This window comes from Colletes gigas, unplaced genomic scaffold, assembly GCF_013123115.1.
Source record: "Colletes gigas isolate AHSC1104 unplaced genomic scaffold, ASM1312311v1 Colletes_gigas_Sc00012, whole genome shotgun sequence".
NCBI lineage: Eukaryota > Metazoa > Arthropoda > Insecta > Hymenoptera > Colletidae > Colletes > Colletes gigas.
In genome coordinates this window covers 3751389-4277112 of record NW_025106641.1, presented here as the reverse complement: position 1 = coordinate 4277112, position 525724 = coordinate 3751389, and the positions used below count along the sequence as shown (strand labels likewise).

Here is a 525724-nt window from a genome sequence, read left to right as displayed (position 1 = left end):
GGACGCCATCGTGACAAATGATATACTTCGACCGATCAGGAATAACAGTAAAACCATTTTGGTCTCCAAAACGTTTAAAATCTCAAAACGAAAGACTAACCAAATGCGCTCGAATAATGTTTTTCAACTCGCTCCCACAATTTAGCTTCGTCCCTATTTTAAACGGAATAATTACTTGGCATAACTAAACTCAAAAATCGAAGGAACTTTGCTTCCTTCTACCTTTTTAGTTTGGTAATTTAAAAATGTAAAAGAAAGATAGATGGAACTTGGATTCTGAACTTGGATGGATGGCTGCGAGTTTACAATTGTTTCTAACGATAGAAGAAGAAATTAAACTATCTAAAGTAGTAAATAAACTAATAAAATTGCGAAATTCACAATTGACCGCCATCCATGAGAAGAATTCGTTAAAAACACCTCTGAATGTTAAGGTCGGTAAGGCAGACTGTATCGCGCCCTCCGTTATCGATTCAGAATGGAATAAGACTGCAACGCGACCAGCAATGAGAATTAAAATTAAATTCGAATTCTATATACCATCAGTGGTACCACCACAGACGAGGTGTTCGAGTAGACCTTTCACCCAATGTATTTTTTCTAGAGCTCCATTACCATTTTCATGTCACTCAAGATTATTAAAACACGTAAGGATGTACCTCATTGATAAATACACCGAAAATCCTCTGTTTTTTATTTTAAATTGTAATATATCATTCATTTAAAAAATAACTCGACAAAAACGTATTCGCGACTATAAGAAGAACGCAGCCATTAGCCCATATTATTTGCTATGTAATTAATAATTCTATTAATTACATAGTAAATAATATGACCCGGGTCTCACCGCGAGGAGGTTGCTGCGAATGGAGACCCACCCTAGCCTCGCCCCAACCACCCTTCCTTTGGCGAGGAATTCGAATACCTATCCAAGGGAGAAGCTATCGAAAAGTTAGAAATCAGCTACGAAAAGAGAGTTCTTAAAAGAACTGCCCAATCAAGAGATAAAGAACCTAACAAAATGTCAATACATGTGAGATGATACACATGTTTTCTAGAAACGATATTGGAATGTGCAACTGCACGTACGAACTCTGATGAAGAGATCAAAAACCTAACAACATGTTGATACATGTGAAATAAGCCATCACATGTTTTTTAGAAACAAAATTGGAATGTGCAACTGCACGTACGAACTCTGATGAAGAGATCAAAAACCTAACAAAATGATGATACACGTGAAATAACCCATCACATGTTTTTTAGAAACAAAATTGAAATGTGCAACTGCCCGTACGAATCCTGATTATTGAAGTACCAATATGTACTTCATTATTAATTGTTTCTTCTTAAATCGATGCTTTTATTATGATAGCGTCTAATAAGACACTGAAGATCCAACCTTAATATTAACCATTCCCACTTAAATTTACGCACACGCTTCAGTAGTATTTAGTGAAACGCTGGAGAACGCTTATATCTAAGTATACATATACATTTGTACTTATATTCTAACGCGATCTGTGGAAACGAAGAAATACGAGGAAACATTTTCTTCTTGGTGTCTTCATCAATCCCACGATGTTTTTCTAAAACATACACTCGTATACAATAAATATAACCGATATAAAACGAAGATATGACCTAATATTTTCTTCTTGGTATCTTTGTTAATCCCACGATGTTTCCCTGAAACAAAAACTCATATCCAATAAATGTGACTCGCATAAAACAAAGAAATACGAAAAGATACTTTCTTCTTGGTGTCTTGGTTAATCCCACGATGTTTCCCTGAAACAGAAACTGAGACAATAAATAGAATCGTCTGACATATTTCTCGAAGAACGATCAAGATAGAATCCGTGTACCATTTCCAATTCGATTCTTCAATGATTATATATCCTGTAACAAGAACTTGTTCAAAGGATTAATAGCTGAAATGAAAGTGTATTAATGAACACAGGAAAAAATAATAAGACCAATGGTAATCGATCATAATAAAAGTGATATGAAATTAATATTTGAACTAAAGCTTCCGCGAGTAAAAATTGATATTAAAAAGTTGAAAAATATAAATATTACGCGAAACCGAATGAAAAGTTAAATTCGTCTCAGTGTTAAGATAAATATAAAATAGATTGAAAATTTTATTCATTTGCTAGCGTAAATTTTATTTTTCGTTTCGTTTATCAAATAAAAAATATTTCAAGACCGATACATTGCAATAATTATATTTTACTGTATCGAAAACTAAATTAAGTTCATATAGAAAAAGCAATAACGAACAAAAATGTCGATTCTACGCGGAAATGAACTCTCAATATGAAATATCGAATTGCAATTTGCATACCCTTTTGATGCAAGCATTCAATTTTTCATCAATTAAAACAATGATCGCGAACAAACTTTGATTTATGCAAAGAATACAGAATCTTTATAAAAAATTCACTATTTATAAATAAGAATTGAGTTGCAACGGTTATTATATCCCGTAAAAATTACCAACTCTAATAATGAATAATTAGTGATATAGCATTTTTAAATGCATCACAAATCTGTGATAAAAATACATTCACGTAAATTGCAGATTTTAACACGTTATAAAGAATAAAACAATTGGTCTATTCACAACAGTACTTTAAAGCAGTATTTCCTTTGGCAAATATATAAAAAAAAGATATATTTAAGATAAACGTCCACTCGTCTTAAATTCAAACAACCCGTGAGTGGACCATTCTTTCTTTCGCAACGCTAATTTATAAAATACAAAACTATACGCGAATGGTGCTTGTTATTCGAAAAATGAACCACGCGGGGTTGCTTTATTAATTATACCGCGTGCACCCATATTAAATGATACGCAACACTAATTTTAATAATTTCGTTGAGCCTTTTGAGGCTTTGTGGAATCAGCTGCATCTCGATCTTGGAGCAGTGGTTTTGGCCAGCTTTTGGGCATTGAATCGCAACTCTAATTAACAAAAAACGCGATAAGTCAAGATCGCAACGCTAATTAATAATATAAAAATTCCAAACGCGATTTATAACAGTAAAAGCAACCGCGAATGATGATTATTCGCAACACTACCCTGAAAAGTAAACACGAAAAATAGTAATTCGCAACGCTAAGAGCAAACCGATCAGTTAATTCGCAATGCTATTCTGAAATAACAATAAAAGCAATCGCGTATGGAATTCGCAACGCTACCCTGAAAAGGAAACGCGAAAAATAGGAATTCGCAACTCTACAAGCAAACGCGATTATTATATATTCGCAACTCTATCTTTAATGGAAATATATTTATGTTTCGCAACGCTAATTCAAATCGCGTTTTGCCCAAAAATGCTGGATCAGGTGCTGGCGTCTTCGGTTGTAGCTACAAACATACATGCACGAAATAAACTAACTACTTCAAGCTACTTCAAACTACAATAGAGTGGCACATATGGGGATGAAGTTAGACGTTTTAAATATCGCAACACTACGGGCCAACAACGCGATAAATCAACAATCGCAACGCTAATTTATAATAGAAAAATTCCAAACGCGACTTGTAACAATAAAAGCAACCGCGTATGGTAATTATTCGCAACTCTACCCTGAAAAGCAAACGCGAAAAATAGTAATTCGCAACTCTATAAGCAATCACGTTTATCAATAATTCGCAACGCTATTTTTAAAGCAAACGCCCGGTTCCTAGGTTTGCATAAAAACAATCGCGAATCGTGTTTAGTCGCAACGCTAACACATCAACGCGATAAATATTTGTTCGCAACTCTACGAGCAAACGCGAACATTGTATATTATTCGCAACTCTAACTTTAATCAGGGGCTATTGGTACATGTGCATACACATGTACTGGCCACAAAATAAACTAACTACTACTAGTACTACAATTGGGGTAGAATTTGGGCATTGAAAATATCGCAACGCTAAATAAAAAATCGCACGATTAATCGAGATCGCAACGCTAATTTATAACATGAAAATTGCAAACGCGGTTGACATCCATTATATATATAAAAGAGTAAAAAAGCAACGCGAATCGTGATTGTTCGCGACACTACCCTGAAAAGCAAACGCGAAAAATAGTATTGCGCAACTCTACGAGCAATCGCGTTTATCAATAATTCGCAACGCTATTTTTAAGCAAACATTCGGTACCTAAGTTTGCAAAAAACCAATCGCGTATCGTGTCTAGTCGCAACGCTACCCTGAAAAGGCAACGCGAAAAATAAGAGTTCGCAACTCTACAAGCAAACGCGATTATTGCATATTCGCAACTCTATGTATATCATAACCGCGAGTTATGGGGACGGATGGCTGGCATGTACGGTGCAATCATGTACGAAGTACATGCATACGTGAGCCAGCCAGAAAAACAAACTAACTACAACTACAGACGAGTTAAGTGACAAAGTAGTAACAGGAATGACTTTCCATCCTCATCCAAAGATGAAGATGAAAAGCCATTTGTTGTAGCCCACTCTTGAGACAGTTTGTCAGGGCCTCTTCAGCTCATATAGAGCCTTTTCTTTCTTCGGCGGTCCTGCCGATGCCTGAAACTTACTTAAGACCGGGCTCGAGATTTTGTGCAATACGTAGTCTTCCAACAATATACGAATTGTTGGTCGAGCGTACGTGGTGAATCTCGAGGGGAACGAGCGTTTCGAAAGGGACCTGATCACGACCGCGAACGCGAGAGAGCGACTTTAAGAGTCGCGCGATTCGAGGAGTAGAAAATAAAGCTAAAACAAACAGCATACACCGTTTGAATCAGCAAGATTTCTACCCTCGAAATCGTAACTACAGGAACAGGACTGCCACGCGAAAACGCGCCTACCCGAATTACTAATGTGGACAGTCCTGCCCTGACCCTACCTACTTAGATTAAGCACACACACACACCAGAGAGAAAGTTACCTACCTACCTAACCCTATATTTAAAAAATTGCAAAACTCAATCTCGCAAACAAACACTCCACGGTTCTCATTCTCTATGTCCGGGCGCGACCTAAACTAGAGAGGACTCCCCGGGGTTCCTCCGACACCCGGACATAACTAACATTCACACTCTAATTGTGGACTTACTAGTTTCTGGGACTGACAAAGGCTAGTGATCTTTGCGTTCTTATATTATATAGATAAACGTTTGTATAGATCGTTTCAATATATGGAATATAGTCTTTAATAAAATCTATTGTATGGATGTATCATTCAAGATTGAAAAATATTAAGATTCAAATCCATTAAGATCAACAGTATTCAAATAAATGATAAATTGAAATTTGATATTATTATTGATAAAAATCTAATGTTATAAAATTCTGTATGTAAATTGCAATCATAAAACATCTGAAACGACGCACTTCCACAACCTAACCACACACACACATATGTGGACAGTACGTCGCGCACGATTCACTAGCCAATGTCAGTCCTCAATATGTCGTTGAATTGTTATAAATAAATTCATCGTGCCCCGTTGCCTTCGCTCATGCAAATAGCACCTGGGCATGTGCATGAACTTAGGCAACGAACACGGAAAAATTACTCTGAAAATCCTGACTAGAAAAACTGGTTAATAGCTAAACGGTATTTCGTATCTAATTTTTAGGTAAAATGACTCGACTTGTTATATGCAATATATCAATAACAAAATACGTTAACATTGAAAAATACTACTGTTCGATAAAACTATTATAATTGAAATTGAATTATTTAAAATGAAAGACTCTACTTGAGATTTCATGATAAAAGAATTTACTTTAAAAATTGAAATGAATTCATTAAATTGTCAATCAAAATATTCAATTATCCTTGATCGATTCTGTCGTCAAAGTAAACTTTTTAAAAGATGAAGCTATTATAAAATGCATGTTACTTTGACTCAAAAATCGACCTCTCGCGAAATGCCTTCTTGCACGTTAAATCGCATGATAAATATAATGTTTTTCACATTATATTAATTCATTTTCTATTCGATCATACAACTCGTATAAAGTTAAGAAAAATATTTCATATATTCTATAAAGATTGTATATTTGTAAAAATTTTATAATAATCATAATGTGTACTATTCATTTGTAACATTAAGAAACGCGAGTGCAAGAAGACCCTAAAACCTGCTCTAAAATATATAACAGCTGATGTTACTATTCACTTAACTCGTCAAAAATAGCAAGTATACAACTGGTCACCCGTGTTGATTCGGATCTTTCATCCTACAACATGGTTGGGGACCAGAGGAAACAAAATAGCATGCGACTTACCAATGATGGCTTGAAGTCCTCAAAGTCATCCATCAGTCAGCATGGTCCTGCTGGTTAGATTCAGGTCCAGAGACTGTAACAAAAATGCAAGAAAACAATTAGAATCTATTGTTAAAATTATAGAGATTTTTAATTAACAAATTTCAAAGTATAAATTTATACTTACGTTGTTCGCTCGTGGTCCACCGCCCGATACTCCCCGAGTACTGCTACTGGTTCCCAGGATCATGCTCAGAAACTGTAAGAAAACTGTAAGAAAACAATTAGAATCTGTTGTTAAAACTGTAAAGATTTTTAATTAAAAATTCCAAAGTATAAATTTATACTTACATTGTTTGCTCGTGGAGCACCGCCAAATAATCCTCTTCGGTGATGCACTGACTCTAATTCCGGTAACGAGGAGTTTAAATTTCAAATTGAAAAAATAATTAATTTAATTAGAAAGTAATAAATTAGATTACCGCGACCGAAGATTGAAATCGGCGAACAAATGATTCTATTATCGCGATTCAGAAAACAAGGAGAGCCACGATGCTCTGGAAGTAATTTAATACTGCGTAGAAAACACTGCTTCTATTCTCGCGAGTGCCTAACATCGCGAACGATAACGTGCTCGGGGTCACTTTGCCCCGAGAAACAAACTTGTTGCTACGCTCAATCACTGAATCTACCGGCCGCATTGCACGCGGCCAACAAATTTCCTGGAAAGAAAAGACCTGAGAAGAAAGGGACAGGAGACAAGAAACACAACAAGCACATCTGTGCTTAGCCTATTCATTTTCTTTTTCCTTCTTACTACAGTTTAACAAAGGAAACACTGCTTTACTTAGCACTGCTGTATACATAGTTTATCATGTAAAAGATCAATGCCACGAAGGCGAAATATTCTCAATCAATGAGAATTTCAACTTATAAATACTATATCACCAAGTTTCATAGTTAGAGTTGTGAGCATGATTGTATTTACTTTATCGAACGTTAGAATATCCCGTAAATTTTATAAATATTCCGAAATTTGCAAGAATTAAAGTTCGCTAGTTATTTATGCTTGAATAGCATATTCCAACTCCGCAGTTACTACGTTTTCCCAAACTTGCATCGAAATATGTATGCAAATTGCAATTACAACGATTCATAAAGAGATATAAACAATCAATTGAATAAATAATAGTCGGAAATATTTAATCGCGATCAGAATACAGTCTAATATAAACTATTGCAATTTATCGTTGATATCTACCGACGCCATTTTTGTATACTTCGATATATGTATATCGAAGTAGATAGAAAGTTTGTTAACTATTTTAATATCTTATCTTAACAATGACCGATTACAAAATTAAAATCATGCTTGCAACGGATAACTTAATAAAGCGATAAATATTAATATGGATGTCAATTTTTATTGTAATTATTTAAACGTTACCGATATACCCTTCAAAATTTGCCGACTCGACTGCCATCTGTTATGGTGTACTTTACGCGCCAATAAAACTTCCCATGGCGTCGAATTTCAATCAGAGACTGCAACAGAAATAAAATACAAATTAAATCATAATTAAACAATGATTGATTATGAGGAAATAGCAAAGGGTTAGGAATGCATACTTCGTTGGTCGTGAAACGCCGACATGTCTTGACAGGTTTCAAGAAGTCTTCTTATTCCTTGATTTCGACTTCCAATAAGAGACTGTAACAGAAACGAAATAACGATACATTAAAGTACACGAACCATTATTATAATTAGGTAATGATTGAATCGAAACCGTATTGCAAGAGATCGTAATTAAAACGCGAGTAGTAATGATGGAAAGATCAACAGGTTGGAGATACGCACCTCGGTCGCGAAACACCGATACGTCTTGACGTCGAAGTAGGAATGATGGCCGCTCGCTGTGCTCGGTAATGCTCGCGCATTAGGCGGCGGGGTGGGGGAGCTCCGATGTCTCCCGAAGCTTGCATTACGAACCCGACTCCCGAGGTATGCCTTAGATAAGAACCGTCCCCAGCGTTCGTCTCCTATTACCGAAAGTACAATATCAGTAACATAAAACAGATATAATAACTCTTTTAACAAAAAATGCATATCAAAGATTTTCATCGATGCAAGCGTATGTTTATGTTTCTCGAAATGTTTTAAAAATAATCCTTAAACGCAGAGTGCGTTATGAAACTATACTTACAATTTTAATTCGTCAAAGACAAACTTGCATTGAATTGACCAGTACATGTACATCGTCAACGTTATGGCGTTTATTATATTAGACACGCATCACAGACGAGGTATTGAAAACTAGCCGTAGTAAAAGGTTGTCTCTATCGAATCTCAATCGAAATAATTCACAAATATTCGTCCAGCGTTTCGACACATTTTGGATCAGTTTTTAAATCGGACGCTGTTCGTATACAGAGGACTCTGAGATTGGGAGTCGGTAACACAGTTGTGCTACGGACACGAAACCCCGTAAGATATCAAGTCTATCCTATACCTCGTCTGTGGTGATATTATCATAACTATACATTAAAGATCGTGCTTCTTGATAATTTGTCGATAGCTTGTAAGCGGATAAGATTTTGTAAGCGTCAAAGTGTGGTAAATCATAGTATTGTAACGGTAGAAAAGTTATTACGATGTCTCGATCCAAAGGTAGATTGTGTTGAGTGTAACAACGATAATAAATAATCATATCAACCATCGTCGGTTAAAAAAACATTAAAAAGTTTCACTTTCTTATTTTCTGGTTGGATGAAGGAGGCAAAAAAGATCGTCGATACCACTGCAATAAGATCAACATCGGTGACAAGGGAAAAGAAGTCGTGGAAAGTATAAACGACAGTAGTTTGGTCGTGAAACAATTTCGAACTTACGCAGCTGAATTGGATGATAAACACGATCGTTATGAAAGGATTGTCAAAATCAGTAGAGACATCACGATAGAAAGCAAAAGAATTATTTTTCTTTTGCACACGATAGATAGAGAAAGCAAACAAGAAAGTATATTACATGAAAGCAAAGTGAGGCTGCAAACTGTGGCTCAAAATCTTTTTAAATGTATTGCTTTGGAACTAGAAAATCAGCATGCATATCAGTATCTTAACGCATATCGTGCTGGTCTGGAAGAATACATAGAAGCAATTACATTTTATCAATACTTGCATGAAGGTGATGTGGAACATTGGACAGAACTTGAAAAGAAATTTATTTACACAATTTCTGAAAAATCTGAAAATAAAACGTTATCTACTTTAATTACACCATACGAATTCATCTTGGGAATTGCAGACCTAACTGGAGAACTTATGCGTAACTGTATCAATAATTTAGCAACGGGAGATATAAGTAGCTGTTACCAAACGTGCAACTTTGTTAGAAATATGTATAAAGGTTTCCTTGGCTTTACAAGCGTTTCAAACAAAGAAATGAACAGAAAACTTTATACGCTCAAGCAAAGTGTTCAAAAAATGGAAAATGTTTGTTATACCATTAAAGTAAGGGGTTCTGAAATACCAAAGCATATACTTGTAGACGTAGCTACCAAAGACTATACAGAAAACAACGAAGAATATCTAAGCTAATTTAAGCTAATTTCGAACATCTGATAATTATTTTTCAATACTTGCATTTTTTTTTTATAAATATCATACAATAAAATAAATTGTACCTTTGTACTTCTTTCCTTCTGTAACTAGACATAAATATTATTTATACTTCCTAACATATACTAGTGTATTTATAGTAGTCTTATTAAATATGTAACTTCAATATCAGAAAAAAACTTCATAAAATATATATTTTTATATTTTAATATTTATTTCAATGATATATAGAATATTAATTTGAATATAAAATAAACTATTACACATTGATACAAACTTCTGAATGCATGATAAAATCTAGACGAATAATTTTTAAATGTTGCAAAATTGTAATACGACAAAATATTTATTTTGTTAATTCTAACTTTCCCATTCACTTTCAATAAGATCAAAGTATTTGTCATCATCATCCGAATTTTCTGCATTGCTAGGATTATATTCAGATTCATCTACAGAATCATCCGAATATTCTGCAGTGCTAGAAGGATTATATTCAGATTCGTCTACAGATTCGTCCGCAGACAAGTCCTCTATATCGGATAAGGTTTCTGAAGGTATTTGTCTAGGAACTTGTTTACGACGTTTAGAATGTTCATTTGACACGGTATGTTTATATTGCATTCTGTGTTCAGGATTCTTACGGTAGCACTGCATACCATAACTGCATTCTTTTCTGTCATCTACAATGTCATAGTCGGAATCTTCGGGATGACTAAATTCTGCTTTATGCTGTGCATTTCTCCTATAATGAAAAAATTACTTTGCAAAGGATCTTAAAACAAATGAACAAATCTAAATTACCTGTAACATTTCTTTCCATATTTGCATTTTTCCCTTCTAATGGCATTTGTTGCTACATTAGTAGATGTGTTTGAATTATCTGCTTGCATTGAAATAGATGATTGAGGACCTGTAATAGTAGGTTTTTTATTTTAGTTTATAGAATACAAGTTCAAATTCTGTTTAGAAATGGTTAGTTGTCTCACCTGTAACAATGTTTGTAGTTGTTTCATTTGTACCTTGAAGATCAACATTTTCTTCCAATGAAGATGATTGATCTGTATCTTGAGATTTGCATATTAATTTGCAATTTGATGTATCCTCATTTATGAAACTGCTGCATTAGAATACAAAAGAATTAATCGAATTGAACACAATGCTTTTATCAATATATATGAAATTGAAAGTAAAATAAAACCTTGCACTATGAATTTCTTTAAAATTTTGATCTGCTATATCAGTAGCAGTTTTATCATCTAACAAATTCTCTTTGCTGATATTAATACACTCATCTTTCATTTCATTCAAAACATTACTAGGAGATCGTAAATTATCTCCTTCTCCAAATTCTGGACAAGGCTTTTTATTAGGTATATCACACTCAACATCTGCTTTAGCCTATAATGTAATTAATATAGTACACTGAAAAGTTAAATAACAATATCACGAAACATGAGCATTATACTTGTCGTTTTAAGACGTTTTCTTGATTGTCTTCCATGATCTCGGGTACTAATACAATTTTAAACCAACATTTATTTGATACCAGAGAACAAATGTCTCCCGCCTTTATTGGAACAGTAGCACCGATCTTAAGAAGTTGCCATCGCGAGGATTCAGCAGATTTCATATAACACGGTGAAACCTGATTCTAATAAAATAATTCCTATAAAAAAACTAACGTGCGTTGTATTGAATTTACAGTAGAATTTGACTACTTTTGTCACTGCGTAATTAGTACAAAACCTACAAAGTTTATCTTACCGGTGTTATGGTCATTTCATTGTTGGGTGATAAATTTATCGTTACAGCATTCTTAATATCATCGTTCTGAAATTAACGTACGAAGAATAAGTTTGCAATTTAGAATATATGTTCCTGGATTCTGACTGCGAGAAAGTTCTGCAATTAAACTACAAACGCAATACTCAAAAGGTAACAAAATATCACATCACAGTAAGCGTTCGTAAACGCATGCTCGAAGAAAGTTTAACAGTAATTTCAAATTAGTTTCTAACCAATAGCAATTTCAAAGTAATTACTTACCGTGATCATTTAAGTTATATTTGTGCATTACTTTTTTTTTATTTAATTAGCAGTAATAATAATTGTGTACTTACACCAATTACGACACTTCGACCGATGAAATTATTACCTATTTGTAGGTCTGCTTTTTCTACCGTATCATTATCTACACGAAGTATTTGTAACTTTTTCATTCTGATCATTTATAAAATTTTCTTTTAAACGTTTCGGTCATATAATATAAAAAATTTCTCATGTTGTAAATTTATCATTGAACGCAATTTTTTTCTAGCAATAAAAAAAATGTTATACACACGTAGAAAAAAAAAAAGAAACACGAGCCGAATTTAATCATAGTCGGCTAATTATACAATACGATTAAAAATTTGCACGATAACATATCCCGTGCAAGAAATACATATCAAATTTTTGTTTCATTCGTGTAAAATTTTTCCAAAAATAGTTTTACAATTTTGGGTAATTATGTGATGAAGAAAAATACACGGGGGCACTAACAATGAAAATTTTTTCATTTACAATTACAAAGAATGTACACCTTTATAAACAAATGAAGTGAAATGCAAAGAGAAATAGAAATTTGATGCGATGTCGTAAAGCTCTGTGTGAAAATGTCTCATAAAAAAGTCGCCAAGTAGGAAATGATTGATTAGTTTTATGCTTATTTGCATAGGTGTAATCAGCCAGACTAGTCTGCCAATTCACAACTTAATTATCAAAATATCTTCTTGAATCGTTGTATTTATCCTTAGTATTAGACGGAACGTGACTGTAAACAATCGTCAAGCGAATAATTCTAGGTTACGATTGAAATCATCATTCCAATTTTAAACATATTCACATTTCGTTACAAAGAAATCTTGTTCGCTTTACAGAACAGAAAATACATTCACGCAATGATGAATGTTTATAAAAATTGGAAGCTGTATATCACAAACTGGAATAATAAAATAATAATTTTGTCGTTCAATACTGTATACTTCCATCAGTGCTGATCATGAAATAACTTATAACATTTATTAGTGATCCGTTATTTAGCTTACAATGTAGGAACATTATAAATCTCGGATTCAATAAATGAAATATAGTTTGATATTTACCAGGCCAACTTCAGGTTACCGATGGTTTAATAGCACGTACCGATCTATTTAATTTAATCAACAAATACAGCTTGAAGATTAACCATTCATCTTAGCATACAAGAATTCACTTTATGACATAGTGTAATTCTCACTTTCGTCGCTTATAATTAGGTAATTAGTCAATGTCAGCGTACACACGTATCACAGCATACATCAGAGAGCTTGCCAAGGAAAAGAGCAATATTATGCATCTACCTTTTGTCAAAATCTAGAATGTATTGTATGTAAAATAACTTCTTCAATAAAAACTACACAACTAAAAGTTGTAGTAAATCCTTACTTCATATGTTCTTGGACAGTCAGATCATTGTTTATCACACATGTGATAGTGTTGGTATCGTTCTAAGTTCTAAATTTTATTTTTTTTAATATAAAAACGAAGCTCCTATTATTCCTTGCATGTACCATATTTAAACCGAATTTCTTTTATTTTTCGTTTCTCTAATATGAAACAATAGAATCTTTAACACGTGTACAGTATTGAAGAGTACATCCTATAATTTATATAATTGCAACATAAAGTATGATCATATGCGAAAATAACTAGATATGTATGTACTTTTGAATTTACCTGAAAAAAAAAAACATTAAAAAATGGTATATTCTTGATGTGATCAGTGGTTCCCAATGATGAGAATATAAATTAAATCAACGCCATTAAAATATTGTTGAATATTGTTGGTAATTAAAGTCATGAGAGATATTATTGTCCAGGAAACACTGATTTACAATTATATAAATCATATAGTTAATTAATTACTGATGTACATTAACAACAAATAAACTCACTTCATTAGGTTTCCACGCTTTGTTTGCATTTTGTTATAAAAGCACTAATATTTTCTAAGAAATGCCCATGACAAAGAGTGGAAAAGTGTCATTATTTTCAAACTTTTCAAAAATTACAACAATGCAAATTGTTTTTACATTTTGACACTGTTGTTTTAACATATGTATACATATATATTTTTATTTATTTGTATAAATTAATAAATAGTATTGTGTAGAATATTCCATTTTAAACACTGCCTATTATTAGAATATTCAATAACTATTTATTTATAGATTTATAGTTATTTATTTCATTGTAGTAGACATTTGTATCTGAGAACCATGTAAAAATTTGAAAATCACAATATAAATATGTTTTCGCTTTTAAATATTTATGTTTAAATAAAGTAAAGCAGGCTATACACGATGATTTCCTTTTTATACGTGGAATCTTTTCTTTCTTTTTAAAATATCAAGTATTTGTAAGCAACATAATACCACAGACTGCTCACATAAAACCTGTTATATCGAGTCATGCGACGAAATGTGTATATCGTATAGAGCCCGCTAAAAGTTCAATCCATTTCAATCAAGAGAAATTACAAATTAATGACTGTATTATACTACAACTTATATCTTTCCCATAAAATTTAATGTAATCGTTCACAACTAAAATATGCAACATTTGTTAACTCTCAGATATAAAGTCACTTTCGTATGTAGTCCTCAATTGATCATACATCGACGATGCACTATAGATTACATCCACATTATAGATTTTCAATAAAGCGAACAAGTTTCTTAGAAAAACATTCATGTAACTATATTATAGAACAAATAAAAATTTCCTTCGTTATGTTTAACTTACAATCTTATTAAGGCAATTTAGTTAGCGATGATCGGACTATGTTCTTGAATTATATTAATAGGAAATGAAGCATACAGAAGGAACATTGTAACATATGCTCTCACTAAAAATCTCAAATATTACTTAGAATTAACAACGTAGAAAAATAATACTTGCTATAATTAAACTTTAAAAACGAAATAATTAACGTGGATTCTGATTTACAAATCATTTACTCCGCTTTCTTCGTGCATACTATTACTGAAGATGAAGCAAAATAGTCAGTGGTAACGAGTATGCAAATTAAAATATTGCTTAAAATATTTTATATTTACATATAACTCTGACTGATTACAATAGTCACATTCCTCGTTAATCTATATTGCTAAAACCAAATTATTTTAAACCATATCTTTAAACAATCGTAAATATTAAATAATAATACAAAAGTTCTTGATATATACATATACATATATATGATATATACAGGGTGTTCAGTCACCCCTGGGAAAAATTTTAATGGGAGGTTCTAGAGGCCAAAATAATTATTCTCAAGAGTGGCAGAACACCTTGTATATACTATATTATATATATGCATTTAGCATTGACACCATTCGATTCAATTTTTTACTTAACAGGACCTTATTGGAATGATATAGTATACAGTATATACGATAAAACATACATATGTATACATATATACATGTATACACAATTTACTCATTACTTCTGTTGGATTTTCTTATGAAATCCAATAGTCTTATGCTTAAGACTATGAAATTTAAATGCTTCCCATGCGGTAAATGAAAAGAGGATGGAAAGCAAGAACAAATGTATGCACCGGAATTAACTTACCAAATAAAAATGAGTCTTTAAGCATTAAGCTGTTAGATGCCTTTCTGATCATTCTTTGATTATCCATCTTTAAACAGTACTGGAATAACTTTCACTTGGCCATACATAATACAAGTGACGATAATGCGTATATGGAAACTGCATTTCCGAGGATTGCAGTACACGCAACGACGGGACGTATTCTTCTTCGTGCTTTGAAGGTGTGCCGATATCCGGTTCTGGCTATACTATGGTACCTCCGCCTTCCGCGGGACTAACAACATGTAGAGCATTTCCAACCTGTCCTACTCCTGGCTGCAATTAAAAGATGCACGACAATTCACTACCATGAGTAGTTTAATTCGTCTGTACAAAAATTCTGCAAATAGTTGAAAGCACTTTAAAAATAAGTTCATTCTAAAAGTGCATTGAAAAAAAAAAAACAGTGCAATGATAGCATAGAAGTATCATTGGTAAATAATTTAAAAATGCCTTAGCACGGCACATACTACCAGATCGAGCACATGAAAACATACTGTACTATTCAATCCAATGAAGCAGTAAACAAGTCAAAAAAACATTATATTGTACGTACCATGCGATAACTCTGGGAAGTCTCATCCATGATACTCTTGCATCAGCCAAAGCATGGTACAGAACATTAATCTTTCCAATGAAAGTAAAAAATTAATGCCCCATTGGCATAAGAAACAAGCACAAGCATCTTCCGATAAAATTATAAGACTGTCACTATAAAAGAAGCAATGCACACTATATGAAAATTATCACAAAAATTTTAATTTGTTAAATCGCTATGACAGATAAGGGAGCATAGGGTATTTTGATAATAGAAGTGCTTTATGCAATACACCAGGAAACTGAATCTGGTATCTTAAATTCATAAAAAATAATTGTAACAAATCGCAACAATGTTATATATACATGTATGTATGTTTCATCTGGTGTTTCTGCATTGCATTCTGTATAAAACTCAAGCAGGAAGCAAGCAGCAATGTTTCATTCAAATTTTTGCTTTATTGTACAACAAGGCAATTCATTGTTTTCAACAAAGGATTAAATGTCACATTATTATAGTCTGGGACAATAGTTTGACGAAATAATTCATTGACTTTCTATCATTCGCTAAGCTAAGCTAGTAACACTTTACAGGAAAGAAAGAAGGGTTTAAGGGGCCTGCCCTGTTACAAAATCTTATGGGGCGCAAACAATGTTACTTTCAATGATGCAAACCAAACATAAATATATTCTATTTATAATTATACTAATGTACTTCTTCAATATTCATATTGAATATATTTTGACCAGATGATCATTAGGCACAGATATAAATGGAGGCTCATACTATGAATGAATGTGTTGTCTCGTTTGTAACTATTTATTATTTTTTTTAATTTATTCATATATGTTTGTATTATTTCGTTGAAATTGAAATTTTGCTCAATTTAACTAAAAAAAATTTGTTCGTTTATATAATTAATAGTAAATGCAAGCATGCAACAGAAAAATTAAAAATTTTATAAACAGAACATAAATTAATTAAAAAAATTTGTCCATTCATAGTATCATCCATCCGTACATTTCTGTAATTGATATACAATACAGACTAAAGAATAATGCCAGAAGATCTTTAATGCTTTCCAATGGCACCATTCATATATATACTGCTTTGGATAAAATGTAAACTAGGATTTAATTTGTAAATATGAGAAAAATACATTTATTCTCAAATAAAAATCTTTCAAAAGCAGTATGTGTATATAACACATGCGATGCCACAAGAACAGTATTTATTACAATACCAAAGTCGAAAAACAAAACTACCCCTTCGTGTCCTTCGCATTTTCATAAAGTTTTATATCTAAAAGAGCATTTGCCACCTATTACAATTCAACAATGATAATAGGATAATCGTCCAAAGCATTATCATATCGTCTATTTCTTTCATTCAATAATGATAATGATTTTAAATTCTATCTCTATTTATATACAAATTGGAATTCATCTCTAAAAAAAAACCCTACTTCATAAAATTGCAATAACAGCTGAAGATGGGTTACATCATAGATCGTTAGATCGCAAGGAATTAATATTGGTATAAGGATTGCTATGATGGTGTGGCCTGTGCAGAGTGCTGCTGATGGTGAGGGGACCTACCATATGACCAGGCCTTGCCCATGTGTAGACATATCCATCTTGACACGCTGTTACGAAGCAATCTTCCCTAAACACTAATTCAGTCAATCTCTCATGCGCCAACTTCTTGCACACCAGCGGTTCTAACACTGGGCACTCATCAAACCTAGGGCACCAGGCAGTTCCTATCAACCTCATAGGATCGTCCATTACGGAACTAGCCTTTTTATTTGCACCTACTAAACTTCCACTGACACTGTTCATATTACTACTTGTATTCGAGTTAGTGGTAGCTTTATCACCACCACTGTTCTGCATTATTGTGCTATTAGATGCACCACCACCTCTCATAGTGAGGCTAAAGTTCCTTTTATGATTATCACCTTTACGCTCACCAAAACCAAGGCCTGCTAACCTTTGAGTCAACGAATTTACAGTTGACACTGCTGTATTTGTACTCGTACTATTGTTACTACTTTCATTATTACCACTCGCGTTTCCCTTGTAATTAACATTATTCAAATTATTGTGTTTAGAATTGTTCAAGTGATGATTCGTCGTTGAGCCATTCCCACTGTTGACTGTTCCTGATGTGGAAAGAGTACCAGAACCTGCTGCGGATGGCCTCTGCTTCGCACACATTGGTTGCCTCAACACATCTTCTGTGATATCCCACAAGCACAGTTGAGTATCTTGCGACACACTACCTAGCCTGTAGCAAGTACCACCCGACACTCTTAATTCTGAACCACAAGAGTTTCTATTCGAATGAACTCCTTGCGAAGTCGTGGACAGACGATTAGACTTCTCATGAAAGTGGTTATGATTACTGTGGGGTAATGTTTCATCGTCTGAGCCACTGAAGTCAGGATCATGATCTCCATACGATGTAGTGTAGGGGTCAAAGGCTACTACGCTCACCCAACTGTGATGACCCTGACCTCGAGCTACCACTCTTTTTTCATGAAAGCTCCAAATTGTCACCAAATCATCTTCACCTCCCACAACAATGTATCTTCCATCTGGTGACCAACATACACACAAAAATCCACCAAAGTAACTTCTAGCTGAACCCACTAGCTCCATTGTGTTATATTGAAATACTCGTAGAAACCCATCTTGGGAAACTACAGCTAAATTTGAGCCACATGGGCTGAAGGCAAATTCATTTATACAACATCCTTCTGCGCCTATTACCCATCGATATAAAGGGTTTCTTGTAGATTTTGTCTTGCAAGTATATATGGCATAACCCTCTCCTGATTTAAAAGACTGGTAATGGGGAGCTGTTGTACCACACAAGAGTTCTTCATTATATAAATATAGTTGACCAGAGCTATGCGATACCAAGAAGAGGTTGTTTGACCCAGGAACCCATTTTATACATGTCACTTTGCTTTTATCTATCAATCTCTGAAACATTAAAAAACATTTTCACATTGTCATATTTTTCATAATTTGCGTATTATAAAAAATATAATTATATTAATGAAATCAAAAATTAATTTTTTTTTTAATTTTTCAACCAAAACAGAATATCACAAGTATTAGTACTAAATATTATATCATAGAAGATGCATTGGACATTATTATGAACCACTAAACTATTATTAATTTTCTCGTTTATCATGTTTCAACAAGATAACACATTCATATCAACAGAGATTGGATAAGTGCTGACAGCTTTTGTACACATTACTGGCAAATATCTCTGCATAGTGGTAATAACAATCTAGAAAGTATCATACAAACTATTTCCTTATCTTTAATAAACATATTCCCATAATTTTGGGATTGTACCAGCAGTATTTTACAATCTCCCATATAATCAAAAAGTCTAGTACATGATATGCAATGTACTTTAACTTGTGCCTTCATCAAGATATGTTACTTACATCTTCATTATATAATTTGCTGAGTTCTTTTTTAATTGGATCTATCAACTGAATTTGTCCTGTTGAGAAACCCACTAATAATGGTGCACTGTCTGCAGTGGCTGTTGTTTGATTAAAATTGTGGCAAGTTGGATTAGTTCCTTTATATAATTTTTTATCCAATGGTTTATTTAAATCCACAGCCTGAAACAGTTTAATGTAATATACATTTAATATAAACATTGGTAGAAAATTTAAAAACTAATATATTTAAGAAATAATTACAAAAATAATATTTTTTCATTATTGCCCTTCCAAAATAATTAATTCTCAATATTTATTCAATTATCTTCATTGAAAGTAAAACTTTAATAAAAATAATGGTTAAAAAGTGACTACAGAACCACACTAAGTATTTGCATAAGATTTGTATGTAGAATTACATTAAAATTTCTTAAGTATAATAATATTATATTCATTATTAGTTGAAGTATGGGAAGTAAACTAATTTCAATGAATTAAGTAATCAAAGTTCTAACCACTGATGAGACAATATATATTATATATTTTAAACGAAGTGAAAGAAACCATCAATGCATTGTGTAATAGGAATAAACGAGGTATTTAGTATTGAAGGAAACACATGACTACAAATAAGTTTAGGAAATGAAATTTTACGTGTATTAATGTACAAAGTAAGAGGATTCTATTAGGTGTGGTGATGGTCTGCAAAGATGGAGTCTCGGTATGCGTTTTCGAGGTTAGGTCTAAATGAATCCACGCTTGATTAAACACAGATACATTAGACGAATATGTTAAATACAGGTAAACTTCGCCTTACCTTTTTAACACCTCGATACACATAAACATAGAGCTCCTTTCCAAAATTGAAACACATTCGGTCGCCGAGACCTTGCGTACCCGTAGGATCTGCTGGGTCCGGTAATGTTACGAAAGACACCCTAACGGATGCACTTCCTTGACTGTTCGTATAGCCAACCCTGTTTGGCCTCGAATACTCCGACAAAGTCATTAGCTTGTATGTCCCTTCCCGCGTGACAAACTGTGTTTTCAAGTCCTCCTTCCCTCCTCCATCCAGCTGCACAGCCATCTTACCACCAGCGGTGCGACGGAGGAGCTCATCAGACACGAAAAAAACCTTCGTTGACTTCTGTCCTCCTATACGTCCGTTGACAACCGTTTGCCCGAGAGCTTTAAGAAGCTGTCAAACACTAACTTGGCACTTTCTCGTTTTTGAAAAACTACCAAATAATCACAGCTTACCGGTTCTATACACGACCACTGCTAAGGGCGCTTCAACTTCTATATCGAAACTGCCCGTGCATTTACGATCCGCAGCTCATACTCTCAACCTCGTATAGAATAACTTCGTCCCCACCGTGCTCGTGACATTTCTCTCTATTTCTACATGACTCGCACAATAACGTAAAAATAAAGTATTATATTTCGAGAAGAAATCATTTAATAAAAATAGTTAACGTATACACTAGCAAGTATATTGTACTTCTCGATACGAATACTTGATACAAGAATTATGCAGGTATTCTTGGTATATTGTACTAAAGGTATATGGACAATGCATTTATATAAATCATTCTATATTTGCTAGAATTCATTTTATTAATAGTAACGCTTTAGAAGCGCGTAAAACAATTTACAAGTTAGTAATGTTATTTAATATGTAACATGATTATTTAAATGTCTTCTAACCTTGATTTATTCAAATATAAACAATTAATGTATGTATTTATTATAGTGTTAATCGTTTGTAATTTATTTTATAGGTATTATGGCAAAGTGACATAAGATTAGAAAATATACGGCACTGTCGGCGGCGTGTTATTACTGCGCGCGCAGTATCGCCTGTTCGCCTGAACTCGTTGACTCGGAAGGCCTGTCAGGAACCGGATATTTTGTAAACAACCGAGCAAAGGGTTAATTAATTTTGCCCACTTTTTTTACTTCCTGCCTTTCCCTTCCGTTCACGTTATCAAGAACACTCGTTAATGTAGTTGTCACTAACTACTTTAAGCTGCAGACGAATCACGTCATAACTAGCCGGTAATAAAAAAATTATTTATTGTTACGGCATGATGAGCACATGTCCCTCCATTAATATACGTTAAAAATAATTTTTTAAATTCTTTGTAGTTCCTTACTGCACTGTCACGTGATATGCAGCTTCCTTGAAATTCTGATCCGTTAAATTGAAGATAAAAAGACCGGTAATTAAAAAGTTTTATTCACTGCGATAATTTATCCATTGAAATCATCGGTCACGTGATCTTCATGATATGGGCACCTCGTACAGATTTCTTCCGGTTTTCTTACAGATGTTTAACTTCCCGTGACGCAACCGTAAATGGAGATTCAAATGTTCGTGTTATTCGATGTATTTCTAAATATTTGATAATATCATGCCGATCGATGAGGCTTTGTTTTACAAGAGTGAGAGGAACTATGTACAGGACATTATTATTACATACTAAATTGCATCTTAACAGGTATGCATTAATTAATAGTACGCATCTAAAAACGGCAATTATTTGATCGAATCAAAGCTATTACACTTTAATGATAATATTGCTTTAATTACCAAATACTTTATACTGTTTAAAATTTTTCTTTTTATTTCACACATTCAATTATCGAACATTTTAAGCTATTTAACTTGTTTTTATTCTAAGTTGAATATTTATATATGGTTTGTATATATATATGTTATGTTTGATATAAGAAGAAATATATTTTTATTTAAAAGATTTATAAAACCGTAGTAATGAGGTATATATTTTAAATTTAGCGCTCATAACCTGTACAGCGTGAATATAGTGAATTTTACATATACTGTATGTACAGTATGCATTGCATTGCACAAAGTTTTTGTAGGGAAGCTAACCTAATTTACAGTTATCTAACGTTATTCGAATACTTTTTAAAAATATTTATTGTATATATGTATAACTTGGTTAATTATTAATGATACGTTCATAAGATGTGTGTGTTCTTAATGACTGTATCTTTTAAATTGTTTTTTGTGTAACTGAGTCGTGTTGAACGCAGTGATAATATATATGTACATACACGTGAGTTAGTTTTATTTCATAATTCGATGGAAATTTGTATAAATATTCGTTGTTAATTAATACCATCATAATGGCACGTGGTAGAAGACCGGTTCGTGGTGGAAAAAGAAAATTTGACCGTCGTGATAGTCGACCGAAACCAAAGAAAGGTAAATTTAACCTAAAAGAGGCTTCGTATGTTAAAGAACGCGATGTTAAAAATAGAGAAATTGAAACACGCAGGCAGATGCTCGAGAAAGAGAAATTACAACAGCAAGAAATAGAAACAGATAGTTCAGACGACGAACAGGCAAATCCTATACGTGATTTATTATCCACATTTTCGAATATTAATAATCCTCGAGTAACTGCTGTTGAATCTAGTTCGGATGACGATACTTCTGACAACAAAGACGATATTATAAGTAATAATGACATTGATGAACAATTGTCGAGTCATAGCGATAACGAAGAGATTAAAGTGAGAGAAGTGGACGAAGAAGATCCTGAAACAGCTAAGGAAGATGCTGGTTATTTAAAAGATCCATTTTCAATTCATCTTCGAGATGATTTAAGCGATAAACTTTATGAAGCAGTTTCTAATGTTCCACAAATTATAGAAACACAGAAAATAACATGGCCTACCCTAGGAAATCTTATTTGTCAAATACCAAAGCCCCTGGAGGATGTAAATGATTCAACAAAAAAGTCAAAAGTATCTGTGTTAGAAGATAAACAATTTGCAAAACATGGCAATATTCCTAGCTTGATCGAAACTATAGATTGGAATAGATTATACGTAAAACCTCAAATTCAAGACAATGTTACAAGTGCTAATTGCTCAAACATAAAGGATGATGTTAGCAGAAATTCACCACCTTTGACTTCCTTGCAAAGGGAATTATTTTCAGTGATAAATAATTATCAGGATTTATATTATCCCGAAAGGAGATTCTCAAATGCTGATCAAATAAGATTTATATATTGTTTACACGCAATTAATCATGTATTGAAGACCAGAACAAAGGTATTACATCATAATGCAAAAATAACAAAATCAAAATGTTCAAATATGGCAGAAATTCCAGATGAATACAGAGATCAAGGATTAGTGAGACCAAAAATTTTGATAATAGTTCCCTTTAGACATTCGTGTTTAAAAATTGTTGAATTATTGATATCTATTTTAATCGGAGAAGATAAAGGTGGCTCTGTAATGAATAAGAAGAGATTCATGGAAGATTTTAGCGGCAATGAATTAATAATGCCAAAGAAGAACCCAAAACCAGAAGATTATGAGCTAACATTTCAGGGAAACACGGATGATACTTTCAAAATAGGAATCTCTATCACAAAAAAGACTTTAAAATTGTATTCAGAATTTTATTCCTCCGATATAATAATCACGTCACTTTTGGGTCTGAGAATATTAGTAGGTGCAGAAGGTGAGGCTGAGAGGGATTTTGATTTCTTAGCATCAGTGGAGTTGTTGATCCTAGATCAAGCAGAATTATTTTTAATGCAAAATTGGGATCACATGATACATATTTTAAATCACTTTCATTTACAACCAAAAGATTCTCATGGAACAGATTTTTCCAGAGTAAGAAGTTGGTGTGTTAATGGGTGGACAAAATACTATAGGCAGACATTAATATTCTCAAGTATTCATGTACCTGAAATTTATGGGATATTTAATAAGAGATGTTACAATTATGCAGGAAAAATTAAGGTAATAAATCCTATTTCTCCTGGATCTATTTGTCACGTGGTTGTACAAATTCCTCAAGTCTTCCATAGATTCGAAACATCGAGTCATTCCCAAGCATTGGAGCATAGAATGGACTTTTTTGTAGGAAAAATACTTCCTCAATACAAGGACAGAATCATGAATCACACGTTAATATTTGTACCATCCTATTTTGACTTTGTGAAGTTGCGTAATTATTTTAAGAAAGAAGAATATAATTATGTACAAATTTGTGAATATTCCAAGGAAGCAAAAATAGCGAGAGCGAGAGATATGTTCTTCCACAGCGATGCACATTTTCTCATATACTCGGAACGATTCCACTTCTTTCGTAGAATACGAGTGAAAGGCATAAGACACATCATATTTTATGCGCCACCCACCTTTCCCGAATTTTATAGCGAAATGTGTAATTTAATGCAGGAAGCTAATCAGAATCCACAAGCAGGCTCTGAAAGTAATATGACAGTAACTGTTCTATATTGTAAATACGACGTTATGCAACTTTCGGCAGTTGTGGGTACAGAAAGGGCAAACAAAATGCTTGGGTCGGAAAAATCAGTCCACATGCTCATGACCGGTGAATGAGAAATCCGTCAATGTATCTCGTATAAGTATGTAAATATTTAGTATGTATTTTATTTGATAAAATTGTGGATTACAGTCTACATTACGAATAACAAAAATTATCTCCACGCATATGATTCTGTTCAATTTCTTTATTATGCGATTAAAAAATTCCTTCAAACTGGTACAATCTTGATTACAATTTCCTGAAACAATTCTGTTTGCGCAAATCGTAGTATCACTTCGGCCGCATGATTACGCGTATCAAAATTAGAATCGTGTTTTAGGCGAATGATTCCTCCTTCCAAAAGGTATGCAGTCTTTGACTTACATACCGTGTTAAAGATCACACTTGGTTCCCATTCAATCTGTACAATTCCTAATTATTCACAGAATCATAGGCCTTTGATAAGAGTAGTTTGTAAAATTGAAGACTCGATTTTGCTGGCGTCGATTAAATCGACGTATTAACACTATGATAAATCTAGGAAAGTTTTAATGCTACATAGTTTGTTTCTTCTCGAATCGTTTTTGATAAATTTTTAATAATTTACGAAGTACTTTCTGAACGATTTTTAGCGAGTATCTCTCTGCTGTTCGTTGTACTAAAATTTGTCTGAGAAAGTTCCGATGTCGTTGCCGGTGAAAGACTTGAATATATCTCGGTAGATTCTGTTAAAATCGTTAACAAGTCCTTTTGTCGTTGAGTGGTTCTCGGAGTAGTTATGATTTCTGGTACTGGCGATCGTTCGTTTCCCTGGGACATCGATTTTGTCATCTTTTCTATTTGCGTTTCTGAAAAAGAGACACAAGTTTAAATCTCCATTTCGTTCGGTTTCTTTCGAGTAATTTTACAATTTCGACGTTGTCGTATCGTACAAATTGTTCGGTACACACGTTCGTACGGATGTGTTAATCTAAAATATAGACAGGAAATCGATTTGAATTTATTATGCCGACTCGACGGATCAAATCCTATTTTTACCGTTCACATTGGAGGGAATGGTGAGAGTATTCGGGATATACGTATTGGCACAATCCAACTTCGCTCTCGGCTTGACTGACACGTCTTTAGGGTCCCACAAAAAAGTATAGTACAAAGACAGCAGAATAGCTCCCATGCTAACAAATATAACGTACGCCACCACCGTCAACACGCGTACCAATTTTTGTTTATGCTTTGGCTCGTACAGCTTGTCTTTCCTTTCGTCGCCAGCGAATCGAATTTCATTGCTTGCCGCCTTATGCTCGCGATTCCCTGGCGTATTGATAACGCTTGTCAGGTCTGTGTTAGATTTCTCTGGATTCACGTTTTGAGCGCTCATTTTACGCGGCAGCTGCATCCTCGATTCACGTCTAGAAAAAATCACCTTTACTCGGTCCTCTATTCCCAGAACGCTGGATCTCGATCGGGGAAGTTTAACATTTCCGAGACATTAACGATGGAAATATTGATCGTTTCAAGAATCTCGATACAATGTATTCTGGTTAGTTCGTTAACTGATCATCGAACCCTTTGGAATTTGATTTTCAATCGAAACTTGGATCGTAATCACTAGGGCCGGTCTTACCATGGATGTAAACAATGCGTCGAAAAAGAAAATATTATTGTCATATCTGAGTTTTACTTTCCATGCAAAGATAGATGAAATTTCTAATTCAAGAGCAAAGAAAAGTCGATTTATAAAGACTACAGAAGCTTGACAAGTAATTTATGTAACAATATAGTTATATAATAATGTTATATACATCTTGTCCAACGCGTATTACTTCAAAGTTAAAAATTTTGATTCAATTTGTGTTAGAAGGAGCGCGTCTAAATTGCAAGTTGGATCTGGGTGCTAGAAATTCAGGCAACGGCCCTGGTAATCACGATGTGTCCATGTATGTAAAATTTTTTGGGAAATACCGAGAAAATCATCGTTCCCTCGTTGAAATCTTCTCCCGAATTTCTGTATCTAGTTTTTCTGGATTCTTTACATTTACAAACGACCGGTAAACACTGCAAGTTTACTATTGCAAGCAGCACATCACGACCATACCTTGTTTGTGCCACACGCCCTTACGTAGGATATTTAGCCACGAAACGGGTCACATTGTTTCGATTTGATATTTTCACCGTTGTTGCACCATCGTTCTCGTAATGCGTGCTTCTCGAATACTCGTTCCTCGTTCACCCTTACAGTGTCTCGTATATTCTGATCAGAAACTTGTTTACCGATGGGGCGTTACCGCAGGAAAGCTGCGAATACCGTAACGAGAACGCAGAAACGCTCTAGTTCCGCGAGAAGGCCACGAGCTTACGAGGACGTAATGCGCAAATGGTTTCTATCCGTTCGCGTTCCCACTATCCTACGATTATTTCTGTTCCTTGACTCGCGGATCAACATTTCCCACCAATGCAGCTGTTAAAAAATACACCCGTTCAATGATACCGACGAGCTTTCACTGCGCAAGCCCAAGAACCTTGACTCGTGCTTCGTTTCGCAAGCTTCAAGGGCTGCTTTACTTTACGGGATTCACCGTGATAAATGCCCTTGTGGCAACGACTCCCACAATGGCCAACAGAGGGACACGATCGACCTTTACCTCTCTCGCAAGTACTCGACCGATCGCCTAAGAAAAGGCTTTCTAGAGTTGTCTTTCCATTAACAGATTTTGGACGAAATTTCTTTTACCTCCTTACTTCCATCAACAAACTCGCCACACCCTTAAACCGATGCACCAATTGCCTTATTTCATTTTCAAGGCTTTACCATCCATTATCGTATCGAAATCGTACGCGCAGGTCTTTTGGAAATTTTGATTCGAAACCTAGTTCTACATTACGCTTAAAGACTACACAAGTTTACGAATAGCGTATTAATTTATTTGTAAAAGCTCGAATAAGTTTGGTAACGTCGTACGCGCCTCTTGTTCTTCGAAGTATAATTAAATCGAAATCGTCCCGACGTGCAGGTAAGGTGCTTCCTTGGAAGCGATAATGAACCGTTTAAAAATGTTGCGCAAGCATTTTACGTAAGGTCGAGCTTGCGTGTTGTTTCGAAGCTGTCGGCTGTAACGTGTCTGATGCGTCAGGACGTCCTCCTGTTTCGTAAAAGAATATCATTTACGTAAACGGTGTCATTTTCATAGAAATCGCGAGGCGTTAAAAATATCCGCTGGAACAAGAATTCGTAAACGTTCAATGAAAGCTGACCAGGTCTTTGTTTTAAGTGTAATGCGACTCTGACAACGTTTACTCGGTTCACAGAGGAGGCGCGCCTTTATTTTAATAGCATTAAGACGTCGTTCTTCGATCACTTCGCGTACAAACATAGCCTTTCTATCGGCGGACATTGTCCAATGAGAGTTTCTCATATCGAAAAATAAAAAGAACTGGAATATCTTTACTTCTTGAGAGATTCTAAACGATTTTTAAACCATCTTTCGACGTCGTGTAGTTTGGTAGAAATTTCTGTAGAAAAATCGGTTCCGAAGCCGCAGGCGATCGTTCTTAGAAATTGTAGAATATTCGTAACGGTGCAACGTTAAAGAAGCCATAACGGATCGACCCGACCCTGTTTCAGTTATTACGCGGACAATACGGATAATCATCGCACACCAATCCATCGACGATTTTATTTCTAAGGTTTTAATCACGACTTTTCATTGCGACCGTGGCCGGGCATTCCTATCCTTTTCTCTAGGTGAAACTTAACTATATACACCGATTATAGATCAAATAAATCGCGATAATCTCGTGAACATCTTACGTTTCAATTAATTCCGAAATACCCATTATGCTATCGATACCATTCACAGAATACAAAAGTTAACGACTTATGATCTTTGTATATTACTCGTTTCATGCGATACGATGTATATTCTAAACATTCTAAAATGTTTGTTTACCTCGAAAATTGATCGCAACGCTATGGAACTTTGCAGATGATAGGTTTGATTTCGGACCATCGGTAAATTCCAAGATATGAGAATTTACAGCCGGTTGTTTATTTACAAGAACCCCGACATTGTACGCGCTATCTTTGCTTCTTTGCGTTTCGGGATCTTGTTTATCCCTAGTTGTCATAATAACATCGGATTTGTTAATTATCGTGGTCGTTTCGACGGTACTTGTAAATCCTCCGTTAAATGTATTTAATTTGGAGCTTTCCGGCACTTCGACATCCGTAGTATATTTAGAAGCATTTTCAACGGTCTTCGGTTCAATTTTTACACCGCTTTCGGTAATAGCTGTTCCTACCTTTGCTCGAGGGCTCGTTGGAATGTACTTTTTCCTCTTTTCTCGGTATACGGTTAAATGTTTTGTCAAATTCCGATTCGACCGATACACATCTTGCGACCCGTACATGGTGCTGTTGATGGCATCCGTTAAACGATTCTTACTCGATTCTTCGTTTCCAGAAATAGTCCAAGAGTTCAATGTCGAAGGCGTACCGTTGCCATCAATTGTACTTTCTTCGTTCTTAATTCTCGATGAAGGTATCCCCTTGTTTATCATCTCACTTTCAACGTTGTTCTCCAAGCTTGCTACGAACCTTGCACTTCCTTCGCTCGACTTTTCCGCCAAATTCAATCCTTCTTCTTTCACGAGCGAAGCGTGCTCGGTGAAACTGGGATCTCCCGAACTTTTTCGACGAGGATCTCGATCCTTCGAATCGTTACTTTTGTTTCGCAAAAACTCTATCAGAGAATTTCTTAATACGACCATAGAATCGTTCAAGTTGCCACGATTTTTTGTTACATGACCGTGATCGTCGACGACACGACCGACGAGCGTTTGCTCGAGTTCGTTGGACTGATTCGACACGATCGATGGATCGCTCAATAAGAATTGTATTTCCGGCTCGCTGGACAAATGAACCGGCCTTCGTAAAAGTTTCGGATTGGGTGGTTCCCAGAGGAACAAGTAGTACGCGCTCAAAACTATGGCCACGAAACTTACGGAGAACATGTATGCCAGCACGGTAACCAAACGTACGAGTTTCTTGCTCCCTCGATTTTCATAGATGTCCGCGCTCGAATCTTTCTTCAGAGCCTCGCCGCCAGCACCTTTATCCTGAGGACCTTCCTCGTTCCCTTCCTTGCTCATCCTAATTCAAGTCTCTTTACACTGAATACCAATAGATTAAATTCTTGTTTGGACTACTCCGAGCCGGTCATTCACAGCTCAATCGCTCTTGTTTTTGCATCTATTTTCGTTCAGACTCTCCTCTCGCGTTGTCATCGTGCAACAACGATAGATCACATTCGAAAACATATTTGGGAACAAATTCTCACCGAATATATTCACACTCGAGCCACATAAACGTACGTCAACGAATTATTTCAGTTCCAGAAAGATAGGAGATAACTTCTTTCGTCGATGCTTTGTACTCTCCATTAATTTGTTCTTGATCTCCGAAATATCGACGCGGCCTTCGCGGTGGATTTTTATTGTCCAGTCACGGGCATCGATTTAAAAGTATCATCGCGTATTCTGTTCGATTGAAAGTGCGAATTGGAAGAGAGTTATCGAGAGGACGCGTCTCGAGGGCGAAAGCACGCACGACTGCAAGTTCTCGACAAACGTTCGTAGAAAAGCTCCGTTCCTTCGCCACGTGTTAGATTCGCGCGCAAGCGTCCTTAAGATACTGTATTGCGTGCGAATACTTTTTCCGATGTATCAATTACGCGTCCACGATGTTCAGGTATCGTTAATTTGGTTGCAACCTCGGACGTTGATGTCCAATAAACTTCTCGACAGTTCAAAACTACGTTTTTCGATCATGCGAACATTTCTTCTTCATTGTCCTCTTGATTTTCTTCTTGATTTTCTTCTTGATTGTCTTCTACCTGTTCGCACAAAGAACACTTGCTACATTGAACAGATGACAGTTTGTGACAGGTGCACGATTCTAGGGACGTATTTATTGCGATTGATATTTGTTCGTGTCGATCGCTGGTTAGATTTTCTGTGGTTGTGCCGACACGAAGCTGATTCGAGAAGTTCTGAAACCATTTCGCGAAACTTAGTTGACCGCAGCCTGTAAAAAATCACTGTACAAAGGATTATCGTACCTCGTAACGTGTTTCTGACTTCAGAGACGAGGTGTCCGGTAAATTTGTTTCCGTTCGGGATTGCGATGAATATTCATCGACTCGAGAGGTCGGCGCGTATGATAAATTCGGAATGCGTTGTTGGCTGTTCAGAATTCGAAAAACTTGCGTTAAGAGATCGTTCGAAGCTTCGTAGCAGGGCATCGGAATGGAAGTCTGGCTACTTTGTCGAGCAATCAACAAATTCAGTGCCGGCATTAATGCTGGAGCGTAAAGTAACACCGCCAGCCTAGAAAAAAGAAAACGAAATACAACATTGATCAATCGATAACCCATTTTCGTTTCATACTTTAATAGTTGAATGGTTAATCCGTTGGGATCCAAAAGAGGGTTCGAAGTAGAAGGTATCATAGGAGTGGAAGCAGTGTGAACGTTGCTTCGTGGAGTTGGGATTCTGTTCCGTGGACGGACGTTTCTCGTAAAGTTTCTCGCCTGGTCGTTCACAAAACGCGGTTTTTCGTAAGGAAGCTTCTTCGAGTGACTGCTCCAGTGACCGCGATTACTTTGGAACGTTTGATCAACCCGCGAGTTTTCTTTACGACGCGTGTCCGTGTTTTCGAAAACTTTCATTCTTTTAGACGCATATTTCTCCACCAGATCTGTGTTTGGTCCTTGACGCTTAACTTCAAACTTTCCCTCGCAAATATCCTTATTAAACTCTGGCCCCATTATTGGTTGAAACTTCGGCGTGTTTACCATGGAACTGGCCTGCGTATGATCCTTGTGTTTAGCATCGAAGTCAATAAAATACGACGTTTCCGGTTCGTGTTTCTTCTCGAACCTTTGGCATGCTTCCATCAACGTCTTTTCATCGTCGATAGCAGTAATGGTTGTGAGCGGTTTAAAAATAAAGTAATATCGTTATTTCGCGCCTCAAAATATTTCCATAACTCTTACGGTATTTTCCATCAAAATATTCAAAGAGGCAACACACTTTGTCGGTCGATGTCGTTGGCTTTTGAGTCTTGAAAGGGGTCAAGGATTTCTTGGAATTGCCAACCATTTTAATGGAATCGCACTTGTTCATGGCTTTATGGTTACCGTTGTTTGTCTGCAAGTGTATTAGATGCTTTCAATTGTAATATATCTATATATTTTTACATGTATTACTTTAAAATGATCGATGGTCGAATGTGTTGATTCCTGTGGAAGGATAACAGCAACGTTGTGCGTCGAACACACCATACTTGAATTATTGTTCAATGTTCTTGATCCACACGTGTGATCACTAGGATCCTTTATCGGATACATATCGTCTTGGAAATGCTAATAAAGAAAAACATGCTTTCCAACGTCTCTTTCGCCTCGAAGCTTGAAGGATCATAATTACCTGGGAAGGGATTTGACGCTTCGTCCAATCTACATTGTCCAAGATCCTGTTGGTCGAATCTTTATTCTTTCTTGCATTATAATTTTTCTTTCTCGATGAAACGTTAATTCTCTCCTGATTACGAATTTCACGCGTGTTAACAAGATTTTTCCCCTGATTTCCGGACGAAGTTCCGTACGAATATTCACACTTCTTCGCGGGTGAGCATTCCTTCCAATTTACACCCGTCTGCGACTTTAGTAAAGTAAATTCCCGCATATCCAACGATAGAAATGTCGAGTCATTAAGAAAGCATTGTTAAAATACCATTCGATGGACGGGGATCGTGTTGCGCGTCATTGCGGGAACTAACATTTTGGTTCTCATCAACTCTCTTTCCATAGCAGCATACCTTTCTTCCATCTGTCTTACATATTCCAATAAATATTGACTCGATACATGTCTGTAGTTACAAAAACATAATTGATAATTTACTGTTCAACAAAATTATAATTGAACGGATTCTCGAAAGAATTTTAGAAAGGGGAAACAGGAGATCTAGTAAAAATATAAAGAACATTACAAAGGGAATTATACAGGTTGAACCACATAAAGTGTTACAAACCACAATTTTTATACTAACGTTCGATGTGCCCTAAAACATAAATCATTCGGTTGCATGCAATCGGGATCATCGACAAGGATAAAATTTAAACCGAGCGTCGGTCCATCGTTCCTTAATGAAGGAATGCTTATTAATCCGGTAAATGGTGGTCCATGTTCTTGATTTGCTAAAAGTTGTCGAAGGTACTCGTTGCGTCTTCTTTGTTCGCGTTGATCGTTTACTGGTTCCAAAAAAATCTGTCGTCCGAACATACTTGTAAATTTTATATTTTAAACAATTACTAAGAATTTTGATGAGTTTTGTGCAAATTTTTGTCTAGGCTATCTGTTATCCATCGTTTGTTTTCCCTTCCTACTGTAGGTAAAGAAAACGTGAAGTTTGAACATCGATTTATAGTCGATTTTTGTCTCGTCTGAATGTCGGTTTTCAGTTTTGAACAAAACTATATATGACATTTAATGGAATGAAATTATGCATAAAGATTTATTCCGCGTTTCTAAAACAAAGTTTCACGCTTCCTGTGTATATTTATTCAACTTCGTCTGATTAATGTCGTCACGCACACAGATATTTGGTATCCATGACCCATTGGCGACTGTTCTATTCCCCTTTATTTTATGAAACTTTTCTTTTCAACATTATGTTCTTTAGTTTCATGAGAGATACTTAGATGTTTATTTCTGTTCTTGCATTCCAAGATATGTTAAATATTTATTAAACGAACACGTATGTACCATGTCTATGTCGTTCAAAAATAGATGTATATTTTGGGAACAGACTGATTTTGATGCTAGGTTACAGGAAGAAACGCAGTTTATGTCGATCGATTTATTTTATATTTGACGACTCCGAGTTTTATAGATGTATTTCCATATGCACCTTTTTGTCATCTGCTGGTAGACATTTTGATCTTGTGTCGTAAGCTGTATCTATGGTCAGTTACACGTAAATTTATCGTCACAAGAGTAGATTATTTGTGTTATGCGTTATATCGCGGATTATAGTATTCGAAGCATGGTTGCTCGAAAAAGCTACTCTCGATTACGAATGAAATTCATTAAAAAAATATTAGCTTGTTATTGGTTATGAAGAGTGTAATATTTTTATTTTGTCTTTCGTTCGTTTCTTTGTGGAATGGTCAGCCTTATTAGAAATTCAAACACCTCGGGTAGTGTGAGTACAATTGGAAAAAAACGTGTTAATTAAATCGCAGTTTTATTGTATCTTTCATTCTCAGTTTGGTATAATGCAACCATAACCTTCTTTAACTGTGATTTGTGTCTTAACGTTCAGACCACTGTTATAGAATTCATTTTATATAAGTATCCTTACATTTTATCGTATCGCAAAGGTATTAAACGAAATGATGACTGTTTGTAATTAGTGCATTTACTAGGGAGCTGTGTTTTTTGATGTGTCTAACAATATGGATGATGAGGAATATCTCCAGCCTATGTTGATCTCTCAAGAAGAAGAACCTTTTCGAAAGCTGGATACTGTACCAATCATATCTATTCCTCTCATATTTGGTGTAAGCTTCAACTTTGTTGGTGTCATTGACAGGTTGATTTTAAAGCTCGCATGTATTACTACATGGTTATTTAATATTGTAGGTATCTTTAGAAATTATAGGAATTGTGTTTGTGTCCGTATGGCCGGAAGAGAAAAATAAATGTGACACTTATTTTATATACTTATATCTTCATTGTGCTTATTGGTTGATAATTATGTTAACTGATCATTTTGTGAAAATGAAGCATCATATGTTGCGTGTTCATGGGTATCTTGTTTTTTATCAGTCAACATATCAACAAATTCGGGCACCCCTGTTTGCAGCATCATTATGGATTATGTGTTATTTATTATTGGCTGTGATTTTGCACCATACCCATAAAGTTAATTACGAACAGTACTGTCGTGCATCAGAGTGGTTTACTCCACTGAATTATATAGTACTTTTAACAACATTAGAACTTATGATTATCGTGCCAGTTTATGTAAATTATATTAGTAAGTACATAGATTATATTAAAATATTTACAAATTATAGGACTTGGATGAAATAAATTCTTTTTACCTTTTAGGAAAAGTATTAAGGTTCAATCGAACACGTCCACCTCCTGATGTTACTCGAGAAGAATGGTTGTCTTCTTTCACTCAAGACACGTATGCAGGTAATGGAGAATCACATCATGACAATAGAGGAACAAACTTGGAAGAGTTACTTGAAAAACAAGCAGATTTAATAAGATACTTAAGAGATCACAATGTTAAATTAAGTCATAGACTGATGTCACTGGCAACTCAACGCAGACTACCAGATGCATAAATTCGTTACGATCTATGTGAATTATAAGCCTTTAAATTAATCGTGTGCATACAAAAACAAGCAAAGTGATTTTTTCTAACTATATTTACCTGCATTAATATTCCGATATTTAACAAATATGGAGATTTTAGATAATATACAAAAACTCATGTATATGAATTTTAGATTGTAAGAAAAAAATGTACCTTTAATTTATGTTATCTCCCATATCTGTTTTTATTTTTTTAACACTTCCTTATCATCTATATTTTCGTTTTTACTTACATATGTCTAATTTTTACATTTACTCTAACATCTATTTTATTCCTTTTTTTATATACAAGGTTTACAACAGTCTTGGATTGTTAATACTACACATTTTGTTGATTTAAATTATTGCATAAATATTTGTATAACAACATAAAAATATAATGGAAAACAATTATAGAAGTGTGCTAATTTAAGTAGTGAAGGTGTTGCTGATTTAAAATGAATCGATTTCTAAATGATGTCGGCTCAGTCGAAGAACGAAGATATCGCGTTACGAGGAATCAAAAATAATTTCTGTGATCAAAAATACACATATGTATGTAATAATCACCCAAATAAAGCCAATATATTTTTGAATATGTAATGCTTATTATTTTACGCAACATTCTTGTTTGTATCATATGAAGCTACTATAATTAGTACAACAGTGATCTCTAAAACATAAAAATAATAATAAAGATTACATATTTGCTTCACAGACGCACGAAATGAATTTAAAATATTATTGCCATGTTTTTTTTTTTTATCAGTACCAAGTCAAAAATACGATGGAAGAGTATATCGAAGGACATTCGAGTAACAATGGGATAGATCAATACATTCTTAATATTTCTGTTATAGTTTAATATTAACATTATAACACAAGTCTATTCATGTATTTTTATACATATGTATACGTGTATAGTTCTATAAATGCCTAATAATACCTATTTTATGCGGATACAAACCTGACGCAATATGCACGCAGAGACGAGAAAGATTGTATTCGTAAATTGTTGGACCATACTTAACGTGAATCTCCTATTATCCGCGATATGCAATGAAACAAAATAGTTCTCAATAACGGTTCCGTTAATGCGCAACTACATCGCAAGGGCTTTCCGCCGGTGAACACTTTAGATGATACATTACGCAGAAAAGAAATCTATTTACAAAAGCTCTACGCGTATTCCGACAGGCTTATGATCCTATGCTATCGTACGTACGCTTACGGTATATAAAACTAACTTACACGTATGGAACACTGAAATATACAACGCTATAAAATGTATAAGCTTGTACTTCGTCGAGATTTACTAGATATACATAATCGCAACGCTTCGTTTTTAAAGCGAAATGACGATGGTCTATCAACGTGGCGGCGTGTAGACGACACAAGTGCTAGAACCAAAGCTTTCCATTCTTTCCTGGTCAGCACTAAGTTTTGCTGTTCATACCTCAAAAGTTTGTACTACGCTTAGGCCAACCATTTTCTTTTTTGCCGTGTATATACATGAAATAATGGTTTCGTTAATCCTCCTGTCCCAGAACTTTACGAGCGTACGCCGAGTGTTCCTCATTATTGTCGTAACTAGAAGTATTTCAGACTTTGCGATAAACACAAAATGGATTATCTCTCCGAGCAAACAAACTCCGTACGGTTCGCAATATTTTTCTAGATTAATGAACGATCGAGCGAACTTTACGAAAGAAAAGCAATCGTTCGGGCAAGTCGGTAATTCTTTAAATAGTCGCAACGAGGTTTCTATCAATGACGAGAAAAAGCAGAAACACTTAGGAAAGCATAGAAAATAAAAAGGAAGGATGAATTGTCTGCTCGAACGAGCAACGCTTTTCAACGTATCGACGCGAGTTATAATTTTATTGGATTCACTTTAACAGAAATCAGAGAGTTTGTTGCGATAGGCGCGTGTGCGCGTTTCAAAAATACGAGTTACGTCGACACTGTTTTCTCGTGCATCTCGTGCGATCAAGTTGCTGACGTCGAACGAGTATTTTTGTACCCGCGCAACAACCATTATCGAAATTTTTCCAAATTTCCAACATCTAAAAAGTCGGTGCAATGTCGCGAGGGGGCAGTGGTCCCAACCCTATGACTGTTCTGCCCAATTAAGAATGGAATCACGCGTGCCTAGCTCCTATAACGTTTCCGGTCGCGGAGAGCTGCTCCTCGGCCTCCATCATCTTCAGCTTCCTCACGACTTGAGCGTGTTCCTCGAGCAGTCTCGCGAATTCTCCTCTCCTAGTTTCGGCCTCCACTTGCATCTGCTTGATCCTTTCCCTTGGCCCGCCTGGACTGTCCAACGGCGTTTGGCTCGACGAGTTCTGAGAGCTGCTCTCGTTCGACAGACCGTCTAAATCTGAATTTTCGCTCGATATCGAGTGCGAATCGACATCGTCCACGATCAGGCTGTAAATTAAAGGAAACACCACGTTACACAGATGTTTTCACGTGTATATTTTCGAAACAATTTAAAAGCTCTCCAATTCCCTCGGGAATTATTTAACAATAAGCCTCCCCTCGATTGTGCACGTATTGGCTGGAATATTTCTAATCGATATTGCCATTAGAATGCGAATATTTGCGTGTTCTTCGCGGCCTTTCTTGCAACTTTGTACGAAAACTGTGGTATCGATTGATTCTAATGCTCCGAGTCTTGCCACCATATTCCGTTTCCCGTGTACGATGCACTCGAGATTTAACACACGCGTGCCTCTGTATTCTATACGTGTCTCGGGATTTTCAAACGACGTTCGTACGCGTTTTATACGATCGAGTCTGCCCGACGTCTGCTACGAGTCGGTGTACGGGAAGGAAAAAAAAACGTGAAATTCAAGGTTTCGATTATTTGGAGGGTAACAGAAATCAAGGGGAAGCGATCGTCGAACGTCTGAAGTTCAGGTTTTTAGAACCGAACGGGTTTTGTCGCTAAGGAGAATGTGATTTTCGTAGTCGGACCGAACTATCGACGTTCTGCCCTACAGCATTGTAGTGGCAACAATTGTCGCTTGCGTCAATGTTACGTCATTGGTACTGAAGCACGTAGCCTAGACTATGGATAACGGATTGATTTTACGGAAAATATCTGCGTTGGATTGACATCAGATGTATCGATCGGCGATAAAATCAGAAATAGATCGCGCACGATTCGTCGTTATCGAGAAACGTTTGGTCTCTGTCCTTTGGAGAAAATTATTACGAAAGAGGGGCGGAAGAGGGAACGAGAGGACGTACAGATTCAGGGACTCTTATATGCGTCACGGTCTATAACCATAATCGTTTGAACCACTTCCTACGATACAGTGGCCTCGATAGAGCTACGAAAATATTTGTACTGCGGGAATTATAATCCGCGAATCGTGTTAGGCGGAAGCCCGGAATGTAGCGTTACGGATGCTTTCTGGAAAGGCGTTGGATAGGGGGATGTTGTTGATTTAGCATCGACGCGAAAATACGAGGCATCCAAACTCGCGAACTTATTATAAGACCTTCGTAGCCGGAATGGACGCATTATTTGTGCACCAGACTAGATTGATAGCGCATCCAAGATGATCATATAATCTGGCAATATCGACTGCCACCCACGTCGACTTTTCCGGAGAAACGATTACAGAAAGGTCGTATTGGAAATCTACTCCCACGAAAATTCTGGAAATAACGGGGCTTCTATGCGCGTATTTGCAAACGCTATATGGTCTGACCAGAATGTACGAATCTACTGCCTAACGCGTAGCCGGGAACAAACAACGTGCTCGTTATATTTTCTCGGTTCTACGCGTTTTTGCTTCGCGTCGGGGCGCAAACAATGACAATTATTTATATCGTTGAATTATCTTGAATCGTTGTTTTGCAATCGCTTACCTGAATGCACCGTAGATTTCTCTTCCCGATGCCATCGTCACTGCGATATCAGGCAACGACCCTGGAACAAAAAATGCTATGACGTAAATTCATTAATTCCGATAGAAAGTCTTTTGTACATTTCGTTCTACGAATCGGAACCGTGCATGCGAAATGATTTATGACACGGCGGTTTTCTCGGGATAACATAATACCGAGTGACGTTAAACAATTTTTAAGCTTTGCTTCTCTCCGCGAATAATGAGAGGTTCTAACGAAATTACACACCGCGACGATTGCACGAGTGTCTCTGTGTCGAGCTACGAACACTATTATTAAGTACTATTTTAATTTTAACGCACCCCGGAGCGCGCGTAACGCTTCGTTCATCTTCCCGAGGGAATAAGATGCTTGTTCTCCAAAGTACAGACGATTTACGAGATTTTCAGCGAATGTACAAAGATGATTATATTGACTAGATTGTCCAGGCAAACGTAATCGTGTTACACGCGTCTCTGGCGAGTACACGATGCGTGTAAGTAGCCTCATTTATTTCAAGACAACGATCTCATGTTCCAAAAAGTATCATAGTTCGCGCTCGATGTCGTACGGGACAACGATGATTTCAGAAGGATAGAGTACCGCGTAGATTTAGATTGCATCGAAACGTAGGAAGGTAATTCGAAAGGATTTCGACTGACGTTGACGCGCCATTATCTTCTTTTATAATTTATAAGTCAAACGATGGACCGTCGAGCGATTTTCTTATTTAAATTGCATCGTTTCGTTTTATTTAACGAGGATCGATCGGCAAACGGTATTGATCGGTAGGAGACGGTGCCCGAAAACCCGATTTTCCTTTTCTACCTGTTTTATAATAGAACTTTTCCCGATCGATGGTAACGTTGTTTACCAAATAGATGGAGAATTTACGACTACCTTAGCAGAGTCTTCTCCATTGAGATTACTCGTTGTCTAACGAACGACGCAAAGAATTTAAAACTCTGACCAGATGGCGATCGACTGTTTTGCGCAGACGACACGTGCAAATTTACGTGACGGAAGCACACTACGTTGAGCGCATTTACACGTGCACGCTCACGTCACATCCTCCTCCGTCATTAACCACACGAACCTCAATTTATATTTTCCTGAATATATTTTACTACCGCCATTAATAGCAGCGGTTTAAAAGTTACACGAGATTAGGAAGCCGCGATTCGACGGAGGAATTATTTCTGGGTGGCAGTCGGTTCGCAATAGATCGCGATTATCGGCGCGTATTGCGAATCTGTATTGCCAGAACGATCGGTGATGTATAGGTAACCTATCTTGCTCTTTCTAAAATAGGATCACGAACGCGAATCCGACTCGATCGAAACCTTGGCCCCATAGAGCAGAGGCTTGCGTCTGTTTCGTTAATAAAATGGTTAATTAAGCGTCACGTGGACCAAGAAGCGTCTCACGTTCGAGCATCGAGGATCTTAATAAGCGATCACCTTGGGAATAAATTTGACCAACGACGTTACATACGATTGTTCGCGCCTCGGTAATTGCGATAAAAAAAGAAAAAGAAAAAGAAAAAGGAAAGAAAAACGATGAAAAGAACGGTCCGTCTATTGTTTCGGAAAATAGCGACGCCGCTCGCGAGGATCGCGAGACAGGTAAAAGACAATTTTGCGCCAAGTACTGAAGGAATGCTCTTTATTTGGTAGAAGCCGGGAAATCGACCTTCGCAGCTGCACGAGGAAGAGGATCGGGGACTCGAACGAGACGAGTGCCTCGCGACCTTAGACAATGCGACCTGCACACGAGACATCCACGAGCCGTGACCACTTCTGCCAGCCCACCGAGGAGAAACAAAGAAGGTAAGAAAGTCCTGACAGAGAGGAAAGTATCATCTCGCGTATTATTACACCGGATAAACGTCATAGCCGTTTAGAACCAGTTGTAACGTTTCTACTCGAGATTCCTGCGTCGATTTCAAGACGAACGTTTTCATAGCGTCTCGCCCGGAGTACTTCGCTCTAATTGCATACCGGGGTCTTCGTTTTGAATGCACGCGCGAACATAAGTCGGAACCCGCAACCGTGGCCGTGTGTGCCAAATTCAAATATGCAGTTCCGTTCGCGAATCCCAAGTGGAAACATGTTCGATCGTAGAACCGCGCGAACGAAAGAACACTCGATGGATGGATAATCTTATAGAAAAATGCATGGAAACGTACACTGGTACCCACCTCTGACCATCTGTGCTCGGTAATTTCTGCTGTATCGGTGTCCGTGTAAATCGAGCCGCGTCGATCGGTTCGATGCTGAGCAGCGGTTCGGCCAAACAGTCTTTATTCGGTGTCGAAACAGCGTAACGGAGGTTGAAAACCGTGCAGGGAAAGGTTTGATCGAGCTTCGTCGAACGAAAAGAACGTATTCGAAGGGACGACGGAGGAAACGACGTTCACCACTCGAAAGACTCGCGCAGACTGATCAGCTCGGCCTCTATTGCCGCGCGCTACAACCTCAACTGCAGGTTACCGCTCCACCGGAGAAGGGGGATGCAACCGACAAATTTTATTTCGTGCCACCCCGCCCCGCCCCGTCTTAGCGTTCTCGTCACCGTTCCCGCTGTTTTCATGCACTCGAGCAACTCTCTATCGCGTTGATTTCGATCAAAGATACACGCGTTATCGACCGACCACGGCGATTAGTTACAAGCAGACGTCATCGAGGCTGCTACCGAAAAAAAAAAAAAAAAAATTCCAGCCACGATTAATCGATAAGCGAGCCATAGAAATCTAGCCGGTTTTCTATTCTTGTGCATCTGGTTTTCGAATTCGTCGGTTTATTTTTAAGCGGAGCGTCTGGCTCTATTGCCCGTTAAAAGATCTCGCGAAGGACCATCGATTTTTTTTTTTCTCTCTTTTTTTTTGTTTGCCCGGAGACGATTAACGGTTGTCTATGCTATAATTGTTTTTCCCCGCGATTCTATCCGCCGACGTCACGGCGGAGCGAAACCCGACCGAAGAAAAAGCAATTTGCGATAGAAAATTGGATTGTGCTCGGGGGAGCCGCTCAGTCAGGGAAAACCTTTTCGCGGTGACAAACTTGCCGAAAGGAAGGTGACGATTGTCTGAATTGATGTTTCTCAGAAGCGGATACTGGCAGCTTATTCAACCGGCAGATGAATCATTGCCGATGACGTTCGTACTTCTCTCGACCGCTCTGTGAATTTCGATGTACGTATCTTGCGCGTAATACAATTGCACTTTGAACGAACAATCAAATGCCAACGAGATTACTAGTTGCGTTAAAAAAAAAGAAACTCGTTGAAAAAAAATATAGTAGAACGTCCCGTAACAAGCGAGACCCAAGGACAGTTTTATTATGTTGGCTGATAGTTGTACCGGATATCGTTCGTTGCGCGCGAATAATTTTAATAAACCGACCAGTGTGAATAACCGGCGTACGCGAAATCTTTACGGTTGTTTAAATCTGTCCATTCGATTCGTTCGCTTCATCGCGATGTTTTCACGAAATCAGTAGACGTTTCCGCAGTCGTAAATTTTTTAATTCGAAGCTCTTCGCGATAACACTTACGACCCGGCGTTATTGCGAGTCTCCGGTCTCTATTTTAACGCGTCTTTCGCGAATCCTCGACTGTCATGAAAATTGCACCGTCTTGCAACGCGAACGAAAAATGTTCGGTAGGTGGTCCCATGCTACGTCGGATTTCAGGGTCACCGCGAAACACTAAACGAAACTGACGAAGACCATACAACTCTTCGGGGAGTCCGATGGTAAATTATTTCGGTTGGTCGCTAATTTTGTCGCGGTATGCCATGCCGCACGGAGAGCGATGGTTAACCACCGCCGCGTATAACGAAGTGTCTTCGGCGTTGTGTGCGTCCTTCCACGCTTATCTTTCCGTTCTTTTACTTTCTCAGCGCTCATCCTACTTTTCTGCCTCTTTGTCCTGGCTCTTTCGAGAGTATTTGCTCGTCGATTGGCTCCCTATTTTCGCTCGTTAAAGTCGGTGTTCAATGTACCGCATCGCCCAGCCAGGGTCAACATCTCCCTCGAGGCTGAGAAAAGCTTGGCAGTGTCAACGAGCGCGTAAACTACCCTGAAAAAGACAAGCATTCCTATGGGGTCGAAAAAGGAGACGTGAGAGCCACCTTCGCTACACGTACTACACCGTTCTTCTTTCTCGCCGGTCTAATAATTCTTTCTTCGCGTCGTCCCTTTACGCCATACTCTAACGCGTTGGTTTTCGAGCAGCAAGCGTATTTGAAATTTGGAGAGAATCGCGTTCGATCGGTTCTTATATGCGATGTACCCACGGAACAAAGGCAATCTTCAAAAGTAAAAATAATACGAGCCGGTTCTCGACCCGGAATAAATGTCGTGAAAAATTTAACAGCTCGTGAGTCGCCCGTTGGTCAATAAAAGGGTTCATTGCGAGCACGTAACACGGTGGAAAATAAATAACGACCCTTATCTGAATCGCAGAACACGCCGAGCGATCGTGAGAAGTTAATGAACGGGACGTGCGTCAATGATAACGATCGTCGAATCGGAGACGAACCGAAAGGAGAGGTTTTGCCTCGATGGAAGATGAAAACTGTCTCCGAGATAACTATGTGCGTCAATGCTGATACTGTATCTTATCTGTCTCTCTCTCTCTCTTTGCTTTTGCATAGATCGTAATCTTCGATCGTCGTGGAAAATCGCCGCCGCGAAGGTCTCCGCGAGCCGACCATTTTAGATCTTCAACGACTTTCTCCTTGGGGATGTTTTCACCGCGATGGAAACTAATTTCTTCGGTTCGCCGTCGAATATATCCTCGTTCGTTTTCATCCTACGTACGTTCCATGTCGGATCGTAGAAAATACGAAGCCTTAAAATACGGGACGACCGGAGACCAGAGGCGAGGTCTGCTTTCAAATACGTCAAAGCCGTTCTTTATCAAGGTCGTTTTGTTCATACTGCCGGTAGTTTTCCGGATCGTTACACGGGCGAAGAAATTTCGTTTCTGTTCGAACATCCCCTACGACGATTGTTCTGTTCGATATACTTTCAATGAGTTATCGGTCGAAGGTACTTAAGGCTTATCGAAGAAACGGAACAACAAAGTGCCGATTGTTCAAGTTGTTTGGTACCACGCGCATCCCCCTCTATCGAACGTGGGTGGCTGAATTTTCGTCGCGGAATGAATCACTTGACTCGCGTAATGGATGATACGTATAAAACATCCTGGAAATTTGCAATAAAAGTGTCACCGCGCAGTATGCGCGAATTATCGGACTGAAATTATTAGCGGTACGTTCGCTGTGACCGTAGTTTTCTGGTCGGTAAAAATTCGTTGGAAAAACAACTATTAGGGAATTTCGTTGGCTCGATCCCGTTGGTTGAACGAAAAGGGACTGAGACCTTCGGTTTGTTACGAGACCTTGTTCGGAACCTGACTCGACGCATCAGACATTTGATATCGAGGTTAAATGTTCCTCTCGAGTCGAGAGAGGAGAGGAGAAAAAAGAACAGTTTGTTTCTCTTAGCAAAAATCGCGAGGGCGTCGAGAGATTCCACGCATACCGGGGATCTCGAGTTAATAAATCCGAATTTCTACGTCCCTCGTTCCACGATCGTCGATTCTAATCACTCGGATTCGCTTTCCCCCCTACGAATCGAACTCCTTTTGGCGGCTGTCCAGCGCGGTTATTTTTTGGATTAATTTCGTTCCCACGCGAACAACAACTACAAGACTTCTCGCGTTACGACAAAGAAACGTGTCCGTTCGTATTTCAAATATTTGTCGACGGTTTACGCGAAATTGTGCAAACGCTTCGTAGCCCGAGCAACGATTAAGCGTAAAACACGAACGCTTTCTGACGGAGAATAAGAACGTATGGAAATCTTTTCCGGTAGATTGAAACGTCCGGCCATGCCACGACGTACGCTGAAAGTCTATAAGCCGCCGAAGAGTATTTTTGTCCGTGGATATTATCGATTGCATATACCCCTGATTCGTTCTCTCTTCCTCTCGCGAGCATACTACGACCATATAGATTCTTCTCTTTATTTTTCCTCCTATACACGGGTTCTTCCTATCCAAAACTGATAGACGAGCTGTACGCGTCGTTTCCCGTTTACAAATACACAGCCGCATCCGCATAAATCTGTTCCAACTTCGTGTACAGACACGATCCGTGGAAGTTCCGTCCATTTTTAGTAACCCGGGGCCGCGTAGAAAACTTCCGAGCCGCGGAACCTTCGATATACCCGAATTAAACTTTTATTTCATAGAATCGGACGTGGGACGAGATCTTTCAGCGCATATTAATCCGCGAAAAATAGACCGCGCGTATTTAGCGGCCAGATGGATCGTTTTAAGTCACGTTTCTCTCCCAGGTAAAGAAACGATCGATCCCCGCGTACAGAATCGCCGCGCGGGCGAAATTGTATTAGAGGCGAGGAGTCTGACGCGATGGAACTCGGGAGGCAAGCTCAGAGAGTTCGTAAATTCGACGGTGAGTGACGTGTCTCAATTGTGATTCACTGCAATGCGTCACAGTGAATAGAGAATCTTATTCTTGGCCCATCGCGGCTCATTGTTCGCAGTCACCTACTTTCATTTGCCCAATTGTATCGTTTGCTTCGCGCGTCACTCTATGGATTATACGTACGGCCGGTTATTCTGGAACAGGAAACTTGCACGGCCAACCCCCTACAGCCTTTGGGAAATTTTTACTCTTCCGGTGCTCCCCGTCGGTTCCGTATACCTCGTAAATCTTCGTTCGTATTCCGCCTTGTATGGTAAACAAGAGCTTACGTTCCATATCGACCTGGCATTTATTTTTAAGAAACTTATCCATCACGAGCGGACGCCGAAACTGTACCGCCTGTTCGATGAAAAGTTCCATCGTGATTGGCGGAATTTCGCTAGTCAGCTGGTATTTCACCGCATCATGTACTATAAATAGTTTAAATAATCACGTGACGCCCGCATACCACCGCGTACGTGTAGAATTGAAGGCGTCAGCCGTTTCCGAATATTACACTTAGGGGGTAATGAGTCCGTCGAGTATTGGCGACGCTATTGTTGGAACAATCGTAACGGCGATTGAAAATGCCGGCTTTGAGTAAGTACGCGGTACGTCGCGATCGATCGATCGATTCTCTTTTTTTTTTCTGTACGGTATAAATAAATAACACGTGTAAATGCGACGTTGAACGCTTTAAATTACAATCGACGCCGACCGCTGGACCTTGAATGAGTTCAAGCACGTTGGGTGCGAAACAGCGGAGCGCATCCGTTCCAAGATTATCGGTTTTTTTCTTCAAATTTGAATCATCGATGCGCCGTAATTTGTGAAGCAAATTTTAAAGTTAATTCATGAGTCAGCGCGCGTATACTTAAACTTTACGCGATAACGAGTCAGCGTCAAAGTACATAACTCGAAGGTATTCTCTATAACGTGATACAGAATCGGCGCGTTAACTTTTGTTATCCGGAAACCGAGGGGATTTGTACTTTCGTCTTAAGATTTTCCATTGTTCCACGTGGTAGGGGGGACGGGTAAAGGTAGGAAGTCGTAAAGCAGCGAGTCATAAACTTGTGTCGAGTCGATGAAAACTCCCCCCCGATCCCTTCTAGAATTTCGTACGCGCTCCCGTCTCGCGAAGCTTTAAAAGCTTTCTGCTTTAAGCATCGATCTTTAATAGCTGATGTGAGAATTCAATGGCACACGCCGTTTCGGTGGTCTTCGCGGAGAAATTGTAAATCTCGTAAACCATCCACTTCGTTCGACGTACTGCTCTCGAAAAGAGGCAAAGAGAAGCGTTACGACTCTTTTTTTTTCTTTTCTTTCTTTTTCTTCCCTTTCTTCCTTTCGGCGGGATTTACGAGAGATTTTCGTACGTGTACCGTTCGCGTTCGCCAATGGATACCCATAAAGATATCCTTTCGGAAAACACACCGAAAATATGGAATGAAAAAATATATCGCCGCGGCGCGCTGGCTCTAGAGAACACTTTTGTTGTTTATTCAGCTGGGAGGCCTCCCGCGTCTTTTAACTCTCGTTTTTACGATTGTCCTTTGTGCACGAGGTTACGCCACTGGGTTCGCGCAGAAGAATCGGTAAAATAACATAGACTAAGAGGGCGGTTGGAGTAGCACGAAGTGAGATTACATGGACGATAGAGGATGAGGGACCCAACCTCAACACCAAAATGGCGGAGGCCCGGAGGGTTGGAGGTGGCACGTGTTTGACAGCCTAACACAGAGGCGTAACAACGAATTTATGCCGTTTACATTCCTCGAATCGTTTATAGCGTCGATCCATGACCATTCACCAAATATAATAACAAAGAAGCTGAAAAGTTATGCAATCTCCGTCGGAACGTTAACGTTTCCCCGTCGCAGAATATTCTATCGATTAACACGGCCATCGATATTAAACAGGCAACGAATCAAACCATAAAAGCTTCCGTTATGACCTTTGTATTATATAGTCGAGTTCATGACGTTGTTTCATTACGCCAATTGCAATACCAAGAGATACGACCGTTTCTTTATATAATTTCGCGTACAGGATTTTCCTTTATTACCAAATCGAGCGTACCGTTCAGATTCTACGAATAATTAAACGTAGTTAATGTTTTTTCCCATCACGGCGTATTATTCGAGTATCTTATTTCCACGCCTAGATTATTAGGAAAATTCTTATCGCTGTTTTCTGAACCCTACGCCTCTGAAGCTCGACCACCGCCGCGTACCACCCCCAAACCCACCCCTAATGACGTCATAGGACAGTGGCGCCAACAACCCCGCACTGACGTCAGCTCCGAACATTGGGCAACCGAGTTACCTTTGTGCCATGAATTCCAGACTTCCCGGTTTCGTTTCACGCGAAAAAAAAAAAGAAATCGTCGGGCAAATATTTTTCCGGAAATCGTGTCCCTTCGATCGTTGTCGCTCAACGGTTCCGCGATATTTATTGAAATGCCGTTTCCCCACACAGGCAGAGACTCGGTCATAGTAGACGTTCTGCATACATATATCGCGCCCTTATCGAGCCGGCGTAAAGCAGCACCTTCGTCATCGATTCACCATGACGACGGCGATGACGATTTCGCTCGTCATTCGTTACCTGAGTTTTAGTTACGATTAACTCCCACCTGGTGTTCCCGGCTAGACCGGTTTATTTTTAAGCGTGCACGATAACGGCATATCGATACCCTTTACCCGAATGAACTTTTCGCGTTATTTCACAGTAGCAGTAAAAACGTCCGGCGTTTCCCACGTGTACAGAGTGTTTCTAAACCGGAGGACTCGAGCTCTGCTCTGGGAACGTATTTCGTTCGATGTTACGACAAAATTGACAGGAAGAAAAGGGCGTTAATAACAAAGAAATTGGTTTAAACGCCACTTTTAAGTTTGCGTCACGAGCAATTAACGGAGCGTTAACTTTAATAGCGGGTTCTCGTGCTCCGTTCGACACTGTTAAGAATAGCTTCATTCAAACTGCTCGATGGAATGCTATTCGAGAGCACCGAAATTGATCGGCCTTTCGACTCTTTCCTTCGGTTCTTCTCTCTCTTTTTTTTTTTTCGTTCGGCGGAAATTTCTATTTCAATTTCGATAACAGAATCTGAATGAAGTTTAACGACTGACGTGTGTTGCAACACGAGCGTGCGACGCGTGCAAGTATCCACGAGCGTAAAGCTTTATCGGCGCCAGACAATGGCACGGTCGTTGGGAATTTCGGAAATTCTGGAATCCCGGAAACACCGGGAATACCGATATCGCTCTTTCATGCCCGTGCACAAAGTGGTCCGACTATTTTCGAAAATCGCACGTCACGCTCCCGTAGTAAACTTTCTCAGGTATTTTCGCGCGTTCTCGTTAACAAGAACGAAGGGTTGAAAAGCGAGAAAATTATCCCTTCCGTTCGATAATCCCGGGTTCTCCGTTTCCACGACGGCTCGCGCGAATACATTTTGCGGAATTTTCATTAAAAAGATGCCCGGGCGAAAAAAGTCAATGATCGTAAAACCGTCGGTAGATTTCATTAATTTTTCTTGTCTAAAAGGAACGAAGAAAATTATATTTCTAACGTATAGGTTTCAAGGTTGAGTGGATCAATATTTTTAGCGCGATAAAACGAGGAGAAAGCAAATTGTTAGCATGTGTCTCGGGAAGAAGATACGGTGCCGACGTGAATTAACTTTTACAAACTTCCGTTTGCGCTTACGTTCGCATCAAGCTATCCGGGCAATTCATTGTCAATGTCACGTGCAGATAGATACAGTCTCGCGAAGACCAATGAGCTATTGCCCCTCGGTTTCACGTTCATTCTAATAATATTTCAGCGTACGTAAACGTTCTTTTTATGATCGTAACGCACCTGTCGCCGGTACGTAACAACCGATTCATCCACGCTACATTAATTTCCTTTATTCGACTCTACTCGTTCGTATATTTCAACGAACTCGAATAAATGGATTGTCATAAAATTGGCGATGCGCCAGAAACGTCATAGCAATTAACTACTATACGAGACTGTCCAAACGGACTGTTACTCAAAGCGTCCATAAATACCAGTTCCTCCTATCTGAAAATAACGCGATCCAATTGTTGAACGAACATTGCCACACGTATGTTACAATTTAATTAGTCGCCACGACGGTGAGGGAATATATAAATAATAATCGACAACGTAATTATATATTATAACCAAACAATCTATATTTGTAAACATTTTTCGCTCGTAGGATGTTCGTTAGAAATTCGAAACGTTTGCCATTCATGTTTCTTAATTGAGAAATAATACGTTCAACCCACGCTTGCGATCTCGCTGCGTGTAGGTTGGGATTTACGTGGGCATCCGTACAGGGTGGTCCACATCAAACGTCGCAAAATGGTTTCTCGTTGGGTTCGTTAAAATCTCGAATCGAATACTTGACCATCATTGTGCAATTCGAAGTTTCGTGTTCAAGGTATAAACACTTGAAATTGTATCTCGTTATCGGTCGATCGTGCCAAACAAGATATTTACGGAATTAAAAAACTTCGACTGTTTGTGCCTCGAGAACGAAACCTCGGATTACAAAATGGCAAACGTCGCACGAGGAAGTTGCAAGCTTCTGTTTGCCCCGTCGTTTTGAATCAGCCTGTACGTTCTTCAGCTTATATTCGCATCCCGCTTTCTCGACGATTCATTGTCAGTGATATGCGCACCATCCTCGCAAACGGACGGCCAAACGAACGCCGGATCCCTCTTTTTATTGTCGCGACGATGACGTCAATTCTCTCTAATCTTGGCGCTCATTTCCGAAAATTATGATACCACCGACAGGCCAACGTACGACACAGGCCGACGGACGTTTAGGACGATCATCGGTTTCCTGATTACGACCCTCCTGCCTTTTACAAACGATTTCGCCTTGCCACTCGCGGCTGCTCATTTTGGAAAACCGCGCGACACGAAGTCTCGCGCGCCGTCTCGAATAGTTATTCGAGCCGTGTTTTTGCAGTTTCTAGCTATTTATGCTACATATTAATCACACGTACGCAATTAAATATTATTATTAATTCATGCAACGATCCGAATCACCGGTATGACGAATACATTCGCGATACGAGCAACGTCAATGACGAAGATTAAAGTGCGCCGCAAAAATGCAACGGCTGCTCAGAAATGAATTTCACGACGGCGATTATTTCGCGTAATTCCCGAATCGCGCATAAATATAGCCGTTTCCTACGAGGATGTCGTATTTCCCGGTCTTTCGCAACGTTTATCGCGAAGAAACGACGAGACCGCGATTAAAACTCATAGGTGCCGGCGTAACGACGTGTTTATCGATGCCTTTACTATCGATTTGCATGGTTGCCGTATTAACGACCAATATTATATAACGTTAACCAAGGTCGAGGTACGTGTCCATCGTCGCACTGATTGCGAGTAAAAGTTCTTTTTCTTCGCTGATAACGATACCATAAAGTACAAACCGTTTAATTAATTTCGTCTTCATCGCCGCCGGAGTTAACGAGCGATCATCGAAAGGAAATACAGCACGTCGGTAAAAGTATTAATAGTTATTTCGTACGTAGAGACGAACAAAACATCTTCGAGAGAGTACAGTCGACGGACCTATTAACGCGTTTTGCTCGTCTTGTTTCCCATCGATAGTATTCGGCTTGTTCATTACTGTGACAACGGGCCAACATACGCTGACCCATATAAAGATACACGTTTAGTATACCGAGTTATCCAGAGGTAGTTGGCATACATATTTAACCTCATTTTTACTTCGAAGTAACACCGTTTAAAGCCCGTTTCGAGCTAGTCCGTGTCTCGTTTGGCCTACTTTGCGCAATCAGGGATCATCGCGAAAACAGCTCCGCGGATGTTTACATTCGCCGCGCGAAAAGTATCTCGAAGATTGGCCTCGCGAAATATGTCACGAAATATGCACCGTACGTGGAAACGCGAGAAGGAAACGTCCCGACGACGACGACGAATTTACAACCCCGGTGTCTTCCGCGGACAAAAGAATTCGATCTTCCGTCGTACGTAAATTGGGGTGTACTCGTACAGACAACGGTGCGTGGCTGAAATATTTAAATGCTAAATATTTATTATCGTAGAAGTATACAGAAAATATGCATTGCGTGAATATACAGTGCGTGCTACAGGTGCGAACGTGCAGTGTGAATTAAATATAGGAACATCGTAATAATTAAAATATATATTATCTTCGTCGAACATACGTGTTTCTGTTCTCCTTTCTATGAACATGGTATAACTATCTTACAAACTTTGTTTCGTTTTCACTTTCCGCGCTCGCGGTCGCAAGCCCAATTGTATCGATTTACCGTTCCTGATGCGATCGCTATGAAATTATTAATTTCATACGTGCTTGCTTTCCTTCCTAATATACCTATTGTATATTATTTATGTATTACGTAATACTAAGCAAAGCGTTCGCCGATAACGATCAAGTAAAACGTCAGAAACGATACGGGATTAAATGAATAAATCAAAATAAATATAACAATACACGCGATGATCTGATAAAAAAAAAAAAATCATGCGTCTCGAGGAGACTGTCTTTTTTGTTTTTTTCTAAATTTTCTGACGCGTTACTCGCCTGGTTCGTAACAGTTTGTAAAATAAAATACGCAGCTGGCTTAAAGATTAATGCGATGTCCGATAAGTAGAATAGGACGACACGTAGTCCGTCGTTGAGAGATTCGAGGGCATCGATATCGGCAAAACCGACGACAATCGACGTTCAGGTTCGATCGACTGGTTGCCGATTATCGATAACGAATCTTGTGCGTGGATGAACGTTAACGATGAAATAAATAAGTGTGAAATGATTCAAAGTCCAAGAGGGAAAGATCCGAAGCGATTCAAATTGAACGACATTCAACGAGACTCGTACTTAATTGGCAAGTCATTCATCTTTCTTTTACACGCGGCTTAATGAGATGCGACGCTATTAACAACGATAATTGTCGAGGACACGTTAATTACAGAGTACAACGGTTATAGAGGAAGAAGCGTTACGCGTCTTGGTCTCCCCATTCGAAGCACTCTTCTCCGCCCGATGGGACCTCCTCGATTTTCGGCGCATCTTCGACAGCTGTCGCGCCTGTATGGATTTTGCTTTCCACCCCTTCTACCTCTTCGACGAAGGGATCCTCGTGCGTCTCCAACTGCTCGTCCTGGGGGTCTCTCTCTTCGACCTTTATCGGGAAAAATTGCGAAAAGTTAATTTCAGGGGAGAGAAGCTGCCGCGAGTTTCGATCGAGGACGCTTACCCACGTATCGTCGTCCATCATCAGCTCGTAAGGTCTCTCCTCCCTCTCTTGATCGTTCATATCGCCCACCGTATCGTTGCGAGAATCGAGGTTTTTCACTTCGTCCGCGTCGCCGAACGTAACGTTCGCTAGCCTCACCTCTCTCTCCTCCTGTTGACGAACTTCTTCGAGGTGTTCCTCGACGATCATCCTCTCCTGCTCCTCCAACAACTCCTTCACGTGAGCTTCCTCCATCTGCCTACACACGGAAAATCGATGTTTGATCGCGTCTGATCCGCACCCCAAACAACTGTGACTTCTTATCGGTAGTCGTGGTGCAGCCCGTGCACAAATTACCTTTGCACCTCCTGTATTCTCTCGGTTTCCAACCGTTCGGATTCCATCTTTGCTTCCTCGGCCTGCCTCTCGGATTCGGCTTTCTCCTGTTCCCGTATTTCATCGATATGCTCGGCACGTTCCTGCGCCACCTTCAGAGCCTCCCACGCCTTCAACTCCTCCATTTCAAGCATCACCCTTTCCTCCTCGGCGATCCTTTTCCTTTCTTCGTCGGTCCTGCGGCGAAACGACACGGATCATGCGATGCAACGATTTCTCTGTGTCGTGCATACGGGTCAGTCGCGATCGGTTCGTATATACGGGCGGTGATCTTTCGATGCAACAATGTTGTTTGCGATATTCGATCGTTATTTTAGCGCGCTAGATACAGTGCCCTATTAATTCCGAAACGATTCGAGATCGACGTAGGTAAAAATTTTGGCGAGCGTATCGAGTCAGTTAGCAGGTTACTTGGCCGAGTTCAATGTTATAGCGTTAGATCGTTCTGTGACTGACCGGCAACTATGTCGATGGAATTATTTTCAAGCGTCCACTCGTTGTATAACATTTTACTATCGACATGCCAACTTGGACCGAACGTACGTACCTGGCCTCCTCGGCTGCCTTAATGAGATACTGCTGTATCCTTTTCGCCGCCTCCTCCTTGTCTTGCTTTACTGAAATCGAAATTCATCCGTTAATTTTAACCCTCGTCGAGCGATCCAACAAAATTCGTATCGTCGAGTGTTGAGAAATTCGTGTCGTGTATGGTGCACCGTTTCGAATAGGAGATAAAGACTTTTCAACTAACATTACATCTCATGCGGTAACGAACAAGAAACAGATTTCATAACAGGTTTCTCTCACGACATTGACAACGACCACATTCTACAGATACTCGTCCACTTGCCTATAATTCTCAACCCGATTCTCGATCAACTTCTTTCGCCAGACGTACCTTTCTTATCGCCTTCTTCTTCCTTTTCACTTACTGCTTCTGCAGCCGATGGTTCGGAGCTTGCTTCCTGTTTCGTTTCTGGTTCAGCCGCCACTTCTTGAACTTCCGGTTGTGCCTCTTGCACGGGTTCAGGCTGAGCTTCTTCTTTCACCGGTTCTGGTTCTGGTACTGGTTCAGGTTCTTTCACAGGTTCCGGAACCGGTTCAGGTTCCTTCACAGGTTCCGGTACCGGTTCAGGCTCCTTCACGGGTTCCGGTACCGGTTCAGGCTCCTTCACGGGTTCCGGTTCCGGTTCTGGTTCCTTCACGGGTTCCGGTTCCGGTTCAGGTTTCTTCGCAGGTGCCGGTTTTTTCGCGGATTTCGCTTTCTTCGCGGGTTCCGGTTGCTTTACAGGTTCCGGCGCGGGTTCCGGTTCTTTGACAGGTTCCGGTACGGGCTCTGGTTCTTTGACAGGTTCTGGTTCCTCCACTGGTTCCGGTTGCTTCACCGGTTCCGGTTCCGGTTTCGGTTCCTCGACCGGCTTTTCCCGCTTCGACTCGCGTTTCTTTTCCGGCTTCGGTTCCGGTTCTTTTTCTACTTTCGGTGCTGGAAGATACACGAAACGATACCGGCATCACGTTCGGACACAGACATGTGCAAACTGATACGTAAAAGGACGAAACATACCCCGTTTCAGAGCAGCCTCGTCCACGTCTGGCTGCAACGCTCGCGCTAAAATTTTTCATGCTACGTGAGAACATGTAACCAAACGATGTTTGCGTTTAGAAATATGTAAACGATCAATTTTACCGACCCTTTCGTATTTCTCTTTCCGTCATCGGCTCTTCCGGCGCTACGGGATGCATGAAACATAAACGCATTCGGTTAGCGGACAGAGGATCGATGCTGAGACGTTTCCTGAGACTTTGAAATGAATTTGAACGAACATGCCAAACTGATATGTAATTAAGAAAGTTAGTCCGTGTAATATAGGTACGTGAAAAGTGTGTTGTAACAAGGCACACGTGTTAGTTCGTTATGCGTTATCAACGGTACCAAAAAGCTCTATAAAAGAACGATTGATTAGGTATTTAAGCATACGATGGTGTGCGACGAATGAATTAGGATATTAGAAAACGTCGAACGCGGTCGGCGTTCGACGGTGACATTGTTTCTGGGATCGGTAACATTTACAGTTACGACTGAGTATTGTGCAGTACAGTTTTAGAAACGATGGAATCGACGATGAACCAGATCCATTGTTCTCGTCTTGCTTTGATGACACGATTCTGACTCCGACTGCAGTCACGGGGTGTTCGAATGATGATCAATTAGAAACACACACACGGTATACTTAACAACGTGTTCTCGCCACGCGTGTTCTCTGCGACGAAAGTGGATTTTCGTACATACGTGTTACGTGGTTTTCATTAGAATAAGTAATTAGAGAACGCTCGCACGCAGAACGGGACAAATTTATACGAGACTCCTTCGTCCGTTTTGACGTAAAACTTTACGGTATTGCGATATCGTCGTGGTTGTTGTGGGTATTGTTGTTATCACCGTTAACGTTAATGTGTACTTCCTCAGCAACCGAAAAGCACTCAACGTCACTTCAGAAACAAAACGTCAGTCGACCTAATTGCTAGAATTATAAAGCACGTAAAAGAAGCTTACCTCGGAGTAAAGCATTCGCTCGCTAGCCATCTCTTCTAACTTTCCAACTTTCGTGCAAGGAAAATAATATACGGTGTCGTTTACAATCAATCAGGTACGATTATTTTATTCGGACATTTTCTGGCAAGCACGGACAAATTTAACGATACTAAAACTTAACAGTGGCGGGACGTTGACGGTATTAGTGTAGTCTAATGCAACGAACGCGTGAAGATTTCATTAACATCCCTTGTTCATACGAATTCGCGTTTGCGTTTCGGGTTTTGCGTCCAGGGAGAACTGCACGAACGACTATTATCTCGCAATCGGTATTTTAAAGGGTCGTCGATACTAAAAAAAAATAATGAATAATTTGTTACAAAATATTTAAACGCTGCTTTCGAACTTGTTGTCTCCGTAGAAATGTTCTCCAGCAAAATCTCGAAGGCTGAATCGCCGCTGAGAGAGACTTGTGCGTTGTTTCTGTGCATGCGTACGCGTGTAGTTAGAAGTAGACGCCGTTTTTCTCGCAGATTTAATAGATAAACGATAGTTATGGTGACGGTAGTCACTCCTCGGCAGGCTCGTCGTTCTCTATGTCTTCGTCGTCCTTCTTTTTTGGTTTTGTCGGATCCTCGTACAGCTCTGGAACACGATTTCTCCACCCCTGGCCTGAAACGTTCAAAAAACTCGAACTGGTTCTTCGCCACTTTTACCCGCATGTACGTGTCCCAGTCATCTGGTTCTGCCTTATACTGGAGTCTGCCATCGTGTAAAATCTTGCTCTCTTTTCCGTTTTTCGATTTCACGCTGTATCGTCGATTGCTCTTTTCTCCGTATGTGTGCTTGAATCGGGATCGCGAGCGCGCGACACGCGATTAGAAATAAAAAAAAAACAATAGAAAATGAAACGAGAGACGAGACACGTCTCACACCTTCGTCACCACGTATTTAATTAGACACAATATATAACAGAAATGTGCAGCTACGAACGAATTACGAAGGGGGATGAACAAAAAAAAAAACAAATAAAAAGGAGAACTGTATAACGAACGAGGAAAAAAAACACCAAAATATAAGAGCCAGCACAGCACAACCAAAAAATTGTCAGACAGTGCGATAATCAATGGCATTCATCCAAAAAAAGGGTGGAGGAAGGAAAAAAAGTAGAGTAACGAGCGGGAAAGAAAAAACCAAAAGAAAAACGTGTGCACACAACGGCGTCGCATGGCCGTTTTTATTTTCCAAAATTCGCTTTTCAAAATATATTCACTGGTAACGCGCGGAGGAAGGTTAACGCCGAATAATGCCGTTCGCGATTGTTGTTGGTCGAATTGTCGAACGAAACGCGCGTCTCGCGACGATTATTCGTAATTATACCCTCCTCGCGATCATTTGCTTCTACTCTGTGCCTCTAACTACGTGTTTTGTGTTCGGATTCGGTCCATATGCGAAAGAATAAATAAATAAATTGATTTAGCGAAGATTCGTTCGTTCGTATCGTTTTCCGCCAAGGCTCGACCGATAGAGAAAAAGCAACGTGTGTGGTTGTTTTTTTATCGAGGGTGTCCGTTGTGATCGTCCGAGTCGTCCACGTTTCAGTCGCGTATGTGTTCGTCGGTGTAACGAAACTACTCACAGGCGTCGGCGGCCGCCTGGCGATTCTTTTTGTAGTAGCTCAGAAAATTAACGTCGTTCTTGATGTCCGACGGACGCAGATCGGCGACTTTGAAGTACGGTCTCCTCACGGACTGTGGATTTCCAGCAACGTACTTGACGCACGCCAGGTTACCGAAGTTACCTCGTTCTGGGACCTCGTACCAAGATATCGGTTCCGGGTCCTTCTTCGCGTTCTGCTTGCCGGAAAGCAACCGGCGCACGTAGTCGCCGCTACGCATACGTTCCGGGACTATTTCTTCCAAAAAGTCGCTGAAAACGAGCAGTATTTTAACGATTTCGCCCGTTCGAGCTGTAAATTCCTCTTCTCCAACGGTCGATTAACTCTCCGACAAATCGGTTCTCTAAATACCTTGCCACGGCCCGCGGGACGAAGACGTGAACTCGTCTCAGAAGGGAGTCCACCCTCGCACGTATTTCCCTCGCCTCGTCGTCGAAATACTGCGAAGAGACACACGTAAAATACACATTTAAACAGTCTTTGCTCTCGCGCGAGAGTAATTAGTATTTACTACGTTTCCTTGTTATGTGATTATTCCTGTTAACTGAGAGCGACGAAGTTTCAGTTTCGATCGAGTGCGACTTGATTATATAGATCGGTATTAATGTTTGATAAGACGACGCGTTTCCGCTGATAGAGGATGCCAGATGCCGTCGATGATGATCAAAAATCACGAGTAGGTGCGACGACGGGGATGGATTGTGCGACGTGTCGATGACATGGATGATGAACTCGATGACTCTCATGCTAATGGCGACTGGTTATGAGTCTGTTTCGCGTTCGATAGAGAATCCACGTGCGTGGCAGACTTACGATATGATCCTTGGATTGAAGATACTTCTCCGTGTAGGATCCAGTCCATGGTCTCGATAGGTTCCGTATCCTGTTGATCTCGGCTGCGAGGACGCTGGGACGTACTCGCGCATGAACTCTTATCGGTAACAGACTGCCGCCATGGTACACGGTATGGTACGGCATGTGGATTACAGTCACGAGCCTTTTGTGAGCCACGTATGGCATGTGAGGAATGCCCCTCAACTGGGGGCACGATACTCTACTTTACTAATCCGTCGACTATCGACTATCATCGTTACGTTCCCAGCGGTATCAGCGGCAATTAGCATCATAGAAGCGTGTTCGTTTTGTTAATCCTGCGATAGCTCGCGTTCTGTCTTTGTCGATTAACCAGCCAGCGATCGTTCACGATGGTCTTGACAAGTCAGTAGCGCCGGGCAATCGTTCCAAAGCGTGACGATCAAACTTTCCACAGTGGTTTCGGGAAGCAGGAAGCAGATAGGCGTTGAAGCGTGCGGTTCAATCGAAGAGAATCCACGGACGTGCACGCGATCGTTGGATTATTTATTCAGCGATTGCGAAAATGAGTAACGGTGGATGAACACGGTTAGTGAAAGAAGTTGGCCAAAGCGATCGATGGGCATGAATAGCGAGAAACGACATTTTAAGAGTCTTTAATGGCGCAGGGGGTAGCGAGCCGAAAAGCGTCGTTATCGAATGCGCGCGAGGCGGTCGTTGAACCTGTCGAATCGATGCAGCTCCAAGGCAAAGAAAGGGAAGAAAGCTGATGGATTCGTATAAAAAAGCGAATAGAGGGTGCCGAATCTCGGGTGTCGCGAACACCAGAAACAATTTCGCTCGGGCATTGCAGGCGACACTATCAAAATCCACGATCGCACTTGTTGCATCTCGCGTTTGCAGTTAAAGGCTTGTGTGAGTGTATCGCGAGCGTAGCTACGTTCTCGTTTACTAGCATAAACTCCGTGGTACTTACCTGGAGGATAGTGGAGAGCGGTAAAGCAATGGGTCGATCCTGCGGTCCGGTTTCGGTTGTATTTACAGTGGGCGAATATTTTTGTGTGTTTCGTTTAAACGATTTTCGACGATATTGGGCGTAATCCGGCGGCGGCAGGGGACGAGGAGTCACATGGGAAGCAGAATAAATAGAAAGAAGAAGAACAACACCCGGTTAGTGACTTTTGACAATACAGAAACAGGCGTTTCTACGCTTTATTTTATTTCTCACTTTATTTCAATCGTTTATCTAGTTGTCTACTTAGTTTTTTCTTTCTCTTTTTACGCACGTGTCTGTCGTCAATCATCGATCGAATCGGTTCTCGCACTCTCGATGGTTCGAGGTATAAGAACGATGCGAAACAGAAAGGAGGTAGAACCAGAAAATAAAAAGTGTACCTTCGACGAGAGATATAGCAATACGAATTCAAAAAAAATTTCCCGCGAGCAAACAGTTTTGGCCAATTGTCGCGTTGTGTGTCTAACGAGATGACAATGAGTATATGGGTTAGTCACGGTTAGTTTGGTACACATTATTCCCATCGACGACAAGGGTCCGTGTACCGGCACGAAAGCGAGCGGTCGTGTTCTCTCGATACTTGTCTGTCGCGCGAGAAGCTTAGCTTTTCTTGTTTTTGTTGACGACATTGTGTCGAACGCTTTGTTCTCGTGATTTAATTAACACTGACACTTTACACCGTAGAAGAGACAAAACTATGCTCTGCACGAATACAAAACGTTCGGGTCCACTATACGAAAGCAAAACAAACACTCCCAACGCGTATGATCCATAAATGGAAAAGGAGAAATTACAAAAGAAAATTCTACGTTCAACGCAACGAAAAAGAAAAAATATATCTGTGCAACCGTAAAACGCATACAACCGCATTTTCATCTTGTTCTCGTCTACCGCGTAAGGCGTGTTCGCATACTGCGTTCCCCCGTTCCGGATCGTGTCTAATTTAATCAATCGCGGAACGATGCGTTCAGCCATCTTCGACGATGCCTAACGATTAGCGGATCTAGCTTCGAAACGTCCAAATGCAGCTACGGGATACATCTTCGTTATAATATGCGTTACAGATATGCATAGCGACAATTCGAATAACAAATGAGAAAATCCTGGGCCGTCTTCCTGTCCGTCGATCGTACGCGGCGATACAACAAAGGGAAAACGTTTAACAAGCGACAGGAAGGCGGCGTATTCGTTTCACCGAGATCGACGTTCGCGATAAATTGTTAATCGTTCCTTGTAAAAGCTTGGAATCGTTCGATTCTAAGACGCGGTCGCATCGAGGTCGGTGAAACGAAAGTATCGAGGGCCACGGAGTCGGTTGGGGCTTTAGACGCGGTAGGAGAAATGGCGGTAAGTGGTCCCGCCAGGTAAACGGCCGGAAGTGTGGGACTCGTAAGAGGAATGATAGCTTCCAGGACCGCCGCCGGACGATGTCCTGGACGACCTCTCGGTTGAGTACGACCCGTACGGTCCGTTCTCCCTCTTGACGACGTTCTCTGTGCTGTAGCTAGACCTCTGCGGACGGCGACTGTACGGATCCGTGGAGGAGGAGGAGCTCGACGAGCTGGTGTTGGTGTAGGCATAGCTGTACTGCTCTTGGGCAGCCCTCACGCCGACATCCGGATAGTCACGGACCACGTAATGCCGAGGCGTCTATAGATTCGGGTTACACAAGGTCAACAATGTGGAGAACAGGCGTTTCCGGAGAACAGAACGCCATGAAACATCTGGTCCCGATCGTTCTCGCGATCACGGCTTCGTGGAAGCTGTCTTCTACTCGGCTCTGTTCTCCGGTTGCGGAATAACGTGTGTCGGGGAGGAGGACGTCGTGTGCCACGGAACGACGGAAACGGGAAGAAAACTACGACGCGTGAAACGATGCTTCGTCCGGTTCGTCTTGCCTCTGGCATCTGCGTAGGATGCTCGTTAAAACGATCCTTCGTCGAGACGCGATTCGATCTTCGTTTAAAAATAATTGCTCGGAATCCAGACGAAGCGTGGGGAACTTTTTTGGGTGGGAGGTTGTGAACGTTAGGTACGGTTAAAAGAAAAGTACAACGGTCAGTGGTTTATTCGTGTTACGGCATGGAAAAAAGATAGTAATAGGGTCGATAAGGTATTTCGCGGTAATATCCGATCTATCTGTAGACACACAACGTGCGGGCCAATTATAAACGTAGAGCGGTACACGTATGCATTAATAATGTCTCCTTGCCGAGATATTCAGGACACTCGGAGTGCAACGTTGAGCAACTGAACTCGCCCTTGCCAAGAAACACATGGATTACGTTACGCGAAACTGTGTACGTTATGTTCGTGCACGTTGCTCGTATTCACGAGTGCAGCTCGGTGTCTCGTTTCAATGTCATTTTTCGCCTTAAGAGCTTTATCACGATTACGATCGCATCCGTCATTGATCTACGCGATGAGTTAACTTCCGGCCAGAAGTTGGCGGATATGAACGTCGTAGCGATATTATAATCACTATCGACATCGAATCATAAACATGCCGATTCTCTTCGTTATAGAGACACTTGTCGGGTGTTGCAGATCTCGTACCTGCCTTAGGAGCGGGTCCAGTAAACGCGGTTCCTTAAAATCGAAGTACTTTATTTCTTCGACGTGCGGTACAGATGCAATTAAAGGTAAACCAGTGTACAGGACAAGTATATTCGTAGGTACATGAGAATCTGTGTACGAATCTGTGTGCAAGTGTGTGTCCGCTACAAAAAGAGAAAAAAAAAAAAACATGCAGGTTTTAAATCTGTGCGTGAAAAAATAACATCTGAGAGCTAAAAGCGTACATCGGGGCTATTGTAAGCACTATCGATCATGGAATTCCAGTCCCTTTGAAAATATTCCGAAATAAAATCAATACTCGATGAACCGACGTACGCGTACGTACGTCAAGACACGCTATGATATTGTTCAAAAAAACGTTGGTACATCTAAAAAAACGACGAACAACAACAACACTAACGTCTGCCTGGCGACAAAAATCATTCTCGATGTTCGAAATCGAAGTGGTTCCGATAGCCGACTAAACTCTACGAAGCAAGGTATCAAAATCGTCGAGTTCTTAAACCTTATATCATCCACAAAACGGAATCTTTCGATGAAAATAGTAGTTCGTTTGTTCGTAATTTGTCCTTAAAATCGATACCAGGAAGGCGTCTGGAGCGCCATTAATATCTTTGTACGACCGCTGGCAGGAGTAGTGACGTGTCTTCCAGCACCTGGTTGCCTGGAGAGCACTCCCTTCTCGAAGACGTGACCTCTGGTCGCTAGTTCGGTCGCTGCGTCTAGTCTGACCTTTGACACGGTGCCGCCGGTCACCAGCTGTCGCTTGTGCTCCTCTTTCGCGGCATTCTTTCCACGCACGACCCCTTCCTTGTCCTTCAGGGTGACATACTGGTAAAATTCCTTCTTTGGATCCTGCTTCTTACGACCCCAAACGGTGAACGGGTCCGGTACCAGGGACGGACGCGGGACAAATGGTACCTTCTCCCAAGGGAAGTAGTCCTGCTTCTGTAAATTTTATTCCGTTTTGGGGCGCTTTCAACTTCCGCCCGTTCTGTATCGCTTCCCCTTTAGCGTCCGGGATCGCTTTCTCTCTCTCGACTCCGTTCCCTTCGACGTCCTCACTTCCACACCGATCCTCCTACCCTTATATCGAAAGCGAAATAATGTCCCGAGCAATTCTATTTTGCTTTGCGCGTTACGCGAGCCAATTACGAAACGCATCGAATTTCGAGCAGTTTGCCGTTAATCTTGCGGTCCCGCGCGTTTAAAGTTAGATCGTTTAACATCGTGTTTACGATAGGTACAAGAAAACCATGGACGTTGTCTTTCTTCTCTCCCCCGCGACGACTCTTGACGCGGGTGCGAAAATAGACCGAAAACCGCGTGAATGGTGCACGAAGAATGCAACACCCGCGCTCTTATACTCGCCCCCGCGCATTCCGGATCGTTGGTCAAGGGATTTTTACCGCAACCCTCTTCTACGCGGCTCTCATAAATATTATTACATCGCGTCGCGTCACGTTCGCGCGAGAATTTTCTTCTTTAAACTCTTCGGTTTTTTTTTTTTTTAGAATAATAATGCTTCTCCGTGCGTCGATGAATAATATTTCTGGAAAATGATCAGAAAAGACACGTTCGCTCGGTGATCCATCGTGTAGGTCGAATCGAAGCAGCAGCAGCCAAACATTCAACGGTATGTCGGGATCTAATTATAACTCGAGAATCGAGAACTCTCTTTCTCTCCTTCGTTGGGTGAGCCATATTTAATAAAGACAGTTCGTATTACGTCCTTAATCCAGGTCGTTTCGGACAGAATTTCCCGCGGTCGATACGATATTTTTTGGACGAACGAAACAAGGAGTCGGGGGACTCGCGACGCAGAGCCCGGTAGCGTAAAGATGGCTACCAGAAATCACACGTATGAATTTCCGTGACGAATTCTAGCACTCGTGGTGGGAGTCATCGTCGCTGCTACGTCGGGAGCCTAAATTAGGACAGAGTAACGCAACACCGACGCTCCGATCCCCTCTACCGAAACGAAGAAAGACGGGAAATTTCTTAATAACACCACCAACTACGTTCTGAAAGAGGGTTCCTCGTGTGTCGATTCACCCAACCTCTGTCATTGGAATCGGTCGAGATGCTCAAGGTAAAGACCTCGGCGAAGATCTTCCGGGCATAGTTAGAATCACTGACGGAGAGTCAGGTATTTGGGCCAGCTTTTAGCGGCACCATTGATCCACGATCGACAATGGAACGCCGCGATAATCGAACTTGTCACAACAAATGTCGATGGACGAGAGGGTTAAGAAACAAAACAAAACAAAAAATGGTACAAAGCGACGCTTCACTCTTGAGAATTTTAGGGGGGAAATTGCGTCAAGCACTTCGCGTTTCTCGTTGTTTTTCAACCGTGGGCGTTGCGAAAGCGTTAAAAAAAAAGAGGCTTGATCGTCCGGCTCTTTCGATCCGACGTTTCTTGAAATAATTCATCCGCAGCTGGTTTACCTACATTCTCGGACACGCGCCCTCCGTTCTATCGTGCGGTTTTCGGCGCTTGCAGGCTTGTCGGGCCAAATACATTTTCCTGTTCACAGATCCAAGATTCGCCGGGTCGTGCGGCATCTAAGTTTAACACAACGAAGTCCCGGAAAATGGCTGCGATGCTATGAATAGTCTTTCCACCGATTCTCTTGCTCTCAAACCACTATTTATATAAATTTTCAAATTTTCGGTCGACAACAGAGACAGACTTTGCAACCTACGGCTTAACTCGTTACGCTTGGATCGTAATCGCGTCGCGTTCGTGTTAAAGTTTCAAGACTTTAAACAATACCGAACGGTATTGCGAGTATTTACTTAAAATAAATACCATTGTTTGAAAAATGTTTCGCACACAAAATAACGCTCAACTTCGATATTTCAGTAATCGTAGACGGAAGGGGTGCGAAAAACGTGCACCAAACGGTACAGCTATTAAACTCCCCGTTGCTTCAGGGGTACAACGTATGCATACAAAACAGGTTCAAAGACGAGCACAGTGAGGATGATCGTGACAAAAAATTATTCAACGGGTGGCTTGCCGTCCGTTTAATTTGACGGATAACTCGTGACAGAGCTTGTTTTTTTTGTGCAGGTGCAAATTAATTCCGTAAACTGGAGGTTATAACCGTGCAACAATGCGTGTAAATCTTCGTAAAACTTGTTTTCGTGCTGTTAATCGGGCACGTTAACTGAAATCTAGGTCTCAGTGAAATCGTTGATGGTCGTGTGATTGATTCGTATTGAATTTCCGTTTTACTTCCGGGAGACACCGAGTGCACGTTTCAAGGTCGGATAAAAAAAAATGTAGTAAACAGTAATAACAGTGGCGGCCAACAGTAGTAGCAACAAGTAATACAGTGGTCGGAATACAGTGTGGAAGTAGAGACTTCGAAATCCATCGAATTCGATCCGCCGACAGTAACAACGATCCGTTTAGTCCGGAAGCATTAGTTGTCGTTGTCGATGTCGTACCTGTCGTTGATCGATTTCGTGAACGAGAACGGGTGATCAGGGCGTGTCATTCTTTCGATCATCCGAGAGTCAACGTTTCGTCGTTTGACAGATTTCAAGCGGGCCGCGGACGCGACATTATCCCGACAAGTATCGTGCTACAGGTTAACGTTATTTGATTTAGTACTGCCGGGGGTTAGGGCGAAGGTAATCCAAGGTTCGTGGTTTATCGACCTAAGGAGATCTCGATGAAATCGCCGTGCGGACGAAACGTTGATTCAGGATCGGATAAAATCATAATAGGGTTGGCTCAGTTAATGTGTTTCCGTGTCACACGGGGCTCTTACTCGACGTTAGTGCCATCCAGCAAAACATTATTAAGACATACTTCATCCCGCTCTTTCGGCAATCCCGTGTATACTGACCGTGACGCTGTAGGACGAGGCGAGGGGCCGCGAGTAGGGCCGTCGGGTTGTGTAGAAGTCGCTCTCGTAAACCATTTTCGCTCTCGCTTCGTTCTTCTTCTCGGCAGAAAATTCGCTCGTTCGTTGGTGCTATACGTCCCTTCTCTCGAATTCGCCTCGATTTTACAATACGAGTGTGTACGTGTGCGTGCGTGTGTTTGTATATGTGTGTCGTAACGATAACGTGTGCACCAGGGTGGAAGAGATCCGCTACTGTGGTCGCGATGAAGGTTCGTACGGTTCTGCTCGTTCGCCAGAACTCTTCTTACGCTTCTACCGCGATCGCTTCACCCCACCTAGCCTCGTCTTTTTCTTTTCCACGGCCCGAAGCACGAAGGGAACAACGTTTTACGTGTGTCGCGTCTCCCCCGAGAAGAGACCCGCAGTCACCGTTTCAATTGCGTCATTTTCGGCACACGGTCTGATGCATCGAAAGAAATAGAATCGTGTTAAGGTTGCAACTGGCCACCCTCTTTCATCGCCCTCCCACGATCCTCACCTTCGATTCACGGTCCCTTCTTTTCTCCATTTTCGCGAACCTTTGCGAACTCCTTGCGCAAGACCTCGAAAAATCCCGTGCGTCGTTAAAACGTCCATAAATAAGCAGGCGTTTGTCGATGCAAAGCCATTTGCTAATAGACGAACGTACATTTTTGTCCGTTCGGTAACGACGCGCGAGCATTTCTCTTTCCTCTTTTTTTTCTTTAAAAATAGTACGTCGTAAGTTTTACGGTGGAAAAATAATGTCAAGGTACCAGGAGGATTCATCGGTCACGGACTTGAAAGAAAATTGTCGCGGGCTCCGATTGGTTTTTATTTTTGCGTCGCGCCTCCGACAACCATAATACATAAAACAACGTGGTGATAACGGTCTTATAACGTGAACAGACTTCTTATTATTTGAAAGAACGAGTATTCTAATTTTCTTATTTAAACTACGGAACAGGAACGTTCAACGTCGTGTTTGTTTATTTAACAATACGTTGGGCCCCCGGTTGTACTTCTGTTACTTCAGATGTTACACTGGCAATTCTCCAGTGTTTTCGGATCCAATTCTTTGTTATAGAGGCGTTAACTAGTCACACGTCTGTTTAGAGAAACTTGTTTCTCTATGACAATTGTGTATCCTTCCATTGTAATTTCAAATATTCGTAGAAATTGACAAAGTGCCAAGTAAAAGATCTCAACTTTTGCGTAACTCCACGAAGTTAAATTCAACCTATTAATTACAAACATTTGCTGTTATTTTCGCGGGAAAACGAAAATATTTGAAATTCAATACACCCATTGCGCGTGCAATGTTTAAAAAAAGATTTTATTCGTTCTAGAAAGAAGAGGCGATAACTCGAACAGATATTTCTGTAGTCTGCCAAATCGAAGGCTATAAATCACGTAAACAGACCCAAATCTATTCACGTCGCTCTAAGTAGTAATAAGGGAAGACAAACTATTAGAAATACATTTGTTCGATGATATATTGCTATTTAATTGGTCGCTTATATATAATACTTTATTGTACTTTCTTTAGAAAACTTTGATACCTCGTTATTATATAAAGATGGAACGAATAAAAAATTTACACGGGGGAAAGTGAATGAATCAGGTTACATTTTAATGTTAGATAATAAATTTGAAACTGTATGAATGTACATTTTTTATTAACCTTTATGGACTTATTTATTTATGCTTTGGCACTCTGCTTCGTCCTGGTCTTCGTTTTAAATTTCTCTCTCTTTCAACGCGAATGACCTGTCGGCCTGATGCTCGCGATACTGTTGCTCGAAGGACGATGCGAATTAGGTTAAATAAAATCCTATTTTGATACGCTTTCATCGGAATAACCTCGTCAATTCACTGCTACTACTCTCGCGAAGATGTGTATGCTAGAAAATAGAAAAATTGAAATTTTCATTAAAGATTCCAAAGAAATTAGTCCCACGTTCTACAGCTATTGATTTTATGCAAGCTATTAACAACACGGTGAACAAATGGAATTCAAGGCACTATTGCTGGAAATTTTAAGACATAGCTTACATTTCGATTATATTTAAAAAAATATTACCTACATAAAAACAGAGTAAACAACAAAACTTTGATAATAATGTCTGTGGTATTTTTTCAAAAATAGGTATAGAAAGTTAACCAGAACTTACGTTTACGAGATAAGAGCTCAAAGGGTTAAACATGTATGCTTGCTAAAGTCCACAAGAGCCTATCATAATTCGTTTACAACTACCACCCACGCGCTCGCCTATACCCAACCCGATTACTTTATTTACATCAACTGACGTCCGTACGCTACCAATATGAAAGTCCTTCACTTCTGCGTCTTTTACGTCAATTTTCACGTAATTAATAACTCGGATACAAAACTTTCCAAGCAAACAAGTGCTTAAACTTTTCGATGAAAAAAAGTGTTTCAAATCGTTCTGAAAAAATTATTTTTAGTTGCAGGGATCAATTACAAACATTTTTGGTCAATAGACATACCCATGAAATCCTACGCGTTTTCGAGAAAAAAATTCAATAGATGGAGAAATTTTTCTTCGAAAAAAAAATTTTCAAATCGTTTTAAAAAAATTATTTTCCATTGTGGGGGTCAATTACAATCATTTTTTGTGAATACACATACCCACGAAATTCTACGCGTTTTCGAGAAAAAAATTCAGTAGTTGGAGAAATTTTTTGGCGAAAAAAGAATTTTCAAATCGTTGTAAAAAAATTATTTTCCATTGCGGGGGTCAATTGCAATCATTTTTGGTGAACACACATACCCCCGAAATCCTACGTACTTTCGAGAAAAAAATTCAAGTAGGTGTTGAAATTTTTCGGCGAAAAAAATTTTTTCAAAGCTTTCTAAACAAATTATTTTCGATTGCAAGGGTCAATTACAATCATTTTTGCTCAAATATGATAAATAAGCATCGGATCGATTCGATCGGTAGCGTCTGGTTAGATCTCTGTAATCGCTATACCGACGGCCGTGAAAAGTAAACGTCAGTCGAGTCGTGCGACTTGACGATCGAAACTTGACGCACGAATCTCCGCGCTCCTCCGACGGTCTGGTAGGTAACACTGCTTCGGAGTGTCATCGTGTAGATAGTGTCAAAAATTATGGTACGAGTTTAGTTTTCAGTATCAGTATTCAGAAACTGTTACTTAAACACGTGCAATAAACGAGAATGAATTGCTTCGTTTAATAGAAAGCGTCTAAATTCGACCAACGTGATTCAAGTTGAAAGACCAAGACTGCACATGCTACGGACTAGAGTTGTCATTCCGGGACAGTAAACAGAACGACGTTTCGTTCTTCGATTACCCGAACGTTTAAAATGTCCGTGACTGAGGAAAGAATTCAAGAATTAAATAGACGCTTTCTGGAGTTTATGAACAAAGGTGAGAATGTAGAATCAGCTACGAAAGAAATTTACGAGGATCTCCTCGATGAAGTGGTAATGGGATTTGTTTTCGACGTACATCGAACTACAAAAACTGGTAGTTCGGATGTTGAGGAGGGTATACCTGACGACGAATCGTATGCTATTGTAGGTAAGTGAATCGAATTAATTTTCTTAAAAGTATTAACCAACCGGTTTACATTACTCAGGTTATGTTTGTTTATTATTTTTTGCATCGCGAATAAAAGATCATCGTGTATGCAAAATGGTTTGCAAGCTGAATGGAGTCTCTTGCAAAATTTAGCTAACTAAACTCTATCATAGATTCTCCAGGATTGGATGTATTTGGTCAACACCCTGTAAAAAAATCTCAAGAATGCAACTGTCCAAATTGTGACAGAGGAGTGGCAGCATGTCGTTTTGCAACTCACTTAGAGAAGTGCATGGGTATGGGACGAAACAGTTCACGAATTGCATCAAGACGTATAGCAAATAACTCAAAAGATCTTAGCAACTTCAGTGGTGTAATAAGTGATGATGATGATGATGTTGATTGGAGTTTAAATAACGATAAACGTAAACGCAGAAAAGACCGTAATGGTATTAAAAGAACAAAACAGCAAAAAAATAATCAAAGAAACGGAGAAAGCATGAATGAACACATTCATAGCAGCAATGAAAATTCTCCATCAAATTATGAAAATATGTCTTTAGAAGACAAACGAATTCTGTTAACTCAGATTTGTGGAGTAGTGTCTGAACATACTAAAAAGTTATGTACAAGATCCATGCGATGCCCACAACACACAGAGGATCAAAGGAAGGAAATGAGAGCAAATTTAGAATCTGGAAATAACACACAAACTGGTCAAGATAATCTACATGTAGATGTAGATACCTATGAAGAAGGAGATGGACAGAATTTGAGAGAAGCTTTGGCGCGTTGGGATCGTGAAGGATCAAGTCATTCGAGTCCAGCAGATTCAACATCTACCACATCCACATCTTCAATAAGTAGAAAACGGGAAACAAAGACTAAAGGGAAAGGCAAAGGGTCCAAACGCGACCGTGGATCCCCCATTTCGCAAGGCGATTAAAATAGTGTATTTAATTTATTTTTTAGTAATATAAACTTTCTAACAGGGAAAATTATGTAATAATAATGTTCCTATGCATTGTACAAAGCTTCAAAAATACACTGTTCAAGGCAAAATGCAATTGCAAAAATGATACCCCTTTCCACTTGATTTTAAATTACTATGAAACAAACTAAATTAAACATTTATTGTTTTTATAATACATCAAATTTTAATAATTTTTTGAAAGAGTTTATAACGTGTTTAGTACGACGAGGTTCTTCCTTCTCTTCGTAGATGGCGCTGCGTTCGAAACCGTTCGACTTTAGCTTATAGGTTCTATCGAATAGTTCATGGTTATAGGTGCCATTTTTTATTAGTCCTTAGATAATACAAGCTGGTGTATCTAATTATAAATAAATAGTGAAAGACTTATTAAGCCAAAATTTACGAAATAAAAATGTTAAACGTACAGATAAGCACTGCTTCTGGAGTAAAACAGTACCTTACTGTTGATACAGCACTTAAAGTTTGTGAATTACGAAATCAAATTGAAGAACTAACGGTAAGTGTAACGATAAGACTGTTGAATTTAAACTCAAAATGCTTAGTTCAATTAACGAGACTAATATAAGTAATCTCATTTACAGAATTTTTCGCAAGAAAATTTTTATATTGTACAAAATGGTAAACTTGTGGATGGAAATGATACTTGCTATCCAGGTTATGTTTCCGTTGTTCCACGATTGTTTGGCGGAAAAGGAGGTTTTGGTTCCATGCTACGTGCAATTGGTGCACAAATCGAGAAAACTACAAATCGCGAAGCTTGCAGGGACTTAAGCGGGCGTAGACTTCGTGATATTAACGAGGAAAAAAGGTTAAAAGTCTGGATTGAAAAACAGGGGAAACGGGAAGAGGAAGCAGCAGAACGCAAGAAAAAGAAATTACAAAGGCTTTGTGCAGAACCTAAACATGAATTTAAGGATCCAAATTATGATCTTGAGAGATCAGTTTTAACAGAAAGGGTTGGTGATGCGGTCGAGGAGGGTTTAAAAATTGCTTGTACATCCGGAACGAAAAGGAAACATAATGAAGAATTTAAACCAAATAAGAAAAAAACATTGTTAGATTTTGATATCGATTCTGATGAATTGGGCAGTTCTGATGACAGCGAGGAAGATGAAACGAAATCTAAAACAGTGGATCAAGAAGAACAAATATCAAATGACAGTGGACATTCCAGTGATGAGAGCAGGACAGCCCATAAAGATACTAACAGAATTGAAAGTGAATGTTCGGAAACAAGTTCTGACAATCAAAGTAGTGACCAAGTTTTGAGTAATGCGGATGAAAAAAAGAAAGACTGTGTTGCAGAAGATAGTGAATTTTCAGAATCAAATTCACCAAAACCTACTGATGAAGACCTTAAAGTACCTACATAAGAAGTATTATAATATATACTCCATAAGTTTTTATAATTTTGACATTAAATTTTTACATTAAATATTAATTCTATTAATGTATAAATCTAGTTCTTATATTACAAAGGTATTATTGTAAAAGCACTGGTAAAATAAAATAGATGCAGTTACTGTTCTATTTTATATTTAATAACAAATATAATAATTCGATCCAAAACCGTCTTGGTATATTTTAAAACCTCCATGCAGTTAATTCATTACTGAGTTTTACACCCAGTGCAAACAAGACTATCGATGCAATAAATGGCGTCAAAAAGTCATTTACGAATAATTCTTCGTACTTGTATCGATGTATCCATCTATGAAAATCTTTTATATATTTGGAACCAATCAGATATAAACAATCATTTCGTGCGTATTTTTCTTGAATTTGTGTGTGTACCATACGGGCTAAAGTACCCAGGCAAATGTATCGACAGCGTGATTTTTTTTGCGCGAAACAAGCTGGAAATAATATATTTGAAAACTAGAGAAAATCTGTAAATAAATCTCACATTCTTACAGATTTTGTTCCCTTTGATGGATGATATATCGCTCGACGTAGACGATGATGTACAAGTATCGTACTCCACGGCCATTTTTAACTTCTCCGCGGAGTACAAATTTAGCGTGAAAAATTTTCACATTTCTCTTAGATCGTAATGTTCACAAATTTGTGTAGAAACAAAACCAAAGAATGTCGAAACCCGATATTCGTTTGTTCATTATAAAATTCTTGCGTTAAAATAATCCTGAATCAAAAATTACATGAATCGAACCGCATCTACGAATCAAGCGCGATGTAAAGTTTACCTTCATTTTACTGATTTATATCGCAACTGTGACTAAGAAATACACTTGATAGATGCGAAAATTATGGCATTTCAGATAGCAATCGAATAAATAAGCCAGAAAATTGTGAAAACGTACATTCGAATTCTTTAAGCGTAGAACAATTTTCAGGTTGAATTCGAGTTACTTCTATTTAATCGTATCATATGCTGGCAATATAAATCCATAAATAGGTATACAAAAACAACCGTGCTGACCATTTTAGAGTTTCACTTATGTCTTTTTACCGATGACGTGCGAGAGCGCGCGCTCGACAGTTTAAATTGGACGAAGTCGAAAAACCTTAGTTCAATTCGAACTCGAAGACAGAAAAGTCAGGAAGACGAAAATGCTGATAAATTAAAAAACATAGGAAAGAAGGAAATCATAGGCGGATTACTCATTGTCAGTCGAAACAGGCTTAAATAGTGGGGGAACCAGTTGGCCCTGACTCCGGTCACTCTATCATCGATACTCTCAGTCGGCATCCTGATCTTCGGCACAACGGTTGCAATCCTTACTGGCGCATCAAATTAACATACATCGCATCTGCATCTGCATCAAAAGCCATTCATAACAAAAGTTACATTCTTTTCCTCGACGATCAATTATCCTCTTCGCGGTCAACAACGCGGCGAAAATGGTCAAATCGTTTGTCCTAGGTGCTCTTCTTCAAGTATTGCTACTTAGTTCTGTCAATGCCCGTAAGTAAAACTGACTGTATCATCGATATTGTTTAGATCGGCGTGCTTTATCGCGATAACAATTTTCACGCCCGCTAGTTTCAAAATATAAAAGTTGACAGTGATATACGCAACGTCGTAGAGCAGTGTTTCACAAAGCACGTATAATCGATGTTTTCTTAGCTTGGGACAGAATTACGAAACGACGGAAATAACCAGCCGCTGTATCGAAGCAATCATCTTAAAAAAATACGACGCGAATTTCCAATAAAATATGCAATGGCGTTTACGAGAGTTTCATATTTATTTTCAAGGTTGTCACGCGAGATGCTCAACCAGACAATAATTAAAGTTATTATTGTGCTTCCATAGGATGATGTTTTCTCGTTACAGAAAATCAAGTAACGCCAAATTGTTTAACACCCGATGGCGTGAATGGCGTGTGCATCGGAATACGACAGTGTCCACCGTTGCTGAATATACTTCAGATGCAACCACTTCAAGAAGAAGCGATCAATTTTCTGAGACAGTCACAGTGCGGCTTCGACGGCAATACTCCTCGAGTCTGTTGCCTAATTCAATATCCAAACGTTCCATCGCGAGATCAACTTTACCCTCCGAACAATCAGAATCCAAATCTGGATCCCGTGCAGCCGGATAGCGATAACAACAATGACGCAAACGTGCAGTACAATCTATCCGATAATCCTCTGCTTCCCACCGATTGCGGTAAAGATTTGTCTCAGAGAATTTTCGGCGGGGAACGCACGGAGCTCGACGAATTCCCTTGGATGGCGCTCCTGGAATACCTGAAACGTAAGTGTACCGAGATCAAACTCGTCGATACGTATCGTGGGAGAATGAAATATCATTAATCGTATACAATCGTGTCTGTTTTAGCAAACGGCAAATCTACAGCTTGCGGAGGAGTCCTCATCAGTCGTCGTTACGTTTTAACCGCGGCCCACTGTGTCAAGGGCAAGGATTTACCAACGACATGGCGATTGGAAAGCGTTCGCTTGGGGGAGTACAACACCGAAACCGACCCCGATTGCGTACAAGACGGGGAGACCACCATGATCTGCTCGGACGATCCGATCACGGTCGGGATAGAAGAGCAAATCGCCCACGAGAATTACGGACCGCTATCGAGGGACCAGAAATACGACATTGCCCTCTTGAGATTGACTCGTGACGTCGCGTTCACCAATTACATCAAACCTATATGCTTGCCGCAGAGCGCCACATTCGGGCAAAAGTTGTTCGTTGCTGGTTGGGGTAAGACGGAGAACAGCTCAGCGTCGGACGTGAAGCTGAAGCTTTCGTTGCCCCTTGCCGACGAGGGAGTATGCAGACAGACTTACGACAATGCTAGAGTGTCGCTTGGTTACGGACAGATTTGCGCCGGTGGACAGAAGGGAAAGGACTCTTGTCGAGGTGATTCCGGTGGACCTCTGATGTCTCTCGAACGGAGCCGCGACGGCGTTGGAAGATGGTCCGTCGTCGGTGTCGTTTCGTTCGGTCCGTCTCCTTGCGGCATGCCTGGATGGCCTGGTGTCTATACTAAAGTAATAGACTTCTTACCCTGGATACTCAATAAAATGAGACCTTAAACTCTGGTCCGCAATTGGGTTATCGCTTCTCCCAGTTTACAGCGGAAGTCGAGTATTCTCACAGTAATCGTCAGCTTTGTAACGTAAAGAGGAGGCAATCTTGATTCAATCACGACGCATGTATAGAATATACTCCATGCATTTTCAAATGCCGTAACAATAATTGCAATAAAGAGTAGATTGTTTCCTTAAGCTTTAATTTTTCGTTTTTACAATATGTTCCTTGCTGAACGCGTCGATGAATACAAATTGTATTGCGTTTCATTAATCGAAGAAAAAATGTTTTCCGTCTGCAACGATGATGTCATTACGCTATATCTGCATTGTACGAATTGCTATATCGTTATCAGTTTCAAAGGTTATCGTTGTCACAGGTCACAGAGAAAATCATGTAAATCGTGTACATATTTATATTTTCGCATACGCGTACGTTTAGACAGTTTTACAATGATTCTGTGCTCTGTGTGTTTATTGTAACGACTGAGGTACGCTAGATTAAAAAAAAAAAAATCCAGTTATGATATAATCATTCGTTATCGTCTAGTGTGAATCGTATTGTCTCTGTACGGCGTAAAATGTGTTTGTCGTTGTAATTGGGAATCCCTGAGTCACTTTAATAGACCGTACAGGCACAATGGCAAGAACGGCATTCTTGGAAACAAACAACTGAAATATAGATGTAAGGTAACAAAGAGAAAAATATCGTCTTTCCTTTCGTCGGTTTTCCGGGGAAACACTGTAACTAGTTTGTCGAAAAAAATCAAATCGAGCATCGGTCGTGATTTAAAGCCATGCATTCTTATTAGTCAAGTGGATTTTCCTCGTATGCCCCTTCTACCTCAACCACTTTTCTTTTCAATTTAAAGACTCACGAAACTCAGCAGATGGCAGCAGTTAGTACATCGGAGACGATCGCGCGTGTTCGTCCTCCGCGAAAGTAGCAAATAAACACTTTTCAAAACTGGTTTGTCCGCTTCGACGACGATTTGAAAAATTACATGCGAGCTAAGTACACGACGCTACCGATTCTGAAAACACTGAAACTTCATTTTTTTTATCGGCGATACCAGAAACATCGACGAGAGAAACAATCGCGTGTGATTCCTCGCGATCTTACGAGAACATACATACAATATCGTCCGTATTACGGTGCGAAAGAAACGACCCTTTGAATCAATTTCGAAAAACGGGAAAACATGTTCGATACAAACGTGATTCGTTACGTTCTGTTGTCTGTACTTGTGATTCTGCACGAGACCACTGCGCGTGAGTAAAAAATTTTGTAAACACGTAATCGAAAATTTCGCGGGCAAACGAAAAAAACCGTCCACCAATTTGACGGCGAACATTTTGAGCCGTTAACACCGTGAAATCGTTGATTCTGAATTCACCCGCGTACCTCTAATTTTTGTACTGCGTTTAATCAATTTTAAGTATAAGTTTTGGTGCTCGCAAAATATCGTTTTTTCTTTGATCGATATAAGCTAATGTATACGCAATTCAAGAGAGAACTCGCTTCCAGAACATAGATAAATATTTTTCTTCTTATCGCACTATGGCATTCGAATTTTAAAAAATCACTGTTTGTATACACCAGCTTCCCGAGATTAAAATGTCACAGATTCTTTATATCGGTGTGACCTTATCGCAGCGATACCTAATATTAGTCGCACGGTACATGTATTTTGTTTGTGACTAATCCAACATCAACATTACGACTTCGCGTCGTAAATAGCGGTAACATCGAAATAATGTCTCTCTACAAATTTAAATACGAACGACTCGACGAATGATGAAATATCGTCTGAAAATGTGGCTTCTTTTTTTCCAGAAGAAAAGTGCTTCACGCCGGAGAACAAACCCGGCGAATGCGTTAATATATACAGTTGTCGACAAGTGATAAAAATTTTCGAACAACAAAAACCCCTGTCGAGAGATGTGCTGAACTATTTGAACAGCTTGCAGTGCGGCTTCGAGGGCAAAAATCCCAAAGTGTGCTGCGAGCAACAGGTAAGCGTACTTGTGCCTCTGATTTAGTTGAACTTTTTAAAAGAACGATTGTAAATCCAGGTAACTGTTACGGAAAACCCAACTCCGTTCATCGAAGTCACCGACCCACCCGACGTTTCAAATCATCCGAATCTACGGCTGCTGAACGAAGACGTATGCGGACCGGCAACGATACCGAAAATCATTGGCGGTAACAAGACTGGCGTATTTGATTTCCCGTGGATGGCGTTAATTGCTTACGACACCGGCAGACAGATCCCGGAATTCCGATGCGGAGGATCGCTGATCAACAAACGATATGTACTTACCGCTGCTCATTGCGTTACATCGTTACCCAACAGTACGTAAATCGTATCCAGCCGATAATAAGAAAACAAACGTTGTTAAGATTGCAATAGACGTCATGTTATTTGCCTCGATGTTACTTTTAGGCCTCACGTTGATCGGAGTACGGATCGGTGAGCACGATCTGACCACGGAACGCGACTGCGACAGAGACGAGAATGGCCTCGAGATCGCCTGCGCCGAGAGATACCAAGATTTTGGTTTGGAGAGCGTCCACTTTCATCCGGAATATTCGAGAACGAAATTGCAAAACGACGTTGCTCTCCTTCGGTTGAACGGAGACGCTGATTTCAGGCCCGAGAACGTGCGACCAATTTGCATGCCGATCGGACCAATCGCTACCTTCAATCAAAAAAAAGTAAACGCGGTTTTCTCATGAATAAATATATCTTTCTTCTATTCTTGTTCTTATGGTTGATATTGTTTATTTCCATTTACGATCGACAGGTAACGGTGACTGGTTGGGGTGCGACGGAACTTGGACCACGTAGTCAAACGTTGCTGCAAGTAAAATTAACGCCAATTAATACCACGGAATGCGCGAAAACGTACAGCGGAAAGGCACAAATCTGGTACAAACAGATCTGCGCGGGTGGTAAGAAAGGCATGGACTCTTGCATGGGAGACAGCGGTGGGCCGCTTCAAGCTCCAATAGCGTACAACAGTAATGTGAAATACGTTCAGTACGGGATCGTTAGCTTCGGACTTAAGGAATGTGGCACGGATGGAGTACCCGGAGTTTACACCAAGCTTGAATATTACATGGACTGGATTCTAAATACTATTAGGCCGTAAAGTAACATATTCTATTAATAAAATGTTAATACTGCATTTATAGAGCTAAGGACTTGACATATTTTTTAAATACGAGCAACAAATCAAATTTCAAGCCACGTTTATTATATATCAAAGCATTTGGGCGTACATGATCGCATGTATTGATCGCATCGTATAATGCGACATTTTCTCGTTCTAAATTTTTATAACAATGTTACAATAAATCATCGTAGATTGAATTTCTATTTTAGTACACGTGATGCGATGTCTGGTTAGAAAACTTACCGGTAACGTATGAAACAATTTTTCCCACGGGTGGCCGTACACCCTGTATATCAGCATTGACTAAAATTTACAATTACGTACCCGATCACTATCCCTCTGTATCGTGCTCGTCGCTTTGGAATTTATGTTCATTACGATCGTCTTTGGAAACACTTGCGTTATTATGTAACGTATCGTTTTCACTTTGATCCTCGATTAGTTCCGCCGTCTCGTTTATAGAAACTTTTAATTGGCCACGATCGCCTTTCTTCTTAGAAAATGAACTTTGAGATTTAGTCAGAGACTTGTCAGAAGCATGCGATCTAGATGTATCCGATGACTTCGACGATTGACTCGTGGACACGAGCGTTCCAGAAGAACTAATCAATGATCCAGAATCTGGCCTGGAAATGTTTTCATAATCGATGTACGAATCTATGCTACATGATTTTTGACAAGGTTGCTTTTTCTTTTTCTTCCGTTGCGAAAATTTCCGGCCATCGTTCTGTCGCGTCTTTATGAAGGACTGATAAGTCTAGAAAAGCATTATCATAAATTCTCCATTTCTTGGTGTTCATTCGGATGAGAATAAGTTTTATTCACCTGAGAGTGACGTTCGAATAGAGTTGGTATTTGAGTCACGCGATCCAACATCATCTCCATCTGCAATCGATGACGCTCCGCTTGTTCGAGCGCTTCATCGCGACGCAGAGAAGTCCGAATATCGAGATCTCTCTCATGTTCGTGTCTTATAAGTTAATTTTACTATAGTATTTTATGTTGATAAAGTTAACCACGTAGCAATTTTATTTCAAAATAGTCGTACCTTGCTGCGGACCTCAAAGCTCTCCACACCGGATTTCGCCCAATCATAGATTCTCTCATTCTTATCGCTTGCTCTCGCCGTTTCGCCTCCATTTTCTCTCTTATTTCACGTTCTAATTTTTCTCTACAACATCAATATCAGAATGCTTGTTTTCTGCCTTCAAATTGTACATAAGGCATATGATCGCTGAAATTATAAACAGTTTTGCGGTACCGAGACATTTGGCATCTTAAAATTGCTGCTAAATTATTTCCTCGCAGTGGTAAAAGTGACATCGCTGATCTACACCTTTCTAATGGCATTGATGTATTATTCGACAGTTGCGAGGAGTTTTTACTCTCATTACTTTCATTACAATTCTTGCCTGTACTCTGTAAACGCGTGCACGCGGACTTGACGCGTTCTCGTCTTGCCATTGACGGAGGTAAAGAAGAAGACTTCATTAATTCCGCTGCCCTTACTCTTTTCTGCAGTTGTCTGGAAATTACTGTCAATTCTCGTTAATCATTTTTACATTGATCAATTTACAAACAATATTTTACATATTATATTGACCTGTAATATTCGTCTTCAAGCATACGGTCATATATGTCGGTACTAAAGAGATTCTTTGGTACAGGTTTAGCCTTGAATTTCATACACGCGCTAACGCTTTTGCTACGAATTTCCGGGCTAGACCTTGTTAAAGATCTCCAGGCTCGACGGTCACACTCGAGCCTAAAGGGGCGTACTTGAGACATCAAATTTAAGACGCTTTCTTCGCGGATCATACGACTCCTAAAAAAACAGGCACAAAAGAGTATACATACATGATTATGTGTCATGACAGAACCAATGTAAATATGTAAAATATAGATAAAAACGAACCGTTCTTCTTTCTCAGCTAATAATTTGTTATAAAGTGGAATTTTAGATGTAAGGGGAATTGGTCTTATATGACGTTTTCTATAAGAACTTTTTTTGTTATTAACGTTTTTGCATTCCAGTTCCTTTGTTTCAGCATGTGCCATGTACTTCTCCACTTCCTCCCTAGAATGTTTACCATGTAGGTTCTCTAATTATATTTTCAATTTATTAACGCAAGAAATGTATCTTCTATGTTACCTCAGAGTGAAACTGAATGGCTTAGGAACAGTAGGATGCCATTCCTTTGAGCTACTAGCTGGCAAGCTTCTTGTCTCCACACTCTCTGTATCACTTTCTATACTATCATAGCTCTTTGATTTATTCCATGTCCTCCAACTATTATCAGCCAAGTGTATTTTTTCATTACATATTGTCTTAGCTTCCTTGTCTTTTTGCTTACATCTAGACGCATGGAAACAAAATTAGAATCTAAAACCAGTAAAACAAACTCACCTGTACTTAAATATATACCTGTTTGTTAATAGATCTTGATCTTCTACAAGTCCAATAAATTTACCAGAAGGGAAAAGCATAGGACTGGTTGTTCTGGATTCTACAAAATAACACTTTTTGCCATTTAATTTCAAGTTATTGATATCATTTCTGCTTTTGGTTTCTGACCGTTGATTGTACTTTGATACTGAAAATCTGGATACATTTCCATTATTACGATCATTGAGTGAGTTTTGTAAATTTTTTAATAATAACTTTTGTTTCCTCTTTAAATAATCTACTTTTTGTTTAAATTGTTCGTTTGTTAAATGATGGACTTGACCGTAATCTGGTATACTTCCCAGAAATTCTAGAAAGTTGTCGACTATTTCTCTAGGATTTGATATCTCCGAGTCACTGACAAATTGATCATCTGTTGCAAAATTTAATTTACATATCTTATCAGCATTATCGTTATTGTTACATTTTGTAACCATAGGACGTTCATAAGAAGGTGTTGGCTGTCTACTATAAGGATCCACTGGAACTTTTACACAGGAATTGTAAAAAGATGTGCCCCTGTGCTCTGTCATTGCCTACTAAAGTAATTGCATTATCAATTGTACATCCATAATTATAGACAACAGAATATTAAAGTCTTAGAAACATTCATCAGATTCAATTACACAGGAATATTATAATTACTCTCATCTTTCTTTTAAATAATTAATTGAATTTAAACACCCAGCTCAATATTGTAACGGTTTAAGAGGTATTATAAATCCCGCGCATTTAATTTCGATGCTCACCAATTGGATCAATATATTTTACAAAACAAATTCTCAAATTTCGATCATAACAACTTTTGTGTTCATTTTTACGTGTACGAGAAACGATTTTATATAATTCTTAAACAAATGAATATTAATACTTGCCTATATTCTTATTTTAACATTTACTTTAATCGTGCAGTATTAGCTGTTGCATTATTGGCGGAAAAATTTAAAAATAAAAGATTAATTCATTATTGTTAATTCATTGTTGTTCTACAATATATGTTTTTATTATATTTATCGAAATTACAACAAACTTCGTTTTAAACGTTCTTTGTTTTGAGACGCTTCAACCACAATGCAAAAGCAACTCTTAGAAAAGATCAATGTAACTTCGCCGATGTATTCGTCACCATGGTGAACAAGAAGAAACGTTACTAGCGACGAATTTTGCATAGCAAACAGCTAAAAATTATTAAAGCCGATATGACAGTAAAATAATTCAAATTTTTCTAGATAAACTCTATTTATTTTGAAACGAATAAATCATTACTCATAATGATTCAAATATAATCGATTACATGTTCGATGATCCTTTAAAATCTAAAATACATGATCATCTTTCTGATATGAATTAAATTTAATTCATAGTTAAGTCCTTATAAATTCGTTGATGTTAAAAGTCTTTTTCTCAAAGTATCCTATGTCAGTGATTTAACTATATCTGACATGCAATACCAAATCTTTAAAAATGGCGACCTTTGTAAATGCAATGACATGTTGTGGGATTTTAAGACCAATTTCACAACGATGTATAGGTTCTAATGCGACAACAATTATAACAAGACATAGATGCGCAGCTACGCAAAACAATGAGAATTACGATATTATTATAACCGGCGGTGGCATGGTTGGAACTACACTTGCGTGTGCAATAGGTTAGTATTTTCCTCTATTTTTAAATTATTGATAATTATTACAAAAGATTCTCGACGTGAATATTTATTTACATTTCGAAAATAGCAAACAATAGAAGACTTGAAAACAAGAGCATCCTTTTACTAGAAGGTGGCAAAAAACATGAATATAAACTGCAAGAACAATATTCCAATCGTGTAGTTGCTTTAAATCAACAGACACGTACTTTGCTTTCAAGTATAGGAGCTTGGCAACATATAGAAGCAACACGATGTTGCGCAGTTCGCAAGATGCAGGTACCATAAAAATTTAAAACAAGAACTAGGACCTAAATATAAAAAATATTTATAATGTTTTAGCTCTTATAATAATGTTATAATTGTTCCAATTAAAGTATAAGATCTTCAGTAGGTTTGGGATGCTTGTTCCAATGCCATGATCGAATTCAATGAAGATTATTTATCACAAGAAATTGCTTACATAGTTGAAAATGATTTATTACTACATGCTGTAGACAAACAATTGGCAGATAAAAACAATGTGAATGTAGTATATAACTCCAAAGTTGAAGCTATTAAATTGCCAAAACTACAAGGGGACGATGCAGAGATACAGTTACAAAATGGAAAAAAATATAGTACCAAATTATTGGTAAGTAACTAAAAAGTATAATGGTAATGTAATATATCAAACATTATGTAGTTTAGTCAATTACTGTAATCTGTAATAAGGCTTTCTATTTTGTTAGTTAAATTATCTAGACGTGCACCAATATTATATGAATATCTTTGTAATTCAACAACTAATTCACTCAGTTGCTGTTGATTATTATCATTCGTAGATGTTGTACTACAAAGTCTACTTAATTTAGAATTCCTGGCTTCGGTATTATTCGTACTATGTCTGGATGTAGTTTTTATGGTTGTATTTCGATTTCTTTTTTCGGTTACTAAGCGATAAATAGCTTTTATCAATTCCCGCGGTAAACGATTTTCACGGGGATCGTTAGGCCGTATATGAATAGCACAATGATGTGGTGGATGTAAGAGAAGTGCTCCATGCCTGCATGTTTTCATTAATCTTTTTGGAGCATGGTCCAAAAGTTTAGAAAATAACATACTCTCTAAGTGTGCTACTAGTTCTGCTCTGCGTACTAATCTGTCTAATCCCGCACATCTTCTGAGTTCTTGTATATCTGATACAGCAAGGCCCATCATTAAATTTGTCAGAATTACTGTAACCAAGATAACAAAACTTAAAAGCATTAAGTGAGCTGTACCAGAATATAATACTGGTGCATCGTCATCAAAAAATACATCTTCAAATTCTAATTCACCAGACAGCATTACAATTGTTTTCAACAAACCAACCAAAGGATTAGTAAATGATTTATAATTCTTATGTAATACACTAAATCCTAAAGAGAAACCTATTATGAGGCATATATAAGCACCAAGAAATTTGAAAAAATTAATTGACACTTGAGTAAACATTTGTATGTAAAGGCCGAACATTGGAAATCTCCCAACCACCATCATTAATTCTATCCAAATTAGTAAAATACCTAAAGCAGCTACATGATGTTGCCAATCACGGGTTGGCATAATTAATACTATACCCGATATTAAAATAACGCTCCATTGAAGCCAATTTTCCCATCTTTTGATATAACACCATATACCATGTGCTATTTGGAAAAATTCTTTGCTCGCGAGCGTTATAGTAAATATCAATACCGGCCAGAAAAGTATTTTGTTAAGTTTCTCAATGTTCCAAAAGTATGTGACTGCAATGTATGCTGTAAAAAATGCAACAAAAATGGAATGAAATATCAAACTTAGTAAAAAAAATTTACGAATCCTTAACCACTTCAAATAGAGAAAACTCTCGCACAAAGGATGTTTCAATACATGTCTTTGCCCGACTTCCACAAGGCACAGCATTAAATCTGTCTCTCCCCTGCCACCAGGCACCAATGACCTAAAGTCCAATCTTAATTCACAATCAACATCACCCAATTCGTGGTCATGTAAAGATATAGCTTGGTCTAAACGTGAAATGAATCGCGGTAATATATCCGGTGTTCTGCGCACAATAAAACTTAATGCAGAAATTCCACCTTTTGTTCTAGCAGTAACATCTGCTCCATTTGATAATAACATCATCACTGTTGATGAACTTTCGTTCAACGCCGCAATGTGCAAGGGTGTATAGCCATATTTGTCTGCTTTGTTAATCAAAGCACCAACCTTTTAAAATAAAATAAAGTATACAGTTTTGAACAGTTACAGGATTTTAAGATAATTTTTTTAATCGGTATATGAACCTGTATTAAAATCTTGACCAGTTCTATTCCTCTAGTAGCTTTTGCAACTGCAGCATGCAATGGGGTACGGCCGTCATTATCCTCTATGTTCACTTTAGCACCATATTTTATGAGTATATCTAAAGTTTCTGCAGATTGAGACAAGGCTGCCAGGTGTAGGGGTGTTTGACCTCTTGCATTTTTTGACTCGCATGCGGCACCAGCGTCTAACAATAATTTTGTGCATTCTATGCTGCCTTCCTCTGCTGCTAAATGTAACGGAGTCGACCTCGTCGAACCAAATTGAACTCTTACATCTGCCCCATAATTTAATAATAATTTTGTACATGTAACCGAACCTAAACCCGCTGCTACATGCAATGGTGTTTCCGTATAAACCTGTTTAATTGTCGTTCATTGAAATATTAATGAAAAGTTGGATTATAAGTAAAGTGCTTTAAATATTTTAAGTAATATTCGTATGGAGATACCTGTGGATTATTAGGACAGGCACCTACTTGCAGTAAAGCTTCAACACAGTCGTCTGCATTACTTAAAACAGCATAGTACAAAGGGCTTTTGCCAAACAATCCAGCATTTACATCCGCTTGTGACTTTATTAAGCATTTAACACAAGCGATGTTTCCTCTAGCAGCAGCACAATGCAATGGTGTACATTTTTTATTAAAGTCCCACTCGCATGGATTTGCACCGTGCTTTAATAACTCTTCTAAAATTTTTACCGAGGCCGCACAAGCGGCCAAATGTAATGGTGTCCTATAACATAGAAAAATAGTTTCTCTGAAATGAAATTTTTTTATTATTTTACTTCATACCTGCCGTCGCTATCCCTTGCTGTAACTCTTGCATTTTTGTTCAATAAAGCTTTTACTATTTCTACATGGCCCATATAGCAAGCAATTAGAAGACAAGTATTTGGCCATCTCATAAAAAGCTGTAAAATAGTTGCATTTGCTGCTGCTTCATTTTCAATGGTTAATGCATTTTGTGAGCATCTATATTAAACGGAATTCGAATTATATTCGTTATAATTGCTTGATTGTTAATTCAATAATCATTTTACCCATTTACAAATGAAGGTGTAAAACTTTTCTCAATGTTCAATCTCGTTTCATCGTTATAATCGGTATTTAAAAATTCATTTAGGACTTTATGCAAAGTGTCACCATGAAGAGTGGGAATAACAGAAAGTGCATGTTCTCCTGCTGGAAGATTAGATAGTGCCAAAACAATCTCCTCTTTGCTCCATGGTAGCAGAGTTGTTATTTGTCTTTCTCTTATATGATAGGCAATAGACTCAGAGCTGTCTTCAGAACTTATACTACTTTCTTTCATATTTGTCATCCAAATATGCTCACAATCTTCCTAAAATTACTTATATTAAACAAAGAACGTTCAACCTCTTCTATCATACTTACTATATCATTAATAATGATGGAGGGTGTTGTTACTGTATTCGCTGTATTTAATTCATCTTGAGAAACGGGATTACTTAAACATCTATGTAGAAGAGATCTTTTCTTTAGATTTGACATCTTACTTCATTTCTTCTTGTTTTTTCAATAAATATTTAATGACCTAAATAATTGTATTAATCATGTTGTTTTCTGTATTTTAATGTATGTAAATTTATAGCTTTCTAATACTTGCATACTATGCACCATCTGCCTTCATCTTTAAGTTTAGAGTAAGACCACACATGTTCCTTGATGTTTATAAAACACAACTGGCATATATTTAGATTCCACTACTTGGTGGAAGTGTATAGCAAGAGGAAAGTTCCTATTACAAAATGTTTTCCTTATAGAATATTTCTTCTACTGCTTAGTAGTACTAATAGTTACTAACACTTTGTATAATTACTTCCAAGATAAATTACTTCTTTATCTAACTGATAATAACATCCTTTAAAGGTAACAATTATTTTTGTATCCTATTTTCTTGCCATGATGTCATTAATGTGCACAGTTGTATAGTATATTTTAAAGTTTATGAAATAAAAATATAGTAAGTCAAAGCCTTAAATTATAGATGTATTCTTGAATTATTTTCTTTTACTGAAATACAATAATATATACTTGACATGTGTACAACACTATGAAATTTAAATATTTAATGAGTATCAAAAGTGTAAGGAAAGTGTTATATATCGAAAGTAAATATTTCTTCTAAGACTGGGTTGTAAAGAAGTTTAAAAGTACATTCAGTACTTCCATTGAAACGCGGCACAGAACTGAAGTTATTTTCAGACGTATTGCTAGTCTCTCTTAATTTTTCCCCTTCCTCCAACAAAGTACCCCCATAACTTTATATTCAATTTCCCTTCAGTATAACGATACAATAAATTTGATTCGTATTATTCATCCGTATTAAAATATTTTCATCTTAATAAACGTTTATTATAGATAGGAGCAGATGGTACAAATTCATTAGTACGAAAGTCTATGGGTACTCAATATGTGAACTGGGATTACAATCAATTAGGTGTAGTTGCTACTCTCAAATTATCAGAAGTAAGAATTATATTATCGCAAAAGTACTGCATCTTTCCAAGTTATATTAATTACATTTTTGTTTCAGCCTACAGAAAATATTGTTGCATGGCAGAGATTTCTACCAACAGGACCAATAGCACTACTCCCAGTAATTTTTATATTTTTACAAATTAATGAAGATTAATTAAAAACTTATTACACTGATTCCAATTTTATTATAGTTAACAGATTCTCTTAGTTCTCTTGTATGGTCTCTGCCAACGGATGAGGCAAAAAAACTTTTAAAAGTTTCAGAAGAAGAATTTGTTGATAGTATAAACAATGCTTTATGGAAAATCTATCCAAAGGACGGTATGGTCGAAAGTGGTATGCAAGCACTTCGACAATTACTTGAAGGTTTATCTTTACAAACCGGCGTAATGAGACAATTACAACCGTCGATATCAGCTATTATAGAAGGATCACGGGCAGCTTTTCCTTTACAGTTTGGCCATTCGGTGTCCTATGTTCAAACAGGAACTGTGTTAGTAGGGTGAGTAAACAAATAACATTAAAAATACTTTAAATATATATTATGGTAAGTTTGTATTAATGTGACGTTTGCATTATATAATGTATAAGTAATTTTTACATAAAATATCCACCAATAATTGTATACGAAATCTTCAGAGATGCAGCACACAGAGTCCATCCAATGGCTGGTCAAGGTGTAAATTTAGGTTTCGGAGATATTACGATATTGGTTCAGCTACTTGCGGAAGCTGTTATAAATGGAGCGGTTTTAGGCGATATGATGTATCTAAAGAAATACGAAACTTTGAGACAACGATATAATGTTCCAACAATGTTTGCTATTGACATGTTACATAGGTTGTACAAAGGAACAGCGGCTCCTATTGTCTTAGTTAGAAGTTTAGGATTACAATTAACAAATGCTGTTCCAATGATAAAGGTAACATATATAACAATATAGATTACTAAAAGTATGCGATATTCATGATTTTATATTAATTAAACTAACGGGATTTATTTCAGAGAACTCTGATAGAACATGCTTCTGGTACAACAGTGAACCAATAATATTTTTACAATTCACACAAATATTTGTACATGTAATAATATAGTATGACTATTATTTTTGTAATAAAGATTTCGATAATGAATATTTATGATGTATAATTAAGTAATCTAGAATGTAAGTGTAAATATAATTTTATTATACTCTGTTTACATAGTTGTTGATTACAAACAGTTACAGTATTAAACATAAAAAATAAAAATAAATACTACTTTCATACATTCTACTCTTAACTGTAAATGATTTATATAATTTTGATGAAGAAATGTTCATAAAATTTTTATTAACATTTTAACAAAAGACAACACATTTAATAATTCGCTTGAAATATTGAACACGTTCGGTGAGTAATATATTTTATATAATAACAATATGAAAAGATTTGAAAATGTAAGAAGATACTTTGATTTTATGCAAATTCTCGGTTATTCCACGTGGTTGAAGGTTAATAGTGTATGAATGGAAACAGGTTATCATGTCACTTTTCCAGAAAAAACAAATATATAAGGAAATATTCGATGAAATTAACTGGATATTTTTGAAGCAAAAATTAAAAGATTAAAACATTCTAACAAATACAAATTTTGTAATGCAAACTTCCAAAAATACTTTTGATGTGTAAATAGCTTAGGTTATTATATTCTTTTTAAATTTGATAAACAATTTCTGAATCAGAAATTACAAGTGTATTACATAACTTTTCATTAATAATCGTATTTTAATCGTGTAAGAAAGGCTCGTCAAAGCAAGAAGAATTTCAATTATACTTTTAAAGTAAGTTTATATAATGGTAGGTTATAAACTGTCATGTTTGAAACGTTTGTATAAATAATATTTAATTTCAGCTTGATGGTACAAATCAAACAAAAATTTTATTATTTCATTTTCTTTTTAGTCACAATGTTTATGTCTAAGAGGTTATTAAAAACAGCTGCACTTGGAGTAATCGGATTAGGCACTTTAGCATCCTTGAGAGCAAATGAATACGATCTTGGATCTATAGGAATTGTACGTCTAGGACGTGCCGCGGTTACTGTTTTTATAATAGGTAGACATTATCAGAATGAATTATATGCAAATAAATTGAACCGAAATACTCCGGAATATCAGGACTTAAAATCAAAAGCACACAAGTACGGAGCAGAAAGACTTCTAGAGCTTTGCTGTGCCAACAAAGGTGTTTATATAAAAGTAGGTCAACATATTGGTGCTTTAGATTATTTATTGCCACCAGAATATGTTAATACTATGCGAGTATTGCATAGTTCAGCACCACAATCGTCTTTTAAAGATATAATTACTGTTATTAAAGAAGACTTCAAAAAGGATCCCTATGAAATATTTGAGAGTATTGACCCTGTACCTTTAGGTACTGCCAGTTTAGCACAAGTCCATAGAGCTGTATTAAAAGATGGTAATGTTGTTGCTGTCAAAATTCAACATCGTGCGGTCAAAACTAATTCTTACGTAGATATAAAGACTATGGCAGTTTTGGTAAAATTAACATCGTTAGTCTTCCCTGACTTTAAATTCGATTGGCTTGTTGATGAAACCAAAAAGAACATTCCTAGAGAATTGGACTTCACGCAAGAAGGAAAAAATGCTGAGAAAATTCAAAGAATATTCTCACATTACCATTGGTTGAAAATTCCAAAAATATATTGGGAGATATCATCACGTCGTGTTCTAACAATGGAATTTGTAGAAGGAGGACAAGTCAATGATTTGAAATATATTCAAAACAATAATTTAAATCCATACGAAGTCAGCAGCAAATTGGGACGGCTTTACAGTCATATGATATTTATTGTGGGCTTTGTACACTCCGATCCGCATCCTGGTAATGTCTTAGTTAGGAAAAAAAATAATGAAACAGAAATTATACTTCTAGATCATGGATTGTATGCAAACCTTTCTAATGAATTTAGAGTAGAATACTCTAAACTTTGGTTAGCAATATTAGATGGTGATAAATCTGCAATGCAAATGCATTGTGCTAAATTAGGTGTAGCAGACTTGTATGGGCTACTGGCTTGCATGGTATCGGGCAGATCTTGGAATACAATTATGGCTGGTGTACAGAAAACCAAATACGATATGCAAGAAAAAGAAGAATTTCAAAAGGAAATACCAAACTTGCTACCACAAATCAGTGATGTACTGGAAAGAGTGAATAGACAAATGTTACTGATTCTTAAAACAAATGATCTTATGCGTTGCATAGAATATTCCTTGAAAACAGAATCTAGAAAATCAGGCATGATGGAGATGTCAAAATGCTGTATACATTCTGTGTATGAAGAAAAATTGAAATCATGCACCAATACATGGGCAAGATGGAAAGTTTCCATAGCTAAACAATGGATACTTTTCAAATTATCGCTATATTATGTGTATTTAGGAACATTAAATTTTGATATAAAGGAATCTATAGAATCACTTATGAAAAATGAATTTTATGCTTTTTAAGAAGAGCTCTTTTTAGGTAGAAAATATTTTTATGTAAATCAAACATGTAGTTAATTTAATGATGTAATTAAATATTTTTTAGAGCACACTTTAATTGTGTTCATTGAAAAAAATAATTTGATAAAATTTGCAAGTGTTCCTGTAGAATATATGTGAATAAATAGTTTTTATTCATTTCCATATACTAAACAGAATAGATACAAAGCAATTATTTCTGTGTATAATTGTATTGTTTCTATACTAAATAAGTACAAATATTTATATTTTTTGTACTATTTGCACAAATTCATTGTGCCACTGAAATAGTCAAAGAATAACATCGAATGTTTCTTATAAATATGTACATACATAGTTATACTACATGTGTTTTTTTCATATTTGTAATTTATTATTATTTCTCAATTTGTTGTTTCTTTATTACATGAACAGGAAATATATACGTATTATTTAAATACAAACTAAAATGATTAATATATATTTGATTGTTTGTTATATTTAACATGAAAATTATGTATACAATAAATATGTTTAACAATAAATCATTGCATTATTTATTGCATTGTACACTGTATATCTCATTAATATATAATTTATCTCTGATATCAATAAAATAATGAGGAAAAGGACAACATATAAACTTTATTGTTCTTATTAATCTTCAATCTTTGACCCTAATAATTTGATTTAGTTATATTTTTGTTGCATGTGTACGGTATAATTAAATTATAATGGCATAACTATAAAAATAGAATCATAATAATAGCGATGAAACACTATCTATACATTCCAAGAAAGCTAAATACACAAACGTTTTGGAACGTATTCTTTCTGCGTCATTCGTTAGTCATATTGTATATACCTAATTCGTACAAACTTTAGTACATCATAATAAGTAAAGTAAAAGATGCATGGATCACATGCGCATTTTAGCGAGACCTATGATATTGATCCATGAATAATAAATCAAACAAATAGATACAAATTTGAGCTCTTGTATAAAATTTAATCAATTTCATTTGATTAAATACAACTTTAACAGTTAGAATTCATTTCCATACTTTATTTTAGGAATTTTGTTACAAACTAAAGCATTTAAAAATTATTCTTTTATTCAGTTGCGTTTTAGGTCTTAAATTTTTGTATGTTCAGTAAACGTGATCTTTCCTTTTATAAAAGAATACAAATACGCAGAAAGGAAAGCGTCCTTTCCTTATTCATACATTTGTTGGATGAATACACAGTTACCCTTAACAGCGTTGCCACGTTTTGTGGCTTCTACGTAGTATGTATAAGGCTAGCTATGAAATTAGAAAGAGTTATGAAAAAGGTGAAATTGTAGAAAAATGGACATTATTAAGCCATTCAACTTTTTCCTCTATACTTTTTGTTTAAAGAGATTGTTTAAAAAGCAGCGAATTACTTGTGTACAAGCATTAAACGTAATTTCTTTTTGTATTTCCATAGCATTATCGAAATTTACACTTCATTTTATTACAAATTATAATAAGATCATCGTATAAGCGCTACGTTCTAAAATAAACTTGTTTTACTGTATAATTTAGGAATATCACAATTACGTTCTTCAACGTTGCATCGTTAATTTATGTAGCGGTGTAACGGAATCAAACCAAACTCTAAATAATTATATAATATATTTATTTCTCGTCTCTGAAAATGTGACGATATTTGTAACTTATAATATGCAAAATCAATTGAAAAATTCAGAAGATACGATAGAAATAACGAAGGTAACAATATTGATCGAAATGACGCGAAGAAACTTGGCAACGTTGAGAATTATCTGCAACGGAAGAGCATATGACGTTACCCGAGAAGGCACGCGATTGATGGGGGGTGAGTCGACCGCGCGACGCGTTCCTACGCTGTAAATTAGTTTCTAGAATCGAAGAATTTTAACGAATATGCAAATTTTATGAGAAATGTAACTTTTAAATCGTTAGACGCGTATTAGAAAGTAAATTAATCGAACTTATTTTGCAAATATTACATGAAAATTACGTAAATCAAAGGATTTGCAGGGGACTATTTTTTATTGATCGCGCGTAAGGACACCACATAGTGGTGAGCTTGGGGGTATATAAGATCCCCCCAACTGGCGGAGCCCTGGCATTTCCTGAGTCATCTTCAAACGGTGGAGGTTGTATCTTGCTCGCTAGTTTAAAGTTTTTTCTCTTTGTAATCGCGAAGACTTTCTTTCGTCGTTCGAGAAGAAACACGAGCCAGATGCAGGTTGGTGTCTCTCTTACTTATTCAACATTTAGGTGAAAAAGTTTAAAAAAAACCGCGAGAGAGCGTGACTATATTATCAGCTTTGAATTAGTTTATTATCTTTCGAGAAATTTTAACATCCAAACGGTTTGTACTGTGCGTCAACGTTGGAGAGAAGACTATCGGGGTAACACGTATGTCATCGAAGAAGCTAATAACAATCGGATCATCATGGTGGCTACGACGAGACCTCGGGAGATCGATATCGACAAACCAAGTCACACTGAACAATTGGCTAATTGGATCAGTAGAGTTCGATGCAAGAAACTGATGTGTCGTCGTAATCGCAAACGCGATTTGCGTGTCGAGGCGGTGCTGACCAGTGCTCTCTTCAAGGCGGAACACGAATTACGAAGCAAACAACTGACCAGGATCTCAAAATGGCAGCAGTTCAAGAAGCAATTTCTGAAAGAGGCTGGTTATTCGAGTTGCGGTTTTTATAACGTCGAGAACATAAGAAACTTTAAATCGTATCAAGAGAATCCATGGCAGGGGCCGTTGTGCCCCGAGTTGAGTAGCCTGGACAATTTCATGTCCAAATTGGGCGAGATCAAAATACCGTTGCAACGATGAAGAAACTTAAAAGAAATTGGCGACCAGGTCTGAAAAACCTAAGGACGTCTCTGAGAGATCCAGATTTCGAAGATCATCGGCAGCTTTGTCAATGAAGTACTTCAAACGTTGACTAACGGCAGCCAGACGAAGTCACGATACCAATAGGCGGTACAACATAATATTATGTTGGTGCCGCTGGACTAGAAGTTTACATCACTATCCTGGTGTATATCTGGGTGTTTTTTACTTGCAGTCTCGCCGTTTGAGATGGCAATGGGACAGGCGGAGGGAGTTGCTGTTTGCAGTGATGCTGGTTGTACCACAGGGGAACGGGGATTCCATGTTCTAGTCTCTACGCCATTCACCAGTTTGGTTTGTAAACTGTATCGGAACCAATGCATTCTCTTTGCAATATTCTTGTAATGTTTACCAATGATGGAAGTACAAAATTTGTAAAGGACGTGTTTGAGGAGCAATTTGATTTCGGCTAATTTTACTTTTACAGAAATACTGCAGTTCCATTGATTAATGTGCATTTGTATGAAAGCGTTATAATTTTAGAAAACAAATTTGTACAGTTATTTTAAATTATTTTATAGATTTAACGAATAGTACTGACTGTGTTTAAGTTATTCCAAAGGATGAAAAAACTTCGTGCGTAGACTTTGTATAATATGCAGTGTTAATTTAAAAATTCTTTTGTAAATATTGTGATACAGCAGAAGAGGAGCAGAGAATTGAAGGAATAAATGTTAAAAAAAAATAATTGACAATTTATTCTGTACGATCACTTAATTCACCATTATTAATACCGAAAATCCTTTTCAGTCTGGCATACACCTTACAAAATTCTATCGCACTCAAGAGATCCGCACACATGTCGTCCAGGCTGTTGCTCGTCATCGGCGACGTCATTGGCCTATCTGTAAAACCAATAAGAGTGAGATGAGAGGAGTGGTGGTGAGAGGCATATTAGTATGGGATGAGGAAAGGGGCGAAGTCTTTGTTTCTAGAAATTCGCGCATGAAGCGTTGCGGCTGAGAGTTGCACGGCGATCAAGTCACACATAAACACCTTACGTTCGCACTTCTGTATCTCAACCAAGCATCCGACTAGTCCCAAAGTCATCTGGCGCGTGATACACAGACTCACTACGAAAAACGGCAGCAAACTTGAGCCCTGTTTGGTGAGCTACTCCCTTTTGTCCGTTACCTGTGCAAACGTGTTTTCTCAGGTCCAGAAAAGGTTTATCCTGATGCTTGCACCATCAAGTTATACACGTGTTCTGCTTATTGACGTGTACAACGCGAGGTCAACTAAGCCAGGCACCCAAAGAACTGCATATTGTCCCATTTGAATTAGGATAATAGCCCCGAGGTATGGAGAGAGTAATTCATTGCATGTCTGTCGAATCGAGACGACCCAGAAAGGCCAGATACTTATCGCAAGTAGTACACCTAATTTTTATACGAGCATGCGAAATCTAAAAAAACGGCTCAAAACCAATTAGGAAATTGCTATAATTTAATAAGTGCTACACTGGTTGTATTTTTGGGGCGTTATGCCATTGGATAATTATTTCCACAGATCTGAGATCGTTCCTGAATTTTTCTTCCGGTGCTAGAACAAGAAGATTTTTGTAATATATGTTCTAGATCAATGTAAAATAACGCTTCTTGACGAGAGGTATGCAGAAGAGTTATACGAGGAAAGGATAGAGGTATCGGTTCACGTTATAGTTGAAACTAATGCAAGAGATGAAGAACGTACTCGATATACTTGGTTTTTTAAGTTTTGGGTATTGGGAAAGGGGGAGGGGGACATTTTGAGCAAGTTTTCTTTACCGCAGAAAATCATTCGTACAAAATGGCTGTGTGGAGTTGCCTTTCACTTTTGACAACAATAGGAATGCGGTGATATATGGCAGATTATGGCAGATATATTTGAACTTCTAAGTTATATAACCCGTAAACGATGTATTTGATATTTTCACGGAAATGGAACGTTGCAGTAATTTAAATACAAGGAAGAAATGTCAACATACGAGTCAGAGATCTTGGAAATATATGCAAAAAGTTATTCATTGTACAATTATCATTCATGAGCTAAAGGTTTGAATAATGGACGACTTAAAACGAATTCGACTCGTAATTATTGGAGCGTGGTATCAAATATTACGATTTTATACATATCGTTTTTAAATGTTCTCTTCTTGGGGTGATTCTGTCCGGATGCCTTTTGTTTTATACTGCAGGAGTACCTGAATGATTCGTATCTCCGATGCTCAACTGAAAGCAAACAACTACAGGCAGTCATTTCTATTGCTGGAACGTGTCGCGTTCATGTTACAAAGGTACAACATAGTATGCTTTACGTAAAGATTTGGCAGGTGGGGTCGTAGGGGGGCGGTAAATATTATGTTTCAGCTAAACTGGCTAAAGAGCGCGTGTAATCAACCCCCCACGCACTTCATAATCTTAAAGTATGCACTTTGTAATCCTAACTGGATCCTGATACATAATCATGCTGAACGTATTTTGCGGTGAGGAATTTCCGATATTAAGAAAAAAAATTGCATTTTTAAAGAGATACAGGCATCGTGGAAGAAGGTAACAGTTTAATATGATGAACAATACACTGTAAATATTAGACGTATTATGGGGAAAATGTAGGGGTTTGGGGATGCACAATCTTTGTTATTGTGAGCTACAGGAGCGATGCCGTTACGTATCTCTTCTCGCAATGGACGAAATCTATTCGGACGGGATTACTTGATAGTGGAAGACCGCCATTCATTTTTATATTTACGGTGCCAATGTAAGTCCGTCGATTTTTCAATATATTCGATTCTTTAGAAATATTCAAGACGATACGGAGACGATCGTTTAACGAGAAAAGAAGAGGTTGCGAGGAGAGCATGTTATGTGTTGATTAACCACTTTGAATTCAATTTTAATACTATCTTCAATAAGGTATTTTAGATCAACCAGGTGACGCAATCTAATATATTTTTTTTAATATATATTGATAGTTTGGATTCATTTGTTATATTATAAATGACTCGTTAGAAATTTTTATGCAACTGATCATATTTGTTGAGAGATATATGGCGGGATGGGAGGGGGGTGTATAAAACAATCTTACCTTTTTCCACAGAGAGAGTTTAGCAGATGCCGTATGTTTGAAGTTGTTTGGTTGCAAAATCAACTGAAGCATGGTAGCAGAGCACGGTAGTGTTATAAAGCCTTGAATATATATATATATATATATATACATATATATACATGCATATAGCATTCAATCTCCAAGTTAGGATCATTTATATCTTTAAACGATGAATGTTCTTTGGGTGTACCCTATCGGGTGGATTTTTGTGATCTTCGCTTCAGAAAATGCAAGAAAATATCGCACCAAAGTATGAGTTCCATATTCAGCCATTACTCCACAGGAAGACAGTGGCTGTGATATACATCTCTATACATGTATGTATTGCTTAGATGAACAATATTTTTATCACACTGTTAGGAAAAGGGAAATCGTGTACAATTAGCAGAATTTTCGAAGCTCTTGAAAATATTGAAAACAATATTAATGAAAAAGTACACTTGTGTGGATGAGTTTTTATTGTCTGAAGTATGTATATGCAACAAATCACTACAAAATGTTAGTTTTCGCTTTAAAATGAAAAGTAATGCATCGATGAAAGCAAGAAAATCGACGTCGCCTGCGCTCCTATTATCAGGTAACAGTTTCAAATCATAATTTTTTTTTTTTTTATTGAATTTTATCATTTGGTCCAAAGAAAGATGTTGTTTTTTTATAAATTAAATTTTAACGAATTTTAAGAGTGGGGTGTAACTTTTGCAGATTCGTTAGTCGTTTAGAATTTTTCCATCTTGCTAATACAGATATGTTCTGAAAGGAAATTTGTGATAAGTGTTATTGTGACAAGTTTGTTTTTCTTTTTAAAAAAACATGTGTACTTCTAATCCACTTGAAAGGAATGTATATAATTAAATTATGCAAGGACTTGGAACAAAGGACTGTTCAAGCTTATGTTTTTATAAACTTCAGAAGTATTTCTCTGAAACTGTAGTTACGCGAACAAGTTCTGGTTTATTAGTTACGTTTTCAAGTTCAGACATAGTGTTTATATAAGTGCACAAGAAGTCCTCTAATAGTATTGCAGTGTATATTTGCTATCTGCTAATGCGCCTTTTATATTGAGTTTATGTGGTTATGTGAGATTCAAGAACACATTTATGGAGAATGCAACAGCTCAAGCTTTTATGGTGACAAAGCATAAAATGATCGAATGATGCTTGGCATAAAAAACCTACAAGTATTGGAAACCTAAAGAGTATGTTAGGAAATGGCTTTTAATTGTAGTAAAACTTTGGTGAGTGAATAATCGTTCAATGTATATTTCTCTAAAACACAATGGACAATTCTTTAGAGTTTGTGATTAGAATATTTTTATGCCATTAGTTCGAAATTTATGGTGATGCTCTGAGTGCTATGTATTATGCTTGATTGCTTTTGTTGATCCGAATATTTCGAATGTTCTGTAATTTCTGTTCGTGCAGTTCATTTTGTATAACTATAGATTGTGTATAATTTCAAATAAATACCATTAGTGGGGGTGCGTTGGGGGGGGGGAGGGGGGGGGGTGGTGTATACTAATCCTATGCAAATTAGCTATATTCCAGAGTACAATGTTCAGCAACATAGAAACAGAATTCGAAAGAGAAAATGAGAAAACGATTTAACTAAAAAGAAAGGCAATTTGTATATAAAAAATTTTGGTCGCGTTACGTACGACTATTGCGAAACAACTACATTCAATATATCAGTCAACGTTTAAGGTGAATTGAATATTCAAGAAAGCTGCAACAAATTCCAAATGATTCGTTTAAAGAACATATCAGTTCAAAGGATAGATTGTTCTGTTTCAAAATCAAGTTCCACCAACACTGTTTTATTTCAAGTCTTTAGTGTTTCCCCGCCCGAAAAAGCTAACCAAGTGTTTTAGAAACCCGGTTTCGAGTATGAATTCGTGCAAAATAAGGAAGGTGAATGCACTTCTGGGAATATCGAACGATGGTCAATTATTTGAAGTACAAAATACAGCACTGGTCTTCTAATCTCCAACTATCTGCGTATGGGGTTTGGTCTGTTGGCTTGTCCGTAATTCTATTGATTGTTGGATAACTCGAAAGCAGTTTGGAATGGAATTCCTAAATGCATGGCTTTTTTTCCTGTCTTCTGATGGCGAGAAATTGGCGGGACATTATCCTGTTTGAAACGAAGGAACTACGTCGAGGCTGCTTTCATCGTACGCGTGTTTGGAGTTGGAGTCACAAACTGGATCGTTCGTTGCGTTCTTCGATGGGATCACGAGTAATAGTTGCGTGTCAAATTCGAGTGGACGGCCATAGGTTTTCTCTTGTGGTTTTCAACAGGCTTTGAATGGATATTTCGCAATCTGACGCAGCGTAGAGGGTCATCGATGCAGAGTTCCAGCAAAATCGCCCTCTTTTCTTATTTAAAAAAGTATGTATCTTATAATCTGGGCAGTTGATTGCACGGAGAATCGAACTAACAAATTTACTCTTTAATTTTCAGATTTAATTGCTAGATATTGTGATTCCAGTATGTTGTTTTTTCCATCGAATATTATCTAGCAATGCATTTTCAGTACTTCTAACCTTTGGTTTCGAATAATAAAATAAAATGTTAACGCTTCAACAATGCGCATAAATGCGTTATCAAGGATGTCAAATTTTTCGAATTCCAGACTTCAGGAAATAAGAATATGTTTCCACATTATTAAAACTGATGGTAATATTGAATAATTTTTCAATATTTTCGCAACAGTTTTATGGACAAACTTTGTTGCTATATGCATAAATGAAATGATGGAAACAGAAATGCATAACGAAACTGCATCAACTCGTTGATAAAATGCATAACTGAACTTTTGAGAGTTCCGAAAAAATGCGCAACGGATATTAACAAAGTATAAAATAATAAACTTTACAAAAGTATGGAACAAATGCACAACGAAACTTTAAGAAAGTATTTAAAAAAAATGTATAACTAAATAATTTGTAAATGTACGTAGAACTCTCCTGGTTTATAGAAAAAATTTGGAATTTTCATCACGACTTGATGTAAAATTCTAAGTGGTATGGATCATTTTTATTGTGGATCATCGTAAAAGGGATAATAGGACTGCAAAACGTTACCGGAGAGAATTTTGACGAAACTTGTAACCATCATGGAAGATGTTTCATTTTAATTAGACAACATTATGAGAAAATCCTACTAAGAGTACAAGAATAGTAACGGAAACATCTTGGAAGGATTTGCATAAAAAAAAAATTATGTCAACGCCGATCTTCGCGGGACGGAGAAGAAGAGGATATCGACGTGGGACTTCGTGGGATGCAGAAGAAGAGGATTTCGACGTGGGACTTCCCGGGATGCAGAAGAAGAGGATATCAACGTGGGGACTTTGCGGGATGCAGAAGAAGAAGAAGAGGATGATCAGCGTGGGACTTCATGGGATGCGGAAGAAGATGTCGAGCACCAGGTATTTTTCGGATACGGAAGAAGAATCAACGTGGGACTTTCGGATGCGGAAGAAGGACACCAACGCGGGGGACTTCGTGGGACGCGGAAGAAGATGTACTCACCATAGGACATCGTGGGATGCAAAAGACAAAGAAGGATATCGAATCTCAGCACTTCCTGATGCAGAAAAGAAAAGAATATCAACGTGGAAGTGCACGGGATACACAAGAAGAGAATATCAACGTCGGGACTTCAAGGAATACAGAAGAAGGAGGGTATCAACGTCGGGACTTCGGGGGATGTAGACGAAACGGGAGAAAATATATTAAGGCCAAGTTTTCTTGGATGTGAAAGAAGGAGATGCAAAATGTAAAAGAAGAGGATAGGATGTCGATGCCAGATTTCGTAGGATTCACATTCAAGATCTAAAAGTACTTAAATCGAGGGACTTAACGAGATACAGAAGACAGAATTTCAACATTGAAGATCTAGGAGTACCTAATATCGATGCTTCGTTGGGAAAGATTCAACATTGGAATTTTTTGTAAGAGATAATGATCATTTAATTTATTGTAAATAGTGATTTAGATGAAATTCTTATATAACATCACGTCACCTATAAAAGTTAGCATTTTATAAACATTAGACGTCATAGCATAAAACAGGACAAATTTTTTTCAAATTTACTTAATTCTGTTGAATTTTATTAGCTTGTATTATTACTAAATTCTAAAAAAATATTTCGGAGTATATATGTAACAAAAATTTAACAATTTTAATTACATTTACAACATGTTTTTTGAACGTATGAGCAAGAACTATATTTGCTAGGAAAATAGTCGCGATATATGGAACAATATTATAACATCTACGTCTACATATGGTATTAATATAGACGTTCATATTTTAAACGAAAATCGCGAATTATATATCGTCTGAAAATGTTAAGAAATTTAATTTATTTGATAATTATAAAATAAAACAACGGGACAAAAATCTGAGGAATTGGCCCATTATATGAAGATATAAACACCATTATTGTCAAGAAACTACATCAAACAGTATTACCACGATCAAGAGACGACTTCGAGCTGCTCGAGCATCTCCATGGGCAAAAGATGTGAAGCGAATAGATGAGGAAACTAATGGGGCAATATCAGAATGAAAAGACAATTTTGAAGAAATACCAGGACCAGACAAGAGAGGAACTTTGAGGGAACCTCAGGATGATGAAATCGGACCACTCGCTTCAAGGGATACTATCAGGACTAGGCAGAAGACAACTTTGAGAACTTTGACGGGCACCAGGACTACGAGGCGACTTCGAGGGATACTACTGGGACCATGAGGAGTCTTCGAGGGATACTACCACCGGGACCATGAGGAATCTTCGAGGGATACTACCACCGGGACCATGAGACGACTTCGAGGAATACTACCACCGGGACCATGAGACGACTTCGAGGAACACTACTACCAGAATCAAAAGGCAACTTCGAGGGACATTACCAGGACCAGGAGGCGACTTCGAGGGACATTACCACCAGGACCAAGAGGCGACTTCGAGGGACATTACCAGGACCAGGAGGCGACGTCGAGGGACATCACCAGGACCAGGAGGCAACTTCAAAGGATATCAAGATCAGAAAACTATTTCGAGTGATAGATCAGGAGAGGACTTCGAGGACCATCAGGAGGTAACTTCCGGGGAACACTAGGGTAGGAGGTAATTTCAAACAACCAGATTGAGGGAAGTGATTTCGAGGGGCACCCAAGAGACCGGAGCTTAAATTCAGGAAATCACAATTTATTTTTAACGATATTTTCATTTCAGCACGCAATAAGTATTTACCTATTTTCTTTTTTTTCAAGTACGAAACAACTGAGTTAATACAAACATTTATACTTGAAACATGTATATATATAATAAAGATGTTAATATATTTTTCTATCAAGTTATCTGTATATGATGCTTATTTATAATAAAGAAATAAAATACATACACTACATGTACGTTTAAATTAATCCTAGAGTAGTCAAGGAGGGGCCTGTCCAGTTCGTCAAACTGAAATTCATAAAAATGTGCTATTAGAGCCGTATAAAGTACTTCAATATAATTTGTATGTCTCTTATATGGTATAGATATAAACGATTATTATGATTAAGTAATGATTAAATCGAAACCGTATTGCAAGAGATAGTAATTAAAATCGTAATGGACCCTTCGGACTAGCTAAACGGCCGATCACTTGCTTTCTGAAAAAGTTTGACAAACGTATTGCTTGGCGCATACGCGAACAATGTAGACGTCGACGCTTAAGTCTAGTTTAATTTTACCAAGTAATTAGTTTGTTTAAAGAGGGTGAAGTTAACGTGAGGGAAACGCGACGCGATGCTAAATCATGCAGCAGGTCTTAGAATTGAATCGACGCTGCCCCTGATTGATCGATTTCGGTATAGGTAAACGGATACGTTTATTGTCGAATAGTTCGTCCCTTCAACGCTAGATGGCGCTTATTTCTTTCGACCTTGTGGCCAACGTCCGTAGCTTTGGCGCTGCACACGATGCCGTTGTTCTTCTTTAAAAACAGACGAGTCAACCATCAAAAACAATTGAGTACTGTCTTCCGTTATTAGTTCTCGACCCGCGCACACGTGTTTGTAGACGAAGTTCGTTGTTATTGTTAATTGTTGATTGTTACTGTTAATTCTTGTTGAAAATGAATATTGTGCAAACCACATCCGCTGTCTAATCACCCTTAAATATTAGTATAGCAAAAGAGCTATAACCTCAGGCCCCCTGGTGCTAAAACGCCCAAGCTTGTCGATAAATACGCGCCATCTAGCGTTGACGTTACGAACTATTCCACGACAAACTTGGGCGGTTTATCATATATGCTGGCGTGATATATACATATAGATGTACAGTGAATTACATAGTAATTATCATATTAATAAGCTTTAGACACTGAGCGCCTACATAGGTCGGAAAGTAATAATGCCTGGGCAGTCGAGAATCTCGACTCGAGATTCCAAGTCGTATGCCGTTGACGAGAGGTCGGATTTCAGTTGTTCAAGAGCGAGAAGGCATATGTGAGCCTTTCTCTCTCGACTCCCATGAGAAGGGTCCGAAATTACTTTGGGTAGCTTTGGAGAATCGAAAAAGAGGGCATGTGTCAATTTACCTTTGTCGACTCTCTGAAACTCTACGAGTTCACGTAGTGCAAGAAAGTGCCTTCGGTGCACCTTTGGCATCTCTGACGTCACATGGCTCGTACGGTAGGATATGTCGGCTTTCCCTACCCCTCGTTAGACGCTAAGGAAGTTCGTCGTTACTAGTGTCGACATCGATGCACACAATTATGCCAAATCTGGCCACACTGTATTTCATAAATCTTGCCCTTGGACAATTTCTCTGAAATACTACCATGCAACAAATATTATTGTTATAGGCCGTCTAGTCTTTACTCGGAGTAGTTACAAAATATTTTTCGTTGTCGATGTTTCCTTTAAGTTGGAGAATTTTATTTCTACGATGTTGGGTACATTGATTTTCTTTGAGATGGCTGTTCTCAGTTCATGTTAGTAAGGTGGAATGGGAGACGTGTCCACAGTATATAAAAGAGCGATGTTACCGCGGATCGGCTTCTGAACTGGGGCTGATTTATTCGTTGGATTATTCCTATTGTTTTTGTACTTAGACAATACGAATTATCCTCGTGATGGCCCTCAGTCAGACAAGCGTGGTGAGTAATAAATATGAACAACGGTCGAACAAATGACCGATGCAAGGAACAGTTAATAATGATCATCTTAATGACGACAATGACGATTTTTATCGTTTGATTTTTTTTCATGTTACCTTTATCATTGTAATCCTTATCTTTGATCCTTTTACTCCGTTCAGAATTATATCTTTTCATGCCATTTGTTATATATTCATATTATCGATGAGATCTTAATAATTAAAAAATTATAAATTTTTAGATTTCGATGCTACCGTTTCCATGACTCGTCGATATAAAATTTCGTTTAAATATTTATGCAGTTTTATCGTGGTTAATCGTTTGTAAGCAAAGTTAGGTTAGGATTGGACTCTCTCCTCTTTGAAATTTTGGTCATTATATTGTAAATGATTAATTAAAAATTTTATGTTCTTTAAAAGAAATGAACAGATGTTAGTAGCTTTTAATTCTACTTTGAAAAAAACTATGTTCACCTGTTTTATGTCAATGTGATAACTAATAGGATTCAATGTATATAAGAAGTGTAAAGATTAAATTTTAATACTAATTTAAAATATTTCATACAATTGATAAAGAGATTTGAAATATAATAATAAAATATGTGTTCATGTTGCAGCTAAAATTATACAATACTGTGATAGAGGATGTTATATCCGGCGTAAAAGAGTCATTTATAGATGAAGGTGTAGACGAACAAGTACTACAAGAACTCAAACAAATATGGGAAGGCAAGCTGATGTCCAGCAAGGCTGTCGAACTAAATCCAGATCCTCCAGAACCTCAGGTCCCTCAAATAAATACGCATAAAGCTGTGTCTGTTAATAAAGGTAGCAGACGCTTGATTAAATGATGAATTATATTCAAATATAACAATATGTTACATAAGTTTTAACATATTTATAAATGTATATACCGTAATCTCTGTTTTTAGGAGTAAATGTAGGAAACCACTTTGTACAGCAAACGGGAGGAAATTCTGCTCCGCAGCAACCACCGCAACAGCAACAACAACAGCCGTCGCAGCAGCCTCAGCAACAAACACAAACTCAATGTCATTCGAATACAACTGGTATACAACAACATACTGGCACACCAGTGCAACAGTTAGTGACATCTACATCAGCGGTGATGGATCGGCAAGTACCCATCCAGATAACATTGCCACCGCAAACTGGTGTTCCAGATGCTCCGCAAAGAGTTTTGACTATCCAGGTTCCTGCGTCTGCAATTCAGGGTATGTTGAAATGATTCGATTCATGAATATAGGTAATTATAATTGGTTTGATTATGTTCATGTTTAGGTAATCAGTTACATACAATCCTGACGGGTCCAGTTATTTCAGCGGCAATGGGATTGCCAGCAAATCTGGCTTCCACATTGCTTCAGCAGCATGTCAATTCTACGCTTCAAGGCCAAGCAACATTGGCGCCTCTTCAAGTTAGTCAGCCGCTTCAGGTTGTTACACAGAATACAAATAATGTTTCTCAACGATCTGTACAAAATCAGGTAATTGGCAGAAATAATAATTTATACGAACGAGCATTTCTTACATTTATTATTTTATATTCAGAATAACATAGCACAATTGGATGGCCCGCTCGGAGACTCATCGGACGATGACGAAGAAGAGGAAGAAGAGGACAATGAAGACGAAGAAGAAGATCTTGATGACAAAGAGGAAGAGGAAAATGACGAAGCTGCTGCAAGAGAAGAGGTATTGTAAATTAAAATTTTATTAAAGCATATTTCCTATTGAGAATCCAATGGTGTTAGCATTGCAAACAGCATGTTCGGAGTTTAGATATAACTAAACTTCTTTCTACTTTTTCTCCAGGAGCCATTGAATTCAGAAGATGATGTAACCGACGATGATCCAACAGATCTTTTTGATACCGATAATGTAGTCGTTTGTCAATACGATAAGGTATTTATTAAGAAAATAATTATTTCATTTTTATTCTAATGAAGATCATTTTAAGAATTCATAAATCTTCAAAAAAATGTTCGATTTTTCAAAATACAAGTAATTCATTCTCGTCCCATAATTTGCTTCTCATAATCGATGTTTGTGTTTGTTGCTATTTTAAGTTTCTCGATAAATGTCTGTCCTAAAACATTTTTAAAATATTTTCATTACGGAACTCGAAATTCAAGTAGAAGATACTTATTGCAGTAAGTTTATTTTTCAAATATAATTGGCCGATCCTGAATTGTAAATGAGAAATGTTAATTTTCAGATAACAAGGAGTAGAAACAAATGGAAATTCTACCTCAAAGACGGTATAATGAACCTCAGTGGTAAAGATTACGTGTTTCAAAAAATGAACGGTGATGCGGAATGGTAAAAAAAATAATATATGAAGCTTCGAAAATCGACCTTGATAATGTGTTCACGTGAAATTGATAAAAAAATTTTTCATTAGATTCTTCTTTTGAAAAGGGTTCAAAATTTCTTTTGGTATAGAAGTGATTCTTTTAAGATTAAGGGAGAAAGTTCATTATTTAAAAATTCTTTTTCATAGACTCGAATAGAATTCTTATTTCTTTTGAGATAAATATGCATTGAAACTTCAATTATTTGTTTTAATAGAGAATATATACTGTTTCTATTTATAAATATGGATTATATTTTATTCTATTTATAATTAACATTTAAGTGATTTATATGGTATATTATCAAGGAATTAGTAACGAGTTATTAAATTTAAATTAAACGGGAATACAATATTATTCAAATTTAATGAATTGTAAGATAATCGAACCTAAATTGAGAAATGATTATGAATACATATATCATATAATGATTGTAATTAAATTTGAATACGTGTGAGTAATAATTACAATAGATTAATAACGAATTGTAACAAATGGGAATATGATACGTTAACGACTTTAATTTAAGATACGACAAAATTATTCTAATATTAACTTTAAATAAAAATAAAAATATATATTCACCAAATAATCAGGGTTTCAGTGCATAATTACAAGCTCAGTAATCAAGCGAGTGCTAATCTATATTTTGAGGGGTTCCGTCGCGGAAAGTTTTTCACGTGAGTTTACTGTGTAAATAGATTCTAAGGGATTGCAATCTACCACACGTATGTGATGCTCTTGAAAATAAATGTGTCTTATACTGTTAAAAATCTTAATACAAAATATTTCCTACAAGATTATACATTGTTGATAATGTATAATTATTTTTTCCTTTTCTTATTCCTTATGCATAAGTTATGTATAGGTCTTTTATTTAAGTAACTTTTTTGTTTTAATTTATTCAGAGAATTAGTAATAATTTAAAAATAAGACAAATATTTTTACAATTTATTAACTGGAGATAATAATTTAGTTGATAATCGGATGTAACAAATTATTTAAGCAACATTGCTTGTATATAACATTTAGAAAATGAAACTACCATAATAAATAAAGAACATGATTATTCTTTAGTTATTTACATTTACTAAAAAAAAACTACTACAATAAATAAGGAACACGATTGTTCATCAGTCATTTATAAGATGTACGTGTTTTTTACCATACAAAAATTAAGTTGTTTTATTTCATTGTAGAAGTTTTATTCTTATAAATTATCTTATACATTTTAATTCGAATCAAATATGTATAATTGTTTCGAATAACCGCAGATAAAACTGCCGGGAGAAATATATCAGACTTCAACGTTTCTGTTTATATTTTCTGTAATTTATCTTCTATTTCGCTGATAATTCGCGGAACTTCTTGAAGCAATTCTTCTGCAGTTACTTCAAATTTCTTATCCAACCAAATATCTTTTAGTTGTTCGAGCACAATACCCATTGTTTTTCCTTTTTTAATTTTTTCTTTCAACATGTGCCCAGTAACCGGGAATCTGAGAAGTCGCAATTCATTTTACATAACATAAAAGAATATAATAATTTCTGTTATATTTCTTAAGTTAATTATCACTGTACCTGGGTATCGTAATTTTCTCAAAGTCTGCAGCAAGATTCAAAAGCTGTTTGCATTTAAGTAATTCGCAAATATAAATTTTTCCGTTTTTAGCATTTCCTTTCCAATGAATAAGAATTCTTTTATAGTGTTTCAGCAGATCGTCCGACGGCTTATATTCCCAAAATCGCACTAAAAATAATGCTAGATCTCTTTCAAATGCAGAAAGCTTTAATCGCTTATGAAGAGCGAGTACCTCGTCTTCATTTTTCAACATTGTGGCAATTAAAGAAATTGGGTACAAAGAAATGTTGTTCTTTTTTGACACTTCGCAAACAATCTCGAAGTTTTTTAATTCTGGATTCTCTGGTAGTCCAACGTATCTGAAAAAAAACAATATAAATGAAAAATTCTGTCGAATATTTGAATTCGATATTACCTTGCAATACCGCATTCCAACATTTTTAAAGTCAATTCCTTGACATAATTTCCAGAAAGTATTTTTGACCATTCGCTCCAAATTCTTTCTCCAGATATTCTTTCCAAACCATTCATATTTTCTTTTATTGCTGCAATTGTTTCTTCCTCATGAACATCTGGTTGTTTCGCAATTCTTCCATAAAAACGGAAATATCTAAAAAAATAACAAAAATTAGAAATATATAAATAAATTAAAAAATAAGCTACAAAAAGAACAATTAGGATGTACCTAAGTATCCTAAGATAATCTTCCTGTATTCTAGTAACTGGATTTCCAACAAAAACGACTCTTCTCATTTGCAAATCGTCGTAGCCAAAAAAATAATCATATACTCGTCCATCCAGATCAAGATACATAGAATTTATTGTAAGATCTCTACGACGAGCATCCAACTTCCAATCTTCCGTAAATTCAACCTCTGCGTGTCTACCATCGGTAATTGTGTCAATTCTGAGTGTGGTTATTTCAAAATTTTCCTTATCGTTAATCCTTGAAGTAATTGTACCTAAACAATTGTCAATAAATATTCATTTAATATCAATATAGTCTACCACTTTAATAATAACAAATAGGAACGTATCTTCCGATTTACCATGTTTTTCTCCATTATCATTGATTATTCTAATGTTTTCTTCTTTGAACATGGCCTTCATTTTATCCGGAGTAGCAATGGTCGCAAAATCTAAATCTGTTGGTTTGGTACCCATCAAAATATCTCTGACAGCGCCACCAGCAATTCTTAATTCATAATTTCGTTTCTTAAATAACTCGGACAATGTGGTAAGTTCTGGTGTAAATAAAGACTTAAATAACGGATCGTCCAGTTTCATGATCACTGGATTATCTCTGCTTGGTGGAACGGATTCGTCTCTCATTCTTATTTTGACCCACTCCTGGTATGCCTTCTTAAAATTTTAAGATTCATTACAATTAGGATATTTCCTCGTACAATTATGACAAAGAAGAAAGGCAATTAAGATACATAGTTATAACCTCGAAACAAGCATTAAAACGAAATATTGAACATGGCAATACAAATGTTACTTTTAAGTTAGTCCATTTGATGGAAAATAGGCTTTACAATAATGTCTTTTTAAAAACATTTCTTTACAATTTGTTGTCTATTATGAGAAAAGTTAAAACTTAACCTCAAGAAAACATCGGAAACACTTACTTGCAAAGAATAACATGAAGTGAAATAATTCCTGCGAGAAAGAATGGTTAACATTACTCAAAATTTTGTCATAATTTCCTTATATCTCATTGCTATAACAAAACATATGTAGTAAAATTAATTCCACATCATCTAAAACCGACTTTTAATGTTATCGATACAATGTTCGCCTTCTGTTTTCTTTAAGAATACTTTTCATGTTGACTTCGCGAGTAAATAAAATCATAGAGGCACAATGTTGTAATTATTTTTAAACATTCGTTTAGCAAACTTTACATATTCTTCCTTCTTGCTTTCGAAGCATAATGAAAAAAAAATTATGAAAAATTTTGTTTAAGGAAATGCACGTTTTAAGACCGCCCGATCGTAATTTAACTGATGAAAAAAGGGAAATTCTTTTTACTATTCCTATGTATGAGCGTACACAAATATATATATATTTTTAATATTTTTAAAATATTATAGTATAGGATGTGTTTATATATTGCGCTAAAAAGTGCCAAAGTATAGTATCGCCATCTAATATCAGGGATTCGTACTGCTAAAATCGTACCAGGATCACAGAATGTTATAGGAGGCATCCGGAGTACAGGTTCACATTTTATTCCCAGAAAAAGAATTATTAGCGAATAATCGAGGTATTGCGTAACAGGAGTAGCAAAAGTGAGGGGACCTGTACTTCGGATGCCTCCTCTAACATTCTGTGATCCTAGCACGATTTTAGCAGTACGAATCCCTGATATTAAATGGCGACACTATTTTTCGGCACTTTTTAGCTCAATATTGAAACAACTGTCGCTTTCAGTAATCGTTTGTAACGAATTAATTACATTAAATAATGTATAGAGAAATGGTTGAAGAACTTAATGAAATATTAATTAGATTCGAATAAACAATCTATATATATAAAAATAAGTTGTCCTATGTTCGTGATTTTATAACTCGAGAACCACTCAACCGATTTTCAAACGAGTACATGCGTTGGAAAGGTCTACTTTCACTGATGGTTTATAAAAAAAAAAAAACATCGAAAAATTTCTACGAATATGCGTTATACGCGCACTTTTATGATGGTGTGTTTTCCCTATATAAAATGTATTTAAAGAGAGAGCCGATTTTTATGTTCGCGCAAAACTAAAGACCTATTGAACCGATCTTCCTCAAATTTTGACACGTTATTCCTGCATATTCTAGGACGGGCATAGGCTATGTAGCATGTCTCAGAAGCGCGTTATTAACATGTAATTTATATGCAAAGATTTCATGTGTACGACTGTTTGGCAGACCACGTAACCCCTGTATACGACAGTCTACTTGGGCGCGCATGCGCATATTCGGCCCGCGCGATACCTCGCCCGTAGCAGTACTGCGATGTTACCGCCAGGTGGCGAAGCTTCTCGAGCGCTTTCTCGCGAGAGAATTGCATTATCGCGGATATATATGTCAGGATGATCGTCTGGTCGTAAATCCCTTTTGCACAAGGTCGGGCGAAGCCGAAACGGGGCATGCTAGTATTTCATAATTTTTTTCCCCATTTTCGCTTACTTTTTGGTTGTATAAAACTTTTGTACTCGTACTTCGCAACACGCTCGTAATAACGCATCAATTTTCATATTTTCGATAATATTAAATTCTTTATTTCTCCCTTCATTATATATACATCATTATTTAGTACAAAAGATTTCACATACATGCGCAGGCATTCTCGTAATTAATCGCACCTATGCAGTGTCACAAATTTGCATTTTATAGTTACTCTATTTTTGAATATCGACTGTTAAGTAAATTCGCTTTTCGTTATCGTATCCAATTCCCGACGTAAAAGGGGTATGAAGTATCAAAAATTTAACGATCTAGGAATATTTTGTCCGATTCTTCGATATTTTTAGTACACATGGTTCGTAGCGTGAATCCTTATATTTTCGTTCTTACTTTTTTAATAATCGTTTGTTGCCTACGGCACTACCTGTTATAAATTTGTGCTCTCGTCGTTCACGGTCTGTGAATATTTTTTGGAGCTCGCCGTAGACCGGGAACTACACGTTTCCAAAAATGCACGCGATACAAGCGCTATCTGGACTTATTTCCCATAGACGAGTAATTACGACGCGACGTAATTACGAGACTGACATTTGATTCAAATACGACACAGCCCGATACTCGGTTCTATCAAATCAGAAATTCAATGTTTTTTGTTTGGCTACGAATGGGAGAGATGTTATTATGTTGTTATGCTCGGATCATGGATATTCGATAAATTTATCTATGTCTGCTGTAACCGGAAACGAAGGTACGCAAGATGGTTCTGAATGGTCTGTACAGTAATGTACGACTGAATGTTCATGATCTATTCTCGTTCCTCCCTCATTATACAAAAACCTGACCCAGCAGAGAAGGGAACAGAAACGATAAATAACAAGAAGAGAGTCCACACGTAGTACACAGAGATGCCACAAGAAAATAAGAATGGTGCAACAAGGAAACTTTTTTACTTAAATAACTGTATTTGCGTAGGGGGTCGGTAAAAACGATATAAATGTAAGGTAAAAATGAGCAAAAATTAAATTAATTTCACTTGTCCATCGTGACGATGGAAATATTAAATTATGATCCTCTTGTACCGTTACGGTCGGGACTAATTTAATCCCTGTAAGATCATGTTTGGAGATTATAATCCAAATACGTCATATCGACCAAATGTCACTTTCCTCCATGATTCGTTTATCCCGAGAAGATTAGACGATTTGAAAAGAAAAGAAGTGTATGGCATCTGGCAAAACTCCAAAAAATAATCACGAATTAATCAAGCCTTCGAATGTAAGAACTTCAGTTTGCTGGCCACTACACACACTTTTTGAACAGCTGTTTTCGTGAACTTAAACCTTTGCGGACAGATATTTTGGAACGAGAATGTCAGGGGAAACGTAGGCAGAGAAATAACGTATAATTGAAAATTATTTTATCCGACGTGTAAATTTTATTTTAATTTAATGAATAGTTACATACGTATTGAGAGAATGAAACTTTTGTCGATTGGATTTGTACATAGAACTTCCCGATGTCCGTCCATAACGGTAAAAATTATCTTACCGTCCGCAAAGGATTAAAAAATTAAATATCTCTTAATTAACTTTTTCATTAAACTATCCCGTACAATCTTAAAAATGTAACTTACAAATACAGCATAAGTACAATTGGATTGAATGCAATTATTAACTACAATTAAAAATTGCTCGTTTTGCTGGTACTAAGTAATGACTTTTAATTAGTTTAACGTAAAAAAGATAAGGATTTTAGCATTTTTCCTTTTTTTTTTTTCTTTCTTTCTTTGTTATTGTTTACATTTGGAAAGAATCGAACATCTTCCGATCAATTTTGGGAGAATATCATCGAATCCGATTGATTAAACACTAGCCAATCAGATTTGATACAACCTGAACAGCAAATACTCTATTGAAGGTCTTATTTTACAATTCCACGAGACAGGACCTCTTATTTCTTAAGTCTAATTAACATTCACTCTGTCTCACACATTCTCATACACGTTTTATGGCTATACAAAAACAGAGTTGGACAATTTTTATTCGAATAACAATCGCAAAATAAAGTATTTAAATAAATCCTGATTCACATAGTTTTTCAAATTTAAATTAATCGATGTTTTCAGTTCTTCCAATTAAATTGCACCACGCATTCGAATTACGATTTCAAAACAAGTAAATCGATAGTAATTTGTATTTTTTACTTCGATGTCGATAATCATTTTAGTTTATCGTTAATATCTTTATACTATATTGAGTATCTTGAACGTTATGCTATCGAGAACAGCATAACGTTATTTGAACTACAAATTTTATAACTAATTTTTTGAACGATCAGTTACTATTCAACAGCAGAACCGGGATTTGACATTTAACATTTTAGTCGAATGTTCAGGAAATGTTGCGTAACAAAGTTGTTTACATTAAGTTAATTTCATTCTAGTCGTTTTTTAAATACAATTATCCGAAATATATGTATGCCAGGAAGATAGTTAAATTGCACGTTTATTCGAACGATAATTTAATTCAGACAAATCTGTAGACAAACTTACAAATAAATAGAAAGTTATTGCGAGTAAGTTTCATTCAAATAATTATTTATATATTAATGATACATACAACAGAAATAATAATAATACAGGAGACACAGTGATAATAGTAGTAGTAGTAGTAGCAGTAGTAGAGTAGTAGTAGTAGTAGTAGTAGAGTAGTAGTAGTAGTAGTAATAGTAGTAGTGGTAGTACTGATGTTGATAAGAATAATAATTTATTCGAATAACGTCCAACTCTGTAGAAAGAGTGAAATTACAATATGTACGTTAGAAACGTGGTATTTAAGCATTTTTACATGTGCATTAAGAATACGAAAAATGACAGTCTCTGCGGAAAAGCCAAGGGTGCCAAATCTTGGCACATAAATTCTATGCATTATAAATACAAGTATTGCAATGATTAACGTATAATTTTTAATAGAGAATAGAAAATAAAAGCTAATATTTAATTAGTTTGAATAAATAGTTGTCAAAGTATCAATTACTTGTTAAATATAAACAAGAATAACGTACACCAGCGTGTAGGATTGACTTATCTATGGAAATTAATGATTCAATGCCTAGAAAAACGACATTAGTACTAATATTTTTTTTCCATAGAAGTGTGTATGGTCGTTTTATGAAATTTGTGTATTTGTTTTCTGTACGAATATTCACATACACGCGCAACCGACAAGTACGCCCACACACATACACATACACGCGCGCAGACACACGCACACAAGTTCTGATATTTTGACGGTGTTTTAAATCGCTTCAAGTTTTAGCAATACGTTGCGAATACAAAATTTGTATCGGAAATCGAGTAATGTTCTTTTCTTACGACACTCCTTGTAACCATCGCAAAAAATGGTCGATTTCAATTAATTCAAAACTGAGTTTAAGCGATAGTGGATTTACAAGTATAGATATTTTTGGCGATTTAACGCGTCGACTGCCAGACCAATCATCAGTCAAATTCGTTAGGAAGCCAAAATTATATTTTTTCGACACGTGAAAACTACATAATCTAAAAATTTGTCGTAATACTTATCTGCATAGCCTCGTCGATATTCGTGAGTCCTATTCAGATTTATTTTCTTGTCACCCGTACATGGCAGTCAATGTGTTAAAGAAACTAGATTTACAATTAAAATTGCAAAATTTTATAAAACGTATTAATTCAAACTATGGCTTTGCATTCCGAAATTATAAAAAAAAAAAAAAATTAGTTGACAATCCACTATGTTTACAGTTCTTTTTAAATACATTTAAACATGCATCTAAAAAGCAATACTGTAATGGAACTTTGATTAAATATTGAAAGTCCATAAATTGTAAACCAATGAATTTCAATATATTTAATAAATTTTGTAGATATAGTAAGAACAACAGTAGTCGATCTCCAAGTAAATGAATTTAAATACTTAATAATTGAAGAAAATAATGAACCAAAAATTATATGATCAATGGATCTTCCATAGAGACAATTGGGTTCCCTGACAAGATAAAGGGTGTTGTTTATATAAATAATAAATGATACTCTTATAAGTTAATCGATCAATCAATCAACCAATCAAGCAAGCAACCAATCGACCAATCAACCAATCGACCAATTAATGAATTAATTACGTATTTACACAGAATACAAGATACATCGCATCATCGAGGAGGAGACTAGCTGTCTCGAAGCTCACTCACCGCTCATCGAGCACGACGATCGCCTGAACTACGAAATTGAAGGGAATTGAACAGACACCTAACTGACTCGTGATCAACTCCACAAGATTTTCCTAAAACAAACGAGTCGCAACCTTTTAATACCTGATTCGTTTTAATTTTCATTCGGTACAAATTTGAATAAGAAAAACAAAAACATAGATTCATCTAACATATAATAAAAACATATGAGCATTTATCAAAGCGCAGTAAATCCCTCATATGTAAGTTATTTTTAGTTTTTTTCTTACTCAAATATGCATATATAAAAATGTTTCTTCCAATTAAGTTTAAAATAAAAACGTAATAATAGTAAAAGCAATACGAACACAGCTTTGCTCCTTACTGTATTTATCATGCTCTGTAAGTATTAAAGTATTCGAATTTTAAATTACTTACGCGGGTTTAGAGGCCTTCGCAGAAGAGCTCTCAGAAGTTTTCTTCTTGCTGTTTCTGCATTTTCTGACGTAAGCTTCTATCAAATGGGCGATTTTTTTTGGATTGATCTCTCCCGTTTTATTGTGACATATCTAACAACACGATAAAATTGATGTATTAATCTTTAATTTCCAATACATATTAATAATTTCACGTAACATTGATCACATACCTTGGGTACTGCTTTTCGCATAATATCCTTGTACTCCTCTTTTGTAACATGTTTTTTCGTATAGTGTGGTTTCAGTACTAATTTCACTTCTTCTACCACTCGCTCTTGACGATTCAATTTCTTTAGGAACTATGTAACAATAAAACGTAATATTAATAAAGTATATGTGTACAGTAATTTTACGCAAAGCGATATTTTAACGTTTAAATCTTAGACACGCGAACAAAAATTGTATCGATAAGTTTAAAATTTTCCACGTTCGAGGCTAATGTAGTAATACTTTTACAGAAAGAAAAAACCAAACCTTATCCTTGACTTGCATTTCGACGGCAGAACTTGGAAGATCGTCCAATATTTGAAGCTGGTTCTCGTCCATCCTTACGCCAACTTTTGGATTTGTCGGCTTCTTCTTTTTATCTTTGTCTGATTTCTTGTTCCTAGTTGATTTATTGGCAGTCTTTGTACTGGGTATAGTACTGAAAAGAGCATCGAAGGGGTCCTTTTTCTCTGTACTCTTTGCCGTTTTCGAACCGCTGGTTTTCGTGGGTTGCGATCCAACGGTTCCCCCGGCGCCTCCTCCACCTCCTCCACCTGTTCCGGTACCAGGCGAACCGTTGAAGTTCGGAGGACTCGGCGGATCAAAGATTCCATCGCTGAGCGTCGATCCCGGCGAATACGGCGAGGACATATCAACATTGTCCACCGTTTCCGCGCCAGGATCGTTACCGTTTTGCCCGTTGCTTTTCGTTTGTCCAGACTTGTTGCTCCTCGACGGTTTCCCCGAATTAACGAACGTCGCCGGCGCCTGGGAACGATCGCCGGAACGTTGCTTCTGTTGATTGCTCGGCGAGATACGATTCGACTGCAACAAGGTCCGCTGACCGCTGTTGGAATTCGAGGCATTGAAAACTCCGCTTCTTTGCACCGCCGCGGCCACAGTCGCCAGCACGGGATTTATTACACCGAATGGATTGTTCTGATTCTGTACATTTTGTTGATTCTGTTGCGCCTCCAAGTTACCGGTCGAGGCCGCGGTGTCCTTGTTGTTCTCGTTTTCGCTCGCATCGTCCCTCTGCGGGGACGCCGCCCTCTTGATCGTCACCATAGAAATAATCTTCGGCTTCTCCAGTTGTTTCTCCTGACTCTGCCTCTCCTGTTTCTGTACACTTTCTTCCTCGAGTATGTTCCCGTCCACGGAGTCGTGTTTCCGCGGCGATCTCCGTCTCTCGTCGCCGGAGTTCGCCTCTTGGCTAGCGTCCGGCGTCGGCGATCTAGATTTCGTCGGATCGAACGGATCGTACGCGTCCGGGCTGGTGGGCGGCGAGGTCGGCGGTTCCGGCGGCGTGTTAGGTCCGATTTTCAATCTGAGCTCCAACTCCTCCTGCGCCCTCATCTCCAATTCCTCCTCGACTCTTTCGTCCATCTCTTCCTCCTCCTCCTCGTCCAACAGCGGATTCAACATCGACGGTCTCAGATTGCTGGTCTGTTTGTTTATCGAGAATTTGATTTGCGGTTCCGGTGGCGTTTTCGGACCTTGAGAAATAAACTGCTCCCTCTGCGGTGTGTTCTGCGAGGGTTGACACTGGTCCAGGGTGATCTGTTGCACCTGTTTGTCATCGTCGTCGCTGAGAACTATAACGTCCCTCGGGGACGGTGTCTGTTCCCTGAACGGAGATTGATCCAAATCGATCACGGCCACTGGTTTCTTCGTGGCCGCTATCTCAGCTGCTTTCGACTTCTTCTTCTTATCCTTTTTGGGCTTCGGTGACTTGGAACGTTTGTCTTTCGATTTCTCCTTCTTGGAACGTTTCGGTGGCTCGGCCTGAAGGGGCTCTCTACGGCGACGTTTCAATGGAGGAATCAAGGGAATCGTTTCCGGAAGTTCCGGTACACCTGTCTGTATGTTTTCGTTATCCTTGTTGAAACACACACTGACCAAAATGTTGTCACCGCTGGCGAAAACTTCTTTCGACGGTGGCGGGGTCCTGTTCCGTTTCCCTTTCCTCTTTTTCTCGTCTTTCGTTTTTTTACCCTCTTTTCTGCGCTCCTTCTTCTTCTTCTTGATGGCTTCCTTGTTCGTTAGGATTACTGTGAGATTTTTTGGTGGCACGGCAACGTTGTCCAGCACCGGGGACCATTCTCTGGATGGAATTGGTTCCTGTTGCACGTGCTGAGGCGTTTTCGATCTAGATCTCGACCAAGATGGCGTCCATTGAGCGCTCCACGAGTCTCGTTCCTCCCTTTGTCGCGAGAAATCTTGTTCCACGATCTTATCGACTTGTTCCCAGTTTCTGGAACACGATCTTACCCTCGATCTCGACCTGCTTTGCGCTTTCCTTTTCGACACTTTCCGTTCTCTGGACTTTGATGATTTTCTGGGCGATTTCGACCGCGATTTCTTTCGATTTCTCGATCGACTGCGAGATTTATACTTCTTCTTATCTTTGCGTCTGTCGCGCGACCTGGACAAAGATCTTCTGGATCTCGAGAGCGATCTTCTCTGTCTGGATCTCGAGAGCGATCTTTTCGACCTCGATACGGACCTCCTGGATCTTTTCCTCGACAAAGATCGTCGTTTCCGCGAAACGGATCTCGATCGTCTTCTGGACGTCGATCTTCTCTTCGGCGATTTGCGTCTGCCTCGAGAAAGCGATCTTCTTCTAGAGAGCGATTTCGAATAGGATCTACGATCTCTGGACCAAGATCTTTGGACCCTGATTCTGGATCTGCTTCTGGATCGAAGTTTCGAATAGGATCTGGAACGTTTTGTACTGCAACTCCTGGATCTGCTCCTCTGTCTTGACTTTTCCCTGATATCCCTTCCGTATTCGTCCTTCCTGGGTCTCGACGGTCGCTCTGCAACTATTTTTCTAACGTCGTATCTAGGCAACTCCTTCCGTTTCTCTTTCTTCTTGACTACTTCCTTTTTTTTCTTTGGTTTGTCCTTCTCCTTCGACTTGGATCTCTTCTCTTTGTCCCTGTACGATCTTTCCTTGGTGCTTTTCGACAGTTTCTTCCATGCTACTTGATTCTCCGAGGCAATGTTCTCCTTGTTCTTCTCGGTGTCTTTACCCCTATCTTTTTTATCCTTCTTCTTACGTTTCTTGTCCTCCTCCTTTTCTTTCTCAATTTTATCACTCTCCTTCGCAGTCTTCTCTTCTACGATTTCTCCATCTTCCATTTCCTTTTCCTTACGCAACGTCAACAAAGTTAATTCGTCCTCGAAGTTCATTGCTTCGTCCGTCTCCGAAATAGCTTCCGTACCCAAAACGTTATAGTCTACCGGAGTTCTGCAACTGTCGAAATCGTCCAGTTTGTCTTTCGTTGGTGTGATCGGCTCTAAACCACTTTCGAGAGGCGGCAATTGTTCGGACGAGGATTTGGATTCTTTCAGAGGAAGTTCGTCTTTACACGGCGTATACGCTCCATCGGATTCCCAATTGTTTTGATCAGCAATTTCTTCTTCGACTACATTTTCCTTGACCAACGTTTCCTTCTCGATAGGAAATTTCTCCTTTTCCTTTTCATTTTCCTCATCTTCCTCCTCTTCTTCATCCTCCTCGTCTTCCTCATCCTCGTCCTCGTCTTCTTCGTCCTCATCTTCGTCTTCCTCGCCGATTCGACGCTGTTCCTTCTCGTCTTTTTTACTCTCTGTGTCGTCAGAACTTTTAACATTCGCTTCGCTACGATCCTCCTCGATTTTTGTGGCCTCCGACGGGCATTCTTCGTTGATCTTAATCGTTGAGATTTTCGGAAGCGAAGCAAACGTTTCGCTGTCTTCCTCGGACGTTGGCACAGAGAGGCATTCGTTACTCAACTCATTTTCCAATTTAGCGGGCGACAATTGAATCACTTCCGTAGGAACTTCTATTTCCGAGATTTTTTCCGTCACGTTGATACCAGAAACCTCTGCCGGTTCTTCCTCCTTCTGTTCGTTCACATCTTTCTCTTTGACGTCCGGAGGATTCACCGACATCAACAATTCTTTCGACGCTTCCTCTTTATTTTCTTCCAATTGCATATCATCTTCAAATTTGCTCTTGGTAATTTTCTTCCGCTCTTCCTCGCGATCGATGGAGGTTTCTTCCTCCTTCACTTGCTGTGAAAATAATTTTTATACAAATTATTAAATAACAGATGGCATCGAAAGTGTTAATAAAATAGCATGGCTACCCACCTCAGGTTCCTTCTTCCTCTCCTGCACGTCCTCCTTTTCCTCCTCGTGTAATTCCAACAATCTGTTGTTAATTTTCAATTTACTACCGATTTTGAAAGTAATCTTTCCCCTGCTGTCGTGGGAAATTTTCTTTGGCGGGATTTTGCTCAAGGTCTGTCTCTCTTTCCGCAACGATTCGACGTATGGATCCGATGGTTCCGGAATATCGGCTAGATCGCAAGCTTGGACATCGCCGACGATCACGTCATCATCGTCTGGAATCGAGGGTGGAAGAGGCGGTGGCTCGAGGGGTCCTATTTGTTGCGACAATTGTTGCTCGGTGTGCCGTGCCACGTCCATTGTTTGGGAAGAATAGACAGAGAAATTTGGACAGTCCGCTTGGGAGTCCTCGTCATCGTCGTCGTCGTAAACCGATAAACGAACCAACGTGTCCGGAACTTCGGGTTGCGCGACACTTTCCACAGCCTTCTCTTCTTTCGTCTCTTCCGCGACCTCTTCGTTCTTTTTTACTTCACTATCACTGTCACTATCCACGGAAAAAGGATCGTACTTATCGTTCTTTGGAGTGTCTTCCTTTTGACTGTCGTCGATAACTAATTCCTGGTCGCTGTCTTTGTCGCTTCTGGAATTTTCTTCAAAATCTAAGAGACCCGATGGCGGTTCCGGCGGAGGCAACAACGCCACCGAGCCATTTTGCTGATCCTGAAGCTCCCCGTCGGATTTCGTCTCGATATCACAATAGATATCACAATCCTCTTCTTGCCTGACGGAAGCGTTTTCCGTGTCTTGCGGTTGCTGTTCCGTGGACTGATTTCCCGACGTATCTTCCGGCAAGTTTGCCGGCATGTTACTTTGAGGTCGTTCGACAGAAGCTTGCGGGGATCTGGGCCGATTGAACCTTTCGGGAAAGGAATGATGCTCGAAACCTTCGGTGAAATTGAACGGAGGTCTTCCCGGTGGCATGAAGCGGAATCTGCGAATGTAATCAGATAAAATTAAACCAATTTTTTGTTTTATTTATCCATGGTTAATCCGGTTAACGTGGGTAACAATTTTATACAAGATAAAAGTACCTTTCGTTTCTAAAGTGTTGTGGATTTCGATTTCTAAACGGAGGATTGCCTCCGAACATCGGCGGCCCACAGTGTTCGAAATTCGGATTGTAAAATGCAGGCGGTCCAAAATCTCTACCAAAATTACTTCCGCTTCCGCCGTAACTGTGTCTACCGTTTCCAGGTAAAGAATCCCTTCCGTAATTCTGACCTCCGTGGCTGTGCCTTGTATTGTCTCTGTAACCGCCTCTGAAGTTGCCTCTGTTCCCGCCTCCGCAAGGATTGTTGTACATCGGGGCCTGCGTGATCAGTTCCGAATCGATCCCGGATATTTCCAACGGTGTGTCGGTTCTAGAAACTCTATCTTCCACCGTGGAAGCCGTTTCTATCACATCGGACGATTTCTCCTTTTCTGCGTTTTTCTTCTTTAAATTGTCAGAGTCTTCTTGCTTCTCAGCCATGAGAAGACCGTTACTTTTTAAACTTATTTTATTATTCTTTGAATGCCAGAATTCTTGATTGCTCATTATGCTGCTTAAAAGATCGGCTTGAGGTGGTTGAGGATTGACAATGTTTTTTATACGATGGTGCCTCCGAGAAGAGATTACCGAGCGCCTATGAATGGTTATGGTGGATCCAACGGTTCCATGGTAATCCTCTATATCAGATCTGAAAGACAGAATATGTCTACTTGAATAATAGTAATGAAATTTGGATAGCAAGAGCCGTTTCACACGGCAATGCTTGTATGCGATATCGTGTTCTTAACTACTTAATAAAAATGAAATACATTTACCCTGGTGGACTATAACTCAAGTCTAGACCATCTCCGAGAATACTGAGCCTCGATATTCCAGCGTTGTATCGGGCAACGTTCAACGCGGATCTATCCGTCAGAACTGAACGATTTTTAACATTAGGTATTAAAACTGGAGCACCTTTTACTGGCTTGCAAATACCCAAGGATACTGCAAGTCTCTGTTTGCTGCTGGTTAAAACACTGGATACGGTCCTAGCTTTACGTGCGAATTTTCTCTATAAAACAAACCATGTAATTCCATTTAACGCGAAATATTTCCTTTAAAGTCTCATTACTTTCGACAATGAAAAGAAAGTAAGAAAAAAGAATTAAAGTACCTTTTTTCTTGCTTTTCTTCGCCTAACTGGAGCCACCTTTACATATGTTACAATTTCTTCCCGTTCTCCGTCTTCGTTAAATTCCGTAACTCTAACTTCTCTCAATAACGTGTCCCTATTAGAAACCTTTTTATATTTTTTAGGCTTCTTCGACTTCTTCTTCAATTTAGTTTTAGATTTCCTACTAATATTTTTTCTCAAAGCGCTTCCGCCTTTCCTAGAACTTCTCTTGGATTTACTGTTGTCAGAACTTATGAAATTATTCGAATTGTCGGTTCGTCCTCTAGATTCTGTTAAAATACTTTCGTCGCTAGAATCGCTCCAACTAGTTCTAGATCTTTGAGACTTTCTAGAATCTCTAGAATTTCCATTAAAATAGTTTCGATCCCCAGCACCTAAAGAATTAGAAGCATTGTTTGGGGAAAGACTTCGGCTGTTGTCTCCGAACGATTCCAAACCAGAAGAGGTAGAAGGTTGGCTTGGATCAAATGTTAATTGATGGGTTGGTTGTTGGCTGTCATAAACTCTATTTCTTCTGTTAACACAATTACATTAAATGATTTCGTACTATTTATTAAAAATATACAAAAAATGAAATAGCATTATAAACAGTTTAATGAAACTCATATTCTTGGTTTAATTCTTCTTAGTACCTGCGAATAGTAGCTCTAACACGTTCTGTATGCCTAGTACGAGGTACAATTCTTGGTTGAGAATCTTGAGCGGTACCAGTACGCGTTCTTCCATACGAAACACCAAGTCTGCGAGCCTCCTCCATTAAATCAGGGATTTCGTCCAAGTCAATCTCCACCTAGAAATGATAAATGTTAAAATAAAAATACAGACGGAATGATTTTAGATTTTATTTAATTCAAATAATACGATGTGTGTTGTAGAAATAATCTTACAGCTTCTGCGTCGTTTTGACTGTTTTGTGAACACTCTGGACAATACCACTCTCCTATTGGTACTTCGTTCATCGGCGGAGTCAAGCATTCTAAATGATAACCACAATCGCAATCATCGCAAAGCAGCATGCGATCTTCTCTATCGCTCTGATGACATATTTCGCAAAATGTGGGGTCTTCCAGAGGTTCATCCTCCACGCGAGGAGCCACCTCCACCGGGACATGTCTCGTAACCTGTGACAAAAACGAAATTAATTTCTGTTTTACTAACGGAATTTTTGCTAATAACGTAATACTAATGTTAAAGTACATACCTGCCCACCAAGTTTATCTCTAACATGGATTACTGTGAATGTTTGGCGATCTACCGGACAAGTATTTATATTTTTACTCCATTCAATTAAACATTCTAAGCAAAAACAATGCTCGCAAGTCGAAGGAGTGCCTAACTGTTGCCTTCTAAACGGAAGTAAGCATATAGGACACTTTTCTACTTGATTATCGCTAGTGTCCGTATCTGTGTCGGATACAATTATTTGCAGCTTTTTAGATCTTGATTTGTCAAGCAGCTTTCGCTTGACAGGAAGTTTTTCTCCTGATCCCGACGAATTGCTCCAGTCTGTCTGCCATTCCGAAGTCTCGCTCGAACTACTGTCTTCGTAACTTCTTTCGTCCTCGGTATCGAATTGCTGATATACAAAATAAATACATTTCTTAAGATACATTACTTAGATGTTCGAAGGTGTTCGAAGCGAGTTAAAATATTTCTAATATGGCTTACGTAGTTCTGTCTTCGAACAATTGGTCTCTGAACATCACTGTCTTCGTCACTTGTTTCATCTTCGCTAACAACTCTCTGTAAATATAGAATTAAAATTTAGATATATTAACTATGGCTAATATAATATCTTTATACGTACAAAAGTCTTTTTTCTCCTAGAAGACTGGACGATAGATTCATCGCTGTCTTCGCTATCAGGTATGATAAATTTCTTTCGCTTGCCCGATTTGGGAATCTGATCGTTGTCACTGGACATTTTAATGTCTCTGTAAAATCATACCCGCCTAGTCACATGTCCTATAAGTGATTACAAAGAGAGGCAATTGTTAATAAACAATATTAAATTGTACTTTCATTAATATTTAACCATGGCATCAAAATTCATTACAAATAAGTCATGAAACTTGAAATTCATATAATTTTGAATAGGTTGTATTATAAAAATGATGACCTTGAATTTTAAAATTGCAACATAAAGCAAAATTCAAATGTATCATGAACATTAAGAAATTGAAACTATAGATTTATATTATGGTTCAGTGAATTACTAGTTGCATTCATCTAAATTATTGAAATATTATATATTGTATTAAAATAATGTTTAACTGTATATTATAACTAAACTTACTATTATAAAATTTATTATCAAAAATTAAATTTAATGACGAAATTGTATATAAATAGCATTATACAAGAATTATGAAGTAAAATTAAAATTAAATCTGACATTACAATTTAGTCACATTCACATTAATTACGATAATTTGAAAAAAAAAGGATTCGACGTTGTAATTACATCATAGTTTGTTAAAACAAAACATAATGAGAATTAAAATTGATACAGCGATAAGATCTGGATAAACCGAGGCAAAACAAAAGTCTGCTTAATGTCACAACAGTTTTGAGTAAACTGAAAGTCAATATGCAATTAAGTTTAATTAAAATCAGAAAACCATGTATCAACAGAGTCTGATCAAACTCATTCTACACTCAAATTAATTGTAAATCTCTAGCTTAATTCGCGATTCGGCTGGTATAGACGCTGAAAACTTTTAATAACTCAATGTAATTATATACTGAAAATTCATTGAAATACTTTGTGAGTCACTGTATATAACCACATTAATACACTGCTAATATCGTTTCTTTAAAAAAATATCTTAGAATCGAGTATATTACGCTCCATTACGAACGGTTGATGTTTTTCTTTGAATTATCGTTCTTTCGGGATAGTTTGGAAAACTCCTACAACAAGTTTTCAATATTTCCGATGAAATTGCACAGAGAGTAAAGAACAAGGATCGAGCAGTATCGAGGGTGAACCTAGAAAACGTCAATTTACCTTCTCAATTCCGAGGATTCCGATTTATCACTGTATCAAGGGAATCCAATATCGATCATGCATCATCAACGATTCAATTATTGACTGATTCGATGTTGACTTCGATGGAGATTCACAAATGTTGACAGAGGGTACGCTTAGAGTTAAGAAACTGCCGACATTTTGGCTGCCGACGCCGTTCACGACGTTGCGCTATTTTCTCACTGCTTGACCGATTCTCCGCAAATGTGTCAATTCCGTCCTCACTTGCGTAAAAAAAATAATAATTCGGTCTAGGAAATATTTTTACGCCAGCGACAGAATATTAGAAAATTCGTCGAGTTTACAAGGTGAAAGCCTGATGGACGGATGCTTGAATCCGGTGATAATCATCCGCCGGAAGTTTCGAAGAAGCAGTGTGTTTGACTTTAAGTTTTACGAATTTGTTAGTTATTTACGATATTCTTTCGCGATGTTTTTAATAATTGTTGCTGGAACTCGTAATCAATAAATAATATCATTAAATCTGTTATTCCTCATATTACTTATGTTATTATATTATCGTTTGTAATTCTATAATACGATATTACGTATAACACGAGGAACCAACGAATTATATTGATTTATTTTAAATTTATTATCAGCTAATTAAAATTACTGAACTTTGCATTTAGTTTTTAGGTTTTAATATATTTTTTGTTTATAACGATGAATAATTTCCTTATTGTGAAGTTTCCCGCCAACGTTTTAAATTAATACGCTATTCTACTACTTGATGAGTGAACAAAAATAGCGCTGCTGTCTCTTATAGAAGAAAAGCAGACAAAGATGGGTCGTATGCACGCACCAGGGTAACGCAAATTAAATTTTAATATAATTTACCCTTACAAACCCTTTCGAATGTTTTTTCATTGCATAATTTTTTAACTTCTTCTACTATTACAATATAAATGTATAAATTCTTTGTATGAGTATCTGTTAAAGTGAAATTTCTGTAGCCGCCATGTGTTTCTTATTCAAATTGATAATTAATGAATTTTGTACGTTAATTGGAGCGTGTTTCGTGGTGTTTCTGTACTTTCAAGTTTAAAATGAAATACATTTGTCTGTTCCGAAAACTTCGTACAATTATTCGTTTTTAGTATACATAACCTCAATGTTTTGACTGCTATATTTTTTACACAGTTACTCTCACCCGTAGTTTTACACTAGTTGATTAAATAGTTTGTATGGTGAATACATTACGTATAAAAAAATTAGGATTTATCGTAATAAAAATTTGTATTGTTGTAGAAAGGGTATATCCCAGTCAGCATTACCATACAGACGCAGTGTTCCAACATGGTTGAAGTTGACACCAGAAGATTGTAAAGAATTGATTTATAAACTAGCAAAGAAGGGACACACACCATCTCAAATTGGTAAATTTATGTCTTTTTTTTCCCAATCTTTTGTACTTTGTTATATTATGTGCCACAACTTGATTCAAGCTTTGTTTGTGGTAACAAAATTAGCTCAGTATTTAAAGGTTCAAACATTTGAAACACTCAACATTGAAGAGTATCATTATAAAATAATAATCTGTAGTTTTGGTAGTATTTTATTTATGCAAACTGAGAAAGATTCAATATTTCATTGTTGTCTCTTTACACAAAAGTTTGCAATATTAAAAAGTACATGATGATTTTTGAGATGATTATGATCTTTTGTCTCTTCATTATAAGTATCATCAACATTTTTAAATCGTCTGTATGTATTTGATAGTTATTAAAACATGTTCATATATCTATAAAATTCTCTGTGAGCTTGTGCATATATATTAAAGAAGTAAAATCTAAAAATCAAATTTTATAATAATAATTTAATTTTAATTAACCAAAATTCTTAGGTGTGATTTTACGAGATTCTCATGGAGTGGCTCAAGTACGTTTCCGCACTGGAAATAAGATTTTGAGGATTGTCAAGAGTATGGGACTCGCTCCAGATTTACCAGAAGACCTTTACTATTTGATAAAAAAGGCTGTGGCCATTAGGAAGCACTTGGAGAGAAATCGCAAGGACAAAGACAGCAAATTCAGATTGATTCTTGTAGAATCCAGAATCCACAGACTTGCCCGGTATTACAAATCAAAGGGAACCCTTCCAGCAAATTGGAAATATGAAAGCTCCACTGCTAGTGCACTTGTTGCTTAATTATTTTCTTGCATTTCTTAATAAAATAAAAACTTAACAGTTATTTATGTTTTATTGAGCATACCTCTTCCAGTCCTTAAGTATTTCTTTCTCCCTATTTTTAAACATTGCTTTTCACGTTTCCGAGGAAATTGATTCAGAAATCTGTGGGGAATCTCTTAATACTTCCAAAAGATTTTCGAGAGTATGTATGTGTGAATTTATATCCACCACTTCCAACTGTCCCAATTCTGACGTCAGATTCATACAAACCAGAGATGCCAGACGGAACCCCGAGTGCACCGGGGACACCTCATTCCACTTACTCACACTATGCCAGATCACGCATACGTGAGCTCGTAGAGTTTCGGAGAATCGACAAAGGCGAACTGACATATGCCCTCTTTTTCGATTCCCCGAAGCTGCCCGAAGTAATTTCGTACCATCTCGTGGGCTCCATTTTAAATCCATTTTAGACTTCGTTATCGGGAGGACATGATATGGGAAAAGGTGGCACGAATCTTATAACTAAGGGAATGATTTGGAGCAGAAAAGAAAGGTAAAAATATCAGATCAATCATACCAGAAGTTGGTAACAAAGGTCAGCAGTGGTCAGTAGGGGCCAGCGGTAATCATTATAGTCTGTCAGAAGTATCAGGAGTGGTCAGCAGTGGTTAACAGAGGTCAGCGTTCAAGAGCGAGAAGGCAAATGTGAGCCTTCCTCACTCGATTCCCACGAGAAGGTCCGAAATTTCTTCGGGCAGCTTCGGAGAAACGAAAAAGAGGTCGCGTGTCAGTTTGCCTTTGTCAACTCTCCGAAACACTACGAGCTCACGTATGCGTAATCTGGCATAGTGTGAGAAAGTGGAATGAGGTGTCCCCGGTGCATCCGGGGCTCCGTCTGGCATCGACTCGACAGTCTCGAGTGGGGCCCACGACTGGCCCACTGTCACGCATGCGCGGCCTTCGTCCTCGACTTCTTTCGAGGACGGCGCATGCGTTCACCAAGATGGCGGCCAGGTTCTCACTCTCCAGTGGGCAAGGTTCTTCCAAAGCTGCGCCATATTAAAAAAAACTCTGAAATATTTTATCGGTTTTTCGGTTGGTTCGAAGATTTTAATTTGCATCGAGTAATTGTTCGTTCTTGCTCATTCGTTCTATTAATGTGAAGTTTATGGACAGTACACGTGAATTCGACGGTTTCAGGAAGTGAATTATGGGTAACGGAGAAGACGCGAGTGCCTTTGACGTTTGCGAACCATATTGAAAGGCATTTGGAGAAGTTTCGTTGTCAAAGAGAGGTATGCTGATTAACAAAATGAAAAGATACATTTTTCTAAAACTTTAAGTGAAATATTTAACACTAATAGTTTGTACTTGAATATCAAGAACCGTCGTTGTCCGCTATCGTCTTTAGTGATTTGAATGCGTGATCACACAAATGCTATCTCGTTTTTCCGTAATCAACTATAAAAATTAAGATTCCGAACGAAATCTTTCGTTTCATCGTGTTCGACGATGATCGAACGTTAATTAGAATTGCTCGAAAACTACAACGATCAGAATATAAAAAACGTTTAGAGATTTTAAAACGATTGAAATGTGTATGCAATTGTATAACATATGGTATTGGACGGTTGACATATGCGGATGTCTTCAACGTTCCAAAGATATTTTTTCGTAGAAAAGTCTTTCTTTTGCTATTTCACGAAGACGAGAGAGAATGATCACAGGTTGGCATAAATTCATTATGTAATTCGTAAAAGCCGAACGTTTCTTCCGATGTTGCACTGACACTTTAAGAATTCGTAAATGTCAAACATGCTTATGGAAATAGTAAAGGGAAAGAGAAAAAGAAAATGTCTCGATGGTTCGTCGTGTTCCAACAGAGAATAATATTTCAACGGTGTACATTTAAAAATATCCTTTGCTCGGTGGTTTTAGATTATTCGGCCATTAATGAAAGTGAAAGTGCGATGGTATCGCAGATATATATATTTTCATACTAATAATAATAATAGAACTGATAACAGTGGCAGCAGCGGTTAAATAATTTTTATAATAATTTGAACTTATAAAACGGGTTACATACATTAATACTACAATAGATTTTTTTAAATATTGTTTATAAATATTGTTTCTCTTGCTGTAGTACAGTTACTATTTCATATTGTTATTTGAGAATTGCTTAAAATTTGCTCGATTTTAACCAGTGGAAGATATGTCCCTAAACTTTACTTCAACTTTAGTCTAATGCAATGTTGATGTATGCATGTGGTACACATACGTGTGCCATATATATTTACGTCGACTTGGGTCAACTATTTTGGAACCAATTATAGTGAACGTTGGATATATGATCGAGATGATCTACATCATAAATGCTCGGTGTTCATCCCCACCATTGAGGGTGGATTCCCCTTGTGAAGTTCGACAGTCGATCCCTCCTTTTCTACGTTCGACTGTCGACTCGAGTTGTTTTTATAATAAGTATCGATCATCAACCCCATAAATGCCTGGATTGGGTTCCCAATTTTCGGTCATATATCCAACTTTTCCATAACTGAATACTCGTCTCAAGTTACTCGAAATTACTCGAAGCTTTTACCAAGTACTCAAAATATTCGAGCACCTCGCGTGAACGCGTGTTCGACCCGCGGATACGTGTACGAATTTAAAGGGACGAACATTCGTATTCGATTCACGCACGGCATACAGCACGGGAATTCGTTCCTTTAAACAGCTTGGAAAACACTGGTCGATACATTCGAAATCTTCAAAATCTCACGCGTATAAGAACCATCTTTTCCTATTACAGCTTTCTTCTTTTCCCTCCGTGCTTTTTCCACTTCCGTGCCAATCATTTACCATCCCCTTCCCTTTCCAGCAACTTGACTCTCCTTTTCATCTCTCCATCCATCCGGTTCACTCTTCGGAGTATCATTCCCTTTATTACATTTCCTGTAACATAAATTTTAAACTAATAATTTAAAGCGGGCGAGAAAATAAGATCGCAAACAAGATACTACTATCTACATTTTAATTCCAAACCGGACAAGCAAGTGTCCGGTGACTTACGAACGACTTTTTCGGCCAACTGTATGCACGAACACGGGGTCACGCGCGTTCGAAGTGGATCGTTTAGTTTCGAGTAATTTTGATTCGCCTGTAAGCGATGTTACGATTATAATTCGCCATTTGTACAAGCGGTGTGTGTCTCGTCTTTGGAGAAACATTCGCGGGAGGGGGAAAGACGTACCGCGAGAGTGACTCGGTTTAAAAAAAAAAATTTTCTAAACGTATTGCAGCTGGTGAAGGGGGCAGTTGGTACGGCTCTGCCGGCACTCAGCCTTCGCATTCTTCGGAGAGAAGTGAAAGCCAAGAGTTTCAGGGAAATTCTAGGCGGAATCGAATCCCTTTTTCCATCGTGCTCGCCTTAGACACGCTCGATAATTTTCTTCGAGAGCCCTGTCTAGTTTAGACACTTTTTAATCTGAATTTTTGTTCCTCCGTACTTCCATGCCCTTCTTCGGGAGACAAAATCCAAATAAACCCAACCCATCGAGGAAGTCGGAAAACGTGGTCGCCGGCCGGCAACTTAATTTTAGAACGCGAACACAACGCGAGAAGAAACTAACAAACAACACATGTAGCTAAACATTACGTTAAACTTGGAATGATTCCTGAAGAAGGCCATCGACTGAAATCGCGTTCAATTTTGCCAGTAGGGAATTTTTACGTTCTCGAACGAATCGATTGAATATTTGGAAGGGGGCCCAATGTAACGGTTCAAAAAGATCGATCTTCTGCATAAATCAGAAGTACATATGTATGAATGCTCGAAGAATACGTAACGAAAATTACATCGAAATTAGGGTCACGATGACGATGTTATAGCCCGTTTAGTGAGATCCGTTAGACTTCGACGGTAGGTGTAACTGTGCACCAATTTCAGCACCAACCTGCTTTTTCGAAACACACGCCCCTTGAAAAATACATAAGAAACTGAATGTTTCAGTTATTTCATTGATCGAATGTTATAAACGTTGAGCGTTCGAGTGCTCAAGCGCACGTACATGGTCAATGGCGCCACATTTTGTTGCAGAAATGTTGCGCGGTGAAAGTATCGGCAGTTTGTGTTTACCATTAATGTGGAATTAATACTCGATAGTCTCCAGTTACGCAACGACAGTAACTTTCGATCGAAAATACATAAAACTGTGTCCGCTATCTCGTCGATTCACCGATTACTGTCGTAGAATCGTTAAGATATGCGAATTAGTTGTTTGAACGCGTCGTGCTTTTAAGAGGATTACCAAGGACGTTTGTTTCGGTTCAGATCGAGCGTCTTCCGGTGAGAAAATGGTATCGAGGCGGAAGATTCTGTCTCGATCGAGGGACAACCTCGTCGAATCACAGTACGAGGATCAAGACGAGGAGGACGTGTGGTACAATCTCGATAAACTCCATAAGGTAAGTAATTTCACGTGATACTAGACGACGCCATTTTTAAATTTGAGTACACATTGTTATTTCCCGTAAATTTTGAGCCAGTGAGTGATCGTAATGATACTACTTTTCTCGCAGGATCACATTCAAGAAGTATTGGACAAATGGAATCAGATAGACGACGAAATTTGGGCAAAGGTGATCGTTTTCGAAAGGAATCGGAGGGTGGCGAAAGCATACGCCAGAGCACCGGTTCTCACGATTAACGGTTCCAACGATGGATTCGACGGTTTCAGGTAAAACGAACGAAATGATTGTGGGCAAGCCGTGGCGAGTAGAGAAATTGTATTACAAGATTGTCGTTTACGAAATGTAGGATAGGATTGTGCGGTTTCGAGAATCCGATGAGGGACGTGACGACGGAGGAGGCGAAGAAGCACATAAACCAAGGTGTAAAAATCAAGATGGACGAGCAGGGGAATATATTAATAAAAAGGCTGTGTAAAAATAACGTTTACATAAAGCCGACGAGTCGGGAAGACAACGCAATTGGAGCAGAAATCGCGCTGAATTCTCAAGGAGCGTTAGAACACGAGAAGCCAGGGAAAGTGAGCATACATTGGGGCCTTACTCTGCTTCTGCGCGCGCGTTATCGTTCATTCCATGTTCATTTGTTGCCCTATGATTCTCAGGTGTTCGACATGAACAAATTTCAAACGAACCTTTCCCGAGAAACTCGAAGAGCCTACCCCGACAGAAGAAGACTGGAAATGCAATGTTTGAGCGCTATAGTTTTCGTCAGAACCGAGGCGGATCTACTTCAGTGTCCCGTTTGGGTTCTCATTGTAAATGTCGTTGGTCTAGACATGTTAAAGTCCAAGTTACCACCAGGTATAGCAGACTACTTAAGCATTGAGTCAACGCTTGAATTTAGAAGGATAAAATTATTCATGTTTCGAACGAACGCGTTAGTTTTAGCGCTACAAAGGCCGGTGGATATTAAGAATCGACCTAGGATACCGATCCCCGACGAAGATCCTTACAGCGTGGCAGGAGTTTCGTCCTCCATCGGAGTATCCGAGGCGTTCCACCAAGATCGAGAAACTCGGGAACAGATCTACGCTCAATCGACGAGCTGTAGACAAAGAAGAGCCGAGAGACCGCCAAAACTACCGCCGAGGGAGAATCTCTACGGCCACGATATACCTAAGGTATTTATTTTATTTTATTTAACGTTGAATCAATTTTCGTTTGATAGAACAACATATCGATTCTGTAATTCCAGCCCGATTATGACGACATAGAAGACGACTATGCCAGGAAACCGGTCATAATCAACGAGGAGAAGAGAAGGAACGACGACAAGAAGAAATACGGTAAGTACGTGAACATATCCTACACTTCTCCATCATGTTCCATCCCGAACGTTCCGATTTCCGACGGTCAAAATAATTTAAATTCATTTATTGTAAACGATCGAGTTCGTTGTGTTGTTCAGTGTATGTTGCAATGAACGAAGAAGAGAAAAGAAGAAGCGACGAGAGAAAGAAATACGGTAAATATGTACATGTATCCTTCATTCTTCCATCACGTTCCATCCCGAATTTTCCTCTTTCCGAGGGTTAAAGTTCATTGTATAGATCGATGTATCAGTATAGTAATTATAATGTTTCTTTCATAGACGATCCGTATTATTGCGGATTACGGGCCCGTGTTCCAAACTTCGTGAAGATGGCGAAAAACAGTAAAGTCTCGTCGAGAGGTTATATAAAACCGCCCCAAGCACCTACATACGTTGCTACAGGTTACGCTAGCAGCCAATCGTCTCAAATTTACGGCCATTTACCAGGGAATCGACCGCCGATTATGTATCATGCGAGAAGCTTCGAAAGCGGACTTGGTACTACCACTTACTATCGCTAAAGTTGAAATAAGACCAAGACTTGATCATTAATTAACGGCTAATAGATTTAAACGTTCGAACGATGCCAATGTTACTATATGAACTTGTTATTGTTTGCCTAACGGCAGTAATAGGTGACAATGCAATTCTTATTTTATTGGTTACAGACTCGGATGGTAGAAACGAGTCGCCGTATAATCATATATACGGAAGGTTTCCGATACCGACTAGAGGTGTACTTCCTCCTGCGCCTAGGGCAATGTACATCGGAGAGTGGGATTAAAAATAAAAAAGAGTTAACCAGATGGAAGTTAGCGTATAAATCGAACGAACAATAAAAGGTTCGAGAAACGAAATAAAAGGGGCCGCATCGTACGGTGTAGCACCGTTTGATGATCAATATAACAAAAGATAACAAGATATAATGGAATTTAAAGAGGAACAACAGAAGGCAATCGCGTCGTAAGAACCGGAGGATGTTCTGTCTTAGGATCAAAAGCGAAATGCAACGAAGACTATGCGTAAGAAGGTAATAATTAAGAAGCAGAAAGAACTAAAGCAGGAGAGCAGAAGAAATAGAAAAAAGGGAGAACTAATCTTCCGTTTGTACCTATAAACTGTATATTGTTAATGTACTACATAAAATACTCAAATTTTTATTGCAATAAAATTGTAGAACAACGTTTAATTCTTATCTGTGTACCTTGGACGATGCATTAATGTGACTTGTTCCTAGACTTCTCTTTGATCTCTTCGCGTATCACCCTCGCCAGCACCGAGATCGCCTAGAAATCAAAAGGATTTTTTTATTATCATAGGATTTGAACTTAGTCTTGTTTTAGAGCATTTTAAAGACTTGAAATGGACGAAAGACCTTCTCTATTTCCTCGGAAGTCGAATAGCTGTAGCTGATTCGAAGGTGTTGCTCGGGTTTCGTAGGGTTCAAGACGAACGCGTGACCGGGAAGAATAAAAATGCCCTTAGAAACGCATTTCTTCACCGCGATCTCCATCACGTCTTCCAAATCAATCACCCTCATCCAAATGAACATTCCACCGTGCGGAACGTTCCATTCCACCAATCCTACAAGATAAAAAATAATTACAGAGCAACGAGATAAATTAAAACGTTGTGTTTTTATTACTCTCTAACGTTTAGAAGGAAATAGAACGATTAGGAACAGACGGATAGCGTTTGTGCAAAGTACCTGTAAGATGCTTTTGGATCGAGGCCAACGCAATGTCACGTCTTTCACGATAAAACCTTTGAATATCGCCGAAGTGTTGCTGCAACTTTTGCGTATCCCACATGTCCAAGAATTTGTACACCAGCATCTGCGAACAACGAACGAAACGATCGTAAAATATAGTCTCGAACAAGGACGATGGAGCGTTGAATTGAAACGAAACAAAAACTAAAAAATCGTTGAGCTACCTGCGACAAAGACGACGGATGTATACACGTCGTCTCGTTGTGCATGACCAATTTTTTAATAAATTCCTCGTGGGCTGTGACGACACCAATACGGAGCCCGGCGCTAAGAATTTTACTGAAAGAATCCAGACGTATCACGCGTCCATCGGTGTCGTATTCGAGAAACGTTTTCGACCTTTCGTCGAGGAAATTAATGAAATAATAAGGATCGTCCTCGACGATCAAGAAATCGTAGATCTGGGCCAACTCGTAGATCCTTTTCTTTCTTGATTCCGGCAAAACCGTCCCCGTTGGATTGGCTCCTATCGGGTTCACGTAGAGGACCTGCGAAATTTCGAAAACCGAAGAAAAAAAGAAACAATCGATAAAACTGATTATAATTATCAGTCGTCCATACGTGTTTACAAATCTCTTGATTCACCTTTGGCATTGATTCTTTATTCCGCAATCTCTCTTCGAGAACTTTCGTTATCTCCTCCGGGATTATTCCGTTCTGATCCTGCGGGATTCCGATCAATTTCGACGTTATCGGTCCAAGCTAGAAAAAACGAAGGAACGATGTTATCGTAAAGTTCACAAAGATAGCAAATTCGATTATGTAGAGTGATTAAATAATTTATTTTACCACACTGAGTGTGCCATTGTAAACGGGTTCTTGAATCATTATAGGATCTCCGGGTTCCACGACCATATCGAAAACCATGCTACACCCATCCGACGATCCTGACGTTACAATTACGTCCCATTTCGTATATTTCGGCTCGTACCAGTACTTTTGGTGTTCCCTTATCTTCTTCAGTAACGGTTTATACCTTAATTGAAAAGTTCCACTTGGAGATTCTTCTGCATTTCTAATAAATAAATTATCGCATCGAACAATTACAAATTACCCTTGAGAAGAACCATACTGAAGCGAGCAAGACAACTCATCTCCCACTAATTTGACTTTTTCGCCGTTTTTGTACGTCACAGAGATCTCTTCGAAGGGAAACGTGGTAATGTTTGGCATTCCATTCGCGAGATTGATCGAGTTAGGTCTCTCCAAGAAATCGTTTGCTATATTCGATGATAAATTACGATAGATTAATATTTAAAATATTTTTAAACGTCGAAATCCAAAGTCGACGACAATCACTAACAAGAATTATAAGCAATTCTTACTCGTTTTGCGAAGCATGCTAGTTTTTCGTCTGCCGGACACTTCCGTGATGAATCTTGCACAATCCATTATTGATTCTTCAATCGTTTCGACCGGTCTCGATCTTTAATTTTTAATCAAGTTCTACGTTTCCAAGGTGTATAATCACCTTTGACTCTCCCCTTATAATATTCTAGAAATTGATATAGGAATTGAATCTATTTAAGAACGCGTTAAAGTAACATCGATTGTAATTGCACGTCTCCTCCCGACAACAGTTTTCGAAACACTGATTCCCGTTCCAATAGCTCAAATAAACACGAGCGTGTCATCAAAATATCGAGTTGCCAGAGATAACTTATCATCGAATAGTAGTACAAAATTTGCGTTATCATCGCGCATTATTTGTTTCGAAACAAATTCAGTTTGCAGGGAAAGCTTCGCGACAGGAAGGCGTCATGAAAGAAAATGATAGTAGGAAACGGTGAAAGATTTATTGTTCGTACATCAGGAAAGATTTCTTTAAAACAATACGAAAGAGTAATGGAGCTTCTTTCCACAATAATGACCATCGTCGATAAGCATAATCACCTACACGCTTCGTCTTCATATAATAACTTTTCTTCTTCGATTATTCATCTTTCGACATTTGTATTTGTCTATTTGTTAAATCATAAATTATGATTTTTTTTTTTCATTTTGCCCGTTACGGAGGAGAATAACTTTCTTTTGTTTTGTTATAATCACGACAACGATCATCGCTACGATCGTCGTTGTCGCCGATTAAAATTCTTCTATAAACAACGTCGTTTACAATCGTCGTTTTTGTTCGGTTTGTCATGACGTTTCTGCGATGATATTTATCTAAATGACAATGGAAGAAAATCCGGCGGAAAGGCACCGAGAGAAGTATGTCGCGTTGTAACGTGATTATTAAACATGTAATCGGGGACGCGTTTATGCAGATTTCGTTTTCCGGTGTTCGTTAATATAAAAATGCAAACGTCGTCAATTAATATCGGGATACGGTGTTAAAGAAAGTTTCGCAATACGTGAAACGATACTAAAAAGGAACACGTCGGCGTAGAACTATTATCATCGATAAGAATTTGCGCTCGACGTATGAAAATACGTATAGAAAAAACAACGTTCGTCCGCGATAAATTTCGAAAAATATGATCCACGGCTATCGAGCCGCTCCGCGTTTAAAAAATTGGAAATCGGTAAACGCGTCCCGATCAATGGAAAAAATGTACAACTCTATTAATATTTCGCTTCGATTTTTTCTAGTTTTCTAAACACGAGTGCGTGCGCACGTTCATACACACACACGCGCACACATACAGACAAGAGACACGCACACGTACACGAAGGATTTCTGCTTTTTGATTGGCAGTCATCGAAGCGTCGTTAATTTAATAAATTAATCAAGCGCGAGAATGTTAAAGGATTCACAAAACTATACGGAAAAAAAAAGCTCTGTAGAATGTCGAGACATGTCGTTTTATTTCGATAGATTGGAAGAGAACTGATTTTTTGTCTGTACTAACGAAGCTGGACACCTCCGATAAACTGCGAGGCGCCGTGAAATCCTAACTAAATTCGAAACATCTGGAATCGATCTAATCAAATAACCGTTTTCCGTTCGTGATAATTTCATTTTCAACGTCGTTGAGTTTCGTAGTATCATATTTTTTTTTTTTTTTATTTCTCTTTAAGTTTCCGACTCCACGAATCTAATTTTACCTTTAATTGCGCATATCGTACGTACATACATAGATACATCATAGTACAAAAAAAAAAAGTCGCATAACGAGAAGACGAAGTATCTTTCATGTATAATTTTTCTTTACACGCACAGCTAGATCAACGTCTTTTTTTTTAAATGTTTTGATTTTTCCTCTAACGCGATACAAACATAATACGTACGTCTCTTCGGCTTTTCGCGAACACGAAATAAAGTAAGGTTTATTTTCTTCTTTTGGTTGTTATTTACAGTATAACTATGGTACGCTAACGGTTTTTTGTTCTTTTTACAACAGTTCGTTTAATGATTATTTAGTCTGTTAACTTTTATTTCCCTCTTTTTTTTTCTCTCTTGCATCTTAGAAGTTACTATACAAACATTTTTGGCATTTTCTTCATTCTACCCACCGGTCAACTACGTTTCCCTTTCCATTTTTTTCCCCCTGCAAAAGTTTACGATACATTACACACTTATATTTTTTTCTTCAACGTCGCTTCTTATCGTTCTTTATGCGAGAACTGGACTAAATACGAATAGTTTTTTCCCCTGTTACGTATCTGCACCATTAAATTTTCAATATTTCGTACGTCTTCTATTATTTTCTATACCTAATTACGCTTCTGGAAACTCTTTTTTGCTCTTCTGAGTTCCAAAAGGTTTCATATTTCCCATCGTTTCCACCATTTTGAGTGTTTCTTGCTGCACATTATTTTCCTCTCTTAGGATTGCTTTTCGCGCAACGACAGCTTTTCGTTTCAACGAATATTTGATTTCCGATTACTCCGTTTTTTATAATTGCTTCTCTACTCAGCGATTCCGGGTTACAATTTATCCGATTCTAGTCTCTTTCCCCCCTTTCGTTCGTCATTTCTTCGTTCTTCCTGTTGCTAATTCGTTAACGTGGCGACCCTACACAAAATTCGCCAACGATCGTTTACAAGTTCCTCGTCTCTCTTCGAAAGGGATGCTTTTTGTGCGATTACTAGCCCTTTCCCTGAAAGCTTCCTGATAAATATTTAAACAACTAAAAGAGCGTTTCTTGGGACCAGACGGGTGGACTCGATGGTAATGGCGCCGGCGGTGGTCTGTGCCTGAGCTCGATGGCTGGTGAACATGGCGGAGAACCGAGGCTACTTTGGCTGCTGGTGCTCGTCGAAACTGTTTGAGACCTGTCGACACGACAATAATAATCCTCCTTAGTTCTCACTAAGGGCTAAAAAAAAATTTTTTAACCGAGAGAGAGACTCGATGTACCTGGAAGTTTCAACAGTCGCGCTGATACTGTGGCAACCTTGGCAAGGTTTCCCCCCCAGTCGTCGTCTAGGAACACACCCAGCGCAACCGTCCCACTTCTCGACGGCTTCCTTCTTCTTCGATGGAACACGAAGGAACCGTCGACAGCTGGGCCCAGGTGCTTCCGAGTCGGTCGAGAACCCGGACACCTCGTCCTCCGTGTCGAGACACTCGTCTTCTTGCTCGTCGTTTCTCAGGAAGACCGAGTCGGAACCCAGTGACCTTCGATTATCGAAATTACAAATATTTGTTCGAAGTATTCGTTCATATTTGAAGGATGTTCGAAAATGGTCGTCTATCCCTGACGCTTATTAAAAGAGAAATTGCATTTATAAGTAATCGACAACATGGCGTCGTTAGTTCCGTAAGCCTCGCGTCGAAGATGGCGTAGGTGTCTATAGAACGTGATTAATATTAAAGTTCTGATAGTAGACAGAGAAATTTAGTAACACAGTCAACAGGTACAGATTTAGATAGTACCTGTTGATTGCAGATTGGAGAATATTAACGCGTCGACTGCCTCGTCACCCGTAGATCACGATATTAATTCTCCAATATCAGAGAACAATGTATAACGTCACCCACAAGGTGAATTTTATTTGTAATCTTAAAAGATGGACGTTTTCGAACACCGTGGTTTGTCGATCTGGATGAAACACCGACCTTGAGTCTGGTTCCGGAGGATCGACACTGCCCATGGAAGCCAACGGCGCTCTTTTACCGGCAGTTCCAGCGAGCAAGACTTCGTTCGCGTAAAGAACCGCCTCGCTCGTACATGGAGAAAGCTCTGGGGTTGGTTGGATTACCTGTCGATGAATCCTTCTAAATAATATCGACATCATAACTTCCCGTCGAGGGAGAAGTCTGTTCAGAGCACGACCTTATTTCCCTGATTACTTCGATACTTTGTTTTCGCGAAAATCAGGTCGCGGCGATAGCCATATTGGATCGCGAACACATCTATTGTAGTACAACTAACAGACGGTGAATTAAAAATAGAAAATATCTCGACGCGTTTGGCTGAAACAGCGTTAATGATAAAAGACAATTTTCTAATATCGCGATAGAATTTAAACGAACGCGACCTTGTTTTCCTTTATTCGAGAGCTATAGGTTGCATCGCGTGAAAACGCCTATCAAGATGAGCCTCTATCAATGCGTGACGTAAAAATGTTCTAGGTCGAGCGTGGAAAAGAAATAAAAGGCGGTAATGTGAATCTGATACACATTGGAAATAGGGTTGAGCAACGACTAAATCCCAGTGCTGCGTCGCTTAACCCCATTACCAATATGTCCCAGATCCTCTTTACGTTTTCGATTCCTGTCTTCGTTGGTCCTTGAACACCGCCGCGTTGAAAACTTCTTGAATAGGGTCGGTTTTATGCGGCGTAAACGAAACTTTTCGTTAAAGGGAACATCGGGGGCTTCTTAATTCGAAATTTATTGAAAATTTTCGTGAGAAATGTTCGCGTGTAGCTTTTTACTTGCGATTCTGAATATTTTGCGGAGAGAACCCCGGATGTTATAGTCGGACTTTGTAAGGCACATTCTACTTGCTCGTGATAGTTCACATTAAGGTCTGGTTTAATAATATTTTCGAGACCAGGGGTTAGCAATTGTTAGTAAAAGAGTTTTACCTGAATATCGATGGGATAATAAAGGTCCCAGGGTTCGTCGTGGGCAGCGTGTTTCGTTGAAAACGTAGGATGAAGCGGCAGACATGGTACCGGCATCGCAGACCCTCTCCTTTCGAGATAACTACTTCCAGTGCTGCTGCAGGTCACCGAGCTGCATCTTCTCTGCTCCTCGGGTGGCGCCAAATTTGGCTGCTTTGTTGGTGCCGTCAACAGAGCCTCGTAGCCACCACCGACCGACGCGAAACGCGGTCCGATTCTTGGAGAATGAGATTGACTCACCTTCCACAGAAAAATAGAATCATAGAATCATAGAATCATCGAATCGCCCCGTTTCCAACCCCTCGACAAAAATTCGGATCAGACAATCAATATGTAAAAATAAATACCGACAAGGGAGATTCAGAGTTGAACAAACCACAAAATTAAGTAGATTATATTTAATGATTCTACAGAGTCGCTATTTTGGATCAGGACAAAAGAGTTTCATATCGAGGGGAATAAAAGATCCTCTCCTCCCGTTATCGAGGCTGATTTCGAGACTTCATTTCACATGTTCGATTCACTTTTATAGGAAGGATTCGTTACCTCGATGATTGTGCCGCGAGTCTCGTCGCGCTCTGTACTCGCGTCTTGAAACAAGACTAAATTACAGAGCACTGTAATTTCTTTTCTTTTGTTCCGTTTTATGAATAGACTGACCTCGACGCAAAGAGACCTTCTGGGGCCTCGATCTGGTCTAGGTGGTAATCTGGCGATGGCTTCGAGGGCGGCTACGAGGGCTCTTTCCTCGGCTTCTGCCTCAGCTACCGCTGCGGCTGCTGCTGCGGTCAGTCTTGGATCGTCCAACTGCTTGCTCGATTTACACCTACGCCACAGACCCTTACATCGCTAGCTTCCTTTAACTCTACCTTTTTACGACTGTATAAACTATTTTTTCCAGAGATTTATAGGGTTACAAACTAGTATAAACTATTCTGTCCAAATTAATAAAAATGATAAAAATTCTTGTTCCATCGCTTGTGCTGGATTAACCCTGTAGATCGAATAGTTTATAAAGCTTCCGGGTGTTATCGAGTTCCCGAAGTTTGTTATCGAATGATGAGAATTAGGAGACTTGCCTGCTTTTATAAACAAGCAGGAGGATCATAAGACCGAAAAAACCACCGAGAGTCGCCGCGATTCTGACCCCGGTCATAACATCGTATGTTTTGTAGAATTCAATTTTGAGTTGATCTCGCTCGCTGAGGGTCGGCGTCGCTTCCGGCAGGAACGTCGTCGAGTCCATCCTCCTCGTCGTTACGTTGCTTACGTTTACGTTGCTGCCTACGACGCTCCCCATTCCTGAATAAAACAAGTTTACCCTTTCTTTAAGTCTCGTTTCAGTGTCAAGACGCTACTCAACAGCCTCTGTTTCAGTTTCACTGTTACCTCTTCGAGGCACCATTTTCAAACGACCGAGATATTCAACCTGAATTGTTCAACAGATTCGTCAAACTTTTATTTCCCTTCTGACAAAGCTAGATGAATTTTTTTTATTGGCTCTCTGCTTTCTATTATTCCTCAATTATTTCGATAATATTATTATTAAAATTCTTGCCATTTTTGTTGGGGATAGTAGCGTTTTTATAGAAATTTCGTCCACTATAATTGGGAATACGAATAATTGATCGATGGTTCGTTATTTTTATTTAAGGGATGCTCAGCATTGTTCGAAACTACCTATTATTGAATTCAGAGCACAGGCATTGGTACCGCGTGGTACTAGTTCGGAAAAGTCATAGCGTGGCTATCGAATTCCTGCGATAATCAATAGCGCGGAACTTTCAAGGGGTGCCCTATAGAGTGCCACTCAATCGAGAGATGCTGGCTCGAGAATGGTGAACACTTTGAGAACAAAGATGATGAGAAAAAGCCAGGCAAAACAATGGAAAATAAAGGAGACCGCGTTCTTTTTATTTTCCGTTTAGAAAATTTCCCTCCTATAAAAAGCTTTCACCGGCGGATTTGCTAATTAATTTTATTAGTTTAATGTAATAGGATGTTTAAAAAAATATTCACAATGTAAATACAATTTATTCCGCCCGATACTTTTACCTATTCTTCTTAGACAACCCTAACTGAATCGAAGGAGAAGAATGTAAGAAACTTCGAAGAAGACAATTGGACCAAACAGTAGTCGCGGAGTATATTGATTCCAACCAACAGAATCGATGGAGCCTGTCTTACGGCATCTCGATAAGACCTGTCACTGATAACAGCTTCGCCATTTTACATGGAATCCTGTTTAACCTATCTCATTTCCAATGCAACGGCAAAGAATCATACAGAGCCACAAAATGCACGAAGTTGTATAAAACCAAAGGTGAAAGGTTAGACAAGGATTAGCCACGAACGATCGAAGAGTGTAGGAAAATTTTTAATTGATTACGTAAAAAAAAAAAAATGAAACGAATGCAAAGAAATAAAGGGGAAGAGTACTCGACGATCGGGAAGGTAAAAATTAAAGGAAAATTGCAGTTTCAAGAAGTGAAAAATTCGAGCGATTGAAAGGGAGGAAAGAAATGAATAGACAGGTTCTTTAGATGTTCAACGAAACGGAATTCCCGATGAACTCGGTCGAAATTCCGAGATTTCGGTTAGGAAGCACCGAATAAGGGGGTTAATAGGTCGATTTAAGCGAACGAGGACGACAACCTGTGGCTGGTGTGCGGCAACCCTCAAGGATCGTGCCTTACAGAATCCTTGGAGAGCTTTAAAGCCATTTGCTGATAGCCTCGATAACAACGCAACTTTTCTGAAACGATCACCACATAAACAACGCTGAAAAAAAAGTAGAATTTATTCTATCGAATTTCATTTCAAGCGGTTAAGAACTTCCGAATTGTTACGTTTGGAGAAAAGGAAGCTATTAAATAATTTGAAATCATCGCCAGGAAATTAATAGATCCGAACGTTTCCGCGTGGCTGTTCTAGTATCAACATTTAAAATGTTAATTAAAGTCGACCAGGAACATCCATTCATCGGAAACTTCTTTATTGTCATCAGAAACGAGAGTACCACGCCGACTAAAGAGAAATTAGCTCAGTCACCTTCCACCGCGTTTCTTCTTCCATTTAAGAGAATTCAAACCCGCCTCTCGTTAAACGCGTCCTTTCATTATACAATCTTTGCACGTTATTCCCTCGTGGACTTTTGTCCTTACGCTGCAAGAACCTCTTTTAAATTTCTCGACCGCGGTTATACGATCGCGGATAATAAACACCATTCAACGCCTTAAGGGGATTCCCCTTGTGTCTCGGGGGTAGAAAAATGGCCAATCTTTAGAACCTTCATCTCACAAAAATTTATTTCGTTTCGTGGAATTTCCTGGGTATCGAAAATTGGAAAATCCCAAAACCCAAACTCCGGTCCCATACTTTGAAATACGTCTCTGTTTAAATTCCGTTTACAGAAGAATATTTCAAAATTTTTTTTAGCGACATTTCGGTCATGTTTGGAGCCAACTCGAATAAAAATTGTCAAACTGAAAAACGTGTCAACAGTTTCCTCCCTGCTCGTAATTTTGTTCCGAATTCCAGGGAGACCGGTGTACTTTTCCACCGAGTACACGCGAAACGTCGGTGCAGACGACGATCCCGTCTGTCCTATTGAATTAAATTGCAAAGCGGATCCCGGATTAAATGTAACGACTGTGCGAAAGCCAATGTACAAAATTGAGCCTGAACGAGGCTCGCCTAAGCTATCGCGGAATTACGTTTGTGCCAATTCGTTCGATAAATAGAAATTCCCTCCCACTTGGCAATTTGTAAACCAATCAAGAAAGAAGTCGTCCTTTTCTTCGCGATGGACAAAAGGGGTCGTGTCGGATGGGAATCGATATGGGGTAGGTAGGCGGTCGAAGGCATTTCAGCTTTGGGGTGGAGAGGGTAGACGGAGGACTCGTCGGGGTGGTTGAGCTAGCAGGGGAGCCAGGTATCGATTCCAGGCTGCAAGAGGAGAAAGAACCCCTCCCCGTTGCTCCGTGCCCTCTTCCCAGCCCACGCACTACGGGTCACCGGGTCAAAGCTCACGGCCGGCTCACTGTTGCTTCTGCCTTTTCTTCCCACTATTTCGATACCACCGGGTTCCACCGTATTTCCAAAAAAACAAACGAAACCTACTCCTCCTTCTTCCCTCGATACCTATCGATCCAACCAAGAAAGAACTGCCAATTTTCCAGTCGTCCAAAATACAATCGTGCCTGAGACGAAGCTAGTTCGCATTGGCAATTATTGGGGAACAAATGCAATTACCTGTTGGCCAAGTCGATACATCGAAAACGAGAGGATTCACAATAAATTTAAAGCAATACTTTCTCGTGTCGAGAATCGAGAAAATTAAGCACCAGTCTATCCCGTCACCTTAGAGATGACACAGTTTTAATTAATTTAAGTAGAGCAATTATTAAATTAATATAATTATATTAGATACAGCAGGTCAACGTTCACAGTCCAAACATCAGTCATTCAAATATTATGACTCCCGTTCGCGGTTATTTTTCTACATTGGTCATGTCCTCTCATTAACGAGTTTGTATCAAGAAGCCAGAGTCTAACAGAGATTTTAAAGTTTCAAACCACGTCGGTGCCGCTGGTTCAAGCATCTCTGAAGCACGTATGTGCGCTGCAACGAGGACAGCTCCAACATTTCGAAAATTAAACGCGCGTTAGAAACTTTAACTCAAGAGTCAGACGTTTACAAGGGATTTGAATTAATATTTACACGTAGAATATTTGTTTCGTCGTAGTTTCCTTATTTTTTTTCGAACGGAAAACTTCCAGCGTGGCTCTGTTCGCTGCAGCTTATTGTCTTTTATTATTTTTCATTTAATAGAAAGTTCCGGTGAGACTGTTTGGAATTGACAACCTCGAAAGTTTGAAAATGGATGGTGGAAGCGAAAACATTTTACCGCTAATGGATTAGAAACCATCAGGCTACAGTCAAGATAGCTTTCGTACAACTTTCCTTAAAATAGCTCCTGGTATATAGCCCGGTGTCTGCAGTAATTGTTCTTGCAAGACGTTGAGATATTTGATGGATAAGATCATTTATTAATCATTACGAATTAGAATATTCGCCCGTGGAACAAGTCCATTAATGTAATGAAATTTTTATGCGCACGATAAGACGCACGGTCTATCTGTTCGTTTCCACGTGTGTGTAAATACTATTATCGCATTTGAAACGGATAGAATTCTGGATTTGTATTATTAAATTATTCTGTAAATAGATAACATGCTCTGGCTTCCACAAAAGATCGCGCTTCCTACACGAAACTCACACATACCAGACAAATATGACACATGCCATGCGCACCAGTAAAATTCTGAGCCCACCACGTGTTCCATAAAAATACCAAACTACTAAAATACACGAGTGTGCATACCACATGTTACATTATGTAACATAAAAATAATATAACCGTAACCACATCTATCCAAACATTATTTTATATCGAATGCTAATGATATTGCAATAAAAATGCATCGTGAAAGTACATGTGAAAGTTTTCTGAGAATTTGACTGCACCTCGAAGTGATCGCGAATTAGTATAAAATGGCAAAGAGCAACGAGAGACGGAAGAAAATAGGAGTCGTTATGGTTGAGAGAGATATACCGATGGGCGCTCGAAAAGCTCGTACTTAGGACTGATTGTTCCTCCAGTGATTCCATCCTTTTCGCTATTATTCGCCCTCTTGCTTGCTTTCGACGTCCCACACTGTGCTCATCTCCCCTTTTTTACATTTCAAATGCCCGATAACTGATATTTCACGAAGGCTTCCAATCTTCAGCGATTGAAAAACAGTGGCGGTTGGGTCAGTAATCACCGAGTTTCCCCAGGCACTGACATAAAAGGGTCAATGCTAAACATTTTCTATACGAACAGTACACGATAAAACGTTCCTTATAAATAACAAAATTATTCCCGTGAGTTTCTACATATTAATTCAAAGCAACTAAAACTTTAATTTCAACTGACCATCAAGATCTTGAGACTCGACACCATTAGACTTCTCATTGCGGGACTCTTCTTTGTTGCAACAAACAATCGACGATCTCAAAGCAAACATCATGTAATGTAGTAATATAATAATACAAATTATTAATAAAAAATGTAATATGTAAAATTCCTACGCTTTATTCGTCAACTGTTTAGTATCGTTCTACGCCGCTGTTATCGGGAAAGCCGTAATCCGTCGATCGAAATCCTGGAATATCGCCGAATCATTAATACAGGGGGGGACAGTAAATTACGGTGGTCGATTGTAAAGTCTCGTTGTTGGGTGATCCTTGAATATTCGTTATCGTTTCGACAGGAGCCAGGCTCACGCTCCAGGGACGACCGAACGTTTCTGGAGTGGTGTGCACTCGAGTATAATTAGATGTCCCAGTTTACACGGCATCTCATTATGGAATCCATTCTGCTAGCCACAAAAGCTACGATACGTGCTTACATCGGCCGCCTTCCGTTCTCCACCCACTCGATAATAAGCTTACCGCCTTATCGAAATTAACCATCTGCCTTGGTGCTACTCGTTCCAGATACCGAACCAGCGATTTAGAACAAGACGATCGTCTCTTCTTTCTTTCATCTCTTCACAACCCTTCCGTAACTTAGTCTGTACCAGCTACCACAGAGACCATCACCGCCAGACTGCGGATGTTTATGCATTTAGGGGAAATTTTAATTCTCAAACAACCACAGAATACACTTAATATGCAAAAATATAAGAAATAGGGACTGAGACAACCCTCTACGAAGCTCCAATTTCATTAATTCTATTAATAAAAATATAAATTTCGATAAAGATCCGCAGTCTAACGCAAAAGTAATTTGAATTGAACTTGGGACACGCCTTACCGATTCGTAAGTCGAAGTTCCAATTACACGTTTTCAATCTGTACCATCGAACGACCGTTTCTTGGCAGGAGCGTAATGCATCGATCGTATAAATTGGGAGAAAACTTTTCACAGAATCTTCAGTTTTTTTTTTGTTTAAATTCTATATATAATTGGAAATTTTTTGATAATAATTTCGTCCACTGCATCGAGGTCCTAGCACGAGACAGAGACCCGGTGGTGGATGAAAACCGGTGTAATTAGGAGGTCACACTTGACCCATTAAAAAAAGTGTCCATCCGCTGGCTATGAGGACCATTGTATCCCAGGGTCATTAAAATAATCAACTGCAATCGCTGGCATTCGTCGCAGAATCACATTCGATCGTTCGGTATTTCCAATTACCGTCGTTTACAATTTCAATGGATCGTTCCTGTCGTTGACTTTCATTTTCTATCCGAAGTATACACGAAATTTCGCGCACGATTCGTTTTGGAAACCTTCGAGGGTTAATTTGCGGATGTTGCCGCGAAGGATTAAATTTAGAAAAAGAAAATGTTCAGCAAACAGTAGGACAAAGGTCAAGACTAATATAGGTCGACCTATGGACGGGACCTCTTTCGCGGAAGAATTTCAATGCTTCCTGCATTTTTCTTACCCGGGGGATACCCAAATTGAGCTTGCTGCCCTAAGTAGTTCAAGGTTCTTGTTAAGACTACGGTACTAAGCTATAGCTAAACCGTTTATACGGAAAACGAATTTTCTTTTTTCTTTTTTGACTTATTGCCGGACAACGCTCGTATTTATTCTGGAAGGAGTGGTAAGCTCGCGAAACTTGCTCGAGAAAGAAAGGTAAACGCTTTGCTACCGTGTACGCGATGCAGAATATACAGTGTGAGACGCCTAAGACAGGAATTTCAGACGTTGCTCTTATTTTCAACTCTGCAGAATCATTTTCCAAGAATTACAGTGTCTTTTCTTTCTTTTTCACAGATCTCGAATTTTCAGGATCACTCGAGTCGTTACTCAACATTTGCAACTCCGATCTACCGCAACTTTGAGTCTCCCGCAAGGTGCACGTAAGTTATTCTCTTTTTTTATTCGTGACCTTTAAAATTTTGCATATTTTAATTATCACTGAGATCAGAAAATTCTATTATATGCTTCTCGTTCGAAATGAATCATTTCGCGTTTTTGCGTCTCGTCTTGATCTTTTTTACGGCCACTGTATTTCTTGGAGAGTAGATGATTTATAATGTCAGCGTTCGAAGGTCACGTGTAGGACCCATGAGAGGAATAAGAGCTGAAATTCAACGGGACGAATTTAGACTGTGGCCTTCGGCTCGGATTCATCTCGATGTACCGTAGAAGTTCGATCAGACGGACGTTCGATTCTTCAAACTATTATTTTAATCGTGTTTTCGGTCAGGTTCGGAACGCCAATAACCGATACCGATGTGGTTCGATATTTAACTAACGGAATTGCGCGAACTATATTACTCGGGATTAAATTATTAACGCGATTCGGCCCAATAAATTATATCGCTGGGAAATTTCGATTCGCGTGCAGTACAAAACAAACACTTTCTGTTCTGTAATTTCAGTATAAGGTACAACGTACAATATATTAATTAATTAATGTACACAGGAAGGGACGATATATGCGCAACATTCCCAAAAACGAAGCCTCCCACGCAATTTCGATATTGTTGATCTCCGTCTTATTTCGAGCCATAATTCAATAAACTTCGTCAGACCTCCACAACAGTGAACGTAGAACTAACAGCGAATATTTCGCGAATTAAGAATATGTTAACCTGTCTTCCTTGGCTAGGAGAACTGTGTAAAAATTTAAAGAATTCCCCTATGGCAACTAATTCTCGTAATCAAAGCAACACTGATAAATGGCGACGATCTCGAGAAAACAAGCTTCGTAACAGGAACAAATATATTCCCCACGGTTCGTTTCCGAAATTTCTTTGGTGGTCTGGCGAGCATCAAGGTTCCAAGCATAAACAATTCGATCAGGTCAAGATTCACTCGACTGATTTTACCATAGAAAAAAAATACCTTCGTTCATGTATACACACAGTGTACGCTTACGTACACGAAACAAGTGTTTCTTTTATAGTATCCTATCATCAATTATGAAATCAAAGCACCCAGAGTGCCAAAATTAAACAAATTGGAATTTTTCTACGGTTAGTCGTGGTCAAAAATGATCCACGTCATCCAAATGTTGACGTACACGATTACAGAGACTTTTGTTTCAATTTCGTCGTTAGTTTCTGTACTAGTTGCAAGCGAACTGTATGAAATCAGCTTACTGTTTAATTCGTGGGAGGGACAAAATGGCGTATAGGAAGCAGAAGTTCTCGCGAAACGGTTGATAACTGGAAAATTTACCTCTATCAATGGACGCAGGGGTCGGCATCGATGCGACGAGAGAGTGGATATCAGTGGCAGTGATATCGTAGACTCGAACGAGCCTCCTTGTCAACTTCCTCCTCTTCCTCCTCCTCCTCTTCCTCTTCTTCCTCTTCTTCCTCGTCCTCCTCGTCTTCGTCTTCAGGACGAGGCACGGATCTAGTGGTCATCTCCGTCTTACCCACGGCCACGAGTTCATCCTTACCATACTCGGTATCACCTAATCTCTCAACAAACACACAAACATTTCACACTAGAATTCAATAAACATTCAACGCAAGCGCAATTTATTATGTGTTTGTAAATTCAATAAAAAAAATTCATTCTTCGACGAAGCAATGAAATTAATCTCGAATATCAACGGAGTGAAAGAATTAATGAAGTTCAGTGATTGATTATTTGATGTTATGGTACCGATGTTCTCGACAACCGCCGAGAATCAAAGTTATGTTGATGTTATTCGCATAAAGTTAGCTTTACGATCCAGTAATTCTCTAAAAAATACAATGCGTGCATCATATTCGCCCGAAAAAAATCTTCGATGTTTTTTTTTTACGACACGACAAAGTGTCCGGGGATCAAACTTGTAAATATTTTGAAGATCATCGATGTTTTTCGGTTTTAAATTGAACCGTACATTTTTTGACGCGTATTATTTGAGATCAAGACAGACGCCAAGATCTATAATTACGTGACCTTCGAATGCCCTATAGCCACGAAAATTCCGGAACGTGAATCAAACGTACTCAAGATCACCCCAAGGTCATGGAGTTATAAATTATGCGCGTCGAAATGTCAACGGAAACGTCAGATATCTTATTCAAAACGAAAAATAGAACCCCGACAAGAAATAAAGAAAGTGTGCGTGTAGATAAAAATAAAATATACGTGATTGTATAATAGTAACATAATACGAAATATCTCGAAATTCTTCGCTGATTAAATTTCGATATCTTGAGAGAATTGTCATTGTTACGATTGAATTATCACGAATAATTCGAGCAGTAGGGATAGTAGTAGTTTGGAACAATTTGAGGAATCCGTGCCTCGAGAGGATTGAAAAAAGATGGCCGACCCTTTGGAATTTATTTCGCTCCGTTTACAGAACTAAATCGTCAGCGATCATTCTTGAAAGACAGTTCGCGTAATAAAAATTCACATTTGGTTTTCGGTGAATAAGTAATTACGTTGTTGAATTTAATTACGGAACGATGCAGGGTGAATCAATTACGGAGCATCGACCATTACGGGTAAGCTCTAACGTAAAATACAATTCTGTCGCGATAACACGATTTCATGTTTTGACAAAAATTACAGAAACTTCTATATTAGTATATTTATTTATTCGACTGTTTAAAAATAGTTTCACTAAGTTCTTTAAACGTTTCGTCGCAGCTTTAAAGCCGCCTTTAATAATCCCGCGCGAGAAATTTCTGCTCTGGCTGATAACTGATAACGTTTTTTTATTGTCTCGATCTATCGAAATAACGGTACTGGAGCAGTTTACGGATAAAAGGTGTAAAGATAGGGGGTTCCCGTGGTTGTCTGATGAAGAGCTGGAGTGGATAATTGATAATAACCAATCGACAGGTTCCGATATTTATGGAGCACTCTTTGCGAGCGCACGCACTTCCTTCCTGTACTTTTCACACTTAGAATATCGCACGTTTCGCGTGTACATCGAACAGGGATTAAAAACAGTTATAACAAATAATATCAATTTAAATTTCACGCTCTACGGAGTTGCATGAATTTAATGTTCAAATTGATCATCAACGCGTAAAGCGTCGAATTCGAATTGAAAAACTCACTCGAACAGGAGAAAGTGTTTATTCTTATCGCGTGTTTCGCAAAGTTGATCGCAAGGGAGAAAAGAGAGAGACGTGTAGTTCGCGCCAGAAGTATCGTTAATAAGGACACCGGTAGTACAGAGGACTGAATACCTCGTGCTCTGCACTCTGCACTCTAAGAGTGCTCGAGAGGAGGCCAAGAGCCCTGAAAGGTATCGCTGCTAATTTCTTTTAAAGAGAAACACGTCCTCGGTTCACCGAGAAGAGTCCCTGGCTTCTGATGTTGATGGCGTTTTCTGCTGAAACACCTGTTCCATGTTCGAGGAAATTTTATATCTCCGAACAACGAATAAAAACGTTAGATTCGATCGTAAACTAAGTTTCACGCCGTAACTTTCACCTGTTGACTAATAAATCTTGGGAAAGTTAACCGTGCATCGCTGTATACTGTAGGCCCGAATCTTCCAGAATAAAATAGAAAATAAAATCGTGGACGAGTAGTAAAAGTTCAGGGGCCGGGAGTGTCTCTTTAAATTGTAACGCGGACTTTCGAAACGATAATAGTCCGTTGGTGCAATATCCGGAGAATAGAGTGGATGAATCATCCATTCCCAGTCGGACTCTAGTTTCTGCAACGTCCATTTTGCCACACACGGTCGTCCTTTGTTCCTGTGGAAGAGGATTCTCCTTCGGTTGCGCAAAGCTGGCCGTTTTGCTACCAATACTGATGTTAATCGGTCCAGTTGTTCACAATGGACTTCTGTAGCGATCGTACGGCTGGATTCTACACAGCACAAAATGGTATAACTCCTTGTATATTCCGGACGACATTCACCAGGATCTTCCTCTCGTGCAATTTCGTATTTAACCGCGACGGCAAGTGTTCTCCAACGGTTTAACTATTCCCACCCACGCTTATTGTTGTGATATAATATCAAAAGTGGCTTTAAATCAGGGATCGAAAAAAGGCTCGGAAAATAACTGTTTCAAACTGTTCTTACTGATACGGTTATAAAGAACCGAAATCGATATTATAACAGTTTTCAATCCCTGCTTTAAATGGAACACCAGGGGGGGGCACGTACGACGATTCGTATTATACTCATATATTTCCAGTTTACGGACGTTCCGAGAATGTAGATTCCGTTAAATCGTGAAAATGTTTCCTAAGCGACGACGGAGTATTATTAAAATTCGATATCAAGTCGACGAAACGTTGACAGTTCTCTCAAATTTGAAATTCTTTTCGATCAGGAGGCTCGACGGTTTTATACATTTAAAAACTCGTGAGAAGGGTAAACGTGTCGTGTGAAATGACGATAAATAATTAAAATAAATCGTGAATTTTTACGATATTTTGTGAATATCGATCGCGAAAATACGTACGATCGAGGACGACTTGGCTAACACGTCGGTCCATTACTCATTACTTCCACTCGTGTTGGTGTTTGGAAACATCGATCGTGGTCTGGTATTATCTGTTTTCTGTCTATATTACCGTCTTCTAACTAGTTATAACTAGTTAAAACAGATAATACCGTGCCCCGATCAATGTTTGCAAATCCCAACACAGGTACAAATAACGTGTAATGAACACGACAAGTTCCCCCGTGTCGTACTCGGAAGGAGCATCGACCAATCGACGAACTTCGTGTTTAATGAAATTCTATCACGAATTTTGCAGTCTTCCGTACCGTGGTTAGAAATTATTCGGTGTTTCGATATCGTGGAACGTGGATTCTGGCATTCGTTAAAAAAACAGAGCTTTGATGTTTTAAAAGACTCACCACAAATTTCACGATGTGCCTTCTATCTTCATCACCGAGGAAGCGATCGTCTCCAGAATGTGCTTCTTCGTTCCCGACCTTTTCTTCCTAGGAACCTCCTTTGTCGAACATTTTCTCAACGTTTCCAAGTGCATATTACTCTTTCGCGGAACTTTGTCGTTATATTTCCTATTATCACATTTCAATCGTCACTTCTCGAACCACCGGGAACCACAATTTCGATTCACTCCAGTAAAGTAAACTTCTCGCGGAACATATTCTTCCCGAACACACGATTCTCGTACAGTTCACCTTTCATCGTTCAATCGTGTCGTATCTACGCTTCGATGCAAATCAATTGGAATACCGCGATCTAAATAATGGGTCATTTCATAAATCTTCGACATTTTTCTTTTCTTTTTTATGAATTTTATTCAAGGAAAGCAGATATATTAATGTATCAACAAAAAAAACATTTATCGTTTACCGAGTCACGAGTGGAATTAGAAAATAATTGAACTATATTATATAAAATTTAAAAGACATTATATGAACAAAAAGCCCACTTTCACGAACGCTATGAAATGTGCATAATTTTACTCGTATTAATTTCAATTGTGTTTCGCACGTATTTAAAAGCTGCGTGTATTTACACATGGAAAAAAACGCGAGTGCGGTTTCCCGGAAAAAAATTCGCCCACGGAAAGTGCTTGAATTAAGTTACTACACGCTGGAAAATGAAAGCTTAAAACAGAGGTTGCAAATTCCTCGTTGCAACTAGATTGTCCATAACGAACTGACGCGACGGTTAATTTCGAAAATCTAATTTTTACGCAACTCTCTGCTTCTCCGAACATCGCAGCCGCCAATTAAAATGTTCACCGCCGTTTAAATCTTTTGGATAAATTGTTGAAAAATTGTTGTACTCGAAAGGTCGCTAATTGGCGATACGTATCTCAAAGGTCGACTTAATAATTAAAACGATATCATGATTTCAAAATTTCCTACGCGCACACCGTGATTCGTTTAAAGTTTCATTGTACGTGAAAATTGAGATAGTTTTCGAGAAAGGCAGAACCAGGAATTACCATTACAGTAATAACCACCTGGATACTTCAACGTATTACTATATAAGTACCTGTGCATACGTCATAAATTTTATTCCGCCAGTCGTATGCCGTACACTCGTCCAATTCGTATTGCGTTTTGTACACAGTTGCGTATAAATAAACGACCGGCTCTATATAATATGCAAATTAATACATAATTCCAAAGGTAACGTTGTACCGTTTCCCCGACCCACGGAATACGCGATTATTTTCGACGAAATAACGCGATATCCGTTCAAATAAAATTAATCAAATTTCATGCCTTTTGATTCATTTATTCCGCGAGCCGATACTCGAACATTCGAAATGAATTTTAACGGAGACTATAATAAATCGACGGATCTCCGACCACGGTTGTGTTCTCAATTTTGGCGGGGTACGTACTTCTAAAAACACTCTACTCGTTTCTACAAAATAATTGTACAGATAATGTACACGCACATTAACGTCGAACGATTAAAATTTGTATTGAGAAACAAACAATGAATTCAATGGTTCGATTCGATCTGAATCAGACTGCCAAGGAAATCGGATCTTCAACAATGTATTTCATATTCAAATATAAAAATCTTTCGTCTTCATATTATGTAAATACAATCACATATATTATATGCATACATATATATATACACAAGTACACACACAGTGTGCCTCACGGTTCTGTTCATTCAAGTATGTTCAAAACTGTTCACGATAACGGAAAATGTTCGAAACAAAAATTAAATAGTTTTGAGGTATGCATAATCTGCTGTAATTATTTATTTCCTATGTATAAAGGTTGGTAACGTTTTCTTGCTTTTGTTTTTTAATGAAATCATATATTAATTCTTACGGGAAACATTTCTCGGTATCGTCAATAGTTTTGAAAACATTTTAATGGGCAGAGTTCGTGAAATTTACTGTATACACGCACGCGTGCGCGTATGTATGTGTGTATATGTACACACGCGCGCGCGCGCGCGCGTAAATTTTCATTTTATATGTACATACATACCTCCTACCACACATACATCGATATACATTCATTTGAAACGATATTGTGTCGCACACTCGCGAACCGAATCACGGCACAAGAATATCGCGAGAGAAAAAAAGAAACAGACCGGATGACATGGAAAGAAAAAAAAGGAGAGGAAAAAATCACCTTAAAAATTATATACCTACGGCACAAGCTCGCGCGGCCTACTGAAACGTCAGAAGGCATGCGTTGCCCTGACGGCTGGCTTCCCCCTTCCCCATCTTCGTTAAATCCCCCACTAAGGGTAGCTCACCCCCCACTAGGGTTGTCAGGAGAGACGTATGTTTGAAGGACTAAAAATAGGCTCAAGTGAACTGGTTTTGTGGGGATGGAAGTCATCGTAGAATGATAAAAATTGTGACAATAACGATACCGGTGGTCATTCGATTCGCGGCACGATGAAAAGTAACGTTAAAAATCAGTCAAATGCAACAAATATAACCACGAAGAGCAATAACATTGCCAACTACTGAACTGTGTTTGTAAATTCGAAGATTCGCGTTACCATACGCTTCCTTTCTTGAAATTAAGATTATACATTTGACCAGCCGTTGAAAACCTTATCCTATCAGGTTTGATGTAAAATATTACATATAGTTGTGAGGTATCTTTTTATGGTATACATTGTTGCAAAACTACACGATTCCGATCATTCTTGTCAACCACTGCTTAAAATATTTGCAAAAACATATATTATCTAGATTCGTATTTACGTATGTTAAAATTAGATAGCCTTTATTGAAACGCCTGGAGTAAACATTTGGTAAAATAGAAACTTTTCTTTGTATTTAAAAGAAAGCTTATTCCAGAACATCTTTGTCACAAATTTTGTGCAACCTGTTCCTCCGACGATCCATATTGTACCTAGGTACAATTGACCGCAATAATTCATACCGTCTAAGGGGAAAGTCACTAGCCTCGAAATCCCTTCTCTTTCTTAACAAGCTTGTTACCAACATTGCCAGGAAAAATCCCTACAAATATTGTTAATGTACTACATAAAATACTTAAATCTTGATTACAATAAAATTGTAGGACAACGTCTATTCATATTTATGAACCTTTCAAACTATTTCAAAATAATTCAGAAATTCGATCATTGGCCTTATCAATCTTGCTGTTTTTATCAAAGACGATATTTATTCCTACATAATTACTTTCCTGGTATAACAATTTTTCTTATTCATTTACTTGGTTTTTCTTTTACTTGTTCGACCATCCATTCACTATGCTATTAATTTTGTCTTCAGGAATGTTTGCTTTTAACAAATTTATTGCGTGATCTACAATAGTCTTTTCATTTGTTTTCAAAATCTGTATAATTTCGTCAGTCGTAGAAATCTTTGCTATCTCTACCCAATATCTCTCAAGGTATTTTAACAATTCTTTCATTGTTTCTTTACAATCCTCTTCTTCTTCTTCTTTCATTCCTGAAAATATCCACAAAATTTATGTAGAAAAACTGAATTACGTTTAGCATACATTAGTAGGCAAAATTATAATTTCGACCACCAATGTATTTTCAAAACTTTTTAATTTGAATATGATGAAAAAGATTTATACGCGGTATAAAAATTATTCACCCGTGCCAATGTTGAAAATAATTTTCAAAATTGTCTCGTTTATATCTACTGTAGAATCTGCCCTTGAAAATCCTTTCCACCGGAAATCAAGAATTATTTCTGCGCACATGTAAATACAAGAAGCTTTAGTTGTACCCAAAGGATAAAGATTCCACGGATCGCTAAAATTTGCTAAAATTCTTCGTGGAATTTCTATCGTTCGAGCAAGATTGTCATCTTGCAAAATCTCTTGATGAATTTGAGGCCTTTTCCGAAGATTAGAAAACAATTCTAACCAATCTTCAAGATATTTCAACATGGGGGCTAAATAGGGAGCCTCGTCATGAGGAAGAATTTCTTCAAAAGATTCTAACATTCCTGTAAATTTTCGTTTGTTTTTTTTTTTATAAAAAATAATTAAATATTTTCTCAAAAAACACGTTACGATTTTGTACCTGAAAGAAAACTAGACGTTTCGAAGAGTTCATCAAATAGTGTTTTTCCATTTGGAAGATCGATCTCTGCCGAAGAACGCAGAAAACTTAATGTCGCGATCAAAAGTTCCACTGTAATTAAAAATTTAATGAAGTCCCAAACTAAGCAGAATATTATGTAATATCTATACCAATTAATCCAGAGTTAAAGTACTCACCATTTGTGGAACTTTTCAAGATAAAAGGAATTAAGTCTTTTAAATAAGTAGAATTTCTCAAATTAACTCTCCACCTTGATTCTGGATTAGTTTGAATATTCCAAAGTGCGGAACGAAAAAGTCGAAGAATTTGCACCCATACTCCACTATCTTCTAAAAAATTTTGACGAGAAATTGTTTCGAGAAGTTCTTCTTTTGTTCCTAATATTTCAAGTACTACTGGTTCACAAGACATGTTTCCAATTATTCCCCAAATTATTTCCTATAAATTATATAGAACTATTAAGAATAACAAGTAAAATTCATAGAAAATAATTTTTATGAAAACTCATGGTAGCAAAAGAAAGATTTTGAAGCAAAAAAAAAAATATGTTACATGTATGTAATAAGAAAAAAACCATATAGTTTATTTACACAGATATTAGTGTAGTAAGGGTTAAATTTATTTTATGATATCTATAAAATGTATGTATTATTTATTTCAATATTACTCATTTACATAATGGTCAAGAAATATGGAGAATTTAATGAGTAAAAGGATTTTATGAACATGAGTGAGGAAATGAAGGATTAATAAATACTTGTAATAATTATGGAACTCGGGAAGTATTTTGTGAACCTTTTATTGTATAAATGAAATATAGATTTAAGAAACAAAATAATCACGAAACAAATTGTACCATTAATCTTGGTGCTTGGTAATTCAAAGCAAACTCGGCAATTTTAAAAAAGTCATTATCCACAAGAAATAGGACAATATCCTTTTCCGTGGTTATATCCCATAAAGTGCACAGATTATTCTCCAGATCTTCATTCCAACCATCTTCACGTACCTTTTAATTTACATTACAAACCAAATGGTTAAAAATTAGTTAACGGTATAAAGAACGAAATATTTGAAGGCATTAAATATAACTGTGGCTGTGTCAGTTACTAACATTACAAATTAGGTATTTTAAAACAAATTTAAAAGACTGTTCTTATAGAAATTTCGTCCTCTGTAGTTACCCTATATATCGAAAGCAAAGTATTAATTATCCATTTGCCACTATAAAGAGTATTTCCCACAGTATCGCCCTTTAACTTCTCAATTTCACTTTCTCCAACTTCCTGAGCTTCTAAAAATAGGTTCGAATCCACTTTATCATTTTCACTCTCTTGAACATCACTCATTCTTTTACCTACGAATACACTATCTTTTTAAGACTATTCCTTACGGATTGTTATTAATTTATATAGTAAGGTTATGTTTTTCCCAACACCATTTATCCCGCGATATATAAACTTTCAAGATAGTAAAATCCATCATTTTCATTGCAACGTGAAAATGAGCCTTAATGATTTGACTACAACAAAGTATTAAACATTTCCGTAGAGCGTCATATGAATTTATTAAGAGTTAAAAACGAATTTTTAAGAAAAATCGACACAGGGTAAATGCCTAAATTTTTCGACGAAAAAAAAAATTTCAAATCATTCTGGAAAAATTATTTTCGGTTGCGGGGGTCGATTACAATCATTTTTGGTCATTAGGCATACCCTCAAAATCCTACCCACTTTCGAGAAAAAAATTCAAATAGGTGGATAAATTTTTCGACAAAATTAAAAAATTTCAAATCATTCTGGAAAAATTATTTTCGGTTGCGGGGGTCGATTACAATCATTTTTGGTCATTAGGCATACCCTCGAAATTCTACGCACTTTCGAGAAAAAAATTCCTAATCAAAAATATAATGTGTGGTCATAAATGTATCCCCGAAATTTCATGTGTATGTTTAAAAAATCATAACTTCTGGACGGATTGAAGGATTTTAATGTTTCAAAATATAAACAACGCATATTAATATGAGTCTCAAAAAAATGGGCCGAAAAAATACGTTGGATATAATGTCTACTCGTATACTTCGTCTATGGCATTTGTGTAGCTCTGTTTATCCATTGTAAACTCGACTGTAACAAAATCAAATCTCTTATCGATAGTTTTGTTACAATACTGTAAAATATATTTAAAATGAATGAAAATTTATTCAACCAAATAAAAAGTAGATTGAAATTAGAATTTTATTTAATGAATGATGAGTGGTTGAGAGATTGCATTGAATATTATATGGATCAACATAGAAATGTAAATATTTTCGAATGCACGCAGAAAACCAAATATTTAAAAAATGTATCATTGTTTTCCTTTTCAGACGAGTAATAATGAAATTATGCAATTTGTAAAAGTACAATGGCAACTTAGTAATTTACGAGAAATCAATAATGAAAATGGGAGCCTGCCGCGTAATATTTCACAGAAAAACTGCGTTATATTATCCGAGAATTATATTCTTCAGGTATAGACGTTTAATAAAATTACGAACAAATACAAATGATAGATTTGAACTGACTCGCTCAATGAATAAATATTATAACTTTTTCTTGTTAATCAAGGTAGAACAAATGTACGATATTGCAACATCAAAGTATAAACAATTACAGCAAATAAGGAACATTCATATTTCTGAAGCAGATGAAGAAGAAAAACAAAACAAGTTTGAACCCCCTAAAAAAAGAATGATACAACTTCGACTAACAGATGGATTACAAGATGTAATTGGTATTGAGTATAACTACATACCTAGATTAAATGTATGTTATTTTAATTTATAATAATGCTTCTATGATTGTGTTACAAAAGAAGTAGCTATTGGATGTAATACGATTATTATAAAAAGAGAAACACGTTTTGTAAAACACTAATAGTTTCTCCTTCAGGATACATTGTTACCAGGATATAAAATTATGATAATAGGTCCAGTGAAGTGTCGTAAAGGTGTTTTGTTATTAGAAGACGGAAAACTAAAAGGAATCGGCGGCGAAGTGGATAGTTTATTAATTCCCAATGCTTTGGAAAATGTTCTGGCCAGAGCTCTGTAAGTAATCCATGACAGATTACTTTTAAGTTTCAGGTAATACCATGTCTGTAATATTTTTTTTACAGAAAACTCCAAGAAAATTCTGACCCTTATAACGACAATGAATCAAAGTCGAACAATGTTAAACAACAAAAAGAACCAAATATAGATGACAGTTTTTTTGAAGATGATTTTGAAATAAATTTAGAAGAAGTCTCTAAAATTGAACATTTACACAGCAAAGACCATAAACAACCCAACATTAATACGACTAAAACACAAATTAAAACAGTTAACTTAATCAATACTAGTACTGTGCAGAAAAAAGATCATAATTCCAAGGAAAAAATAATCTTAGATGATGATGATTGTTTCTTAGAAATGGTTTATATTTTAATACTTTACATTATTTCATTAAAAGACACATTTAATTGAGATTCAATTATTTCAAGACTGGTAGTGAAATCGTATTTCAAAATTAAATAATTGAGAATTTTATATGAAACAATTTATAGGTGGATGAAGAACAATTTGTGCAATCACGAACAGAACAGACAAACATCGCAGCTCCTTTCAGAGCTTTGCCAAAAGAAGAAGACGACGACGATATTATTGTGATAAATGATGATCTAGAACCCGCGGAAAGAAAAGAACGTATTTCAAATTACGATTCTGCAATTACCAATAAAACAGCTCCTTCGACTAACATAGCATGTCCAAGAGTGTGCAAAACGATAGAAAAAACTCATTTGACACCAATTGGAGGAAAGAGGCCTGTATGTTATTGGATAATTATGAATGTATTGTTATTATAAATAGATGTGTTCAAGTAAGAAATTGTTTAGGTTCCAATGTCTCCTCCCGAAACGGTGACTAAAAAAAGGGGCAAAATAGACAGAAAGATTACAGATTTTGTAAAAGCACCAAATTCCCCGGATATACCGAAAATTTGTGAATTTATTCATGACGTAAACAACGAAGTGATAACAGAGATAACTTATAGGACAATTCGCGGACGCGTGGAAGAACATGGAAGATTAGGGAAAAAAGATTCGTGTTGGATTTTAGATGCTACATTAGTAGATGGCACTGGAAAAATTGATGTTTCTTTTTCAAATAAGGTTTGTAACGATAATTCATTAAAAATTAAATTTTAATTTATAATTTACTGTGCATTGAATAAACGAACGTGCCATTCCAGGTTCTTGAAAATTTATTAGGTTTCAGCGTTCAAGAGTTTTCATTAAAGAAAAAGTTAAAAAAAAATCCCGAAATTGAACAAGAACTTAGGAAGGTATCTTGAATCAATTTTTTTTGTCAACCAAAAATTTTATCTTAATGTGACAGATAAAGGAGCCTTTAATATTTCAGAATTTTCGTACTGCTGAACAAAAAATAAAAACTTTGGATGCTCTGCTAGAATTGGAGTTAAATATTAATAAAAAACCAACAGTAATAAAAATCGCTGATCTGACACAAGAACAAAAAGAACTAATAGACAAAAGGTTAAAGAATTTTTAATTATTAGTAAATTTCATTAACTACAATGTACATTATGTTGATATAAAAACCGAAAGATTTTTATTGTAAAATGTTATTTTTTTATTGCATATATTACTATTTGTACAATACAAGAACTGTATGAAAAATAAATATTACGTTTTCTACAAAACAACGAATAAATTTCTGTATTAATTTTTATACACAAATTTATAATTAAACGATTTACTTAATTTTGAACAGTAATAACTTTTCAATATAAACACATTTACAAGCTGAATGGAAAATAAAAAGATATAATCAAATTACAGTTTAAAGCCCGAATGAATAGCTACTATTCCACTGGTCAAATTTTCATAAGTTACATTCCTGAAACCTGCCTCCTCAATCATTTCCTAAAACAATTAATAGATAAAAATAAAATAAAATTATAAATGTGAATTGTATACACCGAATATTAGGCATTTATATTATATGTTATTTCTAATGTAAATATATTACATTAACTCAAATACATTACTTTAAAATTCTCCTGGTTTGGAAATTTTCTAATGCTCTCAACAAGATACTGATAAGCTTGCCATTCCCCTGCAATAAGTGTACCTAATACAGGTATTAGTTGGAACGAATATTGATCGTAAATCCTGTGCAAAAATTATATTTTAAAGTACACAATGTATATAACTCTATATATTATTTTAAATATAAGTAATTACCATCTTAAAACCTCATTGTCCACATGACTAAACTCTAAACACATAAATCTACCACCCGGGGTAAGTACTCTATATGCTTCAGAAAGTACCTAAAAACCAGTATTATTTTCTTTTTCTTTACAAGAATATTATTAACTAATAAGCGATGCTTAATTAACTTTAATGCAGTACAATACAATTCTGTTTTTACCTTATCAATATGCGTTACATTTCTTATTCCAAAAGCAATTGTATAAGCTGTGTATGAATCATTATCAAAAGGAAGCTTTTCAGCATCGCATTGCATCCAATCAATTCGAACATTATTCTGATTTGACCAACCCTGTGCTTTGGCTCTACTTTTTCCCACGTCCAACATATTCTCGTTTATATCGCAAACTGTTACAGAACTCTCTACGTCTTTAGGGTTCGGGGAATTTTTCAAATATCGTAAATATCGAAATGTAATGTCTCCTGTGCCACCGGCAGAATCTAATAATTTGCTCCCATGGGTTGGTCCAAGTCTCTGAATAAATATATCTTTCCAAATGCGATGAATTCCTAAACTCATTGCATCATTCATTTGATCATAAGAATTTGCTACTTTCTCAAACACTGTATAAACTAAAAAGTATATAAATATTATCATTTCTTCGCATACTTTAAGTTACGCCTTAAAAGAATGCATTTAAGGTGTACCTTAAAATAAACATTTTAAATAAATATACCTTCATTCACTTTATCGCTTTCTTTAACTGTTTTGAATCCAAAATGTGTCGTTTTCTCGTCGTTATTAATATCAGCATCTTTCGAGAAATGTTTCTCGAATGAAAAGATGTTTTGCTTGCTTTTTATTAAATTCCTAAGGAGTCTTCTTGTTTCAATCATTTCAAAACTCTGCCGCAATGTGCACTTTAATCATGGAACAACAATGAAAAATTACTTGTTTCTTTCTTCGCTCAAACTTATACTTTAAAGGTTATGTTTACACTGTTTTTTTAAGCTAACAAGAAGAGGTTGTACTCGTAGAATCATCAATTTTATTTGAACGTTTCTCGGTAATTCTAAAGCAAAAATAAACAGACACATATTTGAGTTTTAATGCCAATGTTCATTATTTACATAGATATTTAATATTTAATTTTTCGATTTCTATATATACATGGTGTTCATTTGAAAACTTTACTTCTAAATATTGTCGAAAAGAAGACATTGTTCGAAAAATTAATAAATATAAAAGTGTCTTGGTTTTAAATTGGAAACGTGATTGTCCTGTTTATTTTTTATTTGTTAAGCATTTTCAAGGTCATTTGAAGACCAACTTTGCTCTTTTAAATAGAAACCTACATTTTTATTTATAGACTCGTATCCTACAAAGAAAAGGAAGAAACTTTTTCTCGAGACATTTTTTGTCAAGCTTTAACTTTAAATGATATTTGGTAAAATAAAAATTTCTTTCGAATTTGCTACTTTCAAAGTAGAATCAATTCCATTTTGTATCAATAGAAGGCCAATCGAACGATCGCCAATATCTGCTGATTTGCCACCATTTAAAGTCTGTAATATTTAAGTTAAAGCTAAAAAATATTAAGAATTTAATAAATAGAATAGAACAAATAGTAAAAGAATGCAGAAATATTCAAAAGGAAACTTTCAAAAGGTGAAAAGTAAATTTCACAACAAATTGTATTATGGCTTATCAAAAACTAGAGAACATTTTGAAAACAAGCTATGAAGATTGTGAAAAGCTACCGTTTCTTTTCGTATTATAAATTATGTAACAATTTATGATTATTATTGTTCAGTCACTAAAAAGAAAGAAAATTAAATATGTTAATTTTGGTTTGAAATTTATGCATTGTATTTTATAGTATTATCGGTTGCTGTGTTGACCACAAGTGCGATGTGTTCAAACATTTAGCATTATATATAAGAACATAAAATCGATAAGCTATTTTACGTCGTTGGGGAAGTGACATACACCTGTTGATAGTTCCTTAACACAGCTGTGAAAGAAACTATAGGTAATGAAACGAGTGTTATAATTTACGGCCTGTCGAGCAAGATTTTCATTATTTTCCATTTCAATTCAAACAATGCGAAGTTTACTTTGTTTGTTTCGCGACGTTTAACAAATAAAATATAACCTGATTTATGAAGAGTCATTGGCCACGTTAACGTGGCTCTTTGACACTTGTTGAAGCTGATTTTCGAAAATCATTTATAAATTTGAAAACACTTGCTCAATTATTAAGAAATGCACGCTCTTCGATATTTAAAATTGCTTAGATCGTATAATACGAAGAAAAAAAAGAAATCTATATTTATCTCCTTTTTATAACAAGATATTACAGAATCTTTTAAACTCTTGTTAATTTGGTTAACAAAATAATTTCTTGGAATTGACATGCCAATAAATTATCCGTACGAGTACCGAGCATGTGTAGGTATGTTGTTTTTTTTTTTTTTTTTGCATTCCTCTGGTCTCTTGATAAAAAATTTATTTATTAAAATTGTATCAAAATGATATACCCTTCGCGAAGGAATTAGATTTACGCGAATTTTAATATTTTCATCCGTACATTTAGCTAATTTATTTATCTTTTAATATTCTGTAACGTTGATTTCTTACTTCATTTACTTTCAGATATGGAACTAAACGAAGAACCACGTGTCTTCTTAGAGGGTTTCAAACCGCTCACAATTTTAATGGAAATCCTTGGAGCAACTTTAATCATTTTGGTTGCAATTTGGTGTAATAATTACAGAGGTGGTTTCTCTTGGAGATCCGATCCGAATTTGGAATTCAATTGGCATCCTATGTTAATGATTATTGGATTTGTGTTTCTATATGCAAATGGTACATTTCATACATTTTTCAATTTTAATTAATTGCATTTGTTATTTTTCAATATTTTTCATTTTTCTAGGTATGTTGATATATAGAACCAAAAGGAATGCTCGTAAACGAAGACTTAAGTTAATTCATGGCGGCATGATGTTATCCATTGTTGTATTGGTAGTAATTGCTCTTGTCGCTGTGTTCGACAGCCACAACTTAAGACCAGTACCAATTCCAAACATGTACAGTCTTCACAGCTGGATTGGACTTACCAGTGTAATCTTGTTTTGCTGTCAGGTAAAATGTTAAATCCAGCACATTTGTTTCGATAGCATTGCTTGAAGCATTTCTGTATGCATAATATATATTTTTTTACAATATTTCAGTGGCTTGCTGGATTTTTGTCATTTCTATACCCAGGATTGCAAGTTCCATTACGTGCCTCTTATATGCCCATTCACGTGTACTTTGGTATCGCGGGTTTTGTCGGTGTAATTGCTTCTTGTCTCCTAGGACTCAATGAAAAAGCTATTTTTACATTAAAGTAAGTTAATTACTCAACTGGTTACAAATATTAAATTTTATTTTATTACGAAATCGTAGTGCTCTTAATGTTTCGTTTAATATAATATGTCTGATTTCAGTGACGATTACTCGAAGCTCGTCAACGAAGCAGTATTAATTAATGTAATTGGGCTTCTAATCATTCTCTTTGGAGGACTATCGGTTTATCTCGTTTCGCAAGAGCGTTACAAACGTCTCTCCAAGCCGGAAGATGAATCATTGGTCAGTGGCAGAAATCAGTAAACGTCCGTGATACATGAAAACCTCTCATTCGACTTCCTGAAGCATGTAAACAAAGATCTAGGCACACTTACGCATAGTACTTATGTAAAATTTGTAATTTTTATATATTATTTGCATTGTGCAAATTTAATTCGTGTATATTAATGTCTCTGTACTAGTCCGGTTTTTAAATTTCATTACTTTTATACCTCGATTAACTATGGTGCTACAAACTATAATTTTAAATAAACTAATAATATAGGTACATACTGTTTAGTAGTACGAAACATCACAATCCGAATCTCAGAACGGTATTGTTTATATTTTATTAATACTGCCCCCATTCATGTGCTGCTAATATTGTAAAATGTAAAATATTGATAATAATGGGTTTTTATTGTTTTAATATGTTTATAAATGTGCGCGGGTTGAATATTAAAATTGCGTGTTAATCTACAAAGACCACGAACATATATAATAATGTAATTTCTGAAATGAATGTATTTATTCATAAAAATATATACATATATACGTATATAATCTTTTAATTATTTTACCTTTCCCATTAATTTACTAATTTTTATAATTCCTTATAACTGCTCCGAATATTATTCGAATCTAATTAATATTTCATTAAGTTCTTCAACCATTTCTATATATATTTTTCATGTAATTAATTCGTTATAAACGATTTACTGGAAGCGACGGGTGTTCCAATATTGCGCTAAAAAGTGACAAACTACAGTATCGCCATCTAATATCGGTGTTTCGAACTCAAAAAATCGTCCCAGGATCACAGAATGTTAGTGGAGGTATCCGGAATACAGCTACCCCCACTCCTCCTACTCCTGACACGCAGTACATTGATTATTCATTAATAACTCCTTTTCTGGGAATAAAATATGAACTTTTAGAATTGAAGAATGTAGTATAGATCCTTGGCAACATTCAAGGATACTTTTTAAAACCATATCGCCCGTAATTAAGACGTTATTAACGAATATCGGAGGTAGGCGCATTCACGCCTGTGTCACTGTCTGCTTTAATCGATGAATTATCAATTTTTTAACAATAACAGACATATTTTGGCTATTAGGGAACCAAGCAGACATCCCTGGCAACATTCAAGGACCGATTTTGCAACGCTCCATGCTCTAATTAATTAGTTATTAGCGAAAGATCCCTAAGATGTTAGGTTAAGAGGTTGAAAACAGTGTGCCGACTTCCGATATCGGTTAATAACTATTTAATTAGGCATGGGATGGTTTTAAAAAGTATCCTTAAATCTTGCCAAGGGTCCATACTATATTCTTAAACTCTAAAAGTTCATAATTTAATCCCAGAAAGGGCGTAATTAGTTAATTAAGGAGCAGTAGTTCATTACGAGCCGAGAAACGCATAGTACATTGTTTCTGCCACTAGGTGGCGCCACGTATCAAAAATCAATAATTCACCGCTTTTAACGAACCACTGCTCCTTAATTTACTAATTACGCCTTTCCTGGAACAAAGTTATGATCTTTTAGGGTTTAAGAATATAGCTGAGACCCTTGACAACATTCAAGGATACCTGTTCTAACCATCCCATGCCTAATTAAATAGTTATTAACCGATATCGGAAGTCGGCACACTGTTTTCAACCTCTTAACCTAACATCTTAGGGATCTTTCGCTAATAACTAATTAATTAGAGCGTGTGGCGTAGCAAACTTGGCACTTGAATATTGCCAGGGATGTCTACTTTGTTCCCTAATAGCGAAAATATGGGTATTATTATATAAAAAGTTGATAATTCATCGATTAAAGCAGACAGTGACACGGCCATGAATGTGCCGACTTCCTATATTCGTTAATAACGTCTTAATTACGGGCGGAATGGTTCTAAAAAGTATCCTTGAATCTAGCCAAGGGTCTATACTACATTCTTCAATTCTAAAAGTTCATATTTTATTCCCAGAAAAGGAGTTATTAATGAATAATCAATGTACTGCGTGTCAGGAGTAGGAGGAGTGGGGGTAGCTGTACTCCGGATACCTCCACTAACATTCTGTGATCCTGGGACGATTTTTTGAGTTCGAAACACTGATATTAGATGGCGATACTGTAGTTTGTCACTTTTTAGCGCAATATTGAAACACCCGTCGCTTCCAGTAAATCGTTTATACCTAATCAATTACATGAAAAGTAGCAAGTAATTTTTCATTGCTGTTTTATAATTAAACTACATATTATTCACGGGGCGTTGAAATTGCTGAAACAAAGTGGTTCTTCGGATATTTAATGAAAAACAAGCGAAACAGATTTTTATTCGTGAAATGTTCATCAAGGGCTGTTTTAATGGATAACAATGGAAAGCAAAACAAAGCGTGACAATTGAACGCTGTTTTAATGGATAACAATGGAAAGGAAACAAATCGTGACAATTGAACGCTTTGTATACAAAAAGCTATTGTGCGCAGCAAAATCCTACTACCCCCTCCTCTACCAATTTGTATTAGTAGGTTACATATGTACATATGTAGATATCAACGTATATCATATCAGACTGGGCGTAGTAATAAAAGTGGCAAGCCACCCTCGAGGACGAGCGTCCTCAAGCGTCAATCACGACGAGCATTGTACCTTCAATGGTTAACCAAATTCCTGTGCCTCAGGCAAAATATGAATTATTAACGGACGTTCGACAGTGAGTTTTCATTTTTTCACCTTTTATGCGAATGATTACGTGTTACGTGTGTTATTTACGTAAGCCATATAAACGTCAAGCTCATTCATACATCAGTACGTACACTTTGATTTTCAATTACTTTATACAACGCATAGGAATGTTTATTCCATTTATTTATAAAAAAAAAAAGAATATATACTGGCATGCATTAGTACCTTAACGTACCATACGATTACAAGTAATTCTTTAAATGTATTTTAAACAATTGAAATACATTTTAACGACTTTGAAAATACATGTTTATATTTCTTTTTCAACCTTAATGCAGTTCCATATTTCATTCAAATATATTAGAATACACATTATATAATTCTAAAAACCAGTTAATTATTTAAATTATCAATTGTCACTTGTACAGAAAGAATATTTTTATTAGTTAAAGTACTTTTGTAATTTCGATAAACAATTTTTTTTTTTTTAAATGCTTTGTTTATTACGTTAAATTTATATTCCCGACTGTTTTCTATATATAAACGTTAAAATGTTGTTTTCATTTCTATCTTTTTCTTCATACGCTTGAGTAGATGTGAGAATGTATATGTCAAAAGTTACAGGTGTGGCATATTGATTGTTCTATATTTACTATGGCACAAGAAGCCTTCTTGGGTTGAACCGGATAGAAATGTGTGCGAAATACATTGCATATTTACATTTAATATAAATCCACAAGTTTCATATATTTTGTGACCGCATTAAAATTACTCGAATTTGTTACAGTTATGTTAGTTTAAAATTACAAAACGTAAATACATTAACTGATAAATATTGATTTGTATAAAAATTTGACTTCGTGCAAAATTTATTAATATTCATTACCTTTTTTCTTTAGACCTCGTTGGAAAACACAGGCACTGTGCTTGGTATTAATATCCTTGGTGCTTGGGATCCTTTTTGTAACACGTGCCTGGATAGGAATTCTTATCCTTAGCTCACCAAAATCTGAAACACTAGATACAGAGACATTGTTCGACAATGCCAAGATTGCTACGTGGCTACGTCGGGCTCGGATGTACGCCGAATCGACGAAGGAGAACCAGAATGCGGACAGGAACAACAGCATCAGTTCGCCACAGCAGTTCTACACCAATTCCACAAGGTAACAAATTTAACTGCTGTTCTCCATAGGTTGAATATTCTCATTTGGTTTTTTTTTCACGAATTCTGTACACATTTTAAATTAAACATTTTTATTTCTATAGGCAGATCATCGTCTGTTATTACACCATACCGGGGGACCTGAACACGCTCTGGGAGCTCAGTTCGTCGCACATTGACCCTAATATTTGTACGCATATTATCGTGGGTTTTGCGAGCGTGGTGAACTGTAGCCTAGACTTAGGCAACAGTTCATCGATCTACAAGGATATTCTCACCTTGAAGAATCAGCAACCTGAACTAAGGGTCATGATCAGCGTCGGCGGCAGTAACGAGCTCCATTTAGGTTTTTCGGAAATGGTAAAAAACCATGCTAATAGAAAACGGTAATAAAAAAATGTGAAAAGTAAAAAAGAGAACATTAATCTTATTTACACAAATTATGCCAGAGACAATTTTTTTCACAGGTTTATAAAATCGGTGTTAAACGTGACAAAGTCGTTTGGTTTTGATGGATTAGACTTAGATTGGGAATTCCCGGCATGGCTCGGAGCCAACGAACTAGAAAAAATTCATTTTACACAGCTCCTGGAAGAATTACGAAAAGAATTCCAACTAGCTAAACAGGCATTAATACTTTCTGTTGCTGTAGCTGCTCCTCAAGCAATCGTCGATCAGAGCTACAACGTTCCAGAAATGGCAAAGTACATAAATACACAAATCGCTTTATAATTATTTCCATCATCGCGCTGTCCTCTGTAAACAATATTTATCGATTTCGTTTTAGATACGTAGATTTTGTGAATCTGATGGCATACGACTACCATTTTTATGTTTGGTATTATCCAATCACCGGACTCAATGCACCGCTCTTTACACGTTCTTCGGAATCTGGATACCTTTCTACCTTAAATCTGAATTTTTCGGCTCAATATTGGCTTTCAAGGGGCATGCCAAGAGAGAAACTAATTGTTGGAATTCCTACTTATGGCCACTCTTACAGACTGGACAATCCATTGAATCATGGCTTGCTTGCACCAGCAAACGGATTCGGAAAACTGGGTGGAATGGGCTTTGTTTCCTACCCTAGAATTTGTGAGTTCCTTCAAAATGGTGCGAAGAGTGTTTTTGAAAACGAGAGTAAAGTTCCATATGCTTATAAAGACAGAGAATGGATATCGTACGATGATGTTACAAGTGTTTATTACAAGGTATGCTGTGTGGTCTTCTTATAAATTAAGCTGGAAATTCAAATCAAATAAATCAAACATGTTTCCACTTTCAGGCCGAATGGATTCGTGCAAACAATTTTGGAGGTGCAATGATATTTTCCTTGAACGTCGACGACTGGAATAATACGTGTAAATTTAATGAAACGTTTCCTTTGACGCGTGCTATCACCAAAGTCTTGAGGTATCAAGAAGACTAATGTATTTGCCAGTTAATTCTTTTTAAATTGTGATTTCACATTCCAAATAGATATATTACATTCCTAAAGATGCAATTAATTGTTACTATTAAGCTTTAATTAAGGTACGCGATAACAACACAATTTTTCCCGATAAAATATATAATAATAGAAGGTAATATATTCGTCTGATTTGATGAAAAATCTAAATATGTACTAGGTGAATCAGTTTTAAATTTGCACGTCAAATTCGTTTTACAAAAAGCTTCACACCAAATTCGTTTAAAGTGAAAATATTTTTGTTGCATTTACAATTATTATTATATATATATATATATATATTTAAGTGTCTGATTAATTATGTATACATATGATTATAGATATACCTGAAAGTACAACCACGATTTTAACCCTTTCGGTACAGTGGATGTCACTGTGAACATTAATTATGGTCGTGTGACCGCACTGATGTGCGTAAACTACAGCCGTGCTTTTTATAACATTGCTTTTCCAAAATTATCGATTCTGTAAAAAAATTTATATTCCCCGACAAGGGAAATCTAATACCGTAGGTATAAAATTTAATGAGGAAGAATACATATTTGATTGAAATATAAATATCAGTATCGTCGTCGATGGCTATAATCGATGCATGTACCGAAAGGATTCAATCAGAACCACAGCTTGAAAAAGTTCCGAGAATAATTGTTTCAAACCGTTATATAAAAGTTATGGTCCGAAACTATTACGAAGAACTTCTATTCTGAATAACTGTTACGAGGGACTTAAAAGTCGTGCTATATCGATTTGGATTAAAGCTTTTGCGTAAGCTCATATAGGTTCTATAACCGTTATTTATAAAGTATTTAAATTTAGGCATTTACTTGAACCGGTATAGTCCGAAATTTACGTTCTTTATAACAGTTTTCGAGCCCTGATCAAAACTAGTGAATTGAATCTATGTATTCAGTGATCGTAGGTGTACGACTTACCTCGGGCGCAAATTTTATTTTTTAGAAGGGTGCATCTATCAAACAGTTGGAAATGTCTAATTTACAGGGTTGGCCTTCGAAATGATTTCTTTTCTAAAACTAAAAAGTCAGTCGATTAAATATAACAGTGCTTAAGAATTCTAGCTTCGAGTAGCAGTCATAGTAAAACGTATAAACTTAAAATGTGAATGTAATTGTTATTAATACAGATCAAATTATTCCTATGATTCTTCAATTTGAATTCAAGTTAAACATCGCTTAAAAATCCAAATGAAATGTATCTTCAACAAGTAATGATTGTTAATTGGTTTAACATGTTCACGGTATTTGCTCTTGTATTTCAATATAAACTTTCTTTTTGGTTTCACAATGTAACAGATACATTCACTGATCCAACTATTTAAACGTGCCATATTGTTGTAAATTATAAGATAGTTTTGTGTAAACTAAAAAAACAATAGTTGCTGTAAACAAATTGATAAATCGATTGCAATAAAACTAAGAAAAAATCAGCTATTCTAATGAAAATAAATTTATTATAATAGAGACAGCGCAGATTTAACGAATTATAAAAGAAATATAATAAAACATGCACACGCGCACACATACAACACAAACAGAATTACTGCAAAGAAGTCGGAACGAGTAAAATTTATTTAAACTAAGAACATAAAACAATATTGTTAATTTTATTGTAATGAAATGAAAACGATATTCTTAGTTTTACTGCTCTGTGTGATGTTAAGAAACTTTCTGTAAAAATAGTTTAAACGCAAAAACTTTCGTCCATGTTTGCAGAAAAAAATCTTTTCAACTAAACATATCTCACTGTTTTCCATTTTACTGTGCATCCTTTGTGTGAAAAATTCTATGTAACAAAAAGCTTAATAAAGATACGATTAAATTACTTATAGATGCCTTAGCAGTTACTCTTAATAGTGTATGATAAGGACGTTGAAAAATTCCTAAAACAAAAGTACATTATTTTCATGAGGTATTATTTAAACAGTATTATATATTATGAAAAAAAGGGCATAAAACCATACGCGTATACATGTAAATATAAAACTAAAAGGAACCCGATGTACATATGTAGTTCCTCAGCATTGGGACGATTGTTTACGCATGCGCAAGACGTATGTTCTGAAGGATAAATTTTTTGATCACCGATTTATTCCTCTGTTCGGTGATCCACATTAAGAAGGTAGATCGTAAACATGCCTTTGAAAAAGTTGTGCTCAAAATTTTATTTTATTCTTTTCCTTTTTGTAATTACAGAGCGCAAACTTTAGGTATTTTTTATCTTGTAATTACTTAAAAAAAAGTATTTTCAAGCACAATTTTTTTTTAACAGGTTCAAGGTGGTCTACCTTCTTAATTGGTATCGGTTACCAGTTAGTTCAATTACCCCGCAACGTTTGCGTTGCGGAGATCGTTGTCCGTACATTCGTGTTTGCACTGTTTCATCTTAACTTCTGAGCTTTCATTATCGATACAGTTCAAACTAACTACCAGTAGTTTATACCTTAATAAATGTAGCTAAATTCCGTGAAGTATTTCGAAAACGGCTGATCTCTTGGAAATATCGAGGGGGCTTCATAGTTGAAAACTTTTTAAAAAATCTTCCAACCGCATTTAAAACGCATCAGCACTTCGCGTTACGGTTCTTTTTCACATCTTTCAGATGTATTTATCATATTGTTCGCTATGTATGTATATATGTATAATATCTGCATGCAGAGTTGGGCATATTTTATTCGAATAAATCCTTAAATACTTTTTTAATCTAATAATATGTTACTACTTACATTACAATATTTTACATACAACAATAGTAATTACAATTCTCTAAATGCATATTTTTAGAATACAACATCCCATTACCATCCTGTGCTCCGATAGAGCATTTATTTTCATTTGTCACTGTAACAAATTTTTTTAAACAAATAGATCATCTGACAAAATGCTCGAACAAGAAATTACACTAAAAGCAAATTTATCGAACAAACTACGATGATAAAAAAAAACCTTCGTCCCTTTCGCTTTAAATTATTTCATAATACCAAAAATGAAACTACATGTAATTTATAAAGACGAGAAAATTTAGATAGCAACGTTATTCAAGTAATGCCCAACTCTGTACATAATACAAAATTCTAATAAAAAGTAAGGTATTTAAGTTCATCAACCTCAAACCAGCGATTAAAAATTAAAGAATTTGAATATATAGAGAATAAAGGACATAAAATTTGCAAAAAATGTTAATAACCATCTGCGTGTATTTAGGCGACTAGAAAAGGGGATAAGGAATAATAAGAATACGGGATAAAAAGGTCGCTACATGAAATCGTTGTAATCGTCGTAAACGTAGTCGCCATATTCGCTCAAAAGAGTATTTTCACCCTCGATTTTTAGTTTTGCTTTTCCCTTGCCCTTGTTCTTTTTCGACTTGTCTCCTTTCTCGAGCTTCTGTTTCTCAATCAATAGATTATCAATCATTGTTTTCACTTTCTTCAAATATGCCGAGGATACTGTAAATAATGCAATATACAATACTGTATAATAATCCATAAAAAAAAAAAAGTAAATTTCAATTTTTTAAACATTTTCTTATCACTTTAAAAATTATCTATTGAACTAAATTAGCAACACCAACAGGATTTATTCTTTTCCATATGCTACTTGCACTTTCTATCCAAGATAAACATATAAAGTTGCGCAAGAAACTTTACTCTTACAAGATACTCTTACTTTTCAAAAATACTGTATATCTAATCGAATCTACAATCTACTCACGATTGAGAGCAATAGACTTAATAAGTTCTTCTGCAAACGGAGAGAATTCGGTGTTTTTAGCAAACTGATTCAGTTTTTGGTTAAGTATGATTCCATACAGTTCAAACTCTTCTTTTGTGTTGGGTACTGAGTTATCCAGACTCAATGTAGATTCTTCAGCTACACCTAAAACAAAAAGAACATAGTTAGTTAAAATGATCTCCAACTAACTATTTCTTATACATATTTTTGATACTATAACGCAAATGACATAGTTTCAATACTGAATGGAACCAAAATAGGTTGAAATAGATTTTTTGTTGTTATTAATCTAGACGGTATTATTTTTAAATTTCTATGCTTAAATTTAAATGTAATTTCAAACTTTACATTAATTACAAATCACTTATTTACATAGTAAAAATATCACGAACAGTATTATTAGATACGAAATTAAATTATTTTTTATTAATATGTTAAATAAAACACTGAAATTTGATTATAAAAATTAAATATTTATCAGGAACGGTACAGGAGATCAGTGTTGATAAATAAGACACATCTGATTTACTTTTTCAAAAAAGAGGAATGTTTATTTTTTGCACAATAACAATTTGGTATTTTATTTAAAGATTGTAATAACTCATTTAGATACATTTTTACATCTCTAGTACAGTTCCTGACACCAAATCAATTTTTTTTTTTTTAAATCAAATTTAATTTAGAAATGTTGGAAGGTTTAGAAGTTACTAAACAATTACTACTAAAAAAAAAGAAATACAATGATAACTGTATTTTTGAAAATATAATATCGTAGAATTCAAACGTTTCTAAAAACATTCATTTAATTCTCATAGCGGATGGTATTTAAAATCTTTGCAAAATATTTGAGCATATAAAGGCTATTTAAAAATGTAGAATATGTTTATAACTACGTTTTAAATTTATATAAAAAAATACTTTGTTGTATTTTTAAGAATTAAAAAAAAAAACTTACAAATTTAATACTAATTATAGATAATTATTTCCTCGATTGGAATATACAGATTTAAAAAGTTACAAAGTAATTGGTATGATACTTACACAAACAGTATTGAATATTTATCGACATATTTTATAGTAGATTATGAAAGACAAAGCATAAACGAATAATTAAGCCATTAACTCGTTCTAACGCATAAATAGTGCATCAACTCTTTGCAGTCCAATTATTAGTCTTTTAATGAATAGTACTTTTTAAGTTTTGAATTTCTTTTTAAATATAATGTCAGAGAAGACAAAAATTTTAAATAGGTGGAATCTACAATTAACTTTATATTTTACATATTCGTAGTTGTAGTAATTTATAGCGATTTACATTAAAAACATATTAATCGAAATAAATTTAAAATTCTAATGAAATTTCAGTGACAGAAGGATTTCAAATTTAACAAACTTTAAGATGCTACGTTTAAATTTAAATTGAAATTAAAATCGAGAAAAATTCTAACGTAATAAATAACAGTAAATCTATAACTTGACATTCTAGCTGTATTTTATCCCTTTTATTATATCATTTTTCTTTGTTATAAATTTAGCAAGACGTTAGTTTTGTACAAAAATCAAAACATAGTTATTTATTAATTTTATATATTTTCTTATTCCATATCTTGGAATGCTTTGCCAGCAAAAATATCAGTTTCAGTGTCTTACAAGAAAAACAGTAATTTTTTTTCGTTTCATCAATATTACTAGCTACATAAATTCATAATTGATCAAAAACTGATATATTAATAGTACTACTTAAATTAAAGGAGGAGCGCAAAGAGTTAATATGTAAAAGTTTCTAACGCAGTCATTTCTTATCGGTTCTGTGCGACTTGCGGTGAGAAAAATCAACAAGGTTGGACAAACCGAAAGTCTCCATGGCGAGGCGAAGATCGGCTTCCTCTTGAAGCCTCTGACGCCTCAACTGTTCTGCTCTTTTCTCCTCTGGTGTTAACGCCTCTTCCTTTTCTTTTGCTTTCCTTTCAGCCTCTTCTCTTGCCTTTTTCTATGGTAGAAGAGAAAAATCAGTAATATTAACTTGATTAGTATTCAAAGCACTTAGAGAGTACATTTGTAGTACTACATAAATGAGAAAATTTTAGCATTAAAGTAACGAAGGTATTAGGTTCATACGCAAACAAATAATGGCTAAAGAAACAAAAACAGTATTAAACAACCACGATAGCAGAAATTAACAACAAACTAAATAATCAATGAATCGTAAATAATGTAATTAACAATCTAGATGAAGATTTAAAAATGATACCTCACGTTCTTCAATCCTTTCTGCCAAAGCTTTCCTTGGCTTTGGTTTGGCCTTAGGCACTTCTGCAGGTTTCTCTACATCTTTTTTCTCTTCTTCGACATCTTCCCAACTATCCTGTTGATCGAATTTGTTTTTTTTTTAATTCATCTCATGAAATTGTAGCATTTTCCAATAAACTGATCAGTTTTAATTCTATACTGTATTATTTTATTATGTATAATTACTTTTTATTCGTTTTAAATTTACTTTTGCTATAATTTATTATGTATGTTACGAAGTTACATTTTACAAAGGCTATAGCAACATTGTTTTCAGCTTTACCAAATTTTACTTTTATTCAAACTTAGAATTTATGATTTACCTTATATTTATTTCAACGGAAACTTTATATTCAGTTCAGCAAATTCATCAATAAGTTTTTAGTTCATCATGATTTTGACTTAATATCAATTCTAATGCAAACTTATCGATGCCTCTATCATATCAAAAGTTAACGTTAACAATAATTTGTTGAACATATTTGTTTGCTTCGACATTACAGCGATTATTAACACGAGTTGATTCAGCAACGTCTAGTTATTAATATAAATTGTAATGTAAATATCATTTCATTTACATCAATTTTAGTTTTGATTTGATTCGAAGCAAACTTCAGGTATGTCCAATTGTCCCGCTGTTAGTCTCGTGTTGATTCGCACCATGAAAGGGTTAACCATACTTATGAAACCGTCGACTTAGTATGAGATTTTGTAAATAAATTGCCGAAACTAAAATAGAAAGTCAATAAGTCAGAACCTTGACGTCCTCTTCCTCGTCTTCACCCTCCCACTTGTTGGATCTGATAGCGAGGTCGAATTTTGCTTCAGCGTTTTCGACATCTGTAAAGTTGAAGGTTAAAATCATTTTCTTGCCTTCGACTTAACCGCGGACACGCACCCGCTAAGATGTTTCTATAACGATTTTTACATACCCCATTCGTCTTCCATGGCGAATCCTGGATTATATGCGCACTATTTCGTTTACAAATGAAGCAATACTTCCTCGAGGTAACGTAGTTGAACGGATCACGACTGGAATCGAGCGAGCCATACTGCGCGAGGAGAACGTGTGCCTTTCGTTGCAAGATAGTGGTGGTGCAACTCAAATTACATGTTTTAGAGATTGACTACTGTATATATAAAAAGAACATCGCGTACGACGGTTGCGCAATACGATAAATTGTCACTTTTTCAATTGGAAAATTGTCAAGTTGGAAATATGCAATCGCCGTAAATGTAAAAATAATTCTATAGCTTTCAATGACGATTAATTTCTTATGCCGAACAAATCAACAATCAATCAAAATTTTTTCAAATTAAGTCTATTAAGTCTATGGTAACCATTTCATTTTTATTGTCCGCATGAACGTTGGATATTTAACAAAAAATCCACACCAAGAGCATATAGATATAAATTTATGTATCTATGTAGTACCTCGATGATTTAGGCGGCGCCTTGAAGCAACGTAGCCAGATTTGACATAATTGAGTGCAACGACGGCGACACTAGTAACGATGAACTTCCTTAGCGTTTAATGGAGTAGTGGGGAAAGCCGACATATCTTACAGTAGGATTCCTACGCACGAGCCATATGTTACGCGTGGTCAGCACTTCACGCAACTTTGGAAAATTGATAAAGAACGTGAATGGGAGCCTTTTCTTCATGGGCTTGAGCAGTTGAAGTCCGTCCTCGGCTAAGACTTGAAGTCCTTAATTGACCTTGTCCTTTAAATTGGTTTCAGAGTGGGCGGGCTATTTAAATCGACTAAATCTAATATCTGTTTTATCTCTATTTATAACAGTTGTTGAAAGCAGTTAATTGGTTTCAGTTCTTGAATGTTATAAGAATTGAAAAAATACAGGTGTATTCTTTACTTCAATAATGCTTATCGGTATTTGTAAAACATGATAGTGTAATAAGAATATTGAAAGAATACTGCATTAGGTTTATTACATATAATAGTATGTATATAAATACATGTATATTTATAAGACATGTTTCTTTTATTAATTATGAAATCAAGTAACAATTTAAAAAAATATTCATTTCCCAAGTATAAAAATGGAACTGAAAAAAATCACTTCGTACAAAAACGGTATACATTGATTGATTAATGCAACTTCAAGCTTTCCCAATTCCAGCTAAGTCTTGAATTAGACTTATTAAATGGGTGTTATACGCTTTATGATCTATCGGAGTTAAATTAGTACACGTTGCTTTTAACTTATTTTCATCCTAAAAACAAAAATTATTTTGTTTAATATTGAAATTACGTTTTAACAGTATATAAAACTGTACGACAAGTTGACGTACATTGAATATTTCCGCTTTAACTCGTAGTTTAAATATAAAACTCTTAAATGTTGTGTCACCGAATTTTTCAAGATATGTATCATTATCGTTTTCTTGTAGCTCTCCGAATTCTTGAGCTGTAATGCCCAATATCTTTTCTGCCTCGTCATTAAACATTGTAACCCATTGATTGTCTGACCAATCGGCTAAATTTAACTAAAAGAATTAAGTATTAATAGATTTTATGTTCATTATTTCTTTCAATGTGACATTTAATTTTCTATTACTTACACTCAGGAGTAAACGGTATCTGAAGTTCGGGTATTCTTTATCACACTTTTCACATCTATACATATCATTCGCTTGATCAATCAACTAAAAGGCATAACATTTTAATTACAGATTTCGATTCCTATATCATGAAGGAGGAAAAATAGTTACCTTCTTTTTACAATTCTCAGTAGGACAAGACTTGTAGATGGCATTTTCAACTCTAATCATATTCACGGTCGCCTTTACCGTGTATACGTCACTACCGTCCCTACCCAAATTCATGTCCTTTGCTTCTGCAAATGTTATCCATGGTCCACTTGCGCCACCATCACTTCCAAATGTTCTTGAAAGCGTCTTAACGTCCGTATTACGACCGACAGTATTAAACCAACCTCGGAGTCTAAATTAAAAACAGGTAGCATTGCTTTAGACGAAGAAGTTTTTTAAGTACTTAAAAATAAGTTTTTTTAAACCTGTGCGCTGCTGGGATATCTGGATCGATTTGAAGAACCGACGCACTCAGAGTAGACACAGTTTTTCCTCCATTAAATTCACCAACACGTACCCCTTTGAGAGCCAAAACTGGATTATCCGATCTATCAAATTCTTCGGCTTGCGACCCCCACAATGTGAGACAAACCTACAAATTAATAAAATCCGTTATTACCATAAATTCGTCAAATTTTTCTAAACTGAATAAACTTCTTACCATAGTATTACTTTCATCAACAAGATGAATGTCTCTCTTTTTCATTTCTCTACCTGTGTTGCGTGATGTTATTATTTGCAAATCACCGTATGACTTAATAACACCCAAAAGATCTACAATAAATAAACATAGAATATAAAAAAAAAACAATTATAAATTAGTCTTAATTACATCTGTATTTATGTACCTATTATATCATTTTTCTCTGCTTTCTCCACATCGCTTATTGGTATAAAATTAAATTGAAGGGAAGGAATATCATCACCAGTGTTATGACATGGAATGATTTCTGAATCTCCATTTAGAGTCATCTCATAATCATTGTTTAAACGATTAAACTGTTTATTTGCTGCTTTTAATGTAGCTCTAGAAATATAATAAACTTTTCCAATCTGTAACAAACATGTATATATCATTACGATTCAAGCTGCACATATATAGCCAGTATGTTATACCTCGATCATGTCGTAGTATTTGTCACACATCTCTCTGAATGCTGTACATCTAATTTCTCCACTCTCGTCAAGAACATCCATAGAAAACAATTTCCCTTCACCGCGCGAATTGCTCCATGTTCTGATATCAGATTTACTGACAACGCGTACTCTTATGACCCATCTATAAAAATTATTATTGTTTAAAATATCATACAATTATAATATTGAAGTTCAAGCGTATTAAATTGACCTATTTTGATAAGGACTCAAAGCAGCGATTGGAGTTGTTGATATATCATTAGTAGAAGACTGGTGTGTGCTCTGCTTTTGCATCAGAGTATCTACCAAAAACAGTATAAAATTTATAATTCCGTAGTCTATAGCAAAGATATAAAATCAATTTTGTAATACCATTTTGGTGTTGAGCAGGTGGCTGTGCAGATTGCTGCACAACTTTAGAATCACTATCAACTTCTGCATTTGTTGGATTTCCAATTTTACGTCCAACTTCACTGCCAGGAAATTTTACTTCTATATTCAATATCACCATTACACGTCTAAAAGCAAATTACGTTTTAGTAAAATATATTTTTGACTTTACAATTGCATAGAACAAAATTTATTAAATACTTCTGTTTTCCAGCATTGTTTACCATGCTTATCGCATATCTGTTTATCTGACAAATAGAAAATTCAGTCAATACATTGTCTGTTATCATAGAATTTAACTGTGTTGCTAGCATTGTAAACGAGTTTATCCTCTTTCCATCAGATACAAGCAGCCTATAACGTTCTCCACTACTTGAGCTTGCTAACTTCTTATGACCCTACAAAATAATAACACGAAAACTTTGACAGCAGAAGTGATTTCTATTATTTTAACAAAAATAGTTTAATAAATTGAACGGGCAAAGATTTTTATACACTTATAAACACCACTTACTAATATTTGTAATATTGGCTTATCGATATCGATGCCATTCATAATTTTCTGAAATGAGAAACGAAATTAAATATATCAGCCATAGCAATTAGAAATTATACTACGTCGCAAAAAAAAAAACAAACTTACATCCAACGAGCCTTCGCTAAGCGTATACATTTTGAACGATTAACGAACTTGGAAATTATCAAAGACAAATAATAATATTTTCGCTGATACAGGAGAAAATTATCGAACCATGTATTTTTCAAACATAACTAAATTTTTCGTACTATGTATGCACACTACAAAACAACGACGAGCAGCGGCAAAACGTGCACCAAGAGAAACGTTCAACGTTGTTAAGATAAGTTTACAAGCACTAAATTGCCCATAATGTTACCAACCTCTACAACACTAAAAACTATCTGTGGATGTTCGACTTACACGCTAAGGAAATTTGTCGTTACATACTACTGATACTACTCTCGCCGTCGATGCACACATTATGCCAAATCTGGCCATACTAACCGGGATTGGGGACCTAACCTAAACCTAACTCAGCTCGACTACGCCATCTAGGTTACTAGCAATAAACCTCTAGTCACCACACTGTGTCCACACAATTAATAAGAATCAGTTTTAACTGATTATAGCTTTAGTGTCAGTTTTTCAATTTCACGTGTCATAGCATTATAAACATAATAAAAATTGGTTTGCATAATGGTAAATTGTAGAGAAATTTATTTAATGTCATTGTCAAGATTATTTTCGTTGGTGTCATTGTTCTTTTATTAGATTTTCTGTTCAACTTTGGTCAAGAGGTTATTTAATTTGCACTGTCATTGAACGAAAATAAAATGTTTTAAATAATTATGACAGAATAATAGAATATGTAGTAAAATAAGTATAATTTACTCAAAACTTAAAAAGATTTCTATGTTTTTAACACAAAATATTATGTTAACAGGCACGCAGGTATGATACGCGTACGACGATTTTTTCGCCAGAAGGACGTCTCTACCAAGTAGAATATGCAATGGAAGCCATAAGCCATGCAGGTACTTGCCTTGGTATCTTAGCAACTGATGGCATTTTAATTGCAGCAGAAAGACGCAATACGAACAAACTTTTAGACGAAGTATTTTTCTCTGAAAAAATTTACAAGCTTACAGATGATATTGTTTGTTCTGTCGCTGGTATCACTTCTGATGCCAATGTATTAACAAATGAATTGCGCCTAATTGCTCAACGTTATCTTCTGCAATACGGAGAACCAATTCCTTGTGAACAACTTGTTACTTATCTTTGCGATGTAAAACAAGCATATACACAGTATGGTGGAAAGAGACCATTTGGAGTTTCGATTCTGTATATGGGTTGGGACAAGCATTATGGATACCAATTATATCAGTCAGATCCAAGTGGAAATTATGGAGGCTGGAAAGCAACTTGTATTGGGAATAATTCTGCAGCTGCAGTGTCATCATTGAAACAGGATTATAAAGATGGAGAGACAACACTGAAAGATGCTATGGCATTAGCTATAAAAGTACTTTCAAAAACCTTAGATATGAATAAATTATCTGCGGATAAAGGTAACTATGTTTGATTTTTTACTTTCACATATTTAATAATGTCATTATTTTTAATATCATTATCAATTCTTAATGGCAATAATAATATGACTAAACAGCAAATATTAGTAGCTGCAAACATGAAGCTTATTATGTTTCAATAATTCGTTTTCCTTATTTTAGTGGAAATGGCAACCTTAACAAGGGAAAATAACAAAACCAAGATGAAAATCCTTCCTGCCAACGAAATTGATGCCTTAATCGCAGAACATGATCGTATAGAAGCACTTGCTGAACAAGCAAAGAAAGAAAAACAAAAATTATAGAAATAAAATATGTTATGTACTGTATCTTTCCTTGTGCATTTCTGTTTAAAAAATATTATCCTGGAATTTCATGAATTTTTTTGTGTTTTTTAATTTTCACATACATAAAAAATCAGGGACTTTTTCATGTATCGCATTCGGTACTAAAAAGAAGAGGTACACTAATAAGAGATAAACATAAAGAATATTTAATTATTAATAATGGAAAAATAAAACGAAAATTTCGTAAACTTGAAGCAAGCAATCTATGTCATTTCTAAAACAATTATTTTGTACCTTGATTTACCTTATTTTCCCGCGTAATTTGTTTACTTCCATAATGAAGAGTTCTGTCATACATATATGGGGTAGTTAGTGTCAAGTATATGTATACATATATATAACAAAAATCTAAGATTCTTATACAAATGTGTTCGCATGCCCATGACATTGATAATTATAAATCAGTAAGATTGAATTTAACATTGCTATTTAAATACCCTCCTGAACTTTACATAGCAAACACATGCTTTTCATTGTTGCAGTACAATAAAGGTTGTTTTCTTCCATAATTAGTAATATTTATATAAAATTTAATATTGTTTTATTGCAAATATAAGGAGAGGAAAATTACACGTGGTGTTAAAACCTATGGCTTACGTCTTCCAATAGTCCAACATTCAGGAAGTGTTTATTTATCATTGAAAATGACGCGAATAAATTAAAAAATGGAAATGTAATGGCATAAAAATTAAGATAATAATAAATGATTGAAGGAAAAAAGAAAAAAAAGTTATGTGTCGAGTCATATTGACCAGGCTGCCGATACCGTCCCACTCCCGGGCGCGATCCCACTACTGCCCGCCACGGAGACTTTTGGCTGCTGGGTTTCCCCTCTGGCCCGGTTCGCCTCTCTTTAACCAACCTGGCCACCCCCGGATTCCTCCAGGATGGCCATATTGATGGCGAGCTTAGTGCGGACGTCCAGTCAACGTGAACCGTGTAACAGCAGGTACCCCCGACCTCAGACCCTCCGACATAACTAGCCTCCGAGTAGCCGGATTACAGGAGCCGCCGCACTCCCAGCTGAAACATAGTCTTACTATTTATCTATTTGTCCTAACACTTTGACCGGCTTTTCAAAAATAATAACGCACAACGAGGACTATTCTCGGTCCCGGACAACGCTAGAAATACGAATCGTGAACGATATGTCATTCACGTCCGACTTTATTGCGAATTAGATGATGACTGGAGAACAAATCAATATGGCGGATATTGCATACGCATATGCGTGCGAGCAGAATTTGAACCAAGCGTCGGTAATAGAGAATGTCGATTTTATTACTGTTGGTAAGGTAGGGCACAATACATGGGATCACAGAACATTCTCCCAATTGCTAAATTCGAATTTCAGGATGAACCGATTACGTTGGTTGCGATATCGAAATGATATGGTGATAATGTTATATAAATCCGTGTAACAGAAAAAAGCATTGCAAGCAACGTCCTACTCTACACCTCGCGTTTGTTATTATTATGTCACATGACTCGATATGGTATGGAATGGTATGATAGTTTATTTTGGATACATTTTTCGATATTGTCAACAGTTTCGAAGATATTCGATTTAAATGGGTCACCCTGTATTTGTGAATTCTGAATTAGAATAAGGGCAACAGTTTACAAGAATATATTACGGATGAAAAACGGGTTGAGGCATGGAGAAAAGAAGATCAACGGTTGCGAGAAGTTAAACTGGATCTTCTCCCCGAGGCACTGCTTTCAACGATTCGAATAATAGACGAAAGAGAAAGAAAAACAAGACTATAGGATCGGGTACTTGTATCATTAACCGGTTGAAATGCATAAATTCAATGAATACCGATTGCTGTTACATAAAAATTGCAACTTTACTTTCTTTTATCAATTTTCCTTTTAATAATAAAATGTACACTATGCGTAGAGCATAACGAATGTGTACATTAGCAATTCTTCAATAAAAACCATATGGCTCTCCAGCAAGCTATATCAATAACCGCCATATTTGTATTCAGTAGTGTTTTACAAGCAATTTGCCAAACAATAAAGGTCATTTTAGGACAAATGATTTTGTTAATAAGTAAAATTATCGAATTTGTGAAGATGCTAATCCTCGGTCGATAGTCGAGCAACCTTTGTACCCACAAAAAGTTACTGGTGTGGTTGATGGAGTCATTGGCTCGTATTTTTTTTGCAAAAAGAACAAGGTACGACTGTGACTGTAACCGATGAGCATTATCATTCGATGATTTCATCTTTTCTTTGACGTTATTTCGAGAAATGCAAGTGTTAACTGACCACCAAATCGTCTTGCGATTCGACGTCATTAGACTTCTTTTTATACAGCCATGTTAAGTCTCATGTTAATGATATCGAAGTAAACATCGTTCGTGTTAGTTGGAATACAAAATTGGATCGAAAATTTGTCGTATTCACGGCATAAATTTCACCGAATATATATAAAAATAAAACAATGTTCACTAGATTATCTTTTGTAGCCTCTCATTTTATTTAAACTCAAAGTTCTGTTGGCTCTTACTGGAGAACCCTATATTTTACATCTATCGTTAAGATTGCCCTTTTAAATATTAATACATGAAAAATACACGTAATATGTTTATTTTATAATTAATATATAAAATAATATACATTTGCCCTATCTACGAAATAACTCACGAGGAAAATTTTAGAATATGCAGAAAGGCTCGCGTCGGACCATACTTTTCTCGCTCCTAAGCCCGGCTCGGATTTCAAAGGTATCACGACCTTCCTCCCTGCACGTAGTCCAATTCTCACGAATCGAGAACCTGCACCCTCCCCTCCCCCTTCGCTGTTCAAAAGAAACGACCGTTACCATCTTTTCCCCTTCTTAATCATCCCTCCGGGTCGTAGCGTGTCCGACCAGCGAGCATCCCCTTCGCCAGCCCGGAAACAGGTAAAAATCTCCGTTTGCATGACCTTCAACCCCGTGGGATCAAAGGAAGAGGGTGCATTGTGCTCGGAAATTTTCTCACGAGGCATCGTAACGTTTGCACCCGTCAAATCGACTATTTAAGGGCTGCCGAATTCACCGAACGAGCAGAAGTGTTTCGCAACTCGTAGTGAAAAGTACGCGGAGGTGATCCTGGGAAGGATCGTGTCGTCGCCGAGGATCTTCGAACGAAAGGGTGAGTCCCGTTTCTGGCAACTTTGATCTTGGTGCTTCGATAGACTACGCAAAAATTTCACGATCTAGGGCAACGCTTTTCCCCTTTTCGTTTCTGCTATACATATATATTTTTATTTTACTTTGCTTCGTTACATCGTATATCATTTTTACTTCGACATTTGATCGCCTTTCACGCGGATTATCAAATCAAACGCGACAAAATTCCTTAAGGCAGACGTTCGCGGCGGTATTCGCTTATTCTTTCTCTAGGATGAATTCTGTTAACGGTTCTTTTTTGTACACGTTGCTACTAGTAAAGAGATTTCACGTCTATCATCTTAGAAATGTATCTACGGAATTTGCAATAAATTTTAAACATTGATTCTTTATGAAAAATTTTTGTTCTTCGCCACGAAGGAGGGTTGCGATATTTTTGATTTACTTAATAAAAGTTCGAACAATTTTCTAGATCCTCTAACTACGATCGTATGTAATCATTTTTCGACTTATGTTTAGAAATATAATTGTCTACAGATTATTACAAAATGCCAAACACCTTCGATTTAACTATTAGAAAATGAGTAGTAATCTTAAAAAGAAATAGTATGAAATAGTGTACTATAAGGCTTGTGAATCTTTTTGGAATGCTATAAGTAATCTGGAAAATCGTAATTGTTTTGCTTATCCATCAGTCTTGCCGAGCCAAATTTTCAAATAAAATTATTTTTAATAATATTATTGATAATCGAAATAAATTAGAATGTTTTCTGTTCGTTTAGAAACTAAACGGGTACTTCAAGATTGTTGCTTTATGAAATTCTTTGAAATACTATATTCATCGTATGCATTCTATACTTATAAAGAAATAAACACGTAATTGTACGCAATATATCGATTCTATAAAGTATAATACAGTATAAATTCACAACAAATCAAATGAAACTTCTGGATACGATTTAAAATTATGAATTTTTATTTCGACTTCGCTATTTCATAGAAAATATAATTTTATCGAATATACAGTTCAAACAGAAGATGCAATTACTATGTACTTCAGGCTAAACTCAATTATTAACAATAGACTAACGTTTGGGATAAAATTAATTTTCAAAATTCGAAAATTCAGCTTGCCTTGCAATGCAGTTATGAAAGTGTGTCTCTATTGGAAATATGGATTAGAAATGGTTAAAGATTTATATTCAAAATCACACTGTACAATCAAAGTAATATCCTTCTATAATTTTAAAGAAACAAACAAATACAGCAATTACCGATTTTAAAAATGTTTATCTCTGCTCAGCATCCTAAACGAATCTTCGTTACCAAAACAATTTTAAACCATCGTTTTTAGAATAATCAATACAAGCCTCGTTTAACATTTCCGAACAGTACTTTAGATTATGTATCACAATAATGGCACATCGTATTAAAAAGAATGAATCCTGTTGTTAAATAAAATGTTAGGTAAAGGTAATAGAGAAAAAAATGGAAAGATAAACCGTTATTTAAACTTTATGTTGTAAAATTCATACGAATATGAACAGGAATACTTTACGAAAATTTTTACGCAAAAATTTTAAATTTGTTAAATTTTTTCAAAACGCTGCACCATACAATTTAATTTCTATTTGTTATCATGGACACTAGATTGCAGAAAAGGGAAAACTCTCACTAAAAAAACACCAAATCTGGCATTTTAAATTGTTACAATTCGCATTTTACTCTGTAATCTTTTTTATGAATTTTTTTAGTTACATATATTTCGAATCATTTCTTTATTTTGCTTGAATATCTCTACTTTTATTTATTTTCCTTTCACTTTACTGTTATTCGTTTTTTTATTTCCGCGAAAGAAGTCAATCGATGGCGATTTTATTTGTTTTTACGTTTAGATAATAAAAAAGTAATTTCGCTCGGCCCTACTCTATCCAGGCACCAAGATCCAATCGAAAATTTTCTTTAAACATTTTCCGTGTTCGAAAAACATTACAATTTCCCAATTCAAGCTTTGAAATTCCAAATTCATGTTATATCAAAACTTTGAAATACAAAATTTCATTAAAATTGCTAAATTCCAAATTTAAACTTATAATTAAATTTAAAAAATTCGATATTTATAGTTTGTTAACGCTATTAAATCTAAAATTTAAGTTTCGATCGAACTGTAAAATTTCAAATTCAAACTCTCTTCGAATTACAAAATTACAAGTACAATATTTATCTGTACCTAGCAAAGTAAGCCTTTTGGTTCAAAATCTGTCATGGAAAAAATAATTCTTTGTTACAAAATTCAGATTACCTTTTGAATTACTACTCCTTGGATACGAATTTAAAAAAAAAACCATTCAAAATTTCAACATTTCACTATGGAATCCTAAAATTATAGCGATAATACAACAAACCGGCGCTTTTTACATTTCAGTTATTTAAATCGTTTAATTAATCATAAAATCAAAGACATCAAAATGAAAATCAATTGTGCTTCTTGTAAATTTTCAAAAATATCGATATCGTCAGTTGCTCAATGAATTTGCTAGTGATCCAAACTCCCAAATCGCGCATCTATTATAATAATAACCAGCAACAAATACAATAACTGAACAATATCGATGAGAAAAGAAACAGACATTTATTCGAGCGTCCGCAATAGATATAACGAAATGTTGCATTGATTTATGGCATTCGAGACATAATCGGGTTATATATTTAGGTCAAGCGTCGGAGTTAAAACGAATTGGATATTTTTTGCATTTTTATGAAAATCCAGCAATATTACAAAATTCTGGCCATAGTGTGTTACGTTTCTGCGGTCAGTTACAATATACATAAATGATACACGCAACCTATTAATGGAAATTAGGGTTATCTACTTGACTTACGTTACTTTTTCACGATTAGTTAAGCAGACAGGCTGCCTTGTCCAAAGTTATCGTGTAAAACGTTGTAACAGAGATTCTGAAACATTCTCCATAAATCAGTTCTGGTAAATCTAGTGCGTCCGGCTATAATTGAAAATAATTGTTCATAAATTGCAATAACTGCATCTGGTTTATAACACACTTGACTATTTTCAATCAATTACCTCCATACTTCCAAAATCAATACAAATATATCCGTTTGCGATCGTTAACTTCTTTTTGTCCAAACAACTAAATTCCAAATACTTTCTTCGACGCAAAGCATAGAAAACAAAACTATATCGATACATACGACTGTCACACGTTTTATAAATAATTTTTTATAAATAAGAAACAAAATTTACCTACATTTTGCGAGGGGTAAAAATGACCCATTAATTCCTACACATACGAATTGCACAGAAAAGAAAAAGACAGAAAAGGGTAACAAAAAATTGATAAAAAAAGTAATTTTGACCCTCTTGGCAGATTTAGCTTCTATTCTAATTTCAAACGATCCTCTCCCTTACTATTTATGCATCCTAAACCTTCCTCCACCTAATTCAGATTCGCTGCACATCCAAAATAATATTAAGTGTGTAAATTAATTCGATGCCTTTCCTCGTGAATTTCAAACTTCATTTACATAATGTTACGTGCTTCTGTACATATCAAATAACATTCAAACCACTAGAGGTGGACCATGTTAGGAACATGCACACTAAAAAAAGAAAAACTCTGGTTTCGTTAAGAAAGATTAATAATATACTTCTAGAAGGTACTCATGCATTCGTAGAAAATTATAGTGATCTAATAAATTTGTGCATTATAAGATTCATTGAAATTAATTGTTGATCACTTGACAATCACAGTATGTCTTCCTACACACGTTTAACGATTAATTCAGTTCACGAACGATAAATTTTAGTCCTTGCTTCGCGAGATACTACGAGTGGCCATATTAGAAACATAAACCATTAGATACTTTTATCCCGCTTTACTTTTTAGACAGCCACAAGGTAAATTTGATTTGCAAAATTATGTAGTACGAGGAAAAAGTTCCCAAATGAATTCACACAGTAAAGTTAAAATGTTACTTGTCTCGTTCCATCGCCAGTATAAGACCCTTTTTGCTTAAATGCATCGTTTAAACGGACAAGTTGTTGTTGATAATACTCTGCTATTAACAGTCTGATCAGGATTCGACAACTTATAATTAACACCTTTCACATCCCTCCAGACGCGCAATACAAACTCTCTTGCACGAATATCGGTCTTTCAGTTACAGAGGAAGTTACAAACTATTAAACTTAAAGGCACTCAATTAATTTGCATACAAGGTACGAGAAAATTAACATGGGAAAAAAATAACTAAGCTCGATCTACTATTTGACAAACGTTTTTTCGTGTTTATTGCACATTTAATCGCGTATCAATAGAATATCTATAATATCTGCTTTCATGGACAAACGCTGAAAGTGAAACATGATTAAACAAATCATCACAATAAATGGAAAGTCAATTGTTTCGTAATTACAAATTTAATAGTTTATATAAATGCAACAAAACAAATATCAAAGTGGACATACAGGATAAATAAAGAAATATAGATTGCAAAGATCGATTAGTAAACAAATTACGTTCTTATTGACATTAGCAAGTTTGGAACGCAGAAAAAAAATCGATGGTTTTTTAACATAATATCAATATTTGGAACAGTATTTTCTGGCCGTTTCAAAATCTTCATGAAATCTAAAAAATAGCGATTATAGAGCCTACATGTTTCCTTATTTCTATTCCTAAACAGTGTTTCAGCATTTCCAAATCCTTAAGATGAAAATATTCTTTTAAAAATTCGACTGTTCTATCAATTGAGGTAATTAAAATGTACCCATAAACAGTGACGTAAATCAATTTAAATCAATTTTAAGAAGCTGCTTAATCTAAAACACTATTTCTAAACGATTATATATTCACCATAAACAAAGACAAAGATTCTAAAGAAAACTGTTTAATATTCAGGTTTTGAAAATTAGAAATTACACTCAGGACAGACATTTAGTTCACACAAACAAACTCAGAAGTATTAATATTCTAAATCGCGAAGGAGTGACTATAAGTTTGAATTAAAATTAATCATTTTGATAACTTCGATTGGGAAAGTTTTTCATGAGTAATACCGCCCCAAAAAATCATAAACTAACTGAAATTGTGGGAATTTTTCGTGTATTGGCAAGAGAGAAATTATAATTTTTCGTTGGAAAATTAATATTTTTACAATATAAAATTGGTAATTTATCATTAGAAATTTTAAACAAACAGAACATTGAAAGATAAATCCTGGTCACGCTTCAAAGAAAGGAAATATATTTTTTGCAGTCCAGTATATCAAAAAAGTATGGCACATGGATTTCAATTAAATTAATTATTCTGATTAACACTACAATAAAAGATTTACATAAATTAACATGTTATCCTTATACGGTGATCACGTTTGTAATAATGCACATTCCAAATAAACTGCCATCTTGATTTGTAAAAGAAAATAGGAAATAAAGCCTATCACATTATGAAAAGGAATATTAAAAAATATTTTATATACGCTTGATTAAGAGTACTACGAATTGAATTGAAAAACACGCAAAAAATATCCATTATATTTTCGATACAACAAAAAGTGCACACTCCGTTCGATTTAGATTGACATAAAATGATATATCGATTCAAATTTAATTCTAAATGGAAACTTTGGGAATAAATGAAAATCTAACTCGATCATCCTTCAAATTTATTGCATAATTGATTCAACACAAACTCCTATTTACCCTCGGACATTATTCTGAAATTCTGATTATGAAATTGTAACACAACATTGCGTTGGTAGAAAAAACACGAATACAAATGAAAAAAGAGAACTATCTAAAGAGTCAAAACTGGACGAAAATAATTAGAAACAAAAAAACCGTATTTGTGTTTATTTTTTATTAATATTTGTACCATCAGTTTTTGTTTATTTTTCTGTTGTTTCCGTTTCTTTTTCCATTAAATATTACGAAACAAATTTTGTTTATATTAGATTTGGCACGTTCTTTTTGCTAACACTCACAACCTTCCAGGTCTCGTGGATAAGTCGAAGATGAAAACATCTCCAACGAGCATCAGGATGGTGGACCGAAGCTGCAAAATATCCAAGCGTCCAATTACTGAATTTCATGCAAGATAACGGACTGATTTCGTCAAGCTTAGAAAAATCTAAAGAGAAGGATTAGGAAGAAGATGAAGAAAATTGGCAGACATTTTTCAACATTCATAGAAACCAAATTTGAAATCAAACCCCAAGCTTTCAAATTGAGAACATCACTGGACCTATGAGAACTGAAGAAACTTAATAAAATAATACTGTCACGATGAAAATGAAAATATTACATTCAAAACGATGGCAGAATGTTTCAACATACAAAAAACCACAAGACAGATATTTTTAAATATTCCTGCTGGACCAGCGATTGAACGAAATCTTAAGATCGAAGAAAAATAACCGATGAAGGAGGGAGATCTATTACAAAAAATTAAAAAGAAAATTAATAAAAATTGTTAGAAACAGAAGGAAATGGAACTGATGAAACTGTTTGATTCGATTGGTCTTGTAAATGTTATTTGGAACAAAAGATTTATAACTAATTTCATTTGAAACGTTGCATAATAACGTTTAGAAGATTTAGAACAATTTTTGAAAGAAAGAAAACCATGAATAATTTGCAAAACAGAGTAATAATTAATTACTGTTTCAATTAACATTTTCGGACCAGTGACAAAAAAAAAATAGTGATACTTTTTTATAACGCTTGTTTTCGTTTTTCCTCGTTGCTTTGGTTCGTTAAGTTTATTCTTCGTTTTGTTGATTAGAATTATTAGACAGCGTTACAAAAAATTTAACGGGTTCTTTGTTAAAAAATGTTACATGTTTGTTAAGTTTTTTCGAGCGCGCTCTCCCTTGTTCTCGTTAAAGTTAATATTAAATCCGACAAACTAAAAAAAAAAACCGCAGTTACGTTTTGTTTCAAGTTACATCTTTGTTTTATGTTCGAAATAAAAAAAAAAGGAAAGCGAAAAAAAAGGAAAACATATTTTACGTTGAAAGTATTCGATTTTCACGCATAAAAAAAAGTTTAAACGTTACACGTTGTGTGTGAAAAATGAATTCGTGCATGCTTTTCGCGTAAAATATATACACGGGAAACGAACAAATTTTTTACGAACGTTTTGTTTCTGTTTATAAGTGGTTAAAGAAAATGTTTTCCATTATTTTTGTTACTTTAATGAAAACGTTTTTTTAAATGTTGAGTTGATTTGTTACGAATTACGTTAATGCTTGACTGAAAAGTATTGTTGTCTGTTTCCTTTTTTTTTTTTTAGACGGGTTTCACCGCAGTGCCTTGAGTTTGTTAATCGATCGTTCGTTAAAATCATAACTGTACGAATGAATGAAACAGTATACGAACATATTCTGAAGTACGATGTATGAATGAATCGATAATCCGATTGATTCTTTTATGTATTCGTTTACAAATTACTAAATTAATATTAATTTTAAGGTTCACGGATCGCTTCGTCGTTTATTTATTGAACTTACACTATTGTTGATCACAGAACGAACGATCGAAGACGATAAATTGATTCGTTCAGCGTATCGTTGATCAATCTGTTTCGTCGTTCACGCGTGTATTCGGTAAAGTAATAGTTTAAAGAAGCGATTCGTTCGATAAATCGATAATGTAATACATTAATATTGTAGATCCGCGTGTGAATTCAACCGTATAGTCTGTAATTACTTTACTCGCTTACTGTTTAGTTTTACTTGCGTGTTAATTAATTTCTTTCTAAATTGTATCTATCGTCACTAAAAATTGTATGTTTTCGTATGCTTTTTTTTCGAATTTATTCACCGGAAATTGTTAGTCTAGCGTCGACTGGTTATTGTAAACATTGTTTGTATTTAAACTACCCAGAATCTGCGACTCGCTTTTCAGCAATATTCACAGAAATTTCAAATAAAATTCGACTCACAATTTTAGAAGAAGCTTCAGAACCTTGTACCCTCCGGACGAAAAAAAGTTCTCCGACAACAAAAATACTCGCCCTTTGATTCGTGCCACCGTAGATAAAAATCATCGAGGCGCTCTATGGTCGAAATAAATTCCCGTCGACCTTAAACTCTCGAAGAATTTCGAGTTTTGCATTTACTCAAATCCCGTCGTACACCGCGCTTAAAATTCAAATACGTTTCTAAATGTATTCACCGCGACGGGGAAGAGATTTTTTCGAAACCGAACGCGAAACCTTCGAAACTCCGCGTCGAAATTACTGAAAAACGGAAATGAAACTGAACGCGCTCGATGCGTATATTTAAAGGGGATCGGGCGTCCAGTGGAAAATATATGTGGAAAAACTCGGGGAAGGAGATAGAAACAGTCGGGAACCGTTACCTGGAATCGATAAAACGAAACTTGGGAAAGGAAAGGCAAGGAGGACAAGCAGAAGCAGAACGATTCGCGATGGAACGAAAGATATGCAACAAGGACTTGGAAATTGGTTGTCTGACCGTACACAATTCAGAGTGGAAAAATGTGACGAACGACGCTCGTTGGAAAGGCCAGGTATACGATTTCAAACTGACAAATATTCTTAAAGGTTTGAATGGCTTCGCAGTAACATAGTGTCTCCCCGCCACGCGACACGGTTCTTCGAACGACGCCCAAAATCGACCAAATTTCACTTACGAATAATAAATTAAATTAAATTAGAACCCGCTAAACGGATGGCCTTTTGAACCGACGACCATAATCGTGGAAAATTTATAATCGCAATGGTACAGGGATTAGAAACTATTGTAACATCGATTTTCGTTCTCGAAACGGTGTTATGACTGTTATGATAACAAATTTTGTTGGATACGTTTCCTGAAAGAATCTAAATTTTGTTGAGTATGAGTATATTACTTTTGGTAATGGTAATTTAATCAGAGCTGATTAAACGAAGGAAATTCGGAGGTGGAGTAGAATAAATGTGACTTTGACTGAAAGAAGATGGATCCTCTGTAATAGAGCACGCAGTGGAAGGTGGTCTACCTCAAGAAGGTATAAAAGGCTCTGTCTAAGGAATGAAGTGGCTCAGTCGTTCGAAAAACGATCGAGGGTTCGGAATCAGTCTGGAAGGCCCTTCTGTGCGTTTCTCCGCCTCTTCTTTTTCCAACTCTTCCTTCGTCCTGACGTGGTCCTCACTGGTTCCATAATTTCTCCGGCAAGGAGAAAGGTGGATTCATTAAAATCGTTCTCGGTATACGCCAAGCTGTTAACAAGGAAGATCGTGTAGTAAAAACTGAAGAACGAAAGTCGAGAGGAAGAAAGCGAAATTTTCGAAAAAGGATCGTTCGAACGAAAAACTGAAAGGATATATTCATCGACGGGTATTTGGCGCAGGTGTACGAAGAAAGGAAAAGTAATCGAGAGTGAAATTTTTTGGGGGAAAAAAGTGAAGGACCGTTGAAAACGAAGTTTCGGGAAGCAAGTACATTCTACCGGGTAAGAAGAAATATTAAAAGAAGAAGGGGGAGGGAACAAGAAGAGCAAAGAGAAGAAGGGCGTAGAAGGAGATGGGTTTAGTGGAGGAAGGAAGGGAAGACTGAAGAAGGAAAATAAGACGGAAGGAAGAAGGGGGTGAAGGGAGAATGTAAAAGAGGGCAGAGGAATAAAGCAGGAAGAAAAAGGGAGCGTGAAGGAAGACGGAAGTGAAGGTAGAAGGGAGAACGAAGTAGAGCAGTGGAAGAGGGAAGGAAGGAAAGAAAAATAGAATAGGCAGAGAGTGGTGGAAAAAGGAAAGAAGGAAATACGACGGATAGAAGGAGAGTGAGAGCAAGGAGTAAGAGAGGTGGCTCCGAAGGTGTTCCGGAGGGACAAGTTTTTCGAGTGCACTTGCTCTTCTTCGTTCGGGGGCAGAGGGTGAAGAAGACAGCGATGGCCGGATGGTGGAGCCTCGGTGGTGCTTTTCTTCTGCTTTTTGGTATTCTCCTTGCTCCCTATTTGTACAAGATCAACTGGATCAAGGTGAGTCTTCTTTGATACCTTTGCCCGGCTTACCTACTTACAGTGGCTCACGAAAGTATTCGAACCCGGGGCTTGAAAACTGCTATAATATAGGTTTAGCCTCTTAAAACAGTTACCAAGAACTTTTAGCCCGAATAGCTCTTAGAAAGAACCGAACTTTCGGTTAATTCGTTTAATTTTAATTTATGAATAACTCGGAACTGAATAAAAAATAACAGTCGTAGAATTTATACGAAAACGGTACGATTCGACTTTTGTAATATTTATCCCGAACGTAAATTCTTCGTAACAGTTTCGACAACAATTTTTACGCAACGATTCGAAACAACTATTTTTAAAAACTTATCGAGACATGCACGAGTGTTTTCTTATGTAGGTTTGAATGAACGTATAAAAAAAAACTGATAGAACGCGATGATCGCGTTAGATTACCATAGAATTAACATTAAATTTCAATTGAAAGCGAGCCAAGTCTGCGTTAAAGTTACGTATGTTACAATGCTACGTCAACTGTTACCGAATATATCTCATTCTCTTGCTCGGCCAAACGGTCGATCTTTGCATCAATGATTTTCGTTATTAATAACGTGGCAAAAATGTATCGCGAGAAATCGGTAAGAGTATAGATAGCGAAACAATTTGTAACAGAAGCAATTGCATCGCGAGATAACATTGCTATTAAATCTGCGGTTCTGTTTCATTTTTATCCGGTAGAAATCGACGCGATGACATTATGTTTACAGACGAGGAAGCAAATTTCTTTCGCGCGTGACATCGTAAAACTAGAGGAGTCCTTTTTCTTTGTATCAGCGACTCGTGGCATTCTTAAAATAACAAAATGTCGAATTTCAGAAGCATAGATACTATTCGAGTCGATCGATACCAATAATTAACCATCGAAAGATCGTTTAAATTTAGAAAAGACGTTATTAAATTTCGACAAAAGTCCAAAATGCATACTAAATTTGATAATGTTACTTTTTTTTATCGTTGGTTCCCCTAGCATTTCTTTCTTCTTTTTTTAGGATTTAAGATTGGAGGGCGACAACAGGAAGATTTTAGCGAATCATTTAGAATCGAAGAAACGCAAATTGGGTAAACTTCCTCCCGTTTATCCAAATGGATGGTTCGCCCTTTTAGAAAGTTCCCAATTGGAGAAGCGCCAAGTGAAACACGTGGCGGCTCTTGGGCAAAATTTTGCTGTTTTCAGGTACTAACAACGTTCTAACGACATTTACCTGATAAGATTGCAATGGAATAATTAACAGCAATATTCGTTTAAAGAACAGATAAAGGGACGGTAAGGATTTTAGACGCTTACTGTCCTCATCTTGGCGCTAACATGGCAGAGGGTGGACGTGTCAAGGGGGATTGTTTAGAATGTCCCTTCCATGGTTGGCAGTTTCGTGGCTCCGATGGGCAGTGCGATCACATTCCATACTCTGACAAAGGTAATATAGATTAGCGTTAATTTTAATTACTTTTTACTTTTAAAAAAATTATTAAGGTACCAATGCCTTACCGACGCCTGCTAAAAATAACATTTTTTTGTATCTCTGACCATTTTAGAGATACAGATTTTCCCCAATTGCATTGGATGCCCTTGCATAACGCATTGTTTGGTATTTTCATTTTAGTGCCGCACATTGCGCGAACAAAAAAATGGAAAAGTTGCGAAGCCAACGAGATTATTTTTGTTTGGCACCATGCGGAAGGATTGGAACCAAGTTGGGAGCCGCAGACAGTCAGTCATGTATCAAACCGAGCATGGCGTTATCAAGGTCGAAACGAATTTCTTATCAACTGCCACATACAGGTCAGTTTAATGAGATTACAAATAATTTGTTTCTTTTTTTTTTACTCTGATCGTATAATTAAACGGACATCGTGAACGATAAACAAATCTTATCTTTAAGAATTTCAGAAATACGCTCTTCGAATATGTATCGTTACTGACTCGTCACGCTACAACCTCGTTGTATATTTTATCGATAATTATTTGATACGTATCGCTAACGATAAGTAAAATTGTTTTACATAGCTGGTTTGAATTGACCCTCTTGCAGATCAAATTCACCCTTTTGAATATGTACAAAGGGATTAATTCATGGCGCAAAAAGGTGAATATGACCTGCAGAAGGTTTGGAAATCCTTAAAAACATTGTAAACAATTACGAATAGCTTTGCATTAACAGCACATGTAAGTACAAATACAGGATATTTCGCAAAATTATGTATTTGTCATTCTTCATAGTGGAACCATTGAACGAAAACTGTCCGGTTATCGAATAAAATGTTTAGAAACTAAGATTAACGAATAAAAAAAAGAAAATTCCTTACATTTATCATGGAAACTAAAATCAAGGAAACCAATTTGCCATTAACTTCTCGATCGACAAAGATCTCTTAGTCTTTCTCTTTTTCTTTTTCCTGTTTTTAGATATCTGTTAAGTAAGGCAGATGGATATTTGAAATAAGAAATGGATTTTGGACTCCTTGATTGCAGCCTCCATGATGAATCCTAAGAACAATGATCGATACATCTGGTTGGAACAGGTAAGAAATCCGTCGATATACCCGACAAAAATGCGTGAAAAATTCAAGCTTCTTCTCTCAACTATTTAAACCAGTAAAAATAATTTTAGATATATAGTAAATTAAAACCCACACACGCACCCAAAATTAATTAAAACCTTCGACAGAAAAATTGTTCGAACTAATAAGGAGATATGAATATTACACACGAATAATACAATAACGTAAGCAAAGAAACAATATTCTTAACAATTTATAGGTATTTTTTTAACCCGATATTATATTGTTCGTGTGTGATAATAATTAATTTAACACATTAATGTGAAACGGTAAATTAAGAATTTATTGCTTGTTTTAGGAGGTCGCAGAAAATGGCGCCGATACGGCGCACCTGAGCGCGGTGCACGGACCGATGATATTCTCGAACATCATACATACATTTTCATGCGTTGGTCGTCATTCTTGGACGAACGTTGGTTGGAGACCGCACAATGTGTTTACAGAAAGCAATAGATCGGACGGGGACGAACCAAAGAAAGAAAACAGCGAAAACTTGAACCACAGAGCGTACACGACTCTTAGGCACACATTAATTTTGTTCGAGAAGTACAAACTTTGGAACTTGGATGTGTATGTTCAACAAATCGGTCCAGGCTACGTTGAATTGACGATGGACACCTATTTTGGGCGCATGTGTATTTTTCAAACAGTGACACCGATGGAACCCCTTTTGCAGAAGGTTCCATATTTTATTTAAACTTTTCAAGCTATGTTTTTCTTACACTATTTCGTAACATTCTTCGTTCGCGTTAATTTAACGAACTATATCGACGTAAGTTCACGCAGTCCTTTCACGAGATTCAAACAGTAAAGTAGACGATTTAAATATAATTAATTTTTATTCCTGAAATAGGAGACATCCTGTTTCATGGTTTCCATATAAATCTTTAATAAAACAGCGAATTAACCGAGGAAGTTGTTACATCGAGTCATTAACGGTACACATATTATGTTATTCTCATTTTAAATCAAAAACGTATAAATTCCAATGGAACGCAATATACTATAAATTTTAATAAAGGAAACTTACAATAAGATTTGTTGTTTTTTTTTTACTTAAAGATCTTCGTCCAGTGAATTATTCGATAAGAATCTAAAAACAGAATTGACTAAATCATCGTGACTTAATAAACTTTATAATTATCATTACTATAATTATTAATATTATTGTTGTTATTATTGTTGTTACTAGGTGACTCATTTAATTTATGCCGCACCGCTGCTTGCTCCATACGCCTGTATAATATTCTTAGGAGAGTGTTTAATGTTTGAAAGAGATGTAGCCATTTGGAACCGAAAGAAATTCGAAAAACAGCCGCTCCTCGTGAAAGAAGATAAAAGTATTCTTAACTACCGCAGGTGGTACTCCCAATTTTATTCACAGCATAGTCCCAGTTATCATTCAGCTATGAGATCGTTACAATGGTAGCATATATTTTCTCTATTACAATGAAAGGTCATCCGACCTTTGAAGACATTACCACAAGATTTTATAATATTAATAATAATTATAACAATGATAGTATTAATGATTAAAAAGTATAAATATTACCTAATGTAATAAAATACAGGAATACCAGTTCCATTTGCATAGTGTTAATAAATACCTTTTCTGGCCGTAATGTGCGCTATGTTTAATCGAATACTCGAATACTATACAATCGACCATATTATTTCTGTTAAGTATTATTAAATGTTGTACCACAAAAAACCGTATATCTTTGTGCCGCTTGATTATTGTACCCTTTACTTATACATCCTCTCCCCTAAACAAACTTAATAAAATAATAATTTTAATTTATTGCGAGTTTGTTACGTTCCTTCATTAATTAATTAATTCGTAATAAAACACTCGAATAGGTGGACAAATTTTTCGGCGAAATTAAAAAATTTCAAATAGTTCTAAAAAAATTATTTTTGGTTGCAGGGGTCAATTACAATCATTTTTGGTCAATACATATACCCCCGAAATCCTACGTACTTTCGAGAAAAAAAATTCTTTACCGAAAATGTTTCTATAACTTTTTAACGAAGTCTCAATCAACAAATTAGAATGCCCCATTAAAATTAAATCAAGGGGTGGCCGAACACCCTGTACATTTCCTAATCTATAAAAGCGATTAGTTTCTCGAGTGAGCTCGACTTTGACAGCTCGAGTGTTTTGCTTTTATGTTTTAAACATTATTGGTCCGATAGCGACAAAGAAAGAAAATAGTTTACCTCTCGTTGCCGTCCCTATTATTTCTCTAGAGTGGGGATTAACGACCGTCACTGATAATACACGCAAACTGCCATTTATGGTGGCGTTACTATGGCAGAAGTCTTCTTTCGTCTTGCAAAGTAAAATCATGACTCACGAATTAAGCTTCGAGGACGTAAGTAGACATCTTAAATTTGTTGTGGCTTCTCTCCTTGGCCAATCGCATTTCATGTACACTATCCCAATATTTTAGCGGTCAATACATCGCAACATAACCTTTAAACACTCTTTCCTTGAATCTTTCTAATAACAATTTTTTTGAATAGACAGACGAAACTTCTATAATTAAAAACAACAAATAATTAATCTTACGATTTTGTAAAATACATTTTAATCATAATAGAAATAATTTCTCTAATCGATAACACTTTTTAAAATCTTGTTTCCTGATGCAGTTTCCAATTTTGAAATCAAAACATGTCTATATTAAGGACAAAAAACGTCTTCTGAGGATATTGAACACAATTTTGAGGGACGGATGTAAGTCTTTGCAGGTACATTTGTTATTATTCGTTCTATATCTATATTACAATAATAAAAGCATTTATGTAAACCATAATTATTGAAAGTACATATTATATTTGAAATGTTTAAAAATTTGAATCAATGTTAATTTATAATAACCTGCTACTTTCAGATCGTTACCGACTTTGATTTGACATTAACAAAGCAACATGTTAATGGTAAAAAGGTTCTCAGCAGTTTTGGTAAGCAAATATTCAAAGTAACTATTTTTTATTATAAGTTGTATATAGACTAACTATTACTATAAACAAATAAATGAGCATCAGAAATTGGTTAATTTTAAAACCAGGGATGTTCGGCAAGTGTAAGCAACTTTCGCTGACTTATACGGAAGAGTCGCATCGTCTCTATGACATGTACAGGCCAATTGAAATTGATCCTCATTTACCGCTTGAAACAAAAGCAGAAGCAATGACAAATTGGATAATTGCTGCAGAAGAAATATTAAAAGGAATACCTTTTAATCCTGATGAAATATTAGAAGTAGCCAAAACTTATGGAATGAATTTAAGGGATCATACTGAAGAACTTTTTAAAAAATTATATTCTGCTGGGATACCAATATTAGTTTTTAGTGCTGGCTTGGGAGATATTGTTGAAGCTATTTTAAGGGAACGTGGAGTTCTATTTGATAATGTAAAGGTAATATTTTTTAGAATTTTCATACGGGAACTGCATAAAGTTTATTTTGCCTCTAGTGCCTCAGTAGCTGAAATGCAATTTAGTTTTCTAAATATTTATACTTAATCAATAGTGATAATAATAAAATTAATAGTAATGGCAGTATTATTAGTAACAATTATTACATGAATTATAAGGTGATCTCAAATTTCCTCGAGTATAAGGATGGAAAATTAGCAGGCTTTAAAAATGAAAAATTAATTCACGTTTTCAACAAAAATGAATATGCCATAGAGCAGGAGCATCTTAATGTTCTTGAAGGAAGAAAAAATGTTCTTTTAATGGGTGATACTATAGGGGATGCATCAATGGTAGATGGCATGGGAGAGATAAACGCAGTACTAAAAATTGGTTTTCTTTATGACAATGTAAGTGTTGTGCATATATTGAGTACGTACGTCTCGAGTCTAAGAAGGTTAATATAAACGAAATGAAAGAGATCAAAAATAAATCGAACGGGCTATATTATTGAAATTACGCTAGAAGAAAACCTGCACTATGAAAACACATTTTCATAAAACTCTTGTAATTTTATTTCAGGCTGAAACTAGTTTGCGTTCGTATATGGAAGAATATGACATTGTCTTAGTCGATGATCAAACAATGCAAATTCCAATCGATATTCTTCGAATATTATAACAAATAATAAAATATATTTTCTATTTTTCTATTTCATTTGTAAACTATTTCTTTTCAACTTACTTCAAGTTTTAAGGTTATATTATCAATGACACGGAATGAAACCAATAATACTTTACCTAACACATTTGGGTAATTAAACAAAATATTTGTTGCTTCTGGCAATTGATTTTTCTTGCTTAAAACACGCACTTTTATAACTATACTAGATATACTTAATAAATATATTCTTCGGTAAAAATTGCTACGAGTTAGGGGTAACGACCATTTTCTTCGCCGTGAGCCACAAGAGTCCCACCAATCAGCCAATCAATTCCCCCACCCTATCAGGTTTCGCACTACAATAAAAGTTCGTTAGAAATGCACGGATTGGGACCGGAGCGTGAATTGTAACGTAGAGAAGGCACGATTCTGTACGATCGTTTCTTTCTTGTTTCTCTCCTTCGAAATGCATTTCATTCTTAACGAACTTACACTGTAGTTGAGTGCCCAGCAAGCTTTCGTCTTAACTTTGTAAAGTAGACATAGCAAGAGCAGTTCTTTTGTGATTGAACGAAACAAAAACGTAGAAGAGGGGGCTACAATTGGATTGCAAGTCTTCAGTTCGTCACCCCTGATCTAACGATAAGAAATCTTGTTAAATTGTGTGAATAAATATATTTCATGTTATATTTTAGTCTTACTAAATCTCCTCATTCTTTTAAAAGTTCGAAAAAATAAAATTCATATTTTCAAGAATAATGAATGCAACAGAAATAAATATTTAAAGTTTCTGTGTGTAAGTTCGAGGGGCCCCAGGAATCTATCTACGACTCCCGCCAAATTCGCGGATCATAGGTTAAGAACCACTGCTCTAGTAGCTTTTAAGAAAAAGAAATTGAGAACCGTCAACTACTATATAATACGTACCATAATCGTTATTAACCACAAAATATCTTGTGTATTTCAACAATAAAAATTGTGCGAATTTAGTTTTTGGAACAAAGGTCCGAATCGTGAGTAACTTTTAATTTGCAGTCGCTCGAATTAACTGAACGTTAAATCTTATTTCTGTTTGACACGAACCAATTTTATTGAATCAATAACATTTTATCTTGATTACATTGTGCTTGATACGACAAAAACCGAAGAATACAATTCAATTAATCGAATCTAATCGATACTAAATACTGCAATTAAAATTTGATGCCAAGTCATGAGTCGACTTAAGATTTCGTATAAATCAATATGAATAACTTTAAATCATTTACAAGTAATAAATTTAAAATTATTTCCTTGTAGGTATTATTTATCGATTGAAAGAATAATTGTCGAAATTATAAACTTTTAAAAATTGTGGAATATCGTTCCAGTAAAATTCACTTGCATTAAAACTAGTGATAAATACGAATACTAAATGGATAGTATTGCAGAAGCTTGTAATCAATTAAAAAAAGAGTATGATGGGTGCTTCAAATTTTGGTTTGCTGAAAAATTTCTAAAAGGAGAATTGGACGATTCAATGTGTTCAAATTATTTCAAATCGTACAACCAGTGTCTAAAGGTAATTAAATTTTCTTTTATTCGTTAATCATTCGCTATTTAAATCGTTCGATCTAACTGACTAATTTAAAATACGATTACTTCGAGAGTAGTAATAAGTCTAACGATTTACAAAATATAAAGTTTATGTTACGTATTAGTAAAATAAAAAATAAAAAAAAATACATGAATAAATCTTTATTTTAACGAAACAATGTTTCAAAATAACTATTCTACATATCATGCAACCCTCGCTTAACTTTAGTTTACGAATATCTCGAAAAGACTAACGAAATCTGATCTGACTGCCAAAAACGGTAAACGACAAATATATTCTTTACGAGACATCTTCCATTTTCTATATAGTGGACTGATAACGATATCAAACATGTATATAAATCGATATAATGTATGTGAGTATGTGTGCATACATAGGAATAAAGGGATTTAATTAACCCTAAAATACAGAAATAAAATTTTGTTATTGTCGTTAATAAATTCTAAAAGAAGACTCTTAACGCTTACCGTATCCCAACCTACATATACAATGAAATATTGCAAATCGAAATAACGGAAAAATGTCTAAACAAATTTCTAATCTACGAAGTGGACAGATTGCGCGGTGCACGGTTCGTTTTACTGCATAAGTTACAATAAAACAAATCAAATTCTTATGAAAAAAAATATAATGTCGATTTGACCAATGTTCGAACTCACAAATGTGAACGATAGAACGAAAAAGTATTAAACTAATTTAAATAGAAATAAACGTAACAATAATTATGGAAGCTTGCAAAGATTTGAAAGCGAAGTACGACGATTGCTTTAACGTTTGGTTCTCGGAAAAATTTTTACGCGGAAATTATGACGATAGTGAGTGTTCATCGTTGCTTAAAGTTTATACAAAGTGTGTCGCGGTAAGTTAGATTTAATGAAAATAACCTTCAAAAATATAGAAATGTTAATCTATTAGAATCAAAGTATGTACAGCAGGTACAAACAATAGTGTTGGAATGTACTTGACAACAATTTCACTATATTATTGTATTTGTATGATTTATTAAATTATTTTTTCATGGTATATTGTTAGTATACATTTGTATTCACTTTAGGAATAATGAACTCTTACGTTAAAACATTTTTGCACAATTTAAGAAAAGAATGTGTACAATATAATTATCTTGTGTTCCAGCAAGCAATGAAGGATCAAAATATAAACTTAGACGAAGTTGATGTATCACATTTGACAGCAGACAAAGAGAAAGCGACGGAAGGTTGACTTTGAATCTAATATAATTTTTGTTCTTATTTGTTTTGTTATGAAAGAAAAATTTACTACAGTTAAATAAATTCTAATAATTATTATAATGTAATTTATAATGATGTTTCCTACTTACCTTAGTATTATACTTCGTTACATCTCCTTTTAAATAATTTCTATTTTCCAATGCAGAAATTTTTAAATATAACGTCCAAAACTTCCTCATTGTTGATAGAACCTGTTATTTTTCCAAGTTCCCTCGCTGCACCTCTAATATCTTGTAAGGATATGGCCATGTCATAATTTTCAATTTCAGTCCTTTTTAAATATGTTTGAAGATATTCTACAACAAGTAATACATGACTTCTGTATCTTGCATGACTTATCACAGGATTTTCCTCAGATGGATCACCACAACTGTAATTAATAAATTAGAATAAAATATGTTTTATTCTAAATAAATATATAGATTTTATATACAAAGCAAATTACATTTCCTTCAAACACTGTGTCAATCTAAATATAAGTTGCTTTAAACCATCTTGTGTTTTACAGGAGATAACAACAACATTTTGCATTTCCCATATCTTTCTCTCTTCTTCTTCGATCAAATCCGCTTTATTCACTATGACAAGAGTTTTCTCCGTTTTTATTTCCAAAAGGTTCTTATAATGTTCCAAGAATTCCTCAAAAGAACTTTTGAAACTCTTTTTTGCGCTTATCATACATATTACGAGATCCGCCCTTTTCGTACATTCTTTCGCTCTCCTGATACCTTCCATTTCTATTTCATTTTCTGGATTATTCCTGATTCCTGCTGTGTCTGCAAGGATCATTGGATATCCACAAATATTTGTGGTCAGTTCTATAACATCCCTTGTGGTACCTGGAGTGGACGTGACAATAGCAGCATCTTTCTTGGAAAGCAAGTTCAAAAGACTACTTTTGCCCACATTGGGTTCTCCAAGGATTACTACACGCACTCCTGTACGCAAAATTTCTCCTTTCCTTCCATCGGATAGATGTTGCTGCATTTCTATAGTCAATTTTTCCAACATGGTTTTGGAATCTTTTAAAATATTAGATTCTAAACTGTGTTCTTCAGAGAAGTCAATGTAAGCTTCTAAGTTTGCCAGACAATGTAAAAGGGTAATTCTCCAAGTGTCGTAGAGTTGTCGAAGCGAACCGTTAGCTTGATTATAGGCCTGGTAAATTTATGATATTCGAAAAAGTTTAAATTCTAAAAATTGAACAAAACATTCTAACATATTCATTTGACAAGAATTTAATGGAATATTTTATACCTGTTTACGTTGCTTTTCAGTTTCTGCTTCTATTAAATCTCCTATACCTTCTGCTTCTGTCAAATCCAATTTCCCGTTTAAGAAAGCTCTTTTGGTGAATTCTCCAGCAGGTGCGTGTTGAAAGTGTAACTTTGAAAGCGCATTAAGAATTGATGCCACTACTGCAGGACCTCCATGAACTTGAAATTCTACAGTGTCCTCTCCGGTGAATGAATTAGGTTCTGAAATTTATTAGTATTTATTGAATACCATTGACTTTTTTCCCCCGTCATATTTTTAATATTATTCAACAATTAGTAGGACTTTTATATCTGGAATACCTGGAAACCAAAGGCAAAGACCTTTGTCTAGAACTTCTGTTGTTTCTGGATCACAAATGTTCCTTAAAACAGCTATTTTAGGTTTTAAATTCGATGTTTTCGTCATTTTTTTTAAAGCTATCGATGCCTCTGGACCGGATATCCGAATTACTGCCACTCCGCATTTACCATATCCTTTTATGTAAAAGATCATAAATGACAAAATTATGGATATTTAATATACATGCAATAATAACAGTTGCTTTGCTACTACAATGAAGTAGACATAATATTATTTAAAATTCATTTTTAATGTTATATATTTTACGAATAATAAAAATAATTGTTCTAACATAATGTTGACTTATAAAGAAGTTATATTGCATTTTTCATGTACATAATATATTTTAAATTGCAAATATTAATCTTGTATAATTTACTTCGATTTCAACGTATTTTTCTTTCCATTTATATTGTAACGAATTGCAAATAATCTTATTTAAACTTGAGAGACGCATGCGTAGTTAAAATTGGCGGAATACGAGACGTCTCGTTGGAGAAGAACATCGAACTTTCAAGCAGAAAGTGTGCACGTCGTGTAATTCATCAACGAATATGAAATATACGAAAGGTACAATGAAAATTATAATAACCGGAAGAAAGCGCGTAAATCGTAGAACATTGTTTGTGTCTGTTAATGTGCCTTTGCAGTGAAATTTCTGAATGAAAAATTCTGCATCTTGTTCCCGCGAAAGTAGTCAATAATTTCCATCTTTGTCCGTACAGAAATTTTCGAAACATCTGAATGTCCAGCAGTGAAATACCAAAAACTTTCGTCGATATAATACAACACTTTTATCGTGGCATTTATTTTACGTTACACTACGATCAGGTTAGGTATTCAAACTCGAGTGTTAACCAGCTAACAATGAGCATCGATGAAAGGGACGTAAGGTTGAAGTCACGAAGTGACCGGAAATTTCATGTTTAGCGTAAAATTGGAGACTTCAAATAGATTAATTCACTTTTCACGCTGTTAATCAATTGGGATTGAACGTATTTATGTAACGAGAAGTAAACTGACATATAAATCTCATAAAAAAAGAATTTAAAGAATGACGGAATTCGCAACAAAGTTAATAACTAGCAAAGATATGCAACAACGATGCAACGATTGGGTCGAATCACAAAAGGATTGTACGTACGAGGATGAAACGCATTATAAAAGAAAAATTGACGACGAAGACAGTTACAGAACTGATTCTGAATTCGATTCCGTATCCGATTGCCCCAAAAAAAAGAGAGTTGGTTTACCGCTAAATCGTGAAATTCTCCATCTTTTTTGTGAGTGGATTGATTGCGAATACGAGAGCAATTCCATTGATAGATTCGTGAAGCACGTGGCTCAACACGTGTCTGATGTAAATATACAAATAAACGAGAGAGATATCGATGTTTACGAATGTCTGTGGAGAGATTGTTTCTACACGAATAATAATCCCGACGACATTTCAAGGCATGTCAATTATCATGCGTTTCATACGAAGTTGAAGTGCGTCGGGTCAAATATTCGTTCCAGAATTAAATTGCCCGTAAGGAATTATTTGATATTTTTCTATTTTATTTTTCTATTTAAAATAAAATATTTATTTTAAATTACGATCAGCCTTATTATTGCAAATAATAAATAAAGTAATTTTAATTAAATAGTATCATCGTTGAATCGTTTTAAAATTTTCAGTTTAAATGTAATATTTTATTATAGAAATGTCATCGAGACTCTGGATGGAAGAACGTTATAGATATTCCAGGACCTCTCCTTTGTCGTTGGGAAGAATGTTTAACACATTTTAGGAATTATCAGTTGTTCATATATCATGTAGTTGCTCATATTGAAGAAAGTCCGCGTGGTAAAAAAGTCAAAGGAGGTCTAGAATGCAAATGGACAGGTTGCGATTGCATGTACGCCAATTTGTACAAGTTACGGGATCACATGCGACATCATACGAAGGAAAAGATTGTCGCTTGCCCCGATTGCGGTGCAACGTTTGCTTCTAATACGAAATTTCATGTACATTGCAAACGTCAGATTCCGCTCGATGGTAAAGTACAATATAAAATTTCTTCCGCTTTATATACCATACACTGTGCAATAAAACATGCGCAAGCATACAGATTCAATTTAACAAAATTATATCGGTAAATTTGTTTATTAGTTCAGGGATTCCAGTGCTCTCATTGCAATAAGTTTTACGCCACGGAAGGAATCTTAAGAGATCATATGCGATTCCATGTTTTTAATTACAAATGCACCCTTTGTGATATGAGCTGCGAATCACCAGCCAGTTTAGCTAAACATGTTAGATATAGACATGTCTCTACTAGACCCTTTCCCTGTCAACTGTGTAATCATGCTGCCAAATCTCAACAGGATCTTGATTCGCATATGTCGGTTCATACTAATGGACCAAATTTCTCATGTCACTTTGAGGGATGCTTGTACACGTGCAAAGGTGCATACAGTCTAGATAGGTAACGAACAAAGTTATTTATTTTAAAGTAGTAGAAACGAGGGCTTGAAGAGGTTTCGAAAATTAATTATTTCCAATAACTTGTTGTATTACAAGACACGTAGAACGAGTTCATGATAAGCAAGTACGATGGTATTGCTGTCACGAGTGTCCAGTAAGGTACATGAAAAGCTACAGTTTGTCGAAACATTTGATCGAGGCGCATCGTTTGCAACTACCTAGTGGGCATACCAAATTTCAGTATACTCATGACTCAGATGGTTGTTATAGATTACAAATGGTCAGATATGAGACTGAAGAAGAAAGCGCTCTTCCGATTGTACAGACAAAAATCGAGAATAAAAAATATAAAATCAAATTAATTCCAAATTCCAGTGTGCCTCAAGTTAAGGTAGTACTTTGGTTATTTGGAATGAACACAGGGTTAACCCAATTGATATTTAAATAATTATTTCTGTTTAGGTTTTCGAAGATACGGACGAGAGAGTGATGGAAGTCGAGAAAAAAGAGGCAGAAGCAATAATAAAATCAGAGGGTTACGAAGTAAAATCGATGCCCGTTATTTCAAATATTTTAATATCAATCGATGAAACTGATGCGGAGGGAAATATAATTACAAGTAGAATTGTAGAAGCGCAGGAAACTACGGAATTGCCTCCTTCCGAAGGACGGCCATTAATTTTGACAACAAATTAATTCCAATTGAATGACAAGAAATTTTAATAAAATTTAACAAAGAATAAATATATATTTTTACTTACAAAATGATTAATTAAAAATGATTTGTATTCTTACACATAGATTTTCCTCGCATGCTTTGCCGATACTGTAACAATATTTCAAAAGAAATTTTGAAGTCAATTATATGAAAACGCAGTAATTCACTCTTTGTAATAATTGTTCGTAAACTTGTAATTAGTAATTATTTATATTCTAAATACCTTTGTTAAATATATATTAATAAATAAGAATGAAACAATTAACTAGGACGATAGTCGAAGATCAAAACAAGCCTCGTCTTCTATTTCTAATGAATCTGGTGTATCTGTTATCGCAATTAATTCTCCGTCAAAGTACAATTTCATTTTCGATTCTTCGATGTTTAAATCCTGTGCACATTTTGCCCAAAGAGCTTCAAAATTTTCATCTCGATTAACGGATACCGTTAGGCTCTTCTTATCTGTTGTTTGTACTTTTATAATGCGAACATCTTCATTGATTTTTCCTTCGGTGCCCTTTTTAAATACAGAACTATCCTTGTCGGTAATACCTCCATCTACCAAAACATTTTTTTCCAAAATATTTTACGATTAAAATTAAGAAAAAAAAAATTTGATCAAGTTTACCAAGTATATCGATCACGGACAAATTTATGGACGCGGGAGTATCGGTTCTTTTAATGGTTTTATCCTTTTTGGTTATCAAAATCTCGTCTATCGAAACTTTTTCCAAATTTGCAAAATACTCAAAAACTTTTCGGAAGTTTTCATTCTGAAACAATACGAAACATAGAAGATTAAATAAATAATATATTAACTGATTCATCCAGTATTTTTTCATGTAACAAGTAATCGACTTATTCGTTCATTTATTCGTAGCTACGTACGCGACAGATCTTCAAACGATGCACATTTTTCGATCGCCAGAGGACTTTAATACTTATGTCATAGTTTTCATCATCTTTTGGATCTGTGTGTATGTCATTTTCTATTATTATCAAATCGTCCGAGGAATTTAATTTGTTTTCTACGGAAACAATTTCTAAATCTGAATCGTGCTCTGATGAATCTCTTGCCTAAAAAAAATTTAATAACAATAGAACTTGGGAAGAAATTATTTTTTTGTACGATCGCATAACGTATTTCAATTTTACTGAAAAACTCTATTTTTGTATGAACTTCGAGTGCTGTTTGATATATTAAATGACTAATTCTAAACATTCTACTACTTGAAATTTAATAGTTGTAAATTATTTTACTTGTGTTTGCTTTCTTGTTCGAAGACGAGACGAGATATGTCGATTCCTCCTTGTTTTTTGGACTGTTGTATTTGTTGCTACAGTCTGTTCAATAACCTCCAATCTGCAAAGTAAACAGATTATGCAATATGTAATGATATAATACGAATCGTTCATAGTATGAATTATTATTTCTTTGCGTATCAAAATTATATTAATATTTGCCAAGATCACAATACAACAAATTTTAAGTTAGAAAATTCTAAGGAAACTAATTTTTTATGAACTTTATTATGTATGTATCAGATGTGCTTCAACCCTTCTGTTCTATTTTGCTCCTTCTCTTCGTCCTTTTTTTTATTGGATGGTAACAACATCTGCTTCTTCAGAGCTGCAACAAAATTTTCATTAGATTTTTATAACAAATATATAAACAAACGCAATACTTTTAAAAAGTTGTAGACAGTAATATAAAAACTGATTACTAATAACTGTAACCATATCCGTACGTTTACCTTTCAATCTTGCAACAGAATTCAAATATACATCATCATCATCCTCGGATGAACTTACTAATTGCACTGTTTCCATTATTAAACGTGTTTGTGATTGAAAAAATCACTACGTATATATTATTATTGGGAAAACAAAATAGAGAAACACAAAGTTTATATTCTATTGTCAAATGGAGATAAAGATGAGGTTAGTTTTACCGTTACTTTAATTCACTTTTATTTTAATTTAAATAACAGTTTCATCAATTTGTACTACCGAAATAATATGACACCATACACAATTAAATGTTTGAAAACCAATTTTAAAAACTACATATCAAACGGATTAACTTATTTTATTGGTCACACTTCATAATCAATATGTAAAATTTAAATATTGTTATAGACGTAAATTTATAGCTTATAGAACACTAATAAATGATATTTTCTAGAAGCACAACAAAGATAAAGAAAAATCCTATTTTAAATGTACGATTCAAATTTGTTCAAGACCGTGTTTCCTTTGGACCGATATACAAGAATACAGTCACGAACATAAAGTATTGGGCACACCTGACTTTTCATTGCATACATAATTACTTACAAATTAAAGCAAAATCAACATATTCGATTAATTTTTTTATCAATCATAATTACTCGATCTGTAATGCGACAATATTATACAAATTATAATTTTTTAACCAATGATATTATAAAGGGAAAAAATAAAATGTACATTAATGGCAGTTCTCAACGAAACAAAAGTATTGGCAAACAGTCGATTCACGTACGAGCATGGTGAGCGAAAAGCAGTAGAATTGCGAGAGTCCGATTTTCTACTGGACAAATAGAGACGCACAAATACTGCGTGCTCTTTTTATCAAGTGCAAAATCAGATTCTCGCGATTTTACTGTTTCTCGTTCACCATGGGCTTAGTACTGGAGTCGACTGAGGTTGGGTATATTTTCCGGAGTCGGTTCTTTAAATAAAGAGGTCGTTCTGAAACCATTGATTTTTTACGAGGTCGGTATTTCAGTTTCTAACACCAAATTCCTTCAGACGAAACGTCTTCATTCTGTATATCGTTTGTAATAAAATGAATTTAAATTCCTCATCAAATTGTATTCGTTAATAACAGAATTTGTATGCACGATTAAATATAAAAATTTGGATTACATAGTTATCGACGATCAACATCGTTTCAACATATGTTTCTGACAAAGATGTCACTTCGTTCGATGGTCAGCGAAGAAAATCAGGAAGGGAAAAAGGTAAAGAACGAAAGGTATTAGATTGAGACAAGACGAATTCGATTCGTTGTGACGTCTGACTGTCGAGATAATTACATATCCCTCCCTAAAGTGTTCTCAGAAGGGAAGACGTTCTATGAATATCATATGTTTTTATGCGTGATTCTTCGTCGAAGCATCGTTGGATTAACAACAGCAGATTTACCCTTGCTATTACAATGGCGACTTTTCATAAGAAGCACCTTTGTTCGTCGAACATAACTGTAAGCGCCGTATTTTTCGATCTGGACAACACACTCATCGAGACTAGGAAGGGCGACAATCAAACGTGTCGGAAGGTACGCTAATGCATTTGAAATATCGTGTATATAAACGGTCAGTATTGCTCAGATACTAGAAAACGTGCGTGTGTTTCCTCCTAGAGAGTGTACGCGAGAAATGAACGTTTAATTTTACGTCAGAGAAACGTGAAAGGTCACACTTGCATCGATAACAATTCATTTATTTAGTCCGTGTACATATTTCGCTTGTTGTTTTTCTTCCATTTTTTGAAGAAATTTGTTCGGGGTTACGTTCTCTCTCTCTTTCGTTTCTGTGGTGCCAGATTGAGTATCGTGAGTCACCGTTCGCCATATTGGATTCGCCCCACCACCGATGGAATAGTGGGAATAGAAGATAACTAATGCATGAATTGCATTTATGTATGCAAGCTTGGCACTTCGGATAACTTCAGGAAGTCGAGAAAGAAAGCAAAATGTGAGCCTTTTAGAGCCCGTGTATCTATACGCAGGTTTCCAATTAGTTTACTGTCCCCCACTATTCCTTCGTTGGTGAGGCGAATTCAATATGGCGGACGGTGACTCGCGATGCTCGTTCCGACACCACAGCTTCCGTTTGGATATGAAGATCGCACGAAAATAGAAACCTCTGTGTAATACGAGCCGACTCCCTGATATAGAGCTTTCTCTCGCACGGTTATTTTTGGCCGATCCTACTGGTACTGTCCAGACGCTCAACATAACGTAGAAAAAGCGTGCAAGCACGTTACTGAAAGCTTTCACGATCCTGAGATACCAGTTCAAACATACAAAAGATCGCGCGCAATGCGTTATCGTAGAAGGTTATAATTGTTACTCGCTGAAGAAAATACACGTATAAAATAATTTTCTTTGATAAAATTGTGGTGAAAGAATTTATATAAATAATTTTTAATCTAGTCTCCTTTCAATACAACGATTAGTATCAGAAATTAACCGATGACGTACATTACGTTTTAAGAAGTTTAAATAAGTGAACGCATAACGTCATTAACCTTACATTGGCAATAATCCATTGGCTGGTAATGTACACTCGTTTGTGGAATAACGTTTGTGGTGGTACAACTTTATTTTTGTCCCTCTAAGTGAGTGTGTCAAAGGGCAAGGCTAGTTCCAAGGGGTTCTCTCTGGGAGTACTGCCAGTTGGCTTTTAGCTGTGTCGTGTGAAACATGCAATCTTCTGTGAAACCTTGTTAAACATTTCATAAATAACTGTACGTTGAGCATCGTTTGAAATATTGTTACCATAAAAGGAAAACAAGTTTATAAAAACATAACGATAATATTTAGTTGTATAAATTTAAAAAAACAACAAATTATAACAATGAGTATCCCGGAGGGTGTGAAGAAGTGTGTAGCTATATTAAAGTCTGTCGAACATGACTCAGAAAAATTTGCTGCATTATTTATGGTTACAAAGTTAGTGAACGGCAAGGATTGCACGCCAGCGATTAAAAAAATATTATTTGAAGCTATCGGCTCTAAGTTCATAAAAAAGTTGTTATCTACTCAAACGGTCCCTATAGATTGCCCTCCTCAAGTGTACAAATCTGTAGCATTATCTATACTTTCTTCATTTTGCGGAGAGGAAGAGTTAGCATCTCACCCCGATATGATAACTCATGTACCTGCATTGCTTGAAATTGTTTCTCAAGTTGATGAAGATGCAGCGGATGACATGTTAATTATTGTTAGCGAAGCATATACGTGTCTGCAAAATATCGCACAATATCCTCCAGGGCAGAAGGCTTTACTTGAACAGAAAGCAATTTCAAAAATGTGTGACATTTATTCAGAAAAAAGTTTCCAAACGGATCAAGCTTTAAATATTTTAGTCATGTTAGTTGGAAGATTTGGCCCAGAATCTTGGGATGCAACGAATACTTTCACATTTCATGCTATCATAAATAAAATTGCGCTAGACTTTGAAACTGACCATACGGAAAGAAAATTTGAATTGTGCACAATTTTACAAGCATTATTAATGTCCTGTAGAAGAGATATCATTAGTGAAACTGCTAAAGAGGAATCTTGGCCATTTAGTATTCACAAAGCTTTATCCGATATTCTTGGATCAAAAATAGGCAAGAATCAACGTGACCCTGCATTGAAGCTTGCTTCTGTAATGATGGATTTATTGGGAGCAGAATGGAGCGTGTCTGACGAAGAAAAACCGAAAGTATTTTTCTTACTTTTAATTCAATTAGCGTCTATAGAAGTTAGAATGCAGTTAGAAGGAAAACAACTTAAAGGAATTATGGCAAATGCTGATTTAGTTACATCCTGTTTTATTATTCTTGAAATTTCTCTGACATACATCACTACCGATCAGCTAATTTTAGAAGAGAAAGAAAAACAGTCTTTATATACAGCCTTGAAGGGGGCTTTTGCTGCAGTTATAGGTTTACTTACTGCGGTTTCTAAAATGAAAGAATTAACAGATATTAAAGAACGAGTATTTATCTGTGCTGTGGTAAGAGTACTGGCAGCATGGTTTGCTCAAGAAACAAAAGCCATGCGTACTCAAGTTTATGCAGTTTTGCCATATGTTCTGTCGATAGCTAATGACACATTCTATGCTTATCGAAATAGAAAATTAGCAGAAAAGGCTAAAATAAATGCTAAAGCTAAGACAGAAGAAGGGACATCATCAGAAGAACCGGTTACTCAAGATCCTTTAAGCGAAGTTGATCTATTAAGATTGTTATTACCAGCTTTGTGTTATTTAACTGTTGAAGAAGAGGCTAGAAATATTTTACTTAAACATAAGCAAGAAGAAGTCTTGTTTGAATGTTTGTCTTATCATTGGACAATTGTTCATTATGTAAAGCCACCAGTTCCAAGATCGGAAAGACTGAAAGCATTGAAAGAATCAGTAAAAGGAGAAGATCTAGAACTCCATGTATCCGAAGCAATGAAAGATTCAAGAACAGCAATGGTTTCTGTATGCAATGTTTTAATGAATATCACTGTATTAGAGCCAAAATTAGTGGAAGAATCAGCTGTCTTTGTTTCATTATTGAAATTTATTTTCACTAATCTTCCAGAACTCAAACAAATTCCAGAAAATTTAGTATTGCATGGTCATCTGGCAGTTTTGGGATTATTATTATTGAAACAACAGGCGAAACGTATTAAGAAAAATGATTTTTCTATATGTAGATATATTCAAGCCACTATAAGGTTCTTATGGGATGCATATATTATTGACGAGAGTAATGATCCAACAGAACTGGTTGTTTCTATGTTGTATAAAGAGCGATGGATGGAAATTATGGAACTGTGGTTCCTTGGAATGCAAACAATGGCTGGAGTTTTACAAGTAGTACCTTGGCTTTCACAATTTACTCTTGAGTCTGGTTGGGCCGAAGAAATGGTCGAAACTCTTAAAAAAGTAAAGATTGGAAGCCTTCAGCCAAATGTAAAATGTGCCTTCGAAGATCTTTTATGCCACTTAGTTAAAGCAGATGAGAATATAGCTTCTGTTTTGAAGAAATGTGGAGTTTTAACTGTATGCAGAAATCATCGTATGATGGAACTTGGAAAACAGCTTTTTGGAGACTAAAGCAACACAGAGAACAATTGTTCAAATATTCTTTTGGCGTTCAATGTCTAAAATGAAAGAACTATAAATTGTGTTTTTACTGAAAGAGAAAAAATAAAATACAATTATCTATTTTACACATTACACAATATTCTTTAGAATACAAATTTCCTAATAAGCATCTGTAGCTAAGTGAAATTTTGTTTTGCCAAAATGGCACACAGTCCAACGATGTGTTTATTTGCAATTTTCTGAAACTGTGTACAGTCATAGTCCAAATATAAAGTTAGGTACCAATCACATCTAGAAATAGTTTTCTGGCAAGCAAAGGAATCAATGAATGTCTCAATGAATTATACAGTTTGTAAAGTTTTAATATTGAAGTACACTGCTGCTGGAAGGTATTTGATCGCTTGTTGCATACATGTACATTTGATTATTACTTTAAAGGAGCCAATATATGTAATTTTATTGTTTTCGTGAAAGTAAACATTTGTAATCAAAATATATGTAAGTTTAAAGACGTAACTACATTCTTTTAGTAAATAAAAATAGATTTTTATATATATATATATATATTTACTATCGATGTAGTTTCAAAATGTATATAGCTTAACAAATTTTTATGTATAATGAATGGTTTTATAAAATAACAAATGGTTTTCTCATTAAATTGTTTTGTAAAGTATTTTGTTCTTTTAAATTATTACCCATATCTGCATTAAAAAAACGATAAAATTACTGAATCATGTCGAAATTACTTTGGATGTTATAATAAACCTGCAGCATAGGGTGGGCAATAATAAATGTAAATGTTAACATCCAACAACCTTTTGACTAAGGCTTTTAGGGTTGGAGTAATATAAGTTTGTTGTTGGCACAACTGATTTTGTTGTGATTACAGCAACGACCGCGGGTGCCACTTCGAGTGTCCACTAATCGGCTCGAGTATTTCAATGAATCAATGCATTTTCTAGGTAATCATCAAAAACTGAATTAAGTGACCTAAATTCCTAACTGATCGTTTGTGTCCTTTTCTTCCAAAACTTAGTTATATTATACAAACCATTAAAATCCACATTCAATACTTGCTATTATCAGCTTTCTCAACATATATGTATGTATCGGTTGATCTTTCCAAAGAATTTTGTTAAGATAGACCATTTTCTCCAAACATTAAAATACATTACCGTAATATTGTATTGAATGTGGAGATCAATTTCATTATCCTTTAGTATGTACTTTATATTTTGTTCATCATTTTTTTGTAATATTGTTAGATATATTACAAAGCAGAAAGATGTCTAATAGATGGTATTCTAAATTTATCTACAGTTGGCTGAGGAATTAACGCAAGAATATGGCATTGCTGAAGATGTATCTGTCAAGATTACAGCAACATATTTGAAACTCTTTAGAAAGTGTCCCGACAATGTGATTTATACCTTGGATGTTTGGCGCACAACTTTATGGAGTAAAGCGCTCGGAGAGAAATATTCGTACCTAGCAAACAGAATTTACGAACGATGGTTGTATTTAAGATATTATTATTTGACACTGTCATCAGATGTAATTTCTATGCTCAGACAGTTGAGGATAAAATACCACTTAGGTTTGATTACGAATGGCCCCTCCAATGCGCAATGGGAAAAAATACACAAACTATCGCTCGAGCAATACTTCGATATCATCCTAGTATCTGGTGATTTACCATGGGAGAAACCACACAGAGAAATATTCAGAAGAGCATGTCGATTTTTAAATGTCAAATCGGACAGATGTATAATGGTTGGTGACAAATTGGAAACCGACATTCTAGGTACTTCATTTTTATTATATAATAAAATTGAAAGTTCTAGATAGAAAGAATCGAAATATTTGATATCGTAATGATTTTATATTAGAAGAGATCCGATACAGCTGAAGACATTATTATTTTTATATAGGTGGAATAGAAGCAGGTCTAGGAGGTACAGTTTGGATTCCAATATCAGAAAAGTCACATTTATTAGAGGAAGATCCACAACCAGATTTTACTATAAGTCACATAACGGATATCTTAAATATTTTAAATAGCGGACCCGGCGCACCGGAACTCGAAGATTCCTCTTCAAATGCGTCCGATGGTAGCTGATGAGGAAACAAATCTCTTTTTTTATTTTTATTTTAGTTTCGTGACTAATTTTGTTACGAAACGTTTTTCATTTCGTCTAAACTTCAGTACCGTCGTGACTAAGTACTGTTTCTTATAGCTAACTGTAACATGTAATTTATTTTACATGATAAAAACACAACTCGAAGACATTATTCAAATGTTTCCGGTTGTATAGAAAAGAGTGAAATTATTGACTGCAAGATAACAATCAATAAGTGATATTGCATTTGAAGGAAAGAAGTCAAATCTTTATTTTAATTGCATTTGTAAGAAAAATTTTTTTTTTTTTCTTTTTTAAAGTTTTCTCATAACTTTTACGTCATTTGTATGAAATTATGTCTACATTTTTGTATGAAAAATATTCCCTTGTATAATACATTTTTGTTTTTAAAGTCAAACATTGAAGAAGCAGGTACGATTTTGCAAATCGTAACTGTACGAGTTTATTATAAGTGAGAAAAGTGCAACCTACGTACAAAGTGCATAGAGCACATTTGCATCTGTGTAGTAATATAAAAAAGATGAAAGATAACCATTTTAGTTTTATATTCTATGTGTACTAATACTTTCTGTACAATATCATGAACAACTATATTGTAAACACGTGAAAACATGCGTTTATGATTATGGTATATACGTTTAATATATAAATAATATATATTGTTTGAATAGATCACGTGTATATCTAAAACATGTATTTTTTCACTACATATTTTATTATTGTTGATAATGTAGTGTATATGTAGAAAATCAAACAGAACTGATAATGTAAAGAATATGGCAAGACTTATTTCTAGTAATAGAGATGTAACGAATAAAATGAACATGTTTGAAAAAGTTTTTGTAGGAAAGTGTTCATTGCAGTTCAATAGTTTTCTGTCAAGTATTTCTGTTTACGATTGGGCTTCTTTATGTTCTAGCATTATAATATCGCTGGTCGCGGAACTTTGTTCTTGTTTATTTTCTTCGTGTACATCGTTTAATTCTTTTAAACTGAACTTAAGTCGATTACTTTTGCCGGCCGTATCATCATCGTTCGATTGTTCTGGTCTTGCCTGAATCTGAAAAATATTTCTCTTGACACCACTGAATAGTTACGGAAAAGGTATAAGCTATTTACCAAATCTATGGAAGTCTCATCTTTGCTCAAAGCAGAAAGTCTCTTATAAATCTTTTGTGCTTGCGCAGGATTAATATCAGATTCTATCAACGATGAAAGTACATCTCTCTCGGTTACGACTATTTCCGGATTTACATCGATCAATACAACCGATTTATTTCTATTGTTTGATTTATGTAGATCTTTCTGTTGCTCGTAATACATTAACTTCTCGACGACCTTGTTTTCGTTTAAGACTTTCGGCGGAGTCGGTGGGCGAATTTTCGACACGCGAAATAATTGTTGAGCGTGAACAAGATCGTCCAGTTCCTCATCATCCGAATCGTCCGATATATTCAAAGAAAGCTTTAACTGGCAGATCTCGTACAGCATTTTATTCTGCCCAGAAACACACGGTCTGTTATCTTCCAGTTTCGATTAGACAGATTTAATTTAAACAATCATGAATAAAATGTGATTCTGACCATACTTAGAAACGATCTATTTTTGTCCAAATGCTTCTTGAACACATCTCGTAATTGTTCATCGGTATAGAGGCCGTCGTTTATTATTTCGCAAGTAATCTCGTATACAAACTTTGCATATTTTTCTTCATCGTCTTTTACGCACGTTTCCTGATTACATGTTACATCCGTGCGCCCTTGGGCAGTTTTAAACTTATCGTAACTTCTCGACGAACTAACGGTCATCGAAAGATGATTGATTTCTTGCGTCAAGAAATCGGTAGCGGTTTCATAAAGCATGGGATCTTCATCGTATCTACGTTCGAGCATATTCTCATAACATTGGATAAACCAAAAGAATAATATGTAACATTTGTATACTTTAAATTTCGTTTCACCTGTGTTTCAACGTGTTTTGAAATTTCAACGCGGTTTTTGTTGCTCGTTGATCTAGCGGTCGATCGTTAGGAATAAATGACTCTGACTTGTTATCGTCGAACTTTGGCGAGCCCGGATATAATACACGATTCTGCAGTCTTGATTGCGAACAAATCACATCATAATCGTAACAGTCGGCGAAATATTTCTGATCCTCGCCCTGGCACAAGTACTTTGAATCGTAACTCATTCGTAATAAGTCCTATTTAACGATTAACAGTACGACGCAGATTTAAACATGTAAAGTACCATTCTTCCACGAGAAGAAGGCACAGCGTGTTTACAATCCCCGCTCCTGTTGCAGTGACGAAGATCGGTGACAGCCAATCAGCGGATTGCAGCAAGAGTGGGGATGTAAACACGCTGTGCCTTCTTCCCGTGGAGGGACGATAGTTGTTACATAAAGAGGATGCGAAGAATGAGAATCTAAAGTAGAATCCGGGGAAGATCTTGTAAAGTTTTTGCTTTTGATAACGTCAAATTCTACGTAAATACAGGTGAAGCGAAGCATTTTAAATTTCCGTGTAATTCTTTCTACTTTATGCATTACTTAGGCGCCCTTATGCCCATATGTATCCTATACGTACGATACGTCTATTAATTATGACTATGAATCAAGTGAATAATTTACCGCTGGATGATGAAGAGTATCGTACGCCAATATATCGATTATATTATTCCTTGTACCTTTTTTCACAATGCGCGGCTTACAATCGGGTTGTTTGCAGAACCGTTTTCTCTTACGCATGTAGTTTTTGTTTTTAGCATCTACAACGCATTTCGCCATCAAAACGCGCCGTAAGTGCGAATTCATCGAATTGTACGCTGCCAATTGTTCGATATAGCTTTGTCCATTTTGATTGTACACTGCACTCGAAATTTGGTAGATCATTAAAAATTTAGTAACAAACGGTGTGGCATTCAAGGGAATAGTGAGAAAACAATTATACATATTCGTACCAGTACTTTTAAGATTAACTTCACTCCTATTGCATTTTGTCATTTTTTTCCGAGACGTTTACCGTGTGTTTGTATTGTTGCTTATTTAATTCGTGATCCGTACTGTACGAGATTGAAAAATATTTACTTTAATAATTTTGATTAACGTGCGGAAAAATTTTGTATGGTTTTAGCTGACAATCATGCTTTCGTGTGAATATATGCACTCGATGAAAGTGTTTTACTTTTGGTTGCTGAGCAACTTGCACGGGTTCGATCATAGATAAGGCATCGGTGGTTTTATTTCCATGCTTTTTATTCAATATGCGTACTGTCTAATTTCATCGAAATAGTTTATATCTAAGACTCGTAATGATCGTAAGATAGCAAGTTAGAGCCTCTGATGACAGCACAGACGAGGTGTACGAGTAGACCTTTCACCTTATGGACTTTCGCGGCCAAATCTGACTGCCATACCGACCTGAAAATTCGGAGGTGATTTTAGCGCCCTCTTCCCACTGGTGACGGTCAGTTGAGAAACTATTCCTTCGTCTGCGGTGAAATGTCTACTCGTACACCTCGTCTGTGATAATACTAGAAAAGTTACACTACAAATTACAAAGATAGTGCGTAACGAAACGTAGTATCAAGTTTTTAAGGCAAACATAATTGTTTTGAAGTATCATTTCTTAATAATCGTCACGTATTAAGATACGTGACACTATGTCTCAATGTCCTGAATAATCTTGAAAGGTAATATGATCTGTTATAGATTCTATGGCGGCTATGTATTTCAAATGATTCATTCGAATCTTTATTAGGTAGTAACGTGTTATTGTTTAACGAGGTAGTCGGAACTACGAATATATGAAATTATGTTTGCTGGCGAGTTAGACGTAACTGGAATTAACAGAACTGAAAACATCGTACTCGTTTATAGGCTCATATAAACATATTCACATTTGGTTAACATTAACTTATTATTATCGTAGTAAAGACGAAACGGTATACATATAGATCTTGAATGATTTAACGAGTACTTTTAACAATGACATCATTAATGATTGCAGTCTAATTGAAGCCATCCAATGACTAAATTGGTTAGTCATTGTAATATTAATATGGGTACAGATTCATATAGAGAAATTTTACAGGATAAATCTTAATATTTCATTTTAGAACGGGTACATTTTAAGAAAATAAAATAGTCCAAAGTAATGACCGTTAATTATTATGTATATTAATAATCTCATAAATTATGTATGTACGTATACACTCTAATAAGTTAATTACGAACGAATGATAATAAGTTTAACAATATTTTTCGTGTCGTCAATACATAAGTTACTTATAGTAATCAACAGCTGTTAATACCATGATTGAAAAAGGAATTGCATTTCGGCAAATGTAATTTACAAATGGTAAAGCACAAATTCATGTGTTATCATTTTTTAAATGTTTTATTTTGTAAAAGCACATATACGTATAAGTGTTATATGTCGTACTAAATTTTGTTTCAGTTTAAAGATAAAACTGCATCAATAAGTTATGACTCATTCCTTTCGTTTAATTATCGTTTGCAAATTACCGGTGTAACAGTATAGCAGTTACAATGCGCATGCGCCCACTACCGTCTTCGTAAAGCGCCACAACGAAGAACTTCGTCGCAGTACGAATTCAACCTTCGAAGTGCGTTGATCGATCGTTACACGTGCGGAGATCTTATACATATATTGGCGTTTGGAGAAGGCAGTATGGCTCTCAGTAAGTACATCTTTATGTTAATAACATGTAGAATTTAGTAAATTTGTCGATGAATCGATTAATTTAGAAAAGATCGGTGTTATTACACTGAATGTACATCTGTAACAACCTGGTACCGCCGTTTAGCTACTATGTAGTATACATACATTGTAGCTTCGTTGCGACTGTCGGCATCTTTTATGTTTATACATATAACGGGTGAACCTAACGATCAAACTTATTTTTTCTCATAAGAATTGTAGTAGTATACCAGTTTCCTTATTTGAACATTTTTGTTACATACGCAATATTACTAATTCCCATTTTCCAGGTTAACGATTATTATGGTAAAGTAACTATGCCATAATTAAGCTATGTTATTGAACTACATTAATGGATCAGAATATGTACCATCTTAAAGAAGCGAAATACAGTAGAAAGTTCCTTGCGTGATTTTCCTGGTACATACTATGTCTATATTTATCGGTTGGATCCAATATTGAATTCAATTCCAGAACACGTACGATACTTCTTAACACAGCAGTGAAGCGTGACCTAAAATTAACGCTCTTTCCCTGTTATTCTGCATATGTTATTATTTACATATTGTTTTTCATATTCTTGCTCGCCTATTTTAACATTTATTTAGACTTCTTTCCCAGGTCTGCGTTCTTTCCGTTGCAATTTTACCAGATGCATGTACCGAACTTTCAAGAATATAAATCGATGTAGCCAAGATTTACGACAGCTCAAAATCGTTTGTAACGTCTGTCGATGATCGATTCGTAGGAAGTAGCAAAGAAACGGATCATGTTTACTCGAGGATGCCTCAGCGAACGATTTCTTGTCTAGTATACAGCTAAATATAGTGAACGGGTGCGGTTGTGCCGGTTTGACAAGCCGGCCGGCCGGCTTTCGAAGCCACGATGCGATTTCACAAAACTACTTCCGCGTAAGTTTGACCGCAGTCTCGAAGATGACTTTGGTTAGCCTACAATTCTGAATGTTATGAAACTACGAAAATCTACTTATATATTTTTAGCACGGTACGATAACGTGAATGGAATCAAAGTTATTGTTCGAAACAAAGTAAACGTAGTTCAAACGTAGTACGGGTAGTAGAAGAGACACGGTAATCAAAGTTTCTCTCTGTTTACGTTACCGTTACAAATTGCAGGCGACGAGCGACGCGTTACGTACGTTCCTCAAACTTTACAAGAACCTGTATCGCTGGACAAATGTCAGTGGTATCGAAAGATGTCCTTGCGGGACATTCTTAACTTTTGCAATTCCGGTATCGCGTCATCTCGACAAGATTTCTTGTGTAACGCGACTTCGCATTGTTTCGCAACGCCACGTTCCCACTATTCTTGAACAGTCAGGGAATCAGTCGTCTCTTTTCTGGAATCTCGACCGTGGTCAATTAGATTTTAACCCGTAGCTGGAATGGCGTTCCCACTATATCCGTCGCGCCACATTGTTACTATTCTTGTCTTCGTATTTGTTATTCGAAGCAGCAAGTTTATAATGTTATATAATTGCGAAAAGTTGCAGGGCCACGGATATGTTTGTTTGCGAATTTTCGATTAAAATACGCATCAATTTAGTTCCGACGGTAACGTTTTCAGTTTCAGTACCTTTCCCAGCACACTGGCCGTGATACTTCCACCTTGCTAGTAAAAAGAACACAGTTGCCATGCGAGGTCAATGACAGCGTGACACGAATGGCTAGTAGACTTCATAGACGCGGCAGCCGTTCAACTATTGGTAGCCGTTTCTCTTGCAATTAATTAACGCGAGCCCATTAAGCGCGGACAGTCTCATGCAACTTGTTTTATTTCACTTGAATAATCGAACCACCTATTTCGTTAATTGTTCATTAGACCAGGCTGCTTTCGAGGATCACATTAACGAGTCACAGTATTGCACAAGGTGTTCCAGCAATCATAATACAATTGGGGAGAAAAACTATCGGATACGTGATTGTAGATTTCCGGTGTAGCTCTGTATACAGCTACACGGTAGGATTTTAAACAATTTGCTCGAGTAGAATTAACCTTGGAAGGTAACTGTCTAACGTTTATTTACATAATCATTGCAATCAATCGCTGTACAACCATGTTTCATCTTTAGGGAGAGTAATGTTCCCGATTGTACTACAACTACCAGGATAGTCTTCCATATCCGTAGTTCGTGGAATATCGTGAACGGTGAAACGAAATAACCAACGGCGCTCATCGTTGCGCAATGGGAAATTGACTCAATGGCTCTAATTTTCGCATTGTTATGTTAATTGTAAACGTAACACGCCTCGCACGATAAAGGTCTTGTCTAATCAATTTGTCGTGCGGTATTAACATTCTGGCGTCGATTACGATTACGATTAGGGTTGCCACATACTTTCATGCAGGGCGTTCTGCCACCCATGGGAGATTCCAGAGGCCAATGCAAGACGAAAATCGAAAATATCAATTTTTTAATTGAGTTGTTAAAAAGTTATTAAAAAATTAAATTAAAAAAATTCCAAATCATTCTAAAAAAATTATTTTTAGTTGCAGGGGTCAATTACAATCATTTTTGGTCATTACGCATACCCCCGAAATCCTACTCAATTTTCAGCAAAAAATTCCTTACCGAAAATATAGTTTGTGGCCGGAAGTGTTTCTATAACTTTTTAACGAAGCCTCGATCAACAAATTAGTATACTTGATTTTCGTCTTATTTTGGCCTCTAGAATCTCCCGTTAAAATTTGCAGGGCGTTCGGCCACCATGGGAGATTCTAGAGGCCAATGCAAGACGAAAATCGAGAATATCAATTCCTTAATTGAGTTGTTAAAAAGTTATTAAAAAATTAAATTAAAAAAATTCAAATCATTAAAAAAAAATTATTTTTAGTTGCAGGGGTCAATTACAATCATTTTTGGTCATTACGCATACCCCCGAAATCCTACTCAGTTTTCAACAAAAAATTCCTTACCGAAAATATAGTTTGTGGCCGGAAGTGTTACTATAACTTTTTAACAAAGCCTCGATCAACAAATTAGTATACTTGATTTTCGTCTTATTTTGGCCTCTAGAATCTCCCGTTAAAATTTTTCTCACGGATAGCCGAACACCCTGTATATAAAAAATTTTCTGATCGGTTCTTCTGCATTTTTAGGCTTCAGGCGATGAGATTTTGATCGATAGTAAAAAGCACACAAAAATTCGCCGTATCGAATAGCTCGAGTCGCCGTAGCACCGTTATATGAAGTAATTGGCGTCGAAATACCAATGACATCACTTCGATGACGTTTTCTTCGACCTCGTCCAACGTGGCATTCTACTATCCTTGATTCTCTTATTGATACCGACGCAGGGAAGAATGTCAGTGAGAATGCGTAGTTATTTATAAAATCTACATCTTATTCTGTCCGTAACGATTACACCGTCGCAGGTCGCAGTTACAGGTCAACGTTTTTAAACTCCAACACACGTAACGCAAACTTGGACATTACGTAGTCGCGAAGTTCAGATTCCAAACAAATCCGTCCAACGTAGTCTGTTAATTGCACTGGTCGCGTGACTCTTATTGGTCAGACATTTTCTAGTAAGAAGCAACTCATTAAAAGTTACATTCACGAACCAATGACACCAACCCGGTAAACGCGATAAAAATTTGTTATACAACGTGCTAATTCACAGAGTCATTGTATCGTCGAGAAATTACTAACGATCTTCTCTCTGTTCGAAGAAGTATTTCTCATTTATCGTTTGCAGAAACGACGACCCCCCAAAATTACTTAGCGATTCGCAACGATGACACAATGATACCAGCGACCAGCGCACAACCTTCGTGACACAAGTCACTATTTATAAGCGTTGCGTTCGTTTAGCAAAAACCTTGTAGTATGCGTATAGAAGCGACCGTTTCGATGACTAGTAAGCGCGAAAGCGTACATTGATCGTTGCGGGCGATCGACGATAGAGTACATTTTTTTTTTCAAGATCATAGATCATTCACAGCCGACCAGTGTACTATCGTTTAACAGGATAGGGCAATCTAGTATTAGAAATCTTCTAAAGTGAACAAAATAAACGTTTTCTTTTCCGCTCGAACAATGAGTTTACATCAAGAGAAAACAAGCGCAATGATTCGACGGGACATCGACGATCACTGACATTCAAATTCGAGACTATGTTCGCTTAGAAAGCAATGAAACATTTTGTGGTTGCTATTAACCATTCTCAGTTAAAATTACTATTTATTATTTGGATATAAGTTATTGTTAAGTGATAGAGTAAGAGTGATTGTTTGACGTTAAGCGTGATACGTAATAAGATCTTTGATTGATGATTTACGCTGGTGGGACACTGTTGGATACGCTCGATCAACGTGCTTTAATGAACGTAAAATGTCCAGTCTTTATCAGCAACTTCTGCCGAAGAATTTTATACTGAAAACGTTCGTGATAACGTTGATTTTTATGTACACGGATCTGGGATGTCATTTACGGTCCTTGTTTCTGCCTTCAGGTAAATATATTACTCCAGACATATTAAGTCGCGGAAAAAGACCAGTTCGAAGCAATACATTTTATTAGATTCAGTTTGAGGACTGAATAAATTCTAGTTTTATCGAGCCTTCCGGAACCGATGTTAACGCTACCGCGATCCAGACTTGTAATTGTTGCGAGCACGATATATCGATCGATGACGAGTCCTGCATTGTCCTACTTTCGTTTCTTATCACACCACCGGCTGATCGGCGTCTAGACGTCTGGGCGCTCGGTCTAGCAGCACTTGCCCCAGTTTCCGCGGGTTGAAAAATTATCCTGATTGCTCGAATTTCGACGTAAAACCTCCCACTGATAGTTACGTCACTGCCCTATAATAAAGTGGGGGCAATTTAACGACCGACCAAAAAGGTAGACCGAATGTCGCCTCGAGGATCGTTTCGCGTGACATGTTTTGGTACTTTGGGTATTTCAACTGACAAGAAACGACACAGATTCTATCGACGATTAAAAAAAATTACAAGAAACTTTGTCGAATGATTTCTCTCTCTGTTTTCCAGCACTTAACACCGACGATAAATTGGAGTACCGCTTCTATCCGGCTGCGACTAGGCAGCTTCAGTTCCGGGTAAAAGCGGCCAACGATGCTCACGTCGCGCTCACCACGGGTCCTCAGGACTCACAACCGATGTACGAGGTGAGAAACATTGGATACGAATGTGTTTATCTCTCAGGAAAGTACTACGATAATGAACTTTGTGCTCGTTGAAACTTTAGGTCTTCATCGGTGGATGGGGGAACAGCAAGTCCGTGATCCGTAAGAACAAATCCAAGCCTGATGTCGCGGAAGCGGACACGCCTGGTATTTTGAGCAACGACGAGTTTCGTGGATTCTGGATCAGGTGAATGGGAACACTTCCGGACCTAACCAGACCTAACCCAGACATAACCCAGTCCTAACCAGGAACTGGACGTGCTTTACCCAACGTTTAATATTTACTGAACTACATATAGAACAATTTCCACCTTTTATACAACAATTTTGTTATCGATAAATGCTATCGTTTGCAACTGACTGTTACGATGGTCGTTTCAGATGGGACGACGATGCCCTTTCGGTAGGCAAAGAAGGCGAAGCGAGCGCATTCCTCACCTACACCGATTCAGAACCGTTAACCGTCAGTCACTTTGGACTGTGCACCGCGTGGGGTGCTTCTGGCGAATGGCTGATCGAAGGTAAAATGTTCTTTACGCTACATTTCTGCATCGATGCATTCCTAGAATTTCGAATGTTCTTAAGGATCGTTGCTTCTTTAGTTCCCTGGTATATTAAGGTTAAGGTTGAAAAAAGTACTTATTTTAACGAGAATAGATTAATGTTAATTTATAGAAATATTCTTAAATGCATCCTTTTCAACCTTAAATTAGATGAACGCAGCTGATTAGTTAGTTGAATATATTTAACGCTATCACGTAACCGATAAGTATTGTATTACGCTCGTTGGTTTTGTTATTCGAAAACTAGTTGTCCTTGCGAACGTTCCACGTATCGGTGATTTTCAACCGGTAGTATGCGTACCACCGATCATACTACCGGGCTCGATTTCATACGATTTGACAGAAACGCGAGAAAATAAAAGAATTAAGAACCGCCGGTATGTATTATTGTGGTAGATAATCTATTTCTGAACAGGATAAACACAGTGTTACGTATATTCGGATCGGTATCACGACTACATATTAGATTACCGTTTGCAATTTATTAATACGATCTTCTTCCTGGTTACTGTATTGGATGTTGGATACGGACTCTACAAATGCATCGTCGTCCGCACAGCCATATGTGTCGGTAGTCGAGGACATCGTACGTATAGTATACGAGGCCTGGCCGAAAGACGTGGTTTTGCATCTTGCCTATTTAGATATTTTAGCTTCTCTATTCCAGTTCGTTTGATTTAATCCCAGCACGTTTACCTCGTTTGCTACGAACGGTGTCAAATTAAAAGTTTCAACCTTTAAACTCGCTACCGATCTTCTGATTCTATAATATTTTTGTAATTTTAATTAGACGCCGTTCAGTCTCAGTGAAATGTGCACGAAAAGTCGCCTCTAGGGCATAGTCGCGCTTACCCCGCTTTACAACGATCAAGAAATCGGTTCTTGCCACTCGAAACTATTCATCCATGTATTTGTCCGCCAGCGGAAGCTCGTAATAGGTGAAACGACTTGAGAAAGTCGAGATAGGATCGCTAACGATTCGGAAACTGGGTCACCGAAGGATTTTCTATCAGCTCCCGGGGAGCACCGTGTTTGCCCAAGTATTGATCCTTAAATTTCTTTGATTCTCACAAGGACAAACGAATGCTCTATACACGCGGAATGATTTGACCTACAAGTACCATCCAGTGCGAACTGGTGGCTCGGTCCTCGTCGAGGTGAGGGCCAAGAGTAACGCGCACATTGCCCTGACCAAACAGAAAGGCGAATCTACTCCAATGTACGAAATTATGCTTGGAGGCTGGGAGAACACGGCGTCGGTCATCAGATACAATCGCAAACAGCCTGACAAGGTTCGATAATCGACGAAGCTTGAAAACCGTTTTCGTTCCTTTAATCCATTGTACCTGGATGTTTAAACTATACTTTCTTCTTTCGAAACTGTGCCCGTGAGCCTCACAGAATTAAGAACTACTGGCCCCCAACACTCTGTATAGAATTCACTATAACAATGGAATATCCAGAGACAGTCACTTTTCAATTAATTTAGCTAACAATGGATTGGACAAATTGGTACAATCGACTTGTTCGTTCGATCGTGATAAAATTGACTTTGCAGTTACGCAACAAGTATTTCGCTACGCCAGTTTGGAGGCCAAAGGGTTTCTAACAGTATAAATAAGCATTCTCCCTCGGACGGTGTCCGTTGCCACGCGAAAATTGATTACGATCTTAACGAAGGACTTAAACCTTAGATGGACAGGTGTATTATTAGGGCACAAAGGTTTAAAGGAATTCGAGTTCCGGTTTCCGGTAACGCAGCGAACGTGTTCCCCTCTAAAACGGCTGATTTTGCGCCGACAGGTGCATATGAGCACGCCAAACCTGCTGAACGCGAACCAGGCAAAGAAGTTTGCGATTTCTTGGCTCGACGGCCTTATCACGGTCAGGACTGGCGATCTAAACGGTCCTGTGATCATGGAATGGCAGGACCCGAAGCCATTTGACGTGAACTACGTGGGCGTGCGTACCGGTTGGGGTGCGACCGGAAAATGGAATCTTCGAATCGAACATTACCCACCCCGGTCCGGTTCCAAAAGTAATTCATCCAAACAATCTGTACTTTTTTTTTTTTTCTTCAATTTTGGATTTACCATCTTCAATGGTACAAGGTCTTTGATCATCGCTGTGAGCATCCAAAGCTTGTTACTTCTTGGCCTTGATTGTTCTAACCAAGGCTGAGAATCGTGGTTAAGTACAAATCGAGGAACGTAGGATTCGACGAACGAACTATTTCTGCTTCGAAAAAAGTTAAATAAAGTTTTCGTGTACCGAGAAAGCAGAACCGACCCCGCGAATCCTATGTTTTAAATCTGTACTTTCGAGCGAATGGTATAAACGGTGTCAGCAATTGCTTCGCGTGGAAGTTTCATCGAATCGATACCATCTCCTTTCCGCAACAATGCAGTTTATATTTTCCACTTCCTCTCTTCGACTGCATTCACGGATCTCGGGATCGTTGAGTAATAAAATTGTCCGCGTTTGGGTGGCCTGTAAAGACATAAACTTTTTAGTATGGATAACAGAGGGTGGGTTAGAGGACGGGGGCTTGAGCGGCTAATCGAGTTTGGTCCGGCTATAGTTTTCTCGTCTTACTAACAGCACGCTGAGTCATGTTTTTCATATACAAATTGCTCTAACACCAGCATGTTTCACTAAATGTGCCGAGATCGTCGTATCGCTGTTCCCTGCGGACGCATCGTTTTTATCGTCACCTTCGACCCTTTTCAACATATTCTCGTGGCACGCGATTCCATCGATCCATAATTGCCAGAGTAATCTCGATGAAACGAGACCATCGCTTCATTAGCATTAAATTATCGATAACGGGACTATAAACGTTTCTTTTTCAATGTTGTGTATTTTTTTTTTTTGAGTACAGTGCATGGAAGAAAATGTCGCATACGTTCCGACATCTGAAATATTAAATTTGATCGGTGACGTGTAAGGTATAATTATTTATAGTTGGAGAAAATTATTGTTTTCCATCTATGTGTGTTGCCTCGCACCACCGATTAATTTTCTTTTTTCGTCGGAGAATAACCCACTTACCATGCATAAATAACACAGGAAATAATTAAGAAGCGTTCCCCTCAACGTCTGTTTCGATATCACCTGCTTGTAGAAGGTCCATCAGCACCGCCGGCGGAAGTGGGAGACGTTATTTGGTGCGGCGCGGTTGGTGGAATGGTACCCCCAAATGCCATCGAAGGTGGAAGGGACGAGGAGCCCTTATTCGTGGGAAGAGCTCGCCACGAGGGTGCCCTTTTGCCAGGAAAAGTGAAGCCAAGCCACTCTGTTTGTTACGTTGCCTGGGGCGGTCAGGAACATGGAAAGTCTGAATACGAGGTAATGCGAATTGTAAAAATTATTTCATTTAAAATATAACCTTATGCTATTTTAATTTTATTTTAGGTTCTCTGCAGCGCCAACCCTCCTACGTGGGTGCCGACCAGCGGAAATAACATTCCTCCTAACGCAATTCCCGCTGGTGAATCCGAAGACGGAGAAACACTTTACGTCGGGCGCGTACATCACGAGGACACTTTGACCATCGGCAAAGTGCAACCATCTCACAGTGTTTGCTATATACCGTTTGCCGGTAGTGAAGTTGGTTTCCCCGAATACGAGATCATGATCTGGCAATAAACGACGAGAAAACAATTGAAAGACGCACCGACTTGTCGATGAATCCTCCTAATTGTTTAAAATAGCCTTAGTTCTGAAAGGAATTATTGTACGTATTCCGTATGCTTTTCCTCACAAAAATCCGTTCCTCTAATAAAAGCGAATCTATACATTTTGCGATCCAGTAATGTATTTAGCGAAACTCGATAATTGTCGGTATCTTATTAAAGGGGAGGGATGGAATATATATAGTGCAAGATTATGAGAATCTCATATGTGTGCAAACTAGTCTAGTTATGAGTGGGCGGATTCGTATTCATCGATCAGTCGGTGTATATACGTAACGAAAGAGTACACGCAATTGCAATCACGCTGTATAAGCGCAAATCAAACTGGCTATACATGTAGTTTGATTATGTATGCTAATTACTTGTTGTTAACTCCAGTTTGAGCATTTATGCTGTTTGAATAATTGTTGCCTTTAACTCGTTCCTGTTCAAACGAGAGAGCATCGCAAAAATATGTATTCAAGAGCTATATAGTTTTTTAACGCACGACAATTTTTCGCTTTTTTGAAATCATTATTTTTAGAGTCTATATTGTTACAAAACAGAAAATAAATACTTCCAAATATCATACCGGTTATTTCCAATTTCCTTCAGATTACTTACGAGCAACGAAAGTATGTAGAATGTTCAGTGATGTGAACTCGACAAGTTTAGAAACTTAAACTTTTTGGCGCGAAACTTATACTGCCTCCTAATTTCAAACTATGGCTCGTTTCGAATTACTGTGGATGATTTGATCATACACATTGATGAATAAATTTCACAAAACATACGTGTAGAATGTGTCGAAATTTTTTGATCGAAAAATCAATTTCTATGTAGATCATGCATCCAAGGATTAAATTACTAAAAAATTATAACTGTAGCAGCTTTAATCTCTTAGCACGAAAGTCAATGATCAGATGAAATCCAACGAATCATTGAATTCTAGTGTTTCTTTTCAATGTGTTTCTCGTGGTTAAACTGCCCGTTGGTTTACTGTTTCCATTCTGATAAGTCGGTCCGACTGTCGGAATTCGGATTTCAACAATGGCGGCCGATCCGTCATGGCCTACCGTTAAATGTCAATTGGTAGAGAAAATTTTAAAATAGTGGTAGTTTGAAAGTGTTTAATCTATAAAAATGGCAGCAGAAGAGCCTGCTACTATCGACGATGGTATCGCCGAGCCTGGTATTGAACCAGGTGCCTCTGCAGAAACGATGCTTGTTACGACTGATAGTTTCGAAGAGTACGAGCAAGAAATGAGTAGTAGCATCGACGATAGGCACATGAAAGAAAGCACAACGAGCACTATCTCAGAGATTCAGGAAGACGTGCAAGACATTCCTACGACACCTATTACAACCAGTCCACGTAACCTCGAGAAAACAGCTTCTATCGATGATTCTGAATTAGTACGTTTCATAACCTCTTCCATAATGAACACTGCGAATAGATTTAATGTAGCAACAACTGTATTAAATTAAAATGACGATGATTGTACCTAGTAATTCACCATAGAAAGAAATCGATACTTTTCTAAAAGTTATAGAGCAAAGATTATCACATGATTTAACTAAATTTGTTTGAATTCTATTTTGGTAAAAGAGTCCTGATCTTTTCTGTTTTTCGTTTAACTAAGTTTGTGCATTTTAGGAGGATGTCGCGCATCGATTGGGACAAAGTAATTTAGATTCGGATCCCTTGCGGTGTAAGACATGGCTGGCGCAAAGAAAACATATATTTATATTGAGCCAGGCAGGAAAACCCATATATTCTAGGTATAGTTCAGAAGACAAACTAGTCACAGTTATGGGTGTTATGCAGGCCCTAGTTTCATTTGTCCAAGCTGGCAGTGATATGATTAGATCTGTACACGCGGGGGATACCAATTTCGTATTTGTTGTCAAAAGTCCACTGATTTTAGTAGCAGTTTCAAAAACACTTGAAAGTGTACCTCAACTTACATTACAATTAACGTACGTAGAGTTTAATAAAATAAGGTTTAGTCCGTTTGGTTGTATTTTAACGCAATCTGATCTCATTATAGATATGTATATAATCAAATAGTTTCTGTGTTAACGCAATCACAGTTAACTAGAGTATATGATCAACGTAGAAATTTTGACTTACGAAGATTATTAACTGGCAGTGAAAGACTGATAGATCACCTATTAAATTTTATGGATAGAGAACCGGCATTCTTTTTAGGAGCCATCAAATGTTTGCCTTTACTTCCTTCGATGAGAAGTTCTATTACACAAACTATCATTCAGACGTGCTGTAAAATTAAGGTGCTACATTTAGCAATGTATATTGAAACAAACTAGAAAATATTTTACCTCTGTAACATTATACTAATAAGATGTGTACGTTACTTTTCAGAATTTAGTGTTTGCAATTCTTCTAGCTGATAATCAGTTGGTAACATTAGTCAGAATGAACAAATTTTTTTTACACCCTGCAGATTTGCACATAATTCAAAATTTGGTCGATAGTTCAGAGTCGCTTAAAACGGCCGAGAGTTGGACGCCAATATGTCTGCCAAAATTTGATGCTAATGGTTATATGCACGGGCATGTATCATATTTGTCAGAGGATTGTCAGGCGTGCTTGCTTCTGCTAACGGTCGACAGAAATGTATTTTATACACTTTCCGAGGCAAAACAAGTAGGTGATTTGTGTCGTTATTTCAAACAGGTTTCCTTTAAAGAAATGTCACTGTTGTAAATGCTAATTATCTTTATTCTTAGAAAATTGTAGAAAAATTGAGGCGAACAAATTGTTTGGAAGCAATTAATGAATCTATGAATAAATCGCCGATCACAACCGCTGATATTGGGTTACCGGAAATGCGACATGTTCTGTACAAATGTAGAAGTACAGCACAGTTTTGGAGTCCTGGACTTCAACCTCCATATACAACGGATGAAGAAATAGAACGGTAAATATACGACGATCTTTTAACGTATGAGTTTTCAGAAAGATATGCAATAAAAAAACTATCGTAATGATAAAAAATACCTCGATATGTCTATTTGTTTCCTGTAGACTGCTCGGACTTTATCAGTGTTTGCACCATAGGCTACACGCACCGAATCGACCACTAAAACTTATCTTTCAGCAATTAGACAAGGAGACCATGTTAGTGTGGGTAAGTCGTAATATAAATTAATTAAAAATAGTAATATAGTAAAAATTACTACTAAATTAACTTAAACATGTTTATAGGTAACAGTAGGTTTTGAATTATATATTACATTCGAACCACTTGTAACAAAGCCCGATGCCATTGAGGCAGTGAGTAAATTGTTGAAATGGATTAAAAAAGAGGAAGAGAGATTATTTATTTTAAATTCACCAACATTTTAAAAACGGATATAATTAGTAATATTTTAAAAAATTATTCACGAGACTAATATAATTTGAAAATGAGCATTGTTCAGTGACAATTTATATCGATTTGATGAATAGTAATTTGTTAATAGCAAAACCAAGCATCAGAAACGATAAGTATACCGATGCTCTTTCTCGCGTATTGATACTATACTTTTGCTCATTATTTTTAATTATGAAAAGTACTGTGAAATAAGGTACGCGTGTGAAAATGTATATATATATATTCGAAGACATTAAGCGTGTAAAATCGTATAGATTACATTTACAGACAGGCTATGACATTCTCAACCTATTTTATTATATGGTGCTTGAGAAAATTTGTCATTGTATTGTTGAAAAAAAGATTACTCTGAAATATCACTCTATATCGTTAAAAAAAAATGTATCTTTGGAACTGTTTTTTTTTGTTTGTTAACAACTGCAATGATAAATGTTCTCTACTATTTTGTAAATAATCCTAAAAGTAACGGTCAGCGTATCTTGTTCTTGTTAAGTCGAACAAATGATTCCAGTATGAATGAATATCATAATGTTATAAAAAAACAAATATTGTTACTTGGAACACATAATGTATGGATACTATAAGCTACTGTGTAGCATTTCTATCGACGAGTACTATAATTTTAACATGAAACTATTCTCTGTAAATGTTGCACACTTTTGTTGATCACGACCAAAGTGTAGTAAACAAAATAAAAAATTCAATAATTATATTATTTTTAATTTCAGACTCGCCTGATAATTAGAAACTTTTATTATTACGTCCTGTACAAAAAATTGTAATTCCAATGTTTCGATTTAATGTCTGGTTCTGTCGCGTTCTCGTCTTCGATCTCGATCCCTATCCCTATCTCTGTCCCTGTCATCTCTTCTGTGTCGATCCTTATCTCTGTCTTTTTCCTTGTGTGACGAGGAATGACTTTTTGGCGACTTGCTACGTTTACGTTCCCGTCTTTCTCTATCCCTGTCCCTGCTCCTTGATCTTTGTTTCTCCCTGTCGGACTTCTTGTCAGAACGTGAATGTCGTTTGTCCCTGTCCCTATGACGATCCCTGTCTCTCTCATGATCATCTGTTCTCTTACGGGTGTCTTCCTTAACAGGGGGTATATCTTCATCTTCCGATGTCTCTATCCCTTCGTCCATATCATCCTCCAATGCTGATATTTTTGCCTCTGTTGTAATTATTATAGAGATTAAATATTTTTTTACCATATATCTATCTGTCTATAAGAGAAATACTTACCCAGTTCGTTATTTTCTTCTAGAACGTGCCTTTTTTGGATTCTTGGCAGAATAACATCGCACGATCTTTCATCTCGTAAAAGTTCATCTATAAATTCATCCATGTGAATCAACTCAAATTGACCTTGTTTATTTTGCTTCCTCAATTTTCTATTGTCGTTGAACAGCGGTTCCAAGTATTTATAACAATCTAGAGATGATCCTGTTAATCTCATGTACAATGCTCCCAATGCACGAACATATTTAAATTCTTCATTCTTTATAAACTCAACTATGATGTCCTTCTCAGGTTGTATTTGAAGCATTTTTAGTATAAGACAAAGGAATGGTGTTGGTTTCACATTTCCACCATACACACCACCTATAAATCTAAAATGCATTTATTTATATCAGTAACAGGTTACATTTCGATACAAATTAAAAAATTATATATGTATTTATCAGAAATTCATAATCACATATACATGATACATAAACATTTAAACAATATGCCATGTATATAAAAACAACATTTTATTTAGTAAAAGACGTTAATTCCACAGTAAATATTTACTAACCTTAATTCCATAGCTTTATCAACTAAAAGCTCCGCAGTTAAAGCAAAACATTCTTCCTTCCAATATTTCGAATCATATACTCGAGATCTGATTATTTTTTCTACCAAATATTGAGGATTCGTTCCCCGAATAGATTTTGCATCCTTTACAGTTCGATTTGCCATTTTAGATTGCAAGCAACACTACTTTTAAAAGCATCTTCATACACTATACCAGATGACTCAAATGCTACGAATATTAGAAAATATTGTACAACGAAATATAGGCTTAAGTGGTTTAGTTTAAGGCATGTATAAATATAGCGAAAAATTAATAGTTTCAGAAAATGTGATTCTAAATAAATATTCAATCCATCTACCGAGATCAATATGACAAACAAATGCAACAATTCTGTCTGCTATTACATCGGGAGAATGTTATATGATTCTATGAATGTTTATGACTCTTTATCGGTGCCTTTATTCAACTCTGTTCCTTCGTCGGTTGCTTCTTTGACAAACGATTTATCATAAAAAATCTTTATTAATGGAAGGTGATTGAGATTCGGTTAGGGTGGGTCTCCTTTCGCAGCAACCTCCACGTGGTGAGACCTGGGTAATATTATTCAGCGTTTAATTAATAATCGTATCACTCTTAGCTGGGTAATGTAATTATCAATTAAAAACTAAATAATATTAGCAAATTGGCTGCGATCCGCCTTGCATAGGTTATCATAAAGAGCTTCTTCGCTAGATTAGTTTTGGTTCTCACAATTAATAGCGCTGTAGTCTTATTTCGTTGTGAATTGATAACGTAGGGCTCGACACCGAGATGGTAAAAAGTTTCCACCAGTGCCCGGTCTAGTAACTTTGCCAGAGTGTTGAATCACTGTTCTATAGGGAATTTTTTTTATTGTATGATTTATACATGTTTCTTTTCAAAATTAATTTTTAACTGAATTATGTGTTCTAGATCAAATTTGCGTAAGGAAATAATTTGTACGTAAAGAAGAATGTTAACTAAATATACATGAAAATCGAAACTCTGGGTAATCGTGATTTTTTCAACAAGTTCGACTTTCAAATTCGTAGAAATCGGAGCAAGGAAAGTTATATACTTTTACTTAAATGTAAAGTTGAGCTCCTCTTACGGAACGTGTGTTAGCATTTTAATGCAGAAATTATACAAATGGTTCACGATCTGCTGCAACTACCTCTGAAAGAAATTTTAAATATATGTGCAAATCGTAGTTCGTTTAATGTCGATTCGAAATCATGATAAAATTCAAGAGCAGTTAGTATCGTTATTGCGTCACCATGAAAATATGCAGAAGGTGTAATGTCCAAAGAACGAAGTCGTTTCAAACTCAACTTGAATTTTTTCTCAGCCTCTTACAGCAAGACTGGTATGAGTACATTCAGTATCGATCTTAGACTATTCTAAACAAAATTACGAACATTCATTTATCAATACCGTATGTTTACAAAGCTGCTTCAACTATTTCGAACAATATATTTCTAAATCTGCTGGAGAAAGATCGATAAAGTTATCTTGTATCGTAGGAGTCCAGAATACGAGTCGACAGTTCCCTCTCTCTACGTCTTCACGGCGACGTCGCCTTTCTCTTGTGCCCTGGGCCCGTAAGAGGCCCCCATTCGCAGTCCCCGTCTCTTTCTCTCCCCACTATTCGCTCCTTCTACCTACTTGACAACCTCGGCTTACCTGACCAGCCATCTTGAGCTGCACAGAGAGCTCTATCCGCAGCTTGTCCTCTTTAAGACGTGTTTTCCATTCGCTCGAGGTGATCAGCCGCGTCGTCTCGCACCCACGAGCCGCTATGCAAGCCGATACAACCGTCTAACCGGCGTATCTCTCAACTAGCTCGCGGTTCTCGATCGTTTTGTGGTTCCCCGTTGTTTTGTGCATTCCATCAAGTTCATTTCATTCGATTCTCGTAGAAATCGGCGAATTATCTCGGACCATTTCTCGGATAGCAGTTCGATATCAGTGTATTGTGAAGTTGGACGATCGGTAATTTGGCGCGGATGGTTTCGTCAGTGTCTTGAGAAAGATAGTTTGGTGGTAGAAGAGGAGTGGTAAAAGGTACGTTAAACGGGCCCCCCTTCCAAATTTGAATCAAAATTTCTCCGATATAAATTGCAACTTCTAATTTCGTTTCGCGATATTAAGTTCTCGCGCGGAATTCTTATTCTTCTTCGTTTCCAACGAAAACTTCGAGACCATTGTGACGCATATGTACGCGCCTATCCATCCACTGTTTACGTCGATTTTGCAGTCTCGGGCGTTACGAAACGCAAAAAAGGAATTCACGCGACAAAGCTTTTCGCGAAGTAACGTTCGGATTGCGTCAACGTTCCTCGTTCTCGGTTGGCAACGCGAGGGACAAAGACTAATTTGGAGGGAACGATGATAGGAACGCGGGAAATATGAACTGTGCGTTTCGTTGCATCGTTACCGATGAATCCGGCGGTGCATCGAGCCACAAAAGGAAAGGCTACACCTTCCGAACCGATCGGCGAACGTGACGGGCGTAAATGTCACGGGCGATGCTGGCACCGGTTTAACCTATTAACGCTCTAACCCAAGTACAACACTCGGATAGACAGGTATTCGAACGTACAACTGATACAAAATCTACCAAAAAGCAAACGAATTAACCATCTTTATTGTATTATTAACCGCGAGTAGCAACAAAAAGTGAACGTTTGCGACACGGAGGGGATCGATGACGAAGAAGATCGTCGATTCGGCCAGAGAAGTAAACGATTCTCGCGATGATAATCTTTGATCGCCGAACCCGGAACCAGCTTCGCCCGCAAACTTAGCAACGCGCGGAAATAGAGAGGAATTTTTTGTCGCGGCTAGGTTACGAAGCGAAAGCTGTTCTTTGTTCGCCAGGGTTTCGTTGTCTCGGAATTATTTTGTTTCGTCGTGTTCGCGATGTATTCCGTTCGCTTCCGGTAACCGGAAGGGGGCGTGGGCTTTCCATACGATTCATCCTATGGTACACGATCGTACGGAAACTTGACACGATTGTCATTTTAATTGATCATTTGGGCTTTAAATTTAGCTTCAATTTGAATTTTGTATTTTAATTCGGCGACCGTACGGATAACGGTTCCAATTTTACTACCGATTTTCGAAATGTTTATTGATCGAACGGTATCGTTCATTTAGGAAACATGGGATCGAAAATAGAGTACGTGGAGTCCTCCCACATGTACGCGACGAATTACATTCGTAATTCGAAGGCGATCGGTGTACTGTGGGGTATCTTCACCATATGCTACGCCATAATCGGAGTCGTGGCTTTTGTCACGCCGGAATGGCTCGGCGACCTGGAACACGAGAATCCCGGAAGATTTGGCCTGTGGACCAGGTGCAGCTACGGCGGAAACGGTAACGATCATTATCAAAATTCAAACCGACGGTATAACCGTTCATATTTCGAGAATTGTTTCTCCTGTTCGTTAGGCGAGTTGGGAGAGGAGTGTATCGGCAGACTGGACGACTTGTCGACGATCGTCAACGTTCCTTTCAGGGCGAGCACGATTCTGGTGGGCGTAGCGGTGATAATCGCTCTGTTGACGATCTGCGCGATGCTTTTGTTCTTCTTCTGTCAGAGCACGACCGTTTTTTACCTGTGCGCCTGGATGCAAGTTGTGTCAGGTAAATAAAGAAGCGAAGTGTATCGGAATTACACGGACAAAACACAAATTATTAAATAAATAGTCTCGAGCCACAAAGAGTCGCGTTTGAAAAGAAATTATAAATAATTTGAAACACTTCCGCCGTCCCTTAGACCGTTCCGTCATTCTAAAAGAAAGGAATATAATTTTGCAATCCATTGTTTACATATGATAAAAATACCATGTTTTATGAACTTGCAGACTCCTATTGACCCCCCCCCAAAAGAGATTCACACAGAGGATGGATCCATAGATCGCTGTGTTGTATAATCGACCGGCAAAAAGACAAAAAAAAATGAAAATTCACCGTGACGTTGAACGTCGGTTTAGAAAGTATAACTCGGCCGGACGTTCTATTGCTGTAATCTTCGCGTAATACCTTATCAGCGTGGCGTGGCTGAAAATTACAGCGATGCACCGGGGTCAACGGGTCAGGAAGTGATGCAATCGTTTCGCTTAGCACGCTCTTGTTGCGACAGAGTTTATTGTTCGCTGGTTTGAACGCAATTAAATTTTTATTCGGATAAGAACGTTGCCCATCTCCGTGGCAAAGGCAATGGTACAGCTCGTTAATGTTTTAGAAAGTATCGTTGAATTCTTTTTCATTGTGATCCGTTTGATATTATACAAAAACCATCGTACCCATAACGCACGTAAGTTTCAGGTGAACGAGTGTCTGTAACCAATCGATAGAATGCTTTAGAAGAACAGGGTCATTTCCATCTGGCCACTCGAGGATTAAATCTATGTGTTTTTCTACGAGTAGAAAGCTGTTTCTGGTCCGCGAGATCGTGCTTACGAAATCCATACACGTATAGCGACAATACAGCGAGCGAACAGGTCGCGATGATAATTATATCGCGGGATCGTCTCGTCGTGAATGTTAAAGAGAAAACCCCTGTTTTGTAAAACTCGAGGCTCCGCGCAGGTATAGACAATCGTTTAAGCGGATATGTAGAATAGACCGTTATAGCCGCGTAAGACAGCCAGTTTACCGGTTGGCCAACGCCTTCGCAAATAACACTGTCCGTCACTGTTACACGACGTTTCCGCGTAACTTAAAATTCGTCTCAAATCATCGAGCATATACTCTCTCTACGATTTTCTCCTCAAGAAACGAACCTGGACGTCCACGAATATCTTTCGTACGATTTACCGTTGTTATTGTAATATCTAAAGTTAATTGACAAACGACAATGCTCAATGATAAACGAACGGTACCGCCGGTTGAGGCCAGCCAAACGCTACTATATGTCTGTAACGTGCTTGTCCAGTACTGTTGACCCATTTGAAGAACATTGACATGCTTGATTTGTCCTGCAACAAGTTATGCGATGTCGATGGTCTTTTAATGACGCGTACTCCACGGAATGTCTATTGTCCTTGGGATCGAGTAAGATCATCTTCTACAAAAGCAACGCATAGCGTTGTATACAATTTTATTAGTAGGCTTGAAAATTCCGTTACAATCCGATAAAAATCTTAACTTTTAAAAGATATCTAGCGTAGATTTCCTATCGATCTTAATGGCGCAACGACGGTCGATCGAACTGGGTATTAACTGTATCAGTGGGAGGGAAAAAAAAAATGTTTAACAGGCAATCACTTTTACGTAACGACGATCATCGGTTAGAGATGAAAGTTGGATGACCGTCGTCGTTGATTGGCGGCATTACCTGCAATCGTGGCTCGTTTGTACGCCGACAGTGAAAGTTGCCCGTTGAAATGTGAATCAGCTTCTCGTAAAGAGGAAAACGTTTCACCCAGAAACGAAACGTACCTATAACGTATGCCAGTCGTTGAATCGGAAATAAATACTTCCCGTTTCCGCGTTACGCGATCGTTACGGACGCACAGGTGAACGGTAGAGAAAAATAGATCCTTCGAATTTTTATCTTTATTCCTTACATATTATTTGCGACGTTCGATCGAGACCTTTGCGGTTTCTAGCGATCTCTAATGCCCAGCCTTAGCCGCGCGTGGGAATTCAAAGTTCCGTCGATGCAACAGAGGCAACGGTGTACCGTTTATGAGCACGAATACCTTCTTCGTGAAATGATAATAAGCGGTGGAAAAGCCAACAGTCGTTCCCCGGTACCTTTCACTGCTGACCTCTTGTACAACATCCGTGAGGAAAGACAGTTTGAAATGCCAGCCGTGTTACATGCGCTCGTTCACATCCGACGATACCAACTCTAGTGTTCTCTGCATCCATTAAAACAAAATAATGATCCGCGCCTCATTAAGTTTTCTAAATAATAAGACGACAGAGAATAGTTACAAAATGCTAAGAGCAATAGCTTATGTATTTTTTTTTTCTTTTTAGCGATATCCATGGCCATCGGAGTTTGCATATATCCTCTGGGCTGGGACTCGCCTATAATTCGAGCCGTTTGCGGTGCAGCCGCGTCCAGGTATTAATTTCACATTAGTTCGATCCAAGATAAACATACTCCCAAGGTATAGAATCGAACGTTTTATACCAGCGTCATTTTAAATTTTAATTACTAGAAAATTCGTTATTTCCAAACACGATGGAAAATGTTGTTTTGGCAGATACAATCCAGGTGCTTGCGCTGTTAGATGGGCGATACCGTTAGCCGCGATAGCCGCTTTGGACGCCGCTACCCTGGCCGCTCTTGCTTTTATTTTGGCGTCCAGGCACGTCAGACTGCAACCAGAGCCTTTTACCAATGGTTCTTTGTACAAAGGTATTGTCTGGTCGATCAGAGTTCACGAGACGTTTCCCTACAGACAGATCGCCCTGATGTATTCATTATTTGAAACATGGCATATGGCGACGATACATTTGAAACTGGTATGACGTGTTAGAAAAATGATCTTCTTTGCCCGTCAGGTGAAGTGAATCCCGGATACGTGAACGAAGCACAGAGCGTCGCCGGATCACGGAAGTCCTTGTCCCTGAGACCTGTTCTCTTGGTCGCCCCGCCGGAACAGGACCGCTACAGCGAACTCTCCAGAGCGAAATCCCATTCGCATCATAGCCTTTACACGCCAGCGCCGTCTCATCCGGCGCACACGATGTCTACGAACACCTTGAATCATTCCCAACACAATTTTCAATTGTAGGGCAGTCAGCGACCCCGGGGATACATTGTACATAGGCCGTCGTATTTCTCGAACTTCCGATCGCGAGCTACGAAAGAATCGAGCAGAAAATAATTATTTGTACATAACGAGAGTTTCGGGATCTTCTGTCGCGTATCGACGTTTCCAGTTTCGAACGAAATCACGAAGAATCGATGAGAGAGAGAGAAACCTGTAAAAAAAATATGTTCGCAGCATATATAACTTTGTGTCTACGGTGCTGCGCTTTTCTCCCTTGTACATAGGTTCACGTAATTTGTAAACACGTCCGTTGTATATCTTATGTATGTAACGAAAATTAATTATCTATTTGTAATATTATGCAGGATGATTTTAAAGCGACGAAATTTTTACTCCGCGCCTCGGAATCGGGACAAGAATCCTGTGTAAACGCGCGTTCGCGAGGCTTATTAAAAGTTTCACAGGATCGTTGCTTATCGGGAACTTGCCCCCCTCGGTTCCGAGGTAAATTTCTCCATCATTTATTAATCACCCTGTGCGTACAGTAGACAGGCGTGCGTGTATTTTGTTTTATATTTCCAATAAGTCACTCCACGCTAATATCAAATTTTTTTTTTTTTTTTTTTTTTATATAAAACTTACAACGATTAATACATTTCTTTTCTTTATTATAAATATGTAACATAGAGCATTATTTTACAGAACGAGGATAGTCTTACATAGTAAACGAAAAAAAAAAAAAAGTATGCATGTATCGTCTGATAAAGACGCAAAAAACAAAGCGGGGGGGGACGCGTGATTGTTGGCGTGCCTGTGTTCGGGAACGTTCGTCAACGCGTTCGGTGTTGAAAGCGTTCCTGTACAAAACTACGTTTCGTTCCAATAAAGTGAAATTGAAAGCCGAGAGCCGCATTACTTCCATTCGTCCGCGCAAGCCTACGGGGGCAAAGTGTTTTGCCGTTCGTAACTATGACTACCGCTTTAAGAAGACGCGATATACGCGTGGGCCAGGACATTGTCGACAGCGAGTTCGAAAAGGATCGATCGTTTTGCACAACAAGAGTTTCCCTTATCGGTACAGAATGAACGACAAAGACGATAGCGCCTGGGTTTTCGACTCCCTAATCGGTTTCCTTCAGGGTCCGATTTGGTCCGCGCCTCTGATCACCTTCATAGAGGAAAAATCGCTCAGTAAGTCTTTCATTCTCGGGAACGAACTGTTTACTTTACACATCGTGGTTTGGCAATTTTTCTTGCTTTTTTGTCAACGTTTTGTTATCGATCCTTTCGTCGAATCTCGGCTGATCTCTTGAAGTATTTCATTTTCGAAGTATTCCGATTCACTTTCGTTTTCTATAAATTCTTTTATAGTATTCGAAGCGGGCGTCGAAGAAAACGACGAGTACCAGAAGATATATCAAGAGTACAAAAATTTGGTGGATTTATTGCTCGGTTGTTTCATGGAAGACATGGGGATCACTCCGGAGCAATTTGAGTATGCTTGTACCGTCAACAAATATACGAAAATGCCTATACAGTTTCAACAAGTAAGTTGAGTGTCGCGAGGAGTGAAATTAATAGCTCGTAATGGGAAATTTGTTGTTACATGTTTGTTATCACGGTGTAAATAATTATAAACACCAAGCGATTTTCATTTGTCATGTACCGCGTGTAATTAATCAAGAAAAATAGAAGGTGCACCGTTTGGTTCGTTCCGCGGTAGCTTGCGGCTTTACGATTGCGATTAAACATTTAATTAACGAATAGAAAATCTATCATAATGTAATGACTCTTGCTTGTGTATTTTTCGAGAACTTGTTCGAGCAAATATGGGCGGCGAACGAGTACGAGATATTCAAGAGAATGATGATACAGAAGAATCTGGAACTGCAATTGCAGGCATTGAACATGATCGAGCAGAAGTATGGTCTGACGCCCGCGTCCTTGATGTACGAAACGGACGGATTGCACGACGACACATTGGTCATGGAAGAAATAATTCAGTAAGGTTTTCGGATAATCCTCTCGTCGGTGACCATTCTTCGCGTCGAAGTAATTCAATTCCCTCGGGAAATACAATGGTTTAATATCAAAATCTACGTTCTAAATACATTTGCGGAACACTGAAATTAAGGATCGAATAATTAACAAGCGATTCGTGACGTTTGTCGTTTACATAGAGTTAAATAAAAATTTAGGAAAACTGTATGTAGGAAACACGCTCTGAGCGACGATCCGGAAGAAGAGCAGGACATATCGTCGGAAACGTCGCTCATCAAGGAGCACGAACGCTTGGCAGCCAAATACCATAACGAAAGAGCATTGTTGGAAGAAGCTTTGAAGGCGTCTCAGGAGAAGACACCGGAAACGGAATCCCTGTCGTCGCCGGCCGAAGAAGAAGACGAGGAAGAGGAGGAGGAGACTGGAAACGCCTCAAAAATCAAACGAACGATTCCGCTCGATCCGACACCGTCCGACGAGTCGAAGTCGGACGAACCAAATGTATATTAATTTATAAAAAGACGATTGCGTAGACGTCGCGAAGGGCCAGGCTGTCGATGAACTCTGTTGAAAAACGTTTCAGGTGTCGGAGGAGGACATAAAGAAGAGGCAGGCTTATCTGAAAGCTAGACGGGATAAGTTGGTGGCTTTGAAGAAAGAGGCGAGAAGTCAACGGTTAGAGATGAATTCGACGCGGCCGTGTTCGGCCAGAACGGTCGCCGAGGCGACCATAAAGGGGGAACAAGAACTAAAATTACCAGAGCCGCTGGAACCATCCATACTCCAAGTACGCAAAGCGCTTGCGGCTCGCCTCCAAGCCGAGGTTGTACGTAAGCAAACGAACTAATAATAATCCTCTGACATTTCAACATTAATTTAACGAAACTTCTCGATCGTACGGGGACGACAATGGTTTTTTGTCGGGGGAATGGTAAGAATAGATCATTGGAACTTCAACAGGGTGACGTCGTAAATGTTTCTTTTCGCGGACGTTGCATAAAATTAGAGCGTAAGTGATAGATAAAATACCAAGTCGAATGATACAGTCGGTGTGAAACGATGAATAAAGAGTTATTTCGTTTCACGTGATTCTAAACGATCTATCTCTGTATCGAGAAAAAGCATTTTTTTAAGTGAAACGTTAGAAACTTAATGTTACGGTTGCACACTCGTAGCTCAGCAATCTATTTCCGTTTGTGAGTACCGATGAAATCATATGTGAAGACTTTTAAGGTCACTTGCACTATTTTCTCTCAGGCGTTCGATGCGTTTTATACGGCATATTTTAAACCTAAATATTGCTAAATTAAATTAGAATAAAAAAAGTGAAGATTTCTTTTATAATAGTTGTTTGTATAGCTATCAGGAGAATGTGACCTATATAAATAAACTAATGAGAACAATTGCCCTTACTGTTTTAGTACATCGCTGACACTTTGTTAATCTTCGGTTTCCTATTTTGCATACGTGCCTGTATGCGTTTGAACGTAACGGCAACGTAAATTACGTAACACAACGTTAAAAAATGCTTCAGAAAAAATAAGCAGCAATACATTGGAAAATCTGTTTTACATATAATTATCTAATAGCATAAGTTGTATAAATCACAATGACAGTAGAACTAAAACTGATAACAATTACATCCATACAAAGGAACGCCTTTCCTTGCGATTAAACATTGAGGTAAGTTACAACTCCGTTCGTTAACCAATTCATCTAATTTTAGGTTTTATTTAATTAAATATTCTCCGCAGTTCTACAACACACTTCTATTCCGTGTAACGCACATTTACCATTCTCACTTTCGCTTAACTGTCCAATTATAAAGAACAAAATGAATTCGTGGCAGAATACGAGCATTTTGCTATTAATTCAAACTTCTACAGATTACTCTTTCCTCTGTGTTGTAATAAATTAAATTTAACTAAACGAGATACGTCGCCGTAGACTTTGATATTCCGAATGCAAAATGTTACGTGTCGTGAAATTAATTGTATTGCTAATTTATTCAATTTCCAGAACTTTTAGCGTGACTAACTTACTGGAAGATAAAACTTTGAATGTTTTAAATAATAACGATGGTGATTTAAAGGTTTCAGAGATAGTCTTCCACCACAAATCCAACGTCTCATTCTCGTATAACTCGTCTGATCAACCGTTCATACTTTACTGGAATAAAATGCAAAATATTCGTTTTCCACTTGTTCCTCCATTCAAATATTACCATACTACACACAGAACAGTCCATTATTTTTGTCCTTATACTTGCTCTTAATTCACACGTTTTACGAATAGCTTCTCATATAAAAAGGTGTCTTTTTCTGTGTACATATATGTGTATACATATATACGAGAATGTTCGGCCACCACTGGGATGAAATTTTAATGGGAGATTCTGGAGGCCAAAATAAGACGAAAATCAAGAATACCAATTTGTTGATCGAGGCTTCGTTAAAAAGTTATTAACGTTTCAAGTTCCGTCTGTAGAGCAGCGAATCTGCGAACAGCTGAATTTCATGTTGAATGTTTTACAGGCGTAACTTGAAACGTTAATAACTTTTTAACGAATCCACGATCAACAAATCGGTATTCTTGATTTTCGTCTTATTTTGGTCTCTCGAATCTCCCATTAAAATTTGTCTTAAAGGTGGCCGAACACCCTGTATATGTACGTATATGTATGCTGTATGTATGCATGTATATACATATACATATCAGAGAAAAAGCGTCTCGCTCTGTCGTTTTTTTTATATATATTTTTCATATATAATTAAAACGCATTAGATTATTAACACGTGATATTGTACAATGTGTGCAATGCTTTTATCATGTAATTAACATTACATCGATGTGACGGCTGTAAAATTTCTATTTGCGACCTCGGCACTGATCTTACACAGAATGTTTTAGAGTTTTCTCCATCGGTAGCAAGGGAACACCGAAATAAGTATAGTTTCAATAACGATAAACGGGACTCGATTACATACCAAACACACCTTCTATAACAAATCGTTCAGAAATACTTTCTAATGCGTAAACTTCGTTCTTAATTAATTAAAACGATAGAGCATCGAATATGAAGTTCATAGAAAATTCCGTAAACGGGATACAAATAATTAAACTCGTGTATCCTTTAAAGGGGGAACGGTAACGTAGGATCTCTTTTTCTTCCGATGCTCGAATACTCGAGTAACGCATGTCCCTGTTTTTAAAACGTAAGAAAATCAACTTTTATTCAAGATTTGATTGATACGGTACAAAATATCAAAAATTATGTTAAATACGCAGTTATCGAAGCACCGATAGCGGATACCCAGTAACGTTAAATAAAAGACAGCAATGAAAGCGATACGACAATGAACAAGTCTGAAACACTCCATATAAGTATGTATTAAATTTAGCTTAAATAGCATACACGACCGCGCTTTTTTTACTCTAGTATCACTTCGATATCGATTCTTTTCTTTTTTTTTCCCCCTCGTTTTGTTCCTTTCTTTACTTACATTCCCATACATGTTCACGGCGTAGCGTTTCTCTCTTTTTCTCTAAACTTTATTATTTCGTCCCTTGTTATATCGAATAAATTGTGAATATATGTAAAACACATAAAGAACATTACTCGATATCCTCTTAATTAATATTTAGCCTTTGTTACATTCCTTTCTCTCTGTGGTCAGTCCAAGTTGCACTCTCTTCTATGTACATATATCGCATTCAGCTCCAGTGAATTTGCCTACTTGGATATTCACAGGGTTCTGCTCTAGTCATGACTGAATTAACTTCCAAGCTTCTCCTCGGTATCATAAGTTAATATATATATGCATGTGTGTACATACGCGTACATTAATGCTATTTACGAAATGTCCAATATACATACAGTTCTAAAGCAGTCTTAGAAACTCTGTTGGGTATCGGTTGTCGTGAAAAATCTATACATTAGCTTATAATACTCCTGTTTTTTGCTCTGTTACAAAGTCAACTCAATCAATCAGGGGCATACGTTGAAATAATATCAATGTGGAGCACATTGCGGGGAAACGACATCAAGATAAATTTAAAAAATATAGACTCTTAATACCAGCTTTCTCGGTTGTATCTCAGTAGTACGAACTAAGTAGACACTTTTATCTGGAGCTGACTTAGATCAATGAATTTCTATTTATCATGATATGACATGTTAAAAATAAATTTCGGTAAGCGCCGTCCTACATTTTCTGCAGTCCTATATCGCTTGTTGTCTTACTGAATCTGAGTATTTGCTTTAATGTTTCGTTACGAGTCACGAAAGGAAAAGTTTGTTGCCTTGTTTAGAAATAATTTAAATGAAACTACGCGACGCTATAAATGTATTACATAATGAAATTTTACAAAGATGAAGTTGCACAGATATACATAATGATTTTTTTTTTTTTGTCCTTTTCTTTACAAAGCACAATAATGCTAAGCGACCTATTCTGCCCATATAGTTACGAATAATTTATACGAATAGGTTAGTTATACTTAATGTTCAAAAATTGCAAGACACTTTCACATTATACTTTTTACATCAAGGAATAATATCGGGCATGAAGTGCAAACTGATAAATATACACAAATCAAATGTTTATTGTACAATTTCTACTACTTACATTGACAACCGAAAAGCTCGTTCAAAGAACCTTAAAGGGAACTGAATGTGTAAAGGAATCGCATATTCTTTGCTTAACCCACGAATGGTTGTTTTACAATCGTTACAAATATACATATATATACAAACTAAATACTACTTCTGTTAAATTGGATAAAGTTTCATGATGTCTGACCCTCTTAAAGGATAGGTCTTAATTGCCCATCGCACGAATAAGAAATTTATGGATGGCAAAACAAAACACTTAGTTGTTTTTGTGCGGTACATCATGTACTTTTACATGTGATTTTTTTTGTTTTTACATAATAAGTTTCTTCTTAGTAGATGTATGGGTATGACGTACAGTCACAATTTAATTATTACATGAATCCAAGCACACGCTTAGAACTTTTGTATTTGTAAGAACCACTAGGCCTGGCTAGAGTTTCTTAGCCTATTCATGAAATAATTTCTTCTAGTACATGGGGTGTTTCCAGACAATGTGGAATGGACTATTTCTTTTAAAATCTTTTTTACTGTTAACACTTATGCGGTTATACAGTATTACACCACAATTTTATCATTGTATTGTTTTCTTAAAGAAAGTTCTCTCTTCCTTTTTTTTGTATAGCATTGGTTCATCGTTCGTTTTGCTTTTTTCAATTACATACATCCCATTTCTTAGACCCTTTTCACCCACCTGCGTTCGGTATTGATGCTTACATATATTATACACAACCCAACACAATGAGGTATGTCAATTTTCCACCACATTATAAACACGTATCCTGGTGTCCACTCACTTTAAAAGAACGGTTCTTCTTTCTGTTATAGACGGGGGTTGATTGTACGATCTCCTGATCGAGTCCTTTGTGCACGTAGGAGGGCCAGAAATGGTAGCAGCGATTAAAAATCACAAATTCCTCATCCTGTTCTCATTTGCCTACTATGACAATCTTTGCCGTTTTGGGGAAGGCGTTACCTCCGTATCCTCGTCTTCTTCGTCCGAATCGCCCTCGTAATCAACCAAGCCCTAAAAAACATATTTTATTAAATGTGCATCTTAAACTAGAAAGTAACACGCAACTAAAAATAATTACACATAAATTGTATCTCTCATGCTTTGCTTAAAGAAAGATGGAGATTTACCTTTTTAAATAATGCAGTGCCAGTTTTGTCTACCGTGCCAATAGCCGAATTTGGATTTATTTCCGAAGTGATCGGAGACTCGTTCGTTGCTGTTGTACTATTGTTGATTTGTGACTGCTGCGAGGTAATGTTATTGTTAGCTGTATTATTGTTCAACACAGATTGCTGTTGCTGTTGCTGCTGATGATGGCTTTTAGAATCTGCAAGAGCAGGATTAAGTGCAGAATTTGAAGTTGATGACTGTTTCTTAGCTGAAGCCGGAGGCACAAGATCTGCTGCTGCTGCGGGTACGACCGCCTCACCCTCGTCAAAGTCTTCCTCTTCATTGAACCACATTTCTTCTTCTTCGTCTAATTGTCTCTGGTCCCTTCTGTATCGACTATTTCTCAATATGGATGGAACACTGAATACAAATAACATCAAACGTATTATTTTCAGTGTAACAATAAGATACGAGGAATTTTTTAATAGATGAAAATACATGTACCTGTCAAGAGCTGCTCTGTCTCTATCCTTTAACTTGTCTTGATGTTGCTCGTACCTTAATTTCAAAGCTTTAAACGTTTGTACATAATCGATTGCTTCCAATTCTTTTGAAAAATTTTCAACAACGTGTGAACATAAGGACTTAATATCCTCCTAAAAATATACAACGAATTAATGCGAGAAACTTAATGTTACCACCATATAAATCTCTATCTCTTTTGACGATGAGAAAATAAAAGGTTTGAAGAAGAAATTTTATGTAAAAATTAATTAAAAAAGAAATAGAGGTTTGCAAGGTAATAACGCGAGTTACCTCATTTTATACATACACTTACCAATTTAATGAACTCGAACATTTCAAGAATCGCAGAATCCAACAGATTATATCTACCATTATTTCTTACAAATGCATCAAACACAGGTGCAAATAAATTCCCCTTGATAATATATCTATTGTAAAATTCATCTTTCAGAGCTACGATTTTTCTCATAAACCTTAAGGCGCACAATACTAAAAACGTGTGTGTCGATTTCATTAAAACCAGTATCCGTTTGAGCAGATCTTTGTTTAATATGCAATTCTTGATGTGGTATGTATGATGCTCTACACAAAATGACAGTAGTTCTAAGATTAATCCTAAAAGCTGTACTGTTCTATAATCTTCCCTTGCTGGTCGTTCTCCGATAGTGTTTGCTAAAAGAGGTGCTATTAATGTTCCAATACTATTCTTGTAGAAATAGTTTAAGAAATCAGTCTTTTCTGATTTGTTAACGGAAGCCAACATGTTTTCTGGATCAAGGAGCAGACGTAACACACCAGCTAGTTGTACTGCTCCACCCAACTCTGGATCGCTATCGCCAACGAGTTGAGCAACTATTACATTTATTAACATTTGGTCCTGTTCTGTATTATTTATTTGTTGCAGTGTATAATCTCGAACAACACTTGGAGAATATTCCACTATATAAGTCAATATATCTATACTGGCTGTTTTTGTTTGGGCATCGTCCATCGCCAGGGTAATTTCTAATGCAGGTAAAATACCAAGGGCTGTTAAAGTTTTATAAAAGGCCTCCTTTCCTTGCGGTTGAAGATTCTGAGAAAAGTTACAAAATTCTTTTAAGAAAAGAACTAGATCGCGTCTTTTACTATCAGATGTAGCTTCGTCCGTTAACTGACGGAATAGTTCAGTAAGGAATTTCTCGTCGTCCTGTATCAGGGTTACTATTTCAACTTTATTAAAAAATATAAAGCTACTCAGTGTATTCAACATATTATCTTCGAATACACTTGGGGTTGGTAAAACTACATCCTGAATGTATTGAACTCGATACGTTTGGTGAATTTTAGCTAGCAGTTCGGTGTTTGTAATAGGAATTGCTTGCTTAAATCTGGCTAATTGTCGAAGATATTCTCTATGCCTCTTTGGCTGAGGTAATGTTGGCTCGTATTCTAAACATCCAACAACATCAAAAATCGTATCATCGCTAAACATAACTTCAAATAATGTGTTCTTGTTAAGTAGGAAAATATTTTTAAATATGTCATAAAGATGATGCAACCCTTCAATGTTTTCTAGATCTTCGCACGTGTGAAACAGATTTAATAGTTTCTTAATGTAACCTTCTGATTCTAAAGCCAATGCCAATTTATCTTTCCTCATTTGAGAAGATAAGCAATTTCCTATCAGTTCGTTAATGTCTTCCAGGCGGCTCAATTCACACGGTGGCAATTCTATAGGAGGTGCAGCATCTGACATATCATCGAACCGTTCATCTTCTGATTCTTCTACAATATCTTGTGTAATTTCAACAGATGGATCTTTGCCTTGAACTTGACATATTTTCTCCCAAATTTCATCACAGCCAGCCTTTTCTTGAAAACTTAAGGCTAAATCAAAATTATCTCCTTCTGACCAAACTATTAAAGTATCCTGAAAAAAAAGAAAACAAATTACTTTTAATCTCTACGCCATACCTATAATTTATTTAATAACCCGATATTAATTAAAAAATTTATAATAATTATTACCTGTTGCTTTTGATATGCAGTGTCAGGTTGTATTCTACTTTCCAATAAAACAGAACCATCACTCTCTGCTCTGACCAAAAGTGAAATTCCTTTCAGTCTATCTACGTACGAAGAAGAAACATGACCTGTACCACGGTCGTCCCACTGTCTATCAGCATTGAGCGCATATAACTTTACTCTTCTGCGTGTATCCGTCATATTGTAAAACTAACTGATGCACACTGTTCGATATTATCACCAACAACCTTGCATCCCTTTTTATTTCCACCGACTCTTTGGCTTTCTAAAGTATTTTTACAGATAATTTTTCAACTCTCTGATGAATCGACAAATGCACAATAATCCACATGTATCGATCTGTCAATTACTCTCTTGTAACCCATTAAGGCTTTTTATTAGAATACCAACTGTACAAGACACAGACAACTCAAAAGTATATATGCCTTCTTTAAGATTCTGACTTGTATATACGATTACTCTCATCTAATAGGTTTGGTAAATCGAAGATATGACTGTTAATTAGTAAAAACGCCATAAGGAATCTTTGTTTGTTTCTAATAATAATTAATAACAGGCTTCGCCAGCCAATCTATTTGCTTAGCATTCGCCACTAATTGTACAATACCTCCTGTAACGAGCTTGCACGATACATCGAGTTTTGTCACTAGCGATTCATAAGATACAATGCAAACGACAACAGACCGTCGCCCAGCTCGCATGCCTTGAAGTTCGGTTGACGGAACGAGATTGTTTACCGTAATAGATGTTTATGCGCTCTTCGTTGCATAAGCCTTGATTCTTGCGCCAAGAAAACCTCTCAGGACGCGCGGGAAAACTTCACGTCGTGCACGTTTCCGCTTTCACGTGTCGCTGGTACGGAACGCAACGAGATCACGATCGTACGTCGAATCGGTTCGAAAAGCTAACTTGTCGCTGTAGAAGGTCAGGAGTGAAATTTGTTGCTGGGAAGACAGCACTCTGCGTGCTCTCTCACCGCTGTGTACAGTTCCCGCGACAAATGAAACGCAAATTAAAGTCGATCCTTTGGCGATACAAATACTCATAAATACGCAACTATTTTGCTCGATCCCCTGTGATATAGTGATCGCCACCCATGGCAGTTTCTTCGTTCTTATTAAGAAAAATCACTCTAAAATTGACATAGACACTGAACAGCCACAACACTACACTCCGCCATGTTAGATCACAACAACGCGCTACGGGGTTCGCCTCGTGTATCTCAAGGATTTTAGCGCGTAATACAATATTTCATCTTTACAGTGCATTATGTTCGTTAATTCAATACACGGATTGTTTCGAATAATACACGATCGAGCACGTAACGATCAGTTTCCTTATTCGTTGAAAATAAAATAACATTCAATAAGGTTTTAATACGATTTTACACGAAATATTTTATGGTCGTAGCTATTTATTTCCGTCGAAATTTGTTCACAATAATATTCAACAATCATCGAATCAGACATTTTTAAAGGTACATAAAGAAAGTTCGAATAAGATTTAAGTTTATATATCAGCATGTTTCATATTATAGTTTCATTTAACTGTACCTGTGTCTTGTGAACGACTTCAGCATTCTCATATAAAATGTAGAGTAATATTGCAGTGTTCGAGTATAAACAATTAAGTTACATTATAAAGTTATGTACATTAAAGTTTATATAGATTGGTGATACGGATCGTTAATTAGTCATTGAATGGATCGAACAACATTGATCAAACAAAAGCTAAACATAAATGACAAATTAACGAAACAAATTTAGGAATATAAAATATAAAATAAATAAATTTGAACAGTTTGGAATGTAATTTAATGCCATGATACGGCAATAATGGAAAAAGTATATATTGATGAATGCATTTCAACATTTTGTCAAAATTTTGAATATACAAGTTTTCTGTATATGGACGATTTGTACATTTTTTAACTCTTACGGTAAAAATGATAGATAATTTTATTTTTTACAAAAACATTCCGAGAATCGTCAAACGAAGGCAAATAATCGTTTAAGGAAATCTTATTTACTTTCGATAGAATCACATCGAGCTTGCGCATCTTCAATGTAGAAAAATGAGGTTATAATTATCTTTCAACTGATCAATAAAAGTTAGCAGATGATAGTAACTATTCTTTTATATATATCTTTCAATTCTTCAAATTTTAAACGTTATAAACATAATTATATGGTTATCTCCATGCATTACTATTTGCAATACAGCCGAATGTTGAAACTTTCATAATAATGTTATAACTGGTGACATTGTTTATTTGATTTTTACGACATTAAGTAAAGAATTTAACATACTTGTATGCTTTTTTAACGAGTTTAATGTTTTCTAAAAATATGTAAACTTAAACCTTACTTAAGTTTTATTTTCATTAAGTTTATCTTAAAATGAGTGTGTTTTGTTTTTTTTTACATATTTTGTATATTTTGTACTTGTTACATTCTATATGCTCGTTTGAATTTATTATTCAAAATTATTGAAAATAATTTTGCCTCCAATGAATTATATAAATGTATACAAATCTATATAATAAAAACAAAAATATTAAATAGACAAATAAATTTATTACATGTAATGACAGTTATCTAAAACAGTTATTTTTACAGTCACGTTATACTGACTGATATTACCACTCTCATGTACAAACACAAGCACTTCTTACAAAATATAATTTATAAAATCTATACGTCAATGTGAACGTAAAATAATAAAGACCTATAAGACAAATTTATGTTATATTTTTAATATAAAATTGTTGGGACTGAAAATGAGAAATCTGAATAACTTTTAGACAAAGAGTACAGAAACAATTTAATGAATACAAAAGTTATTCTGCAAACAACTTTGGAGAAATTTGTACCATTGTGTAAAGGATATATTACACGCACAAACTAATTGGGTACTTTGAAGGTACATATAATATTTGATGAAACTATAATTTCCCTGTTTATATTCTTTCTAAAATAGTTTACATAAAAAAAAAACGATAAATTCGTCGTATAACTTTTTGTTAAATCATTATCTGATACACTTGGGATTATTGATATTATAATGTAAATTTCTGCCTTTGAACTTGAATTTCCAAGCTCTTCACCATAATCATTATACATTCCTCAAATATTAATTATATCTGCAAACCAGGCCAGTCATTAATCAAGGTACAAACTAGTACATTATACAAGTTATCACATAATTTTTACGAACATTTACTCTGTTGTGAGCAGAGTTGAAAATTTTTGTAGCCTACGTCTCCGTAACATTTCCTGCTCGCTCGAAGAATCCACCTCATTTCTAATTGACGATTCTGGGGCTATATCGTTACTATTTGTGCCTGATAGATTATTCGTACTTTCACTGGAAGTATTTATAGTAGGAACATTCATCTCGGCTTGAGCCTGTGGATGCTCGTTCTCGACCCCAGAGCATGTCTCTTTTGATGTTCCTGGTTGTGTCATTGAAGAAACATCTGACGCGACATTTATATTGCTTGTAGCGGTTGGTACTGGAATACTGTAAACATAATAATTGTGACAATATTGTTTAAACTCTTGAAATTAATAAATAGAAAATGTTTACGAACTTAGCAGTAGCAGCTGCTGTTTGATAATGATTCATCATTGCACGGGCAGCATCCAATAGAAGCTGGACTCTTTGTAGCGTTTGTATTCTAGCTTCAACGGCTTGCCGCAAATTACCCTCCATTGCTCTAAGTTCCTCTTCGCTCAATTCGGTTAAATTAGGTGGTGGTGTAGGAATAGGAGGTAATGGTACCATAGTTGGAAATGGCGGTGGGAATAATGGTACACCGCCAGCTGCTAAATTCTGGAATGAAGTTGAAGGAGTGTTTCCAGCATTATTTTGATCTTGTTGTTGCGGTGTTGCTCCCGGAGCTTGTTGTTGCGGCGCGGCTCCTGGAGCTTGTTGTTGCGGTGGGGCTCCCGGGGCTTGTTGTTGCGGTGCAGCTCCCGGAGCTTGTAATCCGGCCCAAAGTGCTGGTAAAACACGAACTGTATTTAACAGAAGTAACAAAGGCGATAATTTTTCTTAACATTATTATGGAAAAATAAATAACTACTAGAGCCCATACCTATTGGATTGAATCTTCGAGCACGTGGAGCTTGATGCGCTTGTGGTCCTGCCTGTGGCTGATTCTGCTGTCTAGTTTCTTGGTTATTGGTAACTGGTCTTAATATATTCAAACGGCAGGTGGGACAAGTCTGCTGACGTTGAAACCAAGAACGTAGACAAGCAGTATGAAAAATATGATTGCAGGGTAATTTTTTACTTGCTGCAACCATCTCCTCCCTACAATAATGATACAATGTAAATGTCGAAATTGTTTAATTTTAATATTGTACTGGTATATACTATGTAAAGGTACAAATATATTACCTGCATATTATACAAACATTATCAGCAGCTGCCAATTCTTCTGCTGTCGCGTCTGGATATAGTGTATTCATGTTTCTAATAGCTCGACGAGACATTACAATGTCATAGAAAGCTTTTTTAAAGTCACGCATTGTATAATACATTGGACGAAGTGCAAACAAGGGTAAAGTATACAATTTGATCATCAGGGTGACGAAAGCAACATATAAAATGACCTGATACATCAAATACATTTGTTAAACAAATTTTATATGCGATCGAAGTATAGATGTTTTAATACATCTTTCTCACCTTCAATAATCCAATTATTAATTCTGTGTACAACAGAAATACTGGCTTGTTGTCCCACGGGTTTTCACTTTGTAGGTCTATCGTATGTAGTATGTACTTTACAGTGATATTAAACACAACAGTTAAAAGAATAGCGTATTCAAAACCAAATACAAGTTGTACAGAAGGACCTTTAGTGGCTGTTGTATTATATGCGTAATGAATCATAGTTACGTTTATAGCAAACAAAAGACCTAATAAATTAGCAACTCTAAGATGAAATAACCATGTTATCACTGGACTTCTTTCCATCTGAAAATTAATAAAATACGAAATTACATGTATTGAAATTTTACTTATATATTCGTATTACTTACATAATCTACACGATCTTCTGCCAACCAATGAAACGATTTCAAAAATAAGAGAAGTGTGAATAATGCTACAAATTTGGGACTGAAGTCATCTCTAAACACTGTAAATGCTAGACAAGTTTCAGTTACCGCATACCATATTTTTTCCAATAAATGCTGCAAATAAGTAACATTTTACATGTATTTCATACGTAATAAAAATCGCTAATAATATATACATCAATATATATATTTACCTCAAGTTCAGCAGCACGTAGTGTACCAAAAAATATCTTTCGCAAAAAAGCATTTATCATAAACACTAAAATTAAACCTTGCGCATAGATTACCTAGATTTAATGTAACAAAGAAATAATGAAATTATTAGAATGTTTAGAATCTATCAGCCAGTAACCCCTTAAACATGAAACGCAAAAACATTATTTTTTCTGTTTTTTTTTTATAGTAATTGTATCTAAAAAGTTGTGATTCGTTTGGATGTTATAATATTCATACGACAGATTGTATCGTTTCGATTGAATTTTCAAATACCTGGCGGCCGCCAGAAAGTGGAAAATCAACAAATTGTTCGTGCCTGAGGGGTTAAATCTAGTAACAAAATTTAGAAAAGAAAACATCGAAATTTACCGTCATACTGGAGTTGGATTTGGTTATGTGAACTACTGTTGGGTAAAACTGTTTTCTTTGATAATAAGCATTGCCTATTACAGCGCACGTTAGCACTGAACTTATTAGCATTATTCCAGCCTCCCGCATCTTTGCACCGGTTATTTTTTCCAACCCAAGGTTGCTCTTGGACAAAATATTCACTGACACTTATCGTACCAACAATTTACGTATCAACAGCTGTAGATTCGACTAGAATTAACGAGGCGCTACTATCAAAACGACGGTACCCGTAACTACTACGAAAACGTATTTACGATATTTTTATAGAAAGCAATCATCGGATGATATCGTTTTATCCCATACTTTTATTACCTTACGATCAAAGACAACTTTGCTTCACGATGAATATAAGATCTTTGGATCATAATTGGTTGCGTGCAATAAGCGTATATATTACGTTTACTTGACAGTTCCAGATGGGACAGACGGTACAACCCGATTGGTCGAATATAGGATAAACGTGATATGTTTTGTGCTACGTTTACACCACGTGGAATGCGTAGGTATTCATAGATTCACTTCGAAAACTAAATTTGTATAATTTTATTTATAAATAGACAAAAGGCAAAAGGTGTAGCATATATTAAAGATTTAATTACAATTTACAAAACATTAGTGTGTCGACAAAGTTTATTATAGATCTTATTTAAATGGCACAAACTTTATTTGATATATATGAATATATATTAAATTAGTATCAAATAAAGCCCAGGGGAAACATGTATATAAATACATATACTTCTTCCTATACTTTAAATTAGTTTCGATTCACTTGTATCGACATAAATTCTACAAAAAACGTTTATGTTTTTACTTAACATACTCGAGATAGGATTATTCTTTGATACGTATGTATAATAACTCATCCATATCGAAGAATACTGTAATCATTATACATCTAATTATACAAGTACTTAAATGTAAATATAGTAAAAATGTTCTATTACTTATACGGAGTTACTAAATTAAAATCTATATTGTTATATTTATACCGTCATCGTTTACTGTGATGTAAAACAGAATTCGTAAATGTTTAAAATCTTGAAAGCTTCCGGCAACTATTTGAACACATTTTTCACAGATTTGTACAACGTCGGATTAAATATGTCTACTAGCACTCCTAGTTGTTTTCAAAATACCTTTAGGATTTTGATATTTCGGTGTTCCTAATTGACTAACAGCCTTCAGAGGTGTTCTACGGGAATCTGCATTGGATTTTCTCCCCAATGTCTTAGCACTTTTAGGTGTTTTCACAGTTAATGGTTTTTTAATATGCGGAGTTCTACATAATGTACTGCCATCCACTTGGTACATACTTAACCTTGATTCATGCGATGTTGTATTAATAGGCACTTTTTTAACTAAAACCGAGTTTTCTACATTCATATTCTCCTTCTGATAAAGTTCTAAATCAGATGCACCATTAAGTTGCCTATTCGTAGTTACTTGCGACGGACTAGAAACATTTACATCGGAGTCTTGAGAAATACAATAACAGAAATCAGTATCTTGACGATTTAAATTTGAAGCAGCAGCTTCTAAAGTAACATGGGAAGAAGAATTTTTAGATATCAACTTTGGACTCTTGCTTTTCATACTTTTACTCGATTTTCGACACAATTCGATACTTTCGCAACATTGGTTTAGAACGTTTGCGAACTGATCGTTATTTATACTCGACCCATTGTTTTTTTTATTTGAAACGGAATTTTGCGTATGCCCCTTTGTTGTACGTTCGTCAAACAATTTAGCCTTGGCTAATACCATTCCCGCATTCTGAGTTCTTAATTTTGCAATGGACGGCCGTCCAGTTTGAATAACCGGGGTAGTCGTTTGATTTTTTGATTTAAAATATCCCTCGGCATCTTTCCAGGGCATAGTCGATTTCTTCCAGTCAGATTTGGGAGTCGTTACAGCCGTATGCGTGTTATTTAAAATAATATCTCGCTGGCTGTTTGTTTTTTTCAATTTCTCAACTTTTTCATCAGAAAACATCGCTGAATTTGTAAGCTCGTTACCATGAAAAGATGACACACGTCGCACTGTTGCCGATGTTCGATTTTTTATTGGTTGCAGTGTTTCAGGTTCAGTAGAGTTTATATCGTGTTTTCCTGGATATATGTTTGTATTTCTGAATTCATTGCATACATTATTCAGTATGGCTTTATTTTTTTCTTCTTCCCAAAAAGAAGTCGATACAGGTCTTATATAGGCGTCATCCTTAGTGCAATTTGACGACAGTGCCTTTCTGCTATGAGCATAACCGTTATTCAATCCATTATTAGATTGTATTTGTGATTGTAAATCCGATTCATGAGAAATATGCCATGAAGCAGTTCGTCTAACGCGTTTACTATGTGGAAAAATAAAGGAAAAGGATAATATACGGATATGCTACAATTTTCATAGATTATACAATTTTGAAATTACAAATTATTTACCTCATAATCCTGTCTTGCGATCGTCTCCTTAAACTACCTATCTTTCGAGCACTAGGAGATCTTATAATTTTATGTTCACCCGATCTTCTTATTTTGAGCTCCTTTCCAAGCTTCCTAGCCAAATAATCTGTTGTTGCTGTACTTTCAATACTAGCTTCTTCCAAAGTTTTTTCATATACAGTTTGTACTTTGTTCGCGGAGTGTGACAAACCCTCATTTTCCTCATTACTTACGCAACCGAACTCTTGAGATAGTCGGGATTCTATTGCCGAAACTCTGTTTTTAATTTCTTCATATTCACTTTTAGGTATTGTAACATATTCCTCAGATTGATTGCCCATAGATGTTACTTCTACGTGTGAATATGTTTCGAAATTATTTAATGTCAATCTTCGTTTTAACGGGTATAACCGCATTTGATCAAAATTATTTAAAATTTTCAATTCCTCTGAACTGGAATTTAGGTGCTTTTGACATTTAGTAATATTAATATCATCTTTCTTTGTTAACAAGACCTGCTTGTCACTATCATCTGATAAATTAACATCCGCATCAATGAACATATTATTATATTCTCTGTGGAGTTCGTTTGTTACTTCGCTGTCTTTCAAAATAAATTTTAATTGCGGTGTATCGTCACTATATGTTCTATATTTCTTTTTTGAATCACATGTATTAGAAACAGAGCTCCAGCGTCGTTCACTGTATGTATCAAAAGTATTTGTACATAATTCTGGATCTTCGTCGATAGGTTTCTAAAAATATAAATTATATTATATCGTTATGTGCATAAAATATATTAAAAGACATAATCAGTATACAAAATATTCAAATATCCTTACTGTCTTTCTTGGTACAAATCGATCCAGACTAAGTCTCATTTTTTTAGATTTATCTACTTTATCTACAACTCTTCTAAAAAAAAGGTTAAGTTGCAAATGAATAAAAGATATTTAAACATTATATGCGTTAGTTACAGTCAGACACCCACTTTTTCTTTGTACTCGAGGGATCTAAGCGTTCGATACCTTTCCTCTTCTTCGTAGATTTAGTACTCGATGCTTGTAACAAATCACAGTTTTCAGGAAGTCGCTGATTATCAGATGTATTACAATCATCGGGTACTGCACCTTTGCCAACAATCTTTTTTAAACCATTAAACATTCCTACAGAAACAAATTTGTTAAATTTAAAAAAATTATACGCACGCATATACATATATATATGTAATATGTTTAAATTCTGTGAGTGAACGAATTAGTAAGTTAGTTAATGCACGCATTAAAATATGAAATTATCATTAAACTACAAAGCTTGTGCAACATTCTGTTATATTTTCTGTTAGATATAATGAAAATTTATTATCAATGTCAATACAGTATGTGAAAATAGAAGTCAAATGTAAATTACTATAAACAGATTCGCAGACATACTTAGATTAAGGTTGGAGGCACTTAGATGTGGCTTACGTGTAAGACTTCCACTGCGGTGTTTCTTTTTTCTTGATTTAGAGCGTAAATCAGACACATCCAATTCATTGTCCATGCTTCCAATCGTTTCCATAGAAATAGCTTGGACTATATGATCTGGTAACACACCGATATCTTCTGCATTCTCAATTAATATCTATAATATTTATAAAATGAAATTAGTACAATTAGTTGTTGTTATAATTTATCATTTTCCAAAATAAATTTATTACTTTGACAACAATGAAATGTAATTCAAGACGCATTTGGACAGCTGACATGGTTGTTTCTTGCAAAGGCATTATATTTGGTCCAACAACTTTCGCTAAATTATCGATGCTCATTTTATTTTGTTTCTCGTACAGTGATACCTTCCTCAAGAACTCCATAAAAAATGCCAGAGTATTAAGATGATGCGGCGGTAAAAGAATACAAGCCAGTAATAATGCTTGTACACGATAAGCTTTAAGCATGGCACAGTGTACGAACAAATCGTGATAAGAAAAGGGGATCAATGGTTCTGGCAAGTCTCTAAAGAAGGTCTTCAGGCAATTTGCTACGTCAATTGCATTATGTTTCTCTCCCAATGTTCCGCCATTATCCAAGCGACCTATTAATTCTTTTTGTCGAAGCTGCGATCCCGCTTTTCTGAATAAGCCTTCTTGAGTGATGTGGTTCTCCAAGAATGTTGATACTTCACTGACGAAAACCGGTACATGTACAATACCACCCGAAGACAAATTCACAACATCCAACGGATGATACGATAAAGGAGTTTTGAAAACTTTCTTCGAAATATGCTTAATTCCCTCAACTTTTTCAGTTTTAATCATACTCTTTTTGAACCGATACTTAACACCATAATTACGAAGATCGCTAACAATGGAATGATACACTGTTTCTTTATGCAAAACATCGTAAATGAACATGTTTATATGTTAAAAAACTAAACCGGTTAGTCCATAAATTATACTAAACTATTTCATTTGTAAATTATAAAAGAATAAAACAAAGTTTTCATGTTACATCAAATGTAATCAAACACACTTTGGCATTATTGGCATAAAATAACGACGAATTTCCTTAGGCGTCTACGCAAGAGCCATGTTACGTGAGCTCGGCGCTTCACGCAACTTCGGTAAGTCGAGAAAGAAGGCGAGCATATGAGTAAATCGGCTTAGTTTAGCCGGAAAAGTAGATTTCCTGCATTTTATAAACGTGCAAACATATCGGAAACTATGCGAGATATGGCAAAACATATACAGACCTTTTTTGTAGGAAATTTAATTTCCTATAGCGTGTCCGGCAACCGCTTTTTTGAAATAATAACAAATTATTTAAACAACCATTATTATTTCACGAAAGCGGTTTCAAACCTAACCTAATACTCAGTAATATTCACTGCTAATTGAGTTTTAATACATAAACATTTCTTAAGTCTCATATAAGCAGTTATGAACGGAGCCTTTACGTTCCCCGACCATCATTTTCGGGGGGAAGGCAGTTGTTCTGCAACTTCACCGAAATATAAATATATTCGGAAACTGTGCGGCTGATAAAAAAATGTCATAGGACATAAATTGTTGGAAATTTAATTTTCTACAAAAAAGGTCTCTTGATATTTTGCCATACATCGCATAGTTACCGAGATATTTGCAGATTTATAAAAAACAAGATTTGATACCTATAAATAACATTTTTTTTTTTTAAATGACCCCAAGAACACAGATTTAACCGCTAAACGAGGGGCCACGGAAATCGTAATCTCCTCAAGTTTTAGGCGTCAATTATGGCAAATCTGGCCGCGTTGCGTGGCCTTTATGAATCAACGTATTCATGTATGAAATACCAATGCATCAACTGTTTCTTTGCGACAAATCAACAACGATACTCGACTCGATCATTTCGTACGTTACCACGTTTAATTTATTTAACATTCATAAATCAAATGTTCATTTTGAAGTGTTTCAAATACCTTTACTATTGCGTACCACGATTTGAACGCGCTACGTGAAACATAGCCGGTACCCGGGTGATTTAAATTCTTCCTTTCTGCCTCATATCGTTCCTCGCACGTCTCTATACGAAAAATTAAATCTAAACATTTTACTTTTAAAAACATAGAAATTTGTTGCAGCGCGAAAACCTCTTTCTCAAAATTCGTGAATCAATTATTCTTTGTAAAATTCACTACAGATCAATACGCGCTTTGTGGGATATATATAACAAACTCTGCTTCTCTACAGACGCGAACATATGTATTTGGAACAGTACAAGGTTGATCTAACTTTAGAAATTAATTTTGTATTTAAATAGCACCACCAGGAATTAGTTAATCCTTATATACTTGAAAATAATAGTTTTATGGTATTGTTAGAAATAGTTTAAATTGCATGACAGTTAACAATAACAGTATTGTAAGTTATTCAAAAAATTTAACAAGTATCTTTCACAGCATTAAATCAATCGGGTGAAGAAACTATGCGCTTGGTACGATTGTTGTCAGGATATGATATGCCCACTGTAGGCTTGGGTACATGGCAGGTGATTTAATAATAAGTGACATTAAAATCAGAATTAATACGTATGATAAAAGAATTGTTTAGCGTGTAAACTAATTTTTTTTTTCACTGCAGGCTAAATCTGAAGAAATCGAAACTGTTGTGACGACCGCTTTAGATATTGGTTACAGGCATATAGATACTGCATTTAATTATAATAATGAAGAAGCGATCGGGGCTGTTTTAAAGAAATGGTTTGCGAAAGGTGGAAAACGCGAAGATCTTTTTATTACTACAAAGGTAGTGTCTATTATAAGTCAAAAAAATGATTTTTAAATGCAGAATATAAGAAACATTTATTCCTCTTTTTAGTTGCCTCATTATGGTAATCGACCATCAGACGTAGAAAAGTATATCAAGTTATCATTAGATAAACTTGGTTTGGATTATCTGGATATGTACTTAATTCATATGCCTTTTGCTTTTAAATTCAACGAAAGTACTTGTGCTCCAGCAACTCACGAAGATGGAAGTTATGTGTTAGATCTTGATACAGACCCTGTTTCAGTGTGGAAGGTTTAATGTTACATCTGTATTAGTTAATGGTTTATTAGTAAATAGTAATTAACTGTTTTTAAAACTTTTAGGAAATGGAAGAACAAGTAAGGAAAGGTCGTACAAAATCTATAGGTTTAAGTAACTTTAATGAAGAGCAAGTACTAAGTATATGGGAAAATGCACAAATTAAGCCATCTAACTTACAAGTAAGTGTTAAATGCCCAAATTTTAGTATACTGATGTATCGAATGGATCAGTTTACTGATACTGCTTCAATTATTATTAGGTAGAGTTACATGCTTATCTGCAACAAAATTCACTTCGACAATTATGTAAGATGCACAATATCATTATAACAGCCTACAGCCCCCTTGCATCGCCAGGAGCTAAAGTGCATTTTCAAACAAAATATAACGTTAACGTTGAAGAGTTTCCAGATCTTTTAGGGCATCCAATAGTACAGCAAATAAGCACAAAGTACAAAAAGTCCGCGGCACAAATTTTATTGCGGTACTTGCTGGAATTAGGTGTTGTTGTAATTCCAAAAAGCACATCGCCAGAAAGGATTAAGGCAAATATTGAAATATTTGATTTTGCATTAAAAGAAGAAGACATGAAACTTTTGAGTACTCTAGATAAGGGTGTACATGGAAGGATCTTTAACTTCCTGTTTTTTAAAGGGTAAGTCGATTTATTAAATCGATTTAAATTTGTTACGGAAACATAGTAGTGTAACATTGTTTTTCACATCTTTTAGAGTCGAAAATCATCCGCATTATCCATTTAAGAATGAATTAGTATCGTAACTGAAAACGTCATTGATGTGTAGTTTGTGTTCTTCTATATTTATACGTTGGAAATTAACGACATACAGTACAAAACGAATAAAAATACCTAAATGCACAATATCATTATAATAAAATGAAGAGAGTATAATATATTAAATTTAAAAAAAAAAGATTATATTGCTGCATTTTAATGAAGTCTGAATAACATTTTACGTTGCATACGATGCTGAAGTTCCCCGCGACGTATCATTGTGTGTATAACTTTATAAATAGCACGTTCCGGATATGCTTGTTTTATGAAGTCTTTGACAATATTTTGTTCCGATACTTGATTTCCAATAGGAAATCTACGTTTCAATTGTTTCTCGATGCGGGATAACATTTCATGATCTTCTTCCGAGGTAAATCCTTCTGCGCCTATTACATTATTATTTGTGTTAATGCTTAAGCACGATAAGAATAAGTACGTACATATTGGTTATTTAATTATAGATTACCAGCTAACGATCCGGACATTGCAGCATCTAAAGTAGAAACTTGGAAAAGTCTGAGCGCTTCGTTGACATGGACTTCATTGGCAAAGGGTTGTAGTTGCATTTTCGCTAACGATTCTGAAATTCTTATAACAGCTTCCAGCTGGCGAACGGTTATAGGAATAGATAATCTCTTGTCTGTATCCTTCTCGAGTTCTCGTGTGCTAGCTCGCATAACTACATAACGATTTTTCAATTTTTCTCCCGCCTCTTTGTTAAGTCTTGGGCCACAACGTCTATAAAAGGCATACAAACCAATTAGAAATGAGAAATATATTCGAAGATAATAAGATCTCACCTTCTGCAATAGTGGATATATTTCTTCAGAATGTGAAGCGGTAACTCTCCTTCTGCAGTTTGTTCTGTAACTTGACCAGCATGAGTATGAATATTCATCACATGTTTAGCTAACATTATATCCTTATTTTGCTCGTGCTCATCTTTAACAATAAATATCATATCGAAACGCGATAAAATCGTTGGCATGAAATCTATATTCTCTTCTCCTTTTATGTCATCCCAACGACCAAATATCGAATTTGCCGCCGCTAAGACAGAACACCTAGTGTTTAGCGTTGTCGTTATTCCTGCTTTCGCGATCGATATTGTTTGTTGTTCCATAGCTTCGTGTATCGCGACTCTGTCATCCTCTTTCATTTTATCAAATTCATCTATGCAAACAACACCACCATCTGCGAGAACCATAGCACCACCTTCCATGACAAAATTTCTCTGTAAGTTAAAGAAAATATCATATCGGAACAAAGCAGACACGTGTATATAGAAGTTTAAAGAAAATGCTAGTAACTTACCGTTACCGGATCTCTTAAGACTGATGCTGTTAGACCAGCAGCCGAGCTTCCTTTTCCAGATGTATAAATTGCAACCGGTGCAACTCTTTCTACAAATTTTAGTAATTGAGACTTAGCTGTGCCAGGATCACCCAACATTAAAATATTTATGTCTCCTCTTCTACAAAGACCATCAGGCATTCTTTTCCTAGATCCGCCAAACAACAGACATGCTATAGCTTTCTTAATATCCAATGCACCAAAAATACTAGGAGCAATACTTCTTGCAATTCTGTCATATAAATTATGATCCGCCGCTAGACGTCTAAACAAATCTTCTTCTTCGTTCGTGACAGTTGGATGAGTACCTAAAATCATTTATTTTTCTCTTATTAAAAGATTTTATAATCCTATGAAATCCTTTTATAACAAACGTACCACTGCCAGAGTCTTCTCCATCTATAGAAATACCAATAACTCTTATATATGGAGCTCGAACACCAACCAATGCTTTATCTCTTGCTGCATTTCTAGTATTAGTTTTAGTAACCTTTTTAATAGAATATATTCCCAAAATAAGAACTCTATTGCCTGGTACAATTCTATCGCATAGATAACGATCACAATACAACTGCAAATGGCGTGGCATTTCACCCTGTGGTATCTGATCTGGTAATTCTTGTAATTTAAGAACTTGAAAATCAACGCAATGGCATTTATCTGGCATTATAAAAAATGGATCCAATGGACATTTTGGTCGACCTCCTTGTTCTCTGTTACAAATATTTTAAATGTGTTACGTATAGTATTGTTGATATTATTTTCAGAATACATTATCGATAAAAATGAACCTACGTTGTACATTTTCTGGGTAAAACGTATCCTTCGAAACCAAGTTTAATGGAAATATTAGTTTGCATACTTCTGCACGAACGGCATTGTATAGTAATCTGTGTTGCTTTTGCTCTAATTCCAGATGCAGAAATAATGATACCAGGTATTTTAATAAGTTTAGAAACTGCATCAGGCTAGATAAGATCAATACAATTTAATATAAGAAACTTTATATATTTTTAAAGATTTTGAAAATGAATGAATCTTACTTTCATGCCTCTTAAGGAACTTGGAAGGGCATCTGAAGATAATAATACTTGTATATCTTCAACTTTTTCTTCCCCTTCAGGTCTCGGGGCTGTAAGCTCATCAGCCAAATCTCTTGCAGCTTCCTCCAAAATTGGCAAATATTCTGTTGGGTGTTTATAAACTTTTTCTGCAAGCGATTCGTCAAATGCTGCCAAGTCTTCCAAATTAACTTCTACCCAGTACTGTCCAAGATTGTAATTGCGTTTCAAAGTGTCTCTAAAGAATGATTACTTTATCAAATATCGTAGTTATCATTCGAAAAGGTCGCATTGAAACAATACGTTTCATTTAAAATACCTGTATTTATAATTAAAGTTTCCTTCGTGAAATTGCCTTATAAACTCCATAAACTTCTTTTTGAAAAACTGAAGATTAGTTCGAGTTTCATTAGTTTCGTTTGTTGAAAAGTTATCGGAAAAGTATATTCCTGGGTCATCAAATCCTTCCATTATTTTAAATCAATTCTAGACAATTTTATATATAAAGTAAACAATATAGATTGCTGAAAATTTGGCGGGAAATAGTTAACGAATTTCCTCAAATCTTTTTAACATAGATTAAGAAGTTAGAAGAAATGACGCTTTCAATAACATTTCATCGTATTATGGTTGATTTCCATTTTCCCCTCTTATACAGTATGTGTAATTAATAGTATAGGGAACATGGAGTAACTCCCTAGAGAGACCGGCAGGTGATTGGCTAGCAGCAGTACAGTACTCTGCCGACAGGCGGCAGCCGACTCTGCGTTTTCGCGAGCCACAAGCCAGTCTCTAAGGTACTACCGTGGGAGGTGCACGAACGAAGTGTTTGTGATCACGTACTAGTATCCCGAAGTAGGACATTATCTACAATAGCAACAAGATTTCTAATAATACAAGCAGAGTTTCGCCCCTGTTCGCAAGAGTTATTGCAGTCAATTGTAGTTATGTTTCTTTTAACGTATTTTTTGAAATGAAAAAGAATATTTAAACTAACCTCAATATAAATAATAGCTTACCACTTTCAACATAAAATAGATATTTATTACATCATATAAATTTTGTTTACATTTGTAATTATAATTCAATCACGAATACTGTATTTTTATTTTTGCAGAGATTAAAAGAAGATACAATCAATTATAATTCACATTCATAAATTCAATAAATCAAGCAGCCTTAGACGCATAAGTCTGCAATGTCCATTCGATTAAAAAATGTTGGTACGATAAGGGTTGTAACAATGCCAATAATTCCTCTGTAAGAAAAATCAAGAGATGATATACATTATATATAATGAAAAAATGAATGAATTATGAATATACGTACGTTTGTTTCCGTAAATGCAATTTGCAGACATTGCCGCACTTATGGCTTGCGCGAGTCGCTCCATAGCTAAGTCGCACAAAGATGAATTAGGACTTGTTTGAGATTGTAAATTAGAACTTAAAGTGCGAATAGTAGCTGCAAAATGTTGCGCAGATATTGCATGTTTATTGTTCCCGCTATTTTTTAATCGTAATACTGAATCCATAAGTAACTGCTGTATTTTAGAATATAATTTTCGCTGTTCCTCGCAATTTTCCGCATTTTTCGTGAAACTTAATCGTAAAGGGCATAAAATGCACCACCTAACAAACAATTATAATTATAATTATCATAAATGAAATCAATAAATTCATTCATTCATTTTACCTGAATAAACCTGCTATAGGTGTTATTGGTGTCATTGGAATGCCACCAGTTGGTAAGGCAGGATTATCCATTAAAGGAGTCAATAAAAGACTTGGGTTTTCATCTATCCACTCTCCTACCAATCTGAGCAGTTCCGTAGGTGGATCTTTATCTTCATAAACTTCACCTATTGCCGTTAGTAAGTTGGCAGTGAAATGTGGTGCAAGTACAGGAAGCTGCTTTAACTTGTCAATAGATTTCGGAGTAAGGACAAAATAATCATTAAGTACATGCCTTGCTAATCCTACACTTTGTAGAGATGTAGAGCCTAATTGTTGCATCCAAATTCCAGTAGCATTCAAAACTGCTTTGTTTTGGGTAGCAATCGCCAAAGATACTAAATTGCCCAAGACTTTGTATCTAGGACTATCTGCGGGAAAAAGGGATAAAAATACTGCATTGCGAACAGCAGCACTTCCTCCCGGGCTTTGAAAAAAATCGCTTAAAACTTCTATCAATTGCAATTCTTGTATCGCTATCGTCATGTTGCGTTTCTTCCGCTTCTCTATTTCGCCGAACACAAACTCTGAAATTAAATCCAGTTGCAGGTCCATTTGTTTCCCAGGTCTGCCGCATAATATTTCTTTAAAAAAAAAAAAAATATAACTCACATTAGCTGTTACTTTTCCATAAAACGGTTAACCTATTTCACGTATGCCTTACCGATTCTGCATAATGCTTCTCTAGCGCAGTAAGGGAAATCTAATTTTCGTAAGTTTTGCTTTATATCATTTCCTGCCATTAATGCATGTGCACGCGTGTGACATGTAAATACATTTAAAAGAAATAATTCAACTCGATGACACTTTGACAGTAAATGTAAGGAAACATTGAGTATTTATGTACAATCGACCGCAATAATAATTCTTGCCGCCTTAGGGAAAAGTTACCAGTGTTGGTTACTTTCAGCTTGATCGACAGAATGCGATTCTGCGTTCTTAAATCTGTAGGGGACACTAGAGACATTTCCCTAGCACCTAGGGAAAGTCACTAGACGGAGTTGGTGTGGCAGCCGTGGAGAGCGCCACGCTACGCCAGTTGGAATAAAGCTCTGAGACAAGGAACACGTGTCGTACTGATATTCCCGTTATCCCTACGCATCCCTATAAATCTACTAGAGTAGGTAGTACTTCTATGGTTAAGAAACTAAACAATATGGCGGTACAATGGGACCATTCCTCAACTCGGCTACGCCACCTACGTCAGTGTAGTAACCTCTGGTTACAGTAACCAAGTCATCATACTTACATCGTTTTCATATCCTTGGCGAACAGATATACGTCACAGATTTGATATAGAGCAGGTATAGAAGCGTAGTTTGTTTTGCTACAGATTGTTTTAATCTGATATATGACTATACATAGTTTCTAACCAGTTTTCTTTATTCCAAAAACAGTCAACTTGCCTTGTTTGCATCGCTGCATTGTGATTTGCATTAAATAGTGGGTGAAGCGTTTCATCAGAAGTGTTGCAGTGTTCTTTTGTCACATTTGTAGTTTTTAATATTTTCGTAAAAGTAAGTAATTACATATGTTTGCATCAATGATACTGTTTATTATAGAATTGTTTCGATATTAATCAGTATTGAAGAATCCTCTAGAAAAAAATTATGTAGAGAAATACAATCTTTCATTTACGTGTTTTTTCAGATTTAAAGAGCAATATATGGAGATATGCCTCCTTGTTTAAGAAGAAAACGTATTTCTTCAGATACAACAACATCAAAAACAAAATTCATTACTAAGAAGGAACAAAAAATAAAAGATCATCCTAAAATAACAGGTACAAGATCAGTAATTTTGTCAAGAAGTGTATTGAATGAGAAGGAGTCTGATATTTCAACAGAAACGGACAAAAATGTTACTCAAAGTAGAGATAAAAAAATTACAAGGAGTCGAAACTTAAAAAAGAGTTCTGACAGTAAACTATCTGCAGAAACAAAACGTGTTGAGATACGTAATAATATAAATAGTCTAAAAAAGGTAAAGAAAAATGATTCTAGGCTGCGTCAAGTATTGTTGAAAGAATCCTTTTTAAATCAGTCGAAGACAAGACAGCTACGTCCTCGTCGAATTGTTAAGAATTATGACGAGGACTTGAGTAAATGTCTTTCACCCAAATTAAATACGAAGGGAAAAACAGTACCAATCTATAAATATGTTTCGCCTGAAAAGTCTGTGAAAGATGCAAATGAAATTTATGAATTCAAATTTGATATTAATGATTCTAAAGAAAAAGTATCCAAAAAACGAAAGAAGAAGCCTACTCTTAAGAAAACACTGGCGCGTAAAAAGAAAAATATTTATGTAAAACCTAATGTACAAAAAACTAGAATTCACAAAGAAGAACCAGTTAATACTACATGCGAAGTAATTAAGGAGAAACCCCCTATTGAATCTTTACAAGATAAAGTTTTTGTAAAACCTCTGACAGAAAATCCATTGAAGGATCCAGAAAAAGATGCGAAAAATGAAGTAGCGTCAAACGTAGAACAATTAGTTCTCTCTCCCTTACCAGACAGTACAAACGAAGAAAAAACTCCAACTATTACAATTACAAAACCAACAATTGCATCAATACAAAATTTAGATAATAACAAAGTAACAATAATGGATAATTCACAACTATCAAACTCGGAAGAGTTCAGGCCATTTAGACCAACAAATATTTTTAACAATAAGTTAATGGTACAGCATAAAAATGTGTTAAATCATTCGCTATTTGAAAAATCATTATCGCCAATCGTGAAATCATCCGAGAATTTGGATATGAATAGTCCTTGGAGAGTACCCGCGTTATTGACGTTTTCTCAAGTGAAAAATGTATTTCAAAGTACGCCACAAAATAAGAATTATGAAATTTCTACTAATAAATTTTCACGTGCAATAATTACCGAATCCAAGAATTGTGGTAATAGTACAATAGTAAAAGACATTTTGCAGGAAAATAACGAAAATGTAAGCGTGGAGGCGCATGTAAATACCAACACTATCAAAAAGAAACGTTCTTCGATTCCAAGAAAATTTGGTACAGAAATTACAAACATAGATCAATCTTTACAGTCTCATTTGGCGGAAGAAATAAATGAACAAGTATTAACTGAAATAGAAAATATACAACCAAGTATTCAATTAACCAATGTGAATAATATAAATAACGCTTCTAAGTTTGGTAATACTGAAAATAGAGAAAAGTTCATGTTACATTGTCAAACTCCAAAGAAAGTACTTAAAAAAACGATCAGAAAAAACAAAAACGTAAATCCTCAGAAAACTACGGTAATAACAGAAAACTATGAACAAAAAGAAAATTTGAATCCTGAACCTGGACCATCGGGTTTGCAAAAGAATATAGTTTTTAACGAGGACAGGATATTAAAGCAGTCGAATTTAAATAATTTTCTAAACGTAATGGAAAAGCCACAATCTACCACAATCAGAACAAATCATGGAATTTTTGATGATGTATCTTCAACGCCAGTCAATAGGAAGCCAATAAAAAAACTTAATGAATCTAGTATGGAATTACGAAATGCATTTGGTTTCGATGAGGACGATTATAACGAAAATATATCTTTTACCGAACATCATGAAACAAATGTGACACAAAATGAAAAACACAATGAGAAACCCTTTTTAAAAATATCAGTCGATAAAATAAAAAATAATTTTTTACTTAAAAAACCAAGGAATGATGTAAGAAATAAGGAGAATGTGGAGAATAAAAGGATAGAAGTGAGACAGTCACCTATCAAAGCAAAGCAAAATCAAGTTCAAAAAGATAGTGTAAGCTTCTCCGATACATTCGATGTTTTTTCTGAGATAAATGAAACTGCAACAGTGGACACATCTAATATTCCACTATTTGTTGATGTTGAACCGACCCATTTTACGCAGGTAATTCATCTAATTATTTAAAGTAAAATTTTAGTAATAATTAATAACAGTCTTATATAAATATATATTTTAGCCTCCAAGACATTCGTACAAACGAAAACGTGCCGTGAGATTCAGTTTTTCAGACGGCAATAGCGACGACGAAGAAGAAAATTTAATTGCGCATGAAATTAAACGGAAGAAGAACGATAACAAGAAAAAAGGGGAAAATAAAAATATAATTAAATGGATTCAGAATATAAATAAAACTTTCGACGAAATAGATCAGCATGAACTTCTGATCGAATAAATTATTAATTATATTTTATTCAAGAAAGATCGCTAATAGCCTGATTGGAAATGTAAGTTTATATTTTTAGTCATATTTTATATTTAATAATCTTTAATATTTTTAATTATATATAAGCAATTCAGTTAGATATGTATATTTTTTTTTAATATAAAGTATATAGATTTATAATAGAAGTACATTATAGTAAATAATATTTCACTGTTTTATAAGTATGTAAAAAATAGTTTTATATTTTTTAATTTTATGTATAACAGTATTTCAAATTTAGCTTGCATAATTTATTATAGATATAAAGTACTAATTTAGTAATGTTTGTACAAAATAACTTTTACTTGCTTGCTTTTATATAATTATTTGATTATTAAAAAAGATCTTTGTCTATAAAAAATACATATGCTCGAATGAGAAAGTAACTAGTATAAAATAAAACTTGTTCGATTATATATCGGTGTATATATTATTTTAATCAATTTAATGAGGAATGAATTTATGCATTGATACAGTTTCGATTTTCTAAATATTTTACTAGGTCAGTTTTCGTACGATATGTTTCAGCCTTTTCCCTATAGATAGCAGTATGCCGATACATTGTACAAAAGAGATAAGTTTCTCAACTATGTGTTAGAATAACATTCAATAATGCAGATTCACATTGTACTACATATTCTCGTTGATATTAAAAATTGTATTAATGCTTAAATATTCCGTATTTTTCATAGAACTAATCTGTAATATATTGTATGCACACATTATGTACAATACAAAGTGATAATGATAACCATTCGCTCCAGAAAAAGCGCGTAACATCGTAAGGGGGTTTTTATAAAATTGCAATGCTAGTTATAGACAATAGATTATAGACAATAACAAACATTTATATACATTGTTATATAAGACATAAAATTTCTATAAAATTTCTGCCGTGTCTGGTCTCTTCTTGCAATTATAATTACGTAAGCTGAAATTAAATTACGAAGTATAAGAAGTGATTTCTTTGCGATTCGGAAGAAACAACCAGTGTTTCTCTTTCGTTCGGAACAATGAAACACGATTCCCGATGATTGCCCACGACATAACTATACGCTATTTACACCAGAATGCATTTATATCAAGAGAACACGATAGAAAGTAGGTTCGAAACGAAGATAGTGCATGTAAAAGACACTTATACGTGTAACCAATCCACTCTAGAGAAGTGCATTACACAGATCGCACTGTGCACGACAAGCCAATATGTCCTGTATTTTACTATTCATTTCGCCCATTATTGGACTCGTGAATTTTCGAAAAATTTTTGAAAAATTTAAATTCGAAGATTCTTTCGATCATATAATCATGGGGAATAATGAGACTCGTTTTACATATACGGAAGAAATTGATGTTCTAAAATTGTAAAATTTCATTTCCACGCATAGCAATATATTTCCTTTGCAAACATTAAGTATTAAATAGTTCCAAACCGATTATTTTAATACTGTAGTTTTGTTTTAATAATAAATAAACAAAAGGCACAAATATTCCTAATGGTGATAATTCGGCACATGTAATAACGTATATATCGGTTTGTTTATCGTGTGCAAGGTATAACTTAACACATCGGATTTGGGTGAACACTCGTACAAGAGTACATGTAATGGTGCTACGTGACCAATTTAAGCTAATACGTGTGCGCACGTACGCACATACGTACGTGACCAATTCGAGCACAAAGAATTTACATTTCAAGAAAAAAGTCCTACGAAGGTGGTACAGGAGTCTCCTACATAGAGCACGTATTTATAGTTGCGCTAGTCGCGTATATTGTGCGTCCACACTTAAATAGACAGTACACGCTATTGTATCACGTGCATTTCTCTCATATAATATCTATAGTTCATTGCCATTATCAGAATTGATCAATTACAAATCATTTTTACACGATTTTACATGAAATTAAAGTTGTTACCTTGAAAATTGCAACAGTGCCAATAGCGAGCATGTAAATAAAAATGTCTATGCTAAATTATTGCACGCGATAGAAAATTAATGGACTTATCGTGACAGCGTGAGCTCGGAAGGAAAAGTATTTTTAATTTTAATTTAAAGCAAGTCCTACGTTTAACCGCTGTTACAAACTTTAGAAACGTCTATTACAAGCCGATTAAAAATAAATGATATTTCTGGACATCAAAAATTCACAAACACGATCAATATTTGTATTAAACGATAAAAGTGAAACAGTTTTATAGTATTCCTTTCAACTTGTTTTTAAAACCGTTAAAACGGGATTAAACGCATATGAATTCATCGGTACGCGACTGAGATCAATATTTGCATGCAAAAAATATGAGAAGAATCGCTCGCTACTTTATGCATATTCGTAGTGCACGAAAGCTTATTATTTCCAATTACGTAATACATAGAAGTGCATCGGTTGTAATCAGTATTTCTATTGAACGATAAAGGCGAATCGCTCGAACGTTTTGTCGTTTTTGTTCCCAAAGCGTGAAAGCTCTTTATTCCGAATCGTATAGTAGCCAGATACCTACGTTCGTATACAGCTACGATCGATAACACATGCATTGAATGAACAAGGGAAATCGTTTATAAGCGTTCTGTCATTTTTGTTCCGAAAGTGCGAAAGCCGCTTCGATATTTCTTGCTGCACAGTACCTAGTCATAGTAAGTATGCAATCAGCGAAGCGCCGTTTGACTGGAGCGGATATCTCGTCAAATTAACATTGCTAAATATATTTCTACGCGTAATACTTGCTACCCGCTGGTCCACCATTACTAATTTCTCTGTATAACCTGTAGCAATATTGTACCGAGTATAATCGTGGACACAGTGAAATCATCGGAGCATATTAAAAACTACATTTAGAGTATAATTAAATAACATTTAGAGTAGAGATATCACATACTACCTTGACGCAATTATACGGTATCAAACTTTGTTAGTTAAACGTAAACGTACTTTTGAATAATACGAACGCAAAAATCAAGATGAAAGTTATTGTTCAGGATACGTACGTGTGAAAGGAAATCTACGTGTAACTATCCGATTTCAAGTATGAAATTAAGTGCGTGTAATAAGCCATAATACAATTATGTATATACATATAACTACGTGCAAACATTGCACGCAAAGTAGGTCGACATGTATGCATCGCATCAAACATAGTACATCGATTTAACAAACAATTTAGCTACATCGTTTTACATTCGTAATATGTTATATTTACTTTGTAATTATATTTACTTTGTAATTATATTTACAATCCCATTACCGTCGATTATGAACTTTTACGTTTCTTTGTTTCGGCAATTAAAAGAATAAATTTAGTACGCGAAGAACATCATTTCCCGCGGTGAAAGATTCAGCCAGTATGGAAATTGCGTCGTATTAAAAAAAAAATACGTTACCAATGTACCTACTACAGAAATGTGTTAACACACCACAAAACCTGCAATGATGCGGACTCCGTTGCACGTTTCGCTTGAAACTAGTAGAAACGTTACTTCTAATTAAATACCAGTAGCTCCGCGGCGGAAAGCAACCACTTTCTATTTACGTTTTACAAGCCGAGTTTACCCGATTCGATCGAACACTGCTAGAACTAATGGTTTCTATTTGTTGAAGTTACCAGTCGAAACAAAAATCTATAAGAACGTATCACGATAATACGAGCATTGTGTATACAATATACCGTATGTACTTCAAGCACGAGCAATAAAGTCATAGGAGTGTCATTAAATTAACTTTAGAAAGATGTTCCTTAATTCGTAGGAAAGTACGACGTCTCCGCGTTTAAACATCGATCGTTGATTTGAAAAACTTAATCGTTAATTGCATTTAACATTTTTACAATCCAATCAAAACCAAATGTTATAGGCCTCGTTGCATAGAAGACGTTTTATACATGGAAGCAAATGAAAATCTTAACGATATCGAACATATGTACTTCCAATAGAATATACTTGCCGCACGCTTATCGTTCCCTTCGTTCTCTCTACGTAATAAACATGAAATTAACGGTGTAAGGGTGCAGTGTGCAAGAGACGAGTCGCCATAGTCTCTCAGGGAGCAGCGCCTGAACGTAGAGCATGGAATACCGAGAGGCGAGGGGTTTTGGTGGGGACAAATACATTCGCCCCACCTTTCGGAACAAATCTCCCTACTCCCCTAAAACGTTAGCACGTCGCGCTTCGCTATCGCACGGAATCACGGACAAATCAAACATGGCGATTTAGTCGCTGTTTGCGGTGAAGGTGTACGGTTCGTAGAGCGGTAGCACAGAGTATCGGTGGATGAGGTAGTGTTTTTAACGGTAATGTGTACTTGTACCACCGCAAATCGCCGAATTTTAGTCAATATTACGAACATGGAAGATCATAATGTCAAGACGATGATGGAGAAAGTGTCGGGCGGCATCGATGAACTACGTGACGCGAAGGGCGTAAAAGCAGAGCCGACGCCTGCGGCGTCATCGTTGCCAGTTTCGGAACAAGTATCGCTCTCTACTGGTGAAAATATTAAAGAGGGCAACTATATCAATGGAAAAACTGTAAGAATATAAATTACCTTGTTTGAAAAATATTTATTCGATGCGTTATGACACATTTAACGTTCAAATTTTTAATTTTAATTAAATGTAATTTCGCGAATTTGTTTTTAATATAGCGATATAAAAAGTTCTTTTAGCCACGATTAAATTTAATTCTAGTTTTTATCGAGTGTATGTTAGAAACTCCAAATTCGGATTGTGTAAATAGAGAATCGTTTCTCTGCCTTCTAAATAGAATATATTAGATTGTTAAAAGTAGTTTAAACATTAAACGTTATTGTTTTTTTTTTTAATGTTTCAGTGTATTAAATCATTAATAAAAAATACGGGGAAATTTGAAAGTGGAAGTGGTAGCGGAGATCAAGAAGGATGTCAGTATGAGGATGGAAATGATATTGCAGCAAAGAAAAGAAAGACTCGTAGAGGTGGACGTAAGCATAGAAAATTAAAACCATATTCAAAACAGCAATTATCCTATCAACAACAGTTGCGATATGGATCTAGAGGCAGACTAGCAAAAACTGGTAGACAACCTCCAGCGCCATATAACACAACACAGTTTCTTATGGACGATCACAGTGATCTTCCAGATCTTGACCAAAAGCTTTCAGAAGCCGCGTCGTCAGAAATTCTTGCTACATTTCAAAAACCGTCAGCCCCGTCTCGCACTCGAGACTCTAGTTTCAGTGTTGACTCTGACGAGGATTATTTTTATTCATCTCCAGAAGATGAGGAAGAATTTTTGACAAAGGAATTTTCAACTGCGTACGAAGATCTTCATGCCGAAAGATTAAGCACATTAAGTAAATCAGAACTGATACAGGAATATCTACAATTAGAGGCTAAAGTAGATTTACTGACAAAACGGTTACGTGGTAAAAACTTTCATCAGACAGAAGAACGAGATCTAGAAAGTAAAAGTAATAGTACAGATTCAGAGTCTGCAAAAAAGTTAAAAATATGTCAACAGCGGATTGACGATTTAATGCAACAAAATGAACAGTTAAAGAGAGAAAACGAATCATTGAGGGCTCAAAGACACGGCAGTCTAGTTTCAAGTGTTGATAGCGAAAGCGACAGTGATAGTACAAGTAATGGAAATAGAAGCAGATGTAGTTGTCCTCTTTCAAGTCCTAGCTCTTCTCCAGAACATGTAGGATATGCTTCTAGACGTGAAAGTAGTCAAAGGAAAGACAATTCAGTGTCTAGTACCGGCAGTAAAAGTGACAGTTGTAGTACTAACTTAAGTGAGAGTTCTAAGGAATCTGTGACACCGGTTAATCTCTCAAATGGTCATGTAACTATTCAAGAAATTGATGGCCTTCCCACATAAATTATATGAAGCTGTTTTTATATTAAAAGTCTATTTAATGTTTGAAGAATCAACATACAAGTTACATTGAATATGTCATTGGTCCGTCACATTTGCTTTAAACCTATTAATCTAATTAGAAGACTGGTTTAAATTAATTTTGTTGCATTTAAGCAACAATGGTCCTCTTCCTGATGTTGGTTATACAACCTTGGTCTATCATTGAATATGCTCTTGTGATTTACTTCCTATATTTCTTTTAAGATTTTCTTGTGTAAGAAATTTGAATGTGTAATGGAGTAAGAAAATACATACCCAATCTTGTGGAAGAGCAAAACTTATACTTGTGCAAGCTATATTGTTACTCGCTTGATAAAATTTCTAAGAGTTGCACATTTGTAGTATTTGTAGATATAACATTATTTTGTCTTACTTCATTTCATACTACTTGTAATACAATTGAGCTAATTTTTTTCTTTAACAGCTTGTTTTCAATGAACTGCCATTTAAAAATACTGAATGTGAAAATTTGTGTTTTACAGACCATCAGCTAATAAATTATGAAATGCCCATCTAGACACAACAAAAAAGAATACAATCTAATGTTAAACTGTAATTTATATTGTAAGAGTTTAAACATTATTGTACAATTGTATAGACATAAGATATAAGATTAGATGTTAGTTTATGGTCTGAACATACAATGTATTAAAGTATTTCGCACTTAACATTTTTAATAAACTTAAAAGTTTTTCTTTCTTTTTATTATGGTTATTCTCCTAAACACAATGCAAGAAGACAGAGCATATTTTGAAGTCGTATGTAAACATATCTGCCCGCGAGATAGGCCTAGTATAACTAATTCAAAATAAAAATGTAAATTATATTGTATCGAAAAATATAAAATTTGATTTTCAAAATTTTAAGAACGTGTACGGTGTAATATTAACAAACAGAAATACGGTTTTTTTTTCTTTTAATTAATTGTAAGCAAGTTAAATAATTATTTCAGTTACTAACATTAAACAAATTTAGAGTATAGAACTTTAAACTTTCTATAAATTCTTGATCTAAGAAAATTTTCAATGAAAGCGAATATTGTTTAAATATTAAAATTATACGATGATGTTCACTTGAAAGACTACCTTAAAACATTCATTGTATCTATTATGAACTAGCCTTAATTTCTTTCAGAACGTTGCCAACTTCGTGGCATGCGAAATTGAAAAGTACGCAGAGCAAGCGTTTGGTCGTATGTACGTCTCTGTATGTTTCCTTCTGCTTGAACTATTAACAAAACATATAAAAGTGTCGTGGGACAAAATAGCATGAAAGCAATGTCTCATCATTACGTAGTAACGGCACATAAGCCGACGGCTGTCACCGCATGCGTGACAGGTAAGTGAAAGCTTTTCGTAAATCATAAGTGCTTACGACGGTAAACAATTATTTTATTTTTATTAACGAAGGTAATTTCACCTCGCCTACGGATCTCAACCTGATCTTAGCAAAAAATGTTCGATTAGAAATTTATCTCGTTACACCAGAAGGTTTAAGACCACTGAAAGAAGTTGGAATTTATGGAAAAATTGCAGTCGTTAAATTGTTTAGACCGCCGGTAAGGTTATACAAGTATTCTTTAGTTCCATAACTTTCAAAGATTGTTTGTTTTGCATAATTTCTTTTTATTAATATCAGATATACCGATTCATTCGTTAGAATAATTAATATATAATTCATGAATAATAATATTTTTACAGCACGAAAAGAAAGATCTTTTGTTTCTCTTAACCACACGTTATAATGCTATGATTTTGGAATGTACTGGAGAAGGAGAGGATATAGAAATTATAACAAAAGCTCATGGGAATGTAGCAGATCGTATTGGAAAGGCTTCTGAAACAGGAATTAAAGCTGTGATAGATCCCAAAGCACGTGTTATTGGTCTTCGATTATATGATGGTCTCTTTAAAATCATACCACTTGATAAGGATAATCCAGAATTAAAAGCATCGTCTGTACGTATGGACGAACAGCAAGTTCAAGATGTGAATTTTCTTCATGGATGTGTTAATCCTACTTTAATTCTAATTCATCAAGATATTAATGGCAGACATGTAAAGACTCATGAAATTTCTTTGAGAGACAAGGAATTTGTCAAAATACCATGGCGGCAAGATAACGTAGAGCGTGAAGCTATGATGGTCATCCCTGTACCTTCTCCTAATTGTGGTGCGATTATAATAGGCCAAGAAAGTATATTATATCACAATGGAACTGCGTACGTCGCCGTTGTGCCTCCAATTATCAAACAGGGTACAATTACATGTTACGCTAAAGTCGATAATCAGGGACTTAGATATTTATTAGGAGATATGGCCGGGCATTTGTTTATGCTGTTCCTAGAGCAAGAAAAAAAAGCAGATGGTACGCAAGTAGTGAAGGATTTGAAAGTTGAGCTTTTGGGTGAAATCAGTATACCAGAGTGCATCACATATTTAGATAATGGAGTAATATTTGTTGGTAGCCGTTTAGGTGATTCGCAGTTAATTAAATTAATTACAAAAGCAGACGAAAACGGTTCGTATTGTGTTCCGATGGAAACTTTTACCAACTTGGCACCGATAGTTGACATGGCTGTAGTTGACCTTGAAAGACAGGGTCAAGGGCAAATGGTTACATGCTCCGGAGCTTTTAAAGAAGGTTCTCTCAGAATCATTAGAAATGGAATTGGCATCGAAGAACATGCGAGCATAGATTTACCTGGCATCAAGGGTATGTGGGCATTAAAAGTTGGTGGAGGTAATTTCGACAACACTCTAGTTTTATCTTTTGTTGGGCAAACCAGAATTTTGATGTTGAACGGAGAAGAAGTTGAAGAAACAGATATTCCAGGCTTTGTTGCCGATGAGCAAACTTTCCACACTGGAAACGTCACAAATGATTTATTTATTCAGATAACACCAACATCAGCAAGATTGATATCACACGAAACAAAGACTGTTATTTCCGAATGGGAACCAGAAAATAAAAGAACAATCAGCGTAGTCGCTTGCAATGGTACACAAGTACTTTGCGCTACCGGGAATGACTTGTTTTATATGGAAATTTTAGATGGACAGATTCTACCAAAAGGATTTGCTACTTTACAGTACGAAGTTGCATGTCTAGATATATCTCCATTAGATGGGCATACAGAAGCTATAATCGCTGCAGTAGGTTTATGGACGGATATTTCTGTTCGTATACTAACTTTGCCTGCTCTAGAAGAAGTTAATAAAGAATTACTTGGAGGCGAAATTATACCTAGATCAATTCTAATGACATGTTTTGAAGGCAATACATATCTTCTTTGCGCTCTTGGAGATGGCAGTATGTATTATTTCACTCTACACAAACAGAGTGGTATACTTTCTGATAAAAAAAAAGTTATCTTAGGCACGCAACCAACAGTTTTAAGAACATTCAGGTCACTATCTACCACTAATGTTTTCGCATGTTCTGACAGACCTACTGTGATTTACTCATCTAATCACAAACTAGTGTTCAGCAATGTTAACTTGAAAGAAGTGAATCATATGTGTTCTTTGAATGCAGAATCATATCCTGACAGTTTAGCGTTAGCAACTGACAGTACTGTAACAATAGGAACGATTGACGAAATACAAAAACTGCATATTCGAACTGTTCCTCTTGGAGAATCGCCAAGACGAATCGCTTACCAAGAGAGTTCACAAACATTTGGGGTAATAACGATGCGTGTTGATATTCAAGATAACAGTGGTGTTAGCATTGTAAGACATTCTGCATCCACGCAAGCAGCTTCAACATCTAGTAATAGTCACATTGCATCGCATAATAAGCCCACAGGACATACAGCTAGCGATATTGGCCAAGAAATTGAAGTACATAATTTACTTATTATAGATCAACATACTTTTGAAGTTTTACATGCACATATGTTGATGCCTAGCGAGTATGCATTGTCATTAATATCGACCAAATTGGGCGAAGATCCTACTTCCTATTATGTGGTTGGTACTGCATTCATTAATCCAGATGAAACTGAACCACAAATGGGTAGAATACTTCTATATCATTGGAATGATGGAAAGCTCACACAAGTTGCTGAAAAAGAGATTAAAGGGGCATGTTATTCTTTAGTTGAATTTAATGGAAAACTTCTTTCCAGTATTAATAGCACTGTTCGTTTATTTGAATGGACAGCGGAGAAAGAACTTAGACTAGAATGTAGCCATTTTAATAACATTATCGCGCTATATTTGAAATCAAAAGGAGATTTCGTTTTAGTTGGAGACCTTATGAGATCTTTTACATTGTTACAATATAAAACGATGGAAGGTAGTTTTGAGGAAATAGCAAGAGATTACAATCCAAATTGGATGACTGCTATCGAAATTTTAGACGATGACACTTTCTTGGGTGCTGAAAATTGCTTCAATTTGTTTGTATGCCAGAAGGATAGGTAAGTTCTGAAATAAAATTATTTATACGTATTTTAGTACTACAAAATGATTTTTATAGTGCTGCGACTTCGGAAGATGAAAGGCAACAGATGCAGGAAGTTGGACAATTTCACTTAGGTGATATGGTCAATGTCTTCCGACACGGGTCTTTAGTGATGCAAAATTTAGGTGAATCAAGTACTCCTACGCAAGGCTGCGTATTGTTTGGGACTGTTAGTGGTGCAATTGGTTTAGTTACACAAATTCCATTTACATTTTATGAATTTTTACGAAATCTCGAGGATAGATTAACAAACGTGATTAAAAGTGTTGGTAAAATAGAACACAACTTTTGGAGAAGTTTTAATACAGAATTAAAAATTGAACAGTGCGAGGGTTTTATAGACGGAGATCTAATTGAAAATTTTCTCGATTTGAGCTCTGATAAAATGGCAGAAGTTGCAATGGGCCTTATGGTAAATAAATTTATTGCTTCGGATAATAATTTATCACACTTTAGATCTATTTTGGTTTCTTCTTCACAGATTGATGATGGTACTGGTACAAAAAAGGAGGCAACGGTAAATGATCTTGTAAAAATTGTGGAAGATCTTACAAGAATACATTAAACGTACACGTTTGGCTAAGATCTATAGTTTATTATATTTTGGAGAGTTCATAGATGAATGAATTGATAAGAAAAGTTTTTAAATATTTGGGACACAAAGTAAAAAATGTGTATTTAATTACCCATGTATCATTAACAGTACAGGAAAGCAAAAAGCTGAATTTTCCTCGTTTCATTTTTTGCAAACTTTTTTTCTTTTTTTATTGATTTGCAACTGTGCTCTTGTACTTTAATTCACATTACATTAATATGATAGTTTGCTTTAATTATTTGTATATGTATATGTGAATGTGAAAGCTGATCAAAAAGGTTTTGAACATTAAGAAATATGAATGAATGAATTGATTTTTCTCATATTATTATATCATACTATTTGCGAATTCATATTGGTACAATGTATCTTGTATGATCGTTAATAATAATCGGCAAATAGTATTAATTTTAAATAAATTCGTGAACTTTTTGATCAACAGTCGTATAATTATGGAGATAACTATTTTTTTTCGTTTTGAAATGTTTAAAAAGAAATGTTAATGTTCATATAAATTAATATAATATCGAGCCATAAAAATTAAAGTTCTATGTCTACTCTTAAAGTAAATATCTATCCTTGAGTGTAATAAACATAATAATCCGTCAAAGATCCGATAATAAGTTAAATAATAATAATGTTGGTGTTAGTTAAAAAGTTATCCATAGCATCACTATAACCTTGTAAGAATGAGTGTAAATAAAAGGAAATGTCCATTTTCAGGTAGAATTATTTCATACTATGTACTAATTTCATTTGTTTGCATTTATTGCAGCTTTTAAAGTGGCTGGATCGAACAACCAGTCTCTTATATCTTCAATACCTTCTCCGGTCATTCCGCTAGTTTCAAACGTAGTGAGCTCTTGTGTAACTTCTTTCTTTAGTCGTGAATATTGAAGTATGAGTAAGGCTTCGTTACGCATTTGACGATATGAAAGATCCATTTTGTTCAGCGTTAATGCAATTTTTATATTTCGCAGTTTAGGCTCGACTAACAATGAGTAAAGTAATACTCCAGCTGCGCTTATCTGACAAAGATTACTCGCGTCCACTACGTAAATGATCTTTCGAATCTAAAAATTAAAAAACAGTCGTCAAGTATATTCAAAATTATTTTTATTATTACAGCCTTTTCTAAAAAAAATTTACCTTATCGAAGTAGTATTTCCATATTGGTGCCATGCTACCGCCAATCTCTTTAATAATCATGTCGAATTCACCTGTGCTATTTTTTATTGTAAAATGGTTCATACCATTAGTAGAAATAGTATGAGTCGCATCATCTATTTCATCTCCTTGTAAACGTTTCATCAGAAAGGTTTTACCAGATTTAGTTGGACCAAGACAAAGACACATTATTAAAAATTTATCAAATTCAACGAACGTCAATGTTCTGATGCGTTTTATTTGTTATACTCTCCTTATAAATTGATAAACCATTTCATATGTATATGCACAAAGATTTATTGATTTAACAAATATGTCTCTCTAGGGAATACATATAATTATCCGATACATCAATATTATTTCATTATAAAGAAACTATTATAAACCTTGAATAATAATGAATAAACGTTTGAAGTAAGACAAACTGAAAAATAATAAAATGAAAACTGTAGTATCTACATATTTGTACTTAATTTAATAAAAAAAAATTTATAACAATTACTTTAAGGTATAGGTTTTTCATTAAACTTTTTATAACACTTCCGTACAATTTAATATACAAAATTTTAAAACTGTGTACATTGCTATGACTAATTTACATAGAAAATATGTTTCCGAAAACAAGTGCCTACAAACTTTGTCACAGATGTGGGAACAATGTTTTATTGTTACACATAACAAATACTAGATACACAATGAACTTATACAAAGTACAACGTAATATGGTTATTGATTTGCATGTAAATGATTGTGTAATTTTATAAGTACAATGTGTATTGGATGTAATAGTATATGTTAGAGGTAAACTACACAGCAAAATACGGAATTGTATGTAATTCCTTTACATTTTATACTTTTCTTAAAAATTGCATATTTCAATACAATGTATAATATAGACAAGTTGCTTTAACATATACATTTCATCGCAATCACATTTTAAAGTTTTCCACTAACACATCGACAGGTACACATCTTTCTTTTTCCAACTAATAAATTAAAAAAGGAGTATTACAAATAATGATATAATGAAATGAAAAAAAAAACATGTGCAAATTTAAAATAACATGTATAAAGTTAATGTATTATGTACAAATTATCAAAGAATGAAAAACGAGTAATTTATAATAAGATAATATTATAAATAAATTTGTGAATTTACGACAAGTACTATTTGAAGAGATGAATTAAAAAAATTGAAAGATATGCGTTCTATCGATGGAATTAAAAACATTATTCTTATTACAGAAATAATATTTTTATATTAGCTGACATTAAACACCTCAAGCCTTTGCACTTATCAAACGAAATATAAAAAATTATAAGCCACCGATGAATTTGATATAAAATAACAAATACGATTAAGTAATCCTACTACTTATAATTATCGTGGTACTACTTAGTAAGTATGTAATATCATAATAAAACATCGTGGTTTACTTTCCAAACATGGTATGCAGGTACAAAGAAAAATCAAGTGCAAAGGTTCAAGTATTTTGGACGATGAAGGGGTGCGTGCACTTTATTGCAGTCGCGCTCGTGTTATTTGTATTTTTATTTAAAATTACCAACCAAAAATATTTTGCAACGCGCACAAGGCACAAGAGGCTTTGCCCTCAGTAGCGCAAGTCGATAAAATGGAATAAAGATTTTTCTACCGTTTTTTTTACAGCCAGGACTCTAACATAATTCTCAGTACTGGGAAATACTTCAATCTTATCACGATATCAATAATTTAATTTATCTACTTTTCTGTACAAATGTATTTATATTGTTTATGTGCACTTTTTCGTAAATAAGATTATTTATATATATTACAAATTAAGTCCTCTCAATCTGTACAATCATTTCACAGAAGTTTTTATTGTAGATAGGATGTACTCCAAAGTGATTCATTAGTCTTTCTTAGGAGTACGACTAGAGTAAGATGTATCAGTTCAAGCCTGGTTCTCCAACTTTTAGAGTAAAGCTTGTACTGGACGTGACATTTGCCATGACTGCAAACGTTTATCTTTGCTACCGGCTATAATCTAGAAAATAAATATTTATACTTTACGTTTAATAGCTGTGCAGCTGATACAACGTTCCAATAGTCATATGCCAATTTAATAGAATTTATTTATACCTTATTGTCTATAATTTCCATGCTTAATAACATATTTCCAGGACCAGGTATACTGCATACGAGTCGATGATCCTGACAAAAAATGTAATATCATTACTTCCTGTTACTGCTATCTTCTTAATTTAGAATTATTTTAGTATTAACCTTTGTATCAAACACGTAAATATTTCCGTCGTAACAACCAGCGAATAATAGTTGTTTGTATAATTGCATACACACGATTCCTACTCCAGCGTCATATTGCATCATTTGATCACCATTCTGCGAAGAGAAGTAGAACAATGAATAATTTTCGTATATAATGTGGTGGAATAGTATTTATTGTATATGTTATTTTTTACGAACCGTAAAATCAAAGACAAGTATAGATGTGGTACTTGTACCACAGTAAATCAGATTATTATCACGCATTAGACTATACACTGTATGATTCTTTTGACCACAAATCGTGCGAAGAAATAGGCCGTTCTGAGCATCTCGTATTGTTATCGGTTGGCTACGCGATGCTACAATAAGAACTCTTCGTGGACCCTCGTTAGTTGCTTTTAAAGCCAGCACAGATTTTTCCGAGAATTGTATGCTATTTCCTCTGATAACACCTGACTATAATATTAACCGATTATATTTTATGTGCATAATATACATATACAAATAATATGAAAGCAATGTTAACATCTTCCAACGAACCTTCACATGGTAACGCGATACATGGCCTGATTTAGTACCAATGAATATTATTCCCCATGCTTCATCCATGCACTGTATTGGACTACCTACATCCGCTGTGTCTCTGATTTGTAGTCCACTCTATAAAAATTCATTTATAATATACGCTGGCATACAGAACATTTTTATTAATGCATAGTATACTTTTTTTTAATGTCGATATAAAAATATTTTGTTTACTTACAGTCACATTGTAACACCGTAAAGTTCCATCCAACGAACCAGAGAACATCCATTCTTTGTCAATGTCTGTAACGTTTGTATTGTACACGTATAAACAAGTTACCGCTGCTTTATGGCCTTTATAGATGTTCAATATTCCATTAGACAATTGGCTGTATCTATATATCCTGCCATCTTCGCTTGCAGCTAGAAATGAATTCTCAAAAACCTAAAAGACATATTTGTTCTTACAGTATATTAAATGTAGCGAAACTTGTGAGACTAACATAAATTGTGAATATGAAAAATTATTATTCAATGTTCGTGTTGCGCGTGTAATATCAATGAACTGAGATATAAATTTAAAAAAAAGTTATATCAAGTAACGGAAACGACTAGCTGCAAGAAGAAACTAAGGTAAAGGATAATAATAAGTGAAAAACTTCGAAACTAGAAACTTTGGTGACTTTATTTATACTATTCCTACGTATTTGTACACTGATAGTCGTTGTTGAAATGAGTTTTTATGGAATGTAAACCTAAAAGTAAAAACCAATAAAAAAAAAAAAAAATTACACACAACTAAAATGCTTTATACTTTGCAGATGATTGCGTTTTATAGGAATCGGGAGTATACAATACATTTTTCCCCCTTCTTTCTGACAACATAACAATTTTTACCTTTGTGAAATTATTTAAAAAAATTTCAATGCTTTCATTTTGTTTTTCTATTACAGTGGCATCGATCCTTAATTAACTTTACCTTAATATCTAAAATAGGACCTTTATGGACTGTATACTGTGTCCTTGGTAGTTCCTTATCGTCCTTCGTCTCTATCACAGTCAATGTTGATCCAGAATCACTATAATGTTGATTCTTGGTAACTATCGTTTTCTCCTCCACGATCTCGATATCCGGTTTCTCTCGATCGTGTGAAATGTCCACGACAACTTGCTCTTTCGTCAAAATTGGCATTACTTCGATATCTGTATCTGAACACCTTTCTTCGTCGTTTTCAGGTAAATCAATGTTCATAGATTTCGGTCCCTTCTTAACTTTGATTATGTAAATTTGATCGTCCATGGATCGCATTACATTATCCGGTTTGTTAACCAATTTAGAAGACTGTCCTTGTAAAAGTTCAGGCGTTGAGGTCCGTCTCATGGGACTCGGGATATCTTTGGTTGACGTTGATTGCATAGATTTTACACGAGACTGGTGGTCCGGGCTAGGTGGTACTTGAACAGAGCGAGGATGAACATATGGATTAATCTTTGAAATTCCAAACTTTCGTAGCAAGTTAGGATTTACATCCGGTTTTAAGAGCGTGTGCTTACTGTCCACCAAATTCACCGTGCAATTCATCATTTCCAGCACCGTGAGTTTACGTCTTTTGTTAATATATTTCGACTCGTCGCTTGAACCTGATGAATTCGAGAGAATTTCAATTTCTTCATGCATATATCGTTTCCTATTCGTCATTGGTTTTTCAACGCTACGAATTTTTTTAACATTCGTCGGAACATTTTCAGCTTCCTCGTACAATGACGGCGTGGGCGATACACTTAGAATCTGTAGATCTTGATCAGCATTCTGTACATTTCCGTCAGCCTCGAGTTTTATGTGTTTCGTAAACTCTTCCGTGTATCTCGAACTTCTCCGAAGAGGCGGTTTGCTGTTTTCTCTTCTGCGTTTAGATAACTTTTTGCTGAACGCCTCGTCGATTTGACACGCGTCTGTCGTTTCAGCAAGAGAAAGTATAGTTATACGATTACGGTTATCATTTTCTTCATTCGAGGATTTGTTGGATCGTTCGGATTCTCTTCTTTTACGCGGTACTTTCTGCTCTTTTATACTTATGAAGAATTCATCTTTGCCATTCGTATCGTCATTCTTGAACTGAGCGTCTTGGTTTAACAAAGAATCTTTGTATAAATCTTCTTCCAAGATTTCTATTTCGGCATTGGCATTCTCTCTCGTAGTGAACGTGGTAATCTCGCTTGTCGTTGCCACATCATCATAATTGCTGGATTCATATGAACTGTCATGGTTGCTTTTAGTATCATCAGACACTGTTATCACTTGCTTGGTGTCTAATGATACGGTTTTCTCGGCGTTAACAATGTTCTCTTGTAAATTAGATTCCTTGTTCGGCTTATCCGTGTTGTAATTTTTGGTTCTCTCTGTATCCAAATTTGCTTCTGGAATGTTTAAAATATTTTGATTATTCTGTGTAGTGTTGGTATTTGATTTCATAGTACATGCATCTGAACTTTCAACTGAGATTATTTTACTGGTCTCTACATCGTTATCTTCCACGATTTGCTGTACAGAAGGTTCTATTACATTCGTTTCGATAATTACAGATGCACCAGATGAATCTTCCATGTTTAGTGATTCTACACTAACCAAATTTGGATGAGCTTGTCCTTCATTGTCTGATAGATTTCGAGGTTTACTAAAAGAAATCGCTGATTGTAGATTACTATCCGCATTATCTTTGCCATCACAAGGAATTGGAACATTAGAATTGCTAGACAATTCGATGGAAACTTCTTTAAAATTTTTCAACATAGACAAGATTTCCATTTGCTTCTCTTCTTTTGATGATTTAGGTTCAAGGTTTGCTTCTGAATCATTCGCTTGCTCCTTGTTTATGGACGCATAATCCACATCAGGCATTTTGTTTTGCTTATCTTCGCTTGATAACTGTCCTGATTTTTCTGTATAAAGACTTTCTGTTCGGTTTTCTGCCACAGCATTTATTACTTCATCCACATTCTTCCAAAGTTGTTGATTACTGTCCGTTTTCTCTAGTTGTTCATCCAGAAAGTTCAGCAGCTTCCTCTTTTTATGTACTTTCTTCACATACAATGTAGACAATGGTAGCTCCTCCTCTTCAGGTGTCAGAGTATTCACGGTTTGCGGCAGGCATCGCGCTCTCTTTTGCTTTCTTCTTCTTCGCGCTTCGATTCTTATTCTTCGCGTTTTTGCCATTTCTTTCCTATACGTTTCTTCCAGAAGAGCGAGACCAGTAGCTGGCTTCTTTTGATCGTCGCTTGGTGTTTGTAGAAGGGAGTCCCAAGTACTGTCATCCGAATATATCGATGATCTCTCCGGTGTTCTATTCTCCAATGCTTTTGTCACCGAACTTGCCGTATCCGTATCATTTAACGCTTCTGTTTCATCTTCATTATCTTTCAACGAGGAAACAGTTTCATCAACTTGCTCCATCGCTGTTGGTTTATATTCATCACAGCACACTTGAGATTCTATTTGTTCAGAAATTTGTTCACTTGCTCCAGCGTTACAAGCCTCTATTCTATCATCCAGAGGTAAATCCTTAGATACATCGTTTGACTCTTCTTGAGATTTAATTTTATATGTTGGATCCTGACTAGAATTTTGTTTCATTACTTCTTGTTTTGTACTGGTCTTTTTAGATAACGATTTTGCTGCATCGATAGATTGCTTCTCTTTTATTGTAGTCGATGAGGTATCCTTGGCTGGTTTATACTCCCAATTAACCACTCTTTCAGTCCCTCTATGCCTTCTCCTTCTTTTAAAACTTGCAGCTTTGGTATCTGTAGCAGGATGTACGATCTGTTCATTGTCAGAACCATAGGCAAAGATACAATTTGTCTTTTTTTCAGCATGACGTTCATGTTTGGATACTTCAGATTTATTTATCCGTACAGGATTAATCGAGCTATCCTTTGAGGGTACAATTTCTACGGTCGTTTTGGCACATTGATTCGTTACAGGACTAGCATCTATATTCTGAATTAATTGTGACATTAATGCAGATGGAGTTCTTGGTCCAACTACTGCAGTTTCGAGTTCCTTGTTATCATTTATTGTGTCGTTTGCTTGCGAATCACTATTGGTTGGTAAAGCATTGTTCCTCAGCTTTTGATACAAGGTCATCTTTTCAGTCATTAGTTTGTGAATCTCAACGTCGATCTCGATCATTCTAGCCATAATAGCCTCCTTGGTGGTTGGATGTTTAACTTTCACGCTATCGGACCGCACTGCCTCTTTTATTGCTTTCTTAGAAATGTTACATTTCATCTGTTGTTTGTGTTTCATACTGTGCTTGCTTTTCATCTTATGTAAGGTTTTATTTTCCTTCCTTTTATCAGATTTACCAGAAATTTCTTGCTCTTTCATTACTAGCTCAATCAACTGTTTCGATTTCTCTTGTTTTACAACTAGATTAAAGTATGCATCTTTATTGATAGGTGTTTCAGAAAAGGTAGAAATTATCTTATTTTCAGGACTATGGTCTAGTTTCTTGTTAGGTTCTATGTTCAACTCTAAAGTTTCCTTATTGTTTGCTGAAGTTTCTTTATTCAGTTCTGAAAATTCCTTGTCCACCTCTGCAATTTCGTTATTCACATCTACAGTTTCCTTGTTCAGTTCTGAAGTTTCTTCCTCCGCTTCTGCAGCATCTTTGTTCAACTGTAAAGTGTTCTCATTCGACACAGAAGTTTCCTTGTTCACTTCTACAGTCTCCTTATTCAGCTCCAACGTTTTCTTGTTCAACTCTGCAGTTTCGTCCAGCTTTAAAGTTTCCTTGTTCGATTTTGCAATTGTCTTGTGCAGCTCTACAGTGTCCTTATTTGTTTCAAAAGTTCCTTTATTCAATTTCAGAGTTTTGTTATCCACATTTAGAAATTCAACATTCACTTCAGACGGTGATGATGTAACTAAAGACAAATTTTCCGATGACTTCGATAAGGCAGGTTTCGCTACATTTAAATCTGTCAATATTTTAGCATCATGCTGTAAGTTATTTCTTGGTACATCAATGGGACAAAAACTTTTCGGTGCAGTCTTTTCCATTTCTGTGCATGATAAATCAGATGTTTGAGATTCCTTAAGAATATCATTAACAGGAGGTGCATTTGTTCGTGATGATTCTGTTAGAACTTCTGGCTCAACTGGATCCATCAATTTAGAATCAGCATTAGATTCAGAAGAAGTTGTGGTTGCAACGTTTACAATATTTTTCTTTTCATCAGTAAACAATTCCATTATGTTAGAATTTGTTTCAATAGATGTAGGTTTCTCCTGTCCCTTTATAGTCGTCACGTCGTTTGTATCAAAGACTTTTGATAGCTCTTTGAAACTTATCGAGTTGAAGTCTGATGACTTAACATTATCCATCGAGTTCTCTACTTCTGGCAAAGGTCTGCTCGAAAATATATCCATCTCCCTTGCAATACAATCCTCTAGATCCAAATCAAGTGTGCTCAATTTTTCAATCGATCTACCATCTGTATCATCTATGTATTCGTCCAAAACAATGAATGGTTCACCATTCTCGTCAAACGTATCCTGGCTATCCAAGTCAAGCATTGGTGAAACGTCATTCCGGCGCATATTAATGTTACAAGTGTGAAATTCCTCTGGTATATCCTTGTCCCTTGTCTCTAACGCTCTTACAACAGTCTCAATGTTATTTACAACACTAGAACGATTACACGGTTTGTAAGCAATGATATTTTCAGTGGTACTTGATTTATTTTCCACTGATGCGCAAACTGATGTTGGTTCATTTGTTTCTTTCATTTCCATGGAAGGGTTGTTCTCATCATCGTTATCGTCACTTCTTGCCTCTGTACTGAGTCTGTCATTAAGACGCGTCTTCAGCCATTCCTCTGTGCCTTCTGTTGCAATTTCTTTGGAATCCCCATCGCTCATCTCTATGGTATATAACTGGGACACTTTGTGAATATCGTCTTCGATGGATTCTGAAAGGAAACCTTTGAATGGACTGCCTGAACTATCGGGGGATCTTACTTCACTTTCTTCAGTTTTACTGCAATCATCCAAGGTCTGTAAATCTTGCAACAGAGGTGTAGATTTGTTCTCATTCTGATCACCGACATTTACTTTTGCTTTTAAACTTGTACTACTCTCACCAATAATTTCTAAGTCTATTTTTGCAGATACAGTAAAATTACTGTCCACTGTATCATTCTTAAGATTTTCGTCGCTTCTTAAACACGAAAAATGTAATTCTTGATTCGTACAATATGGATCTTCAGTAGAAACTATTGTATTTGACACAGATTTATTGCAGGAATCTGATAAAATATCATTAAGAAAAGGTACTTCTTCCTTTATATTCTTCTCTTTGTTCAATTGTTCGGTAGCTATACACTTAGGCGATATGTCGTTTGTATCAAGACTTTTAGAACTATTTTCGTCGGTCACCATAACACTACTTTCTCTCGTTTTTGAATTTTGGTCAGCTTCTGTTCTTCTTTGATCTGTAACTTGCTGATTCTTCGGGAGTATTTCATTAATATCGGTTGCTATTTCGTTATCACATACAATTCTTTTATCGTTTTCCTCTACTATTATAGATTGAGTATTAACCGACTCCTTATTCATTTCGCAGTTAATACTATTCTCTATTACTACACTCTTAGCATGTATTGTAGATTCTAACAAATTTTCGTTCACCTTTTCGCTTTGCAACGATTCACGAGAGTCGCAACTATTTGCCCTCTCAATTTCAGTCTTAATGGCACTGTTTGCGTCTGGAACCAATAGATTCTGTGTCTCTTCAGTTTCCTCTGAATGTTTCAAATCTTTCTCTGTCGACAAAGGCTTGGATTTCATGGATTTCTTTTTCTTCTCCGTTGATTTTTTGTCTTTCTTCAATTTCAGTTCTTTGCTCCCTTCTGATCGGATATTCTTAAACTTAGTGGACTCTGCCGTAGTCGATGACTTCTTTGATTTCTTCTCTTCTAATTCTATTCTAGACGCAGCTTTCATTCGGTGGTCTTCTAATTCACGATTAACTAGTTTTTCTTGTGGCAATGGTTTAGCATCGCTTTTACGATCCTTGGATTTCACGGAATCTGTAAGAGGATTCAAATCGACATCTACCGAACGAGATGTTGGTCCTTCGTTGATACTCTTCGACTGTACAGAAGCTGACAATTCCGTATTATTTTGAAGGACGTCCGTGGATAGATGTTCTCCTTCCAAATTAATTTTTTCTTTAACTTCTTTGCTGGAAGTTTCTTTGGGAGAAGCCACCGATTGATTCGCTATTTTCATTTTAGTTAAACGTGGATCCTTCAACTGTGCTTTACTTACATCCTCTGTTACCTTTAACTTATCCATTGTACTTGATGTTTCAGTTTCATTATATGTCTTATTTAATGGCAAAGCATGTTGTGAGTTGTGAGGCAACGAAATTGAAATCCCAGAATTTTCTTTCAACTTAGCCTCCTCCTTCAAGCGTCTTTGTAAAGCACGTTCCTTGTACGCCTTTATATCTATCTTTTTGTAGCCGCCTTTAGTTTCCGTTAAAGGGATACTTGTTGGTAGTGCTTTTAGATCAGTGTTCTGGACGTTGGTACTAATTTCAATAACAGGATTTGTAATATTACATGACACCATGTTTGCTGTATTGTTACCACTGATAATTTCAGTGTGTCGTTGTCCTGTAACATTTAAAGACGTATTAGTTTGAGACAAAACGTTATCCGTGGGTAATTGAGCATCTATCTGGTCATTGTTCGTTTTAGCTATTTCTTTATCTTTGTTCTCCTCTGCTTGTTCTTTCATTTTCTCGTTATCAGTAGTACTCTTAGCAATTTCAATCGATTTCTCTATAGTTTGTTTACGCTCTGGTTCACCAGACTCTGGCATTTGCTTGAGTTGTGCCTTAGTTTTCGGTTGCACCATCATAGAAATAGTAGTCGACTTTATCTTTACTTGCAATGGCATCTTATCGCAGATAATAGCAGGAACTTGATGCTTTACTGTCTCCGAGCTTGGAAATTCAATCTGCGAAACTGATTCGGCCGTTTTGTTGATTGCAGCGGGAACAACGGTGAGAGTGGTATTAATTTCATTATTGGACGTTCGAAGAACGGTTTCCTCGAACATACTCTCCGGTTCCTCTTTAACGACCACCTCCTTTTTTATTTCATCCTCCGTTAGCAACCGAAACTCCTCCGACTGTTCACTGGACTTTGACAGATCCGAATGAGAATTTCTCTTTCTTCTTTTCTTTCTCTTCCGTTTGTCCCTCCTGTCCCTTTTTCGTTTCTCGCGTTTCCGGAACTTCCGGTCCCTGTACTTGCTTTTCTCCTTCCACTTTTTCTCTATCTCAGCGGTGACCTCGTCTCTGATCGTCTCGTTCAGCGTTTTCTGTTTAGCAATCTTTTCGTTCTCCTTGATCACCTTCAACAATTTCGTTACATTTGTCGATACGGCCTCCTCGTCGCTGTCGCTGGAACTGTTTGTGCTAGAGTCAGTGCTGCTCTCCGAATACTCCGCCCTTCGCAGGTCCTCCAGTTCATTGTAGCGACTAATACTGCACCTCTCCGGATTATACGCGGGAATCTCGCGTGTCGTAGGACTCATGCTCAAGTGCCTCATAGGCGAATCCGACGAGCAATATCTTTGAGACTGATAATTTCTGCTGTCTCTGCTCAAATTTTCAGCGCTGTTAGAAGAAATTTTTCGTATAACGATCGAAGTTGAGGTGTTCATCGACCCGTACTTAGCCTCCCATTCTTCTTTCGTTAAATTCCTGAACATATCTGGATCCTCGCGCTCCTTCCTTTTCCATCTCTCGTACTTCTCGGATCTGGACGTCTCCGGATCATCGCGCTCTTTCCTGTTCCATCTCTCATACTTTTCACATCTGAACGTATCCGAATCCTCTCGCTTGTTTCTATTAACATTCTCATACTTCTCGGATCTGAATGTATTCCGGTCCTCGGAGCTGGATTTACGTGCTCTCGAATTGATCGAGTCGCCGCTTTTGCTGAGTGACTTAGCTCGGGCAATTCCAGCTGAAAAAATATCATCAAGATCAGCCGCCGTCGTGTTAAAAAATTGCGCGAATGAGTTACATTCAAAAGGTTTTGTCACAGATTGCAACAGCGAAGGAGCTTTATGTGTTTCTACAGATTTTCTTGGCTCTCTCGAAGTTGTAAACGTGTTAGGTTGATTTTTTGTCCTCTCTGTGACTTGCGACAATATATCATCTAAATCTGCTTCGTTAAATAATGGTTGTTGTATTTTATACGTACTCTCGGGTTCAGGATTTGATTTATTCAGCAATGATCGTTTCGATGAATTAGTGTTTTCCCGTGAAATGTTTAAATTCAATTCTGTAGTCAAAGAATAATGACTAGGTTCTTCCTTAGTATAGAAAGACTTTTCTTCCACGCGTTCAAGTAACTTATTCTCATGTTGTGTGCATTCAGCTGAAGGACGTTCTTCTATGATTTCTTGGTTTAAATATTCAGAGGTATGTGTTCTTGAAGTATCGTTTTGATTTATAGTTTTATCCTTGTCGATATCTGCGCTTTGCTTTTCTGATGATTCTATGTCAGATGGCATGGGATCTAGCTGCAAAACTTCACTCAAATGATGAATAAATTCTGTAGGCAGATCTGTGATACCTACAACAGCGCCTGGATCCAACATTGCGTTTAACTGAGTCATGAATTCTTCTCTATCGTACTCTTTCATTTTCTCATCCTCTGTGTTCCTCATTTTTAAGGACAAGGAGGATCTTCTTTCTTTCACTAGATGTTTCATTGCGATATCGAACTTGCGAAGACTCGAGTTGTTTACCATATTGCAAATATCGTTTTTGCTCATTTTCAGAAAACGGTTGATTACTCTGCTCTTCCAAGAAGATTCCGCGGTAGGAGCTTCTGTCTTTTTAGTTTCATTTCTTAATTTTTGACTTTTTTGTAAATGTAATTTTTCTGAATCGTTTAAATAATCCTGATGGCAAGATGCATCGGTTGGTTTCTCAACCATAGATGTCTTTGAATTCATTTTAGAACTGTGTTCAATTTCCTGATTCTTAGTTTGATTTGTATTATTTCTCTTGTGCTCAGAATGCTTTTTAGATTGTTTTCTTTCTTTATGAAGATTTTCAATTGTAACTTGTTGAGAAGTTTCCTTATTTTCAGGAATGTTTATTGGTGTTCTGTGCCATTCTTCGGGTTTCTGTATTACCTTTGTTTTGGAATTTAAGTTGAACACCACTTTGGGCCGTATTTGATCACCAGCCAATAGTGCGTCATCAATATTTTTGTTTAAATTTTGTACACACTGTTCCTCGTCTACTATTCCAGTTTCTTCATGTTTTTCTAATATTAATCCTGGTCCACAAATTACATTGTGTTTACTTTTTTTACTTTTATTATCTTTTTTCTTTTGTTTCTTTGTAATATTTACATTCGCTTGATTTGCCGATGAAAAACATGGTTTGTTTTCGAATGGTACAGGGATTTCTGACGGTGTAAACAATGTTTCAGGCAATACTGATGGTGCATCTTGATTAATCTTCATTTCTTCTGTCATATTCATTATTTGTTTCGCAAATTCCATTGCTTCCTGCATGTCTTCCAGACCATCATCCATATTTATACCATGATGGTGATTAGGATCTTTTTCTGGTAAAGGCTCTTGTGGTATAGGTAAAGGAACATCGGTGATATTTATAGGTGGTACAGGCAGTGCAAATTCCTGCACCATTACCTGTCCGCTATTTGCCTGTGGTAGAACAGATTGAAAATTAACTGGTAAATTAGGCATGAAAGTCTGATGCGAAGGCATATTTACTGGCAAAGGTTGTGAAAAATTTGCTGAAGCAGGCGTTATATTGAGGACTGATATTTGCGATGGTTCCATTAACTTCATTCCCATCATGTGGGCTCCGGGAGTATTTAATGGAGCAATTAGCTTAGAACGTTCTTGAGAAGAAAGTCGTGGATCAAAGATTGGTGGTGGTTGTAGAGTTTCATCTCGTTTGTGAATTTTTGGTGGTGGTTGTTGAGGATTGAACTCAGGTAATGTTTCATTTGTTTTCGCAATTACGTTCGTGATCCTAGGAGGTGGTTCTCTAGGGTCAAAGGCAGGGGTTTGCATAATTTCTATATTACTTGTAGGAGTAGTTTTTATTTGGTTTCTTGAATCTAAAGGCGGCATAGTCTGCGTAATTTCTTGCCTATTAGATGGTTCAGATACTGATATTGTTCTTATATTTGGTGGAGGTTCACTGGGATCGAACGTAAGTGGCAGATCTTTAGAAGAGAATGGCACTAATGCATGGTGCTGAGAGTCATGGCTCAAGGCAGGTACATTATGTGTAAACGGTGGTGGTGCACGTGGATCAAATGTAATTGGAACTAAATCAGTCATGTTATACGGTGCAATGTGTCTTGGTGGAGGCATTCGATTACCATGAAAAGGTAATTTCTGTGGTCCCCTAAAAAATAAATTATTTCCATTCTGTTGAAATGACCATCGACACCTAGGACCAGGAATTCTTGGAGCAAACCTGGGAGGTATATTAAATATCCTTGGTTGATAAGCAGGTGGATTATTTAATATCTGTACTTCATTATAAGTTGAACATATTGGTGATTTTGAATCACAGACAATATTTGCCTGAATCTCTTCACTAGGACGTGAAAATTTTATTGAATTATTCTGAGAAGTATCAGATGTACTCGTCGAAATTTGACAAGCTTCTTCTTCAGATAAATTTGTCTGTACATGATCTTGTAGTTGGTGTACATTTGATTTGAAATGTTCATTTTGTTGTAAATCTACATTAATATTCTGAACAGTACTTGTATCTATATCCTGTGTATCTGATTGCAATGTATTTTGACTTTGTGAGAAGTTTACTTGAGATGCATCTTGATCATTTAAAACTGTTGCTGATATTGAAGTCGTTTCTATATCGTCTAAATCTAGTGATTTTTCATTTGTTAGATCATTGATAGGTTCTATCGATGTAAAATTTATGTTCTCATCTAAATTTGGAACCGATAAAGTTCTATCTGTATCATTTGCATCTGAAGATACTACACTTTGTGCAACATTATCACATTGTAAATGTAAGTTTTCTAAATTACATCCAGAATCAGGTAAATCGTCAAAGGTCTGTTTCTGACAGTTAGTATTTTCCAACGATAAATTTGGTACGGTCAAGTCAATTTCTTGTACCGAATCTGAGATGTTCAAGATTTCTTCTTGACTTTCATTTATTACAATAATATCATCATTTGTATTGGTAATTGAATTTGTAGCTCCACTTTCAAAAGTGATTGTAATGTCATCATTATCAATTTTATCTTCCGCATTGTCAAATTTTGAATTATTGCAATCAATCCTGCCTATATCCCTAAAGTCAGTAAAACTTAGATTAAGTTCAGGCGGTTCATGTCTGAGCTCAGGAATACCTTTGTTCTTAGTATTATTTTCTTCAGAACCAATATTTGGTAATACAGACAAATCATCTTCCCAAAAATTTGTAAGTTCTTCTTCCGTTATGGAAGATAATTTCTCCTTCAATTTGTCAGCTGTTTCTGTAATTTTTTGTTGACGTTCCTCTTCAGAGCCAAGTAGAGGAATTTGTGGCACCAACACAGACTTATCTTCTTCTATAATTTGTTCTTCTTGCGGCAATGGTACCCTGGGTCCAGGATTTCTTATGAAACTTGCACAAAATTGATGAGCTGGTGCTCTGCCAGGACCGGAAAACCTTAATATTCCCCGATTATTCGGTGGTCTACCTCTGCTAGTTGGTCGATATTGTAAATTACTCCTATATTGAGGCCGCGGAACAAAACCTTTCTGCCATGGTACAAAATTCGGACCTTCTACCCATTTTTCGGATCCAGACAATCTATGTAATGATCGTGGATGATTAAAATTAGGATGTGGAAATCGGGGTCCAATAAAGCCATTGGTCGGACCATTTGAACGAGCACCCCGTGGTCCAAAGCCTCTTCCTCTGAATCCACTGCCGTTCATTACACTGTCGATACTGGCACTTTAATTATCGTAGTGCATTTGAGCCTACAGTTCTTTTAACAGTCATGTGACTCCTGAAACGCACTGAGCTAGGTGTAAAAAGGTTCACATACTGCATAGTTTATCCTGTTATGGTCTTATTACTTTGTACAAACAGACACTTTTTAGAAATTTGTAAATCTGTAATAAGACACATATTTGTATATTCACAGGTATCGTCAACGCTAACGTTGCCAAATATTACCTAAAAATAACCTACTACGAATAATGGTTCAATATCGTGCAGGAGAAGATATCAACATAAAGGAGAATATTCTCTTATATTGTCCTTAACCTTTTCAAACGTGATTACTTAGTTACAACGAATTTAATTCGTGATTACGAATATTACGATCAACGTGTATACATATTGTGTATACTATCGTGAGGAAAAATATGTAATTCCTGCAATACAAATGAAATAATAACAAAACGACGTGCACTTATCATTCAAATATAATCGCCATGTTGCACAATAAATCTCGTCAACCTCGATAAACAACGCACACATTACTGTCAAATAGTTAGGCTCAACGAAAATATCTTCTTAACATTTAAATGTTTTAATCAATGGTCAACGATCAAATATTATTGCGTGTTGCGTTCATAACAAATATGTTTTCGGAAACAACCACCGCACCGTACTTGATTCATTCAATTAGAATTAGATCTTCACTGTTCACGTTTAAAAACTAAAACCCAGTCACGAACTCACGAACATAGTAGAGATCGTTCATAATATTTGCAACTAGGTCCACAAACATTTTCTGCACTAAAATCTCTTGTAAGATCGTTTGAGGATTCAACTAATTTCGCGCAAAATAATGTGTAAAATAATTAATCGTTGGCCTATTTTAAGTAGAATACACTATTTGCGATCATATAATATGAAGTTGTAACATACTAATAAAATAACTTCGAAGGTAACCTTAGGGACAGGATCATCGTCATTATCAGCTGTCACAATTCATATGTTGTATCCATTTCTAGTAACAATGATTTTTTTTCTAACATTCTATAATTATAAAGTATATAAATTTAAATATTTTTGATTTTGTGATATTATTTATTACAGTTTCTACCGAATGACTCTTAAACATTTCTATAATAACGTAATGTAATGCCTCCGATGGAAAAGTACGCGGTAGTTTTAAAAATATGAAATTTCATTGCATTCGATACCTGAAATTATTGTAATGTTTGTAGCGACGGTTATTTCGCACCCTTTCTAGATCAAAGTTTGTGGCAAACAATGTTCACTGATTTCAGAACCTATCAGTGGCTAATTTTAGAACACGCTGCGCTACAGCCTGCTGTGCGTTAATGTAACACCGCACATTTCAAATTATGTGCATCGGTTCGAGGTCCGATCGCTAGAGGCGCTAATTTACAACTAGAAAAATTCGTCTCGGGCCGGACAGACTTATCGACGATCTCTCTACTTGTCTTTGGCATCACTTCCTCGGTGAGGAATCTTCACCATCATAAGAGTCGTGAACGAACATCTGAGTATAATTTGCCATTTGAGGATGGCCGCGATGCTGTCCAACTGTTCGCGGTTCGTGCCTCGTGCAATAACACGAATTAGTATATCACGAACGAAGGTGAGTTCCTTTTGGTATTCGTGTCCCTTCCTCGCTTGGTAGTTTGAAATTTTGTGACACATGCCTTAAATAAGAATAATCTAACGCCCTTTTTAGTAAGAACCTGCCATCAAGGTTATTGCAGTACTACCCTTACCTGTGATGATCCATTATATAATATCATTTTAACGCTTCTCACACCCTTCACTCGATCCATCGCCAATGTAATCTGTCAATGAAAGATCATTACTTTCGCACGATCGTTGAACGCGAATTAAAAACTGTTAAATAACCGATCTTGGCCAACCTTGACTTACTTATAACTTACAGTTATACTTCTTTTCTATGATAGAAACAATACCTATTTTTATCTTGCTTCTCAAGTACCATGTTTCTGCCAACATATATGAAAGAACTATCCAAATACATTGTGTTGAATTTCATTATAAAAATTTATATTGTATTTGGATGTAGTTCCGAAAGGCCCCAGTGGTCAGTTGACATGAATTTTGAAGTATGGGAAGGGGAGAGGTACGGATTTTAAATATAAAATTTTAACTTCGAATATTTGATAGTTTCCGAGATGAAAGGTTAGTTATGGTTATTTCTCATTTCATCGCCGAGTGAAGGACTGCTGCCGCCCGGAACGTGTGCAACACTACGTATTTAGGTTACCTTAGAGTAGTATATTGCAAACTAACATTTTCCGGCCAACAAAAGTTTAAACCAAATATCTTGGAAATTATTAATTACCCGAAGCTGAAATTTTAGATTTTAGCCCTCTTCTCTTCTCTCCCCTTCCCCTCCAAATTTCGTAACGATCGACCACTGTAAATTATACATATTAACATTTTTTTCAGGTTGTGAGGTCTTTATCTAGCCAAGGTAAGACTAATTGGTATTGAAGATAACACGTTAAGGAAGTGGTGAGATATGTTGAAAATTTAAAAATTATCTTTATAGAGAGGCATACCAACATTGGGGATAACCATGAACATAAACTACTAATTGTATCAAATCATTTTTGTAGGGCGCATACTATTTATCCACACCGAACATGTGATCAACAAGAACTCTCGATTGTAAGTTAAAAACACATCAAAAAGATTAAATTACCACATTTAAAAAAAAAATTATAGAATATTTTATTATGACATTTAATAGAACAGTCTTAATCTAAATTTTTAATAAACATTTAGGTGTACAAAATATAAGAAATTTCACTGCCGGATAGACCAAGCAAGATATATACATTCAACATCTACATTATGTAAGTCGGCTTTGAACGGTCAAGGAGTATACTAATAATAGTATCATAAATTCTAATATGTATTATATTTGTATGCGACAGGGGACTTAAAGGAAGTTGTAGTACCAGCGTTTGCAGAAAGCGTAAGCGAAGGAGATGTCAGATGGGAAAAGAAAGTTGGCGATCAAGTTAAGGAAGATGATATCCTGTGTGAAATTGAAACAGATAAGGTAAAATAATCCTATAAATGACATTGGTATTTTATAGTTAGTAAATTTATGATGATGCTTTTGTAGACTTCAGTTCCTGTACCAGCACCCGGTTCTGGTGTTCTAAAAGAAATCTTTGCAAAAGATGGTGATACTGTAAAACCGGGACAAAAATTATGTACTCTTGACATTGGTGCTACTGGTGGAGCAGCACCAGCAGCAGAAGCACCAAAGCCTGCTGCAACGGCTCCGCCTCCACCATCTGCACCTTCTGCAGCACCTCCACCACCACCACCACCACCACCGCCGCCGCCACCGCCGCCTACATCAGCTGCACCACCTCCACCTCCAGCAGCTCGTCCTCCACCTCCGCAAGCACCTACAGCCTCCATGCCAGTTGCTGCAATTAAGCATGCTCAAGTAAGAATTATCATGTATGATTACAAATAAACTTTACTTGCATTTATTGTATTTTATTCTTTTTAACGAAAATTTAAAAACTTAGTCTTTAGAAGGTGCAAAAGTTCAATTACCTCCCTCTGATTACACACGTGAAATAATTGGCACAAGGACAGAACAGCGAGTGAAGATGAACAGGATGCGATTACGTATCGCGGACCGACTAAAAGAAGCTCAAAATACAAATGCTATGTTGACAACGTTTAACGAAATTGACATGAGGTTATTACATGTTAACTGTTATTTTGTCTTTATTAAAAATTTCTTTTCATGATCACTAATAAATTGACCTTTTTTTTTTTTACAGTCGTATCATGGAATTCCGTAAAACACACCAGGAAAGCTTTACGAAGAAGTATGGTTTGAAACTTGGATTTATGAGTCCATTTATTGCAGCAAGTGCTTATGCATTGAAAGACCAACCAGTAGTAAATGCTGTAATAGACGGCACTGACATAGTTTATAGAGACTATATCGATATCAGTGTCGCAGTTGCAACACCAAAAGGTCTTGTTGTTCCAGTTATTCGCAGTGTAGAAAATAAGAACTTTGCAAACATTGAAATCGCTCTGGCAGCTATAAGCGATAAAGCAAGAAAAGGCAAAATATCTGTAGAAGATATGGATGGCGGTACATTCACAATAAGTAACGGTGGTGTCTTTGGTTCTCTCATGGGAATGCCTATTATTAATCCGCCACAGAGCGCAATTCTTGGAATGCACGGAGTATTTGATAGACCTATTGCAGTAAAGGGCGAGGTAAACAGTAAATTATATTTGCATTCAATTTTATTACGATTATTGTTAATAACATCATAATTTTTCAGGTCGTAATTCGTCCAATGATGTATGTAGCTTTGACATACGATCATCGATTGATCGATGGCCGCGAGGCTGTGATGTTTCTGAGGAAAATCAAGGAAGCCGTCGAAGATCCCAGAATTATCTTAGCTGGCCTTTAAACATCGTAAATATTTACATTCAATCGCTTCGAATACGCCTCTCATCTCTCCCAAAACGTTTTGTAGGCGTTGTATTATATTCTGTCCACCGAGACTTTTATTTGATACTCAAGAGACTCTTGAATACTTACTGATCATTGTGATAAACGAAAGTAAGGAAAAATATTATACAGACAAGACAGTATAAAATGTTTCTTCTACTCGACAATTTTAGTTTATTATGGAAGTATCTTCATTCACTCATATTTCAGTATTCAACAATACGAAGCTTTCTATGATATAGGTTACGATTTAATTAAACTTGAATTTAAGCGCAATACAAGAGAATGTTATTGGCATAAAGGATTATATGTATATTTTAATTTTTTTGTGACTCAAACTTGGACTACATAATAATCGAAAGAAAGGGAAGAAATTAAATGCTACGTGGTACAAAATATATTTAAATTGAAAAAAAAAAAAAACAAAAAATATGTGCATAACGGAAGAAATTTCTAGTCTATTACTTTAATATTGTTATAAAAAGTTCAAACTTTAATTGTATTTTTTGATTACCTTTATCAAAAGTAGCCGTGAGCGTTGAAACGTTCTTTTATATATCGTTTATATTGCTGGACAATACTGTTTTTCGATTCTACAATACGTGATGCCAGAGATTGCGTGAGATGCGTGTTTACCTTTTTCAGGAATGAAGTAAAACAGCCACGAATGTTTGTAACGATTATTCTATTGTTTTTAAATGTATTTATTTTCATTTGGATGGCCTTGATCAGCGAGACGTCATAATGAAGCGATAGACAAACAGCTAGAGGATACTTTACTACAAAAATAAATGTATCTGAACAATTAAAATAAAATTTCACAAAGCTACATGTTGTCAACATTGTTGGATTGTGTTCACGAATGTTGCAAACTCTATGAAACATCTTAAAAAAGAAAATAGATTTTCTGCACATGTGTAACATTAAATAAAAAGCTTGTACATCTTTCTACAGGTATAACAACTTTGCAATTGATTATAATCATTGAACACAATTATCTAAGTTATTGTTCTCAAATTAAAATTAGTACTAAATCATTTCCTCATAAGGTACTTTAATGTTATTGAAAGTATCACACAAATTTTTAATAATAGAACATGCACAATAAAATGCATATCAAAAATACAGTATTATTTTATTGTTTACAACTTTCATTTCACACATTTTTTCTTATTTTTGATTTTATTTAAAGACTTATATAAACGGGTCAACTTTTTTTCTTTGATAGAAGCAAAAGCTCTGCTTAAAATTTTCACGAGGCGGTCCGAAATTACTTCGGGCAGCTTCGGAGATTCGAGAAAGGGGGCATGTGTATCAGTTTGCCTTTGCGACTCTACGAGCTCACTTACGCCGTGATCTAGCGTAGCGTGAGTAGTGCGTCCAGTGCTCGATCTGGCAATCTCTGGTACTACCCATTCGACAAAACGCTTCATTTGAATCAGGTTATGTGTCAGTTTGTTTACAAACACGTTCAGAAAGATTAGGCAAAATGAATATTCACGTAGCATTGGACGAACCTTTGACAAGTAATACTTGCGTGAAACTTATAATTGAACTTTTAAAATATATTTTATATCAAAAACAACAAATACCATTTACATATGATTCGTTAACTCGAATGCAAACAAACGTGAAATCAACTGGCAGAAATTCATTCTACATAAAAACCTTATTAAACTCTTTAAAATGTACATCGGAACAGTTGGACTTGCAGTTTCATCTCACAGGATGCAAAGTCAAAGAAATTGCTATACTTATTGGTGGTACTATAATGTCGCCAAAACTGCAAATTAGACTGGAATTTCCACCCGATATTCTTAATAGCGAAGAACACTATGAATGTAAACACGCTTCTAGGAAACCTCTGTTAAGCCTAATGAGGTGAGTAAAGATCATTGGACGATAATCTTATTTTTATTTATCATCGATGTAATTAAAGCGTTATAAAATTAATTTTCTAGGTCAATGTTTGAATGTTCTAAATTTCAAGATGCAATATCTTCGCCAATACATCTTACAAACACTTTTGTATTTATACAAAAAAGTGATAGTCATTCAATGTCCGAGTTCTTTTTACCTAAGCCGCAATATATACCTCCAACGCAAACTACAAATTGTTTCTTCATTAAATTGCATCACAATGATCAAATAAAAAGGGATTGCAATTGCATAGATATCATAAAAGTTTACAATGATTTATCCGAATCTAATGCCAATAAAGATAGGAATATTCACCATTTACATAATTCAAACGAGAACGCTACAAACATTCCATATCAATGGTATCAATCCAGAGAAGTAATTAAAGGATTCAAATATATAAGATGACTATCAGACAATTATTAGAAATTGAAGAACTTTTTGTTAAATGAACAAATTATAGGAAATAAATCAATTACTATATTATTGAAATACATGACAGAACTTTAATGATATTGAATATATTGACTATAGATAATATTTGTATTTACTATAGTAAAAATTTTTTTAATAATTAAAAATTAGTACGCTAAATACTATATTATTGAAAAATATATGTCCATATTGTTCTAATAAAATCAGTAAATAATTGATGAAACACGGGTATATTTAATTTAATGATTTCCAATTTTAACATTTTCATAACACTCTTAGTTTATGTTAGCAACAACTCAATTGCTTGCATTAAAGTTACCATAAGTTTTCAATTATATATTAATCGTTATATTAAATTCATATTTTGTACATTAATCTTTCTTCTCATTTTGTTTATTGTTATACTTTTCTGTTTGATCTTTATCAGTTTTATTTAAGGCATAGTTGTTTGGAACTTCATAGATTCTGATTTTAAAAATTCTAAAATCATTAATTATTATTACTCTGAAAATTAGTACCACCAATCCTCCTATCCAACTCCACATCATTATAACTGAAAAAGCCTTGAGAATATTTAATATATAGTTTAGTGAACATAAGATCTTATTATAAAAGTAAAATATTTAAATGTTTTCAACAAATAACCTGAAGCCAAACAAGCAGTTTGCAAGTATTATTAGCTTGAAAGTGATACATCTCCACATATGTATGAACAATTTCACATTCACTGTAAATCAATTTTAATCAAAACAATATCTATGAAACACAGTAATTTGTATTTCACACCTTATATTCCTTGGTATTTCATAATTGCTGCTCATTTTGAAGAAAACATTCTTCACATCGTTACTAAATTTTTTATATCCTTCCTCTAAGTCAATGGTGACATATGTTGTTATTATTGAAAATATTAAATTAAAAACCATTGCATAAGGAACAATTCTCCATGGTGCTTGTACTCTATATATTCATATAACATCCAATGGCTTTACATTGTTATTGATTAGAATTAACAATAATAATTGTAATTACTTGCATCATCGTATTATAGCCACCTTTTCCACAGATGAAAAATAAAGTGAGCCATACAATTCCAAATATACAGGAGAACAAACATGTCATAAAATACATGATGCACTTATATCTATAATCATAAGTGGTGATAACATAGTTCCACCAGTCTGTATAACTTGAATTTGTTGTATATTTATTAACAGTGTCATCTAATATTGAGTCCATTATTAACATTGAAATAGATTTTGCCCAAAGTGGACAGTTTCCATTAAAAGACTGTTTCTTGAAATTTCATAATAATAAAATTGATAGATATATGATCTTGTTTAAAATATCGGGATAAAACAAATTATATTATTATTATACCCATATCAAATAGAACAAAATGCTGCAAACGTAACCGCTGATTGCACATAGGAAATAAAGAAATATTTGCACAACTTTCCATAAATAAGAAATGTCAGTTGCATCGCGCTCAATAAGTTCATGGTATTCTTCCAAAAGTTGCATCGCGAATCTTTGCGCGATATCGACGAAAATGCGAATTGCAATTTACGAGTATCTTTTATTAACGTTAGACCGGGGATCAAAAATATTGCGCGCCAACTTCATCCGTGCCAAAAGACACGAATCTGATTGGTTTATTAAGTACGAACAAAATACAAACGACAGCGAGACGAATGAGTTTTAAAATTTATAAAATCACCTTTACGTTACGCTGGACAGACATTTAATAAAATTACTTTGTTACGACGATTATTAAGGTGCAAGTAGATTAAAGCATTTAAATTGATTGAAAATGAAGTCGAAGCTCATAATATTTTCTAAACGTCGAGCTTGTAATAGATTCGACGTAACTTCGGTAACTTTGAAGGAAGTGTTGCAGACTGATCGTGGGAGTTGGACCGAGAAACGGAGGAACGCGCGGACCGCGAACCGCCACAGTGTTGTCGACGAGAAGGATACACGAAGGCGAGAAATTCTTGTTTTTTTTCACATCTGAACATCGAAAATCACGAGGAAAACGATGGTGGACGCACGTTCTAAAGGGTCGTCGAACGAATAAGCCCAATTACCGTGGACACGTAAACCTTTCGTGGGTGAAGTGAAACACATGTGTCGGCCAAATCGTGTTTTCCACTATAGAGTGCCCGTCCCGTGTTTGGTCCGTGAATATCTCAGCGCTTAGAAAGCCAAGTTACACACCAGTGTAGTAATTCGTGGAAAATATAACGCGGCTGGCTTCGAAGACATCTATTAACGCGATGAGCCGATTCTTCGAGATGGAATAGAAGTCGTCGCAGAAGGCGGCAGTGCGTGGGTGGGTGGGTGTCTAGCGATTGCCACTCATGTATATCAAATTCCTTTTGGAATTTTGCGCAAAATGTTGCTGACGAACCAATGATAGTGCCCTTTCTGATTAAATGTTGTTCTGTTCAATCAATATATATTAATTGGCACATTATCCAAACAATTGTTTTTGGGCATAAGAAAAAATATTAGTTAACTTTCATAGCAATGCTGCTATTCGCTGTCAATTTTTGACTAATGTCAATTTGACAGTTTTAAACAAATAAAACCAATATGATTGTATTTCTACATTATTATCAACTTTGTTGATCGTTAAAGGAACCTATATAATATACTAATTTTGATACTATTGTTGAGAAACTTTTTTGGTATAACCGACTGGATGTTCGGTTGTGTCATATATATATTCAGTTTTATTGAATTCATTTTTAAAAGATGTGTATCCTAAATTGTGAAATGAGAGTACTGTAACAAGTCTCTACCAGTTATCATTCATAGCTTTGAGAGAAGGACGTTAAGAAGTCCTGCCTCTTTTCTTTAATTGACATTAAGAGGCTAAAGTATGAAAGGTCAAGCGGAGGAAAATGGATATCGGTAAAGTGTCAGCATGCGTGAGAAGTCAGCAGAATGTCATGCTCACGCAGGTCACGTGAGAGGCACAACTGAAATGTGCTCACGTGATCCTCCTACATTGCACTCAACCCTTACCAAGGCAAATGGTAAAAATTCAAGCCCCCAGCCAACACTTCATTCGGAAACACGTATTGATAGCAATATACTTCCAACGCCTGGCGGACGATTAAAATTTTTTAAAGATGGAAAATTTATTTTGGAGCTATCCCATCGTAGGGACGGAGAAAGAACTACATGGTTTCCAGTTCCGAAAAAGACCTTTTGGCCACCTGCTAGCACAACTCCAAATAGGCAGGAGAGTTCTACTTCTCTTAGCGGTAAGTTGAATAATAATATTTCAAATGGTAAATTGGTAATTTTAATGTTGCTTTATATTTACAGTCTCCGATGATAATTCATCGGTTCAGTCAAGTCCTTGGCAAAGAGATCATTGTTGGAAACAAGCTCATCCAAGACGTAGGATATCCACGGAGTTTAATTTTTACTATTATAGAAATCCAAGAAATCGTCTGTGTACGCATCCTCGCTTAATTGCAAGAAAACGTAGACGTCCATTAGATCCAACTTCGCACCTACTTATTCCAGAATCAGTAACAAATTATGTTAAGCCAACACGCAAGTCGAATAGTACATCAACAGGAAAGGTTTTAAATTTAATCATCGACAAATTAGCACGTCTTCTAGATCCTAATGTTGTTTCACCTCGCAAACGTATTTTGCGCGAATTGGAGAGAGTATCATTAGAAGATCAGGCATCCAAAAGACGTGCGACGCCACAACCTGTTTGTACAACGAGTGCTTCAACATCGCCAAAACAATTATCATCGTACAGTATAACAAGTATCTTGGGAGAAGATAAACCAAGTCATGAACAAGGCTTTTTGAGAAATTTATTGAAGCCAGATGACAGACAAACTGTGAAATACTCATCAAGTAACTCGTATCCAAGGGTACGAGTGGATCCATACATTGGTACTATAAATACACCTCTTCAGCATCCACTTTATGGTGTACCAATGTTACCTCCTGGACCATATAGAGCACCCTTATGGATGCATTATCCATCGCCCGTCCATTACCCACCTCCTATGCAATTGTATGCACCGCCACCACCTCATCCTCCATCTCCTCCAGTTCATCATTACAAAGACTACAGGGAACAAACTCTCACACCTCCTTCAGGTACATATTCAAGACCACATCCTTCGTTCGTTAAATATTATAAATGGCTGCAATTTGCATTGCTTTATTTTTAGATATGCCTTTAAATCTGTCGAAGCATGCGGGTTGAATCTCAGGATCCTAAAAGCTGGTGCCTTATCAATGGACAAAACTGTGCAAACACTGCCCGTGCAACGACAATGCGATATATTAGTATTTTTTTATCCATAAACAATAGTATCATAGTAAGTAGAAATATGCAACCAGAAGGACAAAGTCTGGGTGCTATACTTGTACATACAAATGCATAAACTGTCAAGAGTTGGCATAGGTATTTTATATTAATATTAAATTAAATCATGAGTAGTATTATGCAATTTTAATGTAATTAATACTATATATGTATGACATAATTGAAACTATGTATGTACTGCATAATTATTTACGTTAGATATGCTCACTGCTTTTTGTTTAATTACAAAAAGAAAACATGGCGATTTGACTGTTTAAAACACATGAATGTGTTCACGTTGTAAGATCATTGGATTCGTTTTATATTTCAATTATTTTTACTACTCATGATTCGGATACCACAATGAAAGAAAAGGAGCATGCTCTCATCTTATGCATCTCATTTATGCATTATCTTGTTATTCTTATTAATGTTACTATCATTATTATCATTAATAAATGATACGACTATCCACTTTAAAAGATTCATAAGAAAGACATAGAATTATGTACAGAACAGATTATTACCTATATTTAGTATAAATAATTATTCCTATGAATAGTAATACGATAATAAATCCTAGGTTAATAGCATCCACAACAGTATACATTTATTTATATAATATTAATGAACAAAACAAAATTGCTTGGTAAAGACCGTGGAGTGTGCCTTAAATAATTGTCTAAATTGCAAAAAACTAAATTATGAACATTTTCACGGATATGTATTATTATTACTACTACTATTACTATGTACATATGAATATAACTTTGTGTTACGTATTTGCATCAAATCGACATATTCGTCACTATTTATTATTAGTCAGGCGCATTACCAAACATTTTACGCGAAAGGCAAGCTCACACAGGCTCTACAAACTAGTGAGTAATTTTAATTATTCATTTACATAAACTTTTTTTATTAATTGAAACAGATGAAATATGTGACTGTGCGCAAGCAATTGTATAGAAAGACTAATTTCGTAAATATATAAATATTTCATATACTACACCAGCGGTTATTTCTTATTGTCTCTAATTGTAAATAAATTTATATAGTACATACTTCGATAAAAATAACGAAGATATACCATCTTTGATATTTAAAATAAATATTGAAACTGTATGATTACAGTAATATTCGGAATAAAAATACGAAAAATTATTTAAATTTCGCGGTTAGATTCGCGAGTGCGCCAAAAAATTGGCACTCTACCGTCTGGCTATCCCCACTTCTCGGTAGGGTAACGCAGACGCTCTCAAGACCGCGCAATCGTCAGGTCTTGGTAGTATCCGACCCGTGGCCTTGTTTTGTGGTATTCGTTGACCGGGTTGTAACGTCCCGATCACGCGTTTTCTACCGAAAAATCGTAAAAGTAGGTTCTCGCGGTCGACCGAAACGAACGAACAACCGCGTAAAGATCGAGATCGTGTGTCTCAGTGGTGTTTCGAATGCACGCGGGTTTGAAGTAAAGCGAGTGAACCCAGCTCCGGTAGAGGGGAGCAGGCAGTTTTGCCTGGTCGTATATGTAGCCCGCTCTGGGAAAATGAAAATGGCGGTGTTCCCGTATGAACGGTGCAACGGCCACTGACGATGTTCGTCACGGTAACGGACACGTGAGCTGAATCAAGTGTGGGATTTTCACGCGTCTTGTGTACATTCACGAGGATTGTTCAGTGTCACATTATAGGCGGGAACAAGTCGGTGCAAACACGATATAGGATAGCCAGCGCGATCTTTTTTTTTAGTCGATCGAGGGACAAACAAACACGATGGAGTGACACCGCGAAGTGTTGACTCCGTGGACAAGTGGGAAGTGTCGGCTAATACATTCGCGTAGTTGGAGGATACAAAGCCTTCATGCCGATGCCGGCCGAATACCACGAGAACCACGGTAACCACGAGAACGCTAATTTCGCTCTCGGGGCCACACAGGACGCCAGCAACATGACGGCCAATATGTACCGGGTGGGAGGTAAAGTAACCGCACACATTCCGCCGGCTGATGGCCACGCGTCGTCTCGAGCGCAAGCTTTAATTAACCCGAGAAATTAATGTTTGCAAATGGTGATCGCGATGGCGTTCCCTGTATCTACGTTTTACCCGCGCTCCGACCCCTCGACTTTCCTCTCTTCATTTGGATTTCCCATCTTCCTCCCCGCTCTCTCTTGTTAGCGTCCTATATGTACGTCTGCTTTCCTTCTACTCCCTCTTACCCCACTCTTTCGCCCTTCGTCCAGGTCATGCTAATTTTTTACACGACGAATCCCAATGATTAAAATTCGATATTCGAACATTAATTCCCTTTTCGATCTCGAGTCATTTTTATAGCTGGATTTACAATTTTTTCGTGTACGCGCCAATGGTTCATAGTCTCATTCATTTCTATAAAATGATATTTCTGTTTCTTCAATATAATATCGACAACAAAACGAACATTTATTTAGTAATGCAGCATAGCAATTATTAAAAAGTAACAATTAGAAAGAGTTCGTGATTCATACATTTCGCTATTTTCCCTTTTTTATTATTATTGGTCGATAATAATACTACATTTTCATTTTTCAATACTTGCCAGCTTTTAATATGTGATTTATGAAATTTTTTAATATTTTCCCTCTCGTATCGTATGTATTTCTCAAAGTAGCGATATCATTATTTACATATTCATATGCAATATATATACACACATACGTATACATAAATAAACATATATCACATAAATACGTTGCTTTGAAGGAATAGTATTTATTTATAGAAATCAAATTTTCCTTTTGAATTATAAATATACTTTTGCGCGCGCGCGCGCGTGTATTTATGTACGAACAATATACATACATACACACATTTACTTATATCATTGATACATTGCATTCTCAATATAATTAAACAAATTTATATACAAACATATAAAAGTTCATTAAATATATTGTTTTTTTAATTCATAGATTATGTATACTTTGAAACATCTTCCACATCTCCTTACCAGATTAGGAGGATAGAAGAATTAAATAAGGTAAGGAATAATTTCTTTTCTTTTTTATAACTACATCGGGCCATTGAGAATGTGTAATCCATGTTGTTTTGTATTTAGTGTAAATTAAAATGTTATAATGTTACCTGATTTGAAATTGAAGCCTTATTGAGCTAAATATATCATTATATATTGTATCTTGTCTATATATTTTAATGTTATTCATAGAATTTATATTTGTACACAAATATGATAGTTTTAAACAAATATTTTTTGGGTTTGATTCATAAATCTATCTAATTTATTTTAGACGGCAAGTGGAAATGTTGAAGCTAAAGTCATGTGCTTCTTTAGGCGGAGGGATTTACCATCTACATTAATCATGCTTGCAGATAAACATCAATGTAAGTGAAATTTATATTGTTCTACAAACTATAATTCTCATACTTTATTTATTTCACATGGTTCTTTTAAGATACATTACATTACCACAAATTTAGAAAACCCGATACTTTGATCACTTTCTGGATCAGGTAGTAATGTTTAAACGATTCAATACTAATATTAATACATTGAACATACGAGAGTAATGTCATTTATGTTGCTAAATCGATAGCCATCCGCAGATGAAGAAAACTGAAACGTTCCTCTCGTACAGAGCGAAAGGTCGTCGTCTTCGTACGTAAATTTTTTACGAACTTGACACTTCATTCGCGTAATGTAATTAACGATTGGAAATTCGTAAAGAAGCCGTACGATATAAACGCGGCTTGCAACGTGTGCAAAACCGTTTACTGTTTACTAAATATATTCTACGTTTCGGTTTATTATTATTCATAGGTTCGTACCTAGGCTATAACAGTGAGTATTCTTTCTTTAAAAATGTTAGATGTTACAGCTCGAATGAAGATAAAAATAAAATTTTGACGAGTTTATTTTCTACTCGCAACGTTCAAACATATCTACAATTCTCGAATAGAAGTTCGAAGGCCCCGGTGCTAAGGATAACTTGTATTCGCGTGAAAGGCGACACACGCTTGAATATGTTCATATAGAGAAAAATAACGTGTTCGGTAAAAAGTTCGCTCGGTTTTACGTATCTGAACGTATACGTTTATGTATTACGTATCATATATGTTTTGTATATATTTATGCGTGCATATGTGTATGCTCTGAACCTTTCTCGATTTTTCCTTTGCAGTGGGAAAGATAATGAGACGCGGGGATTTGGGGGTGAGAATGTATAATAAGTAAAGTTGGGGGGTGGAATGGGGGTTGTATCGATCTGCAGGGGGTGGGTTGGGGGTGGTGCACCCGCTAGTCCACCACCTCCTCCGCCTCTTTCTACCTCTCTCACCCGAGTTTCCCAAACCACCTCACCTTGCGTCCCGCCACCCTGAACTAAATGAATGACTGACGCAGGGGTTGGTTGGGTATGTGTGTTACGTGTACTCGGACACAGGCTCGTAAAAACACCGATAGAACGCACACGATATAACACGTACACATAGTCGTATATGAATAACGGGCTGAGAGAAAACAGAAACGCACACCTATACGTGTGTGTGCCTGGACGAAAATGGTGTGGGGGCCCACTAGCCATCTTCGTTTTAAGCATTTACTCTCCCCCCCCCGCTTCTCTTTACCTCCCTTCTCTTCTTTTCTGCCGTATGTGTACGTGTACACGAATGTACACACTCACGTCCTGTTTCTCTCTACTCGTGGCTCTATGTCCGTCCACCGGTATTTGCTTCGAATCGGGTTCTCCCTTTCCTCTACCATTTCTGTACTTTGCTCTTCTGTACCTTGAATTTCGCGAAAAAAATATACGTACCTTTGTCTTGTCGAGAGTCGATATTTTTATGCGTCGAACGTATAAAAAGGTTGCGGTAAAGATGTACTCTAAAAATCGGATATTTTTTTTTCTTCTCCTTTTCCATTGATAACGATACAAAATAGACAAAAATCGTTGAAAAATTGATTGGGACCCTATCATCATAATCAATACTATCTTAAGAAATATTATAATACTACATAAATTATGCAGTAATCAGTCTTAGAGAGAAATGATGGAGAATGTTGCAGAAACCAAAAACATATTTCAATGAAAAATTCAAATTTACTATTTCATTGCACAATATGCTGTGCTCTGTGTTCTTATTTTTCATATGCTTATCATAATTCTATGAATACATGTTTTAATATATTGTAAACATGTAAATAGAAAAAGATAAATAAATGTCATAGCAAATTCATGTGTATGAATATTATCAGTACAAGTATATATATTATTGCCATGTTAGCAATAATGTAGATACTCTACATTTTAACCATAAAAGTACAATGCAGTTGTAAATAGAAACGCGATTGGAATTGGTTGACAGAATCAAAATTGTTGTTTATATCATTATATGATCTGAAATTATAATGAATTAAATTATTGGTAAATGTATTTGTAAAATGTTATACATCTACAGTTTCGAGTTCTTTTTAATTATAAAATATAATGGCATGTATTAAAAAAAAAGAACAAAATAAAATAAAAATGAGAAATAGTAGAGTGGGTTGTATGATACAAATTGCAGTGGCAAGCGCGGAGCAGCAGAGGTCAGATTCCCCTGCAAGCACACAGAGTCAGAAACTCGAGATTCCAGATACTACTAAGGAAATGACTAGTAAAGATGGGATTGGGCCCAAAATGATGAACAAAGGGGGCGGGAAGGGGGGCTGGCTGAAGGCCCCACTATCAGAGGCCCAAGAGCCTCATGGTGAGTGAGCAGTCAATTGAAGGGTGCCCCTTACAAATGAATCTCTAGTGATGTACATGCTCTATTTTATTAAAAACCTGTATATATAAAAATTTAATTAATATGATGCTAAAAATAATGGAATATTTTCTTTAGTTATCAACACGTGTTATTAAATGCTTAATTTACACTTCTCTATAAATAGTCAATGCATGTAAATATTCTATTTATGGAATAGATAGAAATGAGTATTAAACATTGTAGTCTTGAAGACAATGTATATTTTTCTTGAGTTCTTTGAATTACTTGGTTGTATTAAAAAATATGGGTTATTGTACAGGGATTCATGAGTAAGTATCCTATAATATGCACCTTTTAATTGTCTCATTAGTCTCAAATAGAAGCCGGTGATGATGTAAGGCTAATGATCTAGCGGCAGGATTTATAAACTTCTTTGTAATCTTGGTGAATGTCAAAAGCCTAGGTTAAATTCACTGTAAGGCCAAAGAGACAATAAATTGGGTTTAAATATGACCTCTTCTCTTAAGTTATGTAGGAAGGGGTTTACTTGTTTTTCAATAAATATGAAACTTTATAAACCCATACATTTTGTGATGATACTCAATCATAATCATTTTCATTATTTCATATAATTTTTACCATTGTCTATACATTTTATTTTCAAAAGATCGTTGTAATGATCTATCCAATTTCTGGCGCATAAAATTCATATGTATGTTCATTCAAACAATTTCACTTTAATCAATCATCCTGTCATTCAAAACAAATCCTGCCGCATAAAATGATAATTCTTTAGTAATCTGAGGCTTCTTTAAACCATTTACATTCCTCCACGAATTAATTTCATTTTTGTTATAATAGATAATATATCACTTAAGATTGCTTTCATTTCCTTTTGTTGCCCGCTCTTGCTGATATATTTAGTTCAGTGTTATAAGTTTTTATTGATTCTGCCACATTCCTGCGTTTCGTTTACATTTAATTTATGTATATTAAAGAAAAGAAAAAAAAAAATGAAAGATCAGAACTGCATGAACAAGTTTAATGGCCTTTAGGGATAATCTCTACGTTGGGAGAATATCAGTGTTTTATTAGCGTACAAAATTTATGTTGAAAATATCTAATTAACATTACAAGTAAAATTTCTGCCGGTATTATGTTAATTACAAAATAACGAAATTACAAAAAATTTTCAAGTATTTAATGTATCTAGTCTCTTACTTTTTTCGCCTCTAAGTAAAACATTTTTTTTATTTATGCTTTTTCTAACATCGAAATGAATATTATAGTAACGAAATATAATTAAAATCAAATTGTTCTCATGCAGGGATGGAAGAAAGTGTAGTGGGCGCTGGAGGAGTTACAGAATTAAGCTCTAAACAACGTCATCAAATGAAGCACAGAGAACTATTTCTATCGCGGCAAGTGGAAACAATGCCGGCAACACATATAAGAGGCAAATGCTGTGTAACGTTGTTAAATGAAACGGAATCTCTACTAAGCTATTTAAACAAAGAAGATTCTTTCTTTTATTGTTTAGTATTTGATCCAGCTCAACGTACTTTGCTTGCTGACAAAGGTATTTATTCGCATCGGAACATTTTCGATACTACAGTTACTTTTCTGTCTATGTATTAATTTTAATAAACATATAATGTTACAGGCGAAATTAGAGTAGGTAGTAGATATCAAGCTGATGGCATAGCGCCATCTCCGCTCACGCCTGCTGAAAGGGAATCGGATCCTCGTAGGTTACAGGATTTAGAAACATTGGTTTGGACACCGCGACATTCGCTAACAGATCGTCAGATCGATCAATTTCTCGTTGTCAGTAGATCCGTAGGCACATTCGCAAGAGCTTTAGATTGTTCATCTTCGGTTAAGCAGCCCTCTTTACATATGTCTGCAGCAGCTGCATCAAGAGACATTACTCTTGTAAACATCATTATATCATTATCATTGTCATATAAATTATATTATTCTATGAATAAGACTTTCACTTGTTTCTGTTTATATATGTAGTTTCATGCAATGGATACTTTGCACCGGCACAATTACGATGTTGCAAAAGCAATGTCATCTTTAGTGCCTAGTACAGGTCCAGTATTATGCAGAGACGAAATGGAAGAATGGAGTGCATCCGAAGCAAATCTTTTTGAAGAGGCGCTTGATAAATATGGGAAAGATTTTGCTGACATTCGTCAAGACTTTGTAAGTATATGTTGAAAAACATCTAGAAAGTAACGTTTCGTCTATTTTCACTTATCGGTGTTCCATTTCAATGAACATTGTATTTCAGCTACCATGGAAAACATTAAAGAATGTTATTGAATATTATTATATGTGGAAGACGACGGATAGATACGTACAACAGAAAAGGGTAAAAGCTGTAGAAGCTGAGAGTAAATTAAAACAGGTTTATATACCAAATTACAATAAACCAAACCCACCCACGACTGCACCTTCTGCAGCAACAATTGTACCTCTTGGTAACAGTAATAGCAACAGTAACGGAAAACCAGCCAGTGTTCTCAATGGCAATAGTAATGGCAACATGGCGACCGATAATACCGGTATATTAATGGTCGGGGTTGGTGGTAAACCATGTGAAAGTTGTCAGGTTATGCAAAGTCCCCAATGGTATGCTTGGGGCCCGTCACATATGCAGTGTCGTCTGTGTCAGTCCTGTTGGACGTACTGGAAAAAGTACGGAGGTCTTAAGGTACATTTAAACCCCGTATACATCTACCAACGAATAAACAAGTTTTATTTGTTTCATGAAGATATATTATTTTCTTTTCTTTTGAACGGGATCTGTAGGTCCCATCGCGTATTGACGATGTCGACTTAGAAAGAAAAAAAGGCAGTACAGGCTCAGACGAGGAAAGTAAAGGAATTGGCGGTGCTCATAGACCGCATCGATGTAGTATTCCTTCTTGTGGTAAGGAATTCAAGCTCAAAGCGCATCTGAGTCGTCATTATGCGAGTGCTCATGGCGTTGATTTACGTGGAAGCGGAGCAAGTGGAGGCGGCGGTGGTGGATCTCCTAGACCTGTGATGAAAACTCGTTCTGCATTTTATTTACGTACTTCAGCTTTGGCACGTGCTGCACGAAGACTATGCGCAGCACAATTACGTACACGCCATGCAGCGCGAGCGCCCCATCAACCTGTAAATGCAGCACCGCTGCGACATCTTTGCGCTTCTCCTCAATTAACATCGAAAAGTCCTGCAGAGTTACGTATTTTAGCACGTGCTGTGCGACCACGACCACGTCCACGCGTGACTGATATAGCAACACGTTTAGGCGATCATCCGGCTCCGCGACAACCTGGTGATTGGGATTGGTTAGCTCTTACAGCACCGGCACAACGAAAAGAGCCTGATCGGGTATCTTTCCCTAAACCGCCAAAAGCGCCGGGTATGTAACTGATTAATAAGTATAATACTTTATATATATAAGGCATATTAATGCATTTGTAATAATGGAATTGCAGATGGAAGCCTTTTGTATGAAAGGGTACCAAATAAATCCGAAGTGGATAGGTTGCCGGTAACACCACCTCAAGCGCAACCCAGTATGCAAACGCAACAAACAATATTAAAGCGCACAAGACCTCCATTCGATGAGATCAATGGATCAGATGGTAAGTCTCAGGATCATGTATTCATTAATGTATTTACGGTTAAGTTTTAAATCCTAGTATTGAATGTGGTCTCTGTTTACTGGCTTCTACTCTGATGTGGATTGGGATGAAGGTAAAATAATTCAGTGCCTATGAGTCTAAGTACACAACGAAACAAATAATCAAAGTCATAAAGTTGTACAGTTTATCGTATGTTCCATAGGAATGCGCAACATCGGTTTAATAATTCTTATATCATTGTGAAATTATTTACACTTCCGATTGAATTTCGTATAGATTTTTTTTATCTTCAATAGGTATTGCCCTAAGTGCAGGGCTCCCTGGTGGACCACCTGCAAAAAGAGCTCATCATTCTCAGCAGTTACATCCAAAGCACGCTTTGGAACACACTGCGCCTCCTGTTCTTCCATTAGCACCACCTCTAAATGGAAGAGCTGCTCATCCACATACCTTGCCTCATGGCCCTCCATTGTCTAGAAGTAATGCACGTAAACAAGTTATTTCATGGATGGACGCGCCTGATGATGTTTATTTTCGCGCTTCAGATCAGACCAAGTTAGTACTTTAAATTTTATGTGCCGTATAATGCAGAATCTTACAAGCTTACAGTTTTATGGTGTTATTATCTCTTTATAGAAGACTTAGAAGAACACTTTCATCTGTAGAACTTCGACGAGCAGCGCGCAAACCGTGGCGTAGATTACCAGCTCCTTTACATCCTCCTCATTCACAGAGAGCAGTACGCGGTGATGACATGGTCGTCATCTTGGATTGAATCGTCAACAATGCAATCAATCAGGCAATCTGATGAGATGTCGGTTTGCTATGATGGAATCATGCTGTTATTGTAATTTTAATGCCAGAGTGACCACAGTGAGGATATCCCAGCTTTATGTATTGTCATTGGCAGCTCTGACGTTGAGCAAGGACTAAGCACTGTTCGGAATTTTTTCAATAATTTTCGAGACGGTAATTCGCCGAAACTGAAGGCCTCGCTTAACCGAATTTGCATATTGCATTGACATCGCTGAAATATACTTCACGTGTATGAACGACGAAAAAGCAATTACTCTGGAACGGACATTCATCGAATCTTTAAAAAAAAAAAAATAGAAAAAATGAAAATAAGAAATCAAGTCATTCGCCGTGAAACATGATTTTCTATTCGTATTAATTAATTATTGTTGTTATTAATAATAATTATTAATAATTGAATGTACATATACATCATACCACATATTCATACATGCATAGCCAGACAACACACAAGTGTCCAACGAGTGCTGGACACGAGTTCTACGTCGGTTAAATTGGCCCATACCATGCGCATCAGCTCACGAAGAATGTTACGGCCGGGCGCGTAACAGAGACGAGTGCGAAAGAGAGTGTGAAAGAGGGTGAGAAAGAATATGAACGTACGGGAGAAAGAAAGAAAGAATGCTCATTGTGAATATTTTTATTAAATTTTCAAGTTTGATGACTTCCGTCGCAACAATTAATAAATAAACGTAAGCATAAGTGGAAGAACATACTAGTCCTTTTTCCGTTTCATCCAATTTCCTTTCACAATTAGGTATTAGATAAAAAATGTCTGCATGTGCGTACATTCATTACTCTAGTTCCTTTGATTGTCAAGAAAATAAGGCTTTTTATAGTTATTGTAAAAATGTACATTTCTTCTTGTCTTCATTAGTTTTTATATTTTATAATCACTGCCATAGGGAATACTAATAAATATTTTAATGGGATTAGAAGTCATAAAAAATATTTTTGAAAAGTTAAAATTTGTTTTAAATTGTTAATATATTTAGATATATAACACTATTTGTGGGATTATTACCATATTTATATAAAAAGCTCATTAAAAAATCTGTATTTTAGTCAAGTATCGAAAATATGGTTCCAATAATTGTAAATAAAATTAAAAATTTGATTATGCTTATATTCCGGAAATATCTGGCAGAAGTTTAGTGTATAAAATTAAATATTTATTTAACGAGTAACTAATTAGTTGCCAGTTTTATAAATTAAGTTATAACAGGGAATATAAATTTTATTGTGGCTAATTGCTTTCAGTAACGAAAATGTATAATTTTATTTAACTGGTAAATTGCAATACTTTCTGAATAATGCTTACGTAGTTTCCAATCTTTTCAGTAATTTAGTTCATACTCTAGAACCTAGAATGCGTCATGCATCATTTCTATGTTTACTTCAATGTTCGTGGCGAAGGCAAAGTAATGTTTTATGTTTTTAGTCTGGTGCATCGTTTATGTGTACATTGATGGGCACGAAGTTTCTTATAAAAGAAACGTTTTGAGTTACAGATAAATCAAAATTTTAACACGCTAAGTGTTTAATGTATGGTGAATAAAATAACATGGAGAATATGCCCGGAACTGAGGTTAGTTTTGTTCATATTTAAGAGTAGAATAATGTCCATTTATATCATAATTCCCGTAATATTGAAGTAATTATGAATTTTTAATACATTTAGTTGTATGTGTTAATAGTATTGTAGATTGTAATCATTTAGTTTTACATTTTAACCTCATCTTATTAATTCTGAACATAGAATCAACAAATGCCCCATCAGATGCCACCTATGATGAGTATGCCTCCCAATAATAATCATGGAGTTCCAGGGTTGGAACCTCCTAAGATGTTACCCAGTTTATTGAGTTTGAAAGTGAGTCCACCAAGTGAATTACAAAATCAGAATTCATCGGATGATGGGGGACGGGACACGGACAGTGACTCGATGAAATTGCCAGCAGCTTTAGAACAAGCTCTAGCTTTTAAAACAGAAAGAGCTAAAGAAGTAGGAGCAGATCCTAATGATATAGTTTCTTTAGGGAAATCGCCTAATCATGAAGCTATGGGAGAAGACGTGTCTCAGTTAGATGATGTTATAATCGAACCTGAAACAACGGCAGAAAAGACAGACACAAAGATGACTAAAATCAAAAAGAAGAAAAAGAAAAAGAGGAAGAAGCATAATGTGGGAAAAGAAACGGAGAATAAAAAGGATAATATAGAAAATGCAAAACCTAAGGATTTGCCAGAAATTGAGTACATTCAAGAAATTCCGAGTGTTAATGAATTGGAACCAATGTATCGTCAATTTGCTAGAATTTTCGAAGCATTTAAATTAACTGAACCTGAACCTAAACTTACGGAAGCAGACAAAGGAGAACCGATAGGTCAGTATCCACCGGTGATAAATTTGCAAACAACTGGAACTGTACCCAGCAAAGTACCACCGTTGGACGATTTTGACGATGATGGGAATCAACAGCAGCAACAGCAGGGAACCGGAGAGAACGGCGCTCCGCGTCTCTCCAAAAGAAAATTGAAGAGATTAACACGCTTAAGCGTTGCAGAATTGAAACAGCTTGTAGGACGCCCTGATGTAGTGGAAATGCATGATGTTACTGCTAGGGATCCAAAACTTCTTGTCCAACTGAAAGCCCATCGTAATACAGTACCTGTACCGAGGCATTGGTGCTTTAAAAGGAAATATTTACAGGGCAAACGCGGTATAGAAAAGCCTCCTTTCGATTTACCAGATTTCATAAAACGCACAGGTATCACAGAAATGAGGGCAAGTCTCCAAGAACGGGACGATACACGCACATTGAAAGCTAAGATGCGGGAGAGAGCAAGACCCAAGCTTGGTAAAATAGATATTGACTATCAGAAATTGCACGATGCATTCTTTAAGTGGCAAACTAAACCTCGCATGACCATTCACGGTGATCTGTATTACGAGGGCAAAGAATTTGAAACGCGCTTGAAGGAAAAAAAACCTGGAGAATTGTCCGACGAATTACGTACTGCCCTTGGTATGCCAGTAGGGCCTAATTGTCACAAGGTACCGCCGCCGTGGTTAATTGCCATGCAACGTTACGGACCGCCGCCAAGTTATCCCAATTTAAAGATACCTGGTTTGAATGCACCAATCCCAGAAGGATGCGCATTTGGTTATCATGCTGGCGGATGGGGAAAACCTCCTGTGGATGAAACTGGAAGACCATTGTACGGAGATGTATTTGGTATATCTCGTACACCAGGTGGAGATGCTATGGACGAAGAAATTGATAGAGGTATGTGGGGTGAACCTGAATCAGAATCTTCTGGGGATGAAGATGAAGACGAAGATGCAGAAGAAGGCGGCGAAGGTGAAGGAGAAGGAAAAGATGGAGATGGAGATGCAAGCGGTTTGGTTACACCTGGCGCAGAAGGCTTGATAACTCCAAGTGGAATCACCTCAATTCCTGCGGGACTGGAAACTCCAGAGACAATAGAATTAAGAAAGAAGAAAATTGAAAGTGAAATGGAAGGAGGGGATACGCCTGCTCTGTACACAGTTTTGCAAGAACGACGAACAGAAGGACTTGGAGCAAGCATGATGGGTAGTACTCATGTATACGATATGACAGGTGCAGCGGGAGGTCAAGCACCTCCGTCTGTAATTGCTGCGCGTCGTGGTGTAAGTGGAACAGCATCTGATGGAAGAACAGAGAAAGACGGGGCGGTCGAATTGGCGTTAGATCCAAGCGAGTTGGATCTAGACTCTGAGGCAATGGCGTCCCGGTACGAGGAAACTATGCGATCGCGGCAAGCTCATTTAAGAAGAGAAGACTTATCGGACATGCTCCAGGATCATGTACAACGACAAAAAGTAAGTATATTGTGTATTGAACGTGTCAGTTAACATATCCATTGCATTAATTTATTTTTACAGAGTAAACGTAAACGTCAACAAGGTCAAGATTCAAAAACTTCTAAAAAATATAAAGAATTTAAATTTTAAATATAATAAACTGAAGCATTACATAAATAAAGTTACTTATTTGAGACTAACAAAAATTATATTATTGCGTCAATATTCCATATTCGAGATTGCTTACATAATGGATCATTATCATCAAAGTACCATATTATTTTAGACTTGGTAGTTTAAAATATGTATTAAATTTTGTTTCATACCGTAATGTAATATAGTAGGAGTATACATATATATTAATTTTTAAAAAAAAGGTAAGAAGTATTATTTGCTTACTTTTATTCAAAATAACATTATTGGATTTCATACATAATTTTGTATTTTTTATACAATATGTGTTTTTTCTAAAACCATGTGAAACTTGAATTTATTTGGAATAAATATCATAAGAGGGTATGAAAGATAATACAGTAATAATAAAAGACATGGAAGACATATCATGATTATGAATCTACTGATGGCACTACCAATATCCAACCAACTTCCTTGAGGACTAACACAGTACGCAAGCGGCAATGATAAACAGTCTCCGAATAAAAGTACCGCTAGAAAAATATTTGAAGATCCGTGTACGTGGCATGCGCACCCAATTAGCATTAAAGGAATGCTAATTTTTAGCAATATCAATGAAAACATTGTAAATGGTGAAAAGACTGTTACAAAATGACGAGTCCAAGATGGATCAAACGAACTAATACTTGCCATATTGCCAGTTCCAAAGAAACACAGCAACGTATATAACATCTATAATTAATTGTTTAGGACATATAATATTAATACATTGTTTCGGAAAACGTAGTAGTGAAAAAGGATACAAAGATTACAGCTTTCAATAATTCGTCCACCGTCAGAAGATTTTTAGTCCTTTGGTAACTTTGACTAGAAAACTCATTAGATCGTGGCCAACAAGATAAATGTAGCGCAAGAAATATGAAGAAGAAGGGCTCATATGATGCTGATAATAAAACAAGTGGACAGAAAAGACCCAATATGACTGCTTGCATTCTTTCCTTTGATTCTATAGGATAAGTACAAATGTGCAGTGGCGTTGTCAATAAAATCGCCCATGACATCCAATTTCGACCATCTATAAATTTTAGGTATGTCGCCCCTGTAACGATTAGTCGAAAAATTTCTACTGCTTTCCTGAACTTTGATCGAATTTTTAATGCGACTATTACTGTTACAATGCATATACTGAGAAGTCTGAAAAAAAAAACATTTTAAATTAAATTTATTTTTAAAAAAATATAGTTGTTCAACATCAGTTTCAACTTACACGATATAAACTCTAGGTGATGGTTCTACAACAGGTAATAATGGAAAAACAACTAGAGATAACGCTGTCCAATAAAAATTCCGAGCGTTTTTTGATATTAACTTTTGAATAAAAGCCGTACATAACATTCCTGCACTAAGGGTAGGTCTGTATATTAGTCCCATAAAAATTGTTGTTAATAACAAAATAATTCCTATGACCTCTGCCCAAGGAAATTTATCATTTTTAATTCTTAATTTTACCGAGTACATAATTATACATCGAACAGCAAACCAAAAAGAGATTACAGCCAAAGATGTATAACAAGGTAATCTCAAATTTCTGCACCCTGAAACTATTTTATTTGCATAAAAGTTAGATATACTTTTCCAAACAATTGTATATAGTCACGACATACTGTACCTTTATGCATAATAAATATTGTAACTAGTATACATGCGAATGCAATATCTGCTACTAATAAAATAATGTGATTGATAGCACGACGCTTAGTTCCAGCTATTTTAAAAAATAACAGTATTATCCATCCTAGCCACATTATAGACAAATACATTAAAAACCACGATCTTTGGTATTGCCGGAAGTATGATAATGATTCTTTGGCTATTTTAATTGTATCAACTATGTCATTTAAATTTTCTCTCGAGTTTTTCCCTTCAAGATATTTATCTAATGTAGAAATTTTGTAATCCAATTCCATCTCTCTCCAGTCAGTGAATCTATTGTCTACGCAATTCATTTCACGATTTGCTTTTACTTGATATGTTAACTGTTTTAAATTATTTAATAAAGCGTGATTTATGTATTTAAAACCAGTATCGCTTAAATACTGCCATGGCAAAACACCCTGAAAAAAATGTGTTTGTAGATGTTTGAAAAACAGACCGGTATGTAACTACACCAATATTATATTTATATATACTTCACTATTACTGGGGATAGGAATACCAATTAAAGTTGATATCAATGGTGTAATGTCTACTTGTTCTACGTCTCGACGAGAGTTTGATGCATTAATTCCTGCACCCCAAACAATTAATGGCGTTTCTGTTTCATCTGTGGAACCACTTCCATGCGATCCCCAATCAGTCATTCCATGATCAGTTGTAAAAACGTATGCAGTAGCATTATCACCAAAAAAATTCTCTGTCATTTGTACAACTTCTTCTATTTTATGATCAACATAATTCATGTTATCGACGTATTCTCTGTATTTAAATTTAATTTGAAGCTAATAACATCATAGTTTTATTAACACCATAGGACAGTACTTGTATTAAAAATCTCAATTGATCAATTTTAAATACCTAGAATAGGGTTTGGCAGTATGTCCTGTAGTGTCGCAACCAAGAAGGTGAAGGAAAAAAATTATACGCTCTACATTTTTCATATTTGGAGCATCTTCCCGTAGCCAAGTTAGGTACTTCTCGAATACCCATGAATCTAAGCGCCAAATTTTACCTTGTATTATATCAAAGTCTTGCCATTCGTGAGGATAGCTATCCCCGTGTATGTTTCCTTTTGCATTTACTTTTGGGAAATATCAAATAAAGAATTAAATCTATCGTATGACAATTTTCTGAAATATTCTATTAACTGAAGCTAAATAATGTATTTGTTATACCTTTTGTAAACATGGGTATAATATCAGGGCTTCCCCATGCCCATGAAAGGTGACTTTGATTGAAAACAGAATCAAAATCAACAGGATTTTCTTTCCACCCTTTAAAAATAGCGCTAGGATCTTCGTATAATCCTGCACAAATTGCAACGATACCTGGTCTAGATTCTGTGGGCAATCGTGTATGAGATACACCCCATACACCTTCATATGTCATTACGTGTCTACAATCAAAATCATATTATTATATTTAACAGCAAATTATGAATTTAATCATAACGAAATAATAAGATTATTAAGTTGATTACTTAAGAAATTTTGGCGGTGATTCAATGAAGGTTCTAAATCTTAAACCATCTGCCACGAACAAAACCAATCTCTTTGCCGGTGCATTTTTTAAAACTGGTACATTTGGTAATTCTTGTATAATGGGGGAATGAAAATTCACGTCTAGTACACCCCACAACAACATCAAATGCATTGCGAAGCCCCATATTACAAATGCATAATTAACATTTGTATTATTGTTTTTTTTATCAGGCATTGTTTCAATCAAATATTTAGTTTCTTTTTTCTAATTACTAAACCTGTTAAATTAGCATCTTGAAATACCTGTTTCCAATCGAACAAACTATGTGATTATTAATTTCTTACCATTTCAAGCGCTATTTCAATTATTCTACATTTTGTGTAAATTTCTTACCTATTCGATAATTTTTTATTGAATTTTTAAATTCGTAGAGAAATCATTCAGTTAACAAAGTGATTCTGTAAATATTTGCAGGAGTTTGATATAGTGAAAGACAAAGCTTCGATGTACCATCAATTTAGATTTAATAAGAGGAAATATTTTACTTATGATCTTTCAAAAATTTAAACAATTAACTACAATCGTAAAGATACATATCCATATGTAAATACCATTTCTACGAAATTTTATCAATATGCATGAAGTTGGCTACTATCAAATCATGGTTAAATAACTGATGCTTTGTAACTTTTTAAACGTGAATTTGAATGATATTTAAAAATATATAACAATTTTTGTAAGATAAAATTACGTGTACATACATCAGATTCATTTATACTACAGAAAGTATAATATGTCGTACGAATAGTATATATCATACGATCCTTGTCAGTCATTATGGTCGTCTGCTATACTCTGAAGTAATTTCAGTAGTGAGGTAATGTGGTTTTCAATACAGCATGAAATTGAGTACTTTTCGTCATGACATTCAATGCAAAGACAATCTATATTAATATCGTATTCGTAATATTTAATATATAAATACGAGTAGAATGTAAAACGGAAACGATTGATATGTTTACTAGAAAATCGTCTATAATTGTAACACATTTCAAATGCATTACAATGTTGCTTCATACACATCATAATTTTTAGGTTTCAGCTAGATTAAACGTGGTTCGTTAAGCTGCTGTAAAAATTGAAAGAGAAAATGGTAGTGGGTGTCTTTCCGGCCCTTAAATTGGGAGTATTGTTTGTTAAACAAATCAGTAAACCTTTAGCAAAGTTTCTAGTTAATCAAGCAAAAAATCATCCTGTATTTAGAAACTACATTATCATACCTCCTGCACAATGTAAGTAAAAATGTTTTATCATGATGTAATTGTTAATTATAAATATCAATGCATTGTGTCCACATCTTGTATTGTCATAATTTAATTGCAGTTTATCATTGGGCAGAGGTAAAAACTAAAATGTATATAATGAACCTTGGTAAGCCTACCAAAGTTGCAAAATTGAACGAAGCTATGGCAATAGAGTTAGGAGCAAATTTGATAGGTGAGGTTATTATATTTAGCGTCGCCGGCGGTTGTCTAATATTGGAATACAATCGCCAAGTAGCAAAGGAAACAAAAAAAGAAGAAATACGTCTTGTACAGATAGAAAAGTTTACAAATGACATTGAGAATTTAAATAAAATTACATCTCAACAAGAGGCTGAAATTCAATATCTACTAGAAGCTATTAAATCATTATCTAAACAAACAAAACATAAATTGCCTACCAACCCGATAGTAACAGAGTTAAATGAACAGAAAGAGAAACTTCACACGGATAAAATACTTGGTACAGATATGAATATGGAAACAAATATAGAACAGCGCAATAGAGAAAATGGAAATCAGTCGCTGGTCGAACGTGCTATAATATATTACCAACATGACGTCAAAGCAGATAAACTCAGTTAACTTAAATTATTTTATTAGTAAATACGATAGAGCGGACATAACATTATTAATATTTATAATGCTGCAGTGTACATAAAAAATATTTTCCTTAATACATACAGTGCAAGACTTTGTACATAAGTAAGGGTAAGGACACATGCAGCAATTTTCATATGCTATTATTGAGAATATGCGGTATTCTGTGTTTATTATACATTCTTTACATATATAATCTCTTTTTTAATCATCGATCACCCTCGGAAGTAGATATATAATTTTAGAAAAATTTATTCACATGTACAAATGTTTTTTAGTCATGTCATTTTGAATAACCATCCAAATACCTGTTTATTTTGTTTATAGCTCTGCCAGTCTACTTAAAATATCATCTCAATTGTATTATATATAAAATGTATAATAATAATGGCAATATTAATAATAACAGTAATTGTTTTAATATATATTAGCTAATGCGTGTTTATAGAACAAACTTCCGATTTATTCATCCTCTTAATTTAAATTCATTCCTTCTTTTAACATTTTCTGCAATGTGTGAATTCTTGATTCCAAATTTTCAAGGTCAAGTTCTATAACAAACATTTTTTATTTTGTGAATAAGAATGCAATACTCTTTACTGTTCAGAATACTAACTTGAATCCTTTGTTTTGTTATACTTTTTTATATTTCGACAAGGAGATCTGCGAATTCTAAGTGATTCCATTGAACTGCCTATAAATATCGATACGACAAATCAATATTGATTCGAACAAGATAATAGCTAAAGTGTACAAGTAATTTCATGGAAAAATTTTTACAGTAGAATTTTGTTTTGCAGGATATATTCTAACATTTACGAATACCTGGCGATAAACTAGATTTCGAAGTTTTAACGTGACTAGAAATGGAAGAAGATCGACTTCTGCTTTGTCTACCATTCGAATAATTCGATCTTGTAGAAGAGGAACGGTTATAACGTTTTAACGACGGGCTACCATCTCCAGGTTTTCTGCCAGCAGATTCAGTAAATTCTTTAAGTTTTAACAACAGAGCTGCATTCTCAGCTTTAAGCTTTTGTATTTGTGTTCGAAAAAATGCACGCTCTTTAGCGACATTGTTTTCTAGCGATTTAATCGACCCCAGTAAAACTTTTAAATTCTTTCCTAAATGTAAAAATTACTTGAAAAATTTACGCATAAGAAATTATACATTTGTATAGTTGTACCTCCATTTGTAAGTTTCTGATTCTCTTGAACAAGTCTTTGATTTGTGGTTGTAAGTTGCTCTATGCGTCTTTGTAGATTTTTATTCGCTCCCGTCGATTGTAATTTTTCAATTTCAGCTTGTAATCTTCTAATGGTACATTGTAATATCACTGGGTCAGGTAAACCACAATATTCCAGCGGTAATGGATAATGGATTCTTAAGGGGGGGTTGTTATATTATTAGCAAGTATTTAATTTTTTTCAGAGAAATTTTATTTTTTACAGGTTTTTATTTTGAATACATATATGTGTGTGATAAAGAGATATTTAACAGATTTCTTATGCTACGATTTTACAAAATCTGTTGCGTTATACTTACCTATCAAATTCTACTGTATACGTTAATATAAGGTATCTACGATTGTTTGTTGCGTTACCGAAACTTGAACACGAATTACGTTCAAGCCTACGTGCACGTAACAATTCTAAATCTTCAAATGTGAGAAGGTCCAAGGTAATAGATTCACTCGTCTGCAATTAACTTCTTTTTAAATTTCGTTTACTTTGTTTAAAGATTCGAGTCGTAAATTATACTTTTAACAATCCAGATTGCAGCATAGCCACGAATACATCAAAATGCTTGTAATTTCCAGTTTTGTGAGTTAAGTTCTCAACATCTTGAAAAGTTCATAAAACGTATCGTTAACAGCTCAATATAAACGTATAGAGAAAGATAAAAGTTAAATAACGAAAATTAACATAACCCTAAAATAATATGCATTAATTACGACGGGTAAAAAAGTTAAAGAACGAACATGCAGCGTCGTATGAGGACTGCCAATTCTCGCCAGTATATTTGTCAGTAACGGTCACCTCCAAATTTCGCTGGTATTCCTTAAAAGCAGTGACTTTTATCTTTACAACGTATTCTTTACCACTTTTAAAAACGTAAGTTGTCACTAAAGATGGACCAACTTCATTCATACTTAAAAGTGATCATTAATGCAACGACGAATGCTTGACGGCGAAAGTCTTTAGATGAATCAATAAAAATAATTATCCGATTTGGAAATATAATAAAACAGCTTGATTAGCGCGTTTGCTAAAATTTCACAACGATTTTATGCACAACCGATAGAAGTTCAACGCAAACACGTAATTGACGCGACATAGCAGCGCGGTTGAAGATAGGTTGTGATGCGTAGCTGTCAATGACATCACGATGTGGCATTAGTCGAAGAATGAACTTTATTTATTCTGCGATAAGTAGTTAAAGTGCAAAAATGTGGTCCTTTTTTTCGAGAGACCCTACCAAAGATTTTCCATATGAAATTGGCGAACCAGTGTCTGGTTTGGACGACAAAAGTGTCTGGACATTGCACAAGGCCAAAAAAAAGGTATAACCTGACGCGGTAAAATCTTAAATGATATTTCCCGGCTACGAGTATGCACTCGAATTTTTCTACCTATGGGAAAATTTTTATTTCTATTATCTGTAATACTTTTATGCAGGGTTCAACAGGAGGTGAAGATGTTTCTGTGTTTGTCTTTGAATTTAAAAATGGCAACGAACATCTTTTGGACACAGTTCGCTCTGCGGTGAAAAGATTAAAGACACTCAGGCATCCCAGTATACTCGCATATCTTGATAGTCTCGAGGTATAATTATGATATATCGCATGCAGTTTGATCGGTAGTAGATTTAGTTAAAAATTGTGAATGTTTCTCATGATTTCAGACTGATAAAATGATTTATTTAGCAACAGAACGAGTAGAGCCTTTACACAATCGATTGGCAAAGAAATCTGGCACTAACAAAGAATCTAAAAAAGAGTTATATTTTTCTTGGGGAATATTCCAAATTACAGTATGTATTAAAGCGGAGAAAATAATATTGCGTTTCGTGTAATATACGTATTATATAAAAGACATTTTAACAGAGAGCATTAAACTTCTTAAATAACGATGGTAATTTAAGACATAACAATGTCAATTTATGGGCAGTATTTGTAAACGAGGAAAGTGGAGAGTGGAAACTCGGAGGAGTTGAATATATGACGGCGGTAGATGCTGTTTATAATGTAATACCAGCAACATTTCAAGCATATCATCCTCCAGATGCCAAGGAAAATGTTAAGCCAGCCACTAAATGGTAAATAAGATTTCTGACAAAAAAAAAAAAGAATTGCACGTGTCTGCTTATGTATAATTATTATTTTATATGTGAAATGTATGTAATTTTCTTGGATTATATGTTATTGAAAATGTAATTTCAACAGAAAAATAGTTTCTATGATTTTCGTTCATAGCTATAATTTATTTAACGTATAAAGCATTGACAAAGTAATCGAAGTAAATTTTCTTGCTTGGTAAATAATAAAAGATAGTTATCTTATTTGCAAAGTTACATTACCATATCAGCTTTTCTATATGTAAACATTTAGGTTTATTGTTAACGCTATGAAACTGATGAATAAATAAAAAACAGCTCGGTTGACATGTGGGGACTTGGGTGCCTGATCTGGGAGACATATAATGGTCCACTAAGTTCAAGTATGCAACTTAAAACTATCGACAAAGTATGTTTCCCGTCGCTGTTAAGATTGATATTACACCTGAATTGAACTATAACTTCAAGTTCCTTTTTTCTTTTTTTAGATCCCCAAACAATTACAAGTAGTGTATAAAGAATTGACTAATGGAAGTGCGGATGGAAGACCGAATCCCGCTGATGTGATAGCACGTTGCCGTAGTAATGGGGGATTTTTTAAAAACGAACTCGTAGACGCACTTTTATTCTTAGAAGAAATTCAAATGAAAGAAAGAGGAGAGAAAGGCCGATTTTTCTCGCAACTGGCCGGTCAGTTAGAATCATTTCCAGAGGGTGTCGGCAGATACAAAATTTTGCCACAATTATTGGCTGCTTTCGAGTTCGGCGATGCTGGAAGTGCAGTGTTACCTCCTCTCTTACAGCTTGGACGCCAATTACCAGACGGTGAATATCAACGAAGAGTTGTACCATGCGTGGTGAAGTTATTCGTGTCAAATGATAGAGCAACACGATTAAGATTACTACAGCAATTAGATCGATTTGTTGATCATTTACAGCCCGCAACGGTCAATGAAGCTATCTTTCCACAGGTCATTACAATTACTACTTTCTTTTATCGTATTGAAAAAGCAAAGTTTGAATTTTCTTTATTATTGTTCCACACAGGTAGCTAGAGGTTTTCTAGACACAAATCCCGCGATTAGAGAACAGACGATAAAATCTGTTGTACATTTAGCACCAAAATTAGATTATAATAATCTTAATGTGGAAACATTAAGGTATTTTGCTAAACTTCAGTCGAAAGATGAACACGGCGGTATACGTACTAATACTACAGTTTGTTTAGGAAAAATTGCTCAACATCTTCATCCCCAAATAAGACAAAAGGTATTTTGAATTTAATGTACAGTTTATAAAATAACACGTAACAAATTAAAATCTAAATAACGTGTAATTGTAGGTATTAATTGGAGCGTTTATTCGTGGTACACGGGATATATTTCCACCAGCTAGAACGGCGAGTATCTTGGCATTAGCTGCAACGCAGCAATACTTTCTGCTGCAGGAAGTTGCACATCGTATTTTACCAGCTTTGTGTCCACTTACTACAGATGTAGACAAAGGGGTAAGAGATAACGCGTTTCGAACTATTCGAGGATTTTTATCGAAACTTGAGAGAGTATCGGAAGATCCCGGGCTGCGTGAATCTATGGGTATTTATATACAATTCGAAATTGTTAAATATAAAATATTGCTCCTTAAGAATTATTCACGTATAATTAAATTTAAACAATTTTATTTCAGAGGCAGACGTAAATACAGCGACACCAAGCCTTAGTAATGCAGCAGCAACATGGGCGGGTTGGGCTGTAACGGCAGTTACTGCAAAATTCTATCGTAGTCAATCAGACACGCCTAAATCTTCAAATCCTCATGGCGCATCAAGAATTTTACTGAATAAACCTGCCTCTCTGGGTATTTATAGACTATTGTATTTTTAAATTCTGTTCGATGTTAGATGCTTTTACCCTTAATACCTAATTGGATTACAGAACAAGCTAGTAGTTCCCAAAGTAGCGCTAGTACAACTGCTACAACAAGTAGCGCTACGAGTATGACGTCATTAGATCACGATCATGAACATGACCTACAAAATGCTACAAATACAAATTCAGATTGCGATTGGGATTGTTGGGATGCTGATAATTGGGGCGATATGGAACAACAACCTTCTACCACCTCGGTACTCGGGACAAGCAATGTCTCGCCATCTCCACATTCTGCCAAGGATAATGATCAGTGGACAAGTTTGGAGGAAGAACCGGTTTGTATTAATTAACACTGCATCATTTTTGTTCCATTTTAAAAAGAAACGAAGCATAAACGTTACTTTTAGGAAGAAGAAGCGGCACAAAGTGTAGAAGATAAAAATGAATCGTCCGAGGTAGGTTGGGAAGATTCAGAATTTCAGCCTCTAGATGATTTTCAGCCACTAGAACAATCAGGTATACTTATATTGTTCAAACAAAATTCGTATCATATAATAATATTTAATTACCTAAAATTTATTCTTCGTTATAAGGAAATATTGAAACTACTGGTATGCTTAGTGGAAATAATAAATTGGAAGAAGCCAAAAGGAAACGAGAAGAACGGAAATTAGCAAGACAAAGACAAATGGAAGCGAAAAGAGTGGTAAAATTACGAAGCAGTACTGCTGCCAAAAAATTGTAATTTAAATGTCATAATTCGAGAATTCCATTTATGTACTTGAGGGGAAATTTCAATGATGGATTAAAATGTGATTGATGAAAAACAAGTATTTTTTTTATTAATTGCAGATCTGATATTGAATAAATATTAATTATAAATTGTTTGTTCAACATTGTTTATTACATTATACATTCTTAGAAAATATTATTGTATACAGTAAAATATAATTATATATTATTTTAACAACTTATATAATCAATAGTATATTGTTTCATTTGTAATACTTGGTTAAGAAAATATACATACTTTAAAAAAGTATACAAATATTTACTGTATAATATATTTTAATTATAAAAAGTTTTAATAAAATTTAAGATTATAAACTCTTGCTGTAAAAACGATCAAAGTTTTATTATTTATTTTTCTTTATACCGAGTATACAAATTAAAAAAATCATATTTTAAACAATAAATCTATTTTTATACAAGTTTCGAAACATTTTTTAATGTCATAAATGGGATTGTTCTGTAGTATTTTCATTGTGGAATCTCATGTTGAGGTAATTGGCATTGCTAGGTTCACGTTTAAATCCTAAACTTTCATAAAACGTTATAAGGGAATCTTTACAGTCTAATGACAATTTGTAACACTGTAAATAATGTGCTAGTTCTAATATAATTTTTACTACTAGTTTTCCTAATTGCTTCCCACGGTATTTATTATTTACCACCACATCTTCCAAACGTCCCCTCTGTAATGGATTTCTCATATTAATTATTTTACATACGTATTTAATAAGAAATTGTTTAAAAAGAGCAAACATACGAGGGCACAGTTGTGAATAAATTTCTGTTCCACAACCAATGTTGCGCTTGCTATTACTTTTCCAGTGCTTACATCTTCTATTACAATGATGTAATAACTATTAGTACATTTCATTGTATAAAAACGTCCTATACATTTGTAAATAATGTCAGATATATTTTCATTATTTTATCATTCATATTTTACTTTGAAAATAATTAAATACCAAGGGACTTACTTAGAAATTGTTCTTTACTAATATTTCCAACTTCAGTTAATTGAGCTAATAGTTGAAGGAAATCTATTAAACATTTATAGTACAATTAATTAACAAAGTACATTATCAGCAGCAATTTCTTTCTACAATTGTTTTACCTCTATCATAATCGCCAGATTGTAAAGGTCTAATTAATAGACCTTCAACCTGTGATAAGGATAATCGCTCCAATATACTTGCATTGAACAACTCAGTCTCTGTATCTCCAAAATTGTTTCCCTGATAAAGTATTATAGATGAATGTTAGATAAACTATCGATATTAAAAACTTAATGTAATAAGAAAACTGTAAATTCTTAAATGTCAACAATATGATAACATATTGTCTCTCAAATTGAAAATATTTTCAACTATGAATCGTTTATCGGGCAATTTGAACTATTTTTAATTTATGAAAAAAATGTACAACCTCTACAGAACTCATTGTAATTGCACAGACAGTTTCTAATTAGTATTTCGTACGACAGAATCCTCTTATCTTTTGCTTTCGTTCAGACTTTCGTGCACATCCACTGTAATCAGATTTGGCATAATTGAGTGCGTTGACGGCGACACTAGTAACGAGGAATTTCCTAACGAGTAACTAGTGACGAGGAAGTTCCTCGTTACTAGTGTCGCCGTCAACGCACTCAATTACGCCAAATCTGGCTACACCGCGCAGGAATGACTATGCCGTTTCATTTAATGGTCGAACACTGAACGTGAAATGGTAATCTTTTAAAACTTTCCTATTATGTATAAAATAATCAACTTGTATCATGACAGATAATTTATACAATGCTTACGGCAATTTTATATAATTTAAATTTAATATTCTTTGTTGGATATTTTTTTTTCACTTGACATTCTAGGTTAACTTTGTTTCTAATTTCAATTATTTTGTATCGTATTATTCGAACTGTTAATGTTAACCTTTGTTTCTTATAATTGTCATAATAGGGACAAAATCAGTCGGGTACCGGAGGTTCGGGAGGTGATAAAAAGGATGATAAGGACAAGAAGAAGAAGTATGAACCACCTATTCCAACAAGGGTGGGCAAAAAGAAGCGACGTATAAAAGGACCCGATGCTGCATTAAAATTGCCACAAGTTACACCACATACGCGTTGCAGATTGAAACTTTTAAAATTAGAACGTATAAAAGATTACTTGTTAATGGAGGAAGAATTTATTAGAAACCAAGAACGTCTAAAGCCGCAAGAAGAGAAAAATGAAGAGGAAAGGTCTAAAGTTGATGATTTAAGAGGAACGCCGATGTCCGTTGGAACATTAGAAGAAATCATTGATGATAATCATGCTATAGTTTCTACATCTGTAGGCTCTGAGCATTATGTGTCAATTTTATCGTTCGTGGATAAGGATCAATTGGAACCTGGATGTTCTGTGTTATTGAATCATAAGGTTCATGCAGTTGTTGGGGTTTTGGGTGACGAGACAGATCCTATGGTTACAGTAATGAAACTAGAGAAAGCTCCGCAAGAAACTTATGCTGATATTGGTGGTACGTATACTCTTTACGCAAATTGTTTTTCTTTACATGGTACATTTATCTTTCATAGCAATAAAAACCTTGAAAATTCACTATTTTTCAGGCAATTATAACTTTAACTTGCGGGAGAAATATATTAATACTTGTATTATATGAAACATTTGTGTAATTTATTAAAAGAACAAGTTTTATATTTATCATTGATTAGGTCTTGACACGCAAATTCAAGAAATCAAGGAGTCCGTTGAATTACCTTTAACTCATCCAGAATATTATGAAGAGATGGGTATTAAACCTCCCAAGGGTGTTATACTTTACGGTCCACCAGGAACTGGGAAAACATTATTAGCCAAAGCCGTAGCAAATCAGACTTCTGCAACTTTTCTAAGAGTTGTCGGATCTGAACTCATACAGAAATATTTAGGCGACGGACCAAAACTTGTAAGAGAGTTATTTAGAGTTGCAGAAGAACATGCCCCGTCGATTGTGTTTATAGATGAAATAGACGCTGTAGGCACAAAACGATACGACAGTAACAGCGGCGGAGAACGTGAAATTCAAAGAACTATGCTAGAACTCTTAAATCAACTCGATGGTATGAATAGTATTAATTGTAGATTCATTATCAAATATTTTCAAAATTTTTTAATTAATTTTATTCAATGATTACTTCTTATTTGTTTAGGTTTCGACAGTCGAGGAGATGTTAAAGTAGTTATGGCTACAAACAGAATTGAAACTCTAGATCCAGCATTAATCAGACCAGGTCGCATAGATAGAAAGATAGAATTTCCATTACCAGATGAAAAAACAAAAAGAAGAATTCTCAGCATTCATACTAGCAGAATGACATTAGCACCCGATGTAAATCTGGCAGAATTGATTATGGCTAAAGACGATCTTTCAGGCGCAGATATAAAAGTAAGATTTTATTTAAATAATAATCTTAATGGAAAGAAATTTTTATTAGATACTAGTGAATGCTTTTTATTCACAGGCTATATGTACTGAAGCTGGTTTAATGGCACTGCGTGAACGCCGTATGAAAGTTACCAGTGATGATTTCAAAAAATCTAAAGAAAGTGTTCTGTATCGGAAAAAAGAAGGTTCACCCGAGGGATTATATTTATAAGAATACTGCAATAAATATTCTTTACTTCTGATTCAAGCATAAAATTCTATACATGCTAATAAAAACATACAAAACATTTATATTTTGATTATAGAGTTAATTATCTTCAAATAGCTGTGGAACCTGATTTGGTATTTCTAATATATTTGATTCATTGATATTTAAGTCCCTTATGTATGGTTGAAAATACCCATACAGTGTTTCGATTACTTTTATGGAATGTGCTCTTTGATCATTAATAATATCTGAAAACTGCTTCTGTGTATCATCATTTTTATTTTGAAATTCCATTTCACATATGTGACATGCACCTCTTCTAGTTTTATCAAGAATTTCGCTTATATTTTGTGGATGCTTCATATTGTGCGGCACAGCATTTAATAAACTCTTAAATTTTCCTAAAACAAAAGCAGTTTTGAAAGCTTCTTCGTAACCTATATCAAAACCTTCTTGAAACACAGATTCTGATCCATTATCTATTCCTTCTCTGTAACCACCCTTAAAAAAAAAGCAATCAAGTATTTAAAATAAATCAATGTATACTTATTATTTAAATTGCATGTTGTTTCATCATATAAGCAATACCTTTTCAGCAGCACTTCTAATTCGATTCCAATCTTTACCAGCAATGTTCAAGGATTCCTCAATTCGTGATGTATTTGAGAATTCATCCATATTATTAGAAAATTTTCCAATATTTATATAATTTGTAATGTTTTATTGGAATGTATATTGGAAATATGCAAGAACATAAACTACCAGGTTTTTTATGATAAGCTTTCGATTGTTACGTGGCTGAAATATTAGATGATGTTTATAATAGGTTATCAAGCTAATAAACAGATTATTATGTATTAAATACGAATTACTGCATTCTAATACATTTCTGTACATGCCATTTAAATAAAGTATGTAAAATATCGGTTATATGTATCAGAATTAATCTTCAAAATATGTATTTTATAAAAATTTGTTCATTGGATCGATACCTTGTTCAAAACAATTGTAATACTTAAATAACGTTTCTATTACGCGACTACTAGGTATGATGTGTAAAGTATTATCACAGACGAGGTATACAAGTAGATCTTACATCCAATGTATTTATGCGGCGCATTTTTCTGAGGCTCTAGAACGACTACATCCCCATTAACACGCGTTATTTGCATTTTGAAACCAGATTTTGTGGCCAGATGAGTAAATATTCATACCCCCGAAATTCTACGCAGTTTCGAAGAAAAAATTCTTTACGAAATCGGTAGATGTACAAATTTTTCGGCAAAATATGGTTCGTCGTTACTAGTGTCGCCGTCGATGCGCTCAATTATGCCAAATCTTGCCTGGTTTGGAATGCCGTAATGCCTTTAAAATAATATGAATGAATGAATACGTATGTACGCACAGCACAAATTTTGACATTTAAAAAGTTCGATGGAAACAGAAGCCGGTACATCAAAAGAACAGGATGGAAATTCTGCAAACTCTAATATACTTGATACGCTTGAACAAAAGTAAATCCTTCTTCCTTTTATTAAAAGACACATTAAAAGTTACATTTATATACATACTATGAGTCAAATAAAATATTACCTTATTATGTAATGAAAAATAAAGCATAACCAATATTTACATACGTTACTTGAAATTTCAGAATTATTGCATTAGCACAGGTTAGACCTAAAGGTATATCTGATAAAGATTTAATGGTTGAGATGCCAGATTTACAGCCCGCTCAGAGAGCTCAAATTATTAATAAACTATTGACTCAGGGACACTTTGATTTATTCAAACAAGGTGGTTCCCTTTTGTATCGCTTAAAAGACCCTTCAAAAGCAAAAATAGCTAAAGGTGCAGATAACGAAGAAAAAATTGTATATACAATTATTGAAGAAGCTGGGAATAAAGGAATATGGATTCGCGACATAAGATTTAAATCCAATCTAATGCCGACGCAATTAAATAAGATTTTAAAGAGCTTAGAAACTAAAAAGTTCATTAAAGCTGTAAAGTCTGTGGCAGCAAGTAAAAAAAAAGTGTACATGCTGTATAATTTAGAACCAGACACTTCTGTAACTGGCGGTGCATGGTATCAAGATCAAGATTTTGAAGCAGAATTTGTTGATGTTCTTAATCAGCAGTGTTACAGATTCTTGGAAAAGAAACGCGAGCAAATGAATTCTTGTAAGGGTGGACCGATTGCAGCTAGAAATGTTACGTTTGCTTCATCCAAAGAAGTATGGAAGTTTATTTCTGATCTAGGAATAAGCAAGGTTCAAATAATACTATAGTATTTTTTTAAATTTTACATACGATTGTCAAAAATGAATGATTATTTACAGGTAAAGTTATCAGTTGAAGATTTGGAAATGATATTAGACACTTTAGTTTACGATGGGAAAGTAGAACGTACTCTTTCAGGAGATGGAAGTAATTTGTATAGGGCTGTAGAACCTTTATTAAATTCACCTGGATTGATTAAATCTGCTTGTGGTGTTTGCCCTGTAAGATTTTATAAATTTTCTATTCGTTTAAATGCAAATTCGATCAATTTACTGAGTATTTAACGATATAAAAATATTTTAACGCAGGTGAGAAAAAATTGCTGCGAAGTTGGCGATGTTACACCCACAAAATGTCAATATATATCGGAATGGTTGGAATAATGTTTTTTAATAAAATATATTTCTAAATAAAAAAATGTTTAGAACGTATATAATAATTTGCCATCGTTTTAGTAAACTGAATCGTTTCATCGTATTTTAGATATGTAAAGATCGAAACATAATTTTCTTAAAAATACGATCAGTTTCGTTCAAGGAAGCGTGAACGCCGTTCCCGCCAAATTTAACAATATAATGTAAATCTCGACCGGATACCGATTACCAACTTCACAAAAGTACTTTGCATTTATTTTAGATTTATATCTTTAGATTATGACGTCGTATTGAGAATGTCATAAAAAGATATAAGAACAAAGAAGGAAGAAACATTTAATGGGTAAAAAATTCTCAATACATCGGTATAACAAAATTTATTATACAATTGTCTTTGTTTCCCGCGTTTCAAATCACGTTTCCAATAAGTTGGTAGCGTTATCCTTTCTATTACTTTCCGGCACTGAAAGTTGCCAGATGTGAATGCGCGCTTCCACGAGACTGTTGAGTCGTGCATTGTCATGAGATTCGAGATGTTTTGGCAAACATTACCAAAGCCTTGCAAATGAGACACATGAATAAACAAAATTTCGAAAGAAGTAATCTACGACGATCGTAACGTAAGATTTCACGGTGCCTGTTAAAGCTTTAAGTTGACGATTACGAATTGGCGTGTATCGCATGTGCCCGCGGTGTTCCGGAAAGAGCGTAGTACTGTCTTCGACGCAGAATTGATTTCCCAAGTTGTTAGATTTGTGGACGAAAATCGCGTCCGAATATCGAAGGACACGTAAACATTGATATGCCGCTACTTCGTAAACAGCCTTTCCTGCGACTTCACGTCTCTTCAGACTTCAAAGACGACGATGAAGTTTTCCATTGCGAGGTTACCAATGAAATCTTCAAGGACTATAAGTAAGACCATGACAGTAAAGACTACTTCAAAACACGTTTCGCGGTTTCGTTAATGCGATTTATTGTATGTGAATTTTTCATTTTCTTTCGATTTCGTCTCGGTGAAATGCTTTCGTTTTTCGTAAATAGACAAGTTATTATGTTGACCAGTGTGTTTTCACTTTTTTAAACTCTGTATGAAATCTAACGAATAGATCAAGTTGCAAGTTATAGTCTACAAAATGCACGTATCGTTTATATGTGCGATCGTTATTTAAGCGCAGAATTGCTTGTATGATTATGTGTCATGCTACCAAACATAATATTAGTTTACCAAAGAAAGTTTGTTAAATTATTATTTTTATTTCTGTATATAAATTGTCCACTTATTAATAACAACTGTATTTTATCATTTTAATGTTTTCATGTATTCTATGGTTGCAGCGAGTTTTGTGAAAGAATTATTTTATGCAATTCGTTGATATGGTCATGCAGTATTACTGGCAGAACTAATATGACGTACGAAGAAGCTTTACAATGCGAAGAAAATGCAAAAAAGAGCCTGAAGGAATTTCCTATGGAGGTACAATGTTTAAAATTGTTACATATCGTTATCTTGTATATTAATTATTTTATACTTTATGTTATAGTTACGTATTCCTATATTGTATCTTGCTAGTAAAACAAACAGATCATCTTTCAATGAAATGATAGAAGATGTATATCAATTTGCAAGAGATCGATATTTTATTGGAGAAATGGTAGAAGCAAGTTTTACAGAGGATTCTTGGTGCGATTGTCATGTTCTTCAAGTTATCGCACCCACGGATCAACAAATTAAATCATACGCTAAAGAGAATAGGTATAAATATATTCGATTTACAAATTTGTATATTGTATATTTATTATTTGTATAATTTTTTTACACGCTTATGTGCTTTAGAAGTCCACAAGAGCAACAGTATCATCCGCCAGCAAAATTGTTTCGTTATGAAGTAGAACAATTAGACTGTGGAGATTCTGATGTTAGCCAACTTATGATAGTAGAAGCAGCACAAGTGAGAAGAAGAAAACAACATTATAGCAGAGAACGTAATAAAATATTTTTGCGTCAATTATGCGGGCAAAACGAAAGCGGTATATGGATTGTTAAAGTTAGTAATTGTTTCAATGTAAATAATTTTTAGAAATATATAAAATATATTAACAAAGAATTTCTTATGTCCCTCTAGGATAGTGTTTTACAAAAATATGGAATTAGCAAAGTGCGTTTTGATACTATATTCGCTGGTTTTCCTCCAGATTTCACATCACGTTCTAGAAAACTTGTTAAACACAAACAAGAGACAATAGAAAAATTTCTTACATCAGATATATCAAAACAAAAAGCACTGGAAAAACCTGATCCTCTAAAAAAGGTAAATCAAACTGGGGTGGACATAAAGAAATTTCGAAAACCAAGGTAAATAATGTTACGTCAAGGATGATGGTTTTTAACAGTATATTAATGTTATAATGTTTCTGAACAGAGCGAATGGAAAGTTTAAAGAAGACCTTAAAGCGAAAGCACTCGAAGAAAAAGCAAAACGAAAAGAAGAAAGAGTCCTAAAAAGCGAACGTAAAAAGGAAGAAAAACAGAAGTCGGCTGCTTTAGCTGCTTATGTCAGACAATGGAATAAACCGAGGGAGGATCTCGAATGCGAAGACCTTTCCCCTATTCCACAACCTGTTCCGGTTAAGAGTAGCATACCTAATGAAAAATTTGGCGACAGTGTTATGATTTTAGAATTTCTAGAATTTTTTAACGAGGAGTTAGATGTCAGTGCATATTTTCCAAACGGTTTTACTTTAGACTTGTTGGAAAAGGCGTTGTTGATGAAAGAAACATCTGGACCTTGGAGCGATCTCTTGCAGTTAATACTGTCTAATATTTTCATACATCAAGCAGACGAAGAAGATGAAATTCAAGCATCTGATTTAATAAATGATATTAGTATGTACGAGGGAGCATCATCAATGACAAAAGCTGTTAAACTTGCGACAATGGCTTCTACTTGGTGCCAAATGTATCAAGGCTGTAAATTATCCGAACTACCGATGGATCATTTAACGGTTAGTGAGATTTTAAGACAACATTTGTTAAGTTCTGGAGGACGAATAGGGGAAGCCGCCTCCAAATGGAGATATTCTCAAAGGGGTAAGCATTCAGAAATATTTCATAAATCGAAACATTACTGATTGCCGTACTTTATTCCGTTTTCTTTAGGTGGATATACGAATCACGATGATCCTGCGCTTCTGATGAGGATAAACGAGGCATACATTTTAAGATTGTTAGGGCATCGTAATGTTCATGAGTTTGATATAGACGAAAAATTAAAAGTTGTTACGTGTCTGATAAATCAGTTGCTTACCTTCGCTTCGATACGGGACGTGATTGAAGAGAAGCATGAAAAAGTTCATCAGGCCAAAAAAGAGCTGAGGTTTTACATACTAGCCGAGCAAAGAAAAGAGAAAGAAGAAAAAGAGAAAATGAGAGATCGCGAAAAAGATAAAGAGAGCAAAATACCAAAGAAAATTACGCGTGGCAACTGCGAAGAGGAAAAACGAAAAGAGGAATATGAAAATAAAATAAAAGAACTTCAACAGGCATCCAAGGATGATAAAATGATGCTCTATTTAGGTTCCGATAGAGCTCATCGTAGGTACTGGCGTTTTTTATCAATACCAGGTATTTTTACATTTTTTATATTATGTAGACTCGGGGAAACAAATTTATATATTATTATGTATGTATTGTTTGTACATAGGAATATTCGTAGAAAACGATGAATGGTGGCCAGGTACTTGCCTTCCAGAAGGTACACCTTATCAACCAGAATTACAAGATAGCGAGTCTATGTACGCATATTTAAGAAATAAATTCGAAGATGAATTCAGCGATAAAGAAAATAGTTTTAAAAAAGCAAAGAAGTCTCCCAAGAAGGTGACATTTGCCGATAAAAATGGGTTGAAGTCGCCGAGGAAAGATTTACCGCGAAAAGAATTTAAGAAAGATCACTCCGACGTTAAGAAAAATTTAATGGCTTGCACAGGAGATAGAGAATGCCCGGTTCATTGTAAAAGATCAGAACCGAAATGGAGTTTCTATGGGAATCAGGAAGACATAGAAGCTTTGATAAATGGTTTGAGCAAACGAGGCATTAGAGAGGGAGAACTCAGAAATAATATTACACAAGAGATGACGAGTTTGGTATCTGTAATCGAAGAATGTCCTAGGCATAAACTTAATCCTGAAATTGTAAGTATGTTTCAATGTATTTAAAACTTTTTCACAATTATAGTGGTTGAATAAATAGCGTCAGTGAATCTTGGATACAGTTTTCAGGACCTATTAAAGGACAGGCTGGTAAAGCTGCGAAAAAAAATAAATATGAAAATGCAAACCTAAATTATTCTTCGGAATTATCTGTCAACGACGTTTTAGAACTAACTCTGAGGGATTATATCCTAGATTTTGAAGATAAAATAAAAGTAGCTTGTTTGGGAGGACTGAAAGTCGTTAGTCGTGAAGCATGGAGAAGTGCAATCGATAACGGGCGCTACGATAAACAGTGTGATAAATTAGCGTTTGGTACAAATGAAGTTGAAGTAGATATTGCTTCTAATTTAACATTGGACAAAGTTAAGAACGAAGCTAAGCATAGCAGGCCAGGTACTCCGGATTCAGAAATTGGTAGTATTAATATGAAGACTTACAAAGATTCAGGCAAATACTTAGGCCCGTCGCAAGAGAACGAAGCACCCGTAGATCCTAACCAGCAAGCGTCTATTAAACAAATGGCCTGCGCTATTTTACAATTATCGCACGCCATAGATCAGAAGTACTTCCGAAGACCGTTGGGTCACGACGAGAAGGATAAAAAATGGTCCGGCGAGGAAACTAGAGAGAGATGGGAACAGTCGCTTATGGCATCTATCAGTTGGTCTCAGTTATTTTTGCATTTAAGTACTTTAGAAAATAGTATCGCATGGAATAAAAGTGCGCTCAATGCTCAGTGCCGTATCTGTAGACGGCGACGAGATGCCGAGAAAATGCTACTCTGCGATGGATGCAACAAAGGCCACCATTTATATTGTTTAAAACCAAAACTTACTGTAATTGTGTTTTTTTTTTTTTTTTTCGATCAAATACGTAATTTCTGTTATTATTCAATAAATGACAATTACTCGTTTCTTCGCAGACTGTACCGGAAGGGGATTGGTATTGTAAAACGTGCAAGCCATCGATGAAGTCGAAAGAGAAAATTAAAAAACGAAAGAAATTTGAGGAATTGGAGGATGAAGTAATATTGACCAAAGAAACTCGACACAATCGGGCTAAGCGTATTCTCGAGAGCGAAGAAGAAGAGGACCAAGAGGACAATGAACTGGAGGAAGAGAGCGACGGGAATATGTAAGCAATCATTTTAGGTAATTTTTGCTCGTCGATGCAAGACATTTTCTAATAATTGTTACATTTTAGGAACAGTGAAATAGATATATGCAATGTCTGTAGAAGTGGCGGGAAATTGATCAGTTGCGACGCATGTTCAAACTTTTATCACATGGAGTGTATAGAACCTCCCATAATAAGAGCTCCCCGCGGAAGGTGGTCCTGTACAGACTGCAAAGATAAAAAAGATAAGAGGTCCGGTACAAAATATGGTAAGGCATTAGAATTATACTATAAATGTTTTACAAATACACAGTGGCAGCAGAAAGCACAGTAATAAATCTCGATAGTATTAAAGTATTTTATTAACACGTTAATATTACAATGAACAGAATCTCTATATTAAATATTAATATAATAAAGCGGTTTCTTAGCTTTGATTGTGTTGTTAGTGAGGGGGCGTGAAAGGGAAAGGGACAAGGAGAGACTGTGCGCTGCAGCAGCACGCTCTCGCATCCATGGCTTTGCCAAGAGCCTCCTCACTACAGAATCTACAGACTGGGACGGTCTGTATTGTAATACTTATTCTATTTTATATACAACACACACATTTTATTGGAAATAAAATAACAATTTCAAATGAAAATGTAATAACAATAACGGGTCTTGCTTGATATAATCGTGCGTTAACAATTAGCAAAATTAAATTCAACTTTCTTACCAGATAAGTAAGGTTTCGTTGCATGTATCTGCAGTAAGGCCCCGTGTTTCGTTATTAAAGAGAAAACTTTTGCGAAATTAATTTTCCAGTGTTTTCTATATTTCTGCCTTATTATTTAAAAATTGTTATGTCCAGTATCTGTTACGAATATATCTTACCTTGTTTTATATAAACGTTTTAGCAATGCTTTACATATGTTATTGAATAAATATATTTAACATTAATATTACATGTATGTATAAATTTGAATACATAGACAGTAGCAATTCAGAAGATGCGGAACCAAGGCAGACGAGGAGAGCGACTAAAAGAGCTGCTGAAATAGAACAGGATAAGGAACCGATTAAGGGAAGTATGTCGAGACTGCCGGAATTACTTGCGGATATCAGGCAACATAGGGATTCGTGGCCGTTTCTATCACCAGTCACGAGAGACGAAGTTCCAGATTATCATGATATTATTTCCAATCCTATGGATTTCGGAACAATCAAGTATAAACTTAACAACGGGGAATACGAAACACTGGAGGACTTCTTCAATGATTGTCAGTTAGTATTTAATAATTGTCAGACTTATAACGAAGAACATAGTTCAGTGTACAAGTAAGTGTAACGTGTATAAATATTTTCATATATGGGTTCGGATGCCAGAGATCATGAGATCAATAAACAATATTTATTAAGGTGTTGTGTTCATATTGTGATAGTTTACATAAACAAACATTTAATAGCAAAGTAAAACCAGAATTATTACAAATATTTAATTTTCTTTTTAGAAAGAATTCAACGTTACAAGTACAATATACGAATAGACAAGTGAATTTTAATTTTTACGCCCTTTTAAACGTTCTAAAATTTGAATAAAAAATAAAATTGTTACAATAGGAACAATTGCTCTAATAATTTAAATGCGATCAAAATCTTTGGCTTCTGAACGCTCGATACAATATTGATTTAAAGAGTTAAACTATGTTATTTTAAAAATAGTTACGTGTACAGAGCAGGTATGAGGTTATTCAAGTACTTTGAAAAACGATGTAAAGAGTTACGGTTGAGCTACGACGAGGAATTCCTACAACCGCCAGACGCAAAAAAGACAAAATTTGAAGAGAACGGTCTTATCGATAACGAGGACGAAGACACAGAAGATATTCAAAAGACAAGATAGAAACGAAATACACGCCTCAACACGTTATACATATTGCATATTAATTTCTGTTTCCCGATATGTAAATTGAGTGTACCTTGAAAATGCATATGGGTTACTACACTGATGTTAAACAGTGTATAAATTCATACTTCTACAAAAGGTGTTGTGTAAATTCTGTTACTGAAACGCTTCATTTGTTAAGAACTAGACGATGCTATATATAATTTACTAAACTAATCCATAGAGTCGCTCGATAAAGTGCTGCAAGTATAACGTACATTCGGAATGTCACTTTTAACACCTATCGAAAGTCTTGATTAGTGTTTCCTTAGACTTGCTGAAATAAAAAAAAAAAAAAAAAAAAAACATGCACAGTATTATTCGTAGAATTTTATGCATGATGTAATTTGCTCTCGCATATTTTTAAGAGTCCTTAATATAGAGCGTTTTACAAACAAGCAAACAGCAAGCGCGTGAGCGATGATATTAATTTCATTCGCTCGAGCCAGTATAAGAGGGTAGTTTTCTGAGTTAGCGTTATTATTATATAAAAAAAAAACAATTTGTTATCAAACAAATATTTTTACATTATAATTATTTATTATTTTAGCACTACATGTACGATTATCATTTTAAGTATTTTTTCACTATACAAAACATCTCAAAGGCCTTCAAAGCTTCTTCACTTATGCAAACTCCACATTTATTCATTATCTGCCTTTCGAACTATGTATAAATCATGCGAAATGCGATAACGTGATGATACGACTGACAAGTTTAAAAAATTTAGTACTCGCGTAATAAACACGGAGAAATTTTTTTTCGTTGCGAATTTAAGAAATATTCTGTTCGATATTTAAATCGATATACAAGTACAGTCACTACACGCTTGTATTTATATAAAGAAAATAAATTTGATCAAGGTACAAATACATTACTATATAATCGCACGATCTAATGAAAATTAAAGATTTTATTATTTAATCATGTTTATTTTAAGTTCTGCTAAATTGTTAACACATTACCAGTACTTATATTTCTTCGTGAAAATCAGCCTAGCTTAACGAAATTGAAGATCCTAGGGTGGCCCTACACAAAATCTACGGTACAAATTATAATTATTCGCTATATTGTACAGCAGTTGTAGGAACAGTTCTTTGTAATCATGTACGTTTTATACAATTAATTTGGTAATAAACTTTTGGAATAGACTTTTAATTAAATTTTGTTCATAACATAACGTTCGACAAAAATGATCAGAGATAAAGACATTTCAATTTGCAAGAATCGCATATATTCTTTTCATAGATGTATTCTTACATACTATACTAAATTATTTCCCAGCATAACTTAATGATGATGACCAGGTTCTTCTAAAAATTGTTTACGATGTATTTCGTCCCATTTTTTAACATTCTCTGGACTGTAACCTGAAATATAAGGAAAAAATTAATTATGTTCGTAAGCAATGAGACGGTCTCGAATGATGAAAAAAAAAGTTGTCGAACTTACTGAGCTTTTGGATTTTATAAAACAAAGGGGCAGTCACTACAATGGATATAAGCCAAAATTTGAACACCCAACTGCTTTTATGGGTGAGATAATATTTATATGGAAATTGAGCTATCTTTGCGCTTAATGTATACGGATATTTCATAGGTGTTCCTGGATTTTCTGCAGACATGGCTGAAAATAATTTGACAATCAATTTTGTTAGTAAAAATATCTTACAGAAATTTAATTGAAAGTCTTAATTATATGCATACAGAAAATGGTACGAAGTTTTTAGGCTTCTGGAATAACCATTAAACCATGCAATACCATAAATTAGTTTTTACACGTACTTTTACATCATACAAATCATGATTTGAAATTTTACGACATATTCCTCATAAAGGAGTAAAACTTTTCCCTTGTACAGATTACTTTTTTATCCCTATATATTATTTAATTACGATACATCGAAGAAAGCTACGATACATATATAAAATTTCTAGACATAAAATATTTACACATAACAAGTATCTCTCCCATAATATTAAGTATTATTACATTCGAACGAATAGACTTAACGAATGGTATACATTTCTATATTATTTTTGTTACCTTTCTTCAAATTTGTATTAGATAATTGGGTTAACCAACGAGACATACTACAAACGAACTCCACACAATAACAAAGTGAAACTGATGTATGAAATTATACCTGTTTCTTTTGTAAAAATAAGGTTTATTAATTACTGCACAAGATCCAACGAGCTCTACACCCGACAGCCACCGAATAAGATTATATAATAACGTCCTACTGCAATATCTCGAAAAATATCGAACTGTGTTTTGCCCAACGTACAATGGCGTATTCTATTGGTTCAAAGTTGGACAAACCGAAATTTCTAAACTTTGAATACACTTGAAATTTCATAGATAGAAATAGTAAAAGGAATTTCTTTTTCTTTCAATAGGTAAAATATAATCAGTGAGGCTTGTACGTGTATTTCGGAAAGTGGACAAAGGCAAACTGACACATGCCATCTTTCTCGATTCTTTGAAGCTGCCCGAAGTAATGTCAGAAGACGATAGCACATAGGACTAGAAGATTGGACCTTTGGCGTTAATTCTGAAGCATTTGTAAGTGATCTAAATTACTCAGTACTCTTGTATTGTATTGTTGCATTAACAAATAACTTAAAATTAGTTTTAATAACTGTGTGGGTTATTAAACCTACTCCAACAGTTATTTTTACGATAAATAATGCGCCGATTTGTGAAGGACTACAGTACTACACCGTCATCTGCTAAAGGGACGCCATCTAGCGTTGAAAAGACGAACTATTCGACGACAAACTTGGGCGTTTTAACACCAGGGGGCCTGAGGTCGAAAATAATCATGTACCACCGATGGGTCATAATTTCTTTAACTTACGCACATGTCCCGATCGGGATTACTAACTGTAAGAGTAGCAGAAGATGCAGTTATGAATACTAGTCAAAATGTAATTGTCTGGGATCCTTTCTCGTTGAGAAGGCCATCTAACACAATTATTTATAGCGTTTCACTGTCCACCGATAGATAACTAATTAATTTTAGCGACAGTAACAAGTTCGAAACAACAATTATCTAGAAAATAATAACTTTAAACGTGTGAAACTTGTTAGTTAAGCTTGTAAATCAATTCTACGCCTTCGGTCGAATTAATTATTAATTCTAACCGAACAATCTAAACGAAACATTGCCTTCCATTGTTGTCCCAGGTGCAAAAGTACCTAGGTAGAGCATGTTGGTGAATTTCTTCTCGCACGGCACGAATCCGTGTGACCAAATATGCTTTTAAGAAGCAGGAAACATTCTACGTGATCATTTATCTATCCACGAAGGCTGCAATTAATGTTTCGATGCATCGATGGGTTCATGGGGGTTACATTGTCCACTTATCATGTAGAGTTACGGTGCAAAATTAGCTGGTCTCTCGAGGCCATTGTCCCCCACCATAGGCGCCAATCCTTTCTTCAAGCTTTCTCCCGTCATATCCGGTCCGTTCCTCGTCTCATGTATCGTTGCAGTAAACGAGTCACGTTGTACCAAAGTAATCAGTTAACACGTTAAACGCGAAGCAAACTTTGTTCGACTTTAAAATCCAATAAAACACATATCCTTTGACATTACACGAATCGTAAACTATCACTTGGTCCAATTTGGTCCTTGTCGCCTAAACGGAAAGCTCAGTGTTGGTACCAAAGGATCGACATAGCGTTTAACCCGTTAACAATATACTTAGAAGCTATCGGAATAACGTAAAGGGTGGATCGTAAAGAAAGTCCAGTCGTATAGGTGTATGTCGTTTATTTATTTAATCGATCTGATCGCAGTATAGTTTCTTCATTCATTATACTTCGTCTTCCATAAGTTAATTACAAGTATTTCATCGTCATCTATAATCTAAGAGGGTATAGGGTAAAGTTTTATAGGTATTTCACAGTATTGACTCTATTACATACGCTAATCAGATGGCTAATGTGTTTCGTATCTACAAATATATCTCGTATTTGTTCTCATTCAATATACATATACATATACACGCATACATACAGAGACCGTATGTGTGCATATCTATACACATACATATATTCGTTTCGTAACACATACCCCATCCTACCCTATCCCATCCCCCTCCCCCTCCCCCCCACCCCCACCCGCCGATCCGTCACCTCACGTCCTTTCCGTTCGTTACTCTACGTACGTTTAATGTTAACTTCCGGTTCCTTATGGGAATATCGATAAATCGTCGTTTTTTTCCATACGCATATGTTTTATTTATTTATTTATTTATTTTTTTTTTTGTTTTTTTCGTCATTTTCTGTTTTTTCTTTTTTTTGGTTTGGTGGTTTGTTTGTCGCTTTTAGTAACTCGAACTCTAAAAGGTGTTCTCGAGGAGAGAGAAGAAACTAAGTGGTGCCGGCGCCACGAGCGAGGAGAAAATCCCGTCTCGTTGTACCAGGACTCCGGGGGTCAACGAGATAAGTTCATTATTTTTTTTTTTCTTTTTTTTCTTTTAAAATTATGTATGTATATATGTATATAGTATCCGCTTGATTTGACACATATGATTGAGGTCTCGAGCAAGTCTCATCTGCTGCTTAGCTCGCATCTCACAGCCTAGAGGTGATTTAAACCAGACGCGAGGCCCGTTCTCAACGGGAACGCGTCGCAAACGACGCACACGACAAGTCCCCCGCCGCCCCCGCCGCACGACGATCGCCAAGCTCGCAGGGTGTATACATATTTTTTTATATTTTTTGTATATATATATATATATATATAATATATATATTTACCGTTTTTTCTTATTTTCGTTCTTTACACTTACGTAACGCGTGTTTGTATGTGTGTCCATATGGTCAATTGTGCATTATTATTCCCAAGTAAATACGACATAGTAAAATATTAAAGCGGCAGCAGAATACACTGCAATACTGTTTGATCTATGAAAAAGATGCTCCAATCCCTTTACCCCCCCCCTTTCTCTTTCCCGCGAACGCTGTCCAATTCTTGCTGTTCTCCGTTTTACGTCTCCCAAGGGTTTCTCGACTCTTTACACCTCTTTAACCTCCGCCTTGTCCTTAAGTCAATCTATTTATGTACAAACACGTTTTAGCGTTTTATATCTGAAACAGTTCCCCCTCCTCTTCGCTCTCCCTTTGTCCGTTTCTCAGTGCCGCCATACAGATTTTCCCCTCCTCCGCCGCCAACCCTGCCCCCTTCAGCGAATAAACTTTTTCTCATAGTCAACATGTCTCGTATAAACTATGCAGTGCCCGGCGCCTATCGTATAGGCAGCTACACATAAAATATATGGTAGTCGACAAGTGATTAACGTATTAAAATTAGAAAGTACATGTCGCAACATCGTGGACGATAGACAGAGAGAGATGGAGCGTCTCGTGGACCTGCGATTGGTCAAACTTCCGGTCCCTGGCCACGGATCCACCATCGCGCTGTTCCTCCCCGACGCAACGCTGAAGACAGGTTCGGTGTTGTATTGCTTTGTTTGGTGACTTCCTCTCGTCTTGCTTCGCACGATCGAGTGTGCGTCCGAACAAGGTGCTGGAGATGAGGTAGATATAGTGACGTTGCAACCGACTCATCCTCAATCATGTCCTCTCGATCCTTCTTCGGGGCGTCCAACGAACAGTACTGCTCGACATGCTCGCGAAAATAAACGAAAATTAACCCCCTACAACTCGCATCCGGTATTCTCTCATGGCTTCGAGTTGATCCGTGGACCGTGAGAAAAATTGGAAATTAACATATATCTCTTTCTTTCTAGCTAGATCAACGGCGTACATACGATGCTCTTTGCTCAAAATGCCCTACGATCGACCTGCGTTGCCCGGCCATTATTCGTTTATTTTTGCGCATGCGTTCAGCGACCCTCGTCCAGTTTCCTCGACCGTCTTTAAGTTCTACGACCTCAGCGCCCTAGCCAGGCGGGCAAAATGGCCACGTAGGTTCCACGGATGCTTGACTCTTTCGATTAAGTAGACACAGTGTATCGACGGGTACAATAGGTCAGCCCGTGCTACGTTGATTTCTCTTTTAAAAAGATTCTTTTTTTTTTCTTTTTTTTGTTTTTGTCCGTTATCGTCGATTCTCGATTTCGTCTTCGTAGATAAACTATTCGTCATATATACTTACACATATGTGCTATACATGTACTATATACACACACATATATACATATACATGACTCGTCTTCGTTTACTTATAAATATATGTTTATATATATACATATTAGATAGTGCCTATCTAAATGAAGCGCGGCCGAATAGATTCGGTCCGCGCGCGAAACGTGACATGCACACGACACTTAAACGCGACCGATCGCCTACGTGTTTTCTTTATCCTTCGATGAAAGTCGGTTTCGGGGAATAATGGCGGGCGATTATCTTTCTTTTTCTAATTTTCTTCACCGTTCGCTTCCTACGCGAATTTCTCGGTGAAAACTCTGTTCTTGTGTGTATGTGTATGTCTGTCTGTGTGTGTGTGTGTGTGTGTATGGTGGATGCGTTCCATTCGAAACGCGTTAGAGCGGTGAATCGGACCGGGTAGGCCTTGGACAGTATAAACGCGAATCTAGACAAAAGACTTCGACGCCAAGAGGTTCGGAAGTACAATGGAAAAAAAACGAACTTCAGTCCTGAAGGAGAGGTTTCTTTCCGGCTTTCTCTTTTTTTTTTATCGTTTCGTTTCCCGTCGGTCGCGACGCTAGTCGAGGAGAACGCTGCTGCTTGAACTTTCGTGGTAACGCGAGGCTCTGGCGTGCTCGTGATCGGAGTATCGAAGTATAAAACTGTGAAGAGTAGTCGAAGGTCTGTGCGCAGAGATGTTACGGTACCGAATATGCTGGTTATTCGTGCCGCGTCGATCCAGAGTATACATACTTCACGACGCGATTAACAATTTCCATTAGATACGGTGAAATATATATTAGAAATATATCCAAGAAATTATCGCCATTTTCTCGGCCGTTCTCCGACGCGTTCGGTAAATCCTTAACGTATTTCTTAGTTGTATAACAGTCCCGCCGCTGGTACAAGTCTTTTAGCGTCGCGGTGGAGACCGAGAGTTTCGAACGCCGTTTAGATTAGTTTCTACTACGGTTTGGCGTACGCGTAATCCTAGGTAAACGATTTCAAGACTTTGGCAGTAATATACTTTTCTTAATACATTGACAATTTCAACTATCTCTATAGTCAGTAACTTTCAGAATTTTCTATTAAGTTCCAAGGTCACGTAATCTTCTTACGTTCAACGCTGCAGCGTTCGTCCGATACTTCCCGCCGTGTACGCGCTATCCTATGCTACCCTAAGTTTCACCTATAAGCAGTAGAATTATACATACCTATTATACTCTCTATAACGACAATGCGTGTAGAAAAATGAGCCTCTCGCGTCTTTGGTTAAACGCGAAGCATTTAGAAAGTATTCTGGCAGTGGTTTCGTAGATGCTTCGATCTTAGCCTCGGACCAAAAATTTTGATTTCAGTTACAACGGGAGTTAATTAGAATCGGAATGAGTTTACTCGGGACGTGTCGCGGTTCCATTCCTCGTCGATGATTTCTTCACGTTCTCTTCATGGAAAATTTCTGCCGCTCGCACGAGCAACAACGTCTTGCCCGCGCGAATATTAACGATCAAAGGTCGAGAATACACTCTGTGTGCTACATGTCCGTTTATCCGCCCTTTTACGTCTCGCCGCGCAGAGTTCTCTTTCGTTATTACGGATAAAACATCTCTATCTCATTGAAAAGGGACGAGTGTAAATAAGATAGATCCTACGTATCCTAGTTTACATGTGAAATTCATTTAAAGGAAACTTATATCCTTTGGCATGTCACTTTTTGGCCATCTCGAGGGTCGGCTTTTAACGAGCCTACGAGCCTCCTCCTCGATCCGGTCGACCTACGCGATTACGGCATTCGTCAATCCGGCATCCGTACGTACTCTTCTCTTCCGGTAAACCGTGTGTGTGTTCACAACGCGAAACGCAAGTGACTGCTCAAACAATGGCACAAGAGCAACGTGTTCCTTAGGGTGAAGTCGTTTAGGTCTTTAAGAAGTAAACTAGATTTCTGCTTTTGCGAGGCGGTTACTTCGATTCCTCCCGGTCTAGTTCACGAGTAGATGGTGATCACCTCCCGTCCGCCGCCGCGCACCATCAGCACCCTTTCCAGACCCTCCGTGAGAACCTCTAGGAATTCCATGTCTGTAGTATCTTGGTCAAGGAAATTACATACACCACAAAGTGACATCAACCATGCTGTTGCTGTATCAACGGGGAAGACTCGTGTAAAATCAGAAGCAATATTTTACAGTATAAGGGTTTGATGATACTCTTTGCCACTTAAGGCAGAGGCAATCAGATTGGTACGGTCTTTGGGTATTTGAATACTTAGTTACGAGCACTACTATTGTAGTCTTCTTTGCATGTTTAGCTAGGTAGAGATCAATGTATCTTATTTCTAAGTTACATGTAATTGTGCTCCTTTTTGATAAAGGGTGATTACCCGTTAGATCAACGCCATCGATATACGGAATAACATTTATCATTTCATTAAAAGTCGATAAATATATGGAAAGTGGCATGTTACACGAGTCATCCCCTCAAGTTTCCCAACTTATTTTACAATTTGAAGGATACAATTTGATTCACGTTCCATTTTGGTATCCCGCGGTGGTCCAGGAAGATTCAGGATGACTAACTGAGCGTCATGGCTCTTGTTGACGATCACTTCGTTCAGTTTCACGGAAGTGTGCATACGCCTCACGTCGCCCTCGTCGCTGCAACGGAGTTAATATATTAGGAACAGTTTCTGGCGGCTCGGTTGCGAACGTTCTCTGTAACTTACGGCGTGATGGTGACTTGTTTCGCCTCGGGGCTCTCGGATTTCTTCTCCTCGCTCTCCTTCGCCTCTTTTTCGGTGTTCTCCTTGTTCTCCTGTTTCGGCGAGCCACCGATCAGCTTCGTTTCCTCGTCGCCCTCCTTCGCCTCCTCCACGCCGTCGCTGGCGTCGCCCGTGTCCGATTCCTTGCCCGTTTCGTTCTCTTGCACGAGCTTCTCCTGCGCCTCGTCGACGACGTTCGGGTTCTGGCTTCCGGGCACCTGGAATCTCACCTTGGTAGCGATCTTCACGTCCACGTTGTGGTGATGGTCGACGATCGTCTGTACCTGTATTCACAAGAGGATGATTGGCGAATCGGGCTCGGACCGCCGTGTCCCGAACAGCAGAAGGCAGTCAAGTAGTGTCGAGAGACGACTAACTCTAGCGTCAAAAGCACTCTATATGATTCTGGCTAAATAAATGACCAACTAATGTAAGCATTCGGAATGAACGTGCCAATCAAGCTGAAAGTGGAGCCCTCTGCCGAGCGTTCCATAGATAATCATGAACAAGAAAGCAAACTGGTGGAGGCTTTTCTTTTCTTTTTTTTTTCTTTCGACAGGTGTTAATTTGTTGTCTCGACCTCGGGTTACGGACGCGGTCACCTCCATGAGTTCATTTTCTCTGAACAGGTTACACGAGGCGACGGGGTGTGTGACTTTGTCAGATGGGTCGGCAAACGAAATGCGCTGTTATGAAACATTTGGAGATCTCGGGGCCTGGGCAGGATACGTGGACGTGGTTGGTGTCGTTGACACTCGATTGGGGGAAAAAAGTGACGGAGGAACTCCAGGGAATTGTCTGACAAACCAGAGGTAAATTTTCTTCGGCGGGTACCTCGTTGAAGTCCACCAATGCCGGCACCTTATCCGTGACGAGCACGCAACAAACAGACACATACCCATCAGTATCGGCTTTTACAGATATATTGTATTTTATTATTATGCATTGTATTTCGTATATACGTATCGCGATATAGCGTTCCACGTTTTTCGCGGCTTCGTCACTCACCACTCCTAGGGACTCCTTCTTGTTCAGCCGCAGCTCCCTCAGCATCTGGTTCCTCTGCTCCATCATCAGGGTTCGCTCGTACGTGTACGCGGATATGTCGGAATCCATCTACGAGATCACGCAAATTACGTCACAAAATCGTACCTCAGACTTCTTCAATGTTCCAAGGACTACGGATAGAATCACACTATGATCGCTGTTAGCCTATCTCTTACCATTTCCACTATTTCCACCTCAGCCTCGATCCTGAGGTCGTAGAGGAACTTCTTCAGATCCTTCTTCATCTGGATAGAGTTGTCCTCCATTTGGGCGACAGTGAAGATCCTCATCTTGCAGTTCTTCCACGTGCGGTGCTGCTTGAGCAGGAATGGTAGCAGCATCAGCAGACCCCCGTCGTGGACGATCCACCATACGTCGATGTAACCGACCACCTTTTCCGTGGAGTCGGGGAAGAAGTTGATTCCTTTGGGCACAAGCAGCGCCATCCTCGCCGCGGCGACCGCTCTGACCGTTTGCAGGAAGACTCTCCAGGTCCTCTCGTCCTCCGACTGCCTCCAACCGTACGGCCAGCCGAGGATCACCGTGTTGGGCTTCATTCCACCGAGCCCGGTGGTCTGTATCAGCGAGCTCAAGCCGTCGACGATGTTCCTCGCCACCAAGACGTCCACGAATCCCTTGACCTTCTCCTCGACTATCGTTTTGCGGAGGCTCTGCTTCGCGGCGAGGGCCTCGCCGGAGTTCTGGATGTAGTCACCGCCGATGCAGCTGACGCAAACGGTCAGACCCTTGCCAGCCTTCAGCTGGCTGGCGAACGCGAACAGTTTCCGGTACTTGGGCACCAGGTCGTCGGTCAGTTTGGCCAGTATGAGGATCTGGGGCCGCCAGTTCTTCGTGTGAGGCGGTCCCTCCTCCAATCTCAACAGGGAATAACGAGCGGCTGACAGTGCCAGACCACGTATACCGTCGCCCCATTCTTTCTCCGCGCCCCGGTACTCGATGTACCTGTAGATACAGCCAGCCATGCCCATGGCTAGCAGTGCGTAGTACCAGCTGGTCATGAACATGATGGCGATGCAGAGGGACAGACCAAGGAACGACAGGCTCCAGTGATAGTACTTGAACCTGGGTCGCCAGTTGGGCGTTCGAAGGACGGTTTGGAGGGCGCAGGCCAGGTTGACGAATCCGTAGCACATCAGGAAGAACATGGACAGCAGGGGGGCCAGGTAATCGACGTTGCCCAGGAGGATACCGCATTGGCAGATAAGGACCGTCAGCACCAGGGCTCTGGTAGGCTCACCGCGGCTAGAGCTGGTGGCGAAAGGCGTCAGGAACGGAATGATACCGTCCTTGGCGATGGCTTGAAGCAGACGCGGAGCGCCAGTCAACGACTGAAGGCCAGCGCCCAGGGTGGACAGGAACGAACCGATCAGGATCACCCACTGATTCGGCCAGGCTATGTTCGCCACTACCAGCTTCCCACCGATACTCTGACCGAACTTGTCGCGCAGCAATAGATTGTCTACGGTGCCGGCGAACAGCAACACGCTCGATAGGTAGACCGTAGACGTGGTCAGGATCGCGCAAATCGTACCGATTGGGATCGATTTCTGGGCATCCGCCAGGTCACCCGATCTGTTAGAGCCAGCCATGATACCTGGGAAATTACGAGCCAGAGAATTTAGGAGGATTTCGATGGTTACTGGGTCAATTGGTTTACCCAGGTTAGGGTTGGAAGATAGGGAGAAGAACACGAGGGTCAGATCCTCTCTAATTTTAATCAGTTCTCTTTGTTGTATTTGTTTCTATAGTGTCTATGAATTTGTGTCAGATTAAATAGAGAAACGTGGCTGTAAAAGTCAGTGGGGATCTGGACCACCCGATTGTTCATCGTTTTGGAAGACTGAACAATGTTTGGCAGTTGCTTACCCGTGACGGAAGGGAAGAATATACCGATGAGAATGGTGAAGGTGGTGGTGAGGTCGACTTGAATCTGATTGAAGGAGGATGTCGACATGAAATCGATATCCTTTGGCTCTTTTCCGTAAGCGATCAGTTGACCTTCCTCTTGGAAACTGTCCCATATGTTTTCTAAACGCAAACGACTAGTTAGAAACTACATAATTAGTTATTAGCTATCGTTTGACGCTGGCGATACTGCTACAGAAGGCTATTCTCGAGTGTTTAATAACTATTACACCCTACCTAAGAATACGCCGCTGGCCAGACCACGAATTCCATTGATGATGGTCAAGTTGTTCTGCTCGTAGTACGGGTCACACTTGTGCGGTAGTAAGGTGCTGTTGCTCTCGCAATATAGCCGGTGGAGGACTCCGCTGACGTTTTTATTGCAGTCCGCCAACACATCGATGTCCTTCAGTAGCCTTCTGCCCAGAATGCACATTCTGAAACGAGTCAACATTTTTGTTAATCGTCCAAACACATTTCTAACGATAGTTGACACGGAAGTTACGAACTTGAGGGACTCGTTGCCGTTGAAGTTGTAGAACAGACCCACGTAAACGGCTATGATCGAGAATATCACGCAGGCCAGAGCAACGGTGGCGAATTTGTTCACGAACTTTACCCCGATGAACACTATGGTGCCCATCACCACCAGCAGACCCGTCCCGTACACACGAAAGTTGTTGTACATGATACTGGGATCCTTGGTGAAGTCACCGAATATGCTCAGCGAGGGAGCCATGTAAGTCTGGAAAGAAAATTTTATGGTATTCCGAGTCTGAAGCCGCCACCAGAGGGCTACGACGCTCTTGTCTCTCTCGCAAGCGCTCGGCCAACACCTATTTTTCTCGATTTAAAAATGGCAGACTTACCAGGACGATTTCAACGGCACCGATGATGTACATGGCAGCTGCCAAAGTGGTACCAGTGTAGAAGAGCATCCCCACAGCGCCTCCAAACTCCGGGCCCAAGCTTCTGGATATCATAAAGTAGGACCCTCCGGCAGGCACCACGCCGTTCGTTGCAATGGCGCTCATACTGATAGCTGTCAGCATTGTCTATGTGCAAACGAAGTCGAATTTCTCGGTTCAGCAATGTCTCTGTAATCTTACTGGATTAAACTGTCATGGAGACGGTTCATTTCGAAGGTCTCGATCGCCCTGAAGAACTTACCACGCAACAGCAGCAGAGCACGATGAGGAAACCTTGAAGGGCACCGGCTGTGCCGACCACCCACGTCAGACGGATGAAAAGGATCACACCGAAGATGTTTTGGATGCAAGGCAAGAAGACACCGATCAGCGTACCCATTCGTGCACCGCCTTGCACAGGCGGCGGCTTGCTGTCCGGGTCGGTCGCAGCTGGGATCGTGTTGCTGTAGTTCGACAGACTGCTGAGCAAGGTGGAGATCCGAGGCCGGTCTTCCATCTCTTCCTGAAAGCGAAAACGAGTACTTAGGTCGCCATTTTGGCGAACCACGATCGACTCTTTCCAATTCAGGCGGGAATTTCGAGACCGAGTAATTCAATTTCAAGTTAAGAGAAATCTTATTCGATCCAGTTTTTGAGTCTCTACAAAAATGTATTAAGCTACTTTTGTCCAATACTCGATGGTTTAAGAGTTACAGTATCTTGAAGTTTATTAAACTAAGTTGGATTTCGTTATGGCGGATCCATGGTACGCCACCTCATGGTACTCGAGTACAGCCAGTTCCAATGGCGGTAAAAAGTTTAAATTGTTGCAATGCATTCGAAAAGAAAGGATTTCGATTATGAAGTGTGAATTTACAATTTTCAATGGTGGAATTAATTTAGAAAATGGATTGCAATTTAATACGGGAGCGGGGGAGCCGCAGCGTGCTCGAATACTATTTGTTTGTCGAGTCTCGAGGAACCGGTGGAGTTCCCAGTCGGAAGGAAACTTGCCACGACCCGAGTTCAATGCACCGAAAGGTTCGCCAACAAGGTTACCGCGAAACTTCCTGTTAATTGCGTCGCTTTGAGAACGCTTTCGTCAGTCATGCAGAGGACCCAAATCCTTGACAGCGTCACCCCTCTTTAAAACGCTCCAAAGGAAGACTCTAGCGTACTATAATGCTTTGGATCTTGTGTTTCATCGAACGTGGTAGCCTTTTAAAGAAATATACTATCACATAATAGCTAAAAAATACGAATTCAGCAGCGGTCTGGTCGGTTACAAGTTAAATACACGTTAATTTTGTTATTCTTGATTTGTTTAGAATTCTAATCATGGAATCAACTCGAACGATCGATACCTGACAGTTTCGTTAAGTTATAATATGTACAAATTATAATTAACTCGGTATGTGACGCGAAGTGGCTTAGGATTAGGGTTAAATGCGGTGCAGCGGGGTCGTTTTCGAGAATCGGGAGCGTAGTTTGCGCGGAAGTAGCGTAGCTTTTGCAAGTTACGCGCACCATACACCTCCCCGGGGTATCGGAGCAAAGTGAACATAACTCGAGCCCACCCCGGAGAGCACTTACAGCTCGTTTGGTTACTTTCAAAGGTTGCATTACCCCTCAACAGTCTCGAGGAAGAACAGGGGTTGGTCTACCCCTGGCGATAAATCACTCATGATTTCTTCTTTCTTGACTTTCGTGGCATCCTTTAAAAATCATCTGCATAGAAGTTTGTTCCATTCTAAAGACGTGAAAGGTAAGTTTATTCTTAACGAGACGAGTCCGACCATATACGCGATTTTCTACTTGGCGCAGTCGGGTCGAGCGTCGATCCTTTCCACTTGCAGTAGAAATTTCATTATGGCCAGACACCGCATTCTTCACTGTTTTACATCCAATTATTGACTCGACGAAATCTCCAAAAGCAAACTGAACGCCTGTAATTGAATACGACACAGCTTACGGGTGCGATTATAAATTTGCAAACGAGCTTAATTAATTTACGAGTTATCGTCTCGCGTTCCTGGCGATCCTGTTACCCCAGCGAAGGTAAAAAAAATAGAGGGGAATCCTCGCGCGCCATTAGCCGGAGCGCAACTGCTCTTGGATAATTACTCGACTCGCGAGATAATTAAACGAAACGCGATCCTGAGAAACGAACGGAAAAATCAGTGGTCAATGGAAGCACTCCGATTGATAAAAGTTTGTTCCTTTATTTATTCGTTGATCACGACCGTGGAGGATAAAAATCTCCAGAATAAACTGCACTGACTTTGGAATTTTCTCATTAAACCCACACGCCACGCTATTTGGAAAGAACTTTCATTGAAATTCTTCCGGGATTTTACCCGGGATCACCGGGACCATTTGCAATCTAGACAACGGGAAGAGAAATGGTCGCCAAGTGATACTTTTTCCAGCTATTCGATTTGGAACATTTGCATCGAGAGGAGCTTGTAAAGTATAAATTCGTTAAAAATACGTCTCCTCGATGATCACCTGATCGAACGGACGATTTATTTCCATCGGAGGGTTGGTCCGGCGACGGGGAACGAGCCTCTTGCAGCCCCGTGGTCTCATTTTCCGCGGACAAAGAGGCCGGAGAGAGACAGAGGCGGAGATACTCGCGAGGAATCAGCGTCGATAAGGCCGCCCGGAGATAATTTCGACAGACCGAGCCACGGTAAGAAGAGAAACGGATAATTGGATATCCAGGAATCGAGGTCGATGCCGAACCGCGTTTCAACTATGAGGCCCCCGACTGAAAGAGCACGTTAATTAACCGGCTATAAGGGCACGTTCGAGCCATGGCTCCGCTTGCGTCACTCTAGACCACCCCTTTTTTTTCTTTCATTTTCATGCGGCCTCTCTGCAGAGGCCAGTGTGCAATCGTTACGTAAAGCCGCGTTCCCGCACACGGGAAATCAGGGTCGAGACCGACCAACGAAGACGTCGTGGACGACGAATCGAAACGCTTTTATCATTTTTATCATTTTCTTTCACTGTCATTTTCCATCCCCATTCGCGCCATATCGGAACGAACAATTTCACCGTCGTATCCTATAACTTGCTTTTAACGGTCCCCGTTCGGGTCGTAACGCAGACTTTAGATCCGCGGGGCTGTATTTTATTAGTTATATCGCGGCCCATAAACAACGCGTAGAAGTTTCGACGACCATATTCTGGATCGTTCGTTTCACGATCCACGGTAAAACGAATTCGATAGATTCGACCTTCCGCGTACGCTTTAACGACAGGCGTTCAAGATTTTACACCGGAATCCCACGTAAATCTTCGAAACTGAACTCGCGTTTGAATTTCGAGAGCATCCCTGTTATTCGTAAAATTTCAGTCTCGTTCCAAATTTTTCTTCGCCGCTGTCGCAGCCGAGCCTGCAAGTTTTGCGAGTTGGAAACGAGTTGGGGGGGCTGTGGAGCGACCCCTGTTCCGCCCCCATCGCGAATCAGTTAATCGCGCCAATTAGTCGGGGAATTAATTTGCCCGGACGGCGGGCGGGAAAGTTTCGTGGAAATTCAAAGGCGCTTTGACGGCGAACTTAAATCGAATTCTACGGTTTCTTATCGGCTCGATAAGCGCGTCGAACCTGAAAGCGGAACCATTTTGGACGTCGAGGGATCGGAGGAGCGAGAAGATTAAAAAGGAACGCCTCGCGCGATACGTCTGGAGATAAAGTCCGCGGGAAAGGAACCGTTTTTCTCGAGACCTAGCCACGAAAAATCCTTCTGGACGCTCGGGGAAACTTTTCTTCGAGGTTACACCACGTGATTTCCCAAAGTAAAATAAATGAAAATTGGTAAAAGATTGTTCGTTTGGAAATGAAAATGGTGGGAAATTGGCGAGGGAGAGTGATTTAATAAGAGCTCGAAGACACTCGGAGGAAACTGTCCGAACAAAAGAAAAACTGCCGACGAAGGACGACGACGTTTCGAACAATAAAAGAGACGCACAACCGCAGAAGAATCCGTTCGCGGCCCGCTTGTTCGTTGAACGACAATTAAGCGAATTGCACACTCGAGAGTATTCAACCCTGTCTCTACCTCACTTTATTCCTCTCACTTTCGCGTTTTAATGAAGGACCCTTCTTTCGAGAAAGGGAGCCTGAGCCCACCGTCGTCCCAGTTTTCTTATCCGGTGAACTTTCGCTGCGAACCGCCTCTTATCCGTCTACTGGATGTACTGGCTGGAGAAAGAAAAAACGCCCCTCGAAGGAGGTCCAGCCGTTTTGGGTCAGACGTTCCAGCTGATCTTCCCGTTTAACTCGGGGCTGACAGCTTGCATTTAGGTTTGAATCAGAATTTCTCAGACTTCTGACTTCCGTCAAATGTATTGACTGGGGCGTGAAAGAATGGTCGTAATAGAAATTCAATTTTCAGACCTATTGCGAGTAAACCGTGATAAATATTACCGAGAATTGATACGAATCATCGATGTCTGTGTGTTTGTGATTTCTCTATTTTCCTCAAATGAGATTATACATTACACGAATTTGTAGTAGCTCCAATTTGGTAATATTGCTTTGCATCGGAATGAATTGCAATCACGGTTGTTACTTACACTGTAGAGGAAGAGATTGGTCTCGTATCCCGTCTTCTTCTCTGAATTCCCTCCCACCATGGGATCGCCATCTCCGCCGGCGCCTCCGCCATCGCCTGCAGATAATAAAACAACTGTTAATAATAGCAATCTCCCATGGAAAACCGTCGTCGAATATTTATTTTACGTCGAATTATAACCGACGAATGCAATCTCGGGCGGATTACATCGTCGACTCGGTCGAGCGCTATCAAACTTTATTTCTATTGATTTTAATATCTTCCTAATAGAGCGACAAAGTTTTAATAGAAACACGGCGACGGAAATGGGAACGCTTTAGTTGGAAAGTTTTAATAGGCGTCCAGAGAGAGGCACGCTGATAGATTTCAGTTTGTTGGTAAGTCGTGATCGGTTTTTCCGGGCCGGGGGACGTGCACACGTGTGTGTTTTTTTTTATTCTTTGTTTAAACGGACGCAAAGCTCGAATTGGATTTGGGTCCGAATTCGCTCGATTTCTCTCCGTCGGTCGACAGTTTTTAATCAGCCGCCCCCGTAATGCTTGTTGACAGTACAGCGATCGAAGAAAGGGGAAAAATTTCAATCCACCATTTCGCTAGATACTACGTTTGCAATTATTTTACGATTTCACTCGATCTGGGAATTAATGGAATTCAGTATCGGTGTAGTTTCAGTTTACGTTCATTTCTGGTCACACGTTATATTTTCGGTAAAGAATTTTTTTCTCGAAAGTGGGTAGGATTTCAAGGGTATGTCTATTAACCAAAAATAATTGTAATTGACCCCTGCAACTAAAAATAATTTTTTTAGAACGATTTGGAATTTTTAATTTTGGCGAAAAATTTCTGCACCTACACGAATTTTTTTTATGGAAATGGGTAAGATTTCGGGGGTATGTCTGTTGACCAAAAATTATTATAATTGATCCCCCTAGCTAACAATAATTTTTTTAAAACGATTTGGAATTTTTTAATTTTGGCGAAAAATTTCTGCACCTACTCGAATTTTTTTTATGGAAATGGGTAAGATTTCGGGGGTACGTCTGTTGACCAAAAATTATTGTAATTGACCCCCCTAGCTAAAAATAATTTTTCTAGAACGATTTGAAATCTTTTTTTTTCGCCGACAAATTTCAGGGAAACATGTCAGCGTATGGTCAGACATTACATTTAAGGAATTTTTTTCTCGTAAGTGCATAGGATTTCGGGGGTATGCCTATTTACCAAAAATGATTGTAATTGACCCCTGCAACTAAAAATAATTTTTTTAAAACGATTTGGAATTTTTAATTTCATCGAAAAATTTCTGCTAGTCGAATTTTTTTTATGGAAATGGGTAAGATTTCGGGGATATGTCTGTTGACCAAAAATTATTGTAATTGATCCTCCTAGTTAAAAATAATTTTTTTAGAATGATTTGAAAAATTTTTTTTCACCGAAAAATTTCTCCACGTATTTCCGGTCGATTTTCGGATAATCGGAACTCTACTGTGGTTCGAATCAATCTTTCAGCCGCCGTTTTATACTCCGTGGCCATTGTCAACTGCAAAGAAATCTCTAAAAGGTTTATCGACATTGAGAAAGCACTTGAGCGTCGCCGAAGGTACGTCCAGTCCTACAATTTTCAATCGATTAATCTCGTATCGGTATCTTTAAGTTCCCCGTAGTTCGATTCAATTTATAAACCGTTCCTCGTAATGTCCACTCTCGAGGAACGGCGAAAGATAAATATTCGCTTCTCGAACGACTTACCAGGCACCAATTTTCAATTTTATAATATCAACTTATAATATTATAATATTAAAACGAAAGAAGCAAGTTTCTGTTCATTCAAACATGGACACCGTTTTTCCGCGATCCTACAGAAGCGTCCTAGGGAATTTCGAGTCGAAAAGGCTATCGATCTTCGAGGCGCGTCGATCGTAAATCGAACGAAGAAACCAGGCTGCCAGAAACAGAAATTCAGACCCGAATGACTTTGTTCCGGCCTTTCTTTCAAATTCCCAAAGGGGAAACACGATAAAGCTGGAGAAGTTATGTCCGTGAGTGACTATCGGAGCGTCGAGGGAAAAGTTGGCGAACCGACGGATTTTCTATTCTTCGGGCTAGTTACATTCACGTTTCACCGGCCGTAGAAAAGTTCCTAGGCGGGGAAAACCCTTCGATCGGGTATGATAACGAGATATTCTTGAGGGATTCTCGGGGGCTCGAAAAGTGTGCAGCAATTAGGGAAAGTTCGATATTCGAAACAAGCGTCCCGAAGTAACAAACCGGGGCCGCATCGAGCAATTTAAAAAACTAGGCCAGTCAATATTAACTCGCTGATTTGTTTCTTTGTCCCTTTGTACGCTGCTCCCCCGCGCCCGTCGTTTGCTACGATATCCATCAACGACAATGGCTTTCGAGATCACCGATGGAATTCATTTAACCGCCGGACCAAATGAATTCGCGAAGATTCGTTGCGTTCCCCGGGTCTAGGGATATTTATGGCGATACCAGGGACCGTTCTGGCCACTGTTGCCTCCGGTACACCCACCACGATCCGGCATAAACTCGCCCTATTACGACGAATACCTCGTTTCGATAATAAATTTCAGTTAAACGGGCAGGGGGTTTTCAGCAACGTCGATTCTTTTGCCTCCAATTCCATTAATCAACGTTCTATTGATCGACCGATAATTTACTCGGGCTACATCGACGCCTGTGAATACTTAAGCAACGAATCGGGAAACGGAATTATCCTTCCCTTCAATTTTTAACGAGAACAGGAAATTAAACACGGTAATGAACCGACGTACGTGCGATTAAACACGCATTTTTCTTCTATTCTTAAGCTTCGATTATTGAAAAATTTGCAGAGTATTTCGAGCTGCATTTTCCAGTTTCTGTTGCAAAATTCGAACTTTGGCGATGACATAATACGAGCACAGAAGTCCTTCGATTATCCGACCTAATAGTAACGAGGGTTGATCACATAATCGGGGGATTTTTTTCACCTTAGGGCAACAGGTAGGTTATAAATACATCGTTGTACCGTTTCTAGGCCATAATACGTATATTACGTATTGATTATTTGCTTGCGTATATGCTACGCACATTTAGGTAACGAATCTCGTAAATGTTCGCTAAAAGACACTTGTTTTTTTATGAAATTATGATATTTAAGGGTTTAAATTAAACATAAAACTTGTTAGAGATCGTGGCACGTTGCATACGGTGGTCACTGTGCGGTCATCGAAGTGCAGCATTATTCCGCCGTGTCCAGACTAGGATGGGTTACCGCTTGGCGAAAAAAACATCACATATCGTTGATTTCTGTACTCTTTATAATTATCGTAGCTCTAATTGGGTATTAACTTTGTCAAATTAATATTAAAAAACCAATCACCATTATACCAATTGGACCGAAATATAGAAAATGACCATCACACAATATATTGAGGGTTTACGAAATTTCCAAGATGTCGAATCTCCATCGAAAGATGGAGAAAGTGTGTCTAAAAATACTGGACGGCGTCGGGGGTGATAATTCAAGCGGGAGTATTCGGGTCCGATTATAATAATTATCGGCATATTCGACCACAAATTCACGGACGGACGGTCTAACGAGCCTGTTACGAGAATTTATGCGAGGGTGGGCCCAAGGGCTGTAAAATTATGGCGTCGCCCTGCTATAGACCAATTTCCGTGTTCGTTGCAATGGATGAATTTTAGGGGATTGCGTGAACCGTGACGGGGGGGAGAATTAATCCGGACCACCGGGCAAAGGAAATTTCTCACCGAATTCGAGACACCACGTGTGACACACGTTTCCAAGAGCGTAACTGTTTATCGGGTTTCGCCTACGCGAAACGAAGATACACCCGAGCCGATAATATCCTGACAGGGAAACACCGACGACCAATAATTAGCCATAATGGCGGAGTTTCGTTGACGCGGAGGCCGCGGTGTCGCGGTACCCATTTAACCGAGCCTCGTATTTAGGTTCCCAGCTGACAAACTCTATCCAGTTACACCGGAGGAGGGGGATCCCTAATTATTTTAATCGCGTTTGCTCCTTCCATTATGCACTCTATCGTTCCCTCCGTGGCGGCCTCGAACCTACGTTAAAAGCGGTCCAAAATGGCGCCATGCGGAACGTCGGGCTCCGCGAAATTTTCGATGATAATAATAACGAATTTGGAGCATCCGAATTTTCTTAAAAATCAGAATTTAATTATTCATCAAATACTCGACTGTCTCCATTCAGTGTTGGAAATTGTTTTGATGGAAAATAAAGTCGGATCGCGGATTTCCCGCGCTGGGGTATTGTGAGACAGATATTATTTGTCGCTGCAGTTTACGTAATCGCGAGCGATGCAATTACGTTAAGAAGCAAGGATATAGGCAGCGTGTAAACACTACGGATACGGGGCTTTCGCGGACGAGTTGCCCTAAGCGGCTGAACTTTGCGAAGACGGGCTTCAAACACGATTAATTTGCGAGCACGTCTTCGTCAAACTCTTAATTGATTTTGGCCGGGACGTCGGGCCGAAAATTCGGTGCGCGTTGCGGCCAATGTTCCTCTGTAACATCTCCATCGTGTAATCATTTGTTTTGGGGTCTCTTTGCAATTCATCTACATTTCTTTTTAGGCAATTAGAATTAGTTTATACCAATTTTCACTTTTTTTAATGGTAATTCAGAAGTAATTAGAAACCCGATACGTGTTTTTTTCGCCAAGCGGTAACCCATCCTAGTCTGGACGCGGCCGAAGGATGCTGTACTTCGGTGATCGAATGGTGACCAGTGCATCCAACGCGTCACAAGCGCCGACAACTTCTATATTTAATTCAAACCCTTAAATGTCTCGATTTTATGGTCGCTAAATTCTCGATTACTTGGGTTCAAGATCGATAAACGACTCGAGTGATTGTTACTATCGTACAGAAGGGTCGAAAACGGTGTAAACTACCTTGAGAGGGTCGAGGATTGGTCCGAACTGGAGCATCGGGTCGGCGGACGAGAACCGCGACCGATTCTTCGACAGATCCAAGCCAGATAGGAACAGGGGAGCAATTGGAACACGAAACACGAACGATAAAGAGAGAGGGAAGGGACAAAAAGGGTGGAATTCGGGAGAATCGAACTCTTGAGGACATTTGCCAAGCGCTGGCAGGCCGGTGGCCCAATATTCCGGGCGACTTCGCGACGCGAATTAACGACACTGCGATTTCCCGTCGGGTACGTTGCACCGCGTTGCGAAAATTCGACCATTTTTTGGCAGACCTCGAAAACTATTGCGTCATGCTCAGGATCTTGCCCCCTCGGTTCGCTCGGGACCGATGAACTACGATCCGGAGTCAATTTTCGGAATGCGGTAAACCCAACGAACCGGAAACCGATCGAAATTTCCAAGAAAGTTCATCCTCCTCCATCTTCAAATTTTTCGTTCGTAATTCGTTAAAAATATGGCGTACCGTGCTTATACAAAGTAAACAATTCTTCTGTATTGTTTGTTAATATCAGGGATCGAATCAAGGTATCAATTTTAATTACAGATCCGAACGTAAAAGTCTTGAATGAAATGCGATTATAAAATGGTCGATGTCCTCCGCTCTCTCTGACACACTTTCCAGGGTATTAATACGCTGATAATTACCAGACCTACGATTACTATACTCCGCGCAATTCCAGCGAAAAGTGGCGCAATTTTAGCGTCATGTTATGACCGACATACGATCCCACGGTGCCTGACGGAATTAATTGCCAGCTCCGTTTTCGTCGCCGTGGAAAATTCGTGTAATTATTCGCGTACGAACGACTCAATCGAATCGATTCATCGTCAAACACCAGTTTTCAAACAAACATTTTTCTTTCAGTTATAAAAGAAGTTTCAGCTATGATGATTTTACCAAAAACACGAACGGAGCCAAACAGGCGCAAACTATCGACAGGGAATAAAATTTCCCCGTAAACTCGAACGCTGCAACGTTTCCTCGAACCTGCCAGTCTCGGGGAAATTTAGTTTGCGATCGTTTGAGCACGTTGGATCGCGTTTGGAAGAAGGGAACAAGGCGAAAATTGCGATCCATAAAAATACCTGGCGAGCGGTGGATGAAAAGCGGATCAACGCGCGCGTGTACGCGTGTGTGTGTACGTACGCGTGTGTACGTGTGTGTGCGTGCGTGCGCGGGCGCGTCAGAAACGCGGAGAAGCTTAAAAGCAATGGTAACAATGCCGGGCGTGTCCCGGTTGGTCCGTGTCCCAATTTCGACGCTCGCTGGAACGACGATAAATCGCAACCAGGACCGAAGCACGGCGTCTCGACGATATTATTCGACGCTCGACTTTATTACGACGGGAGTCAGGTGGCGATTATCGGCAGTCGGATGATTTACACGGTTGAGTGTATCTTTACGCGACTCTTGGATCGAGCGCCATTGTGGTTTAGAGATCCTTTCCTGTCCTCGAGACCCCGAGGCTACTTCCACGACCTTTCTCTCCCTGTATTCCAACACCCCCCACACGCCTCCTCCGTTCCAATATACGTTCCCACTCGAATCATGGTCATTCAAACCTGAAACAACCCTTTCGAACGACCGTACATCTCATTTCGTGCAAACACTGTTGAGCGTTTCTTGATCAGACAATTGGAATTTTATTTTTAGAGTCTTATTGATAATAGAGATAATATGCTTTGTTCTGACCGCTTGTAATCGTGATTTACTATAATGGCGATTCGCTATGAATGATAAGGAATTTGTTGTGTATTATTTACTTCAGGCATCTGAACTCCGATTTCGATGATTTTGAAATGTTTCATAGAACATGAGATTCTGAACAACTTTTTCCTATAGATATATAGAACAATAATAGAAGGAATTTTATATGGTATAGGAAAGAGTTGTTCAGAATGTTGTTTTCTATAATGATTAAAATCGAAGTACAGGTGCCTTGAAGTAAATAATTACCGAGTATTTTTTAAGGGTGCAGTACCGAAATGTTTGAAGAATTAAGCGATCCCAGGCGAGGTCGCGAGATGGTTGGCCGTGTGCAGAGGCGTGGCAAGCTCGAGACACACCGAGAAACGTCGTCACGTCGTGGAGCATCCTTACAATGGAAACTACTTAACCCTCCGCTTGCCCTTGTCCTAATCTCGTTTAAACGCGCGCGAGGCCTGGGTACATGCACGTTTTCGCCGCGAATCGACCAGCCACTCGACCGAATGGGGATTTGGTTGTATCAACAAAGTGCTGGAACTGCGTCGCCTCCGCCAACCGGTCGTAGACTTTGTCAAACTACAACCCTCGGGGACCCACGCTGTTAACACAACGTTTCCAACCGCTGCACCGATTGGTCTATATTTATTTACTCGAAACAAATCCTTCCTTTCGAAACCACTAGCATCCTGTTTGAAGAACATTTAGACTTCTTGACCATGTTGGGACCTCATCCAACTCTATGTTGATTTTTTTTAATTCTATTTTATTCCAAGGTCTTCGAAGCTCTGATTTATGTAATTAATATTTAGAGAAACTGAAGAGGAAGAGGAAGAGGTCGAATTGCATAATTTCACAGAGGAAGAAGATAATATTGCAAGCAATGACGCGTTTGTTGCGCGATATATATCGAAGGGGTCAATTCGCCCTGGAGGTATCCGGGCGAGAGAGCTCGTCCTTGCTTGAGAATTCTGCAAGGTCCGCGATATCCTTTTAACGGGGATCGATCAGCCACTCGAGCGGCAGCAAATTCGATTGGATCAACAAAGTGCTGGTTCTCCGCAACCCCCAAACGAGCTCGTTTTATTGCATCCATCGAGGTCGGTTAATAGATATCAGAGCAAAAACAACACACAGGAAACAACCCCGTCGCGATCCCTTCGCCCTGATTTAACCCGTTTCGTCGATCATTGACCGCCAAAACGCCAGTCCTCGGGACCTTCGTCTCCCTTTTATTCGATAACACATTGTTTCACAAACGAAAATGAAGACGAACCCCTTTTTCTACACATCTTTTGCACCCTTCGTTTAGATCTTATATTCAGAACCAAGATCTTAAAATAATCATTGCGCAAATTATTTAAAATATATTTGCAATTTTATTTTATGATTAATTAAACGATTAATTTCGATTGTACTTGGTGGATTTTTCTACCGATGAATGAACGACTCGCTAAGGAAGATCCTTGTTTCTAATTTCGTTAACGCGTTCAAACGACGACGAATGACCCGACGAAATTAATTTCACATCGAGGGGCTAGATCGCGGATCGATCCTTGATTTTATTTGACTGCGAGCTGTCCGCGTTTCGTTCGCGTAGACGATGATTTGTTGACCGAACTCGTACGGTTCTGGGGCTTCTTAATCTTCGTACGACGGGCCATCAAAGAACAGGGAGCCTTATCTAGCCCCTCAAATGGTTTATTAAATCTGTTCGAACGAAGACAAACATCTTCAGGATCTCCTCGAGGGTCCCGACAAGACTCCCGAAGAGCCACGACGCATATGTTAACATTCTTTAAATCTACGAATAAACTCCAGTATAAAATTACGATATTAAGCTTTAGAAAGACCAAAAGAATTTTACTTTGTATTTTTCAGCGAAAGAAATAATTGAACTTATAGAGGGTTAGAAAAATTGACGGTCACTTGCTTCGAGAACCGATTCTATGTGTTTAAACGTAACAATCGAGCTTTGTCTTTCGTAAGTGGCGGCGAACAAGCTTCGTGTGTTCGCTCGGATCTTTGTTTGTTCTTGTCGACAGTCTGCACGAAGCCTGCGAAATGTTATTACGACGGATGAACCGTCCGCTCGCGAGCAAGGAAGGTTTAGTTGAACCAACAGACCGGTAATTCCTGATTCCACAAGACTCCCGGGGCAGTTCCAGGCGATAATTTCTTTTTCTGCCGCGATGATAACATTTATCCCCGGGCTCGATTTATCCGGAGAAACGTTCGCTGGTATCGGATTAAACGTTTAGTTTTGCTCAGCCATCGCGACGATCGCGTTTTATTTTATTCTGTCCATTGTTGGAACGATTCTATTTTATTCGCCAACGTTCTAGTCCTTTGTCAAGTTGGTGCTCTTTTCTATCCCAAGAAGCTCGTCCATTAATTAAATCCACCCCTTCACTCTCCTCGCGAACCATAAATTATACGAAATAACAGAAACGGATCCTGCGTTTCGAGTAGATAAAAGGAGAACGAAGACATCATTTTTTCCTAGTTTATTTACTTCCAACGTCTGGGTACCATTTTTCTCCCGATATCGTCTATCGTTTAATAACCTGGTTTCTTTCAAGAACGAGTCTATTTCGTCTCGTGCTGGAATCTTCCGTTGAAAGCAATCGTCTCCAAGGATCTCTGAATGGGAGACATTTTATTTATTTCTGCACTCTCTCTGATAATTTATCTTCGGCTCACGGTATCTAACGTAAGAAAAGATTGTAGTTTCGGTATCAGATAATAATTCCCTCGTACTTCGAAGGGCTGGAATTCAAAGTTAAAACCTGGAGCAAACAGTAAGACCAATAATTCATGTTCCGACTGTCGGCGTGTGCACGTACCGAGTGACACAGAGTCAGACAAATGGAGACTGTGACGTCTTGACCTATTTACCAGGAAATTTGAAACTGTTAATAACTTGAAAATAGTAATAAATGGCGGAACAACCCGCTGATATTTCTTAACTATCCAGACTACCGAATTATTTTTATTAAAATTAATTTACAGTCTCTTGGTCCTTGATATCGTCGAAATATCAATCGTACGGTCTTCTTGATTATCGCAAACGCGATAAACGAAATAAACTCTTCCGGCTGGGTGTTTTTCCATCCGCAATTTCGACGATTTACCGTGCCCCGGCGAGATCGTACGTAAATTTCGCGGGTGCCGCGGAATCTGCTCGTTTTCGACGTCTCGACTCGTAAATTCCCGCCGTGGACACCGCGATATTCGAGTATTCAGTGTTCCAGTTCCCGATAGTAGGCCAACGAAATATGTTGATCTCGTGGAACCGTTCGAGCGTGCCTGGATATCTGCATATCGAGTATGAATATTCCGTAGCGCGGTTTTCCCCTGTTTTCACAGGGATTTTTGTAATACGCGACGGGGAAACGGGGAAACCCCCGTTCGACTGTTCGTACCCGATGAAACAACGTTGCACGGTGTTCTTTTCATCCCCGTCGAACAATAGGGAAACGGAATTTCGAACTTGGAATAAACCCAAAGTTCAACGAAGTTACTTTTCGCGTACGTGATGTTTTTTTTTTTTCGAGGAAACCTTTGGACGAGATTCGAGAAGTTGATACCACTTTTCATCGCTTCGTAGACAATCGCGTTTATACGCTTTGCCCGGATCCCTTGATATTTTCCTGCTTCGCGAGCATACCTCGCGAAGTTTACCCTATGTGTGTGTGTATACAAGATTCCGCAGAGCCGCGACGTGTGTGCGGTTCGAGATGTATTCGGAGGATTTGAATTTCGTGGGTGTATTTCTTTCAGAACTAAGAGCCACTGATCTATATTCCCTATGCCAGGCCCCTCTGTCTCTGTTTATCTTCGTCCGCCATACATTTCCATGCATTTTCCCTCCGGCGTCTATTTTCACACGAATTTTCTCATTGGCAAAACAAATTTGCGATTCCCGTACCGTTTTTTTCGAATCCACCCGGCAGGTTCTGGGATAATGTATTCCCACAACTCCGGGGGTCTCTCTGGGATTTATGGTGCAATTTCTCCTCCTTCGGGTTCTGTTACTCATTTTTTCATACGAATTCTTTATCGTAAACCAACGCTGCAATTTTCCAGGGTCATTGATTTACCGATCTCGTAGGAATTCGTTTTCTAGGGACTTTTCCACGGATGACATTTCCCCCAAATTAATAGATTTTCCAGATAATTTACGGGGCTCTATTTTCCCGCTAAATTGGACTCCTAATTTTTCTACAATTCTACCACCCACCATTTATAGAAATTATACTCATAAATACTTTTTAATATGGGAGAAATAGTACCCTTTAAAAACTCTTTATACTACGTATATATAAATTCGAGAAAAATGGAGTGCAGAAAAAACCTAGCAATTAAAAACTGCGGGGGATTCGAACCCTGGTTATCACACGGTGGAAAGCAACGACGTTATGCACTCAGCTACCAGTTCCTATAAATAGATAAATACTTTTCTAAGCATATATTCAGTAGCTAAGATGTTAATAGATATTAAAAGATATTAAAAGAATCTAATTTTAATATTTAGACACTCCTTCGCTAATTAATAACTCTTAAACGTATTTATTTTTTATTCCATCGATGAGGAACGTTTCGAAACGGTTTGATACTCGTGAAGACGCCGGACATCATTAAGCAATCTCTGTTTATCCCAGTGGACGGACCTTTTCATCGTTCGGAGCAAGATACGCTATTACGTGTCGCGAAAATAATAAAAAGAGCTCGTAAGAAGGCACTTCCTACTCGACCCTGTTTTCTCGAGTTATAGTCGTTTTAGTTTTACGGGCAACGTGATGCTGTCGAAGCTTTTGAAGAGTTGAAGGTTCCCGGTGCTTTACTTACAGCGATGAAAATTTCAGAGGACGTGGAAAACTCGAGGAACTTTTATAAGAACCTTAAAAATTTTACGAATTTCTTAATAAATTCCGACGGAGGCTCGGAGCAAGGACAACGGTTTAAAAATTTATGGCAGAACCGAGGGTGGAGCGATCGTCGGTGAAAAAACAAGTAGAAATTGTTGGATACATTTCTTTCTACGAGGTTTCGTTACCGAGATAATCAAACGTTTCGTTGGACGCGCGCGATTTGGCTAACGCGTCCGACCATTATTCGCTATTTCTACTTGCATCGGTATTTTTAAACGTTGTTGGCGGTACAATATCCGTTACAATTGTACCTAACTAGCTAACAAACAGTACTCTGTACGACAAATAGATAATATCGTTCGTTTCGCCATTGTTTCCGCTCACAAACTCAAACGCAAGTGGAAAAGTCAACGTATGGTCGGACGCGAACTCTACGGATCTTCGAGATCCGTTTCCTCCGAAACGGAGCTTCCTACGCGAAAACTTTATCCTTCGTTTTCGATGTGTTTTCGTGCAAAGAATCGTCCTGTTTTCGTTCGAACCGCGAATTTTGTTTCGTAACCCAGAAAAATCCAAAAAAACCATTTCCAAAGAAGCACTAGGTGCAATTATTTTTATCGTGGAGCGTCGATTTCTTTCTAATATATTAATTGGAGCATCGCGAGCGAGATACAGTGTCGAAAATTGTGCGAAAGAGGGAATTAAATGTTAAAAGGAAAGCATTCCGTGCGCCAACGTATTACATAATTCATCGGTGTGACACAACGCGAGGACAACCGTGGCATTCTAACCGTGGCTCGCGGCCATTACGTTGCCATTCACGTTTACACAGGGACCTAGAATTTACGGGTGTGCGCCAGCGCAAACAACTGGATATTTTCCTGCACGTATTTATACGACCCGTATCCCGGTTTCCACGCACGTAATATGTTAATGCGAATTTAGATGAAGCGGATCACCGTACAACCGAGGCTGCCGGAACAACACGAAACACTTTTTCGGTACCGAGCCGGAATACGAAGACAATTTTACGCCAAAGGAAACCTTCCACCCTTCGCGTTCGTACGTAAATTTTGTCTTTCACCCCCCGTGATTGCAAATTCCACTCCGTACGAGACGAGATTGTCAAGTCAAACGACCGTTTAAGAATTATTGTGCATTGAATTCCGACTTCCACGCTATTTCAAAAGGGGTATTTTAAGGGAGAATGTCACGTATAAAATTCTCAAAAAAGGAACGTATCCCAATTCGAGAATTGGAGCAGAGATAAGAATGGAAAGTCGAATTTGGAAGTTTCCGAATTCGCTGGAACGACGAACCGTACCCTTTTAAGAGTCCGTTGACTTCCTGGACGTCCGGATAGAAGCTGGCCACAATTCCTCGGACCGAAATCGCTGTCCCAGTTTCCCCGTGCCACGATGGAAAGCCAATTTCTGGGCGAAGTTCGCGCGACGCTACGCGACGCCCTGCCAGCGTCTCGAAACTCCGTGACGCGAATCAGAAAACCCCCGAAACTCGGATAAAAATTCGCCTTTTAACCCTCCCCCTCGCGAAACTTTTCGCCAGCGTCGAGAGGCGACCATGAGGTCGCGTACGAGGGACGCCGGAGACGTTTCTGAAAATTAAATCGCTGCCCTACATTCGACCAGCGGTTCTAAAGAACCGGGAATACCCAGTCGAACGAAATCTTTTGTCGGGCTCGTTGGATGCGTTACGATAAGAATTCGTTATGTTATTTACCGACACGTAATGAGATATTGTGGCTGAAAGGGGTCCTTTGTGCCGGTTCGATAAAGAAAACTGTCTGTGTGTGTGCTGCTCTGTTGACATTCTGATTAGACGGATCCTTTGAAATTTAACGTGATATGCTAGTACCTCGATATAAGCAATTTCTTAGATTGTCGAAGAAACCGTCTACTATTATTTGGAGAATTTAATTTAGTATCAAGATTGTGCGCTTTTGGGAGAAATTCTATTTTAAAACTACTTTTGCAATTTTCACGGTAGCTTTGAGGAGCTACTTGCTATAAAATTGGACTCGTCAGAGCTTCGTTAGAAGAGAATATCAGAGTTTCTGTGGTTTTATTAGCATTTGTAGTGGTTTGAAAACGAATCCAGTGGCTCTTTCGACCCTTATTCACCCCCTTGGCTCCCCGTAAATAAGACATCCATCGTTCTAGCCGCAAAGGTGCTCGAACATTTCCGAAATGACTCCGAACTTTGATGGAATTGCCTCGCCCGATGCACCACAAAAGACGCATTGACCACCCCTTTCGGATGCATCAAAGAGCAACCCCCCTGGCAGCCATCTATAGCGAACAATCGCCAACTTCCGAATGCCCCAACAAGCTGACGGGGTCGTAAATCGAGTCTCGAAATCTCGCGATATCAGCCCCGGTCGACGAGCTTTATCGTCGACGCAGAACCACCCCCTCACCAGTATTCTCGAAATTTCAACGACTTCGAGAACGGTTAGAAAATTGCCTAGCCAGCTTCGCGGCCCAACGAGAGTTTAATGTATTCCACGGAGCGTGGGTAGAGAATTATAAAACCCTCCACACGTTACGTTGCCCTCTATAAACATTCCCGGCGTCAAATTGCAATTTTACCAAGCATTCTATACAGAATTCTTGCACTCGTGGATTTTTTTAAGAATTCTAGATAGAATATTCCGTTTTTATTTAAATAATCAATTTCACGAAGTCCCGTTTCGAGACTTCCACCGACTCCGGATAGTAGAGGCTGCCAAGTTCGACGGAACTCTGCTCGTGAAACTTTACGAGGAGCTCCGTCGATTTTGCAACGGAGTTCCGTAAGAATCCCAACGATCCCGACGAGAGTTCCACTAAAAAGCGCAGCGCTCGTTTCGAAACTTCCGTGGGAACGCGCAGTTTCGCCTAAGAAGCGGCGAACCCGCGTCGGTTCTTGGGGAGGAAATTTTCGCTTAACCGGCTTCCCGACGCGAAGTTTAACACACTCGAGGGAGGGTGGATTTCTACGGGGACCCAATTTCCAAGCGGCGCGACCCTCGGCGCCGTATTCCTCGCGAAAACCGGGACTCCGAATTGGAATCGAGTCGTGAACGCTCGGCGAACTTTGGCCTTTGATTGTCGCTCTTCAGCATTCGAGGCAGTGTTTCACGTTCTGCTGATCAAAGGTAACCCGGGGCCTCGTATCCGCGATACGTGACCTCCTCGCGAGGGTTTTCGCGATCACGAGAACACTGGGCTTGGATAGGCTTTTGTTGCCCGAGAGAAAGGACCGATTGCAATTCTAGGAAATAAACCGGCAGAAAGGAGGGAATCATCTTCCGGGGGACGCTGGCGTCATCTCGGGTATGGGCTGACAAAAATAGACAGGATTGGTTTATTGGGTTAGGGTGTCATACCTTAAGGGCGCGACATAATGCCAGGGTGTAAACACGCCGATACTGCGAAATACACTCGACGAATTATCTGCTTTCACGAGCGTCTCTATGCTCTAATTTATATGCCACGAACGCTAAGAGTGGATCCTAGTGAATTCTACGGGAGTTTGGGGTTCGCTCGTAGAACTCTGATAGAAGTTTCGTGCATGCAGTTCTATCAGAGTTTCCAGACAGATTTCCAATTTAGAGAACTCTAATAGAGCTCTATAGAATTAGAGTTCATAGAGTTGCATTTATAGAGATCTGTCAGGGTCTGAATTCTAACGAATTCTATAGAATTGCAGCTATAAAATTGTGTGGCAATTCTATCGACTCTAGAATGTTTTATAGAGTTTGCTCGTGGAATTCAACTAGAATTAAATCTACAGAGTTTTACTTATGGAACGAAATCTTCCAAACTCTAGAGAGATCTATAATAATGCCATTTGTAGGACTCTGTTCGTTCCAGGGATTCATAGAAAGAATTCTACAGAGCCTCTAGAGTTCCGTGACAGTTCTAGCGTTCATATAAACTTTCACAGAGCCTCGTTTGTTGAATTCTACATTTATCTGTCTTCTACCACTTTACAACTCTGTGGAGATCTATAATAGAGCCATTTGTGGGACTCTATCCGCTCCAGAGATTCATAGAAGTCTCTAGAGTTCCGTGACAGTGCTATAGACTATACAGACTTTCACGGAGCCCCGTTCGTTGAATTCTACAGAGCTCTACCTCTGCTACGCTTAAATTTAGAGCGATAGAGCTCTCTAAAATTTGATCAGAGATAGAGAGTAGAATTCTAGTAGAATTCATGGGTACTTAGGACCGGTATAGAGTAATCAGATGCAATCGTACCGGCTTCCAGGCGGGCTGGCGAGCCATCGGACACGTTTCTGCCCTGGGACTTCGGCGTGCCCTCGCTCATGGTTTCGGCGCGTCTTCGATCCTTCGGGGGTGGATTATCCTAGGCCTCCCTCTTCCTTCAGCGGCCTCCTGGAGACCCGAGTCCTCCGCGATCCACCGATTCACCCTTGTTCGGCCACCTTCTTTCTCCACGCTCTTCCCCCTCCCCTTGGAACTCTCTATATCACAGCGTGGTCGTAGCTTATTATTTGAGGGAACTGGGTAAATTGGCACTTGGAATGTTTTCGGCACTTGGTAGTCTTCGAGATGGACGAGACTGCGTCACTTAATAAATGTTTTCAACGAACCGACGTGCACATCCTCGTAACCGTCACACGATGGAGTACTTCCGGTCACTTCTCACTGCCGGGTTCCCAGAGAGTGTCGAAACACGGGGATTCGCGGGGGCGGTCCAGGACGCGTGCGAAACGCGTCTACGACGGGGAAGACGCGACACCCGGACGGCTTCCGCGGAGGGTGTGTAGCCTGTTCAACGCTTCAGCCTGATCTTCCGCATCCCTCCTCTCGTACGCTCCGGCGAGAGAGGTCTCTCTCTCTCTCTCTCTCTATCTCTGTCTCTGTCTCTTTCCCTCGGTCGGTCGCGGTGTCACAAGGTCACGGGGATCGGGGGATCGGCGGATCGGTGCTCCAGATAGAAAGCCACGCACGCAGACGGGTCCTCGTCTCGGTCGCGCGCGCTCCTCCAATTACCACGGAGGGAACGACGATCCCCGGAAGTGGTCCGCGTCCGTTCGGGAGGATCGATTGTTCGGCCGATTGGCGTCGCGTACGCGCATCGACAGGTACGAGAGAACGCGGGACACCGGCGAGTTTTGGTGGGTCTCGATCAATCCCAGGGACTCGAGACACGGTCGTCGCGTCGCTCTCTGTGCCGAGCTGGCTCGCGGTTGCAGGTCACCACCCCTGGACGCTCGTCTTCCCCGTGGCTTGGATGCTGCGGAGTGCTCGACCACCTTCGCCCACCCTCTCCGACCCTCTACGAACCCTCCTCCCACTCCTGCTCGCTTCTCCTCTCTCTCTCTTTCTCTGTTTCTCCGGTGGCGTCTCCCACTACGCCGTCCCTGCGTCTTCTACGGTCCGCGATCGCGTTCGACGCGACAGTTTCCACCGTCGCGCGTGAAAAACTTTTTGGTAAAGCCGGATGAAACGCGTCGAGGGCCGAGAAGAACGCACGGCTGACGGTGGCCCGATCGCGGGGGTTAGGAACGAACACTCCCGGCTTTTCCAGGCCTCTGTGTCCTCTCCTTCCCTCCTCGGCGCGCGCACGATCTATCCGGACTATCCCTCCATCCCCCTACGTGACCCCCTCCGCAACCCCTCGCGCACGAGCTTTCGATCTTCTCCTTTTATCTCGCGACTCTTCTCTCTCTTCGTTTCTCGCCCCTGTCTCGACGTTCCTGGCCTCCCTCCACCTCCCCCAGCTGCCCCTGTTCGGCGGTGGTGGTGGTGCCCTCGTCGGGTACGCTCGTCGGTCTTCGTTCAGGACGCGAGGATCCGTCTTGGTCGCACTCGCGCGACGCGTCCCGGGCGTTGCGAGCAGCTCGCCATCGCTTTTCCTAACCCCCTAATTATGCGCATGCGCGACTAACCTCCGGGATACGCGTCCCCCTTTCTCTCGACGCGGGCCTCTCTACCTGTCGCCCTCTTTTTACCGCCCGTACCCCTTCATACCCCCCTTCGACCGGAGAGAGAACGGGACGCAGGTGCCTCTTCATCCCCCTACCCCCCCACAACACACCAACCACCCCCTTCTTCTACTTCTCTGCCTCTCTTGCATCCGCTTCCTCGGACCTGTGCGCCGCTTTTTTTTTCTTCTATTTCACCTTTACCGGCTCTCTGTTATCGAATATCACCGGGAACCGTTCTCCCTGTCGGTCAAAATTTTACACCCACGGGTTTTTCTTGCCCCGATGTGCTCGAGCTCGTTAAAAAATAGATCACGATGCAATTGGGAAACATTACACGGAGACATTGTTTGTTTACTTGGAATTGGAAACTCGAGTTTAACCCTGATTTATTTTATTTTATTTTATTTTCCTTTAAATCATTTAAAAAATAATAAGCTAACGGAGGATTACAAAAATTAATTTAAACCCCAACAATCCTTTTAAGGGTTAAAAATAGGGCACAACAGAGTTTACAGAGGCAGAAACAACGAGTAACGTAGAACGGCTGCGGAACCCGCGAAACCGTATTCGATGACGCGCGTGCCCCAACGAACGTTTAAATTCAATTATCTTGCAAACGAACCGTCGTACGGAAAAATTTCATCCCGCGTTCTCGACTAATTTTTGCGCGTGCAATTGATTTATTTTATAAAAATAGAGAAACTTTGAAAAAAAATTCCCTCGCCGGTCTCCGTTATATTTTTTTATCATCGTTATTAGCGTGTATTTCGCTATGTTTGCGACAGGTGAATATTTTTTCAACGTCGTTCCAGCCGCGCAAACTTCGTCGCGTATTTTCCACGCCGCTGGGAATATCCCGTACCGTTCGCCGGTGGATATTTTAAATGCTGATCAGCTATAACGACGACTCGTCGAGTGATTTCTAACCGACGAAAAACTACGTACCTCAGCAAAGAATTCGCGGTCGTACGTGCTCGTTTTTATTCGCGCGCTACAGCGGAACAAAGAATCGCTTCGTAAAACTGTTCCACTGAACGCGGTGAACGCATCGCTTTGTTGAAGTTTAAATTATCGTATTCCTCTGCTCTCTCTCTCTCTCTCTCTCTCTCTCTCACTCTCTGCTCTTCCCTCGAAATTTCCCTTTTATATATCTTCGTCAACGATGCGCTTCCATCGTGTCGTTTCGTAAGCTTTTGCATAACTCCCTGTGCCAATTTCTGTCCCAACGCAATGAAATAGAATCCCTTCCTGTGCCGCGCGATTTATATTTAGCATCGAATGTCTCTGTTTATCGCGCGGCGAAACATTCGAACGGAAAAACAAACGTGCCTTTCAAACGCGATATTTTTCATTCAATTTTTTATTCGACGAATCCAAGTATTCATCTCGTGGTCTTATATTGAATGTCTTATAAATACTTTTTTTTTTTAAATGATTTTGGAGGGTTGGAACAATCGTTCAGTGTATAAATATTTTTTACTCGACGAGACGATCGTCCTCGTTTCTACGACGCTGACGGATTCTCCGATCGTCGTAGAGACGTTGCATCCTGTTGTCTCGTCGTCCGGACTCAAAGAACGATTGCACAGGGAAAAATGGCGACCGTCGCGGGGAGAAACCGATGCACGAAACGGCGGATGAAACGTATTTGTTTCCTCCTCGTTCCTCCGACGGGACTACGGTACCATTTGTCTTTCGGTTTCGTCGTTTTTTCTCCTTTTCGTTCATTCGTCAAACGTTTCGACGCTTGACGCGCAATCACGGACTCCGAAGTCTGCCCGTAATTTCCAGAGAATAATCGAAAACGTCGGATGTTGTCCCCCTCCCCGAAAAGTCCCGAATTTCGACGGTCGATCCCGAGAGATTGTTGTAAATTTACTATAAATGTAACACTGAGTACGTAATTTATACCTAATATTAAAATACTATTTCTTTTAACGGTACTCGTGAGAGCTACACGCTGCAACATTAACGCTATCGTTCAGTTTACTTTTATCGTGGACACTATCCTTCTATTGCTGCCATTATTCAGCTTATGTCATAATAAAAACGATACTAACTCTATTATTGCTTCCTCTTCTATAAAAAGAATGACAATAAATATATAATTACAAGTGAATACGTGCCTATAAAATATTACTCTCGAAGGAATAAGATTTCGTTGCATGTATCCCTAACGCAGATCGATGCAAATGTCTGAGCAATCTGACCAGGGAAATTAAGAATAGAAATATCAAATACACGTAAAAAAATTACTCTTGAAGAAGTAAAATTTCGTTGCAAGTATCCCTAACGCAAGTCTCAGTTGTGTCTAAATAATCTGACCAAGGTAATCAACGGCCTGGGCATCGATTAACTGTAATCCGTAAAGAAATTCGCGGGCTCGATTAAACACGAGCGTTTGCATTTTGTCGCGGTGTTAACGGGTTGCATTTTTCACGCGACGGTTCCAGCGATCCGTTCCGCGAGCGAGAAAGTGCTTAAGCGGTCCATTTATAAGTCGCGATGCAGATTTAATGGGGGGTAATTTGCGAGGGCACGACATTTCATTTGTCGAAGCAACGGTCCTCTCGACTCCAATTTCTCCCTAACGCGGTGGCTTCTGTGATTCGACGCTCGATCCGATCCCCGTTCAAAAGGACGCTTCCACCCCCCCCGAGCGAGCAAGAAAACGCGTTTCAATTCGCCCGGAAATTTGGCGAATTCTACCCTTCAACCACCACCCCCCTTCTTCGCAGCGTAACGACACCGGAGGAATTTATATTCCTCCCCCCCCCCCTCACACCCGAGGAATCGACGAGTTTTTTTTTCTGCCCCGAGGGTGGAGGAAATTTTGTGAATTTTCTGAGAATTCTCAACAGACCATGAAAATCCTCGATACGTTATTTTTAGTTTTATTATAACGTTTCTCTCTTCGTTTGTTAGGCGTGGATTTAACGAGTAACATATTTTTCTCCGCGGTATTCGTACGTCCGACGAAGCTGACTCGCATTGTAAAATAGAGATAATGTTACGACATTGGGAGAATTTTATTCGTCCCTGTTCGCTCGTCCCGAACCGTCCAAGGAACAAATGTCTCCTTTCTGCCTCGACTGCGGAAACTTTGTCTCCGGAAAACGCGGTGCATTCTCCGGGAGCCGAAATTAAACGAAAGGAGAACCGAAAGAAAATATTTAGAGAGCAAATTATAAGTCCTTAAAAAATTATTATATTTTTAATCAAATATTTTCTTCTCTTCTTCGAGCTCGTTTCCATGAATATTTCTCCCTTGTAATATTTGATATTACGTTGAAAATATATTTTTATATTTGATAAAAACTGTTTCCGTCGTTGAATCCATACTTGAAAATATGTTTTGTTCGCGAACGAAGCTTATGCATATGTGAAGCCTCTCCGTCCAATGAAAATATTCCCCCGCGTGAAAATATGTTTTATTCTCCGAGAGTTGCGTGTTTTCGGGCATTTTTCAATTTCCCGGGTGTCCCGAGACCAACCTACTGTCTACGCTCGTTCATGGGAATTCGATGTCTGCGGGGAAAGATGGAACATTTCCGGATTCGTCGGAGTACGCCTCCAGGGGATGCATTTTCGCAGGATTTTTCGACGAACACGACGCGCCTGGAGGGAACTCTCCAGGCTACATCGAGACTCGAATTTCCCCTAAACAGGAATTCATCGAGGTTGACTTCGTCGATCGCGATAATCGTGAAATAAAATTTCTCCAGTATCGATTCCCCTTCGATCTATCTTAAACCTAAGTCCGTTGAAATTAGTCGATTCCGTAATCAGGATCAGGGGGGAACAAGTTACGTTTCAAGTAGAAACGCCCCACATTGATCAGACATTCAACGACACTCGTGCCCGGTGAATTTTCAAAATTGTATATCTCGCGAACGAGGGCTCGTATCGAAAATTTTTATTTCGCATTTTCGATTCGTTTCTGCCCGACCAATCATCGCGCAACGGCTCGCGTCACCCGCCCCCACCCACTCCACTCCACGCGCGATAGAACGCTAACCGCCACAGGTGAAAATATTATTTCTTTTCCAAAAAATATCGCGTCGATTTATCGCGATAAATAAAATACGCGGAACGTAATATAATATATTTATAATAAATTCGTATCATCGTAGTTCGAATAATTTCGAGCGAGTAAAGTCAGCACGAAATATTAGTAATAAGGAATATTATGATCTCTCTGTTCCCGACCTATTTATTTTTAATATTTCACGAAAATATTCCCAGGAACGTTCTAATTACTAGGATCTCCGGATTTAACCCTCCGGAATATCATTAAAATTTCCGCCTGGGACAGCTGTTATGGTTTCCCCGGCGAGCCCGTACAAACTTGTTTAATTTTTTATTTTTAACGATCGGCGTGGTCGCAAACCGCCCGGTATTTCGACCCTTGAGATCGTAGCTGTGTGTAACGCGCCTTAATTAAGCGCGGTGCCACGAAAATTTTGCAAGTAGGTTGCACACGCTCGTAATTTATTCGTCGCGCGGACCCGGTCTGATAATCCTTGAAAATCCAGCGACCGTCGACTCTTTCGCCGAGACTTTGTCGCTGATGCCCCGTCCACGGAATTATTACGTCCCTTTGTGACGATACCGGCTACAGACTGCTCAAAGAAAAGCTGAATTAAGCCAAAGTACGAACCGCTTAAGGAACTGTTCCAGCCTGTACGCGGACGAAACTGGGCCATCTTTCGAATTTTATTACGCGGGAACCGTTCGAGATATTAGCTCGAAATTTTGCAACGCAGCTTCGTACCGACTCAACGAGTTCCGTGAATTTTTTTGTGGAGAAAATAGCCGACAGTTTCAAAGATACAGTAGCTTTACTTTTTGAATTTTTACAAATGCTAAATATAAAAGAATTTGTAGTTTTAATAATGTTATATTTAACGAATGCTGTTTCGTTTATGAAAGCTGTGCTTGGCGATCGATCTCCCGGATCAGCGAAAATTTTTAATCGAATCGTCAATTCCCAGTTTCGATAGATTCAATATTTATGGAATCGTATTAAATCCTTCGTTAAATATTCGTTATTTTGCATATATGTGTCTAGACATCTTTCATCGAATCGTCCCGGGAAGGGACTTCATAAATAAAAATGAATATTTGAACGTATTCGTATCCTCCTGAGCTTTTGCCCATTTTAATGGGAATATCCAATTACCATAACGAGTATTTAATTTTTGCAATATTCATCTCCTCCCCGCACCGGGAATAATTAATCATTCTTCGCTAATCTTACATTCTTTCAAAATCTACTCTCAACAATTAACTGCTTCGAGTCATGAATGGATTCTACGGTCCACGATAATTTCACTTGATTACCGTAAAGTTTAGGTAATATTTTCTGCGAAAATAATAGATATTTTCTGGTTATTCGGTGCCGGGGCCAATTAAAAAAGGAATTAATGCAGCACGGAGGACGATATTTAAACTGGGGAGCAATTCGACGAAAGTTTTACGTTGCTCATTATATTCTGAACACTGCCAAATGATACGGTTTAAATTATGAGACTCTGCGCAGCCCCGGAGCATGCCTCTAAATGAATTTAATTCCGACTACAGAGGCATTTAGATTGCAATAATTAGGGCGTCTCCTGTTAATGAATATTACAAAATTTCTATCCACTCCTCTATCCCGAGTATCAACGTACATACAATTAAAAGTAACTGATAAATTAAATCTTCTTCTCTCGATAAAAAAAAATCTACGTTTTTAATTCCACGATAACATATTCCAACCAGTACGATCAGTGCATGCAAGAAGGATAATAACCAGCGGAAATAGCGTCCGGGAATTTTTATTTCCCTGTTCCCGGTTCCCTGGATAAGGAACAAATCGTTTCCCTCGAATCATTCCGAAATTCAAAATACTCGCCAAAGCAATAAACGACTCGTTTCTCTCTCGCGAGGATCGTCGAGTTCAGAGACTCGTATGCGCAAGAAGTTAATAGCAAACCGGGACATGATTAAAGGGTCAAAAACACGCGATAACCGTGCATTCCGAAAAACGATGTCTCCCGCTGTCAGTGGGCCGGCCCCCGTTTTGAAACTCTGCCAGAGCAGATCGTATCTGGCTAACTGCGATTACGAGAGAAACGGGGACGATGATCGCGACCGGCTCAAGGAAAGCCACGATACGCTCGCGATTGCCGGGCAAATGTCTGGGAATTGATGGCCTCTCTGGTGGCCGATTCCGCGAGAGAACTCGCGGGAAAAGCTCGGTCAACAGTCTGTTTACAGGCGGGAGTCAACTTTACTTTGCCGCGCCTCGATTCACCCTCCCTGCAACTTCCGTGTTCCCGCGCTTATTCCGCTCCTCCCCCACTGCCCCGCGGCAAAGGCTCGCCCGGAGAAACAGCGGAGCGGAATAGCTGTTCCTCGGTAATTCGAAATGCGTCGGGGCAACCTGCGAGGTTTACCCATCGAGGAGGAGGCGAGTTGAAACTCTATCGCGGAAAAACAAACAGAATTTCCACGCTCCAACGCGGGCTATTCTTTTTTAATTCAAGCGTAATCACTGCTGTTTACGTTCACCACGATCGACCGAAATGTCATTCAAATCGCAATTTCTCTGCTTGCGATTATATATCTTCGTGGGAGTATCATCGATGGATTTGCGAGGTTCTCCCGATTGAAACGAGTACCCACATGACTATGTTTCAAATATAGATGTATTACAATTTTTGGGATAACCTAAAATTAGGTGTGTTAGAGTGTTACAGATGAACTCGTGAGATTCTCCTGATTAAAACGAGTACCCACATGACTATGCTTGGACTATTCTCAAATACAGATGCATTACAATTTTTGACATAATCTAAAATTGAAAACATTCCGAAGTAGGCCGTGTTTGGGCTCATTTTAACCGGGAGATCCTCACCGATACGTTGATACCACTTTCGTGGAGATATAATCACGATAATAAAATTACCAACGTAATATGGACTTCCATAGAAGTTAGATTAAATTACGCGTCCGTTAACTTTAAGTGCAGCGAACTTTAAACCCCAGGGGTTTGCAATTTGTGAATCGGTTCGATGCGTGGGGCCATCGATCCCGGCGACATTTGGCAGCCAGTCAAACGTCGCGAAGTGAAACTCCGAGCCCGCAAACTACACTTTGGGCCGCCTCGAGCCGATACTCCTCTCCCCTCGTTCTCGACGCGCGATTTATCCAGTGTTCGGAGGAACTCGTATCGCGCAAACCCGCGTAAATACGTCGCGCTCGAGTCTAAATGGCCGAGAGCCAATAATTAATTCGAGCCCGCGACGCGACTCTCGCGAGGCGATCGTTTAATCTGTAACGCGATCTCTGCCCCGGTTCCGCGCGACCATCCCCCCGGGTGGCTCTTTCATTTGTCCACGTTTGTCGGTCACGTTCGACGCTCCGCGATGAGATATCGCCGACACAGATTCCCGGGTGGACGCGTTCGCGAGCGATGCATCCGTGTCCGGGCAAGAATTAATTATTTTCGAACGTTACACGCGATACAACGCTTAAAACTGCGTCGAAAATGTAGAGGGAGATTTTTTCCTACGACCCTTCGTTCCCGAGAAACCAGGCTTCGAAAATAGATGGCGATTCTCGCGCGCGGAAAAGTAGCGGCGCGCCAAACAAATTCAAAGTCAATTTTCTCGAGAACGAAAGGCCCTAGAAGAAAATTGTATTGTACATTTTGTGTTCAATTTTTCATGCAGAATCGTTTCCCATTAAGTTTTATTACATATCTCGAGACGTTTTATCAATATACGCAGCGATAGTCCGACTCCGACTTCGACTCGATTTAAATTGTAATCAGCTTGCAATAAAATTTGTGTGCGGTATTATTGGGTCACGGGAACGTTCCAAATGCTAAAACGGTTTACGTAAGGACCGAGTATACCCTTTTCCATGATTCTTCCAAGTGGAACGGCATACAGATTTCCAGAATTTATGAATACAGAATACAGTAGAATGCATGGAATGCATTATAGGAGATAGCCGTGAATACGACATAAGCCCTAGTCGTTCTCCACGGGAGAAACGAGAGTAATTAAGATGCATCGTGCGTCGCATGGTGGTGCATTCGAACGGCGCTGGGAAATCCCTTGGAAAATCGGTAACAAATGGAGAGCCGAGATCCGCCGTGGAGTTTCGATCCGCGTGGAATTGTAAAGCTTCTCCGCGCGAACGTCGAACACAATCCGAGTACGCGATACCAGTTCGTCCCTCGCGCTAGTTTGCGTTGATTAACTTCGTCAAGTTGGCATCCCGGCGGGTCTACGATTTCCAGGTGCAATCAAACACTCTGATTTCGCGGCCATTACACCACTCGATGCTTTTAAATCACAGACTCCTCGCTCTTGCAGGTAGCAAGTATTCGTGCATCGTAAACAATCACGTAGAAAATGGCTCGAGAAACCAAATTGGGTAGCTTATACTTTTCAAGGGGACACGAAGAACACCAGAATGGAATTTTATTCGGATGCGACGAGAGGATCAGGAGTTACAGGGCGATCACAAACACACAGACTCTGAATTTTATGATTCCAATGTTGCTCGAAATTGGTACGATCGTAGATTAGAGCATTTGACGGTCGTTCAGAGTACTTTGAGCGAGAAAAGTAGGTTCTGAAACTATCAAATTCGATAGTGTATGGACAAGAGAGATTGTAGGTTGTAGAAAACTATGGGTGAATGTTCCAGTGGGTCGCGGAGAGCACTTTGAGTGCGGTTAACTCACCGAACTTCCACGAAGTTTGAGAAAAAACGTAATTAAAATACTTTTATCGGTGAGAATTCTTCGAGACGCAAGGGAGATTCTTTTCCCAGCACACGTTTGGCTTCCAGGCAAAATCTTTCGCGCGATATCAACCTCTGAAAATTAATGATTCTTCGCTTTATCGTTCTACCCCTGTCCGCGAGTAAAATTAGTGAAATTAAAAATACTTCCGGCCCGACATCGAACAAGAAATGCATCCCTCGATATATTTCGCTGTTCCGTACGACGCAAATAAAGTCTGTCGTCGCATCGAGGGGTGCAATTCGGTTATCGAGCGATCGAGACGGCGTCTATTCGCGGAAGTTACGAGGTAAACGCGAGCAGAAAAGCACGAGGCGCTCTAATTACGGTCGAGCGATCCTGTAATTGAATCTAATTGCTGCACGAAAGAGGAGCACTACCCGATGGCGGGCGTCCTTTGTGCGGATCCGTTGACTATTAACTCGCTCGAAACAGCTGTAACGCAATTAACCAAATCGCGAACGTTTAGTCGAGGCCCGTGTGTTGTACGCTTGTTGTTCGAAAAATTTCATCGACCGACCATCGCCATCCCCGGGAATTTTCCAAGTCAACGGGGTTCGGAAATTAAGTTGCAATCTACCTTGCGACGATTTAAATGTTTAGCCCGCACAATGGCTGGGAAACGGTTTCTCGAAAAATGTATTCAAGACTGTATCGCGTGCTCGTGATCTTCTCCTGATGGAAAATCAATGTTTCCGGCGTTCGTGTGAAAAGAATCGCGGGTGAAAACGATATCGCTTTCCGTACAAATTGCATTAAGCCATTCCCGGGCCGGGCGAAATATTTCAATGTACGACGTTGAAACGATTGCACGTTTTCAGTCGGAATTCCGATGGAGACGCGAAAAGAAGCGCGCGACCGCTCGACCGTGAATATTTCACGGAAAAGTTTTCGACACAACGATGAAGAGGGGCGGTGGGTGGTGAGAAACAAATTCGTCCGTTTCGCGCGACAGATTTAATGACAGGATTTTTTTTTTCCCTCGCGCGCGTCGCGATGTTTCGTTCGCCGATCCGCCAGCTTCCGATTGTGGCGCGCGATTCAACGGTACACAAGAAATAAAAAGCGGCGTAATATTATATGGAAACTAGATTGCTTCCGACTGCATTGTTAGAATTTGTAACTGTGCCAGCGACGCTCGTCGCCCTGTCAACTTTTTCCAACCCCCCTTTCCCGCCGCTCGATCCATACTTTTGAATCGTCCGTTGGACCAATTTCCGCTACTCTTTCTTTAATTCCGTCCGCTCGACGATTCTTCGCCCCTGCGTCTCGCCCCGTCCGTAACACATTTTCTTAATAACCGGGACTTTTAAATTGTCCCTCATCGCGTTTCGAAGAATAATACCACCCACCCCTCGCGTTCCGATCGACCATTGTCCCGCGTCTTCGATCCAACGCTGGGTTACGAATCTTATTTACGGATGAATCCGATCGTGTTTCATTTTCTACGAATTTCTGATTATTATTATAATAAGGGTAAATAAATTACCTTAAAACGAGATATTTGACAATTTTTTTATTCATCGAACCCTTATGCTGTAAAAAAATTGTCAAATATCGCTTCTAATTTTGTGGCGTTGGTTCCTATGCTCGCCACCAGAGGATTCGCGTTCTCACAAGCGCTCGATCAACCCCTCGGTTGCTATATACACAATCCTCAAGTGACTTGCTAATATTCCAGTCACCTTTGGTGGCTAGTATGGGAGGCTACAGTTTTACCATTTTACACGAGTCTCCTCCCCTAATAGAATAGAACTTTAGGTGAAGATTATATACAATTGGTCTAAAACCAGGGTGAATATAACGTGAAATTTGCAACGAGGAATTTTTTTCCAAATTTCACCTTAACCCAAGAATAAAAACAAGATCCTTTTAAAAAATCCCCCATCGAAAAGATCATAGCGCTTTTTTTCTTGGAGTTAAGATGATCCAAAGAATACCAATGTCCAAGCATATTTATTAAAGCTCCCAGAATGAAATCGCGTCGATGGAGTACCGTGTCACACGTGAGTTGAACGCAGATAAAATATAAGCTGGGGAATCCCGTTGTAAAACCCTAACCTCGTACCACGTATTCTAACTACAGAGGAAGACGTTCTCCCGCGATGGCGGGTCGGATAGAATCCAAAGTGCCTTCTTAAACAGTCAGGCTAGACCAAAGAATATTTTCCTAGCCCGTTAGCGCGGATAAGGCTCGAAACGATTCCCTCGAACTGATAAAATAGATGGAACCCGGAATATTTCATGCAGATGTTATTCCAGATACGACTTGGAATAACTCGTTCGTCCGACAGAGTACAGAGAATTTGGATTATTTCGCTAAGACCCCAGGCCACGGAGCAAAATATTATTAGACCCATCAATCCAATCGTTTCGAAAGCGTTCCGAGTTCCATCCATTCTGGGATCCCCGAAATGCTCCTAATCCGATCGATCTCGAAGTCGTTCTATTACGGAAACATCGAGTAAAAAAAAAAGAAGAAAAAACGGGGGTAAAAAAGTCGTCCTTTGACGGAACACGCGCCTATATAAAATTTCCTCGTCGCTTTAATGCGTGGCGTTCTTTTATTTTGCATCGCGATACACGAGAGCCCGGTTATGAAAAGGTCAAACGAGCAAAAGTATTGGATGTTAATGAATTGATATCGCGCGAACGATGCTCGTTTCCGTCCTTTCGGGCTTTAATTTTAATTGCACGTTACAGCGAACCTCGTTTCGCGATTCTCCCGTTGTGCAACGCGAGCTTTGACTCGTCGTTTTTCTCGTTTTTCTTTCGCGTGTTTCCCGGCTCGTTTCACGGCCGTGGAAAATACGCGATTCACGGACCGACGATCGAGAATATTCCGGCTCGGGCAAAACTGGGACGTCTTTCGAAATTTTTTAACGCGAAAATTCTAATCTTAATTAGCCGAAATTTTAAAATCGAACTCTTCTACTCTGCTTCTGGTTTTCACATAAAATTCCGTATTTATCCGATGCAAAAGAACTTTATCCATTAAGCAAACAATCGTTAAACGATTTAACGTAATTTTTCAAACGTATGCTATTGAATTTTATTTAAATTTATTCGTACGAGGAATGGCCAGGAAAAAGAATACCTCGTGAATGTACAAATGTATAAGACTTGAAACTACCAAACTATTTTTGAATTTATAGGAATCGAAGTCTCGGATTGATTTGTCAAAGAATGTGTGTACGCCGTTTTGGGCGTCTGTTTGGAGTTTATGGTTCAAAGGAATCGCATCGAACTGTTTCCAGAATAGTGCAGGGGATGAAAGTAGCGGCGAAGACTGGGCGAGATAAAGGGGAATCCTTTTAGCGCTCGTAGGATTAGCGGGAACTCAAAGAGACAAAAGAGTGACGTTTAAAACGAGAGAATCGTGGGTCCCTGCGCAACAACGGGACAAGGGGATTCGTTTTTTCATCACGCACAACGTTAAAATAAGCAGATAAAGAAACGTTTAAACGAGGTGGGTGGAGGAGGGGGGGAATAGCAGCGGGGCAACGAGGCGTTGAGAGAATTGAATTTCCAGAGACGTATCAAACGGGAGGCTAAAAACAACGTTTACGGTAACAAGATTTCACCTAGACAACGGGACGATAAGAAAATTCGATTTTTGCCCCTGGGAACGCGATCAAAGCCCGGGCGCTGGGCTCAAAATGATAGAATTTTAACGAAGGATCCAGCAGGAAATTCTTTTCAAGCCAGCTTGGGTATATCCGATTATTTTAATTATATTTCGTGCAATTTTACAAATGGACGTTCGAAAAGAGAATTTTCAGAGGGGTCGCGTTGCATTTTGCACGGCGACAATTCCATCAAAGAAACTATGTTTAAATAAAAAAGTTTTTTTCACCGTATGTTTCGTTCTCTGCGAAAGCAGAGCTATTTTTTTTTTAACGGGGCAACAAAGGGATTTTCATGGACGAGGAATTACGAAGCCGTTGGTACGGAAAATTCACCGTCGAATAAAAATATTTCTCCAAGTATCCACGTGTACGAAAACAATTAAACGAAAACAATAATTTTTAATACAGATACTGGGAGAATTTGTTATATTCCGGAGGCGAGACATTACTTTGCAAACGTGGACTTTACGAGACACCGAGCTGGAATGTTTTACGTCAAAGGAAGAGCCTCGAGTAAGCTCCTTGGTATTGAATTTTTATAATTCCTTTGATAAATAATCTTCTCTTGTCGTCGACGATTCGCTATGGAAGAGGCAGAATGATAAATGAGTTTACAAACGTATAACGTCAATCCTTAAACCCTTAAATCTTTGGATAATTACATTTCCAAAAATATTTTAGGAATATCAAACGTTGCACGAACAAGTGAGTGGAATAAATTGCCTTTTTTTAGAGCATGTGATTATTGTAGAAGGATATTGGGTGTCGGGGAGAGGACCTTGGACGTTCTGGAGACGTTGTTGCGTGTTGTGGTTCGAATTCTTGCTCCTACCCCCGTCTGTCGTGCCCTCGGGTCGGTGGTCTTACGGTATATGCACGCTACGAGGGTGGGGGAGGAGTGGGAACCGCGAAAAGGGAGATTCCGTTTCACCCTAATCGCGCCAGAGGGCTCTTGACCAAGACTGATCTCCTGGATCCTGCCATAAACACGCTCACCGCTGCGTCAAACATATTTTAGTCGATGGTGTTTTCGCCAAATTACCTGGATTATAACAATATTATATTCGTGGGTTTGTAACAAATTGATACGCTCTTAAAAAATACTGTTAGCATCCTGAGGGAAGGCAGAGAAATTTTTTACCAGATTTACAGTTATAGAACTGATAAATATTATTGACTTTTTTAAAGGAAAACCCACAATTAAATCTAACCATCGACTTTGTTAAAAATATACGCAATGGTCCGTGAATCTAGCGTTAAAATAGGGGTTGAAACGTTACGATTTCCACAACCCATCTTCGTGAGATCGCGGAGGGTTCGAGGTTTGGCTAGATCCTGCAACAGCGGAGATAAAAAAATCCGGAAGAACGGGGGCCCGACGGTTTTCAATTCGAGGAGAAACAACCCCCTGTTGGCCGGGGTCGTTTACGCAGAGGCAAAACCCGTGGCTGGAAAGCGGATTGTCGCAGCGTAGCCCTCCGGAGAGCATCCACGAGAACCAGGGAAAAAATACCCCGTGACTGGTTCGTCGGAGACGAGGGTGCGCCGAGGGAGAGGGCTGAAACTAGGCCAGTGGGTGATCGGGCCGCACCCCACCCCCACACCACCCCCGAGAACCGCTCTCCACGCTTGCGTAACGTAACGTTGCCCGGGTTTTACGTCATCGTGGTGGCTGGTGACGTCACTGCCGACCACGTTCCCTCTTCATCCCCTCCAGGGGTTCCGGCTGGCATAAAAGGCTGGCGCCACGAGTCGAGAGATCCCGCTAACTCGCCCCCTCGCTACCGATGCTTTCGTGCCCTTTCGACCGCGGTATTCTTCGCGGCGATTGAAAAACGGACGCGCCGCCCCGCCGGCGCAGGGGCTGGTTTGCTGGTTTTTTCTTGCCGCGGAATTAGAAGGTCGCCGACACGACGAATGCTCGCTGCCTTTCATGTTCGAGTGCCGCAGGAAAATTGCATGCATCTCGAAACACGCGCAGAAGGGGGCAAGAAAGCGATACCCGTTTCGGAAATTCGAGCTTCTCGTTTCAGAGAGAATGTTTCGGGTGAAATTTTTAAATAAAATATTGGGAATATATTGTCAAAGAGTTTTTCCCGAAGAACAGTTTCGAGAACTCGAATAACAAGTGAAAGAAGCGCAATAGTTCCTTGTTTATTTGTAAACAAATGCTAATGTTTATGTTTTAAACATAGAATTCGACAAGGGGGCGATTCTTCGTGTGATGATAGACCGAAAACGTGGAATACAAGTTTTTCGTAAGGCGCTTTGTTTTCGAGAAAATCGCATTTGAAAATTCATAGGTACTCGGTCCGACCAATATAACTTATTTCTACTTAAAATTTATATTCCCGGCTGTTAACGTTTGTACATCGCTATTAATTTGTATTGATACTAACTGGCTAACATCTAGCATAAGGTTCGTACGAGAAAAATAATATCGAACCATGTTTAATGGTCGAAAACCCCAACGCAAGTAGAAATACCAAATATTGGTCAGACATGTACCCCTGAATTTTCGAACCCAATTTCCTCGCAAACGAAGCCCCGTACGGAAAACATTCATTACAACATTTTAACTCAGTTTTGCACTAGGAACAACCCTCCACCCATATTTTTTTTTTTTCATCTTCCCCGTACCCTATAAACACCCCCCAAATTCTGACCAAAGTCCACGCGTGTTCCGCGTCTACACAAAGTCGATTTCCTCGGGAACGAAACCCTCCACGAGAAAACTCCACTCGACATTTTCGATTCGTCGTTGCCCCCGGTCCCAACCTTGCTCTCCGTTCTCATCCCCCGCGGATCACGCGCGACAGAACGTTGCCCACCCCTTGAAAAATATGCAATCAGGTTTTGCAATGCATCAGGCATCCAATTTTCAGGGCAGAAGTTGGGAAAAATTCTCTAAAATTCAGGAGCGAGGCCCGGGGGGGAGGGTGGCGGATGGCAAGCAACCCTCATCTTCGCGTATTCAAGCTCCATTAAGCCTGGCACCAGGAGCCCCGTTACCCCGGGGCTATGGACCCGGGGATAAGAACCCCTTCGAATTCCTCTTATCTGGGTCAAAGATATGCGCAGCTCCCTCCCACTGTCGTCTATATATATCTATATACGTCCACACGTACAGGGGGGGAGGGGGGTGCATCCTGCACGATAAACATCGTTGACACGGATCACCGCGCCGGACTTTTCGAGTTGGTCCACTCGTCTCTAATAATCTGCCGGTCGAACCACTCGTCAAACGGGGAATAAATAACCCTTTCGTAGCAAAAATAACCATTCTTCGTCCAACGTTTGTTCCGCTCCGGATATAATCCCAGTAATCTTTCGATACGAATTTCTATCCCTTGGAGGAGGATTTGTTATGGTTGATCCTCCCAGGCTCGATTACGAGTCGCTGGTCGAAATATCAACCCTTGACGCTTGTATGAATTTTATCGCAAACTTCGACGTTGATATATTTAAAATAATTTAAACGCTCGTGTTATCGAAGGTTAATTTTCACCCCTTCGGGGATAAATTACACCGGGAGAAACAAATACTTTGGCCTGTTGAGTGAATGGAACGTTCGGAATTTCAGCAGTTCTGGTTGGAATACTTCGAGCAACCTGAACGTACACGCGCGCGCCAGTATTCCTGAAGGGGTTAACTAGAGTTGATCACACTTGGCTGGACGCCTGCTGGTGAAGTATTAATCGCTAATGTAATCTGTTTATCTTCAGTCACGTTGACGCCGAGAGGACGAATAGAATTATTTATCGCGAAATCCGCCGTCCTGCACGAGAGAACAACCCCCTTTTTCCTAGGAAGCCTTGTCGCCCTAACCAGAATAAATCTGACTCGAGAACGTACGGGGAGATTTCAACTCGAGCACCGGGCTTTAAATTCGCCATCTTGAAGCGTTTACGTATAATTAACCCTTGTACCATAAATCTTTCTCAAGATTCCCCGTTGTAAATTCCACTTCTACCGAAAGAACGTCTTTAAAATTGTAACTTTAAATTATTTTCTGCGTTTGGACAGTACTTCTCGTGTAGTATTAGTAATTATTTCCTTTTTGGGTCCTCGTGAGGATTTACAATCGAGGATAGATGGGGATTTCGCCCTTCGTGGGACCCTTTTTATCAACGGAGGAGAATCGATGGGAGTATCGCCCAGTCGTGGCGCGAAAACAATAATTAAGTCTGCGTCGGGAAGGGACTCGCTAAGCCATCGTGCAAGGTCGCTCTATGGACGGTAAATTATCGACTGTAAATTGCAGGGTGCAGATTATCGTCCGTCCTGACACTTAATGAGCTTTTCCACGCGTCAATTTGCACGCAGACCGGGTTACGTCAACGCGCACGCGTGCTCGCTACGAAAGACTATGATTCATAGTCAGCGGGCTCGCGACGAGCAATTTATTATTTTTAAATTTCACCATCTATACCGCGATCTACCGATTAATCTATCTTTAGTGTCCACGAGTAACTATTTCTATTTTTATGGTTGTAATATCGCTGTATCGAGAATTCAATTTGAACAATCTACGACGTTTAACGATGCAATTAGAGCACCGACGATTCAAGGTGTCTCGAACTTTTGAAAAAATTCGCTGTGCCTCTGAAAGCATATGCGTAAAAAGAATATTAAAAATGAAACGAGACGTTTAAAGTGGTCAAGTGGGGCACACCGTGCGAGAAACAGAAAGTGACGCGAAAAAGGAAGATCGCCGTGCCAGAAATAGCAGGCTTCGTGTTTTCCTCTCGGAAAATCGACCGAGCAATCTGTCTGTGGGTTTTCGCCAATAACACGAGCCACCTGCTGTCGCGTGCAATGATTTATGATTTATCAGAGCCAGTCCTTCGACGGGGATCTCTTCGTTCTATTAAATTCAATGGCTCTTGGACCGGTTCTTTGGATAACACTAAATCAGAGTGACCAAGCGTTACCGTATTTATTGCTCTCCCCGAGCAAATTCCTCCGCTTCGAAGATATCAAAAACAGAAAGATATTCACGTAGACACGCTCGCGTAGCTTTTCTCATTTTAATTTTACGAGGAACGTCTCCTATCCGGATTCCTCGCAAGACTATGTTGCTCCCAACAAAGGAACGAGTCTACAAACGTGGCCATCTTGGGGAGACGTTTGAATGGAAATTCTGCTATCAGAGTCTAGCAGAGCATTGCAAGTGAATCTGAATTTTCAAAGAAACCCTCCCCTCTCTACCCTCGATATTTTATTATCCTCTCTCTGGAATCGATATGGGGTAGTTTGGTTATTTGACGATCGAAATTCGTGCGAATTAAAACGAAATTTAATGACAATTCGAGGCTCGCGGGCTCGTTCGGAGAATATTGTATGGTCGTCGGAAAATTTCCACCGCTGGTTCATCGACGGTTTCCGGGCGGGCGAGCACGCTGGAAATAAACTCGCCGGTTCCTCGGAGCGTTTCCTCGGAGCCGTACCCGACATCGACACCGACGCCGACGCCGAGCCCCCGCGATTTAAGCGGAGTTTAATTCGGTAAACAGTTTCGACTCGTGGCCCATTACCGTGAAGCGTGCTAATGCAACGCAAATATTTAACGGCAGCTGAAACCGGCGAATAATTTCGCGGGGACCGGTTCGACGCGACAAACGATGTTTTCCCGCGTGTTTGCACCCGCGTTTCCGCGTTTTCCAACGACGACGCGAGCATCGACCACGACGAGCCCCGATATCCTCGGTTCGCCGCTGAACGAATTAATCAACCCTTGTTTTTTGTTTCCATTTCGAGACATTTGCGCGTAAATTCCGCGAACCAGCTTCGTCCGACCATATCAATTATACCGACAACAGTCAAAATAAAGTCGATGCACGCTCGAGAAAGATACAAGAATCTGAAATATCAAATCTCATCGTGTTTGAGTTGCACCGATCCCCGAAGCCCTTTCGAGTGCACTTTTGCGTAATTTTTGACATCGAAAGGTGCTCGAGAGACTTCGGTATTTACCTTTGGAAAGCAAAGTTTGGTAGTTAATTCGCGAGAAAAGTTTCCCGGCAGTTCCGCTATCTCGAGAGTTTCTCCGTCCTTCTTGGAATTACAGTTATCGAACGGAACTTTCCCCCAAGTATCTTTTATTACGTATGTAACTATAATGTTATCTACGTAGCTGCAAAATCGCGTTACGAGCGTTGATTAAACAGAATTCTCGCGCGAGATTCGCGAAGTTACGCGATCAAAGTCGTCTTCGTTCGGGCGGCAACGAGATTCCGCGCCGTCGTCTTCCAATTAACTTAATCGCATTAATACGCGGTGTTTCAGACACGAGCGTCGTTCGAACGAGTTACGAGGAGCTGCAGAGACGCGTAAAAAGCACGCTGGAATTCCAGGAACGTTCAGATTGAAATCTCGAACCTTTGTAAGGGGCGTTCGTCTCCGCTAGATCGATAGCAATTCGGTTCCCCGATGTAAAAGTTCCGACTAGAAATGTTTCCAATCCGCGGCTGTAAGAACTTCCTAATAGGAATTAAGAAACTTGGATGAAAGGCAACGCGACGGTGGGGAGAGAACTTCGATAGAAACACGGGGGGGGAACATTCGTGCAAGAATCGAGACCCGTGCAATTATCGGGGTAACCGATCCAATAAGACGAATACCTTTCAGTTTTCATTTCACTCGCTTCTCGGTGATCTTCGTCGATATAATGTGATAGAGAATGGACGCGAGGATCGGGACCCGAGTGCAATTTTGGAGGTATTTAATTTGATGAAAGATTCTGTTCTAATTTCAGTAGTTTCTTTCGAACTACTTTAATTGATCTAAAAAAATGGGAAACTTGTGATTTTAATATTATTTTTTTCACACACGCTTAAAAAAAAACAATTTTTGGAGAAGATTCGCGAGACGGTGATTTTGATCCACGAAAAATTGAGTTTGCGTTGAGACTGATCTCGAAAGCAGTAAGCAAAGATGATCGGTGGAACTTGACTTTGTCGCAGAGATTAGCGAAACAAACGGGCCGACAGTGGGTGGCGCGTGAATCAATATCACCTGTCGTGTGCGGTAGGTGTGTGCGGGGGTCTGCCTTACACCTGAAATAACTTGCCAACCGTGACCTTAACCCTTTCGCGAGAAATGTCGCCGAACCGTCACACGGCCGGTAATGCACGGACCGGATGTCTGCGAGTCTGCCAAAATCCGAGTCGTATCTATCAGCGCGCGTAATGCGACGACAATGCCAATAAACGACACTCGATGCAGAGTAGGTCAGGATTTCAGACCGAGATACTACGATCGAGAGTTCGTTGACGCGAACCGGCGGTCGTGATCCTTTGCTTTTCTAGCATACTTTGCGCGCCTGTTGTGTCTCGGGTCCATCACTGTACTTGCAAATTCTTTGCTCGTTGATTTAAGTATTATAATACGTCATTCTTTAGGAGTCAGAGCTTCAGGACTTGGAGATTAACAAATTTTTATGGATCTAAATGGACGAAGATTGGAATAGATTGTGAGGGGTTTTAGAAAATGGAAAGTTTTTGAACGTCCATTTTGTGAGGCACGTTAATTTCAGTATTATTATTGTTATTTGTTGGGAGTTAGGAAATTAACAATTTGTATGGACATCCAGAGTCCCCTGGACGAAGGTCGAGAATTTTTAGAAGGAGGGTTTTTGAACGTCCATTTTGTCGCGACTGCGGAGGGGTTGAGGATCGACTGTTGGACGAAAAGCGCATCCACCGAGGCGCGTTGTTATCCAGGAGCACCCAGTTCACGTACACGTTATTCGAGAGAACGGCTATAAGGGTAAAATTTCATGGCGCGATACGGCACAACGACGAAATACAAACGACACGGCGTAACGAGATACGGGATAGGTCGTCGCGTACCCTTCTCTATTCCACGTCCATCACCCCTGTCGCGGCACTCGACTCCGTATATAAATTACCAAATGAATATGTAAGTTTATTTTTTTACACGGGAAATAAAAACTGTTACACGATCCACTCGTCTCGAATGTCTCCCAGGGGACGCTCTTTAAACAGTAGAATGGCTCCTGAATTTTTACGCGGAACGAAATTAGAATTTCGCAGATTATATCGTAATTTGTAAGATTATATTTTTAATACAGGATTAGAGGGTGGATGTATCTGGAAATTATCTAAACAATCTCCAACGATTCTCCAATTTTTCTCGCAGAAAATTCCCGAATGCTCCAAAATGGCGGTCTCCAAAGGGGTTAAATGACAAGGTAAAGGTTGAAGCGTTTTACGATTAGGGGCGACGAGATTGTAGTGAACGGGGGGTAAAGAAATTTTCGTTGGAAAATTAAACGCGAAGACACGCACGATTCCCTTGACGCGTGCGTCTTTGTTCCGCCCTATTTCCCTTACACGTTTCGCACGTTCCATTTCCTCCCTTGCTTCTCTCTTACCGTACCGAACCGTCTTTGCTTTTGCACCCCTTTTTCCACCCCCGTTTCGCATAGAATTCCGTGTCTCCTACCCTGGTTCCGTTTCCTGCTCCCCCCCCGCGCAGTAAACTTTTCTGTCCTCCTTTAATGTTTCCAGCAACTTCCTCCGATTCGTGTCTTACCTCTGCAAACACTTCTCTGCTTCGACTACCCCGAACTCTTCGTCTTGCGAAAGAATACTGATTTGTTACTACGATTCGCGATTATACTTCGCAATTTACGTAAAATAATTTCCTGTTACCCGTTCGAGGAACAAATTAATAAATTACAACGAGGGTCGAAACACGTTCTATGTGTTTCGGAAAGTTCGACGAGGTTATCGGCACCGGTGTGGTTTTACGTCATTTGGCAGTGAAATAGGGCCTCGTGCAATAACTTATTTATAACCGTGGCTTGCAAAATAATCCAATAAAATAACCCTTTATGCATTAATGCTGCTGTTTTAACGAGCTTTATGTTCGACGTAATTGTAATATACCGGGTTGTTTAATCAATGGGGAAGCTGACCTGAAAATTACGTTAATAATTATGCAAATTATTTTACTGACTCTACGAAACTGTTCTATCAAAAGGAAATGTTTTTAAATATTACGAGAGCTTTGATTAAAAAAAAATATCATTATACATCGAAGGATGAAAAAGTGTCGCGCGATTTCTAAATAAGTTAGAGCAAGGTTTGGCCACCACTGTACTTTCTGGGACACCCTGACGCTTCCATCCCTCTTTCTCCGTGAATTCTCTCGGTTTCTATCGCGGTTCTGGCGTCTTCGCCGGAAGAAACAGACCTCTCTTCCTTCTCCTTTAGATACCGCCGCGTTTCTCTGGTTCGGTTTCTTCTTATCTCCGGCCCACTTACGACCGCCGCGATCTTTTTATCTCGCTCCGTGTAATCTCTGTCCTCTTTCCCACCGTTGCTCCGCACGGTTCCCTCTTTCCTAGGTTCGTTCGCGTCTCTCTCGATTCATCGGGATCCCGAGGCCCTGTGTTCTCGTCTCTTTCCAGGCCGGATCGATAGAGCGGAGTCTGCGTCTCCGATCCCCGCGCATACACCTACGCTTTATTATCGTGCGGTGCACCCGGTATATACCCCGGATACAAGGTGCTCCCAAAGTGAACCGCGCCCGTTTTTTTCGGCCCGCTGGGGAGTAACAACCCTTCGAACCCGCGGGTTTGCGGGGTCGCGGGGTTAACGGGCCATCGGGGCGAGAACGTGACGCGAATAACCAATAAAAATCACCGTCCGTGCGAAATAACCCCGGAGGCACCCTTTAATCGCTCGAATATTCATCGATAATTGGGGGACCATCGCCAAGACCACGAAATCTCCTCGAACACGGAACTGCAATTCACGAAACTTACTCGTTCTCAATTTTAATTACCCACCCCTAACATATATATATATAATGAATGTACGTTGTTTCACGATCTCGCTCGAAATTTGGTCGAAAACTGTTATTTTATTCCATCCGGCGGGAACAAGGGTTGTGCTTTGAACGGACGACACGGGGCGAATACCGGTATCAAGGCGGACTTCATCGAATCCGTATAAAGTAGACGATTGCCCCGACTCAATGGAAATTTTATTTATTCGACTTCGAACGGGGAACAAAGATGGCCACCCACCCCGAACGCGAACGAATCGTTTTGAAATTGCATCGAGCGCGGGAAATTTCGAAAAATCTCGAACGTTCCGGCGTTGGCCGAGGACGCGAAGTTCGACGTTTCAATTAGGCCGGTTCGAGCTTATCCGTCTGGGCGAAAACTTAATTGCAATCGCGTAACATCGAGAACGGGGCCAGTAGGCGCGCTAGAAACGAGATGACGAGAGGTACGGCGGGGTCGAGAGGGATTAGAGTTATTGCTTAGAATCTAGGGATGTAATTCCGATGGAGCGGCGCTTTGAATTCTCTCGCTCGGAAGTAATAACCATCTCACGTGCCGGGCGCGTGATTTTACGTAAGAAACTTTCCTACGGGCATAATAAACGCCTGATAATCCTCCAGCGTCAATTTGACGGGCCGGAGAACTCGTGCGGCACAACAACTTGGCAACCTTCGCGGCTCTTCGAAAACTCCGGAAGTTACCATCGACTTCCAGTCCCCGACATCTTCTATTTTTCGAAATTATCGTGGAAATTTTACGCCCTTTGTACTGGTAACAGTCAAATTTAAAATATAATAACTTTGATAAATTTATATTTTATAACAAATTTAAAATATTCCACATTGGAACAACCGAGCCCACTGTCTTTTATCCGAATCTTTTCGTTCGTTGTTTCCGTCTTTCTTCGATCTCTTCATCCAAGACGTTCTCCATTTAGTGATTACCAAAACAGCATTGTAGTTTCTTTGCTGGAATGTTCTCCTCTTTTTCTTCGCGTTTCAATTTCGACATCGGTTCCATTCCACTTTGTAAACTTGTTTGTCCGCCGTCTTTTTTCTATTTTCTGTCGTTCAGCTAAAATTTGTCTACTTCTTTTATAAAATCTTGATTTTTCTTCTCTCTTGCGCCACGAGACTCGTTTCGTTTCGTTATCGTCGAAGTATGATTGTGCCCTGTCTCCACCCCATTCTATTTGGTCTTCCTTCAAATTTGCTCGCTCTGTCTACCTTTTAAGCGTCCTTGTCTCGCAACAAACTTCGTTTCATCATTGTCGCAGCAGACTTTATTTCTTCTACTTTTCATTTGGATTTTCACGCGCCCTCGAAACCCTTTCTCGAATTTGTCCACACTTTTCCTCGTCGCAGCCTTGTTTCGTTTCATCATCGTCCAAAGGAAATTGCACCTTGTCTCACGGAATTTTCCTAATCTTTCTTAAAATTTTTCATTTTAAAAGTTCAACGGGGAAATACAACTACCCTGTACAGTTTTATTTGTCGGATCTTCGACTAATCTTGCGGGATCTTGGGATAACCGTAAGATTGATCGTTGTACCGAGATTGCCAAGGGGTTGCTCGTCAATTATCCAAACAAAGTTCGCTACAACTTTGGTTTCCCTCTTTCGTGGTAATCATAACACGCGTTTCCTTCTCGTTGCAGACATCGGCGCCAATCAGAGAAACTACAGGGCTTAACGCACGAACGGATTCTACCAAACGGGAACTCTGTGTGCGCTGACCCAACGGTCTAATGATGATCGATCGATCCCATCGATCGTCTAAGGAAACCGCACGCCGAATATTCGGCTGACCAACTCATTGTGAACGGCGCAAGCAACGATTCAGGGATGGACAATTCCGCGAGCGTCTGGAGACCGCGATGGCCGATTTCACTTGAAACCGACCAGTCTGCGCCGATTCGCCCCCGGCATGCAATTAAATGTCCCCAGAACACGTCTGCCAATCAACTAATTAACGCGATCGTAAACCAACGTGGCGAACGGTCCTCCGTCTCGGATCGTTTCGGCCAACAAATAAATTATTAACGTCGATCAAAATCGAGCAAAGCGTGCGCCATTGAACGAGGTTCCGTAAAAAAAAAGTGTCCTGGCTTTTTTATAATTTTTGTTCAAACTTCGTGTTAACACGACAGAACTTTTAACAGAAAAATCAACACAATTTTACGTTCACGTTTTTCGTGGCCATTTCTTGCACGAAAAAATTTAAAGAAAATTAAATTATACTTTTGAAAAATTATTGGGAATTAAATTGTACGCCACGAGGTTCTCAAGTTGAAACGTTAAAGAAAGTAAGTTTGAACAAGTTTCAAGTTACGTGATTTACAATTGTTTAATCAGTGAAAATTCGCGAAACACGGATAAAAACGTGGACAAAATATGGAAATTGGGAGACTTGTAAAAAAGTGCCTAAAAAGGCAAAGAGAAACGAAACTCTGCCTTCTCGAGGACGCAGACCGGAGTACTTAACTTTCGATAATTGCAACATAAACGATCGCTGGGGCGACAATAACAATAACAGCGGCGATTAAATCGAACGGGAGGCCCATCGAAGAAAGGAACCACTTAACGGAAACAGAAAGAAACGGAATCGAGGGGGATGGGCGGGGGGAGGGAGGGAGGGACGGTCGAGCAATCCGCAGTCGATAGAATTAGAAGGATTGATCGATAGGAGGGGAGCAATTTATATCGCTCTCGCACCTTACCGCCGTTGCCCGTCTCCTCGATTTTCCACGACCGATCGATCATCGATAATTGCTTGCCGCTCGATCGACGTCGCTCGTCTATCGACGATTAATTTTTTTATTTCCCGTCGGCCCCCGCCGTTCGCGTTTCTATTCGAGTTAAACGCTCCAACGGCCCTGCCTGCAGGCCTGTTAACGAGAATCGAACTCAAGGCGCGCTTCCATTGTCGTTCCCGTCGACGTTCGGGTCTTCTCCGCGGTCAGGAACGCTCGATGGAAGGTCGAAGCCCTCCGGGGAAACTCGGAAAACCTCCGGGGATCGTTAAAACAATTTTCCAAAATTTTCTCCCACCGTCCCGGGAAGACGTCGATTTTTTTTTTTTTTTTTTTTTTTTTTGATATTAGAATGATCTATTGGTGGGTTCTCTTTAAACATCAACCTTATTTCAGACGTTTCACGTTCCCATTTTTGACAAAGAAAAATTAATCTATTTTTATTCCAAAATAATTCCATTTAAGAGGGGGAACCACTGTGACTGTAATCTTTGGATCATCGTAACTCCAAGAAAAGAAGATCTTTTCGAGGGGGGTTATTTAAAAGGCTCTTCTTATTCTTATTCTTGGGTTGCTGTGAAAATTAGAAAAAATATTGCTCCATATATTCCACATTATATTCATCCTTTTTGCCTAATTGACGGGGTAGTTTGACCGTGTCGACTGCTTACGCAGGTGAGGAAAGTCAAATTATAGAGTCGTGGAAAATTAGCTCGAGCAGCGTTTTGTTTTCGACGAACCGTGTATCTTCGACGCGGGACAGCATGTTATTTTAATAAATTACCGTCTATCTAAACGAATGCATAATATAGTCGTACGAATGCAGCGAAGATCGAGCGCATAAATATTTAACGAGAACGTCGTTCGGTTGCTCGGCCCCTTTGTTTCGCCGGGACGGTCAACAAATTTGTATAATTTCCGATTTGCCGGACACGCGATATCACATATTTACCGCGCGTCAATTTTGACGGACACCGGTAAATTTTCCATGCCAAGGCGTGTACGTAGACGGAAGTGTACACGGTCCGGTCTGTCCAGCTGGCCAGACGAACGAGTTTCTCACGATCCGCGTACACATCTAGATCCACGGGACTGATCTAGAAAACCGCTCGAGTGAAAGCTATCTCGGCGAACGATCGATACGATTACTCCCACCGACGAAACACAACAAATATATTAAACGACCAAACAACAGGTCATTTTTTATCGCTCCTCTTCGATCGTTTGGATTAGAAAAATTATTGCTTTTCATCGGGGACCGATCACTTGGCAAGTTAAAATGTTCGTAATCGTTGAAAGGAAAGAAATACGTGAGATACGAATTATCATGTTTAACCCTTAAGTGGATTATTGAGACCGCTGCAAGTTTAAACTAATAATTATTTGAAAATTTGTGTAATCCTCAAAGGACAGTTGAAATAAAATAATTCAGTTGAGATTGAGAGCTAAGCCTCTGCAAAGCTCCCATTTCTATTAATAAAAATATGAATTTGCATACAAAAGTCCGCGATTTAATTATCACGAAACAGTAAGCTGGAGGATTGCAAATGGCGGCTGTTCGTCTATTGCTTCTCGTTCGAAATGGCGAATGAATCGTTGGATTTGCTGATTAATCTTATAATAAAGATAGATTGATTCGAAGTTGGTCCGAAAATGAATTTTGCAATCGTGTTTGGAAAATGTCTCGGAACCGTATCCATCGCGTTTCCGTGTGCGAGCGTCGGTGAACACGGTCAGCCATCGACACCGTTACTTTAAGTGGAATCGACTATCGATTACTCGTTTATCGAGCCGGTGCATTCGTCTTGGTCCGTTTTCAACGGACTTCCCGGGCAAATGAAACGCGAGTCACGTGTACCCGGACTGCGAGGCACGTTTGATTAGACTTGGAAGCCACCGGGAATGCTCGGGTAAACGCGGTCTGCGTTCACAGATTTCTCCGCGACGCGATTACTCGTCGCTTCGGGTGCCCGAGACAATCAACTGCGGGCTCGATCGACGGCGAAAGGCGCCTCGCGAGAAACCGTTAACGAAGTTGCACCGGAATTAAACGAGGATGGAACTTGGGGGACCCGAGAACAAAGCCTGGAAGTCAAATTCCGCCGAAACGTACCCTCCTTCGAGAATTCGTTACGAAACGAACCGCAAATTCGGGCTTTTTGTCTCGCAGGATGCTCGTTTGCATCTCGAAAGGCAGAAAAATATTTTTTTTTTAGAAATAAAAAGCTACTTGTGTGTGCCATTCGATTGGAAACGTATTTCAAAAGGGGTGAAAAGTGTGTTTAGGTTTGGTAATTGTTCAAGTTTACCCCGTGTCGTGGTTCTATATTAAATTAGAAAAGAAAGTCTTGTCCGACAGAGTTAAAGTAGAAGGAAAATCGTCGAATGGTGGTCGTTTGGTGGAAATGGATCTACAGAGGTTTTCCGGGCGGTACCAAAGCCAATGATCCAGCGATCTCAGTGTTCTGTTACAGCGTAGTATGCAAACTAGCGGTTGCAGGGTCGGCGGGGGCCGTTTAGCTCGATCGAGCAGTCGAATCCAATAAAATGGTCGCCGATTACGCGGCGCAGAGGGCGAGAGACGAATTACGCCTGGGGTGCAACGGTGCCGCTACAAGTACGTCGTTTGCGGACTTCAAAAGGCGCGGAACCCTCTCACAGGTCGCCAGACAATGGTCGTTTCGACTTTGACAGTAAATCCTGCATTGTTTTGCTTAACCCATCCCGCGGACGAGCCTCCTGGCTGCGCTGAAAGCCGGACGAGGGGCTCGAAGGGGGTTTGCAATTGGCCCCAGCGACTTCTCACACCTCCGAACTCCGCTAACTGGGTCGCCAAAACCGAAACTATCGTTACATTCCAAAGAAAAATGTCTAACCGATCTCAATACATTTTAAACTCAAAAGCGAATTGTTAAAAAAAATCGATGAGTTGCTGGAAATTTTTCGACGAAAAAAAAAAATATCAAATCGTTCCAAAAAAATTATTTTTAGCTGCAGGGGTCAAGTACAATCATTTTTTGTCAATAGAGTTACCCACGAAATCCTATCCACTTTCGAGAAAAAAATTCATTACCGAAAATATAATGTCTGACCATACCATTGATATGTTTCACTGAAATCTCATCTTTAAAACATCATAACTTCTGAACGGATTGGAGGATTTTCATTTTTAAAAACGCAAACGACGCGTATTTTGGTGGAGAATATGGAGAAATTCCAAAAATATTCGAAAAGTTGGTCCTCAACCCCGTAAAGTGAAAAAAACTCCATAAAAGTGGTCCAATTTTCAAACGACCATAACTCCTACAATAGTGAATATATTTCAATGAAATTTTGGAGAGAAGTAGAGCTCATGGGTACCTACAAAAAAGTACTAAACAACTTTTCCGTAGCGCGTCAAACAAATTTATTAAAAATGAAAAACGAATTTTTAAGCAGAATCGACAGGGGGTAGGTGCCTTAATTTCTCGACGAAAAAAAAATATTTCAAATCGTTCTAAAAAAATTATTTTCGGTTACGGGGGTCAATTACAATCATTTTTGGTCAATAAACATACCCCCGAAATCCTATCCACTTTCGAGAAAAAAAATTCAGAAAATTTTTCGACAAAATTAAAAAATTTCAAATCGTTCTGGAAAAATTATTTTCGGTTGCAGGGGTCAATTGAAATCCTACGTATAGTTTGCAGTTGTAAAATAATAATAAAAAGCTCCTAAAAAGCTTGACTTTATATCGATAGTCGTCTTCCTCCACTTAGTCGAAAGACACGGAATTAAGGGCAGAACGCGTATATCGTTTAAACGTGACATTTGTACGTGAAACTAATCTCCTTAAACGCGTGTACATGAATTAGTTAGAAAGAGTTTGGTCTGAAACTGGGACAGTTACTCCAAAGTGGATATAAAACACAGAAATGAATTATGAATTCTAAATTGCTACTACATACCCTACGCGACACGGAAGTTATGCAAGTACCTATCTCGCCTAATTTCATGATCGTCCTCCACTTTTCTCGATATCGTTCCAATTAGTCCTTATCAATTTTTCCTCTCAAATACGAACTTGTTAAAACTATTATCCAAGGAACGAAACTCCATTTTCTATTCCTAATCCACAGCACGTCAATGTTCCGTTTATTAAAATTTATTTATCTCGCGATTTTAATAAACACCGCTCTGCAAAAACTGAGATTAATTTGTTCCCCGATGGTTGGAGTTTTAGCAACGAAGGGACACGTATATTTCCATTTGCGAGATATACATTATGCAAGACGCATACTCGAGTTTTGTGTTTCAAGTTTTGCCACTTTCGAGCCGGAGTAGGGCGTCGAAACTAGGCTGCAAAGTCTGAGAACTGCTGGGAGTTCGCCGCCGTTGATGATCGCGTACCCGTGTGCATCCGGCTCGTGAGAAACAGAAACGACCACGTGCGATATCTTGTGGCAATTTCGGAAAGTGGCAGCCGCCGCGGTGAACACGAAACATCTGGCGGTACTGAGAGTTTAATCACTGAGACCGCGGTCCTCCCCTTCACCACGCTTTGCGAATTTTCTTCTTGGCCCTATCAACTTAAGAATACACCCCCCATTTCCAGTAGAAACGTTTGATATTCTAAAACAGATAGCTGAGACTCGAATCCCCAGCAAGCTACAGCTTTGTATTTACTATTTATTACGCTACTTCTCAGAACAATGGTCAAAAGTGATGTTTGATTATCAGGATAATATATTTCTTAGCTCGAAAGCCCCGGACTGGGAGACTTTCCAACTCTCAGCTAGCTTCCATTTCCTATTTCTTCTCAGACTAATCTGTGATCGATAGTGATCTTTAATTATTAAGATAACATAATTTGTAGCTTGAAAGCTCTGTCTGGGAGACTAACTCTCAGCAAGCTGTCTATAAAAAATAAATTTCACGAGTTTCAAATATTTTTTTCTGAGACCTCTGAACAAAACTACATCTTATGTTGTAATAATTACGACGTATGCTTCGTGGCTGAGAGACTGCAAAGAAATGTCCAAATTCCCAGCGAACTTCCGCCATAACGTCGCTCTATAAACTTTCTGGTCAAACCCTGAAAGGTCCGCGAGTTATCCCATATAATTTAATACCCTCCGCAGTTATATTTTCACAGTGATTCATATACTTGGATTAGATGTTATACATTGTAAATTGAGAGCTTTACAAACTCTCAGCCATTCGCGGAAGCTGTTCCTCCCTCTACTCGTATATGTACGTTCCTCTCCAATATTTAAGTACACCTTTCTATGATATACGGTGGAACTTTCGTTATTTGAACTATATATTTGCCCTCGCAGCATCGTATTCTCCTTTCCAGTGGACCGGATACACACTCGGAACATTTTCCAACGATATTTTTCAAACTGTCTCGCGTCGAAAGCAAATATTCTCCGGCGCGATCAAAATCAGCAACAGTGGCTCCACGAAAGGGGTCACAGAATAGCAAAACGTTAAATTTTAATATAAGAAAATAATCTTAAAGAATAGAAATAAAATTTCGTAAACACGTAAATGTGGAATTTCTCGATTCTTCGTTCGTTTTGAATTTTATATTTAGAAATTCGAATGCTGAGCGTACATTCCCGGTATATGCAAATACCTATGAAATATTGAAGTAGTCCCGAGGCTCTAGTGTCCGTCCATTACATCCAATAATGGAGTTTCCACGGTGTTGCACAAGACGGAGGAATCGTTTTATAGGAGGATCTATTTTATACGAGCCGTGACAGACAATCGTCATTTGCGTGGCACACTTTCGAAGGGTCAAACAGGTTCGAACTGCGACTCGATCGACCTCGAGTGCACGCATAATGCATAAGTTTCGCGGCTATAGGCTTATGCAAATCGGTGACTCCGATGTTCATTCAGGGACGGCGTTAATTCGCGTCTGGCGGTCCGAAATACCTGTTCCGCGCTGACGGGCCGATCGAGCGGAAAACCGGCCATTATAATTTCAGAACGTCCATCGATTTGGGATCTCCGCTTTTAACAACTCGAGCAAGGTTAGATCTCGTATCGTCGAGCTAGCTAGAATCCCGCGAGCTGCTTCGATCACGTCACAAAGGCGGTCTACTTTCCGGAAACCCTATAAATAAACAATCGCAAAACAATTGCACGTAGACTCTGTATTTCGAGAAATTTCAAAAGTCAAACACAGTTTGGAAAAATCGTTTACTTTTTCATTTGCTGTTCGTTCGCATTTCTCGAGACATTTCACAGTTTCCGGCTATTTTCTGGAGTCTCTAAATCCCGACGCAAGGTCGTACGATTCGGGGAAAATCAGGGGATACGGCGCGCTTATGGTCGTTTGTGCTTGTACACGACGACCCTTTTGATCCCAGAGCCCGCGGAGGAACAGTAACGCTAACGAGTAGCACCCTCGAGGCCGGGATAAGTTGGAATCCCTCCGCCTTCGGCGTGACAAGTTTCGTTACCGGAAGTGACGCAGGTGTGGAACAAACGTCCGCCCAAAATGGCGGATAACACTCGTGGAGTGCTCCCGCTCTGATTAAACGCGAAGCTTAAGCGGATTAATCGCTGATCGAGGTCCCATTTATTCCTACGTTTTAGCTTAATCGCAAAACCAATTAGGCAGTTTATAAATAGAAATAGATTGTATTCTTTTTAGCGAATAACAAAATTATTTCTTGGACTTTTAAACTTGGAATTCTAATATTATTGTACCGTTTAAATATATATTTATCCTGATACCCGATAGGGCAAACTTTTCTACGAACGATCGCGTGCGTTCGACGCGAGTCTCGTGATTCGGAGCAGGTTAAAAGAAACACAATCGTTGGAAGCAAATTATGTTTACATCCGAGATCGCGTAGTTGTAATGGATAGGTATCCCACAAACATGGATCGTGACGTGAAAAAGATAAGACACTGTTTTACAGGATTAATTTGACATGCGTAGGCTGTGGCTAACCAGATGGAGATTCGATGACTGTTACGTGACGTTGATATTGAAACGGGCTGGCAAAAATTCAGCGGTTGACGGAGGAAGGAACACAACGATTAAATGTCGTCTTGGGAATTGAACCGATGCGTCATACAATAAAATTACCCAGTGTATCAAAACGATATATCGTTCCATAAAATTCCACGTTGCGTTCGAATAAAAAATGAATTTATCAGACAACACTACTTATATTATATTTAAAAGTTTAAGTTTTTGAACAGCAATATTCAAATGGTAACAGTGGAATAAATTCAGAGTAACGCCAGAGGCAATTTTCGATCACGAGCACTACTGCTCGGTTAATAAGTATCGTAATACTACGCGAAAGAGATCCCTGGAACGAGACAAAAGGCAAACGTTCGTTTCTTCTGGGAATGCATTAGCTTTTCCGATCGAGATCGAAAGGTGGGTGTTTCGATTAGATCTCAGGTGCTCGCTCCGTCGTCTCGGTCGTCAATTATGCGCACAACAGGAAATTGGATAAAAATAACCAGATAGATAGAGAGAGTGGGGGTACGCGGAAAAGGAGGAACGGGGAAAACAAAGGCGCAGGGAGCGCAAAGAAAAAGTCACGAGTGCGGAGAGTCGTCCACGCGAGTAAAAGCCCCGCTTATAAATAGCTCATTAACAGAAAACGCGGACCATTATCGTACGACCTGATATTCTTATTACGTGTACGGCGTGGAAAATGCAACGGTTGAATATCTCTCAGATTGAAAATTTTACGAAAATCTGATCTTTCCTTTCGGGGAATCGAAGAGAAAATTCTTCTGTTAGAAATTAGAAATTATAGTTAAAAATATCGAGACGATCGAGAAACCCAAAATATTTTAAGAGTTTTCTTTTTAGAAACAGGGCTGGAAATTTTTACAATTTTAATATCGTTTCAGGAGTATATTTCGAACGAAAATGTTTTCGTCGAGAGTTAAGCTCGAGGAAGGCGTTTCTGGTTAGAATAAGATTCGCGGGGGATGAACTTCCGGTTCAACGACGCAATAACTTCTCCTCGAGAGGCGGACTGGCTCCAGGGGAAGTATGATCTTTGAAAAATATGGAAGAAGCGTCGATCGAAGGCTACCCGCCGATTATAATGTAGCAAAATCAGAGACAGAGATTGCTCTCGAGGTGGATCGTTGAAATTGCTATTTGGAAGTCTTCTACCACCCCCGCGTTCGACTAGTTTTTCCCCCACCGCGGCCAGGTCCGCAGTTGGGTCAGACTTTTCGCTTAGTTTGCAGCCATTTCTCGCGATCCGGCCACGTCGACGCGAATTAATGGCGCCCCGCGGCTCGATCTTCGGATCGAATTTTTATGAAGAGCCGTCGATCGCGCGATATTCTCATTCCTAATAAATTCTGGAAACTTTTACTCCGCGGCGGACCAAATGGATTAGGTTTGATCGAACTTCCGGTAACCGCTCGGTTATGTCTGCGTAATCCTTTTTACGGTAATAATTTCATGGAATTATATATTTTTTAATAAATCGATCATCACGAAGTCTCGTTTGATTTAAACTCGAGAAAACCTAAGTGAAATTGTGATCAGTGGGAATATTTTGTATTCAAATTTAAGGGAAAGATTCATACGAATCGTAAGGAATATTCATAAGGAATCAATTATTTTCTAATGAAAATTAGTGGTAGTTACGTGGAACGAAATTGAACTATTCCGTATTGTTTAAAAAGGGAGTCCGGGGCTCGTAATAAAGACGAGAGTAGTCGGATAATTTGTTATTTCGAGATAGCCAGCGGACAACAGGCGGTCGAGCGAAATTAATTAGCCTCGAAAATTAGTTCTGGAGCCATTGGACACAATGAGCGTGGCACACAACGAGGTCGCTATAAATTACTCACACATGGCGAAGAGAAGGTCCTGACTCGCGCGTTAAACTACTTCCCTGGACAGTGTGCGGCTAAACACGCGTAAACACGAGTTACTGAAATTGTGGGAACTCGTAACCGACCGGAACCGAAGACAAGAAGCACTCGAAACGTTGTAGAAAATTTACAATTACGCAAGTATGCGTAATTTTCACGACAAACTTCCGACGCGAAGCCTCTCGATTATCATATGCTCGATACAGGCGCTGAATATGGATACATCGTCAATATCGTCGATAATAATTTGATCGATTGGCTCTTTAATTTCCAAAATTCTATTCTTCCCCGGTATTGCCGTCGAGATTCCTCCTCGAATAAAATTGTAAGTTGTTTGCTCGCGTTAACAACGTTGGTCGACAAATAATCGCGATTGGCAACAATGCTGCGATGATTCGGCAGCATTGTGTCCCTCGAAGCGGGCAAGATACGTCTGGAAAATGTCAGGAGCAAAAAATAGCGCAACATCTCGCGATTGCCGTATATTGGGACCTGATTGGTTCAATTTGTCAATTTGTTGCCTCGACGAGAGCGAAGTAGCAACCCCCGGCCACCCCCTCGCGCTGTGTTCGACCCGATTTTCCCGTGGCGCATGCTGTTCCCGGATATTGCCAGGATAATGGAAGAGATCTTCGCCGAATTTTCATGGAAAACCATCGACCTTGGACCAGTTTTCCCCCCTCGACACTTAAGAAAATCGTCTGGTCCCTGAAAATTGCATCAAGATCCCGCGATCTCGATCCATCTCCCATATTTTCCGCCCTCTCGCCTCGCTGCGCCATTACGAACCAACCATCGCGATAGAAATTTGTGCTATGCTTCAAAGAATATTTAATATTGGTAAATACCGTGAACATCTGTATAATAAACGGAGGCTTTCGCGATAAAGTCTACGAGAGAAGCCAGTATCAACAGGGACGGAAATAAACAGAATCTTTCGAGGAATTTGAGCCGCGGGGATCGTCGGGCGAAATAAATAATGAAGAATCCTTGTTCTATAACTCGAGACTCGAGACCCAATACGCTATATCATCCCCGCTGGTAACGTTCCCACGATGAAACCAATAAGTCACAGCTCGAGAACCGAGAACATCAATTCTCTCTTCGAAAGCAATAAGTCAGAACCGAGGAACCGGGGAACGTCGATACATCTCACATGTTCCCGTCGTTATTCACCTACCGGTGGTTCAAACTTTCATAAAAGATGAAAAGCGATACTAATTTATGCAGCATCGAGGCTCCTCGATATCCTCGGGATCGATAGGGAGTAACGGGGGACGAAAAGAGTACGGTCGTCGACGATGTATCGCTCGAAGAAAGAGAAATTAGACTTCTTGGCTCGTGTCGTTTTCCGTGGGACAAGTTCGCTTGTAAGCGGGCGAACACACTGGCGAATAAATGGAGTCTAAAAGCAGGTGAAAATGGGGTGACTTTTATCTCGAACCAAGGCTTAGAACGTCCGTATAAAATCGAGAAAGCTCCACTGTTATCCAAGACGAGGGACCCACGGTGGAAATAAATAAAGTCGAAACGTAAAATAGAGGTTTTCCAGGGGGGTGGGGGGGTGGGGGGGGTGTAAAAATCGTCGCTTGAAAGCGGGGATTACCGTGTATTGGCGTTTGCCATCGGAAACGGAGCTCGAGAGGGTGGATAAACGTTCGGGTCCGTTCGTGCGAGCCATCGATTCACGGGGTCGAGATTGAAACCGGTGTTTTAAAGAGCGTATCGGCTGTAATTCGTGCCCTCGCCGCGACACAAGGTCAGGAAAATCAATAGAAACGCAGACAACCAGGTAACGATGCCGTGGTCCGATAGCGGGTGTAAGGCATGGCGGCACGACATTCCATTTTGCGGCTTGTCGCGTGCGTTTGCTAAGGTCAGTGACAAAACCGATTGTGTACAGCAGGGAGAACGAGAGAAGAGCCCCGGGGTCATTTTCATCCGGAGGGGGCCCCCATTCGACATACGTGTAACGTTTGTGGCGCGGGGAGCTCTGTAAACGGCGTTACTTATTGAATGCGCTCTCTCGTGTCCCGGAGAGCCACTTTGACCGTCCAACGCAACGCGTGGGCGTGGCTAACACAGGGAATGGGCGGGTCGAGAATTAAGGGGTCCCCCAGAGACCGAACTCTAACGATCCCGTCTGTACATTCGGTTCATTTATTCGTGATCCGTGCGAATTGTTTGCTTCGATACCGTGTGCCAAAGAGAACCTAGGTTTTGCAACCGAATATTTTTAGATGTGAAAATTCTGAAGGGCCGGTAGTTAAGATGACAGTCATATTCGATAACTGTCGTGTCGTTCGATAAGACCAGGAAAACACGACACAACGGAATAACTGAATAATTCCGGACGGCAATTTAATGAATTTTAAATTAGTCGGAACAACGATGCGACTCTGTTGCTGATCGACGATGACCGGGTTACATTCCAGCTGGCTTATCGCTCGACGATTAAAGGTTAATGGCACGAAGAATAATAGATAAGCAAAGTCGCGTTATCTCTCGAGTCACGCGAGTGTTCTTGTTCCCATGGCAATACGAAAGAACACCATTTTACCGGGGAGAAAAGTACCAACAACCATCCAAAGCTGGACGTAGATAATTTTTAAAATTTAATAGTTTTCTCAGCGATTCTGTTCTCTTTTACGTGCAAAATGGAGCTTGGACCAGTTCCTGGAATCGGTATATTTTCTTTGGCACACAGAACTTCTCCGCGAATAAGGTAAACAACCAGAGACGACCGAGCCCTCCGACGGGGGAATTGTTTGATTTATCGTCGCGTCTGTAGAATTTAATCTCCGGGATTTATCGTCGCGATGACAGCGTTCGCGTCTCGACGACAACGCGGAACGGTCCGCGAATCGTTCCTACGCGACTTCACCGTGAAATTTCGACCACTTGCCAAATACTTCGGGGCATTCCGATCCGGCTGCTCCCCGAAGAGACCAGTCGAACGGCTACCGACGTCGAGAACTCGTTTAAAGTCGCGTACTTGTCCCTTAATTCTCGCTCCGGGAGTCCGATCTGCAATTGAAATCGCTCGAACCGTTTGAAATTCCCGCCAGGCACGCGAATACGATTTCTTTTCCGCCAAGGTACAAATTTACCCCGCGGTTCTACTCGGGAATATCAATATCCAAAACGTTCCTTGCGATCGTAAAAAGCTATCAAAACCATTGGGTTAAACCACAATTATTTGCTGTTCTTTGATAAATACCTTGGATGATACGTATTTTTTGGTAATTGACTGTAGAATTTGTTCGCGATGAATTCTCGTGACTTACCTGAAATAGAAAAAAAATATAATGTTTTAAAGATCGTACGTTGGTTCGTAAATTTATTATTGATAAATAAGACTGTCAACGTAGTGTGTAAAGATGGAAAGTTGTCAAGGTATATTGTACAATTGTTCAATTTGGTAGAATATTTATATCAAGACTTTGGCTTATCGTTACTGTAACGTTCTGTAAATGTGATGATGTTTGGTTGATATTCTTTAATAAATATGACACTAGTGTGTAAAGCTCGAAAGTTTTCAAGGAACGTTATGCACTTGGTAATTTTGTTTTCATCGAGTTCTTACTATCTGCGAAATATTTAACGTAGTAGCTTTATAAATATTCGCTACGTTTATTATCTCCAAAACTACCCAGTGCACCTAATATTCCACTGAATGGAATCGAAGTGGTACAAATGGGGTCCTTTCCCTCGTTAGCCACCATGCCTCGATGTTTCTTCGGAGGCCTTCGTCACGCGATATACTTGCGAATCGACTCAGACAATAGTAATAATACGTTTCACTGGGCATCGTCGTGCCTCTTGCTTGCAATTTCCACAACGTTTTCCCAACATTAAATTCACATCAACGATCGTACTTGTCCGCGCGTGTCTATCGTGCCATTTTAGCCATTAAACGGCACCTTGATTTTTTTAAGCCACCACGGTCTCCATTGAATGCATAAAATACAAACGTTCAAAAAGAATTTAATAGTACGGACGATCTAGATTTGATCGTGTCTCGAAAAGTTTTCTTCGTTTGATCGTGGATCGAGTCGAAAGTCTGCCGATGTTTGTAGAGCAGCGGTAATTTTTCCATCTATCACCGTCCGCTAATTCGATGAGCCAATTTCTGCGCGAAACAATGTGTTGCGCCATAGTTGACAGCGCACACATGTACGCGTGTACACACGATTGCCTTTGTAGATTAATGAACAGTCATGCACGATTGACGTGCCGCGTATTTCGACAGTGTCACGATAAGCGGCTGGCAAATTAATTAAATTCAACTGCAATCGATAGTTGCAGCTGACGTAACGCGCGAACCCTGCTGAAGGACTCCGAAACACCCTCGAACACATCGACAGACGATCTGATACTCTGTTAGGCGACGGAGTTTATTTAAAAAATACCGACAAACGGTGGATAACTCTCTGTAAAAATTTCCACGATTAAACGCATTTTGAATGTTTGGTTCGTGGAGTTATCGAGACCAGCTTCTCCATTTTATTTATTAACACAAACATTCCTGATCTTTTTAAGTTCTACAGGTTTACGTAACAAATTTTAGAATAATTATAATTTGCTATAATGAAATTAACGGGGCCTGATTAGATCAGATTAGTTATAACTTGTTACTCTAAAAGCGGATAATCGCAAATAGTATAATTAAATTCCTCGATCGCCAGTCGTAATTGGGCCAATTTGACAGACAATTACTCGCGAATGGCGATAAGTGCTAAAACAATCGACTGTAAGGGGTATAATTAAATTTTTCGGTCATTAATTGTAATCGATTTGCCAGCCAATTACTCGCAAATAAAGGTAGGAATTTAATTTGGCTAAATCCTTCGAAAGGAAATATTTCCAGTGTTTAGCGAACAATTATAATTAGCGACCAACTTTGCCAAGTTATTACTTCGATAAAAATTACGATACCGACAAACAAATTGCCAAATTTAAGTGCTGTTTGATACATCAGAAGCAGAACAATTCCATAATCAAATAGTATACTAACGTGCAATTCATTAACGTCATTCGCAGAATACCATATCTTCTCAAATACAGAGAACGCTACATCCTATCAAGACATCTTCCAGAACTATAGCCATACGGAAGCTCAGAAATTAGTCGAATCTGGTTAAAGAATATGTCGCTTCTTCGAAACGTACGCGTTAAAAATTTAAACGAACTGACGCTGACGGTCAAGCTTAACTCACAGACAACGCGCGTGGATTATTCAGATTCAATAAAGACGAATGTCTTTATCATTGATCGCGTTAATACGCTCCCGTGGCCGTTCGCGTGGCAGCGTTTTCAATAACAATCCGTCGAACCATCGACGAATTAATTAGATTCAGCTGCGCCCGGTAATTGCCTGTGACGTCACCGCGCGTGAATTATTAAACAATTCGCGGCCGCACAGTAGCGCGAAACGCTCCTCGACGTTCGAACGCCTCGTCGATTTTCCGATCCGATCTCAAGATCGACGATCGCGATTTTTCAAACGACGAGGAGCCGTGCTCGAGCCACATTGTTACGAGACAGAACGTTTTCCCTGTTCTTTTTTTTAGTCCCCCGGTATTTCGTGTTTCCAATTAATTACAATTTATGGATCGTAAAATATTGACAATGGCTAAGAAAAGTACGCCGTTGTTGCGGCTGGCGTGGCTCTGTGTTGCGAAGAGGTTATTAACGACACAAAAATGCGGTAATAAACATCACTGGGCGGGCTGCGAATTAATTAATCATGGCCCTGACGGGCAGTTGCAATCGACGTCGAAACGATTCCATCGATTGCGGAATAACGCGCGTACTGGTCGGGGAATCGAACGACCGAAGTTAAATCGAATTTTCATGTACGATACCGGCCGCTTTCGAGTGATAAATTTTGATTAGTTCGCTCGGGAACGGAGCAACCAAATGAGAATGAGACAGAGTTAGAAACTTTTTAATTATGTCATTATATATTTATGAGAGATACGTTAATGGATCGGAAAAGTTCTACTGGTGAAAATGAGCCCGAACACAATAGCGATCCGAGTATATTTAATCACAGCGTTTTTTCTGCTTTCGAGTGACATAATCAGGATTCGTTTAAAAATAGTGCAATCCTCGTGGGAGTAGTATCTACGAATTGACAAGGTTCTCCCGATTAAAACGAGTACCCACACGGCTATGTTTCGACTACTTTTAAATATGGCGGCGGAAAATTTTTTGACAATTGTTTAGATAACCTGAAATTAAGAATGGTCGGAACTAGGTCGTGTTTGGACTTGTTTTAACCGGGAGATCTTCGCTGATACATTGATATCGTTTTCGAGAAGATACAACGACAAGTTTGGAAATTTGAATTATCTCTAGCGAAAGAGTAAGAGTTCGTGAATAGAGGCGGGTACTGCTATATAATTCGACGTTGTTGCTGGTGACGTTTGACGTAAACGCGACCCACCGATGAAGGTGAATACAGATTCGTGTTTGCAGAAGCTGTAACGGCTGGGAACGTGCGCGAAAGCTCGTTAGGGCAACGGAGGTCGGGAGAATTCATAGGCAAATACCTTCCTCGGGGAATTTGTGTCCGCGATTAGGCAAATCGAGCCCGGAATAGACGTCGCCATGCGTCGATCGGGGACTGTTTGTAACTTGAATGTACGAAACAATGCGGGTGGATAAGTATTGCGATTCAGTTAATCGCTGCTAGAACTTGCTACATTATTACGGTTGCGCAACTTCTGGGCTTTGGTGGGAATAAATAATATATTTTCAGGATTAAGAGTGCAGTGACCTATCCTACCTAAAAAAATTCATCGTTCGTCGCCGTGGGGGATGAATAGCTCCGACGGATGTCTTCGAGAACTCTTAGGATATTCATTGATCGGCCAAGTAATTAGCGTTATCCAATTTTGCTATTCAGACGCCCGGAACGACCAAGACCATTTCGAGGATCGCGAATCGAAGACGTAAAATCTCGAATTTCGATCTCCGGATAGGCGGATCTTCGAACGTCATCCGATTTTAACTAGGAAGGAAAGTGTCGATAAGCCTGACCCAGTTTTGAAATTAACTTGTTCAAGACAAGCGAAGGCAGCGAGCTCTGAAAAGTAGAAAGCTTGCAGGATTTCTTTGAAACGCTTTACAGATTCTACAAAGTGCTCGAGCATTCTATACAAGTTGCTCCTCGTTATAGTTACGACTCGATGCAACTGAATTTTGAAATGTACGTATTTTGGAGGATTCTAATGTCACAGTGTCAGCAGTAACATTTGCAACGGGGTTGTATGGAACCGTAAGCTTATTATTTCCTGGGATAAAATAACAGGACCGAGGAGGGGGGTGGAACGAAGAAGAAACAGAATCTCGAAAACAAGGAGGGGGGAAGGAATTGCCAGGAAGACGGGGCAGGGGTTGAAACGCGAAAGTTTCAGTCGCTAATGAACGACCCACTCCCGGAATCGGGTGTATTTCAGCAGGCCGCTTCGAAAAGGCTGCCAGTGACACTTGAAATCTCGGCCTCATTATATCGCGGTTTCACAAACGTCATTTTACCACTGTGGCTCGTTGCCTCGGCCTAAAAACCAGCTTCTCGTCAGGATGTAACGCGGGGCTGCGAACAAACGAACATCCCGCGAAATTCCACCCGTTCGATGAACAAACAACGTTCGAGCAACAATCTTCACGGGAGAAAAACTTCATTTGTGCGATAAACTTGTCCCACTTCGCGAGAAAACGTTTGGAAGACTCCAGCTCTTGAATCCGAGGCAGGAATTTGGTCTTACAGGCGGGGAATACTGTTCCGGAGTTTCGTATGGAAAAATAATACTAAAAAATACTAAAGAATTTTTATATACATAATGGAAAAAGTAAATTCACAGAAGCGGTTAGACCGACGTGCTTATCGATTGTTCGGGGAATATTCGAAATATTTAGAACAGGTTGTTCGCAGCCTCGTATTCGTGGCAGAAGCAGCGAATAAATGAATATTAATCCCGTTACCGAGTTAATATTTCAAGTACAGTATAGGACGAAGCACCTGGGATCGTAAGTTCCAGATCCCAGCTCATGTTTTGTTAACGACGAAATGGTTAATGGTTGCATGCTGATGGAGTCGGTAAGTTTCCCCCTAACTTCACCGGGAAAATGTATTCCAGATTTTATTTCCCCTGTCGTGAGCCGCGCCGCGAAATTGCTGAATTTTTGAAACTTTACCCGCTCGTTACGGCGATTTCGATCTATCTTCGTCGCCGCGGAAGAATCTCCGACATTATTTACGCGGGGTTACGCGTGCACGAATTTTTATTTCGCCAGCCGACGAAACGACGTTTAAAAAAGCCAAGCTATCCTATCCGGCGATCCTTCGGGGAACAACCGACATCCAGCTTTTCTCTTCATTCATTTCCGACACTATTTTACGGCGCATGCGTAACCCAGTTGCACACCGAGTCACGATAAACTGAAATTCGCGAAACTGCGATATAAACTCGGGGGAAATTTGCTTCCTGATACCGCGGCTCGATGCCGAGCGTTTTAAACTTTTGGTAATTTAACGAATCTCGACCTCGCCCCATCGGCGTAGGCGTACCTGAAAAATTCAACGAATTGCTCCGTGTTGAAATAATCACAAGGGACGATGGAACAATTTTTCATAGAATCCATTACACGGAATACAAATTTTTATTCGCTTTAAAATAGTAAGGAAATTGGTTTCTAAATTTTCCAGCTGAAAATTTGGGGCGGTATCGTAGAAACCTGGCAATTTTCGACGAAATATAGTGCAGCGGGGTGTAATGGCGTCCCAGAAATAGTGCTTACTCGGATATTTGAGGAGCGTTAATTTTTTAGGTTGAACAAACAGGCGAAACGACCCCGTGTGTGCATATAACAGTTATTGCTATTATATCGAGGCTTTCTCGAGTACGCTAACCGACTGTATCTATAGACGCGTGTTCAAATTTTCGCCAGAGGGCGCGTGAAACCACATTATATGCGACAATTAGCAAGCATATTTGTTCGAACCCAGACCCGTAAGCGAATTGACCCCAAACTGTGGAGTTAAACAGTTTCCATAGATTTTGTAATTCAATCTTCCCCCGTAGCTCGCTAAAATAAACATTAAAATAAAACACGTTATCCTCGGTTACAAGCTTCTAAGCGTATCTGCCAAGTTTCCTCTCGTTAGCGATATTTTTTCCACCCTCAAGAACGGCAGTTTCTGAACTTCCAGCAATTAAACGAAACTCGCGGGCCCATTGGCGTAGCGTCGCAGAAAAATTGAACGGACTGACAAGCGTCGAAGGGATAACTGTCGACGATCGCTGACAGAAGATACTATAATATAATTCGGTATAATTTTTCCAGCAGGCTTCGGTTTTGTTACGTGCCGAAGTCTTACGATCGTTAAATCACGCGAAGTGCACAGTCGAAGCCAGAAGCTTTACTTCGAAGTTTTTCGACCGACTCCAAGTCCAGAAATTCTATTTCGCGGTCTACCTACGTTTTGCCTCTTTGTTTTTGTTTGCAAAATGAATCAAGAGAGTTACTGTACTAGAAATTGATTACACGTTCGGTTTTCATACGATAGTTACATAAAGGACTTGTATGGAAACAGGTGTCAAGAGAAAGATCGCGAATAAAAGATTCGAACGTGTCTGTGTATCTAACCGTGCGAAATAGCATAAAATCAACGCGCTGAACTGAATCGCGTGACTGATTCCCTGCACTCTCCCTTCAAAGAAGACTACCAGCGAAAAAAACTTGAACGTTCGCTAGTCTACGGCTTCAAAATGAAATTATCGATGACCTAAATAAAAATATTGAATATGCATGCTCGTATAATAGACGTTTCCAATAAAATCGATTTTCTAGACCGTGCCGAAGCAAACAATTCGCGATCGGGAATAAAATTAACCCCCTTCTTCCACGCTGCGTTCGATTGAAACCCCGTGAAAAAGGGTAATTAAATATTTTACGAAAATTTAACCACAATAAAATGGCACGTTTCGTAGAATTCTTGAGGGCTAGAAAAACGAGTGTGTTTGAGAGGATACGGTGCTACCAATTTCAACTCTTTTGCGTTGAAAAAATTTGAGATTGGCGTTCAAACATATATAAATAACCGTAGAAAATTTCATTGTAAAAGGTTTCGTGGTTTTTTTGTAAAAAATTCCCAAAGGAAGCTAGAGAGTAGAATATCAAAGTTCCATAGGAGGTTCGACTATGTTTGAGAGGATCTAGTGTCATCAATTTTGATTTTTGTGGGTCCAAAAAATTTGAGAACGTTATTCGAATATATGCAAATAACTCTAGTAAATTTTATCGTGAAATGTTTACTAGTTTCTTCGTAAAAAATTCTCAAGCAAAGCTAGGAATATGAAAGTTCCATAGAAGGTTTGACTATGTTTGAGAGGATCCAGTGTCATCAATTTTGATTATTGTGGGTCCAAAAAATTTGAGAACGTTATTCGAATATATGCAAATAACTCTAGTAAATTTTATCGTAAAAGGTTTACTAGTTTCTTGGCAAAAAATTCCCAAATAAACCTAATGATTATCAAGATGTTATTGTTGGTCCCTGCTGGAAACTGTAGCCAGGAAGAGTTACGCGGAGCTATTCGAGGAGGATGATAGGATATGTTTGTTGCTTGTGAAAGGGTGTGGACGTGTTTGAGTCGGTATTCAGGGATCGCAGGTAAACGAGGCCCGACTAAACGCTGTGGAAAAGTGACAAAGGAAGCCCCGGCGAGTCGTGGACGGGCAGATCAGAAACTGACGGCTACATTACCGGTCGTGTATGTGGCGCACCGGAGTGTCAGAGATTAACTGTCCCGCGACATAACATCCATTGTTCGCCGGCTCGCGTTCGAATCGAAGCCGGCTAAAGTGGGAACAGCTGCTCGGAAGAAGCATGCGCGCGGGCAGAAGAGGAAACGGGAATCGGGATTACCGATAAGGCGGCCAGGTTTCGCGGAACAAGCAACACGTGGCACCCGAGTATCGTCGGAACCGAAATCCCGGGGACAATTGCCGCTCATTTAAGCATCGGTCTCGATTTTCCACAACGTGGGGGAGGGAGGCACCGGCAAAGAAATTGCATCGACTACCGTTCGTATTGGGCCACGCAGCCGGCGCCGTCCCTTTTCCCGGATTTATTGCCGGATTCGACCCCGAGATCCCCAACGCTTAACGTTTATCGGACCGATCGGGACCCGATAACGAGCGAATCGAAAGCGCTCGGGACGACGAACGAGCATTCTAAATAACAGGAAATACGCACTCGGTGACACTAGTATGTCCAAGTTTGTTTGCAGTACTCGAGAATCCACTGGGGACTTTGTACGAAATAAAGAAATGAATTGGGACGCTCGAATTGGGTGGTAGAATCTTATACATGATCGAAACTTTGATCTTATACGGGGTGTTTGGTCACACCTGGGATTCTAGAGGCCAAAATAAGACGAAAATCAAGGATACTACTTCGATTCGCCTGAATATCTAATTAACGGAGTACAAAAAATATTTTTCGCGATACAGTTGCTTTTTTAAACAATTCGACCAGTATAGAAAATATTCTTTGACGCTGTCACGTAAAGATTGCTGCCAAATGTCCCAGGGCGACACACCGACGTCGACTAAGTAACCGAGAGCATCGTCGGTTCCGCTATTTTTGTTCCGTGTCGGTGTTTCGCCGCCTCATCCTTGAAACCAAACCTACCGAACCTCGTAAAAGGCGCACGACTATCGTCATTATGTGCACCGCGGAGGTTTAAAGATTAACGATCGACCGATTTAACTTAGGTCGGGTTACTCACGGCCGAGAAAACGTATATCTTTTCCACTGGATGGTTTAAAAGCCGTCGACGTATAGGTTTCGCAAACGAGTAAATCACGATGCCCTCGCGGAGCATTTCCCCTGAAACGTTTCTCGCCGGAGCGAAAGCTCGGCTTCGGTTTCGAATATTACTCTCTATTAAAGTTCACACAGGCAAAAGGTAAATATTCCTGCTGCGTCGGAAATTAATTTAAATCCTTATATCGGTGGCTCGGTTTCATTCGATCTATTTCTTCCAGAAGTTGACCCGTTTTTAATTTTAAACGATATACTTCGGTACTGTAATTTGTGCAGAATATTTCGCTGGAAAGTCTACGTCGATTTTTAGGCTATTAGTTTGATGAAAAATTGGAGGAAAATTATTCACGGCCGAGAGCAAAGAAAATCTCGTCGTCTCCGAGGAGCTCGTAAAGAGTAGTTGATCTTTTATTATTCGAAATTCCGGATTCCGGACTGTTGGCCACCGGTGGAAGGGTTATCCTTAAATCCGTCGTTGGTATCGATTCCGCGAAAGACTAGAGCGTCTTCCACGCCCCAAATATCGACGGGTTTGTCTGGGAAAACGCGCATCTTTCGGTCCTCCGCGGTCTTTCTCTCTCGAGGACGTCTCGCGGACAGGCGTTATTTCCACGGACAGGCCCCTGGCAAAGGTAATCCGCGGAGGATTTCAGTGGAGATGGCCCGCCATTGTTCTCGAGCCACTGCATTCAGATATCGTTGCTCGTACAATGCCGGCTTTGCGGGAAAACAAGTCGCGCGACGACGAAGGGGCTCGTTTTACGGCCAGACTCACGGAAAGAGGATCAACTTTGCATTCTATCGCGCCGTCCAAGACCCGACGCCGGATACCCGCCTTTTTGTTCAACGAATCTCAAATTAATTTCGCGAACCGACGACTCCGGGCGGCGGTAAAAGGACAGTAAAATTCGATACTCGACTTTTATAACTTTGAACAGAGATAACAAAGACTTTGCCCCCCTTTAAAACAGAGAGAACTTCTACAATTTAAAATTAATATCTATTTTATTTTAATTTTAACTAGTTCAAAAATATCATTTAAAAAAAAATTAAATATTAATAGCGTTGCAAAGTGGAAAACTGAATATAATTCGCTGTAATAACGGTGGAAAAATTTGCTGAAGAAGGGATCGCTAAATCTTGGAGCGGGAAATTTGACGAGGATAAAGGGAACGTGCTCGCGCACGAACACGCGGGGATAAATCGCCGAATGGACAATCTGTTAAGCTTATCCTGGTGAGGATTGGTCGACGGGCTCGTAGCCTTTGGCGTACAGGTACACGGTGAACCAGGAACTGCGGATTTGCCGTGGAAACGTTCGTACACAAAATCGCGGGGCGCTTTCGAGGAAGAAATTTACGATCGACAGCGAGAAAAGACCGTTCCACGGTTAACTCGGCTGCAACGCGATCGTTTTCCGCCCCCGCGAAACCATCCACGAACGATCGTACGTGTCTCGAGTCGATTGCAAAGTGCTTTGAAACGCTCGAAGCAATTTCAAAGAATTCTTGCTATCGTCAGAGTTCTTTGGAGCAGTCTATTTATGAATCGGTAGAATATAAGCGGTCTACAGTTTAAAAATATTTTATTTGTTCGTGGAGAGTTTGCGTAAGAGCGTTTCGAGTCGTAGGAACTAATTAATAAGCAGATAGGAAGGTCGGTGGGCGCGGAGAATTCAGTAGAATAGGGGCCAAGAGTCAGACCTGGAATTTCTTGCCAGCGGCCGGAAAAACACGAGAGGCTTTGCAACGGCAAATGGAAAAATAATCGTCTTCGTTGTCGCGTGAGTTTTTCCGTGCTCTTACGTTCCCAAAAAGAATTCAACGGGAATTAAAACGGGGAACAAGGAGTTCCCAGCCGCGCAATATGAAACGCTGGAATAAAGAGACGAGAGAACCACACGCCGGTTCGCACTTGATAAAAACAAGAACTCGCTATTGTTACGGGCGAATCAATGCCTCGGGACAAATAAATTATTATCCCGGATAATTTTCGAAGCTGGCTGTGATTTATTTTGAAATGTTTCTTTTCTTCTCGTGGACGAATATAATGTAATATATTTAGATGAAACAAATTAACAGAAAAGGTACAAAGTGGACGATTTACTTGATATTTCCGTAGAAAGCTCTAATTTAATTATTTTCGAAATTTCTCCGCGAGTTTATATTAAACTGGAATCGTTTAACCCGGATTAAAACGTCCCAGAAAAAAAAAAGCATCGAGGCGACGTTCTCGCAGGGTAAACTGCGTTCCGCAATTTCCCTCGATTATTCGCGAGGAAATGCGATGTATTTTTTTTATTTTCTTCTTTTGATTTCGTTGACGCGAGGCCGAGCCGCGTCGACGTTTTCGCGATGGAAAATTTTTCACGAACGCCTGGCAACTATTTTTATGCCGCGCGCGGGACACGTGAAACCCCGGTTTCGTCGCTTTAAATAGGAAATCGCGATCCTAGATAAACGAGGAGTTTCGCGAAATACGTGTCACGGGATCGACAGCCACCGATGATCGATCGAAACGCTCTAAATATTAACGGGAAAGAACATGTAAGACTAAAGACCGCGGTGTTCCGGCGCGCTTATTTTAGGAATCACAATTATAAGACCTGCATAATTCAGTGCTCCTCTCGGTGATATGAAACTGATATCGAGTGTTTATTTTAAGTTGCTCTATTTTCCCTCGATGCCACTCGATAGCTATGCCCGTCCGTGTCGCGATTACTTAAAAGTTGCCCGCACATGGCATCGAAATAAACCACCGGGTGTACAATTCCCCTCGAGGGGTGGGGCGGAAACAAATCGCCTAATCTGCGCCTTCGATTCGTCTCTTGGTAAAATAATTGATGCAAGGGTAGTTCTCACTTCCAGTTTTCCAAACTCTAACACGTTCTACGCGATTGAAAGTAAAATTCCAACGACAGAGAAGTGTAAACGAAGACGAGATAGATAATTTTTTAATCGAACGTATCGACTTTTTCCAGAATTAAACGCGTATCGAAGTTAATTGATGGGTATCGACACAATGGCTTGGACGTTCCTTGGAACGGTTGCCAGTTTCAATCACAAATCGACATTATCGAGACGCGTCCTCCCCCGCCCCTGCTATCGGGAAACAACGAAATTCGTTCACGACGCGAACAGGGGCGCAAGTATAGAACGTCCGGTGGAAAAATGTCCGTTTCGACGTGGCCGATGCTCGCGACACAGATCTCTATTGAACCCATCGATAATGGACACCGTAAGGTCGTTTCCTCCCTGCGCAACAATGGAAACGGGTCTCCGACAATGAGAGAAAGACTGAACGACGACGGGTACTTGCCTTCGACGAGCTGCTCCTTCTTCACCAGGATCAGAGGAATGGCGCCCGAGTTGCTCATGGTCTTCCTAGTTCCTCTTCACCTTCCCTTATCTGACAGTGTCCTCTTCCCGGTTCTTCAGCGGAGCCTTTCACGACACGATAACATCCAACAGACACCCCACTCGATTTTTTTCGATTTTACACGCGATCTCGCTGGCGAATTAATTATGGAATTCCGTTATCGAAGGTCCGTTGGTCGTCATGACGCGACGATAAGTCTCTAGCGTTGCACTTTCGTCGGATCGATTGTCCGGCTTTTGTTTTGCTCGATCGCCGCGACTGCTATCCGGAAAATGTTCCTCGGCTCTCGAACGCTTCCTATCTGACGGCGTTTGTGTGCTCGCGCGATTGCAAGGTCCCTGGAAACGTCAACATTCGCGACAGGGATACTTGGAGGTTCGATCTATGGATCGAGGCTCCTTCGGGGACGTTCGAAAATCCGGTAAACTGCGTAAATTAAAATTTTATTTCCTAATTAACCCGCTGAAAACGACTACTTTCTATCGGCAAAGTGGAAATTAAGAGAATCCATTTTGCAATTGCACGAGTTCCTTTGGGGACTCCGAGATGCAAGGGGCGTTTCCAAAATGGTGGAACGGAATTCTAGCGATTTGGGGCCGGTACATCAATCTTCATTTACGCTGGTGGAAGGAAAAACTGGATAATGGGCACGGTGTAACAAAGTAACCGGGTCAAACCCCCGTTCTTGTCCACCGCTGGCGACGCATCCGGTTGATCGACGCCCGTATTCTCAGTTCTCGTACGCGCATCATCGATCCCGCGCGTGTCACCGCGCGACAAACCTACTTTGTATTTATGTACACGCCCGTTGGAAACACTCGAACACTGCGAGATTCCCCGTTGGAACGGGGCGAGGAAAAATCTTCCACGAAATAAGACGAACGATGGAATCTGAGAAAAGTTTCGACCCCGTCCGCTCGAGGAATCGTTTTATTGTTTTTCGCCCGCGTTTCGCAAACTTTCGAAAAGAAGGTTAAGCTCCTCTCCCGGTGCCTCGATCGACGGATAACAACCACGAGCAAATTAAATTTAACGGGCAAAATTACCACAACGAACATTGGGAATTTTTTCGAAATATCTTGGGTCAATTTAAGATTGATTAATTCGATTCCTTTCTAGCAAAATGAGTTTTATTTCATATACGTATTCACGAAATAAAATTGTGTAAAAATCTGTCCCCGGGATTACAAATTTAATTTGATTCCCTCCTAGCGAAAGGAGTTTCAGAGAAATATACGCGAGTGTTTTACTTTTCTCTTGGGAATCTTTTCTATGCACCAAATAAAATTGTTCAAAAATATCGGCAGTACGGAAGCAGAGGGTTCCGAAAAAATGGAGTTTGCAAGAGGCAGTGGCGGGGAAAAAAAGATTGACGGGGTAAACCGCAAAGCAGACCGCGTACGAAAGTAATAAATGAATGGCGAGGGGGAACGAAATGGCGGACACTCTCGAATCGCAATTACGAGCGTATTAATAATGAAAATGGGATGATACTCGTAACACGTGTTCCCGATGAAAAATTAAATCTCTCGAACACGACACCGGAGGAAACTGTGTCATTCGGTTGGTTCGATGACACTTGCGTGTGATCGATCACGTGCGATTTTTGCCACGTTGCGTGACTCCGAAATCCGCTCGACTATTCGTAAAAATAATTTCTGTCCGTCGACTTTCATCGGTCCATCGAGCATATTCGACCTACAATATTTTTCGCTGTGTTTATTTTCATATCGATTCGCCGTAGTTTCTCTAAAAGTTTCTCGAAAAATTCCAAACATCGAAGTACATATTTCGTATCCTCGAAGGAATTCTCTGGATTTGCCGTACACAAGTTTTATCCGAGAAAATTTCCTCCAAGAATTTTCTGCGATCGTACGTACGCGAAGTTGGACTCGAATAAATATTTCTCGAGTACAATTCGGGCAAAGATTCCAAAATATATTGGAATCATCCCTGTTGTACGTTGGGGGGAAAAAATGTTCGACTTTCCAGCGAACTGACGCGACCCGATATGGGAGCTTTCCGAAGCTTTTCGATTCTATACGAGCGGTCGAACGCGTGATTTTTCAGCGGGAAGCGCCAACGACGTGCTCTCGAATAATTTTAACATTCGCCTCCGCGGAGTTTCGAGCAAATAACCCAGTGGGAGTCCTTCGTTCGGAAATCCCACCCCGCGGTTCCAGTTTTCGAGTCCCGTGCAATTCCCCCGTGTCGAATTATCGCTCGTTGATCGAGAATTCGAGTTTGGAATTGGAAACGGGAAAGGGGGTTTCCGTGACGATCGAAAAATGAAATCGTTGTAATGGTCGACGTTGATGAGAGTGTGCCGGAAAGGTTGGCCGGCTGTTTCAGCAACACGTCACTGATCGATCACGCGCAACGTTGATCCCATATGTGCCACACTGTATCGACGTGTAAAGCCTCTGTATGCATGCACGCTCGGTGGCATTCATGACGAGCAACTTCTCTGCCCGGGGAATCTATTCAGCTCGAAAATGAACGTCGAGAAATCGCGCAACGAGTCCAGCGAATCGAATTTCCTTCCCGGAACGTTAAATGAATTTTTTCCTATTCGCGGGAAAACCGACTTCGACTATCGAACGCGGTTCCAGAGGAACCTAATCGCTGCCACCGACGCGTGGGCGTCGTTTTTCTCGCCGTTTCCACGCCCCGAAACGCCGCGTTTCGGTGAATCGTGCTATACATCTAAATTTTGCAGATACGCTGTAACTAGAAAAAATAGCCACTAGCGTGGTTTCTCAATCCCGAAATTATTTTTTTTTAACATCTGATCTTGATTATTAATTGGTTTAGCTGCTCGGTGAAAAGTCATGTTTATATACGAGAGACGAAAACTGAATAATATATACAGTCGAACGAAATATTGTTACGTAAACGTTGTGTACGAGCAATTGGTGATCGATGCTTCTGCAATGTGGCGATTAATGATAATTTATTGTAACGTATACGTTGGATTCCTCGATTAAACCGATTCGACCTCCTATAAATATCAGTCCTCTTTAACGAACAAAAGGTTCAACATTTCCAGGCAACTACGAGGTCAGTGATGTCCCTCTTCTTGCAAGGGAACGCAAAGAATAAGTTCATTAACGTCTGTAAAATTAGATGGATGATTAGTAGAATATAGTAAACATGGACCAAGCGAACCATTTTCCTATGTATCCTAACAAAATATAAAAAAAAGAATTCTATAATAATCAACGAACAGACGTCAATAACGAGTAACTAATAACTATTATTGAAAAATTGTTTGCTTCAAAACCGCAACGATACTCGATAAATAAAATGGCGGAGCAAGGGTATGAGCATGTATACTTTAAAAATTGTATTAATTAATGTTCCGGAGAGTCTGGTCGAATGATTTGACGATGATGGAGTGTTTTCCTGTTTCCCCCGACCGTGAGCAATTTTTCCGGATCACGTAACCGCACGACGTCGTCATAAATACGGAGTCACCGACGACCTTTGGCCTCGCGTAACGTTTGACGAATGAAGGGAAGTAAAGTCGCTCGCTTAGCGGTAACAGGAAATCGTAAATTACCCGGACAGGGTTGATTCCGTATCTGCACCGGACAACCGTCCATTTTTGCGACCACGGTTCGCGCCCCCTCGATTCTTCGATATTCTTTTCCAGGTCACTCTCTCCGTTTCCCTCAATGAACACTTGTTGAATACAATTTTTAATATACCCGGACCGTCCATTAAAACACTCGTGCCCGATCGAAATTAATTCGAGAAAACGCGCCACGGTTAATACTCGATTATTCTCGTAGGCCGTGCCGTTTCGCCCTCGGCGAGATTTTTATTCGTTTCCACCCTTATTAACGGCTCGAGGGTCGCGGGGACCGCGGGACAGCGAGAGGTTAATTGCCTTTCCGACCGGCGGACCGCCTCCGCCGGGGCGACCACACATTTTTAGAACGTTTAGGCCGAACAAAAGCCGCCGTATCGAGCAACAAGTCATCGCGACGCGTCTTCGCGAGCCAATTACGACCGTCCCGTTTCTCAAATGGTCATCGATCCTCGACGGGACGAGTTTTCGAACGATCTGAAAAGTTCCCCGAGGAGCCTGGAGCCGAAAAGATCGCCTCGAAGTAAAATGGCGACTCGGCGATCGGAGCCACCCCCGAAAAGGGTAGTTTCACTGTTGCTCGAACGAGAATCTTTGCATTTCGAGGTGAAGAAAAGGGGGAATTTCGAGCGAAACGCGCACTACGGAAGGATCGTCGATCCCTGTGGATCAGAGATTCGGGATCCGGGACCTTGTGAGCTCACTCCCGGTCGGACCTGGATCGATGAAGGGCGCTTCTCGCATCGCCTGGGTCGTGACTCTCGGCCCGGTGTCAGCACTTTCTTCGTGTACGGCCAGGTGGATCTATCGATCGATCGTGGCGTTCGATCGACGGATGGAACGCCGCGTTCGGGGCACTGTCGCGTCTCGCGGTTCAATTCGAACTGATGGAAGGAACCCGGGTAACGAACGCGAACAACGCGGAGGAGGAGTCGCGATCGCGAATCGACGTCGCGGGACTGGCCTGACCGAATGACTGACTGGCGACAGGACGCCGCGAGGAACGACCAAAGAGGGTTTCGAGAGACAGGGGGTGGCAGAGGGAATCGCCAGGACACCGTCACCGGCCAGGACGGGGACGCACAAGTGGTTTTTCGCGTTTTCTCCCGGGGGTTGGTCGGCTCTCTGCCCCACTCACCTGGTATCCGCGTAGGGTGCGCACCTACTACTACCCCACAGGGTGTACTAGCTACCTCCGCCACCCACTAACCCGTCACCCACTCGGCCACCCCACTGCTTCACTCGCTAACGCCACGTTACCGACTCCCCCTCTACGCCACCCCTACTATACCCTTCTCTCTCTGACTCTTTCGCTAACCGTCTCTGTCTGTCTGCGTCCCCGAGCTTTCGACGCTCCTCTTTTCGACGCACGCCGTCTCTCTACCAACGACCTGCATCAAACAACTACGCGATAACGTTCCCTAATTCGACCTCGCGACGCGAATCGAGGGAGCTACTATATTCACAGAATTACTCTGCCTAGACCAACGATGGTGCAAGGCCCTCGTCGAGGGTTAAAGGATCCCAGTGTCCGTTAATTAGCACGACAACTCGAAACTGGTGGACTCGGTGACCGCTTCTGCGGGTGGAACGTCTCGGGATTCGGAGCATCCGTGACGTTCGAGCGACGCAAACAACCCTGTTATTCGCGGGACGCAACGGGGACGGCTGCTTCGAATAGTAGACACATTAACAGCGTCCCCGTACTCCGCATCTTGCTGTTTACACAGTCCGGAGACGCGCTTTGTTCGAACGATGCATAAATCCCGGCCACTCTGTCGTTCGAGCATTCCCGCCGAGCCCCGACGTCGCTCCAATGCAAATGGCCGCCGCGCCTCGCCTCGACTTTTCAAAACGATTTAATTCGTCAAATATTTCGCCAACGTCCCAACGAACCTCCATTTCACAAAGATAATCAGTGAATTAGACGCCCGGTATCCATTTCTGTTCGAAATAAAAACATTGGGAGCGTAGATTCGTTTCGAATGTCAAGTGCTGTGGGTAATTTTTTCCAAGAGGAAATGCATTTTATATTTGCACAAATTGTCTATCAACTTCGGGTCTAATTAGTCAAAGGAATTTCAGCGGGATTTAACGAAAGTTGGTCGATTGTGAAATATTGCAATTAAGAACAGAAATTTGAGAAATTATATAAAGTTGAAGGAACCGAAAGCTCCTAATCGCGGGTCGTGTTCTTTATCGTAGACCAGCAACTTCTGCCTCATTCTTTTGTATCTTTAAACATGAACGAGCTAAGTGCCCCGTCGTTAACGACGTTCTTCTTCCCGTCGTTCTCCACTCTCCGTCGGGAATTTCGCCGTAATAATGGCGAACTTGGCTCTCGGTTTTTTCGCCGGAACTTCTTAAAGTTCGCGCCACGCTCCAACGGGTCCCAAAGTTCGCTCGGAACGAAAGTAATCACGACGCGGGCCACGCTTCGATGTTTCGCGAAACGATGAAAATTTCGTTATTTCCTTGCTGGACTTTGGATTCTTTTGATATTGATACGGGGAACGTGGAAAGACCTGTGCTGAATTTCAGACGTCCCCGCAACCATAAATACTCAAAGCATAATGCAAAATAAACGTTTCTAAAGTCCAAGTTTCTCTTTTATCGTTCGTATATTTATCGAAATATTTTTCTTCGTCGCAATTTTTTAATCTGACTCGATGGTTGTTGCTATTGTTTGCAAAATGACGCGTGCGAGGGGGTTCGGAAATGGAACACATGCTCGCGGAAGCCGGGAGATAAGGGAATCGATGCGTTCCCGCTCGCTTGGAGAATAAAAGACGAAACGGAGAACGTCGGTTCGGTTTCAAAACTGTATTTCGGAATTGGACTCGTAAGAGGATTGAACGATAAAGGGATTTGCCATCTGCCCGGCGAGGAGCAAAAAATAAATGCCGTTTAACAGATATCCGTACGATGGAACCTCCATTACCCGAACTAATAGGAAGACACGACTATATTGGGCCAAGGTACTTCTCGAATGAACCTATTTTTTTACCTCGATCAGCTTTTTTAATACCCACAGAGTTACATCAAAATATCTGCTGAATTCTTTGTCCAAGATCAGCGAACATAATCACGATTAGATTACTATTTACTGGACCGTACAGCGTAGCTTATTGAGCTCATTAAGCTGCATGGTTCGCTAAATACTCATCTAATAACTAATTATCAGCGTTAATCAACGAGGCAATACATTCATCGAATTTATCTTCCGAGAATTATTATCTCTTACACGAGCGAATTAAAATTAGAAAAATCCTGTACGAAGTATATAAAAAATTGAAGAGAAAGGGAAATAATATAAAAGGACTTAAATGGAACCAAAATGGCGATGGCGCGCTGCGTTGCGATTTCCATTCGAGACACTGTTTTTGGGGGTGTGTGAAAGGAACGCTGGTTGAGAAGGAGGGCCTTTGTCCAGTCGGACGTCGTCCAATTATCGAGGTTGTAAATCATACGGCGTGCGTTTCGAACGTCGAAAGAATTGGCGGTTAAATTTCCGGGTGCGCTCACATGTCGTTAAGCTAAAAGGATAAAATTCGTGGGGTGTGACCCGTCCACCCTAATCGATCGTCCGTGTTGGAGGCAGTGCCAGCCGATCGACCCCTCCGCGAGCCCACATTGTACACAACCGTTGATAGCGGCCCTAAATATCGAGGACGGCCTATCGCGCCGTAACGTCTAATACGCTAGCAAATTTTCTTGGCGCGAAGAGGGCGAACGGTGGCTCTTTACGTGTTTTCTTAGCCTTGAGACGTAATTCCAACGACGTTGCAGGAAAGTTGTTTGCGCCCCGGTGCCTTGGTGTGCACTTACGGCGTCGATCTACGCTTCAAATTGTTTGTGTTTGTTTGCGTAATACCTTCGAGGTTAGGTTCTAAAAGCAGTCCCACCGCCATTACGGAAATTACTCTTTGTACCACGAGTACACCGGCTATTAAAACTCGAGAGCCTTGGAAGGGGTTCGTGTACAATTTGCTAATTTTTTTTAACGGTTCTCAGGTTCAGCACATTTTTATATGGCCTGTATAATACATCTTGGATGCTTAACATTCATTTCCAGCAAGCGAGGATACTTCTCGATGGCCCGGAACTTTCCTGATCTTCTATATTGGTGATTTAAGGAGCACTTGAAGCCTTTCTTTCGCCATTAATTATCCCCCAATGGCCTAACATTCGCGATTTAAAGAGGATCGTGAAATATTGTATAGCTATTATAGCAAGATGGAAGCACTAGCTTTGGGTCATTCTTGGTAGAAAGGTGTATCAAGAAATCCTCACCAAATCCAAAGAAATTTTATGATACTCTGTATACATAAAATTCGACTTCGAGGCCGTGTTTCTACGGCGAAACACTATGATTTGAAAAACGTGCGGGGCACGTGGCGAGCTGCGCTGTTTGTATTCCGAGGTTGAACGGAAAAGAAACGCTCGTCGCAATCAACGATGAAAGCTACGTGTCCCGGCCGAGTTCTATCGTTAAATTAAGCCCCGAAGCAACAGGAATCATGGCCTCCCGTGCTACTGAAACCCGCGAACGAGAGCTTGTTTGCTGCCAAGACGTTCCCAACCTGGTAAAATAACATGTCTCATCGAGCAACCCTGTTTTCCCACCTCCTCGAAACCCACTCCGAGCTGTACGCGATTTTTTCTCTCTGTCCGGGAAAACAGAAACTTCCTCCATTTGGTATTCCTTCGATTACAGGATGCAAATCCCGCGACGAAACTTGGGCACGTTGAAAATGGATGGGAATCTCGCGAACGGGAATTACCGCGGACTTTTAAATTGTTCCTGCCACTAATGAAATCTCGAAAACATGCAAATCTGACCAATTTTTTATTCGCTTCGAACTATTTTTATGATCGCTTTTTCTATCGTTTTTATTTACGGGGAAAGAGAAACGAGTTCAATGTTTCGGTTTCGTTTAACATCGTAAACTCCGGAATCGACCAAGAATCTATTCCAGCGCGGTTTATTTGAATGGCAAACGTTTCTTCGGGCGACCGTGCAAATACCGGGCTGTGGTGTGTCAATAATTTCAGCACGAAACAAAGATAGGAACAACGACAAACGATATTTTCGGTCTGCGACTGAAGCTTAATCTCCGTGCATCCGCAAACAGCGTTAAGCCGCGGCGACGATGAAACGATGGACGCGACGCTTGCTGCCTTGCACGCGTTTTAATGAAACCGGAAACTGGTTTTCTGGGAGCACCAGGTGCGCAGGTAGACGGCCATTATTCGCGTTATTACGGTTCACGAGGAGCGACGTCGAAGCCTAGGCGACGCGACGCGGCCCGTTCATTCGCGGCGCGCGAATTAAACAACTAAATTCGGTCCAATTAAATTTACGGACAACGGCCAGGCTTAATAAAACAGCGCTCAACTTTCGTCCACCGCCAACCGTGAGTTCCTTCTGGGTCGATAAACTTTCACGAAAAGAGCGGGAAAAACCATTTTCGGCCAACAAATATTAGTATTTAATTTTAGTGAAATTTCTAAAAGACTTTAACTATTTCTCTAAGCGTGAGTACTCTTTTCGACTAGTTCCAGAGAAATCATCCCCGACTCGAGTAAATTCAGTCGCCTAACATCATCAAGACGCTGTGTCACCGTGACGGTTTCGATGGTCGAGAATAAACAGAGTCGCGTTTCTCATCGCGAGCAAAGAAAGTCGTAAAACGATCCTTGTCACGGATTTAAAATAGCCGTAAAAATTAGCGGAGCGTTCCCCACGGTGAACTGTAACGGATCTTCCGAGCTGGGAGCGTAATTGTCCTAATTAAATCCACGACACCGAGCGCTTTCGCAGCGAAGTTTTAATGAAACGTTAGTGGAGCTTTACGACCGCGAGAAAAGACGCCATATTCCTGATGGCCGAAACGGGATCGTTTGAACAACTCCCGTACCGTTTTCGATAATCGAGAAACGTGAATAACGACGTTTGACCGATTCCGTAGGCGACGTTAATGGAAAGATACTGCGAATCAACAGAGGAACCATTAAAAGATTCCCCGGCGTGTTTGTCGGATAAATAGTATCGCTAATGGAGGATCGGCTTCTCGCTTTATCCAAATCCAATCGGGTTATGAAAAATTTCCACCGCGAACCGATGCAAACAACATTATATACCCTCGTTGTTTGCGCTCGAGAATCCGCTCGAATGCTAATTGAAACGTATAAACGCGTATTGATCTCCGCATTTAGGTAAACATATTTAATTAGAAGCAAATACTTTCACCACCCGGGTAATAATTACTGCGATTAAATTGAAATATTTATTCGTGGAATGGCTCGTTGTTTATTCGTATACGCGAGTATACGAATATGCTTGAATATGAAACGAGCGAAATAAGAAGTTCGTAAGTACGCGAGAGACGGGGTGCAGACGAAATGCTGTTATTAACCCTGGAATATGTCTTCTACCTAGTTTGCCTTCTGGGGATTAGTTGAGGTAAAGTTTAGCAAAGGGTTTGTCTATTAAATATATTTTATTTGTTATCTGACGATTTTCCCCCGAATAAATTATAGTAAGTTGAGAATTTTTTCGAAAAATGATATTTTGCCAATTGTGATATTTAGTCCAGGTGCTAGAAAAGGCAGGGGAACGGCGGTGATGCAATCGGCGAGTAAAAATTGTCACTGGTAAGCGGGAAGTTGGTCTCCCGCGACGAAAGGGTGTGGCAGAACCACCCTGACCGACAACGTCTCGACGCGGCGGTGCGCTAAGGCCCTGAACTGAATCGAGGTTCATTGTCTGTGACCTTACTTCGCTTTCTGTGCAGCCTTATTCATAAATGCACGGGTCTCGATTGTTAACTGGCGCCAGGCATGCGATCCATCGCCGCTCGCGCCCTGTACCCTTCGAATTTCATCGTGTCAGGGGTTGCACGAACATCGAGCACCGCCACACTACGCGAACGACCCCCTTCGCGCCCCGGGGAAACCCTCTTCGACCTTTTCTGCCGCGAAACGCGACCGCAATTCGGATCAATCGAACGCGATTCTTGGAATATCTCGTCCGCGTTCGGAACCACCGAAATACAAATCGTAAAATTAGCAGGAACCGTCAAAAGCAACGATTATACCAACAGTTTACCTGGACAAAGAAAATAAGTATGCATACTTAAATCGCGACACCAAGTCCCCGGTCGGGAATAAAAACTCGAGCAAGCGAAACCTGACCTAAAAATAAGTGAATTTTTGTGAAAGAAATTGTTCCGACAATTTGCAGGACAAAGAGGACCAAGGATTTTTATTATCGATAAACGCATATTTAAATCGCGACGCAAAGCCCCCGGTCGGGAATAAAAACTCGAGGAAGGTCTGGCCGAGTATCGGAATAAAATGTCAGAATTTAAAATGCGCGTATCCATTGTTCGTCGCTCGATAAAGCGCGAGCAAACAAACTGAACTGCAAGCTATTAAAAACGTGAAATATTCTGTTATGATTCGATCCAATTTCACGGAGGCGAAGTTGTACCGTGGAATGTTTTGCAAATACAGAACCGCGGTATCTGGTGTTCGAGTGACATAAAACACGCCGTGTTTGTTGGCTCGAGAATACAGCCTTTGTATTGTTCGATATATAGACGCGAACAAAGCGACGCGATATCGTACGGAGCGCAGCGCCCAAAACACGAATCAACGAATCGAGAAATCCGCACACCGGAAAAGCTTACAACGCGGGCACACGGAGTTTACTAAGAAAGGAATTAAGATGGGCGACCGAAGGAGTCGTAGAAACAGCTGATATACAATTTTTTAATAGTTTGCGCTCACTACATTTTCTCTGTCTAAAACTGACTATTTCTCAATAATAATAATAATAATAATAAAAACTTTATAAACCGTTTCTACATCGGAGTTGGTGAATTGTTACGAGGTATCGATGATTTCTGTCTATTTTGAAATTGTTTTTTCCTCCTGCAGGGTCCCAGAGTCTCCAAGATGGCGGACTCTGGATCTTCCCTAGCTTCGATCGCAGACAGGAAAGCGACGAGGGGGGCCAGTTTCAGTCGAAAAGTAATCGGATATCGTTGGGGGGGATCGTCGTGTTATCCGTGCAATTATCGCGGCTCGATAGCGAAACGTCGTGCACGAAGGTCTAGGATAGAAATTGCGTGACATGCTCCAGTTAGCAGTCTCGAGGCCCGCATTCAGGAATACGAAGCCCAAGCGCGCTGGAATAAGGTCGCAGACAATGAACTTCGCTTCTGCTATTTCGGAGCTAGATCGCGACGAATCGCTGGCTGATCTTTCGGCCAACTTCTCGAGCCCGATCCGATAACCTCGTACGAATCCAGAGACTCCCGGGGTGGAATCTCCGACGACACGGTTACCCCGCCTCGTTCCACTCTTTCTGCAGATTCACGATCGAAACTACTCGCCTTTAGAAAGATACCGGGGAGCTACGCGGGCGAGAAAAGAGGAGAACAATTAGCGGGAACCTCCGCGATGCAGCCTCAATGGAGCAAATTGCCATGTTGGCGTGCTTTCATTCGCCCCGGGTCTGCCGTTTCAGGGTCGAATGCGAGCACCTTTTCAAAGTTCCGTGAATTTTTGCAACGTCGATGGTCGTTCAAAGATTCGATGATTACAATTTTTTTGTATCAATGGAAAATCTAGTCGAGAGCAGCTGCGTTCGTCGAATCAAAAATAGAGCTACTTAAAAAAGTCGGAGGTGAAGTTTGAAATGAAGTTGCTAATTAAAGTATTCAACAAGAATTAGGGGCGAACTTTTCCAATTCCAGGGGAGGGGAAGAAAAATATCCCGTTCGAGGAGATAAACGATCCACGACCGTGAATTTATCGCCACGTGGTCGAAAATAGGTTCAACGACAATCTAAATTATCTCGACCGGCAATTTCCCCGTCCCTTAATTGACAATCGGATCCACTGGTCCAGCGTTTATTAAAATAATTCCAACGATCCCGAGACTCCTGGAAATAGAAATTTCATTTTGTTCGAGAAGTATTTCGAGCGTTTCCAAATTCCTTCGCGCGATCGTAAAACGAGAACAGTGTTATTTATTGCGCGTGTATACTACGCGTCTTTATTGGAGATACCCGCAACGACAAAACACAGCGAAGGCGTTGAACACTTTGAAAAATATCGAACGTTATTTCATATAAGGCAATATTTGAAATTTTTTTGTTAATTTGAAAATTTCTCATCCGGTGGGTCGGAGTGTAAAATCCTGTATTTTATATTTTTCGATTCATTCTCTCGTACGGTGCAACCATATTGGCGCTCGTACCGCCGGCTACCGGATATCCGGTATACGCAGCACTAAAAAAAAAGTAAAACACGAAAAATACATAAAAGACGAGGTGCAGCCAGAGTGCTGTTATAAAACCTAACCTCATACATGTTAAACACTGTCGCTGGAATTCTTTCGATTCGGCAGTACGTTGATAAATGGCGATCGATTGGAATTTCCAAACGGAAAATACGGACGGACGTTGGCATACTCGAACAGAGCTGTTCATATTTCTACTAAAATACTTTTCAAGACCCTCGACTATCGAAAAAATTATTTTTATGCGAAAGATATAAAAAAAAAAAATACTTATTAATAACGAGGTGGCTTCCCATTAGCACCGACAAATTACGAGATATAAAAATAATTTTCCTAACCGAGTGAATGAGTTAAAGACACATTAGCAGTATCGAAGACAAAGAAAATATTGTTTAATCCCAACATTGCTAATTAGCCAGTTCTTTTCATCCGCATAATTATTATGGAATCCATTGTACCTTTCGAAGAAAAGAAAATTCATTTAATTTCTTTATATAGTTTGCCCTCTCACTCCCCTTCATATATTCACGAAACTATTGGCTCGTCAAAATAATTATTGCCTTTAATGAAACTAGTATTACGCGGGTGAAGATATTACGACGTGGTCTATTAATTCACTTCGTTAGTTTTTTACCCCCGGTTCGGGGGAAGTAATAGAGGGATGAAATATTCCCGGTGCGTCCGGGAGGGGAGGCAGGAAAAGTGGGAGGATATTAAATGTCCCGGAGACACGTATGTAAGTACAGAAAGGAGATTCTGTTCCAGCGCATTATCGGAGAACGTCGGCTGTAAGTATGAGAAGATTTTCACGGAAAAATGCTCGAGACACGTAAGATTCTTATTTATTGCAGTCTGATACGTTGCGAGTTTCCGCGGAGGCGGAAGAGCGGAGTATGAAACTCCTGCATCGTATTTCAGTTTCGAGATTGAATTGCACCGTCGAGGACGAAAACATCGGTTTGATGGCTTACATATAACACGTCACGCGATCGTTACTCCTTTTTTTACCTCCCCATCCCACATTTTAAAGATTTATTGCGCTCTAATATCTCTGGAGCATTCCTCCGAGAAAATCACACGCTACGAATCAAAATATCAACGTTATTTTTCTAACGAAGATCGTCGACTAATCTGTCATTTAGACACGTGGGCTTTCAGAGTTGGCCGTAACAGGTAGTTACGAACCGTAAAACAACTGCTAAACTGAAACAGAAAACAGGAAACAGTCCTCGAACAAGTATCTGGATATTTAAATCTGATTATTAATGGTGAATAAAATGAATATCGTTGGGGGTGTTGGAACATCCACCGATAAGTGAGAAATAATACACGACTTTGATGGTAAAATAATTCGATGGTTCGGCGTTGGAAGTTTTGTTTCGCTAGTTTCCGGTTCGCGTTCTGTTTGCACGCCCACGCAGCTGTCCGCGTGATGTTAAATGATTATCGAAAGTGGCCTTGACACTTGGCAGTGGAATCGATAAGACGGCAAGATAAAGGCACTGATTTATTGAACCGCCGAGCGGGCGCGATGTGGAGAGCCTCGATCAAAGTCCCCGGGATTTATCGATCGAGGTTGTTAATATTCTACGCCTTCCTGCGGGAATTTGTAAACTGCTGATGTTAGGGAATGTTGGACACAAGGGGTGGTTGATCATAGCATAGAGGGATTATTGAATTATGGGGATATGGTAATATCGGAGTCCGAGCGACGTAGTATCTGGGTTATTAGACTATCGAAACTTGTGTTTGTTGTATTGTCGGGGATGTACAAATAATCGAGTCTACGGATCGTTCGACCGTGATTATCGATACTCGATCGTTGCACGGATTGCACAGCCCGCGTAGCGATTAAAAAATTATTCCAGCCGTCGCGAAAATATGTAAACTTCTCGAATGTGATAAAACACAGAACGTGTATAGTAGTCTTTGAAGATCGTCACGGTTTTTTTAAGGTCTCCAATGTTTTCGTAACGACTTCCTTTCACGGCTCTTTGACTCTGTATCCGGATGCTACTGAAAACATCACGTTTGGTCACCAGTGGTTTTCACAATGGTCAACTCAATTTCTGTTGGATTATTAAATAAATAATCCTTTACAAAATCGAATCTAACAGTGAGAAACACTGTCCATTTGTCTGCATACGAAGTCTGGGCCTCTAGAGGGTCAGGGAAATAAACATGATGCAGGCAATGGTTTCTTTCCGTTTTAAATGGACGCCAGATTTTCCTTTAAAGGATCTAGCCTCACTTCCTGTTCAGTTTTAACAGAGTAAAGACGTCCTTCCAAACCATACAATAAAGTTTCACTTTTACTTATAAAGGGTACCGCTTTTTCACCCAATTCCAATAATTTCTGTAGAAATACGACCCTTTGTGGAGACCCCATCGTTGGGAATTTAAAGTAGAGATTTACAATAATATTCGCCGAATCGTGTAATAATTATAGTATCCAATTATCAAAACGTTCTAGTATCGAGTAGCGACAGTACCGTGGTACGATACCATCGATATATATTTGCGTTTGAAATCGATACTCTTGCGTTGAACCATTCCGAGGAATGTCTTGAAACGATTCGAGACTCGGCGAGACACGTAACTACCGTAACGAGACCTATCAATTACGTCAAGTGCAATACGTGTTTAATTACATTCACAACTCGCCCGGAAATAAGAGACGGCTCGGCACAATCGGAGCTTAATGTTTTTAACGCCGGAATCCGATAAATGTTCCGTGGTTGGTAGTCTCAAATCTAAAAGGGCGAATTTAATTCATCGATAGCGATAAAAATTAAACGATTAAGAAGGCGTTTTGTTAGATTGAAAATTAATTATTATTTGAAATGATTCTTCGAGGAAATAAAAATAAAAAATATATATAAGTACGTGATTGTTAATTCGGTCCGTGGGCTTTTCGAAGAGTAAATAATTCGAAAAGGAAATAGAAGAACGTTGGGTGAAATCAAAGGGAAGGAATAGGTTTTTTTTTTCACGCTTCTCACGGTGTCGTGCAGAATCATTCAAATTCTCGGAGCGTTCGAGAGATCGATAGTCCGCCTTCGCGACGAGCGAAACCAAAGTAATCAATAGGATTCCGCCGGTGCATTCCGCATTCCCCGTGAACTAAGTCGTTTATATCGCATCCGCGAGCTGCAGATTCGTGTCTTGGCAGTTTAATTCTGAAGCAGGGAGGGCTTCGGTCGAGTCTCGCCTACCGAAATAAGCTCGTTATCGAATTAACCTAATCAAATTTCAGACTATATTCGACTGTAATTGATCGACGTTGCATCTTACCAATTTCGGAAATATATCATTTTTAAACGGTCCACTCGACCCTTTAAACAGTAATTTTGACAAGTCTTCTTCTAATCGAATATAATCTCGTTCGATGTTCGAAATTCTTTAGCGCGGAGGCCGACAAAAGAAATCAGTTTGCAGATTGTTTAACTATTATCGAATTCGTTGAAACGGTACGATTATTGCCGTGGCACGCTCTACTGTTATCCGGAAACTAATCTCGACACCACCCCTTTGAATCGATAACTCGAGCCGGGTTTCTGTTTTAATGGTACGATAGTCGGTAACGAGAGAATTAGTATCCGCGTAATTATATAAATTATGCGTCGCTCACGGTCCGCGATACGATCGAGGGACGAGGCTGCTGGGAAAATAGATCGCGGGCCGCGTCTGTAAACAAAACTCCCCGCGATATCGCGTTTAATCCACCCCCTGCCCCCGGAAATCGATTACCCGCACTCGTTAAATAAGACAATCCCGTCGAAACGCTATTATAGGGAAACATTTGCGTTGCGTTTCCACGTTCCGACGACCAGCCTTCCCGGAACAGTTGCCCCCACGACTATTTATTTCTCTTAGCAAACTAAGTCTTTTAGAATAATAGACAAATCAATTTCTTTCGGGTCGTAGATAAGGTACTATTAATAAAACCCGTCTACAAAATTACTATTTCATAGCATCCTTCGAACGAACACAAGGTGAAACACAGTCGAGATGGGGGCTGATAGCGAACACGAACTGGCGTTTCCATTTGGGACTAAATGAAGCAGAAATAGTAGAGTGGAACCAGCTTCCATTTCAATTTAAATATAGCAAAAATACTGTCAGCGAGGCGTGACCCCAAAATAAGAATTTTAGAGAAAGCATCGAGGAAATATAGTCTGGTATTAATTAATAGAGTCAACGATGGATCTAGATAGTACAAATAAATCGCATTTCCATTTCACCCCAAATAGAACAAAAATACTGGTAGTTAAAGCTAATTTCAAACTAAGTGAATTTTATAAAGACCATCGAAGAAACTTAGTTTGGTATCAGTTAACAGAGTCAACGATGGAGCTGTATAAAATTGTATTTCCATTTCACCCCAAATATAGCAAAAATACTGTTAGTGAAACCTAATTTCAAACTAAGTGAATTTTATGAAAACCATGGTATTAGTTAATGAAATAAACGATAAATAAAATTGCATTTCCATTTAACCCCAAATATAGCAAAAATACTGTTAGTGAAATCTAATTTCAAACTAAGTGAATTTTATGAAAACCATGGTATTAGTTAATGATATCAAGGATAAATAAAATTGCATTTTCATTTCACCCCAAAACGTTAATTTTACCTCAACGTTGAACTAAGTTAATTTTACAGAACCCAACGAGGAGAAGTACAGTTATACTGTGAACAGAGGCGGAGAGTGGTCGAAGGAAGGAGAGTCGCCGTGGGAGTCAGACGTTACGAAAGAACCGCATTTCCGTTTCGGTCGGGGGGGTGCAGCTCGTTATCGGGGGTGGCCGAGGAAGAGCCGGGCCGCGATTTAGGCACTCGACACGCCACCCCGGATGCGAAATGCTCGTATCGGGTGCGTACAATCTGCGGCCGCCGGGAACTGGGTCGAGGAGACATACCCATTGCCACCACCACCGACAACCCCTCCCTCCTACGGCCATCCTCCGGTGAACCCGGGCCGGCGCCCCATATAACCCGCGAATTTATCGCTCGCGGCTGAGCAACAATCGCCGATTCGGGTCAGAAGCGGCTCCGGTAACCCGGAAGTCGGATGCTGCCGCCACCCCCTAACCCTTTCGATCCTTTCGTTCCTAAACCTCCTCGCGGCCGGATCCTTTTGTTATACGATGGAAAAAGTGCTTCGCAAACAGGACGACCGCTGCGTGAAACATCGTACGGATCTTCGTGTCTCTCGAAGCTGGAATCGAGCAACTTATCCCCCGAAAAGACGATGGAAAGGGACGGTTTCCCCGGTTCTTTTCTTCGTTCTACGTTCCGGCGCGTCTAATCCGATACATTTGGCACGGTTGGCGCAGGAAATTATCGCTCCGACTCGATGGTTCTTGGTGAAGCGAGCAAGAATGGGGGTAGATGCAATTATCGAGGACGGTAGGGGCTCTCTTAAGAAGATGAAAAGGGGATGTTTCGTACGTCTAATCTGATATATTTGGAACACGATAGTTCCTGGAAAATGAGCAGGTATAAGGGTAGGTGCAATTATCGAGGACGAGAGGAACTCTTTAAGAGGAAAAGGGGATGTTTCGTACGTCTAATCCGATATATTTGATAGGATTGATGCAGGAACTCGATGGTTCTTGGAAAATGAGCGAGTATGGGGGTAGATGCAATTATCAAGGATGAGAGAGGTTCTTGACTCAACTAAGCGTTGTTTGGGGGTGTAAATATCGAGTCAAGAAATTATTACGGTCTCGATGCGGGGGTTGCATGAGGTTTAGTTTTCCCTCGACTAAATACCAATAGTAATTGTAAACAGGAAGAATTTCCATAAAAATACGTGCAACGAGTGTCCCGTAAATCTGTGGAAAAATGACGGGATACGGTCGACGGGCAGATTAAAAAGACGATTGGAAAGAAGAGGTCCCTCAGCGTCTACGACCATGGGCGTAGATAGCGCGATAACGAATCCCTCTGTTCTCTCATCGATCGGGCTCTCGTTGCTCTTCATGCAGCCGGAGGAGTTTCTTTTTAACTCGTCCCGACAATGAGGCGCGAAAGAAAAGGGGGGGGGGAAGGGGGGGGGGCGAGAGAACGTGGGTGGAAACGAGAAAGTTCGCGAGGTCTGTTCGGCCGGTGCCGCCCAACGGGGACCAGAATGAAAAAGTCGCGTGGAAACCCTCTGGTCGGGCGCAGATCAGACGCTCCGGCTCTCTACATTTTTCTTTCCAGTTCGCCTTTTGTGGACGAAATAGAAGTTCGCGGAGAAAGGGAGACTTGAAAGGAATAAAGAGACGAATAGTGGGTGGCGACACCTTCCGAATAAACGGTACGAAACGTTCGGTTGTCCTTTCTCGTTTATACGAGACCTCCATCGCGCATACTAAGTTCCAAACGAGGCAAATAATCAATTTCGCTTCTCGTTACCTATACTTTTCCAAACTTATTTTCCATCGAAAACATTAGCACACTTTTCCTGCGTACACGGTGCTAGAGAATGATGAAAGCGTTTGACTATGTTTGAACATGCAAAATGGTACATTAATACCGATAAATACAGTGCTAGGAAATGGTGAATCGTGTTTGACGATGTTCGAAGGTATCGAAATGTTGCAAAGAATTGTTTGAAGACGTTTACTCACATTCGCTGGTGGATTTCGGAACCAGATGCTGGTGCTCCAGTTGGGTCCCGTTCACCGGCGAATCTGAAAGCAAAATACGAAACAAATTAAATCCATACTGCGGTTGGGAGCGGCGCGGGTGCCGCAGTGTGAATGACAAGTGTCTGCGACAGGCGACAGAGCGGATTCTTGGGATCCTCGCGGAGATTTTGGGAGACACGCGTGGTGGCGAGGCTGATGTCTCTGTCTCCGTCGGAGTTATGGAGTTTCGAGAGATAGAGTTGGATTTCGGGTTAACTGTACACGCTAGAGTTATAGTTCAGCATACCTCGGGGTCTACAAATACACCCATCATCGTTAAGCAGCTCCAAGAATACTTGGAAGCCTATCACTCTCAGGCGATATTAAACCATAGCAATATTTCCATCCTAATCTGCGTGCGACTCGAGCACTACGTCGTCGATATCGCTATAGTTTGATAACAACTTTTCTATGATATCCTCTGAAGGGATAAAACTCCGTGAAATATATTTTTTATTAACCCGATTCCAAGTCTGATCGGGTGTATCTGTTTGTGAATTGCAGTTTAAATTCGTTTTATCCAGAAGATAGTAGGGGAGTTGGTAATTTGGTTGTAAATGGAGGCTAGTATTTAAGCCCGAGCAAAGAAAAATTGTTGAAAGGGCGTCGGTCGAAGGCACGTATCGCTGATTTTGATCGGCAGCGGCAGTGGCATCGAGGAGGGCCTTGGAAAAGCCTCTGAACCGTATATAGAGCAGGGAAAAGGGTTAGAGACAAGAGGCGCGAATGTAGGTGAGACAGAGGAAGGCCTTCGCGAAAGAGAAGAGGTGCTGACGCCGTCGTGTAGCTTAAGCTCCACCCCCGCACCGATTGGTCGATGAAACCCTGTCGACGGGGGACTCGCACCCCCGACCCACCTTAAACGACCCTCCTGAAAATATATTATGCAACGCGTAACGTGTGCAGGCACTCGTGGCCGTGATACGTTCCCCGAACCTGCACGTACCAACGTTCTGCCAGCGATTTTAACCGTGGTTACACCTCCGATCGGGAAATCCTTCGATCCACTTCGCGTTCTTTTATGGGGGATACCAAGTTCGCTTTAAAGCCCGGTTGATTAAGAACCCGGAACGCTTCAATTTCGGTCCAAACGGATCGTTACTACGCTCCAAACCAAGATTTATTTTCAACTAAGCAGAAGGAACTAAATGTTTTCTATAAAACTATTTTTGGAGTTGTTGTATTCTTATTACCACCGTAAATTGGAAGAAACCGCGCTCTGGCGTTTCGGGGATAAAGATGGGGGAAAACGTACAGTCCCCATTAGACTTCGAACGGGAAATGAAATCCAACGCGGTCTCGGTGAAAATTTCCGCGAAATAGTTTCGCGGGCTGTGAGAACGCTAGACGAATTCCCGAAGGGAAACTCTCGCCGACAGGATCGCTGAAAATTTACTATGACTGCCGTCTCGGTTAGCGAATATCGAGTGGGAAAACATTATCTCGGACGAGAGCACTCCGCGATATTAGAAGCTTCTTCGCCCGCGTGACCGTAAATATAATATAATGGAAACCGCTCGCGATAAAAGCAACAACAGAGTAACAACGGTGCAAAACAAACGCCAACAATTAACTGGCGATACTTGGAAAATTGAAAAAGAGAATACTAACCATCGGCCACGGGTGGATCCAAAGAGAAAAAAGTAACTTTTGTTCTTTTTCCGATTGAACAACGTTTTAGACCTAACAATTTTGCCAATATTTATTAGTATTTTTCCCCTCCACTTTCAAGCGACAAAACAAGGTTCCCCGGTTTGCTTGAAAGCGAGGTGGGTGGCGATTATTGTCTCGATCTCTCGTACCAGATAAATAAGGATACTCAGGACTATTCGGTTGCTCGAATCAGAGATTCGTGGCTTAAAAGTATTGCATTTTCCGGTGGTATTAGCGGGCGTTCGAAGGTTCTTGCAATAAACTTGAATCCCCGGTTGCGATAGCGGGTCTCTCCTCACGCTACGCGATGCCTCGTCACGTTCAATGCCACTTTATCTTCTCGAGACGTCGAGGGGCAAACGGAAACCGGGTTTGGTCCGATTTCCGTAGCCTCTGGATCACGTTTCAGCGCCGGTGGATTCGAGACGAGCGTTAACGGGGCCGCCATTGACGAAACGAGTCCTATAATTTTGAAAATCAAAAGGGCGGACGACCTCGTCACCGCGTCGTCGTGATTGCTTTCACACATGCTAATGGGGAACGACCGGGGTCCATCCTCTGGCCAGCGTTACGTGCACCTTCTAATCTTCGAAGTGAAACTGCCACCGTCGACACCTTCCATTTCTATTCCCGCTTCTTTCGAGAAGGACGATCTCCTTGATTTGTGTGCTCGTATAATCGATAATTCTAGGTAGTACTGATTCTAGCTACAATCTTCGCCACGATAGACAAAAGAAGACACTCTTTTTGTGATTCTCATCCTCCTCTAATCTGTAATCATTGACCACGATAAACAAAATGGTGGACACTACTGTTTACGTACGAAACTATAAACGTATCTTGCACACGATCGTTTCTCGAAATTGACCAAGATAAAAAGCAGAAACGTTTCAGTGTTACGCGGAGAGAATGGCGTCTAGTTGTTCGCTAGAAGGGGGGAATAGGTTCGCAAGTTCCGGAACCAAGGTGACGGCGTAGCAGCTGGGGCGGCAATCAAATTGGGCCGAGCAGCTCGGAGTTTCAGGTGTCACGGAACAGACGAAATCTCCGGGGGGGTACCGAAGAGGGAAACGATTCGGGATCCCGGAGTATATACGCGGTTGCAAGGTAAGTGAAACTTGGGCGAGTTCTGATGAATATTGAAACCGCGGCGTAAACGCGCGGCGCCGCCCCCTGCGGATATTTAAAACACAGAAAATGTGGGTCGTGGTTCTATTTTTTTCTTTTTCTCTTCTTTCTTTCCTCCCCCCGAGTTCGTATCTTTACGTGCACTCACGAAGATGAATTTCTCTGACTTGTTGGTCGTTCGAAGTCCCGCGATCCGGATATATCGGATTACCGACGATCTGTTACTCGTCGTAATTAAATTCTTGGTTTTTATCGAAGCTGAGTCGAGGTATTTTGTGCATAATGTCGCGCGTCGCTCTGTTTCGGGCCCGACGTGCCGGAAGTGGAACTGGAAGTACTCCCGGGGCTAAAGTCGAAATTGCTTTCGGATACAGAAGCAATATCGTAGCTACACGAAACTTAGAACCTACCCTCTCCCCTTTCTCGAAACCCCGAAGTTTACTTCGCGTATAATGCACGGAATATCTCGATAAACTCGAGGAGGGAGGGGAGAAGATGAAAAGCTTTCGAAATTCCGCTTTTTGATATTCTTTGAGGTCTCCCTTCCAAGAAAAGGACGATACACGTGTCTTTATTAACTCGCGTGAGCTTCGATCGAGTCTTCTTTAATTTTCTATTTAAAAAATATCGTAAAATAGAAGCGTAGGCAGTTTTATGTTCCCTGAACCGTGTTTTTGGAACCGTTTCGCGGCGACCTTTATTTGTTTCGCAAGAAATTCCATCCGCCGGTGGGACGACGATCTATTTTCACGTCGGAAGTTTGCGTCGCGAGAACGGAGCGCGGCTCGATGAACGACCGAAGCGAACAACGCAAAAATCCAGCCGGTTGAATCACCCTGGCGATCGCCAGAAGCCGCCTTGAACCGCTTTAAGTGATACGCCGCGCGTGTGTGAAAACAATAACGCCGTAATTGGGCCAATAATAAAATAATTGTTAGCGCTTGGGTGTTGCGTACGCGTCGTCATCCTCCGTATACTTAAACGTCGTCCGCGGATTGTCCTGTTCTGCGTCTCGCGGCGCTATTCGGGACGGGAAAATTCTCGGTAAACAAATCTCGAACGACGACTGGAAAATCCTCCGGTCGGTCGCGCGTGCCAATTGTTGAAGGCCGACGATCGTCGACGGCCTCCAGAAATATCAACGTCACGGAAATTGGAATAATTAAAACCGCGGATACCGTAGGATTCAATCTACGGGGATTCCCAAGGTCGGGTTACGGAGAGAAAATTAATCTTCCACTTGTTGACACGTTACATTTTCCGTACCAGAGCTTTTCAAATTAATGGCCAGGCATAACTGGTCATTGCAATTCTTTTGTTCTCTATTAACCCCTTCCCGTACTTTAACGAGTCCGTCGATCGTGATTGAGTTTTAGTTCCTATCGGTATGCCACAAGAGTTGTCATGATTCTCATAATCTCTGTTACAAAGCAGTGTTAACATCTACAGGAAGGTGTTAAAATCTTCCTACCAACCCTACCAACCCTGTCATATAATATTTTACTACCCAAATTAACCTCCATCTTGGATACGCTTCTCCAACACCGACACCATCTTGAAAAGAACTGAAATTCTTCTCGAAACGCAATAATACGTTTTGACAGGGCTTTTTAGGCTCCACGTGGCCATAGTGGGACAATGCTCGAAGATTTCTATTCACCCGGCTAACGATAAGTTTCCAGCGTCGCCATTTTCGATGAACGCTTTCCGCGAAAACGGTTCGCGTTGTTTCCCACGGTTCGTTCGGCAGCTGGAAACGAATCGATCGGTGGAACGAGTCTTCAAAGGACGCCGCCATCCTCGATTACGCGGGTGGTCAAGAGCAAAACGATTAATTGAAAAGTCAGGAGTCAATGGACACTGCGTTTCCAGAGTTTGCGACCTTCCCTGCTCGACCGATCGGTCATCAGGCTCTTTGTCGGGGCCTCCTGGAGAGAAAACGCCCAAGAATCGCGACAACTATGAACAGCGTGTTCCTCGTTATTTCGTGGACGAAGAATACGTTCGTATTAATAGCAACGGCATCGAACGGAGATAAAATTAACGAGAACATCTGTCGTCCTGGCAGAAGCTAATTTAAATTTGGAGGGTGGACGGATGGTTCCAGTTAATTCGGCTGTTTCGAGAAATTCCGAGGAGCGAGACGGATCGACGAATGGTAGACGGCAAAAGTGTCTCGACGTTAGGCGCGTCGTTCCGCGAGGCGTACGGCTGTGGGAAAGATCGTTCCACCGTGGACCCCGCGTGTCAATTGACATTTACTCCCCGGGATACGTCACGAATTCCCGAGGAGAGAAGAGGCTGTGTCGCGTATTAATATCTGAATTACGCCAACCGGCGTGCGCCGCAGACCGGTCGCTTTTGTGTCCTCTTCCGGTCCTCGTCAATCGTCGGACCGATAAACTTAAAAATATATCCAGGCGAGAGATACCGATACCCAGGGGCTCTCGAGCCAGCTGTCGCTGGACTTGGGACCTCCTAGAACACCCTGTCGAGCAAAATATCGCGTCGAAAATAAAAAGAACCGTCGATCCAGCATTCCACATCGATGACCATGGGTATATTTGTCGTTTAAAACGAATTAGAAACGTTAATTATCGTCTCCAAGGCAGCCAGAAACGTTCCTCGAAGGAGGAAAGTGGCGCAATTAAGTCACGAATGTTGAAAACGATTTAACAGATACGTGGAATTTGAGAACAAACGACGGATAATAATGTTTTACGAAAACGAGCGATCGCGGGAAACGGAAAATAGGAGCGCGACAGAAATGGGGCGAGAGGGGAGGGACGAGACGCGGGAAAGAAGGGTTGTAGAGGGCGAAACGAGTGGAAAAGGGGGATGAGAGTCGGAGAGAGAGAAAAAGAGATTGGTGTCAAGTGTTCCGGTTCCGCAGATATTGGGAATCAAGGTTGCCGATTCACGTGATCTACAATGTTGTTAATTTAACTTATTGCTTTCTTTTTTAGTGAAAAGAGCTGGCGGAAGAGCCACGAAGTCGAATATTTCGCGGATCCCCGGACAAAGGTGGCATCGAGGCGAATTCCAGCGTAGTTTCTAGCAACAATTTTACCAACGACGACCTAGATACCGTGCACGCGAGAGACACTCGCGCACGATCGCGACTTAACGCTTTTCGAAACGTATCCGGACAAAGGAGACGCCCGAGTGTCGAACTTCCGGGCGAGCATCCAGAAATAATCTCCGACCGACCAAATAAACGAACACGCGCGAAAAGCGCAGCGTCTGGCTCCGTTCCGTGCCTCAACAATTTTCACGCCATCTTCCGTAAATAAAAATCTTTGCACCCGTGGCCCCGATTTATCCCGAGTTTCGTGCCCGGGAGGAATATTTCTTTCCGTCGAGCGGAGTCTGGCCGATCTCCCAGTTCCTTTATGACTCGAATAACGACGAGAGGGCTAGTTATTCCGAGTTCGATAACCCCGGTTGGCGTGCTCGGTGGAGGGAGTTCGTGTTCGTCGTCTCTGGATCAAGATCGCGAGCTTGGTAGCTTCAGAGCGTCGCGGGACGGAACGCTCTGCTCCCCGATTGCTCCAATTTTGCTCCAAAATTCGTCTCCCGAAACGTGGAAATCTTTTTTTAAAAGTGGAACGAAGAGAAGGAGGAAGCTTCCTGGAAGTGATCTTGGCGAAAAGCAGCCCCGGGTTCGCACGGTCGTCGGGCGCGTTAGCATAATTTTCTCTGTTGATAAACACAGAGAGGCCCCCCCGTGCGCTGTTCTGGCAGCTTGCCATACCGGCGAAACGTCTGGCTGCGTCCCCGTAATACGCGACAGACGCCCGGCGTCATACGTCGCCGCGAAGACGTGTATGCATAATGCATTCCGCCGTGAACGCGCGACGCTCCCGGATACACAATGCCCGTCCGCGATCCGAAAGCGAAAGGTCTGTTAAAACCGTCCCCGTTCCGAGAGCTTTCTTGTTAGTACGGCCAGGCGCTACAAACCCTCTTTCATCCACGCCGTGGAGCGCTGTTAATCGCGCGCGAGACCAACGCCCCGGGGCTCTGTCTCCGCTCCACCTCCAGGGAACACCTGCAACACGCCCGGGCGAGACCTTTCCACAAACAGTCGCGAGAAACTCTAGACGAGAAACTCGAAACAAAAGGAATCTTCCTGCTATTGTCGTCTTTCTGCAATCGACAGGTGTTGGCGGCACACATATGCTACGAGTGACGCATATGGTCTGGTTTATGCATAGCTCGGAGCACGGAAGATCGGTTCCCGGGTTAACGGCTATTTTATTAAGTAAACTTTCCTCCTAATTGATCCTTACTCTGGAAAAATCGAGCAAAACAGCTTGCCGTGCTATCTGCAATTTCTTCCAGAGCTTTTTTCCCGAGATTCGATCTCTACATCTGAAGATTGCTAGATATTCGTGGTATTGCGAATTCCCTAATTGCCTCGTGACTTTTCTTGCCAACAATGAGGAACTTTTACTCGAAACAGAAGAAATCTTCCAGAGCTTTTTTCCTGAGATTCGATCACTACATCTAGAGACTGTCACTGCCATCTAAACGACCATAGAGTACAGAGCAGCTCGATGGTACTATTCTTCTATTTCTGCGAGCTTGTTATAAGCTTAACACCTGGCGAGACCTTTCCTACAAACGGTGAAGAACTTCTAATCCAAACAAAAGGAATCTTTGTGCTATTGTCGTCTTTCTGCGATCGACAGGTGTTGTGACATACATATGGGCCGAGTGACACGTGAACCATGTATAACCTCGGGCCTGGAAAAATGATTCTCAGGCTAAAAGTCATTGTATGAAACAATCTTTGCTTACTATTATTTTCCTTGAAATTTCATTCCGAGAGCGAACAATACGATCGTTGGAGTCTTACGAATGCCTTTAAAAGATCGATAGTCGCTGTCATCTGTCGCTACACCTTTTACCAAGAAATTTAAACGATAATGGAGAACAGAACGAAATAATGAAACTAGTATTTCGTTACATTGCGCTTATTATGCATACTCGGAGCAGCCGCGACACCTGACAACACCTTTCGTTAAACAATGCCTGAAATTCTAGACGCGAAATTTCAAGTAGAGACAAAAGGAATCTCCTCGCTATTGTCGCCTTTCTGCAATCGACAGTCGAAGCGACGTATGGTCTATCATTATAATTCAAACTATAATAATAATTTTGATGATTAAACGTTTGACCCAGTACCATCCGAGATTCCTTCCAGAGCTCAACTTCTGTGATTCGAACACTACACGAATGGTTCGACTGTCAAAGAATTCTATCTCGTGTCTGCTCTGTCGCTTTTGAGAAACTTAATTTTTATGTAAGTAACTTTCAACAAATGCTTTAAGAAGACAAGAAGCAAAGTAGTCAGTCAAGTTCTACGAAGTCGAGGAAAGGGTCGCGGGGATTTTGGACCGCGTCTGATCGAATTCTAAGCGTTCACGGAGAAGAGAACGAAATAATGAAAGCGTTGTTGCATCGGTGGAAGCTCATTACACCGGAGGGTGCCGCGAGGGGATAGAAACAAAGTGGCTGGCATGGAGACCAACGAGTATACCAGTCATGGATTAAACGGTGAACTCGAAGGCAGCCAAAGTCCCTTCGCGATGCTTTCTAATCCCGTTCCACTGGCGCGGGAACAGAGTTCGAATTAATTACCAGCGGTCCGTCGTTCAAAAGCAGCTCGCGATAGTCCCTCGGGGGCAAGGTATACAGTCAATCGTTCGCCGGAGTGTTTTCGAATCGTAATTACACGCTCGATCGCATGCTACGTCGACTAAGGTGCAAGGTTAACGTACTTGGAAACCTGAATCAATTTCATGTCGCGATCACCTTGGACGATAAGACTCCTTTTTACCTCTTATAGACCCTAGACGATTATTTACAGGTCATAAAAAAAAGTAACACTGCGCTTGTCACCCCTATTTATCAATAAATAAATCTTGAATTCAATTTTCTTTGGAAACAAACGTGATACAATTGCAGCAGGGAGATGAAAATCACAAGCATTCAACGCTACGTTAATTGTTTAAATATTGCATTTCACCCCCTTTTTAGGTAAAATGCTGACCAATGAAAGACGTAGGGTTTTCAGCCAACGTTTTTTCACGCCGAGAATTAAAAATGGCGGGGTACGAGGTGTAGAAAAGAATTTCTTTTTATGTTGCTAATTGCAAGAATGTTTTTAGACGGACTGAACGCTGCTAAGAAAGGGTTTCTACCCTGCCTAAAGCTGCACGCTCCAGTTTCACCACGTCGGAGGGCGCCACGTCCCTCGAACGACACCCCGACGAAGGGTACAATACCGGGTGAGGCATTTGGAACACACCACCCGAATAACTTGCCTACTCTAAACGAGAAAAAGAAACGCTTGGCTTCCCAAACACTGTTTCATTTCATTCCGGTTGGGGCTGTGTAATTAAAATTATACGCACATATGCACGACAGTTTAATAATAATACGCCGTTTAAAAACAAAAAAATTATATAAAAATTAAAGAATTTTTTTCTCCAAAGTGGGTATTCGAGGGTATGTGTATTCACCAAAAATGATTGTAATTGCGCCCAACAACTAAAAATAATTTTTTTAGAACGATTTGAAATTTTTTAATTTTGTCGAAAAATTTGTCTATCTATTCGAATTTTTTTCTCAAAAACGCGTAGGATTTCGGGGGTATGTCTATTCACCAAAAATGATCGTAATTGACTCCAAAAACCGAAAATAATTTTTTCAGAAAGATTTGAAATTTTTTTTTCGCCGAAGAATTTAGGCACCTACCCCCTGTCGATTTTTCTTAAAAATTCATTTTTTATTTTGAAACGTTGTTTAATACTATTTTGTAGGTATTCAATCACCTGCGAATTTCAGGTCGGTATGGCAGTCGGACTGGGCCACGAAAGTCCACAAGATGCAAGGTCTACATCTAGATCGTTTCTGATCGAAGACGCTCGTACGATAAACGAACATCTAGATCGCGAGTCCAAAAGTCGAGGTTCCTTTTTTCTCCATAAATTCTCAATAATTGGAAAAATAAACAGAAGTTAAGTAGTAGCTGCGCAGCCACTTGGCATCCATAACTCGACTTTATAGAAATTGACCCCAATAATTCGAAACAATCGGAATCTAAACATCGATCGAATTTCTTTTCGTTTTCTCTCCGTGAATGCAAATGTTTACTTGGAAATTTGACGATTCGACGATCGAGGATTTAATAAGGACCGATCTTCGAAATTAACAACCTCGTTAGGATGGTTGCGTTCGCACGTCACCGCGTTGGGTTTTCCACGCCACTTAACCGTGACGTTCGTCGACAGACGAGGGGGGTCTCGGTTGTCCAGGGGGTAGGGGGTACACGACGCACAAGTCCGCCACGTGCACGATCGCAGACACTGCGCGGCGAAATACAACGCGTAGGGTGGGGTTGCATGATTATCGACCTCTCGGCTACCGCGGCTTTTGTAGTAGCAGGGACGCAGCAACCCCTTTTCACCCCGCCCTAAACCGTTGGGTTTCTCGTCGACGAACTTCGGCCTTCGAGCAACCGGGGGTGGGTGGTGAGCGGTTCTCATGCGAACCAAAGAGACTCTGCGCCCCTTCGATTTGGGGTGCAAATAGCGACGAGAGGAACCTTCATCGTTCCCGTCAACCCTACTGTCAATGACCAAATTACTCGGGGTTGGGCACCTGGGCACCCAAAAATGTACAGTCAACCCCCCACCCTCGGACAACACGGATAGCTCTGATAAACATTACTGTGATTACGATAAACTGTGTTGAAGAGGACGTTCTAAAAGACTTCTTTGACGACCGATATTTCATTGGCCCCGATAAAAATTGAGATAAAGTGGTCGGAGCGTACGGGCTCGCCTGTTGTGAGCGACGCTGTACAGTACCAATTGAACCTCTTCTAAGTAAATTGTGCTGTTCAAATAAATTCTCCATCGATTCCAAGTACATGTTCTTCCTATTCAGTCGCGAGACGCCGAATGACGCAACGGCAGCTTTCCGCAGGCCGTTGATAACCCTCTAGCAAAGCGATCGAAATAGCTTCCTGTTAACCGAACCGCGATTTATGTAATTCTCCTACGTCGCGGGCTTCTTCCGGCGGGTTGAGAAGCGCTGATCCGATAATCGAATCGCCGCGGTTTGGGTAGAATCAAGGTGGCCGACCTTGACAATTGCAGCCCTCCGTCGACGACTTTATTTTCGGATTCGCTACGAATTGCAGCCCGTAAACGTTCGACGTGCATGTCGCCTAAACCGTATCTACGTTGCGGTTCCGGATCGGGACCCGTTCGTTGATTGTTTCTCGTGTCTATTTTCTGAAAATCCGCCGGGGGTAGATCAAACGAAACCACCGGCGAAAGAACCACCCACGAGTCTACGTCATTCGCGAGGGAATGGAAGTAAGCGGCTAATTCCGATCGGCTGGTAAACACTCGGCGAGAAACGATTCCCATTTTAGCGCGCCGGCGACGACTCCTGGGCTCGTGCAAACCCGTTCTCCCGGCTTCGTGATCCGAGAAAAAAGTCTCGAGAAAAGTATAGGAGACGACAGACACCGCTGCACCTGGCTCGACCGTTCTACGTCGCCTCGAAAGTCCCATCGAATAGTCACGTTGGTAGAAAAATAGATACGCAGATTTTATCGAGTGGAAAAACTTAAAGATTCAACGTAGAAAAAAGTAGCAACTGCAATTTTTTCAAGTGTGAGAACAACTTAAATCGTTCCAATCACGACTTTGTTCCATTACTGAAGTGAAAGAATGGCTTAAGGACTCGATTTCCAAATAATCGTAACGCTACAAATTCTTTTGTGCAAGTGGAAGAGGGTCTTAAAGATTCAACGTAGAAAAACGTAGCAAGTGCAATTTGTTCAAGTGTGAGAACAACTTAATGATTCGGTTTTCAGGTAACTGTAGGATCAGTTAGGCTTAAAGCTTCGCCCTGGTGCAAACTATCGCGTGAGAATGTCTAAATCGACTATCCGTCGCGTTTTCCAAGCAGGAGAAGGGCCTAACGCCGAATTTCTTCCGCAAATCGTCGGGCAATCGCTGATATCGACTAATCGAGGCTGCCACGCCTCTGATGTACGAAAATAGACGAAAGTGACGGCGCCAAGGTTCTCGACTGTTGCCCATCGCGTTGGAACGACGAACCAGAGGAGTCGAATTCGTCGAGCTATCGATAATTTCGCGGGTAAGTTTGTCTAGCCGGGAATCAGGCGTACGACAGCTGGACGAACGAAAAGGAAGACGCAGATAGGTGGTTGCTGAGTCAACACGAAAGAGTGTGAGAATCGGTAAGAGGACGCCGACGACGTTTATCAGGCGTCGGAACGATAACAAGGGACATTCTCGAATAAAACTGTGTTACGTTGCAACGCACGATTCAAAACTCGCGGTTATTGGACGCGTCGAGTCGCTTCAGCTTCTCGAAAACGATCGAGAAATCGAACTCGAGGTTGCGAAATCGCCCCTCGTTACTATTGTAAACTAACTTTTAACGCCGGTTTGGACAGGCGATTATTGCTTTAAAAACTCGTAGCTTCATCGATTATCTTTCTCGTGTAAAATTGGAAGTCACGGTTCCTGGCGTGCACGGTTCCCGAGGATCGATCGACCTTTAACTTGATCCGCGTACCGACTTTCGACACGCAATATCGTTAACGTTCGAGGAATGTGTATTTTTGTTTGTTTTACGGCCTCGTTCGGCGAATAAAAGTTTGAATATTCCATCGAATATATCGCTACGCGTTCTCATGCATAATTTATTATTCAAAGATAACCCTGCCCGGCTTGTAACCGGAGAGGACCCGCGCGACGGAGGGTCGAAACGTTTAAAAAAATATTTATATTTAACTGGATCCTTGTTTCGAAACGAAACTCAATTTACGTCGGGCTTTGATAGACGTATCAAGAACCTGATCCGTATCAAACGCGCGATGTAAACAATTACGTACCACGTTGATACAATACGGCGGAAGAACGCGTATATCGAACCAAAATACTACGCGTAATAAACGCCTGTGCTGCGCAGTAAATACTTCGTACGCTTCGACGATGGATTTATGGGACCAGTCGATTCAACAAACCTTCGACAACGTGCTTAATTTCAGAAAATATTATTCGGCAATTTATCCCGAATTTTAGGAAAAAAAGTAGTACGTTTCGTAACTTTCTGACAAGTCAAAACAAAGGTACAGTATTGTCTCTCTATAGCCGCGCGTGTCGGGACCGGGCGCACGCAACTTGAGAGACGAGTAGTCTATTCGGCTTTCTTTGATTTCACGCTCGAGCGTTCAAGGGGGATGGGGCTCGTCGACTTTTCTTCGGCTTTCTCTTTGATATCCGATACCCGATGTCGCGGCGCGATGATTACAAACGAAGTAGTGGGGATAGCTTCGCGTCTATAGAGAATCCGAAAACGCGCGGCTATAGAGAGACAATACTGTATATATACTGTTCGTAGAGAAGAATGAAAACTAGAAATAAGTTACGATCTTGAGAACATATATGTTGTCGTCGAGGAGCGATTAAAGTTCGATATAAAAGTCGTCGAGAGTGATTAAGTCGAGCCTCTTTTACACCGGAGCTCTATGGTCAAGTATAATTCTCTCTTATTCGCGCTTCGTTTCGTTTTTGCCATGGTCCGCACGACCATCGCGCCCATCGATTGGACACGTGTGGGCTGTAATGGGTCGCAATCGTCTCTCGAATCCCCCACGAGAGAAGCGGAGGAATTTCGTCGATAAATTCGAATTGCTCGAGATGAGGTAGAGGAGAAATCGATCGGGTGATTTCGAGCATGTCGTTAAACCTCATCCACCGAATTCAGGGCTCGTAAGTTTCTAATAAATGATAACACTCGTCGAAATAAACGATGGCAATAAGTAGATGTCTCATTACATGATCTCGAAGACTTTGAACTTGGCCCCGTAACGTAACGTAACCTTTACTATTTGTACTATCGTTGCACGATGTAACTTCATATTTCTATGAATTGGAACGTAAAGAACGTTGAAGATATCGTACTGAATAAGACTCGTTTGAGGTTACTAGGAATCTTATTTCCAAAATTATTATTTGCTAATTGCACCTAACGGTAGAAGATAAAAGTGTACTATTTCATTTTAATTACAAGATAAAATCTATGAACGAGTCCAGTGTTTTCACAAACAATTTTCCAAACGCGTGCTATTTAATTTTGTTTGCGTCTCGACGCAAACTTGCACGAAGAGTAAAAGGACGTCGAAGTTTGAGAGACACTGCGTTAATCACGCGTCGAAAAGGCGGTTCGATCGCGTGGCGGGTGACCACGCGTGATGCACGTGGAAATGATCCTCCGTGCATTGTGTCTAGCTTACCGAGGCGTTGATCGATCGCCAGGAATCCGGATCAGAAGCGAAAACCCGTCACTCACCGTAGTCCAGCGATTGTTGCTGGGCGCTGTTGGCCGGCGTGACTCGGAACCGCTCCATCCTGCGCGTATCCGTCCCGGTTGACACCTCCGTCGACCGACGAAACACCGGGGAAAAAAAGAAACCCACCGGTACTCTACGACGCGTTACGACGGCTCGACGTAAACAACAAACGACGGAACACACTTTTGTTTACGACGATCGACGGACGCGTTCTCCATTCACCGGCGCGATATCACGGTCTGTTGGCCCTGGCGCGACCGTGTGGCGACGCGACAACAACAAAACAGAGAGAGACGGACGGTAAACCAGACGCGAGCGTACGCGCGAAAGAAAGAGAAACGCTCTTGGAGGAAACTCAGCGCCGACTGCTAGCAACGAAGCGTGTGGCAGAGTGTCTGCGTTCGATGGGTCTTCTTTGTTGCACCGACCGTGCACACACTGTTTCACCCGTCTCGTGCCACCCACGCTTCCTCCGTACGACGATCTCCCGGGCAAGTGAGCGCGTGCCGCGCGATAACACCGCGTTTGATCGGTTATAGAGCCGCGTGTACGGGGCAAGAAAGAGGCCCGATTCTCGTGCTAACGTCCGACGCGATGCGTTTGGTAAACCGAGTTGCGCACGCCCCGCTGACGCAAAGCCTACTCGTAGGCTTCGGCCCGATCGGCCGTTTTATACGTGCACGGGACTCGAACGCGTGTGTGTGCACGCCCATACGCCAGGGGGCCCGCCGATACGACGCTTCTGCCAGACGACCATGGGCGCCGCGACGTGGGTACCCACGTGTGCGTGACTGCGTGCATGCACCGGCTTTCCCGCAGGACCGTACGTACCGCCAAACTACCCCAAACCTAACGACACGACATCCAAAACGCTTACAATTTATCTCATCCGACCCATTTGCATTCTACTCCTTCGATACTCCGAACAGATATTTACAGAGTTTGAAAATAAGTCTTATTAATCTCGTGTATTCCAATTTATCCTCAGGGTCTTCACCTGACCCATTTGCATCCTAAGAGACATTTACGATAAACTTCCTTTTTGCAAAAAGTTTCATTCTCGAGAAAAACGAGTTTGAATCTTACTCCATGCAAAAATTAATCTCGCGTATGATTTGCCAAACTACCCCCAAACCTAACGATACGACATCCAAAACATTTCCAATTTATCCTCACGGTCTCACCTGACCCATTTGTATCCTAAGAGACATTTACGATAAACTTCTTTTACACAGAGTTTCGGTCTCGAGAGAAACGAGTTTGAATCTTATTCCATGCGAAAATGTTGAGAATAAGCATTGCACCCGTATATTTTAATGGAAATTTGTAAGGTCAGTGCTACCTGAGAAGGACACTCATTTATGGCACCCCCTGAGCGTCTCGGTATTTCCCGAGCTTCAAGCTCAGTTAGCAGAAAACCGTTGTAAAACTACTATACCTTAATTAAATATATCTTAGATCGAATCTCTGTTGCATTTATTTAACAAATAAATATTCGACAAAAAATTAATCTCTTGTGTGATCGGGATCTCAAGAGCCCTGATTGAATTGGGGGCCCTGACAATTTGTATAGTTTCTCGAAAATTAATATATTAATTATCGGATTCAAACTCACCGCGTAGTATGCTGATCGGTTTTTTGGGGACGTTGCACTCCGTATGCATTTTGATTCTCGAATTGGCTCCGGGTGTCTGGAATTTTGGATCGCCTGTTGCGTCCCAACCGTCCACGCGAACGATATACAGGGTATTTCAAGACTTTTCGGCCTAACCGTCCAGGTAATACTGAAATCGTTAAGATAAAACAAAATCGAAACGACATTCTTACGATAATAAATTCAACTGTTGGACGATATCAGTCTCGTGATGATAAGAACGATCCAAATTTTGGATCGGGGTATTAGTAACGTGATTGATAGATGTTGATCGCCATCGACGATCTCTAATAATGAATACAGTCCGTCTAAATAAATTAAACAAATATCATCTGTCTTCACTATGTACCTCGATAACAACAATATATTCTGTACGTTCATTTCACGGTTCATGTTTTCGTTATAACTTTTATGATTCACAATAATATAACATTTTATTTTAAACTCCTAATTATAGAAAGTTTGGCTGAAAAATCCTGAAACACCCTGTACATCCGATCCAGTCTCTTCGAGATTTATCCTTCCTGTAAACCAAAAACTTATTATTTATATATTTACGTTCATATTGCAACATTGTTATCAATTGTTTGAAGTGTCCCGTATCAAACGACTCTATCGATATTTTTTCATTGATTTGTGGATTTCGATTATCGGTACATCTGGATTTTTTTTATCCAAAATTTAATACTTTCGCGTTAATTCTTTCCCCGATAGGCTATCTGTATAATTGTGTTTTCTACAGTTTTATCGTTCGTGTTAACTTTTCTAATTACCTTATTCTTTTTTATCGCAAGTTCGTAAAGAACAACGCAATTATCGGGGATCCATTTTTCGGTTGTTAATCGTCCGACTACGCGATAAAAAGTTTGTAATAAAGTACCAAAGTTGAGACTCGAACGGACTTATTATACAACCTAATGGGGTCCGGTAGATTAAATTTTATCGCGTACTATTCATAACGAACTTCTACTCTGATTATTTTAGTATTGATTTTGCACACGTTTGGCGACCATAAACGGTCCTACGCGACGCTTAGGAGGTTTAGTGCCTTAAGCCTGTCTTGATAAGTTGTCTTCTTGGCCACTTCCCGAACTTTTGAGCGCAACATTTTACTGAAAGTCTCGTTAATTGAATTTTTCCTATCATCTTTCCTCGCTTTACGTTCGTCTTAAAACGCCACGGTAGGGAAAGTCGACGAGGAGAAGGACTTTTCGCGGAAGTTTGTGTTTATTGCTCGGGCGATAGGACAGAAACTGTGATATACAAGCTCGACTTTGCTCAAAGTTTTGCATCTGGAAACCAACTGTACTCTACGGTGACCTCTCCCTCGGTCGAGGAATCTATTTACCGTTTCTTCGAAAGGGCCAAATATTAATTTCTACCGTGTTAAATAAATTAAAGTATTACCGCTCGTCGATCTTTGTACTCGATTTTTTTACGGGTCGTTTTTGTAAGTTCGAACAAGATGGACGCTCGAAACTTCCGATAAAGGAGAACATACTACACGGACTGTCGCGAGCAGGAACAAAATTTATGATAGTACGCTGGTCCCACGATTTACGCGAAGGATACGCTACCGGGGTCGATTTTTTACGCAGCCCGGAAATCGAGTACGCCGCTGGCAACGAAAAATATAGAAAAGAAAAACCCCATTTGTGTTATAAATTGTTCGTTTTATTGGTACCGAGTCCGAGAAATAGAGTAATATTTTTAATATTCTCGAAATATTTCTACGCTTAAAAAGTGTTTGATAATATTAGTAAATTAATAATTCGCTGGTAAGAACACGTTGGAAAATCCACAGAGTATTCGAGAGATCATGCTACGTAAAGGAAAATCGTTTGCAACTTAAATCTACCGAAATTGAATCTATCAGAGTATATTAATAATAAAAAAAGGAACGAATTAATTTGCGTGGAGATTGGTAGGAGATAGGAAACGCGGATTAAACGTGTATAATTTTCCCGTCTCTCTGTTCTTAATTCCAAATACTTGTTTCTTAATTCGGAATCCTACGGGGTCGACGTTCCGCCGGGGATCTCGTTAGCCCGTTTCGCGTTCGCAGATTCGTTTGCAATGCAAACGACAAAGCTACGTGGCCATTTTCATAGCGGAAAGACACTTTTGTTCGCTGTAAAGGGACTCCCGGGGTCGGCGAGGGAGAGTATTGATTATCGCGGAATCTCTTTAAGTGCGAGTGTCTCGAAATGCTCGAGCCCGTAATTGCCAATCGGATTTTTATCCGAACGACGGCCGATTATCGAGCGCCCGGAGGATCGATCGCGATTCGGGGACGCGATCGATCGGCCGTCAGGAATCCCGGGGACTCGAGCTTCTCGATTCGCGCGGATTTGCATGCTTATTCGTTTATTTCGCGCCTTTATTGCGCCGGAACGAAAAGGGAAACAAAAGGGAGAACGCAATCGACAGCCACTGTACGAACCATTTGCAGTGAACATTTTATATTCCAATTTTTCTATGGACCATGTTTGGATTTTGAAACGTAGAAACAATACTCTATGTAATTTGTATTGGAAATAGCAAAAACTCTCGGTAAAATGGAATCTACGGTGGATGGGCAATCGCGAATCTTTCGTCGGTTGCATGTGGGTTATTCTAGGTGGCAGCAGGAAGCGGAAGTCTTCATCCGGAATACTCCGGTGCAGATATCGCGTTCCATCGCGGAGAAGATATAAAAGAAACGAAACGTCCGATGGAACGTTTGGTGGACGAATCGCTGCCCCGGCCCCTTTATCATTTTCGTGTCACATCCAACGTTATCGATTCAGGCTGGAATAAAATGCTAACGCTATACGCGGTAAGAAGCAAAACTAAATATGCCCGGGTGTTGTTATATTTCAATAAAAAAAAATACAATTCCTCCTTCGAAGAAAGAGCTTCGAAGAGAATGAATTTTATTCAGGCTCGAAAGTTTTTAAATCCGACATGGACGATTTTGATCAGTGATCAACTTCGGAAAAGCTACAGAAATTATTACTATACTTATTTTTTAGTGGACGTGTAAAGAACTGGAAGAAATCGAGCCAATATAATCGCTGAGAACCTAAAGGTGAGGATTTTTTAAAGATACTAAGCCGAATAAATGACCTACTCTCAGTGGGTGCTCGATAACTTACGATCCCTGCATAGTACTTGCTTCGACGACTCGTCTGTTCAAACTAGAACGATTTAAAAGAGGTAGTCGAGAAGCTTTCTACGTTAATTCTCTCTTTTCTGAAGGAGGACGTCTCGGAAGAAGCTTGGTACGCGATGATAGCAGAAAATGGAGGATTTCTCTGCGTGGCATTGATTTTTCTCTGCAGTTAAAGGATTAAGGGGGCCAATGTTGGTTAATTGGGTAAGATATCATAGACACGATGCCTCCGGGTCTTCGAAAAGTTCGTCGGGATACCAACGGGAGGTAATAACCGTGTCGGTGGATCGTAAAGAGGCACTCGATCCAACGGCCGATATCCGAGAAGCTCTTTTATCGGATATCCTGCCGCAGGATCGGTTTAATGGGCAATATCGAGGGACCAAGCCTCGTTAAAGGCGAAGCGAGCTTACGCGTGCGAGCTTTTGTGCATTTTTCCTCGCGTATAACTCAATCCCCGTAACGGGAGCGCACGAAAGCTTAGAAAGAATAGTTGAGCACTCGGTGGGGACCGTTTCGCTGCTGATAAGCCGCCATTAGAATTTCAAATAAACCGAAGACTACGGCGAGCGTTAATGGAAAGGCAGAAGCTGATGAACGAACGGAGTTCGTCGGCAGAAGCTGCCGGAGTCCTTGGGGTTGGCGCGCTTATTGTTGCATTCCATTGATAATGCCAGTCCATTGTCGTCGTCGCCTTTGTCAGGCTCGACAATACACTCCGCGACAAAATGATACGACCGGATTTTCAGCTTAAAGTTCCACGAATATTCCTATCGTGAAATAATATTCCATCGAATTAGCTCGTCATCGATGCACACAAGGTGCCTATCCCGAAGAAACAGCTTTCAAGTCTGATCGATACCGTGAAATACAGTGGCATTCTGTGGTGGAGTGTACTCTGCCGGGAAATGCATCCAGCAAGATTAGAAACTCCTCAATTTTCAAAGAAATTTTTTGAAAGAAAACTTTGGGAGCCCCGGGAGAAAATGCCCTCGCGTAACGCGCCACTGGCGGTCAACGCGTTTCCAAAAGTGCGGCAAATTCGAGTCTGAGAGAGTATCGTGGCGTTTCGTTCGAGGAGTAAACCAAACAGGCGACGAAACGAACAGAGCCGACTTGCAACGCCGTATCGCGAGTAACAAGTTGGCGAATTTGTGGTTTCCTGCCAGGGGAAGCGCAGTGAAACGCAAGCGACCGTGGTTGGCGTCCCCGTGCATCGAGCTCCCCTTTGTTACGCGTACACGGGAGATTTAAAGGGACGAGGAGGAACAGGAATCGTTCGTCTGAGTCTTCGGCGTTCGTGGCCGGAGACGCGGGCACATCTGCACAGTGTGCGTGAATTTTTTCGCCGCGAGGGAATGCGTTCCTCTCGCTCTCTCTGTCCTGCTCTCACGGCGTTTTCGAGAAACAGCTGATCATCCGTTGCCCCTTTAATTGCATCGAGGCTGACTCTCGGGTTCGTACTCGGCCGCGGCGAGTTCCCACGGGTTCACCGAGGAATATCTGGCCTCGTGTCTCGCTTGGTTCAGTGCTATATACGATCCTTGTGCCCGTGAATCGTGTCTGTGATTACGGTCCGGGCGTCTCGTTGCACGGCGCACGGTAAGTGCCAGCACCTCAATCATCTTTTCTAGGTTAGGAAGCGCCTTTCGCTTTTTAAAGCTCCGTGCATAGTGCTCGGGGAGATCGTCGACCGCGCGTGGTGCGCGTGAAACGTATCCCTGGCTCCACCGGGGAACGCTCGTGAACCTGTCGACGTCCACGACCTCGTTGGCGCGACCGTCGTCCATCTAGGATTCACCCACTTCGTGAAACTCGATTCCACCGACGCCCTCGTTGCGTTAATCCGCTCGGGATCAACGGGAATAAAACGTCGCTCGACTTTCGCGGCCTTAATCGAAACGTAACGTCGCGTGCGCAGCGCTGCCGGCCGGCAGAGATTAAGCAAATCGGCACTCGACTCCTCTCACCGGTGACGATAAGTCCGAAATTGATACTTGGTTTCTAGAAACTTCTCGATATCCAGAAGTAGGGATACCATGGACCCCGCCGTGTTCGAATGCTTTTGCCGCCCGGTACGTTTACATTTTACGAATTTTTGTTTCTTGGATTAAGAGAAGAGTGTCGGAAGAAGAGGTTTTCGAGGATACCGGATACCAAATTGCCGGGTATCTGTACTAGGAGGTAGCGCGCTGGATGTTCGAACGAATTCGTAACTCGCGCTTCTTCGAGCGACGCGTCGCCATGATGGCGCAGATGGCGAATAGACGGTCGGGCGGGGGAAACGTACGACGTGCGTCCTCCATAACGGCTTGGATATCTGTGACGTCTTCAATGGCCGCTGCCGTACTATCTACACACGTAACGGAGCGCGGTCCACTCGCAAACCGCGTTCCGTGGTGGTTCAGGACGTAGTCTTTACTGTTTCTTGTTAGAATTTCTCATCAAGCTGTGGCCCAACGTGCAAACCATGGGCTCGAAGAAACATAAAAAGCACAAGCGCGAGAGGCACGAAGGTGAGGACCGGGCTCAAATCCGGCGTATCTCGATCGTCTTATCGTTGTTCTCGTCACGATTAATTACTCCTTAACGTCGTCTCGGCACCATAGGTCGTCGCGTTATCGCGCCACCTTATAAATAGTCGTTCTAGATCGTGCTGCACACTGTGCACTTTACGAACTCGGTGCGCGCCTCACGTTCAAACGGCGCTTCAGCAGCCGCTTCGACGCGATATTGTTTTTACATTCGTTCCTCGAATCGTGCACGTGATGACAGCTCGTCGCTATGTTATTAGGTGTTTACGTTCTATATTGTTTACGACGCTTTTCTTCTGGATGCGGTGTGCGTCGGAGTAACGGGGTGTCTGGCTTCACGAATATTCTGTTTGTCCTCGTTTCATTCTGTTTAATCCTTCGACTGCGTCGTGTTTTGACTAAAGAACGTTTGTTGCTTCAAAAAAAAGCATTATGCTGAGGTAAACTTTTTCGTGTGGTACATATAATGCATTTGCAGTCAAAGGGTTAACAATTGCTCATTTGCTATTGTCAATAAATTATCGCATTATTAGAATACAGCACTAAATATAATTCTTTAGCATCGACGTTTATGTCGATGCTCTTGTTGACTGCATGAGGATTCAAATGAAAAATACATACCTTGAAAGCTAAACGATCTAGCCAGGAGATTAACGGTCGAGTCTTCTGAACTGTACTTCTATTTTCATTGGAATCCTTTTTGTACTCATAGATTAATGATGCACAGGAATTTTGACTACGTTTTCACCACGGACAAACTGAGAGTGAGGTTGGAGTAGAAGTGAGGTGGATTCAAAAGTATAAACGAAGGTTCCACGGCGACAAGTGCGACCTGGAAGTAAGTGACGTGTAACAATGGACATGGACTGGTTGCACGACAGAAACTAGCTGTGCTTCCAAAATTACTTGAATGTCCCAAACCCTTTCAGTTTTTTTTGTCTATTAAGATCAGTTGAAGCGCAACAAGATCTTTAACGATACCATTGTTTTATTGTTTTTAAAGTAGAGGTTTATAGAGATGCTTTGTACCTACTGAATTATCGATGTGTCTGTTGCGCTTCAATCTTTTAGTTCCCTGGCTGTTATGTATTATGGCATCAAAGGCCATACGTGCTTTCGCTTTACCTCTTTGCGAGGTATTTTCAATTTCAATGATTGCTCCTTCCTAATTATTCCTACAAATTCGATTGTTCGATACAACGAAAATTATTTTATTGCATACTTCTCTCAAGGTTTATTTAGTTTAAGTCAAGCTACTTCCATCTCGCTTCCAGTTTGTTGAATGTGGAAACAAGGTCACTGTCATCTTCATTATTAGCATCGATATTTCCTGCTACCCTTCTGTTAACGTCCTGTAGATTTTATTAATTTACGACTACGCTTTTTTTTATGATCCTGCAAGATTATACAATATCTAGCACTGTATTATATGTTGTGACAACATGCTGTTATTTTGCACTTTTATATAATTTTTTGCAAGACATTTTTATCGCATGCAATAGATTTGCAATAATTATTACTCATAGCTTAATGCTTTAATTTTATTTCTCATACGTTTTATAATTTCAATATCATTTTTTATACGTTTTAAATAATTTGTGTCTTATTACAGAAGGACAGTATACAACCACGGACAAACCCCGAGCTTTGAAGCTTATTTTAAAAGTAGGGGGTAGCAGTGGGACACCTGAATACGGTAACGAATCTCCAAGTCAGGCAACAATGTTGTCTCAACATTTGGGTGTTTACCAGCAACAGTTGGGTATCAACTGTTCCGTAACGCAGGAATCTGAATACGATAGGTATCTGGGGCACAAAAAGCTTAAGAAGAAAAAGAAAAAGAAGGATAAAAGACATAAGCATCATCATAAAGATAAGAAGAGAAGGCGGGAGGAATCCAGCCAAGAATCAGTGGGAGATGCGGATGAAAGTTTAGCGGAAGTCCCCAAGAAGATTCCGAATCACCAATTATTACCTCCAAGACCACCCTCGAGCGGAGAGCACAGAGTTAGTCTTACGAATCAAATTAGCTCTCTTTCTCCGCATCGAGAACCTAGAACTTGCGTGCTTAGAAAAATCGCTGAACGTACGCCCCTACAACGGTTACTCGAACACCTCCTTAGGTCAATGGAGAAACGTGATCCGCAGCAATTTTTTGCATGGCCGGTCACGGATAGCATTGCACCGGGATATTCCCAGATCATAACCAATCCTATGGATTTTAGCACCATAAAGCAGAAGATAGATGATAATAGTTATCAAAATTTAAGCGAATTCGTAGATGACTTTAAATTAATGTGTGACAATGCCACCACTTACAACCATCCAGATACGATTTACTTCAAAGCGGCAAAAAAATTGCTGCACGTTGGCCTAAAAATGGTTACACCTGACAAGCTACGACAGTTGAGACCGGTTTTAACGTATATGCAAGATATTTCAAAAGATGAACTTGGATTCGAATTAGGTGTCGAAGATCCAAATAATCCAGATGTTCCTGTCACCGAAGAACAGATTGAACGAGAAAGAGAACAAGAGGAACGCAACGAAGAAGCTGAGGAACTTAGAAAAGAAAACCAGAGAAAATTGAGATTAGCGAGTTTAGGTAAATTCGAAGCGATCCCCGACGATATGACTCCGGATGAAATTTTGAAACAAGCACGAGGAGCTGCGAAAGCAGCATCAGAAAAGCTGTCGTTGAAAAGGCTGAATTCGAAAATGGGTTTCCTCAGACAAAAGAAAGATGGAACTACTAGCTTACAAATAATAGTACCAGGAGACGGTGTGATTCCAGGAACTAATCAGAGACCTGTATCATTGGGTCAGCTCATAGGTAAATTGAATCACGGAACAGGTGCATTGGCAGGATTCCGTGAGGATAGAAGAAACATGTCCAAACCAGTGAAACCCTTGTATTACGGTGCCTTTGGTTCTTATGCGCCAAGTTATGATTCCACCTTTGCTAATCTTACCAAGGACGAAACAGATTTGGTGTATCAAACTTATGGCGATGAAACTGCTGTACAATATGCAGAATCCATTCTAGACTTTGCTAAAGACTGTGATTATACATTGACTATGGTTGACGACCTACTGGACATCTTAACAGGCGGGGACCACAGAAAGACGAAGAAATTTCTTGAAGAGAAACGAAGGCTCAAAGAGGAGGAAGAAAAGATAAAGCATTTATTAGAGAAACCCATGCAAGACGTAAACCGTAATATTTCTGCTATGGACAGCGTTAAAGTCGACATTGATCAGTTGAAAACGCTTTCAGAGATAGGCATTGACGTTAATTTTCTGGAAACCCTAGGTAATTATATTTAGAAAAAAAAAGAGAAACAAAAAAAGAATTGAAACGTGTTTAGGAACAATGTTAATGTTTCAAATTTTCTTTTCTTTGCAGAGGATGAATTGAAGCTAACCGAGGAACGCGCAACTCTACAAAGTCGATTGGACGATACGTCTCAAATGATAGGTCGTTTAAAGCAAGCGCAACATGATCGCCTATCAGCCCCACCGCCCACGCATTTATCGAATGTTCCTAAGCCGACAGAGAACGAAGTGGCATTGGCAGACAAGATCACGGACAATCTAACGGAAATAGCAAAGAAACTTCCTCCTTCGGCCATCGCCCCTGTCGATGGCTTACGAAGAGCCATGGGAATAGCGCCTCTCGGTGGACCAGAGCCTATGGAAGTGGAGCCTATCACGCACAATCCAACGATCGTCGCGGAAAATAGTCTGTTATCGCAAACGACCAACAGTCAGGTCTCGTCGAGTCTGCTACCGACGCCATCGCCGATTCAAACCGCAAGTTTGCTTAGCCCGGCCAGCTCACAAAATCCACCGATCAGTATCGTGACCGCGAATCAACCACCGATTCAAATACAGATCGGTATGACGCACAGTCAGACACCTTCGTCGTTGTTAAATACGTCGGAGGCGTCTGCAGTTCCTGATCTAGAAACCGAGCTACGTGAATTTCTAGAGAGCGATCCTACGTTAGGGCACTCGCCCCTCCACGACGACAAAACTTTGGAGGACATTTTGTCCGAATCTTAGTGTGTACGATTCGATATACGATTTTCATTAATATACCTCTCACAGGTTGTACATTTTACTACGTACGAACGATAGATTTAATGGCAAGTGTACGGTTAATAAATATAATCGTGTCCTGCAATGTGTTGTAATTTGATAAACACAGCGTTTATATGGTATGAATATTATTTATGAAGTTTGCGTAACAAATAATATGAAGCTTTGTAAAGTCTACGTGAAATGCACTAGTAACGCAGAATGCTGTTCATTTGTAACGACAGAGGAATTTGAGTACGTATACCCTAAGTAGTAATACAATCGTTGTTAATCTGGTCTAGAAATGATATCAGTTTCTGGATTCTCTTTACTGTCTAGAATTAGTATCTCAACATTTGTATCCGCATCATTATTCCTTAAGATGTTACGCAAATGGAAAAAGATTCTTTAAAAGCAATGAAAATATTGTATATAAAACTACATCTGCTTCATTGTTAAATTAGTTTAAATTCATTACAATAATGAAACCGTTGCTTTCTATTTTAAAGTATAAGAGAATGAAAGAAAATGTAAATATTCAGAAAGTGTATTTTTTAAATTAAATTTCTTTAAACGTCCGAATTGAATTTATAAGGAAGCATTTAATCATGTGTTTGCTTTTAGAGAAATTATACTATTGTCGTAGTTTTACTCGTTGTTTTACGATTTTATTATTCGAATCGAAAGACTACGTATTTCATATATCGATTTTTATTATTTATCGTTACTTACCCAACATTGTCGCTCGTGGTACCCTCGTCACCAGCTATGATGAATCAGTTCCTCTATTATTTCTGAATACGTTGTAACAGCTTCATTCCCTGCAATTTCTGAATCCGTTGTAACAGCTTCATTCCCCTGCAAAGAGTAAATTAATCATGGTGAGACGTTCATTTGAATTGAACGGAAATGCGTCGAAATTGCAATGTAATAATTTGAATTGTGATTTTACTAGTTTGCTTTTATTAATTACCAATAAAAGTGGAACAGATCGTGAAATGTTTGTCGAAACGATTAAACACGGTGTACTTATTTAACGATCAAATTATATTTCCTCCCCGAACAAATATATTTGAACTAGTTCAATCAAGCACAGTTTCACCGCTAGACTCGCCATTTGCAATATCCAGCATGCACATGCGCAAGAAAACGGCGCCTTGTACAGAATAACGCTAATAATTATATTTTTATAATTATAATCATAAAAGTTACTCGCAAGACCTATAATGATCGATTACTGATAAATATTCTGTTTGCGTCGTTTCAATTTCGTTTTAAAATAAAATAACGAAAAGGAAAAATCAAAGAAATAGTCGACCATAGTTTCGATTTCGTAGGGAAGAATACCGCCAAAACGATTCGACACCGAGACGACGACGAAATATGAAATTTCACGAAAATACTTGCTAGAAAACGTTAATTGTTGTCAGAAAACTTACCGCGTACGTTATGGTTCTTCGAAAAGATGCTACGAATAAAGAATCACTTGATTATTTTTAAATAAACTTGAATTTACGACGAGAGAAACGCGCGCCTTCTGCCGCAATCAGCCGCCACCGTAGGAAAGGAAGTCGCCGCTTGGCGTCGCTAGTAACACGATTTCGATTCTCAAGCATCGAAGGCAACGCTTCTGATTCTCGATTGCCGCGTAAGTGTGGCGTTGGTGGTTGCAGCTCGAATAAATTGTAGTTGTAATTTTGTGTTGTTTCAATTATTTAGTTTACATTCTGCAAGTTCATTTCTCTGTAAGTATTTCTTTATACGTAGTTTTCTTGTGTGATAACTTTTTGCATGTGAATTTAGCCAATTATGTTACATTTTGAAAACTTTTCTATACACGACGAAAAATGTTCCAAAATTATATTTTAACGGCGTTTACTATTATGTTTTTGAATATATGATCGAGGTTTAGAATAGATACTGAGAGTTTAGTATTTTTCAGGGCACTTGGAAGCTGATTTGGCAGACTGTGGACTTCAGGATGAAAATTTACAGAAGATCTAGATCCAAAGGGCATACGAGTAAGCTGACCAGTTCAATAAATGATGCATACATCAAATTCTGTAAGTCATAAGAAACATTCATAAACTTTATTCTCGAATTCTATAATTCTCTGTATAATTTAAAATGGTACATTCTGCACGGTAAATATGGTTTCCAGGAAACCTTTAGATACTAAACTTCATTAAAATAAGTAGGGGAAAAATATTTTTGAAACTACGTTGAATTTGATACTCTTTTCGTATTCAAAAACCCCAGAAACTCTCAAGTAACAATTCGTGCTACCGTACTGCGTAACTCAAATCTAACCCCAGAAACTCTCAAGTAACAATTCGTGCTACCGTACTACGTAACAGATCTAACCCCAGAAACTCTCAAGTAACAATTCGCGCTACCGTATGAGCTAACCTAGACCCTACGCAGGCCCCAGAAACTCTCAAGTAACAACTCTTACTACCGTACTAGCTAACCTAGACTTGACACAGCCGCCAGAAACTTTCAAATAACAAGTTTTACTACCGTAGAGAACAATTCGTGGTATAAAGAGTAAAAGCAAACGTGTATTCGTGGTAAAAACGAACCCGTGTATCGCGTAACACGATATTCGCAGGAATTGCACGCGACTGCAGGAACTCCACGGTAATAGGATTACGGTGGTAAAGCGTAGGCTAATTTTCGATATTCCACGGGGCCCCGAATACGCAGCGATAAGTGTGATTCAGTGTAATTACGTCGTTATAACTAAATAGACAAGTTCGAGCATGGGAGAACGGAAAACTCGATTACGGGAGCCGGCCGTTTATCGCGATTCTAACCTCCTCGGCCATTAGCATACTCGACTAACTGTTCCATTAGCGTTTCAACGCTGTCGAGGAAATTAAAAAAAATCACAGAATCGTTAAACGTCTATTAAAACGCGGTTCGGATTTTTCTCTTTTCGGCTTTCGATGCACGGTCGCTACGTAATTAAATATAGAATTGTTCCGGTCGTCGTAGACGATTAAATTTTTTGATTCATCGTTGCTTTATACGAGGAAACAAATAATTTTTCTCGGTAGATTTTCTTGATGCGTTTCGCGTCCGAGGATGGCCAAAAACTGGTCGATAACGTTTGCGTAACAATATCCTTGCAGCGTCAATGAATATTACATAAAGCTCGCGGTATCCGGGGTGTGTTTTATTCGAAAATATTGACAAGGAAACGAACCATTACATGAATTATTAAATTTTTCTCGTGAAATATGCTGCCAAGGAACCCGGCTAGACCGTGTATCCGCGTATTAAATTTCTCGATGGCGGGTCGTTTAAATTTCGTTTCGACGCGGGTACGACGGCACCGTAAACAAAACTTTCCAATAACGAAGTTCGTCTTACCCAGTGGATTTAATTTAATCCGGTCTATGCGCCCGCAATCTCTCGAAATGCTTCGTCATTCGTAACCGAGAATCTTCCGAGTGCGAGATCACGATCTATTTGCACAATGGGCGTCGATTTCGAAGCGTCGAACCTCGATTGAAAACGAAATCGTTCGAAACGTAGGGCGTTAAGGAAACAAATTATACAGCGTTAAGGTAAAGGAGTATATTTAGAAAAGAAAAAATGTAAATTCGATCACTTTTAACTAAAATTTTCCCAATCGACGCGTTTCACGGGACAAACGCTAGTCCAGACTGCGTAGAAAGCTCGTCAGCGGGGCTGTTTGTGTTCTGACAGGTTAATTAAGCGACGATTCCGTTCTTTCGAGCACACGGGCAACGTGGAAATGGCAAGCTCGCGTGGCTTTCGACCGGAAGCCCGTTACCACGAACGCGAGCCAAGCAATTATCATTCTTTGATATCTGCTCGTGATACTCCCTGACAAACGATGGTGTCCCTTAGATTACCCTCCATTTTGCTCGAATGACACGCGCGGAACTAATTTTTCTTCGAGAAAACGATCGTATTTTTCGCTGTACACTGTCGAACAAAAAGTACCAGAGAAATAAATTTAGTTTTATGGAATACTAGCTTCTAGTAATAATAAATGTATTTAAATGTTACTGGTTCGGTGTCTAGAGTCTAGGTTAGGTTTTTGTTGTCGCTTTCCATGCTCGCCGCCAGAGGGCTCGCGCTCTCACAAGCGCTCGACCAACCCTTTAGTTGCTATATACAGGGTGTTTTATCCTTGGGAAAAATAAGACAAAAATGAAGAATACCAATTTGTTGATGGAGGCTTCGTTAAAAAGTTATTAACAATTAAATTCATAAATTTCAAATCGTTCTGGAAAAATTATTTTCGGTTGCGGAAGTCGATTGCTATCATTTTTGGTGAATACGCATACCTCCGAAATCCTATCCACTTTCGAGAAAAAAAATCGGGTAGGTGCTGAAATTTTTCGGCGAAAAAGAAATTTTTTAAATCGTTCTAAAAAAATTATTTTTTCAACGACCGTGAAATTGACGAGTATCCTTGATCAGAGTATCGTGAAAGTCTCACGAAATATTGCATACAGAGAGTTTCAAAAGTATTTCGCCCCGTAAAAAGCGTTGGACGCGGAATTTAAAAATAATAATTATAGAAAATTAGTTGGCCCAGTTACTTCACCAAGCGGATAAATCCGGGGATTGGCAACGAACAAAGGTAAGACGGTGTTCGCTAAATGGTAAATCCAAGACGGTTTAGCACGGATTCAATTACGCAAAAGCGAACCAGAATTTAGCCCCGGTTATGTCCCCGCGATATTTCAAGCTTGTCGAATTAGTTTTGCGACGTCCTGTAAGGGTACTTCGTCGAGGTTAACGTTGGAAATTCCATTGTCAACATCGACCGGTGCTTTTGAGCGTCTTCGGGAGCTGTTTTAAATTTAAAGACGACGTTGATTTATCGCCGTTCGAAAATACCTCGGTTACAACCGTCTAGTACGGTTTAATTTTCAAGCATTCGTTCTCCATTAATTTCGCGAGAGATAACCCAATGATCGTCCAATAAGTTCCCCGCGTCTTTTGCCGTTAAAAAACTATTTATCTTCCCCTGAAAAAGACACTCGATCGCGTGTTCGTCTTCGTCGTTTACTGCTTGTAACGACGAACTGTTTTTTTTATCAAGAATTTCCGTTTCGGGAACGTGGAAACCATTTTCGAGCAGTTCTCGCGATGGAATCTTCCACCGTAAACGGGCCACGTATGTTTCGAGCAACTTGGAGCACGGTACAATCTCGATTAAACTCGTATAACGGAAGATATAGGGAACGTTCGTGATTCTCACCTCGCCACCCCATAGTTTTACATTCAAAGAAAATTTAAACGTTTATCGACCTTTCGCGGAGAACAATTTTCACGTAAAATAGTATCTGCACCCTCTGATCAAGCAATATCGATCGAATACATTCCTAACGCAAGATTAACTAAAAAGTAAGCGAAAATGGGGTCGAATCTTGAAACGTACGCGGTTCTGTATAGCAATTTTGCACCGTACGTGGCGTGAAAGCGATCGTTGCGCGTTGGAGGATTCCTCGAGCGAAACAGAAGCGTGTCTCGGTCCGGTTGGCTCCATTATTCCGGTCGTTGTTCGAGGGAATCGCGCGGAACGGTTACGGAAATATTGGATGGTCAGAGTTTGGTTTAGCGCCGGTGCGTGAAATGGCGCGGCCATTGCGAACGATCGGTTCTATGACAAATAGACAGTGTTAACCGCGGATCACGGCTATCCGTGATTAAACGCCGAGCGATCGCTTTAAAGTGAACGCGTCGGACTGGAGCGTTTTCCCCGAGCGACACGCGCGCTTTCACACTTTCCTCTGTGTATCAGTCTTATTGTCGTCGAACGTTCTGGGATATTTATTCAACAGCCGCGGCGTAATATCGACAGAAAATATATTACTTCTGTCAGACACGAAATCGAACGTTCCCATAGATGCTCGTGGACAAAAGTTAACCATTACGTTTACGTATTTAGAATTATTCAATAAAATATTACTATAGATTCCCTAGCGTATTGAAATACTTTATAAACGTGAGTTTTAACAGTTTAAAAATCTCACGAGTATTTTAATGCAGGTCGCAGTGTTTTTCTTTCATTACCGGTTAATTTGGCTGGCTGTAAACGGTAATTAATTCAAACTGTGGTCTCCAATTTCGGTGTGCTAATCAAGGTTTTGGGAATTTATACTCCCGGGAATTAAAAATTACGATTTCAATGGGAATTAATGATAAATTACGAGCAATTGCGTTTTAATGTTTACGAATGTATTGCGCCGACGTATCACGAACCCGTAGCCCCTAATTTCGACGGATTATTGCACGAAACTTGGTCTATTCAACGTCACGTAGATGCCAAGCTATTATCAAACCGTGTGTGTGGCTTATCGACGTCTTGCTGCCACGATATGAATAATGTGCCACTAACATATACTCCAATCTATGTAGATTCTAATAATAAGACAGAGTTTCAATAGTAGAATATATTATGTTCAGTGGCATAAATTTATCTTAGTGTTACTATAATTTAGTAAAAAATTTCGCAGCTTTAAAATAAGAATTTTGGATGAGTCTAAATGGACCCAGAGCTAGCTTAGAAAATACGATTAGAACGAAGGTGTATATATAAAGTAGACACGTTCTAACAATGGCATAAATTTATCTGAATGTTACTATAATTTAGTAAAAAATTTCGCAGCTTTAAAATAAGAATTTTGGATGAGTCTAAATGGACCCAGAGCTAGCTTAGAAAATACGATTAGAACGAAGGTGTACATATAAAGTATATTATATTTACCATTATAATTTACTAAAAAAAAACTTTTTTACAACGTTGAACTAAGAATTTTGCACGGGTCAAAATGGAGCCAGAGCTAGTTTAGACAATACGATTAGAACGAAGGTGTATATATAAAGTAGACACGTTCTAACAATGGCATAAATTTATCTGAATGTTACTATAATTTAGTAAAAAATTTCGCAGCTTTAAAATAAGAATTTTGGATGAGTCTAAATGGACCCAGAGCTAGCTTAGAAAATACGATTAGAACGAAGGTGTACATATAAAGTATATTATATTTACCATTATAATTTACTAAAAAAAAACTTTTTTACAACACTGAACTAAGAATTTTGTACGGGTCAAAATGGAACCAGAGCTAGTTTAGACAATACGATTAGAACGAAGTTGTATATATAAAGTAGACACGTTCTAACAATGGCATAAATTTATCTGAATGTTACTATAATTTAGTAAAAAATTTCGCAGCTTTAAAATAAGAATTTTGGATGAGTCTAAATGGACCCAGAGCTAGCTTAGAAAATACGATTAGAACGAAGGTGTACATATAAAGTATATTATATTTACCATTATAATTTACTAAAAAAAAACTTTTTTACAACACTGAACTAAGAATTTTGTACGGGTCAAAATGGAACCAGAGCTAGTTTAGACAATACGATTAGAACGAAGTTGTATATATAAAGTAGACACGTTCTAACAATGGCATAAATTTATCTGAATGTTACTATAATTTAGTAAAAAATTTCGCAGCTTTAAAATAAGAATTTTGGATGAGTCTAAATGGACCCAGAGCTAGCTTAGAAAATACGATTAGAACGAAGGTGTACATATAAAGTATATTATATTTACCATTATAATTTATTAAAAAAAAACTTTTTTACAACACTGAACTAAGAATTTTGTACGGGTCAAAATGGAGCCAGAGCTAGTTTAGACAATACGATTAGAACGAAGGTGTATATATAAAGTAGACACGTTCTAACAATGGCATAAATTTATCTGAATGTTACTATAATTTAGTAAAAAATTTCGCAGCTTTAAAATAAGAATTTTGGATGAGTCTAAATGGACCCAGAGCTAGCTTAGAAAATACGATTAGAACGAAGGTGTACATATAAAGTATATTATATTTACCATTATAATTTACTAAAAAAAAACTTTTTTACAACGTTGAACTAAGAATTTTGTACGGATCAAAATAACCCCAGAGCTAGTTTAGCGAAGACAAGTAGAACGAAGGTTTTTACGAAGGTGATTAGGCTATAATATTAGATGGGGACCAATTTGAGAGGAAGTAGAATTAGGCTGCGGTGTGGCAGCCACGGTGGCGTATAATGACGTGCGTGGGTGGCTGATATCCGAGGTTCTGGTAGAATAGGATCGTGTTTGGGTGGCAACAATTGAACGAGTCAGTTCTCGGCGGCACAAGGGACTTGGACGCTCTCTATTGAGACAATTAGAAGCAGGTGCGCGCCAGTAAGGCGAGTGGAATATGACGTTGAATAGTCGGTCGAGTAGAATGGGAGCGCAACTGGTCGGACAAGTGAAACGGATCATTGTATGCGTAAACGCAGTAGAATAGGATCGTGTGTCGACAAACTGGCGGTACACGGGCACCTATGGTTTCGCATTTCCGTTTCAATACGTCGACGAATTCGACTGTACGCCGCGATATCGCGCGACGTCCATGACAAATTTCATTTCGAATTAATAATTTCATTTCGAGGGATCGGATTCGGGTATGAAAATTTATACGAAAGTTGTGAAAAGTTGAAAGGCTAACTCGATCGAGCGACGAGGTCTGGAATTGAATATTAAAAAAAAAAAGAAGTTTTTCGTGGAGTTAACGAGCACGGTTTGCAATATCTTTTCGGTGCAATCGCATAATTACCGCGACTCCGTTGTCCGCGTCATAATGGCGACTTTTATTGGCCCATAATTCCACGCTATTTACGCTCCACGCTCGTTCAGGGCCACGTTGCGGATCGCGATCGATCCTTTATCGCGTCTGGATCTAATCCCGTGGACAGTTCCGTCGTTGGAAAATTCATTGTTCCGGGGAATGAAAATTTTTTAAACGAACCCCCCTCCGTTTATTTTCATTCGTTCCCGATGCAAAGCGCCCGTAGCGTCGCGAATTCCTCGTATAATATATCTCGACGGTGGCCAGGAAACGCGCAATAAAATTTACAAACCGCGGCGAAGCGGTTCGCATAAACGGAAATACCAAAGAAAATTGTAAGCTCCGCGGTACCGTCATTTTAATGGAAGATTAAAGCAAAACTGTGCAACGTCGCGTCTAATAAACTAAATGAAATCAGTGCTTTCCGATCGAATTTAAATTTCTCGACGCAAATGGCGACCGTGGGCAAATTCCAAAGAACGTTTGACGATCGAATTTACACTTGCTTCGTTGATTCTACCGCGGTCGCAAAGTTCCAGTTCGAGGAAACGATATCGCGGGGAAGTTCGGTGAAAAGAATAAATCCAGGAAGCATTTTCTCCGAAGTTCCGTCGAGTCTCGTCCGCGGTAATTCCCTAATAAAGAGACGAAGTACTCGACGGTGTTACTCGGACGATTGTAATTCGATTTTAGACGCGTCCGGAAGGGCTTCCCTTTCCGGAACTTTAATTGAACCAGATCACCGCGAGACTTACCTCGCGTACGAGCTCGAATCTTCACGATATTCTTCTTTACTCTCTCCTCCAGCGAGACGAGAATTTCTCCATCGAAGAATTAACGGGGGAAACGTTCGAACGTTGACGATGCAATTAATTGGAACTAAAATTCGGAAATAATTTGCGTATAAATAATTAATCGCGCAACATCAGATGTTTACTATTGCGAAGGACCAATTAGAAACGCTATTTTTGTTCAATTCTGTCGAATGACTCGCTGAGGGACCATTTCGTTGGAGGATCGCGTGGTCCCCTTTCCTTCAGGGGATATTGCAACCGCATCGTGGAACGTCTAGAGACGCTAAAGCCCTGGAGAACGCGTCGCGACGCCCCGCCATCGCGCTGAGAAGATTTCGGCCCGGAGCGACGCGATAGCGAGACTGCTCGAACGAGTTGACGACCCCCGTACACTTTAATATTATTAGCGTGCTTAGCACGGGCTGGAAAATTGGTCTCGTTCGCCACCCTGGCCCCCTGGAAACACCGCGAGCAACGTTCGGATTATTTAAGTAGGGTTCTTTCGGGGCACACGAACCATAATTCAACAGAGTACATAACACTTTGTCGAACCGAGCTGCGGTTTCGCCACGAGCCAGAACACCACCGGGTACTTAGGGTTAGGTCATTACTTCGCTGTATAACTAATAGAGCCGAGGTATCCATCCCCAGAACCATTGCAAATTACTACAGTCGATGGGAGTTGGGTTTAACTCTGCCGTAGAATTTATCAAGTTTTACTATCCGCTGTTGAACTATACGATCTTTCAATGGTACTCTCCGAAAACGATATAACGAGTTGGTCCCTAAAATCGAGCCGTAAAATTGCTCAAAATGAGAATAAGCGAGATTTATTTAAAATATTGAGAACGATGAATTTCTTAACAGAGAAATCTTCGTTCGAACACGCGAGCTTCTTCGTCCTTATGGCCGACAGGAATCACGAGGTTGCGCGAAACTCCAATATCCAGTTTTTCATGACTTCGCACTTCTTCGTACGTCGACGCCGCGAAACTTGCCGCGGGATTATCTGACGGAGATTCTTTCGTGGGAAAAGTTCGCGGACTTCTCGACGGGATACCCTCCGTCTTTCCGCGGAAAGTTCGCCGCAGATTACGAGCCAATTCGAGGAGTCGATCTCTGGAAAAATATTTCCATGCCCCCCCTTCGGAAAAACTGTTACTCTCAACACATTCGTAAAATGCAAACGCGCCCAGTCGATTCAGCGTTAAAAACGGAACAATTTTTCTCTGTATTGTTATTTAAAAAGATCGATAGTTTGATTGTTGTTGCGATTCAAAGTCAGTGTTCGTCTGCACGTCTATAGTGGAGGGGGTAGAGCACAGTGGTGGGGGGACAGCCACCACCGTAGCCTTGAGCAGCCAAAATAAACTTTTCCAAGGTGCCCAGTTCCATCTTTGAAAGATTTCCGCGATTATCTTTTTCCTCCAAGACGAAAGAACTTAATGTTTCGATTACACGTTCCACCCTCGACGTTCGGTGTTTGCTTGAATCCAATTACCGTTCCAGCTTAATCGAATACGCGCGTCGGGACGCCCGAGGCATTTTGTTTAACGAATCTCCCGCGATTCCAGCCGACGGACTCGCCGGAATGCGCGCGCTCGCCGGGCGTTTAATTATCGTCTTCGAGCAACGGTCACATAATCACGCCGCGCGTGCTCGCGGGAACACTGGCTGCCCGCTTTATTGCGTAAACAGATCGCGATAATTGCCGCGGGCCACGGAACGAGCCCGGTCGATCGATAGATCCGACGAGATCCCTCCGAGAATTCGACGAACGTTTCCAGGAACGTCCATCGTAATTCTCGGCGAGCCAATCGAAATTCTGCGACTCTCGAACGAATTCCACACGAATTTTACGCGTCTACGATTTTCTATATTGTTTTTTTTTTTGTCTCCGCGCGTGAATTCTGGAAAGCGCCGGAAACAATGGACTCGTTTCGATCTCGTCTTCCCGGTGATTCCCGGAGGAACGTTCGAATCGAGGACGAGGCTGGACCTGCACCTGCCGCTTCGACTTCCGTGAAATATTGCCGCGACGTTGCGTTTCCCGTCGTTTATCCCGCTCCCTCGAAAACCATTTATCGCAATTACCGCGTTTCCAGTCAGAAAAAGATGCAAATTTATACGTCGACCGCGTCTGACACCGTTTCGACGCGTCGATAAAGATTTATTCGTTCGGGGTTGATGGAATAACGGATCCACCATATCTCGTCGCCGTTTCAAGAGTCGCTATCCGACCAAATGGATAAATATGGAACGGATAACGCTGGTTGTTTATTTTTTATCTTCAAACCGATATTGATAGTTCTTACGAACAACTGCAACTTTTGTTACTTCGTATCGATCGAGTAGCAACCGCACAAAATGGCGTCAGATTTAACGATCAGCTGTTTCATTTCTCCACCTCGAGTTTTCCGTCGTCGATAGAAAAACATTCCGCGCGTGGAAAAATTTCTAAATTTATATCCCGAGCATTAGACGCGCGAAGCAAACGAACAAGCAAAACGCGATCGTGTTCGCGTTAATAAATCGTTGAGGCGATCGTTGCTCCCGCGGCCAACGTTTTATTTGCTCTTTTATTCGATAACCGTGCGTTGTTTCGGGATTTCCCGGCCCGTCGTGGACGTTCATTTATCAGACGATTCAAGAACTGATAAAAAAGTATCGCGAGAGGTACGGTTACGTTCGTTTTGCGCGGAACGGACGATTTCCGTGAAACTAAACCGGACAGTTCTGAAACGGCAGAAGCGATAAAGAAAGGCGAAAACGTTGAACCGATGGGAGGCAAAAACGGTCGGTTGTTTCCAGTTCTGCAGGCTCGTTTTTCCTCGGTCGAGGGGGTGGGGAAAATACGTTTTCCCCCGAAAATACCGGCGATCCGTTTTCCTTGCTGATTGATTTAGTCAGCGGGTCGGATTTAATCTTCCGTCGCGTTGCGTCGGGAATAAAAGGGGATTCCGGGTATCGGCGACGCGGTCGATTTCCTACCTTGAACAGATTTTCCGTTTAGAAACCGTGTTTTAGAATTCTAAGTTCGGACCCGCGATGATTAACAATACCGGCGCGGAGGGAATAGCGAACCACGGATTGAATGGCGTACGCGATGAAAAGCCTGTTCTTTATTTGCGTTTCCGCGCCACCGAACAGTGCAGCCAATTTACGAAATAAATTAAACTGAAATTTGTTTATATCCTGCACGCATTGTTCGCGTGTTTATTAAATAAATCACGCAACGTCGGGTCGCATTATCCGCGATTCTGTTCCAAATAATTCCAGACAACTTTTTACACGACTTTTCCAATAAATTAAAATAAAGTGTGGTGTTTTAAATACCACGGTAACTTTTATTCGAAAATCGTGGGAGCCAATATAGAAAAGCTTATTTAAACACTTTTGCACATACATACTTCCAAGGCTATATGCTCAAAGAGAATGCAGAAAAAGGTGGAATTTTTTAGCGGTTTACGGTAGAAGACACCCTTAAATAGGGTTAAGAGCACTCGATCGAGGTCTAAATGCGTTTCCGTCGCGCCTTCGTTCCCGCGTACCGCAACAGGGAACAATACTCATCGATGCCGGGTGAATTCTTCGCGATGCAATATACCGAGAAGCCGTATCGAACAAAGTCCTCGTTCCAGACTCTAAAAGCCCACTCCGTTCTCGAGCTGTTTACGGATTTCACGGGTCTACAGCCCGAACGATCGATAAAGTGGACGAAATCGCGATCTCGTAAAAGGCTTTCGACGATTCCTCGACCAAGGGTGGGGGGAGGATCGTTGATTCTGGGCGGCAGGGATCGGTTTGCTCTTTTACCACCGGATAGATGGACGGTTATTGTCCCAGTTAGGGTCCCTAGAAAGGGTCTGCGGATCACGGAACAAGGAAACGTACTATAGGGCTCGATCAGCTATCGCTACACCGGGCTGTCTCCTTTTCAAACCGGCTTTCCAGCTTCTTTTCGATGTTTGTCGATCGATGGGATCGTGTAACGCGCGGAGAAAAGCCGATCTCTCGTTGTTCCTTTAAGTCCGCCGGATGAATTCGATCGACTCGATACGTACCCGGTGCTTCGAGGCTGATTAGAAGTTCGATGTCGGGCGGGGAAAGTGAATTAAACCGGGAACGAGACGAAGGAGGAGAGTTTGCTCGGGGAAAATAGGGAGAGACCGGATCGATCGATCGTCCGACGGCTGTTGTCACGCGTACGTGGCTTAGACGGGGTCCTTTTAATTCCCAGCTATTTCGAAACGTGTATTTTTAGACCACTTCGCGAGGAACTGATAGAGTCAAATGCATCGAGTCATCGCGGAGCGTTTCGCATTTAACTAGAATTAATCCACCCCGATTCCGGGCGATTACAAAGTGCCAGCTGTTCGCGGGTTTGCGACGGTAAATGCATTCCGAATAGCGGAATTTCGTGTAATATTCATACGGTGTAACCCCTCCGTCTGTGGCCGTGTTCGTCGACTGCGTACGCGTACACAGAATTAGAACGCGGGAATCGAGTTCCGGTGCACCAGCGCGGGGAAATTGGGACGCAAAAACCGGGGAAACGTTGCCTCGCGCGTTTCAAAAATGTCCAAATTCTCTCTACTATTTTATTAAACAAGAAAAATTCAAACAAAGGTCCTACATTCCCCATGAAATCTCTTAAGAAACCATCGGTGATCTTGTCGGCCATTTTACTCTTCGTCTCACGTGATCCAGATCTAACTACTCGATCGATGAAACTATCTCGAGGTCCTGTTATTTCTTAAAGACGAAATATCATATTTAAACCAAATTACGCGTTCTTTTCGACCGGTAAACAAAAAATTTGTCAAACGAGGCGATCGAAACACGCGATAGGCTGAAAGCACCGTGTCCCAGTCGCGATAAAACGTCCTAATTGAGCCGCAACAATGTGTTCTGCGTCGGTTTCACGCTGGGATTTCTGACCGAGTAACTACTAGTTCGCGTGGCGACCATTTCCCTTCTTATCGATTGTCCCAAAACATTTTTCAAAGGCTCGCGGTGGAATATCCACTGTTTGCCGAGGCGAGACACGCGTTATTCGAGAAAGAGACGGGTAATATTCGCGCGACACTCTTATAATCGAAAATAGGATTGGCCTGAAACTGCACTGTACGTAGGTGTGCCGTGCAGATAACTATGACCGCGGTGTATGGATGTGTGTGGCCAGGATCGAGCCAGTAGGAGTTCCATTCAGCGGGAGCTTATTGCCGCCGTTACACCGTATGAATATTGCATGGAACCGGCAGACACATCGTATCCGGTCCTATCTCCTCGAGCAACGCGGTCCACTTTCGCATCTGTTTACGAGCGACTCCGTTCCTCGAAACGGAATGCACACGGCGGTGGATCCCGTCCTCTTACGGTGGTTCCCCTCGATCCAAGAAATTCGGGGAATCCCCGACGGACGGGCACCGACGATCCCCCGTTTCCCGCGGACCAACTTTAAATTGGCGTTAACGAGACTCGGCGCCTTATCGTTTCGCGAGCGACGTTAATTGCCCGGCAGACCAGCTATTTAAACCTGGATCAGGCAAGTCCACCGGGGAAACGTTTAACGGCATAATATCCCGCTCTGGAATTAGCTACAACCTTCCCGGCGAATCTCGCCGTGCTTACCAAGCTGTTCGAACCGAGGATTTATCATTTTTAAACCATCGAACGTGCTCGATTAAAGCATCAATGGCCGGAGATCAATAAACAGAGAAAAGTTGCGTTTACGGCTGTTCGCCAGCTTGGAATTTATAGCTCGGAAGTTGCTCTGCTTTCGAACAACATGTTGTGTCTCATTGTTCGTTGAAACTTTAACGCATTGGCGTGATTTGTCGCCGGGGGGAACTAACAAAATTCGTTCTCAAGATGTTACGGGGAATCGAACAAAGTTTCGCGTTCAGTTCGAGGGGTTTGATTATTAGAAAGAATTCAACGACATCGAGTGAAAGGTGGAAGTGGTTCGAGGAACGACACCGTATCTTTCGTCGAAACTGACCGCAATTCTGATAACTCGTCCCTGGGCGTTCGCGCGCGTGGGCGGGCCGGGCATAAAGCAGCCTTTATCGCGAAATTTCGGCGGTCAGGAGGCGTGCAATATAAAAGATACCGGGTTCGCCCTTTATCGAATACTGCGAACCGTGCAACGTCGTTACATTAGAAATAACGCGAACAGCTCCTGCGTATCTGGAATTTAATACTACGAATGTCCCCGGTATCTACGGAACGACGCGATAAAACATCCCTCGCGAAACGGGGGAACTGGGTTTTAATAATTTGCAACGCCAAAAGATCGAGAAATTAAATCAAACGGGGCTGGGAAACGTTACGATGTTTTACTGTTGATGTTTTCTTTCATATGATATTTACGAGAATGTAATAGTTGGAAATAGTTACTAAATAAATTAAAATAATATTGAAATAATAAAATAATAAAATTTTCCATTTAATGGCACGACAGGGTAGAAATTTTTACGTCGTGTTTATCCTTCGAGCTACATAATCGAAACGTCAGAATCCCCGCGACATTTTCCAGAATTCAATCACCACAGTGCTTTATATTCCTCGCTAGTTGTCCCGTATTTAGAATATTCTCCATATCGCCGTAGACGACATAAATTTTTATGACTCGTCTCGTACGAATCAGGGGGGCTCGCGAGAACAGATTTCGTCACGGCCACCATCCAATCTCGGCCCACCCTCGATATATTCTCACCCTCGAACGACATCGTGTCGCTTATCCACGAAACTTAGCACGATGTCCAGGCATAAATTTTAAACTCAGCATTCGGTGGCTACGCCAGTTCGTTTTAATCCATAAAAGCCATAGAAGCTCCCTTTTTTATTTTCCAACCCTTAATCGATAGATATTACAAGTAAGTATCGTGTATTTCGTCTTGCTCGAAACTCTGTCTCAACCCCAATTTATTGCTTTCTACTCGGTGTCCAATTAACCGAACTCCTGTATGAATCCACTTATCCGAACTCCGTTTAGTCGAACGAAAAATCGATAGACGGTGGGGGAGAATTAACGAACCCCCATTATATGAACGATCCAATTATATGAACTGTTTGTCCCCCGATGGGATCGGGATAAATGGAGTTTTACCGTATCTGGAATCTTTCTCGCCGGTTCGACGCTACGAAACTTCTTATCTAGGGTGGGGAGGTGATAAAAAAATCATTATAGGAGAAAATATTCATTTTCTACCCGTGTGCACCGAGTTCGAATATTCCCCAAATTTTCGAACGATGTATTGAAATTGCTACCCCCAAGTTTCTGTGGAAACTTGGATGAGAAATTCGTGGCTGGTCCGCGGGCTATTTTCATCAAACAAAGAAACAACGGCGTATAACACGCAACGGTTGAAATATTGTATTTCGTTTTCTTGAATAGGCCAGACCTCTCTCTTTGTCGGTTCGCCGCCCGACGGTACTTGGTTGCTTTTCGGTTTTCATTTCCACGCGCCTTTGTTTGCGCACCTTTGACCGGAAACCAGCACACCGCCCATTGGTTTAACGCTACCGCGGACGATCGGGAAATTTTTAATATTCACGATCGTGCCCGATTTCACGTTCGACGAAATTTTGAAATTCAAATTCGTGCTCGCGATTCCTATCTACCGCGGCGCTGCTTTCCCGGGGAACATAAATTACGATCTGGCCAAAATATTAATCCTGAGATCGACACTGGGACGATCCAAAATTAAAATAGGTTAGATATTTTTGTGCAGGTTGTTCGGCCACCACTGGGAAAAATTTTCATGGGAGATTCTAGAGGCCAAAACAAGATGAAAATCAAGAATATCAATTTGTCGATTGACGTTAAAAAGTTATTTAAAAATTAAATTAAAAAATTTCAAATCATTTTGAAAAAATTATTTTCATTTGCGGGGGATAATTACAATTAGTTTTGGTCGATAGATATACCCCTGAATTCCTACGCGTTTTCGAGAAAAAAATTCATTACCGAAACTATCATGTCTGACCATATATTGGTTTCTTTCACTGAAATTTTATGCGAATCTTCAAAATGTCACAACTCCTGAACGGATTGGAGGATTTTAATGTTCCAAAAGGCAAACGACGCGTATTTTAGTGAGGAATATGTAGAAATTTCAAAAATACTCGAAAAGTTGATCCTTGACCCCGCAAAATGAGAAAAACTCCATAAGAGTGGTCCAATTGTCAAAACAGCCATAATTCTTACAATAGTGAATATATTTCAATGAAATTTTTTTCTAAAGTAGAGCTCATAGGTATCTACAAAAAAGTATTAGACAAAATTTCCGTACAGCGTCAAACGAAATTACTAAAAATGAAAAACGAATTTTACGAAAAATCGACAGGGGGTAGGTGCCTACATTGTTCGGCGAAAAAAAAAAAATTTCAAATCGTTCTGGAAAAATTATTTTCGGTTGCAGGGGTCAATTACAATCATTTTTGGTGAATAGACATACCCTCGAAATCCTATCCACTTTCGAGAAAAAAATTCGAATAGGTGCTGAAAATTTACGCGAAAAAAAATTTTTCAAATCGACCTAAAAAAATTATTTTCGGTTGCAGGGGTCAATTACAATTATTTTTGGTGAATAGACATACCCCCGAAATCCTACGTACTTTCGAGAAAAAAAATTCTTTACCGAAAATATACTGTGTGGTCGAAAATATTTCTATAACTTTTTAACGAAGCCTCAATCAACAAATTAGTATCCTTGATTTTCGTCTTATTTTGGCCTCTAGAATCTCCCATTAAAATTTTTCCCGCGGATATAATTATAAATAAATATCGAGATTTCGAAAATCCTGCATTTATTAATAACAGAAAATGTCGAATAATATATCGAATAAGAAGTCTGTGCTTCTGATAAATAAATGAATAAAGACAGTATTAGAATATTTTAGCCAATATCAAAATGGTCGAAGCTTCCATCGTGGCGGACGTTTAATAATCGCGTTTAAATTTCCATTGTAAAGGGGGAAATCGTTGGCAGAGATCCGAGCAATTTAGAAAAACCAGGACCAGGCAGCGTCTGGTCGACATTAGGTGTTCTTTTTCTCTCGCCCAGCAACGCCATTTAAATCGATGTAACCGATAAGAGGTGCAATTTTCGAGCCACCGGGAAAAAGAGAATATTTTTTAAAGGTTCACTCGAACCCGATACTGCCTATCTCTGCCACCGAATATTTCTCCGGTGTTTTATTCTCGCCGGTGGTATAATGCAAGCCCCTGCATCACGCAAAAAACCGCAGAACGCGATACGGCTGGGAACGGAATCGACTGTCGCGTCATTCCGCGGGCACGCTCGAGCCTCGATAACCAGCGGTTCCGTTTAAACGGAACGCATAACCTCGGCCATAAAAGTGATTCCGCCGGACGGACGATTTAATCGTGAACAATTTCTAAATTGAGAGCATTCGCGCCGTTTAAACACACTTCGTTGCGCTAAAAAGGGCACCGCTCTTTCAATTTCGCCCTCGAACGCTTCGATCAAACGATCTTACGTTCGTAAAAGAATTACCAAATGATGGAACAAACCTATTTTTAATCCATCGTGGAAATATTTCATATCAAATAAAAGTTGTATATTACTTGGAAGAATCCTTAATCTCCGTGTGAAAAATGTGGTGTTTAAAAACCTCCTTTATTTGAATTTATTGGAAATGAAAAATTGCCTCGAATTAATTGCAACAGAATCTGAAATTCAATTTGGCCCTCGAACGCTTAAACAAAGGCGTCCTGAAAGTTTTACGATCTCATCTTACGACTTCGTGAAAGTATGTTTAATATTATTTGCACATCGATGGCGGCCGCGTACCGTGTTTGAAAAATTAATTCTACGAGATAACTTCGCGGAGACGTCGAATGGCGGCGATGTAACGGGCAGAAAATATTGAAACTCGGCGCTGGAAGGTGCAAGGAGGCGAAAGACGGAATTTACGCGGGGAAATCGGCGCGACGGTCCGCGTCATCTCGCAATATCCCGGCCTAGAATTTCCCTATTCCGGCGTTTGTCTCCCCTTTTTTCACCTCCGTGACCCCTCCGTCGCCAGAGTCCCTCTCCCGCGGGAAATTGGAAATCCCGAAAGACTCGCTGGATTATTGAAATTCCGCGAAATAATACGATCCTGCGGAACATCGACCAAATTAATTCGCTAATTACGCTCAAACGCTGAAAAGACTCGTGCAGAATCGAATCCTCCTACGATCCAACTTTGGAAAATAATTTCTCTCGAAGTAGACGATTTTTGCGCAACGTGCGTCCGTTTACTGCAGAGATTGCGTTCGTCGCCATAGAAGAAAGTTTTGTTTCTCGTTTGGAATGTTTGGCGTGGCGGAAAATGTCCTTTCTACGAACGAAGTTAGTATTTCCACTGTGTGGTCGTGTCGTCCTCCCAGAAATAATTCCGCCATTATTGTAAAACATTTAGAAAGTCCTTTTACCTCGTGGTGCTTAACGCGATCCGCGATATTTGTAACCGGGCCAAATCTCCGTTATTCTCGAGCGACGTCTTCGTCCCGGAGATGATCCCTGCTCTTATGATTTGACGTTACGTTTTCTCTGGAATAAAGATGGAACTCGAGCGAGCGGGGATTTGGGCACAGTCGAGAAGATTCGGGAGGACAGGGAACTTTCAGAGGACGCTCCAAAGATGGCAAAGCCTCTGACAGTTGCGCTAAGAGTTAATTTTATTTCGTAATAAAGAATAAAAATTGTTGGAGGCATCCACGGTGGGTTTATGGTACTTGCATGTGCCAGGGATCAAGGTCCTAGAAGGTATTTTATAGTTATGAAATTTCTACGGCTTCCAACCTTTTATTACATCCTCCTTAATAGAGAAATAGTTGCAGAGAATAGTAGAAATTCCTTTGTGACTATGTTTCGTCCCTCGAAATGTAAGAGAAGTTGATCAGAGTCTTGTATCGAAGAAACATTTGTTAAAACATCGAAAATTCCTGATCGAACGGTAACAATGGGTTGCTAAATAAGAGAACGAGGCATAAAATTTCGAAGCGGAGCAGAAATTACGAGCAGACGAGAGTCTTGCGAGTCGTATGAAAGATTGATACGGATGAGCTCGGTAAAGTAAGAAGGAGAGTCTCTGTCGAGGGTCCTTTCAACGCAGCAACACAGGCTGCGAATATAGAAAGAATCGGGGATGAGGATTTTCGACACGAAACAAAATGGGGAACCCGTGCATCGCGATAACAATGCACGAAACAGAACTTTTTTCCCTCGAGAAATTTCTTGCGGAAGATATCTTTTTTGTGCATTTTTTTAAACGCTCGGTCGCGTTGCGTTTCGCGAGACACCCTATGGACGCGACGTTCCGATGCAACGCGTAAAAATGCAGAAAAGACCGCGATAAGCTTCGCGCGTTGCTTTTATTGGAAAAATTTCTTCTTTCGAAGACAACCGCGGCTTCCGGGGGTTTTCCGGACGAAACGAAATTCCAGTTTTTCGCTCTCGCGCGTGTCCGCTGTCTACTTTATCGTAAATACGTCCCCGTTCCACTCGTATTTACAGGGACAGCTAATTTTCCTTCGTACAGGGGAGGCTTAAACTCGAGTGCAAGAAATTTATTTTCTCCTCGAGGGAAGAAACATCGTACAGAGCTTAGAAGCACGCGTAACGTTCACATATTCTCTGTGAACTACAACCTCATCCGCACTGCCTCCGAAATAAATGTTTCCGCGGTCATTAATATCAGAGACGATAAGTGCAAGCTGAATTCGTCGGTTTGTCGTCGAGCTTCTGCTCGTTACAAAAATTAATCGCACCCGTTTGTTCTTTAATTGTTACGTTCGTAAAATCCAACCTCCAGCGTCGACAGTGTTTTCGAAAGTGATACAAAGATCAGAGTTCCAAGTTCGAGTTGATGTTATTGTAGTTTTGTATTCCCGTGGAATATTTACCGGGGCCAAGAACAAGTGCACTGTTCTTGGATGATGTTCCCCGCGCTAGCAAATCCCGCGACAAAGATAACATCGTGTGCACGAAAGGTATTAAGCTTCATCCTCTCGGATCCGTTTTACATCCCTTTGGTCCGCAGTCTTGGTGCATCCACAAACGCTTTCTGCGCCAGCTGTTTCGTCAAATCGCGAATTTCGAGCCTCGAGAACTTCTTGAAAGCTCCAGGAGAACCCCCATATTTCATATTTCTTTTTAATATTATTATATAAGCTTTTATTCTCCCTTTTAGTTGCATCCATAATGGCGGACACAATTCCTTGCCTCTATTATGGTAAAGAAAATTTATCAAATCGCGAGTTTCAAGACTCGAAAAGTTGTTGAAAGTTCAGGAGAACCTCATATTTCGTATTTCTTTTTAATGATATTATATAAGCAATTATTCTCCCTTTTAGTTGCATCCATAATGGCGGACACAATTCCTTGCCTCTATTATGGTAAAGAAAATTTGTCAAATCGCGAGTTTTGAGCCTCGAGAAGTTCTTGAAAGCTCCAGGAAAACCTCCATATTTCGTATTTCCTTTTAATAATATTATACAAGCTTTTACTCTCCTTTTTAACTGCATCCATAATGGCGGACACAATTCCTTGCCTCTATTATGGTAAAGAAAATTTGTCAAATCGCGAGTTTCGAGCTTCGAAAAGTTCTTGAAAGCTCCAGGAAAACCTCCATATTTCGTATTTCCTTTTAATAATATTATACAAGCTTTTATTCTCCTTTTTAACTGCATCCATAATGGCGGACACAATTCCTTGCCTCTATTATGGTAAAGAAAATTTATCAAATCGCGAGTTTCAAGACTCGAAAAGTTCTTGAAAGCTCCAGGAAAACCTCCATATTTCGTATTTCTATTTAATAATATTATACAAGCTGTTATTCTCCCTTTTCGTTGCATCCATAATGGCGGACACAATTCCTCGTGCGTATTGTACAGAAAATTCACTTTGATGTATAAAATATTCCAATCTCGCGCATAACGTGTGCTCGTATTATGCGTTCAATATTTATCTCCGCGAGTTTTCGAAACGCGACGGAAGTTGGAAAGTAATCCTAGAAACCGGATAACGCGCCGGAGCGAATTTGAATACGAGGGCGAGTCCATTCGTGGGCGTTTAAGCCCACCGACCGAATCATCGCAGTAAACCAATGGCAAAGCTAACGTAATAATAATCTCTGAGCGAAGATCCGATGACTGGAGCGGCTTACGTTGTCGACGCTTACGTTCCCTTTGGTCTGACGCAATTAGGATATTAAGGGACGCACCGACGTCGAAAGCTGTAACGCAATTTCCGCGGAATCTAAAATTCCAGATATTAAAATTTAATAATTCAATCTGTCGGGCATAGAACACAAAATCCGTAAAATTTCATCTTCCGTTTAATGGAGGGAGATTCGCGTGAAATGGTAGAACGAGAAGTGATATTTTTTTACAGCATCAGGGTCTGATGAAACTTTTTAAGATGGAAATATTTTTTTTTCATTACGTTTCATCGACTTTGGGTGAAATAATAAATGTTGTTCCATGTGTTGACGTTGTTGGATCCTTTGGAAATCTTCAAAAGTAACGTTTGCCGGGTTTTGGTGGGCTCGAAAGAAAGGTTGCTTGTTCGAGCGCGAAAATAAGGGAGAAAGAAGGGTGGAAAAGGGCTGAATACCTGCGGCTTCGGGAGAGCTTTAATGAAGCAGTTCTCGAAGCCTTGTTCGCGATACGGAAAAGAGAGTACAGAGTTCTCCGGTTTATTGGTAACCCCGGGAGTGGCTGCAGGTGGGCCGACAGATCCATTTCGCGAAAGAAAATGGAAATAATACGGGTTCCCTTTTTGCGCGAAACCGGAGTACCGTTGCGAAAGAATTTTTTTAATCAACAAGTAGGAAGACGGTTTAATAACGTCGAACGTTATTAAATGTGACTTTTACCGCCAATGTAATCGAGCCTTGCGTTCCCAGCGCGTGGGCATCGTTAAATTTAAGCAAATATGGATGGCACGACATTACCAGAGAGCCACGCAACGCGTTTCATCGTTTTACTCACGCCCATTCGCGATACCTTTCACCTTATCTATGATAAAAGATCATTTCAACCCCTAAGCGATCATACGCTTTGCGATAACGCGAAATAATTTTGAACTCCGTTATAAATTCAAAAATTCTGATCCCTCGCCTGATAGCCGCCTACACACGTTTTTCGAACTATTTGGAAGATTTTAATATCTACTGTTTAATGAAATTTAAATAAATAGAACGAAAGCAACGGTAAGGAGCGATTTCTTCGAGCGGAATTTCTTAACGAATTTTCGAGAGAATATTTAACTTGCTCTTTAGAGTTTCTACTTATTAAAGCGCACTTTGATACCGAGAGCTGAAAATTATTGCGTTTCTAGAGGACCGTACTGGCAGAGCCTCGGACGTTTGTCTAACTCGGCAACGGGGAAGATTTTAATATCAGCTGTCTAATGGCTAGAAAGGGTGACGTTGACATTTAATTAAAGGGGAACAGTGGAAAACAACTGTAAAGAACGAATTTAAAGAACTATATTCCATCTACTTTCTGCGTAGAATCGAAGGCTGAAGGGGCACAAACGAATTCAAAAAGAATGCAATTTTTTGTTTTTAACCCAAAGTTGAGATGGAATAAAAGAAATCCCGTTTCGAGAGATCAAAGCCCACGTTTTGCATTAAAAGTTTTCTCGATCGGTCTGACGAAAGGCAAGAAGCTGGGCGAGCACTTGTTGCACGTCAGATGACGGTCAGAAACGGGGTCGTGGATAATTAATGCCGTGCGAATTAAAAAGTTTAGAAGCGGAGACAAATATCGAACCGCGGGATTTGTCGTCGGAGGATCCGGAGCAGAAGTTTTATAAAATTCCCGTAAAAATAGCACCGAGTCCCGGGGAACGTTTGCGGCCTTGGCGACTCTTAAGTCACGCTTTATTACGGCTGGTCAGATTTATAGCGCTGCCAGACGAGAATTACAACGATTTAAGTATGGTCAGGGTTTCGGATTGGCTCTTAAACGCGAGGAGGGGGAGAAAAAACGCCCCATGAAAGTGCGAACGCGACGTAAAAACGCGAAATGATTGGCCTTGGTTGCTACTTAGTTATCGTGACCTTATCGCCCTCGCTTTACGAGCCCTTACATTTAGGTAATAAAGTATTACAATTTTACTTGCCTCTTTTTATCAGTTCTCCACGGTAGAAAGGAAACACACGAGAAGTACGTCTTTTTAGCGGAAAATAATAGTAAGCAACTTTACTTTCTCTCGAGGCGAAAATAAACAGTATATAATACAAATTTCGACGAGGAAGCTTAAATAAAATTGCGTGGGAGGTGCAGCTAAGCTGGGTGTTGCACCTAAACTCGAACGCAATTAATCATTGCGTTAAATTCATCACCGTACGGGGTTGTATATTAATTCTGAGATGAAAAATCTCTGATCCACGTTCTCGAGCGATAAAATTGGAATCCTCGAGAGTGTAGTGGCAATTTCCATCCGAAGCCGAGGCCGATGAGGATCGACCGATAAAGCTGACCGCGGGAGTAGATGAATCGCTGGTACCGAATAAACATAAATAGTGGAAACGATATCGGGGCTCTTGAATGGAACTGAAAATTATTGTTTCGCGCGATGTCGAACGTATCACTCGTTCCAGTCCGATTACAGCGTTATCAATCTCACGGCGTGCTATTTATTCGATAACCGCCGGTGTGTGTACCAAAACGACGATATAGAATGATAAATAGATACTTTCCAAAGCGTATTATTAATTTCCAATACGCCTCCCATCGTTGCATTCAGGATTCCAGCTCCGTTAGATTGTCCGGTGCAATAATCTCCGTCTTTAGGGCTGAATTTGTGCCTCGGATTCATGCAAAAGACTCCTTCCCTCTACTCTGTACGTTCATTCAATTTATTAGGTATTGCATGGTGGTAGAAATTCTGATTCTAGCTCGAGAAAATTACTAAAATTATGCACAATTTTGTTATTTCTAGTGGTCCCAAATTAGCTTATATAAAACAACTCTTCTACTCTGTTGAGCCCACACATTTTCTATACATTTCTTGCAAGTGTTTCAACGCTTTGTTTACATCGTAGTGCAGTTCAAGAAATACTAATTTCAAAGTAGTTTAATTTGTCCACGGATGTATTGGTATATACATATAATAATAGAAATGGAAAGGGGGATTTCTGGAATTCGATGGCGAAACTTGGGCCTCGTAAGCGGTTAATTGGTCAGGTATCGAACACATCGAGCTCGTTCGCTGTATTTCTGTCCCGATAGAGCATTATCAATCTCACGGCGCGTCAATTACGTCCCGGTGCACCCACACGTCGTGGCCCACGTCATCCACCTTCCCGGCGAGTCTTGGCGTGTAGGTGCACTTGGACGACGTTCAGTCGTCGCGGCGCGTACCTGCGCCTGCGCCCACGCACCGAGGGAGGAGATTCCCGCTGAAGGGGTATCAGGAGAGGGTGCAAGGCCTGGTACGGCCGGGTCGAGGCGACGAGACGCCGGCGTCCGTCAGAGCGGCGTCGTGACGCGAACGGTCGCGTCCGTCCGACAGTGCAGACGCGTTACACGAACCGGTACGATCATTCCTCCGCCGTTCGTTCGTTCGCTATAGTCCATTCCGTCGGACCTCTGTACGTTCACCCTGGTGTTTACATACCAAAGACGAGCATCCATCGTCCGCAGGAGCGTCGCTCGAAGGACGACGCGGGAAAGGGACGCCCCGACGGCGTAACAGGTACGCCGTCTACGCGGTTATTCCTTACGATTCATCGAAAATCATCCCCTTTCATTCATATTTCTCTTTCTGTTTCGATCGTTTCTCGATGATAGGACCGAGGTTCGCAGGACCACAGGATCGAGTCCTTATTTATTTGGGGAATTTCTGGGAGAAAGATAAATTGTGACCAGTTAGTATCTGAGGCCTCAGGATCCTTGGAACGTCTGATTCTTTCTAGTTTCTCCTTAGAATAATATTGTTTTTGAGTAGTGACAGCCTACGATTCTTTGAGAATAGATTGATTAATGTATCAGAGTGGAAATTTTGATTGTAAGGATCCTCGGTAAAGTCAGTGTCCTGGGAGATCGAATAATTTCCCCTATGTCTGATCCTACATGGACGGTTATCCCTTTCAGGGCTGATCTTTCATCCCCCTATCTATCTTGTACTATTGCTTTCGTGATCTTTGGGGGGATGAATCAACCGACGAGGGACATTTCTCGGTGATCATTTTAATTTTCATCAATTACAGGATACCCCGTAAGATTGATCAATTTTCACGTCTGGCCCAATATAATTTATTTCTACTTAAAGTCACAACCCATAGAAACATCGAGGCACTTTCCAAGTAGAAATTTCGATTTTAAGGAAACATACGAAAAGAGAAAGGAACATCAATTATTGTTTAAAGGAAACATGATAGCAACAATAAATTAAATTGTGCACAGTGTCTAACACGAAGCAGTATAATCAAGTCTGGCCCAATATAATTTATTTCTACTTAAAGTCACAACCCATAGAAACATCGAGGCACTTTCCAAGTAGAAATTTCGATTTTAAGGAAACATATGAAAGAGTCACGAGTATCAATTGTTGTTTGAAGCGAGTAAAATATACCCAGTGACGAGTAATTGCTTGCATTGTCTGACCCAGCTCGATCCACACTCCTTACAATTCAAATTTTTTTTTCCCCTAAAAATACTTTGGTCGAGTATTTGTCAGAACTTATGGATTTCTTTTCCGTGTCTTACTTTTTCGTTTCTGGTTCAGCGTCTCGTGTATCAGGACTCTTCTACGACCGGTGTGCCCATTAATAACAGTTTTCAAAGCTAAGAAGTTCAAGCTTCACCCACGATTGTGTGTAGCGATGCTCTTTTACGACTATGACAAAACTGTTCTTATATTTCTGAACAAAAATACGATCTATTTTTCGGTACAAGCTACTCTTCGAGTCTCCATCAATCCAATTATGTTTACCCAATAAGAATCACATATCTATAAATGTTTAATGCAGAGAGGTAATACGTAGACTCAGGAGATGCAATTCCAGAGAGAATTCAATCCTCGTCGGTCGAGTATTCCAATTCTACGATCACGGAAAAATTCAACAAATATTCCCAGTATTATCGTACGTGTATTCGTCTTTGAATCGTGAAATTTCATCCTTTTTGGTCCTCGACCATTAACCTTGAAACGAAACAAAGATGCTAGAGCAAAAGGGAGATCCAGAGGCTCTAGAAATCGTGAAAGATCGCCGGTTGGGAGCCCGCGGTGCTTCTCGTGATTCGAATTTATTCAACCATTGGGGATAAAATATCGTTGGTGGGGATTTTGGCGCGCGAGCAGCCCGAATGCTCGCGCTTTTCGCGAGGTCCGTGAAACTAGCGGCAATAACAGTCGCTCCATCGGCGATAATTCTTATCGAGATGGCCGTTTAATATCGATCGAATCGTCCCGTTACGCGAAAAAGAGCGATGGGGACCGATCCAATGACACGTCCATTAATATCGACGCGTATCAAATCCTGAGCGTCGCCCAATCGTGTGGCGGACCGACTACGCGATCGTTTTTGGTTAATAAGAGAGATTTGTCCACTGTTTTCTCCGCTGAATCGAACGCTTTTCATTCGAACAGTCTACGAACACGATTCGCGGAACAAAATTGAGAACACGGTCTTACAATTTTAACAATTGATAGCTCGATCCCTCCGGTAGAAGTTAACAAAGAAATTTCCACGGTACAAACAGAAATTGCAAAGAGAAATTATTATAATGATACGCCTTTATTGCGCCAAGATGCGCGTCCAAAGAAATACACGCAGCATTGTGCGGAAAAAGAAAGGAGAGTAAAAGAAAATTAACATGGGGAAGTTGAAATAAGTATCTCGAGGCGGCACAAAGGCGAGCCCCAGAGCTACACGCTGTTATTAACCTAATCTCGAAACACTCGGGAAAATTATTTTCTCGGAAGGTTGCCGCGGACGCGGAAAATAATTCGCGGGGAACAAAAGTCCGCTAAAAATGGAATAGTCGACGGAGGTTGGTCCCGTAAATTATTATTATTATCGACCATTTGTTAATCGACGTTATTCCCAGATACTCCGTGCGCGTGGACCCCGTAGTCCGTGCGTGTGGACCCCGGTAGATCGCGCAGTAGGCGCACAGCGTGGAAAAAATTCACTCTGTTTCTTAATAGGATACCTTTTGTAGATTTTAGATGCGAAATTATTGTTTTATTAACCGAGAAGATAAATTCTTTGGCACTAAAGACGCGACACGCGGGGAACAACAAGATAGAGATTATAAATTGATACGAGAATAGCGAGACTCGTAGAAACGGATGTGTTTTGGGCGCTGAACCGCCTCGTGCAGCTTTAAAACGCGATCGATAGAAACGCGTGTGTGAATTTTGCTCGAGAACGATGGTTAATTAAGTCGACTCGAATCGTACGATTTTATTGCCGCCATTACGCGGCTCGTACAGCTTCCATCGTTCGCGTAACAAGTGATACTTGGAGGATTAAAATTATCGACGCTCGCCTAAAAGAAAGGAAAAAGAAAAGTTTTCTCATAATTGAGATTCGACGATTAGAAAGTTGCTCGTCGAGCAAACGAAACATCGAGGTGCATATTCGTTGCGTATTCGAACGAAATATTCTTCCTAGAACGGAGCAAAATTTCCAAATATCGGTACGAGATCCTATAAACCTTCTCTAACGACCAGGCATTGTTTGCGTCGAATTCATAATTGTCCGTTGAAGTAGTGATCGTCCAAATTGAGAGTAATCTACCGTGAAATCGGAAGGGAGCAAAGGTGAATCAGTTGCAAATCGCGTTCGATCCGGAGAAAAGGACGCGAAACAATGGCCGGGACGGAACAAAGCGAATTATTAGCGCGCGTTTCGATGCAAAACGCCGACCGACGCGCGTTGTAAATTATTCGAAAGGGGGCTAAACACGCTCGCGAGGCGAGTCAAGCAATACCTAATGAGATCAAACGGTCGAACGGGATCCTCGAGTGCCTGCATTCGAGTTCCCGTTCGAACTTCGGTTCCCGGGCAAACAATGTGCCCGGGGAATCTGGCAATTAGAAACGAAATCACGATGGGAATCGCTGGTCGACCGTAGGTGCGTTTGTCTTCGATTCCTCTTTCGTTCGAATTGGTCATTTTGGACTTCTTGTTTCGAAAATACTCGTCTCGATTTAAATGGGGCACCTGTGTGTTCCATTCCACGTATTCTGAACTCTCTATCCATTATATTTATCTACACGCCATATTCTGGACAGGCCATTCCCAAACCGATTGAATTTACATGAAAAAATAAGTCGAAAATGCGGGCATTTTTCCCGGGAGCTTCATTCTCCAATAAATCGATGACGAGGACCAGTTTTCCTTCCATTTGTATTCCGTAAACATTATCAATCGCGTACAAACTGTCCTCCCCGTCGTTCCAACGATACCCTGTTCGTACGAATACATAAAATATTGAATTTTCTTTTCTCGCGTAAAAGTAACTCGGATCCAGAGTTGAGTAAACTCGAAATACTTCTGGACCTGGGTTAAATAGAAGTAGCAAGGAACGGATGCGTTTGCGCGTCAGGGTAGCGATCGATCGATCGAAATTCGTGGCTCGAACCGCGACGGGGCAATCGTTATCGAAACCCGGTTGGCCCCAGAGTCGATCGATCTATCGATATAAGGCTCGGTGGCTCGATGAGGCCAGCCCTGGATGCAGAAGCCGGCTCCGGCGATGCGAAACACCGACGCCGCCCACGACAACGGCTTTAAATAGATCGAGCGCGTCGCGAATCAAGGAAAATGATCCACGATAGGCCTCACGAGCCTCCCGATGACGTCCGTTGACCCATTAACTTGCCATTCGTGCGAAAAGTCCCCGTTAATTATCGATTCGTTTCACGCCAGATCGAACAGTTTATTCCGCGAAGACAATCACAAAGGTATTTATTTCGGAAGGTCCTTTTAAATAGTTGAACTCGAGGAGTTTGCAGTTTTGTAATTTGTAGCAGTCACGAGAAAAAATTGCTCTCTCGGGGAGTTTGTTATCGTACGTGTTTAATTTTGATGGGTTCGAAAGTAACCGGGTGATTAAAGGTCGCGATATTTTCTGGGACACCGTAATAATTTCGCCGGCTGTAATACGGCGGAATTTGAACGCGACACGAAGGAAATATTGGCCACGATTATTCGGCGTCCGCGAACTCGATTCCACTAATGAGCGCGTCTAACAATCTCGTTGGTCCCGCTGGCCGACTAATTCCGTTGAATTTCGACCGGAGTGACGTTCCAGCGACCAAAATTTTCATCGAAGATACAGAAGAGTTTCGATTAATCGGGTAATACACGGTAGCAATCGTTCCACGAACCCCAACACCGACCCTCTGTAATCCAAATTACATTTCGAAAACAATTACGTAACCATCGATGGGCGCTAATAACGAGATATAAATTGTAAAATAGATTAAACTTCTGATATTTACACTTTAGAGGGTTAATTAGCTTCGAAACTCCTTTCACCCCTTTTTGATGTCGAATTTCACAATCGTAAGGCTACTTGCTATTCATCGAGTCTTACCTATTAAAATCAATATATTTTTACATTCACGAGGTATTCGTAAAACGAATCTATTCTTTCTTGTACGAACAAATTTAAACAAAATTAAATAGTACACGTTCGAAAAATTATTGGAAATTAAATCGTAGGTCAAGGGGTTAATCTGTTTTACAATGAAATCTGAAGAGGAAATAAATTCTGTGAGACGTAAATAAATTATGATGTCGAGTATCGTGTTTTTTAAGCCACCCCCCGCAGTAATGGGAGGGGTTTGGGCGCCGCCGAAATTACATCGTCGATATTCATGGTAAACGCTGCCAAGAATCTCGTCCCGTGTTTCCTTTTACACGATCTATTGATATGCTAATAGGATCCGCGAATTTCCCTGGCAGCGAGCACATTCGAGGGGCGCGTTTCGCGCCGGGGGTTGCGCATCAACCACCTATTGAACCCCGGTTTTCCTGTATTCAACAAGTATCTGCGTATCACCGCGAACCATTTAACACGGCTCGTCGACGTTACGAGGGAAGCTCATTTTCCCTCCGCCTTTCAACGATAATATCCTGTCAAGACGCTCATTTATAATTTAACGCTCCGATAACGAGACCTGGGATCAATCTTACCCATGCTCATAACATCCTTTCATATTTTTTACTGTGCACAAATATCAATCAACACGTTCCTAAAAAACTCGACACCACCCATAGAGTTGCTCCATTAACGCGGAATAGATTATTTAGAATATTCCGGCGATCTACGAATAATTGAGTGTTATCGGAATAGAAAATTCTATTTGTCGATTGAGAAAAATGAACCCGGGACTCCCGGTATTCCAGAATTGATGAAAACGTTGGAAAAACAGAAAATGGTATCTTCTCCCCCTCGATTTTTATTTTGCTGGAAAATATTAATCAACACGTTCCCATAAAATTTGATCAACACGATCCATAGAGTCGCTCCATTGGCATGGAATAGATTCTCCGGAATATTCAGGTAATCTGTAAATAATTGAGTGTTATCGAAATTGAAAACTCCGTTTGTCGATTGAGAAAAACGAACCCGGAACTCGAGTATTCCAGGACCGATGAAAACGTTGTTAAACAGAAAGTGGTATCTTTTTACCCTCGATGGGAAAGGTAATATCGAACATTGTCGTCGCAAAGGTAATTAGTTCCGACTGGATAAACCTGATCAATTCCGCAGTTGTCGCGCATTTTGCAAGATACGCCCGTTCGAAAAGGTCAACGCGAAATATTATTGCCTCCATAAATCCCGGGCGGAAAGAATGGGGGAACGGTAGTCCATATTTATGAATGCGTAGCATTGCTGGTAAACGTCGGCAAACATACGGAATCAATGTTGCATGCATTACCAGGCAAGTGGAACGCGACGCGAGTTGACTTTAATGGGAAAAAATATCCGATGAAAACCATCCTCGGAGTCGCTAATAAGCGGTATCGATGCCGCTTACCTGCTCCAATTAAAAAACGCGTATCGTCGTTGAACACTTCTCCAAGGATATCTCGTTTGTTAATTTTTCCAGTAAATTACCTGTTTTTTAGAAGCAAATTGAATTCTCGTTCGTGCAACAGGTAAACGCTATTGCTCGAATGCTCGAGCAGCGATATTTTTGCAACCTAATTGACAGCGTTTGAGTACTTTGTCAGCGTTCGATATCGTTGCCAGCAGCCCCCCTCGCTACTTTGCACAATAATAAACGTTTTTCATCCGGCGTCTCGACTGTCGAAAGAAGCCCCTGGGCCCATAGCAAAGGCTACCTGCGTTATATCGGATCCAATTAACGTCACGTCCCTCGGAGTGGGGGCTGCGGAACGGGTCGGAAGAAACGGTACAAAGAGTGTATTACGTACGATCTAACGATGACGATAAATTTCCGGACTAGCGAGGCAGGCGGGGGGGGGCAAGAAAACGCGACGCAGTTATTAGCCGTACGAATAAGAAAACTGCGGGGAAAAAGTGCGAACGCGGCAGTTCTGCGGGCACCCAGCGGCGTATTTCTACTTTGGAACTCTCTCGTCGGCTGATAAATCAGCACCGACTCGGCGCAATTAACAAACACGCCTTCCAAACGGATGGAATTAAACAGAGATAATGGGGCCCGGGGAGTTCGCCGTTAAATGCAATTTAATGTTTTCCTTTTGTTAATAGGAATCAGAGGGACGGATCGATGATCGGTATTATTTAAATAAATTCTATTTCCGGTAATGGGATAGGTCCTCGTATCGCGGATATCGACTCGTCCCGGTATCTGCATCGTCGCGAGCGCGCGATTTTACATGCAAAGCCTGCAACTCCGTGCACGTAGACCCCGTAAATCCGTGCGCGTGGACCCCGTCGCAGCCTGGCGGCGCGCGACGCTCACCTTCGCCTTCTATTATCCCCTGCTTACTAATAGCGACTCTCAGCTCTCGCAACAAAAATCTAACAGCCTCGTTCTATCTTTTACCCCGAGCAATTTAAAATTGAGAAAACAATTCCATCTCTTTCGTCCCTTATCGTGAATTATCGCGATCGTCTTTCGGAGGCGTCGAAGCTATTCTTTTCCTCGACAGAGACCCCCCCGGTCGTGGCCATCTTTATTCGTCCCCGACGCGGACAGTTAATCAACGTCCATCGCAAGAAATCTATCTTGTCGAGGCAACGACGACTCGATTCGATACTCGTCCGATAGCACAACACGACGCTCACTATGCGCGTCAGTATTAATGATACGTCCGTGAAATTTCACGACAAGTTACACGGAGACTGACTTCTCCACGGTTCTTTACCCTAGGCCCGGTCTCGACCTTCCTCCTTCCTGACCTCCGCCATTTTTTTGTTTTCTTTTTTTCGCGTTTTCCTTGCACCCCCGACAAAGATTTATCGCCCCGGCGCGAACCGCGGAACGGATCGAAAGAAAAAATACGAAATTGATGGCGCCTCGAATGGGTTCTCCCGACCGGGATCGAGATTAATTTCACGGTGGTTGATCTTTTTGAATATTCCCGCCGCTTTTCCACGGTCGTCGCTCGAAATAAATGGCGCCGGTGAAAGTCTTCGAAACAATAGTTTATTCGACGGTACATCGGGAACGATACGATTAAGTTAACGCATTAACAACGGGGCATTTTTATCATATCATTCAGCCACCTCTAGAAAAAAATTAGAATAGGAGATTCTTAAGGGCAAAATAAGACTAAAATCAAAAATAACAATTTGTTGATTTTTCGGCGAAAAAAAAAATTTCAAATCGTCCTGGAAAAAATATTTTTGGTTGCAGGGGTCAATTGCAATCATTTTTGGTGAATAGACATACTCCCGAAATCCTATCCACTTACGAGAAAAAAATTCCTTAAATGTAATGTCTGACCAAACACTGACATGTTTCCCTGAAATTTGTCGGCGAGAAAAAAAGATTTCAAATCGTTCTGGAAAAATTATTTTCGGTTGTGAGGGTCAGTTGCAATCATTTTTGGTCAATAGACATACCCTCGAAATTCTATCCATTTTTGAGAAAAAAATTCGAGAAGGTGTGAAGTTTTTCGACAAAATTAAAAAATTTCAAATCGTTCTGGAAAAATTATTTTTAGTTGCAGGGGTCAATTACAATCATTTTTTATCATTAGATATACCCTCGAAATACTATCCACTTTTGAGAAAAAAATTCAAGAAGGTGTGAAGATTTTCGACAAAATTAAAAAATTTCAAATTGTTTTGGAAAAAATATTTTTAGTTGCAGGGGGCAATTACAACCATTTTTGGTGAATAGACATACCCCCGAATTCCTACGCATTTTCGAGAAAAAAATTCTTTTCCGAAAATACAATATCTGACCATATATTGATTCATTTCCCTGAAATTTCAGGCGTATGTTTAAAAGGTCATAACTCCTGAACGGATTGGAGGATTTTAATGTTTCAAAATGCAAACGACGCGTATTTTAGTCGAGAATATGTAGAAATTCTAAGAATATTGGAAAAGTTGTTCTTTAATACCGTAAAGTTAGAAAAACGATCATAACTACTACAATAGTCAATGGATTTGATTGAAATTTTCATGGCTTATATGTGGTTATTAGAAATGTTTTCTTGTGTTGTCGGAAAAATTATTAGAAAATCGCATACTAATATTGTCTCGTTCCCTTTAAAATAAAGGTACGAAAGACTGTGAAACTTTTATCCGGAAGATGACAGACGAGCATATATTTTTCAAGCGATTCAACCGATACGGGAAGACAGTTGGAAACAACATGTTCGTTCCAGTGCATGTTTTATTTATTTTAACGATCGTTTGTACTGCCTGTTCCATGTAAACTGGGCCAAGCTGCATCTTTACGACCGTGAGCAAAAATTGTTTTAGTTACACCCGGTGCACAGGCGTTATAAAATCGTGCAACGTAAAAAGTTTACAGTACGACGGTCGAATAGGAATATAAAAATTGGTAAAAGCTGGTCCCTGTTCGGTGGAACACCGGGTATAGCGTGACTGGGGAAATGCACGCCAGCGATACCTCCATTTGTCGACGAAAGATCGCGACAGTTCCAGCGCGACGATTTATGGATAGCATGATGCGTTGCCCGTTGAAGCATGATTAATGACGCGATAGGAAGCCAAGTCTCCGATTCCGAGTCTTTGGTTCCCCGTTATTCCAAAGCGTTCCCGGTTCTATTATAGAAATCCGTGCGTGTGGGCCACGGTTTCACCCAGTTGCACTCGAACGCACACCCCCATGCACGCTAGAACCGATGGATGGATGCGTTCCCATTGAAATTTGATTAACGACCCGTCGTGAAGCCCGAGTCTATTCGATAATAATTTCAAAAGCGGAAAGATTGAGTTTTCTCTTCCTCGAGCTAGCGTTTTCGTTCGTGAAACCCATAAATGAACATTTTATTGGCTCATTTTGTTAATTTATATCGTCAAACTGGCGCCGGTAGAGTGCAGATGGTTATATACATACTTTCTACTTAAGTTTGTGCTCGTAAATATTAACGATGGTATTACCTGCCTTTCATCGATCTTAACTGTTAATTTCTGTGATGTTATGTTTTATTTATATCATCAAACTGGCGTCGGTAGACCGCAAAGGGTTAAAGTACCGGCTGGCTAACGTGTCCGACTCGCGATCGTACTTTCTACTTAAGTTCCTGATAGTAAACGTTAACGACTGTATGCTATTACCTGCTTTTCATCGATCTTACTATCTTCTAACTAGTTCCTGCCAGTTAGCTCGACGGGAAGCAGATAACACCAACGCCGATATCTGCTAATACAAACGCGAGTGGAAATAACGAGCAATGGTCAGACGCGGAAGCTTCGTACTAAGTCGTGAATTTTGTCGAAAACCAAGCCTCCTACGAACAGATTTCGTTGGATTCAAGTTTGCAGACCCTCAATCGATCTAATTAAAACTAATTTTAAAAAATAATTTCCATCATATTTGTACGTATTCGCAGAGAAGGGCAGCCAGAAAGGCTTAGGATCGATCGAAGCAGGTTGCGTTTATTTTCGGTGAGAAGCAACCGTAACTCTCGAGAGTTCTCGGTCCTTGGCTCGTCGAATAAAAGTGTACTTCCGGTCGAGGGGGGTCGAAATTGTTTCTCTGCAGGCGGGGGGTCGTAAAGCCACGCGGGGAATTGTTGCGTTAGCAATTCTGGAGGAACGAGAGATCGCAGGAATGCGCTGCGGAATCCCGTAGGCGGGGACGCGGAAAAATAATTTCAGTTTACCGACAGCCGTGCCTCCGACGATTATTCTTTTACGTCCCGAGGAATTAAACTACCGACGGGGTTCCAAGACCTCTCCGTTGAATTTTAATCGCGCCTTCGAAGAACTCTCAAACGACAAATAAATAAGTCACGCGAACAATCGGATTTCCGTTGGTCGTGCATCACCCTTTTAAAATCCCCGGTTAATTCCGTAGTAATCCAGCTTTAAATTCTCTTCTATTTTTAAACGCGTTCAGAGGGGTTATTGTTGTTATATTCGCGACGTTCAATTTTTATTAGTCGCACAGTTCTCTTACAGTTTAAAGTGCCAGGAATGTCCTTTTGTATTCCCAGATTAGAAGAGCCCTTCGAGGGTGTTGTTTATCGCGCTCGATGCCAGGGAATAAACGTCGAAATAAAAGAAACCGTGTCTCGTGAGAGGAGAGAGTGTGGAGGATCGCGCGATTACGGGCGGAGAAAATTCAAAAAATTTCATTCGCGGGGCAGGAACGTCGCTCGAAGGACAAACACGGCTCGTGTTTGGCCCCGAGGGAGGACGATTTGAAAGAGGAGAGCTTTCCCTCGGACTCCGACGCGTTCGAGCGTAAACGAGGATCCTCGAGGAATGCGAGGAGAGGAGCTCGAGGCTCGTCCAAGTCGTAGCAAGGCACTCGAAAGGGCGAAAAAGTGAGCGTCGAAAGGCGGATTTCGAAAATACTACCGGTGGAGAATCCAGAGGGACGTTAATTTCTATTTACATACAGCGCCGCTGCAGTCGCGTAATTAGTTTGCTCGTAATTTCGTCAACCGGTTACTTCTCAGAAATTTCATTCCCCCGGGCTGTCGCAGTTTCGTAAACCGTTTCGCGAATATTCGATACGCGTTTATCGAGCTTCCGCGAAATATGATTAATCCTTTTTTTATCGCGCTGAGCGTGCTCGCGATGCAGTACGAATAACAAACATATAAATAATGCAAAGAATTCCCCGGAACGTTTAATTTAAATTCTTGACGTTGTTCCGGATATTCCGTGCGTGTGGACCCCGATACATTTACTCTACTTAAATACGATACTTTTCGAGGTTTCTTTAAGTCGTTCATGCATCGTTTATCCATGCTTGCAAAATGTTTTCAATCCTCTTACGCGATCCACGCGTCCGTTAAACGAATCGTCGTAATTCTGAAAGCCAGCGTTCGCGATAACGTGGTGTTTTTCCCCGTAATTGCGTTCGCCAGGGTCGTGTGCGCCGCTTAAAACCTTAAAAGGTTAAAGTTCATCACGTTAAGCGACCGTAAACGCTGTTCGTAACTGATTTTATTAGAATTACATCACCGTCGATGGGGATGCAGTTGCGTGCAACTATTTTTACGCGCGAGTTACGTAAACCTGCCACGATGGAAGTGGCTGTAGCAGGGTTTTTTAGGGGAGTAGCAAAGACGAGAGCACCGAATCGAATTAAGCGCGAAGAGGGTCTTAAAATGCAGCGATTCACGGGGAAGCTTCCGCCCCGGGACTCGAGTGCCCTTCGATTTAATCTGAAACCTCTTCCTTCACCCCACCTCCCCAACGCATTTGCCCCGAGTTTATTTATTTCTCGCGTCAGGATAATTTTCATTCCATTATAATTTAGTGTCTTTCTTTTCGTGAATTATTTATTTTAATTCGATAGAGGTTTCAGAAATTATCGTACGGAGCTTGAAGAGTTTTTGTCGGGCCAGGTAGAAGCTGGCAAGAGGGATCAGTGGCTTAGCAGCGCTCAGGTGTGCCCAGGATCGCGTTTATAACCTCCTTGATCCGAAGATTACCAACATGACCCCTTTAGGGCATCGCTGTCAGAGGGATATTGGATCAGGAATAGCCAGGTTCGAGGAACCTGATAAATTACGGTGGACAAGCGGAGGGTTTTCCCTTTGGTCATTTTTAACGGTAGAATCCAGTACGACTTCGCTCCAGATTCAAGTGATTTTCATAAAATTTGCCCGCTCGGGTTTCTTACAAAATTAACGCAGTTTCGAGAAAACTTTCGGTATGAATACTTTGTCGGTGCAACGTAGCTGCGAACTTTCACGTTATTTTACGATCGACGGCGTAATTTCGGAGCTGAAATTTTCGTCAATAAAATTTTACGATCTTGCAACTCTTTCGCGTCACGTCGTCGCGTTCTTTTTGGAACGTCGCCACGGATCTCCCTAACAGAGTCTATCATCGACGAAAGACTCTTATCGACGATCGAGAGTGTCCTCGAGAGGAATATCGATCGAGATACTTGGACGAGAGTTGATAGAGACAGGATCGCCCAAGATTCCAACGAAATCCGAAGTCAGTTGACCTACTGGATCTTGAGATATCCTGTCA

At 38.6% G+C, this 525724-nt stretch overlaps 75 protein-coding genes and 1 long non-coding RNA gene across 139 annotated transcripts; 42 read left to right on the top strand and 34 right to left on the bottom strand.

Moving 5' to 3' along the window:
* The first annotated feature begins 8759 nt into the window (after positions 1-8759).
* On the top strand, positions 8760-9929 carry LOC122398858 (translin-associated protein X). The gene is made up of 2 exons (XM_043399100.1): positions 8760-8921; positions 9027-9929. The coding sequence occupies exons 1-2, from the start codon at positions 8906-8908 to the stop codon at positions 9848-9850; spliced, it is 840 nt and encodes a 279-aa protein (XP_043255035.1). The 5' UTR covers positions 8760-8905; the 3' UTR covers positions 9851-9929.
* A 246-nt stretch (positions 9930-10175) lies between these two features.
* Positions 10176-12120, bottom strand: LOC122399187 (aprataxin and PNK-like factor). 4 transcript variants are annotated; one of them, XM_043399673.1, is made up of 7 exons: positions 11992-12120; positions 11636-11701; positions 11337-11537; positions 11070-11269; positions 10858-10988; positions 10673-10781; positions 10176-10613 (listed from the first exon to the last, which is right to left on the bottom strand). In XM_043399673.1, exons 3-7 carry the CDS (start codon positions 11499-11501, stop codon positions 10232-10234), a joined length of 987 nt encoding a protein of 328 aa, XP_043255608.1. In that variant the 5' UTR covers positions 11502-11537; positions 11636-11701; positions 11992-12120; the 3' UTR covers positions 10176-10231. The 4 variants fall into 4 exon arrangements, with proteins under 4 accessions (XP_043255608.1, XP_043255605.1, XP_043255606.1 ...); XM_043399670.1 differs by having other exon boundaries at positions 11337-11522; XM_043399671.1 differs by having other exon boundaries at positions 10858-10985; positions 11337-11522.
* Positions 12121-15698: 3578 nt separating this feature from the next.
* On the bottom strand, positions 15699-20851 carry LOC122399186 (WD repeat-containing protein 20). 2 transcript variants are annotated; one of them, XM_043399669.1, is made up of 4 exons: positions 20378-20851; positions 19558-19740; positions 17684-19075; positions 15699-15823 (listed from the first exon to the last, which is right to left on the bottom strand). In XM_043399669.1, the coding sequence occupies exons 1-4, from the start codon at positions 20645-20647 to the stop codon at positions 15752-15754; spliced, it is 1917 nt and encodes a 638-aa protein (XP_043255604.1). In that variant the 5' UTR covers positions 20648-20851; the 3' UTR covers positions 15699-15751. The 2 variants fall into 2 exon arrangements, with proteins under 2 accessions (XP_043255604.1, XP_043255603.1); XM_043399668.1 differs by lacking the exon at positions 15699-15823 and having other exon boundaries at positions 17063-19075.
* Positions 20852-22445: 1594 nt separating this feature from the next.
* Positions 22446-24978, top strand: LOC122399181 (U3 small nucleolar RNA-associated protein 25 homolog). 2 transcript variants are annotated; one of them, XM_043399659.1, is made up of 2 exons: positions 22446-22643; positions 22728-24978. In XM_043399659.1, exon 2 carries the CDS (start codon positions 22870-22872, stop codon positions 24958-24960), a length of 2091 nt encoding a protein of 696 aa, XP_043255594.1. In that variant the 5' UTR covers positions 22446-22643; positions 22728-22869; the 3' UTR covers positions 24961-24978. The 2 variants fall into 2 exon arrangements, with proteins under 2 accessions (XP_043255594.1, XP_043255593.1); XM_043399658.1 differs by having other exon boundaries at positions 22446-24978.
* A 499-nt stretch (positions 24979-25477) lies between these two features.
* LOC122398935 lies at positions 25478-30630 on the bottom strand. The gene is made up of 3 exons (XM_043399204.1): positions 28959-30630; positions 25925-26337; positions 25478-25734 (listed from the first exon to the last, which is right to left on the bottom strand). Exons 1-3 carry the CDS (start codon positions 30032-30034, stop codon positions 25490-25492), a joined length of 1734 nt encoding a protein of 577 aa, XP_043255139.1. The 5' UTR covers positions 30035-30630; the 3' UTR covers positions 25478-25489.
* Positions 30631-30679: 49 nt separating this feature from the next.
* On the bottom strand, positions 30680-33647 carry LOC122399182. Its single transcript, XM_043399660.1, has 7 exons — positions 32678-33647; positions 32372-32605; positions 32152-32307; positions 31976-32110; positions 31331-31845; positions 31003-31270; positions 30680-30933 (listed from the first exon to the last, which is right to left on the bottom strand). The coding sequence occupies exons 1-7, from the start codon at positions 32771-32773 to the stop codon at positions 30709-30711; spliced, it is 1629 nt and encodes a 542-aa protein (XP_043255595.1). The 5' UTR covers positions 32774-33647; the 3' UTR covers positions 30680-30708.
* A 144-nt stretch (positions 33648-33791) lies between these two features.
* Positions 33792-35505, top strand: LOC122399183 (transmembrane protein 192). 5 transcript variants are annotated; one of them, XM_043399662.1, is made up of 4 exons: positions 33792-33909; positions 34372-34506; positions 34589-34985; positions 35060-35505. In XM_043399662.1, the coding sequence occupies exons 1-4, from the start codon at positions 33907-33909 to the stop codon at positions 35302-35304; spliced, it is 780 nt and encodes a 259-aa protein (XP_043255597.1). In that variant the 5' UTR covers positions 33792-33906; the 3' UTR covers positions 35305-35505. The 5 variants fall into 5 exon arrangements, with proteins under 5 accessions (XP_043255597.1, XP_043255600.1, XP_043255596.1 ...); XM_043399665.1 differs by having other exon boundaries at positions 33881-33909; positions 34360-34506; XM_043399661.1 differs by having other exon boundaries at positions 33892-34148.
* A 29-nt stretch (positions 35506-35534) lies between these two features.
* On the bottom strand, positions 35535-41704 carry LOC122399185. Of its 2 annotated transcripts, none has more exons than XM_043399666.1 (3): positions 41403-41704; positions 39197-39257; positions 35535-37744 (listed from the first exon to the last, which is right to left on the bottom strand). In XM_043399666.1, exons 1-3 carry the CDS (start codon positions 41422-41424, stop codon positions 37456-37458), a joined length of 372 nt encoding a protein of 123 aa, XP_043255601.1. In that variant the 5' UTR covers positions 41425-41704; the 3' UTR covers positions 35535-37455. The 2 variants fall into 2 exon arrangements, with proteins under 2 accessions (XP_043255601.1, XP_043255602.1); XM_043399667.1 differs by having other exon boundaries at positions 35538-37744; positions 41415-41704.
* A 10089-nt stretch (positions 41705-51793) lies between these two features.
* On the bottom strand, positions 51794-66271 carry LOC122399130 (fibrous sheath CABYR-binding protein-like). The gene is made up of 12 exons (XM_043399555.1): positions 65857-66271; positions 59378-59416; positions 58402-58626; positions 57940-58028; positions 57550-57839; positions 55069-55107; positions 54942-54986; positions 54276-54860; positions 53925-53994; positions 53339-53554; positions 53003-53240; positions 51794-52927 (listed from the first exon to the last, which is right to left on the bottom strand). Exons 1-12 carry the CDS (start codon positions 65929-65931, stop codon positions 52745-52747), a joined length of 2094 nt encoding a protein of 697 aa, XP_043255490.1. The 5' UTR covers positions 65932-66271; the 3' UTR covers positions 51794-52744.
* Positions 66272-68918: 2647 nt separating this feature from the next.
* Positions 68919-70473, top strand: LOC122398803 (ataxin-7-like protein 3). 2 transcript variants are annotated; one of them, XM_043399012.1, is made up of 3 exons: positions 68919-69012; positions 69099-69444; positions 69618-70473. In XM_043399012.1, exons 2-3 carry the CDS (start codon positions 69228-69230, stop codon positions 70388-70390), a joined length of 990 nt encoding a protein of 329 aa, XP_043254947.1. In that variant the 5' UTR covers positions 68919-69012; positions 69099-69227; the 3' UTR covers positions 70391-70473. The 2 variants fall into 2 exon arrangements, with proteins under 2 accessions (XP_043254947.1, XP_043254946.1); XM_043399011.1 differs by having other exon boundaries at positions 68930-69444.
* Positions 70474-70653: 180 nt separating this feature from the next.
* On the top strand, positions 70654-71811 carry LOC122398874 (replication stress response regulator SDE2). Its single transcript, XM_043399134.1, has 2 exons — positions 70654-70934; positions 71020-71811. Exons 1-2 carry the CDS (start codon positions 70830-70832, stop codon positions 71809-71811), a joined length of 897 nt encoding a protein of 298 aa, XP_043255069.1. The 5' UTR covers positions 70654-70829.
* A 1314-nt stretch (positions 71812-73125) lies between these two features.
* Positions 73126-78327, top strand: LOC122398934 (melanization protease 1-like). The gene is made up of 7 exons (XM_043399203.1): positions 73126-73364; positions 73737-74159; positions 74244-74942; positions 76788-76966; positions 77027-77306; positions 77398-77669; positions 77759-78327. Exons 1-7 carry the CDS (start codon positions 73301-73303, stop codon positions 78104-78106), a joined length of 2265 nt encoding a protein of 754 aa, XP_043255138.1. The 5' UTR covers positions 73126-73300; the 3' UTR covers positions 78107-78327.
* Positions 78328-78454: 127 nt separating this feature from the next.
* LOC122398872 (protein FAM161A) lies at positions 78455-81767 on the bottom strand. Its single transcript, XM_043399132.1, has 8 exons — positions 80556-81767; positions 80283-80486; positions 80046-80207; positions 79734-79955; positions 79392-79655; positions 79179-79301; positions 78956-79100; positions 78455-78887 (listed from the first exon to the last, which is right to left on the bottom strand). The coding sequence occupies exons 1-8, from the start codon at positions 81107-81109 to the stop codon at positions 78462-78464; spliced, it is 2100 nt and encodes a 699-aa protein (XP_043255067.1). The 5' UTR covers positions 81110-81767; the 3' UTR covers positions 78455-78461.
* Positions 81768-81883: 116 nt separating this feature from the next.
* On the top strand, positions 81884-88211 carry LOC122398873 (ubiquinone biosynthesis monooxygenase COQ6, mitochondrial). Its single transcript, XM_043399133.1, has 8 exons — positions 81884-82227; positions 82313-82503; positions 82619-82858; positions 86939-87046; positions 87114-87176; positions 87250-87560; positions 87698-87980; positions 88064-88211. The coding sequence occupies exons 1-8, from the start codon at positions 82041-82043 to the stop codon at positions 88106-88108; spliced, it is 1428 nt and encodes a 475-aa protein (XP_043255068.1). The 5' UTR covers positions 81884-82040; the 3' UTR covers positions 88109-88211.
* Positions 82915-86068, bottom strand: LOC122399208 (transient receptor potential channel pyrexia). Its single transcript, XM_043399711.1, has 6 exons — positions 85952-86068; positions 85597-85898; positions 85349-85528; positions 85004-85289; positions 84534-84911; positions 82915-84456 (listed from the first exon to the last, which is right to left on the bottom strand). The coding sequence occupies exons 1-6, from the start codon at positions 86066-86068 to the stop codon at positions 82915-82917; spliced, it is 2805 nt and encodes a 934-aa protein (XP_043255646.1).
* Positions 88212-88377: 166 nt separating the features above from the next.
* Positions 88378-90638, top strand: LOC122399120 (aarF domain-containing kinase 1). 2 transcript variants are annotated; one of them, XM_043399545.1, is made up of 2 exons: positions 88378-88449; positions 89002-90638. In XM_043399545.1, the coding sequence occupies exon 2, from the start codon at positions 89007-89009 to the stop codon at positions 90573-90575; it is 1569 nt and encodes a 522-aa protein (XP_043255480.1). In that variant the 5' UTR covers positions 88378-88449; positions 89002-89006; the 3' UTR covers positions 90576-90638. The 2 variants fall into 2 exon arrangements, with proteins under 2 accessions (XP_043255480.1, XP_043255479.1); XM_043399544.1 differs by lacking the exon at positions 88378-88449 and adding an exon at positions 88560-88880.
* Positions 90639-92692: 2054 nt separating this feature from the next.
* LOC122399122 lies at positions 92693-100185 on the top strand. 2 transcript variants are annotated; one of them, XR_006259246.1, is made up of 4 exons: positions 92693-92825; positions 93673-97161; positions 97287-98972; positions 99045-100185. It is a non-coding gene; the product is annotated as an uncharacterized LOC122399122 (long non-coding RNA). The 2 variants fall into 2 exon arrangements; XR_006259245.1 differs by having other exon boundaries at positions 93673-98972.
* LOC122399121 lies at positions 92832-93666 on the top strand. The gene has a single exon (XM_043399546.1). It carries the CDS (start codon positions 93036-93038, stop codon positions 93435-93437), a length of 402 nt encoding a protein of 133 aa, XP_043255481.1. The 5' UTR covers positions 92832-93035; the 3' UTR covers positions 93438-93666.
* Positions 100186-103570: 3385 nt separating the features above from the next.
* LOC122398766 (transcription initiation factor IIA subunit 1) lies at positions 103571-106257 on the top strand. Its single transcript, XM_043398934.1, has 7 exons — positions 103571-103741; positions 104358-104568; positions 104673-104975; positions 105043-105248; positions 105313-105456; positions 105577-105666; positions 105980-106257. Exons 1-7 carry the CDS (start codon positions 103718-103720, stop codon positions 106085-106087), a joined length of 1086 nt encoding a protein of 361 aa, XP_043254869.1. The 5' UTR covers positions 103571-103717; the 3' UTR covers positions 106088-106257.
* Positions 106258-107364: 1107 nt separating this feature from the next.
* On the bottom strand, positions 107365-109675 carry LOC122398811 (CCA tRNA nucleotidyltransferase 1, mitochondrial). Its single transcript, XM_043399026.1, has 6 exons — positions 109328-109675; positions 108746-109058; positions 108382-108658; positions 108112-108306; positions 107696-108055; positions 107365-107613 (listed from the first exon to the last, which is right to left on the bottom strand). The coding sequence occupies exons 1-6, from the start codon at positions 109379-109381 to the stop codon at positions 107433-107435; spliced, it is 1380 nt and encodes a 459-aa protein (XP_043254961.1). The 5' UTR covers positions 109382-109675; the 3' UTR covers positions 107365-107432.
* A 5215-nt stretch (positions 109676-114890) lies between these two features.
* LOC122398667 lies at positions 114891-125315 on the bottom strand. The gene is made up of 14 exons (XM_043398751.1): positions 125125-125315; positions 123922-124079; positions 123783-123857; positions 123316-123690; positions 123002-123235; positions 122747-122904; positions 122094-122628; positions 121753-121991; positions 120978-121625; positions 119905-120877; positions 116032-119826; positions 115728-115856; positions 115517-115647; positions 114891-115191 (listed from the first exon to the last, which is right to left on the bottom strand). The coding sequence occupies exons 2-14, from the start codon at positions 124036-124038 to the stop codon at positions 115173-115175; spliced, it is 7428 nt and encodes a 2475-aa protein (XP_043254686.1). The 5' UTR covers positions 124039-124079; positions 125125-125315; the 3' UTR covers positions 114891-115172.
* Positions 125316-125844: 529 nt separating this feature from the next.
* Positions 125845-127339, top strand: LOC122399247 (40S ribosomal protein S13). The gene is made up of 3 exons (XM_043399795.1): positions 125845-125954; positions 126397-126524; positions 126992-127339. The coding sequence occupies exons 1-3, from the start codon at positions 125932-125934 to the stop codon at positions 127294-127296; spliced, it is 456 nt and encodes a 151-aa protein (XP_043255730.1). The 5' UTR covers positions 125845-125931; the 3' UTR covers positions 127297-127339.
* A 979-nt stretch (positions 127340-128318) lies between these two features.
* On the top strand, positions 128319-134300 carry LOC122398671. 2 transcript variants are annotated; one of them, XM_043398755.1, is made up of 10 exons: positions 128319-128411; positions 128482-128576; positions 131615-131748; positions 131863-132020; positions 132101-132332; positions 132417-132615; positions 132697-132935; positions 133010-133100; positions 133406-133624; positions 133795-134300. In XM_043398755.1, exons 3-10 carry the CDS (start codon positions 131638-131640, stop codon positions 133908-133910), a joined length of 1365 nt encoding a protein of 454 aa, XP_043254690.1. In that variant the 5' UTR covers positions 128319-128411; positions 128482-128576; positions 131615-131637; the 3' UTR covers positions 133911-134300. The 2 variants fall into 2 exon arrangements, with proteins under 2 accessions (XP_043254690.1, XP_043254691.1); XM_043398756.1 differs by having other exon boundaries at positions 128387-128405.
* LOC122398672 (kynurenine/alpha-aminoadipate aminotransferase, mitochondrial-like) lies at positions 130222-136347 on the bottom strand. Its single transcript, XM_043398757.1, has 9 exons — positions 136223-136347; positions 135952-136117; positions 135687-135873; positions 135483-135599; positions 135062-135385; positions 134835-134961; positions 134502-134710; positions 134331-134412; positions 130222-130236 (listed from the first exon to the last, which is right to left on the bottom strand). Exons 1-8 carry the CDS (start codon positions 136287-136289, stop codon positions 134344-134346), a joined length of 1266 nt encoding a protein of 421 aa, XP_043254692.1. The 5' UTR covers positions 136290-136347; the 3' UTR covers positions 130222-130236; positions 134331-134343.
* Positions 136348-136803: 456 nt separating this feature from the next.
* On the bottom strand, positions 136804-155923 carry LOC122398728. The gene is made up of 9 exons (XM_043398861.1): positions 155844-155923; positions 153762-154113; positions 150164-150404; positions 141995-142217; positions 141576-141741; positions 140877-141155; positions 139903-140045; positions 139201-139461; positions 136804-139115 (listed from the first exon to the last, which is right to left on the bottom strand). The coding sequence occupies exons 3-9, from the start codon at positions 150189-150191 to the stop codon at positions 138971-138973; spliced, it is 1245 nt and encodes a 414-aa protein (XP_043254796.1). The 5' UTR covers positions 150192-150404; positions 153762-154113; positions 155844-155923; the 3' UTR covers positions 136804-138970.
* Positions 155924-156155: 232 nt separating this feature from the next.
* On the bottom strand, positions 156156-159292 carry LOC122398853 (protein SAAL1). Its single transcript, XM_043399091.1, has 6 exons — positions 159090-159292; positions 158762-158914; positions 158082-158343; positions 157885-157995; positions 157451-157807; positions 156156-157297 (listed from the first exon to the last, which is right to left on the bottom strand). Exons 1-6 carry the CDS (start codon positions 159252-159254, stop codon positions 157071-157073), a joined length of 1275 nt encoding a protein of 424 aa, XP_043255026.1. The 5' UTR covers positions 159255-159292; the 3' UTR covers positions 156156-157070.
* A 720-nt stretch (positions 159293-160012) lies between these two features.
* Positions 160013-162499, top strand: LOC122399263 (recQ-mediated genome instability protein 1-like). 3 transcript variants are annotated; one of them, XM_043399816.1, is made up of 9 exons: positions 160013-160206; positions 160274-160417; positions 160515-160712; positions 160839-160996; positions 161065-161362; positions 161494-161754; positions 161824-162099; positions 162180-162272; positions 162350-162499. In XM_043399816.1, the coding sequence occupies exons 1-9, from the start codon at positions 160093-160095 to the stop codon at positions 162497-162499; spliced, it is 1692 nt and encodes a 563-aa protein (XP_043255751.1). In that variant the 5' UTR covers positions 160013-160092. The 3 variants fall into 3 exon arrangements, with proteins under 3 accessions (XP_043255751.1, XP_043255749.1, XP_043255752.1); XM_043399814.1 differs by having other exon boundaries at positions 160827-160996; XM_043399817.1 differs by lacking the exon at positions 160013-160206 and having other exon boundaries at positions 160346-160417; positions 160519-160712; positions 160827-160996.
* A 284-nt stretch (positions 162500-162783) lies between these two features.
* On the bottom strand, positions 162784-164214 carry LOC122399264 (2-methoxy-6-polyprenyl-1,4-benzoquinol methylase, mitochondrial). Its single transcript, XM_043399818.1, has 5 exons — positions 163902-164214; positions 163385-163797; positions 163195-163283; positions 162999-163122; positions 162784-162873 (listed from the first exon to the last, which is right to left on the bottom strand). The coding sequence occupies exons 1-5, from the start codon at positions 164059-164061 to the stop codon at positions 162784-162786; spliced, it is 876 nt and encodes a 291-aa protein (XP_043255753.1). The 5' UTR covers positions 164062-164214.
* Positions 164173-167270, top strand: LOC122399265 (transmembrane ascorbate-dependent reductase CYB561-like). 3 transcript variants are annotated; one of them, XM_043399821.1, is made up of 5 exons: positions 164173-164231; positions 165821-166033; positions 166104-166312; positions 166402-166559; positions 166660-167270. In XM_043399821.1, exons 2-5 carry the CDS (start codon positions 165823-165825, stop codon positions 166820-166822), a joined length of 741 nt encoding a protein of 246 aa, XP_043255756.1. In that variant the 5' UTR covers positions 164173-164231; positions 165821-165822; the 3' UTR covers positions 166823-167270. The 3 variants fall into 3 exon arrangements, with proteins under 3 accessions (XP_043255756.1, XP_043255755.1, XP_043255754.1); XM_043399820.1 differs by lacking the exon at positions 164173-164231 and adding an exon at positions 164988-165197; XM_043399819.1 differs by lacking the exon at positions 164173-164231 and adding an exon at positions 165530-165620.
* A 2044-nt stretch (positions 167271-169314) lies between these two features.
* Positions 169315-174402, top strand: LOC122398763 (acidic mammalian chitinase). Of its 3 annotated transcripts, none has more exons than XM_043398928.1 (6): positions 169315-169485; positions 170357-170623; positions 170727-171008; positions 171090-171326; positions 171410-171833; positions 171908-174402. In XM_043398928.1, the coding sequence occupies exons 1-6, from the start codon at positions 169427-169429 to the stop codon at positions 172049-172051; spliced, it is 1413 nt and encodes a 470-aa protein (XP_043254863.1). In that variant the 5' UTR covers positions 169315-169426; the 3' UTR covers positions 172052-174402. The 3 variants fall into 3 exon arrangements, with proteins under 3 accessions (XP_043254863.1, XP_043254864.1, XP_043254865.1); XM_043398929.1 differs by lacking the exon at positions 169315-169485 and adding an exon at positions 169496-169580; XM_043398930.1 differs by lacking the exon at positions 169315-169485 and adding an exon at positions 170130-170269.
* Positions 174403-174539: 137 nt separating this feature from the next.
* LOC122398764 (eukaryotic translation initiation factor 3 subunit J) lies at positions 174540-179395 on the bottom strand. Its single transcript, XM_043398931.1, has 6 exons — positions 179061-179395; positions 178886-178968; positions 178091-178204; positions 177691-177829; positions 175819-175983; positions 174540-175553 (listed from the first exon to the last, which is right to left on the bottom strand). The coding sequence occupies exons 1-6, from the start codon at positions 179074-179076 to the stop codon at positions 175360-175362; spliced, it is 711 nt and encodes a 236-aa protein (XP_043254866.1). The 5' UTR covers positions 179077-179395; the 3' UTR covers positions 174540-175359.
* Positions 179396-180106: 711 nt separating this feature from the next.
* Positions 180107-183132, bottom strand: LOC122398770 (replication protein A 70 kDa DNA-binding subunit). Its single transcript, XM_043398940.1, has 13 exons — positions 182914-183132; positions 182785-182832; positions 182472-182668; positions 182253-182398; positions 182092-182182; positions 181860-182022; positions 181592-181796; positions 181405-181517; positions 181169-181335; positions 180864-181095; positions 180714-180797; positions 180444-180638; positions 180107-180365 (listed from the first exon to the last, which is right to left on the bottom strand). Exons 1-13 carry the CDS (start codon positions 182941-182943, stop codon positions 180252-180254), a joined length of 1785 nt encoding a protein of 594 aa, XP_043254875.1. The 5' UTR covers positions 182944-183132; the 3' UTR covers positions 180107-180251.
* Positions 183133-183350: 218 nt separating this feature from the next.
* On the top strand, positions 183351-184848 carry LOC122398663 (proteasome subunit alpha type-4). Its single transcript, XM_043398746.1, has 3 exons — positions 183351-183489; positions 183734-184361; positions 184524-184848. Exons 1-3 carry the CDS (start codon positions 183487-183489, stop codon positions 184664-184666), a joined length of 774 nt encoding a protein of 257 aa, XP_043254681.1. The 5' UTR covers positions 183351-183486; the 3' UTR covers positions 184667-184848.
* Positions 184849-193775: 8927 nt separating this feature from the next.
* On the bottom strand, positions 193776-209727 carry LOC122399133 (tRNA modification GTPase GTPBP3, mitochondrial). Of its 2 annotated transcripts, none has more exons than XM_043399561.1 (6): positions 209574-209727; positions 208942-209115; positions 208622-208842; positions 207810-208522; positions 207454-207734; positions 193776-193909 (listed from the first exon to the last, which is right to left on the bottom strand). In XM_043399561.1, the coding sequence occupies exons 1-5, from the start codon at positions 209719-209721 to the stop codon at positions 207494-207496; spliced, it is 1497 nt and encodes a 498-aa protein (XP_043255496.1). In that variant the 5' UTR covers positions 209722-209727; the 3' UTR covers positions 193776-193909; positions 207454-207493. The 2 variants fall into 2 exon arrangements, with proteins under 2 accessions (XP_043255496.1, XP_043255495.1); XM_043399560.1 differs by lacking the exon at positions 193776-193909 and adding an exon at positions 202804-202969.
* On the top strand, positions 196811-201876 carry LOC122399135 (cholesterol 7-desaturase nvd). Its single transcript, XM_043399564.1, has 6 exons — positions 196811-197835; positions 198861-199045; positions 199120-199286; positions 199473-199651; positions 200729-201109; positions 201623-201876. The coding sequence occupies exons 1-6, from the start codon at positions 197746-197748 to the stop codon at positions 201857-201859; spliced, it is 1239 nt and encodes a 412-aa protein (XP_043255499.1). The 5' UTR covers positions 196811-197745; the 3' UTR covers positions 201860-201876.
* On the top strand, positions 202708-205042 carry LOC122399136 (7-methylguanosine phosphate-specific 5'-nucleotidase). Its single transcript, XM_043399565.1, has 6 exons — positions 202708-202805; positions 203086-203184; positions 203328-203397; positions 203505-203857; positions 204034-204264; positions 204437-205042. Exons 1-6 carry the CDS (start codon positions 202728-202730, stop codon positions 204533-204535), a joined length of 930 nt encoding a protein of 309 aa, XP_043255500.1. The 5' UTR covers positions 202708-202727; the 3' UTR covers positions 204536-205042.
* LOC122399138 (TP53-regulated inhibitor of apoptosis 1-like) lies at positions 205427-207383 on the top strand. Of its 2 annotated transcripts, none has more exons than XM_043399573.1 (3): positions 205427-205530; positions 205817-206078; positions 207249-207383. In XM_043399573.1, exons 2-3 carry the CDS (start codon positions 205932-205934, stop codon positions 207333-207335), a joined length of 234 nt encoding a protein of 77 aa, XP_043255508.1. In that variant the 5' UTR covers positions 205427-205530; positions 205817-205931; the 3' UTR covers positions 207336-207383. The 2 variants fall into 2 exon arrangements, with proteins under 2 accessions (XP_043255508.1, XP_043255509.1); XM_043399574.1 differs by having other exon boundaries at positions 205451-205521.
* Positions 209728-210026: 299 nt separating the features above from the next.
* Positions 210027-212270, top strand: LOC122399132 (histone H4 transcription factor). Of its 2 annotated transcripts, none has more exons than XM_043399559.1 (5): positions 210027-210512; positions 210686-211022; positions 211137-211452; positions 211722-211842; positions 211914-212270. In XM_043399559.1, the coding sequence occupies exons 1-5, from the start codon at positions 210036-210038 to the stop codon at positions 212145-212147; spliced, it is 1485 nt and encodes a 494-aa protein (XP_043255494.1). In that variant the 5' UTR covers positions 210027-210035; the 3' UTR covers positions 212148-212270. The 2 variants fall into 2 exon arrangements, with proteins under 2 accessions (XP_043255494.1, XP_043255492.1); XM_043399557.1 differs by having other exon boundaries at positions 211548-211842.
* Positions 212211-214897, bottom strand: LOC122399137 (uncharacterized protein CG4449). 6 transcript variants are annotated; one of them, XM_043399568.1, is made up of 9 exons: positions 214639-214897; positions 214507-214564; positions 213924-214083; positions 213727-213799; positions 213430-213532; positions 213058-213246; positions 212798-212942; positions 212393-212727; positions 212211-212277 (listed from the first exon to the last, which is right to left on the bottom strand). In XM_043399568.1, exons 3-8 carry the CDS (start codon positions 213997-213999, stop codon positions 212435-212437), a joined length of 879 nt encoding a protein of 292 aa, XP_043255503.1. In that variant the 5' UTR covers positions 214000-214083; positions 214507-214564; positions 214639-214897; the 3' UTR covers positions 212211-212277; positions 212393-212434. The 6 variants fall into 6 exon arrangements, with proteins under 6 accessions (XP_043255503.1, XP_043255506.1, XP_043255502.1 ...); XM_043399571.1 differs by having other exon boundaries at positions 213924-214029; positions 214694-214897; XM_043399567.1 differs by lacking the exon at positions 214507-214564.
* Positions 214898-215040: 143 nt separating this feature from the next.
* Positions 215041-220468, top strand: LOC122399131 (neurochondrin homolog). The gene is made up of 3 exons (XM_043399556.1): positions 215041-215174; positions 215266-219991; positions 220350-220468. The coding sequence occupies exon 2, from the start codon at positions 216795-216797 to the stop codon at positions 219033-219035; it is 2241 nt and encodes a 746-aa protein (XP_043255491.1). The 5' UTR covers positions 215041-215174; positions 215266-216794; the 3' UTR covers positions 219036-219991; positions 220350-220468.
* Positions 220344-221752, top strand: LOC122399139 (N-acylneuraminate-9-phosphatase; the record flags this gene model as incomplete). The annotated part of the gene is made up of 2 exons (XM_043399575.1): positions 220344-220833; positions 220961-221752. Coding segments are annotated over 2 exons (678 nt in total), but the record flags the coding sequence as incomplete, so codon positions are not given.
* A 171-nt stretch (positions 221753-221923) lies between these two features.
* LOC122399134 lies at positions 221924-224173 on the bottom strand. Of its 2 annotated transcripts, XM_043399562.1 has the most exons (6): positions 224131-224173; positions 223802-224037; positions 223143-223372; positions 222754-223048; positions 222290-222667; positions 221924-222230 (listed from the first exon to the last, which is right to left on the bottom strand). In XM_043399562.1, the coding sequence occupies exons 1-6, from the start codon at positions 224171-224173 to the stop codon at positions 222063-222065; spliced, it is 1350 nt and encodes a 449-aa protein (XP_043255497.1). In that variant the 3' UTR covers positions 221924-222062. The 2 variants fall into 2 exon arrangements, with proteins under 2 accessions (XP_043255497.1, XP_043255498.1); XM_043399563.1 differs by lacking the exons at positions 223802-224037; positions 224131-224173 and having other exon boundaries at positions 223131-223663.
* Positions 224174-225693: 1520 nt separating this feature from the next.
* Positions 225694-235890, top strand: LOC122398776. Of its 6 annotated transcripts, none has more exons than XM_043398952.1 (8): positions 225694-225873; positions 230910-231046; positions 231127-231251; positions 231446-231585; positions 232702-232919; positions 233431-233665; positions 234755-234975; positions 235042-235890. In XM_043398952.1, the coding sequence occupies exons 1-8, from the start codon at positions 225864-225866 to the stop codon at positions 235273-235275; spliced, it is 1320 nt and encodes a 439-aa protein (XP_043254887.1). In that variant the 5' UTR covers positions 225694-225863; the 3' UTR covers positions 235276-235890. The 6 variants fall into 6 exon arrangements, with proteins under 6 accessions (XP_043254887.1, XP_043254886.1, XP_043254890.1 ...); XM_043398951.1 differs by having other exon boundaries at positions 225696-225873; positions 234752-234975; XM_043398950.1 differs by lacking the exon at positions 225694-225873 and adding an exon at positions 229770-230368 and having other exon boundaries at positions 234752-234975.
* A 462-nt stretch (positions 235891-236352) lies between these two features.
* Positions 236353-238707, top strand: LOC122399229 (vacuolar fusion protein MON1 homolog A). Its single transcript, XM_043399755.1, has 7 exons — positions 236353-236717; positions 236959-237281; positions 237353-237596; positions 237688-237972; positions 238056-238246; positions 238354-238456; positions 238534-238707. The coding sequence occupies exons 1-7, from the start codon at positions 236445-236447 to the stop codon at positions 238672-238674; spliced, it is 1560 nt and encodes a 519-aa protein (XP_043255690.1). The 5' UTR covers positions 236353-236444; the 3' UTR covers positions 238675-238707.
* LOC122399230 (pre-mRNA-splicing factor 38) lies at positions 238630-240912 on the bottom strand. Its single transcript, XM_043399757.1, has 3 exons — positions 240501-240912; positions 239945-240312; positions 238630-239873 (listed from the first exon to the last, which is right to left on the bottom strand). Exons 1-3 carry the CDS (start codon positions 240662-240664, stop codon positions 239500-239502), a joined length of 906 nt encoding a protein of 301 aa, XP_043255692.1. The 5' UTR covers positions 240665-240912; the 3' UTR covers positions 238630-239499.
* Positions 240913-242084: 1172 nt separating this feature from the next.
* LOC122399228 (LHFPL tetraspan subfamily member 3 protein) lies at positions 242085-247854 on the top strand. 2 transcript variants are annotated; one of them, XM_043399753.1, is made up of 6 exons: positions 242085-242582; positions 243678-243899; positions 243975-244169; positions 246516-246603; positions 246746-246900; positions 247047-247854. In XM_043399753.1, exons 2-6 carry the CDS (start codon positions 243683-243685, stop codon positions 247277-247279), a joined length of 888 nt encoding a protein of 295 aa, XP_043255688.1. In that variant the 5' UTR covers positions 242085-242582; positions 243678-243682; the 3' UTR covers positions 247280-247854. The 2 variants fall into 2 exon arrangements, with proteins under 2 accessions (XP_043255688.1, XP_043255689.1); XM_043399754.1 differs by lacking the exon at positions 242085-242582 and adding an exon at positions 242856-243106.
* A 153-nt stretch (positions 247855-248007) lies between these two features.
* Positions 248008-250602, top strand: LOC122399227 (cilia- and flagella-associated protein 36). The gene is made up of 5 exons (XM_043399752.1): positions 248008-248449; positions 248630-248805; positions 249071-249261; positions 249472-249760; positions 249843-250602. Exons 1-5 carry the CDS (start codon positions 248008-248010, stop codon positions 250104-250106), a joined length of 1362 nt encoding a protein of 453 aa, XP_043255687.1. The 3' UTR covers positions 250107-250602.
* Positions 250603-251888: 1286 nt separating this feature from the next.
* Positions 251889-258719, bottom strand: LOC122399226 (serine/threonine-protein phosphatase 4 regulatory subunit 3). Its single transcript, XM_043399751.1, has 5 exons — positions 257533-258719; positions 255836-257434; positions 255502-255653; positions 255015-255417; positions 251889-254898 (listed from the first exon to the last, which is right to left on the bottom strand). The coding sequence occupies exons 1-5, from the start codon at positions 257728-257730 to the stop codon at positions 254812-254814; spliced, it is 2439 nt and encodes an 812-aa protein (XP_043255686.1). The 5' UTR covers positions 257731-258719; the 3' UTR covers positions 251889-254811.
* Positions 258720-260252: 1533 nt separating this feature from the next.
* On the bottom strand, positions 260253-263709 carry LOC122399273 (E3 ubiquitin-protein ligase synoviolin A). Of its 5 annotated transcripts, none has more exons than XM_043399838.1 (10): positions 263580-263709; positions 263226-263456; positions 262835-262927; positions 262602-262754; positions 262246-262536; positions 261955-262169; positions 261650-261867; positions 261143-261569; positions 260767-261072; positions 260256-260692 (listed from the first exon to the last, which is right to left on the bottom strand). In XM_043399838.1, exons 2-9 carry the CDS (start codon positions 263352-263354, stop codon positions 260769-260771), a joined length of 1830 nt encoding a protein of 609 aa, XP_043255773.1. In that variant the 5' UTR covers positions 263355-263456; positions 263580-263709; the 3' UTR covers positions 260256-260692; positions 260767-260768. The 5 variants fall into 5 exon arrangements, with proteins under 5 accessions (XP_043255774.1, XP_043255771.1, XP_043255773.1 ...); XM_043399837.1 differs by having other exon boundaries at positions 263226-263503; positions 263580-263702; XM_043399839.1 differs by having other exon boundaries at positions 260253-260692; positions 261143-261554; positions 263226-263671.
* Positions 263710-264083: 374 nt separating this feature from the next.
* LOC122399272 (aldo-keto reductase family 1 member A1-like) lies at positions 264084-271171 on the top strand. Of its 2 annotated transcripts, XM_043399833.1 has the most exons (9): positions 264084-264115; positions 268265-268315; positions 268899-269084; positions 269633-269721; positions 269814-269978; positions 270051-270254; positions 270326-270442; positions 270523-270917; positions 270994-271171. In XM_043399833.1, exons 3-9 carry the CDS (start codon positions 268967-268969, stop codon positions 271040-271042), a joined length of 1137 nt encoding a protein of 378 aa, XP_043255768.1. In that variant the 5' UTR covers positions 264084-264115; positions 268265-268315; positions 268899-268966; the 3' UTR covers positions 271043-271171. The 2 variants fall into 2 exon arrangements, with proteins under 2 accessions (XP_043255768.1, XP_043255769.1); XM_043399834.1 differs by lacking the exons at positions 264084-264115; positions 268265-268315; positions 268899-269084 and adding an exon at positions 269454-269544.
* LOC122399270 (rho GTPase-activating protein gacF-like) lies at positions 264273-268130 on the bottom strand. 2 transcript variants are annotated; one of them, XM_043399829.1, is made up of 6 exons: positions 267411-268130; positions 267142-267334; positions 266700-266874; positions 266551-266623; positions 265709-266463; positions 264273-265620 (listed from the first exon to the last, which is right to left on the bottom strand). In XM_043399829.1, the coding sequence occupies exons 1-6, from the start codon at positions 268104-268106 to the stop codon at positions 264366-264368; spliced, it is 3147 nt and encodes a 1048-aa protein (XP_043255764.1). In that variant the 5' UTR covers positions 268107-268130; the 3' UTR covers positions 264273-264365. The 2 variants fall into 2 exon arrangements, with proteins under 2 accessions (XP_043255764.1, XP_043255765.1); XM_043399830.1 differs by having other exon boundaries at positions 267178-267334.
* Positions 271075-273940, bottom strand: LOC122399271 (DNA replication licensing factor Mcm5-like). The gene is made up of 8 exons (XM_043399831.1): positions 273789-273940; positions 273452-273707; positions 273204-273376; positions 272790-273121; positions 272370-272716; positions 271856-272289; positions 271522-271793; positions 271075-271441 (listed from the first exon to the last, which is right to left on the bottom strand). The coding sequence occupies exons 1-8, from the start codon at positions 273938-273940 to the stop codon at positions 271212-271214; spliced, it is 2196 nt and encodes a 731-aa protein (XP_043255766.1). The 3' UTR covers positions 271075-271211.
* Positions 273941-274584: 644 nt separating this feature from the next.
* On the bottom strand, positions 274585-276032 carry LOC122398877 (uncharacterized protein C7orf26 homolog). 2 transcript variants are annotated; one of them, XM_043399136.1, is made up of 4 exons: positions 275867-276032; positions 275165-275786; positions 274799-275100; positions 274585-274727 (listed from the first exon to the last, which is right to left on the bottom strand). In XM_043399136.1, the coding sequence occupies exons 1-4, from the start codon at positions 275943-275945 to the stop codon at positions 274639-274641; spliced, it is 1092 nt and encodes a 363-aa protein (XP_043255071.1). In that variant the 5' UTR covers positions 275946-276032; the 3' UTR covers positions 274585-274638. The 2 variants fall into 2 exon arrangements, with proteins under 2 accessions (XP_043255071.1, XP_043255072.1); XM_043399137.1 differs by having other exon boundaries at positions 275165-275729; positions 275815-275949.
* A 485-nt stretch (positions 276033-276517) lies between these two features.
* Positions 276518-279388, top strand: LOC122398744. The gene is made up of 3 exons (XM_043398900.1): positions 276518-276719; positions 276853-279099; positions 279173-279388. Exons 2-3 carry the CDS (start codon positions 276877-276879, stop codon positions 279386-279388), a joined length of 2439 nt encoding a protein of 812 aa, XP_043254835.1. The 5' UTR covers positions 276518-276719; positions 276853-276876.
* Positions 279389-281836: 2448 nt separating this feature from the next.
* On the top strand, positions 281837-290513 carry LOC122398847 (DNA damage-binding protein 1). The gene is made up of 6 exons (XM_043399082.1): positions 281837-282052; positions 286445-286648; positions 286720-286868; positions 287011-289736; positions 289796-290192; positions 290262-290513. Exons 2-6 carry the CDS (start codon positions 286579-286581, stop codon positions 290343-290345), a joined length of 3426 nt encoding a protein of 1141 aa, XP_043255017.1. The 5' UTR covers positions 281837-282052; positions 286445-286578; the 3' UTR covers positions 290346-290513.
* On the top strand, positions 282743-286083 carry LOC122398848 (protein HEXIM1). Its single transcript, XM_043399083.1, has 2 exons — positions 282743-283938; positions 284240-286083. Exons 1-2 carry the CDS (start codon positions 283705-283707, stop codon positions 285269-285271), a joined length of 1266 nt encoding a protein of 421 aa, XP_043255018.1. The 5' UTR covers positions 282743-283704; the 3' UTR covers positions 285272-286083.
* A 184-nt stretch (positions 290514-290697) lies between the features above and the next one.
* On the bottom strand, positions 290698-291850 carry LOC122398849 (ADP-ribosylation factor-like protein 16). Its single transcript, XM_043399084.1, has 2 exons — positions 291525-291850; positions 290698-291448 (listed from the first exon to the last, which is right to left on the bottom strand). Exons 1-2 carry the CDS (start codon positions 291729-291731, stop codon positions 291128-291130), a joined length of 528 nt encoding a protein of 175 aa, XP_043255019.1. The 5' UTR covers positions 291732-291850; the 3' UTR covers positions 290698-291127.
* A 900-nt stretch (positions 291851-292750) lies between these two features.
* Positions 292751-308111, bottom strand: LOC122399195. Of its 3 annotated transcripts, none has more exons than XM_043399685.1 (8): positions 295891-308111; positions 295316-295791; positions 294575-294781; positions 294352-294471; positions 294010-294267; positions 293809-293925; positions 293665-293736; positions 292751-293569 (listed from the first exon to the last, which is right to left on the bottom strand). In XM_043399685.1, the coding sequence occupies exons 1-8, from the start codon at positions 307373-307375 to the stop codon at positions 293498-293500; spliced, it is 12807 nt and encodes a 4268-aa protein (XP_043255620.1). In that variant the 5' UTR covers positions 307376-308111; the 3' UTR covers positions 292751-293497. The 3 variants fall into 3 exon arrangements, with proteins under 3 accessions (XP_043255620.1, XP_043255621.1, XP_043255619.1); XM_043399686.1 differs by having other exon boundaries at positions 295316-303381; positions 303622-308111; XM_043399684.1 differs by having other exon boundaries at positions 295316-308111.
* Positions 308112-308827: 716 nt separating this feature from the next.
* On the top strand, positions 308828-312902 carry LOC122399197 (dihydrolipoyllysine-residue succinyltransferase component of 2-oxoglutarate dehydrogenase complex, mitochondrial). 2 transcript variants are annotated; one of them, XM_043399688.1, is made up of 10 exons: positions 308828-309018; positions 309858-309882; positions 310028-310079; positions 310197-310267; positions 310349-310476; positions 310543-310875; positions 310961-311136; positions 311222-311672; positions 311741-311880; positions 312649-312902. In XM_043399688.1, exons 1-9 carry the CDS (start codon positions 308944-308946, stop codon positions 311873-311875), a joined length of 1446 nt encoding a protein of 481 aa, XP_043255623.1. In that variant the 5' UTR covers positions 308828-308943; the 3' UTR covers positions 311876-311880; positions 312649-312902. The 2 variants fall into 2 exon arrangements, with proteins under 2 accessions (XP_043255623.1, XP_043255622.1); XM_043399687.1 differs by having other exon boundaries at positions 311741-312902.
* A 377-nt stretch (positions 312903-313279) lies between these two features.
* Positions 313280-314247, top strand: LOC122399198 (MAD2L1-binding protein). The gene is made up of 2 exons (XM_043399690.1): positions 313280-313797; positions 313878-314247. The coding sequence occupies exons 1-2, from the start codon at positions 313406-313408 to the stop codon at positions 314242-314244; spliced, it is 759 nt and encodes a 252-aa protein (XP_043255625.1). The 5' UTR covers positions 313280-313405; the 3' UTR covers positions 314245-314247.
* Positions 314248-314642: 395 nt separating this feature from the next.
* On the bottom strand, positions 314643-315795 carry LOC122398932. Its single transcript, XM_043399199.1, has 5 exons — positions 315652-315795; positions 315308-315567; positions 315058-315231; positions 314917-314998; positions 314643-314834 (listed from the first exon to the last, which is right to left on the bottom strand). The coding sequence occupies exons 1-5, from the start codon at positions 315793-315795 to the stop codon at positions 314643-314645; spliced, it is 852 nt and encodes a 283-aa protein (XP_043255134.1).
* Positions 315796-316214: 419 nt separating this feature from the next.
* Positions 316215-319571, top strand: LOC122398751. Its single transcript, XM_043398910.1, has 3 exons — positions 316215-317546; positions 317611-318411; positions 318486-319571. Exons 1-3 carry the CDS (start codon positions 317204-317206, stop codon positions 318518-318520), a joined length of 1179 nt encoding a protein of 392 aa, XP_043254845.1. The 5' UTR covers positions 316215-317203; the 3' UTR covers positions 318521-319571.
* Positions 319572-319921: 350 nt separating this feature from the next.
* Positions 319922-329143, top strand: LOC122399248 (metastasis-associated protein MTA3). The gene is made up of 13 exons (XM_043399796.1): positions 319922-320597; positions 321571-321638; positions 321907-322000; positions 324182-324364; positions 325692-325943; positions 326028-326299; positions 326387-326575; positions 326664-327086; positions 327185-327785; positions 327862-328009; positions 328092-328123; positions 328308-328566; positions 328648-329143. The coding sequence occupies exons 1-13, from the start codon at positions 320483-320485 to the stop codon at positions 328784-328786; spliced, it is 2775 nt and encodes a 924-aa protein (XP_043255731.1). The 5' UTR covers positions 319922-320482; the 3' UTR covers positions 328787-329143.
* Positions 329144-330229: 1086 nt separating this feature from the next.
* Positions 330230-332901, top strand: LOC122398708 (splicing factor 3B subunit 2). Its single transcript, XM_043398820.1, has 3 exons — positions 330230-330415; positions 330587-332695; positions 332759-332901. The coding sequence occupies exons 1-3, from the start codon at positions 330392-330394 to the stop codon at positions 332825-332827; spliced, it is 2202 nt and encodes a 733-aa protein (XP_043254755.1). The 5' UTR covers positions 330230-330391; the 3' UTR covers positions 332828-332901.
* A 197-nt stretch (positions 332902-333098) lies between these two features.
* On the bottom strand, positions 333099-336908 carry LOC122398703 (GPI ethanolamine phosphate transferase 1-like). 3 transcript variants are annotated; one of them, XM_043398814.1, is made up of 10 exons: positions 336772-336908; positions 336404-336468; positions 336009-336312; positions 335704-335924; positions 335387-335609; positions 335002-335287; positions 334482-334926; positions 334080-334413; positions 333616-334006; positions 333099-333544 (listed from the first exon to the last, which is right to left on the bottom strand). In XM_043398814.1, exons 3-10 carry the CDS (start codon positions 336242-336244, stop codon positions 333125-333127), a joined length of 2556 nt encoding a protein of 851 aa, XP_043254749.1. In that variant the 5' UTR covers positions 336245-336312; positions 336404-336468; positions 336772-336908; the 3' UTR covers positions 333099-333124. The 3 variants fall into 3 exon arrangements, with proteins under 3 accessions (XP_043254749.1, XP_043254748.1, XP_043254750.1); XM_043398813.1 differs by lacking the exon at positions 336772-336908 and having other exon boundaries at positions 336404-336577; XM_043398815.1 differs by lacking the exon at positions 336772-336908 and having other exon boundaries at positions 335387-335522; positions 336404-336577.
* Positions 336674-340035, top strand: LOC122398707 (putative OPA3-like protein CG13603). 3 transcript variants are annotated; one of them, XR_006259216.1, is made up of 5 exons: positions 336674-336887; positions 337106-337302; positions 337394-338043; positions 338733-338918; positions 339385-340035. XR_006259216.1 is itself a non-coding variant. In XM_043398819.1 (2 exons), the coding sequence occupies exons 1-2, from the start codon at positions 337161-337163 to the stop codon at positions 337915-337917; spliced, it is 666 nt and encodes a 221-aa protein (XP_043254754.1). In that variant the 5' UTR covers positions 336896-337160; the 3' UTR covers positions 337918-338264. The 3 variants fall into 3 exon arrangements, 1 of the variants encoding a protein (XP_043254754.1); XR_006259217.1 differs by lacking the exon at positions 336674-336887 and having other exon boundaries at positions 336896-337302; positions 339385-339613; positions 339753-340035; XM_043398819.1 differs by lacking the exons at positions 336674-336887; positions 338733-338918; positions 339385-340035 and having other exon boundaries at positions 336896-337302; positions 337394-338264.
* On the bottom strand, positions 338370-340090 carry LOC122398706 (centrosomal protein CCDC61-like). The gene is made up of 7 exons (XM_043398818.1): positions 339915-340090; positions 339694-339776; positions 339479-339630; positions 339120-339316; positions 338758-339057; positions 338549-338626; positions 338370-338483 (listed from the first exon to the last, which is right to left on the bottom strand). The coding sequence occupies exons 1-7, from the start codon at positions 340081-340083 to the stop codon at positions 338407-338409; spliced, it is 1056 nt and encodes a 351-aa protein (XP_043254753.1). The 5' UTR covers positions 340084-340090; the 3' UTR covers positions 338370-338406.
* Positions 340091-340113: 23 nt separating this feature from the next.
* Positions 340114-343925, top strand: LOC122398705 (N-terminal kinase-like protein). Its single transcript, XM_043398816.1, has 12 exons — positions 340114-340496; positions 340612-340758; positions 340838-340966; positions 341040-341251; positions 341588-341678; positions 341758-342240; positions 342317-342538; positions 342612-342864; positions 342956-343126; positions 343204-343475; positions 343548-343656; positions 343734-343925. Exons 1-12 carry the CDS (start codon positions 340383-340385, stop codon positions 343883-343885), a joined length of 2355 nt encoding a protein of 784 aa, XP_043254751.1. The 5' UTR covers positions 340114-340382; the 3' UTR covers positions 343886-343925.
* Positions 343926-344372: 447 nt separating this feature from the next.
* LOC122398747 (probable glucosamine 6-phosphate N-acetyltransferase) lies at positions 344373-345501 on the bottom strand. Its single transcript, XM_043398904.1, has 5 exons — positions 345355-345501; positions 345044-345164; positions 344907-344969; positions 344690-344817; positions 344373-344615 (listed from the first exon to the last, which is right to left on the bottom strand). The coding sequence occupies exons 1-5, from the start codon at positions 345367-345369 to the stop codon at positions 344373-344375; spliced, it is 570 nt and encodes a 189-aa protein (XP_043254839.1). The 5' UTR covers positions 345370-345501.
* Positions 345502-345508: 7 nt separating this feature from the next.
* On the top strand, positions 345509-347572 carry LOC122398745 (26S proteasome regulatory subunit 4). Its single transcript, XM_043398901.1, has 5 exons — positions 345509-345654; positions 345885-346446; positions 346643-347029; positions 347120-347355; positions 347432-347572. The coding sequence occupies exons 1-5, from the start codon at positions 345652-345654 to the stop codon at positions 347564-347566; spliced, it is 1323 nt and encodes a 440-aa protein (XP_043254836.1). The 5' UTR covers positions 345509-345651; the 3' UTR covers positions 347567-347572.
* A 90-nt stretch (positions 347573-347662) lies between these two features.
* On the bottom strand, positions 347663-348603 carry LOC122398748. The gene is made up of 3 exons (XM_043398906.1): positions 348556-348603; positions 348152-348361; positions 347663-348064 (listed from the first exon to the last, which is right to left on the bottom strand). Exons 2-3 carry the CDS (start codon positions 348239-348241, stop codon positions 347663-347665), a joined length of 492 nt encoding a protein of 163 aa, XP_043254841.1. The 5' UTR covers positions 348242-348361; positions 348556-348603.
* A 114-nt stretch (positions 348604-348717) lies between these two features.
* LOC122398746 (probable DNA-directed RNA polymerase III subunit RPC6) lies at positions 348718-350229 on the top strand. 2 transcript variants are annotated; one of them, XM_043398902.1, is made up of 4 exons: positions 348718-349077; positions 349218-349836; positions 349906-350067; positions 350155-350229. In XM_043398902.1, the coding sequence occupies exons 1-4, from the start codon at positions 348998-349000 to the stop codon at positions 350227-350229; spliced, it is 936 nt and encodes a 311-aa protein (XP_043254837.1). In that variant the 5' UTR covers positions 348718-348997. The 2 variants fall into 2 exon arrangements, with proteins under 2 accessions (XP_043254837.1, XP_043254838.1); XM_043398903.1 differs by having other exon boundaries at positions 349218-349800; positions 349906-350186.
* A 483-nt stretch (positions 350230-350712) lies between these two features.
* On the top strand, positions 350713-358234 carry LOC122398831 (bromodomain adjacent to zinc finger domain protein 1A). 4 transcript variants are annotated; one of them, XM_043399056.1, is made up of 14 exons: positions 350713-351135; positions 351559-351697; positions 351765-351976; positions 352058-352268; positions 352347-352576; positions 352644-353311; positions 353381-353845; positions 353925-354415; positions 354496-355272; positions 355359-355570; positions 355640-355821; positions 356002-356115; positions 356527-356872; positions 357269-358234. In XM_043399056.1, exons 1-14 carry the CDS (start codon positions 351023-351025, stop codon positions 357435-357437), a joined length of 4329 nt encoding a protein of 1442 aa, XP_043254991.1. In that variant the 5' UTR covers positions 350713-351022; the 3' UTR covers positions 357438-358234. The 4 variants fall into 4 exon arrangements, with proteins under 4 accessions (XP_043254991.1, XP_043254990.1, XP_043254993.1 ...); XM_043399055.1 differs by having other exon boundaries at positions 357257-358234; XM_043399058.1 differs by having other exon boundaries at positions 357274-357437.
* Positions 358235-358374: 140 nt separating this feature from the next.
* Positions 358375-359930, bottom strand: LOC122398832. Of its 2 annotated transcripts, none has more exons than XM_043399059.1 (3): positions 359526-359930; positions 358932-359105; positions 358375-358849 (listed from the first exon to the last, which is right to left on the bottom strand). In XM_043399059.1, exons 1-3 carry the CDS (start codon positions 359569-359571, stop codon positions 358770-358772), a joined length of 300 nt encoding a protein of 99 aa, XP_043254994.1. In that variant the 5' UTR covers positions 359572-359930; the 3' UTR covers positions 358375-358769. The 2 variants fall into 2 exon arrangements, with proteins under 2 accessions (XP_043254994.1, XP_043254995.1); XM_043399060.1 differs by having other exon boundaries at positions 359626-359922.
* Positions 359931-362332: 2402 nt separating this feature from the next.
* LOC122399180 (solute carrier family 12 member 4) lies at positions 362333-475845 on the bottom strand. 6 transcript variants are annotated; one of them, XM_043399651.1, is made up of 14 exons: positions 475219-475845; positions 460969-461031; positions 374829-374923; positions 370507-370767; positions 370206-370391; positions 369846-370081; positions 369574-369773; positions 369298-369459; positions 367587-369025; positions 367372-367479; positions 367171-367224; positions 366328-366647; positions 366120-366259; positions 362333-365684 (listed from the first exon to the last, which is right to left on the bottom strand). In XM_043399651.1, the coding sequence occupies exons 1-14, from the start codon at positions 475274-475276 to the stop codon at positions 365593-365595; spliced, it is 3414 nt and encodes a 1137-aa protein (XP_043255586.1). In that variant the 5' UTR covers positions 475277-475845; the 3' UTR covers positions 362333-365592. The 6 variants fall into 6 exon arrangements, with proteins under 6 accessions (XP_043255586.1, XP_043255587.1, XP_043255591.1 ...); XM_043399652.1 differs by having other exon boundaries at positions 367198-367224; XM_043399656.1 differs by lacking the exons at positions 460969-461031; positions 475219-475845 and adding exons at positions 441384-441781; positions 445740-445908.
* Positions 475846-481501: 5656 nt separating this feature from the next.
* Positions 481502-487647, top strand: LOC122398674 (bromodomain-containing protein 7). Of its 5 annotated transcripts, none has more exons than XM_043398761.1 (4): positions 482357-482543; positions 483289-483399; positions 484174-485874; positions 485968-487647. In XM_043398761.1, exons 3-4 carry the CDS (start codon positions 484284-484286, stop codon positions 486624-486626), a joined length of 2250 nt encoding a protein of 749 aa, XP_043254696.1. In that variant the 5' UTR covers positions 482357-482543; positions 483289-483399; positions 484174-484283; the 3' UTR covers positions 486627-487647. The 5 variants fall into 5 exon arrangements, with proteins under 5 accessions (XP_043254698.1, XP_043254694.1, XP_043254696.1 ...); XM_043398760.1 differs by having other exon boundaries at positions 483274-483399; XM_043398762.1 differs by lacking the exon at positions 482357-482543 and adding an exon at positions 482902-483001 and having other exon boundaries at positions 483274-483399.
* The last annotated feature ends 38077 nt before the right edge of the window (positions 487648-525724 follow it).

Bases quoted from the DNA above. Each gene is read 5' to 3' on its own strand.
- LOC122398803 (XM_043399012.1), top strand. From the start codon at position 69,228: ATGTCCGTGACTGAGGAAAGAATTCAAGAATTAAATAGACGCTTTCTG. The intron at 69,445-69,617 runs GTAAGTGAATCG...ACTCTATCATAG, and splicing joins CGAATCGTATGCTATTGTAG to ATTCTCCAGGATTGGATGTA.
- LOC122399121 (XM_043399546.1), top strand. From the start codon at position 93,036: ATGGTGGCTACGACGAGACCTCGGGAGATCGATATCGACAAACCAAGT.
- LOC122398872 (XM_043399132.1), bottom strand. From the start codon at position 81,109: ATGACAGAGCACAGGGGCACATCTTTTTACAATTCCTGTGTAAAAGTT. The intron at 79,302-79,391 runs GTACCGCAAAAC...TTGATGTTGTAG, and splicing joins TTAAGATGCCAAATGTCTCG to AGAAAAATTAGAACGTGAAA. The intron at 78,888-78,955 runs GTGAATAAAACT...ATGCTTTTCTAG, and splicing joins TATTCGAACGTCACTCTCAG to ACTTATCAGTCCTTCATAAA.
- LOC122399135 (XM_043399564.1), top strand. From the start codon at position 197,746: ATGGCCGGATGGTGGAGCCTCGGTGGTGCTTTTCTTCTGCTTTTTGGT. The intron at 197,836-198,860 runs GTGAGTCTTCTT...TTCTTTTTTTAG, and splicing joins ACAAGATCAACTGGATCAAG to GATTTAAGATTGGAGGGCGA. The intron at 199,046-199,119 runs GTACTAACAACG...ATTCGTTTAAAG, and splicing joins CAAAATTTTGCTGTTTTCAG to AACAGATAAAGGGACGGTAA.
- LOC122399197 (XM_043399688.1), top strand. From the start codon at position 308,944: ATGGCCGCGATGCTGTCCAACTGTTCGCGGTTCGTGCCTCGTGCAATA. The intron at 309,883-310,027 runs GTAAGACTAATT...TCATTTTTGTAG, and splicing joins GAGGTCTTTATCTAGCCAAG to GGCGCATACTATTTATCCAC. The intron at 311,673-311,740 runs GTAAACAGTAAA...ATAATTTTTCAG, and splicing joins CTATTGCAGTAAAGGGCGAG to GTCGTAATTCGTCCAATGAT.
- LOC122398705 (XM_043398816.1), top strand. From the start codon at position 340,383: ATGTGGTCCTTTTTTTCGAGAGACCCTACCAAAGATTTTCCATATGAA. The intron at 342,865-342,955 runs GTATTTATATAC...ATTTTATTTCAG, and splicing joins CGGGCTGCGTGAATCTATGG to AGGCAGACGTAAATACAGCG. The intron at 343,127-343,203 runs GTATTTATAGAC...ATTGGATTACAG, and splicing joins GAATAAACCTGCCTCTCTGG to AACAAGCTAGTAGTTCCCAA.
- LOC122399131 (XM_043399556.1), top strand. From the start codon at position 216,795: ATGAGTATCCCGGAGGGTGTGAAGAAGTGTGTAGCTATATTAAAGTCT.
- LOC122399228 (XM_043399753.1), top strand. From the start codon at position 243,683: ATGGGATCGAAAATAGAGTACGTGGAGTCCTCCCACATGTACGCGACG. The intron at 243,900-243,974 runs GTAACGATCATT...CCTGTTCGTTAG, and splicing joins GTGCAGCTACGGCGGAAACG to GCGAGTTGGGAGAGGAGTGT. The intron at 246,901-247,046 runs GTATTGTCTGGT...TTTGCCCGTCAG, and splicing joins CAATGGTTCTTTGTACAAAG to GTGAAGTGAATCCCGGATAC.
- LOC122398763 (XM_043398928.1), top strand. From the start codon at position 169,427: ATGGTTAACCAAATTCCTGTGCCTCAGGCAAAATATGAATTATTAACG. The intron at 169,486-170,356 runs GTGAGTTTTCAT...TTTTTTCTTTAG, and splicing joins TTATTAACGGACGTTCGACA to ACCTCGTTGGAAAACACAGG. The intron at 170,624-170,726 runs GTAACAAATTTA...TTATTTCTATAG, and splicing joins TTCTACACCAATTCCACAAG to GCAGATCATCGTCTGTTATT.
- LOC122398672 (XM_043398757.1), bottom strand. From the start codon at position 136,289: ATGGATTGTGCAAGATTCATCACGGAAGTGTCCGGCAGACGAAAAACT. The intron at 136,118-136,222 runs GTAAGAATTGCT...CATCGAATATAG, and splicing joins TAGCATGCTTCGCAAAACGA to CAAACGATTTCTTGGAGAGA. The intron at 134,962-135,061 runs GTAGCTCAACGA...CGTTGTTCGCAG, and splicing joins ATCCGTCGTCTTTGTCGCAG to ATGCTGGTGTACAAATTCTT.
- LOC122398848 (XM_043399083.1), top strand. From the start codon at position 283,705: ATGTGTACTTGTACCACCGCAAATCGCCGAATTTTAGTCAATATTACG. The intron at 283,939-284,239 runs GTAAGAATATAA...TTAATGTTTCAG, and splicing joins ACTATATCAATGGAAAAACT to TGTATTAAATCATTAATAAA.
- LOC122398873 (XM_043399133.1), top strand. From the start codon at position 82,041: ATGGCGACCTTTGTAAATGCAATGACATGTTGTGGGATTTTAAGACCA. The intron at 87,177-87,249 runs GTAATTTTTATA...ATTTTATTATAG, and splicing joins GACCAATAGCACTACTCCCA to TTAACAGATTCTCTTAGTTC. The intron at 87,561-87,697 runs GTGAGTAAACAA...CGAAATCTTCAG, and splicing joins ACAGGAACTGTGTTAGTAGG to AGATGCAGCACACAGAGTCC.
- LOC122399273 (XM_043399838.1), bottom strand. From the start codon at position 263,354: ATGCGGGAGGCTGGAATAATGCTAATAAGTTCAGTGCTAACGTGCGCT. The intron at 261,868-261,954 runs GTAATATATTTG...TCATTATTGTAG, and splicing joins AATGTTTGTATAATATGCAG to GGAGGAGATGGTTGCAGCAA. The intron at 261,073-261,142 runs GTTCGTAAACAT...TTATGTTTACAG, and splicing joins ACAGCAGCTGCTACTGCTAA to TATTCCAGTACCAACCGCTA.
- LOC122399247 (XM_043399795.1), top strand. From the start codon at position 125,932: ATGGGTCGTATGCACGCACCAGG. The intron at 125,955-126,396 runs GTAACGCAAATT...GTATTGTTGTAG, and splicing joins GGTCGTATGCACGCACCAGG to AAAGGGTATATCCCAGTCAG. The intron at 126,525-126,991 runs GTAAATTTATGT...CAAAATTCTTAG, and splicing joins ACACACACCATCTCAAATTG to GTGTGATTTTACGAGATTCT.
- LOC122399183 (XM_043399661.1), top strand. From the start codon at position 34,110: ATGGTCAGCCTTATTAGAAATTCAAACACCTCGGGTAGT. The intron at 34,507-34,588 runs GTAAGCTTCAAC...TTAATATTGTAG, and splicing joins CTATTCCTCTCATATTTGGT to GTATCTTTAGAAATTATAGG. The intron at 34,986-35,059 runs GTAAGTACATAG...TTTACCTTTTAG, and splicing joins AGTTTATGTAAATTATATTA to GAAAAGTATTAAGGTTCAAT.
- LOC122399272 (XM_043399833.1), top strand. From the start codon at position 268,967: ATGGCAAATCTGGCCGCGTTGCGTGGCCTTTATGAATCAACGTATTCA. The intron at 269,085-269,632 runs GTACGTTACCAC...TATCTTTCACAG, and splicing joins ATACTCGACTCGATCATTTC to CATTAAATCAATCGGGTGAA. The intron at 269,722-269,813 runs GTGATTTAATAA...TTTTCACTGCAG, and splicing joins TAGGCTTGGGTACATGGCAG to GCTAAATCTGAAGAAATCGA.
- LOC122399133 (XM_043399561.1), bottom strand. From the start codon at position 209,721: ATGTTTCGAAAATTTCTGTACGGACAAAGATGGAAATTATTGACTACT. The intron at 208,843-208,941 runs GTATTCCAGATA...AATAAATTTCAG, and splicing joins TCTTTGCCTTTGGTTTCCAG to AACCTAATTCATTCACCGGA. The intron at 208,523-208,621 runs GTATAAAATATT...TAAATTTACCAG, and splicing joins CTGAAAAGCAACGTAAACAG to GCCTATAATCAAGCTAACGG.
- LOC122399180 (XM_043399651.1), bottom strand. From the start codon at position 475,276: ATGGAGCGGTTCCGAGTCACGCCGGCCAACAGCGCCCAGCAACAATCG. The intron at 366,648-367,170 runs GTTTGTCAGACA...TTGTGAATACAG, and splicing joins CCGAAGAAAATTTACCTCTG to GTACAGACGATCGTCGACCA. The intron at 366,260-366,327 runs GTAAGTTACAGA...ACTCCGTTGCAG, and splicing joins AAACAAGTCACCATCACGCC to CGACGAGGGCGACGTGAGGC.
- LOC122399185 (XM_043399666.1), bottom strand. From the start codon at position 41,424: ATGGTCAGAGGTGGGTACCAGT. The intron at 39,258-41,402 runs GTACGTTTCCAT...TTTTTGTTCCAG, and splicing joins GGTCAGAGGTGGGTACCAGT to GGTCGTTGCCTGATATCGCA. The intron at 37,745-39,196 runs GTAAGCGATTGC...TTTAATTTACAG, and splicing joins GAAATCTACGGTGCATTCAG to CCTGATCGTGGACGATGTCG.
- LOC122398703 (XM_043398814.1), bottom strand. From the start codon at position 336,244: ATGCCTGATAAAAAAAACAATAATACAAATGTTAATTATGCATTTGTA. The intron at 335,925-336,008 runs GTAATCAACTTA...TTTTGATTGTAG, and splicing joins TCACCGCCAAAATTTCTTAA to ACACGTAATGACATATGAAG. The intron at 334,927-335,001 runs GTATATATAAAT...CATTTTTTTCAG, and splicing joins CTATCCCCAGTAATAGTGAA to GGTGTTTTGCCATGGCAGTA.
- LOC122398748 (XM_043398906.1), bottom strand. From the start codon at position 348,241: ATGGATGAATTCTCAAATACATCACGAATTGAGGAATCCTTGAACATT. The intron at 348,065-348,151 runs GTATTGCTTATA...TTTTTTTTTAAG, and splicing joins TTAGAAGTGCTGCTGAAAAG to GGTGGTTACAGAGAAGGAAT.
- LOC122399136 (XM_043399565.1), top strand. From the start codon at position 202,728: ATGGTGGCGTTACTATGGCAGAAGTCTTCTTTCGTCTTGCAAAGTAAA. The intron at 203,398-203,504 runs GTAAGCAAATAT...TTTTAAAACCAG, and splicing joins AAAGGTTCTCAGCAGTTTTG to GGATGTTCGGCAAGTGTAAG. The intron at 203,858-204,033 runs GTAATATTTTTT...ATGAATTATAAG, and splicing joins TTCTATTTGATAATGTAAAG to GTGATCTCAAATTTCCTCGA.
- LOC122399186 (XM_043399668.1), bottom strand. From the start codon at position 20,647: ATGGCTGTGCAGCTGGATGGAGGAGGGAAGGAGGACTTGAAAACACAG. The intron at 19,741-20,377 runs GTAAGGCGAAGT...AAACTGTTTCAG, and splicing joins TGTATCGAGGTGTTAAAAAG to GCTGTGGATTTAAATAAACC. The intron at 19,076-19,557 runs GTAAGTAACATA...TTAATGTTTCAG, and splicing joins GCAAATTATATAATGAAGAT to AGATTGATAGATAAAAGCAA.
- LOC122399182 (XM_043399660.1), bottom strand. From the start codon at position 32,773: ATGGAAGAAAGGTATGCTGCTATGGAAAGAGAGTTGATGAGAACCAAA. The intron at 32,606-32,677 runs GTATTTTAACAA...ACTTTACTAAAG, and splicing joins CGATCCCCGTCCATCGAATG to TCGCAGACGGGTGTAAATTG. The intron at 32,111-32,151 runs GTAATACATGTA...TACAATTGAAAG, and splicing joins CGACCATCGATCATTTTAAA to CATCTAATACACTTGCAGAC.
- LOC122398847 (XM_043399082.1), top strand. From the start codon at position 286,579: ATGAAAGCAATGTCTCATCATTACGTAGTAACGGCACATAAGCCGACG. The intron at 286,649-286,719 runs GTAAGTGAAAGC...TTATTAACGAAG, and splicing joins TGTCACCGCATGCGTGACAG to GTAATTTCACCTCGCCTACG. The intron at 289,737-289,795 runs GTAAGTTCTGAA...TGATTTTTATAG, and splicing joins TTTGTATGCCAGAAGGATAG to TGCTGCGACTTCGGAAGATG.
- LOC122399270 (XM_043399829.1), bottom strand. From the start codon at position 268,106: ATGTTCATTTACGATGTTTTGCATAAAGAAACAGTGTATCATTCCATT. The intron at 266,875-267,141 runs GTATGTCTGCGA...TTGTTTCTGTAG, and splicing joins TGCCTCCAACCTTAATCTAA to GAATGTTTAATGGTTTAAAA. The intron at 266,624-266,699 runs GTGGGTGTCTGA...CCTTTTTTTTAG, and splicing joins CCCTCGAGTACAAAGAAAAA to AAGAGTTGTAGATAAAGTAG.
- LOC122398935 (XM_043399204.1), bottom strand. From the start codon at position 30,034: ATGAGCAAGGAAGGGAACGAGGAAGGTCCTCAGGATAAAGGTGCTGGC. The intron at 26,338-28,958 runs GTACAATGTCGG...ATCGAGATCCAG, and splicing joins CAAAGAAGCAAAGATAGCGC to CGTTCTGGGAATAGAGGACC. The intron at 25,735-25,924 runs GTAAAAATAGGA...TCTCTTTTTCAG, and splicing joins CATTCCCTCCAATGTGAACG to AAACGCAAATAGAAAAGATG.
- LOC122398667 (XM_043398751.1), bottom strand. From the start codon at position 124,038: ATGTCCAGTGACAACGATCAGATTCCCAAATCGGGCAAGCGAAAGAAA. The intron at 120,878-120,977 runs GTACTTTTATCT...TTACATTCGCAG, and splicing joins CAACACTTTAGAAACGAAAG to ATTCCGCTTCATGCCACCGG. The intron at 119,827-119,904 runs GTGGGTAGCCAT...TTATTTTCACAG, and splicing joins AGAGGAAGAAGGAACCTGAG to CAAGTGAAGGAGGAAGAAAC.
- LOC122398874 (XM_043399134.1), top strand. From the start codon at position 70,830: ATGTTAAACGTACAGATAAGCACTGCTTCTGGAGTAAAACAGTACCTT. The intron at 70,935-71,019 runs GTAAGTGTAACG...TCTCATTTACAG, and splicing joins ATCAAATTGAAGAACTAACG to AATTTTTCGCAAGAAAATTT.
- LOC122399271 (XM_043399831.1), bottom strand. From the start codon at position 273,940: ATGGAAGGATTTGATGACCCAGGAATATACTTTTCCGATAACTTTTCA. The intron at 272,717-272,789 runs GTGGTACGTTTG...AAATGATTTTAG, and splicing joins AGATGGAGAAGACTCTGGCA to GTACTCATCCAACTGTCACG. The intron at 271,442-271,521 runs GTAATCTATAAT...ATAATGTAATAG, and splicing joins AATGTCCGGATCGTTAGCTG to GCGCAGAAGGATTTACCTCG.
- LOC122398832 (XM_043399059.1), bottom strand. From the start codon at position 359,571: ATGTCTCGTTGGTTAACCCAATTATCTAATACAAATTTGAAGAAAG. The intron at 359,106-359,525 runs GTAACAAAAATA...AATTATTTTCAG, and splicing joins TAATACAAATTTGAAGAAAG to CCATGTCTGCAGAAAATCCA. The intron at 358,850-358,931 runs GTAAGTTCGACA...CTTATATTTCAG, and splicing joins TTATAAAATCCAAAAGCTCA to GTTACAGTCCAGAGAATGTT.
- LOC122399265 (XM_043399819.1), top strand. From the start codon at position 165,581: ATGCCAATAAATTATCCGTACGAGTACCGAGCATGTGTAG. The intron at 166,034-166,103 runs GTACATTTCATA...TCATTTTTCTAG, and splicing joins TGTGTTTCTATATGCAAATG to GTATGTTGATATATAGAACC. The intron at 166,560-166,659 runs GTAAGTTAATTA...GTCTGATTTCAG, and splicing joins AAAGCTATTTTTACATTAAA to TGACGATTACTCGAAGCTCG.
- LOC122399120 (XM_043399545.1), top strand. From the start codon at position 89,007: ATGTTTATGTCTAAGAGGTTATTAAAAACAGCTGCACTTGGAGTAATC.
- LOC122398853 (XM_043399091.1), bottom strand. From the start codon at position 159,254: ATGAGTGATGTTCAAGAGAGTGAAAATGATAAAGTGGATTCGAACCTA. The intron at 157,996-158,081 runs GTGAGTACTTTA...TTTTAATTACAG, and splicing joins CTTGAAAAGTTCCACAAATG to TGGAACTTTTGATCGCGACA. The intron at 157,808-157,884 runs GTACAAAATCGT...GAAAATTTACAG, and splicing joins AACGTCTAGTTTTCTTTCAG to GAATGTTAGAATCTTTTGAA.
- LOC122399181 (XM_043399658.1), top strand. From the start codon at position 22,714: ATGGCACGTGGTAGAAGACCGGTTCGTGGTGGAAAAAGAAAATTTGAC.
- LOC122399229 (XM_043399755.1), top strand. From the start codon at position 236,445: ATGGCAGCAGAAGAGCCTGCTACTATCGACGATGGTATCGCCGAGCCT. The intron at 236,718-236,958 runs GTACGTTTCATA...TGTGCATTTTAG, and splicing joins CTATCGATGATTCTGAATTA to GAGGATGTCGCGCATCGATT. The intron at 237,973-238,055 runs GTAGGTGATTTG...CTTTATTCTTAG, and splicing joins CACTTTCCGAGGCAAAACAA to AAAATTGTAGAAAAATTGAG.
- LOC122398751 (XM_043398910.1), top strand. From the start codon at position 317,204: ATGCGTGAGAAGTCAGCAGAATGTCATGCTCACGCAGGTCACGTGAGA. The intron at 317,547-317,610 runs GTAAGTTGAATA...TTATATTTACAG, and splicing joins GAGTTCTACTTCTCTTAGCG to TCTCCGATGATAATTCATCG. The intron at 318,412-318,485 runs GTACATATTCAA...CTTTATTTTTAG, and splicing joins AACTCTCACACCTCCTTCAG to ATATGCCTTTAAATCTGTCG.
- LOC122398744 (XM_043398900.1), top strand. From the start codon at position 276,877: ATGCCTCCTTGTTTAAGAAGAAAACGTATTTCTTCAGATACAACAACA. The intron at 279,100-279,172 runs GTAATTCATCTA...TATATATTTTAG, and splicing joins AACCGACCCATTTTACGCAG to CCTCCAAGACATTCGTACAA.
- LOC122398831 (XM_043399055.1), top strand. From the start codon at position 351,023: ATGCCGCTACTTCGTAAACAGCCTTTCCTGCGACTTCACGTCTCTTCA. The intron at 351,977-352,057 runs GTATAAATATAT...TATGTGCTTTAG, and splicing joins TCATACGCTAAAGAGAATAG to AAGTCCACAAGAGCAACAGT. The intron at 355,571-355,639 runs GTAAGCAATCAT...GTTACATTTTAG, and splicing joins GAAGAGAGCGACGGGAATAT to GAACAGTGAAATAGATATAT.
- LOC122398770 (XM_043398940.1), bottom strand. From the start codon at position 182,943: ATGTATACGCTTAGCGAAGGCTCGTTGGAT. The intron at 182,023-182,091 runs GTCAATTTAATA...TAATTTTTATAG, and splicing joins TTGAGTCCTTATCAAAATAG to ATGGGTCATAAGAGTACGCG. The intron at 180,366-180,443 runs GTACGTCAACTT...TTTTGTTTTTAG, and splicing joins TTAAAGCGGAAATATTCAAT to GATGAAAATAAGTTAAAAGC.
- LOC122399138 (XM_043399573.1), top strand. From the start codon at position 205,932: ATGGATAGTATTGCAGAAGCTTGTAATCAATTAAAAAAAGAGTATGAT. The intron at 206,079-207,248 runs GTAATTAAATTT...CTTGTGTTCCAG, and splicing joins CGTACAACCAGTGTCTAAAG to CAAGCAATGAAGGATCAAAA.
- LOC122399130 (XM_043399555.1), bottom strand. From the start codon at position 65,931: ATGGTTTACGAGAGCGACTTCTACACAACCCGACGGCCCTACTCGCGG. The intron at 57,840-57,939 runs GTATTTAGAGAA...GCTCGTTTTCAG, and splicing joins GTCCCGCGGGCCGTGGCAAG to CGACTTTTTGGAAGAAATAG. The intron at 55,108-57,549 runs GTGAGTAGTTTC...TGCATCCCGTAG, and splicing joins CCAGGCGGCCGCCGACGCCT to CGCCGGAAGAGCCGATGACG.
- LOC122398706 (XM_043398818.1), bottom strand. From the start codon at position 340,083: ATGAATGAAGTTGGTCCATCTTTAGTGACAACTTACGTTTTTAAAAGT. The intron at 339,058-339,119 runs GTACAACTATAC...TTTTACATTTAG, and splicing joins TCAGAAACTTACAAATGGAG to GAAAGAATTTAAAAGTTTTA. The intron at 338,484-338,548 runs GTTAGTATTCTG...TGTTTGTTATAG, and splicing joins TAACAAAACAAAGGATTCAA to AACTTGACCTTGAAAATTTG.
- LOC122398932 (XM_043399199.1), bottom strand. From the start codon at position 315,795: ATGCAACTTTTGGAAGAATACCATGAACTTATTGAGCGCGATGCAACT. The intron at 314,999-315,057 runs GTGTGAAATACA...ATTGATTTACAG, and splicing joins GAAATACCAAGGAATATAAG to TGAATGTGAAATTGTTCATA. The intron at 314,835-314,916 runs GTTATTTGTTGA...AATATTCTCAAG, and splicing joins AACTGCTTGTTTGGCTTCAG to GCTTTTTCAGTTATAATGAT.
- LOC122399230 (XM_043399757.1), bottom strand. From the start codon at position 240,664: ATGGCAAATCGAACTGTAAAGGATGCAAAATCTATTCGGGGAACGAAT. The intron at 240,313-240,500 runs GTTAGTAAATAT...AATGCATTTTAG, and splicing joins GATAAAGCTATGGAATTAAG to ATTTATAGGTGGTGTGTATG. The intron at 239,874-239,944 runs GTAAGTATTTCT...TAATTACAACAG, and splicing joins AGAAGAAAATAACGAACTGG to AGGCAAAAATATCAGCATTG.
- LOC122399248 (XM_043399796.1), top strand. From the start codon at position 320,483: ATGCCGATGCCGGCCGAATACCACGAGAACCACGGTAACCACGAGAAC. The intron at 322,001-324,181 runs GTAAGTGAAATT...TACAAATTGCAG, and splicing joins GCTTGCAGATAAACATCAAT to TGGCAAGCGCGGAGCAGCAG. The intron at 324,365-325,691 runs GTGAGTGAGCAG...GTTCTCATGCAG, and splicing joins AGAGGCCCAAGAGCCTCATG to GGATGGAAGAAAGTGTAGTG.
- LOC122399263 (XM_043399814.1), top strand. From the start codon at position 160,093: ATGAATGAAAATTTATTCAACCAAATAAAAAGTAGATTGAAATTAGAA. The intron at 160,207-160,273 runs GTAAATATTTTC...TTTCCTTTTCAG, and splicing joins ATATGGATCAACATAGAAAT to ACGAGTAATAATGAAATTAT. The intron at 161,755-161,823 runs GTATGTTATTGG...GAAATTGTTTAG, and splicing joins CAATTGGAGGAAAGAGGCCT to GTTCCAATGTCTCCTCCCGA.
- LOC122399264 (XM_043399818.1), bottom strand. From the start codon at position 164,061: ATGATTGAAACAAGAAGACTCCTTAGGAATTTAATAAAAAGCAAGCAA. The intron at 163,798-163,901 runs GTATATTTATTT...TATACTTTTTAG, and splicing joins AAGCGATAAAGTGAATGAAG to TTTATACAGTGTTTGAGAAA. The intron at 163,284-163,384 runs GTAAAAACAGAA...ACTGGTTTTTAG, and splicing joins ATGTAACGCATATTGATAAG to GTACTTTCTGAAGCATATAG.
- LOC122399226 (XM_043399751.1), bottom strand. From the start codon at position 257,730: ATGACGGATACACGCAGAAGAGTAAAGTTATATGCGCTCAATGCTGAT. The intron at 255,418-255,501 runs GTACATGTATTT...ATTTGTATTCAG, and splicing joins GACAGAGCAGCTCTTGACAG to TGTTCCATCCATATTGAGAA. The intron at 254,899-255,014 runs GTAAATCTCCAT...TATGTTTTTTAG, and splicing joins GCACTGCATTATTTAAAAAG to GGCTTGGTTGATTACGAGGG.
- LOC122398766 (XM_043398934.1), top strand. From the start codon at position 103,718: ATGGCCCTCAGTCAGACAAGCGTG. The intron at 104,569-104,672 runs GTAGCAGACGCT...CTCTGTTTTTAG, and splicing joins AGCTGTGTCTGTTAATAAAG to GAGTAAATGTAGGAAACCAC. The intron at 104,976-105,042 runs GTATGTTGAAAT...GTTCATGTTTAG, and splicing joins TCCTGCGTCTGCAATTCAGG to GTAATCAGTTACATACAATC.
- LOC122399227 (XM_043399752.1), top strand. From the start codon at position 248,008: ATGTATCGTCTGATAAAGACGCAAAAAACAAAGCGGGGGGGGACGCGT. The intron at 248,450-248,629 runs GTAAGTCTTTCA...ATTCTTTTATAG, and splicing joins CATAGAGGAAAAATCGCTCA to TATTCGAAGCGGGCGTCGAA. The intron at 249,761-249,842 runs GTATATTAATTT...AAAACGTTTCAG, and splicing joins CGAAGTCGGACGAACCAAAT to GTGTCGGAGGAGGACATAAA.
- LOC122398764 (XM_043398931.1), bottom strand. The intron at 178,205-178,885 runs GTTCTGACTTAT...TTCGATCAACAG, and splicing joins ACGAGGAAGAGGACGTCAAG to GATAGTTGGGAAGATGTCGA. The intron at 175,984-177,690 runs GTTTGTCCAACC...TTTTTGTTTTAG, and splicing joins CCTCGCCATGGAGACTTTCG to GTGTAGCTGAAGAATCTACA.
- LOC122398746 (XM_043398902.1), top strand. From the start codon at position 348,998: ATGGAAACAGAAGCCGGTACATCAAAAGAACAGGATGGAAATTCTGCA. The intron at 349,078-349,217 runs GTAAATCCTTCT...TTGAAATTTCAG, and splicing joins CTTGATACGCTTGAACAAAA to AATTATTGCATTAGCACAGG. The intron at 349,837-349,905 runs GTTCAAATAATA...GATTATTTACAG, and splicing joins CTGATCTAGGAATAAGCAAG to GTAAAGTTATCAGTTGAAGA.
- LOC122398776 (XM_043398950.1), top strand. From the start codon at position 230,248: ATGTCCAGTCTTTATCAGCAACTTCTGCCGAAGAATTTTATACTGAAA. The intron at 230,369-230,909 runs GTAAATATATTA...TCTGTTTTCCAG, and splicing joins GTCCTTGTTTCTGCCTTCAG to CACTTAACACCGACGATAAA. The intron at 231,586-232,701 runs GTAAAATGTTCT...GATTCTCACAAG, and splicing joins TGGCGAATGGCTGATCGAAG to GACAAACGAATGCTCTATAC.
- LOC122398674 (XM_043398759.1), top strand. From the start codon at position 482,498: ATGGGCTCGAAGAAACATAAAAAGCACAAGCGCGAGAGGCACGAAG. The intron at 482,544-484,173 runs GTGAGGACCGGG...GTCTTATTACAG, and splicing joins CAAGCGCGAGAGGCACGAAG to AAGGACAGTATACAACCACG. The intron at 485,875-485,967 runs GTAATTATATTT...TTTTCTTTGCAG, and splicing joins TAATTTTCTGGAAACCCTAG to AGGATGAATTGAAGCTAACC.
- LOC122399187 (XM_043399670.1), bottom strand. From the start codon at position 12,099: ATGATCAGAATGAAAAAGTTACAAATACTTCGTGTAGATAATGATACG. The intron at 10,782-10,857 runs GTGAGACAACTA...CTACTATTACAG, and splicing joins AACTACAAACATTGTTACAG to GTCCTCAATCATCTATTTCA. The intron at 10,614-10,672 runs GTAATTTAGATT...TTTTCATTATAG, and splicing joins TATGGAAAGAAATGTTACAG to GAGAAATGCACAGCATAAAG.
- LOC122398707 (XM_043398819.1), top strand. From the start codon at position 337,161: ATGGTAGTGGGTGTCTTTCCGGCCCTTAAATTGGGAGTATTGTTTGTT. The intron at 337,303-337,393 runs GTAAGTAAAAAT...ATTTAATTGCAG, and splicing joins TATCATACCTCCTGCACAAT to TTTATCATTGGGCAGAGGTA.
- LOC122399132 (XM_043399557.1), top strand. From the start codon at position 210,036: ATGACGGAATTCGCAACAAAGTTAATAACTAGCAAAGATATGCAACAA. The intron at 211,023-211,136 runs GTAAAGTACAAT...TTTGTTTATTAG, and splicing joins ACGTCAGATTCCGCTCGATG to TTCAGGGATTCCAGTGCTCT. The intron at 211,453-211,547 runs GTAACGAACAAA...TTGTATTACAAG, and splicing joins GGTGCATACAGTCTAGATAG to ACACGTAGAACGAGTTCATG.
- LOC122399134 (XM_043399562.1), bottom strand. From the start codon at position 224,173: ATGACAAAATGCAATAGGAGTGAAGTTAATCTTAAAAGTACTG. The intron at 224,038-224,130 runs GTACGAATATGT...TTTCGAGTGCAG, and splicing joins AGTTAATCTTAAAAGTACTG to TGTACAATCAAAATGGACAA. The intron at 223,049-223,142 runs GTTGAAACACAG...GCTCGAACGTAG, and splicing joins GCGTTGAAATTTCAAAACAC to ATACGATGAAGATCCCATGC.
- LOC122398745 (XM_043398901.1), top strand. The intron at 346,447-346,642 runs GTACGTATACTC...ATCATTGATTAG, and splicing joins AACTTATGCTGATATTGGTG to GTCTTGACACGCAAATTCAA. The intron at 347,356-347,431 runs GTAAGATTTTAT...TTTTATTCACAG, and splicing joins TTTCAGGCGCAGATATAAAA to GCTATATGTACTGAAGCTGG.
- LOC122398811 (XM_043399026.1), bottom strand. From the start codon at position 109,381: ATGTTAACCATTCTTTCTCGCAGGAATTATTTCACTTCATGTTATTCT. The intron at 109,059-109,327 runs GTAAGTGTTTCC...TAAAATTTTAAG, and splicing joins CTTCATGTTATTCTTTGCAA to AAGGCATACCAGGAGTGGGT. The intron at 107,614-107,695 runs GTACAGTGATAA...GCGACTTCTCAG, and splicing joins GAGAAAATTACGATACCCAG to ATTCCCGGTTACTGGGCACA.
- LOC122398877 (XM_043399136.1), bottom strand. From the start codon at position 275,945: ATGGCAGGAAATGATATAAAGCAAAACTTACGAAAATTAGATTTCCCT. The intron at 275,787-275,866 runs GTAAGGCATACG...TTTTTTTTAAAG, and splicing joins AGAAGCATTATGCAGAATCG to AAATATTATGCGGCAGACCT. The intron at 275,101-275,164 runs GTAAAATGAATG...ATTGTTTGTTAG, and splicing joins CCTATAGCAGGTTTATTCAG to GTGGTGCATTTTATGCCCTT.
- LOC122398934 (XM_043399203.1), top strand. From the start codon at position 73,301: ATGGTCAAATCGTTTGTCCTAGGTGCTCTTCTTCAAGTATTGCTACTT. The intron at 74,160-74,243 runs GTAAGTGTACCG...TGTCTGTTTTAG, and splicing joins GCTCCTGGAATACCTGAAAC to CAAACGGCAAATCTACAGCT. The intron at 77,307-77,397 runs GTACGTAAATCG...TGTTACTTTTAG, and splicing joins CGTTACATCGTTACCCAACA to GCCTCACGTTGATCGGAGTA.
- LOC122399198 (XM_043399690.1), top strand. From the start codon at position 313,406: ATGAATATTCACGTAGCATTGGACGAACCTTTGACAAGTAATACTTGC. The intron at 313,798-313,877 runs GTGAGTAAAGAT...TTAATTTTCTAG, and splicing joins CCTCTGTTAAGCCTAATGAG to GTCAATGTTTGAATGTTCTA.
- LOC122398728 (XM_043398861.1), bottom strand. From the start codon at position 150,191: ATGCCGACCCCTGCGTCCATTGATAGAG. The intron at 141,742-141,994 runs GCAAGTCTCCTA...TCTGTGGCGTAG, and splicing joins CTGCTTGTTTATAAAAGCAG to GTGTAAATCGAGCAAGCAGT. The intron at 139,462-139,902 runs GTCGGTGTTTCA...CGATAATCGAAG, and splicing joins CCTCCGGAACCAGACTCAAG to GTCACTGGGTTCCGACTCGG.
- LOC122399137 (XM_043399568.1), bottom strand. From the start codon at position 213,999: ATGGAAACAGTGCAATTAGTAAGTTCATCCGAGGATGATGATGATGTA. The intron at 213,800-213,923 runs GTAAACGTACGG...ATTTTGTTGCAG, and splicing joins TTCTGTTGCAAGATTGAAAG to CTCTGAAGAAGCAGATGTTG. The intron at 212,943-213,057 runs GTACGTAGCTAC...GTATTGTTTCAG, and splicing joins ATCGTTTGAAGATCTGTCGC to AATGAAAACTTCCGAAAAGT.
- LOC122398708 (XM_043398820.1), top strand. From the start codon at position 330,392: ATGGAGAATATGCCCGGAACTGAG. The intron at 330,416-330,586 runs GTTAGTTTTGTT...TTCTGAACATAG, and splicing joins AGAATATGCCCGGAACTGAG to AATCAACAAATGCCCCATCA. The intron at 332,696-332,758 runs GTAAGTATATTG...TTATTTTTACAG, and splicing joins ATCATGTACAACGACAAAAA to AGTAAACGTAAACGTCAACA.
- LOC122399195 (XM_043399684.1), bottom strand. From the start codon at position 307,375: ATGAACGGCAGTGGATTCAGAGGAAGAGGCTTTGGACCACGGGGTGCT. The intron at 293,737-293,808 runs GTTAATACTAAA...ATTTTTTGTCAG, and splicing joins TTTACGTGTTTGATACAAAG to GATCATCGACTCGTATGCAG. The intron at 293,570-293,664 runs GTATAAATAAAT...TTTATTTTCTAG, and splicing joins TGGAAATTATAGACAATAAG to ATTATAGCCGGTAGCAAAGA.
- LOC122398671 (XM_043398755.1), top strand. From the start codon at position 131,638: ATGGTATCGAGGCGGAAGATTCTGTCTCGATCGAGGGACAACCTCGTC. The intron at 131,749-131,862 runs GTAAGTAATTTC...CTTTTCTCGCAG, and splicing joins ATCTCGATAAACTCCATAAG to GATCACATTCAAGAAGTATT. The intron at 132,936-133,009 runs GTATTTATTTTA...CTGTAATTCCAG, and splicing joins ACGGCCACGATATACCTAAG to CCCGATTATGACGACATAGA.
- LOC122398849 (XM_043399084.1), bottom strand. From the start codon at position 291,731: ATGTGTCTTTGTCTTGGTCCAACTAAATCTGGTAAAACCTTTCTGATG. The intron at 291,449-291,524 runs GTAAATTTTTTT...TTTAATTTTTAG, and splicing joins GGAAATACTACTTCGATAAG to ATTCGAAAGATCATTTACGT.
- LOC122399208 (XM_043399711.1), bottom strand. From the start codon at position 86,068: ATGTCAAATCTAAAGAAAAGATCTCTTCTACATAGATGTTTAAGTAAT. The intron at 85,529-85,596 runs GTAAAATGATTA...CGTTTAATATAG, and splicing joins ACACCTTCATTTGTAAATGG to ATGCTCACAAAATGCATTAA. The intron at 85,290-85,348 runs GTATGAAGTAAA...TCTATGTTATAG, and splicing joins GCAAGGGATAGCGACGGCAG to GACACCATTACATTTGGCCG.
- LOC122398747 (XM_043398904.1), bottom strand. The intron at 344,970-345,043 runs GTAAAACAATTG...AATGTTTAATAG, and splicing joins ATCTGGCGATTATGATAGAG to ATTTCCTTCAACTATTAGCT. The intron at 344,616-344,689 runs GTATGTTTGCTC...AATCCATTACAG, and splicing joins TTATTCACAACTGTGCCCTC to AGGGGACGTTTGGAAGATGT.
- LOC122398663 (XM_043398746.1), top strand. The intron at 184,362-184,523 runs GTAACTATGTTT...TCCTTATTTTAG, and splicing joins TAAATTATCTGCGGATAAAG to TGGAAATGGCAACCTTAACA.